General features: G+C 41.2%; 3 protein-coding genes across 10 annotated transcripts; 2 read left to right on the top strand and 1 right to left on the bottom strand.

Moving 5' to 3' along the window:
* The first annotated feature begins 62,444 nt into the window (after positions 1–62,444).
* nbeal1 (neurobeachin-like 1) lies at positions 62,445–345,841 on the top strand. 3 transcript variants are annotated; one of them, XM_063051668.1, is made up of 55 exons: positions 62,445–62,709; positions 135,853–135,944; positions 151,481–151,642; positions 154,551–154,632; positions 155,895–156,022; positions 156,483–156,565; positions 176,091–176,176; positions 178,585–178,891; positions 181,121–181,227; positions 185,079–185,159; positions 191,371–191,454; positions 191,994–192,092; positions 193,741–194,321; positions 200,807–200,939; positions 203,054–203,173; positions 205,228–205,531; positions 206,496–206,581; positions 208,150–208,239; positions 208,634–208,811; positions 215,925–216,058; positions 219,435–219,594; positions 221,693–221,795; positions 221,967–222,120; positions 230,346–230,504; positions 231,397–231,556; positions 235,753–235,841; positions 241,223–241,870; positions 243,611–243,786; positions 245,068–245,227; positions 248,991–249,119; positions 249,837–250,142; positions 250,284–250,433; positions 257,173–257,330; positions 258,887–259,011; positions 260,464–260,584; positions 262,777–262,922; positions 283,331–283,464; positions 283,869–283,970; positions 285,070–285,165; positions 287,660–287,784; positions 290,243–290,383; positions 293,601–293,731; positions 301,317–301,426; positions 302,554–302,671; positions 304,157–304,254; positions 305,421–305,537; positions 309,341–309,430; positions 310,473–310,582; positions 312,396–312,568; positions 314,280–314,374; positions 324,734–324,850; positions 329,050–329,211; positions 337,937–338,085; positions 341,236–341,371; positions 342,379–345,841. In XM_063051668.1, the coding sequence occupies exons 1-55, from the start codon at positions 62,659–62,661 to the stop codon at positions 342,481–342,483; spliced, it is 8,241 nt and encodes a 2,746-aa protein (XP_062907738.1). In that variant the 5' UTR covers positions 62,445–62,658; the 3' UTR covers positions 342,484–345,841. The 3 variants fall into 3 exon arrangements, with proteins under 3 accessions (XP_062907738.1, XP_062907737.1, XP_062907739.1); XM_063051667.1 differs by having other exon boundaries at positions 221,964–222,120; XM_063051669.1 differs by lacking the exon at positions 185,079–185,159 and having other exon boundaries at positions 221,964–222,120.
* A 4,500-nt stretch (positions 345,842–350,341) lies between these two features.
* Positions 350,342–408,624, top strand: LOC134348384 (craniofacial development protein 2-like). 3 transcript variants are annotated; one of them, XR_010018413.1, is made up of 3 exons: positions 350,342–350,808; positions 351,013–351,577; positions 407,500–408,624. XR_010018413.1 is itself a non-coding variant. In XM_063051662.1 (3 exons), the coding sequence occupies exons 2-3, from the start codon at positions 351,543–351,545 to the stop codon at positions 353,424–353,426; spliced, it is 966 nt and encodes a 321-aa protein (XP_062907732.1). In that variant the 5' UTR covers positions 350,342–350,808; positions 351,013–351,542; the 3' UTR covers positions 353,427–353,812. The 3 variants fall into 3 exon arrangements, 1 of the variants encoding a protein (XP_062907732.1); XR_010018412.1 differs by lacking the exon at positions 407,500–408,624 and adding an exon at positions 366,316–366,454; XM_063051662.1 differs by lacking the exon at positions 407,500–408,624 and adding an exon at positions 352,496–353,812.
* On the bottom strand, positions 368,401–390,590 carry si:dkey-69o16.5 (Alpha-aspartyl dipeptidase-like). 4 transcript variants are annotated; one of them, XM_063051665.1, is made up of 9 exons: positions 390,524–390,590; positions 386,283–386,413; positions 385,455–385,543; positions 379,347–379,421; positions 377,713–377,792; positions 372,940–373,113; positions 371,999–372,058; positions 370,662–370,744; positions 368,401–368,537 (listed from the first exon to the last, which is right to left on the bottom strand). In XM_063051665.1, the coding sequence occupies exons 2-9, from the start codon at positions 386,375–386,377 to the stop codon at positions 368,468–368,470; spliced, it is 726 nt and encodes a 241-aa protein (XP_062907735.1). In that variant the 5' UTR covers positions 386,378–386,413; positions 390,524–390,590; the 3' UTR covers positions 368,401–368,467. The 4 variants fall into 4 exon arrangements, with proteins under 4 accessions (XP_062907735.1, XP_062907734.1, XP_062907736.1 ...); XM_063051664.1 differs by lacking the exon at positions 390,524–390,590 and adding an exon at positions 390,083–390,167; XM_063051666.1 differs by lacking the exon at positions 390,524–390,590 and adding an exon at positions 388,705–388,725.
* Positions 408,625–410,378: the final 1,754 nt, after the last annotated feature.

Below are 410,378 nucleotides of genomic sequence, written 5' to 3'. Positions count from 1 at the left end.
TCAGTCTGAATCAGCAACTGTTTATTAGCTGCCATGGTTCCTCCAGCATTTTGTGTGTGTGGCTCAAGATTTCCAGCATCTGCAGTATCTCTTGTGTCATTGATAAAATTACCAGGCTCTGGCCCATTGTGCCGAGGAAATCTTCACTGAGCACTGGACTGTGTTACCCGAGGAGGTGGTGAGGTCGGGTACAATAACTATGTTCAAGAGGCATACAACATGCAACAGTGCAGCCCACGATGTTACTGCCAACTTTTCAACCTACTCTAAAATCAACCTAATCCTTCCCTCTTATATAACACTTCATTTTTCTTTCATCCATAAGACTTGGGAGCAGAATTAGGCCATTTGGCCCATTGAGTCTGCTCCACCATTCAATCCTTTTTTTCCCCTTCTTAGCCCCTCTCCCTGGCCTTCTCCCCATAACCTTTGTTGCCATGTCCAATCAAGAACCTATCAAGCTCTGCCTTAAGTACACACAAAGACCTGGCCTCCACAGCTGCCTGCGGTAATAAATTCCACAAATTAACCACCCTATGGCTAAAGGAATTTCTCTCCATCTCTGTTTTAAATGGGCACATCTCTATCCTGAGGCTGTGTCCTTTTGTTCTGGACTCCCCACCATGGGAAACATCCTTTCCACATCTAGTCTGTCTAGGCCTTTCGAAAGGTTTCAATGAGAACCCCACCCCCCATCCTTCTAAATTCCAGCAAGTACAGACCCAGAGCTATCAAATGTTCCTCGTATGATAACCATTTCATTCCTGGAATCATCCTTGTGAACCTCCTCTGAAACCTCTTCAATGCCAGTACATTTCCAAGTGCCTATCTAAGAGTATCTTAAATGTTCCTTATGTATCTGCCTCTATCACCACCCCTGGCAATACATTCCATGCTCCACCACTGTAGGTGTCAAAAAACCTGCCTCTAACATTATCCCTATACTTTCCTCCAATCACCTTAAAATTTGTATTAGCCGCTTCCAACCTAGAAAAAAATCTATGGCTCTTGTTAAATTAGCATGCATTAAATATATTAAAAGTCTCTTAAATATCCAAATTAGCTTACCGCTGATTCTTGAGACAGCGGCAAAAACGTGCCACTATGAACAGTGCTAATTCTGTAGAAAATGAATAACATTTTCTTATTTAAAATAATCAGGGTTGATCATCTGAGGGTCTTTTGCACAAATGCAACATTTTTTCATGTGTTTGTTTTTAATTTTATAAATTATATGATAGCCCAGTACCCACAAAATCAGTTGTCCTGAGACAAGAGATTATCATTTCAATTTGATAAAAAAAAGTGTGAAAAGATTGTTTAAAATGTATAATATATATGGCAGATGAAAGAGTAGAGTGAAAAACCTCTTTAAAACTAAAAGCTGTGCATTTTCAACAGTATTTACTCTTATTTTGTGGTTGCTCAAAATGTCCCAAGTTTTTGTCAACACCATCAAATATCTATTTTTAAAAAAGCAATAAAATCAGGCAACTACATGGTCAACTATATTCCTGAGGACCCCCTTTCCACCCACCACATCTGCTAAATGCAACAAGGTCAAACAAGCTGTAAGTTTGCTATTTTTTTCAATAATTTTTACATATTTATTGATGTTGCAACTGTCACAACCATGATGTGTCAACACTGTCTCTTTTGTATAGAAAGAATTATTTTAATTATGACATGAATTTATCCATTGTAAGTAGAGGCCAAAGGCAGCTAGCAACAGAAGGAAAACAAGATGACTCCTGTATACAACTCATGCATTTCATGTAAAAAAGTGTGTTTTGTCACTATCGCCAGACATTGAACCGTCAGGTTTTCTGACAGTGGTGACACATAGTTTGATGGTGTTGGGAAAAAAAATCCAAATCACCCTCAATGGAGGCTTGAATATAACTTATGATCACAATAAATAGTAATATGGGTTGTAATGTTTCATTAACCTATTTATTTATAATATAGATAATTTCCCCTTTATTTCCTCCACACACAGGCTTACAATATTTCCTTACTATATGTATCCCCAATGATTAAAACCATAAATGAATTTAGTTGCACCATTTCATAATCATCTTAAAAAATTTCACCAAATTAAACATAATTAAATTAATAGTAATTTTGCACAATTTCCTAATAATTCCATTAAATTCTGACCTTCCTTTTATGTACTTTAGGAAGTTATGGCTAGGCAGCAGCTATCAGTGGAGGAGTGAGGGAGAAGAAACAGGGAATACCAGAAAAAGTGGAGAGAGAAAATATATCGTGAGCCAGAGTTAAAGGAGGAATACCTGAGAAAGGAAAAGCAAAGATGGAAGAAGAGAGTAGAGGATGGGAAGATAAAAACTATTAGTGATTTGAATGAAAGGGAAAAGAGGAGTAAGAGAAAGGTGTGGAAACATAGACAGCAAGAGTCAAAAGAGCGTAAGACAAAGGGCCCAGAACTCCTGGAATCTCCCCCAGATAGTCCATTGGATCAGACTATACAGGAGCCAGCTCGCAGTAGGCAGTCTATAGCAGGGGAAAGGAAAAGAAAGAAAACAAGAGCAAGGTACTTGAGAGAGATGAAAGCTTTGAGAAATAAACTTTAAGGGATAATAAAAGACAGGAACAAACTGAAAAAGCATTGGCGACGAGAGCAAACTAGAAATTAAAAAACACGAATCACCAAGAAAACAGAGCAGATGCTACAGGGAAGCAAACTCAAAAACCCCTCCATCAAGAAAACCCTGCTTTTCCATAACTGTCTCATTCAAGAAGTTAATCAAAACAAAAATAATTTACAGTCTGCTCAAAAATCAAAGATCTTGACTCTGTCAGACAAGGTTCTGAAGAAATATTGCCTGATACACCAGACAAAGCAGTTCGGGCTGAGATACAACACACTGCGAAAGAGAAGGACTGCTGACTAAAAACCCACTTACATTCAAACTATAACCCAGATGGTTCAGGATTTCTACCATAATGACGACTGACAAACAAGACACGATAACACAGAAGAAAATAAAGCGTCAGAGAATGATTCTGACTGATACAATATTCAAGCTCCACAGGGAGTTCATCAAAAAGGAACCAACTGTAAAAGTCAGTCATTTATCCTTCTGTGCTTTACGCCCATTCTATGTCACAGCACCAAAACCATCAGATCGAAAGACATGCCAATGCCAATACCATGAAAATGCAAAGCTGATGTTTGTGGTCCTAAGAGCATATGGTGTTGTCAAGTCTAGCAAATTGGAGGATAGTTTTGAACTTGTGCGTTGTTCTCAGACAAGCGAGGCATGTCTTCTGTGCTCCTGCACCCGGTGTCTCCACAAGCACACACTTCCCACCCCACAGCAAGAGTTGACTGATGTTGAGTGGCAGTAGTGGGAACGAGTTCAGGACCAAGCAGCAGATGGAATTCACGACAATACAAGACTTGTGAAGCACAATGGCACACTGGCAGAGCTCATCGAACTGTATGAAGACGAACTAAAGAGTGAAACAGCAACAAATGTGTGCTTGATTCAAAACCAGTCCAGGGAATGCAGGAGCATGATACAGAACTGCAATGAAAGCACTGTAATTGTGCATGTGGACTTTTCTGAGGCTTGGAAATGCAAATATAGTTCTGAGGTACAGTCCATTTTGGTCAGAACCTCCCACAGCTCAATCTGCACACTGGCATGTACTACACAAAAGAAGAGAAAGCAGGATTTTGTACAATATCAGAATCCAAGTGATAGGATGCTTCTACCATTTGGACTCACATGGAACCAGTCCTCAGAGATATTTAAAATTTCCAAAAGTTGATACCATTCAATTTTTGGTCAGATGGCCCCAACAAGCAGTACAAAAACAAGAAGAACTTCTCCCTCCTCTGCAATGTCCCTCAACACTGGGTTTTCAGAGAACAACTTGGAACTTCTTCGCCACTTCACATGGGAAGGGAGCTCCAGATGGCATTAGGGGAAACTCTGAAAAGGACTGCAGATGGCCTTGTACTACGGGGGAATGACATTGTGCATGGCAAGATCTTCCATGAGATGGTTGGGAGAATCCTTTGCAGTACTCAGCTCTATCATATTGCTGAAGGTGACATGCAGACATATAATGCACTCCTTTCTCAAGCACTAAAACCTGTACCAGCAACAAGGAAAATCCATCAGCTCATACCTTACGGAAACAGCATCCATTGCAGATGTGCCAGTGTTTCAGCCTAACAACATCTCAGTTGACTGAAAATGCACATGCCAGGGTACAGGCCAAGGAGAATGATGGCCCTACCACAATAGGAAAGAACAGAGGGCCTTTGGCAGTGCTGATGGAGGAAATGGAGCAGGAACCCCAGAGTGGTCCTGACGGGACTACGACAGATATATCTGCTGGTGTCATTAGTTGTGGAGATTGGCTTTGTTATTTATGACCAAAATTGGTGGTTAGCAAAGGCTGTCCCTGTGGATGCTCATCATCAAGATGTTCAAGTGGAGTTTTTCCACCCTCATGGGCCCAACACACACTTCCATCCAAAATCAGGTGGAAAGGATATGTGCTTCATACCAGTTGACAATATTCTGGTCAAACTGATGGAGCCATCATCACCGGGTCATGCAAGCAGGATGAGGGAGATCTACCACCTGTCTGCTGAGGTCATGGACTTCATAGAGGAGGAGCATATTAATCGTCTACTTCCTGATAAAGCTGACTGAATGTTTTCGAAGACTTTCAAGCCCAGAAATGGATGGAATTTTTTTTTAGTTCCTGGTGTGTTTTCTGATGTTTATTCTTAAACATTACATTGCAGTTGTACTGTAGTTTTTATTTTGCTGTTTACTGTTGTTAATATTTACAGAAGGATAAAATGTACATGACAAGTTGTTATTTGTTGTACCAAATTGTTAAATAAAGTTGTTAAGCAAGGAAGCATTGACATGAGTGGTGAAAAGGTTGGAATTGTTTGTTGTAATTAGGCCACTGCCACCACCGTCAGGTCTCAGTCACCACCATCAGATGGAACTTTCTTTGTTTTAAATTAATATGCTTACAATCTGTTCTACCAAAACAGTTGATTTATTAAAGTAATTGTCCTTTTAAAATTAAAAATGTGTTCTTTTATGTCCAAAATTGTTATTTTGTATATTTAATGCTAATGATAAAAGTTGCATGATGTAAGAGTTTTTAAAGAAGTACACGTGAAATAGTATAAAAAGTTAACAAAAGTGAATATTCAACATTTAATAGCATATATGTGTATCTATGGTGAAGACACAATGATTTAAAAGCTCTAAATCAATATAAGACTAAATAAATAGGAATAAATAGCTTTTTATTGTGCCTGACTGTGTTGACAAGAACTAAATAATGACAGGAAAAACACATACTTTATGAAAAAATTACAAAATCAGGAGGTTGCACCAAAATATTGCTTGATTGCTGAGACCTTGTTCTATAAACATGTAAGTTTAGATTTCTTAACATTTAAATTTTTTTCTTTTCAAAATTAAAACCTGTTTTATCCAAATTCTCAAGAATCAGTGATACATTAAATATATTAAAAGTCTCTTAAATATCCATAATGAATCTGCCTTAGCATCTAGGCAACATTTTGGAAGATTTTTATGTGTCCTGACTGGTTGTATCATTGTCAGGCACAGCAATTCTAATGCGCAGGAGCACAAGAAGCTGAAAAGAGTACTAAACACTGGCCAGTACTTCATGGGCACATCTCCCCACCTTGGGGATATCTATGGGAGGCTCTGAAACAAGAGTGGAATATCAAAGACCCCCACCCTACAGGCCATGCCAGAGCAGGGGTACAGAAGCTTGAAATCTCACAGTATCAGGTTGAGGGACAGCTATTTTCTGTCTGTATCTTGTTTTATGGCGGTTGGCATCCAGCTTAATGGTGCATTACCGCCACCCTCTGCTCCAGAATGCGCACTAGACATACATTCTAAATCCCTTCACCCAATCACACACACACACACAAACCTACACTTCACCCTCCCATCTTTGACCATCCTAGTATCCTACTCCTGTTTATTCGTCATATTCTATAAAAAACCCCTGTATCCCTTAAAAACGCTAAGAATACCCGGACTTGTGCTCTCTCACCCATGCCCAGCAACCCTTTTAATGTGAATTCCTGCATCCCCAACTCCCTTAATTTATTTCTCATCATCTCTCTCTGTATCCCATACTTCCTGCAACACAAAACTACATGTTCTACTGACTCCTCTTCCTGACATTCCTCACACAATCCTGTCTGGTGTTTCCCTATCATTTTCAATGTTTAATGCACAATGCCCCAGCCTTAACCTAGTCCACACAATTTCCTCTCTTCTGTTTCCATTACCTACCCTAGTAACTGCAACACTCTTTTGTATTTGATATAAATGCTTCCCTTTCCCCTCCCTGTCCCATCTTTCTTGCCACATTCGGTTGACTTTTTCCCAGATTACACACTTAACCTCTGCTTTACTGATACTAATGTGCATTTCCACATTTTGTTTCTTTAACGCCCTCTTTGCCAACTCATCCACCCTCTCATTCCCCTTCACCCCTACATGTGCTGGAACCCATAGAAATTTTACCTGACCTCCCTGATTTGCAATTCTTGTAACTAACTGAAGGACTTCATAAAGTACATCTTGCCAACTGTTTGTGTGAAAAGACCTTAAACTTGCTAGAACTGAGGATGAATCTGAACATATCAATGCTTTGGCTTGTCTGGCTTTCTGCACCCATTGCAACGCAACCAACACTGCCAGCATCTCCACTGTAGACACCCCTAACTTATTAGATGTTCTTCTGCTGATTCCAATTTCTTTTGCTGGTATTACCACCCCAAACCCTGTCACTCCTGTTTCAGGTTCCTTCGCACCATCCGTATAAATGTTAGTATAATCACTATACTTTTCCATCACATGACAGTTAAATGCATTTACCAAATCTGTTTTATATCTTTCTTTCCTTTTTACCTCTAACAAATGCCAGTCTATGTCAGGCCATACAAGCTTCCATGGAGCTACAACCGGATAAACTACTGAAGGACTTATCCTCAGATCAAATACTCCACATTCTTTCGCGATATCATTCCCTACCCGACTAAAGGTATCCCTCTGAAACCTCCCATTTTCCCAGCACTCCAGCAACGCTCCTTTAGTAGGGTGAGAATCATTGTGCCCCTGCAAGTTAGCCCAGTAGTTTGCCATCAGTTGCATCCTTCTTAGTTCCAAAGGCATTATTCCCATTTCTACCTGTAGGGCTGACACTGGTGACGTTTTAAAAGCCCCACTGCACACTCTCAAGGCCTGAGCCTGAATCACATCCAGTTTCCTTATAAGAGACCTAGCTGCTGATCCATATACTATATTTCCATAATCCAATACAGATCTCACTAAAGCCACATACATTCTCTTCAAAGCTGAACAATTTGCTCCCCATTCCCTACCAGTCAAACATCTCATCACATTTATTACTTTTTTACATTTCTCCTCAACTTTCCTGATATGGTCTGCCCATGTTAGTCGTGAATCAAATATAACTCCCAGAAATTTAAATGATGCAACCCTTTCTAATTCAACTCCATACATCCTTAACTTCCTCCCTACCTCAACCCTTTTCCTGGTAAAAAATACAGTTTGAGTTTTATCTACTGAAAATCTACATCCCCCATCATAACCCCACTCCACCACTTCATCAATTGCTTCTTGTAGTTTCCTGATTATATGGTCCATGTTCCTGCCTCTTTTCCACAAGGCCCCATCATCCGCAAACAGTGACCTACCTATATCCACTGGTACCTTTGTGAAGACATCATTGATCATAATGATGAAAAGTAATGGGCTAATCACACTACCTTGAGGTGTGCCATTTTCCACTATGTACTGTTTTGATAATTCTGGTCCAATCCGAACTTGAATTTTTCTACCAAACAAAAATCTTTAATCCAATTAAAAACTCTCCCACCAACCCCCATCTTGTGCAGTTTAATTAATAATCCTTCCTTCTACATCATATCATAGGCTTTTTCAATGTCAAAGAACACTGCCACTACTGACTCTCTATTTGCCTGGGCCTTCTTTATTTCAGTCTCTAACATAATCACTGAGTCCATGGAATTCCTTCCCTTTCTAAAACCACTCTGATAACTTGCCAGCATTCCCCTTTTCTCAAGCTCATATGATAACCTTTCTGTTATCATCCTTTCCATTATCTTACACATACTTGATGTTAATACAATTGGTCTGTAGCTAGTGGGTTTTGACAGATCCTTGCCAGGCTTCCTTATTGGAATTACTACTGCTTCTTTCCATGCACTTGGTAATCTTCCCTCCTCCCACACTCTGTTATAAAAATGCAGCAACTTCAGGAGCGCTCCTTCTCCTAGATTTTTTAGGATCACAGAGCATATCAGATCTTTCCCTGGGGAGGTTGGTCTCGATCTCTTTATTGCTCTCACCATTTCTGCTAATGTAAATGGATCATCAATTATATCATCTGTTTCTTCCCTCCTGCTTAACACACCTGGGTGTTGGCTCATTATTCTTTCCCTTCTTCTTCTCCCTTCTTCAGACAAATTTTCTGAACTGTGTATCAGTACAAATGACTTGGCCATGACCTCAGCCTTATCCCTACTGGAGACTGCAGTTTCCTCCTCAGATATCATTACTGGATATTCCCATTCCCTTCTATCTCCTCCCATCCTCTTAATCATTCCCCATATCTCTCCCACAGGTGTTGTTCTTCCTACCTTGTCGCAAAAACTCCTCCAACTTGCCCTTTTAGCTTGACGTATAGTTCTTCTCACCACTGCCTGTGCTTTCTTATATTGAACCAAATGCTGCATATTATGGGTTCTTTTAACTAGCCTGAATGCTCAATTTCTGTTTTTTTACAGCCTGACAACATTCCTCTGTCCACCATGGTACCAGTTTTCTATTCATCCTATTTTTACTCCTAGGTGTAGATCCTTCTGCTGCCATGATAATTGCTGAAGTCACCTGACTTTAATTCGTCTACATTTCCAGAAATATCAATCTTTGTCAACCCTTCTTCACTCAACTTCTGGAACTTACCCCAATCAGCTTTTTCAAACACCCACTTTGGGGTTCCGCCACCTGGTCTTACTTCAACTCTTTCACCCACTGAACACAAAACTGGGTAGTGATCACTGCCTACTGTTGAAGCAGTCCAAACTCCCCAGTTACTAATGCCACCCAAGGTATTAGACACTAACGTAATATCTAACACTGACTCAGTTCCTGTTGTTATATCTGTCCTTGTGCCGCTACCATCATTCATACACACCAAATCCCTTTCTTCCATCAAATCTTCAATTACCTTTCCATTTGGATCTGTAATCTGATACCCCCATATTGTGCTATGAGCATTGAAATCTGCACACCACACTACTTTATGTCTGTTTTGTCCTTGTATCTTTAATAGGCTGTCCAAATCCAACCTTTTACATGGATTGTAGTAGTTAATTATAACCACTCCCTCCCCTCTCTCCCACACTTCCACCACTATGTATTCCTGATCATCTCCTTTTTCCAGTACCCTAAATGGTATACCTTGCTTGATTAACATAGCATAACCCCCTCCTCCCCCTAGATTTCTATCTTTCCTTATCATTGTATACCCATATACCACAAAGTCTAAATTTGGTTTCAACCAAGTTTCCTGAATACACACTACATCCGGTTTTACAACCATTTCTTTAATAAAGTGCTTGAATTCCTGGCTATTGGCCAGTAAGCTCCTTGCATTCCATTGTAAAAGAATCACCATAATTAGTATTAACCAACACATGACACTTCCTGGCTTGACTGATTACTGAGGTTCTCCCTCACTTCCTCCCATGTCAGTCCTACTAACCCTAAATGGTTTACTGCTGCTTTTACCACCAGCTGAATTTTGTCACTTTTTGACTTTACCTCAGCCGTACTATTAATCACTCCTGCAATGAATGTTACTAGAGCCTTTTTGTCTACATAAATCCTGTCATTTGTTCCTTGTTGCATCTCTCGTATCCCTATTGCTCCCTGTTCATTAGGAGCATTATTCTGTTCTCTTGACATTCTTACAGCTTCTGCATAAGTGATCTTTCTTTTCACTCTTATTTCTTGAACTTTAGTCTCCTGTCTGACAACCTCACACCCACTATATGCAACATTATGAGCTCCTCCACAATTGCAGCATTTTGGTTGAACTCCTGTTCCACACTTTTCATTTTCATGATCACCCCCACATCTAGCACATCTCCTCTGCCTTTTACAGTTTTTAGCCACGTGTCCAAACCTTTGACAATTATAGCACCTCAGTGGTTTTGGCACATACACCCTTACTGGGTGACTCATGAAACCCAGGAACACCTTCCTTGGCACTCTTTCTTCTTCAAATTCAATCAATACTGATTCACTTTCCTTTTTCACTCCCTCCTTTGTTGTTTTCAGTCTTTGAACATTCATTACTTTCCCTCCTTTGATATTTCCTCTTTATCTCCTCCATATTTATACTCATTGGTATCCCCGTGATCACTCCTTTACAACCACTGTTTTGTGCTCCCACCCTCCCAGTGTATTCCACCTTGCATTTTCCTATCTCTTTTAGCTTGAGTGCTTTCTCAAGTTGTTGCTCATTCGCACATCTTACCAATAAGTTGCCATCACTAAGGACTTTTGCAAATACTATTTCCCCTATCTTATTTGTCAGAGTTGTTGTTAGCACAAACGGGTTAATTTTCTTCATATGTCCCTGAGCCTTCTCATTAAACCTAATTATGACAACACCTCCTCTCTGAGCTTGTTCATCTTCCTCACTTTCAGAGCTTTCTCCACTAACATTTCTTGTTCTTTCATTCCCTTTGTCTTGGTTTTTATTCATCCGACCCCTCACTACCTCCTCATTCCCTTTATTTCTCCCTTCACAATAATCCACCTCTCCCCAGCTGCCTACCTCTGGTCCCAAGTCTCTATCCCTCTCCTTCTCCACGATCTTTCTCTCAACCCCGCCTCTTATCTTGTCCCCACATGACCCCCTCCCAGCAATTTCCGTTCCTTCCCCACTCTCTTTCCCTCAACAGGTTCCAAACCACATTCACGCATCAAGCAAAACACAGCCAGCTTCCAGTCGAGCCAACTCAGCAGCCGCTCGTCGCTCCTCGAATACCGAATTGGCCTGCACAGCTATTTTCTTTCAACTGTTCAGTTCTTGAACAGCTGACACAATCTTAATCATTGGAGTTTAGCAACACGAGCTTCAATCATTACAATCTATTAGGCACTTGGCAAATGCCAATAAAATACATTAAATATACATTACATTAATGATTTAGATGAAGGAATTAGAAGTAACATTAGCAAATTTGCAGATGACACAAAGCTGGGTGGCAGTGTGAAATGTGAGGAGGATGTTATGAGAACACAGGATGACTTGGACAGGTTGGGTGAGTGGGCAGATGAATGGCAGATGCAGTTTAATGTGGATAAATGTGAGGTTATCCACTTCGGTGGCAAGAACAGGAAGGCAGATTACTATCTGAATGGTGTCAAGTTAGGAAAAGGGGAAATACAACGAGATCTGGGTGTCCTTGTTCATCAGTCACTGAAAGTAAGCATACAGGTACAGCAGGCAGTTAAGAAAGCTAATGACATGTTGGCCTTCATAACAAGGGGAGTTGAGTATAGGAGCAAAGAGGTCCTTCTGCAGTTGTACAAGGCCCTGGTGAGACCCCACCTGGAGTATTGTGTGCAGTTTTGGTCTCCAAATTTGAGGAAGGACACTCTTGCTATGGAGGGAGTGCAGCGTAGGTTCACTGGGTTAATTCCAGGGATGGCGGGAATGTCATATGTTGAAGGATTGGAGCAACTGGGCTTGTATACACTGGAATTTAGAAGGATGAGAGGGGATCTGATAGAAGCATATAAGATTATTAAGGGATTGGACACGCTGGAGGCAGGAAACATGTTCCCGATGTTGGGGGAGTCCAGAACCAAAGGCCACAGTTTAAGAATAAGGGGTAGACCATTTAGAACGGAGTTGAGGAAAAACTTCTTTACACAGAGGACTGTGGATCTATGGAATGTTCTGTCTAAGAAGGCAGTGGAGGCTAATTCTCTGGATTCTTTCAAGAAAGAGTTAGATAGAGCTCTTAATGATAGCGGAGTCAAGGGATATGGGGAGAAGGCAGGAACAGGGGACTGATTGTGGATGATCAGCCATGATCACAGTGAATGGCGGTGCTGGCTCAAAGGGCCGAATGGCCTACTCCTGCACCTATTGTCTATTGTCTGTTGTCTATTGTCTATTAAAAAGAAGCGAGGTGTAAGCGGGGTGGCCGTTGTGGGAGCGGCCATTATTAGCATGGTTAGGCTTTGGCAAGAAGGGCCAAAGGCCAAGTTAAGTTTCTGGAAAGTGTTTATCTTTTCCTGTTAGTACATAGGGAGTGCACTTAGAATGGGTCCAGGGTCAGTGCTGTATTCTTTGTGTGAGATATGGGAATTCTGGGAAATCTCCATTTTCCCTGCTAGGTGCTAGGTGCATGAGGTGCACCTAGCTGCAGCTTCTTAGAGACTGTGTTAAGGAATTTGCCATTCACTTCTGGTGTAATTTTCACTCTGTAAATCTTAAGGCTAAATAGTCCAGTACCACCCTTGTCATTATAAGGTTTTTCATCGGCAGTATGCAGATTAGAAACTACAACTTGACTTTTTAACATTTTTTCTTCCCTGAGCAGTCTGTTTATCTTTGTCTGCCCAAAATACTCATGCTCTTTTTTTTAATGTGTTCTCCTTTGTTGCATTTTCTGCACATTTCATTTTTAAATCTGCATTTGTTCGTTGAATGTGAGCCCCTGCCACAATGGTAACCCAATTTGTTTGGCCAAGCACGTTTTTGTTTACATATTTCAAACTTATTCACGCCCACTATCATTCCTGACTGCAACTCAATTGCATCTCAGTCTGTGGTTTCTATTGAAACAGCAATTTCCACTGCTTGTTTAAAAGTAAGCTGCACTTAAGTTAGGATCTGTTCTTGTATGCTTTCTTTTAAGATTCCACAAACTAAACAATCTTTTAGTGTATCATTAGGCCCATTAATGCGAAGAAATTTTTTTAGTCAGAGGGTGGTGAATCTATGGAATTTGTTGCCACGGGCAGCAGTGGAGGCCAAGTCATTGAGTGTATTTAAGGCAGAGATTGATACGTATCTGAGTAGCCAGGGCATCAAAGGTTATGGTGAGAAGGCGGGGGAGTGGGACTAAATGGGAGAATGCACCAGCTCATGATAAAATGGCAGAGCAGACTCGATGGGCCGAATGGCTGATTTCTGCTCCTTTGTCTTATGGTCTTATGGTCTTATTACCAAACTGACAATGCTCAGATAAGCTCTTCAATTTAGCCACATAAGCTGAAATGGACTCCCTTTTGATTATGCTTATGAAACCTAAAGCATTCTGCGATCAATAATGGGGTTGGATCTAAGTGTTCCAGCATTTGTTTTACAATAGCAGCAAAGCTCATTTCTGCAGGTTTGGTTGGAGCAGTCAAACCTTGAAGTAAACTGTATGCTTTTAAACCTAATGCACATAGCAAAATTGGCATTTGCATCTCATTGGCTATTTCATTTGCTTCAAAATACTGTTCCAATAGCTCAGTATACATGAGCCAATTACCTGATGTGTAATCAAACTTGTCAATCTTTCTGATATAGCCAGCCATTTCTGATTGTTTTTAATGATTATTATCACCCAGTACTCACTCTTTATGAACCCTAAATTCTTCCATTTATGGCGTTTTTAAAAAAACTTGATCGTTCCTCACAGCATTTTATTTAGTTTGAATGTCTCACTTTGCTTTAACAGTTCAGTGGCCATGTCGGTCCATTTAAAAAATACCCCGTCACCAATATTATGTTTTATAAGTTCAAAACATTAAACTAATTCCAAGAAAACATGGGAGTCTGGGCATATGGGTGTAGTTCAAGTTTTCTTTATGTGTGGAATGCATGTATCACATGGTGGTGTGATGACATATGCAATTAACATATCTTTACATAAAAGCCACAATTAATTATTTAAACAAACAGGAATGCTTAATCAAATTATATTATATATATACACACACAAGATCACTGAAATATTATTGAAGTATCAAATACACAACAGTATGTCTTGTACAAAAAGGATAGCTTACATCTGAACTTAAGGTGGATTATTATCCTTGTCGGGAGGTTTGCTAGAGCTGTTGGGGAGGTTCAACTAATTTAGCTTAAACTAAAATCAGGTGTATCAGTATTACAGTGGAGTCAAGGGAATTACAGAGGCATGGGAGAGGAGCTGGCCAAAGTTGATTGGAAGGGAACACTAGCAGGGATGACGGCAGTCAGCAATGGCTGAAGTTTCTGGGAGCAATTTGGAAGGTGCAGGATAGATACATACCAAAGAAGTATTCTGGTGAGAGGATGAGGCAACAGTGGTTGACAAAGGAAGTCAAAGACAGCATAAAAGCAAAGGAGATCTTTGATGATAACAGAGAACGGCAGATATAAAAGAAATAATATGAATTTCAATTCTTTCTTTCTAATCCTGATTACTTCATCTCAATAGATAATGCCACTATTCTTGACAGAATCTCAGATGGTGACAAGGAGGTGTACAGGTGGTTGAGTGGCATCTCAACAACAACCTTGCACTAAATGTTAGCAATACCAAGGAACTGATTATGGACTTCAGGAAGGGGAAGTTGGGAGAACACACATTAATCCTCATTGAGGGGTCAATAAGGGGTGAGCAGCTTCAGGTTCTTGTGTTTCAACATTTCAGAGATTCTATCCTGGGCCCAACATATTGATACAATCATGAATAAGTCCGCCATTGGCTGTATTTCATTTAGGAGCTTGGGAAGATTTGGTATGTCACCAAAGACTTGCAAATTTCTACCGATGTATGATGGAGAACGTTTTGACCAGTTACATCACCACCTGGTGTGGAGGTTCATATGCAGGATTGGAAGAAGCTGCAGATGGTTGCAGACTCAGCCAGTTCTATCATGGACTCAACCCTCCCCAATAACGAGGATATATTTAAGAATTGGTACCTCAAGAGGCAGCATCCATCACCAAGGACCCTCAGCATCTAGGACATGTTCTCTTCTCATTAATACTACCAGGAAGGAGGTAACGGAGCCTGAATACTCACACTCAATGATTTAGGAACAGTTTCTTCCCCTCAGCCGTCAGATTTCCGAATGGTCCATGAACCCATGGACATGATGATTATTCTTTTGCATTATTTATTGTAACTTATAGTAATTTTTTATGTATTGCTCTGCACTTCTGCCACAAAACAACAAATTTCCTGACACACATTAATGATGCCAAACCTGATTTTGATTCTGATTCCGAAGTTGCCTCGGAAATCCTCGTGGTCAGGGGGACAATGTACAAGCTCCATACAGACAGTGGCAGGAATTGAACCCCAGTCGCTGATTGCTGGCACTGTCAAGTGTTGCGTTACCGTGCCATCCAACTATTGCTGCTGGATCAATATCACAGGACTCCACAGCCAGCAGCTGGCAATCTCACCGAAAGGACTGTCAAGTGATATTGGAGAATGGAAGGATATTGGGTGGTGCAGACGGGTGGAAGTTGCTGTTAGATATGGAGGATGAGAAGTGACTTGACAGATGATAGTAGGCATAAGATGATAGTAGACTCTGGGTCTTCGTCACCATCAATTGTCCCACTGGCTCCTTCTCTATCTGTTGGGAATACCTTTCAGTTCTGACATTTCTGTTCACCAAAACACTCTCCCTCATGGTGCCACTGGGGATCTGATTCTTCTGTAGGTACATATTTTGTTTCACCACAAAGCTGTTCATCATGGGACATTCCTGATACCCCAATTTTGGCCCACCCATTCTGTCCGGACCCTTTGGCCATGGGAAGGGGAGGGGAGAACTGCACACCCTTCATTCCCCCCCCCGCCCAATATTTTCAGGGAGAGAGGGAGAATCATGCAATGCTTGCTCCTGATGGAGAAGTGGCCAAGAGGGAGGGAGCGGCGACAAAGGAGGGGACATCGCGGGAGTGACTGGGAGTGCAGCGGAAGGGATGGTTATCAGGGAGAGGGTGCTGTGGGAAGTCAGGAATGTTACAAGCCTTCTCAACCCTGATGTTTAAGACAAAGCAGTTTGTTCCAAACAATCACTTTATTATCCATCCCACCTTCCTGCTGCCTCTCTTTTCCCTCCCCTTCCTGCTCCCTCTCTCCTCCTTCCTACTACATCTCCCTTCTCTATCCCCTCTTCCAACTCCTACCCACCCACCCCCTTTAAAATCCACACAGGGTCACTAAGAATAGAAAGAGACATTAAAGGAGCCTTGTACTAGGCCATGCTGTATCCATGGATTTGAACAACTCTGTTCTCAGGCTGGGCCTGACACTCACACTTTGCTCCCTCAACCCACATCAGTCCTATATAACTCCTTCTTCTTTCTGTGGAACAACCTCCTCATGACCTGACGATATGGGGCCCTCTCCTCTTGGTGGCCTGTGGCCTTCAGCCGGTTCTTCCTCAGCAGCCTCCATGACGCCTCCAGATCTCAGATGAGGTAGAAGGTGGTGCGGTATTCTTGACACACACACCAGTTGCCCGTCCAGAAGTGTGGAGGGAGGGGATAGCCTGTCCTTTCAGCAGCTCTCTCAGAGGCTCAGGCTGCTCCCTCCACTTGACCTGGCCCAGGTCTTTTGCGCCATCTCATTCAGGGCATAGCAGGCCTCCTTTCACCCTCTGCTCGCCCTAGGAAAGGATTCTGCCTCCTGGCCCTTGCCTCAATGCCTGGTCAGGGGATGGGGAGGCTGGTCCTCATCACCCTGCTCCCTGGGTGTCCCGCGTGGAAGAAAATTATAAAGTTAAGATTAATATTGAATTAGATGTTGTCAAGCTTGATGAGCTAGATATTGCTCAAGACCTGGGTCATGAAGGTGAAGGGATAAGAGGCAGATGCTGCCTTGCTTGTGTGAGCTAACAATAGCCAGACATAGATCATGCCAGCAATGAGGTATTGTTAACCTTTTTTCCGAGATTGTCTAGCAAGTAGCAAATAGGGGAACTAACTGTAGACATGGATCTACAGTTAGTAAACTTGCTGATACCTAACAAGTGCTTTGGAAATCGATAATCAAGTATGTTTAGCTGTTGGCTATCCACCCAAGATTTACTGTATAAATCTAAGATGTAACTTGACATTGTCGGAGTCATAAGACGACTGCTCCCTGTGATTATGGGTTAACCATATACCAAGGTCTGTGTCTTTATTTCCGTTCCCTAACAGAGTAAAGTTTCTCATAGTGATTGGCAATAAAATTCTTTTACGGTAAATCAGAGTAAATTCTTCAACACTCGCAATGCGATGGAACACTCTTCATGTCCTGGCTAAGATCCCAGTGGCTGACTTGGGTCTTCTTATTAATCAGGCCTGGGCTTAAGTCTACCCCCTTGCACTTCAGTGGTTCCTCATCCATTGGACAGGAGGTACCGATGGTGAGCACTGTCCTGCGCCCAGATATGGAAGAACATGCCTCTCTAGTGACTGGTTGCCATGGCAATGGCAGTCTGATATAGGCCTGGTGAGGCCTGAAGCATAACTATGGATATCCCGGGCCCCAGGAACTCCTGCGGGATGTGGATGCGCAGTTGTAGGGTAAGTTATTTTGGGTCAGAATGCAGGTGACAGCATATGGCGGCTGGGACTATACCATTGATGAGCTTGTCCTCACCACCAAGATCCGGGAGGCAATGAGAAGCACTATCCTCCTCACCGCTGGAACATAGGACCTGTACAGCATTACAATCCAATTCGAAACCAGGACCTGGATGAGCTCTCTGAGAAAATGGCCCTCTGGCAACAGCCAAAAGGGAGCGTTGAGCAGAGTTGGAGAATGACCTATGCTGGGGACCCACTCAAGGATGGCCCAGGGACGTTGTCGATATACAGGGCATTGTCAGAGACTGGCAAGTCATATCCTGGAAGAGAGAAGAGAGGTTAAAATATCCAAACAAAAATAAATTATTTCATTATTCCTAATTGTGAATGGTGCTCCCAGTGTGGGCACAACACAGGGGATACAAATTGGTAACTGTGCATGGTGCCCACGTGGGTCTAAGCCAGCAATATGGAGGTGGGAATCATGCACGTACTCCATACAGATACAGAGATGAGAACTGTACATGGTACTCCTGGTGTTGGTCCTCTTCTGGAACTAACCCACATTTGACAATCCCACTGTCCAACCCTCAGTACCTGTAACTGATACTCCACGGCCAACTGCATTGCTCATGCTTACCATGCTGGTACGTGGAATATAGGAGATTTCCTGCACAGTACTGTTATGTCTGTTCTTTATAAAGACAAACAGTGTGGGTAAAGGAACTAACACATGTTTATTTACAGGACACTCCAGTTATGGCTTCAGCTCAGTCTGAGCGTGTGCAACCAACTCGCCAACATCACTTCCAGTTCCTGTGAACCACCCACATTGCACACTCAAATCTGAAGTTCTTTAGTATGTACACACATAATAACACATCTTCCCCTTTAAAGAAAACAAATACAACACAATGTTCTCAGGAAACAATAGTACTTTTCAACACAGATATTTACATTAGCTTCAATTGTAATGAGCAAATACAGTCCCTTATTCGTTCAACAACTCTCAGTCAGTCTCTGAGATGGTTTGATGGATCAGATTCAGAATCGGGTTTAATATCACCAGCAGATGTTGTGAAATTTGTTAACTTAGCAGCAGCAGTACAATGCAATGCTTGATAATATAGAAAAAAAATCATTTTCAGTAAGTATGCTGTATATATATTAAATAGTTAAGTTAAAATTATGCAAAAACAGAAGTAATATTAAAAAGTGAGGTAGTGTTCATAGGTTCACAGTCCATTTAGGAATCAGATGGCAGAGGGGAAGAAGCTGTTTCTGAGTCACTGAATGTGTGACTTCAGGCTTCTGTACCTCCTACCTGATAGTAACAGTGAGAAGTGCTCTGAGTGAGGCCTCACCAGTGCTTTTATGGAGTTTCAACATTACATCCTCAAACATTCTAGTCCTCTTGAGGTGAGTCTGGCATTGCATTTCCCTTCCTCGGAATGGACTCAACCTGCAGGTTGGCATCTGGGGAGTCCTGTACAGGGACTCCCGAGACCTTTTGCGCCTCAGTTCTTTGCGTTTTCTCTTCAGTTGGAGGGTGGGCAACCCTTTCGTTCTGCTTCCTCAGGGCTGCCTGCCCCTGTACCTAACCGTGTCATTTATAGGCTCTGCAGCAGGGCCATCAAATCTGTCATCCAGGTCATTGACATGTGGCGTGGGGGAATCGGTCCTGGCACGGACCTCTGAGGGGCACAGCTGGTCGCCGGAGCTGTGGGGGGGGGTATCCCTTTGTTCCCACTCTTTGCCTCCTGCCGGTCAGCCACTGCTTTATCCGTGTTGGAGTCTTTACTATGGTTCCTTGGGCTTGTGGCCTGTTCAGCAGACTTGTCGGGGGCCTTCTGGGGGTCCGGGTGCATGGCATCGGGTGATTCTCCTTTGTCTATGCTGCTTGTCATTTTTTCAGAGAATTCCAACAGGTCCTGTCATCTTTCCTTCAGAATACTTTAGAGCTGCCAAAATTGATTAGAAAAGAACTCTGGCAGGGCTGACAGCAGGGCAACAATGTCTGTAATTTCTGGAGGCAATTCAGAATGCACAGAACATATATATCCCAAAGAGAAAGACCAACTCTAGACGGGATGACACAACTGTGGCTAACAAGAGAAGTCAAAGCCAACAAAAAAGCCAAGGAGAGGGCATATAATAGAGCAAAACTTAGATGTTAGAGAATCAGGAAGCTTTTAAGAACCAATAGAAGGCAACTAAAACGTCATTAAGAAGGTAAAGATGGAATGCAAAAGTAAGCTAGCCAATAATATTAAAGTGGGTACCAAAAGTTTCTTCAGATACATGTAGGGTAAAAGAGAGGTGAGAGTGGATACTGGACCGCTGGAAAATGATGCTGGAAAGGTAGTAATGGGGGACAATGAAATGGCAAAGGATTTGAAAGGTCTCAAGGTAGATAAGTCACCTGCACCAGATGGACTAGATCCAAGGGTTCTGAAAGACATGGTTGAAGAGATTATGGAGGCATTATTAATGATCTTCCAAGAATCACTAGATTCTGAAATAGTTTCGGAAGACTGGAAAATTGCAAATGTCACTGCATTCTTCAAGAAAGGAGAAAGGCTCACGAGAGGAAATGATAGGCTAGTTAGACTGAGCTCAGTGGTTAGAAGATGTTAGAGTCAATTGTAAAGGATGTGATTTCAGGGCATTCAGATGCTCATGATAAAGTAGGTTGTAGTCAGCTTGATTTCCTTCAAATGAAAATCTTGCCCGACAAATCTGACCCCAAAAAACCCCCAAGACCAACCTTAGTGTCCCTCACCAAGAAAACCTCCCCCTAATTCTAACATCCTAATTGGATGGCACACATTCCTCATCATCCCTTATCTTCAACAATAACCCAAACAGGTTGACAGCAAAACAGACTGCTCTTACAGAACTGCTAAATGAAATAAATACAGCATTACAGTAAAATTATGAACCAGGGAATTACATATGTGTTGTGATGGAAATGAGATAGATTCTTTGGGTCTCAAGGCAAGGATTCTGGATACACAGCTTTAAAAATAAGGAGTTTATTTACAAGGGGAGAAGATCTTGGGGACAACACAAGCAGCTACAATATTCGCACAAACACGCTTAGAACAGACGAGCATGGGAAAAGTCGGGTTGGCAGTACAATACACTGGAAAACTGTGTGGGGACAGAGTACAGGTACATATACAAGCAAGGGAAAAGTAACTACGATACCTGCCCCTCCTTGTCTGTGGGCAGGCACGGCTCTCTGCTACAGGGACAACAATAAACTCTCCCAAACCCTATTCAATGCACAGCTCACCACGTGTCTCCAGCGCTGCTCTGCAGTCTTCAGCCTGGAGTAAAGCAGGGTGGTCCCTCGAGGATGACAAAAAAGAGAGCGAGCCAAGCACATGTAGCACTCTTTATAGGTCAGGGGGCTGGAGGGTCCAGCCCAGGTGATTCACCGGGGGGGGGGGGCAACGGCTTGGTGTTAGACAAGTTAATCCAGTTAAGGTGGCCAATGGTTAAGTGTGCGTTGATTAGTTGGGAGGGGTGATACGTTGACTGGCATGTGGTGTGCCTTCCAACCAGGTAGGGGGCAGTGCTGAGCCGTGACAGGCACCGCTCTCTGGATACACTATGTTTAAAGCAGAGGTTGATAGATATTTGATTAGTCAGAGCATGAAGGGATACAGGGAGAAATCAGGAGATTGAAGCTGAGAAAAATAATGGGTCAGCCATGATGAAATGATGGAACAGACATGATGGGCCAAATGGCCTCATTCTGCTCTTGTATCTTATGGTCTAAGAGGGCATGCCCTGGGTGATGAGGTCCAGAATAATGGATGACAGGTTTCTGAGGCACTGCTCTTTGAAGATGTCTTGGATACGATGGAGGCCACTACCCGTGATGAAGCTGGCTAATTTTATTACTTTCTGTAGCTTCTTTTGATCCTGTACAGTAGCCCCCACCCCCATACCAGACAGTGATGCAGCCTGTCAGAATGGTCTCCATGGCACATCTGTGGAAGACTTTTGAGTGTTTTAGATGACAAACCAAATCTCCTCAAACTACCAACGAAATATAGCCGCTGTCTTGCCTTCTTTATAGCTGCGTTGATATGTTGTGACCAGGTTATATAGACCTTGACATGCAGGAGCTTGAAATTGCTGACTCTCTCCATTTCTGATCCCTCCATGAGGATTGGTTCCTGTTCCCTCATCTTACCCATCCTGAAGTCCACAACCAGCTCTTTCGTCTTACTGACAGTGAGTGCAATGTTGTTGCTGTGACACCACTCCACTAGCTGGTATATCTTGCTCCTGTATGCCCTCTCATCTCTGTCTGAGATTCTACCAACAATAGTTTTATCATCAGAAGATTTATAGATGGCATTTGAGCTATATCTAGCCACACAGTCATGGGTATAGAGAGAGTAGAACAGTGGACTAAGCACACACCCCTGAGGTGTGCCAGTGTCGATCGACAGTGAGGAAGAAGTATTATTACCAATCTACATAGATTGTGGTCTTCTGGTTAAGAAATTGATGATCCAATTGCAGAGGGAGGTACAGAGTCCCATGTTCTGTAACTTATCGATCAGGACTGTGGAAATGGTGATGTTTCTGTTTTTGCACTGTTTTAATCTATTCAATATACAGTACATATATACTTACTGTAATAGCTTTATTTATTTATCCTTCTATATTATCATGTATTGCATTGAACTGCTGCTGCTGTTAACAAATTATACAACACATGCCAGTGATAATAAACCTGACTGATATCTAAGAGTTTCCTTAACCATCTCTAATCTATCTGCCTCCACCAATACCCCTGACTGTGCATTCCAGGCACTCACTGATCTACGTGTATAAAACTTGCCCCATGCATTTTCTGTGAACTTACCTCTCTCACATGATGTGCATGGTACAATTCCACCCTAGGAGAGAAAGATTCCAGTTGCTTACCCTATGCCTCTCCTAATTTTATAAATTTCGATTCGGGCTTCCCTCAGCCTTCATTGCTCCAGAGCAAACACCCCAAGTTGTTCAACTTCTTGTGGTTATTACCCTCTTGTCCAGATATCATCCTGGTGAAACTCTTCAGCACCCTCTCGAAAGCCTCCACGTCCTTCCAATAATGGGACAACAAGAACCGAACGGAATGCTCTAGATGTGCCCTAAGAAGAATTTTATACAGCTGCACTGTAACCTCTAGACTATTGCATTCAAACACATGATTAATAAAGGCAAGCATGCCATGTATCTTCTTTACCACCTTCAACCCATGCACCCACCTTCAGGGAGCTAAGCACTTGCCTTAAAAAAGTGGTGTCCATCATTAAGTACCCCCATCACCCAGGACATGCCCTCTTCTCATTACTACCACCAGGATGGAGGTACAGAAGCCTGAAGGCACACACTCAGTGATTCAGGAACCACTTTTTCCCCAGCACAAGGAAATCTGCAGATGCTGGAAATCCAAAGCAACACACACAAAATGCTGAAGGAACTCAGCAGGCCAGGCAGCATCTATGGAAAAGATTAAATATATATACTGTATACTTACTGTAGTTCACTGTTTTTTCTCTGTTAATATGCATTGCATTGTACTGCTGCTGCAAAGTTAGCAGATTTCACATCATATGCCATTTATATTAAACCTGATTCTGATTCCGATCACAAACAAGAGAAAATCTGTAGAAGCTGGAAATCAAAGCAACACCCAAAATGCGGGAGGAACTTAGCAGGCCAGGCAGCATCTATGGAAAAGATGTTGATGTTCAGGGCTGAGATCCTTCATCAGGACTGGGAAAAAGAGATTAGAAGACAGAGCAAGAAGATAGGGGAAGAGAAGAAGAGGTTCAAGGTAGTAGGTGATAGGTAATGAGGCCACACTCAGGTTGGAGGAGCAACACCTTATATTCCATCTGGGTAGCCTCCATAGCCTCCAACCTGATGGCATGAACATTGATTTCTCCAACTTCCGGTAATTTCCACCCCCCTGCCCCCCCTCCCCCCCCCCACACACACACACACACACTTACTTCTCCTTCATCATTCCCCTTTCCCATTTCTCTCTCTCACCTTATCTCCTTACCTGCCCATCACCTCTGGTGCTCCTCCTTCTTCCCTTTCTCCATGGCTTTCTGTCCTCCCCTATTAGATTCCCCCTTCTCCAGCCCTTTATCTCTTTCACCAATCGACTTCCCAGGTCTTTACTTCACCGGTCCTTCTCTCCTAGTTTCACTATCACCTACTACCTTGTACCTCTTCTCCTCTACCTTCTTACTCTGACTTGTAATCTCTTTTTTCCAGTCTTGATGAAGGTTCTAGGCCTGAAACATCGACTGTCCTCTTTTCTGTTGATGCTATCTGGCCTGCTGAGTTCTTCCAGCATTTTCTGTGTATTACTCTGACTCTGATTCTGACGCCAAGTGCGTTCTAGTCTGTCTATGACAGCAGAACTCAGGTAAGCCTCTAGTAAAGGTAGACTTGTTTAGAGTGGATACTAATTGCCATAGAATGTGGCGATTACTCATCTGGTCTTTGGTAGTGTGCCGGACCGAGAGAGGCTCTGAGGTGCTCCTCACTTTCTGGGCTCACCGGAGAAATCTCTGTCCTAAACTTCACCTCACTGCCTCCCACTTTCAAATCTCTTACTAGCTCTTCCTTCGGTTAGTCCTGACAAAGGGTCTTGGTCCGAAACGTCGACTGTACCTCTTCCTAGAGATGCTGCCTGGCCTGCTGTGTTCACCAGCAACTTTGATGTGTGTTGCTCACTGCCTGTTGCCAGGGTGTGGCAGCTCTGTGATGTCACAAAGAAGTAGTCATCCCTTTATGAGCTTATTGGGGGAGGGGGTGGTCCCAAACCCTCTCCTTAAAACATTGACTGGATCTGCCCTTTGCTCGTCGACTGCATTCCCCCCACCCTATGTTCACTCCACTCAGCACGGGACAAGGCATGTATCTTCTCTTGTCTGCTCATCAGGAACAGGATACAAAATCCTGAAAACACATGCCATCAGGCTCAAGGACAGCTTCTATCCTGCTGTTATAAAACTATTGAATGTTGCCCGGTACGATAAGATGGACTTGTCCTCACATTCTGTCTCATCGTGGGCCTTGTCCCTTATTGTCTGTCTGCACTGCACTTTATCTATAAGTGTAATACTGTATTCTGCACTCTACTATTGTCGACCCTTGTACTACCTCAATGCACTTTTGTAATGAAATGATCTGTATGTATACATGCAGCACCAGTTCACAGGACCTCAGTATACAATAAATGATTTTATATGGTCATTGTGCAGGCAGACGTAACTAGTTTAGTGAAGAAATTAATGAAGTCAGTGCAACATCATGGTGGGCCTGTTCCTGCATTGTACTCTTCTAAGTTCTATAATTTATGTTATATTTCTGTTTTATTTGCAAATGCTGCTTATATGATGCTCGGTACCTCTGATGCTGCTACTAGGTTTACAATGCACCTGAGCATACACACACCTGAGCATAGACACACCTGAGCATACACACAGCTGAGCATATGCACACAGCTGAGCATACACACACCTGGCACAGACAATAAACTCGACTTTGACTGCCGGTGTCCTGTCCAGCTGGAGTGAGATAACCTAACTCATGCCCTCCATCCCCAGTCTTTCTTACATCAGGAGAGGGCATTTCCCGAGGTGAGGTCTCTCCAGCACTCCAGAGGAAGTGGTGTCTCCTGGAGCAGGACAACCCAGAACACTCCCAAGTGGATCTTGCCCCGGATTATCCATCTCCCCACTGGAACGTTCTACCTGGTTGCCACATGACTGTAAGTTTGTCCCTGTGTCTCGGAACAGCTGAGTGACTATAATAAACCGATTTAACAAATGGTTGGTAACTTCAGGTTCCCTCCCCTACTGTTACCTGTGTTTCTGGAATATTGATAGTTCTATGCGTGAGGGGTGGGGGAGAAGGACAAAGAGATGGGAATGACTGACAAAGAGATAATAAGTGTCCAGCATGGGCAGATCATAAACATAAGAGATTCTGCAAATGCTGGAAATCTGGAGTAACACACATAAAGTGCCGGAAGAACGCAACAGGTCAGGTAGCGTCTGTGGAGGGCAATACGCAAACAATGTTTCGGCTGAGATTAGAAAGGAAAGGGGAATAAGCCAGAATAAGAAGATGGGGAGGGTGGGAGGGAAAAGTAAAACCTGACAGGTGTAGGTGAGACCGAGTGCAGGGGAAGGTGGGTGGATGAAAGTACGTGGATGAAAGTACAATGTTAGCATTCGTTACAAGAGCACTAGAATATAAAAGCAAGAATATAATGCTGAGGCTTTATGATGCATACTTACTAATCCAATTTACCACCCCATCGTCCAGATCATTAATGTATATGACAAACAACATTGGACCCAGTACAGATCCCTGAGGCACACTACTAGTCACCAGCCTCCAATCTGACAAACAGTTATCCACCACTACTCTCTGGCGTCTCCCATCCAGCCACTGCTGAATCCATTTTACTACTTTAAAATTAATACCTAACGATTGAACCTTCCTAACTAACCTTCCGTGTGGAACCTTTGTCAAAGGCCTTACTGAGGTCCATATAGACAACATCCACCACTTTACCCTCGTCAACTTTCCTAGTAACCTCTCCAAAAAATTCAATAAGATTTGTCAAACATGACCTTCCACGCACAAATCCATGTTGACTCTTCCTAATCAGACCCTGTCTATCCAGATAATTATATATACCATCTCTAAGAATACTTTCCATCAATTTACCCACCACTGATAGCAAACTCACAGGCCGATAATTGCTAGGTTTACTCTTGGAACCCTTTTTAAACAATGAAACAACATGAGCAATTTGCCAATCTTCCGGCACCATTCCTGTTTCTAATGACATTTGAAATATATCTGTCAGAGCCCCTGCTATTTCCACACTAACTTCCCTCAAGGTCCTAGGGAATATCCTGTCAGGACCCGGAGACCTATCCACTTTTACGTTCCTTAAAAGAGCCAGTACTTCCTCTTCTTTAATCATCATAGTTTCCATAACTTCCCTACCTGTTTCCCTTATCTTACACAATTCAATATCCTTCTCCTTAGTGAATTCTGAAGAAAATAAGTTGTTCAGAATCTCCCCCATCTCTTTTGGCTCCACACATAGCTGTCCACTCTGATTCTCTAAGGGACCAATTTTATCCCTCACTATCCTTTTGCTATTAATATAACTGTAGAAACCCTTTGGATTTATTTTCACCTTACTTGCCAAAGCAACCTCATATCTTCTTTTAGCTTTTCTATTTCCTAACTTAAGATTCTTTTTACATTCTTTATATTCTTCGAGCACCTCATTTACTCCATGCTGCCTATATTTATTGTAGATATCTCTCTTTTTCCGAACCAAGTTTCCAGTATCCCTTGAAAACCATGGCTCCCTCAAACTTTTAACCTTTCCTTTCAACCTAACAGGAACATAAAGATTCTGTACCCTCAAAATTTCACCTTTAAATGACCTCCATTTCTCTATTACATCCTTCCCATAAAACAAATTGTCCCAATCCACTCCTTCTAAATCCTTTCGCATCTCCTCAAAGTTAGCATTTCTCCAATCAAAAATCTCAACCCTGGGTCCAGACCTATCCTTCTCCATAATAATATTGAAACTAATGGCATTGTGATCACTGGACCCAAAGTGCTCCCCAACACATACCTCTGTCACCTGACCTATCTCATTCCCTAACAGGAGATCCAACACTGCCCCTTCTCTAGTTGGTACCTCTATGTATTGCTGCAAAAAACTATCCTGCACACATTTTACAAACTCCAAAATTAAAATCTCCCACAATCACAGCCTTGGGCATACTACAAATATCTGCTATCTCCTTACAAGTTTGCTCCTCCAATTCTCGCTCTCCATTTGGTGGTCTATAATACACCCCCATAAGTGTTACTGCACCTTTCCCATTCCTCAATTCCACCCAGATAGACTCCTAGATGAGCCCTCTAATCTATCCTGCCAGAGCACCGCTGTAATATTTTCTCTGACAAGCAATGCAACACCGCCCCCCCCCCGTTGCTCCGATTCTATCACACCTGAAGCAATTAAATTAAGGAATATTTAGTTGCCAATCACATTCCTCCTGTAACCATGTTTCACTAATAGCTACCACATCATACATCCAGGTATCAATCCATGCTTTAAGCTCATCCACTTTTCTTATAATGCTCCTAGCATTAAAATAAATGCATTTCAGAAATTTTCTACCGCTTACTCTCTGATTATCACTAACGGTGCAAACAACTTTACTAATTTCTTTTTCTTCCTTCTCCCCTACATCTGTTCCTACACTCTGATTCCCCTCCTCCCTTGTATCTAGTTTAAATCCACTGGAGCCTCTCTAGCCAACCTATCTGCAAGAATATTTGTCCCCCTCCAGTTCAGATGTAAACCGTCCCACCGGAACAGGTCCCACCTTCCCTGGAAAACTGCCCAATTATCTATAAATCTGAAGCCCTCCCTCCTGCACCATGTCTTCAGCCATGTGTCAATCTGCGCTATCTTACTATTTCTAAACCCGCCTGCACATGGCACTGGTAGCAACCCTGAGATTACTATCCTGGCGGTCCTGTCCTTTAACTTGGCGCCTAACTCCCTAAACTCACCTTTCAGGACCTCCTCGCTCTTCCTACCCACGTCATTGGTCTCTACATGGACCATGACACCTGGCTGCTCACCCTCCCTCTTGAGAATACTGAGAACTTGATCGGAGATATCGCGGACCTTGGCACCAGGAAGGCAACAGACCATCCGGGATTCTCGATCTCTTCCACAGAACCTCTTATATGTCCCCCTAACTATCGAATCCCCTATCACTACTGCTCTCCTCTTTTCCCTCCTTCCCTTCTGAGCTGAGGGTTCAGTCTCGGTGCCAGAGACGCAACCAGTGCAACCTGTCCCTGGTAGGTCATCCTCATCATCAGTATCCAAAATGATGTACTTATTATTGGTGGGAACGGCCACAGGGGTGCTCTGCTCATTCTGTCCATTCCCCTTCCCTCTCCTGACAGTCACCCAGCTACCTGTCTCCTGGCTCTTAGGGGTGACTATCTCCCTGTAACTCCTGTTTATTTCTGCCTCTGCCTTCCGAATGATCCGAAGTTCATCCAGCTCCAGCTCCAGTTCCCTAACTTGGGTTGTTAGGAGCTACAGCTGGATGCACCTTTTGCAGGTGTAGTCATCAGGGACGATTGTGCTCATCCTGACTTCCCACATACTGCAAATGGAGCACTCAACTGCCCTAACTGCTGCCTCCATTACCTACTTTTAAGGTAATTAGATTTATTAAAGGAACTTACTCGGCCTTACCTCACTTGGAGTGAAGCTTTTCCTCAGCTTCTGGATCCAAAGCCTTCCTACTCTGTTTCTCTCTACTCCGTCGCCCGCTCCATTAATCTTCTCTCTTTTAAACACTCCTGCGGCCTCATGGTCTGACTTACATGCGCTTGCGCAGTCGTGCCCCATTCAACTGCCGAAGAAAATGCAATGTACTCATGGGAGTTTAGAAGAATGAGGGGGATTTCATTGAAACCTATCGGATAATGAAAGACCTAGATAGAGTGGATGTGGAGAGGATGTTCCCAGTAACGGGGGAGCCTTCAACCAGAGGACACAGCCTCAGAAAGAAGAACATCCTTTTAGAACAGAGATGAGGAATTTTTTTTGCCAGATGGCATTGACTCTGTGGAATTCATTGCTACAGATGGCCATGGAAACCAAGTCATTGTGAAAAAAGTCATTGTGTCTACTCAGAGGAGAGGTTGATATGTTCTTGATTAGTAAGGGCGTCAAACTTTATGGGGAGAAGGCAAGAAAATGGGGTTAAGAGAGATAATAAATCAGTCATGGAATGGCAGAACAAAAGTAGTGAGAAGAGTACAGGGAGTAAGGGAGGGTATTGGTGATTATCGACAGCTATAGGTGGGTTTGGGAATATTGACAATAAGGAATGGGAGGAGGATGGACAATGATTGATTGCCAAGGGCTGTGAAGGAGAGGAATTTTTGATTGACTGGCAGGGACATAAGAGAGGCATGAAAACCAATATGTCAGGGGAATGGGAACCAGTATGATAGCGCTGAGGATGAGCCAGCAGGTTTACAAGTAGATGATGTAGTTTGTAATATAAATGTAAGCAAGGACAGCCCAATGATTGGGTACAACTGCAGACAGAGCAAAGAGTTAAGTTGTACCACACAGGCAAAATTCATAAGGGCAAAGAACGCAGGACTGAAGGTGTTGTGTTTAAATGCATGTAGCATTCGGAGTAAGGTGGACGAACTCGTGGCGCAATTAGAGATTGGTCGGTATGACATGGACATCACTGAATCATGGCTGACAGAAGGTCATAGTTGGGAGTTTAACATCAAAGGATATACTTTGTATTGAAAGGACTGGCAGGAAGGCATAGGCAGTGGTGTGGCTCTATTGGTTAGAGATGGAATTACATCTTTAGAAAGAGGTGATAGAGGGTCAGAGAATGTTGAATCTTTGTGGGTGGAGTAAAGGAACTGCAAGGATTAAAAAAATATTATGGGAATACAAGGAAGCCAAAATTAGTGGGACGACAGAGGATTGGGAAGTTTTTAATAGCTTACAAAAGGAAACTAAGAAGGTCATTAAGAGGGAAAAGATTAACTATGAAAGGAAACTAGCTAATAATACCAAAGAGGATACTAAAAGCTTTTTCAACTATATAAAGAGTAAAAGACAGGTGAGAGTAGATATAGGACTGATAGAAAATGACGCTGGAGAAATTGTAATGGGAGATAAGGAGATGGCAGCAGAACTGAATGAGTATTTTGCATCAGTCTTCACTGAGGAAGACATCAGCAGTATACCGGACACTCAAGGGTGGAAGGGAATAGAAGTGTGCGCAGTCACAATTACGACAGAGAAAGTACTCAGGAAGCTGAATAGTCTAAAGGTAGATAAATCTCCCGGACCAGATGGAATGCACCCTTGTGTTCTGAAGGAAGTAGCTGTGGAGATTGCGGAGGCATTAGCGATAATCTTTCAAAAGTCAATAGATTCTGGCATCGTTCTGGAGGACTGGAGAATTGCAAATGTCACTCCGCTATTTAAGAAAGGGGAAAGGAAGCAAAAAGGAAATTATAGACCTGTTAGCTTGACATCAGTGGTTGGGAAGTTGTTGGAGTCGATCGTCAAGGATGATGTTACAGAGTACCTGGAGGCATATGACAAGATAGGCAGAACTCAGCATGGTTTCCTTAAAGGAAAATCCTGCCTGACAAACCTATTACAATTTTTTGAGGAAATTACAAGTAGGCTAGACAAGGGAGAGGCAGTGGATGTTGTATATTTGGATTTTCAGAAGGCCTTTGACAAGGTGCCACACATGAGGCTACTTAACAAGATAAGAGCCCATGGAATTACAGGAAAGTTACATACGTGGATAGGGCGTTGGCTGATTGGCAGGAAACAGAGAGTGGGAATAAAGGGATCTTATTCTAGTTGGCTGCCGGTTACCAGTGGTGTTCCACAGGGGTCCGTGTTGGGGCCGCTTCTTTTTATGTTGTACATCAATGATTTGGATTATGGAATAGATGGCTTTGTGGCTAAGGTTGCTGATGATACGAAGATAGGTGGAGGGGCTGGTAGTGCTGAGGAAACAGAGAGTCTGCAGAGAGATTTGGATAGCTTGGAAGAATGGGCAAAGAAGTGGCAAATGAAATACAATTTTGGAATATGTATGGTTATGCGCTTTGGCAGAAGAAATAAACGGGCAGACTATTATTTGAATGGGGAGAGAATTCAAAGTTCTGAGATGCAACAGGACTTGGGAGTCCTCGTGCAGGATACCCTTAAGGTTAACCTCCAGGATGAGTGGGTGGTGAAGAAGGCGAATGCAATGTTGGGATTCATTTCTGGAGGAATAGAGTATAGCAGCAGGGATGTGATGTTGAGGCTCTATAAGGCACTGGTAAGACCTCACTTGGAGTACTGTGGGCAGTTTTGGTCTCCTTATTTAAGAAAGGATGTGCTGACGTTGGAGAGGGTACAGAGAAGATTTACTAGAATGATTCCGGGAATGAGAGGGTTAACATATGAGGAACATTTGTCCGCTCTTGGACTGTATTCCTTGGAGTTTAGAAGACTGAGGGGGGACCTCATAGAAACATTTCGAATGTTGAAAGGCGTGGACAGAGTGGATGTGGCAAAGTTGTTTCCCATAATAGGGGAGTCTAGTACAAGAGGGCATGACTTAAGGATTGAAGGGCGCCCATTCAGAACAGAGATGCGAAGAAATTTTTTTAGCCAGAGGGTGGTGAATCTATGGAATTTATTGCCACGGGTGGCAGTGGAGCCCAAGTCAATAGGTGTATTTAAGGCAGAGATTGATAGGTATCTGAGCAGTCAGGGCATCAAAGGTTATGGTGAGAAGGCGGGGGAGTGGGACTAAATAGGAGAATGGATCAGCTCATGATAAAATGGCGGAGCAGACTCGATGGGCCGAATGGCCGACTTCTGCTCCTTTGTCTTATGGTCTTATGGAATCATATATAGGCCTCCAAATAATAGCCAAGATGCGGGGTTGAGATTGCAAAGGGAGCTGGAAAGAGCATGTATTAAGGGTAATGTCACCATTGTAATTGGGGGCTTCAATATGCAAGGGGATTGGGAAAATCAGGTTGGTGTCAGATCGCAAGAGAGGGTATTTATTGAATGCCCACAAGAAGGCTTTTAGAGCAGCTTGTTCTTGAGCCTACTATTGGTAAGGCTATCTTAGATTGGGTGTTGTGTAATAACCCAGATTTTATTAGTCAGCTTAGCGTAAAGGAACCTTTAGGAGGCAGTGATCATAATATGATTGAATTCATACTGCAATTTGAGAGGGAGAAGCATAAGTCACATGTATCAGTATCACAATGGAATAAAGGGAATTACAGAGGCATGAGAGAGGAGCTTACCCAGGTGGTTTGGAGGAGAAAACTGGCGGGGATGACGGCAGAGCAGAGGTGGCTGAGGTTTCTGGGAATAGTTCACAAGGCACAGGATAGACATGTCCCATGGAGGAAGTTCTCAAATTGCAGGGCTAGGCAACCATGGCTGACAAGGGAAGTTAAGGACTGCATAAATGCCAAGGAAAGGGCATATAATGTAGCAAAATTGAGTGGGAAGTTAGATGATTGGGAAGCTTTTAAAATCCAGCAAAAGGCAACTAAAAAAGCTATAAGGGAAAAGATGAAACATGAGGGCAATCTAGCTGATGATATAAAGCAGGATACTAATAGGTTTTTCAGTTATATAAAGAAAAAAAGGGGGGTGAGAGTTGGAAAATGAAGTTGGTGAAGATAGTAATGGGGGGCAAGGAATTGGCAGATGAACTTACCAAGTACTTTGCTTCAGTCTTTACTATGGAAGATACTAGCAGTGTGCCAGAGGTCCATGAGTGTCAGGGAACAGGTGTGAGTGCTATTGCTATTGCAAAGGAAAAAGTGCTAGGCAAATTGAAAGGTCTTAAGGTTACAGATATGTAACACCTTAGTTAGACCCCACTTGGTCACCTCATTACAGGAAGGATTTTGGATACTATAGAGAGAGTGCAGAGGAGATTTACAAGGATGTTGCCTAAATTGGAGAGCATGCCTTATGAGAATAGGTTGAGTGAACTTGGCCTTTTCTCATTGGAGTGACTGAGGATGAGAGGTGACCTGATAGAGGTGTATAAGATGATGAAAGGCATTGATTGTGTGGATAGCCAGAGGCCTTTTCCCGGGGCTGAAATGGCTAACACGAGGGGGCATTGTTTTAAAGTGCTTGGAAGTAGGTAAATAGTCATAGTCATAGTCATAGTCATACTTTATTGATCCTGGGGGAAATTGATTTTCGTTACAGTTGCACAATAAATAATAAATAGTAATAGAACCATAAATAGTCAAATAGTAATATGTAAATTATGTCAGTAAATTATGAAATAAGTCCAGGACCAGCCTATTGGCTCAGGGTGTCTGACCCTCCAAGGGAGGAGTTGTAAAGTTTGATGGCCACAGGCAGGAATGACTTCCTATGACGCTCTGTGCTGCATCTCGGTGGAATGAGTCTCTGGCTGAATGTACTCCTGTGCCCACCCAGTACATTATGTAGTGGATGGGAGACATTGACCAAGATGGCATGCAACTTAGACAGCATCCTCTTTTCAGACACCACCGTGAGAGAGTCCAGTTCCATCCCCACAACATCACTGGCCTTACGAATGAGTTTGTTGATTCTGTTGGTGTCTGCTACCCTCAGCCTGCTGCCCCAGCACACAACAGCAAACATGATAGCACTGGCCACCACAGACTCGTAGAACATCCTCAGCATCATCCGGCAGATGTTAAAGGACCTCAGTCTCCTCAGGAAATAGAGACGGCTCTGACCCTTCTTGTAGACAGCCTCAGTGTTCTTAGACCAGTCCAGTTTATTGTCAATTCGTATCCCCAGGAATTTGTAATCCTCCACCATGTCCACACTGACCCCCTGGATGGAAACAGGGGTCACCGGTACTTTAGCTCTCCTCAGGTCTACCACCAGCTCCTTAGTCTTTTTCACATTAAGCTGCAGATAATTCTGCTCACACCATGTGACAAAGTTTCCTACCGTAGCCCTGTACTCAGCCTCATCTCCCTTGCTGATGCATCCAACTATGGCAGAGTCATCTGAAAACTTCTGAAGATGACAAGACTCTGTGCAGTAGTTGAAAGAGAATGTCAGAAGTAAGTTTTTCACACAGGGAGTGGTGGGTGTATGGAATACACGGCCAGAAAAGGTGGTAGAAATGGATACAATTAGGGTCTTTTAAGAGACTCTTAGATAGGTACATGGAGCTTAGAATAATAGAAGGCTATGCAGTAGGGAAATTCTAGGCAGCTTCTAGAGTAGGTTACATTGTGGCTCAATGTCGTGGGTGAAGGGCCTGTAATATGCTGTAGATTTTCTACGTTCTATGTTCTATTAAGGTAGATAAGTCACCTGGACCAGATGGATTACATCCCAGAGTCCTGAAAGAGGTTGCTGAAGAGATAATGGATGTATTGGTCATGACCTTTTTAGAATCACTTGACTCTGGCAAGGTTCCAAAGAACTGGATAATTGCAAATGTCACTCCATTCTTTAAGAAGGGAGGAAGACAAAAGAAAGGAAATTATACACCAATTAGCCTAATCTCAGTGGTTGGGAAAGTGTTCGAGTCCATTATTAAGGATGAGGATTTAGGGTACTTGGAGACTAATGATAAAATACCTCAAAGTCAGCATGGTTTCTGTAAAGAGAAATCTTGCCTGACAAATCCATTAGAATTCTTCAAGGAAGTAACAAGCAGGGTGGACAAAGGAGAGGCAGCGTCACTGACACAGCACATCCCTATCAGATGCACTGAAGGTTTCTGTGCAAATTTGTACCAAATTGGTTTGGAATGTCGCTACCCACCCTGATGGACAGGGGTCGTGAGTACACCTGAACCCACAGTCACTGTTGCAGACATAAGATCAGTTTTCCCAAGAGTGAACCCATGGAAGGCATCCATGAAAGAATGGTGTCCCTGGCCTTGACTTTAGATCCTGCGCAGATCAGCTGGTGGGGGTATCAGTGGACATTTTTATCATCCCCCACTTCAATCTGAGGTCCTCACCTGTATTTAGATGACCACTATCATACTAGTATGTAACAGAAGCAAGTGAATAAACAAGAGATTCTGCTGAGCTAGAAATCTAGAGCAACACACACAAAATGCAGGATGAACTCAGCAGGTCAGGCAGCATCTGTGGAGAGGAATAAGCAGTCAATATTTCATGGTGAATCCCCTCCCCAGGACCTTACATTGGGCTGAAATATTGGCTATTTATTTGTCTCCATAAAAACAAGATAATGTGCTTTAATTACTACTGCCCAGTGGCTCTGACATCCACCATGATGAAGTGCTTCAAGAGGCTGGCAAGGCAGGCATTAACTCCAGTCTTTTGAGACAACCACCACCCACTGTAATTTGCCTAGCCCCAAAACAGGTCTATGGCAAATGTCATCTCCCTGGCACTATACTCATCTCAGGTTCATCCAGATGGTAAAGAGACCAATGTTAAACTATTGTTCATTGACTACAGGTCCACCTTCCATGCAGTCTCATCTCCAAACTCCTGCACCTCGGACACAACAACTCCCTGCTCGAGATCACAAGAAACTGCAGAGAGTTGTGGACACAGCTCAACACATCACAGAAAGAACCCAGTCAGTTTGAGTTGGCAGCAGAATCTCAAGCTCCATCATGCTGAGCACTGGTGCCCCCAGTGCCACGTGGTCGCCCTGCTGCTGTTGGCGCTGCTGACTCATGATGGCACTGCCCGTTCCGGCTCAAACTGCATCAGTACAACAGTGGTTGGCCTCATTGGCAGCAATGATGAGCCGGCGTACATTGAGAAGGCAGAGAGGTTTGGCAAATGGTATGAGGACAACGACCTGAGTGTCAACGTGGACAAGGCAAAAGAGATGATTGTGGACTTCAGGAAAGCACAGGTCGACCCCTCTCCATTGCACGTGAATGGCTATCTGTCAGGAAGGAGGGACAGGAGCATCAGGGCTAAACTGCTAGACTCAGGAACAGCTTCTTCCCCCACGCTGTGAGACTAATGAATACTCTGTCACCACGAAGGTCTTGTAACTGAGACGGTGAGCTGTTTACTGTACCGTTTACCTGTCCTGGTCACTTGGTGTGTATTTTGAATGATATTTTATTAACTTATTTGTTGTAGTATTTTGTTTTATATGCTGTGTGATATATGTTTTGTGGGTGCACCGTGGGCCGGAGGGATATTTCACTTGGTTGTACAGATGTACAGTCAGATGACAATGCACATGAACTTGAACTTGAAACCAGCCTCCTCCCCATGGATTCTGGTGCACCTCCGAGATAAGCTGAACATTTTGGACAGAAGGGAATTGGGAATAGCACCACCCTCTCTGACTAGAAACCCTCCAAAATGCACCTAACAAATTCTGCTGTGCCTAGAAGGATATATTGTGAGTACCACAGTGATTCACCAGATTGACTCCGGGGGCAGTGGGTTCTTTATTTAAGGTGAGGTTAAGCAGATTAGACTCATATACTCTTGAGTGTAGATCTCACTGAACTGTACAAAATTTGTGATGCACAGCTGATGCTTCCCTTGGCTGAACATCTCTGGGGGTCAAAGTCTAAATGTGAGAATTGTCCTTCAGGACACAGATGATAAGAAATAAATTTGCTAACATAAATCACTGCCCCAATGGGAAAGAGGACAGGGAGCAATCATACAAAGTTTATAAAAATACAATATTTTGCAAATCTTTGTAAAGCAATAAGCTATAGGATCACATTCGTTATGATTTGTTAAATTTAGTCATGTAAAAACAAAAATGGTGGTAGAAGCAAGTATATTAGGGACAGTTAAGAAACTCGTAGTTAGGCACATGGATGAAAAAAAATGGAGGGTTCTGTGGGAGGGGTGAGATGGAACTTGGATAAGGTTAAAAGTCATAGTCATAGTCATACTTTATTGATCCTGGGGGAAATTGGTTTTCGTTACAGTTGCACCATAAATAATAAATGGTAATAAAACCATAAATAGTTAAATAGTAATATGTAAATTATGCCGGGAAATAAGTCCAGGACCAGCATATTGGCTCAGGGTGTCTGACCGTCCAAGGAAGGAGTTGTAAAATTTGATGGCCACAGGCAGGAATGACTTCCTATGACGCTCTGTGTTGCATCTCGGTGGAATGAGTCTCTGGCTGAATGTACTCCTGTGCCCAACCAGTACATTATGTAGTGGATGGGAGACATTGTCCAAGATGGCATGCAACTTGGACAGCATCCTCTTTTCAGACACCACTATCAGAGAGTCCAGTTCCATCCCCACAACATCACTGGCCTTACGAATGAGTTTGTTGATTCCGTTGGTGTCTGCTACCCTCAGCCTGCTGTCCCAGCATACAACAGCAAACATGATAGCACTGGCCACCACAGACTCGTAGAACATCCTCAGCATCATCCGGCAGATGTTAAAGGACCTCAGTCTCCTCAGGAAATAGAGACGGCTCTGACCCTTCTTGTAGACAGCCTCAGTGTTCTTTGACCAGTCCAGTTTATTGTCAATTCGTATCCCCAGGTATTCGTAATCCTCCACCATGTCCACACTGACCCCCAGGATGGAAACAGGGGTCACCGGTACCTTAACTCTCCTCAGGTCTACCACCAGCTCCTTAGTCTTTTTCACATTAAGCTGCAGATAATTCTGCTCACACCATGTGACAAAGTTCCCTACCGTAGCCCTGTACTCAGTCTCATTTCCCTTGCTGATACATCCAACTATGGCAGAGTCATCTGAAAACTTCTGAAGATGACAAGACTCTGTGCAGTAGTTGAAGTCCAAGGTGTAAATGGTGAGGAGAAGGAGAGACAAGACAGTCCCCTGTGGAGCCCCAGTGCTGCTGATCACTCTGTCGGACACACAGTGTTGCAAGCACACGTGCTGTGGTCTGCCAGTCAGGTAATCAAGAATCCATGATACCAGGAAGGCATCCACCTGCATCGCTGTCAGCTTCTCCCCCAGCAGAGCAGGGCGGATGGTGTTGAACGCACTGGAGAAGACAAAAAACATGACCCTCACAGTGCTCGCTGGCTTGTCCAGGTGGGCGTAGACACGGTTCAGCAGGTAGACGATGGCATCCTCAACTCCTAGTCAGGGCTGGTAGGCAAACTGGAGGGGATCTAAGTGTGGCCTGACCATAGGCCGGAGCAGCTCCAGAACAAGTCTCTCCAGGGTCTTCGTGATGTGGGAGGTCAATGCCATTGGTCTGTAGTCATTGAGGCCGCTGGGGCGCGGTGTCTTCGGCACAGGGACAGGGCAGGACGTCTTCCACAGCATAGGAACCTTCCGCAGCCTCAGGCTCAGGTTGAAGACATGGCGAAGTACTCCACATAGCTGAAGGGCACAGGCTTTGAGCACCCTGGTACTGACACCATCCGGTCCAGCAGCCTTGCTTGGGTTGAGACGTTTCAGCTGTCTTCTCACCTGTAGAGCTGTGAAGCCCCATGGTGGTTTCGTGTGGAGAAGGGGTATAGTCATGAGAGCAGGGTGGGGAACTGTAAGGAGGGGTAGGAGTGGAGAGTGGAATATGTGTTGGTTGGGGGCCGACAACAGATGGCTCATGTGGGGGATGGGCAGGGGTCACAATGTCAAATCTGTTAAAGAACAGGTTAAGTTCATTGGCCCTGTCCACACTGCCCTCCGCTCCTCTGTTGCTAGTTTGCGGAAACCCAGTGATGGTCCTCATCCCCTTCCAGACCTCTCTCATGTTGTTCTGCTGGAGTTTCCACTCAAGCTTCCTCCTATACCTGTCTTTAGCCTCCCTGATCCTGGCTTTCATGTCCCTCTGTATTGCCCTCAGCTCCTCCCTATTTCCATCTCTAAATGCCCTCTTTTTAGTGTTCAGGATGTCCTTAACGTCCTTTGTTACCCATGGCTTGTTATTTGAATAACAAAGGACAGTTCTTGTTGGAACATTGCAGTCCACACAGAAGTTGACGTAATCAGTGATGCACTCTGTGAGCCCATCAAAATCCTCTTCATGTGGCTCACAGAGTGCCTGCCAGTCTCTCACCTCAAAACAACCCTGGAGCGGGTTGCTGCAACATCCTGGGCCAAAGGGTCATTACTGTGCTGTACTATTCTAAATTAGGGTTTCCGTTTGTGGGCAGTGAAATAATTACCCCTCTTGTGTTTGTTGTTCTCTTTACTGGAGATTCAGCCTCACTAGACACTGTCACTTTGATATGGTCCATACCATCATTCCTAGCTCTAACTGCACTCACCTTTATTGACATCCATGCTTTATTGTTTTTTCAAATTTTTATTAGGGGAGGATAGGGGTCCCATGTGTTGTGGAGTGTGGAGGGGGAATTCTTGAGAACAGGGCTGTGTGTGTTGAATATTTCTGGCGATAGGCTGAGGGACCTTTAGACACTTGAATGTGCAGAGAATGAAGGGATGTGGACATTGTGAAGGCAGAAACGACGAGTTAGGCATCAAATGAAGCGTTTAATTAGTTCATCATGGTCCAGTGGGCATGTTTTCTGTGCTGAAGTATGTTCTATGTTGAATGCTTTCTCTTCCTTTTCCTCTGCCCCTTCCCTCTCCCATTGTTCACCATCTCTCTCACTCCCACTCTCTCCCACTCCCTCGCCCTTTCCTCCCTCTGACTCTCCATGGCAGATGCCATCTCATTGGCTCTTTACTCAACCCTGGAACATCTGGACAGCAAAGATGCATACATCAGGATGCTCTTTATCAATTACAGATCAGCATTTATTACCATCATCCCCTCAAAACTAATCAGTAAACTCCCAAGACCTGAGCCTCAATACCCCCTTGTGCAATTGGATCCTGGATTTCCACAGTTGCAGACCCCAGTCAATATGGATCAGCAAAAACATCTCATCCACAATCTCCATCAACACGGGTGCACCACAGGGCTGTGTGCTTAGCCCCCTGCTCCACGCGCTTTACACCTATGACTGTGTGGGTAAGTACAGCTCCAATATCATATACAGGTTTGCTGATGACACCACCGAAGTTAGCTGTATCAAAGGTAGTGATGAATCACCATATAGGAGGGAGACTGAAAATTTGGCTGAGTGGTGTAATAACAACAACCTCTCACTCAATGTCGATAAGACCAAGGAACTGACTGTAGACTTCAGCAGGAGAGGGAAACCAGAGGTCCCTGAGCCAGTAATCACCGGAGGATCAGAGGTGGAGGGGGTCAGTGACTTTAAATTCCTGCGTGTCACTATATCAGAGGACCTGTCCTGAACTCATCATTTAAATATAATTATGAAGAAAACACGACACAGCCTCTCCTTCCTCAGGAGTCTGCGGAGATTTGGCATGGCATCAAAAATCTTGGCAAACTTCTATAGATGTATGGTGGAAAGTGTGCTGACTGGCTGCTTTACTGCCTGGTATGGGAACACCAATGCCTTTCAGTGGATTCGGCCCAGTATATCACAGGCAAAACCCTCGCAACCATTGAGCACGTCTACATGAAACATTGCTGTAGAAAAGCAGCGTCCATTATCAAAGACCCTCACCACCCAGGCCTTGCTCTGTTCTTGCTGCTGCCATCAGGGAAGGTACAGATGCCTCAGGACTCGCACCACCAGGTTCAAGAACACTTACTACCCCTCAACCATCAGGCTCTTGAACAAAATGGGATAATTACACTCATTTAAGGGCTCTTTTATCTTGTTATTTCATGCTTGTTATTTATTGCTATTTATTTATTATCTGCATCTGCACATTTTGTTTACAGTTTACAGTTCTTGATGTTTACAGTTTACAGATCCTAATTACAGTTACCATTCTACATATTTGCTAAGTATGCCCGCAGAAAGAGAATCTCAGGGTTGTATGTGGTAATATGTACGTACTCTGATAATAAATTTTACTTTGAACTTTGAAATGTATGCTGTCAAATGAAACGTTTCTCTGGACCAAGGTGCATACACAATACATATAACTCACACAACACGTAACATAACATTACAAAAACAAATTAACAAATAATAAGGTGTATTTACAAAACAAGTTAAAAAGTACATAGTATAACTACAGGCGCTTCATGCATTATGACACCTGGATAGTGGGAGAGTTTTCAGTACTCTCATGGCCTGGGGGATGCTGTTTCCTATTCTGACAGACTCTATCCCAAGGAGCTTGTTAGACGGATGGGAAGGATCATTGACAATGATAAGGACCCTGCATATGCGCCACTCTTAATGAATATCTTGGATGGGTGGATGAGAGAACCCGATGACCCTCTCAGCAGTCCTCACAATCCTTTTAGGGTCTTGCAGTCATGCTTGCAATTCCCATAGTTGGGCTATGATTCTGTGCCAGGGACAGGCCAGAGAATGCAGAGGGTATTGTCAGCAAGTGGCAGGTCATATCCTGGGAGTACAAAGGAGAGGGGAGAGAGGTTAGAATGTCCAAACTAAAATCAATTATTCCAGAAGTCCCTCACGTGAACTGTGCTCCCAGTGTGGTTTTGACCCAGGGGATTTGGAGACATAATAGGTATGTGGTGCTCCCGGTGTGGTTATGATCCAGGGATATGGAGTTGGGAACAATGCATGGTGCTCCCATGGTGGATCTGACCCAGTTATATGGAGGCAGGAACCATACACTGCACTCCCAGCATTGGTGTGACTGACGGATACAGAGCTGGGAACCCTGCTTGGTGCTCCTGGTGTGGGTCTGATCCAGCCCTTTCCAGATGTAACCCACAACTGACAACTCCACAGCCCAGCCCTCAGTACCTGTAACTGATACTGTATGGGCACTTGAGTTCCTTCCACTTCCCCTGAGGGTCTGTGGAAGATGGGTGACTTCCAGAAGAGAACAATGGCTTGTCTGGGGCCCCTGCTGCTCATCCTAGGGATTTGTAGATGGATAATCAGCTCCGCAGAAGGGTTGGGAACCCTGTAGGAAGAGATCGCAAAGTTGCTGAATCATTACACTAACAAGGACTGTGCTCCTGCTGTGATTTGACTTAGGGATACAGAGGCCGGAACCATGCACCATGTTCTCAGAAGCATAAGTCAAGAGTTGGCATTATCTCTAGTCTCACATTAAATAAAAAGTTGAGGCAGTATATAAATGCACAATCTGGCAATGGTGCAGTAAGACCGGATGGTTTTAATCATTTATTGCCTACTGAGTGTAGGAGGGTGGGAGAGAATTTTCTGCCTCAGAGTGTGTTAACTCTGGATAATTCAATCACAGTGTCTTCTTGAGAGAACACTGAATAGGAACAGGCCCTTCAGCCCATGATGTTGTGCTGTAGTAATTAGACTAGTAACTAAACGACTAACTAAACTAATCTCTTCTGCCTATGAAGTGTCTACATCCCTCTAATCTCTGCACGTCCATGTGCATAACCTGAGAATCTATTAACCACCTCTGAAAGTATCTGGCTCCAGCACCGCAGCAGCACATTCCAGGCAGCAAGCACTCTCCATGTAGGAAACACGCCCCGCATATGAGAGGTGCCGTGGTAGGGTAACGATTAGTGTCATGTTTTACGTGACAGCGGCACTGGCTCAATTCCCGCCGCTGTCTCTAACGTGTTTGCCCGTTCTCCCCGTGACCGCCTGGGTTTCCTCCGGGTGCTGTAGTTTCCTCCCACAGTCCAAAGACGTACCTGTTAGTAGGTTAATTGATCACGTGTGTGTAATTGGGCAGCACAGGCTCACTGGGCTGGAAGGGCCTATTACCATGCTTATCTCTGAATAAATTAAAAAAAACATAAATCACCTTTCACCTTAACTGCATGATATCTAGTATTAGACAATTCCAAATGATTACTTTATACCTCTCATAACTTTATACATTTCTTTGAGGTCTCCCTGAGCCTTTGTCACTCCAGAGAAAGCAGGGGGAGTAGTTCTTCCTCCCACGTTTATTTCCCACAGCGTTTAGTCTTGGTGGAGAACTCACTGACAAACAACATGAACAGTAACACAGACTTTTCCCCAGTGCATCAAAGAACAAAGTGACATGTAAAGGGATCTATCGTCTTCTCCATTCATTTTTTCTACATAATGTCATGGTCTCTACAGTGGGACAGGACAGGAGTTGCACTTTGTGTCTGACCCTGTGAGTGTGCGATGGGATGTGGTGGAGGAAGCGTCACTCTGTGTCTGACCCTGTGAGTGTGTGATAGGATGTTGTTGAGGGAGTTCACTCTGTGTCTGACCCTGTGAGTGTGTGATGGGATGTTGTGGAGGGAGCGTCACTCTGTGTCTGACCCTGTGAGTGTGTGATAGGATGTTGTGGAGGGAACTCACTCTGTGTCTGACCCTGGAAGTGTGTGATGGGATGTTGTGGAGGGAGCTTCACTCTGTATCTGACCCTGTGAGTGTGTGATAGGATGTTGTGGAGGAAGTTGCACTCTGTGTCTGACCCTGTGAGTGTGTGATGGGATGTTGTGGAGGGAGCTTCACTCTGTGTCTGACCCTGTGAGTGTGTGATGGGATGTTGTTGAGGGAGTTCACTCTGTGTCTGACCCTGTGAGTGTGTGATAGGATGTTATGGAGGGAGCTGCACTCTGTGTCTGACCCTGTGAGTGTGTGATGGGATGTTGTGGAGGGAGCTTCACTCTGTGTCTGACCCTGTGAGTGTGTGATGGGATGTTGTGGAGGGAGTTCACTCTGTGTCTGACCCTGTGAGTGTGTGATGGGATGTTGTGGAGGGAGTTGCACTCTGTCTGACCCTGTGAGTGTGTGATGGGATGTTGTGGAGGGAGCTTCACTCTGTGTCTGACCCTGTGAGTGTGTGATGGGATGTTGTTGAGGGAGTTCACTCTGTGTCTGACCCTGTGAGTGTGTGATAGGATGTTATGGAGGGAGCTGCACTCTGTGTCTGACCCTGTGAGTGTGTGATGGGATGTTGTGGAGGGAGCTTCACTCTGTGTCTGACCCTGTGAGTGTGTGATGGGATGTTGTGGAGGGAGTTCACTCTGTGTCTGACCCTGTGAGTGTGTGATGGGATGTTGTGGAGGGAGTTGCACTCTGTGTCTGACCCTGTGAGTGTGTGATAGGATGTTGTGGAGGGAGCGTCACTCTGTGTCTGACCCTGTGAGTGTGTGATAGGATGTTGTGGAGGGAGTTCACTCTGTGTCTGACCCTGTGAGTGTGTGATGGGATGTTGTGGAGGGAGTTGCACTCTGTGTCTGACCCTGTGAGTGTGTGATGGGATGTTGTGGAGGGAGTTCACTCTGTCTCTGACCCTGTGAGTGTGTGATGGGATGTTGTGGAGGGAGTTGCATTCTGTGTCTGACCCTGTGAGTGTGTGATGGGATGTTGTGGAGGGAGTTGCACTCTGTGTCTGACCCTGTGAGTGTGTGATGGGATGTTGTGGAGGGAGTTGCACTCTGTGTCTGAGCCAGGCGTTAGGCGATCAAATATTGCGGAGGGAGCTTCACTTTGTGTCTGACCCTGTGAGTGTGTGATGGGATGTTGTGGAGGGAACTCACTCTGTGTCTGACCCAGAAGTGTGTGATGGGATGTTGTGGAGGGAACTCACTTTGTGTCTGACCCAGAAATGTGTGATGGGATGTTGTGGAGAGAACTCACTCTGTGTCTGACCCAGAAGTGTGTGATGGGATGTTGTGGAGAGAACTCACTCTGTGTCTGACCCAGAAGTGTGTGATGGGATGCTGTGGATTCTGTACCACAATGAAGTGTAGTGTCTTCCACAGACTGTTGCAAAATACTTAATGAGTTCATCTGCCATTTCTTTGTCCCCCATTACCACTTCTTCAGTGTCATTTTCTAAAGGTCTAATACCCACTCTTGCCTCTCTTTTACTCTTTATATATCTGAAAAATGTCTGAAAAAAGATTTTTGGTCTCCTCTTTTGTATTATTGGCTAGCTAACCTTCATTTTTCACCTTTTCTCTCTCGCTGGCTTTTTTTAGTTGCCTTACTAATTTTTGCAATATTATAAACCTTCTCTTTTGTTCTTATGCTGTCTTTGACTTCCTTTGTCAGCCACAGTTGCCTCATCCTCTCTTTAGAATACTGCTTCATCTGTGGGATGTAACTATGCTGCTCCTTCCAAGTTGCCTCCAGAAACTCCAACCGTTGTTCTCAGCCGTCATCCCAGCTTTAGTCCTCTTCCAATCAACTTTGGCTAGCTCCCCTCTCATACTTCTGCAATTCCCCTTTCTACATTGTGATACATGTGACTTTAGCTTCTCCCTCTCAAACTGCAGGGTGAATTCTATTGCATTATGATCACTGTCCCCTAAAGGTTCCTTTTCCTTAAGTTCACTAATCAAACCTGGTTTGTTACACCACACACAATCCAGAATTGTTTTTCCTCTTGTGGGCTCAATCACAAACTGCTCTAAAAAGCCATTCCATAGGCATTCTACAAATTTCGTCCCTTGGGATTCAGCACCAATCTGATTTTGCCAATATGCCTGCATGTTGAAACCCCTCATGATTATTGTAACATTGCCTTTTTACATGCCTTCTCTATCTCCTGTTGTTATTTGTACCCCACATCCTGGCTACTGTTCAGAGGCCTGGTTAGTCCATTACAACTCTCATCGGGCTCTTTTTATCCTTGCAGTTTTTTAACTCTGCCCACAAGGATTCTACATCTTCCAGTCCTATGTCACCTCTTTCTAAGGATTTGATTTCATTTTTTGCCAACAGAGCCACCCCACCCTGTTTGCCTACCTGCCTGTGCATTTGATACAATGTGTATCCTTGGATGGTAAACTCCCAGCTATAATTTTCTTTCAGCCACAACCTCATATCTACCAACCTCTAACTGTGCAACAAGATCATCTGCCTTATTCCGAATACTGTGTACATTCAAATATAACACCTTCAGTCCTGTATTCAGCACTTTTTTTGATTTTGTCCCCATGCTACACTTCAATTTATCCTACTGACTGCAATTTTGCTATCATCTGTCTCTCCTTCCTCACAATCTCAGTACACACACTGCATCAATTTGCATACCAACTGTTCCCTTCCTCAGCCCTATCACTCCAGTTCATATTAGCCTGCCAAATTAGTCTAAACCCTCCTCAACAGCTCTAGCAAACCTGCCTGCGAGGATATTGCTCCCCCTCAGGTTCAGGTGTAACTTGTCCTTTTTGTACACGTTACACCTTCCCTACAAACGATTTCAATGATCCAGAAATCTTAAACCCTACACCAGTTCCTTAGCAACACATCATCTGCCAAATCAATCTACTCTCACCCTGATTAATGTCTGGCACAGGTAGCAATCCAGAAATTACTACCCTTGAGGGCCTGCTTTCAGCCTTCTAACTCACTCCCTATATTCTCTCTTCATGACCTCCTCCCTTTTCCTACCTATGTTGTCCCACAGCTCACCCTCCCACTTTAGAATGCTGTGGACCCGATTAGAGACGTTCCTGACCTAGGAGGCAGCATACCATTCTCTTTCACATCCACAGAATGTCCTGTCTGTTCCGCTAACTATGGAATCCCCTGTCACTACTGCACTCCTCTTCTCCCCCTTCTGGGTCACATAGCGAGACTCAGTGTCAAAGACCCGGTTGCTGCACCAGGGCTTCCCAACCTGGAGCCCACAAACCCCTTGCTCAATGGTATTGGTCCCTGGCATACTGTACATGTGTATGGTTGAATAACAACTTCAATTTGAACTCTTCTGTTGGGCAATAGGTAGAAAAGCCGAAAAGCATGTACTACTAAGCTCTATGTCAACTTCTACTCCACAGTCATATTAAATGGTTCCCTAATAAGATAAGATGGACTTTTGACCTCACACTATACCTTGTTATGATCTTGCACTTCATTGTTTAATTGCAGTACACTTTCTCTGTAGCTGTTACGCTGTATTTTACATTGTTATTGTTTTATCTTGTTCTACTTCAATGCGTTGTGTAATGAAATGATTTGTATGAATACAATGCAAGGCAAGATTTTCACTGTATCACAGTATGGGACAATAATAAATCAATTCCAATTCCAATGTAGCACAAAGGCATTTAGAGATAATCTTGCGAACAATAATCTCATTTTATATGCACGTGTTTCTGGCTTCATAAATACTGACATGGTACAAAGAAGTAAGTAAAGGGTAAGTCACTCATTCAACATTATCTATTTGGGAGGTTAGCATTCTTGGACGACTTATTGGTTGCATTTGTGGATGCGAAGCAGAGGAGATTTGCCAGGAATGGGGCTGTTAATCTGGTCAAAGTTTAGAAGCTCGGATAGTTGTTCTCAAAGTAGAGAGACTTAAAAGCTGTTCTCAGCTTCTCTCTTTATCTCTTTTAGTGTCCTATGAAGACTTTTGAAGTGAATGACTACACAGGCATTATGGTTTTCATGCATATCTGGCTAACAGTTGACAACAACCATCTCCTAAATAAACCTTGCCACTTAGTTATCACAAACTCACGTGTGGTCATGGCAATGAGACTCTCATCCCCAAACCACACCTTGGTATCTTTCCATGTTTCACTGGAGCGTTCCGCCTTTTTCAGCATTTCATCCAATCCCTCTTACACACTTATACTTACTATCCAATCTAAAACTGCATACTCAAACATTCTCACTTATCTTCCCAGCTTTTCTCCCTCAGCTTTTGCACCATGTAATTTTGCATCTTCACTATTTCAGACTCCACCTCCTTCCACCACACTATCTGGAGTTCATTGTCTTCCAATCTTCAATTAATCTCTCCTTCTATGTAAACTTATTCACTGTGCCACCTCATGGTTCTCTGTAGTCCCATTGTTTCAATCATGGAGAGACCTGTTTCTGATCACTTTCTTCTATCATACCATTTTTAAAGATCTAAAGATCAGCTTTATTTGTCAAATATACATTGAAACAAACAGAGAAATATGTCAAACAAGAGAAAATCTGCAGATGCTGGAAATCCATGCAACACACATAAAATGCTGGAGAAACTCAGCAGGCCAGGCAGCATCTATGGAAAAAAGTACAGACAACGTTTCGGGCCAAAACCCTTCGGCTGCTTCAAATCAAATCAGCGAGGATTATGCTGGGCTGCCCACAAGTACGATCACACTTCTGATGCTACATAGCATGCCCGCTCTCACCAACCCTAACCATACACCTTTGGAACGTGTGTGGAAACCAGAGGACCCCGAAGAATCCCACTTGGTCATGGCGAGAACATACAAATTCCTTACAGACAGTGGTGGAAATCGAGCCCCGATCGTACTGCTGGCACTGTAATAACGCTATGCTCATTAGATGTGAAAATAAGGTGGAATGGTAGGTGTAGCATACCGATAAGAAAGTGGTTAATGCAGTCAGTACTGATGGGTTAAATTGACAATGTTAGTGGTAAAACTGCACCACTAAGAAAGCTATTTTTATTCCCGTTCTTCATCTTCATATCCCTCCTCTTCTAAACCCATTTCTTTCTGAGCTTGTGCTTGATGAGAGCTCACCCAATGTGCTCTTCTCTGCAATCACATCTATCTGTGCTCCGGCGCTTTATTTCAACTGTTTAGCAACTAATGATCCATTCAATCACACACATTAAAATCAATGTTCTCATCCTCTTCCCCCGCACATTTAAGGGATAAAGATTTGAATTGGTGTTGTGAACATCAGTGTAATGAGGGTTCAGGTGTACATCAGATGTGACAGGCAACCTACATAACTCATTATTATCAGCTACAGCTGCTCACCACTTCGGGAATACATAAGGATGCAAAAATAGTACCTGGCTTTTTGCCCCGATTGCAAACCATTTTTTTAAACCTATCAGTTATTCCACAAAATTCTCTGTCAAACTGCCTTTCTTTTAAGGCATTACTTCAAACACAGTTTGCTTACTTACTGCTCACTACGCCACTGGCATTTAGGGCCTCCATCTCTGGTGGCGTTCAGGGCTTTCTTCCTCTTGGTTTTCACTACTGTCAGTCATGCAGGTCCCAGGTGGAAACTCAGTAGAAGGATTCTTCATTGCTGTTTCCTTAACAACTTTGTTTTACCAGTCAGGGTTGTTAGCCCTGAGCTGAACCCCTGAACCTGCAGGACTGAGGGACCACTCTTGGTCAGTCCTCTACCATTTGACCTATTTGGCATAGGTGACCCCACCAAGAGCCAGAGCATAAAGTTCTGACTCCACCAACGTAACTCTCTGGGTCAGTGAGGCACGCAAGCTTCCAAACCACAACAACGTTGTGCTCCCCCCTCTCCAAACCTGGCCTGTCATTCAATATGATCATGGCCAATATCTGCTGTCTGCTTGATATTAGATAGGAACAGTGCTTGTATGAATTACACCTAATCACGGTAGCAGAGCGGTTAGTGAAATGCTGTATGATCGGGGTTCGATTCTCGTTGTTGCCTGTAAAGCGTTTTCCCCATGACTATGTGGGTTTCTTCTGGGTGCTCACGATTCCTTCCACATTCCAAACATGTACGGCCATGGTTAGTGAGTTGTGCACAGCCTATGTTGGCGCTGGAAGTGCGGCAACACTTGCAGGCTACCCAGCACAATCCTCGCTTATTTGATTTGATGCAAACAACATATTTTACTGTATGTTTTGATGTACGTGTAACAATTAAAGCTAATCTTTATAACAGTGTTATCTTGGGGTTCACCAAAAACCCAAGATTCCAATCATCAAACCCACTAATGCTAACCTACATGCACTAAAAAGCTAATCCCAAAAAATGCATGCAAGATGTCCCTGATATCCCTACTAATAATTATCCATGAATTATATCACGGCTGCTTGTGGAGCATGGTAGAGGACAAACTGCCTGCTCCATTACAAAAGAGAATTCTCTTCAAAAAAGTACCCTATTGACAGGCCTCAATGAAGATTAACTTTCTTAATAACTTATTTTAAATTGGTGGAAATTAGATGTTCCAAGTCTGCTAGTAAGCTCAAATGTTTTCAAGTTTTCTTTCCAAGTTCAAGATTAATTGTCATTCAACCATACATAAATATCAATGAATACAGCCAAACGAAACAGCATTACTCTGGGGCCAAGGTGCAAAACACGGTACCAACAGTCACACACAGCACAAGGCACATGCACATAGGACTTAGCAAGAACATATAGTATGTTAGTACAAGACAGTCACACAAAAAAATATAATCCAAGTCCCTGAATCCATGAATGTTGCAGCAGACTACATTCGAACATAATATAGCTTGTCTTTTGCTCAGAAAACACAGGGGGCAGCAGCACTGACTCCATCTTGGACGCCGCATCACATCGCCTCTGGTGGGGCGCAATGATTGTGACACCTCACCCCGGCGGGGGGGGGGGGCTATAAACAGGTGACCCAGTGGCTTGAGGCCCAGTCCTAGCTATGACTAAGGCCACGCAGATCCCTACCATCCGCTCCTGCTGTCTTCCAATAAATCAGTGAAATGGACTTGCAGCATTTCGCAATAACAATATCCAATGGGGTTCTGCAATTACAAGAAAAGCGACTGAGACGATCACTCGCTGTTAAACTGCACACCACCTTTGCGTACCGACTCCTCCAACCCCTCTCTGATGTAGGCAGCAGCAGCACCATCCACACCAAGTCCAGCTCCTTCATTATCCCTGCCAATGAGCAACTCGCTGATGGGTTAGACCTGCAGTACTTTAAGTTCAGCAGGGTCTTGTGATAATAAAAAATACATTTAAAAAAGGACAATAACATCATTGGTTGACCATGAAGAAGCTGCTGCAATCAAACTCACTGCCATCTTGATGAAGGTAGAGCCGTAGATGTAGTGTATATGGATTTCAGCAAGGCATTTGACAAGGTACCCCATGCAAGGCTTATTGAGAAAGTAAGGAGGCATGGGATCCAAGGGGACATTGCTTTGTGGATCCAGAACTGGCTTGCCCACAGAAGGCAAAGGGTGGTTGTAGACGGGTCATATTCTGCATGGAGGTCGGTGACCAGTGGGGTGCCTCAGGGATCTGTTCTGGGACCCCTACTCTTCGTGATTTTTATAAATGACCTGGATGAGGAACTGGAGGGATGGGTTAGTAAATTTGCTGGTGACACAAAGGTTGGGGGTGTTGTGGATAATGTGGAGGGCTGTCAGAGGTTACAGTGGGACATTGATAGGATGAAAAACTGGGCTGAGAAGTGGCAGATGGAAGTCAACCCAGATAAGTGTGAGATGGTTCATTATGGTAGGTCAAATATGATGGCAGAATATAGTATTAATGGTAAGACTCTTGGCAGTGTGGAGTATCAGAGGGATCTTGGGGTCCAAGTCCATAGGACGCTCAAAGCTGCTGTGCAGGTTGACTCTATGGGATTGAGTTTAGGAGCCGAGAGGTAATGTTGCAGCTATATAGGACTCTGGCCAGACCCCACTTGGAGTACTGTGCTCAGTTCTGGTCGCCTCACTACAGGAAGGATGTGGAAACCATAGAAAGGGTGCAGAGGAGATTTACAAGGATGTTGCCTGGATTGGGGAGCATGCTTATGAGAATAGATTGAGTGAACTCAGCCTTTTTTTCTTGGAGCGACGGAGGATGAGAGGTGACCTGATAGAGGTGTATAAGATGATGAAAGGCATTGATCGTGTGGATAGTCAGAGGCTTTTTTTCCAGGGCTGAAATGGCTAGTACGAGAGGGCACAGTTTTAAGGTGCCTGGAAGCAGGTACAGAGGAGATATCAGGGGATAAGTTTTTTATGCAGATAGTGGTGAGTGAGTGGAATGGGCTGCTGGCAGCGGAGGTGGAGGCGGAAACGATAGGGTCTTTTAAGAGACTCCTGGACAGGTACATGGAACTTAGAAAAATAGAGGGCTATGGGTAACCCTAGGTAATTTCTAAGGTAAGGACATGTTCGGCACAGCTCTGTGGACCGAAGGGCCTGTGTTGTGCGTAGGTTTTCCATGCTTCTATCTTACCGGAAGAGGTTTGTGATTTCCACAATTGAATACACACGCATGAAGGTCCCAGACTTGTTTCCATTTAAATGCAAATGTTGATCATTTTAAAAAAAATACAGTGAGCCAAGATATGCCTGTTGTACAGGTAAATATAAAAGAGCAATGACATTTGAAAACAGCTCAGGTTCAGAACACTCTGCTACTTGAGTTTGTTCACATTTTATTGCCTGTTCGTTGTTTCACGCCTAACTGCACAAATGTTTGGCCTCAAATACATGGGAACTGCACCAGGAGAATTACCTGTGAAATGATGCAGTGTCAGAAGGGGGAGCAATGGTAAAACATTAAAAAATCTTCCTCTTCAGTTCTACCCACTGTTACCAGAACTCTTCTAAAACAGAGATATTAATGATGCTTAATTATTCATTATTATTAAAATCATACTGCACTTCCTGCCTATTTTTGGTTGTTTGGTATTTTGATAAAGAGAAGTAGAAAACAGTAATGGTTTATCAAAGAAATTTTAGACGCATTTACTTACGTTTCCACCCTGGACCCACCATCTAGGTTGTTTGCTGATATATAATACACCAAGAGCATAAATATCAAAGTTCTCCTGTTTCTCCTTTCCAGCCATCCCAGCTTTAACTCTCTGGTTCACTTAGCCACTTTCCCTTGCCCTTTCTACTCCCTTGTTTTCCCACAATTTTGGTGCTTTCTCTCAAGTGCTTTCAAGAACAAAACTGCAAACCCAACACACAACACATTGCCTATTAAGCAGCAGTAAGCCCTGCCCTTCTACAGGCTTTGGTACATGGACTACCTACACCAGGTGCCTCAAAGCTCTGGTGAGATGCCATCACTACTGATTTCATAAGACATAGGAACACAATTAGGCCATTTGGCCTGTCAGGTCTGTTCCAGCATTCCATCATGGCTGATTTATTATCTCTCTCAAACCCATTCTCCCACCTTTGACACACTTACTAATCAAGATCCTATCAACTGCCACTTTAAATATAACAATGACAGCCTCCACAGCTATCTGTGGCAATGAATTCCACAGATCACCACCTCTGACTAAAAAAATTCCTCTTCACGTCTGTTTTAACTGGACAACCTTGTATTCTGAAGCTATGCTGTCTGGTCGTAGATTCCCCCACTATAGGAAATATCCTTTCTACATTCCCCCTATCCAGGCTTTTCAATATTTGATAGCTGGATATCAACTGGAAGGATAAGTGAACCACTGTAAACAGATCCAGGTCAACATTCCCACCACTGAGGCCCTGAGTAAATTCAGCTTGCTCCAATAGGCAGCTATGCCATTTCACACGTTTGACCCCTAACTCCTAAAATAGGCATTCTACTTCAAGATCTAAAGCAAGAAATTATCAAGTGACTACAGAATGTGACCCAAGGATGCTCTCAAAGTCTTCTTGAAAAAGTGCATCATTCTCACTAATTTGTGACAGTTAATGAAGGAGAATCGGGATGGAACTGAGAACTTTGAGTCCATTCATTGGGAGCACACAGAAGCCTAATGAAAATGGTGGGAGGAAGGAAACTACAACCAGCCCGCCCTGTTGATGACCTTCTCCTCTACCTGTGACAGAGTCTGCAGACTGCACATTAGCTTCATCAGCCGCATAACAGCATAGATTAAAAAGAACACTGGCAGGGATGATGGCAGAGCAGCAATGGCTGGAATTTCTGAAACCAATAGGGAAGGCATAGGATATATACATCCCAAAGAGGAAGAAGTATTCTAAAGGAAAGATGACACAACCATGGCTAACAAGAGAAGTCAAACCAACATAAAAGCCAAATAGAGCAAAAATTAGTTGGAAGTTAGAACACTGGGAAGCTTTTAAAAACCAACAGAAGGCAACTAAAAATGTTATTAAGAGGTAAAGATGGAATATGAAAGTAATCTAGCCAATAATATTAAAGAGGATACCAAAGTTTCTTCAGATACATTAAGTGTAAAAGAGAGGCACGAGTGGACATAGGTTCATTGGAAAACGATGCTGGAGAGGTAGTAATGGGGGCAATCAAACGGGACACAAACTGAATAAGTACTTTGCGTCATTCTTCACCTTGGAAGACACTAGCAGTATGATGAAAATTCCAGGTGTCAGTGGTCATGAAGTGGGTGAAGTTACCATAACTAGAGAGAAGATTCTTGGGAAACTTAAAGGTCTAAAGGTCTAAAGATAGATAAGTCACCTGGACCAGATGGTGTACACCCCAAGGTTCTGAAAGAGGTGGCCAAAGAGATGGTGGAGGCATCAATTCTTCAATAGGTTTGACAATTGCCCTCCTGTTCATAGCTCCTCAGAACACCAACCCAGGTGCCGAGGCACCCAATGCTCCCTCAGCACTCAGGACTCCCCTCTTCCCTCCTTCCCCCCCGCCACAGTTCTACATGTGGATGAACAACACAGACTACCACTGTCCACACTCCTTCCTTCCCCTGTGCTGAGTTCTCCAGCACATTTTCAATCTTGAGTCTCAGCTTGGAAGGCGTCTGGACCGTGTGGAAAACATCATGTATGGTCCCAGCACCCAAGAAGGGCCAACCGCAAATCTTGAATGACTACCGTCCAGTGGCCCTAACTTCACACATCATGAAGATCCTGGAGAGGCTGGTCCTGGCTCACCTCCAGCCCCTGATCAGATTAGCCCTTGATCCCCTGCAGTTTGCCTACTAGGAGCACATGCTGTCATCTACCTGCTGAACAGAGCCTACTCTCATTTCAATAAGCAGGGCAGTACTGTAAGGATCATTTTTTTTGATTTTTCTAGTGCCTTCAATACCATACAGCCCTCATTGCTGGGGGGCAAAGTTCCATTCAATGCAAGTTGGCACTTCCGTTGTATCCTGGATAATGGACTACCTGCCTGGCAGACCACAGTTTGTGCAGCTTCAGAGCAGTGTGCCAGACATGGCTATAAGCAGCACTGGGGCCCCACAAGGGACTGTATTAGCTTTCTTCCTGTTTATCCTGTATACCTCAGACATCAGATACAACGCTGAATCATGTCATCTGCAGAAATTCTCTGATAACCCAGCAATAGCTGGGTGCATAAAGGGAGGACAGGAGGATGAATTCAGGGCCCTAGTGGAAGACTGTCGAATGGTGCAAGATGAATTGTCTGCCGCTCAACATCAGTAAGACAAAGGAGATGGTGATGGACTTTTGGAAGACTAAGCCTACACTGCTCCCTGTTACTATTGTTGGTGGATTTTGGAACGCTACTCAACATCTGGAATCTGCTGTGACTGTCATCTTGTTTTCCCAGCATGGATCCTCTGGAATTTGCTGTGATCGCCGCCTCGTGTCATCTTAGTGTGGATTTACAAGTTTCTTTCCCTCCCCTGTTTCCGTGGATTTCTGGAATCATCTGGATTGCCATTTCTGGGACTGTGTTTGAGTAAGATTTAAAAAGAACTGTTCCCAAACCTGACACCGTTTGTGAGCTACAAATGCATAGCACTGTTAATTTTTGTTTAGGGGAGTAATTTGTTTAATTGTCTGTATTTTGGGTAGATACTGAAAATATAGTTGTTTACATTAAAAACTGAGTCTGTGGTCTATTGCCGATGTAAGAACATCTTTCAAGAGAATGCCTTAGGCCCCAGCGGGATACCTAGTAGGACACTGAGAAGCTTGCCAACCAACTGGCTGGAGTGCTCAAGGACATTTTCAATCTTTCACTGCTGTAATTGGGCGTTCTCACCTGCTTTAAAAGCTTATCAATCCTACTAGCGCCCAAGAAGTGCAAGGTGAGCTTCCTCAAAGACTGTCGCTCAGTTGCATCATATCTAATGCAATGAAGTGCTTTGGGAGGTTGATCGTGGCTAGAATTAACTCCTATTTAAGCAATGACCTGAACCCAGTGCAATTTGCCTACCACCACAATAGGTCTACAGCAGATGCAATCCCACTGGCTCTCCACTCGGACCACCGGGATAACAATAATACCCCGCACTTCCCGTTTCTACCTCCTACCCAAGATCCACAAACCTGCCTGTCCTGGCCGACCTATTGTCTCAGCTTGCTCCTGCCCCACCGAACTCGTTTCTGCATACCTCGACACTGTTTTATCACCCCTTGTTCAATCCCTTCCGACCTATGTTCGTGACACTTCTCACGCTCTTAAACTTTTCGATGATTTTAAGTTCCCTGGCCCCCACCGCTTTATTTTCACCATGGATGTCCAGTCCTTATATACTTCCATCCCCCATCAGGAAGGTCTCAAAGCGCTACACTTCTTTTTGGATTCCAGACCTAATCAGTTCCCCTCTACCACCACTCTGCTCCGTCTAGCGGAATTAGTCCTTACTCTTAATAATTTCTCCTTTTGCTCCTCCCATTTCCTCCAAACTAAAGGTGTAGCTATGGGCACCTGTATGGGTCCTAGCTATGCCTGCCTTTTTGTTGGGTTTGTGGAACAATCTATGTTCCGTGCCTATTCTGGTATCTGTCCCCCACTTTTCCTTCGCTATATCGACGACTGCATTGGCGCTGCTTCCTGCACGCATGCAGAACTCGTTGACTTTATTAACTTTGCCTCCAACTTTCACCCTGCCCTCAAGTTTACCTGGTCTATTTCCGACACCTCCCTCCCCTTTCTAGATCTTTCTGTCTCTGTCTCTGGAGACAGCTTATCCACTGATATCTACTATAAGCCTACTGACTCTCACAGCTATCTGGACTATTCCTCTTCTCACCCTGTCTCTTGCAAAAACGCCATCCCCTTCTCGCAATTCCTCCGTCTCCGCCGCATCTGCTCTCAGGATGAGGCTTTTCATTCTAGGACGAGGGAGATGTCTTCATTTTTTAAAGAAAGGGGCTTCCCTTCCTCCACTATCAACTCTGCTCTTAAACGCATCTCCTCCATTTCACGTACATCTGCTCTCACTCCATCCTCCCACCACCCCACTAGGAATAGGGTTCCCCTGATCCTCACCTACCACCCCACCAGCCTCCGGGTCCAACATATTATTCTCCGTAACTTCCGCCACCTCCAACGGGATCCCACCACTAAGCACATCTTTCCCTCCCCCCCTCTCTCTGCATTCCGCAGGGATCGCTCCCTACACAACTCCCTTGTCCATTCGTCCCCCCCATCCCTCCCCACTGATCTCCCTCCTGGCACTTATCCGTGTAAGCGGAACAAGTGCTACACATGCCCTTACACTTCCTCCCTTACCACCATTCAGGGCCCCAAACAGTCCTTCCAGGTGAGGCATCACTTCACCTGTGAGTCGACTGGGGTGATATACTGCGTCCGGTGCTCCCGATGTGGCCTTTTATATATTGGTGAGACCCGACGCAGACTGGGAGACCGCTTTGCTGAACATCTACGCTCTGTCCGCCAGAGAAAGCAGGATCTCCCAGTGGCCACACATTTTAATTCCACATCCCATTCCCATTCTGACATGTCTATCCACGGCCTCCTCTACTGTAAAGATGAAGCCACACTCAGGTTGGAGGAACAACACCTTATATTCCGTCTGGGTAGCCTCCAACCTGATGGCATGAACATTGACTTCTCTAACATCCGCTAGGCCCCACCTCCCCCTCGTACCCCAGCTGTTACTCCTTTTTATGCACACATTCTTTCTCTCACTCTCCTTTTTCTCCCTCTGTCCCTCTGAATATACCTCTTGCCCATCCTCTGGGTCACCCCCCCCCCCGTCTTTCTCCCTAGGCCTCCTGTCCCATGATCCTCTCGTATCCCCTTTTGCCTATCACCTGTCCAGCTCTCGGCTCTATCCCTCCCCCTCCTGTCTTCTCCTATCATTTTGCATCTCCCCCTCCCCCTCCAGCTTTCAAATCCCTTACTCACTCTTCCTTCAGTTAGTCCTGACAAAGGGTCTCGGCCTGAAACGTCGACTGCGCCTCTTCCTATAGATGCTGCTTGGCCTGCTGCGTTCACCAGCAACTTTGATGTATGTTACAATAATACCTGTGTTTTGTTCGTGAATAATAACCATTGCAATTATTATGAAAAAGTGTATTTCATGGGAAAATTGTTTAGCTTCTCATCTCTATATCTGTTCAAAAGTGACGGGTTGCACCTGACCCCAAGGAGACCAATATTCTCATGGGCAGGTTTATTAGAGCTGTTGGGGAGGACTTAAACTAATTTGGCAGGGGGTTCAGAACCAGAGTGAAGGGACTCAGTATAAGGCGGATGGTTAAAAAAAGCAAAGACAGCATGCAGTCAGACTGTCAGGTAGATGATATGGCAAATTGCAGCCAATGGGGTGAGTATCAGTGCATTAGAGATGGAGAATCAAAAAGGGTAGCAAATACAGTACTCAAAGTGTTATCTCTCAATACACGGAGTATAAGAAGTAAGGTGGATGATCTTGTTGCAGTATTACAGATTGTCAGGTATGATGCTGTGGCCATCACTGAATCATGTCTGAAGGATGGTTGTAGTTGGGAGCTAAATACCCAAGGTTACAAATTGTATCAGATGAACAGGAAGGTAGGCAGAAGGAGTGGCGTGGCTCTGCTGGTAAAGAAAGGCATGAAATCAGTAGAAGGATGTGATATAGGATCGGAAGATGTTGAATCCTTGTGGGTTGAGTTAAGAAACTGCAAGGGTAAAAGGACCCTGATGGCAGTTATATACAGGCCTCCCAACAGGAGCTGGGATGTGGACCACAAATTGCAATGGGAAATAGAAAAAGTGTGTCAAAACGGCAATGTTATGATGATCATAGGAGATTTCAACATGCAGGTCGATTGGGAAAATCAAGTTGGCAATGGATGGTTTCTTAGAGCAGTTTGTCATTGAGTCTACTAGGGGATCTTTTAAATTTTAAAATTTTAATATTTACTAATTTTAACTATTTTTAATATCTTTAATATTTCATATTTGTAATCCAGGGAGTGTGAAGTGCAGAATCAAACATTACTGTGATGATTGTACATTCTAGTACCAATTGTTTGGCGACAATAAAGTATAAAGTATAATCAGCTATACCAGACTGGGTGTTATGTAATGAACTGGAGGTGATTAGGGAGCTTAAGGTAAAAGAACATTTAGGAGGAAGTGATCACAATATGATTGAGTCCAACTTAAAATTTGATAGGGAGAAAGTAAAGTCTGCTGTAGCAGTATTTCAGTGGAGTAAAGGAAATTACAGTGGTATGAGAGTGGAGTTAGCCAAAGTATATTGGAAGGTGATGCTGGCAGGGATAACAGCAATGGAATGAGTTTCTGGGAAAAATGAGGAAGGTGTAGGATAGATGTATTTCAAAAACAAAGAAATACTCAAAGAAATAGTACAACCATGGTTGACAAGGGAAGTCGAAGCTAATGTAAAAGCAAAAGAGAGGGCATACAACAAAGCAAAAATTAGCAGGAAGACAGAGGATTGGGAAGCTTTTAAAAACCTATCAAGAGCAATTAAAACAATCATTAGGAGGGAAAAGATGAAATATGAAAGCAAGCTAGCAAACAATATCTAAGTAGATAGTAAGAGCTTTTCAAGTATGTAAAAATAAAAGAAAGATGAGAGTGGATATCGGATCGCTAGAAAATGAGGCTAGAGAAATAATAGTGGGGGACAAGATGAACTAAATTTATATTTTGCATCAGTCTTCGCTGTAGAAGACACTAGCAATGTGCCTGATGTTGAAGGGTGTGACGGAAGAGAGGTAAGTGCAGTTACTATTACAGGTAAGAAGGTGCTCAAAAAACTGAAAGACCTACGGATACACAAGTCACCCAGACCAGATGAACTGCACCCTAGGGTTCTGAAAAAGGTAGCAATCAAGATTGTGGAGGCATTAGTAATGATCTTTCAAAAATCATTGGACTCTGGCATGGTGTCAGAGGACTGGAAAATTGCAAATGTCACTCCACCCTTTAAGAAAGGAGGACAGCAGCAGAAAGAAAATTATAGACCAGTTATCCTGACCTCAGTGGTTGAGAAGATGTTGGAGTCAATTGTTAAGGATGAGGTTTTGAAGCAATTGGTGACACAGGACAAGATCGGACAAAGTCAGTATGGTTTCCTTAAGGGAAAATCTTGTCTGATGAACCTGGTGAAATTCTTTGAGTAGACTGCAAGTAGGATAGGTGCAGTGGATATTGTATATTTGGATTTTCAGAAGGACTTTGACAAGGTGCCACACATGAGGGTGCTTACCAAATTAAGAGCCCATGGTATTACAGGAAAGTTACTAGCATGGTTAGAGCATTGGCTGATTGGTAGGAGGCAGCGAGTGGGAATAAAAGGATCCTTAACTGGTTGGCTGCTAGCGACTAGTGGTGTTCCGCAGGGGTCAGTGTTGGGAGTATTTCTCTTAATGTTGTATATCAATGATTTAGATGATGGAATAGATGGCTTTGTTGCTGAGTTTGCAGGTGATATGAAGATTGGTGGAAGGGCAGATAGTGTTGAGGAAATGGGTAGGCTGCAGAAGGACTTAGACAGATTAGGAGAATGGGCGACAAAGTGGCAAATGAAATACAATCAACACACATCAAAGTTGCTGGTGAACGCAGCAGGCGTACAATGTTGGAAAACGCAAGATCATGTACTTTGGTAGTAGAAATAAATGTGCAGACTATTTTCTAAATGGGGAGAAATTCCAAAAATCTGAGATGCAAAGGGACTTGGGAGTCCTTGTGCAGAACACCCTGGAAGGTTAACTTGCAGGTAGAGTGGGTGGTGAGGAAGGCAAATACAATGTTAGCATTCATTTCAAGAGGTCCAGAATACAAGAGCAGGGATGTGATGCTGAGGCTTTATAAGGCACTGGTGAGGCCTCACCTTGAGTATTATGAGCAGTTTTGGGCTCCTCATCTAAGAGAAGATATGCTAGCATTGGAGAGGGTTCAGAGGAGGTTCACAAAGATGATTCTGGATTGAAAGGGTTATCATATGAGGAACATTTGATGACTCTGGGTCTGTACTGTCTAGAATTTCAAAAGATGGTGGGGGAGGGAATCTCATTGAAAGCTTTTGAACGTTGAAAGGCCTAGGTAGAGATGTGGAAAGGGTCGTTCCCATGGTGGGAGCGTCTAGGACAAGAGGACACAGCCTCAGTTAAGGGGGTGTCTAGTTGAAACAGAGATAAGTTCTTGATTGGACACGGCATCAAAGATTACGGGGAGAAGACTGGAGAGTGGGAAAAAGGATCAACCATGATTGAATGACCGAGTAGACTCTATGGGCCAATTGGCCTAATTCTGCTATTAAAGAGGAGACAGTGTTTGAAGCTTATTAATCTTTTGCCTTGATATTCTGTTCCTTTCCCCATATTCCTTGCTTCTTCTAATATCCAGAAAGCTATTAATCATTGTTTTTAATGCACTTAATGCATAGTCTTCCACAACTCTGTGAAGTAGAGAAATCCAAATACTCACAACCTTTTGAGTGAAAAAATCTCCTTCTTTTAGTACCAAGTGACTTTTTAATTTCCAGTCTAAACCCTTGTTCTACACAGTTCGATAACAGCAAAATATCCCCCTAATATCTGCCTCCTCCCACACTCTAGAAATTCTGTAAATTTCAATAAGCTGACCTCTCATTATTCTGAACTCTGGAGAACTGAGGTCCATTCTATTCTATCTTCCCTAAGTTAGCACTCCTATCATCTCACAAATCACTTGGGTGAAACTTTGCCACATTCTCTCTAATCACTGAAACAAATTCAAGTCGAGAGCAACGTGGTGGGTGGGATGTGACGATCTGCCAAAGAGAGACTCTGGCAGAAGTTTGGTGAATAATGTAACAGCAAGTCAGTTACGGTGAAGCTGACACAAACAACTTGTCGGCTTAAGTAATTAAAGGTTATTGTGGGACTGCAGATGTTATCAGGGAATCATGACTGTATTTATAAAATGAAACAAAAAGTGCAGAACTGGCCATTTTTTTTCTCTCTTTCTCTCTCTCTCATTTCACTTCGACCTGTCAGGCACATTCTATTATAAGAAAGGACAAATTCCTACCACCCTCCCCCAGTATCCGCTATATTTCCTTCTTCTTTCCCGAAGTTTTGACTTCCTAAGCCTCCCATTGCACATATTGGAAGTTTTACCGAGAACGCGGCTCTACAGAGGCGCCGCCACGGCACCATCTACCTGCGTGTGACCTGAGCCCCGCACACACCTGTCACCTGGACAGCAGCCACGGCCACCTGAGCCTCGCTTTGGGCGGCGCGACCGGTTGGTCGATGGAGCGCATGCGCGGTTCAGTCACCAGGGGGTCGGGTCGGAATCGAGCGGCCGCAGTGGAGAGGGAGGAAGGGCGAGAGTGGAGCAGTGGCAGAGTTGCCGCCGCTCCCTGGAACCCGGCGCCCCCTACCTCCGCCCTCGGGCAGGCTCCGATCCGGCTCATGGAGCACTTGTCCTGTGAGGCGGACGTGACAGCAGCTTGAGGGACAGAGCCGAATCCCGGCGCTCCGGGGAAGGGATGGCCACCGCCGAGCGGCTGTACGAGCTTTGGATGTTGTACTGCGCCAAGGTGAGCAGGCGGGGTCGCAGGGTACAGTCCCAGGGACTGACTGGCATGGCGAGGGAGATTCAGGGAATGACGCCCAAGGCCCGGATCTCGGGCCCGGTAGGAGGAGAGGGGGGAGGCGGGGCTACGACACCAGGGCAGCCGGTCATTCGGGGCCCGGTTACTGGGCATGGCAATTCTGCATGCTTGGATGCTGTTTACTTTGTGTATCTCAGCTTAATACACTAAATGCATGTGTACATTTATACATCTGATCGTTTACAGTTTATATACAGTGCAGGAACATTCCGTCAGAATGGAATAAAACGCTTGAAATGTCAACAATTCATCCTTTAGAGCTTGAAATTACTCTTACCTGAATTTACTCTTACTTCCCTGTTGTTTTTCTCGTAATCAGTTTCATTTTTGTCAACTATTTATTACTTCATTGTCCTTCACCTTATTTAACAGTCCAGTTCATTTTAACTTTGTGTACAATTGTATACAAAACTTTGATTCTTTGCTGGTTATTTTAAACCTGTGGTGTTTAATAAACGGCATTTATTCCATTAACGACAGTTGTACTGTCAAAACATATTAGTGTTTTGGACACATCCGTTAAATTTCTCCTAAATTCTCCCGGGTCTAAGAAGAACACTAGACCATATGTATAACTAAAATTAAAAATAAAGGATCTGTAGGAACGCTCAGCAGGGCTGACAGCATTTGTAGAGAGAAAGGTCTTTTCAAGTCAGTAACCTTTCAATAGATGATTGTGAACTTAAAATCAAGTGTTTCTATTTCAACAAAGGCAGTATCACTTGGTGTGTGCACCTCTGGCAGTTTTGTTTTATTTCGGATTTCCAATATCTACTTGACTTTTAATTTGTGTATAAATCAAATCTTTGATTATTGTTACCCTTCTAGAAAATCTCCTGTGCCACATTTAAGGCTTTAACATCTTTCGCAATTAATGCAGTTGAGGCTTAACTAGTTTTATAGAGGTTTAAGTTAACTTTTAAATCTTCAGCAATTTAGCTTTTATTAGCATCGTATCAGCTTTTTAACGGTACCTATAGACTTGAAGGAGATGTATTTGTCCCTCTACCTCCATTAAAATAGTACCAATTAGTTTACTTTGTCTCAGTTCCATATCTGTAAGCATTGATTTGCATTTCATGATACTGTATTGAATTTCTGCTACCAGTGCAACTTGTCTACTTACATCTTCTGTTACTTCATTTCTCATTTACAATATTTCAGTTTTGTGTCATCCAAAACAATTGAAATTGTGCCTTGTTTCAAAATAGCCCAAACACTGACCCTCAAGGGTCATCACTACGTACATTCCTACCATCTGAAGAGTAACTGTTCTCTTTGAATTCCGATACTTAGCCAACATATACGTACCTGAGCATCATTTTAATCTTATGAACTTAGATTTGTTAAATTAATAAACTTATTGGTATTTTAGTAAAGGTGTCAGCATGAAGGTGTGGTGTTTGAATTTCGGACTGATAAATCCACTCATATGTATGGAAGTGTGTTTATAAAGATGATGCATAATAAATGCAAAATTGTTTGGCCTGTATATGCCAGACTTGGCATAATTTGGAGTGATTTTTTTATTTATCATTTATTATGTGTGACTATCAGATTGGACAAGAGGTTGAAGAGAAAGTTGGATAGATCTGTAAAGGCCTTGAACATGGAAGTGATAGATTTGATGTTTTTTTCAGGCTTTGAGGTTTTGGTTTTGTGATGCACATTTCACTCCATTGATGCAAAACGCCCACAAATAGTGATCAATCAATAAAGTCATTAGTAAAGCAGCTGAAACACATTAATCCATCTTAGCTCTCTTGCTGTAGCCTCGAATTTCCTCACTAATAGCACACTGCCAGTCAACAGCAAACTTCTTTTTTGGGACTCATTATTTCAAGTTGAAAATTTGTGTTCGGCTATATATGCACAAATTTTCATGCATATATTGCCTAGCGCATATGTACACAAATATGTTCCCACCATCATATCCTGGGAAACATGATTGACCAAAACATAACAGTACCAATCACATAAATACTGTGGCTGCTACTCGCCATACACAAACTCACCAAAACCTTTCCAGCATCTGCAGGCCAAGACTGTGATGGAATATTCTGCACCAATCTGAAAGAGTGTTGCTCCTGATGCTGATAAAACTACACCATTCAGGACAAAGCCATCCTGATTGACATAGTCCATTCACCCACATTCCAGGAATAATGTTTAAATAAAAACTGCCCATTTATTTCACACTGTGTTTGGCTGTCAGTTTCAAAAGGGAATGGATAAAGTAGTGTGAGAATGTGGCAATACTAGTAACTCTGCAGGTGCCAGCAAAATTGCTGGTATTGTGGATTGTGAAAAAAGCTATCCAAGATTACAACAGGATGTAGATGAATTGGGAAAGTGTGCAAGGGAGTGGTAGATGGAATTTAACTCAGACAAATGCATTTTGGGAAGTTTGTTCAGGATGTGACATACACAGTGAGGACAGAGTGAGGACAGAGTCTTAGGAAGTTGTTGAACATGGAGTACTCTGTGTAGAAGTACATAATTCCCTGAAAGTAGCAATAGGCAGATATGGTGGTGAAGAAGATGGCATGCCTACTTTCATTGAGCACACAAGTTGGAATGCCTCTTACAGTTGTACAAATAATTGGTTAGAGTATTTTGTGTGTAGTACAGAAAAGACGTGATTTAGCTGGAAAGGGTACAGCAAAGATTGACAGGGATGTTGCCTGGTTTGGAGTATTTGAGTTACAAGGAGAGACTGCACAGGAGATTCCTTGCAGCAAAGTGAGAAGTGGTATGATAGTGATGTATATAGTTGGGAGACGTGAATAGCCAGAATCTGTTTTCCATGGTAAGGGTATTTAAAACTAGACAGAAATTTGTGGGGTAAAATTTCTGCACCAAGAATAGCTGGTGTCTGGAATGAGTTACCAGAGGAGATAGTGGAGACAGAGATAACAACAACATTTAAGAGGCATTTGGACAGGCAGTTGAATGAGCAAGGCATGGAGGAGTGTGGATTTATTGCTGGCAAGTGGGATAGGTATAGATAATACAGATAGTCAGCAAAGACATGATGGGTTGAAGTTGTATAACTGATAGATTTGAAATGTATATTGCAGGCTGTTGGAGATGGTGTTGGGATAGATTAGAGGATTCTGAAATAGTTGCTCTCTGACATGATAGTCAAATGTGCTCCCTTTTTGTTGAAAGATGTTTAATTAGATTGGTTACAGCCAATTAAATCAATCTCTAGATCACGTAATGTTTGTTGTTTTATGATCAAGACCATATAATGTTTGTATCAGAGCTTTCAAAGTGATGTGGTGATCTCTGCCAGAATCGTTCATTTGTTATGTGCCATGTTTCAGCCATAATAGACAGGGTTAAGTACTAACTGAATTACTCAGAGTAGAACAAAATACATCTTTTTGACATAATGCAGACTGTATGCATCACAGTTCACTAACAGTGGCCTCTATGGTAGAGGAGATAAATAATGTTAGAAGCACTTAAGATTCTCTTAGATAAGCATAGAACACTCTCAGATGAACATGGAGAGTGAAGGGTATTGATATTGCATAAGCAGAAGGGATTAGTTTAGTTAGGTATTTAATTATTAGTTTAGCTCCGCACAATGTTGTGAGCCTGTGCTGTACTACTCATGTCCTGTGTAAGGTGTGACCAAGTTCTGCATTGTAATTATGCACTACCAAGTTGTTTGCTTCTTGATGATCAATCTTCTCATCAATTCTTCCCATGACATCCTTGTTCAAATCATAAAGGTGCTTAATCCTGTTTGCATTGTTTGAAGGAGACTGAGGACAAGTGCTAATTCTTTTCTGCTAAGATTGGCATTAGATGTAGACATTGAAAAATGTTGCAACCATGTGATTGCAAATTTAGATATGGAAAAGAATACATTTTATGTTGTGAGTTGACAGAATGGTTACACTGGACAACAAAGATTTTGCTTCCTGAATATCTTTAGGTGTGTCTTATGAATTTTAGATTATGAAGACACGCAGTCCTCTTTTATTGTCATTTAGTAATGCATGCTTTAAGAAATGATACAATATTTCCTCCAGTGTGATATCACAAAACACAGGACAGACCAAGACTGAAAAAACTAACAAAACCACATAATTATAACATATAGTTACAACAGTGTAACAATACCATAACTTGATGAAAAGTCCATGAGCACAGAAAAAATTTCAAAGTCTCTCAAATGTCCCACATCTCACACAGACGGGAGAAGGAAGAACAACTCTCCCTGCCATGCCCGCCACAGTCCAACTCTGAGTCATCCGAAAACTTTGAGCCTCCAGTCAGCTCTCCGACACCGAGTACTGAGCGCCATTTCTGTCTGAACGATTCAACCTCAATCTCGATTGCCAACAGCAGGCAAAGCTGGGGATTTTGAGGCCTTCCCTCCGGAAGATTCCCGACCGCGCAGTAACAACAGCAGCGAACTGATGTTTCAGAAATTTCTCCAGATGTTCCTCTCTGCTTTCACGTCTGTCTCCATCAAATCAGAATTGTCCACGGCCCCTATTTAACAGATACGATATCATTTTTCACTGGAGGGCTGCACACGCATGGCGCGCTGCTCTCTCTCCTCCCGCCAAATTTTGGGCTACTGATCATGAAAATCACCATGAAATTTCCCTATCACGCACCATTTTTAATAAACTTATGTTTATTATTTCAATTCATAATTCAAGTCAATTAAAATGTTGCCTACAATGTAAGCTGGAAAGTTTCATATCTTGTCCAAGCATGCTTAGGCCTACATGGCAGGACAGGTTTTGGTAATAATTATTGGGTTCAGGACTGTAAGGATGGAATTTGCTGTCACCAGTCACAAAAATGTCTATGAAGGATTTTGATATTTGAGACAGATGCTTCCCAGAATAACTGATGCCAAGATTAAGGAAAACATTTTTGTTGGTCCACAAACCAAATAGGTCATCAATGACAGGCAATTTGAAGAATTTCTAGTGGGACCGGAGAAAATCACATGGAAAGCATTCAAGGAGGTTGTTGAAATTTTTCTTGGCATCCACAGAGCACCATTCAGCTGGTTGAAAGCATGCTTCGAGCATATAAAACCATGAAATGCAACATGTCACTATAGATTCATTTTCTGCATTCCCATTTAGACTTCTTCCCTGCAAATCTTGGTGCTGGTAGTGACGAGCATGGTGAAAGATTTCACCAGGACATTGCGGTCATGGAGAAAAGATACCAGGGCAACTGGAATCCATTAATGCTGGTGAATTATAGTTGAACACTGAAGCGAGAAGCCTCAGACACTGAGTACAAATGAAAATCATTAACAAAATATTTTTAACTTAGTTGAACTGTTGCAAAGCATCAGCACCATTATGCAATTAAACACATTATATTCAATAAAAGTTAATTTGTTGTTTCTCCAAATTCCTATGTGATACAAGTAGTCTGAAATTATATTTGTGTTCATCTTCAAGCAGTCTATCATAAACAAAAAAAAATCCTGAGGAAGCAACACTTTTGAAAAAATTTGTTGTCCAGTGTTATCTAGAGAAATGACAGCCACAGCGAAATTTTCACTTTCAGGTTTCTGATCATGATATCCTAACTCCTTTGAGTGTGTGAAGATGTTTATGGGGGCTCAGGTGTGATGTCTTACCATAACAGGGTGCCACAGTAGCGTAGAAGTTAAGGCGATGTTATTACAGCTCAGGTCATCAAAATTCAATCCCGGCATCCTCTGTAAGGAGTTTGTATGTCCTCCCCTACCCCGTAGAATGCATAGGGTTTCCTCCAGCTGCGCTGGTTTCCTCCCATAGTCTAAAGATGTACCAGTTAGTAGGTTAATTGGTTATTGTAAATTGTCCTGTGAGGTTAAAGTCGGGATTGCTGGTGGCACAGCTGGAAGGGCCCATTCCACACTGTATCTCTAAGTAAATAAAATAATCTGAACTAACTATCAAATGATTAGATGAGCCGATGAGGAAAGAATGCAAGGCAACAAGGGAAATGTGAAGATTTATGGAAATATACTCAGCATATCTTTGAGCAGAGGAAGTATTGGCTTTAGCCCATTCAGTATCACTGAAACTAGTGCAAATATTGTAATGCTGACAGTATTAAATCTCGGTGGCTGAACAAAGTCTTCAAACAGGTACCAGTTTACAGCAAATTTCTTCTTTTGTCTGCTGATTCTGCCTTGAACAGTGTCTTTTCAGCTGACAAGAGTATTAGTATACGCATTATGTTAGACCATTGTTGTTTGTAATTTTTTTTGTATTTTGATTCCAGAAATTACTTTAATCAGCAATAATATAGCCTGAAAATCTTGACAGTATATTGAGTATTATTTAACTGTAGACCTTGGTACTGGGTGTTTTTGTGAGGTAGGAATGGATAGACCCAGTCAGATTGTTTAACAAATTATTTGTATAATTAAAAGTGTCTTTGAAATGGTTGTTCTTTTGAGATTGCTCTCTTTTGATTTGCTGCTGAGCTGTGTCATCTCGGAGTGGTAGAATACCGGCTTATCTTTCCTTCGTTGAATGCTAATAGCATTAGTGCTGAATCTGAGGTCAACTATTCTATTCCAAGAAAAGTGTTTGAGGACAGGGAATAAAACAGGTTCATTTTATGAAATGCCTTTCACAGCCTAAATCAAAACAGTTTGTAATGTAGAAATTAGATCCAATTTTCAAGAGCAGCAAAAAGCTTATTCTAGCGTGGTTTTGTTTGGTTCAGTTCATTGTAGAGGTTTGAATGGGGTAAGACTTTGATAGAGCAGCAGATTAGCTGAAGTTTAGTATGAAACTTGTTCATAGTGAGGGGCAAAATTGCAAAGAGAAATGATTGAGAAACTTAGAGCAATGACATAGCTTGGTTAATCTCAGTTTACAATGGATCCATTGGTTGGAATGTCAAATGGTGTTTTCACTCACAAAAGGCTGAAGGAGATAATTTTGCAGTGAATTTAGAACAGTTGGGTGTGTTATATTACAACTTTAGGAAGGAGAAATAATTCAAAATGCAACTAACCCTGTTGTTGGCAGCAACACAGAAATGAACTGAAGTCCTGATGAAAGATTTTGGCCTGGAATGTTGACTGTCTGTTGCCCTCAAATAGATGCTGCCTGACCTGTTGAGAGTTCCTCCAGCTTCTTTGTCTGTTGCAGATTTCCAGTATATACTGTCTCTTGGGTCTTTAAATTTGTTGTTTGTCTTTGCCATAAAATATGATGGTAGTAAAATCAAACAGAAATAGATTAAAACAATGTCGTTCCTTAGATATGATGCTGGAAAATTAATATAGACATGACTTAAAAGCTTTAGAACTTCTTAAGGGAAACCACAAGAACATTAGATGATGTTGAGGTCTTTGAGCTTTCTTCATTATCTTTTTAATCTCTTCTTTTCAGTATTACTTACAGTAATTGAACCAGTGAATTGATCTTGTCTAATGAACCAAGTTTATGTGGCTTGTCCTCTGGTCCTTTGGGGGTCTTAGATGTTGGCTATGGCACTACTGCTTCAGGTTGGGGACCCCTGTCAACTGTTTATGTGTGTATCTGATCAGACTGAACACTGTTGAAATACATTTCCTGAGAACAGCTTACTGATACTCAAAAGAAATCACACACGAATAAGTAGCCCCTTGGTGGAAGCAGTGTTGCCTGGCCAGACTTTGAAAACCTTTCAGGCAGAATGTACTGAAAGTAAACTCTGAATTTTCATTGAAGTTTAAATCATAATTTGCCTTGAGTGATATAGATAGAAATTAAATTTTGCATCATGTATAATATCGTTGTTAAGCATAACGGAGGAATTTTGCCGAAATTTGAATAAGATCCATCGAAGTTTCAGAAAGAACACATTCTAAGCAGGGCAGGTTTTCTGCAGTATATTCCACAAGAGGAATTTGGTAGAAGAGTCTCTATTTTGGAGAGCGGCATTCCAGGGTTTTTGGAAAGCTTTCGTAGGGTGATAACAATTTTAAGAGTATATGTCAGGGATTGAACTAATTGTATTAATTCCTCAAATAGCTGCATGTATTGTCCTCCAAAGCACAGAAGATCCAAGAGTGTGGTTCATCATCGGGACTGTATATGTTCTGAAAAGGTGAAGAACTTTTCAATTATATGAATTATTTTGGATACTATTATGTCAAAGGACTGTTGTGTCACTCTGTCATAATATCTTAGAACAACGGAATCAAATAAAAGGCATTTGGCTGTCTCTTTGAGAGACAGAGGTGTATACATTTAGTCACTTTCCATTGTTCTTTTTGCATATTTTCCTTTTTCAAAATCATATTTGGTTTCCTGTTGAAAGTTGCTGTTGAATCTGCACCTGCGGCTTTTCTGAGGTTATACTGACGGAACTGGATGGCTTGAAATCTGCTGGTATCATTTTATGCAACAAAGAGGTTCCAGGTGATTAGTTGGAATTACGTGGAATTTGTCAAATGGTTGGACACAGCTAGGGTATGCATGATGAAGAAAGTAAATTTAAAATTAGTTGAACCGCATCTTAATAAGGGAGAATGGCAAAGAAGCTGTTGTAGATTGACAGTTTACTAGTGAAAATATCTTTTTTCAGTTTGTACAGGACATCCTTCTCTCACTATTGCAATATATGGAATATATTAAGATTATATTTAATATTATATCTTGAAAATAAAAGTGTAGAAGCTGAAAATCAGAATCAAAAGTAGAATATGCTAGAATACTCAATCAGGTCAGGCAGCATCTTTGGAAAGAGAGACATTTCATCTTGAGGGTCTATGACCTGAGACTCAAACTCTGTTTCTGAATCCACACATGCTGCGGGCTTGATTTACGGTTCAAAGTAAATTTATTGTGTGTGTGTGTGTGTGTGTTGTGTGTGTGTGTGTGTGTGTGTGTGTGTGTGTGTGTGTGTGTAAGACTAAGACTACACCAACTGGGCGGACAACCAGTGTGCAAAAGGAAACAAACTGTATAAATACAAAAAGAAAGAAAAAAATAGTAATAATAAGAATTGAGAACATGAGATGAAGCGTGTATAAGTTTTGGGAACGGCTTAGTGTGGGGGAAGTAAAGTTATCCCATCTGCTTTAAGAGGACAACAGTTACACTAGTGCCCAAGAGGAGTAGTGTGAGCTGCCTTAATGTCCATCATTCAGTAGCACTCTCATATATGGTGATGAAATGCTTTGGCTATGGCTAGAATCAACAAGAAGAGAGCATGACCTAGATGGTGGGTGTCCCTGATGACGGATGCTGCTTTCCTGTGACAATGCTCCATGTAGATGTGTTCAATGTTGGGGAGGGCTTTACCCGTGATGGACTGGGCCATATCCACAACCTTTTGTAGGAATTTTTCATTCACGGACATTGGTGTTTCCATAACAGACTGTGAAGCAACAAGTCAATATGCACTCCATCACACCTTTATAGAAGTTTGTAAAAGTTTTAGATGTCATGTTGAATCTTCACCAACTATTAAGGAAGTAGAGGCACTGCCATGCTTTCTTCGTAATTGAACTTGGGCACTGAGCCAAGGACAGGTCCTCTGAAATGATAACACTGAGGAACTTAAAATTGCTGACTCTTCGCCTTTGATCCCCTGATGAGGACTCGCTCATGGACCTCCAGTTTCTTCCTCCTGAAGTCAAGGATCAGCTCTTTGGTCTTGCTGACATTTGGTAAGAGGTTGTTGTTGTGGCACCACTCAGCCAGATTTTCAGTCTCCCTCCTATATGCTGATTCATCGCTACCTTTGATTCAGCCTATGGCAATGGCGTTGTCAGCAAACTTAAATATGGCATTGGAGGTTTGCATAGCCACACAGTCGTAAGTGTAAAGGAAGCAGAAGAGCAAGGGGGTTAAGCACACAGCCTTGTGGTGTACCTGTGCTGATGGAGATTGCGGACAAGATGTTGCTATTCTGGCCTGACTGGGGTCTGCAAATGAGGAAATTGAGGATCCAGTTGCACAAGGAGATATTGAGGCCAAGATGTTGAAGCTTATTGATTAGCTTTGAGGGGATGGTAGCATTGCATGCTGAGCTGTGTTTGTTAAAGAGCATCCTGATGTATGCATCTTAGCTGTCCAGATGTTCCAGGGTTGAGTGAAGAGCCAATGAAATAGTATCTGCTGTGGACCTGTGCCAGTAAGCAAATTGGAGCAGATCGAAGTTGCTTCTTAGGCAGGAGTTGATATGTTTCGTCACCAACCTCTCAAAACACTTCATCACTATGGATGTAAGTGCTACTGGGGGATAGTCATTGAGGCAGGATACCATCTTCTTAGGCATGGAAGTCTGCTTGAAGCAGGTGGGTAAATCAGATTGCTGAAGCAAGAGGTTAAAGATCTCAGTGAATGCTGCAGCCAGTTGATTAGCGCAGGTCTTTTGTACTTAGCAAGGTACTCCATCTGGGACCGATGCTTTTCATGGGTTCACCCTCCTGAAAACAGTGATTAGACTGTAAATATTTACCTTGCCAAGGAGAACATTTGATCACTGTTAAAATTAGTTTTTAAAATTAATCTTGAATAAAAGAATAAACTCATGTAAGGCTACATCTAATAGTTGAGGATGTATGCCAAAGTTTACTTTTTTTTGGAAGAGTAAGTAGAAATTGTTTTTCACTTCACTGTTCTTGGATTTGTTAAACGGTATTTGTATGCAGTGATGATAGGTACGTTGTGTATTTAGAACTAACTTTAATCTACCAGATGAGATAAATGCTAGTTCTGTATTTTATTTGGCTATTTGCTGAAAAACTATTATTAGGCTCTGTCTTTGTTTTCAATGCTGAAGAAGGGCCTTGGTCAAAATGTCGACTGTTTATTCATTTCCGTAGATGTTCCCTGACCTGCTGAGTTCCTTCATATTTAATGACTTGACTGTCCATTGTGGGCTAGTATCACAACATGGTGCTTGTTGTACATTCTAGCAAGGTGTATGTTCGAATTTACAAGGTTGAATGGAGGGCTTCTCCCTGTTTCCTGGACAAGAATTATACCTCATCACATCTCACTTCCTTTGAAGAAACATCTGTCTGTTCATTATTGGTGAAACTTTGTATGCTAATTGACTACAGCATTTTCTTCATTGCAGCCTTGACAAAGCTGATTCATGAACTCTTTTGAGACGTTTCTGATATTTTTAGTTGTCTGAAATTCTATAGATGTATATTACCTACCATATCTGTACTCTGAGGGGTTGGATCCTCTGCGAAAGCTCCATAAATGCTTGAAGGATACATTATCCATAGAGGTCACAAGGTTGGCATTGGCACTTGACACTCAGAATCTATTTACTTGACAACACTATTAATATATAGTATAGATGGCATTAGTAATGTAAAGAAGGCCATGCACTTTTATCTATAAAACTTCTGTGAGTAGTTTCTTTTGAATAAAAAAAAGACCTGTAAAATAGAACATAGAATAGTACAGCACAGTACAGGCCCTTCGGTCCACAATGTTGTGCCGACCCTCAAACCCTGCCTCTCATATAAGCCCCACCTTAAATTCCTCCATATACCTGTCTAGTAATCTCTTAAACTTCACTAGTGTATCTGCCTCCACCACTGACTCAGGCAGTTCATTCCACGCACCAACCACTCTCTGTCAGCACGTTAGGTACTCAATACAAAAAATTGTGACCTTTCTGGAGAGCTGCTAGACTGCTTGATTTAAGTGAGCGTTGCTTGGGAATCCCATTCATTCAAAAATGTGCTACGTATAGTTGTTGAGTGATGTGAGGGGGGGAAAAACTATGGCCCTAGCTGAAAGTGAGGGAAGCATAGAAATCTACGCTCAATAAGTGGGTGAATGTGACTGATGAGATTCTGAACCTATTGCAGCTTTTAGTGGGCTGGAAGCCTTCCAATGCTGTATGAAAATGAGAATATAAATTTAGGCTTCTGCCTTGAAGTTTGTGATTATATTACGTTAAACTACCTTTCACCTTGAACTTATGAGCGGAGGACTATGTTGGAGAAACCTTAGCACAGTTGGCAGTGTTGAACTGACGTAAGTTTCAGCACACTTTGGAATTGCAGTTATTTATTTAATGACATACAATGTAGAACAGGCCCTTGGAGCCACGTTGCCCAGCAATCCACCAATTTATTCCTAGCCTAATCATGGGGAAATTTACAATGACCAATTAACCTACCAACCAGTATGTCTTTGGACTGTGGGGAGAAGCCAGAGCACCTGGAGGAAACCCACGTGGTCACAGGGAGAACATACAAACACCTTACAAACAACAGCAGGAATTGAACCCAGGGTGCATTATGCTAACCACTACGTTAACATGCCACCCTAATGTGGCAGTGTTATAATTGCTGTTATGCGATGGTGTGGCAGTGCAAAGTTTCAATTCTGCTTTGTAACTTTTCTGTTCCATTAATTGAAAATATGTGAAAGAAAAAGCTGCCATAATTTGACGTATTGTCATTTTGCTATGTAGTACCTTTACTGTTATTGTGTATAGTATCATTTCCACATTTATCTCAGGCACGGTAGTCCTTTTATCATTACAAAGTTGTGTCTTGATTTTACAAAGCTTTCTAAACTTCCAATTCAAGTAACAGTTGGAATCTTAAAATGGCATGTAGTCATTTTCTCCAGCATATATTATGAGTTTAAGATTCTAACTTTCCATCTCCCCAGATTTAAAACTGTGGATCACTAAGTATGCATATTAAGTACAAGTTTACACTTTTGACATAATGTCAGAAGCGCTGATGGATGAACATGTTCATGAGCTTAATATACTGTCTGCTTAATTAAGTACCTATGTTAAATTATTCTTTAGTTCTACCATGCTCCAAGGTGAATTTGTTAAATTCTCTCCATTATTGCAATCTTTATTTGTAGGGGAGCAAGCCGTGATTGTGAAAATGGATCTGATATGAATTCATTCCTACATAATTTTTATTCCTAGCTTCCTGCTCCCTGAACCTTCTCCACCTCAAATGAGTAATCAATTTCTAAATATGGAAATGTCCCATTTACCAACGTAGTGTGAGAATACTTTGAAACATCCAGCTTTTCTATCTTTCAGTGAAGTAATTTTTGAACATTACCTAACCAGACCCTGGTTGTTTTTGAGTTATCCCAAATGGGCACACTTTTTCTTATAGTCATTCACAAAATTAGAGCAAATTTTCCTTTATTGACCTAGATAATCTTTAACACAATTGCACTATTTGTGTATTCAAATAGTAGACATGCCAAGTGTCTAGAACCAAGTAGAAAGTGATTTCTGATAACACCAGAGGTTAAATGTAGATTAGCTTCATGTTTTACATATATGCAGTGACAATTTACATTGGCTTCATTTAAAAATTTCATGGCTGCCATCTTGATTTATATTTGAGACCATAAGATTCAAGTGCAGAATTAGGCCTTTTGGCCCATCGAGTGTACTGCACCATTTCATCACGGCTTTTCCAGTTTTCTTCTCAGCCCCAATCTTCGGCCTTCTCCCCATATCCCTCCGTGCCATGACCAATCAAGAATCTATCAACCTCTGCCCAAAATATACATAAAGGCTTGGCCTCCAGAGCTGCCTGTGGCAAAGAACTCCATAGATTCACCACTTTCTGGTTTAACTACATCGAAAAAGAATGCAGGAAGCCATGTAGTCAGACTTTGAATATATGACCGTGATTTAGTTTAATCTCTGAGTTGATAGCGATTTTGCATGCTGGATTTCAGTAATTAATTAATTGCTTATTCTACAATTCATTCTACTGTTTCAAGTAGGCTTTCCTGGAGCATAAAAGAAGGCTGTTTCCTTTTAAGCTGTGCTTTGTTTTTTATTGACTCTCCTGACTGCTTCGAGGGCTTGTGTCTACAAGTCCGCTTTTTCATCAAACAAAATAAAGGTTAATATATTGTTACTAAATTAGAGGTTGCACAAAGCCTGTTTTTTTTCAGCTTTGGTCTTTTATATCTAAGTGCTTAAAGATAGGCACTCCTGTTTTATAATGCTGGTTAACAGGAGCAGAAAGATTTGAGCGAAATGTTTTAAGGTCGGATGGAAATAATGTTTTGAAACAGATATAGAAATCGACAGGTATAAAATTCTTGATGGCAATTTTGTTGATTTATTTGTAATTTTCATGCCCAGGTCAGCAAATGGAAAATTATTTTGTCCTTTTGAATAAACTATAGAGTTAACCTCAGTGTTTTAGCTAGTGCTTATCTCCCAATCAACAAACAGAAATGTGTTGCTTGTCAGAACTCCACTGGTGTGTATTTGAGATTGCAAGTTGGCAACTGTTTCTCTCATTGCAACAATGACCACATTTCAAACACTCCTTTTTTGCCAAGTCCTTTGACCCATCATAAGAGGCATGAAATAGATGTAAGTTTTTGGCTTTTAAATCCCAAATATACTTCACATGTCGTTTCAAGCCTTTCTGGATTTCATAATACACACACAAAATGCTGGAGGAACTTAACAGGTCAGGCAGCATTTATGGAGAGGACTAAAAGGATCTACTTTCTGTCTAAAAGCAAAAGGATATCAAGGAACAAAATTGGTCCTCTGGAAGACTAGAATGGTAATCCATCCATGGAACCAAAAGAGATGGGGGTGATCTTAAATGAATTCTTTGCATCTGTATTTACTCAGGAAACAGCTACAAAATCTATAAGTGAGGCAAAGTGCATCAACTTCATGGACCCTGTACAGATTACAGAGGAGGAAGTGGTTGCTACCCTGAGGCAAGTCAGGGCGGATAAGTCCCCAGGGCCTTATGAGGTGTTCCCTCGGACCGTACGGGAGGCAAGTGCATACATTCCCAGGCCCCTATTTAAAACATCCTTAGTGACAGGAGAGGTACCAGAGGATTTGGAGAATAGCCAGTGTGGTTCAGCTATATAAAAATAGGCTCTAAACATAAACCAGGAAATTATAGGCTGGTGAGTCTGACATCAATTGTGGGAAAATTATTCAAAGGCATTCTAAGGGACCTGATATATAAGTATTTGGATAGACATGGACTGATTAAGGATAATCAGCATGGCTTTGTGCATGATAAGTCATATCTAACTAATCTTAGAGATTTTCAAGGAAGTTACCAGGAAAGTGGATGGAGGTAAGGCAGTGGATGTTGTTAAATGCCTTACTAAAGTCCACGTAGACAAAGTCCTGCATGGGAGGTTGGTCAAGAAACTTCAGCCGCTTGACATTCAGGATGAGGTAGTAAATTGGATTAGACATTGGCTTTGTGGGAAAAGCCGGAGAGTGGTAGTAGATGGTTGCGTCCCTGACTGGAGGCCTGTGATTAATGGAGTGCGACATTGATCGGTGCTGGGTCCATTGTTGTTTGTCATTTATATCTATGATCTGGATGGTAATGTGGTTAACTGGATCAGCAGATTTGCAGATAATACCAAGATTGGGGATGTAGTGGACAACAAAAAAGGCAATTATGGCTTACAGTGGGATCTGCATCAGCTGGAAAAATGGGCTGGAAAATGGCAGATGGAATTTAATGCAGACAAGTGCAAGGCTTTGCACTTCAGTAGGACTAACCAGGATAGGTCTTGCACAGTGAACGATAGGGCATTGGGGAGTATGGCAGCACAAAGGAATCTGGGAATACATGTCCATAATTTGTCCAGAATGACAAAAACAGGCACAGGAAAGAGGAAGAGACAAAGGAGCTGAGAAATGCATGTCTCCAGGATCAGAGACAAGGAGCAAACAGCAGAAGAGATGAAGAGACGGGGGTATGAAAGGACTGCACATCTCCAGAATGAAAACGAGAGGCACAAGGGTGGCAGGTAAACCAGAAATGATGCCATCAAAAGTGTTCTTCGTTAAACGAGGAGGAGCTATATTTGCTTTGCTACGCGTCGTTCTTCTTTAATAAACTGAGGTTTTCTACTTCAGTTTCCAAAGCAAAGCGATACCAATAGCATTCAGGAAAATTTAATGTTCATTCTGGTCACATCAGATTGCACCACCCTTCTCTCAAAGGGTGCCCCAACGGGTCACCCTGTTGTCTAGTAATTTGTTGAAAGTGGAGTCACAGGTAGATAGGGTCATAAAGAAAGCTTTTGGCACATTGTCCTTCATAAATCAATGTATTGAGTACAGGAGATGGGCTATAATGTTTAAGTTGTATAAGATGTTAGTGAGGCCTAATTTGGAATATTGTGTGCATTTTTGGTGACCTCCCTACAGGAAAGATGTAAACAAGGTTGAAAGAGTACGATGTCTGGAGGACCTGAGTTATTAGGAAAGATTGAATAGGTTAGGACTGTATTCTTTAGAATGTAGAATATTGAGAGGAGATATAATAGAGCTATACAAAAGTATGAGGGGCATAGGGTAAATGCATGCAGGCTTTTTCCATTGTGGTTAGGTGGGACTACAATCAGAGTAATGGGTTAAGGGAGAAAGGTGAGAAGTTTAAGGGGAGCATGAGGGGAAATTTCTTCACTCAGAAGGTCATGAGAGTGTGGAGCAAGCTACCAGCACAAGTGGTGCATGTGAGCTCAATTTCAACATTTAAATGAAGTTTGGATAGGTACATGGATGGTGGAGGTATGGAGGGTTATGGTCCCAGTGTAGATTGATGGGAGTAGACAGCTTAAATGGTTTTGGCATTGACTAGATGTGCTGTACTTCTCTATGACTGTAGGTAGTCCTGAAGAAGGGTCTCAGCCTAAACTGCTTATTTCTCTCCATAGATGCTGCTTGACTTGCTGAGTTCCTCTAGCAATTTAGTGTGTATTACTCTGGATTTCCATCATCTGAAAAATCTCTTGTGTTTTAGATTTCATAGGTTTCTTCTTGGCATTTTTACTTAACAAGCTTGATTTGATTACCGAAGAAGACCATTGTGGAACACTATCTATGAAATATAGCTAATGAGTATTTTTTTTAATGTTCAATAATTCCCAGTGTTTTTTGAGTGACATTGATGGTGTCAGTGATCAGAGAGACAATGACCAATTTATGTCAGCAAAACTGTTACAGGTTAGGTTTGACATATACATCCTATACACATGAATGCTTGGGAGACTGGTGGGATGAATTTGCTGGTTTCTGCTGGCCTATAGCATCTTTTAGGAGAGTACTTGGTTTGCAGTTGCATTTCTGACTTACAACCTACCTAGGTTACAAACAGTCTTTGGGATGGACACCTACTGTAACCTGGGGTTGTTCCGTATGTGATATTCTCTTGATTCTTAGTCACTAGAGGGAGAATTTGAGTGAAGCCCTGTCACTCTGTTTCTCCAGCTATGGTTTTGGATGCTTATCATGTTGAAGTTGATTATCCTATGTTTAGGGAATAGTGAGCTCTTGTGTTCTGTGTGGTTGGCCCAGTTGAGGCAAAAATGAAGGCAAGAATTAAAATTAAAATGTGGTTTTTAAATTGGGTATCAAATAGAAGAACCATAAAGCAATTTGATTTGAATTAAAATCATCTCATTTTGGAAAAAAAAACTTGCAATTGTTGACTATTTTCTCACACACTTGGAGAATTCCAAATTTTGTTATAGTGAATGGATTAACTTTGACATTTAGCCGCTGTTCTGTAGGGAAAGGTCCCAGAAACAGCAAATGACTAGCTAACTCGTGTGGCTTTGGTTGATAGGCAAGGCTGATTGTAGACAAGATGAAAAGAGAAAGTTGGTTCTCTCCACAGTCTTGAGGCATGTCAAAGTATAACCTCTATAACTTGCTGTGGGATTAGCCTATTCTACACTTGCATTGCTAGACAACTGATAACTGCTCTTCCATTATAGTTGACATATCGGTAAAACTCCTGAGGTTCTTCTAGTACTGGAGGCTTTGTGCCTCACTTAAAGATGTGGTTTCCATGAGATTACATTTAGTGCATTTGGTACGTTTTGAATCCTAAAGGAAAGGCAGGCGTGTAGGAGTCTTTGTGAATGATGTATAGTGGTTTTCTAGTCCTTGAGGTATCATAGTATTTTATAGCCAATGAAGTAATTTAGAATCAATTTTATGGAGAGCAACAAAAATATATTTGCAGTCTTTCTGATGCTAGTCCATTGTGCCTGTCTGATTAGTGCCAAAGGAGATGAAATTCAGTCAGATTAAGAAGCTAAATTTATGATCAGAATCATAGCAAGGTCTTGATTGACCGCAAAGTAGGACATGCTAGTTTTGAGTTTAGTTCCTGTAGCTTATCCTGAACCTGGCTTTTAAATTGCCCGGGCTTCTCTTCTGATTTGGCAATGTGCTGTTGTAGATAATTGGAACTGATGTCGTCAACATAATTTGTTATAAACCTTCCTCCACTCCTGCAGTTTTCTGCAGAACTATTTATTTTGCGATTGCCTTGTAAATATTACTGGAGAAATACACCTTATTGGGAGATATAACTGTAATTTTGGCCATGGATTCTGTTTCAAAGGATAAAATTTGTTAATGGTAGGAGGATGGTTACAGCTCAACTGGGTATCACAAACAAACTCAGAGCTACAGAGAGTTGCAGCATGGAAGCAGCAGGCTCTTTAGCCCACTGAGTCTATGATCAATAATTTACATTATAGTAACACACACAAAATGCCTGAAGGAACTCAGCAGGCCAGGCAGCATCTAGGAAGAGTACAGTCGATGTTTCGGGCCCGAGTTCCTCCAGCATTTTGTGTGTGTTGTTCACATTTTCAGCATTTGCAGATTTTCTCTTGTTAGTAATTTGCATTAACCTTAAATCAATCACACTTTTAAAAATGTTTCCCATATTCACTTTAAACCCCCTAGATTCTACTAGTCACTGACATACTTGTGGCAATTTAGAGCAGCTAACTAACCTTCTAACCCCTGCATCTTTGGAACGTGGGAGGAAACTGGAACACCTAGAGGAAATCCAGGCATGACAGGGAGAAGGTGAAAACTCCACAGAGACAGCACCCGAAGTTTGATCACAAGATACCATGAGGGAGCATGTTCTATTAGCTGCACCACCTTGTTGTCCTACAAATATTCTCCATGGTGATTCTGTAGTAGCTTTTCATTCCAGTTTTTTAAGGTTTAGACTTATTTAGTTTCTTCTATGCAAAGAATTTGTGGCATCTACAGCTGTTCAGCAGATTTGAGAGCTTGATAGTCTGTGAAATGTATTTGACAGCCGCTTGCGTACAAAATAAAACGTTAAGTTAGCCATGTACATATAGTGCAGATGGTAGATAAATGGTAAACAACAATATTTCATCCCTTATTTGCATTTTCAATCATGTTTACAAAAGGTACCATAAACCTGTCCAGTTCATGGAAACTTCTGTCTTTTGGATTTAACCCCCAAGTAGTAATGAATTTTCTTTCAAAAGGTTGAAAGATTAGGGTTGTTGACAACAGCATAATGATCTGAATACAATAATTTTTTTTTTATTCCAGTCTCATAGATTTTGCACATACTTTTACTGTGCTGTAACTGGAATCTGTTGGATTAGTGATTTTGTGCCGGTAGCTATCTGGTATTGTAGATTGCTCACATCCCAAATCAAAGCCTAAACTTTGTAAAGGTTCCAATATGAAGAAAAACTTGATATAGTACCTTGTAAAAGTAGTCAGCCCCCAACCCTTTGTTCACATTACAACCAGGGATTTTGATCAATTTAACTGAGAATTTTTTTTTGTGAATCGTGCTCCTTTTTCACAGTAGAGCCCAAAACAGAGGGAAAATTGTAAAACATGAAAAACTAAAAATTCAAAACCTGAAGTGTCAGCAGTTCAAAAATATTCATCCCCTTCGCTCAGCATTTAGCTGAACCACCTCTCACAGCTATTACAGCCAGTAGTCTTTTTGGATAAGCCTCTGTTAGCTTTGCACAATGTGATGGAGCAAGATTTGCCCATTCTTCCTTGCCAAATTGCTCACGCTGTGCCAGGGTAGTCGGGGAGCAGTGGTGGACTGCAATCTTGAGGTCTTGCCAGAGATGTTCAATCAGGTTAAGTCAGGACTCTGAGTGGGCCACTCAATGACATCAGTTTTCTTCATTTGAAACTACACTATGGTTGCTCTGGTAGTATGCTTTGGGTCATTGTCCTGCTGAAAGACTTAACTTCCTCACCTAGTTTAAGCTTTCTGGCAGAGGCTAGCAGGTTTTTGTCTAGGATCTTTCTGTATTTAGCAACATTCAACTTCCCATCAATCCTGACCAGATTTCCAGTCCCTGTTGCTGAAAAGCATCCCCATAGCATGATGGGGGTCCACCATACTTTACAATAGGGATGGTGTTACCTGACTGATGCGTGGTATTAGATTTACGCCACAAGTGTTGTGGCCAAAACGTTCCACTTTAGTCTCATCCAACCACAAGGGCTTCTTTCACATCTTTACTGTATCTTCCAGGTGTTACTTTGCAAGGTCTTTATCAGCAAGGATCTGCTTTATTTTTTAGCCAGGGCTTCTTTCTTGTCACACTTCCATAAATATCCTTTTTATGCAAGGCCTTTGAGATTGTGGAGCCATGAACCTCATCTCCAGTTGCAGCTACTGACTTCTGCAGCTCGCTCAGAGTGACTGTTGGGGTCACAGTAGCCTCTTTTGCAAGTGCCATTCTTCTCTGGCGACTAAGTTGAGGGTGGTGGCTGTGGTTCTATATTTTTCCACTTTTTTTGAAGGACTGCACTGAACTCCAAGGTATTGTTCAGTGCCTTTGAGATGGTTTTTGTACCCTTGTTCAGATTTGTGCTTCTCTATTGTCCTTTCTCTGACTTGTCTTGAAAGCTCTTTTGTCTTTTTGGTTCTACCATACTGTTGGACCTTTACAGAGAGGGGCTATTTACTCTTAAGAATTCATTAAAAACAGATAAGATATATATCGCACCTGAGGAAAATTAGTGTAGTAATTACAAAGCGGATGAATAAATTTTCAGCCTCACAATTTTGCTTTTTAATTTTTAGGAAATCGTTGACGGTTTTGGAATTTTTCTTTTGATTTGGCATGATGTATGATGTCTTGTAGATTAGCTTAATATATTTTAAATTTAGAAAATGAGACAGTAAAATGTGAAATTGGTTATGGGGGCTGAATACTTTTTCAAGGCACTGGATGTTAAACCTAGTTTGGATCAAATGAATTGGTGGATTGCATAGCTGAAAGCAGTAACAAGATGGGTATAAAATAAAACAGGAACTAAGCAATTAGTTGCAAGAAAATTACTGAGTGTTGCAAGAATGCAGAAAATCAAAGTTCAAAGTACATTGATTATCAAATTATGTATGCTATAGGCAACCCTGAGATTCATCTCCTTACAGAAACTCAATAGAACCCATTTAAAAAAAGAGACTGTCAAACACCCAATGTACAGAAATAAAAACAAATCATGCAAACAATAAAAATAAGCAAATACCATTCAGAACTGAAGTTTGATATGCTCTCTGGCCCAAGTCCAGGTGCTTCTTCAATAGTATCATTGTACCTGCCTCAACCATAAGCTCTAGCAGTTTATTCCAAATATATACTACCGTCTGTTTGAAAAAGTTACCCCTTAGGTACCTTTTAAATCTCTCCCACTAGCTTTGGAATCCCTACTCCAGGGAAAGGACTACTATCATCCTATATTATCTGTGCCCTTCATGATTTTATAAACCTCTAAGATCGCTGCAATCAGTAGCACGTAGCTTCTCTTTTGGAATTGAGCTTTGGAGCCACCTGTACGACCTGGCATTTTTGCGATGTGAACTGAAGTCTCGAAGGTGCAGGATGGTTGCGGCATGGTGAGTATGGGTGGAATCACGGCAGCGAGGCCTGGGCCCAAGAGCAGCGACTGATCCAATATTTGGTCATTGCTGGAGTGGATTTGAAGGTAGTTCAATGTGGCAGAGTCAAGGTGGCAGTGCATGGGTCTGAGAATGAAGAGCGACCTGAGGTGTGGCAGATTTAAGTGCTGTGCTAAATTGAAAAGGCCAGGGTGTTGGGGCTGGAGGCGAGGGACGTCCAGTGTTTAGCTTGTTACTCCGTGAGGTTTACTTGTGTCTGCGCTGAACTGAGGCTGTGCCCTGCAATTAACAGGCTTCTGGATTGGCTGCAGTGATGACTGTCTTCATGACTGTGGACATAGCCTTTCTGAACTTCCGTTCTGAGTGTTATTTGTTTACTTTCATTGTTTGAACGATTGTTTTTCTCTGCACATTGGGTGCTTGACGGTCTTTTTTAATGTGTCCTGTTGGGTTTCTTTGTTTTGTGGCTACTTTAAGAAGATGAATCTCAAGTTTATATATAGTATACATACTTTGAAGATCATCCCTCAGTCTCCAATGCTCCATGGATAAGGAATAATGTGGCCAAGCTCTTCCTTTCATGAAAGCAGCATCCATCATTAGGGACGCTCACCATCTGGGATGTGCCCTCTTCTCATTGCTACCATTTGGGAGGAGGTACAAGAGACTGAAGATCCACCCTCAGTGATTTAGGAACAGCTTCACCCTTTCTGCTATTAGATTTCTGAATGATCCATGAACACTATCTTATTATTTCTTTTTCTTTAGCATATTTTAGTTTTGGCCCTTTTACGATTACGGCAAATTTCCATTGGTCTTTAAGTTGATGAACAATAAAGCCCATCCCTATATTATGTCAGTTAAGGTGATGGAAGTTCACCCTTGATTTATAAATCAATACCAAAAAAACTGAGATATGGAATAAAAAAACTGTTCTTTGGAAATTTATGTAGAAATACAAAATCTGTAATTTTCAACTTTCATTTTTTAAACATGCACAGATGGTGTGGCTTTTGTGTTATGGAAAACATGACATAGGACCATTTTGTAGGAATTCAACTTCCTCCTTCCCCATAAAGTGGGAGGTTGCCTGTTTTGAGTTAAGCTGCCCGTTAGCTGTAATGCAGTGGCGAAGTTGGCTGTAGGGGGTCAATTGTGTAATTGTGTTTGAGAGCATGAATCCCAGCTGCTCTCCATAACCTCCAGCCCTTTAACAGTTGTGTATCCCCACTTTCTCATGGTTGTGGTGGCTGTGGCTAGCTGTTCAAAACCTGAACTCTGCACTGCTTTATCTGTATTCTTCCTTCATTTAGATTCCCTGTGAAATCCATCAGGTTGTCAAGTGTTACCTATTTGCCTCAATATAAGATTTTGTGTGATAGCATTCACATAAAGCACCTGGGAATATGTTATTGAAATATTATAATTTTAAGTGTTTCAGGAGTCCTTAACCAGTATTTGTCCTCCTCTGATGGCAAAATTGAAGCAAGGCTATAATAAAGATGTAAAGCTAATGATGTCTTGCAGTACCATGCCAACATTCAGTTATGTACAAATTTGTTATTATCCTCAGTTAATTATCAGTTTTCTTTTTACAGAACTTTTCAGGGTGATTTATGTCAGTAATCCCTTGAATTTGCTCCAAAGTTATCAAAGCATAATTTTGTGTCAGCAGACAAGATGAAAATTTAAGACGTGTTTTGTATTATCTCCTTTCTTATTATTACTCAATGCATAATCTTTCATGCTCTGAAATGCAACCTGTCTTAATTTGTTTTAACTTGGTCTATTTTTTTTCTGAAATAATTGTTATACCATATTGCAGCAATAAGTTCCATATGGTTTACGTAGCAGAGATTGGACTGCCTACTGCCAGCTGGCTTGAATGGAATTGTTTGCCTGAAAACTTGGCTGGAAATGTGCAGATAAAAAACTCTCCTGATTGCAGAATAAATTACATAACTCACGACTGTGTTTATCTGTACTGTTTTATACTCATCATTTGTGCATTAGAGTACAGTTAGAAATGTAAACCAGTGATCAGAAAGGTAAACATTTGTGGTTGTTTGTTTATAGTGTGAAACTTTTATTTTGTAGTATTAAACAACAGGTATATTAATACATTTTGGATGAATCATTATTTGCAAAATTGAAGGATGCTTTTGCCATTGGTGGATCATTTAGAATTCTTGTTGTGCTTTAATTTATTTTTTTTTAAATTGTGTTCCAGTTATGGGTTAATGTAGCTCTGCTATAACAAATACACTCAACCATAGCAATGGTTTTGGGCCCCTTATCTTAAAAAAAATCATGTGCTGGCATTGGAGAGGACCCAGAGGAGGTTCATTAAAATTATGCTGGAAATAAAAGGGTTAAAGTTTGAGAAGTATTTGATGGCTCTGGGCTAGTACACTGTGGAGTTTAGAAGAGTGGGGGGTGGGGGGAGCAGATCTCACTGAAGCCTAAATGTCGAAAGGCTTAGTCGATGTGGAGAGGAAGTTTCCTGTAGTGAGAAAATCTAGGACCAGAAGGTACAGGCTCAGAATAGAAAGATCGCTCTTTAGAACAGAGATGAGGAATTTCTATAGCCAGAGGGTGGTGAATTTGTACATTTCATTGCCACAGGCATCTGTGGTGGCCATGTCATGTGTATATTAAAGTGGAGGCTGATAGGTTCTTGATTAGTAAGGGTGTTGAAGATTATGGGGAGAAGCCAGGAGAATGGTATTAAAAAGGATGATAAATCAGCCATAACAGAATGGTGGAGCTGAGTGGCCTTATTCTGCTCCTAGGTTTTATGGTCTTACTTTCTTTTCCTGTATGTATCCTATTTTTGAGCTGTTGTTGAATCTGCTTCCAGGATATTGCATATCATATTTCATATCATCTCAAGACTCTCTATTTAGAAGTCTTATTTCCTGTTTGTTTTGAACTTCACTTTGTTCAACCTCCCCCCACCCCCTTCGATTTGTTCCATTTAATCACTTTGTTACTAGCCTACATACATTGTAAAGGGATTGTATCCTACCTACTCAATTAAAACATTTTGTTGCTTTATAATTGTCAATGCCTCTAAAAAGTGCCGGAGCTGAAACTGGACGTACTTGGGATCAACTGGGATGCTGAGATCATCATGGATGAGAGTTTTACTGAGGTGGTCACAACTGTGGTGCTGACTGCAGGTAACTGGGAGAACTCCAGGGGAAGGTAGACTGTGAAGACCTTTCAAGAGAAAGAAGCAGCCAGGTTGGTGGCACTGTGATTGCTGCGAGGCTCAGCAGGGAAGGGTGAAGGTAGACAGATCTACAGTGATAGAAAATGGATTAGTTAGGGGGACAGGGACACAAAAAGGACTTCATGGTGGTTTGTTAACTGTCTGTTGCCACCAAGGTTGAGGATGTCTCTGGTTGTAGAACATTCTCAAGGGGGACAGTGAGGTGCAATGATATGAATACAAAAAAGGTATTGAATCCTGTGCAGTGAATAAATAGATTTATTAAAGAGGTTAAAAAACAGGTCCTCAAGGGAAGTAGTCACTAGATTACTCCCAGTGCCAGGTGCTAGTGAGTGTAAGAATAGGAGGTTATGGCAGATGAATGTGGGGGAAGAATTGCTGTAAGTCAGGAATTCAAAATTTGATCCTTTGGGATCTCATCTGGGCCATAAGTGCCCCGTACAAGAGCGATGGATTGCAGCTGAACTGAATGAGGACTAATATCCTGGCAGTCAGATCTGCTAGTGCTACGAGGGAGGGTTTACAATAGATTGACGGAGTGAGGCAGATAAGATGCTGGAAATTGATACAGAATTGAATAGGAGCTGGAGCACTGGGTCAGAAAGTGCTGGGGAAGGTAGATGTCGTGATCAGTATGTCTGTAAGGAAGGACAGACAGGAGCAAGGTAAGGTACATAATGGGTTGGAAGGATTGAAGTATGTTAATGAATATTCAGGGTGAGAGATGAACTTGGAGCATGGATCTGTGGGAGTTGTGGTAAGACAAGGGTTAAAGGCAACATCCAGATGAGAATGACTGCGGTGACTGGTGCATAGTTAAACCCAGACAAGGGGACCTCTGAAGTGAGACTGTCAGAGCCAGCCGGCAGGGGTGACTGGCAGTGTGTACTGAAGCCGGATGAGTGAGGCTTCTGTAGTGTGGCTTTTCCAGAAAAGTCTTCCTAAAACATAGCACCCCTTTAAATAATAGGGGGTGCCGGAGATAGACGAGATAGGAATAATGGAAGGATGTGAAATACATTCTATAACCAAGGAACAATGTTTTTCGAACTTCAAAATATCATCGAATGTCAGCTTGAAGTTTCGATTGACTTTTAATACCTCTAACATGGATGGCAATTGATCTTGCAAGTAAGGAATTCAAACATATAGAATTTACCAAATGGTCAATAACTGTAACTGATAAGCCAATTCTGTTTTAAAAAAAATACCAAGTTTTCTGTCCTGGCTTCAGAACAGCTTGGGTGACAGGGGCCATGCCATTCTCCTTGTGCACAAGTACAATAAAGATATGTTTGAGTTGTAAGAGTGCGTGTGTTCTGGTTCCAGTTATTTTATTTTATTGGCGATGATAGTTACTTGCGGGTTCCACCAAGCTGGCTAAGCCTTTTGTTATACAGGAGTAAAGAATTCAGCCCGGTAGTTGATCAGTTCTAAATCCTAAGCTGCTCATATTTGAGCAATGGACTGAGTCTGCTGCTGGAATGCATATTTCCCCGTGTGGAATATTCAAGATACGCCAACACCTTAGTCGCCAACATAGGCAAGCTGCAGTGTTTAAAAAGGAAAAGTTGCCGTGTTCCATGTCATGTCCCACATGAAGCAGCTATAGCTGCATGAAACACAGGAAATTTCAGTAAGCATTTTGATTTTAAAAAAAGGAATTCTGAAATGTGTGTGGGTGAATGATAGCTCAAGTGTCCCCTGTCCTGGGCCTCTAAAGGACTCGGTAGAGTACACGTTTGTACATTATGGACCAGAAAGCATTAAGAATGTTGAGAAGTATATCATGAGAGTCTCCGGATGTGTTATTAGAGAAAGGAAAATTGTAGGATGGCCTGTGACTGTTCAATGTAGATGTGAAATACAAAATCGCTAGATGGATCCTGTGTAAGAGCAGCAAAAGTGAGCAAAAGTTAAAGAAGGAAAAGGCACGGAAAGAACAGACAAAGGATAATAGTGTCAACCTTAGTGCTTGAAAAGAAATAGTTAGCACCAGAGTATGAGGATGATCTAAAGGATGTACCCCTGCTTTCCCCGGGCAGAGACAGTGGACAGTTATGAAAACTACGTGGGTTTCTCACCTCTGTGGAACTCCAATAAAATGCATTGAACTAGCTATGAATGTTTTCCTACTTTTCAGTAACGTACTATAATTATTATAAACTATGTGGCTTGTACTAATGTGAATAATTAAATAACTAGAGGGAACCAACGAGCTGACTCCTTTGCTAAGGTGGCAGCCGCAGATCATTATGGCAATGTAGCACTCCAGTGTGATTGGTCTGCCAGTACTCTCCAAATTCTTTTGATGAACTAGTACAGTTATACTGTGATGTGTCAAGAGGCTGAAAGGACCTTATGGATGAAAGCACAGTGTGTGCAAAACTATAAAGGATGATAAGTATAATCAACAATGTGAGATTCTTAAAGTAGCAGCAACTCTGATTTGTCAGACATAATCCTGAAAGATTCTGCCGGTATCTGCTGTTGCTGGGCCCTCCCCCAGTAGGTTATGTGTACCTGTCCAACTGGGCTTTATACAGTTACCCATATGTATGGGTTGTGATCATGCACTTGTTATTTTGTTATCTCCATGGGTCAAAGCTTATTCAACCCAGAGTCATGATGCTGTAACAGTTGCTGATTTTTATTATGAGAATTTATTCCTAGGTTTGGGATTCCTGAGAAAATCTCAAGTGCTAACTACCTTCAGTAAAGCTATATAGGAGTTGACAAAAGCTTTGTAGTGTAAATATCATTTCACCTGCCCTTACCACCCTCAGATTTACAGGGTAGTTGAAAGACAGAATGGAGCCCTGGAATGCAGGTTAGCTAAATTGTGTAACGAGACCAAGCTAAAGTGGCCAGAGGCACTTCCACTGGCCATCGTGACAATGCATTGCGCTCCAAACTGCGTAACAGACCTATCTCCACGTGAGATAGTTTTGGGATGTCCCATGTATTTGCCAGTCACCCCTCTCATTTAAAATTAAACAGATAGACATCCATATTATGGTAGAAGCATGTTGCATTATTGTGTAATACTAACGTAAGCTCTTAAAGGTTTCTGTTAACAGGCCAGAAGATTGTGCTGGCTTGAGTGCCAGACCTATCAGCTGGGAGATTGGGTACTGGTGAGAACCTACTGATGAAAGAACTGTCTGGAGCCCCACTGGGAACGTTCATTCCAAGTGTTGCTGACCATGTACACCACTTTATAGGTCCAAGGAAAGCTGACATAGATACACACCTTGCAAGTTTAGCCAGTGCTGTCACCAGACCAGAGAACAAGTGGCCTGAAGAACACCGATGATGAGGACTGATGGACTGAACTCTTGACTTTCGCTATTTGACACCTTAAGTAATCACTATGCCTGCTGAGTTCCTCCAGCATTTTGTGTGAATCACTATGCATTATAAAGTTTTGGGTAATCTGGACATCTATTTTCTGCCTAAATGTAGAAGTATCTCTTGCCACTAATACTCCTAACACTTAACTTTTCCTTAGTTACGTCAATGTGTTGTGTACTAGACAGTCAGGTTGTTGGGTGTGCTCTAGGGGAGGGAGGGAACGTCGACTCAGACCATGAGAGGCCTGCATCGGGCATTTTCATGCCTTACAAGGCGCAGATTGGAAGTCTGTGTGGGGCACCACTCCTCGCACAGACTAGAGCAATGTGTGATTAAGTGCCTTGCTCAAGGGCACAAACACGCTGCCACAGCTGAGGCTCGAACTAGCGACCTTGAGGTAACTAGATGAACGCCTTAACCACTTGGCCATGTGCCCAACACAAACGTGCTCTAGAGAGTGTCTATACCTCTGGAAGGTGGATTGCCTGTGCGTTTTACTGAATCGTAGTGAGTTTGATTCTGTGTCTTTGATAGCAAAACTAGAACTGTGAGGGAGCTCAGGACTGCACTGCCCATAGGAATGACTTTTGCTAATGTATGTGAGTATAGTATCAGCCTGCTTACAATGACTACATAACCCACTGCTTCAAAGCTGCTTCATGGGGATAGGGGTGAAGTGTGTTACTGTAACCATTAAGGGATGGGTTTAGACTTGGGTAACAGCAGGTGCTCTCTGAATCCCATTAACATTATTTACTGGGTACGTAGTCGTCAGGCTTATTACTAGCTGCAGGGGTACTCCTCCTACAGTGAGATTTCTGGCCTGAACCAAAGCCATGGAGGGGTTGTGGTTATCTTGCCTATGTTGTACCATAGATGTACCGCCTACCTACTCTCTACATCCTACTGTGTGGGGCTGCCACTGAAAGAGTATGGAGACTGGGTGTTCTTAGATTGTAGTGTTCCTGTTCTAGGAACCTACCAGTCTGACTTGTGAAAGCATTGACGTAGCCGCAGCACCACTGGAGAAATTGGTTAATGATGCAGCTTGAGTGTTAAATACATGTTATGAGCTAATCCATCAATGACATTACCATTGAAATGCTGGCAATCTGAACTGTGGCCCTTATAAGTCTAGACTAACACTAGGCTTTCTATTGTTTAAGAGAGATGATACATGTGCCATTATTAGCCAGGAGTTTTGCACATACATCCCTAATATCAACAGCCAACTGTCCCTGATGAAGCTGTCGTGGAGTTTTAGAGACACTGCACTATTGAATTTCGATAAGATTTGTGTTGTGCTCCAGAAGACAAGAAAGAGGGAGTGTGGGAGCTGTAGTAAGGTGAGGGTTTAAGGTAACATCCAGGCGAGGATGTCTGTGGTGGTGTGTAGTCAAACACAAACAAGGGAGACCTTTTGAAGTGAGACAGCTTGAGTTGGCTTTCTCCATTGCAGACAGATGAGCAGGGGTGACTGTGGCAGTGTGTAGTCAAGTCAGATGAGTTGAGGTCCTTGAAAGTGAGTCTATTGGTTGTGGGAGCATTTCAATAATGGGGCAAGTGAAGCTGAATGAAGTTATCCTCTTTGGTTCAAGAGCCTGATGGTTGAGGGGCAACTAGTAGTGTAAGTCCTGAGGCTTCTGTACTTTCTTCCTGATGGCAGAAGTGAGAAGAGAGCATGTCCTAGGTTAGATTATGAAGACACGTAGTCCCCTTTTATTGTCATTTAGTAATGCATGCATTAAGAAATGATACATTATTTCCTCCGGTGTGATATCACAAAACACAGGACAAACCACGACTGAAAAAACTGACAAAACCACGTAATTATACATATAGTTACAAACAGTGTAACAATACCATAACTTGATGAAGAAAGTCCGTGAGCACAGTAAAGTTCAAAGTTTCTCAAATGTCCCACATCTCTCACAGACGGGAGAAGGAAGAAAAATTGTCCCTGCCATGCTGACCACAATCCAACTCTGAGTCATCCGAAAACCTCGAGCTCTGATCAGCTCTCCGACACCGAGTACTGAGCGGCATCTCTGCCGCACGATTCGACCTCCTTCTCTGTTGCCAAAAGCAGGCAAGGCCGGGGATTTTGAGGCCTACTCTCCGAAAGATTCCCGACTACACAGTAATGACAGCAGCGGAGGGGCGTTTCAGAAATTTCTCCAGATGTTCCTCTGTGCTTTCACGTCCATTCTCCATCAAATCAGAATTGTCCACGGCCCCTATTTAACAGATACGACTGTTACGTACCCCGTAACTGGGTTGCCAAACCAGCAGAAATGGACCACTTAGTTGGAGTCTGGATTACTGGAACTAAGAAAGTTTTATTAAAGAAATAAGTAACACAGTACTCTAAACGTAAGGATATAAATGCAACGGGTTAGCAATGATAAAACACACATGTACACAAAACTAGGATAATAGGAATCAATCAAGCTCTATCGCAGTCTAGGGGTAAAATGATCAGTCTCAAGTGACGCAGAGTTCAGTTCAGCTCAGTACAGTTCGCAGCAATCGCTGTTGTGCCGTTGGAGAGAAAGAGAGAGCGAATGATGATATGCAAATCGAATTCAGACAGACCTTGATGTTCCTCTGCAGTTAGCTTTTGGACGAGCCCTTTTTTAATGTCTTCTGAGCTCACCGACTGTGACCCCTCCGTTCCGGATACGATTGTCCTTCCGCGGTGAACCCGGCACCCAGGCAAGGGCGGACACACACACCAGGTTCCCGCCGATCGTACCTTTTCACCCTGTGCGTCTATGGTCGGACCCGTGACCGAACCTCCAAAACTCCCACCAACTTGTGGGGCACACTGCACTTCCAGGGTCTCGTTATCTCGTGATCTCGTGGTGTGTGTCGTGCCTTAGCGAACCTGTTCCTTTTATACCCCTGCTGGGGTATTGCCTGTCCATCAAACTTTAAACAGTTCAGGTTCAAAGCAACCGGTCTGACAATACTCGGAACTGTGTCTCTTTTCGTTAATCTCTCTCGTCTCTCATTAACATGTCCGAATGCTGCTCCATTGTCTCACTTATCTCTCTCATTAGCATCAATCTTCTGATAACTTGGTCTTTTGCCACACGACATCATACAACATAATAGATAGTGGCAGATGTAGTTTTATCCAGGCAAGTGTGAGGTGTTGTAGTTTGGGAGTTCAAATGTAAGGGGCAGCGCACAGTTGATGGCAGGACTCTGAACAGCACTGAAATAGAGAAGGATCTTCGGGTCCAAGTCCATAGCTCCCTGAGAGTGACATCAATAGGATGGTTAAGAAGATATATGGCATGCTTGCTTTTGTTAGTCAATGCATTATGCTCAAGAGTTAAGAAGTTGTGTTGCAGCTTTAGAAAACTCTGCCTGCTGAATTTTTTGTGACGCTTTGTGTTTTATGGTGGGGAGGGCTTTACCTGTGATGGACTATGCCATTTCCACTGCTACTTGTAGGATTTTCCATCAAGAGCAAGGCCACAGGTGTTTCCATACCAGGATGTGATGCAGCCAGTCAATATACTCTCCATTACACATCTATAGAAGCTAGTCAAAGTTTTAGATGTCATGCTGAATCTTCACAAATTCCTAAGGAAGTAGAGGTGCTGCCATGCTTTCTTCGTACAAGTACTTGTGTCCTGAGCCCAGGATAGGTCATCCGAAATGATAGCACCGAGGAATTTAAAGTTGCTGACTCCCTCCAGCTCTGATCCTCTGACGAGGACTGGTTATTGGACCTCTAGTTTCCTCTTCCTGAAGCCAATCAACTCCTTGGTCTTGCTGAAATTAAGAGGTTGTTGTTATGGCACCATTCAGCCAGATTTTCAATTACACTCCTATATATAGATTCATCGCAACCTTTGATTCGGCCTGTGACAGTGGTGTCATCAGCAGACTTGAATATGGCATTGGAGCTGTGCTTAGCCACACAGTCAATAGTGTAAAGCGAGAAGAGCAGGGGGCTACGGACACAGCCTGTGCTGACAGAGATTGTGGAGGAGATGTTATTGCCAATCTGAACAGACGGGGGTGTGCAAGTGAGGAAAACCAGGATTCAATTGCATAAGGGGGTATTGAGACCAAGTCTAGAAGCTTATTGATTAGTTTTGAGGGTACTAAATGCCAAACTGCATTTTATAAAGAGCATCCTGATGTATGCATCTTTGCTGTTCAGATGTTCCAGGATTGAGTGAGGAGCCAGTGAGATGGGATCAGCTGTGGGCCTGTTGTGCCAGTAGGCAATTTGGAGTAGATCCAAGTCACTTCTCAGGCAGGAGATGATGTGTTTCATCATCAGCCTCTCAAAACATTTCATCACAGTGCTGTTGGATGAGAGTCATGAGGCAAGTTACCACTTTCTTCTTAGGCACCAGTATAAGTGAAGTCTGCTTGAAGCAAATGGGTACCTCAGACTCCCGAAGCGAGAGGTTAAAGATCTGCAGCCAGTTCATCAGCACAGGTCTTTCATACTTGGCCAGGTATCCGGTTAGGTTGGATGCTTTTCATGATTCCTGCTCCTGAAGGCTGCTCGCACAGTGACGTCAGAAACTGAAATCACAGAGTAATCAGGGGCTGTGGAAATTCGTGATGGTTTCTCTATGTTCTGATGGTCAAAGTGAGCATATAAAGCATTGAGCTCATCTGGAAGTGAAGCCTTGTTGTCTATGTTGCTTGATTTAACTTTACAAAAGGTGATAGCATTCAAGCTCTGCCACAATTGTTGAGCATCCTTTGTTGATTCAAATTTAGTCTGGAATTGCCACTTCGCCTGTGGAATTGCTTTCTGGAGATCGTACCTGGACCTCTTGTAACTTCCTTGGTCACTGGACTTGAATGCAGCTGACCTTGCTCTCAGCAGATTGTGGATCTCATGGTTCATCCAGAACTTCTGGTTGGGGCAGACTGTGAATTGAGAAGCCTTTGGGTCTGATTGCCATATCTGGTGTGCTGGGAGTAAGCTATATCTAGATAACACATAGAACATGTGATAGATGTTCGGGGCAGATAGCCTCTTTAACTCATATGTTTTGGTCTTGCCCTACTTTGGAAACTTTTTGGAGAGATATTTTCAATATTATTTCTAAGGTATTAAATATAGATATCTCTCCTCACCCTATTACTGCTATCTTTGGATTACCTAAAATTTCTAGTAATCTTTCCCCTTCAGCCCGTAGAATGATTGCATTTCTTACTTTAATGGCGAAAAGATGTATTTTACAACATTGGAAAGAGCTTAATGCTCCAACTACCTTTTTTTGGTTTTCTCAGACGATTTTATGTTTGAATCTGGAGAAAATTAGAAGTAACCTTTATGATTCTTCATTTAAATTTGAACAGATTTGGGGACCTTTTATTCGATATTTTCATTTAATGTAATATTTACCCTTCTTGTTTTTTTTTCACTGTTTTAATGGAGGTCGGGATTGAGGACGTGATTTTAAGTTTAACTCTGTTTGGTTTCAAGTTAGCCCATTGCTTTGCTTTGCTTTTAGGTAGTTGCACGGTGGGTTTTTTTTTTGGGGGGTTTTTTTTTCTTTTTTTTTCCATTGATATATATAAAATCTAGTATACTATTATGTTATCTTGGTTTCTTATGCTTAAATTACATTGTTTGTAGTATTTTCTTTTTGGTATTGTTATCTTTTGGAATTTTATTGTACTTTAACATTGTATTAATGTTTATATGGCTTACCTTTTTTGTATACTTACTCAATAAAAAGATTTAAAAAGAAAGAAAGAACATAACAATCTTTCATTTCCCTCCGATACAGCAATGTTGCCCTCAGGTCCTCAATTTTGTTCTCTAGCGATTGCACATTTGCTTACGAGATGCTGGGTAGAGGGAGACTCATCTCTCTCCTTTCAGTCTGGCCTGCAGTCTTCCTCCCCCCACCCCCACTTCTGGCCATGGCAATGAAACTTTGTCCATATAAAGGTGCTGTACCTGCTTGCTTGAGAGTTAAGTCTGCCCAGTCCATAAGATTGTGAAATCTGGAGTTCATTGCCAATTTAAAAGTACTGTACATTGCTTATAGAGAAATTACATGCTGTAGATTGCAGTGAGAGTAATTCACAACGGGTATATTTAGAAGCATTGTACGTAGAGTGTCTGCAGAATGTCGCTGTGGTTCACTGGTGCAGTCTTGGGTGCTGAAGGCAAATACAACACAGGCATTTGAGAGGTTTTAGTTATGTAGAGAATGGCAGGGTATGGACCACGTGTGGGGAGAAGGGATGGGACATCGTTACCTTAATTAACATGCATATAATGCTGGAGAAACTCAGCACGTCAGGCAGCATCTATTGAAAGGAATAAACATCCACCAAATCTCCGTGAGGAAAAAACTGCTTGCATTTGCACCATCTAAACCCCTCATAAATTTGTATACCTTTATCAAGTCTTCCTTCATTCTTCTATGCGCTAGGGAATAAAGTCCTAATCTATTTAATCTTTCCTTAAATGATTAAAGAAAAAAATAACAATTGCTTGGTAACACGCACAAAATGCTGGAGGAACTTAGCAGGTCAGGCAGCATCTGTGGAAAGGAATAAAGAGTTGAAGCTTCAAGTTGAGACCCTTCTTCAGAACTGGAAAGAAAGGGGGAAGACAAGAAAAATTACCATAATTAGTTTGGTGCAATATTGTGGGACAAACAATCTGTTCCTGTGCCATATTTGTCTGTGCTCTGTGTTTCCTTAACCACCTCTCCTGCAAGGAGAACAATTCTAGGCTATCTAGTAAATGCGTATAACTGAAATCTGTAAAGGGCAATTACACATTTTTGACAAGGGAAATTAAAAGAAACACTTGGTTCACTAATGGGGAGAGCTGAGCTGGAGAGTTGTACTAACTTTTTACTTTTCAGGGTACATAAAATGTTTTTAGGCAATCTGGTATTTTCTCCTTTCTGCCAAATCCAAAATCATTTAAAAAAAAGTTTCAAAAGTAGTTGAGGGGGCCTGGAGTAGGGTCAGTATTGAACGTCTTTAAGGACAAACTGAATTTATGTAGAGAAGGGCATGTTGGAGAAGAGATTCTAGAGAATACAAAATTGAAGCTTTAGCAACCCTAGGAATTTAACTACGCTCATAAATTGGGTCATAAATTCATGGTAAAATGGCCAAACGAGTCTCAATATCCTGATAATTTTTATTTGATTATTCCATGAACTCTGAGAGTTGTTATAAAGTCACTGAGTCAATACTGTTCTTTCATTATATTGCCATTGTATTGTCCATAAGTAGCATGTGCAGTGATTTATTGCTGTTGTGTGGTTGTTCTCCAAGTTGCAGGTTAGTTACTTGCTGTGTAAATCCAAATGCTTGTAATTTTATGTATTATGAATGGTGATAAGTTTACAATCATTTACTTCCTTGTATATTTCTAACTTAATTTCAGAACTATGGTTGGCTGCAATTTTTTAAAGGCTGACAATATTTGAAGTATTTTCCTGCATGGTTTCACTGGTAAATATGCTAATTTGTTTCATTGTGGCAACTTTGTGACAATATCTTTTGAGATAACATTAATAAACACAAGTATGCAGGCTCCCTAACATTTTAAATTATGTTAGGGAACCACCATACCTGTTATTAATGTCATAGTAATGCGAAATATTGAACCTGTAGTTCAAATCTGTGTTACCAAGTATTTGGTGAGAAAGTAGTACTCTATGTACACAACAGGAATTCTGCAGATGCTGGAAATTCAAGCAACACACATCAAAGTTGCTGGTGAACGCAGCAGGCCAGGCAGCATCTCTAGGAAGAGGTACAGTCGACGTTTTGGGCCGAGACCCTTCATCAGGACTAACTGAAGAAAGAGTTAGTAGGAGATTTGAAAGTGGGAGGGGGAGATCCAAAATGATACTCTATGTACATTTAGTTTTGAAAATTAAATCTGTACTGCATTTTCTCTTGTAACGAAGAAGTGTTACTTCATATTAAATACAAAATAAATCCATGCAAATGTTTGGAAATGTTGCTATATTTTCATGAAATCAGATACTTAATGTATAATTTTATACAAGGCATTTCCTTAAAATTGCATATTTTTGCTGCGAGAGCTGGTTGTCTATTACAAAATAATCTGTTCAATAGTGACATCAAATGTGGCATTGAAAATGGCTTGAAACTACTGTGAAGAAAATGTGAAATTGTGATCATTCTGCTAAAGCCTGAGAAGAATAACAGTGTGCTCTTGCGTATCATGTTCTGAAATTGAGAGCAGCGAAGTTTTTAAGAATCTGTGAAGGTATCAGATTGAATGACATGGCAGAGTATAATGATTCTTCAGTTTTGTGAGAAGTTGGAATGGTCCCGGGCAGGCAGCAATTCAAGAGGGAGGCCTCTCTTGAGGATGTCAGATTTTCTGAGGGACAGAAGTTATGTTCTGATGTAAAGTTATTATAAAAGATTCTCTATTCCACATGGAAGTGTGACTGGATTTCTTTGGCAGAGGTATTTCCATAAAGGTCTTCATTTAGAAGTGGGAGAATGACTGTGCTGCATTGCAATTCAGCAGATTGACAGGCATTCACCTGGGCAATTTAGGACATTTCTTCAGTCCTTCAGAAACTGAATATGTCAGTTTTAGAATTTATTTTAATAAGCTTAAGCAATATTTGGATGTTGGGTTAATGGATAACAACATGGAATACTGTTTTGATCCTCCTTTAATCTTTATTGAAATATTTTGGTTAGTACCAGTCCATGCATTACAGCTGCATTGGTTTTGCATAGAGGACAATCAGAAATGTGAAAAGTTGGCCCCTCAGCTTAATAGATTTGCAGTGATTTTACGTTATGGAGACTTTCATCTTGCTTTGATGCCTGTGGTCTAAAATAGAAAACTCTAGAAACACTGTGCATGTCAATCAGTGTCTACAACGAGAACAGAGGAAATAAGTGTAAATAGAAACTGCTTTGATTAAATTTATTGAACTGAAATGTTAACTTTGTTTCTTTAGTCGCAGATGAAGTCCAACCTGCTGAGTATTTTTGACGTTTTCAGATTGGCATCTAGAGTAGGGTTTCTCAACCACGGTTCTGCGAGAGATGGCTAGGGGTTCCGCAAGAGGTCGTGATTAAATAAAAATAACCATCGTTTTTTGAACTTTGCTCAATGTGCGATGCCAGAGCTTGTAGTGGTGGGCAGTGACTGAGCAGCCTTGTTGGCAATCTCGTTAGCGGTCTCTCAGCCCAGTGTGCAGTAGGACCGCGTTTATTTGGTTGAGTCCATTCTCAGTTTTTGACACAAGATGCCGGAGGCAGTTGATAATTAGTGAGTGCTGTATTGCATGGAGGAGAGGACAGTAGGCTGATAAGGAATGTGAAGTGCGTTTTCTGAGCTTTGAATGGACTCGCCCAACTTGAGAGGAGGAAGAACTTTGTGAGCTGCAGTATGATCGTGCACTCGAGATGCGATTTACTGGACAAGTTCCGGATTTCTGTGAAAGAAGAGTATCCTGTCATTCATAGGAAAGTAAGGAACATTTTGCTGTAGTTTTCAATTTCTTACATGTGTGAGCAAGCTTTTTCTTGTTTAACAAGCATCAAGAGCAAGGACAGAAATTGTCTCATTTCAGTGGAAGATGAAATCCATGTGTGCTTATCTCAAGTTTGACCCTGAACTAAGTATTTGTGCAGCAAAAAACAAGCACAGGTTTCACATACTAGGCCTATATTTGAGCTTGATCATGTCACTTAGTCAGAAAATGTTTTTTCAAAGTCTTGTATAACATTGTGTCTTAGGCTATATTTTTGTTCATATTGCTTTGGCTTACGGCTTTTAGTAACTTTACCCTTCAAATTGTCAGTAAATTTTCATGTTGTAAATAGCATTAATTAAAATCAATTTACAACCTTTATTTAAATTAAATCTACCGAGCCAACCTTTAAAAAAATTAAGTTCCATTTTGCCTTAAGCCAGTTATTTAACAGGAATTGTTATGTTTGCCTTTTGAGTTTTTAAAGTTTATGGAAGGGAAAGAAAGAAATTAATTTTAAGAAACATAAGCTAAGCTTAGCAACCTGTTTTGTTTTCAAGGAAGGTTGGCTAAAAATTCATTCTCTACTCAAATTATTTTTGGATTATTGTATCTATAACTTACTGATCAGGCGAGCTGTAGATATAATTTTTACGTAGGGGTTCCTTGAGGACTGAAAATTATTTCAAGGGTTCCTCCAGGGTAAAAAGTTTAAGAAAGGCTGATCTAGAGTATTTCTCGTTGTCTTCTGTTACCAAATTCAGCAGAAATTTTACATATCTTTGTTGAATTAATGGAATGAAGTTTTACCAGTACTGTGCCTTTCTCAGTGGAAATTTTTGGTACTATGTACTATTTGTTGTTTGGGTTTGAATGCTGAAGACTGCAGGAGTGCTGTGATTGAAGATAGTGTTCAGTGCATAGCACCAAACTGTGAAACTTTTTAGTGTGGTTTCAACTATTACTTACTGCTTTTGGGTGAAATGCCTATAGTCCTAGGAAGAAGATACAGGGATGACCCTGTCCTTGAGTTGCTTCCCACTGCCTCTTGTCCTGAATTTAGTTTCAGTGGGCTGGCCAAATTATCCGTTCATTATGTCTGAATGTCGACATCAGCTGTAGTTGCCTGACAGCCTAAAATAACCATTTTTTTTCAATGCCCTGTTTGTACCCAGTGGGAGTCTCCACTGTCTGTATTCTGGGTAGGAAATCATAGCACTTAAACAGACTGTTCAAACTACTATGGCTTAAATAATTGTTTAGTATTCTTTCAAGCTCTTTAAAGTACTTGCAAAAATAAAAATTAGAAATTGTATAAATATTGCACAAGGTTGGTGGTAACAAATAGAATTGTCTTTTTTCCCTTGGGTTGGAAGTTAAAAGTAAGAAGTGATGCTATGATTAAACAAGGCAAACCTGTGGATGGACCTTAGCTGCTGACTATTTTAGGCACAAATTCTAATTTTAAAACAAAATAAAATTTGCTAATGTTTAAAAAAAATGCTAAGCTTTTACAGTTCTTTTCTCAGTGACAAGCTAAAGTTTAGGTACAAGTGAAAGATATTTCTAATTGATTCCATACAGTTGAGTAGAATGGAGCTGATGCCTCATTACTTCGTCAGTCATCAACGAAGGTTGGAGACCGCAAGGAGATCGATTTTTATTCATGTGACTCTTAATGGTCTGCTGCTCTACAAGGTCAGAAAACAATCTATTTAAAGATCAGAGGAAACAAAAGCCGCTGAAGTTTCTCAATAGAGGATACTTACCACTGAAAGATGCATTGCAATTTACATGCAAAAGATTCAATTTGTCAATTGATACCGTAAGTTGACAATAATTGACCAATGGCCTCAACTGCCAACTTCACTCATTACTGCATATTTCAGGCCCCTGATTTCCACAGTTAATTACTTTAAATAAGTGAAGCAGATAGAATAAAAACATGGACCTTGGATGAAATTAAGTAGAAAACATTTTTTTTTAAATCCACGTAGAAGCAAAGTGCATGCCAGGTGCTATCTTAGATTCACAAAATGTGTTTCAATAGATTAATCAGACTGAAAATCTGAAAACGATAGATACTGTAAATTTGAAGCGAAAATGGAAAATGTCAAAAATGCTCAACATTTCAGACATCATCTGTGGAAAAGGATACCAAGACTCAGGCTGCTTTGTTCTACTATTATAAGCTTTGAAATATCCTCAGTAAAATGAACTGTAAGATTGTTTCCATAATATAAACATCATAATGTTAAATTTTAGACATGATAATTAAGTCAACTTTAGAGAAGTCTCCTGTAGCCAGTTAGTAAAAATAATGTGTTTATTTTTTAAATAACAAATATTTTCTTACTAGTTCAGTACGGACAATTGATTTGGTACATGCCAACATTTGAACAATGACAAATTGCTTAAATTCCCATTATAACTCTCCGTAGCTTTTAAGCTATTATCTTTTACAGGTTTGAACTCCCCTATAATTTATCCTTTTTGTTCTCTTCACTGCTCAACCTATTCTTGAATCTTCAGAATCATTTTTTTTATCGCCGCCAGATAACATGAAATTTGTTTTCTCATGCATTTCTCAGTGCTGATAAATCTGATTCTGAAATTTCATTCCTTTTCCCAGTTTTAATCCTTGGTAATTGACCTGAAACATCACTTTTGTGTCACTTGCGGTAGATGCTGTATAACCTGATTGATGAAGGTGTGTGATAGGTTTAGAAAACCAAAATGTTCACTCTACTTTCCAGCAGTTTCGGTACTTGATGCATTCAACTCTTCTTGTCAGAGCAGTATCTGTATAGTTGGAATCTTGGGTTCTAAACTGGTGCAAGGATACTAATCAGCTCAGTTTAATAAAACTTGGGTAGGATAAGAGATTCGACGTGGGAAAAGAAAACAACAGCCTGATCTCAGAATCATACAAAAACAATAGAAGAAAAAACATGATTGACATTTGGCAATTACTATTTCTGTGGATAATTTCTATTGCAGAAGTTCCATTTGTTTTATATATACTCAGGAATGATATACTATTTGTTGGGTAAATCTCATATCAGTTTGTGGCATCATAAAATATTCTAATAAATCCAGCAAGGAATTCAAAAGCAACTTTAATCAGTAACAAAAATGTAGAATGTATTGCCATATGGAGCAGTTTAGGCAAATGTACAGGCATAGACAGATACTTTCAAGGCAAAACCAGATCAGTTTATGAGAAGGAATAAGTTATACTGATGAGTTAAGCTACTTTTTAGTTTTATGATTTTCTCAAATCTTCGGCTATTAAGCTAAAAGCATATCAAGAACACCACATTTTGATTGGTTTATAGGACAACAATTATTATTAATTTTTAGTTGCTTTATAAACTGTATCAAGAATGTCATCAGGTCCTACAATGTGGAAACAAGCTCTTCAACCATTGGGCCTGTGTCAGGCATCGAGTACCAATTCATATCAATCCTGTACTAATCCCATTTTATTCTCCACATTTCATGAGCTCCCACAGATTATACCACTCACTTAAACATTAGGGACAATAATGTGCTGAACCAAATATTTTTGAGATGTGGAATAAAATCCACACAGTGACTGGGAGAACATACAGATTCCATGAGGATAGCACCCAAGGGTAGGATTGAATCCGGGTTGCTGGTGGTATGAGATAGTGGCTCTGCAATTTGGGATGTTCTGTGTCACAACTAACCAATGGTTCCCTTTGCAGCTGTTACCTTTCAGTATGCATTTGTATTACTATTTTAGGTCAATAATTTTATCAAAGACATTGATTCCATCCTGGATACACGCTTAATCTCTCCTGATATCATCTATATCTTGATTAAATCTGAGTTTAATTTCAAATCATAGTACACCATCAGGAGTGCTATATATAAAAATTGAAATATTATTAATCTCTCCTCTAACTTTATTCTTCCTGTAATCTACATTCATGCTTTGCCTATCTGCATTCAGTCTAAATTCCTTTTTGCTCATTTTCTGCAAGGCACCTTGCATCAATTCCCACCTCATCTAGAATTCTGCTACAAAAATCCTGTTCTTTACCGACCCAATGTCAATCATCCTTCACTACCTTGCCTTCCTTCTGCTTTTGAATTACATTGGTCCGGTGTACTTTCTCCCACCTATAGAGTCCAGTAAAATCTGTCCATGTAAATTTCATGTTTGGTCATAAATTACCTTTGATTTTCAGTGTTTTCTCCAGAAAGTAATTAGTTACATTCAAGGCAAAAAATGAAAGTACAGTTGACAAGATAGTTTGATTTATGGTTCTTTATCTGAGCTAGTTACCTCACTCTCAGTGCTGGATTATTTATTGTTACATTAAGATTTAAGTAATTTGAGGTGGATTAATTGTGTTTTCTGTGGAGGGGAAAACAAAGTGTAGACTCATTGGGAGCTGGAAGAATTTCTTGGCCATGCTCAGGAATTCTCTTTTAAGTATAAAAATATGCCACGTTATGGGGACTGGACTTAAAATTCCTTTACTTGTTTGTTAACCAGGTCATTGAGAATATTATAGGGAATAGATTGGGCTCAGAAATGAGTAAGTGGAGATTTTTTTAAAAAAATGCAACTCATGAGGTTGAACCTGCATTTAACAGAAATGTTCTTGAGTATTGAGACCATTGTTTACTGTTCATCTAACATCACAAATAGATTATTTGGTGATTACTGCATAGTTGTGTCACCTTCACTACAGTGGCAATTGCAGTTCCAAAGTACAGTATTATCTAGAAAGCACAATGAAGAAAAATGATAATGGAATCTAAATACTTCCAATTTCTTGACATAAAAATGCTAGTGATATCTGACTATGCAAATTAATTTTATGACCTAGTTAATATAGTCAAATATTCCTAGCATTTAATATTAATGAAATGTACTCTGGGAAGTTAAAAAATTTAATATTCACTGTTTGCAGAAGAAACTCTTTGCTTTCCAACTCTCAGAGCAGCCTCCTCCCCCCACTTATTTCCCTGTAACCTACACTTTGTTAGCAGAGGTGGTGGAGTTCAATATAATTACTATGTTTGACGCATTTAGACAAACACTTTAAAAAAAAGGCATAGCACAGATATGGTCCCCATGTGGGCAAATGGGATTAGTGTAGATGGATAAAAGGGTCAGGATGGACCCGATGGGCTGAAAGGTCACGTCTCGTGCTGTATGAATCAGAATCAGGTTTAATATCACCGGCATATGTTGTGAAATTTGTTAACTTTATGGCAGCAGTACTATGAAATGTATGATAAATGTAGGGATGAAAAAAACTGAATTATATAGATGTCTATTAAATAGTTAAGTTAAGATAACTAGTGCAAAAGAAACAAATAAAAAGTAGTAAGGTAGTGTTCGTGGGTCAATGTCCATTTAGGAATTGGATGGCAGAGGGGAAGAAGCTGTTCCTGAATTGCTGAGAGTGTACTTTCAGCTTTCTGTACCTCCTTCCCAACAGTAACAATGGGAAGAGGGCGTGTCCTGAGTGGTGAGGATCGTTAATGATGGATGCTGCCTTCCTAAGACACTGCTCCTTGAAGATGTCTTGCATGCTACAGAGGCTAGTACCCATGATGCATTTGACTACTTTTACAAGTTTCTGCAACTTATTTCGATCTTGTGCAGTAGCCCGGCCACCCCCACCATACCAGACAGTAAAGCAACCAGTCAGAATGTTCTCCATGGTACATCTGTAGAAGTTTTTGAGTGTTTTAGTTGACAAACCAAATATCCTCAAACTCTGAATTAAGTATAGCCACCGTCTTGCTTTTTTATAAAGAGCTGCATCAATATGTTGCATCCAGGTTAGCTCCTCAGAGATATTGACACTCAGGAACTTGATATTGCTCACTCTCTACACTTCTGATCTCTCTTTGAGGATTGGTTTGTGTTCCCTCATTTTCCCCTGTCTGAAGTCCACAACTAGCTCTTTGGTCTTGCTGACGTTTGGTACAAGATTGTTGCTGTAACACTACTACACTAGTTGGTATATCTCGCTCCTTTACACCCTTTTGTCACCATCTGAAATTCTGCCAGCAGTGGTTGTATCATCAGCAAATTTATAGATGGCATTTGAGCTGTGCCTAGCCACACAGTCATGGATGTAGAGAGAGTAGAACCGTGGCCTAAGCACAAATCCCAGTGGTACGCCAGTGTACTCCTGAGATATCCCTGATTTTCCCCATCAGCCACTACCCTTGGGGGAAACTTTCAGTAGCCAATTAACCAACCAACTAGCATCCATTTGGATGTGCAAGAAAACAGGAAGTGTGTATGTGTATGTGTGTGTGTGTGTGTGTGTCTATGTTCGTGTGTGCGTTTCAATGCCCTGGTGTGTGTGTGTGTGTGTGTTCGTTCTCGATCTATGCATAGACTTCATCAGAGGTGAGAATTGAAACTGGATTGCTGGAGTTGTTAGGCATCCAAAGTACCACTGGAGGAAGCTGAGTATGATTGTAGTAAACAACAGGAATTCTGCAGATGCTGGAAATTCAAGCAACACACATCAAAGTTGCTGGTGAACGCAGCAGGCCAGGCAGCATCTATAGGAAGAGGCGCAGTCGACGTTTCAGGCCGAGACCCTTCGTCAGGACTAACTGAAGGAAGAGTGAGTAAGGGATTTGAAAGCTGGAGGGGGAGGGGGAGATGCAAAATGATAATGATAATTTTGCATCTCCCCCTCCCCCTCCAGCTTTCAAATCCCTTACTCACTCTTCCTTCACTTAGTCCTGACGAAGGGTCTCGGCCTGAAGCGTCGACTGCGCCTCTTCCTATAGATGCTGCCTGGCCTGCTGCGTTCACCAGCAACTTTGATGTGTGTTGCTATGATTGTAGTACCAGTTTTAACTAGCTGTATGCCTTTGTTTAAGGAAAATGTATGCTTTCCAAATTAGCTGACCCTCTAAATTAAAATTATTCACTCTGTCACGTGTGCTCGAGGCTGTTGTTGCTGCATTGTTGTCTTAGAGTTATGGTTGTGGAGCTCAACAGTCTGACACTTGTTAGAAGAATCACTTGTGATGACATCGCAAACATGTAAATATTTTGTGAATAAATATGCTTTTGGAGCATTTAACATTTTCTCAGCCGCAGCTTTGTGAGTGTAAAATGGTGCTGCTGACTGTTTTAAATCTGTTTTCATCCATTAATGATTAGATGGAGTATATTGCATCTAGCTAAGTTTTTATTTCCGTGGCACTGTAATTGTAAATATTGGGTGCTTGATAGTGACATGATAGCTTGTCTGAACGAACTAGATTGATTGTTATCACAAACAAGAGAAAATCTGCAGATGCTGGAAATTCAAGTAAGACACACACAATGCTGGAGGAACTCAGCAGACCAGGCAGCATCTATGGAAAAGAGTACAATCGACGTGTCAGGCCAAGACCCTTCTTCAGGACTAGAGAGAAAAAGATGTGCAGAGTTGAAAGGTGGGGGGAGGGGAAGGAGAAACTCAAGGTGATAGGTGAAACCTGGAGTGAGAGGGGTGAAGTAAAGAGCTTTGAAGTTGATTGGTGAAAGAGATACAGGGCTGGAGAAAGGGGAATCTAATAAGAGTGGACAGAAAGTTCAGGAAGAAAGAAAAGGTGGGAGGAGCACCAAAGGTGGGCAGATAAGGAGATAAGGTGAGAGAGGGAAAAGAGGATGGGGGAATGGTGAAAGGGTGGGGTGGGAGAGGTGTCATTATCAGAAGTTCAAGAAATTGATTGTCATGCCATCAGGTTGGAGGCTACCCAGACGGAATATAAGGTGTTGTTCTTCCAACCTGAGTGTGGCCTCATTGCGACTGTAGAAGAGGCCATGACCTTGTATTCCGTCTGGGTAGCCTCCAACCTGATGGCATGACCATTGATTTCTCCAACTTCTGGTAATACCCCCCACCCGCTCCCCCATTCCCTGCCTGCTCATCTCTGGTGCTCCTTCCCCCCTTTCCTTTCTTCCTGGGCCTTCTGTGCTCTCCTATTAGATTCCCCTTCTCCAGCCCTGTATCTCTTTCACCAGTCAACTTCCCAGCTCTTTACTTCATCCCCCACCCCGCCGTTTCATCTATCACCTTGTGTTTCTCCATCCGCCCCCCCCCCCAATATTTAACTCTACTCCTCAACTTCTTTTTCTCCAGTTTTGCTGAAGGTTCTCAGCCTGAAAAGTTGACTGTACTCTTGTACTCTTTTCCATATTCCATAGATGCTGTCTGGCCTGCTGAGTTCCTCCAGCATTTTGTGTGTGTGTGTTGCTTGTTATCTCTGTTCAAGTCTTGATGAAGAACAGGATGTGAAAAGTGGTAAAGATTTATCTTTACCACTTTTCACATCAAGTAACTGAACAGCAAGATGTTGGCCTATCAGTTTTCTATACCCAATCCTTTTTCTGGGTGACATATTCCAATCAGGATCTTAAATCAAAAGGCTTTCAAATTTGCTTCCTCAGAAAAATTCTTGGGAGTCACTCAGGGCTAGTTGATTATGAGAACAAGATCCATGAGAATTTGATGTTTACAAACAGGATCTGCTCCCACACTAATGCCAAGCATAATTGACTGACTGACTTTATTCAGGCTACATCCACTCTAGACCGGATAAATCTGTAACCAAAGCTTTTTCTCCTCATTTTGATCCTCTGTCCACACTGAAACGGTGTTTTCCTCCTGCAAAAACGGAGATTTTCTAAAACGCCCTCCAGAGTGTGTAAATTTGAAAATGCCAATCGTGCAGAACAGTGCGGACGGGGTAAACGGATATTTTTAAAAACGCTGCCATGACATGCTGGAACAGATGGCGGCAGTGCGGCATTTCATTGTTTTCTTGAATGCAACCCCCCACACAACCTAACAATTTCAGAACAGATGGCAACGAGACTGAAGCCAGAAGAGTTAGAAATGTACTCACCAAATACTTTGACCCATAGCTTACTGAATAAATAAGTATACTCACTTTGCCCTGTTTTCTGTCCCTGCTTATATGAAGGTGGTTTACCTATTTATGCAAGTACTTCTCTGACAATAGATGTGTAACAGCCTAATGTAACGTTGTATGGAAATACAAGATAACACTGATGCAGGCAACACACATCAAAGTTGCTGGTGAACGCAGCAGGCCAAGCAGCATCTGTAGGAAGAGGTGCAGTCGACGTTTCAGGCCGAGACCCTTCGCCAGGACTAACTGAAGGAAGAGTGAGTAAGGGATTTGAAAGTGGGAGGGGGAGATCCAAAATGATAGGAGAAGACAGGAGGGGGAGGGATAGAGCCAAGAGCTGGACAGGTGATAGGCAAAAGGGGATACGAGAGGATCATGGGACAGGAGGTCCAGGAAGAAAGACAAGGAGGTGGGGGGACCCAGAGGATGGGCAAGAGGTATATTCAGAGGGACAGAGGGAGAAAAAGGAGAGTGAGAGAAAGAATGTGTGCATAAAAATAAGTAACAGATGGGGTATGAGGGGGAGGTGGGGCCTTAGCGGAAGTTAGAGAAGTCGATGTTCATGCCATCAGGTTGGAGGCTACCCAGACGGAATATAAGGTGTTATTCCTCCAACCTGAGTGTGGCTTCATCTTTACAGTAGAGGAGGCCGTGGATAGACATGTCAGAATGGGAATGGGATGTGGAATTAAAATGTGTGGCCACTGGGAGATCCTGCTTTCTCTGGCGGACAGAGCGTAGATGTTTAGCAAAGCGGTCTCCCAGTCTGCGTTGGGTCTCGCCAATATATAAAAGGCCACATCGGGAGCACCGGACGCAGTATATCACCCCAGTTGACTCACAGGTGAAGTGTTGCCTCACCTGGAAGGACTGTTTGGGGCCCTGAATGGTGGTAAGGGAGGAAGTGTAAGGGCACGTGTAGCACTTGTTCCGCTTACACGGATAAGTGCCAGGAGGGAGATCAGTGGGGAGGGATGGCGGGGGGACGAATGGACAAGGGAGTTGTGTAGGGAGCGATCCCTGCGGAATGAAGAGGGGGGGGGAGGGAAAGATGTGCTTAGTGGTGGGATCCCGTTGGAGGTGGCGGAAGTTACGGAGAATAATATGTTGGACCCGGAGGCTGGTGGGGTGGTAGGTGAGGATCAGGGGAACCCTATTCCTAGTGGGGTGGCGGGAGGATGGAGTGAGAGCAGATGTACGTGAAATGGGGGAGATGCGTTTAAGAGCAGAGTTGATAGTGGAGGAAGGGAAGCCCCTTTCTTTAAAAAAGGAAGACATCTCCCTCGTCCTAGAATGAAAAGCCTCATCCTGAGAGCAGATGCGGCGGAGACGGAGGAATTGCGAGAAGGGGATGGCGTTTTTGCAAGAGACAGGGTGAGAAGAGGAATAGTCCAGATAGCTGTGAGAGTCAGTAGGCTTATAGTAGACATCAGTGGATAAGCTGTCTCCAGAGACAGAGACAGAAAGATCTAGAAAGGGGAGGGAGGTGTCGGAAATGGACCAGGTAAACTTGAGGGCAGGGTGAAAGTTGGAGGCAAAGTTAATAAAGTCAACGAGTTCTGCTTGCGTGCAGGAAGCAGCGCCAATGCAGTCGTTGATGTAGCGAAGGAAAAGTGGGGGACAGTTACCAGAATAGGCACGGAACATAGATTGTTCCACAAACCCAACAAAAAGGCAGGCATAGCTAGGATCCATACAGGTGCCCATAGCTACACCTTTAGTTTGGAGGAAATGGGAGGAGCCAAAGGAGAAATTATTAAGGGTGAGGACTAATTCCGCTAGACGGAGCAGTGTGGTGGTAGAGGGGAACTGATTAGGTCTGGAATCCAAAAAGAAGCGTAGAGCTTTGAGACCTTCCTGATGGGGGATGGAAGTATATAAGGTCTGGACATCCATGGTGAAACTAAAGCGGTGGGGGCCAGGGAACTTAAAATCATCGAAAAGTTTAAGAGCGTGAGAAGTGTCACGAACATAGGTCGGAAGGGATCGAACAAGGGGTGATAAAACAGTGTCGAGGTATGCAGAAATGAGTTCGGTGGGGCAGGAGCAAGCTGAAACAATGGGTCTACCTGGACAGGCAGGTTTGTGGATCTTGGGTAGGAGGTAGAAACGGGAAGTGCAGGGTGTGGGAACTATAAGGTTGGTAGCAGTGGATGGGAGATCCCCTGAGCGGATAAAGTCGGTGATGGTGTGGGAGACAATGGCCTGGTGCTCCTTAGTGGGGTCACGATCGAGGGGTAGATAAGAGGAGGTATCCGCGAGTTGTCGCTGTGCCTCGGCAAGGTAGAGGTCAGTACGCCAGACTACAACAGCACCCCCCTTATCGGCGGGTTTAATAATAAGGTTAGGATTAGTGCGGAGGGAGTGGAGAGCAGAGCGTTCCGAAGGAGTGAGGTTGGAATGGGGACAAGGTGCGGTGAAGTCGAGACGGTTGATGTCCCGTCGGCAATTAGCGATAAAGAGATCCAGAGCAGGCAGAAGACCAGAGCGGGGTGTCCATGAAGAAGAGGAGGGTTGAAGACGGGAGAAGGGGTCATCGGTGGGGGTGGAAGAGTCCTTGCCGAAGAAGTAGGCTCGGAGACGGAGACGGCGAAAGAAAAGTTCCGTATCATGGCGAACACGGAACTCGCTGAGGTGTGGGTGAAGGGGGACAAAGGTGAGGCCCTTACTGAGAACAGAGCGTTCTGCCTCCGACAGTTGAAGGTCAGAGGGGATGGTAAAGACCCGGCATGGATGAGAGCTGGGATCAGAGGGGGGAGGGGGGAGGCTGGGGGTGTCAATGGAGAGGGGAGGGTTGGGGTGAGAGGAAGATGGAGCCTCTGAGGGCCCAGGAGTTGACGGTGGGATCTGAGGAAGACGGGGCTACGGAGTGGTGGTGGGGGAAGGGGAGACAGGAGTCACAACAGCAGCACATAAAGACCCGGCCTGGAGTTCAAGGCTGGAGTCGCAGTTGGTGGTTGCGCAATCGCTGTGAAGGTGCCACTGATGCAGACATGTTTTATACATTTAACAAGGTGCTTTATTTGTCATGGTCCCTTCTGGCAATCCCCCAGTTTACTATTTACCTCAGGAATTGGGCTTCAATCCCCTCGTTTAATTTCCAGTCATTCCCAGGTTCCACTAACTACACACACCTGCTTTCCATCAGAAAATGCAGGATAAGTCATAGTAGTCATAGTCATACTTTATTGATCCCGAGGGAAATTGGGTTTCGTTACAGTTGCACCAACCGAGAATAGAGTATAAAGACCCTGTGATCACAACAAGGAGCTGCCAGTTCGTTGGTCGACTCCGGTGTGAGTATCCTCTTTTCATGGTTCTTAGGGCTGTTAGTTCTAAGTCTAGCATCGCTCCTGGATTCTCTCCAAACCCAAGACTTCGGGTAAAGACTGTCCTGGAAACCGATTCCACGCTCTCTACAGCGATAACGCCTCCCGACTCTGCCCCCGTGCCCGTGTTCTGCGCTTGGGTTCGTCCGCCACGCTCGTGTAACATTATTAATGTATTGCTTGTGCAAGCATTCAATAGATGCAATTGTCACTTTTGCCTAGTAACTCGTTTTATTGCACATGTTAAATACAGCAAAATAATACACAAAGACATGGCAAAAGTAAAGGCAAACGAATGAGGTAACAGCAAATTTCACTTTTGCCCAGTAACAAGCCTTATTGCATTTAGTTGTAGCTGTCGTCCCTTTCATCGGTGAAGAGACTATGCCTGTAGGAAATGTTTCTGGACAAACGCGCACCAAGTCTTTCTTTTGGCAATTTCCTTTTAAGTTTTTCTAGTCTAACTGGACAACCATGCACCTAGTACACCGTTTCCTCTTCGCTTGTTTTCCGTGTGTCCTGCGCATGCCCAGTAGAAGGAGATTCACCCAAATATCCATTCTAATGTGGATGGAGGTATTTTGAAAAGCGCCTGGTGTGGACGCCTATCGTTTTTACGCGAAACTGGTGTTTTCAAAATTATCCAGTCTAGAGTGGACATAGTCTTAGTTGTCTCTTACATCTTTTCTTATTGTCTCAGTTAAAGAACTGATTATGGAGTTAGTAAGTGTGACTGTTATTTTAATGACTTGCACATAATATAAAACAGATGCAATTAGCTGTTAATCTTAATTTGTGAACTGCTGCCAGGAGAGATTAGTCTGGTGTTCAATTATGAGTTTTACTTGTTATCTCAGCAACCATGAAAGAGTTGTGCAAGACAATCGTGGCTTACCCTAGAAAGGCCAATATGTGTAAGTTGTAAACAAAAGTGGAATTTAATATTCTTATCTCTGATGATGTGCCATGTCATTTTGACTCCTTGGCCTTCTACAGAATCTACTTCAGACTTTTCAGCTGGGAGATTGTGCTTCCATTCACTTCTGTGTCACAAGTGCTGGAACTGTAGTAGGTGACAATTCCAAAATTTTGTTCCAGTCTTCCTGGAGCTAAAGAATGTAGGAAATGCTGGAGGAAATAGCTGCCTGGGCTTTACATCAAGTTCTTTATTATGATGGGTCTGCTGGCCAACATTCCACACCGAATAAACACCCCAAAAATAGACCTTATTGTTTTACTGTTTGGGGCTTGCTGTGTACAGATTGGTGACCACATTTCTGACATTGCAAGAGCTGCTATACTTAAACTGCTTCATCAGTTAAAAGCACTTTGGGACATTCCTGTGCCATAAAAGATACAAGATAAATGCAAGATGTTTTGCAGCTTGGTCAGTCGGTTTGACCTTGAAATGTTAGAAAGGAAAGCTGTTCAATGACATGGTAGCTTGTGTCACATGCGAGCTGGTGTTTAAATATATTGATTGAAGCATGATAAGTGATTGCTTCAGTGAAATGATTTGCTGAGGCTATGTTCTAAGACACGACTGTTGAGGGCAGTGATCAAGGTGAAGTTGTTGCTGGACAAGGATTCTTTGAGTTGGCTTCCCATCATTGCTTGAGAATGAGACCTTAACCTGCTGATACGGAGGTGAATATTTATCTTGCTAGGGCATTGATGTTACGTCCCTTTCCAGCAACTATAACCTACTCATGCATGGTAGCTGCTGCAGTGTTCAATTACTCTGGAGGAGAAGGTGTTTGCAATCTCACAGGGTGACAGTGAAAGATCTTAGCCACGGGAACCCTTCTATTGTGATCTCATTGTGAGGGAGGACCTGATAGAGTGCTGCAAGTTCAAAGCTAAGGGCATCCACTTCCTCCAGAATTTCTCAGGTAGTGGATATTTTGCAATTGCCTCCCCACAACATACTTCATAGTAGAAAACTTTCATGTGGAAACTGTTGCAAGATTTCTGGAAGAAGGGAAGTGATGCCCGTCTGTCACTGTTCATTTGCTCTTCATTTTCTCACACAGACAGAATGCATGATCCGGGTACACACGTTCAACCAGTATGTTTATGTGCTAACTTTCCTGTTCTGAAACAATGAGGAAGCAAAATACTGCATTAATGTGAATAGTTGCTGTGGGCTCGGTATGAGAAGTTCAAAGTTCGAAATAAATTGGTTATCAAAGCACGTATATGCCATCATATACTACCCTGAAATTCATTTTCTTGCAGGCATTCACAGCAAAGACAAAGAAGCACAATAGGATCAGTGGAAAAAGTGTACACAACTGAGACAGAACAATACCAAATTGGCAAAAGACAAAAAATATTAAATAATAAGTACTGAGAACATGAGTTGTAGAGTCTTTGAAAGTGAGTCTGTAGGTTGTGAAGTGTTGAGAGCTGGTTCAAGAGCCTGATGGTTGAAGGGGAAGAAACTGTTCCTGAACCTGGTGGTGTGGGACCTGAGGCTCTTGTACCTGCTTCCTGATGGCAGGAATGAGAAGAGAGCATGGCCTGGATGGTGGAGGTCCTTGATGATGGATGTTACTTCCCTGTGACTGAGCTCCTTGTAGATGTGTTCATTGGTGGGGGAGGGCTTTATCTGTGACGGACTAGGCTGCATCCCTTGCATTTTGTAGATTTTTCTGTTCAAAGGCATTGGTGTTTCCATACCAGGCCGTGATACAATCAGTCAGTATACTCTCCATCCATATCTGTTTGTCACAGATCAGAGTCGCATTTGAGGGTTAACGAACAGGAAGCCATCATCCACATCAACAACAGCCCCCCCACCCCCCAATGCTTGCAGTTGGAGGAAATTGTAGATACCTGATGTCTGCAGGAAAGCCCAGGGTGTGCCATAACTGCAACAGACCAGAGCACTTGGCAGCTCAGTGCAACATAGTCATCTGAAAGAACTGCAAGCGGGAAGGCCACCAGACCAAGGACCACAGAGACCAAATGCTACAACCTGTGTGGGGTAGCTGGCTACCTCTACAAAGTCTGTCCTAAATTTGCTGGTAGCTTGAACTTGTGAAGGAAACAAATAGCACCTGACAAGCCCCCAGCGCTGGGATCCTGGCAGCAGTGCAGCATCAGACATGCCCCCAAGTGCTGGGACACTGGCAGCAGTGCAGCACCAGACACGCTCCCAAGTGCTGGGACACTGGCAGCAGTGCAGCACAATCGGAGGTGGGACACTGGCAGCAGTGCAGCACCAGACACGCCACCAAGTACTGAGACACTGGCAGCAGTGCAGCACAATCATTTAATTTCTTATAATAGATATTGTTCTGTAATGTTGGTATTCTTATCTAACAAAAGTCTGTCATTCTCAGTTTTGAAACCCACAAAATGCTGGAGGAACTCGGGAAGCATCAATGAAAAAGAGTAATCATCAACGTTTCGGGCTGAAACCTCATCTGCAAATTTTCTCTTGTTTGAAATTTTGAGTTGACTTCCTGTTTCAATAGCAGTTTTGATGAACCAAAATATTTTGTGAAGCAAATTCTGTCTGATTTGTTTTGTTTGCTGATGTATTCTGGTGTGGTTCAGCACAACTCAGTGATCAGACATGAAATGTGACCATTTCTGTCTGAATGGAAATCTCTCACTCTTACTCTCTCTTTAGCTTCCCTTATGTCCTGATTAAATATGACCATTGAGACAAGTACAAAAGCAAAGTTGTTTCTTCCTCCTCCTTCTATATTTGTGAGCCTGCTTCAAGGTTGGCAATGTATTCATACCACAGATTCCAGCTTAATGCTTGAGTCTAACCACTTACAGAAAGAACTTGATCTGCAGTGAATTAGATGTTGGTTGGCTTTTGTGATTGGGTTGTGGTTTAATTCTTGGAATTTATGGAATGCATGACATTAAGTGTCTTGAGTTCTGAAAACAGAAAATGTTGTTAATCTGAAATTTTGGAAGCTAGCAGTACAAACTTTGTTGATCTCATCATGAGTGCAGTAAAATAAAATACTTGTTTTGAGTTATTTTCTGAATTGCAAATATGAAACTTCTAAACTACTTCTTGTCTCTGTCCAAAGGTTATACCATTAACAGAGCTCCAACAAATTCATTTCATCAAGATGATGGGTAGGGGGAAAGGGAGAAAGATGTTGTACCCACAGTAAACGGGATATGTTACACGGAAGCAAGGGTTGACTGAATTACAGTATGTTATCAGTTTAAAATTCAAGAGACTGCTGATTTCAGGATTTCCTTTCAGATGAAGCAGGCATACACATGCATTTTCTCCAACCTTGTCACATCCAGTGCCTTTGGTGTGGCCTCCTACATCAGTGAGTCCAAGTGCAGACCAGGTGCTTTGCTGAGCACTGGTGCTTCATGTGCCCTGACCTTCTGGTGCTCCTATTTACTAGCCAATGTAATTCCCCTGTCTATTCCCACCCCGCAGTGTCTTCCCTTGGCCTCCACTGCCAAGAATAGCACCTCTTATTCTGCCTGGGTAGTCTACAATTCAATGGCATGAACACTGAATCCAAAAACTGTTCCCCCTCTGTCTGCTTTCTTTCTCCTCCTGATCTTCCAAGTTCCTCTGACACCTAGCCCCAATCCCCCCCCCATAACCCTGTTTTTGTTTAATCTTCTGCACCCATTCCATCTGTCCATTGCCACACACTCCTTCCACTGGGTCCCCTCCCACTATCCTACTATCTATCTGCCCCGTCTCCCTGATTTGATTCCATGCTTCATGTTTCTTTCCTATCAGATTCAATCCTTTGCAGCCCTCTTTTGCCTTCAACTATCACCTCACAGCCTCCATTGCTATTTCTGTTCTTCTGGCTCCATCTGTCTATCACCCCTTATCACTTGTCAGCTGTTGCTTCACCCACTTCTATACACTGGCTGTCTCCCTCTGTCTTTCAGTCCAGATGAAAGGTCTTGACCCATAGCATTGATTGTCCATTTCCCTCTACAATGCTTCCTGACTCCAGCATCTTGTCATTTTGCTCTAAGATTCTAGCATCTGTAGTCTCTTGTCTCTGTTCCGTGTTTTCTGGGTTTGGAAAGGGTTTCCTAAGTTTCTCTGAAATGAAGGCTGCAGTTTTTACCACTATTGTGTAAATAATGCTTTGGTGATATTTAATGTAAAAGATTATTTAGCAGCAGTTGGGACTTTGCCAGAAGCAATGTTTAAACATGAGTTCTAGTAGGTACTCAAGTGGCCACTTTATTAGGTACAGAAGTAGAACCCTGTGTGGTCTTCGGCTACTGTCGCCCATTCACTTCAAGGTTTGACGTGTTGTGCATTCAGAGTAACTCCTCTGCACACCACTGTTGCAATGTGTGGTTATTTAAATTACTTCCTGTCAGCTTGAACCACTCTGGCCATTCTCCTCTGACTTCTGTCATTAACAAGTCAGTTTTGCCCATGGAATTGCTGCTGACTGGATGTTTTTTTCCGCTCCATTCTCTGTAAACTCTAGAGACTGCTGTGGTGAAGATCTTAGAGATTAACAGTTTCTGAGATTCCAACAACCATTTCATGACCAGTCACGTGGATTGCATTTCTTCCCCATTCTGATGTTTGGTCTGAACAGCAACTGAACCTTGTGTCCGTGATCTATGACAGTTGTTTTCTGAGAAAATTAACCGACTTTTTCTGTCACTAACTTGTACTATTGAGTGCACATGAACCTTTTCTCATCCTGGCATGGTTTCTTCAACCTGCTGATTTGGTCCTGATACAGGGTTTTGATCCAAAACCTCAGCAATTCTTTTCTGCCCACAACTACTACTTGATTCATGGAGTTCTTTCAATTTTTGGAAATTCTGATAAATCGCGTGGTTATACAGATCTGTGAGAATCACAAAATTAAGCCTTAAAAATAGCTAATCAAATCGCAAACAAGAGAAAATCTGCAGATGCTGGAAATCCAAGTAACACACACAAAATGCTGAGTTCCTCTAGCATTTTGTGTGTGTTGTATTAATAATGGTTTTTAGTTTTCATCACTTTCATGGCTGGCATTTCTTTCTTTCTTTTCTAGTTGGTGAGGGTTGGTGGTGCAGAACAAATGAAGATATTTTTCTAAATTTGTAGTGTAGGGATTTCTGGGATTTTGGGTCATTGATGACAGAATTACAATTATATGTGATGTCAAAATATCCATAGTCAAGCTGCACAGACACAGACCCTTTGACTTGCTGAGTGGTTAGTGCAGACTCCGTATCCTTATGCACAAATTCTGTGCGAATTCTGTTTTACTCTCCTCACATTCTTGTCAATCCCATTCAGTTCCACCCATCATACACCCACATGACAGGCACGAATTACAGTGGCCAATTATTGAGATGTGAGAGGAAACTGGATCATCCAATAATGTTGGACTTATGCTCATTTGAATAACATTAAGTCCGATATAATCTTTTTATTTGTTGTGTCAGCTTGTGATTACGTCAAGCAAAGCTCTGAATGATACCTGTGGTTGCTATTGTTACCGTCATATATTACAGATGATTTGAGGCACTTGCTTCGAGGATCTAATTGTAAGCAGGCCTGAGGGTTAACTCTTGGCTGGTGTTAAAAGTTTGAAAGTAAATGGATTAAAGCTTGCAAGTTGAAGACAAGATCTAATTAAAAGTGTCACACATAAAAGTTACTGGTGAACGCAGCAGGCCGGGCAGCATCTCTAGGAAGAGGTACAGTCGACATTTCGGGCCGAGACCCTTCGTCGGCCCGAAACGTAAACTGTACCTCTTCCTAGAGATGCTGCCCGGCCTACTGCGTTCACCAGCAACTTTTATGTGAGTTGCTTGAAATTCCAGCATCTGCAGATTTCCTTGTGTTTGCACTAATTAAAAGTGTTCAGCTTTTCACCTTAATAATGACTGCTATTATAATGCATGGATTTCAACTTACATTTGGTCTGTTACTTACTAACATATGAAATCTGTGCATACTGCTACTACTTTCTGCGTTGCCAGCATATTACCAATCCTTAACTAAAGACTCTGCAACAAAGAAATATTAAGCCACACCCCTTTGCTGTGCTCAAACCCCTCCCACATCACTCAGTCCTCAAACTCTTTCCATTCAGCTCAACCAAGGGGTGCCTTTCAAATGTGAGTCAAGTTTGACTGGACTTGAGTGAAATTAATTTTCTGACCTGCTGAGAGCTTCCTGATCTGAATGTTCTGAATTGTAAGGCCATTTATGAATGTGTTTTCTGTTTTGTTTGCTAGAATCATTAGCCAGTTATGAGGAAGTTGTGCTGAAAGAGGAGAACAATGTCTGTGATGCTGCCAAATATCTTGCATATGAGAGAACAAACAGTGCTCTGGAATGTGTTTGTGCAATGTAGGATAGATCTTAAGTTGCTAATATTTTGCTCATAATCTATTATCTTGTATTGCTATTTTTAATTTATTGAGAAAAAAGTTGCAAAGTAAGACATAGGAACAGAATCAAACCATTCGGCCCATCGAGTCTGCTCTGCTTTTTTCCTTTTTACAATTAAACTAATTACATTACATAACATCATTCAGATTGTATTTCTAAGATACTAGATGTTCTTTCTTATAAAACTTTTCTAATGCACGGTACAGCATGGTAGCATAGTGGTTAGCATAATGCTATTCTAGTGTTATCAATCACCAGTTGGGGTTCAATCACTGCTCCTGTCTGTAAGGAGTTTGTACGATTTCCTCGTGATCACGTGGGTTTCCTCTGAGTGCTCTTGTTTTCCCTCACATTCCAAAGACGTATAGTTAGGTTTAGTGAGTTCTGGGCACGCTATGTTGGCACTGGAAGCATAGTAACAGTTGCGGGCTGCCCAGCACAATTTCATTTGATGTAAACAATGCATTTCACTGTATGTTCAAATGTGTGTGTGACAAATAAAGCTCATCTTTATCTTTTATCTAGAAACATAAAAAACCTACAGCACCATACAGGCCCTTCAGCCCACAAAGCTGTGCCAAACGTGTCCTTACCTTAGAACTACCTAGGCTTACCCCTAGCCCACTATTTTTCTAAGCTCCATGTACCTATCCAGGAGTCTCTTAAAAGACCCAATCGTTTCCGCCTCCACCACTGCCTCCGGCAGCCCTTTGAATGCACTCAGCGTTCTCTGCTTAAAAAAAACAACTTACCCCTGACATCTCCTCTGTACCAACTTCCAAGCACCTTAAAACTGTGCCCTGGGAAAAAGCCTCTGACTATTCACACAATCAATGCCTCTCATCATCTTATATACCTCTATCAAGTCACCTCTCAAGCTTGAGGTTGCAAGCTTCCCCGGCTAGATTTCTTTGTTCCTTTATTCTGGGTGGGATTCCATTGACTCCTCCCCATTTCTCTGCATCCCTTTGTCTTTTAATTCTCTTGTGAAGCTTTTCTCAGAGTGATTCGGATTACAACACTGTTGCTGACTCACTACCTATCCTCTAACATTTCTAAATTTTTTCTTTGCTGTCTTAATTCTTTTGAATGTAAAGCCGATCTAGCAGTAATATTTGATTAACCCCCAGCTCCCATTTTTAGCAAAGGAAATATGTTGAAGTATCAGTAGTGCTAATAATCTGACATCTTAAATTCTTCAATATTAGTCTGCAAGCAACACTAGATTTTGGCAATTCTTGCCTTTGTTTCTATTTTAAGTACAAGTTGCTGTATGCTTGTAGTATAGTGTTTTCTCCACCTGAAGATTGGCAGTATCACATTGACAGCAGGTTTGTTCATTTTGCCCTTCAAAGACTACCAGTTATGGTAGTTTCTTACAGTATTTTGATAAGTTATTTAAATTCTTCATATGGTCAGGCAAAGAGTAGCAAGTGTGCTCTTGGACCAGTTATATTTATACACCTATCAAATAATTTAGATTAAAATTTAATTGTAAGTAAGCTGATGTACATAAGCAGAAGGAAACTGATATATTGCTGCACATAATTAGTCTGTTGATTTTTTTTTAAGATTTTGAGCTGATTCTTTACACTTCTAACCACGTTGATAAAATGCCTTTTCATAATTAATTTAACCCTGTTTCACTCCTCTTGCTTTAGAGCATTTTATCTTCGGTACAGCCTTTGTGCATGAATGTTACTATTACAATTTCCAGGAACTACCCAACCATTGAGAACACTTACATGAAAGGTTGTGTAGAAAAGCAGCATCCATCATCAAAGATCCTCACCACCCAGCCCATACTCTTTTCTCGCTGCTGCCATCAGGTGGAAGGTACAAGTTCTCAGGACTCACCACTCGGATTAAGAGTAGTTGTTACCCCTCAACCATCAGGCCCTTGAACATAAGGGGATAGCTACACTCATTTAAGGATTATTTTATATTGATAGATATTATCTTGTTATTTCATCTTGTTATTTATTGCTATTTATTTATATCTGCATTGGCACAGTTTTAGTTAACAGTTACTGTTCTATAGATTTGCTAAATATGCCTGCAGGGTTGTATGTGGTGACATGTATGTACACTGATAATAAATTTTACTTTGAACCTTGAATCTTGAAATGATCTATATCTTGTCTAATTAATTACGTCAGTATTTGGGTCAGATAGATTGTAGCGAGTGGAAGGAAGGGATATATTATAATTTCAGTGAACCATTACAAAAACTTGTTTGGTAAACTCTCTTTGAAATTTTGAAAACCTCACTTGAAAATCATGCACGGTATTCCTAGGAATGCATGTCATGTATAATTCTTTGTACTTTCAGGAATTTATTTCATACAATGCAGTTGCCACTCTTAGTCTTAACAAATATTTTGACCACTATATCTTCAGATTTGATTTGTGCTTTATTTTTAAGCTATCAAGTGAGCAATTCTACATTGTTTTGGCTTATCATGTTTCCGAGTTTATTTTTTAGAGTGAAACTATTAGTGTTTCCTGTTCTGCCACTATTCATCTTGCATCAACAATTGAACAAACCACAATTTTCATCATCTTCTTTCATATTCTCTTTTGGTCAAGGATGTGCATTGTCAGTAATTGATGGTAAATACACAAACTTCACTGAAGTTGGGAATAAGGTCCTCTCTCCCACTCTTTTCCTGCTCCTGATAGTAGTTACTTCAGTATTTCAGTACCACCAGATTCATGTGTCAAGAATTCCTTGAAGTATATGAGAATGTTATCTTTTTTCAGGATGCTTTGAGAACATCCTTGCAGTATTCCTTTTATTATGGAAATCTTCACCATGCCAAAACTCAGAGTAGACTGTATGTTTTGGGGCTATGGTGTCAGATGGGATTACCTGGCCATTGGAAAAGCAAATATGGTTGAAGAGTTGGAGAGCAGCAGCGATCACAGAGGGGGAGCAGTGAGGGAAGCCCTCACCGAACTTCCGGCATAGAAATGGTTTAAACTTCTTCAGGGTACATCGAAGAGATTTTGTATAGGCCTTGCCGTTTGTGTTCTTTAAGTGTAATTAGAGCCTGGATATTCAGGCTATTGGCCAGAAGGCAGATTTAGTTTGCATGTCCTGACAATGGATTTGTGAAGATTTGGTGGTGGTAGCACTGGTAGTGGTACTTGCCAACTTTGAAGTGCCTGCTATAGGTGTTGTTTTTAAACAAAATGAAGAAATAAAAAGCCTATAGAAAATAAAATGGCCCTGAAGCAGTCAGGTTAAAAACTAACCAGTTTGCTTATGCCTTTTACAGAAGGAAGCCAACTGTTCATGCCTAGTTTGGACTTGTATATGATTAATATTGTTGACTCTTGAACACTCTTGAAATGATAACATATTTCCATTTGAAAGAAATTGAGCAACAGACTGTTCAGTGGCAGAGTAGACTTGCATTCCCAAAGGGTAAGGCTGTTTTATTACAAAGTCTAATTAGATAAAGAAGGACATGCTTAATGATTACAAGATGCTCCAGAGCATTTTACAACAATGAAATAATTTAGTTGGTAGCCTTTGTGTATACAGTGAGATTCCACAAACCAACGTAATATTGAGACTTAATCCTTCAATAAACATAAATGACTATTTACATTTAAGTGTTTTATGCCCACACCCAGAAGGCCAACAAGGCCTCAGCATTGCACTTTCACCTGAAAAATGATTAAAAGGTAAATCGGCATTCCTCCCTGTCCTGCTGTGCTGGATCTTTGTGCCCAAGACGCTAAAATCTTGAAAGTTCTGACTGAGACGAGTGGCAACATGGAGATACAGCTTTCTCCTTAATTTGCTTCATAACAGTCATGGACGTAAAGTAAAGCAGGAGGGATGTGAAGTTTTACTTTAATGATCAGAAATAGAGCACTGCACATTGTACTTTGCTATCAGTTCCATCAGGAGTTAGCATGAAAAGGGAAACCAATCCTAGGTTTCCTGACATCACTTTAAAAGCATGTCCCAAAATGAGTCGTATCTACAAAGCCGGATGGAGTGGAAATAGTAGGAGAAAAAACTGCAAGGAGAAACAATGTTGTAAATATTGGCTGTTTTATTGTTCTTGGGGTTTGTTTTAAAGAGGATAAAATGTTGTAACTGGAAGAAATCGCTTGCGAAGGTGAATACAATCATACCATCTGCCATAATTTTTAATGAATTGTTTCACATAGAATTGAAGCAGTTTCATAACTAAAGCCAGTTATAGGTTACATCATGTACTCTATTTTCATTGTTTGAATCCCAGAGGAGGCTTAATTCTGTAATTACAGAAGCAGATTTTTTTGTTGAACTTTTCCAGTTTATTCTGCTAAGATTCTTACCAAATTTTATTAGACAATATAAAGAAAAACTTATGGCTTTCAAAATCTTTATTGTAATAAATTAATTATTCAATCGATAAATTGAGGGATGAAAGGGAAAGGCTGTGAGACTGGGCACTGATTAATGTTTACCATCCGTTTACTGCTCACAGTTTAGACAACTTTGTTTACATCTAGGCACTAGAAAGGAATTGGAAGTTGTAGCACCAAAGAGATTAAGAAAAGTTTTTAAATACTAGGTAGTTGACAAGTTTTATATAGAAATTGTTGGTATTCCACTTTTAAAGTGTGAGTGCAGGTTTCCCCCGCCATCTGGAGGTAGAGCGTTCCTATGAAATGGCTCGTAAGCCGAAATGTTGTAAAGCGAAGAAGCAATTACCATTTATTTATATGGAAAAATTTTGTGAGCGTTCGCAGACCCAAAAATAACCTACCAAATCATGCCAAATAACACATAAAACCTAAAATAACAGTAACATATAGTAAAAGCAGGAATGATATGATAAATACACAGCCTATATAAAGTAGAAATACTTTTCCACAATCATTACTGAACTGTTCACCGTAGCGAAAATCTCATGCAAGTGCCGTCGGCAGAAAATCTCACGCACTGTTGGCAAAAACATGGCACAAGTGCTCTCTAGTAACCTTTAAGTTATGAAGCTGCCAAATCATACCAAATAACACGTAAAAATACACAGCCTATATAAAGTAGAAATAATGTATGTACAGTGTAGTATCACTTTCTGAAATCGGGAAGACAGCGCTGAGCACACTGATGATGGTGTGTTAGACTGAGTCGGAGTTTGGGTGGTGCAGTGGCCCCCACCCTCCAGGCCGCCGAGCGATACATTGCCGCGAAGCATGCAGGGGTGCAGTGTAGCCGGGAGGCACACAGCTCATCTTTAAGAAGAAAACCGAAACAAACATGCTAATTAATTAGGTGCCGCCCGGCACATAATTGTCGGTCCAGATCAGTGCCGATTTCCGATTGCGTCGTCTCTGATCTGGGTCGACAATTACGTGTCGGCGGCACCTAATTAATTAGCATGTTTATTTCGGCTTTTTTCTTAAAGATGTGCTGTGTGCCTCCCGGCTACTGTTGTATTCTCTGCGAATCAGTATCTGTCCGTGGCCTGGGGGTTGGGGTGGTGGGACACTGGGGTGTCATCTCGTCATCGTCTGTTTCCATTAGGGCGGGCAGGTCATCTTCTATCTCTGCCTGCCTTGATGTCGAAGGTCGAGGTTCGTCATTTGCTGTAGCTGATGTGGAATGCTTGCTTGACTGCTGAGCCTCGCGCATTTTTCTATCACACAGTTCTTTGTAAGGACTCAAACCATCCTTGAAATATCCCCTAAACCGATGTACCCTTTCAAAATTAAAGTCATACTTCATCATTACTCACTTGGTTTCGATTGTTATCCTTTTTTCTTCCAATTGCATCAGCTCTTCATCTGTCAGTTCTTGGTCATGGGATGCCAAAACCTCTTCAACATCATCTTCGTCAGCTTCCACAAGCCACACTCACGTTGTCCTTACTTCGTTCACCACGATCAGAACGCTTAATTATGTCTAGTTTTACGCTGTGTAACACCCTTACAAACTCTTTTAGGCTTTTCTGATACCATAGAAGTCATCTTGCAAACGGCTGCTCACAGGCACGTGTTTATAAGCAATACCGGCGAGAATCAGGGGGAGAGTGGCTGCTCGGGGTGCACGCTGCCTTTTATCACGCGCTGCTTTTTTTTTCGTAACAGTGAAAACACCTTTTGAAAGCGAAAACAGGGTACTAATGTAGGTCTTTCCTAACAGTAAGGTTTTGTAAAGCGAACGTTCGAAAAGCGGGGGACACCTGTAAATCTTTTACTGACTTGTGGTCAAGGTCCTTCAAAAGTAGGTCAAGGTGCTGGTTATTCTGTAACCCTTTCCATTGAAATGTGTTTCATGAGCTCAGTTTATAGTAATCTGCCGCACCTTAGTTGCAAAGTTTATTTTGAGAGAAGGATACAAAGGGTGACAATTGCTTGAATTTGTTGTAATTTCCTGACTGCTCGCTCCCAGATTGGAGTCCAGTTCAGAATCAGGTTTAATATCACAGGCATATTTCATGAACTTTGTTAACTTTGCGGCAGCGGTACTATGTAAGACATGATATATGCCAGGTGTCCCCCGCTTTTTGAACGTTCGCTTTACGAAACCTCGCTGTTACTAAAGACCTACATTAGTTACCTGTTTTCGCTAACAGAAGGTGTTTTCACTGTTATGAAAAAAGGCAGCGTGTGAAAAAGGCAGCGCCAGCCTTGAGCAACCAAGCTCCTCCCCGGAACTGCATTCCAGCCGGCATTGCATAAACACGTCCCTGTGAGCATCTGTACTTGATGTCAATTTATTTTGAGTATCCGTTAGCAAGATGAGTTCTAAGGTATTGGAAAAGCCTAAAAGAGCTCGTAAGGGTGTTACACTTAGCGTAAAACTAGATATAGTGGTGAACGAAGTAAGGACAAAATGAGTTTGCCTTGTGGAAGTTGACAAAGATGATGTTGAAGAGGTTTTGGCATCCCATGACCAAGAACTGATGGATGAAGAGCTGATGCAATTGGAAGAGGAAAGGATAACAATTGAAACTGAATGCAGTAGTGAACGGACCGAAAGTGAAGTCGTCCAGGAACTGAACGTGAACCAAATGTGTGAGATTTTCGCTGCAATGATTGCAGAAAAGTACGACTTTAATTTTGAAAGGGTGCTTAGGTTTAGGGCATATTTGCAGGGTGGTTTTGAGTGCTTACAAAGAACTGTATGATTAAAAAAATGTGTGAGGCTAAGCAGTCAAGCATACTGTCGTTTTTCAAGCCTTCCACATCAGCAACAGCAGACGACGAACGTCGACCTTCGACATCGAGGCAGGCAGACATAGAAGAAGATGACCTGCCTGTCCTAATGGAAACAGACGACGATGAGATGACACCCCAGTGTGCCACCACCCCAGTGGTCCCCAACCTCTGATACATTGCTGCGAAGAATGCAGCAGTGCAGCAGTAGCCGGGATGCACCCAGCATATCTTTAAGAAAAAAGCCGAAATAAACAAGCTAATTAGGTGCCGCCAGGCACGTGAATGTCGGCCCACATTAGAGGCGATTGCCGATTGCATTGCCTCTGATCTGGGCCGACACTTAACGTGCCGGGTGGCACCTAATTAATCAGCTTGTTTATTTCGGCTTTTTTCTTAAAGATGTGCTGGGTGCATCCGGGCCACTGCTGCACCACTGCATTCTTCACGGATCGGTATCAGTCGGCAGCCTGGAGGTTGGGGACCACTGCACCACCCCAACCTCCGACGACTCAGCCTAACACATCATCATCAGTGTGCTTGCTGTCTTCCCGATTCTGATAAGTGATACTACACTGTACATACATTATTTCTACTTTATATCGGCTGTGTATTTTTATGTGTTATTTGATATGATTTGGCAGTTTCATAGCTTAAAGGTTACTGGACAGTGTTTCTGCCGAGAGCGCTTGTGTGAGATTTTCGCTATGGTGGACAGTGCGGCAATGATTGTAGAGAAGTTTTTCTACTTTATATAGGCTGTGTATTTATCATATCATTCCTGCTTTTTCTATATGTTACTGTTATTTTGGGTTTTATGTGTTATTTGGCATGATCTTGTAGGGTATTTTTTGGGTCTGCGAACGCTCACAAATTTTTCCCATATAAATAAATGGTAATTACTTCTTCACTTTATGACAAACTTAGCTTACAAACCGTTTCATAGGAACGCTTCATGTTCGGATGGCGGAGGAAACCTCTATAGAAAAGAAACTGAATTGCAGTGTGTGTGTGTCTAGTATATAGTGTGTGTGTGTGTGTGTGTGTGTGTGTGTGTGTGTTAAGTAGTGTTTAAAAACAGAAATGTAAAAAAAAGTAGTGAGGTAGTGTTCGTGGGTTCAATGTCAATTTAGAAATCAGATAGCAGAGGGGAAGAAGCTCTTCCTGAATTGCTGAGTGTGTGTCTTCAGCCTTCTGTATCTCCTTCCTGATGGTAACGATGAAAAGGGGGCATGTCCTGGGTGGTCGGAGTCCTTGATGATGGAAGCCAGGTTTCTGAGGCTTCACTCCCTGAAGACGTCTTTGATACTACTGAAGTTAGTACCCCTGAAGGAACTGACTAATTTTAGAAATCTCTGTGGTGTACTATGAACCTTTGCAGTAGCAACACCCCCACCCCCCCGCCATTTAGGATGGTGATGCAGCCAGTCAGGATGTTCTTCACCGTACATCTGTAGAAGTTTTTGGGTGTTTTAGATGACAAACCAAATCTCAAACTCCTGATGAAATGTAGCTGGCTGTCTTGCCTTCTTTATGGCTGTATCCATATGTGGGGATCCTCAGAGATGTTGACACCCAGGAACTTGAAATTGCTCACTCTCCCTACTTCTGATCCCTCTGAGGATTGGTTTGTGTTCCCTCATCTTAGTCTTTGTGAAGTCCACAGTCAGCTTCCCATTCACGTAATATTGTCCATTGCTCAGTTGCAGACACAGGCTTTGCTTTCAGAAACTATGCTGACCCCCTGGTATTTGATAACAAACTGTAAACAACTGTTATGTTTTGTAACAGAAACAAATCAAAAGAAAAACACAGGAGTCCGGGATGACATGGCGGCGTGATGACTTATGCCATTCTTGTAGTTGCATATAACCTGTAATAAATTATGTAAATAACAAAGTGCTTAATCAAGTAAATTTGAATTGTATTTGCCCTTTAAAGGGAATATAAAATATTTTAGGTTGTGTCATTTCCCAATCCCAACATTACTTGCCCTGTTGTCTGACTATTAGTACATTGCTATTTTGTGCTTTTGATGACTCCCAATAGTCTTGTTTGGAAATCCTGATGGTTCACTCACTGCTCCGGGCTGTGAATGGTGATTCCAGAGTGAAAGCAGGACATGTGGCCAGAAGCAGGCTCTGGACTGTGGGTGTGTTGTGTGGCTGGGATTGGGGTCTGGAACAGCAGGTCAGAAATGTGTAAGGCTAGTGGTTGGAACTTGGATCCGAAGTGTTAATATATTTTCCAGCCACTTTAAACTTACCGGGTTTGCTGAAAAATTTGTTATGCTGCTATGAAAGATGAAAGTGAATGAAAAATATATTTGAATATTAAAAGGAGTAGCAATCAAAATAAAATTTATTATTAGAGTTCATGCATGTCAATCCTGAGGCTCTTTTTCCTGCGGGCACACTCAGCGAATCTAGAGAACAGTAACTGTTAAACAGGATCAATGAACAACAAACTGTGCAAGTGCAAATATCAATAAATAACGAGTATGAAATAACAAGATCAAGATTGCTTACAGTGAGACCTTTGGTTGTGGAAACCCCAGAAATGGAATGGGTGTACAGCATTATGATTAATACCCAATAGTTCAGAAAATCTGTTAATCTAGCACCACTGAAGTGCAAATGTCCTTAACAATCGGCGTTTTACGGTACTTTAACTTTAAAGTGCATGAGAGACTTTCATGAAAGGCACTACTTAAATGCAAAACGTTATAACCAAAGTGATCTTTGATGGGGATGAATTTTCCTTTGTATTAAGTTGTAGCTTTTGAATATTGCTGTTATTCTATCACTTCTACAATTATAATTTTTAATTATTACCTCACCAGCTTGTATCATCAATTTTGCGGTAACCATGCTTAATATTCTGTCATTTTATTCACAAAGCAAGCACATGGAGTCTGCCTCCACAGTATCAGTGACAGGGCAGTGGCTAATTTGCCACATCATGTCTGCAGTTCCACCCATTGAAAATAGTAATTTTGCTAACAGTAATTAACTTTGTTGCTTTGTGTTTAAGTGATGTGTATGCCCCAAACAGTTACCATGAACCACTGACATTTCTATGTTTGGGTAGTGTGTCGGAAAGAATGGTTTCCGATTCTTTCAAGTTGAAATAAGCCACAGTTTGTAAAATTGTTTCTGTGGTTGGTTTATTTATAATTGATTTTTGAATGAGCTAATGTTCCTTCAGTTTCATAAAATGATAATAGGTGTTGAGGGTGGGGGGGGCGGTGATGGAATGGTGGGGTTGTGACTTTGACAAACTGAATCTACAGTGTGAACGAAACCTTTGTGTATGTTTGCAAATGAGAGAATGTATTTGCCAGATTTTCCACCATGATGTCACCACATGGACCAGAACATACTTTTATGAGCAATGACTGGGGGTAGCTTTAACTCGTTGAGTCATAGCAAGTCCTGCAATATTTTGGACATATTGCAACACTGCATTGTGGATAATGTGTGTATGTTTATATACAAAAAAAAGCATGATAGGACACTGGCACTGCAACACAGTTAATACAGTTTTTGCCTGGTGGCTCAAGCTGGCCTTAATTCTGCTGTGTAGTGCTGTCTGTGTGGAGTTTGTTTTCCCTCTGATCATGTGGGTTCCCCCAGGTGCTTCATTTTCCTCCCATTTTCCAAAGTTGTTGGTAGGTCAGTTAAGTGGCTACTGTAAATTGCCTCTGGAGTAGCTAGGTGGTGGAATGTAGAGGGAATTGATGGAGATAGATTACAGGAAAATGAGTGGAATTGTGAGCTGGCACAGTCTCTTTATTTCCCTAGTTGAATTACTGCTTGATATTTACAAATATTGCACTGTAAACAACAGAGGAATAAAACCTTATCAGTAGCTAATTCAGTTTTACACAGTTTTGTCCATGGTGGAAATATGACTGCAACATCTCAGGACAAGATTTTTTATGATCAGTGAATACAAATTACTCAGTAAAAGATGAAACCAAAAATACCAATGCCTTGCCGATGAGCAAGTAAGCAATCATCATGATGTCAGGTGATCACAGTCTTATCCATGACAGTGATTGTACTTGGCAAATTTTTCCTCAGAAGTGGTTTGGGCAGTGTCTTTACAAGACAGGTGACCCCAGCCATTATCAATACTTTTCAGAAATTATCTGCCTGGCGTCAGTGGTCACATAACCAGGACTTGTGATGTGCACCAGTGCTCATACGACCATCCCATGGCTTTGTGTGACCCTGATCCCTGATTGGTTGGGGGGGGGGGTTGGCTAATCAGGTGCTACACCTTGCCCAAGGGTGACCTGCAGGCCAGTGGAGGGAAGTAGCACCTTGCACCTCCTTTGGTAGAAATGTCTCTCCACTCTGCCACCTAACAATAGGGCAAGAATTAATAGTTTCTTTTTCCAAGAAGCCAGCACAGCAGAGGCTAAATGATGTAACATCCATGATGTAAGATGCTAATTTTCATGATGTAATATTTCGGATTATGTCTTGGGGTGTTATCATCATCATCAGGCACCATGCCCAGTTTGAGCTTTGACTGCCATGGCCCACACACTCCTGTTTCGGGCCAATTGGATCAATTCATTGGTATTCATTTCCAGTTCTTTGGCTGCTGTCTCCATCATCATTTGTCTTTTCCTTCCTTTTGCTTTCTTCCCTTCAATCTTTCCCATAATTACTGTGCATTCTAACTCCTCTTTCCTAATCACATGTCCAATGAAGTTACGTTGCCTTTTCATGATCTCATACATTATTTCTCTTTTTGTGTTTGCTCTGTTCATGATATCCTCATTAGATATTCGTCTCGTCCATGATATTCTTTGCATCCTCCTCAAAACCCACACCTCTGCTGCTTCAATTCATTTCCTCATGTTACTAGATATTGTCCAACATTCTGATCCATATACAGAATGGAAATGGGTTCTTCGGCCTACCATATCTATACAGACCTTTGTACTATCAACACGAGTTCCAGTAGGTCCATATCCCTGTACCCTGCCTATTTAAGTCTTTTGAACATGGTGATTGTTTCTGACTCCATCACCTCCTTCTGGCAGTGAGTTTCAAAGACCAAACACACTATTGATTAAAAACTAAAACTGCCCCCCACCCTCCCATGTCCTTCAGCAAATCCCAAATGGAGCACACCATATGGTTTAATGGCAAGCAGTTTAACTGAAACCATGAAATCTTTAAAAAGCATGCTAACTCAGTAATGGTGTAATAGGGTAGCTCAGTATAACATGACAAATTCACTCTATTGAATTATCTATTCAAATGATTGGGTTACAATTTTAATACTCATGTACGTCAGTGGGCATTGCCTCTAAATTTCGAATGAGGTGAGAAAGAATGTAAATGAGAATGAAAGTAAGCCTTATTGAATATCAGAGAGTCATTCCTTTTTGAATAAAATAATTCTAGTAAATTTTGCAACATGTTTCTTTCTCGTGATAATTATACATTCATATACTGCAATTTTATTGGGTTTTACTTTTTGTTGTGGTAAGTAGATTGCCAGTGCCTCACATGAATAGCAAAATTATAATGCTCCCAACCTTTAATGCATTTGCACAGTGACTTTAGGATTGGTTTATGTAACAAGTGCTCACTTTATAGATCACATAATTTTAGCTGGCATTTCAGCCTTTGTTGAGTATGCAAATGCTCCCAATAAGTAGAGACATTTAACTCCTTATGGCTGCTCCATGATCATACCTAATCTTGCATCTCAACATGACTCTCTTGCACTAACACCATATGTCTCTGTTCCCTTAATGGCCAAAGTTCTGTTCACCCTTTTCTTGAGCCCTCACCCCCTGCTTGGGTAGAAAACACCAAAGGTTTACAGAGCTCTGGGTGAAGAAACGCCTTACTTCTGTCTGGAATGGCTGATTGCTTATCAACCCTGCGTTTAAGAATTTAGTATGTTTCTTCATTCCTCTAAATTTCTGAGCATGCGGTCTTTCTGCATAGGACAACTTCTTCCCTACTGAGGAATCAGTCGATAAAACTTTGTTGTACTTCCTCTGTCATGTATTTTCCCTTAGGTAAAGGGACCAGTAATTACACACTATTCAATGGTGATCTCACTCGCCCTTAAAATGTACAGTGATGTCTCTACTCTTGTGTTCAAATCCTCTTGCATTGAACAGTGGCATAGCATTTGCCACCTAATTGCTTGCTATATCTGTGATTTTATTTTGAAAAAGATTGAACATCACCTCCTTTTGATCACCTCATTTAAAATAGACTACATTTAATTTTTTTCTACACAATTGAATCACTACATGTTTTTCACTTTATGTTCAGTCTATCATATGCAGACCATTTACTGAGCCTTTGTGCATCTCCCTGAAGCCCCTCTGCATCCTCCTCACAGGTCATACCACCACCTGACTTTATATAATTAGTAGTTTTGGATAATTTTACACAAACGTATCAAATGCTTCATAATGTGGCACAGTAGCGTAATGCAGTGATCAGAAAATCAGGTTCATTTCCCCGTAAGGAGACTGTAAGGAGTTTGTATGTTCTTCCTATGATCATGTTGGTTTCCTCCCACATTCCAAAGATTGTGGATTAGAGTCGGTAAGTTGTGGGTATGCTATGTTGGCACCAGAGGCTTGGCGACACTTATCAGAATCAGGTTTAATATCAGTGGCATATGCCATGAAATTAGTTGTTTTGTGGCAGCAGTATATTGCAATACATAATAGTAAAAAATTATAAATTACAATAACAGGTGTAAGAAATTAAATGAAGTAATTATTGCAAGAAGAGAGCTAAATAAAAAGGAAGAAAAGAGTGAGGTGTTTATGGGTTCAGTGTCCATTCAGATATGTCTGATGGTGGGAGAAAGCTGTCCCTGAAACATTGAGTGCATTTCTTCAGTCTCCTGTACATAACCTTGGTGATGGGGGTATGTAGTGATGAAGCCACCTTTTTAGAAGCATTGCCTTTTGAAGGTATCCTCAATGCTGAGGAGGCTAGTGTCCATGATGGAGCTGGTTGAGTTTACAATTTTCTGCAGTTTTTTTCTGATCCTATGCAGTGTTTCCTCCATACCATACGGTGATGCAATCAGTTAGAATCCACAGTCCACCTGGAGAAATTTGCAAGTGTCTTTGCTGACATACCAAATCTCATCAAACTTCTAATGAAGTATACCTGCTGTCATGTCTTCTTTGTAATTGCATCAATATCTTTCTTAAAGGTTGCCCCAGCACATCTGCAAACTGTATTGGTTGTATGTTTGTAGATGCAAATGATACATTTCATTATATGGTTCCATGATCCATATGGCGATGTCTTGCAGGCAGCTCACAAAACTACTAGCTACTGTACTGGATATATTTCTGGATTATGATCACTGTAATCAGTAGCCAGTAATTTCCCTTTGGGATGTTTGCTTTTGAACCATCTGAAAGATCTGGCATTTCTGCCATTTCCTGAAGGATTCGGCAAACTAAGCTCTCAAGAATGCAGCTATGGTGGTCATTGCTGGAGCAGATGTCAGGCAAGATTGCAGTGTCGGGACTCAGAACAGAGTGGAAAACGAACTGATGTTTTGCTGATTTAAGTGCTGAGGCTGGAGGAGGAACTGGTGTTCGGCTCGCGTCTCTGTGTCAGCCAGAATCCCCTGCCTAAGTGTACCATCTGCCTTGGATTGACCTGTCTCCCTCTCTTCTTGCTGCCTCCATCGAGTGGGTTGTATCCTGGGTGATTAATGAGGAATACCACCTTTTTGAAGCATCATCTTTTGAAGGTATCCTCAATGCTGGGGAGGCTAGTGCCCATGATGGAGCTGCTGAGTTTACAACTTTCTGCAGCTTCTCTGTGTCAGATGCCAGGTTCAGGAGTAGTTGTTGCCCTGTAGCCGTTGGGCTTCTAGACCAGCTTCACAGCACTGAACTGACTCGGCGGCTGTGGCCTGCAGTCATCGGGGGCTTCTGGATCTCAGCGCTGAACTGATTCCGAGCTGTGGCTTGTAGCTGTTGGGCTCCTGGGCCAGTTTCATTCGCCTCAGCGCTGGACTAGCACCTCGTCTGTGGACTGATTTTGAGGACTCTGGTTCATTTTCTCTGTATTACTTGTCTACTTTTTTTATTGTTTGCACAATTTGTTGTTTGTTTCACACATTGGATGTTTTGTCCATTTTTGTTTTGTCGGGTTTTTCATGGATTCTGTTGTGTTTCTTTGTGTTGTTGGCTGCCTGCAAGAAGATGAATTTCAAGTTTTAATATGGTGTAGACTTTGATAATAAATTTACTTTGAACTTTGATGATCTGATGTACAAATAAAGCTAATCTTTCTTTAATATGTGAATTTGCATGGAAACAAAAGTACCAGAAATGTAGATTTCATACCAGATCTGACATTTACTATATATGTTCATCTTGGTTTCTTCTATTGGCTGCTCAAGTGAGGATGGTAAAAGCTTGAATTTATGCTGTCTGTATTTTTTTGTGATTTCAGAAGGACCCGGACTACCTTAAACTCTGGCTGGAGAGCTTTGTTGGAACATATGAAAAATTTCTTGATGTAGATTTTGATAGACCTCCAACAAGGTATGTATTTGATCAAAATTGCAAACATTTTCAAAAAAAAAGTGGCTGCTGAAATTGAGGGAACTACTGTTAAGCAGGAACCTTGTAGAACTATTAATGCTGTTAGCTTGGTTTTAATGAGAAGGACATAGAATTAGCAATTGTATTTTGAGGTGTAAAGCTAATATATGTTGCGACAAGCTGGAAGACTGCCATCAGACTTTCTTTTTGAAGTTTGTTATTTTAAGTAGGATAGCCTATTGATACATGAGTGAGCATTAAATGGAGTAATGGTAAAGCGAATTGGTATCATGAATTTTTGGCTTGATTCAATGGTCTGTGGGAATGAAGTGAAACTGTGGCTTTGTGGTTAACTGGGGAAATATTCCAATAAATCTCATTGACAGATATCAAATTATCTGTCAGAAACAGATAAAATTAACAATTTACCTCACTCTTCTTGCCTGGAACTTTATGACTAAGCAGTTTCAAACTGCTGCCCTCTCCCAAGCATGTAGACTCTTAGACTGGAAAACAGAAAAGACCGTAAAACAAATAATGAGAAATACTCTGAGGATTCTTCTGAATCACCATTTCTCCTTGTACCTTATTTCAGTCCAGGGGATCATATTGACTCTCTATAATCTATAAGGACATCTATCCTCTATCCACTCTGAGACATTCTTTTGCTCTGTGAAGGCACACATGGGTTCTCTGCTCATTGTACCAACCAGCAGCATGTTAGTGAGGCTCAGTACTCTGGGGAGGGCAAAAGACAAACAGTATTTTGGGAAACGTAAGCAGCATCTGAAAAGCAACCTGACACAAGGTTGGCACTGAACGTTGAATTTGGCATGGTATTTCAAAGGTGTAATGTCCCCCTATGAGAGTACCTGTGATGAATTGATTGCATTTTGCCAGATTCATTATCGGGTGGTTTCTTACTTGTGAATGAGATAGCCACAGGTTCATAGATGCTGTCTGGCTTGTTCCTTCAGCACTTTGTGTGTTGCACAGGAACTAAATTTTAGTTTGGGGCTATCCATTAGTCTTTTACATGTTGAAGACAGGTAAATTTCAATTGGGTGCTTGTTTGTCAGCCCACTCTCTCACCACAAATCACTTGCCTCCATCTGGACCTACAAGAGTTTCTGCATGTTGGCAGAAAGCATGAGGTTGCTGGGTTGTGGAGGGGTGCAGGGGTTTTTTATAGGATATGATGGATAAGCAGGGGTAGGGTACTAGGATGGCCAAAGATAGGAGGATAAATTGTAGGTTAGGGTATGTGTGTGTGTGTGTGATTGGGTGAAGGGATTTAGAATGTAAGTCTATTGCACACTCAGGAGCAGAAGGTGGTGGTAATGCACCATTAGGCTGGGTGCCAACCGCCGTAAAACAAGAAGGAGAAGAGGTTGTGGAGCTTCAGCTAAGTAGTACTCTTTAACATACATTGGGCGCCACGGTAGCACAGCAGATAGTATGATGTTTTTACACCTCGGGGTCTTCCGGAGGTTTGGATTTCAATTCCGGCACCATTCTGTAAGGAGTCTTTGTACGTCCTCCCTGTGAAATGTGTTGGTTTTCCCCAGGTGCTCCAGTTTCCTCCCACAGTTCAAAGATGTACTGGGTTAGTTCATTGGTTATTTCAAATTGTCCTGTGATTAGATTAGGGTTCATTGGGGTTGTAAGGTTGCTGGGGCAATGTGCTTCAAAGGGCTGGAGGGGCCGACTCCGTGTTGTATCAATAAAGTAAATAGAACTACAACTCAGTAATGCAGATTTACAGTGCATCTTGGTATATTACCAGTGCACCAGGATATTGGCCAGGATTTTGTTGCATCTTGCCAAAGGTGTTGAAATATTGGAGAGGACGTTAGAGTAGCAGTATGTTTCAACAGTTAACCCTGCTGTTTCAGGGATCTGGGACTTGATCAAATAATATCTATATGAAGAGGTCTGATTAATCTGTAGCCATGTGTTTTGAGTTTCTTCCCAAAAGAGCCTGATAGGTTAATTGGCCAGTGCAAATTCCCTCCTGGTGCAGATTATAGCAAAATTTATCAAAGGGGCATGGGTGAGCAAGAACAAGTTACAGGGATACAGGGAAAGGTGAGAGAAACTGATACTAATGGGACTGTTCCCTTTTGAGTTGGCATGGACCCAAAAGAGCAAAGATCCTGCTCCTGTTTTATAAGAATAAGGCAGTTGAAGCCAAGTTATTCAGTGTTGAACAAGCTGAATGATTCTTAATGCAGAATGATTTATCTTTTTTTGAATATCATATGTGAACTCTGACATAAAACAAGAAATAGAACCAGGAGCAGGCTTTCTGGCACCTTCTGCTTTGGCCTAGTGTTAAATAAGTTTGTGATAATTTTTCACTCCTTGCACTATCCTTGTGTCAGCTCTTCCCTTAATAATATATAAAGTTATTTGCATTCCCTTGTCACCAGGTGAGGAGACCAGACATGCATAGTATTTTAGGTGTGGTTTCATCAGGATTGTCTATAATTGCAGCAACATTTTAAAGTCTTAAATCCTCTTGCAAAAGGATTCTGACATACCATTTGCTTTCCTAATTACTTACTGATTCTGCATGATAACTTGCAGTACCTTATGCTGTAGATGAACCCTGTCTATCTGAACATCTCTCATCAAAAAAAATATTTTGCACTGCCTCTCCTCTGGTCTCTTATCTATTTTGGTTCATCTTTCATTGCTGTGTATTGATGACACACTCTTCTGAAGTTATGGAACAAGATATTTAAAGTTTCCTTTTTTTAATTGAGTGGTTGCAGTCAACCTATGGAATAAGTTTCTTGCTAACTTACTGAATTGGGAACTAATTCAGTTATGTTAATGCAGAGTCTTCTTACTGGATACACAAAATTATACCCTGTGTTTGCAACTTCAGAATCAGTTCTAATATCACCGGAATATGTTGTGAAATTTGTAAACTTAGTGCCAGTAATACCATGCAATATATGATAAATATAGAAAAAATGAATTACAGTAAGTATATGTATATTAAATAGTGAAATTAAGAATAGTGCAAAAACAAATAATAAAGTGAAGTAGTGTTCATGGATTCAATGTTCATTTGGAAGTTGGATGGCAGAGGGGGAAATAGTTAAAAAGGTATATATATGTTATATATTAAAAAAAGACAAACTGAGTAACAAATTACATTTTTAAATGAAATGCAGAACAAATGAGAACACTACCAGTACTACTACAGTATTATAAAACTATATGTTAGTTCGTAATACTTATCGATGGAGGAAATGTGTTGCTGTGTTCTTTCGACTGACTGTGTTCACTTACAGTCAGACACACAGGGTAGATAATGGACTGCCTTCTTACAATGCTGTCAACGAACGTATCCTCCAATTCTTCATTTTCGTTGTAATATTCAAGGTGTTACCTTCAAAGTAGAAACTACAAAGAATTCAATATCTTCAAATTCTTCATAGTTTCTAACTCTTAGATTGTTTCATTTTCACCTCCAGTCGTTGGTGGCATCTCCAATCCTAAATGCTTGAAATTGCAGTAAGAAAAACTGTTCTGAGTGATCTTGCTGCTTATTTCTCGCCAACTATCAGATACAAAAATACGCACACACAACTGATGCTTTTTAAAATCTGTTCACTTGAAGCTAGTGCATCTGACTAATGCTAGTTAGAAACTGTTTGGTAACAGTCTGCTGCCCCAAGTATATGGCATAGTGTCTCAAATAAACAAAGGGAATCCGGGCAATTTTATCAATTAGTTTTTGTTCTTTAAGAGTTACCCAAATAAGCAGCTGTCCCAATTAACTGATGTCCAATTAATTGGAATCCGCTGTATATAAAATTGTATGTCTATCCAACATTAAAAACAAAAATCAGAAAATGCACATCCTCTGTAAGCACTGTGGAGCCATGTAATGGCAAAATCATGTGCTCAGTGGTTAAAAATAAAACCACCAGGCTTCCATGAAACTGCTGGATTGGGAAAGACTTAAATAACATTAAATAACATGTATAGAAAGTGCAGAATAATGTATCCTTTAAAGTGAAAATATTTCTTGCCTTTGGTGGTTTGTACTTGGGGAGACCTGGAGAAGTTGCATAAAATTGCAGCATAGAAGTTCGTCAATAGGCCCATGAGTTCTACTCCTGCCCTAATGCCTCATACCCTGCTTCACCACTCACAATCAACATTTCCTTTTACTGCTTTCTCCCTTGTGCATTTACATAGTTTTCCCTTAAATGCTCAGCCTCAAAATCGAGGTGAGAAGGCTGCAACTAACAGGGCACTGTCTACGCCACCCCGAGCTACCTGTCAGCCTAATCGTCATATGGGAGCCCAAGCATGGGAGGATGAACCCTGGGTGCCCTCCCAAGACCATGATCAACATGCTCCTAGAAGACAGCGGTGCAGCTAATGTAGATGAACTGAACACGCTGATGAGGGAGAGGGAGAAGTGGAGAGTCCGTCATCGTGCTCGACGCTGGCTCCCTCGGCCTGAGTCGACGTAGTAGTAGTAGCTCAACCTCATCACCTACAGGGGTTCCCAACCTGGAGTCCATGGGCCCTTCTGTTAATAGTAGGGGTCCATGGCATAAAGAGGGTTGGGAACCACTGAGGCTATGTCCACACTAGACTGGATAATTTTGAAAATGTCGGTTTCGTGTAAAAACGACAGGCGTCCACACCAGATATTTTTAAAAATACCTCTGTCCACATTAAAAAGAATGTTTGGGTGAATCTCCTCCTTCCTACTGGGCATGCGCAGGACACACAGAAAACAAACGAAGAGGGAACGGTATACTGGGTGCACGTTTGTCCAGTTACAGGCTAGAAAAAACTTAAAAGGAAATTGCCAAACGAAAGACTTGGTGCGCGTTTGTCCAGAAACATTTCCTACAGCCATAGTCTCTTCACCGATGAAAGGGACGACAGCTACAACTAAATGCAATAAGGCTTGTTACTGGGCAGAAGTGAAATTTGCTGTTACCTCATTTGTTTACCTTTACTTTTGCTGTGTCTTTGTGTATTACTTTGCTGTATTTAACATGTGCAATAAAATGAGTTACTGTGCAAAAGTGACAGTTGCACCTATTGAATGTTTGCACAAGCAATACATTAATAAAGCACCTTGTTAAATATATAAAACTTGTCTGCATCAGTGTTATCTTGTATTTCCATACACTGTTACATTAGGCTGTTACACATCTATTGTCAGATATTGTTGTGGTGTTGGAGGTTGCATTCAAGAAAACCATGAAATGCTGCGCTGTCATCACCATTTGTTCTGGGATGTCGTGACAGCGGTTTTAAAAATAGCCAGTTACCCCGTACACACTACACCAGATATTAGGCGCTTTCAGGTTTATTCACTCTGGAGAGTGTTCCTGAAAATCTCTGTTTTCGGGGGAGGAAAACGCCGTTTCAATGTGGACGGAGGGTTAAAACGAAGAGAAAAAGCTTCGGTTACGGATTTATCTGGTCTAGTGTAGATGTAGCCTGAGGGTATGTCCACACTACGCCGGATAATTTTGAAAACGAAGCTTTTTCTTTTCGTTTTGCCCTCCGCCCACACTGAGCCGGTGTTTTCAGCCCCCGAAAACGGAGATTTTCGAAAACACTCTCCAGAGTGAATAAATCTGAAAACGCTTAATATCCGGCGTAGTGTGTACGGGGTAACCGGAGAGATTTAAAAATGCTGTCATGACAACACCACAACAATGCTTTTTTCTGCTTCTGCTTGGTACTGCGCAAGCTGTTATAACGCGCAGTCGGTGTGAACGGCGTGAGAGTTAAATTGTAAAGTGAGCTTTTTTGACTATTTAAAAACGCTGTCATGACATGCCGGAACAGAAGTTCATTGTTTTCTTGAACGCCACCACCTAACAATTTCAGAACAGACGGATGAGACTGAAGCCAGAAGGGTTAGAAATGTACTCACCAAATATTTTGACCCATAGCTTACTGAATAAATAAGTATACTCACTTTGCCCTGTTTTCTGTCCTTGCTTGTATGAAGGTGGTTTACCTATTTATGCAAGTACTTCTCTGACAATAGATGTATAACAGCCTAATGTAACATTGTGTGGAAATACAAGATAACGCTGATGCAGATGTTTTATACATTTAACAAGGTGCTTTATTAATGCAACAGAGTTAGTCAGTTTTTCAATGTTTGTCGTCAGCTGGGTCATACTGTCCGTGAACTCCCTGTCGGTTGCCTCCATATGCTCCAGTATTTGTTTTTTTTAAAAGTTTTAAATCCTCCTGCGTGAGAGCCAAGAGCAATTCCTTTAAAGTTTTTCTACTCTGTAACTGGACAAATGCGCACCAAGTATACCGTTTCCTCTTCGCTTGTTTTCTGTGTGTCCTGCGCATACCCAGTAGGAGGAGATTCGCCCAAATATCCGCCTAATGTGGACGGAGATATTTTGAAAAACGCTTAGTGTGGACACCTGTCGTTTTTACTCGAAACTGGCGTTTTCAAAATTATCCGGTGTAGTGTGGACGTAGCCTGAATGTAGCAGCAAGTCCCATGTTCTCTCATGAGTTAAGTGGTTCCAAATGAATTGTTAATTACCCTTACAAAAGATCATCTTATACATATGTACTCTTAAGTTTTGATGTTCTCAGTGAGAACATTATATTTTTTGCCATTAACTTTCTTTATAACTCTTTATTAACTTACTCAATTTTTCCTGAACTCTCTTGATATTATTATTATTTCTGTTGTTGTTTTAAGTTTCTCCAGTATCCTTGTGTATAGATCAGATTTGTGTGCATTGTTCCAACGAGGATTTATACAATGTAATTTATCTGCTTTTGAGTTCCAGTGAGCTCCAGTTAGTACTTGTGACTAATACCAATTGTTCAAAATTAGAATAGGGAAAAATGTGTAGTGATGATTGGGGAGAGGGAGGGGAATGCAATTGATGATGATGTAAACTTAACTGTCTCTGCTACTGAGTTGCCCTATGGAATATAGTGCAGAGAAGGGTTTGGTCATACATTTTGGTAGAAGGAATAAAGGCATAGAATATTTTCTAAGCGGGGAGAAAATTCAAAAATCTGAGGTGTAAAGAGACTTGGGAGCTCTTGTGCATGGTCCCCTCAAGGTTAACTTGCAGTTCGAGTTGGTGTTGAGGAAGGCAAATGCAAAACTAGCATTCATTTTGAGAGGACTAGAATATAAGAGCAAGGATGTGATGCTGAGGCTCTGTAATGCATTGGTCAGATAATACTTGGAGAATTGTGAGCAGTTTTAGGGCCCTTATCTAAGAAAAGAATGTGCTGGCATTTGAGGGGATCCAGAGGAGGTTCATGAGAATGATTCTGGGAATGAAAGGGTTAATACATGAGCATTTGATGGTTCTGAGCTTGTACTCACTGGTGTTTAGAAGAATGAGGGTGGGATCTCATTGAAATCTATCAAATATTGAAAGGCCTAGATAGAGTGGATGTGGAGAGAATGTTTCCTATAGTGGGTGAGCGTAGGATCAGAGGGCACACCCTCAGATTAGAGGGATATTCATTTAGAAAAGAGATGAAGAATTTCTTAAGAGGGTGAATTTCAGAGGACAGTAAATCTGGAATTCATTTCTACAGACGGCTGTGGAGGGAGGCCAAGTGATTGGGTATATTTGAAGTGGAGTTTGATAGGTTCGTTGTTAGTCACGGTGTCAAAGGTTACAGGCAGAAGGCAGGAGAATAGGGTTGAGAGAGATAATCAGCCATGATCGAATGGCGGAGCAGACTCGATGGCCCTAATGGCCTAATTCTGCTCCTGTGTCTTAAATGGACCAAACTTGAACTGCATTGTTCTTAAGAGGCTTTATATGAAGTTAGCATCCACTTTGTATCTGTGCCGATGGCACAGTGAGTTTAAATTACCAAGGAGAATTCAAAGGAAAACATTTCCAGTCCACACGGACGTGGCTAGATTTAATGAGGGAAATAGTTGCTGCAGTGAGATTTTCCCTGGTGACCTCATGCTAGAGAAAAGTGGGATTGTCTTTTGTGTTGGTGGATCATATTAATGTGAAGTAAGTTAGGCAGAATTGCAAAGCCCCTGTTTTTGCAGAACATATAGACACTTGCTGACAATGTTAATGCTGGAAGAAGAATTGGAAGATTTCCAGTGCTTGTTGACCCATGCTCTTAAAAGATGTCCAAACTCTTGTGGGTGAAATCAAAAAGAAATATTGATTTCAGTTATGGAAACAGTAAGTATTTACATTTTAAGTGCTGAATTTGACCCTCCCAATTGTGACTTGCCAAGGTATAAAAATGTACTTTCAGTTACTGGTGAAGCTACTTTCTATTTATAGTGATGAGTAGTCAAAAGATATTTATGAAGTATGTAACTGAAGTTAAGCTGCCAGCTAAATGGGATGGGTTTAGTTTTCTCTCTGGAACAGTTTGCTTAGGAAACTAGTATGGATGATGCAATACAATGCAAGAACAAAATCTATTTTGTATTAAATAGAAATTTGAAATACTAATATTGCTGTTGGAATATATTTCTTTTATTTTAAATCTGAAATATCACAACTTCTTAATACTTAAGCATTCATAATTTGTTGAAATTGTAGTTAATTAGCCATTACCAATGCTCTCTGAATTATTTTCTTGGGTAGCGGATCCATTTTAATTGTCATTAAAAGGTGACAAAATGGTCACAAATACCTCATATTTGTTTTGAGGCCATTCTCACTTAAGTCTTTATAAGTATCAAAATATGATCGAGTTGCTAATACAGATTTCCCCCGCCATCTGAAGGTAGAGCGTTCCTATGAAACGGTTCTTAAGCCAGGATGTCGTAAAGCGAAGAAGCAATTACCATTGATTTAAATAGGAAAATTTTGTGAGCGTTCGCAGACCCAAAAATAACCTACCAAATCATGCCAAATAACACACAAAACCAAAAATAACAGTAATATATAGTAAAAGCAGGAATGATATGATAAATACACGGCCTATATAAAGTAGAAATACTTTTCCACAATCATTACCGGCACTGTTCTCCGTAGTGAAAATTTCATGCAAGCGCTCTCGGCAGAAAATCTCACGCAAGCGCTGTTGGCAAAAACATTCTCTCCAGTAACCTTTCAGCTATGAAGCTGCCAAATCATACCAAATAACATGAAAAAATACACAGCCTAAAGTAGAAATAATGTATGTACAGTGTAGTATCACTTACTGGAATCAGGAAGGCAGCTTGCTGAGCACACTGATGATGGTGTGTTAGACTGAGTGGTCAGAGTTTGGGTGGTGCGGTGGCCCCCACCCTCCGGGCCGCTGACCAGCACCGATCGCGAAGCACGCAGGGGTACAGTGGTAGTTGGGAGGCACCCAGCACATCTTTAAGAAAAAAGTCGAAATAAATGTGCTAATTAATTAGGTGCCGCCTGGCGCGTAAATGGCGGCCCAGATCAGAGGCGACGCAATCACAATCGCCTCTGATTTGGGCTGACAATTACGTGCCGGGCGGCACCTAATTAATTAGCATGTTTATTTCGGCTTTTTTCTTAAAGATGTGCTGTGTGCCTCCCGGCTACCGCTGCATTCTCTGTGAATCGGTATCTGTCCGGGCCTGGGGGTTGGGGTGGTGGGACACTGGGTGTCATCTCGTCGTCTGTTTCCATTAGGGCAGGCAGGTCATCTTCTCCTATGACTGCCCGCCTCGATGTCGAAGGTCGAGGTTCGTCGTTGTCTGTGGCTGATGTGGAAGGCTTGCTTGACTGCTTAGCCTCGCGCATTTTTGTATCGTACAGTTCTTTGTAAGCACTCAAACCATCTTGCAAATATGCCCTAAACCGACGTAACCTTTCAAAATTAAAGTCGTACTTTATCATTGCAGCGAAAATCTCACGCAGTTGCCTCACATTCAGTTCTTGGACGACTTCACTTTCGCTACTGAATTCGGTTTCGATTGTTATCCTTTCCTCTTACAATTGCATCAGCTCTTCATCTATCAGTTCTTGGTCATGGGATGCCAAAACCTCTTCAACATCATCTTCGTCAACTTCCACAAGCCAAACTCACTTTGTCCTTACTTCATTCACCACGATCAAAATGCTTAATTATGTCTAGTTTTACACTAAGTGTAACACCCTTACGAGCTCTTTTAGGCTTTTCTGATACTTTGGAACTCATCTTGCTAACGGCTGCTCACAGGCAGTTGTTTAAGCAATGCTGGTGAGAATGCCCTTCTGAATCCGGGGGAGGAGTAACTGCTCGGGGCGCACGCTGCCTTTCTTCGTAACGGTGAAACACCTTCTGTTAGCGAAAACAGGTAACCAATGTAGGTCTTTCATAACAGTGAGGTTTCGTAAAGCGAACGTTCGAAAAGCAGGGGACACCTGTATCATCAGTTATCGATATTTACAGTAAAATGATCTACTATTGGACTATTTGGAAATTCTGGACTGGACAACTGAAGATTAGCTTCTTTGTCACAGACATTGAAACATACAATGAAATGTCATCATTTACATCAAATCAAATCAGTGAGGATTGTGCTGGACAGTTTACAAGTGTTGCCATGCTTCCGGCCCGTGGCTCACCTAAACCATATGTCTTTGGAATGTGGGAGGAAACTGGAGCACCTGGAGTAAGCCCATGAGGTCACAGGGAGATCGAATACGCTCTTTACAGACAACTGCGGGAATCAAAGCCCGATCTTACAGCCGGTGCTGCAAAGTGATGTGCTTACCGCCACTCCTGATGGCCTAATAGTTAGTTTCCTGTGTAGTCTGGCAATGTGTGAGGGTGGGGTGCCAGATCCCATGCTATCGGGTAACTCGTGGGTGTGGGGCGAGGGAGGTGGCGCATTCTGAGCTCTCAGCCAGGGATGGAGGACTTGCAGGTGGGCCCCACAGTCCACTAGAATGTGTCTGTTTGCTTTGATTGTTTATTAAAATGGTATGGAATGTATTGGTGTATAATCCACATTTGTTTGGAAATTCTGCTCGTGTGGTACCATCAACGTTCCAAGCAAACTAGGTTATTGCGGATTTACTATTATATTACCCTCTTTAATTTATCAGAATCTTCCAAATTGCCTCAAAGTTTTATCCAATACGATTTGACATAGAACCACATGAGGAAGTACTGGGCTGCCTGACTGAAAGTTCTGCCATAACGGCAGATTTTAAGGACTACATTCAATGAGAAATAAAATGTAGAAGCAGAGAGATTTAAAAAAAAGAATTCTGGACTTTTACCGCTGTGCCATTGAGAGCATACTCACCAACTGCATCTCAGTGTGGTATGGCAATTGTCACATATCGGACCGCAAAGCACTCCAGCGGGTGGTGAAAACTGCCCAGCGGATTATCGGCACCCAAATGCCCACCATTGAGAACATCTACCATAAACGCTGCCTGGGCAGGGTGAAAAGCATTATCAAGGATGCATCTCACCCTAACTATGGACTTTTTACTCTCCTCCCACCCGGTAGCCTCTACAGGAGCCTCCGCTCCCGCACCAGCAGGTTCAGGAAGAGCTTCTTCCCTGAGGCTGTGACCCTGCTGAACCTCACATCACAGCGCTAAGCAGTATTGCACCCATATTGGACTGTCTCGGTACTTTTATATTTGTATGCTGTAGCACTTACTTTTTATTTGCAGTTACTTTGTAAATAATACTTTTTTTTGCTCTTCTGGTCAGATGCTAATTGCATTTCATTGGCTTTATATCTGTACTCGGCACAATGACAATAAAGTTGAATCTAATCTAATCTAATAATTGAAGGTGCAACTCTTAATGGTGGAACGGTTAGTGTGGGTTCAAGTTCGATGAGTAAGAAGAGGACTAGTAATGGAATTTGGAGGGAAGAAGATGCAAAATTCTTAGGGATATAGTGCAGTAACAGGCCCTTTCAGTGCATAATCCCACGATACCCAAATACACCTGTGTGATCAATTAACCTACTAACCCGTATGTCTGTAGAATGTAGGAGGGAACCAGAGTACCCCAAGGCAACACACACCGCCATGGGGAGAATGTACAAACTCTTTACAGACAGCAGCAGGAATTGAACCGGTATTGCTGGGGCTGCAAAGCATTATGCTAGCTGCTATGCAACTGTGCTACACTAGAAGTCAGAAAAAAAGCATCAGATTTGTCAATTCTGTATAATGTATGCATTTTAAGGAGTTTGTATTTTTATCTGTTCATTACCTTTATACTAATACTAAATCAGTCTAATACTTAGTCAGTTACTGAAATGTGATTCAAGGTAAAAAACATGAATGACATCTCAGCATTTCTGGTGCTAGGGATTTCAGACAATAAAGAGCAACAGTAAGCCCATATAGGTTGAAGTAGGGTACAGATAAAGGGTAATCACTACTGGAGTATACTATAAAACAATTAGAGGAGAGTGAGGTAGAGAGTAAAATGTAGGTGAATTTCAGAGAGGAAGAAACATAAGACAGTAAAAGTAAGGGAATTCAAATATTCTGACACTAACTGGAATAGAACTGGTTTAACAGATGTAGAGACGGCAGAATACCTAAGATGCATTCAAGAAATAGTTTGAATAATTGTATATTGCACCCTTCAGGAGAAGGAGTGTTTCTCAATGTAATTTTAGAGTCTGAAATTTAGACAATGAAGTTCTGCTGGTGGATTTGCTAGGAGCAGTTATAATTTAGCCATGTTTAGCACAGTTATAGTATAAAATACGGTGAGACATAAGGCTCCACATGTTTGTTTGAAACTGGCTGCTGACAATACAATGTTGATTAACATCTTGGAGATGAGAACATCAAGTATTGTTGATCGAATGGAGAATTTCCAAGAAGTGCTGTAAACGTAGAATTCACTGCCACAAGGAACAATGGGTATAAAAGTTAATTGAAGGACAGCCAGATGGGTATAAGAGGGGGAAAAGAATGCTCAACTAAGGGGGAAGCATATGTAGATCATGAAGAGCCCTGTGGTGGGGTGGCTTTTTTCCATAACATGGACAGAGAGAGGCACATGTACAGAGACGCATAGATTTTATATATTAAACATACTGTATAATGCTGTGGGTAAACTGTGTTTTTGTTCGTCTGTGTATATCAATGCAATAATTCACATTTTAATTTAAAACAGTCTTTGGAATGAATGGTTTCTCACTTTAAAATTGACATGACTTTTGTTTAAGTGGTCATTTTTATTGAAGCTGTTGGGTGACTGCTAAGGAAAATTTGATTTTACCTGATATGATGGTGCTAGAATAAATGGAAGAACCAATTTGCTCAGGTTGTCTCAAGGTACACTTCTGTTTCCCATTAATTTTTCCAAAATGGTAATGGAAGTACTTTTCCTACAGATGAGGCCTGTGGTGGGTGGTGCGTTAACGTAATAGTTAGCAAATAGTTCATAGTACCATCAATCTGGATTCAATTCCTGCCACCATCTGTAAGGAGTTTGTTCTCCCTGTGACCCTGTGGGTCTCTTCGAGGTACTCTGGTTTCGGATTAGGGTTAGTAAATTGTGGGCACGCTATGTTGGTGCCAGAAGCATGGCGACACTTGCAGGTTGCCCCCAACGTATCCTCGGATTGTGTCGGTGTTGATGCAAACAATGCATTTCACTCTATGTTTCGATGTACGGGCGACAAATCAAGCTAATCTTATCTTTTTCCCTGGTGCAGTCAGTATCTTTTCCTCCAAATGAAGTTGTGAATGAGCTGATTACTGCTCCTTAGAGGAAATAAAAAAAGTCATTTTTAAATTAGCAGAAAGACTTGTGCCTTAAAAATTTTTTTCGGTTTAATTCCAAGAAAAGCATGTTAAACTTTTAACTTGAATCTAATGTGATGATCTTCAAAATTGGCTACTTAAGCCTATCTAGTGCGCCTATGAACAAATAGTCTATTGATTTTGAAATGACTTAATGGATGTAATCTGCTTCAAAGTGACCTAAAAGTAAAATATCCCTGGAAATTTGTTGCTTCAAGTATGTTTCTGACCTTGGTACTTTTTACAGATTGCTTTGCAGAACTTGGCAGTTAGAATTTTTTTTCAGTTATTAAGCTTGGAACCTCAGGATACTGATCCTTTTACTTTTTAAATGCTGCATTTACTTTGAATGTCTGTATAATGTCTTTTTATTATCAATCTAACCTAAAGTGCATATCTGAGCTTCTCTCTTCTTCATGCATATCATTAGTCCCCTATTCCTCAGATGATACTGGTAAACCTCTTTCTGTTCTGTGTAAATCCTGTTTTTTTATTCTTCAGTTGTATTGCCAAGCTTGTGATTGAATTCTGTAGGGGTGGATTCAGGAAATTTCAATTTGTTACTAACTTTTTCAAGCCATTTAAGAAAAGAAATGTCACTTTCATCATGTTCTTGCTACCTATGATCTGAAAATAAAAACTATACAATGGCCAGAAAATACGGTGAAATGTCAGTTTGCATTCAGCAGTAAAAGAAAACAAATAACACTGCAGATGCTAGATTCAGAACAAAAGCGAAAACACTGGGTGATCTTGGCCTGTCTCTGGAATCAGAACCAAATTTATTATTGCAGATAAGTTGTCAAATTTCTTGTTCGTAGCAGTAGTAGTGCCAGAGTTGGGAGGGTTGTGCCAGTGATGGAGCTGGCTGTGTCCATAACCCTCTGCAGCCACTTGTGATCTTGTGCATCGGAGGCTTTATACTAGGCTGTGATAGAATCCGTCAAAATGCTCTCCACTGTATATTTGTAGAAATTTGGAAGAATCTTTGATTACATACCAAATCTCCTCAAACTGGATCGCTGGCATGCTTTTTTCCACAATGTTTCATGTCAGAGATCCTAGGGAAGATTGCCTTTTACCAACGTTTCTGTTTTTGTTTTAGTTTGGGTTAAGTTGTTCAATAATACCTAGTTTCAAAAGATGGGATTGGTTCCTTTCCACAGAAAGAGGTACTCTCTCAATATATTGTTACCAGTTCTTTGAGAGATTTCTCCAGGTTTCCCCTTATTTCAATGGCAGATCTTTCCCATCCAATTATTCAACACAATTCCTTTCAAATTTACCATTGCATCTGCTTCAATGAGCTTTTCAGGTCAAGGTAACAGCTGTCTGCATAAACGCAATTGATCACTCTTCTGCTTTTACTAATTTTGGGATCCATTGGTTGCCATCTTTCCAGCTGGTGGAAGCCACTTCTCTATTGATTTATCACCATTTTTTCCCGTAATTTTGAAGAATAAACTTAAATCTTTTACAGGACAGGGCACCATAAGCTACAAGAGGGGAGACCAGTAATTCTGTTAGATCTATTGGTGTCTTTCCAAAACTGCCAGGGTCTACTCTGCTTAACAGTTAATTGTGATCTGATTTGTTTACAGACTCTTAATATTTCCAGCCTGGTGACAATTGATCAGTAGCAAAAGGTCTAATTTATTATCCATTTGGTACCTCAGGTTTCTGTTCCAGAATTTCAGCTGAGTTTCTGATTTAAGTTGAATGATTTAAAAATATATTTTGTCTTCAGTATTTGCAGAAGTATTTATTTGTCACAGTGTACCTCAACCTTGTAATGATTTTATTTCCCACTAGATTGGATGAAGTCCCACCGGGGTTGTCCTTGTTGCCTGATAACATTCTGCAGGTCATGAGACATCAGCAATTGCAGTGCATGCAGAAACTGTCAGATGGGTTAGAGGATGAACAGCAAGCATTGGCACTCATCCTGGTCAAATTCCTCATCATTATATGCCGGTACGGTTTCAATATTATAAGCTCTGCCCACATAAGAGAAAGAAGCAGGAACAACTATCATTGTGGTACCTCACTACTTGTAGTCTTCCAACACTAAAATGATCTATTTATTCCTGATCTGTTTCCTGTCAATTGACTAGTAAGATTATGCTTGATCTTCTTCCTCAGTACCACTTTGTACTAATTGATATCACTTGATTCCCTTAATATCCCAAGAACACATTGATCTTTGACTTCAATATACTCACATCAGAGCCTCTTGGGTAAAAAAAAGTTTCCAAAGAACCCTGCTGTCTAATGGGGGGGGGGATGCAGAGGGGCAAGGGGGAAAGATCTTCCAGTTACTATCTTGAATAGCTGATCCCTTATTCTGAGATTGTGATCTCTTGTTCTGGACATTCCACCTCTTTCATTAGCCTCACATCTAACTTGTTAAAACCTATGTTAATTTTGTGTGTTTCAATGATAATTACGTCTTGTTCTAAACTTGTGTGTAGGTCATATTCACACAATTCTCCTAATACCCTCTCCCCAATTTAAGGAATCATTCTGCGAATTTATGCTCTATTGCAAGTACAGTCGGCCCTCCTTATCCGCGAGTTCCGCATGCGCGAATTCAACCAACCGCGAATTGAGAAAACCCGTAAGTGCTCTTCCAGCACTTGTTGTTCGAACACGTACAGACTTTTTTCCTTGTCATTATTCCCCAAACAATGCAGTATAATAACTTTTACATAGCATTTACATTGTATTAGGTATTATAAGTAATCTAGAGATGATTTAAAGTATACGGGAGGATGTGCGTAGATTATCAAAAAAAAACGGAAGTTCTCCTACTAAGTAAGTCGGAACAGGTACATCTGGTATTATTTAGCATCAGTTAGTCAAACGTTTGTCTTGGTATATAGTAAATATTTTACATTTCTATGCCTATAAAACACTTAAGAAACGTATGTTTCACGGCTGAGCTCGGGAACAGAAATTCTCGAGTTTGATCCAATGACAGACCGTTCCCAAGCGCTGTCCATCCGTGCCGGGTTGATTGGAGGATCAAAAACCCAAAACCCAATAATTAAACCACTGCGTTGCTCAGTAATAATTGTAGCTTTAATTGGGGCAGGGTTTTTCTCATTTTATCCTTTAAAATTGTTCCGATCGTTGACTGACTGTAGCCTAATGCTTTTCCAATGACCGATGACCTCTTTCCAATCGCTTTATGATTTCCACTTTATTTTAAATCGTGATCGTGATTATTTTCGTGAACAGAAACACTGCGGATTCAGAGCTCTGCTGCTGGGTCCTAACGTCCATGCACTGAGTCTGGTTAAATAAGGTCCAGGGTTCCGCTGGGTCCTAAGGTCCACCACATTTAGACAGGTTGAATACGGGACTTGAGCAGCTGCATTTTTTGGTATCCGCAAAGGGTCCCGGAACCAATCGCTCGCGTATAAGGAGGGCCGACTGTATATCTTTCCTTGGGTATGAATGTCAGACTCATTCACAGTATTCCTGATGCAATCTCACCAATAGATAGATCGATATACTTTATTGATCCCGAGGGAAATTGGGTTTTGTTACAGCTGCACCAACCAAGAACAGAGCATAAATATAGCAATACAAAAGCCACAAACAATCAAACAACAATATGCAAACTATGCCAAGGCACTATATATTTTCATGCCATGGGCAACTTACAACTTTAGTTCATTGTGTGCATCATTCAGATTTCAAATTGATCTAGTTCAGTTTGAATCTTCTGCCATTTTATTATCACTCTTCTTCAAAGGTCTTTTAACTCCCAGATTATCGACTAACTTTTTTACTGTACAGTACTACTATATTTAAAATAGATTTTTACCTCATTGATAAACATTGATCAGGAAAACTGTCTCTAAAGTACTCTGACTTTGTCTTTCATATCTCACTGCTTAATTGGTTTGCCAGAGATTAGATGAAACTTTTTCATTGTATTACCTTGTTAAGTGCTCCTCCAGTTTCCTAATTATACAGTTCTTCTACATTACTATCACCACTTTGGGGCTGATATAGAGTCCTTACGAATATTTTGTCTTTCTGAGGTTCATCCAAGCTGATTCTACTATTTGAACAACAGCCCACCACCTTATGCTGGCTTCTTCCCCCTTTCTTTCCTGTCCTGATGAAGGGTCTTGGCCCAAAATGTCAACTCTTTAATCCTTTCCATGGAGGCTGCTTAACCTGCCGAGTTCCTCCAGCATTTTGTGTATTACTCAGTGACTGTTATTTTTTCTTTAATCATCTAAGGAAAGATTGAATAGATTAGGACCTTATTTCCTAGAGCAAGAAGAATGAGGGGAGACAATAGAGGTATACAAAATTATGAGGGGTATAGATGGGGCAAATGCAAGCAGGCTTTTTCCACTGAGATAGAGTGGATCTAAAACTGGAGCTCATGGTTTAAGGGTAAAAGGTGAAATATTTAAGGGGAATCTGAGGGGGAACTACTTCACTCAGAGGGTGGTGAGAGTGTATAATGAGCTGCCAGCGGAAGTGGTGGATGTGGGTTTGATTTCTACATTTAGAGAAATTTGGATAGGTACGTAGATGGGAGCTATGGAGGCTGTGGTCTGGGTGCGGGTTGATGGGACTGTCCTGTTTCTGTGCTGCAGTGTTCTATGACTCTGATTCTATTTGGAGTTCTTGAGGAACAGTGTAAATTATAAATAGAATGATAAAAAGTTTGAATATACTCCGTGGCCTCAGTTCTTCAACCTGAAATGTTAGTCCCCCCCCCCCACCTTCCTACACTTCCAGCCTGACCTGCTGAGTATTTCTACCATTTTCTGTTTTTACTTTAGATTTCCAGCACCTGCACTATTTTTTGATTTTCAATGTAAACTATAAATTAGTCATTCTCCTTTCATTGCAGGAACCTAGCTAATGTTGAGGAGATTGGAACCTGCTCATACATTAACCATGTTATCACTATGACAACAGTCTACATTCAACAGGTAAGTGAGAACTTAGTTTTCACAATAAATTCCTTCCTCCGTATATTTCCAGCACTTTATATCCAAAAGCAAAAACCCTTCCAGGTGAGGCAACACTTCATCTGCGAGTCTACTGTGTCTGGTGCTCCTGATGCGGCCTCCTCTACATTGGTGAGGCCCGTTGTAAGTTGGGGGACTGCTTCGTTAAGCACCTCTGCACAAGCGGGACTTCCTGGTGGCCAAACTGATTCCCATTCCCGTTTCGACATATTGGTCCATGGCCTCCTCTTGTGCCAAGAAGAGATCACCCTCAGGGTGGAGGAGCACCATCTTGTATTCCATCTGGATAGTTTCTAACCTGATAGCACGAATATTGATTTCTCCTTCTGGTAATCAAATTCTCTCAAACACCAACCCCTCCCCTGTTTCTCACACTGACCTTTTACATGTTCTCTCCTGCCTATTACTTCCCCCGGATCCCGTCCTCTTTCCCTTTCCTCTATGGTCCATTCTTCTCTCCTATCTCCTCTCCTCCAGATTCCTTCATTTCTGCTCTTTGACCTTTCCCACCCACCTGGCTTCACCTATCACCTTCTAGCAAGCCTCCTTCCTCTTCCCACTTTTTATCTTTTTATTCTGGCATCTTCCCCCTTCCTTCTCAGTCCTGAAGAAGGGTCTTGGCCCAAAACATCAACTATATTCATTTCCGTAGATGCTGCCTGACCTGCTGAGTTCCTCCAGCATTTTGTGTTCCTTTGGATTTCTAGCACCTGAAAATTTTTTAAGAGTTAATTATTTATTAATATTGTAACCTTTACATTAGTTTTCTGTAGATATCCGTTTTTTAAATTATTTCTGTTAAACTTTTAACATTTAAGGCAAAAATTGGAACAGGTGCTAAAATACCTAGTTAAAACATTCTGTGCATCAGGAGCGGAATATGCTATGTTAGTAAAAGCTGTAATACAAAGACCTATGGGAGGAAGAAACATGAAAAGAATATTTTTGAACTGAGGGAAATAAAGGAGCAAGTGAGAATATGCCCAAATGGATTCAGTATTTGATAGTGTCATGTAAAATTGCTTTTGTTCAATATAGTAGCTTTTTGTTTAGAATCATCACTGGGAAATTTGGTTTGAATTTTCTTACTGTATGAATGTCCATTACAGCATTAGTGAGAGCTACTAACAAATACTTAACAGAAATGTAGTGAGACTGGAGCTTCCTTGAAACCAGAGCTATGTGCTCAGTATGATGTTCTCTTAATTTTCTTTCACTACAAGTTAAAAAGCAAGACCAAAGAGAAAGAAATGGCAGACCAAACACCAGCTGAAGATTTTGTAAGACATGCACTCATCTTCTGTGAGAGTCTCTATGACCCATATCGAAACTGGAGACAGAGAGCAGCTGGGTGAGTGGCTCAAGATATCAAATAAATGCTGAAACCTAAGCTTTATTTTGGTGAACTCCATTTTAGTAAAAAGTATTAATTTTTAGATTAAGATATCAACTAGTGTTATTTTTATATTACACAGCTTTAAAAGATGTTATTAATATCGTAAGTAATTTTGATCCTTTACATATTAGTAATGGTGAATTTTCAATGAGATTGGCAGTGAATACCATTTTTCTGGGTCTGTGGTTTGTGGATTGGACTGTAGTTCATGTTATGATGAGTTTCTGGTTTCTGGTTGCTCCTTTCTCTGTTGCTATTTTGAGCAACTTTGAATCGAAGTGATTACAAACAAGAACACGTATACGTTTTTTGTCTTCTGTAGAATTCTTGATAATACCATAGCCCTGCTTTATTATCCCAGCTGTTCCTTGGTATTTATTAATTGTAACATTCATTCTTCTGAATTTTTTTCCAGTAAAGTTGTCAGTGGGGTGGAGAAGAGCAGACAAAAATATAAAGCAGCTTGTTTAACTGTGGAGTTCATCCCTTTCTTTTATCGTAAGTATTCTATAATTGTTTTTCACTGCTCTGTTCAATTCATAAGTAAAATAATTGAACTTCCAGATATCACATTTGTCTCCTCCCCAAAAAGATCTTCAAATAGCAATTTAATCCCCACAATTGGTATAGTAAAGTTCATTTTTCAAAACCAAACTGCCTGTTCATATTAAAGTGATTTGAGAGGTCCCTACTCTATTTCTCAATCTGATAGTGGCTCAGTGACTTGAGTTTTTGAGACTCAGTTTTTGATTAAGAAACCACACTGTTGTGATCAGGAATTCTCTGTGCCAACTGATTGGACTGACTGATGTTATAACGCCTGAGTTTTGTAGCAGCAGATTGTATTGAGATAGAGTAACAAGGTTAACCTGGAGAGGGGAGAATAAGCAAAGGCATTGTTATAAAACTAAGGTTTGAGTCAGTTTTGTACAGTGGATGTCACGCACCTGTTTACTTCAAGAATACGAGAATGTGTTCCAAATGTTGTGGACTTGGTAGAGGTGTATGATATGTACCTTTCAGTTAAGCTTGTGTCTGCTTGAACTTTTCCTTTTATTGCTCACCTCAGAAAGAGGAAAGGAGGTTCCTTTTACCTTTGAACCACCAAACAAAGTTAAGGAATTGATGGATATAGGTTGGAAGAATTTCAACATTTATGACCTTTGGTATGTTGACCTAATTGATGGTCAGAAGCCAAGATCTGATGTTAGAGGCTGTTAATGGTGGAAAATATTGTGTAGCTAATTTTATTTATCATAAATACTGGGTTTCAAGTATTTTTAAAGTATTAAAACATTGCTTTTAGTGATTTATGGTCGAAGGTGGTAAGTGACTTTTGGCGCCAAATAGATCAATCAGTTTAATAAATTGGGATGATCTGTTTAGCTCCCAAGCCATTTCAGGTTAGATCTTTGTAAATACACTTTGAACACAAAATCTATGTCTGTGTTTCAGTGTTTGCTGATGAATTAAAGGTGTGATTAGTAAATGCTTATTATAATGCTTATATTCTGAGAGACTGTAGAAAAACTTTGTATTTGCATGCTATCCATACAGGTCATTCCAAACACAAGTGCTGTAAGATAGTATACAAAGGGAAAAGCAATAACTATACAAAATATAGTGTAAAGTGTAGTGCAGTTAGACAAATAAGGTGTAAGGGTCATGACAAGATTGATTAAGAGATCATTTTCATTATAAAAGAAGCCTGTTCAAGAGTTTTATAGCAGATTGATAAAAGCTATTCTTGAGCATATAGTGCATGCTTTTGAATTTTTGTATATTTTGCCTGATGGAAGGGAGAGAAGGGCAAATGACTTGTGGGAGGGATCTTTGATTATGTTTAGCTGCATTCCTGAAGCAATATGAAGTTTGAAAAATATTTCAGCTTAGAGATTATGTTCCCGGAAGTACATACAGTGCCAATAGAAAGTATTCACCCCCCGCCCCCCAGAATTTTTCATGTTTTATAACATTGAATCGCAGCGGATTAAATTTGGCTTTTTTGATACTGATCAACAGAAAAGATTCTTTGGTGTCAAAGTGAAAACAAATTTCTACAAATTAATCAAGTTTTTTGCAATTATTAAACACAAAATAATTGATTACATAATTACTCATTCTCTTCAAGTCAGTATTTAGTAGTTGCACCTTTGGCAACAATTACAGCCTTGAGTCTGTGTGGATAGGTCTCTATCAGCTTTGCACATCTGGACACTGTATCTATTCCCCATTCTTTACAGAACTGCTCAAGCTCTGTCAGATTGCATAGGGATCATGAGTAAAAAGCCTTTTTCAAGTCCAGACACACATTCTCAATTGGATTGAGGTCTGAACTCTGACTTGGCCACTCCAGGACATTAACTTTGTGATTTTAAGCCATTCCATTATGCTTGAGGTCATAGTCCCAGTGCTCTTGTAGACTCTTATCAGGTTTTCCTCCAGGATTTCCCAGTATTTTGCTGCATTCATTTTACCCTCTACCTTCACAAGCCTTCCAGGGTCTGCTACAGTGAAGCATCCCCACAGCATGATGCAACCACCACCATGATTCATGGTAGGGATGGTGTGTTTTTGATGACATTTAGTTTGTGGCCAAAAAGCTCAAATTTGGTTTGATCAGACCACAGAACCTTCTTCCAGCTGACTTCAGTCTCCCACGTGCCTTCTGGCAAACTCTAGCTGAGATTTCATGTGAGTGATTTTTCAACAGTGGCTTTCTCCTTGCCTTCCTCCCATAAAGCTGTGACTGGTGAACTACCTGGGCAATAGTGTTGTATGCACAGTCTCTCCCATCTCAGCCATTGAACCTTGTAACTCCACAGTTGCCATAGGTCTCTTGGTGGTTTTCCTCACTAGTCCCCTGCTTGCACAGTCGCTCGGTTTTTAAGGATGACTTGCTCTAGGCAGATTTACAGCTCTGCCGTATTCTTTCCATTTCTTGATGATTGACTTAACTGTACTGCAAGGGGTATTCAGTGACTTGGAAATTTTCTTGTATCCATCTCCTGAACTGTGCTTTTCAATAACCTTTTTGCCGAGTTGTTTGGAGTGTTCTTTTGTCTTCATGGTGTAGTTTTTGTCAGGATACTGACTCAACAGCAGTTGGACCTTCCAGATACAGGTGTATATTTACTATAATCAATTAAAACACCTTGACTCACATGCTGATCTCCATTTAACTAATTATGTGACTTTAAAACCAATTGGCTGCACCAGTGATGATTTGGTGTGACATATTAAAGGGGGTGAATACTTAAGCAATCAACTATTTTGTGTTTTATATTTGTAATTAATTTAAATCACTTTGTAGAGATCTGTTTTCACTATGACAGGGAGTCTCTTTCTGATGATCAGTGTCAAAAAAAAAGCCAAATTAAATCCATTGTGATTCAACATTGTAAAACAATAAAACAGGAAAACTTCCAAGGGGGGGTAAATACTTTTTATAGGCACTGTATAATGTCTCAAGGCACACCTTCAAGAATGCTCCTAGTGTCCTGAGTAATATTTGGCTCTCAACCAGCATGATTGAAAAGAACAGATTATCTGGTCATTTTCATTCAGATGCTAATGAGAGGTTGTTTTGAACAAGTTCGTTGCTGTCTTTCCCACGTTACAAATACACTGATACTTTAAAAGACCTCTGTTGTTATGGCGGGCTTTGGGGCATTTTGAGATCATGAAAGGTGCCAGATAAAGATTTTCCTTTTTTCTATCTAATACTCTGCTGTGCGGTGGTGGCTAAAGGTAGGATGAGGGTGCACATCCAGGGGTTTAATTGAGATGTTACAAATTACAGCAGGGTCTCAAGGACGTGAAAGTTAAAATGCAGGAGCTTGAGGGTGATACGTGACCTGCTGTTTGCCGATGACGTTGCTATAATCTCGCACACCAAACAGCAACTACAAACTCTCATGGACCGCTTCACTAAGGCATGCAAGGACTTCGGGCTTACCATCAGCCTAAAGAAAGCAAATGTCCTTGCCCAGAACATATTGGAGACACCAGTCATTACCATTGACAATTACGATCTAGAAGTGGTCCACGAATTCACATACTTGGGGTCAACCATTAGCGACACTCTCTCCCTCGATGCTGAAATCAATAGGCGTATCGGCAAAGCAGCATCGATCCTTGCTCGACTCTCCTTGCAGGTCTGGGAGAATCTGAAACTCACTACAAAGGCCAAGACTGCTGTGTGCAATGCATGCGTTATCAGCACCCTCCGGTATGGTAGCCGGACTTGGACCATCTACTCCAAGCAGGAGAGGAAACTCAATAGTTTCCACCTGAGCAGCCTTCGCCGCATCCTCAGCATCACCTGGAGAGACAAAGTCCCAAACTCTGAGGTGCTCTCCCACGCTGGGCTTCCCACAATGTTCACGCTTTTAAGACAATGCTGACTGCGCTGGCTGGGCCACATCCGTCGTATGAAGGATGGTAGACTGCCAAAGGACATCCTCTATGGAGAACTAACAGCAGGCAAGAGGAACGTTGGTAGACCCCAGCTTCACTTCAAGGACATCTGTAAGCATGACATGAAAGCCTTAAAAATCAACACAGAGTGCTGGGAGGATACAGCAGATGACCGCAACAAATGGCGAGGTACTTTTCAGCAACACCCTGAGCAAGGCGAAAGAGTGATCCTGAGTCAGTTTGAGGAGCGGAGAGCTAAATGGAGAGCACAGTGGACAGCAATTCCATGACCCACTACACATGCAGCAACTGTGGCGGAGTCTGCCGTTCCAGGATCGGCCTCAATGGCCACAGTCGACGCTGCTCGACAAACCAGTGACTACCAGAGGCGCAGTACTCATGGTCAACCACGACCGACAGAGGCCACTATTGAGGGTAGTGATCTCTGGATTACTCAAGATGCCATGTGCTAGTGAGTCCAGGAATTAAATGACAGGCCAAATAAATGCATGGGTGAAAAGCTGGTGCAGGGGACAGTGATTCAGATTCTTGGATCACTGGGGTCTCTTCTGGGGTAGAAGTGACCTTTACAGGAGAGATGGGTTGCACTTGAACCAGAGAGGGGGCTAATATCCTAGTGAGTAATTTTGCCACCAGTGAGGATGTAAGCTAAATTGGCAGTGGGATGAGGCTTGAGAGCAAAGTTGGTAAGAAGACTGGAGAATGTACAGCAACCAAATTGTGTAAGCTGAGCAATCAGAATAGCCATGTTTACAGTAAAAGGCCAGATGGGAACCCTACTTTAAATTTCATTTATTTCAAAGCACATAGCTTAACAGATAAGGTGGACGACTGAGGGTGTGGATTGCCTCTAAGGACTGGGATATTGTGGTCATAACAAAAATGTGGCTGAGAGGAGGGTGGCATAGTGTTCCGGGATAGTTGCTTTAGGCATGACAGAAGAACAGGTAGAGGTAGACTAATGTTGCCTTTTTGATAAGGGAGGTCACTTTAGCAGAACTTCGGGAGGATTTAGTGCGCATGCGCTGGTTACAGTGTTCCGACTAGTTTTCTTACTTTTTAAACTTACGTTATTTGTTGTATTTTTTTCACGGTAACACGTTGAAGCTGCACCCTCTCTAACATGCTGGTGGAGAGAGTTTTATTTGGGCTTTTAGTGCTGGAAATAGTTACATTCTGACACGTCTCATTAGCGGGTCAGCAGTATGGTCGCATTGTTTATTCCAGGGACCAGCTGATTGCGCTTATGCTGGCTGGTTTAGCGAACAGAGCGGCGGACGCCCTGGTTGAAATCTGGAGGAAAACACACAGAGGATGCAGAGGGGGATCAAAAAGGCGAGAAAAGAGGACCAGGTCGGGACAACAGAGACTTATGGAGAAGCGGAGTTCTCCACTTGGACTGCACGTGGACATACCCGACCAAAACTTTTCCATGGAGGGCTTCCAGACCGTTCAGGCTAACCGGAAGTGCACTGAGAGCAGTAAGTGTAAAGGAGTTGGGGACTTGCTGTTCTGGTTAACAACGGGTGGTGCAGTCCTGGTCACATTACGATCGAGGAACGTGACTGTAGCCCGGATATTGAACTTTTTGCTGTTGGTCTCCGGCCATATTCCACCATGATACAACACGAGGCGTCATGGGAGGTTGTTCCTGCCTGTGGCCATCAAACTTTGCAGCTCCTCCCGTGGAGGGTCAGACACTCTGAGCCAATAGGCTGGTCCTGGACTTATTTCCATCTGGCATAGTTTGCATATTGTTGTTTGAGGTTTTTGTATTTCTATATTTATGCTCTATCTTGGTTGGTGCAGCTGTAACGAAGCGCAATTTCCCTCGGGATCAATAAAGTATGTCTATGTCTATTCGTAAAGAGTCGTCTAATGAGGCCATCTGGGTAGAACTTAGAAATAAGAAGTGTGTGATCACCTTGGTAGTGCTGTATTATAGTGGGAATGAGCTGATATTTTGGAGAGTTGTGAAAATAGTAGGGTGGTACTAGTGGGAGATTTCTATTCTAGTATCGACTAGGTCTGGGTGGGCAGAATTTGTGTGACGGTTCCTCATGCAATACACAGAGAAACCAACTTGAGAAGGAGCAATACTGGACCTCTGTTTAGGGAATGAAGTTGGTCAAGTAACTGAGGTGGCAGTTGAGGTGCATTTTGGGTCCAGAGACCACAATTCTATTAGTTTTAAAATGGTTATGGAAAAAAGTAGAATAGATCTACATTAAAGTGCAGGGACTGGAGCAGGACCAACTTTCAGGGCATCAGGAAAATGTTAATTGGGTTTGACTGGGTGAGCCTGTTCAAAGGGAAGGAAACAGTTGGCAAGTGGGAAGCTTTAAAAAGGGTCATGCCGAGAGTCCAGGGTACAGCATGTTTCTGTTAAAGTGAAGGGTAGATATGCCAAGTTCAGTGAACACTGGCTGGCAAGAGATATTGAGACTCTGGTCAGGAAAAAGAATGAAGTGTACATTGCATTGAGGCATGATGAGTATGTAAAGTTTAAGACCAAGCTTAAGAGGGAAATCAGAAGGGCAAAAACAGGGTAGGAGATGGATTTGGCAGGTAGGGTTAAAGATAATCCCAAGAGGCTCTTCAGTTATATTAACAGTAAAAAGGTGGCTAGGGAGAGATTAGGTCCTCTTAAAGACCGTCAGGGTCATCTATGTGTGGAACTGCAGGAAATACCGAGATTTTTAAATGCCCTCAGTGTTTACTAAGGGAAGTATCATGGATGTCAAAGAAATGAGGGTAACAAGTGGAGGGGTCTTGATGATATGCATGTTTCAAGGAAGATGGTGTTTGCACCCTTGAAGCACATTAAGGTGGGTAAATCGCCTGGGGCTGACCAAGTGCGGTCCTGGACCTTATGGGAGGCCAGGGAAAAAAATCACGGAGGCTTAGCCCCTGGCAAAGTTCCAGAAGACTGGCGAGTGGCTGATGTTGTTCCATTGTTCAAGGAAGATGTGTGCCCACATACGTGTGGAACTGCAGGAAATAGTTGAGATCTTGCAAGGGCAAGCCAGGGATCTACTGTCTGGTGAGCTTGATTTCCATTCTAAGTAAGCTCTGCCATCACTTGGACAGTCAAGGGCTGATCAGGAATAGTCAGCATGGTTTTGTGTGTGGAAAGTCATGCTTGACAAATCTTCTGGAGTTTTTCCAAGGGGATGAATGAAGAAAGGCCAGTGGATGTTGCCAACACGGACTTTAGTAAGAACTTTAACAAAGGTCCTACATGGAAGGCTGATTTGGAAAGTTAGGTCACATGGGATTCAGGGGGAACTAGCAAGGTGGATTGAAAATTGGCTCGATGAGGGGAAGTGGGCTTAATGGTTGAAGCACAAACAAGAGAAAATCTGCAGATGCTGGAAATCCAAGCAACACACACAAAATGCTGGAGGAACTCAGCAGGCTAGGCAGGATCTATGGAAAAAAGTACAGTCGCCGCTTCGGGCTGACTCCAGGGTCTCGGCCCGAAATGTCAACTGTACTTTTTTCCACAGATGCTGCCTAGCCTACTGAGTTCCTCCAGCATTTTGTGTGTGTTGTTTGTTTCAATGGTTCAAGGTTGATTCTGTAACAGGAGATCTGTGATTAGGGTTGTGCACCAGGGGTCAGTGTTGAGACCTCTTGTTATTCATTATTTTTACAAATTATTTGGATGTAAATGTACATGGCATGATTAGCATGTTTGCTGACGATACTAAATTAGAGGTTCTTGTCGATGGTGAAGCAGGTTACAATAAATTACAAGGAGGTTTTGATCAATTAGGGAAATAGGCTGAGGAAAGGCAAATGGCTTTCATCTTGGACAGTCAAACCAGTGTAGGGCTAAAACAGTGAAGTGAGTTTTATGGAATAGAGGGACCTGGAAGTACATCTGTATGGTTCATTGACAGCGGCTGTACAGGTAGACAGGGTGGTGAAGAAGGTACTTGCCATCATCAGAGAGGGCATTGAGATTAGGAGCAGGGACACTGTGTTGTAGTTACAAGTTATTGGTAAGTCAGCACTTGGAGTATTGTATACCATTTTGGTTACCCTTTTATAGGAAAGAAATTGTCAATTTGAAGAGTGTGCAGAAGAGATTTATGAGGATGTTGCCTGGATTTGAGCATCTGAGTTATAGGGAGAGGTTGGTCACGCTAGATCTTTATTCCTTGAAGTATAGGAGAATGAAGGATGACTTCATAGAAGTTTATAAAATGATGAGGGTATGGATAAGGTGGATGGTCATGGTGTTTTTCCCAGGATTGGGGAGTCCAAAACCAGAAGGCATAGATCCAAAAGGGGAGAGATTTAAATGAGACCTGAGAGGTAACTTTCCACAGAAGGTTTTGACTACCTGTGGTGAGCTGCCAGGAGAGGTAGGCGATACAGGTACAATAGCAAAACATAGGGGGCATTTGGATGGGTACATGGAGGGGAAGGTCTTGGAGTGTAATGTGCTGAACGTGAGTAACTGAGATAAGCAGAAATGGTGCTGTGATTGGTTTGAGCCAGGGAATCTGTTTCCATGCTGCAGTACTCTTTGACTACAATATAGACATTAAAGGTCCGTGAAGGTTCTCAATTTGAGTTACTGCCCAAGCTGTGTTTGTGTGGATATTGGGTGATGAAACCCCTGCCTTGTATTCTGCTGTTATCTACTATTAATGGCTATCATATATGTTATCCCACATTGTGGGTTTACATACATGCATCAACAGCCTGAGCCAGATGATGCAGCTCTGCTATAATGATGTATGTGAGTAAGAGTAATTCTTGTTTCAATGCAAGAGTGAGCAGGATATGATTGGAAAATAAGAGTTGTGCATTTTCTGTTGTAAGAACTTTCCAACAACTTTTCAATTTGTCTGTCAATTTTGCCCAGAACCTTGGATTACTGTGTAAATTTGAAGTACACATTAAAAGTAAATTGGACTGATGCTTTGAAGCAGAAAATTGCAAGCAAGGAGCAAATGTACAGTAGTAAAGGAATGAATTTAACTAAAGAAATTATGCAGTTTATAAAAATAGTTTGGCAAAAATAATAATCACTGGCTGTTGGATAAAGAAAGAGGGAGTGGAAACAAAAATAAAAAAGCTGAACTATAAGATATCCGTTAGTGCTTTAAAATATTAATTTTGACAATGGTAGTTTCCTTGTATGGAATGGAATCCAATGAGGTTTTTTTAGGAAACAAAAATATTTGCTTATCTGCTTGTCCCCAGTTGAAGTGTCCCGCAGAGCTCATTGATATAGAGCTAACTTTGAATCATTTTATCAGGGAATGAAATGTTTTCTTTGTTTTGTGCAAGTCTCCAGACTGTGGTACATCCTGCTGGTATTTGATGTTATCAGTTAATTAACATGGTACATGACCCAACACAAATTGGGCCTTTGTATCCAGAGCTTGAGAACTAGTTAAGATAATAACTGACCATCGGGCAAAGTGTACTGAGCTGTTAGCAGGAGTCTCTTGCATAAACTGTTCTGACTTGAAAGCAGCAAGATCTGGAGATATTTAGAGTCAAAATGACAATTTCAAGCTGTTGAGAGAGTGTTCAATGAATTCATTCATACTGCTCCTGCTAAGCAAGTGGTACGTCTTCCTGTTGGATTGCAGGGATGATACATGACTGCAGATATGAAGGCACTGTTTTCCCACCATCTGCCCACAATAACCTCTCACCAAAACACATTTCTAACTGCTGGTAGATGCTGTAAGATCTGGTTTGTAGGTGTTGATACTAGCCTCTTGGCCAAATAACTGCTTCTTTGGCTGTCCTTGGGACTAAGGACGATTTGCTTTTGCTCTATTTCAGTGGGATCTACAACAGATGATGTTGCCATTGTGGGCCCTATAGCCGCCGTCATAGAGTTTCAGAGAGAGAACATGAAAGCAGGCCCATTAGCCAACAAAGTCTGCACTGACTGAAGTACCCATTTCCCAACATTATCTTACATTAACAACAGACAGAAAATGCTGGAGGAACTCAGCAGGTCAGGCAGCATCTATGGAAATGAATAAACAGTCAATGTTTTGGGCTGAGACCGTTCCTCAGGACTGGGAAGAAGCCAGAATAAGAAGGCAGGGGAGGGGACAGAGTACAAGCTGGAAGGTGATGGCAGAAGCCGTAGGGGAGTGAGGATGAAATAAGAAGCTGGAGGTGACAGGTGGAAAAGGGCTGGAGAAGAAGGAATCTGATAGAAGAGAGTGGACCATGGGAGAAAAGGAAGGAAGAGGGGCACCAGGGGTAGATGATAGGCAGGTGAGGAGAAGAGGAGAGGTAAAGAGGGCGGCCAGAGGCTGGAAGTGAAGACGATGGAACGGCAAAAATTTACTGGAGGCTGAAGAAATTGATGTTCATGCAGTTGGAATAGAGGCTACTTAGACAGACTGAGGTGTTGCTCCTCCACCCTGAGAATGGCCTCATCATGGCAGTAGAGGAGACCATGGATTGACATATCAGAATGGGAATGAGGATTAGAATTAAAATGGTCGGCCACCAGGAAATCCTGCTTTTTATGGATGGAGGAAAGGTGCTCAACTAAGTGGTCCTCCACTCTACCTCAGGTCTCTCCAATGTAGAGGAGGCCACATCAGGAGCACCAGATATAGTAGACGATGCCAACTGATTCACAGGTGAAGTGTTGCCTCACCTAGAAGATAGATAGATAGATATACTTTATTGATCCCGAGGGAAATTGGGTTTCGTTTCAGCTGCACCAACCAAGAATAGAGCATAAATATAGCAATACAAAAACCACAAACAATCAAACAACAATATGCAAACTATGCCAGATGGAAATAAGTCCAGGACCAGCCTATTGGCTTAGGGTGTCTGACCCTCCATGGGAGGAGCTGCAAAGTTCGATGGCCACAGGCAGGAACAACCTCCCATGACGCCCAGTGTTGCATCTTGGTGGAATATGGCCGGAGTCCAACAACAAGAAGTTCAATATCCGGTCTACAAACACGTTCCTCCATCGTAATATGACCAGGATTGCACCATCCGTTGTTAACCAGAACAGCAAGCCCCCAACTGCTTTACACTTACTGCTCTCAGTGCACTTCCGGTTAGCCGGAACGGTCTGGAAGCCCTCCATGGAAAAGTTTTGGTTGGGTAGGTCCTTGTGCAGCCCCGTTTCAGTAAAACACAGAAAACTGCACTCCCGAAATATTCTCTTGATTCCTGGCTAGCGCTGTCAACTCGTCCGTTTTATTACCCGCCGAACTTCTCTTCTCCACAAGTCTCTGTTGTCACGACCCGGTCCTCTTTCCTCGCCTTTGTGATCCCTCTCTGCATCCTCTGTGTGTTTTCCTCCAGATTTCAGCAGGGGTGTCTGCCGCTCTGTTCGCTAAACCGGCTGGCATAAGCGCAATCAGCTGGTCCCTGGAATAAAGGATTGTTTGGGGACCTGAATGAAGGTGAGGGAGGAGGTGACTGGATAGGTGTAGCAATTATTCTGCTTGCAGGAATAAGTGCCAGGAGGGAGATTAGTAGGGAGGGACGAATAGATAAGAGAATTACGGAGGGAGCAATCCCTGCAGAAAATGGGGGGGGGGGCGGAGGTGAAGATGTATTTGGTGATGGGGTCCTTTTTTGAAGATGGCAGGATCCTGCATTAACCATTTTTTTCCCTTTACACTTTCCTATCAGCTTTTATTTCCTGTCCCTCCCCGGATTCCACCACTAACCTACAATTTAAAGTGGCAAGTTAATCTATGGACTCACACATTTCTGGGATGTGGGAGGAAATTCCCATGATCACACAGAAAATGTGGTGTAGGATGGAGAATCTGAGTTAGAAGGTGCTTGATTGGTAGGTAGTAGTTTGAGAAGTGGTGAATTCGTTCTGTTGTTTATGTTAGGCTTGCTGTGTATCCCTGATAAGTAGACACAAAATTCTCAAGTCATTCCATTAGTTCCTTCTTCCCCTCCTTCTCCAGAGTCATGTGTCAACTTCAGGAGTCTGATATTCAGTGACCAATTGACATTATATCAGAGCTGACTGTAATGAGCGTCTCAAAGCTTGGATGCTGGCTGCGGAGAGGACACTGATGTTTGTTTTCTTGTTCTTCCTGTGGACTTGCCGATGTTAAGGACATCAATTTTGTGCTGGATTTGAGGTCTTGGCTTTCAAACATTTTTCTTTCCCTCAGACATTGGAAGGTAGTCAATAAAACATGTCTGTACCAAGCTTGATGCCAAAATAAAGTAATCTCGTCTGCCTGCACATGATCTATATTCCTCCACTCCCTGCTTGTTCACGTGCCTGTTTAAATGCCTTGTGTGGTGTCTTCCACCACTTCCTCTGGCAGCACAATCCATACCTACCGCTCTTTCGGGAGAGGTGTAGGAGTGGGGAATAAAAAATTGCCTTGTAAATCTCTTAAACTTTCTCGCTTTAACTGAAACATATGCCCTCTAGTATCTCGCATTTCTATTGTGGAAGGCATGAGAAGGCAAAGGTTAAGATAATGTCCAAGCAAGGATAGTTTACAGGTAGTGCGGAGTCAACCCAGGCAGGAAAAGTCTTTGAAGCGCATAGCTTTCCTTTGCACGGCATGGGGCTGGAGCCACTTGGCATACCAAGGCAAGAAAAAGATGCAAACAAAGGATTCTAGGGTGACGCTATTGGTCAATTGCTTTACTTATTCTGAAGTATTATCGGCCTGTAACATATAGATTTGTTTAATACCTATGTTATTGTGGTATGATTGGGGACTGATATGCAAATAAGGAATTTAAACTTCCACAAGGTTACCAACTGGTCAATATCTTTATCCAACTTCTCAATTCCTGTATAATAATTACATCTCATTGTTTAAACTTTAGAACAGATTGTTGACGGGGACGATGCTGTTTTTCTTGTACACAAATAAGTAAAGATGTGATGGAGGAATGAGTGCAAGAGTCCAGTTAATCGATGATGACACCATCCAGGAGAGTGATTCTTGACTGTCTGCTCTATCTATGCCTCTCATAATTTTATAAAATATTGGAAGAGATGCTTCCTTCCAGAGACTTGTCAGAGGATTGTGTTGTACAGTGAAGCCAAATTTGTAGAGGACTCTTTGTGGACAAAAGTACAAGGCTTGTTTTTTTAAATGCATCAATGAATGAGTCGACTATAATTTGAAGCTCAGCCCCAAGCATGCAAATATGCAAATGCAATCGTTGCACTGCAGTTCAATGACAGAAGTTGTTTCTGCAGTGGATGCAATGTAGTTTGAACTTCCTCTTTGTCCTATAAATTAGCTGCACTGAAGGGGGGAATTGTTAGAGGTGAGTCTCATCATTGTGGTGAAACTGATATGTTCTCTTATCTAAGTGTCAGTGCAATGACATAAACTTGCTTTAATCATAGTCTATACTGAGATTGTTTTTTCATTCAGGTAGCTTGCACAATATTGTAAAGCAGATGTTAGGATTTCTGCAGGCAGCCTAATTTAAGAAGAAGGCTTCAGTCCTCCTCTCAATTAGTATAATCAAATGGCTTTAGTGAAATCAAGAAAGCCCCTGTGTAATATTGATGCTGTTTCTTCCATTGATGCTCTGTAAACAACCTGACCACTACCTGTAGATGGACATAATCTTGGTTGCAGTCCAGAGATCATAAGGAAGTAATGGTTGAGAAGGACCCCTGTACTTAGTTTACTCTGCAGCATACAGCAAGAAGACCCTTTGCAGTTAGAGCAACTGAATCTGTCTCCTTTGGTGAAGAAGCTCATAACTATGACGTCTCTGAGAATTTCAGCATGTTCTTTTCATCCCAGATATGGGAGATGAGGCTATGTCCAACGTTCCGTCTACACAAGTTTTAAAACTTCACAAATGCTGCTGTCTACCCCCATGGCCTTGTTTTTCAGTTGATTTGTTCACCATTTCAGCACTTGTTGGCCTGGTGTCTCCATGAGGCTGAAACATAGAGACTGCTGTGAAGGAAGGTGATGGCACTCACATCAAGGGCATAGCCATGGTTGAGGAATCCTTGCTATTCCTTTCATTTGTCATTGATTGTCTACCTGTCCCTGCTGATTTCAGCTCTAGGGTCAAGGGCTGATATGGAAGCACTAATGACCAAGGACGGAGAAGTCTATAGGAAGTGGTGGATGCAGCCCTGTCCATCTTAGGCAGAGCCCTTCTCACCATTGAAAGCCACAAAAAAGCAGCATCCGTTATTGAGGACCCCCGCCATCCAGGATCTGCTCTGTACTCCAAGTTCAAGAGCAGTTATTACCCTGCAACTGTCAGGCTCTTGAAGCAGTGTTGATAACTTCACTCACCACAACTCTGAACTGATTCCACAACCTACAGACTCACTTTCCGAGGACTCTACAACTTGTGCTCTGTGTATTATTTATTTTTTATTTGCATAATTGGTCTTCTGTTACACATTGTTTGTTAGTCTTTGTTTATGTATATTTTTCATAAATCTTATTGTATTTATTTTCTTGTAAATACCGCAAAAATGAACCTCAATGTAGTATATGGTAACATATACTGACCTTACTTCGATAATAAGTTTACTTTGACTTTGTATAGGCCAGACAGCAAGAATGCAGGCAGACTAATTAAATCCGATGGACATCAGCTTCTAGTCTGGACTTGATACATCAGTGACATACCACCCTGCGAAAGTGCGAAAAGTGAAGTGATAGGATGATAATGAGAATTCCTCAAATAGAGAAAGGAAGAATTAAGGAAAATTTCCTTCTGCAGAGAGAGGTTTCAATTATCGCAGGTGCTGTGATGAGATCAGTTACCAGTCTGAAAATATAGCTCACTAAGCTTGGATTACTCAGAGCCTATGACTGCATTTTCTATAGAAAGTAAGACATTAATAACAAATGTTGGTGTGAGTGCTACCATATTACAATGCAGATTTGAAGTGTCTACTGGCAACTGGTAACAGCCAAGAAAGTTGACCATTGCAGTCTCAAATTTGTTTTAAGTGAAGTTAAAAAAAAATGTATAGGTAACATCTGAAAGACAGTTCAAACTTCAAGTTCAGAGCCAGGAGAATTTAGAAGTTGAGCATCCTTTAAGTTGCATAGAAGGGAGAGGGGTGGAGGGAACAGAAGCAATGCCTGTCTGTAACAAATCTCATGACATATGTCGGTGATATTAAACTTGATTCTGATAGTGGAGACCAAGAGAAACAGCATGATGTCAGGGCTGGCGGTGTCTGAGAAGGGATGGTGAAGGCTTGTTGACCCACTTGGTGGAGAAATAAATGCAAAGAGATGAATGAAGATGGGAAAGAGAATGAGCAAATTAATGGTACTTGAAGATACAAAATGTAATCATTGGAAATCTGAAATAAAAGAGAATCCTGAAGTGAGTGGGTCAGGCAACATCTATGGAAAGAGGAAAAACTGGAGAGCATGATTAATTGAATTTGTTGAATTCATTATTAAGTCCAGAAATATTCATTCTTACTATTTTGAACATAGAAAACATACAGCACAATATAGGCCCTTCGGCCCACAAAGCTGTGCTGAACATGTCCCTATCTTCGAACTACCTAGGGCTTTACCCATTGCCCTCTATTTTTCTAAGCTCCATGTAGCCATCCAGGAGTCTCTTAAAAGACCCTATCGTTTCCGCCTCCACCACCGCCACTGGCAGTCCATTCCATACACTCACCACTCTCTGCGTAAAAAGTTAGCCCTGACATCTCCACTGTACCTGCTTCCAAGCACCTTAAAACTATGCCCTCTCGTGCTAGCCATTTCAGCCCTGGGGAAAAGCCTCTGACTATCCACACAACCAATGCCTCTTATTATCTTGAACACTTCTACCAGGTCACTTCTCATCCTTCATCGCTCCAAGGAGAAAAAGCCAAGTTCACTCAACCTTTGTTCATAAGGCATGCTCCCCAATCGAGGCAACATCCTTGTAAATTTGCTCTGCACCCTTTCTATGGTTTCCACATCCTTCCTGTAGTGAGGCAACCAGAATTGAGCACAGTACTCCCAAGTGGGGTCTGACCAGGGTTCTATATAGCTGCAACATAACCTCTCGATAAAACTATTTTAATTAAAATAATTAAATTGTTAAATTTAAATAAAGTGAATTTTATAATTGTATTTTAACATTATTTACATTATAAATTGATTTTATAGAATATTTTATATAAAATTAAGATAAATAAAATATTAAATTATTTTATTAATTTAAAAGAATTAAAGAATTATTGACAGTTGTAAGAATAATACAGGTTAACTTGCTGAATGCGTACAGCATTTTCTGTTTTTATTTCAGATTCCAGAATGCCTTCTATGTGGAAATGAGCATTGCAACTTGCTTGCCAGCCAGTCATTATTTGGCTTGTTTATTTCATTTGCCAAAACTCTTGGCTGTGAGTGGGGTAGTTATGGATATTATTTTCAAATCAGACCATAATACAGAGGAAGAGCTGCAATGAGATTGGAAAATTCTGATTTCCTTCTGAAAAATTAATCTTCAACCAACAGTTTGAAAATTATATAGCATTGATGCAGCAGTGTTTTTAGTATGTCAATTATTATTTCATGTTCGTCATGTAGCATAATCTTAAGTAATTATTTGAACCTTGTAATTCCCCTGTGGGTGCAGTATGTCTTACTTGCTTTAAGTGAAAATCAAAGTCAAGTTTATTGTCATACACAGGTGCGTGTATGCATGGGTGCAATGAAAAGCTTACTTGCAGCAGCATCATGGGCACAGCATGTAAGCAGCATTCACTGGAAAACAAATTAAACACAAATTATGAAGGAGTGGTTCGTAGACTGATAACTTGCATTATATTTGTGGTCCACCTGTGGTGCTGCAGGATCAGTAACTGATTGCATTCACCTTCATGGGTGGATTGATTGAAGTTCTGTATTATAACTATAAGATATATTTAGAATTTTAAAGTAAAATAATACATTTAGTCAATCATGTTTTGATGTCAGTAGTCCAAGCATGAGTAACTGGTTGAGGGGGATGAAGAGTGAACAAGCTTTACAGGTCATAAATACAAGAGATTCTGCAGATGCTGTAAATCTAGATTAACACACACAAAAGGCTGGAAGAGCACAGAAGGTAAGGCAGTGTCTACAGATTACAATTAACAGTCGACATTCCCAGCCAAGATCCTTCATCAGGACTGGAAAGGAAGGGGGATGAAGCCAGAATAACAAGGTGGGGGGAGGGGAAGGTGTACAAGTCAGCAAGTGATAGGTAAGGCCAGGTGAAGGGAAAGGTGGGTGGGTTGGTGTGGGGGGGAATGAAGTGAGAAGCTAGGAGGTGATAGATGGAAAAGGTAAAGGGCTGAAGAAGAGGGAATCTGAAAGGAAGGCTTTACATGTCAGTGTCACCATCAGAAAGGTGGTTGTATTTAATGTTTTATCAATGTGCTTCTAGTTTCAGTTCTTTTTTATTTTCTAATCTTTTTTTTACCTCGTCTTATTTTGTGTTCTTTGCATTTGGATGAGGGACTGTGTCTTGAGTCCCTTTCATAGCGTCAGGGTGATTCAAAAAGAGATTGAACTCATGGAAATTTAAGGCTGGCCAGGAATAGAATTGGAAAATATAGCAATGTTTTGTATATAATATGATCAAATTAAAGTTTATTCAAATGTTTGCATAAGAAAGAAGCCCTTATTCAGTCTATTTATTGACAACACCATCAGTCAGTGAATTTGAGGTGTGGCATGTGATTTGCATTAAACTATTGTGCAGAAAACAGAATCTGAATAGCAAAGGAGAAAGAAATAACAACTTCTCCCAACAAAGTGTGCTAATTTCTCCAGGAAGATGCAGTGAGTTGTTAAATCGTAAAAATTAAATACAAATTATGTCCATAAGTGTAATCATTCACCAATCATTTTGGTTACCAAACCGGGATAGCAGGGAATTGCCCGACCGTTTCCATTGTCTGCCAGAGAAAGCAGGATCTCCCAGTGGCCACACATTTTAATTCCATGTCCCATTCCCATTCATGGCCTATCCATGGCCTCCTCTACTGTAAAGATGAAGCCATACTCAGGTTGGAGGAACAACAGCTTGTATTCCGTCTGGGTAGCCTCCAACCTGATGGCATGAACATTGACTTCTCTAACTTCCGTTAATGCCCCTCCTCCCCTTCTTGCCCCCTCCCTCCCTCTCTTTTTTCTCTCTCTGTCCCTCTCACAGTAACTCTTTGCCTTCTCCATCTTTCTCTAGTGCTCACCCCCACCTTTCTTTCTCCCTAGGTCTCCCATCCCATGATCCTCTCCCTTCTCCAGCCTTGTATCCCTTTTGCCAATTAACCTTCTAGCTCTTAGCTTCATCCCCCCCCCCCCCACCGTCTTCTCCTATCATTTCGGATTTCCCCTTCCCCCTCCCACTTTCAAATCTCTTACTGGCTCTTCTTTCAGTTAGTCCTGAGGAAGGGTCTCGGCCCGAATTGTCGACTGTACTTCTTCCTATACTTCTGTACTTCTGCCTGGCTTGCTGCGTTCCACCAGCATTTTGTGTGTGTTGCTTGCATTTCCATTCTGCCTGATCTAGCAGTGTACCCATTGAAGCCATTACAATCTGTACCAAGAGATTTTCCAAGAAAATGAATGATTGAAGCAGCCTAATAAAAAGATTCACAGTTGACACGCCACATGGTGCTATTAACTATTTAGTTGTTTAGAATGGTTCAGTGCAAGCTGAATCTAATTAAACAGAGCTGTGTGCCTTCAAATGATGTAATCTGGAATGACGTATAGTGAAAAATAAGCTTGTTTATCTGGCATGTTTTATCAAACCAGCATGACTCATAGGCATAGGAAGCAGAATTTCAAAGTCACTCCCAATTGATCTGAAAACAGCTGTTACTGTGAAGTTCTTTGAAATTGCATCACAAGTGAGGAATGCAGTTGTTGCTTTCCTCCCCCACTGTAATGTGAGTGTCGTTTTCCCCTTGAGATAACTCCATGATATTATTAATGTTGTCGCATGTAAATCACTGGAACCAGTTTTGGGGACTGTCCTCAGCTCCAGACATTTTATATTATATAGAACAGCTATAACACATCAGTGTACAATTTGCAAAATTCACTTCAAAGATAACAATAGTACAAGATGAAAATCTGTTGATGTTAATCTGTCTCGATCATCTCCTAAAAATACCTCCTTAAATTGTTTGCACTAGCGGGAGATTCTCATGTTGAATGATCCTGAATGAGGAATTAGGATATTGGAAATTTAAAGCAGAGGAAGAAAACAGATGAGAATGAGACCAAAATTGTGAACAACTGACACAAATATTCATTTTTTTAAATATGGAAAGCCAATCTGAAGGAATTGCATGATTGCACTGTCATGGATTTCTCATGTGTTATAAATACTGAAACTGAATTATATATGTAAACAATCTTAATTATAGCACTGCAATCAAAATAAGTGAACGTTGCCAAACATAACCAGAATGACTGCCAGTCAGTCATACGCGACAAGTTCTTTCTCCTTGTACCTTTGTCCAATTAATAAACTTCTTATTGGATTATGCCAGTCACAATCTCTTTCAGTTGGTTATTTTGATGGGTAAGCTGCCTTTTAGTTGATCAATTTGCTTTATCATTTTCAGAATGTTTTCAAGAGAGCGAGCATCTGAAAGAGAGTCTGAAGTGTTGCCTTCTTCATCTCTTTGGGGCCATTGTTGCAGGTGGGCAGGTAAGAACTGCACCACAAGGGCTTTGTTGTTGGCCACAAATAATTTAAACAATAGGGCAGTTGCAGTGTAGAAGCATGAGCGAACAGAAATGCTGATGAAGTTCAGCTGGTACAAAAGCAGCTGAGTAAGTATTTCAGACTAATGAAGATTTATCAGACATGGAAACATGAGAAGATAAGAGCAGAATATGCTAAATGTTTATGGGTTGATCTATGTTGGCCTGAACTCCTGTGCCAGTTCTCATAACCCTCATTACTTCAATCTTTTCAATATATATCCATCTCCAGCTTAAATATATATAATGAACTGGCCCCCAGCACCCTTTGGATGGAGAATTTTTAGAGACTTATTTCCCTCTGAGAGATGATATTTCTATGCAGTTCAGTTTTAAATGATTCGTCCCTTGATTTTTGCTTTTAGCTACATCCTCTTGTTTGTTACTGTCCCACTAGTGGAAACATTAGCCTCTATTCTGGAACTCTGTTTGAGACAAGATAAGAGATTAAAATGATATAGAGAGAAATACCTCATAAAGGGAAAGTCTTTGAATATTGACAGATAGGCCTTTGGAGAGAGCTATGAGTGGTGGAGGAGGAAGAGCAAACCAGTGTGCAGCAAAAGAATGGTCCCCTCAGAATGTTGAGATGGAGAGAGAAGGGTAATGGTGTCCGGTGATAGAATTCATCAAAGGTGAAGGCTGTTGGGGTGGAAGGCACAGACAAAGGGAACCCTAAGGAGGACTAGGAGGAAATGGGTGACAGCAGAAATTTAAGAGAAAGATGCACTTGAGTACTCTGTTACTATGGCAGATATGAGGCCACTGTTGAGGAGTAGGGAAGAAATTTCAGAGGCACAGGCATGGAAAATCTTGACAATGGAATGGAAATGACAGACATGGAGAAACAGAGGTAATAAGAGGTAATTGTCACAGGAGGTAGGGCAAGAGAGGATATTCATGTGGTGAAGTGAAGAAAGAGAAGGAAGAAAAAATCAGAAATAGACCATGTAAAAATAAGAGCAGATTTGAAATGGACAGCAAAGTCAATGCAATTTTCAACTTCTGTATGGGTGCAGGAAGCAGCACCCTTATATTCATCAATGCACCAGCAAAAGAATTGAGGAAGAAAGCTTGAGTAGGTCTGAAGAAAGGATTGTTCCACATATTCCACTAAGAGACTCAAAGCTGAGGCTCATGTGAGTCACCACAGTCACACCTTTGATCAAAGAGTTGGCGAAGAAGTTATGTAACACCTGAATGAGCTCAGCTAGGGGAGTGAATGTGGTGGTGGAGGGAGACTGATTGAGCCACTGTTCAAGAAGGGTCCTCAGACCATCCAGGTATGGGATGGAGATGTAGGGGGTTGGGTATTTGTGAAGGCGACCTGATTGGGACCCAGAAACTGTCAAACTGGTGGAGGCTTTCAATGGAATAGTATTGGACAATGAGAGAAAGCATTAAGTCAGGACAGGAAGAAATTAATTCTGTGGAACAAGAGCAGGCTAAGACAATGGGTCTTCCTGGACAATCCTACTCATGGATCTTGGGGGAGTTTGTAGGAGTGGACAATATATGGTTAGGGAACTACGAGGCCAGACAGTACAAAGGGATGACTTCCTGAGAAAGTAACATCACTGATTGTTAAGAGATGATAGCATGGTGTTCAATGGTGTGGTCATGGTCCAGAGGAACCTGAGAGACGATGCCAGAAAACTGAGGTTTGGCTTTTGTAAGGTTTAGGATTCGTTGAATGATAGCAGCACTCTGGGTTTGATACCAGTGTTGGTGTTGATTCTGCACAAGTGGAGTGCTATGTGTTCACTGAAGGTTTGGTGGGAAAATTGAGGGAAATGATGCTGCATTGGTGTTTTTGTAATGAATAGATGTAGTGAGTGTAAGAAGAAGGGTGTTAGTTGTATCAGAAATTCCAGAGATCAGAATTGAAGAGACAAACTTCATGGGCAAGTTACTTGCCAAATTGGCTTAGGGTGGGGGGGGGTGCGGAGGGGGAGGTGGAGAGAAAGATCCTGTCAATCTTTGCATCATATTGTCTACTGAGACTTAATATACTGTTGAGAGTTTGAGCCAAGATAGTAGAATTGATTTTGTCTGGGGTTTAATTTTGACAAGGCCTTACCATTGAGCACCATACCTTTTGTCACTTAGACAGCGGTGACCTCACTTTCTAAGGACATCTTCATTCTAGAGCCTCCAGCCCCATAATCCCCTAACCTCGCATAATCCATTTTTACCACCTCCCCAAGATCCAATAGTAGGACTGTCCTGACAGAACCATTGTTTCAACCAGTTCTTGTCACATACATTTTTATTTTGGAAGGAAAGGATGTAATTAGATCATAGATATAAATGTCACTGATATATTTATGAAGAATTATCACATTATTTCAGCGCAATGCACTCCAGGCAATCTCACCAGCTACAATGGAAGTATTGATGAGGGTGCTGGCAGACTGTGATTTGGTGGATGACAAGGACCCAGAGGACGTAAGCCATAAGTTGGAGCTGACCCTGAAGTGCCTGACGGAGGTAGTTCATGTACTGCTTACCAGCAGCTCTGATCAACGACAGGTGGAGATCAGTACAATCCTTGAGAATTACTTCAAACTGCTCAACTCAGATCACATTGCATTGCTGGTCAATCGCAAATCACGGAATTGGGAGAGCAGTTTTATTGCACTACAGATACAAATGCTGAGTGAGTAGACTGCCTGCTCTGAATGTCTTTCACTTATAGCTGGGCACCTAATTTGAAAATAATAAATAGAAATGGAGCTATCGTTGTTATGACAAACACAGGATACTGCAGATGCTGGAATTCTAGGGAAACGGATACAAAAAGCTGGAGGAATTCAGCAGGTCAGGTAGCATCCATGGAGAGGAATAAACTGTCAACGTTTTGGGCTTAGAACTGAAAGTCCTGATGAAGAGACGTGGCCTGAAATGTCAACTATTTATTTCCCTCCATAGATGCTGCCTGACCTGCTGAGTTCAACCAATATTTTGTGTTATGTTATGACAACACTTCTGTTTGCTTTATGCTTTTAACTTAGCAAAAGATGGTCAAAAGATGATCTATTTAAGAAGGGTGGGAGGCAGCAGAAAGGGAACTATAGACCTGTTAGCCTGACATCAGTGTTTAGGAAGTTGTTGGAATCGATTGTTCGGGATGAGATTATGGAATACCTGGAGGCACATGACAAGATAAGCCAAAGTCAGCATGGTTTCATGAAAGGAAAATCTTGTCTGACTAACCTACTGCAATTTTTGAGGAAATTTCAAGCAGGGTAGACAAAGGAGATGTAGTAGACGTGGTGTACTTGGATTCTCGGAAGGCCTTTGACAAGGTACCATACATGAGGCTGCTTAGCAAGATAACAGCCCATGAAATTACAGGGAAGTTACTAGCATGGGAGGAGCATTGGCTGATCAGCAGAAAACAGACAGTGGGAATAAAGGGATCCTATTCTGACTGGCTGGGTCGGTGTTGGGACTGCTGCTTTTTACAATGTATGTCAATGATTTGGACTATGGGATTAATGGATTTGTGGCTAAATATGCCAATGATACAAAGATAGGTGGAGGAGCGGGTAGTGTTAAGGAAACAGAGAGACTTAGATAGTTTAGGGGAATGGGCAAAGAAGGGGCAAATGAAATACAATGTTGGAAAGTGTATGGTCATGCACTTTGGTGGAAGAGATAAACAGGCAGATATTATTTAGATGGAGAGAGAACTCAAAATGCAGAGATGCAAAGGGACTTAGGAATCCATGTGCAGGATACCGTAAAGGTTAACCTCCAGGTGGTGAAGGCGGCGAATGCAATGTTGGCATTCATTTCTAGAGGTTTAGAATATAAGAGCAGGGATGTGATGTTGGGGCTCTATAAGGCACTCGTGAGAACACACTTGGAGTATTGTGTGCAATTTTGAGCTCCTTATTTTAGAAAGGTTATACAGACATTGGAGAGAGTTCAAGGAAGATTCACGAGAATGATTCCAGGAATGAAAGGGTTACTGTATGAGGAACATCTGGCAGTTCTTGGGCTGTGTTCCCTGGGGTTTAGGAGAATAAGGGTCTCATAGAAACATTTTGAATGTTAAAAGGCCTGAACAGATTAGATATGGCAAAGTTATTTCCCATGGTAGGAGAGTCTAGGACAAGAGGGCACGACTTCAGGATTGAGGGACGTCCATTTAGAACAGAGATGTGAAGAAATTGTTTTAGTCAGGCGGTGGTAAATCTGTGGAATTTGTTGTCAGGAGTGGCTGTGGAGGCCAAGTCATTGGGTGTATTTAAGACAGAGATAGAGAGGTTCTTGATTATCCAGGGCATGAAAGGGTATGGGGAGAAGGCGGGGGAGTGGGGATGACTAGAAGAATTGGATCGGCCTATGATTGGATGCCAGAGCAGACACAATGAGCTGAATGACCAACTTCTATATATTATAGCCTGAGTAACGATACCAAGGAAGTGAAGCTTGCGGAGGGAATTCCAGAGTGTAGGAAGGCATGGCCACCAGTAACACAGAGTAGAAAATTGGTTAAATTCCAAGGAATTTAGTTATCTTGTTTAATTGTCCAGTGGTGTAGGCTGCAGAGATTTGCAGGGCTGAGGTGAAGGAAGAATTTAAACCCAGGATGGAAAATTTTTAAAAATCTTTCCATTTACTGGGCTGGGGACCTGTTGCAAATTGTTGAACTTAACGATGAAGATACAAGGACTTGAAAGTTTGGATACAGGCAGCAAAAGTATAACTAAACTTTAGATTATGAAGGGTATAAGCAGGGAAAGTAGGTGGAAGAGTATTATTAGGAATAGTCTAATGGTTCCAGTCATATTTTCTGAGGGAAAGGGAATAGTGAGGTACTTAGAGTCACATTTTTGTTGGATATTAAATGATAACTTCTTGGATTTTCTTTTTGCAGACACTATTCCAGAGATGTTAAATTGCTCTGACAGACCTGTCCTTCAGGCAATCTTCCTGAATAGCAACTGCTTTGAACATCTCACTCGACTTTTACAGAACAGCAAGGTAGAATCCAGTTGACACCAGAATTATTTGCTTTGATTCCATTAATGCTGCGGTTGCCCCTTTTCCTGGGCTCTACATAGGCTCATGCTGACATGAGTAGAAAACAAAAATGGAAATTTGTCCTTGGGTTGAGGTGTTCTGATTCTGACTTTAGAGGTTAGAATTCCACTTTGAATTCAAGCTATGGCTGATTATTATATGGCAAACATGAATTGAAAGCCTTTGCCATTTCTCGCTTGCTGTACAGAGGTTTTCCTAATTTTGCTATGAATGGGATACTAGGGTCTGTGCAATATTAATCCAAGATAAATTTCTGTCTTCCTCTGTGAGTGGAGGTTTGGGGCTGCTGGTGGTGTAGTGTCTGACTTCTGCTTTCCTTAATGAGAGTGCTGGCTAGTCATGTCTTTTTGCTCTGCAGCAGAGCATTTATTCTATTTTTTCTTGATAATACCAGTGTCAAATGATCAGCTTTATTTTCACCAAGAATCCTGTGATTAGATGTGACTGGAATAATATTTGCCTCCCTTGGCCATTGTGTTTAATAAAAGCACGACTCATTTAATAGTAAAATTGCAACAGGCTCTACTGCAGCAAGACTCAGAATATTCATAATGGTTATAACTGGGCTAAAATAAAAAAAAACAAACATTAAAGATGTAAGTTTGTGATTTGAGGCTGAGATGACTGCCTTTTTGATTTGAATAATTAGCTTTGGGAAAAGTTAACTCTACTTCAGTGAATTATTCTATGAGATCTAATCTTTTCTGTATTTTAACTGTATGAATGTCAGTTTCAAGCAACTGGTTACCTGACCTATGCCAAATGAGCTTGTTCCTTTGCCATTTTCCTGCTGATGTGTTGAAGGCTGTTTTGTCAACAATATCAGCAAACTTTATATAAGGACTGACATTCATTATTTAAAATGTTAAATAATGGTTGTATTGATCTTGGAAGTGTTCAGTTGATCAACTAAAGCACAAGCAGGAATTGAAATCTGGGACTAGAATTTCCTGCTATATTGCCATGCTCAAGTTGCACTCCCCTAGCTGTAGGTGTGCTTATGTCACTGTATGGATCTGTATGATTTTGACACTGTATGGCCAGATTGGTTACCTGTTAAGTGCACCACACTGGCCAGTTACATTCTGGCCCATTGTGCTGTTCAAATTGAACTGAAACGAGTTTGTAGCATTTTCTTAGCTTGCTTTGATGGTGATTTTAACGTGGTGAATAGTGTGCTGATCATGTACACTTTTGCTACAGGTACTAGTTATCCATATCTAGGTCATGTTAATATTAAACCTATTTGTACAAAAGTTCTAACAAAGCAAGAGAGATTTTTACATTTTTCATGAAATTGTAAACTTGTGTTGCAAAATAATAATAATTTACTTGCCATCTAAAATTGACTATTAATTCGCATGTTAATGCCATTACCCCTAACTTGCATTAGCAAGAGACCGATTATGGTTGGTTGTTCAGATAAACCCAGCAAAGTTAGTTAAAGTTGAACAGATTTTCCCTCCTTCCCTTTTTTCTTTTTCCTATATTCATTCTTTCCTCTTATGTTTTTATCTCCATTACTTCCCTCTGCTCGCTTTCTCTCTTATTCATAGCTTACTTGCCTCTTTGTTGTCTCTTAGCCCCAGTGTGCACATCCCTGCCTCTCACCTTTGTACCACCACAGCCCTGGACTGCTCCCAACTCCTCTGCGCTCCTGGACTGGCATTTGCACAACCTATGTACTTCTATTCTCTTTCATTTTTGCACTCTTTTTTTTCTTCCTTCTTTTTCTGCTTGGCCTTGCATCTAATCCTTTCTCAAGAGATTAAGGTTACTGAACTGGAAAGAATGTAGAGAAGTTCCTCGAAGGAACTGTTTTGATTTACATTATGATGAAAAGTTATGGAACGGTGTGCAGGGCTGCAGTTCCTAGCAAGAATTGTGTGAGAAATTGCAATAAATTGCCTGGCACACATAGCTATAAACAAAATAATAATCTGCTTCATTAACACTAAGTCATGGAATTTGATTAATCTCCTTTGTAAGATTTTCAACTGTGGTAATAATTGTGATTATATCAGAACAAAGAGTCTTACTTGAATTTCAGTTGTGACTGGTTACTGTGGTTCATTTAAAGACCTGTAGTGTCATTAGTGTGCGGTGATTTGTTTATCTTGTCATTGCTGAAATTCGTTATTTTACACAGTTGTTTTATGTGCATCATCATAGAAACTGTATTTGACAGCTTCTCATGTAACCCTGTAACTTAAGCAGGTAATGTACCCAGCTGCAGTGTTTCGTGCTTTTAGCACTCTGATGACACCATTGGTCATTCTGTTTTGGGAGTATCATTGGTGTGTAGAGCAAAGCTGAGTGGCTTCAAACATGTGCTACCGTGGTCAATTGCTCTGACGAAAAAAATCACTTTGATTGCTTCTAACCAGTTTTAAATTATGAGGGGCATTTTCGACTGTTATTCTGGTAATAGCACACTGATTTTCTTTATAGCCTTTGAATTATTAAGAAAAATAAGAACTTCTATCCATTTTAATAGCAAATGAATGATCTGATTTTTGAAAAAAAAATTATCCCGTTACATGCAAAGGCTTTGCAAGCCTTTTCAGTACGTTACAGTACCAGGTAATAAAATGTCTTGCTTTGAACTGTTGATTGTGTATTTTTTTTCTGATTTGCTAGATATCAGGAAGATTCTGATTTCTGTGAGGCCAGGAGCAGGAAAGCTTGGGTGGGCAGCTGAAGACATCACATCAAATAATTCTTATGTTATGAGGATTATTTACAGGAGACAAATTGTGTAGAAAGAATGCTTCTCAGAAATTATTACTTGTATTGTAACAGCAGGTCATGGGAGCATAAATCCATTCTGCAGTGTTTCAGTGCTTCAGTGTTAGGGAAATTGTTGCTTTGTACATTGGTGGCAATGATACATCTATAAATATTCATTTTATTATTTCTTGAAAATATTAATATGTTAATTTATGATCACCAGACCCTTTCCAATGCAGGGTACCATTCTTTATATGTGAACAGGGGCATGCACAGGAACTTTGATTTGACTGTTTATGAAGGACTGCATTAAGCCCACGTGTTTTCTGTAGTTGCATAGATGTGTATGCTCTTATAAGGTGCATAATGATTATTGGAAGGAGTTGATGCTTTATTGTGCATGCTTCTGTACATGAATTCAAGGAACCATTCATTTATCTTTCTTCTTCTTTGCATATGTGGTTTAGATAATGGTTTATTGGATACCAATTTGTATAATGCTTCATGTTATTTTGCTTTTATTTGCCCCGAGCCCTTTACTCCTCCCATTTAATATTCTCTGCGGTTTGTGCAGAGGCTTTATCACCTTGCCATTTAGATTTTGTTTTGATACAGAAGAACATAATAGAAGGCAAATGTTGTCATTGATGACACTGCTGAAAAAGCGGGTGAGATCGAATTGCCAGGCAATTGGAACAATTGGAAAATGCAATTGTTGAGAACTCATTACATCTTGATGGTGTTGCCCTGAGAATACTGTTGCTGAGTTGTGTGTGTGTGTGTGTGTGTGTTTCTGCGGTTGCAACCACATCACATCTGTTTTAAGATTAAATTTGGCAGGATCTATAACCCCAGCTAGATTGCTTCAAGGGACAAAGATATTGGCGAATGTCTCCATTTGAGTTGTCTTGATTTTTGTACAATGAATTTATTAACCTTCCTTAAGCTGACTTATTAACCACATTTAAGTTCTTTCAATAAGCATGTTCACAACCATGCTCCAATTGTATTAATTCTATCCGTTGCCTGCCTTTCATGCTTATGTTGTGTTCATTTAACAGCTGTTTGTAAGTTATAAAGCAGCAGACAAGAGTGAGAAAGATCTTGCCAACAAATTACTGACAGAAATGAATGTGAACCAGGTATTAACTGAATTCTTGTTTCAGCAATAAATCATCAACTTTGGGACAGCCATGCCAGTATTTACTTCAGAACAGCCAGTCTTATGACTGTAAGTAATCAGGTACAATTGACCTCTGGAGTAGATTTATTAATCAGCAGAGCCAATGAATAGGTGTCTATTGGCTTAAACTGAGAACTAACATATTCTTTCTTCCACCCATAGCCAGTTTGTGTTTTTTTTAATGGCTTAGGGGAAGAATAGCTTAGAATACTGAAGTTCTGAATAATTTGTGCGTACTAAGTAACTCCCTTGTTTTCATAGTTTGTTTTAATAAGTTTTTTTGCCTTATGTACTCCCTTGGATTATGATTAACTTCTGTAAAGTAGCTTAAACTGTGTAAATTTTTTGACACCTAGCTTTAAGGTTAAGAACCCAGGGGTAGTTGGAGAATCAATTAAATCAGAGCTCCTTTCATTTTGCAATCTACAGGCAAATGTGTTCTTGGTTATCTTGGATGGAGTGCCGTGAGCAGTGTCACTGGTAGAGTGTACACTGTGGAAACTTCAAGTGCTTCCTTAACTTTATGCTTATTGAAGAGAAAGTTATTAGAGGCAGGGAACTTAAATATTAGCTGTTTCAGGACCAGTCAGAATATTCAAATGGAAATAGCACCTTTTCATGATATCAAGCTACTCCGTAGCACTTTTCCAGTTATAGTAAGGTCCTATAGTCAGCAATGTAATAATGACTAGATAAATTGTTTAATTTTTTAAAAAAAATCTAAATTAACTGAGGAATAAATTGTGAAAAGGGCACCAGGGATGGTACATTTTCTCATGTTGAAAATAGCACCAAGGGAATCCTCTGAAAGAGCAATTAGGGCCTCATCTAAATATGGCACCTGTGACAGTGCAGCATTATGTCAGTAATGCAGATCCACAGCTCAATGGGTTATGTTCTACTCTCAGCATCATGTTAACCAAGGTTTCAACTTCCTTTACTGTGATATTTTACCATACTGAGAAATTAAGAAAGTTAAAAATTAACCCTGGGATCTTTTTAAACAAAGAATGAGATAAGTGAGAAGGATGCTAGATTGTTAAAAAAAAACAAAATTTACTAATAATGTCATCCCTTCACTGCCAACCAACCCAACCTTAGCCATGTAGATCCAGTCCAGCGCTATACAATTGACTCATAATATCCCAGGGCAACTAGTGATTAGCAGTAAATATAGCCCATGCCAAGTTATTTTTTTAAAGTTTTAATAATTGTAATGCCTTTAACAAGAGGCATTATCTGTTGAAACTTTGGGTCAAGATCATGCATGTTTCTCCCTTCTTTCACTTTGCTACCTTTCTTACTAGAAAAGTAATCAGTTCTTTATTAGACAACTAAAGTATTAATAGGTAGTCAGCCAAATAATAGTGATAGCAAATGCATTATAGGATGTACAGTGGCACAGTTAGTAGAGCTGCTGCCTTACAAAGTTGAAGACCTGGATTCATTTCAGACTTCAAGTGTTGCCTGTGTAAAGTTTGTACATTCTCCCTGTGACCACGTGGGTTTCCCCTGCATTCTCTAGTTTCCTCCCACATCCCACAGATGTGCAGGTTTATAGGTTAGTAGTATCTTCATAACTAGTAGATACAAGAGATGTAGTTTAGAACAATCACTGTCTTATGGTGGAATCCAGGCCAAAAGATGAGTTTTTGTGGTTGTGAAGATACTTTCACAAATGCAATACCATCTTTTACTAGAAGCAGTTCTCTTGCTCAGGATCCAGATGTTCAAGTTCTAGCAGCAAAGCTGCAGACCCACACATGCCATGTTTTTCGTCTTTTGCTGGGCATCATAATCCAGACATGAGTCACTTTTATTCTTATTTGTATCAGCAGTCTGTTATAGTATCATATCAAACATGACCTGGCAGCATTTCCTCTGTAATATATCAACAAATATGAATGTTTTTTTTCCTATTTTAATTTCAATACTTTTCCACACAAGATGAAAATATTCAGGCAAAAGTATTTTTTAGTTTTATGCTATTTGGCATGTAATCCAGAGAACAGTGACATATTAGGATAAAAATTAGCTTGGTTCGGTAAAAGGAACACCAACTAGAGCTTTCATGATTGCAGTGCTTTTGCAATATGATTGTATAGGCAGTTGTTCTCTTCACTAATTGTCAGTGATTTGAACTTAAATACAGGTGCCATAATGAATTCATTTTGTTGTGACTGCAAGTTGACAAACGACTGGTTTGGTGGAAAAAGTTTTGGAGAGTGAATTCAAACTAAAAAAGTATGAGATGCATTTGGGGAAGAACAAACGAATCAAGGGAATGAATGATAAATCGTGGAGGATTTAAATGGACACATAGTGGGCACTTCAATCCCTGCACAAGTAGGGTAGGCGTCTAGAGTAAGATGAAAGTCAAAAAGCCATGGATGCAAGAAAGCTGAAGAAATAAAACACTGGAAATACTCGGGGCTTGGATAGCATCTGTGGAAATAGAATAGAGTTAACATTTCTAGTCAAAGAAGCCATCTTTCTCAGCTCTGAGGAATAGATAAGCTGGTTAAAAAGACACTGGGTTCTTTATCAGCAAAAGTGAAAAGCACCAAAGTACAGAGATCATGCTAAAACCAAATAAAGCACTGATTAAATCATAATGGAATTCTCCACACAGTTGTATTCATCCCATAATGCGGAAAGTATGATCGTATTAGAGAGGGTGCTCAGGAGATTTATGAGGTCCTTGCTAGAGTTGGATAAGTTTTACTTGTGTGCAGATTGGCTAGGCCAGGGTTGTTTTAGAAACATAGACGTCTACAGCACATTACAGACCCTTCAGCCCACAATGTTGTACTGACCATGCAACCGGCTCTAGAAACTGCCTAGAATTTCCCTACCGCATAGCCTCCTATTTTTCTAAACTTCATGTACCTATTTAAGAATCTCTTAAAAGACCCTGTTGTATCCTTTAAAATACTGAGAGAGCAGACTGGATAGTTTGCTATCTGAGGGATATCGATTTAACAGCTGGTAAAAGGTTTAGAGGAAATTTGAGGGACTTCATTCTTACCCATAGAATAGTTGACTGTCTGAGATTGTGATAACAGAAGGAACTCTAATCACATTTAAAAAAAATGCTGGATAAATATTTGGAAATAAGCCTGGATCAACAGATGGGAATTGGATTAACCAAATAATTCCTTTCTTTGGATGAATTGAATGGCTCCTCTTTTGGTTCTGTAAATTTAGTTCTAGAGCAAGGGAACTGGAGGATGAAGAAGTCATAAACCCACCTGTTCCAGTATTTTCATGGCTGTCTTTGCATCTTCTGTGCTCCACGAACTCCATAACTGTATCTTGTGCTGTACACTGCTTATGATCATTATCCAGCAGCATCTTGTGTTTAAATTTCTCGCCCTCGTAACTCTTCATAATTAGTCACTCAATATCTCTTTTACATTTAGGCTACTTCACACAGATATACCCTCCTTCCTGACTCTGGACATCTGTAAGCCGTCCCCTTTTTCCCCACTGTATTATCCATGCTACCTTCAAACACCTATGTTGTCCCAAATTTCTTTGTGAAGCTCCTAAAAGTCACTCTTTGAACCCACTTCTTCAACCAAGTTTGTGTTTACCCCACTAAAGTTTCATCTTCTGGTTCAGTGTCCATTTGATTATTTTTAATTTTGCCTTCATATCCACTTTGGCGTGTCCTTCTACATAAAAAGGGTTAGATAAATTATATCTCTTCACTCCCCACCACTTGCTTCCATCAATTAAAAAAAATTGGGAGCCTTGAGACATTTTACCAGAACTATAACTTAAAATGAATACTTCATACTATCTGTAATGCCTGATCAATACCTAATTATTGGAAAGATAAAAAGTTAATTCTGTAAAATTAACCATACAGATTTTCGATAGTGGCGGTTTGATACTGGCATGGCATTTCCAAGTGCTGCTTTAATTTTATCTTGTAGGTTTACCCTTTGATTTTTTTTTGCATTGTGGTGATGGGTGGGTATTTCTGTGATTAGTAAGGCTATATGTGGTTTGGTACACAGACATTTGTGTATGATGTACAGTTGCTTGTTGGTGTTACCGCTTGGTACGGTGGCTTGGTTTGGTGAGGAGATATAGCGACATTCTGAAGGTTACTGAGTGTTCTGCTTGGCTGCTTTTTAATGCTTCTGAGGACTGCACAAATACTAATGAGACCAGATGAAAATTGGTAAGATTTCTTGTTTCTTTCACACCTACCATGTTCTCTACTACTACACCAATTGATTTCATAGTTCAATATTTGCTATATTGTATTAGCTGGTTGAAATCAACAATGATAGGGTGGGCAGAGGATGGTGAGGACACAACAATTTGGCATCCTGGCTTCGGAAGGGCGTAATTGGACTTCATGCTGAAACTCATGATCTGCCTAAAGCCAAATTTCATTCCCTATAAGGCTGGACTCAGCGATACTGGATTACCACCAAACTTTTGCACGCTGCATGGATGATGGCAGATATACCATGATCTTTTTAAACCCATCCAAATTTTCCTCCCTTTCACAATGGAGATCGTAGTATAGAAAGATGAATAAATAATTGTCTAAAATGTTAGATGTTTGTATCTCAATAAACAAATGATTAAAAAATTACAGCTACTCCATTCTTGAAACCTTGGTGATATAGGATTAAAAGTGTCGTTTAGCCTTGCAAGTTACTTTTGATTATTTCTTCATAGCTGATCTGTATTTTAAATTTCAGTATCCATCTTGTCTTTGAAAATTTCAGTACGCTTGTCTTATAATCAAATTTTAAATTCAGATACATTGTGAGCTGGGGTGGGTTGGCGGGTTGGAGTCAAATTCTTGTCATCAAACAGATTTTTGCACTACCTCAGCAACAAGGAGCTCCAAAATTATTGGCTTTGAACTGTAAAATGTCTTTTGCAACCAAGTAGTGCTGTATTTTTAACTTTCATAATTGTGTTTCTGCAGTCTTCAGAATTCATTTTTGAATTTTTGAATAAAATTCCACATTTCCAAATTAAAGTGCATCTGTTAAGAAGATCCTCTTTTTCTTGATTTATGATTTCCTCTCAACAGTTGCCTCTTGTAATCATGTGAGGGCATGCCTTTGATTTTTAACACAGCCTGCTGCATGTTGGACCAATTGGTATATAGAGAAATATAAATAAACCATTGTAACAATAAAGGTGCAATTTATTCTTCACTGGCTGTGGTTGCAGAGCTGACCAGCGCAACTTTATGTGAGTAATGGGAGTGGGTGTGGCATGCTGCGCAGTGTTCTTGCTATAGGAGATATTTGTTGCAGGTTTGTCTTGTATAGTCATGGGTAATGTCAAGACTTGTCATCCTTACTAGCACCAGAAACAATTTTTTTCTTCTATAGTCAATTTATTGCTTAACGATAATCAGTAAAAGAAATTCAATGTGTGAGTAGGCCTTCCTTTTCCAAAATTGGAAAGAATCCTTAATGGTAGAGAGAAAAGCAAAATTAATGTAATGCTAAAATGTTGTTATTCAGACTGTCTAAATTTAAACTTAAACAATTACCCTGGACCTGTTATGGGTGAGTTTGAACGTTTGATTTTATGATCAAGCATTCCATCTTTTTGCCTCTTCATTTTTTTGTGACTTTAGGTTTGATGATCTAGCTTGGGGTATGATGATCTAGCCTGGCAGAAACAGTAATGTCAGCACAAGACATAACTGTTGTTGGTTTTGATGTTAGATGTTTATCAAAAAGGTCCAGTGCAGCACAACTCTGTGCACCCACACAGAAAAAGATTTCACTGGTTCAAAAATAAATAGCCTAAAGTAGGAGTATTTTGGAGCAGGACTCTGCATGCTTGTTGGTTTAAACAAATATTTTGAAAGTTTATTCTTTTGGTCTTCCTCTGTTAGCCGTGAAACCTAACGATTAGCAACATGAACACCAGTTAATTTAATTTCTCCCATCATTAACAATGCCTTCAGACATAAATTTTACTGAATGTACAACAGTAATAATTGTTTACTTAAGCGAGGTAATTGCTGATTGAAAGATTCGGATGCCAAGTCTTGGTTGTTTGATACTAACCTTTGTTTCCCTAGTTTGAGAATGGAGAACCAGTGAATGAACATTCCTTCTCTTTCCTCTGTTTACAATGCTCTTTAGAAGTAGTTTATTAATCTATTGATATTCTAGGTCTTTCAGGGACGCCTGGATATCCTTGCCGTATCAACAATCCAAGCTCTGACTGCAGTGATGCACAAATCCCCAGCTGCCAAGGTACTTGCAGCAGATATTGAAGAGGAATATAAACAGCCTCAGATTTGAAAGACTTAAATTAAAAATGAATGTCTTTTGCTCTTTTCCCAAAATTGGTGTATTTAATCTTTTTCAGAATAACGCAGGAAGGTAGTACCTTACAGCACAGTATGATTCTGCTAATTCTGCCCATTTTCCAGCACTTTGGCTTTTGAACTGGAAAGTTATCTTCAGTTGTTTGGAGCATAATCAGGCCACTTAAGAGGGTTGGGAGGCCTGCTGTCTCCATTGATGGCTTGACTGGAGGTTAACATGACAGACAGGAGGTCGTGCTGTTGCCCTTTGCACGAAAATACCTGATCTCCATGCAGCTTTCTTTGAAGGTCAGCTCAGGTTGGGAAATTTGATGTGCATAGTACATACATTCCTGGGCTTTCTGGAAAGGACTTTATATGGCTGGGGGCTTTTATTTTCCCGTAATGTAAAAGATCAGGGGAAGTACTTCCAGTTAACATAGATTATTTTGTATTGAGCTTTGTTTTTTAAAAATCTGAAACCAGGAAGTGTTCAAAGAGCGTATTGGTTACATACAACTGTATGAGGTTCTGAAGACCCTGGGCCAGCCATCACGGGATCTGCTGAAAGAGCTGATGAACATGGTGAGGCTTCACACTCTAATTTTGAAGGCTTGTTGTTATTTCATGGGTAATGTACAAAAATTATTTCATATAACATCATTAGTTGAAATACTATATCTTCCAATGCCATTGTCATTTATTGCAATTGGTTTTAGCTAAAGATGTTGTCTTCAGCTTCACTGCTTCTTGATCACTTCTGCTCTCCCTTACATTTTTTTGTGTGTAACTGTATTCGATAATGATAAACCTTTTCCTTTTTCTGTAGATTTCTTACTGTTTGTGCAGTCAATGAGTCCTCTTTCTTCTCCTATTTGATTTAAGCTAGTGCATTATTTGACCTGCATTTGATAAAACTTGTTTGGATTTGGGAGAAAAAGAAACCAGCCTTCATGTCCCACCCACCTCCTTCCCTCTCCTTCTTCAGATTGCTTTGTATATTGAAGTTACCTTTAGCATGAAAATATGCATCACTTTAATCATGCAGTGCAAGAATTGAGATAATAATCCTTCAATATCAAGCCTGTTTAGAACAGAGTAGATTTGGTCTCTTAGATGTGAGCCAAAGGCCCAAAAAATTTTTAAAAAATGAATAATGCAGTAATATCTGCCTCATAAAATGAAAGGGGATACCAAGCAGCCTATATACCTTTACAAAATCAATGGAGGAAGTTTGAATTGGTTTATGATACTTTGCATTTTTTTCAATTGCTAATGAGTTCATTGGTTTAGGTTAACAACTAGGCCGATCCACTCTATACTTACCTGGCTCAATCCACCTGTCATCCTTCACCCTTCCTCGGTCCATTAATCATCTCTGGCCCCTATCTTGCCGCTCCACCTCTGTCCGCTCTCCTCTCTCAGTCCTGATGCAGGGTTTTGACCCAAAACATTAACAGTTCGTTTCCCTCTCAGGTGCTGCTGGACTCATTGAGTTCTTCCAGTGAATTGTTGTTACGGATTCCAGCATTTGCAGTCCCTTGTGTCTATGACAATCCATAACTGGAAATCACATTGAACCCTTTATCAAAAGCCCATTCTGAACAATCTGAATCCCTTTTGAAAGTTTCTTTGGGTGGCATAATAGAGCTGCTGCCTCATAGTACCAGAGACTTGGATTCAGCCCTGAACTTGGGTATTGTCATAGAGTCACACTGTCCAGAGTTTCCAGGTAAATTTCCTCTGGGTGCTCCGGTTTCACTTCACTTCCCATAGACTTGTGGATTGGCAGGTTGATTGGTTGTTGTAAATTGCCTGGAGTATGTAGGTGTATGATAAAACCTGGGGGGAGATGATGAGATTGTGGTGAGATCTTAAAAAATGGGTTTAATGGAGGATTAGTGTGAATGGGTGGTTGATGTTCACGGTGGTTTGGTGGGCTGAAGAACCTGTTTGAGTGCTGTATCTCTCTATGGCCCTGTTAATTTTCATCTATCAGAGAAGGGAATACATTTAATTTAACTATGTTGATACTGTTTATTTTGAATATTATAGGTTGGTTGTAATAGATTTGTTGGTTGCCCCCTATCTTCTGTGACAGTGATTTCTGAAGGTAATATAACAAAAGGACAAGCCACTCCCACATTTGTAGCTGTGCTGCACATCTTTAGAGTTTAAAGGAAACTTGTTTGCTCTTGGTCTTATTTGTATAACTTTCTGCTTGTACTTCCAGGCTGTTGAAGGTGATCATACCTCTGTTGGAATGCTTGGAATCAGTAATGTCCAACCACTGCTCCTACTCATCCAGTGGCTCCCAGAGCTCGATTCCTTTGAGCTACAAATCTTTGTCTCTGATTGGCTGAAGAGGATATGCTGCATCAATCGTCAAAGTCGCACATTCTGTGTAAATGCCAGCATAGTGAGCCATATTCTCGTGACTTTGAACTGCCATACGAGACTGCACCATACATGTGCGGAGAATCTGATTGGATTGCTGGGTGCTTTAGGCAGCCAGTCGTTGAGCTCAGGAGAAATCTTGCAGTTATTGAGGATGTTGAGAACCGATGACACTAAACAAGCCCACCCTTATGTGGTTCCAGTGACACGTGCAATACTTGGCATAGCCCGGAAGCAGGGATTGGATAATGCACTACAGTACTTTAACCTGTCCCACAGCATGGCAGGGATTATGGTGCCCACTATTCAACGTTGGCCTGGTTATGGCTTTAGCTTCTATGCATGGCTGTGTCTTGATCAGGGGCAAGATGCAAGTGGAATCTTTGGGAAAGGAGGCAAGAGGAAACAGCTGTACAGGTAGGAAAAATGATTTCTTCATACTGCTGATTTTCTCTGCACTCAAGATGAAATTGTTTCCAAATTTTACTGTGCAGTTGTCATCCACCTAGGAATTGCTGTTAAAAAAAAAATGGAAGCTTGGACAGATACATTTAATATCTGTCTTTTCCAAGAACTTAAAATTAGAACTTTGAACAATACTGAAGACAATCTAAGAAAAAGAATCATGAGGTCCATAAAACTATTTTTCTCTCCATTTTCTTTGAATGCTTTTGTTTGTTATAAGAAATACATAAGCTGGAGAAAATGGCTGTTTGACAAGCTGAGACAGTCAAAAGCATGAAGCTACCAAGTAACATCAAACCAGATTCAATATGTTTGGAATAGACTCACACTTGACAGAATATTGATTTTTTTTTGGAACCTGGATCAAGATCTGGATTGATTCCAGAATGTTGTTTCTTTCAGTGGAGTTTGTTTTACTCTGCAGCTAATCTGGATGAACAAAGAAAACAATGTATTTCAGGTTGTATTCAGTCATTTAAATGCCACAGTATGGTCTGTAGATCTATTCATTTTATGCAATAAAACTAAAATCTTAATATTCAGAAGTTTTAGTAGATCCATTGTTCTCTGACAGCAGCAATTAATTTTCCTTCAGTTGAAAAGCTTCAGTTGAGAAGCTGTAAGGTCTGAAAGTGGATAAATCACCTGGACCAGATGGACTATACCCCGGGGTTCTGAGAAAGGCAGCTGAAGAGATTGTGGAGGCATTAGTAGTGATCTTTCAAGAATCACTAGGTTCTGGAATTGTTCTGGAAGACTGGGAAATTACAAATGTCACTCTAAGAATGGAGGAAGACAAAAGACAGGAAATTATAGGGCAGTGAATCTCACTTCAGTGGTTGAGAAGATGTTGGAATCTATTATTAAGAATAAGGTTTTGGGGTACTTGAAAGCAGATGATAAAATAAGCCAAGGTCAGCATGGTTTCCTTAAGGGGAAATCTTGCCTGACAAATCTGTTGGAATTCTATGAAGAAATAACAGGGAGGATAGACAAAGGAGAGTTAGCAGATGTTATTTACTTGGATTTTCAAAAGGCCTTTGACAAGGTGCTGCTTAACAAGTTAAGAGCCCATAGTATTATTACAGGAAAGATACTAGCATGGATAGAAGATTGGCTAATTGGCAGGAGGCAAAGAGTGGGAATAAAGGGGGCCTTTTATGGTTGATTGCCAGTGACTAGTGTGTCACGCAGGGGTTAGTGTTGGGACCACTTCTTTTCACATTATCTGTTAATGATTTGGATGGTGGAGTTGATGTCTTTGTGTCCAGTTTGTGGAAAATACAAAGCGAAGTAGAGGGGCAGGTAGTGTTGAGGAAGCAGGGAGCCTGCAGAAGGACTTAGACAGATTAGAAGAATGGGCACAGAAGTGGCAGATACAATACAGTTTAGGGAAGTGTATGGTCATGCACTTTGGCAGAAGAACTACAGGTGTAGACTATTTTCTAAATGAGGAGCGAATACAGGAATCTGAGGTGCAAAGGGACGTGGGAGTCCTTGTGCAGGATTTCCTAAAGGCTAACTTGTAAGTTGAGTCAGTGATAGGGAAGGCAAATTCTGGTAGGGCCTATGAGTAATTGAATCATTAATGGAGAGCTGTAGTCATAAGAAAATATTGGATAGGCTGGGTATATTCTTCCTGCAATGAAGGAAGCTGAGAAGAACCTTACAGAGTTTTATAAATTTGGGGGGCATAGGTATTCAGTCTCCAGGACAGGGGAAACTAGAGAGCATGGGGTTGGGGGTGAAATTTAAAAAGACCTGAGATGGTAGGTTTTTGCACACAAAGGAGAGGGGATTTTCTGGAATGAGCTACTGAAGGTGGTAGAAGCAGACACAATTACAGCATTTAAAATGCATTTCTACTGGTACTTGAATGGGAACAACATTGAGGGATACAAGCCTAATGCAGGTAAATAGGGTTAGTATAGAAGAACATTCTGGATGGCATGGACGAGCTGGGCCAAAAGACCCATTTCTCTACTGTGCATTTTGTGCTTGTGTTTGGCCTTCATAAAATGATGTAAGAGACTGAGGACATGGAGATCCGATTAGAAGCAGGGCTAAGAAATTGTCCTACTTGGACAACTTCCAATTTGACAATAAACTTGAACTTGTTGGAAAGGAGATCGTTCTGCAAGTTAATTGTCCAGTATGTATTTAGTCTCGTGATGTAGAACTCAGCCTAAAGTTTCTATCCAATTCTTTTTGTGGTAGCTTTGTTTTACATCTTATTGGCAATATTCATGAGGACATGGAGATGAGTAGTACAAAAAAAATTCTGCGCGGTGACCTCTGAAGAAAGCTCATTAGAAATTCATGTTTTTTTTCCAGAAACTGATAAGCTTCCTTGTCTCGGAAAACAAGTCCGACTTAACCACGATTGACCCTTATTTAGTATTTCTTTGCTTTTGTGCTTCATAGATTATTTTGGTTTTAAAATGAGTGCAGGAAGAATTCTGTTGAATAGTTTTAAAAATAAATGATTTCAATTAATATTTATATCTTTTGTTTGGGGAAAAAGTTGCAATCATAATGGGGAGTCTATATGCTTTGTGAGTGATTATGTACAGTGGTGAACTTTAAGTATAATCTGACTTTTATTTAGAAAAATGCTATAGGTTTCCTATGTCCTTGGAGCAAGAATATAACTTTCTTCTTGCAATCAGTGGCACTTTATTAGGTATACCTGTCGTTAATGCAAGTATCTAATCAGCCAATCATGTGGCAGTGATTTAATGCTTGAAAGCATGCAGACATGGTCAAGAGGTTCATTTGTTGTTCAGATCAAACATCAGAATGGGGAAGAAATGTTACTTAGAAGTCTTTGACCATGGAATGATTGTTGGCTTGAGTATCTCAGAAACTGCTGATCTCTTGGGATATTCATGCACACCAGTCTCTAGAGTTTACAAAAAACAGAAAAAAATCCAGTGAGCGGTAGGTCTGTGTGTGAAAATGCCTTGCTAATGAGAGAGAGCAGAGAAGAATAGCCATACTGATTCAAGCTGACAGGAAGGCGACTGTAACTCAAACAACTATGTGTATAACATTGGTGTGCAGAAGTGCATCTCTTAATGCACAACATGTCGAACCTCGATGTGGATGAGCTACAGCAGCAGAAGAGCACAATAGATTCCACTCTTGTGGCCACTTTATTAGGCACATCCCTGGACCTAATAAAGTGTCACTGAATGTATTTACAAACAGTGAATTATTTTCCCCTTGATCGCTGGTATGTATTGTGTTAATTAAGTGGAAGATATTTAGTTAGGAACTACTTTACAGGAAACAGAGGAGACCCTGGTGCTGAGCTAGGATTTAAGATAATCATTCTATAGATGTTGTATTAAGCTGTTAGATATTGTGGTCATTAGTAAGTGTCTGCTGTGGTTAGCATATCAGATGCTATTAGTACTGGGATTTATTGTGGTTGGTTTATGGGTTTTATCTGCTGCTGAACTGAGAAATTCTGTGCTGTATACACAGTAGTTAACTGATGTTAAATGTAGGACGTGTTCTGTATACACAGCTGCATAACAGGTCACAAGCTAATTGAAGAGAAGCTGTGGATATCCATTCCAGAGGAGGGTCAAAGTTACCAACTTCAACTCCTCAACAGTTGCTTGCCCTTGAAATTCTTGAATGATTTCTATTCAGATATTTATCTCCTTTGGTTTTATTTATGGTAAATAGGGTTCTGCAACAGAGTTTGCAAAGTTCACAATTTTCCATGTGATCTGTTGCCTGAAGATACTTGCATAAACTTTGTGAAGCACTATAATAATTATTAAATGATAAATTACAACCATCAAAAAATTTCTCACTGTACACTGATTGTTCATGCCTAGGAAAGGGATTTTGAATTGGAGTTAAGATTTCGTGATTTGAATCTCTCCAGAATGAGCTGTCTGGCAGCGGAGCAAGTTTGAAATCACTATTTAAAAGTACCGTATAAAAAGCTCAGTGATTCAGCATTGAAGTATGTCTGTGGTTTTGCTTTTATTCCACATAGGATATTGTAAGCTAAGTTTGGCAGCAAATATTCTTTTGGATTTAGTACACTGAACACTCTCAGAAGCAGTCTCTGCATTCCCTGTGATCAGGAGTTGATCTCTGTGCTCAATTTGTAGTTCTGCAGTGCAGCCTTGGATGAAACGAAACATTTTCTTAAGGAGATTAGCTCTGTTTCCTATGCTTCAAGAAGTAGTCTTTGCCTGTCCAATATTTCCCTGTGACTGGGTCCCTCATCTGCAGGTGGGCTCCCTCACCTGTGCCTCTCTGACCCTCGACACAGGTGCCCCTCAGGGCACTGTCCTAAGCCCCCTCCTGTACTCTCTGTATACCCATGACTGTGTCAACACCCACAGCTCCAATCTGCTAATTAGATTTGCTGACGATACTACATTGATTGGCCTTATCTCAAATAATAGTGAGGCAGCCTACAGAGAACAAGTCATCACCCTGATACAGTGGTGTCAGAAAAACAACCTCTCCCTCAATGTCGCAAAAACAAAGGAGCTGGTTGTGGACTACTGGAAGAATGGAAACGGGCTAACCCCTATTGGCATCAATAGATCTAGGGTTGAGAGGGTGAACAGCTTTAAGTTCCTCAGCATAAACATCACTGAGGATCTCACATAGTCTGTACATACTGACTGTGCGGTGAAAAAAGCACAACAGCACCTCTTTCACCTCAGACGGTTGAAAAAGTTTGGTTTGGGTCTTAAGGACCTTCTGCAGGGGCACAATTGAGAACATCCTGACTGGCTGCATCACTGCCTGGTGTGAGAACTGTACTTCCCTCAATCACAGGGCTTTGCAGAGTGTGGTGCGGACAGCCCAGTGCATCTGTAGATGTGAACTCTCCACTATTCAGGACATTTACAAAGACAGATGTGTCAAAAGGGCCCGAAAGATCACTGGGGACCCAAGTCACCCCAACCACAAACTGTTCCAGCTGCTACCATCCAGGAAACAGTACTGCAGCATAAAAGCCAGAACCAACAAGCTCTGGGACAGCTTCTTCCACCAGGCCATCAGACTGATTAATTCATGCTGACACAACTGTATTTCTATGCTATATTGACTGTTCTTTTGTACATCTTATTTATTGTAAATTACTATACATTGCACATTTAGATGGAGACATAAAATAAAATTTTTACTCCTCCTGTATGCGAAGGATGTAAGTAATAAAGTCAATTCAATTCATGTTCTAACAGTATCATTGTAAATTTTTCTTGCACTCTTTCCAGTTTAATAACATCTTTCCTAGAGCAGGGTGACCAAACCCGAACACAATAGTCAAGGATCAAGGGTCACCATATACATTCAGGTGTATTTGGAATTTGTTGTGCTGTTATGTATTGATGTGACATGCAACAAAAAACAACATTCAACATAAGAATAAAGAATTTTATAAAAAATAAATGTAGAGGTTAAAGAACGAATATGGCTGAATTGCAGATAAATACAATCATGTATTTACCCTGTAAACAGCTTTATAAAAAGTGGTTTAAAGTGTTTACAGTGCAATGACTGAGGTAATAGTCAGCGGGTCCAAGAGCAGCCCTACCAGTGGCCTATGCAACCACTAATAAAGTGAATAAAAAAACATTAACTTTACCTCTATTACTGGAGTAATTAAAATTGTCAGAGTGGCACATCTTTGAAATTAGCCAAATAGATTTAAAATAAGTTAGAATATCTGTTCTCTGTTCACTATTCTCACCCAGCCTGGAAAAGATGTGAATGACTTGACTCTCAGTCTTGATTCTCCAGCGAAGTTTGTTAGCAATAGAAACTGAAATGCTCAGCAGGTCAGGTAGCATCAATGAAGAATTCAATGGGTTGATCAGTTCCCTGACTTTAATATGCCCAGGGCATACTCACAGGGGCCAGAAAACTCATGATAGAGCTTTGCTGCTGCTGCTTCTAATGCTGCCTGACTTGGTGTAAGTACTCAACATCTGATTTTTATTACAGAATTCCAGCCCTTCAGGTGTTTAATATTCGAAACATGTTAGCACCTGAAATGTGGGGCTCTCCTTTCCTTCCTCCTCCCACCGTACACTACTGGGTTCAGATACTTGAAGTAATTCCACAACTGTGTATGTTAATGTTACTGGAAAGCCTTGCACTGAAATTGTGGGTTAGATTGACCATTCCAACATCTGATCAACATTATCAGATACTGTGGTTTTAATACATCTTGAACCAAATTTGAGTAGAAGACATCATGTGAGTGTGGGTTAAACCCCCAAAGATTTTTGATTAATGCCAATTTGTGAATTTATGTACAGTATGACAATGTATAAAATTGCATACAATGCTTATGCATACAATGCTTATTATTTTTCTGAAATTAAATGGCATAGTGGAACTTTTGCACCAGTAAGCTGGAAAGACATTGCTTTACACTGCACATGTTTTAGTTTTTTCACAGCTAGTGGGACAGGGTTTGAAGCATTTCTGACGTCCTCAGGAGGGTTGGTCGTAGCAGTCTGTACAAAGAAAGAATACATGACAGTAATGCTGCCTGACCACTGCTTCTGTGACTCTCTCTGGGTAAGAACAAGGATTGAAAGACTTACTGTTAGTAAATATTTTGTTACATTGAGCTCAATTATCTCCATTGCCTCACATTTTTAGATTAAAATTTTCATATAATCAGCCAAACCCCTGTGATTTATAGTCACTTTCAAATGATAAAACTTTTGGTTGCATATTGTTAAGATTTCCAGCACCTGCTATTTTTAGCTTCTGGCTTAGCAGTGCATATTTTCATTAAAGCTTCAAGATGGTTTATGAAATATGAGACCACAGATTCTAATCTTCTGTTCTGTTTCACCCATATTTTAGCCCAAGTAGGTTTGCTAGCATTATATTCCAAGAATACAAGGCAGGTTGAGGGCAAGGATTATTAGTAAGGGCCACTGAAGGTGCCATTACCAATAGAAGTAACTATTGTTCACCCAGCTACTCGCCTGCATTGACCACCAATCATCTGACTTGCCTGGCATTATTTTCCTATAGGATCTGCTGCTGAACCGTCCACAGAGCTCAATGGACTGGAGGTGCCTCTCAGTCTTTGCGTCAGTAAATATCTCCTGTGCAGTGTTGTCATTGACAAAATCACTGACCTGACTGTGATTTGACAGTGGCCTGACGGAGACATTTCCTTGGCTTATGAGGTGCATCACCAGGCTTTACCCATCCTTCCCAAGACCCTTTGGCCTTGACATTGGGGTGGGTGTCACTGCTAATGGCGGGGGGGGGGAGGGTGAGAAAAGTAACCTCAGTTGGCAATGTGAGCATGATTATTAGAGTAGTGTGAATTGCAAGTGTATGTTTTCAAAGTCAAAGTACATTTATTATCAAAGTATGAATACAATATGCAACCTTGAGATTCACCTCCTTACAGGCAGCTACAAAGCAAAGAAACCCAATAGAAAGTCGAACACCCAATGTGACCCAAGGAAAAAAAGTGCAATAATAAAAGTAAGCAAATAATATTCAGAACTGAAATTCATGAAAGTGAGTCCACAACCAGAAAGCTAGTCATCAATGAACTAAGAGCCCGTTCGTTGCAGACCAAAGCCTCAGTTTAGCGCAGAGACAAGTAAACTTCACAAAGCAGTGAGGTGAACACTGGCTTGTCCCTTGCCTCCGGCCCCAACACTCTGACCTGTTCAATCTGGTCCAGCGCTTAAATTGACCAGACAGGGGGTTGGTGATCCTCATTTGCAGACCCGGGCCCTGCTGCTTCAATATGCTCTTGGGCCTCAGACCCACTGCCTCAAGTTGGCTCAATATGACCTTTCCAATTAGATCTGGTGCTTAAGTCGGTCAAACCTCTGCTTGTCCCTCGCTCTCGGGCCTGGGCCATGCTACCACCATCCTGCACCTTCGAGATTTCACTGCCAAGTTATACGGACAGTTCAAAAGCTCAACTTCAATGGAGAAGTTGCAGACTATTGAATGCAGTAATCGTTTTCGATTTCGATTAAAATGTGTGATTAATAAAGTAGTTAATAGTTGTTTTTGCTGCCAGCAAGTTGTCGCCATGCTTCACCAGTACCATCTTAAACTGGTTTTCACTCCTCAATTTGATAAAGCCAGATTGATACTAATAGCAGTTAAAATACCTGACTTGTCCTGCAGCCGATATGCAGCCATCATCTTGCTGCACATGTAATCCTGTTACCACGTAATGTAAATCTGTTGTAGCTGTCACGGTCACATTGTTGAACAGTACTTCCATGCTGTTTGAGCTGGTTTGGGTATTCCTGACCCTGCCCATCCCTCTCTTGTCATATGCCTCTATTGGCAATATTTCAAATAATATGTCACTGCCTGTGCATTATAGGACCAGCCAAGTTTCCTTTTGTAAGGATGCAGGAAGTCCTGTATGTGAAGGAACCATTGGCAACCAAAGCCCGGGCAAGAATGGCACCTTCCAGTCAGTGGCAGGAAAATTTGAGCAGATGTTGTCAGATTTCACATACCCCAAATCTCCATTCAGGGATATCTAGAAACAAACTACCCATTCATGTGCCTGCAACTTAAAGTGGATTTGAATACATCAAAGCAACTGAACGTTGACAAAGCCCTTTGTGAGCGTTGCAACTCAAACAATACTTGAATTTGCAATACTAACCTGTGATTTTTTTTGTTAACAGCATAGTATAGCTGTGGTACATTTTCCAGCAAAGCGACCCTTTGGTCAGAGTCTGGTGTACATCTACGTCAATGGTCAGCAGAAACTCACTGCGCCTCTCAAATTTCCCACTATGAATGAGGTAATGTTCTTTTATCCAATAATTAGTCTGTTTTCCTTTTAGTTCTATAATTATTAACCCTAATGCATCCCAGTATTATACTTAAGAGAGTGTTTATGTAGGCTTTTCAATGCTTAGACCACTGAGAACTGAGGGGATTTCTCATGGTGACTGTCAAGAGTATACACTGAGCTGGAAGCTGTACAAGGTATGCAGTAGGGAGCAGGAAACAAGATTTAGAGGAACTGCAATAACGCAAACAGTTTGACCAAAGTCAGAACAACAAGTCTGCTGAGAACAGATTTTGCCACAGATATTTTATCATTATTGTTTATAAATTGTTGGTACGAGAGTGGTCACTTAATGTCCAGTAAGCCACGTTGGTCTATTCCTTGAGAGGTTACTTGTCAGCAGCTTGAATTTCTGATCCACAATAATAAAACTCCTAACTTAACCACACATCTAAATAGTAATGTTATATTTTGCATTATTTAAAATCTGTATCACTTAGATGGGAAAAAAAAGCAATGTGGCACTTTTCCTGATCTGTTGTTATCCCATTATTCTTTAGAGCAAACACTTTTGTTCTAATTTAGGAAATATGGTAAATCTTTGGTAGATGTCATTGTTGAAAATACACCATCTCTATCACTGTAGCAGTCCCTTGATGTTCCACTAGTGTTGTCAGCTTCAAAAGAGAGGTCAAACAATTGGGATGTAATCAACTGAGTGGCTAACCCTAGTGCATCTAGAAATTAAGCAATACACACAAAATGCTGGAGGAACTCAGCAGGCCAGGCAGCATCTGTGGAAAAGAGTAAACAATCGACGATTCAGGCTGAGACCCTTCAGCAGGACTGGAAAAAAAAGACGAGAAGTTAGAGCAAGAAGGTCGGGGTAGGGGAGGAAGAAGTACAAGGTGGTAGGTGAAACCAGGAGAAGGGGATTGGTGAAGTAAAGAGCTAGGAAGCTGATAGGTGAAAGAGATAAAGAACTGGAGAAGGGGGTATCTGATAGGAGAGGACACAAGGCCATGGAAGAAAGAGAACAGGGAGGAGCGCCAGAGGGAGGTGATGGGCAGGTAAGGAGTTAAAGAGAGAGAGGAAAATGGGAATGGTGAAGGAGATGATGGGGAGAAATTACTGGAGGTTCAAGAAATCAATGTTTATGCCATCAGGTTGGAGGCTATCCAAACAAAATATAAGGTGTTGCTCCTTCAACCTGAGTGTGGCCTCAGCACGACAGTAGAGAAGGCCGTGGGTTGGCATATCAGAGTGGAAATGGAAGTAGAATTGAAATGGGTGGCCACCGGGAGATTTCACTTTTTCTGGCAGACAGAGCATAGGTGCTCAGTGAAATGGTCTCCCAATCTACGCTAAGTCTCACTGATATACAGGAGACCACACTGGGAGTGCCGAACACAGTATATGACCCCAACAGACTCACAAGTAAAGTGATTCCTCACCTGGAAGGACTGTTTGGGGCCCTGAATGGTAGTGAGAGAGGAGGTGTAGGGGCAGGTATGGTACTTATTCCATTTGCAAGAGTAAGTGCCAGGAGGGAGATCAGGGAAGATGGACGAATGGGCAAGGGAGTGGTGTAGAGAGCAATCCCTGCGGAAAGCAGTAAGTAGGGGGGAGGGAAAGATGTGTTTGGTGGTGGGATCCAGTTGGAAGTGGCAGAAGTTTCAGAGAGTTATGTGCTGGACATGGAGACTGGTGGGGTGGTAGGTGAGGACAAGAGAGTCAGTTAGGGAGCGATCTCTGCAGAAAGTGGGAGGGGAGGGAAAGATGTGCTTGTGGTGGGATCCCGTTGGAGATGGCAACAGATGGAAATTAGAATTTTTTGAACTCTACATCATGAGGCTTGAATGTGGTTTTTGCAAGAAGTCTCCATATGGCAGCTGCTGTGCCGGTGATTGCAAGGAGGTTCAGTAATTTACTAAACAGTGAAACTACTATAGTTATTTATACTTATAGTCTTGTCCAGTTAAAGTCACACCTTTTATGCTTTCTCCTATTCATGTCAAATTGTGTTATTGCTGAAACTTGTTAAATGTTTTCTCCCAAATTAAGCCTTTTACATCATGCTGTATTGGATCAGCTGGTCAACGGACCACTACGCCACCTCCATCACAAATCCCGGATCCTCCATTCTCGTTGCCTATCCCTTCCGGACGGGCATCATTCAGCTCAATTCTTTCACCTCCAAACTGGAGCGGACTCCTGGGCAAACCAGAATCGGTGACAAAACTCATTTCAGCAGGAACTCAGGATAGTGAGTGGGGTTCCCCGACTTCACTGGAAGGTCAGCTTGGTTCTGTTCTAGTCTTCCACGATGCACTACAACCCTCTCAAGTGAAGGCTCTCTATTTTGCAGGTGAGCAACAGCTTTCCAGCTCATCCCAATATGTGGCCACCTCATTAGTATTGCATCTAGAGTTCCTTTTTGCAATTTTTGAGATGACCCTTTTCACTAAAAAAAAATTGAGTAATGAAGGACAATTTTCCCAATGTGCTTCTACCCCCTCTTTGAGAGAGCTGTTATCAATTAGCACCAGTTCTGTACTCTTTTCTTTTAGAAAGTTGCAGTTAAATTTGCTTCCACTTTCCTTTCAGGTAAAAACAATTCACATCGTTAAAAAAAAAACTTCCCCCTTCATCGCTATCCCTGGTCTTTTTGTTAACTATCTTCAACCCACATCCTCTGGTTACTGACCCTTGTGTCAGTAGAAAATGACTCTCATTAAAGAATCTATCATAGTTTTGAATAATTCAACCTTGTAAGAAGATAAATCCAAGCTTCTCTGGGAAGTTCATGTCCTTTATCCTTGGTGTTATTTTATTGCATCTCTTTCACATCATCCCCAAAGCCAATCGCATCCTTCCAAGCGTGTTGAGTCCGGTATTATATTCAGGTATATGGCTGGAGTTGATCCAGAGTTCTATAACATTTTGCCCTAATTTACTTTCTAAGCTATGTATGTAAACCTAGGGTTCTATATACTGTCTTAGTACCATTTGGCATACCAGGTGATGTTTACTGATTCTCACTCTGAACTTGATTTGTGATACCTTTGTTTTCTGATCTTAAATTTAAGGCACATCACAATATGTGACTTGAATCATTACAGTAATAAATGCACATATCACTCCAGCCTTTGTGTTGATACTGACATCGATATGATGTAATATATTTGTTGGTCATGGCAACTGTATGAATGAGCCTTCGCTTGATAATATTACATTGTACTTAAACTGATGGCAGCAGCTTTTCTCTCAAATATTGGATATAACTGAACAGATTAACAGTTGGCAACATGCGGAACTTTTAATGTTGACAGGCCCAAACTGCATTTCTCCATTGAAAACTCAGGAGTCGGATCTTACAGACCTCACAAACAAGCTACTCCTTCATTACACACCAAAAGTAAGTAACATGTAAAATTTACGAGCCTATTCTTGGATTTTTAAAGTTCCTCTTTTACAGGTTTTATTTACCCACCATCTTTCTGTCTTGAAGCCATTCCCCTTGTAGAAACTGGACATCTTAGGCACTAAATTGACAAGATGCTTTGCATTATGGAAGGCTTCACCACTTGAAAAAAGGTTTTGAGTTGATGTCTGATTATAAGGAAGAATTGGGACATGCCTAGTCTAGGAGGTGTCAGTGTAGTTACTGCTGTTCCATCAGATAATTCATTGGGTTTCCAATTGGAGATGGAATTTGAAGATTCAGTCTTGGATTAATGGATGCAAGTAGCCGTTTTCTACTTGCCCATGAGAGAGAGGTAGCAGATATCCTTGAATTGCTACTGTCCTATTTACAACAAATGGTGTCACAGGTCGACAAGATAGTAAAGAAAGCTTTTGGCCCACTAGTCTTCATCACTCAAGGCAGTGAACAGAGAAATTGGGCTGTTGTTTTGCAGTTGTATGAGATATTGGTAAGGCCGCACCTAGAATATTGTGTTCAGTTTTGATTACCCTTCTATAGGAAATATGCCATTAAACTGGAAAGAGTGCAGAGGATGTTGCCGGTTCTCAAGGGACTAAGTAATGGAGTAATGTGGAGCAAGTTAGGGCTTTTTTATTGGAGCTTAGGAGAATGAGGGGACATCTAATAGATGTGCATGAAATCATGAGGGACCTAGAGAGGGTGAGTGCACACAATCTCTTCCCACGGTTTGGGAATCAAGAACTAGAGGGCATAGGTTTAAGGTGCAAAGAGAGATTTAATAGGAACTTGAGGGACAACTTTGTTATCCAGAGAGTGATCAGTCTATGAAACGAGTTGACAGGGTAAGTGGTTGAAACAGGTACATTAACAACATTTAAAATGCATTTGGAATGTACTTTGATTTTGGGGATTATAAATAATAGTGTATGAATAAGAAAGGTTGAGGGGTAGAAGGGTCAGGCACAGGCATTGGGACTAGCTTAGATGGGAATCTTGGTCAGCATGAACTAGTTTTGATGCTGAAAGACTGGATGACTCTAAATAGATCTCTTTCAAAGCATAACATCCCATCAGGATAAATGATCTAACTGGAGAAATTAAGAATCAGTTAGGCCAAATGGAAAAGCTTGTAATATTTAGTAAAAATTTCTCAGCTCTGAACTCTCTATTTTTGGAACACTTTACTCAAGAAGGAAGTTTCAGTTCACTTGCTGAATATATTCAATATATTGAGGGAATCAAGAGAATGGGTAAGTGGGGTGAAGTAGAAATGGAATGACAGAGCAAGCACCACGGGTCAAATAGTCTAATCCTGTATCTAATACCTGCATAATACGGATGGACAGGAATAATGAAGGAGCAGCAATCTTTGTCCAAATTGGTATGGTGTGTCGTAGTACATATGTGTCATGTAGATATATTTACACGAGGCATAAAACTAAATATTCAGTTTCCTTGGATTGTAAAAGCTGTAAGATTATTTTGATGCATCCAAAAATCCAAATGCTATTACTGTTGGATTTTCTGCATTTTTACAGGCATGCAAAAGTCCTATCTGCCTTGATTTGTCACCAAATCTCTTTCATGGGAGACTGACTGGGCATAAAGTTGTCAACTGGGATATTAAGGTATTTACATGAATGGAGCATTGATTTTAATTATTCAGGAATTGTCACCAGAATACGGATATTGTATTGAATAATTACACATTCCATAAATGCTTTATCTAAAGATTCCATTCATTTTGCATTTTAATTCTGGGGATTATAAATGCTCACTAGTGCATGGGAAATTCGGCATGGATTTGGTGATTACAGTAGAACTTGAATTACATTTTGAAGATTTTCCCGTATTAAGGGAACTAGATTTAACGCTGTTCGTGTAGGCGCAAGTGTGCTGCACTGCCAATGTAGACAATATATTGAAATTTGGATTCAAATTGAGTTTGCATTTTGAGTTTGAGTATAAAATCAATGTTACTCAGGGCATCAATAACAGTTCTTCATGTTCACTTCTTGCCAGGATATGATCAATTGCATCGGTGGTCTCAATGTCCTTTTCCCACTGCTGGAACAAATGAGCAATCTTAACATTCAGGGATGCCTGAAAACTGACCATGTGGCACCTGATTTAATGACGCCTGAAGCACCTTCCCCTTCTGAAGGTGACTGGGTAGTGGTCCCTTCAACAAGAGCTTCTGGTAACACTTAACTATAACCACTTTGAACTTGTATTTTAATAGGATTAGTATTACAACTTGTCATGTGAAATGGATAAATGTGATTTTGCTACCTAGTGTAATTTTGGCTTCTGTATATCTATTTGTGGATACACTCAGTGGCCACTTTAAGTACACCTGTACACCTTGTTAATGCAAATATCTAATCAGCCAATCATGTAACAGCAACTCAATTCCTAGAAGTATGCAGACATGGTCAAGAGGTTCACTTGTTGTTCAGAATAAGCACCAGAATGGGGAAGAAATGTGATCTAAGTGACTTTGACTATACAATAATTGTTGGTGCCAGATAAGTGGTTTGAGCATCTCAGAAACTGCTTTTCTCCTGGGATTTTCTGACACAACAGTCTAGCATTTAGAGAAAATGGTGCAAAAAAAAAATCCAGTGAGCGGCAATTCTGTGGGCGAAAATGCCTTGTTGATAAGAGAGGTCAGAGGAGAATGGCCAGAGTGGTTCAAGCTGACAGGAAGGCAATAACCACGTGTTGCAACAGTGATATGCAGGAGGGCATTCTGAACATAGAACTTAGAACAGTCCAGCGCAGGAACATGTCCTTTGGCCCACAATGTTATGCCAACCAGCTCAAAAGTAAATCAAAAAAACCCCCAAAACTAATTCTTCGTACAGTTGCAAGAGAAAGGTTGTGAATCCTTTGTAATTACCTGGTTTTCAGCATTAATTACTCATAAAATATGGTCTGATCTTCATCTAAGTCACAATAATAGACAAACATAATCTGCCTAAACTAATAACACACACACACAATTATACTTTTCATGTCTTCATTGAACACATTGTTTAATCATTCATCGTCCAGGCTGGAAAAGTATGTGAACTCTTGTGTTTAATGAGGGCTAGAACCTCCTTTAGCAGCAATAACCTCCACCAAACATTTCCTGTAGCTGTTGATCAGACTTGCACAATGGTGAGGTGGAATTTTAGACTATTCCTCCACATGAAACTGTTTCAGTTCTTCAATATTTCTGGGATACCTTGCATGAACAGCCCTCTTCAGGTCATGCCACAGCATCTCAGTTGGGATCAGGTCTGGACTCTGACTTGGCCATTCCAAAACATGAATTTTCTTAATTTTTAAACCATTCTGTGTTCCTTGTGTTTCAGATCAATGTCTTGTTGCATCACCCAAAGTGAGACTCAACAGTCTATAGTTTCCAGGCTTTTCCCTTCTTAAATATAGATACAACATTAGCCACTTGCCTGTGCCTAGAGAAGACATAAAGATACTGGTCAAGGCCCCAACAATCTCTTCTTTTGCCTCCCTCAATAACCAGGGGTAAATCCCATCAGGTCTTGGGGACTTATCCACCTTAATACTCATTAGGAGACCCAACACTTCCTCCTTGACCTCTAAACGCCCTAACATATTTATACACTCAGCACTGATCTCCTGCTCCTCCTTATCCTTTTTCTTGGTAAATACTGAAGCGAAGTACTCATTAAGTACCTCATTCACATTCTCCACATCCAAGCAAGTGTTCCCCTCTTTATCTTTGAGTGGTCCGACCCTCTCCCTAGTTATCCTCTTGCTCTTGATGTATGTAAAGAACGCCTTGGGATTCACCTTAATCCTACTTGCCGAGGACTTTACATGACCCCTCTTGGCTTCATAATTCCCTTCTTCAATTCTTTTCTGGCTTTTTTATAATCCTTATGTACTCCATTTGAAATTTTACTACTTCTGAAATTTTACATACTTTTCCTTTTTCTTGACAAAATTCATCACCTCTCTGGACATCTCTTGTCTTTCCATCCCTGTCCTCCCTTCTAACAGGAACATGGCTTTCCTGTACTCTGTGCAATTGATCGTTAAACACCCTCCACACGTCTAATGTGGACGCCAGAAAAAAGGTTTTCTCAATTAAATCTTCTTAGTTTTTGCCTGATGCCCTCCTAATTTGCCCTACTCCAATTTAAGACTCTCCCACAAGGACCATAGCCATCTTTATCTTCAGGTATCCTGAAAGTTAAGGACTAGTGGTCACTGTTCCCTAACTGTTCATCCACTGAAAGGTCAGTCACCTAGCCAGGCTCATTACCCAATACCAGGTCCAGTACAGCCCCTCCTCTCATTGGACCATCTACATATTGATTTAAGAAACTCTCCTGGATACACTTAGCAAATCCTGTCCCATCTAAACCTCTTGCACTAAGAAGGTCTAAGTTTATATTAGGGAAGTTGAAATCCCCTATGACAATAACCTTATCTGTTCCTCAATGGCTAATGGGGGGGGTGTTCTTTAGTACAATCCCGTTAGTGTGATTGCACCCGTCCTGTTCTTGAATTCTACCCAAAGGAACTTGGTGTCTGAACCCTCCATTATGTCTCCCCTGAGTGCGGCTGTGATATTGTCCCTGATTAGCAGTGCAACTTCCCCCACCTCTTTTCCTCCTCCTCTGTATTTTATAAAACTTTGAAAACCTGTGTGTTATCTATTCCTTCCCCCTTCACAACCAAGTCTCTGTAATGGCCACAACATCGTAGTTCCATGTACTGATCTATGCTTTAAGTTCATCACCTTTCCCCATAATACTCCTAGCATTAAAATACACACACTTAAAACTATCGGACCCATCATACCTGTTATTTTGACTTTACCTTTCAATACCCTGACAGCATCCTTCCTGTTTGATCCTTCACTTACTGACCTGGTGCTTCGGTTCCCAGCCCCCTGCAAAACTAGTTTAAACCCTCCTAAGTAGCTTTAGCAAACCTCCTGGCCAGGATGTTGGTTCCCCTCCAGTTCAGGTGCAACCCATCCCTCTTGTACAGGTCACCCATTCCCCAGAACAGGTTCCAGTGATCCAAGAACTTGAAACCTTGCCTGTGCTCCATCTCAGCCACTTATTCATCTGTGCTATCATCCTATTCCTACCTGTACTAGCCCATGGCACAGGGAGGTCCTTCAGCCTCTTCCCTAACTCTATATAGTCATTGCGTAGGATCTCTTCCCCTTTGTTTTGCCTATGTCATTGGTGCTAATATGCAACATGCCCTCTAGCTGTTCCCCTCCCCCCCCCAAGAATATCCTGCAGCCACTCTGATACATCCTGGACCCTAGCACGTGGAAGGCAACACACCATCTTGGTGTCTCTTTTGTGGCCAGAGAATCTCCTGTCTGTCCCCTGAATTATCAAGTCTGCCATCATCACCACACTGTCTGTCTTCACCCTTCTCTGCTAAGCCTCAGAGCCAGCCACAATGCCACTAGCCTGGCTACTGCTGCTATGCTGTGATGAGTCATTTCCCCCAGCAGTATCCAAAGCCATATACTTGTTGCTGAGGGGAATGGGAATAGCCATAGGGCACTGACTTCTTAATCCCCTTGCTTCTCTTGGTGGTCACCCATCTACTGTCTGAAGCCTGTACTCTAGGTGTGACCATATCTTCAAAAGTCTCATCTATAACATCTTCATCCTTCCCAGATGATCCTGAGTACATCCAACTTCAGCTCCCACTCCTTGACCCTGTCAGTCAGGAGCTGAAGTTTCGTGCACTTCCTGGAGATGTAGTCATCAGAGAAGCCATCAGATATCCTGAATTCTCATATCTGACAACAGGAGCATTCCAACCTGACTAACAATGGACTAAAAAAGACCTTTTTTAATGCATAACATGTTGAACCTTGAGTGGATGGGCAACAGCAGGAGAAAACCACAAACATACACCCAGTTGCCACTTTATTAGATACAGGAGGCACCTAATATGCTGGCCACTGATAGTAATTCTCACATCTTCTTCTAATCACTCTATATTATATTTGATCAGTTGATTATTTTGTGTCATCAAAAATCGCCCTGTTCTGATTTCTAAAGAAAGATTTTTCTTTTGTGTTATCTTGCTATTTTTTTCTTATATTGGCTATTCTACTTAGCCTTGATTCTATTGTAGTAATAATCTTCCATCAACATAGTCCCCTTCGATTAATGTCTTGAATAGGCACTGATTTAAGGGAAGAATGTCTTTGACAAAGATTTCAAGCAAGAGAAAATCTGTAGATGCTGAAAATCCAAGCAACACACACAAAGTACTGGGGGAAACTCAGCTGGCCAGGCAGCATCTATGGAGAAGAATACAGTTGACGTTTTCAGGCCGTGACCCTTCATGAGTCCTGATGAAGGATCTCAGCCTGAAACGTCGACTGCACTCTTTTCCATAGATGTTGCCTGGCCTACTGAGTTCCCCCAGAATTTTGTATGTGTTGACAAAGGTTTATTAGTTTTTAAATATTCCAGATTCATTCTTGGAGAAATTTCAAATTCATAAAGGTGTTTTGTTGTTTGTTTAATATCTGTCTATTCCACCTGCTTAGCTTGCTGCATAGATTGTAGGAGAACACATCTGGAATATTAGTCAGAGTTCAAAAAGTGTGGTGTTTACAGCATTTTGATATATTTTGTTTAATACAAGGATACCAAAACGCTTTTCTAGTTCCAAGTCTAAAAGAACCCTCCTCACAAAATAATTGAAATATTATTTCTAATTATTAATTTGAAAATATAATTTACTCTTGAATTTGGAATTAATTTGCTGTTTATTCTGGCATTTTCCATGATTTTGAGGAAAGATATTTTAACAGTTGATTTCAAAGGAGTTCTTAATCATCTCCTGAAAATGCAGTTTATTACAATTGCCTTCAGCAACCTCTAGGAGGGTTTGGTTTTACTTTGTTTATTCAGATTTTCTCCCTCCCACCAACCTCATTCCCCACTCTGACCTTTTACTTTTACTCACCTGCTTATTACTTCCCACTGGATCCCCTCCTCCTTCCCTTTCTCCTGTTATCTATCTCTTGTATCAGATTCCTTCTTTTCCAGCCCTCGACCTTTCCCACCCACCTAGCTTCATCTTCCAGTCAGCCTCCTTTCCCTCTACCCCAATGTTTAATTCAGGCATCTCCTCCCTTCCCTCTCACACCTGAAGGACATCGGCCTGAAACATTGACTGTTTACCCTTTTCCATGGATGCTGCCTGACCTGCTGAGTTCCCCAAGCATTTTGTGTGTGTGTTGCAACGAAGGGTCTCGGCCTGAAACGTCGACTGTACCTCTTCCTCGAGATGCTGCCTGGCCTGCTGCGTTCACCAGCAACTTTGATGTGTGTTGCTTGAATTTCCAGCATCTGCAGAATTCCTGTTGTTTGTGTGTGTGTTGCTTTGGTTTCTCAACATTTGCAGATTTTCTCGCGTTTGAGATAGCTAATTTTCTTTTCATCAATAAATGCTGATAAGTGTTAGGTGCAGGTGAGATAATAACACCAGCAGAATGGTATAACATTGTGGGTAATGGGAGTCACAAGACTGCCTGCCGATGTGACTTGTTTTCAGTTGACTGTAATTCAGTTCCCTAGCATTCTGTTAATAATTCATGAACAGTATCCTTAAGATGCAGAATTGTTTGTTTGTTTTTTGGTGATGTTGGATGATGGAAGAATGTGGATTTGGACCCTGGAGAAATCCCTGGCATTGGCAAATGAGTGTTGCGTTTCAGCAAAGGTTCCATGTAGAAAACTTGTCTTACAGTTATAAAATCCAGCGTATAAACACAACCAATAGGCTTACTATATCGTTGTATTTCGTTGTCTCCCTGCCACTTGGCTGCTGTGCCCTTTGATGTTTTCCTAGTTGGAGCAGTCACTTAAATCCCTACTTTTCTTAGACAGTGATTTCAGCAAAGGTTTGTGGTAAAGAATTTATTAATCTGGGTATCAATGTTCAAAAATTGGTCTGTCATTATAATAAATGTATCCATTGCTGCTGTACATCCAGTATTTGTTGTATCCTTACCTTGAAAGAATCTCAACCGGTTTCTTAAATGTACTGATGATTATTCCAGTTCAGTTTTTTGTAACTACAGTCTCACACTGCTAGTGATATATAACTGAAGCAACACACATCAAAGTTGCTGGTGAACTCAGCAGGCCAGGCAGCATCTCTAGGAAGAGGTATTATTATATATTATTATTATAATAATATATAATAATACCTTTTATTATTATATATTTTTCTCTCTCTCCTTTTTCTCCCTCTGTCCTTTTCACTATACTCCTTGCCCATCCTCTGGGCTTCCCCCCTCCCCCTGGGCCTCCCGTCCCATGATCCTCTCAAATCCCTTTTGCCAATCAACTGTCCAGCTCTTAGCTCCATCCCTCCCCCCCCCCCGTCTTCTCCTATCATTTCGGATCTCCCCCTCCCCCTCCCCCTCCCCCTCCCCCTCCCCCTCCCCCTCCCACTCTCAAATCTCTTACTAGCTCTTCTTTCAGTTAGTCCTGACGAAGGGTCTCGGCCCAAACGTCGACTGTACCTCTTCCTAGAGATGCTGCCTGGCCTGCTGCGTTCACCAGCAACTTTGATGTGTGTTGCTTGAATTTCCGGTATCTGTAGAGTTCCTCGTGTTTGCATATATAACTGAAGTCTAGTAAAACTTTGCTTTGGTGTCATTTAAAAAAAGAGAAATCCACCCGTCATCTCCCAGCCTCTGTCACTATTTCCATTGTTCCCTGTCACCTGGACCCACCTTTCACTTGTCATGTCTTGCCCCATCGCTTATCAAAACTTTGTTCTTTATACCAAACTGCAGCATAAGGTCTTGTGTTAATTCACATTCATCCCCTCATGTGTTTTGTGGCCTTATCTGTGTTTTCCATTCTCTATTTAAATCAATATATGGCCAAGGTACAGAGACTTGTAAACATTCCAGGGATGTGGAGTAAGTTGTAGGAGACTGGGAGAAGGAAGGAAACATTTCCCACAGCTGTCTGTAAGGAGCTTGTACCATTCTCCCCGTGACCTTGTGGGTTTCCTCCCACAGTCCAAAGACATACTGGTTGGTAGGTTAATTGGTCACTGTAAATTGTCCCGTGATTAGGTTTAGGGTTAAATCGGGGTTCCTGGACAGAGCGGTTTGAAGGGCTGGAAGGGCCTACTCTGAACCGTATCTCAATAAAATAAGTAAATTCTTCCTGGGATGAAAGAATTTGTCTCTTCATAAGTAATATGGATTAAAAAAAACTGTTGCTGTCATTACTGTGTTATTGTACCTGTATGTAATTTACAGAGGCCCGGCTGGAGAAGAACCCTGTGGCTACTTTTCTTTTGACAATAAAACATTTTTTACGAAGGCATCCCATCAATCAGGAGAACATGCTTCATTCCCATGGAGTGGCCACTTTAGGTGCCTTATTGCAAAAGGTAGGGTTGTGTCTTTTGTCGAATTTGCTAGTGGAAATTCTTTGTTTTTAGCATTGATGTGGTTACTGATTTAAATGAAGTATGTCATAGTACTCGAAAGTTGAGGAATGTGATGAGCAATATGCCGTCATATTCCACCAATGTATATTAAACAAGAATAAAGAACATTTCCATTCAACGTGCAATCATTTCATCTGAAAGAATGTTCACTTCTTTTAGTATCTATGTAAGTCAACATCTATGAGATTTACTCAGAAAGGTGCTGCCAGGGTAGCATTTCATCCTTGTTGATTAATTTGAATGTTGGAGCAGACTTGTGTGACTAAATGACTCTATATCTGTTCTTGGTTTGTATGCTCTTGTGAAGTATCAGTCATTTGCTGTTCTGCACATTCCAGGAGTGGTCAGCATAAGGCAGGAAAAGATTTATCCTAGGTCCTATTTTAAGAATGTATGAGAATTTTCCTTTCAGCTGAGGACTGCATGTTGTAAGAGTTAACATGATAGCCCAGTGAAAATAAACTTTCATTGAGCTGTGCCAGAGTGGGAGAATGGACATTTACATCTTTAAGAAAAGTGCCAAGTGCAGATTAACATTAGGATGGATGTGATTAAGTTGGGGAGGGTGCTTAAAAAAAACATTTCATGGACTTGCCTGAACTGGAGGAGGAAAGGAAAGGTACGTCACATCTGGAGTTTCTCCGGTTAGCGGACGATTTCCCTCCGCGTCTCTCTGACGTAGTGGGGAACCGCGTACAAGGCAAGTTACAGCAGTGGTTTGACATTGCCTTCTGCTGGGTGAGTTTCCAAAGAGATCACCAGCTCGTAACCCAGCATGGATGGAAAGCATGTAGGGGAGATGGCTGGATTCAAACTGGGGACCTTTCTTCCCGCATTCCGGCACTGATGCCACTATACCACCAGCCGGGTCGGCTTTGTTTATAAGGAGAGATCGGCTTGGCTGGGACTTTTCCTGGAGCAAAGGAAGCTGAGGGGCCACTTTCTAGCAGTTTATTAAATTATGAGGGGCATATTTTCCGAGGGTAGGGGAGTCTAAAACTAGAGGCTATAGGTTTAAGGTGAAATGGGAGAAATTTAAAGGGACCCGAGAAACAATAGTGGTAGGTTTATGAAACGAGCTGCCAGAGAGAAATGATAGAGATGGGTACAATTATAACGTTTAAAAGCCATTTAACGGATACATGGATAGCAAAGAAATAGATAGATGGATATGGGCCAAACATGCTTATGGGATAGCTTCGATTGCTATCTTGGGCAGCGTAGCTGAGATGGGCTGCAAATCCATCATGCTGAGCACTGGTGCCCCCCAGGACTTTGTGCTTAGTCCACTGCTGTTCATGCTGATGACTCACAACTGCACTGCCAGATCCAGCACAAACCACATCATCAATTTCACCAATGATACAACAGTGGTTGGCCTCATCAGCAACAATGGTGACTTGCTATACTGTGAGGAGGTAGAGAGGCTTCTCAAATGGTGTGAGAACAGCAACCTGAATCGCAACATGAACAAGACAAAGGAGATAGTTGTGAACTTCAGGAAGATGCAAGTTGACCACTTTCCATTGCACAGAGTGAAGACCACAAAGTTCCTTGGTGTGCACATCATGGATGATCTAGCCTGGATTCACACACTATCTCATTAGTCAAGAAGGCACGGCAGCATCTACACTTTCTTAGGAGCCTGAGGCATGCAAGGCTCTTGTTCCCCATTCTAACAGCTTTCTACAGGAGCACTATTGGAGTGTTCTGTCCGGCTGCGTCATTGTGTGGTATGAAAGCTGCAAGGCATCAGACCGCAAGACTCTACAGAGGATAGTAATCACCACTGAGAGGATCACTGGGGTATTCCTCCTCCCCTATTTGTGACATTTACCAGGAACATGATTAATGAAAGGCCCAAAGCGTTGTCGAGGATTCTTGCCACTCATCCCACAATCGACTTGACCCACCACTGTCAGGAAGAAAGTATAGGAGCATCAGGACTAGGACTACCAGACTGGGTAACACTTTCTTCCTTCAGGCAAAGACAGTGAGCTGTTGACTGTTTACCTGTGCTGTGCACTGCATGCACTTTCAATTATATTTTATTAACTTATTTGTGATGATATTTTGTTTTATGTGCTGTGTGTGATGTGTTTTGTGAATGCAGTGTGGTCTGGAGGAGCATTGTTTCATTTGGTTGTAAACATGCACTGTCAGATGACGATGAACTTCAACTTTTTCCATGCTGTATGAGACTAAGGAAGTTTGTGGTTTATTTAAAAACAGTTCATTAACTTGAATCTCTTAGGAAGGAAAGTTAGCATATATGCAACCACTACATATAGGTAAGTTAAGTCTGTGATGATACTTCCAGTTGGTAAAAGAACTAATTGAAATATCAGGCAGAGTATGCTGTTCATCTGGTCCAACTTGTTCCCCCATTCAATTGAATTGTGGCTCATCAGTATTTTATTTTTGTTTATAGTTTGAAATGTAACTATTTCCTGTGTTGTAAAATAGTGAAGCAACTGGCTGTTCTCCGATCACTTATGGGAACATGACATATCCATTATAATTGTATAGTAAACATGGAATTATAGGGTATCTAACTTAGCATTGGCTCAGCTAATCTATGCCCATTTTCTTCCAGCGCTCTTCACCTAACACTACCCTTCTATTCCTTTTTCCCCTTGTACTTATCCAAATATTCCTTATGCATAATTTCTGACACTTAGACAGACATGAACAAGCAGGGAATAGAGGAATACAGGCCAAGTGGAGGCACAGGTCTGGCCAAAGACCTCGTTCCTGTGCTGTACCTTGTTTGGCTACAATAAATGTAGACATGCTGATGAGCTGATTGCCATAGAAAGCTTTCAACATTTAATGGCTAGAAAAATGAATCAGAATTGTTTAGTGGTAGTGGCATTGGATGCAATTCCTTGTGTTTCTAAATAAATACTCAAAAGTTAAACATTTAGATCTTCTATTTGATAAATGTTTTTGTTTTTGTCTGTAGAATTACCTTTTAAAAAGAAACTCAACACCAGGCTTTGCTCAGATTTCGTGATCGGTACAGTTTGTACTTAGAGCAAATCATATGATTACAGGATAAGTGAATGCAGGGAAATCAGTCTAGCTTTCGTACAAGATCTGGTTCCCCATTTGCTGCATAGAGCTAATCTCCAAGCTACTAAACATACAATTACATGAAACTAATGTGGATTTGATTGATCAGATATGACTGCTGATTATTTTTCTCTTATTATTTCACATTGTTTTGCTCTGTATAATAATCTGATATATTATGTAACTTCTCATTTTACTTGCGATTAAGCTAAAAACTTGTTTTAAATATCCTGTTTGATAGATGCCAAATAGTTTAGTGGATGTGAACATGTTGGTGGCTGTGCAGCTGCTAATTGAACAAGCAAACGTAGAAAAGAATACACAGCTCCTGCATCAGATGTATCAGTATCTGCTTTTTGACTTCCGAATCTGGAGCCGGGGAGACTTTCCATTTCGAATAGGCAAGTACATTTCCATCATAATGGATACAAGTCATTTACCATGCAGTGAAACATGGTGTCCTGTGCAGCCTCCTGTCCCAAATGGTGTCACAGCTAACGGAAGTACATCTGCAGAGTAAACGGTTAAAGTACAGTGAGTTTGTGAAGAATAAATTCCCACCCTAGATGATGATGGCTAGATTTTCTTTTGTAGTTTTGGTAAAAGGAATACATGTTGGTCAAGTTAACAAGGATGACTCTTCTGCTGTTCTCTACAATACTTCCATCAGATGGAGTGACACAGTGGCATAGTGATTAGTGTAATGCTTTACAGTGCCAGTAGTTGGGGTTGAATTTCCGCCACCGTCTATAAGGGATTTGTAAGTTCTCCCTGTGATGGCGTGGGTTTCCGCCAGGTGTTTTGGTTTCCTCCCATATTCCAAAGGTGTACAGGTTAGTAAGTTATGGGCGTTCTAAGTTGGCAGCGGAAGTGGGCTTTCCCCAGCACATCCTGCGACCTTGTTCATTGTTGACATAAAAGACGTATTTCACTGTATGTTGCGATGTACATGTGACAAAGCTTTTAAATCCACCTCTGACTGCCTCATCAGAAAGTTAGCATCTTTAGAATGTCATCTTGACCATCATACTCCAGTTTCCAGAATGGGCCTTGTGTCTTAATAATTCAGAATTGGATTCAAAAGTGGTCTCATACTATTCAAATGTAGAAAGGTGCTTCTTAATCTTACAGATCCAATCTGCAAATTTTTAAATGTTTTCACTAGAGGGAGAGTTTTGAGCAAGGGGATTTGTACAAGGTAAGAGGCCAGTCATTTCATACTGAGGTGCAAAGAATCAGGTTTGTTATCACTAACTTATGTCATGAATTGTGTTGTTTACTGGCAGCAGTACAGTGCAAGACATAAACATTACTAAAATTACAAAACTAATAGTGCAAAAGATGAATAATAAGGTAGCTTTTATGGATTCATAACTGGCAAGAAGGAGCTGTTCTTAAAACATTGAGTACTGGTAGTGAGTCTGAGGTCAGATCATTAGAAATATTTAAGATAAATAAAAGATCATAAAGTTGAGCAATATGGGGAAACTGGCACAGAAGAGTTGAGGCCAGGAGAGTTCAGCCATGATGGTATTGCATGGAGAGGTTTGTTATCTCCTCCAGCTCATCCTACTTTCTGGTGTTCTTGTGTTTGAATAAGAATGGACTATATTTAGGTATTCACATATTAGGTGTTCACTTATTAACTGAGTTGATATAGCTATGGGCTGTGAATTATGATTTGGGAGTCATTGCCAAAATTCTGATGAAAGACCAAACTGCAGATGTCTATGTGCACCAAGCACAAGGTTATTCTGGAAAGTGTCTGGAGCACAAATACTATCTGACTTGACCAAAGTTGTTTGCTGAGATATGTTCTGGTTGGCTGGCACAGAAAATGCAAAATTTCACCCTGGCCTTCTGAAATTGGAATTAGATCACTTTTATTGAGGATGAAGGGTCATTTATCCTGGGTTGGTTGCCCAGTGTTCCATGCAATCATTTCTCAGTCAACTTTATGAAAGAATTATCATATTGATAATTGTTAGTCCATTGTTAGTCCATTCATTAATTCCCTTTCCATTTTAGATCCAGCTCCTTTTGATAGTTCCCAGTGAAATTGCTTCCACCACCGTCACAAACAGTGCATTCTCAATCATGATTCACCAAGTGAAAACATTCTACTTCATCTCGCTGTGGTATTTTTGGTGAAAACTAAATTTTGTAAAACTGAAGAACAACATAAAGGTTAACATAAGTCTTAAGGATTTCTCCCTGCTTTATGTCAATTGCTGCTTTAGCTGAGTCCTACATAAGTCAAGTTAGTTTGAAGATGCATTCCTTAGACCAAATAGTCCAGGAGTCATTTTACCAAACCTTTGATAAGGGTTACTCCTCACTTATTGGCTAAATGACTGAGCAGTATTATGTAAATAGGTATCCCTGGATGACCATTTCCATAAAGAGAATCGAGTTTTGTGATCTCCTGATTGTTCTAACAATCCTGTGGCATTATTGCAGTAGACTTGTCAGAAAAGTCATAACATTGTTTTGTTTTAGGTCACATTCAGTATTTATCCACCATCATTAAGGACAACAGGAAACTGTTTAGGAAAAGATATGGGGTGCAGTTTTTACTTGATGCAATTCGTATGTGTTACAGGTATGTTCTGCTCCCTTTACAATTTTATTTGCAATTGTCATTTAGCAGACAGGTTATTTAACCTTTATGCAGCTCCTATGTAGTTAAAAACAACTAAAAACAATGCACTGTTATTTTAGTCTTGTTATCCTATTTTACTCTTTTTACTCTGATTTTACTCTTTTTCAGCAGCTCAAATCAAGATAGTGACTTGTCAGCAGATGACATGAAGACAATTCGAGCTTCCCTCTATGGTCTAATTAAGTATTTCATCAGCAAAGGGATCTCGCAGGAAGAGCTCCAGAACATCATGGGATACATTGCTGCAGTTAATGACGAGGAACAGGTGAAATGGAATTTTGAACCTTTCCTTGTCTTTCCCACTCATTCATGTGTCATCTTTCATTTTCTCCAAGTTGTGGAAACAGCTGCATGACTTTGTGGAAGCCTTTAATGGAATCTATAAATAATTAAACCTTACAGCATTAAAGCGAGCTAATTGGCCCATAATGCATGTACAGGTATTTGCTAATTTTTTTCCCAATTATGGGATATGGATGTTGCTGGCAAAACCACTGAAGTGAGGCAATAAAAAAGCAGCTACATCAATGTCTCTGGAGGCAGCTGTCTCTCAAGTGTTTATGCAATGCTATTTTGTCAGCTCCTATTAAATCTGGTACCATCACCCTTTGAGATGATACTTTTCGGGTACTCATAACACCAGATACATGAAGATTGAAGAGAATCCAGGACAGATTCACAAGAATAATTCCTGGGATATGAGGATATCCTAACTCAAACATGTATAACTGTTAGATCTATATCTTTGGAGTTCAGAAGTATAGGGAGCGAACTAATGACAATATTTAAAGAAGAGATAGATATATTTTTTGAAAGATGAATATGTGGATTCTGTCTAATCTGAGAACAGAGGAGGAGAAGATGGCGAAGTGACGGCAGTGCGCGCGGCCTCTCCGGTGATGAATATCTGTTACCTGTCAAGTAGGGGACCGTGCACAATTCTGATTTGATGGAGACGGACGTGAGAGTGCGGAGGAACATCTGGAAAACTTCTGAAATGCCCGCTTCGCTGCCGCTGCTACTGTGTGGTAACCGGAATCTTCGGAGCAGAAGGCCCCGAAATCCTCGACTTTGCTTGTTTCAGCGGCCGGGGAGAGGTCGAAGGTGCTCAGCGGAAGATGGCACTCGGGAGGCTGTATCGGAGGGCTGGTCGGAGGCTTGAAGTTTTCGGACGGACGGACTCAGTGTCAGCTGTGGTCAGCTGCTTCCAAGGCATCGGCAAGTTGACGGTGCCTGGAGGTTTATGGCGGGGAGTTTCTCCCTTTTGCCACCTGCTATCGGGGACTGGGAAGTCGATCGACTCGGGGACTTTTGAGACTTTTTTTTTACCGTGCCCATGGTTTGTTCTTCATCAAATTATGGTATTGTTTTGCACTGCTCTAACTGTATGTTATAATTATGTGACTCTGTCAGTGTTAGTCTTTGGTTTGTCCTGTTTTCTGTGATATCACTCCGGAGAAACATTGTATCATTTCTTGAAGCATGTATGCATTTCTAAATGACAATAAAAGAGGACTGAGTGTTCTCATAATCTAACAGGAGCTGAAGCTTGGACAGATCATCTGTGATAGCATTGAATGACAGGGCAGATTTAATGGGCTTGGTGACCTTCTGCTAGCTCTTTTCTTGTGGGTTTGTATGTTACATGCTGTCAAATACAGTTCTGCTAATCCCATCTCATGGTTTTTACTAATTATATATCTGTCATGGTTACAAATATTTTTGCCAATACTGGACTTTAAAGTTCTCTGTCCTTGTTTTCAAATCCTTCACCGTGTAATCTGCGCTGACTCTATAACCATACTCTGTAACCTGAGAACCTATAACCTAATGTTACGGTGCTCCTTCAATTCTAACCTCCTGTATACATTTTGATTTCCTTAAGACTTTCAAGAATGATTTGCCTAAACCTCTCCAACACTACCTTTGTGCATTTTTAAGATGTTCTATAAACTCTTTGACCAAGGTTTAACTGCTCTTTTCATATCTTTACTATGACATTCTGTGAACTTGCGTCAGATGCAGTTAGTCACGGATGACTACAGCACTGAAACAGACCCTTTGGCCCATCTAATCTGTGCCAAACTGTTATTCTGCTTAGTCTCATTGACCTGCACCTGGACCATAGCCCTTCATACCCTTCTCATCCGTGTACTGTTGGCAGCTCATTCCACTCTCTCAGCACCCTCTGAATGAAGAAGTTTCCCATCACATTCCCCTTAAATATTTCACCTTTCGCCCTTAAATCATGACCTCTCACCCTTAACTCATGACCTCTCACCCTTAACTCATGACCTCTCACCTGATTTCAGTGGATAAATCCTGCTTATATTTATCTTATCTATACTCGTCATAATTTTGTATACCTCTATCAAATCTCCCCTCATCTTTTTTCATTCCAGGGAATAACGTCCTAACCTATTCAACCATTCCCTGTTGCTCAGGTCCTCAAGTCCCAGCAACTTCATTGTAAATTTTCTCTGTACTCTTTCAATATCATTGATATTGCTGATATCAGTTTTTTTAACTATGCTTTTTAACAAATTATTTGTTGAATTAATAAGGTTTTTTAGCAAGACTAAAATTATAGTTCCTAACATTTTTAGCTCATATTTTCACAATATGTGGATTTGTCTCCACCTGTTGGGCAAAGCAGTGCAGCAGTTACATAATGGTTTCACCATTTCATTTTTCACTGGCTAGTGTTAGCACATGACACACCTGCTGAGATGGTGTATCTTTTAATTGGCCTTTAGCTTACTGCAAGAATTTGCCTTTACATATGAAAGTGTCAGTCCCTGCAAAAATCACCCTCTTGTCTTTGTCTTGAGTCTCTTCTCTTTAATTTCATGTGTTCTGAACCTGTTTTTTTTTGTTTAAACTTTAAAATGAACTATTGTTTTCATTCACTATTGGACTCCTAAAAGAACCTAAGGATCAAAAAATCACCAGATCCCACAGTATCTTTAACACAAAATAATCTGCAGAAGCTGTGATCAAAGCAACACTTTCGGTACGCTGGATGAACTCAGCAGGTCAGGCAGCATCAGTTAGAAACGATGAGTTGATGTTTCGGGCCGGAACCCTTCTTTCTTTCTTTTTAAATCTTTTTATTGAGTAAGTATACAAAAAAGGTAAGCCATATAAACATTAATACAATGTTAAAGTATAATAAAATTCCAAAAGATAACAATACCAAAAAGAAAATACTACAAACAATGTAATTTAAGCATAAGAAACCAAGATAACATAATAGTATACTAGATTTTATATATATCAATGGAAAAAAAGAAAAAAAAAACCCCAAAAAAAAACCCACCGTTATTATAATAATTTATAATATTATTATGAAACTTAGGAAAGCTCCATTTGATAAGATTAGGGTAGATTGGGAACAGGAATTGGGGCTTACCATTTCTGTGGATGATTGGGGGCAGATTTTACAATTAGTTAATACTTCCTCTATTTGTGCTAAACATTCCCTAATTCAATTTAAAGTGGTTCATAGAGCACATATGTCCAAAGATAAGTTAGCGCGTTTTTACTCGCATATTAATCCTTTCTGTGATAGATGTTCGGGGCAGATAGCCTCTTTAACTCATATGTTTTGGTCTTGCCCTACTTTGGAAACTTTTTGGAGAGATATTTTCAATATTATTTCTAAGGTATTAAATATAGATATCTCTCCTCACCCTATTACTGCTATCTTTGGACTACCTAAAATTTCTAGTAATCTTTCCCCTTCAGCCCGTAGAATGATTGCATTTCTTACTTTAATGGCGAAAAGATGTATTTTACAACATTGGAAAGAGATTAATGCTCCAACTACCTTTTTTTGGTTTTCTCAGACGATTTTATGTTTGAATCTGGAGAAAATTAGAAGTAACCTTTATGATTCTTCATTTAAATTTGAACAGATTTGGGGACCTTTTATTCGATATTTTCATTTAATGTAATATTTACCCTTCTTGTTTTCTCTTCACTGTTTTAATGGAGGTCGGGATTGAGGACGTGATTTTAAGTTTAACTCTGTTTGGTTTCAAGTTAGCCCATTGCTTTGCTTTGCTTTTAGTTAGTTGCACGGTCGGGCCGGAACCCTTCGTCAGGACTGAAGAATGAAAGATGGGGAAGGATTTGAAGAATGCTTGTAGTTTCAGTTGAAAGACCAGTAATGTGAAAGACAAAGGGGTGGGGGAGGGGAAGCATTTGACATCATAGCCCTGAAAACAATGGGTAGTAGGAGGAGGAGGCAGAACCATGAGGGAGCTGGGGGAGGAGGTAGAGTGAAATAGGGATAGAGGAAGGGAGGGGGAGGGAATTACCAGAAGTTGGAGAATTCTATGTTCATATCAAGGGGCTGGAGACTACCTAGACGGTATATGAGGTGTTGCTCCTCCAACCTGAGTTTAGCTTCATCATGGCAGTAGAGGAGGCCATGTATGGACGTATCCGAATGGGAAGCAGTGTTGAAGTGGGTGGCTACCGGGAGATCCTGTCTGTTGTGGCGGACGGAGTGGAGGTGCTCGACGAAGTGGTCCCCCAATCTGCGTCGGGTTTCACCAATGTAGAGGAGACCGCACTGGGAGCACTGGATGCAATAGATGACCCCAACAGACTCACAAGTGAAGTGTTGTCTCACCTGGAAGGACTGTTTGGGGCCCTGAATGGTTGCAAGAGATGTTCCATCCAACACTGAAAGTGTTGTTTTGATCACAGCATCTGCAGATTATTTTGTGTTTACGATTCGTTACTCCGCTGCAAAGTCTCTTCGAGGTATGCCTAACCTGAAGAAGTTTAAATCCTCTCTTCTATGGGAGTTCAGTGAGACCCTCTCTCACTGCTCCCCCTCTGTGATCTTCGACTCTTCGACCACATCCTGACTCAGACCCGCTACCACAGCCACGTCTCCTTCCTGGGAACGTGTCTCCACCGCCATCTGTTACCGCAGGGATTCCAGCTACAGTTCCAGGCCTCCCAGTTTGGGCCCAGCGAGGATCCCAGGTACCTCCATTTCATTGACTGCTGCTCCCGCTGGATTCTCTGCGCCACGCTCGCTGCCTTGCGAAGGTACCTAAGGGCCCTGTCCCTCTCCCTGCCACCACTCCGGGCCTCGCTGTCCACCATCTGCCATGGACCTCTCCTACACTTCATTCTCCGCCGGATTCACGCCTCCAACCACCGTTTCTTCTCCTTCCTGGCGTCCAAGAAGGACAACAGGCTCGCCCGCCTGAAGCCCACGACGACGACCAGCTCCAGCCTGGACCCACGACCACTCGGACCTGGACTTCTCAGGCCTTCAGCAGGCTGAAGACCCATCCGCCTCTGATTCTGACCCTGACTGGAACCACCGCCTCCTGAAAAGAGGAACCAGCCCCTGGCGAGCCATGGACTCACTCACCTCCGACTCCGACCTCAGTTCTGGGGCCCTGCAGGCTACAGGCTCTGTCACCTCCAGCTCTGAATCCAGCTCGGACCGAGATCCCGACACTCTCCAAACTGGAACTGCTCCTACTGCCACTGGGTCCCACCGCCCACCTTATTCCCCCACTACCCTCTTTCCTCACCGCGACTCCAAAACTTCCCTCTACCCCTCAATGCCCCTCCATTTCTCTGATTCCTCATCCTCCCCTAACCCCGCTCTCCCTGAACATCTTAACCCCCCCTCCCTCCTGATACCTCCCACTCTTCACCATCCTCCGACCCCAGCCCCAACCCTTGCCATGTCTTCACCATCCCCTCTGACCTTCCCCTCTCTGAGGCAGAACGTTCTATCCTTAGCAAGGGCCTCACTTTTGTCCCCCTCTGTCCACACCTCAGTGAGTTCCGTGCCCGCCATGACACTGAACTTGTATCTGCCTACCTGGACTCCATTTTGTCACCCATAGTTCAGTCCCTCCCCACCTACATCCGGGATACATCCCATGCCCTCCACCTCTTCAATAACTTCCAATTCCCCGGTCACAACCGCTACATTTTTACTATGGATGTCCAATCCTTATACACCTCCATTCCCCATCAAGAAGGCCTCAAAGCCCTCCGCTACTTCCTGGATAATAGACCTCACCAGTTCCCCACCACCACTACCTTCCTTCGGTTGGCTGAACTGGTTCTCATAGTTAATAACTTCTCTTTTGGCTCTTCCCACTTTCTTCAGACTAAGGGTGTAGCTATGGGAACTCACATGGGGCCCAGCTACGCCAGCCTCTTCGTTGGTTATGTGGAACAGTCTGTGCTCCAAACCTATTCTGGTACTACTCCCCAACTTTTCCTTCGGTACATTGACAACTACATTGGTGCTGCTTCCTGCACCCATGCTGAGCTCGTCAATTTCATCGACTTTACTTCAAACTTCCACCCAACCCTCAAATTCACTTGCTCTATCTCGGTCACTTCTCTTCCCTTTCTGGATGTCTCGGTCTCCATCTCTGGAGACAAACTGTCCACTGACATCTTCTACAAGCCCAATGACTCTCATAACTACCTCGACTATACCTCTTCAAAAAATCACCAGATCCCACAATATCTTTAACACAAAATAATCTGCAGAAGCTGTGATCAAAGCAACACTTTCGGTACGCTGGATGAACTCAGCAGGTCAGGCAGCATCAGTTAGAAACGATGAGTTGATGTTTCGGGCCGGAACCCTTCGTCAGGACTGAAGAATGAAAGATGGGGAAGGATTTGAAGAATGCTTGTAGTTTCAGTTGAAAGACCAGTAATGTGAAAGACAAAGGGGTGGGGGAGGGGAAGCATTTGACATCATAGCCCTGAAAACAATGGGTAGCGAGAGGGGAATCCTTGCCAAAGAAGTAGGCTCGGAGACGTAGGCGACGGAAGAAGAGCCACCCACTTCAACTCTGCTTCCCACTCCCATTCAGATATGTCCATACATGGCCTCCTCTACTGCCATGATGAGGCTAAACTCAGGTTGGAGGAGCAACACCTCATATACCGTCTAGGTAGTCTCCAGCCCCTTGGTATGAACATAGAATCCTCCAACTTCTGGTAATTCCCTCCCCTTCCCTTCCTCTATCCCTATTTCACTCTACCTCCTCCCCCAGCTCCCTCATGGTTCCACCTCCTCCTCCTACTACCCATTGTTTTCAGGGCTATGATGTCAATGCTTCCCCTCCCCCACCCCTTTGTCTTTCAAATTACTGGTCTTTCAACTGAAGCTACAAGCATTCTTCAAATCCTTCCCCATCTTTCATTCTTCAGTCCTGACGAAGGGTTCCGGCCCGAAATGTTGACTCATCGTTTCTAACTGATGCTGCCCGACCTGCTGAGTTCATCCAGCGTACTGAAAGTGTTCCCACAATATCTTTGCTGTTTTGGAATGTTTTGTTATGTTAACATGGTATGTAACTACATATTACAAGTGAAAAATGCCTCTATTATATCTTCATGTAACCGAAGTCTCTCGAATCTGGAGCCATTCTACAAACATTCGTAATTAATCATTTCTGGTAGTTCTTCAAGGCCTCAGCATCTTTTCTGAAGTGGTACATCATGGAGCATGGAAATGAGCCCTTTAGTCCAGCTGGTCCATACCAACCAAAATGCCCCATCTGAGCTAGTTCCGTTAGCTGCTTTTGGCCCATTATCTTGTATACCTTTCCAAGTAATGTACCTGACCAACTGTTTTTGAATAGTTGTTGCTGAATAGGCTTCCTCTGGCAGCCTATTACACATAGAAAAACTTGCCCCTGAAGTTCCTGTGAAATCTCTCCCCGCTCTCCTTAAACCTATGCCCTTAGTTTCTTGATTCTCCAACCATGGGAAAAAGACTGAGTGCATTTATATACCTCTAAGACCAGCTCTGTGGTCTGTTCACTAAGGAATGAAATCCTAGTCTGTGCCTCTCATTCAAGTCCTGGGTGCATCCTTAAATCTTTTCTGCCCTCTTTCCAGTTTAATAACACCTTTCGTTTAGCAGAGCAACCAAAACTGGGCGCAGTATCCCAGGTGCGGACACACCAACAGTACCTCAGCATGACCTCCCAACATACGTACTCAGTGCCCTGCCTGATGAAGGTCAACATGCCCAAAGCCACCCTCAGCACCCTTTCTTTCAGTGACTCTGCTTTCAGGGAACCATGTAATTGTACTCCAGGGTCCCTCTGTTATCACTACCCTGTTAATGAATCTTGTTTTATGTAAACGGCTGAGTGCATTTCTTCATTGCAACAGCAACTACACATGAAAAGGAAGAAATTACATAAATGTAAATATTTCTTTAAAAAGAAAAACACACTTAACATAGGAATAAGTGTATAACAATTTTTTGTGACGCAATATTCTTAGTGGCCTGATTCATATGAAAGTGTCATGTACATTTTGTTCCTGAAATCCAGTGAAACAAATGATAAATTCTTTGAAGTGACCACTCTGCTGTTATAAATTGAATTGGATTACTAACCAGCACCTAATTCCTGATTCTTGTTTTAAACCCATTTTTTTTTTTTTTTTCTTTTTGTGTCCATCTTGCAGCTTACTGGGATCTTGGAAGTCCTGCTGAATCTTCTTCAGACAAGTACTGCTCGGGACCAGTTGTACTTGCTGCTTTTTGAACCGGGCCATGCTGACATACTGTATGCACTGCTGCTGAGCAGCAAATACTCTGACAAGCTGCGGGAGCTTGTTTTTAAGGTATCAAGGATGTCACTTGGATGCTGAGGTTGTTGCTCCACCATTCTAGGTTTAAGCTTCATGGTGTCATATGAATTTTTTGTGGAAAAAGATGATAACATAAGTTACCGTGATGTTGATTCGTTTTATTTAAATTATTTTGCTTGTGATTCAGTAAGCATTTTAAACTGCTTTTATAAAGAACCCCCGCTCTCTCCATTGCATTAGAAGTTCCCTATTCTGAGCACTTGGCAAGGCTTGCTTGTGGTGGAAAACATGGAGATTTAAAACAAATTACTTCCTGAGGGACTATTTTGCTAAAATGGAAAATGAACAATTTTCGAATGTGCTGAAGCCATTTGGTTGAGCGAGATATTAATTGGGATTAAAGCTCATGGAGTTGAAGGCAAATTATTAATCTGATTAATGGATTAGTTACGTAGTAGAAAGGAGAAAGTGAGGACTATAGGTATTAGCCCCATTTAGAAAATGCTTTAGGTATTTCAAAAGCTTCTGTGCTGGAGCTCCAATGCATTAGTATAATTAGGAGTATCAAAATAGGTAATGATAAGCAGGGCCTATCAGAAGGGGAAAAAGACATAAGAGAATACTTCTGATGTAACCACTAAATGGGCCACATGTGGACATCTTATTGATAGAGTTAAGTTCAATGAATGCCCTGGTTAGGCCAAAAGGTTATTAAAATCTAACTTTCATAATTGCTTTGTCACTTTGATTAAAACAGGTAAATATACTTTTTGCAAAGAATTAAAATGGCACATTCCTTTCCAGGTGGAGATCCTTTGTCAGGTTGGAAGTTTTACCCATTGTAATGAATTGTAACGCTATAAATAAATAGCATAAATATTTTGGGATGAACATTGAACTAATACTTATATTTTCCATTCCTCAGATATTTGAGAAGATGCTGAAGTGTGATAAGGTCTACGAACGGAACAAACAACGCATCAGACTGAAGGACGTCGGCTATTCAGGTCTCATCATGCTGCTGAGTGACATCACTATTACGACGTCTCTAGTCAAGAATCTCTTGCATCAAGTACTACAAACAGGTAAGTCTATTTCTGTGGACCAAAACCTGCTGAAAATGCACGAATTGCCTAATTGATTGTCAGCGTGACACAGCTAGATACTGGCTTATTGTGATATTTTATGGTTTGAGAAACTGAACAAGCCATTGATTGTCAATAAAGTATCCACTATAAAATTTCTGCTAGAAAGAATTGCCAAGCATGTAATAGACAGGTAATCATGCAAAATCTGGAAAAGGCAAGCTACTCTCAAGAAGTAGTTTGAGGGATACCCTTTTCATCCCTAGCACTACCAATAAATCATAGTCAATTGGATAATGAGTTTAGGCCTGGTGTAGATGGTCTTCCCCTTTGAAGCTGTTCAAATTCTCTGAAGCTGTTGGTTACCGCACTGGTATCTTCTTACATCCCATGTATGAAGTTCCTTTTTTTTTTCTAAAGGTCAGCAAGGACTGGTAGGTAGAAAGCCCTGTTTCTGAGCTGTCTGTCTCTGACTCTATGATAAAAGAAGTTGTAGATTTGTTGAGTGTTTTCCCATTTAGCATCCACAACTCCCTTAGTCAGCTGGATGCTGTGTATCTGCTTTTAACTGTTTGTAAGCATAGGTATGAATTAATAGTGCATCCATTTCGGGAAGGGAAGGATTGCTAGTGCTGCTCCCAGGGGGTTTAAACTAGATTTGCGGGGGGAGGGGAACCAGAGTGTTAGAACAGATAGTGAGGTGGAGGAGGATAAAGGTCATGCGCGAACTGCAAATATAGTGCATGGAGTAAAGCCAGATCTAACATATAAAGAGGCTTTGAGGAAAGAGAAGCAGAATAAAGGGTGTAAAGGTAGTAAGGTAGAAGGGCTAAAGTGCGTGTACTTCAATGCAAGAAGCATCAGGAACAAAGGTGATGAACTGAGAGCTTAGATACATACATGGAATTATGATGTAGTGGCCATTACAGAGACTTGGCTGGCACCAGGGCAGGAATGGATTCTCAATATTCCTAGATTGCTTCAAAAGGGATAGCGGGGGGGGGGGGGAAGAGGAGGAGAGGTGGCATTACTGGTCAGGGATACTATTACAGCTACAGAAAGGGTGTGTAATGTAGCAGAATCCTCATTTGAGTCAGTATGGGTAGAAGTCAGGAATAGGAAGGGAGTATTCTATAAGCCCCCTGGTAGCAGCAGAGATACCGAGGAGCAGATTGGGAGGCAGTTTATTGGAAAAGGTGCAAAAATAACAGGGTTGTTATCATGGATGACTTTAACTTCCCTAATATTGATTGGCACCTGATTAGTTCCAATGGTTCAGACGGGGCAGAGTTTGTTAAGTGTGTCCAGGATGGCTTTCTGTCACGGTATGTTGACAGGCCGACGGGGGAATGCCATACCAGATCTAGTATTAGGTAACGAACCGGCTCAGGTCACTGATCTCTCAGTGGGTGAGCATCTGGGGGACAGTGACCACCGCTCCCTGGCCTTTAGCATTATCATGGAAAAGGATAGAATCAGAGAGCACAGGAAAATTTTTAATTGGGGAAGGGCAAGTTGTGAGGCTATAAGGCTAGAACTTGCAGCTGTGAATTGGAATGATGTTTTTGCAAGGAAATGTACCATGGACATGTGGTTGATGTTTAGGGATCTCTTGCTGGATTTTAAGGATAAATTTGTCCCGGTGAGGAAGATAAAGAATGGTAGGGTGAAGGAACCATGGGTGACCAGTGAGGTGGAAAATCTAGTCAGGTGGAAGAAGGCAGCATACATGAGGTTTAGGAAGCAAGGATCAGATGGGTCTATTGAGGAATATGGGGAAGCAAGAAAGGAGCTTAAGAAGGGGCTGAGGAGAGCAAGAAGGGGGCATGAGAAGGCCTTAGTGAGTAGGGTAAAGGAAAACCCCAAGGCATTCTTCAATTATGTGAAGAACAAAATGATGACAGGAGTGAAGTAGAGATAAAGGTGGGAAGATGTGCCTGGAGGCTGTGGAAGTGAGCGAGGTCCTCAATGAATACTTCTTTTTTGTATTCACCAATGAGAGGGAACTTGATGAAGGTGAGGATGATATGAGTGAGGGTGATGTTCTGGAGCATGTTGATATTAAAGCAGAGGTGGTGTTGGAGTTGCTAAAATACGTTAGGATGGATAGGTCCCTGGGGCCTGATGGAATATTCCCCAAGCTGCTCCATGAGGCGAGGGAAGAGATTGCTGAGCCTCTGGCTAGGAACTTCATGTACTCGTTGTCCACGGGAATGGTACCAGAGGACTGGAGGGAGGCGAATGTTGTCCCCCTTTTTCAAAAAAGGTAGTCGGGATAGTCCGGGTAATTATAACCAGTGAGCTTTACGTCTGTGGTGGGAAAGCTGTTGGAAAAGATTCTTAGAGATAAGATCTATGGGCATTTGGAGAATCATGGTCTGATCAGGGACAGTCAGCATGGCTTTGTGAAGGGCGGATCATATCTAACAAACCTGATAGAGTTCTTTGAGGAGGTGACCAGGCATACAGATGAGGGTATTGCAGTGGATGTGATCTACATGGATTTTAGTAAGGCATTTGACAAGGTTCCTCACGGTAGGCTTATTCAGAAAGTCAGAAGGCATGGGATCCAGGGAACTTTGGCCAGGTGGATTCAGAATTGGCTTGCCTGCAGAAGGCAGAGGGTCGTGCTGGAGGGAATACATTCAGGTTGGAGGGTTGTGACTAGTGGTGTCCCGCAAGGATCGGTTCTGGGACCTCTGCTTTTTGTGATTTTTATTAACGACCTGGATGTGGGGGTAGAAGGATGGGCTGGTAAGTTTGCAGATGACACAAAGGTTGGTGGTGTTGTGGATAGTGTAGAGTATTGTTGAAGATTGCAGAGAAAGATTGATAGGATGCAGAAGTGGGCTGAGAAGTGGCAGATGGAGTTCAACCTGGAGTAGTATGAGGTGGTACACTTTGGAAGGACAAACCCCAAGGCAGAGTACAAAGTAAATGGCAGGATACTTGGTAGTGTGGAGGAGCAGAGGGATCTGGGGGTACATGTCCATAGATCCCTGAAAGTTGCCTCACAGGTCGATAGGGTAGTTAAGAAAGCTTATGAGGTGTTAGCTTTCATAAGTTGAGGGATAGAATTTAAGAGTCGCGGGGTAATGATGCAGCTCTATAAAACTCTGGTTAGGCCACACTTGGAGTACTGTGTCCAGTTCTGGTCGCCCCACTGTAGGAAGGATGTGGAAGCATTGGAAAGGGTACAGAGGAGATTTACCAGGATGCTGCCTGGTTTAGAGAGTATGGATTACGTCAGAGATTAAGTGAGCTAGGGTTTTACTCTTTGGAGAGAAGGAGGATGAGGGGATACATGATAGAGGTATACAAGATATTAAGAGGAATAGATAGACTGGCTAGCCAGCGCCTCTTCCCCAGGGCACCACTGCTCAATACAAGAGGACATGGCTTTAAGGTAAGGGGTGGGAAGTTCAAGGGGGATATTAGAGGAAGGTTTTTTACTCAGAGAATGGTTGGTGTGTGGAATGCACTGCCTGAGCCAGTGGTGGAGGCAGATACACTGGTGAAATTTAAGAGATTACTAGACAGGTATATGGAGGAATTTAAGGTGGGAGGGTCATATAGGAGGTAGGGTTTTAGGGCCGGCACAACATTGTGGGCCGAAGGGCCTGTACTGTGCTGTACTATTCTATGTTCTAATTCCCTTGTTCTTCAGTGCTTCCTATGTTACTGACCACTGTGTGTATTTCCATTAGCACAATCTGGTTTATATTGTTTATCTTCTCATTTGACCATTATAAGACCATAAGACATAGGAGCAGAATTAGGCCATTTGGACCATGGAATCTGCTCTGCCATTCAATCATGGCAGATCCTTTTTTTTCCATCCTCAGCCCCTCTCCCTGGCCTTCTCCCTGTAACCTTTGCTGTTGTGTCCAATCAGGAATGTATCAAGCTCTGCCTTAAGTACACCCAATGACCTGACCTCCACAGCTGCCTGTGGTAACAAATTCACTACAAATTTGGTTATACAAATTTTGATCATGAGTCTGGGCATAATATTTTCTACCTATGTAACTCAGTAAACAAGTGACAGAAACTGGCCAAATCATCCTCAAGGCATTTTCATGTATTTTTTTGACCTTCCAAGAAACATTTGCTTCTCTGTAGCTAAATACACATTCATAATGGTGACAAGCTCCAAAGCAATACAATAGTGTGCCCTCTTCTTCCATCTTTTTCAGATTCTGTGGTGAATTATAAAGACTTGATGGCTGTGGTGCATCTAGTGCATAAAGCAGGAATTAATGTGCGACTTGCTGTTTGCAGAAAGGTCAGTCCGCTTGCTTATTTTGTGAATGAGATTTCTGTGGAACTTAATTAAAAAAAATAACTGCTTCCATCACCGAATAGAGAAAAAAGCCACATTACCTTTTATCTATGAAGAATATCTTGGCAGTAGAAGAATGAAGCAAAGTGAGGGACTGAGCACTTAGTTAAAATAGTCAACTGTATATTCATTTTTATAGATGCTGCCATACCTACTGAGTTCCTTCAGCATTTTGTGTGGGTGTCCCTTTGGGTTTCCAGCTTCTGCAGAATTTCTCATGACTATGATTTTTTTTTAATGACTTTTTTCTCTATTACTGGTTTTGTCTCCACTGTTGGCAGCTATCCCTTGCTTTTGCTTTGATGGGAATAGAGATGGGAGTATTTGTCCTACTTTGCTAGTTGCCTTGGAAATGTGTGACAATTATGCCTGTGTGTTTTGTGAGAGAAAACTGTTGCTGCACAGTGATAGGTGAATTTTACAGGTGAAAACTTTGAAGGACAGAATGAAGTACCAAAGGGATCCTTTCATTTACTCATTGATGCACAAATTGCGAACTGTGGAACTGCCGTTTGAGTAAACTGTAAAATTCTACAGTAAGGCTAAACATCTTATGCCCAAAGGCATCAATTATTATCTGATGTATCCATACTATCCTTTGGCCTTAACAGTCATAAACTTAAAGATATTGATTGCACCACTTCAACAGTAAACCCGACTGTCTTCCTCAGGCATAAGTTAGTTAAGTGACAGGTCCCCCAAGAGACACCTTCTTATATGCCTTCTTGAGTGATCAGGGCATGGGCAGGACTTAATGCTCAACCATGATTGACTGGATCTGAATTGCCTATTCCTGATTTGTTACTTTGAATTGGCCTTATTCTGATTGGTTGACTTTTTTAGGCCAAATCCTCTTTCAGAATGTGTGGTCCCAGACTAGAGCTGTCTCTACACTTTTAGAACCAGCATTTAGGTCCCCCACATGCTCCATCTCTGGTGATTTCCGCAGTCTTTCTCTTGCAGACATTCTTTTCCTTGCCAAGGATGTTTGCCTCATCAAACCTTGGTCTGCATGAGCATGATAAGCAGTGTACAGTAATTGCACTTCATTCTGCTCTCAGGTTTTTTAAGACACTCTTATGTTCTACTCTCCTGGTCTTCAGTGGCCGTCCAGACTCACCAATATATACTTTTTGGCATGGTGATAGAGGTATGGAGTATAAGACTCCCTGACACAGTTCTTTAGGTCTTCTAGGTAGCACTTCGCTTTGCGTTTTTTCTAACTGTGTCCTCACTTTTTGCTATTAACTGGACACCATATTTTTGGCAAATTCATCTAAGCTTTTCAGTTAATATGCCACTGTCCAGTGCAAAGTTTATAACTCACATTATAACTCAAGCCTTCCAGACCCAGTGACATCCTTGTGAATCTTTTCTAAATACTTTTCAGCTTAATGAATCCCTCCTATAATTAGGTGACCAGAACTGTACATAATGCTCCAAGTACAAACTTACCAAAGCCCTGCACAGTTGTAACACAATCTCCCAACTTTTCGACTCAATGCCCTGACTGATGAGGGTGAGGTACAAGCCTCCTTCACCACAATGTCTGCCTGTGTCACATAGGGAGCTATGTACTGGTACTCCTTAGGATCTGTTTTCTACACCATTCCCCAGGGCCCTGACATTTACAATGCAAGTCTTTCCCAAAATACAACAATTTGCACTTGTCTGAAATCAATTCCATTTACCATTCTTCTGCCCACTTTCCCGGTTGTAATTTTAGACAGCTTGAATAGACAGCCGATGATTTAAGTTGAGACCCTTCAGGAGTGGAACTGAACGGGGAAGATGCCGGAATGAAAACGTGACGGGAGGGGAAGGAGGACTAGCTGAAAGGTGATAAATGAAGCCAGGTGGATAGGAAAAGTAAAGGGCTGGAGCAGAAGGAATCTGATAAGAGAGCCAAGTGGACCGTGGGAGAAAGGGAAGAAGGTGAGGCACTAGGCAGAGGTGATAGGCAGACGAGGAGAAGAGATAAGAGGCCAGAGTGGGGAATAGAAGAAGAGGCATGGGGAAGGAAAAAATTACCGGAAAGAGAAACCTATGTTCATGCTAGTAGGTTGGAGGTTACCTAGATAGAATATGAGGTGGTGCTCCTCCACCCTGAGAATGGTCTCATCATGGCAAAAGAGGAGGCTGTGGACTGACATGTCAGAATGGAAGTAGGGATAGGAATTAAAATGGCCACAGGGAAATTTTGCTTTTGGCAAATGGACAAAGCAGTCCACCAATTTACGTCAGGTCTCACCATTGTGGAGGAGGCCGCATTGGAAGCACAATGACCCCGACAAATTCGCAGGTGAAGTGTTGCCTCACCTGAAAGGTCTGTTTGGGGCCCTGAATGGAGGTAAGGGAAGAGGTGAGTGGGCAAGTATATCATTTCTGTTGCTTGCAGGGATATGTGCCAGGAGGAATGTTAGTGGGGAGGGACAAGTGGACAAGGGAATCATGGAGCAATCCCTGGGGAAAGTAGAGAGTTGGGGGGGGGAGTAAAGATGCATTTGGTGGTAGGATCAGGTTGAAGATTGCAGAGGTTGAGAAAAATGATGTTTTGATGTGGAGGCTCATGTGGTGGTAGATGAGGACAAGAGGAACTCTATCCCTGTTAAGGTGGCGGGAAGATGGGGTGAGCGCGGATATCTGGGAAATGGAGGAATTGTGAGTGAAGGCAGTGTTATGATGTTCACAACTATAGATGCGCTAGGCCGTCCACACCACTCTCTGCAGAGTCCTGCGATTGAGGGAGGTACCAGGCAGTGATGCAGCCAGTCAGGATGCTCTCAATTGTGCCCCTGTAGAAAGTGCTTAGTATTTGGGGGCCCATACCAAACTGCCTGAATCGTCTGAGGCGAAACAGGTGCTGTTGTGCCTTTTTCATCACACAGTTGATATGTACAGACCACGTGAGGTTCTCGGTGATGTGGATGCCGAGGAACTTGAAGCTGTTTACCCTCTCAACCCCAGATCCATTGATGTCAATAGGGGTTAGCCCGTCTCTATTCCTCCTGTAATCCACAACCTGCTCCTTTGTTCTTGTGACATTGAGGGAGAGGTTGTTTTCTTGACAACACTGTGTCAAAGAGATGATTTCTTCCCCGTAGGCCACCTCGTTATTGTTTGAGATAAGGCCAATCAATGTAGTGTTGTCGACAAATTTAATTAGCAGATTAGAACAGTGGGTGGCGACACAGTCATGGGTATAAAGGAGGGGATTTAGTACACAGCCCTGAGGGGTTCCTGTATTGAGAGTCAGAGAGGTGGAGGTGAGGGAGCCCACTCTTACCACCTGCCTGCGATCTGACAGGAAGTCCAGGATCCAGCTGCACAAGGCAGGGTCAAGGCCAAGGTCTCTGAGCTTCTTGTCGAGCCAGGATTGAAATATAGTGTTGAGTGGTGTTGAACCGTAGTCCAAGAACAGCATTCTCGCATTAGCATGATTCAGGACATTTACAAAGAAGGTGTGTAAGAAGGGCTTGTAGGATCTTTGGAGGACCGAGTCACCCCAACCACCATCTATTCCAGCTGCTGCCATCCAGGAAACAGTCTGCTGTATAAAAGCCAGGCCCAATAGGCTCCAGGACAGCTTCTTCTACCAGGCCATCAGACTGATTAACTGACGTAAATTTTTATAAATTACTATGATTGCACATTTAGATGGAGACGTAACGTAAAGATTTTTACTCCTCATGTATGTGAAGGATGTAAGAAGTAAAGTCAATTCAATTCAATTCAATGGTGGAGGAAGGGGGGCCTCGTTCTTTGAAGAAGGATGATATCTCTGATGTCCTGGAAAGGAAAAACTCATCCTGAGATCAAATGTATGAAGACTAAGGAACTGAGAAAAGGGAATAACATTTCTACAGGAGACAGGGTGGAAAGAGGTATAGTCAAGATTTCTGTGGGAATTGGTGGGTTTATAAAAGGTGTCAGTACAGTTTGTCTCCAGAGAGATAAGGAAAGGGGAGAGAGGTGTCAGAAATGGATCAAGTGAATTTAAGGGCAGGGTGGAAATTGGAGGCAGAGTTGATGAAATAGAGGAGTTTAGCATGGGTGCATGAAGCAGCATCAGTGTAGTGCAGGATGATTTGGGGAGCATTACCAGGGAAGGCTTGGAACATGGACTCTTTCACATAGCCAATGAAAAGACAGGCGTAGCTGGGGCACATATGGGTGCCCATGGCTACCCCTTAAGTTTGGAGAAAGTAGGAGGAGCCAAAGGAGAAATTGTTCTGCCAGACAGAAGAGGGGGCTGGTGGAGGGGAACTGGTTGGGTCTTCCGTTGCAAAGGAAGCAGAGAGCTTTAAGGCTGCCTTGATGGGAGATACAAGTCTATAGGGACTGGACATCTATGGTGAAAATGAAGTGGCCAGGGAATTAAAAATTGTTGAGGAGATGGAGAGCATATGAAGTGTTGAGGATGTACATGGGTGGGAAGGGACTGAACCAAGGGGGACGGAATGTAGTTGAGGTATTTGCACATGATTTCAGTGGGGCAGGAGCAGGGAGAGATAGTGGGCCGACCCAGACAGTCAGGTTTGTGGATCTTGGGTTTGAGGTAGAAACGAGCAGTGTAGAGTAAGGTAATTATGAGTTTGGTGGCAGTTCTCTTGGAGTTGATGAGGTAGGTGATGGTATCGGAGACAATTTTCTAATAGTCTGGAGTGGTGACATTTTCAAGGGGTAAACAAGAGGAGGTGTCGGTAAGTTGCCACCTGGCCTCAGCAAGGTAGAGGTCAATCCGCCACACTACAACAGCACTCCCTTTGTCCAAGGGTTTGATGATAAGTTTAGGATTGGTGTGGAGAGTGCAGACGGCAGTGCGTTCAGAGGGGAAAAGGTTTTCTTTGCTGTGACAATACCATCAGTTTGATGTTATCTGCAAACCTGGTAATCATGCCAACTATGTTCTCAATCAAATCATTAACGTAGATTCAAAAAAATTGAGACGCTATTTCCCACGCACAGTGCCATGCTGACTTTCCCTAGATGGGTCTTGCCTTTCCAAATGTAGGTGTATCTTGTTCCTCAGAATCCCTTCCAGTTACTTTCTAAACCACTGATCTTAGTTTCACTGGCCTGTAGCTCTCTGGTTGTTCCTGCAGCCCTTTTTAAATCAAGGCATAATGTTCCCCATCCTTCTGACTTTACAACACATCACTTGTGCCTAAGTATCCATGCCAAGGTCCCAGCAGTTTCTTCCCTTCGTTCCCGCAGTGTCCAAAAATCAAGAGTAAACAACTTCTCAGAAGCATCTGAAGATGATTATGCATTGATCTTGCCGTTGTTACTAATAAAAGTCTTTTCTTCCCTAATTGCTCCAGATTTATCGTCACTTGCAGACTCAGCAGGACGCAGCCCAGCAGATAGCAAAGCAATCCATTTGGCAAGAAACCTTAGTGAAGTTATTTCTGAAGGAGAATTCTGAGAGCAAGGATGTTGCAGGCATGGAATGCTTGAACATCAACAGTTTGGACTTTGGTAAACCAACTGATCCAAGGCTTGAGATGAGGCCTGGAGTAGAGCGGTTGAAGACCACTAATGGAGAATCACATACTCAGGATTATAAGCTGTCAGATGGTGAAACAGTGGATAATGCCTCCTTGACTAAGTTTTCTGATAATCAAAGCTTTGATGGATTGTTTGAAAGATTTACTGACTCAAATCAGTCATCTGAGATGTTTTTAGATGATGGGGCCTCAACTGATAGTACTTTCACAGAAGAAAATCAGGACGGTTCTGGGAACTGGCTTCCGAAGGGGCGTGGTCTAACGTTGGACTTGTCAAGCACGATCTCCTTTGAAATGGGTGACTCTGAAAGCCAAACACCAGGTAGCATTGCGAGCACCCCATCACCACTAGAAATACCCAAGCACTTATCTGGTGCACAGTTTGATAGGGAATCTAGTAACACAGATGAGTCGAGTAACCTGGATGATGCTTCAGTCTATGAAGTCTTTGGAAGTGTAGAGGTAATTTGTTAAAGATTCTCTTTTCATTTCGGAAACAATTCTAAAAATAATCAGACGTTGAATGATCAGTCACCTCCAACGGGATCCCACCACTAAGCACATCTTTCCCTCCCCACCCCCTCTGCTTTCCGCAGGGATTGCTCCCTGCGTGACTCCCTTGTCCATTCGTCCCCCCCATCCCTCCCTACCGATCTCCCTCCTGGCACTTATCCTTGTAAGCGGAACAAGTGCTACACATGCCCTTACACTTCCTCCCTTACCACCATTCGGGGCCCAGACAGTCCTTCCAGGTGATGTGACTCTTCACCTGTGAGTCGGCTGGGGTGATAGACTGCGTCCGGTGCTCCCGATGTGGCCTCCTATATATTGGACAGACTGGGAGATTGTTTCGCTGAACACCTACGCTCTTGTTCACCAGAGAAAGCAGGATCTCCCAGTGGCCACACATTTTAGTTCCACGTCTCATTCACATTCTGATATGTCTGTCTACGGCCTCCTCTACTGTAAAGATGAAGCCACACTCAGGTTGGAGAAACAACACCTTATATTCGGTCTGGGTAGCCTCCAACCTGACGGCATGAACATTGACTTCTCAAACTTCCGTTAATGTCCTACCTCCCCCTCGTACCCCATTCGTTATTTATCTATATACACACATTCTTTCTCTCTCTCCTTTTTCTCCCTCTATCCCTCTCACTATACCCCTTGCCCATCCTCTGGGTTTTCCCCCCCCATCCCCCTTTTCTTTCTCCCTGGGCCTCCTGTCCCATGATCCTCTCATATCCCCTTTGCCAATCACCTGTCCAGCTCTTGGCTCCATCCCTCCCCCTCCTGTCTTCTCCTATCATTTTGGATCTCCCCCTTCCCACTTTCAAATCTCTTACTTGCTCTTCTTTCAGTTAGTCCTGACGAAGGGTCTCGGCCTGAAACGTTGACTGTACCTCTTCCTAGAGATGCTGCCTGGCCTGCTGCGTTCACCAGCAACTTTGATGTGTGTTGCTTGAGACATTGGATGACGTATGCAGTGCCTGTGCTTTTAAAGTGTTAAATCACTTGACTGGGATCCTTGAGCTCCGTTTCACTTATTTGTTTGTTTGAGAAATTCTCTTCAGGATAGTTGTATTGAACTTGATCACCTGATAAAATACCTTTTTGATTTTGATCTTTGACCCAATTATAGTTGCCTGAAGTCTGCCCAGTTATCCCACCTATAGTTCTCTAAATATTCTTTTTGAATGACAGCTGCTGGAGGGTGATAACCGAGTGTGTTGATGCAGAATTTCAACCGGAAATGTTGACAACTTATCACCTTCCAGCAGTGGTTTCCACCCTCACCCTTTCCTGTCGCTCTCCTGGCGCGATCTTCCTTTTTATTTAGTCTGCCTCCGTCTGTCGTGCCTTCCTACTCCAGCCTCCATCTCTTCTACCTGGTTTGATCTGCACATAATCCTTGAACACACGTTCCCCTCTATGTCAACCAATCACCATGGCCTCTCTCACCACTCTCCCTTTCCTCTTTACACTACTATTTCCTATCTCCACTCTCAGCACTGATGCAGGGTTTTGACCCAAACATTGACAGTTCCTCACCACCACACCCCCGCTCCCACCAAAGACACTGCTCAACCTGCTGAGTTCCTCCGGCAAATTATTTGTTGTTCCAAATACCTGAAACTGAAATCTCTTTTGTCTCCATTAACATTGTGGATTGCACTTACAAAACTAAACACTTTCTCTTAGAAGTGTGGCGAAGAACTAAGTCGGATTCTGACAGACATTCTCATTTGTATCATGTGGCGTGGCCTGGAAGGGTCAGATGACGCTGCCTGGATCGAACGAGGACAAGTTTTCTCAGCACTGACGAAGATCGGAACTGCAAATGAGCTCCTTTGTCCCTCTGATGAAATTAAACTCAAGTTAGTAGAAAACAGAACAGTAGTGAAATGTTTTTGTACATGAATTTGACTTCGAGCAATGGAGACATGTTTTAATGATGTGCATTACAGCACATACATTTGGAGTAATTAATCCTGCAAATATGAGTATGTCAAGATTAAGGATTTGTTAATCAACATTATTAAGTGAAAGGCAATCTCACATTCAAGCCTGGATTCAAGCTCTGTAGTATGCACATTATTGGTTAATTCCTTTATCAATCCGTGACTCAATCTTTTTGTACCATACTGTATATTTGTTATGCTTCAAGGTTGTTATTAAGACTGAAATTTGATGAGAGGAAGAAGTAGCTGGAGATGGTATTGGCAGGGGAGGCATTTGGGTGATTATGGTGGGTGATGTATGAGACAAAAGAAGGAGAGATTTGAGGAGAAAAGTTATACAGGTGCACTTGGGAGCAATTTTAATGATTTAAAGTTCAAAGTATATTTATTATCAAAGGATGTATACCTTGTCCAGCCTTGAGATTCGTCTCCTTACAGGCAGCCACAAAACAAAGAAACCCAATAGAAACCAATTTTTAAAAAAGGACGACAAATACTCACTGTGCAGAGAAAAAATAAATTGCGCAAACAATAAGAGCAAGCAAATAGCATTCAGAACTGAAGTTTACGAACATGAATCCACAGACATGAAGCCAGGCATCACTGCAGCCAGAGCAGGCCACAGCCACAGTTCAGTGTAGAGCCTAAACAAACGTTGCAGAGCAACGAGCAGAACTGGCCCATCCCTCGCCTCTGGCCCCGTACCCGCGCCCGAGCTTTCCTCGCTCTTGGGGTAGACTCTTCCTCACCTCAGTTCTGCCACATCAAATCACTTCCAAGTCTGCTCCAGCAATGGCCAAACATTGGCACATTCCTCACTCTCGGGCTTGGGTCCCACTGCCTCAATTCAGCCCGCCATGCCACAATAGTACTACACCTTCGACGCATCAGTTCACACCATAAAAATGCCAGGTCCTACAGGTGGTTCAAAAGCTCAACTTCAAAAGGGAAGTTATGGGTTATTGTTTGCAGTGATCGTTTACCAGACAAAGTGTTATTAATAAAGTATTTAGTTGTTTTTTTTTGTTTTGTTTGCTGGCGATAAATAGTCACTGAGCTTCATCAGTGACACCTTAAACATTCTGTACACTATCTTTTGAGAGGTTTTACATGGGAAATGCCATACAAATCAGCATTATTAAGAGTCAGACTGGGAATATATATGAAGCTTGCCTTATGATGCAAAATATCTTTCAGTCTTCTTGAGAAAATACTGGAATGGGCTGTGACTGATAACAGAGAGGCAACAGCTGCTGCCCTTCCTGTTCATACTGAGAATGCAGTGAGGTTGCTACATGTCGTTCAGGACTTCCTCCAAGCTGAAGGGCTGGTGAATCCTGCACTATGGACTGACAAGGTATTTTACTCTGCTGTATGACTTTTTCCTTAGCACCGTCTCATCTCTTATTTCTGTGGATCATGCCGAGTTGTCTATTCAATTGAACAAACAGCGATATTTTGTTAAGTCTTCATGAGAATGAATAACACGAGTGCCTAACTTATTTCCTACCTCTGCTTGTGAGCAATGACCAGATGGCTGACAACTGAGCCAGAAGTGCAGTTTTGTGTCTCATCATTCTGCAAGCCAGCATATTGTTTATATCAGCATGTGGTGAGACTGTGATTTTTGTCATGATCTAAAAGGAAACAAGAAGTGCCATTCCTGTTACCTGTTGTACACAAATATAACCCCAAGGCAAACATGAGGGATATAGCCCAGCTAGAAGAATGTAAATACATTGTGCGATTAATTCTACATAAAAAAAAGATGATGAACTCTTTAGCTCCTCGAGTTTTTCTAATGTTTGGCGTAGTTAAGGTTGAAATTTTGGTTTACTAAAACATGGACTGCAGATTTATGATTAAAGCTTCCCAGGTTTAATATGCAATAACATATTAATGATAACTGTTGGCCATCTGGTCATTGCTCAGGGCATTCTAAATGGGGAGGGTGAGCAGCCAGAAGTCTTAGTACATAGTGGCACTAATGACACAAGAAGGAAAGACAGGGAGGTTCTGAAGAGAGATTTTAGGGAGCTAGGTAGAAAGCTGAAAAATAGGAATGCTAGGGTAGTAATCTCTGGACTGCTGCTTGTGACACACACTAGTGAGGGTAAGAATAGGAGCATGTGGCAGATAAATGCATTGTTGAGAAACTGGTGTAGAGGGCAGGGGTTCAGATTTCTGAATCATTGGGTTCTCTTCCGGGAAAGGTATGACCTGTACAAAAGGAATGAGTTGCATCTAAACCCGAAGGGGACCAATAATTTTGGAGGCAGGTTTGCTAGAGCAGTTCAGGAGAGTTGAAACTAATTTGACAGGGAGATGGGAACAGGGGGATAGGGCTGAGGTTGGAGGAGCTGGTTTACAAACAGCAACACTATAGTGAGCTTGCTAGCAAGCACAGGCTGATGATGAGGCAAAATTGCATTAACAAGATGAATTACAATGGAAAAGGGTGAGAACAGGACTGAAGGTGTTAAATTTGAATGCACACAGTATACGGAAGGAGGTAGATGAGCTTGTAGCATAGTTAGAGATTGGCATGTATGACGTTGTGGCCATCACTGAATCGTGGCTGAAAGAAGATTATAGCCAGGAGCTTAACATCTAAGAATTCACATTGTATTGAAAGGACAAGCAGGTTGGCATAAGGGATGGGGTGGCACTGTTGGTTTAAAAAAATGAAATCAAAACCTTAGAGAGAGGTGACCTAGGATCATAGGACCTTGTGGGTAGAGCTAAGAAATGGCAAGGGTAAAAAGACCCTCGTGGCAGTTACATATAGGCCTCCACATGCCAAAAGGGCAATGTTATGATAGTTATGGGGGATTTCAGAATGCAGATAGATTGAGAAAATCAGGTTGGTGCTGGATCCCAAGAAGGGGATATTTGTAGAATGCCTACAAGATGGCTTTTTAGAGCAGTTCATGGTTGAGCCCTTTGGGGGATCTGCTATCCTGGATTGAGTATTGTGCAGTGAACCAGAATTGCTTAACAGAGCTTAAGGTAAAGGAACCTTGAGGAGTGGTGAAGTTAATATAATTGAATTCACCCTGTAATTTGAGAGGGAAAAGCTTAAATGAGATGTATCAGTATTACAGTAGAGTAAAGAGACTTACAGAGGCAGAAGCTGGCCAAAGTTGATTGGAAGGGGACACTACCAGGAATGATAGCAGAGCAGCAATGCCTAGAGTTTCTGGGAGCAATTTGCGAGGAGCAGTATAGATAAATTCCAAAGAAGAAATATTCTAAAGGCAGGATGATGCACCTGTGGCTGACAAGGGAAGTCAAAACCAACATTAAAGCCTAAGAGGGGGCATATAATAGAGCAAAAAATAATGGGATTAGAGGATTAGAAAAGCCAACAGAAAGCAACTAAAAAAAAAGTCATAAAGATGGAAAAGATGGAATATGAATGTAAGCTAGCCAATAATATTAAAGAGGATACCAAAAGTTTCTTCAGATTTATAAAGAGTAAAAGCGAGGTGAGACTAGATATTGGACTGTTGGAAAAAAATGACATTGGAGAGGTAGCAATGGGAGACAAGGAATTGGTGGATGAAGTGAATGAGTACTTTGCATCAGTCTTCACTGTGGAAAACACTGTTTGAGAGTGTCAGGGAGCAGAAGCAAGTGAAGTTGCCATTACTAGGGAAAAGGTGCTTGGGAAACAAAGGTCTGAAGATTTGGACCAGATTCTGAAAGAGGTGGCTGAAGAGATTTTGGAGGCATTAGTAATGATCTTTCAAGAATCAATAAATTCTGACATGGTTCTGGAGGACTGGAAATTGCAAATGTCACTCTACTCTTCAGAAGGGAGAGAGGCAGAAGAAATGAAATTAAAGGCCAGTTAGTGGTTGGGAAGATATCGGAGTTGATTGTTAAGGATCTGGTTTTGGAATACTTAGAAACACATGATTAAAATAGACAAAGTCAGCATGGTTTCCTTCAGGGAAAATCTTGCCTGACAAATATGTTGGAAATCTTTGAAGAAATAATAAGCAAGATAGACAGAGGAGAAACGGTTTTTGTTGTGTACTTGGATTTTCAGGAGGACTTTGACAAGGTGCCATACATGAGGCTGCTTAACAAGTTGAGAGCCCATAGTCTTACAGAAAGACACTAGCATGGACAGAGCATTGGCTGATTGCCAGGAGGCAAAGAGTGGCAATAAAGGGAGACTTTGCTGATTGGCTGCTGGTGACTAGTGGTGTTCCACAGGAGTCTGTGTTGGGACCAATTCTTTTTATATTATATATCAATGATTTGGATGATGGAATTGAATGGACAAAGAAGTAGCAGATTGATTAAAGTGTCGGGAAGTGCATGATCATGCACCTAGATGAGAGTAAGTGTTCAGCATGGACTAGAAGGGCCAAGATGGCCTGTTTCCGTGCTGTAATTGTTATATGGTTATTAGTTATTATATGGTGTGTCATATTAAAGGGGCTGAATACTTAAGCAATGAATTATTTTGTGTTTTATATCTGTAATTAATTTAGATCACTTTGTAGAGATCTGTTTTCGCTTTGACACAAAATTTTATTTTTCTGTTGATGAGCATCAAGAAAGCCAAATTAAATCCACTGTGATTCAATGTTGTAAAAACTAAAACATGAAAACTTTTTTGGGGGGGGGTGGTGAATACTTTTATAGGCACTGTAAATAGTTCAAGTGACATTCCACAAGTAAGTCTTCCTTTTCAGAAGTTAGCAGTTTATTCACGTGACCTCTTTTTTTTATCTGTTTAACCCCTATCCATACTAACATGTTATATCACGGTGAAGTATTTTGTTTAATGTGTTTTCATGTAAAACCTTAATGCTGCACACCTAAGTTTCCACTTAACCTAACCTGCTCAATCCCTTTTAAAAATCTCATTTTTTTGAACATTTTTTTCTTCCGATTTTCTTTTATGATTAAGGGGCTAATTTAGGATGATTTCTAAAGACACTTTTTGGAACTGCCTTGCCTATTATTCTCAGGATTAAATGTACCCAGATTATTATTATGTAACATTCTTAATATTCATCTGGTATCTCAATGATGATCAAATTTAATACAGTTGTCTTTCCATTCATTTTGCAATGCCTTTTGGTTCCATGCCTTTTGTTTAGTTATTGGAGGAGATGGTGACTCTAATGGATAACTTGATGGTGTGGTATTCATCTGGACCAGAGTGGATGCAATTATCCCAGCTTGGGACACGGCTTCTTCTTGGTTTTATTGCTCAAGATAATATACAGGTACTAGTCATGTTCTCCACTCTCAAAAAAGCATTTAATTGTTAAATTAGAAAACCACCCTTCAAATGGTAGTACAGAGGCACAAGTACTGCCAGTTGGGTCATGTCAGTCTGTTATGGATCAAATCCCACTGCAAGGACAAACATAAAATCTAGGCCAATGTCCCAGTACAATAATGGTGCAAAGTAAGAGGTTGTGTCTTTTGGTGAAAGCATCAAACTGAAGCCCTCTATTTCCCATTAACTGGAAACAAATTATCCTATGGGAAAAAAGCAGTATTAGAGAGTTAGTATCCTTTGAACAAGGACCACTGAAAAGCCAGGTTATATGGTCACTATCAAATTGCTGTCTCTGGGATTTTTGTATAGATTGGCTGCTGTGTTTAAAACAATTGACTACTTGTACATTTTTTGCTTTGGAATGTTCTAAGATGGTGAAAAGCTGAATGTCAGATGTTGAATGATGCAAGAATTTTTTCCTATAATTTAACAGCTCTTGAAATAGAAGTTGCAACATTGCAGGTTGAACACAAGTACCTTTAAAAATAGATGCAAATTTAAATTATTTGTGTCTTTTCTACATTCTTTTTCATTATTTTCCTTTACCTAAATCTGTTGGTTAGTTTCTATGTCATTGTTGTAAGTGAAAATTAGAATGCATTGGTGTTTTCTGCTTGGCAGTTTTTCTGAAGAATTTCTGTTTTTGTTAACCAATCAGGTGTGCGCCATGGCTGCAGCAAAACTCAACACAATACTGCAAACAAAAGAGATAGTAAACCGTGATGAAGCTTGTTTCTTCTTAGGGAAGCTGGAGGAAACACTGACCAAGTCCATAAGAGAAAAAACTGAAATCTATTCCTTCCTGATCCCAATCATACGAACATTGGTCTCCAAAATCTATGAACTATTATACATGAATCTGCACTTGCCAGCTTTACCGCAAAGCAACGGCAGCCCTTCGTTTTTTGAGGACTTCCAAGAATACTGTGGTTCCAGTGAATGGCGTGTGTACATTGACAAATACGTACGTAGCATTGTTTCTATTCAGTAAATCGTCCTTTGTTGTAAGTCAGTCCTCTGTACTGATTTTTCTCTGTGTGGAGGGGGAAAGAAATCAGGATGAGATATGTGTTATGAAAGATTATGAGTGTATTCTTATTCTCAGATTATTCCATCGATGAAGCAATATGAAGTTGAAACATTCAGTAAGGGACATGAACGCATGGCAATTTTCTGGAAGGAATGTTATGAAACCATGATGGTGAATTTACACAAGCGAGATCGCGAGAAAGGAGAAAGCAAACTCAAATTCCAAGTGAGTGGAGGTTGTGAATAAATCATTAACAGTATAAAAAAAATCCATGCCTGTGTACTTTTCAATCTCGAAAGGACATGTGAGGCCAGAGCAAATCTGGAAGCTGTCAAATGTTGTCCTTGAAAGGCAAATATTCCTGTGAGGGTTGGCAGACCAGGTTTATTTCCCTGTGTTCAAAAGACAGTGTGTGTCCTGTCTATTGCTTCCTCCCTAGGGTGAAGGTGGTGGCCTCTTTGAACCATAGTTCCACAGTCTGCAGCCCAAGTCCCATGATGCCCCTTTACCAGCACTGACCCAAGTTTAGATTTGTAATTGTTCATTGGAATACTTCATGAGCTTTCCTTCTCTTTATCTTTGTGCCCTCTAGCCCTCTGAATCTCTGGAGCTCTGCTTTCCCTCCAGTTTGGCCTCTTTCCATCTCCGGATTCCTTCAGATTTTTTGACTGAGCTTTCAACTACTTCTGAAATTCTTTATCTAAGCCTATGGGCTTCTCCCTAATTATTGATAAAACTGTCCTACTTCATCGTATGTGGGTAATGTTATTGGTAATACAGTAATGCTGTGAATTGCATTTTAAGATGATAAAAGCACTGAACAGATCTTTGTTTTACGTGATTGATCACAGACAACTCTAAAATCTGTCTTGCTGTATTACCTATCACGCTTGCTTCTGGATCATGAGAGAGATTCTGCAGATGCAGGATGCCTCCAGTGAGGACAGAGACCTCTTTTCTATGAGAAATGGATTTAAACTGTAATCCTGAAGTGAACGTGTAACATTGTGTCCTTTGGTTTATTGTTTGTCAGGATATTTATTACACTGAATTAATAGCATACCAGAATTGTAAGTGGGTTCCATGGGGCAAGAGGTTGGTAACCAGATGAAATGGGGTGAAGAGGTTTGGCAAAAAAGGCTTTAGTGGTAAGGAGAAACATAGAAAATAGGTGCAGGAGTAGGTCATTTGGCCCTTCAAGCCTGCACCGCCATTTATTATGATCATGGCTGATCATCCAACTCAGAACCCTGCACCAGCCTTCCCTCCATACCCCCTGATCCCCGTAGCCACAAGGGCCATATCTAACTCCCTCTTAAATATAGCCAATGAACCGGCCTCAACTGTTTCCTGTGGCAGAGAATTCCACAGATTCACCACTCTCTGTGTGAAGAAGTTTTTCCTCATCTCAGTCCTAAAAGGCCTCCCCTTTATCCTCAAAGTGTGACCCCTCGTTCTGGACTTCCCCAACATCGGGAACAATCTTCCTGCATCTAGCCTGTCCAATCCCTTTAGGATTTTATACGTTTCAATCAGATCCCCCCTCAATCTTCTAAATTCCAACATGTACAAGCCCAGTTCATCCAGTCTTTCTTCATATAAAAGTCTTGCCATCCCAGGAATCAATCTGGTGAACCTTCTTTGTACTCCCTCTATGGCAAGGATGTCTTTCCTCAGATTAGGGGACCAAAACTGCACACAATACTCCAGGTGTGGTCTTACCAAGGCCTTGTACAACTGCAGTAGTACCTCCCTGCTCCTGTACTCGATTCCTCTCGCTATAAATGCCAGCATACCATTCGCGTTTTTCACTGCCTGCTGTACCTGCATGCCCACTTTCAATGACTGGTGTATAATGACACCCAGGTCTCGTTGCACCTCCCCCTTTCCTAATCGGCCACCATTCAGATAATAATCTGTTTTCCTATTTTTGCCACCAAAGTGGATAACTTCACATTTATCCACATTAAATTGCATCTGCCATGAATTTGCCCACTCACCCAACCTATCCAAGTCACCCTGCATCCTCTTAGCATCCTCCTCACAGCTAACACTGCCGCCCAGCTTCGTGTCATCTGCAAACTTGGAGATGCTGCATTTAATTCCCTCATCCAAGTCATTAATATATATTGTAAACAACTGGGGTCCCAGCACTGAGCCTTGCGGTACCCCACTAGTCACCGCCTGCCATTCTGAAAAGGTCCCGTTTATTCCCACTCTTTGCTTCCTGTCTGCTAACCAATTCTCTATCCACATCAATACCTTACCCCCAATACCATGTGCTTATCTCCTGTGTGGGACCTTGTCAAAAGCCTTTTGAAAATCCAAATATACCACATCCACTGGTTCTCCCCTATCCACTCTACTAGTTACATCCTCAAAAAATTCTATGAGATTCGTCAGACATGATTTTCCTTTCACAAATCCATGCTGACTTTGTCCGATGATTTCACCGCTTTCCAAATGTGCTGTTATCACATCTTTGATAACTGACTCCAGCAGTTTCCCCACCACCGACGTTAGGCTAACCGGTCTATAATTCCCCGCTTTCTCTCTCCCTCCTTTTTTAAAAAGTGGGGTTACATTAGCCACCCTCCAATCCTCAGGAACTAGTCCAGAATCTAAGTTTTGAAAAATTATCACTAATGCATCCACTATTTTTTGGGCTACTTCCTTAAGCACTCTAGGATGCAGACCATCTGGCCCTGGGGATTTATCTGCCTTTAATCCCTTCAATTTACCTAACACCACTTCCCTACTAACATGTATTTCGCTCAGTTCCTCCATCTCACTGGACTCTCTGTCCCCTACTATTTCTGGAAGATTATTTATGTCCTCCTTAGTGAAGACAGAAGCAAAGTAATTATTCAATTGGTCTGCCATGTCCTTGCTCCCCATAATCAATTCACCTGTTTCTGTCTGTGGGGACCTACATTTGTCTTTACCAGTCTTTTCCTTTTTACATATCTATAAAAGTTTTTACAGTCAGTTTTTATGTTCCCTGCCAGTTTTCTCTCATAATCTTTTTTCCCCTTCCTAATTAAGCCCTTTGTCCTCCTCTGCTGAACTCTGAATTTCTCCCAGTCCTCAGGTGAGCCACTTTTTCTGGCTAATTTGTATGCTTCTTCTTTGGAATTGATACTATCCCTAATTTCTCTTGTCAGCCACGGGTGCACTACCTTCCTTGATTTATTCTTTTGCCAAACTGGGATGAATAATTGTTGTAGTTCATCCATGCAATCTTTAAATGCTTGCCATTGCATATCCACCGTCAATCCTTTAAGTGTCATTTGCCAGTCTATCTTAGCTAGTTCACGACTCATACCTTCAAAGTTACCCCTCTTTAAGTTCAGAACCTTTGTTTCTGAATTAACTATGTCACTCTTCATCTTAATAAAGAATTCCACCATATTATGGTCACTCTTACCCAAGGGGTCTCTCACGACAAGATTGCTAATTAACCCTTCCTCATTGCTCAAAACCTAGTCTAGAATAGCCTGCTCTCTAGTTGGTTCCTCGACATGTTGGTTCAAAAAACCATCCCGCATACATTCCAAGAAATCCTCTTCCTCAGCACCTTTACCAATTTGGTTCACCCAATCTACATGTAGATTGAAGTCACCCATTATAACTGCTGTTCCTTTATTGCACACATTTCTAATTTCCTGTTTAATACCATCTCTGACCTCACTACTACTGTTAGGTGGCCTGTACACAACTCCCACCAGCGTTTTCTGCCCCTTAGTGTTATGCAGCTCTACCCGTATCGATTCCACATCTTCCCGGTTTATGTCCTTCCTTTCTATTGCGTTAATCTCATCTTTAACCAGCAACGCCACCCCATCTCCTTTTTTTTCATGTCTATCCCTCCTGAATATTGAATATCCCTGAACGTTGAGCTCCCATCCTTGGTTGCCCTGGAACCATGTCTCTGTGATCCCAACTATATCATAATCATTAATAACAATCTGCACTTTCAATTCATCCACCTTGTTACGAATGCTCCTTGCATTGACACACAAAGCCTTCAGGCGCTCTTTTACAACTCTCTTAGCCCTTATTCAATTATGTTGAAAAGTGGCCCTTATTGATGCTTGCCCTGGATTTGTCGGCCTGCCACTTTTACTTTTCTCCTTACTACTTTTTGCTTCTACCCTCACTTTACACCCCTCTGTCTCTCTGCACTGGTTCCCATCCCCCTGTTGTGAACTAACCTCCTCTCGCCTAGCCTCTTTAATTTGATTCCCACCCCCCAACCATTCTAGTTTAAAGTCACCTCAGTAGCCCTCGCTAATCTCCCTGCCAGGATATTGGTCCCCCTAGGATTCAAGTGTAACCCGTCCTTTTTGTACAGGTCATGCCTGTGCCAAAAGAGGTCCCAATGATCCAAAAACTTGAATCCCTGCCTCCTGTTCCAGTCGCTCAGCCACGCATTTATCCTCCACCTCATCGCATTCCTACTCTCACTGTCGCGTGGCACAGGCAGTAATCCTGAGATTACTACCTCTGCAGTCGTTTTTCTCAACTCCCTTCCTAGCTCCCTATATTCTCCTTTCAGGACCTCTTCCCTTTTCCTACCTATGTCATTGGTACCTATATGTACCACGACCTCTGGCTCCTCACCCTCCCACCTCAGGATATCTTGAACACGATCAGAAATATCTGGCACCAGGGAGGCAAACTACCATCCGGGTCTCTGGACTGCGTCCACAGAATCGCCTATCTGACCCCCTTACTATCGAGTCCCCTATCACAACTGCCCTCCTCTTCCTTTCCCTACCCTTCTGAGCTACAGGGCCGGACTCTGTGCCGGAGGCATGGCCACTGTCGCTTCCCCCAGGTAAGCTGTCCCCCCAACAGTACTCAAACAGGAGTACCTGTTGTTAAAGGGCACAGCCACCGGGGTACTCTCTATTACCTGACTCTTCCCCTTCCCCTCCTAACCGTGACCCACTTGTCTGCGTCCCATGACCCCGGTGTGACCACCTGCCTGTAACTCCTCTCTATCAACTCCTCACTCTCCCTGACCAGACGAAGGTCATCGAGCTGCAGCTCCAGTTTCGTAACGCGGTCCCTTAGGAGCTGCATCTTGATGCACTTGGCGCAGATGTAGACGTCCGGGAGGCTTGGAGACTCCAGGGCCTCCCACATCCAACACCGAGAACAACAAACTGCCCTCACACTCATACTGCCCCTCTCCTCAAATAACAACAGAAGATGAATACCAAACCTTCCTTGCCTCGCCCGTTTCTGCCTAAGCCCATTGAGCTGAAGCCCTTAAGCCTTCACTCTGCTCCCGGCTCACTCCGTCGCCCGCAAACTATGCTGCCCACTGTATGAGGCTCTGTTCCTTTTAAATATGCCGAGCTGCACTGCCCGACGTCACACGCCTGCGCAGTCCCGCCTCTCTGAACGCCGTTGGAGAAAAAAAACCAAAAATTTCAAAAATGTCTTACTCCGCCCTCCCGCTCCGACTGTCAGACTTCCTTCTTCGAATCAAGCCCGAAGCAGGATTTCTGCCCTTTTAAATCTGCTGCGCTGCACTGCCCGACGTCACATGCCTGTGCAGTCCCGCCTCTCTGAACGCCGTTGGAGAAAAAAAAACAAAAATTTCAAAAATGTCTTCCTCCGCACTCCCGCGCCGACTCTCAGACTTCAAACTCTCAGAGTTTTATCTTAAAGTGTCAAGGTGTTGTGCAATGTAGTGTCTCTCACCCAATGGGAATTTTCAGAAGAGAATTAAATATATTTTGATATTTTGAAAAATAAACTTAGGGCAATGGTAAAAAGAGTATGGGAATGAAATAAGTGACCAGCTCATTCAAAGAGCCAAGGCAAACACCATGTTGTGAACGGCACTGTACTATGCTGTCATAGAGTAACACAGCACAGAAACAGGCCCTTCTGCCTAACTGGTGTATGCCAACCACAGCATCTTCTCTGTCAGTCCCAATCATATTCAGGCCAGTAGCCCTCCAACCCCTTCCTTTTCACTTACTTATCCAAATGCTTCTTAAGTATTGCAGTTACACCCAGCTCAACCACGTCCTCTGGCAGCTCATTTCAATTACTCACTACCTTCTGTGTAACAAAGTTACCCCTCAGGTTTGTTTTAAATATCTCCCTTTTCACCTCGTATCTGTGTCCTCTGGTTTTGGACTCCCTAACCTTGGTGGAAAAGACTTTGACCACCTTATCCATACCACTCATGATGTTATAAATTTCTTTGCGATCACTCCTCATTCTCATATGCTTCAAAGAATAAAGTTCTAGCATGGCCAACTTCTCCCTTTAATTTAGGCCCTCGTACATTCAACACCCTCCTAAATTTCTCCTGCACCCCCTCCAGCTTGAGAATGTGTGAGTTTTTTAATTATCATGTCTAAGATGTGTTAATATTCAATATTAAATCAGAACACACACAAACTTAGAATGGATTAACAAAAAGTGCTCTGTGCTGTAGTATGTATATTCTAAATTATGAATAACGCGAAAGAATTGGGATGAAGATTACCATTAAATCCTTTCAATCACTGGTGAGCCATCAGTTTACCACCCCTCCGTAATCCGTAACACCTAGGAGCAGAATTAGGCCAATCAGCCCATCGAGTCTGTTCCCCATTGCATCATGACCGATTTATTATTCCACTCAATCCCATTCTCCTGTCTTCTCCCAGGAATCTTCGATGTCCCTATTAATAAATTACCAATCAATCTCTGCTTTATACTCAGTGACTTAGCCTCCACAGCCATCTGTGGCAGTGAATTCCACCGTTTCACCACCCTGTGGCTAAAGAAATTCCTCCTCATCTCTGTTCTAAAGGGCCGTCCTATTCTGGTCCTAGTCAACTCGTATCACAATATAAAATTGAATATAAAATTAAAGCTCTAAGAAATTGCTCAGTATATGTGCTTATGTTGAAGTGTTTACTGTATTGTAATTGTTGTCTTGCTTTAATGACAGGAGTATTTTGTGGAACCATTCACCCGCAAAGCCAGGCAGGAGAACCTGCGTTACAACAGTATGTTGAAGCAACTCAACAGCCAGCATACTGCAACCCTGCGACAGTGGAAGGCAGCTCAGCATTATCTAACCTGTGAACGAGGACCATGGGTTGAAAAGTATGGAACTTACATCATTGCTGATGTGACCAAGTTCTGTTGCATGATTCAGTATCCTAATATTCTCTCAAGGACTTCTGTCTTGGGATTAGCACTCTTTGGTTTCTTTATTTCAAGGATATATTAGAGGTCATATAATTTCCAGTTAAAACTCACTACTGATAGAAAGTCAGTGGATGCAGTGTGAAGCTACAAGTGCACCTTGGCTGCGCTTGAGGGGGTTGGGGAGCAAACCATTATCCGGTTGCTGTTTAAAGGATCTTGTTGTGTACAAATTGGCTGCCACATTCCTGCATTACAATAGTAGTTGCAATTGAGAAAAATACTTGATAAAGCTTTTGTTGTTCTGAAATTGTGAGAGGTTCAAATGGTGTTAGGGTCTTCCAGTAAGGTGGTGATCTGCTGGGATGCAGCAGCTTCTATGGGGTCAACCAAAGGTGATATTGTCTTTTTTTAAAGTATTTTTACGATCGCAAGGCCCTGCTGAACATTAAGAACTTAGTGTACTGCAGGTCAACCCCATCAGCAGTTTGCTTGCTTGTGGAGAAACTGAAGGAGCTGGACTTGGTGTGGACCATGATGCTGCCTGCGACAGAGGGTGTTGGCGCACGAAGAAGGTGTGCAGTCTAACAGCGAGTGATTGTCTCAGTCACTTTACTTGTGATCACAAGACCCTGTTGGGCATTGGTGGTGTGGAATGCTGCAAGTTGAATTCATTGGTTTATTGACGAGGAGGGGAGGGGACAGCGTGGGAGCTGCGTGGCCTCAGTTGTAGTGAGGACTAGGCCTCAAGCCGCGGTGTCATGTGTTTGCAGCCGCCTGGGGGAGTCATCTGAGTCGGGCACTCCACCGGAGTGCTGGAGGTGATATCAGATGGTATCCTTGCTGGAGCTGGTGCTGCCCCTCCCTCTCACCCCAACAGTGTTCACTCAGCAAAAGGCAAGCTATATTGTGTTCAACTACACACTGCTGCAACATTCATGGACTTGGGGATTTGGGCTGTATTTCTTTCGGTGTGACTGTATTCTACTGTTATCTTGTACGTGCTATATGTGCCTTGTGCTGCATATGACCATTGGTCCTATGTTTTGCACTTTGGCCCTGGAATAATGCTGTTTTCTTTGGCTGTATTCATAGGTATGCATGTATGGTTGAATGACAATTAAGCTTGAATTTGAAATAGTTGATGAAATGTGAGAATTATAGCAAGTGTATGTTTTGCATCCAATATAGTGACTGCAGGAAATGATTGTTTCTGACTTGCAGAGAAATGAGCTTGTAGACAATTCTGAGGAATAAAACCTATGTGCAACCTGAGGATTGCCTTTAATTCTCTCCTCCTTCAGTACTCTCTTTGAAATACCAAATTCAAGGCAGAGTTATTGGTAGTTTCTTTTCTTACTAACGATCTAAGTTTGTTGATTATTCAAAGAACTTTGGGATGTTTTCCAGTCCAAGTCCATTCTACATATCTTGTGTGTGGTATTGGGTGTTACGTTGATCAAACATTCGATTTTTAATTCAGTGTTTGCTTTTCCCCCCCCTTTCTTGATAAGAAAACCAGAGTCCACATGCTGGAAGTTGTCTAGTGTGGAAAACTATTCCCGTATGAGGCTTAAGCTAGTTCAGAATTACAACTTTGATCCCCATACTGATGCAAGCGCACTACGTGACAACCTAGGTGAGTGTCAGCTTAATGATAATGTACTGCTAATATAAACCAATTGAACAAAAAGTCTTTGGAAGGTGATCCCATGCATGCACTGCTACAAAAAGGAGTTCTCGTATAGAGATGATATTTTTTTTAGCAGTCCCTGTTGATTCTCTACAGATTGATAATATTTTTCTTTTGGAAAAGCATATAAACTTTGGACCATGCTAGACTAAGGGTTTCTGTTCTTCCTCGTTATTTGAAATGTTGGGTTAATGTGCTTAGAGCTTAAAATGACCCATATAAGAATATTTGCCTCCTGTTCAAAGCCAGTATCTTGCTTACCATATGCAATAGGACCACGTTCACCTGAGCTGCAATGTTAGTTGCTTAGAATTGAAACACTAATTTCATGATTTAACTCACCCACAACTAAAACCTGCAATCGTGCCTTGCCCTTTTATTTTCCAATGGCTACTTTTATGTCATCAGCCTTTCATAATGTTAAATCATGGAAAACAAATAAAATTGCAGATGCTAGTATCTGATACAAAATAGAAATGCTAGAAGAGCTCAGTTTATCAGGCAGCATCTACGGAAAGCCTGTTAATGTTTCAGATTGAAAACCCTGAGAAGAGAGAAAGCAAATTAGTCAAAGTATCAACAGGCTGGGGGAGGGCAATAGATTGAATAAAGGGAATGTCTGTAGTAGGCTGAAATAATTGAATAGACAATTAAGCTCTTTTGTCTGTGTATTGTTGAGATGTTATGGAAATTAGTATCAGCCGTATGACATGATCTCTGATGTGCTGCTGTTAGAAATTTGCATCAGTGGCATAACCAAGGGTTTTGACAAACTGAGACGGGCAGTGTAACACAGGATGTTTGTTGGCAAAGTTATGATATGAAATCAGATGTTCCTAATCGTAGCAACATCGATGGTCAAATCTTTATAAATCTAATTTGGCAAAATACTGTATGACTATTGCTAATGTGAATGCTCATCAATTATATGGATATAATTTGTTGGATATATTGTTCAAGGAAATGACATGTATAGGTGATGGCATGGATTTCTGACTTACTGGTCGAAAATATGATTAACAAGTGTTTGACCAAAATTGAACTTTCAGCACAAGAAAAGTAATTTTTGTTCTCAAATTCACTTAGAATATTTCTGTTGCTGAAGCACCATTATGCAGCTTATGACTCAAACAAACCCTGAAAAATATCTGGATAGAATGGAAAAGCATTCCCATGATATTGTTGCTCAATTTGTTTTCTGTTCAATCCAAATGTGATCTGTTTGATATATTTTGTCTTCAGCGACCACGCTGCCCCATGCATTTCAATACAAGTCTGGGTTCTTATTTCCTACCACTCACTCAGAAGAAACACTGCCATCTACCAGAGAGCTTTGTGGTTTATACCTTATGAAATGCAGATTCCCCTAACTAAATAGAGTCTGTCCTGTATCTGCAGGGGTTCAGCAGTCTCTGCCGTCCAATGATTCATTGCTGTTGGAAGCAGTGAAACAAGCCAAGGTTAGTGACCTGGAAGATGACCGGTTGGCTGATGAAGATTTGAGCATGCTCAGTAACAAGTAAGTCTTGGTATGTTTAAATTTCAGTGTACAGATGTAAACTGTTAAATTCTTCCTCACCACCCACACCCTTCCTCCCCCGGCAAGCCTGGCTCTTCCAGCACAAAAATGCGACAGGCTCCTGCATGTGATTTAATGCCTGAAGTCTTCAGAAGGATAGGATGAAGAGGAAAAAGATAAAGACTTTTGAAAGCATGTTAGATACTGGTTGTGACATATCTGATTATGATTTTCTCTCCTTGATTAAATCCAGTATTTGCAATTTTGCTCTTTAACACTAATTCACAATTAACTTTAATTTAAATATCTTGTTTATCGAAGTTGTAGAACTATAAACTGCTCAGAATTCCAAAGATTACTTTAAACATTGTTACTTTTTTCTTGGAGTCAGTAATACATATACAGAAGCTTTGTACCTTTTTCAATTTCCACTTGTCACATTCGGTGAAACATCGCCACCTGCTGAGACTAAAGGTTTCCAGCACCATCTCCTTAGTGGTTCAACTGTTTAGTCTACTTAGCATTGATGTGGCATTAAATCCTTACAAAGCAAGCGTGAACCACTCACCCAATCAGACCTATTACAAACTCTCAATATTCCAACAGGATCTCATTGCATTTTTAATGTTGCATTTTACACATTTCAGGATTCAAATTTTTTTTCCCTTAAGTACAAGAGATCCTGCAGATGCTGGAAATCTTGACTAAACCAAAATGCTGGAGGAACTCAGCAAGTCAGGCAGCATCTTTGGAAGGGAATATACAGACAATATTTTGGGCTGAGATCTTTCATCAGGTCTGGAAATGAAGAGCAGGCAGAAGTCAGAATAAGAAGGTGGAAGAGGGGAAAGTACAAGCTGGCAGGTCTTGGGTGAGAACAATTGAGGGAGAAAATGGGGATGAAGGAAAAATCTGGGATGGGATAGGTGGACAATTGAAAGGGCTGAAGAAGGAGAAATCTAATAGGAGAGGACAGTGAACCATGGAATAGGGAGGGAAACTAGAGAGACATGACTGGCAGTTGATGAGAAGAGAAGGGGCCAGAGGGTAACTTCAATGAGGAATAGAAAAGTGAGGAGAAGGAAGGTGTAATTTCTGCAAGTTAGAGAAATCACATCCAAATTCTTTATATAAAAAAAACAAAGGTCCCAACACTGACCCTTGCAATACTCCACCTGTCACTAACCTCCATTCCAGAAACAACCTTCAACCATCACCCTCTGCTTCTTATCATTGGGTCAGTTTTGAATCCACCTAACTAGCTCTCTCTGGATTCCATGGGACCTAACCTTCCAGAGCAGTCTACCACGTGGGACCTATCATTTGGGACCTTGTTGAAATCCTTCCCAAAGTCCAATGATGGAGGTATAAAAGATGGAGTGTCATTGGGTAAATAGTCAAATTATTTTCCCATGGTAGAGGACATAGATCGAAGGTGAGATATAGAATATTTAAAGGAGATCTTTACTCTAGAGTGGTTGAGATTTGGAATGTGCTGCCAGGTACAATTAAGAGCCATTTAGACTGGCACTTAAGTAGGCAAAGCATAGAAGGATATAGTTCTAATGTGGAAAACTAGGATTCGTGTGGTAGGGCAAAAAGGTTGTCATGGACATGGTGGGCTGAAGGGCCTGTTTCTGTACTGCATAACTATGACTCTGAGGCTACCTTCTTGTTCTTTCTTCTAAGCATTGCAAATATTTTATTTCTGTAGCAATTATCTTTGAAAAGTTATTAATCAAATCCAAGTTGTTTAATTAAGGAAAAATACCCTCCTTTCCTCAGATCCTTTTGCCAGTTAGCATAAATCTATGAATAGTGACTCAGCTGCAATTTGTCCTGATTTTTGTCAAACCTTTGATCATTTTTGTTCCTTTTGAACACCCTTTATTAAGTTTCCAGTTAATCTCAGTACTAAGAAGAAGAAACTCTGCTTTGATTCTCTAAGTAGCTGAAAACCCATCCCTGGTACTATCTTGGGAAATGTAATCCATGCTTACCACAGGAAGAATATATACAGAGGACTTCTCTCCAATGTAATCAAACTTCCTGACTTATCTTTCATTGACTTAACCATGCAATGATTTCAGATCTGATTTAAACTATGGAACGCTGTGTTGTAACTTAATTTTAACCTTCTTCAACCTGTGTGTTCACTTTATTTCAGTCCTCTTTTATTCCTCCTCCCACAGCAATGAGGAGGAGCAGAATCAGAAAGAAAAACTGGTGATTGCTGAAGATTGTGATCTGATCACCATTATGGATGTTGTTTCGGGACGCCTTGAAGTCACCACGCAGCACATAAACTTTTTCGATGGGAGTGTGGACAAAGTGGAAGGTAGGAGATAATCTGCAGAACCTGATGTGAAATTCACCTGCATTGAAACTAAAGGTGTGCTTGGAGAAAAGAATCAAAATCCAAATGTCGCTGATTAACTGGACTCTGACTCACACTTGTTACTCAATTATACTTTATTTTCTTGTGGATAAAGAGAACAGCCCTGTGACCACACTTTTCCAAAGTCTGAGCAGAGAAATTTTTATGCAGGATTGTTTAACAAATGTAAATAAACTGTATGTTGAAATTTCTTACTTGCAAGATCAATCACCGTTCACAAATGCAGATGTTAAAAGTCAATAGAAAGTACAAGTTAACAACCGATGGTACTTTGAATTAGTAAAGTAGTTGTTCTTTAGCTGGTGTGTGTTCCCTGAATCTTTCTGTTATATTATTGTGTTCTCTCCATAAGCCAAATGACTCCAGTTCCCTGTTGTGCAAAGGAAAGCTATGCTTTTCAAAGACTTCTCTTGCCAGGACCGTCTGCAATCTGTCCTTGCCTAAACATCATGTAACTCTTGCCTTGCTGCAACTTCCACATAAACATTACCTGACTGTGGTCAATTCAAACCTGTGTAAATTGCCTCAGTATACAGTAGAAGAATCGAGGAGAGTTGATGGAAATTTGGGGTGGATAAGAACAGTAGGATTAATGTAGGATTCCTGTAAATGGGTGATTGATGGTCAAAGAATATTCTTCCATTTTAAAGGGCCTATTTCCATGCGGCATAACTCCGTGATGCACAGTTCCTTCTGTACCTGACCAAGCAATGCTTGTAGGAAGATAGCCTTGCTTGATGTGCATTGCTATTGATCAAACATGGAGGGAATATGTTGTAATGCTAAGTGTATTGTCCTGATGTGGCTAAAATACCAGTCAAGCCTGCAGTGCAGAGTTTGACCTGAACAGAACCCAAATTGTTTATCAAAGTGGGAGTTGAACATAACCATAAAACAGTAAAAATCCTTTGGGCGTGGTTGGTTAGCTTAGCTATGATGACATATTGTTAAATCAGAGTTTTATTTGACTAAGGTGTGTTGTTTTCAGGGAGAGCATTTATATTTTGGACTTGTGTTCATTGCTTCATCCATTTGGTACCGCAGAAGGAGGACCTTCAGCCCTAGCAAATTTACAGTATCTCCTTGCAGAGTAGTCTATTCAGTGCCATTTCTCTACTGATTCTCCAAAGGTCTTCCAATAATATTTCACTAATGCCAAGCTAGTTTCCCTTTGGAATAAAAACAGGAAATGAGCATCATTTTTTTGAGAGAGAAACAGAGTTAGTGTTTCAGGTTCTGATGACCTGTCATCAGATCTTGAAAAAATCAAAATATAAATTTGAGTTTCAGGTGTCAGAGAATAAAGTGGAACTAGTGTGGACTGGAGACTTTGAGTGTTAGGGAATGGAGCACGTGTTAAGGAAGAGATGGAAAAGGAGTGACCTAGGTTCAGCCATCTTCACGTGCTTCATTAATGACAGATGTTCCTTCAGCAATAGAGATACTCACTGATGATTAGTAACTCTTCAGCAAAGGGGGCGAGAGATGGAATCGGATGCACATCAGCTCTGGCAGGGTTTGCAGGCCATTACTTCCTACAAAGCAAAACCTAACATCATGAATGCCAGTGAGGCTTCACTCCCAAATAGACTCATCACCTTTTATGTACACTTTGAAAGGGAGAATAAAACTACACCTATGTGAATCTCTGCAGCCCATTCCTACAGGCAGTGAGATCGAGACATCATTTGGGACTGAGCTGATACGTGGCAAGCAAATTCATCCCACAAAAGTGACTGGAATCAGAATCAGGTTTAATTATCACCGGCATATGTCGTGAAATTTGTTGTTTTGTGGTAGTAATACATTGCAATAAATTATATTACATTACTATAAATTATTTTTAAATATGTAATTGTCATTAAAAATTAAATAAATAATGCAAAAGAGAGGAAAAATTACTGAGGTAGTGTTCATAGGTTCATTGTCCGTGCTGAAATCTGATAGCGGAGGAGAAAAAGCTGTTCCTAAAACATTAAGTGTGTGTCTTCAGGCTCCTATGATGGTAACAATGAGAAGGGAGAATGTCCTGGGTGATGGGGCTCCTAAATGATGGATGCTGCTTTTTTGAGGCATCATCTGTTGAGGGTGTGGAGGGAGTAAGGCAGTGAGCTGAGCACGCATCCTTGAGGTGTGTCAGTGTTGATTGTCAGCGAGGAAGAGATGTTGTTTCTGATCTGCAAAGATGTAGTCTCTGGTGAGAAAGTTAAGGATCCAGTTGCAGAGGGAGTTATAGAGGCCTGGGCTTTGGAAATTTTAGATTAGACCTGAGAGTATGATTGCATTGAACTCTGAGCTGTAGTCAATAAATAGCAGGCTGATGTTAGTAAACAACAGGAATTCTGCAGATGCTGGAAATTCAAGCAACATACATCAAAGTTGCTGGTGAACGCAGCAGGCCAAGCAGCATCTATAGGAAGAGGCGCAGTCGACGTTTCAGGCCGAGACCCTTCGTCAGGAGTAACTGAAGGAAGAGTGAGTAAGGGATTTGAAAGGGGGAGGGGGAGATGCAAAATGATAGGAGAAGACAGGAGGGGGAGGGATAGAGCCGAGAGCTGGACAGGTGATAGGCAAAAGGGGATACGAGAGGATCATGGGACAGGAGGTCCGGGAAGAAAGACGGGGGGGGGGTGACCCAGAGGATGGGCAAGAGGTATATTCAGAGGGACAGAGGGAGAAAAAGGAGAGTGAGAGAAAGAATGTGTGCTTAAAAAAGAGTAACAGATGGGGTACGAGGGGGAGGTGGGGCCTGGCGGAAGTTAGAGAAGTCAATGTTCATGCCATCAGGTTGGAGGCTACCCATACGGAATATAAGGTGTTGTTCCTCCAACCTGAGTGTGGCTTCATCTTTACAGTAGAGGAGGCCGTGGATAGACATGTCAGAATGGGAATGGGATGTGGAATTAAAATGTGTGGCCACTGGGAGATCCTGCTTTCTCTGGCGGACAGAGCGTAGATGTTCAGCAAAGCGGTCTCCCAGTCTGCGTCGGGTCTCACCAATATATAAAAGGCCACATCGGGAGCACCGGACGCAGTATATCACCCCAGTCAACTCACAGGTGAAGTGATGCCTCACCTGGAAGGACTGTTTGGGGCCCTGAATGGTGGTAAGGGAGGAAGTGTAAGGGCATGTGTAGCACTTGTTCCGCTTACACGGATAAGTGCCAGGAGGGAGATCAGTGGGGAGGGATGGGGGGGACGAATGGACAAGGGAGTTGTGTAGGGAGCGATCCCTGCGGAATGCAGAGAGAGGGGGGGAGGGAAAGATGTGCTTAGTGGTGGGATCCCGTTGGAGGTGGCAGAAGTTACGGAGAATAATATGTTGGACCCGGAGACTGGTGGGGTGGTAGGTGAGGACCAGGGGAACCCTATTCCTAGTGGGGTGGTGGAAGGATGGAGTGAGAGCAGATGTACGTGAAATGGGGGAGATGCATTTAAGAGCAGAGTTGATAGTGGAGGAAGGGAAGCCCCTTTCTTTAAAAAAATGAAGACATCTCCCTCGTCCTAGAATGAAAAGCCTCATCCTGAGAGCAGATGCGGCGGAGACGGAGGAATTGCGAGAAGGGGATGGCGTTTTTGCAAGAGACAGGGTGAGAAGAGGAATAGTCCAGATAGCTGTGAGAGTCAGTAGGCTTATAGTAGACATCAGTGGATAAGCTGTCTCCAGAGACAGAGACAGAAAGATCTAGAAAGGGGAGGGAGGTGTTGGAAATGGACCAGGTAAACTTGAGGGCAGGGTGAAAGTTGGAGGCAAAGTTAATAAAGTCAACGAGTTCTGCATGCGTGCAGGAAGCAGCGCCAATGCAGTCGTCGATGTAGCGAAGGAAAAGTGGGGGACAGATACCAGAATAGGCACGGAACATAGATTGTTCCACAAACCCAACAAAAAGGCAGGCATAGCTAGGACCCATACGGGTGCCCATAGCTACACCTTTAGTTTGGAGGAAATGGGAGGAGCAAAAGGAGAAATTATTAAGAGTAAGGACTAATTCTGCTAGACGGAGCAGAGTGGTGGTAGAGGGGAACTGATTAGGTCTGGAATCCAAAAAGAAGCGTAGAGCTTTGAGACCTTCCTGATGGGGGATGGAAGTATATAGGGACTGGACATCCATGGTGAAAATAAAGCGGTGGGGGCCAGGGAACTTAAAATCATCGAAAAGTTTAAGAGCGTGAGAAGTGTCACGAACATAGGTCGGAAGGAATTGAACAAGGGGTGATAAAACAGTGTCGAGGTATGCAGAAACGAGTTCGGTGGGGCAGGAGCAAGCTGAGACAATAGGTCGGCCAGGACAGGCAGGTTTGTGGATCTTGGGTAGGAGGTAGAAACGGGAAGTGCGGGGTGTGGGAACTATAAGGTTGGTAGCAGTGGATGGGAGATCCCCTGAGCGGATAAAGTCGTTGATAGTGTGGGAGACAATGGCCTGGTGCTCCTTAGTGGGGTCACGATCGAGGGGTAAATAAGAGGAGGTATCCGCGAGTTGTCGCTGTGCCTCGGCAAGGTAGAGGTCAGTACGCCAGACTACAACAGCACCCCCTTTATCAGCGGGTTTAATAATAATGTTAGGATTAGTGCGGAGGGAGTGGAGAGCAGAGCGTTCCGAAGGAGTGAGGTTGGAATGGGGACAAGGTGCGGTGAAGTCGAGACGGTTGATGTCCCGTCGGCAGTTGGCAATAAAGAGATCCAGAGCAGGCAGAAGACCAGAGCGGGGTGTCCATGAAGAAGAGGAGGGTTGAAGACGGGAGAAGGGGTCATCGGTGGGGGTGGAAGAGTCTTTGCCGAAGAAGTAGGCTCGGAGACGGAGACGGCGGAAGAAAAGTTCCGCATCATGGCGAACACGGAACTCGCTGAGGTGTGGGCGAAGGGGGACAAAGGTGAGGCCCTTACTGAGGACAGAGCGTTCTGCCTCCGACAGTTGAAGGTCGGAGGGGATGGTAAAGACCCGGCACGGATGAGAGCTGGGATCAGAGGGGGGAGAGGGGAGGCTGGGGGTGTCAATGGAGAGGGGAGGGTTGGGGTGAGAGGAAGATGGAGCCTTTGAGGGCCCAGGAGTTGACGGTGGGATCTGAGGAAGACGGGGCTGCGGAGTGGTGGTGGGGGAAGGGGAGACGGGAGTCACAACAGCAGCACATAAAGACCCGGCCCAGAGTTCAAGGCTGGAGTTGCAGTTGGTGGTTGCGTAATCACTTTGAATGTGTCCATGGTCGTTGCTGGAGTCCGGGTTTTGAATATGTCCTGAGGTGTTGGAGCCGCCGAGATCAATGGCAGGGGCCGCAATTGAAAGTTCATGCCTGCTAGCGTCGGGACCGGCAGGCTCTGGAGTCCGTAGATGTAAGATCTTGCGATCTTTGCCTAACATGACAAAGTCAAAAAAACGGCGATTGCAGGCGTGGATCCGACGGAGGATGAAATAGCGGGTAGGACCATTACAGACGGCGAAGAAAGTTCCCGAAGGTGTGGAAGGGTCTGGGATAGGGACACCAAGTACCTCCTCATGGCGGAGAGCGTCGCCTTCAGAGCTTGACGGGAGAAGCGGCGAGAGGCAGAGTCAATAAAATGTGAGTACCTGGGATCCTCAGAAGGTCCAAATTGAGAGGCTTGGAAACGAATCCTAAAGCCAACTGGAGTAAGTTGGCGACGGAGGCACGTTCCAAGAAAAGATACATGGCTGTGATAGCGAGTTTGAGTCAAAGTGTGGTCGAAAAGTTGAAGAGCCGAAGAAATCACAGATGGGGAGCAGTGAGAGATGGTTTCACTGAACTCCCGTCGAAGAGAGGATCTAAACTTCTTCGGTGTAGGCATCACCGGAAGAGGCTTCGCAGTAGTGAATTTAAACGCAAACAACAGGAATTCTGCAGATGCTGGAAATTCAAGCAACACACATCAAAGTTGCTGGTGAATGCAGCAGGCCAAGCAGCATCTATAGGAAGAGGCGCAGTCGACGTTTCAGGCCGAGACCCTTCGTCAGGACTAACTGAAGGAAGAGTGAGTAAGGGATTTGAAAGCTGGAGGGGGAGGGGGAGATGCAAATTGATAGGAGAAGACAGGAGGGGGAGGGATAGAGCCGAGAGCTGGACAGGTGATAGGCAAAAGGGGATACGAGAGGATCATGGGACAGGAGGTCCGGGAAGAAAGACGGGGGGGGGTGACCCAGAGGATGGGCAAGAGTTATATTCAGAGGGACAGAGGGAGAAAAAGGAGAGTGAGAGAAAGCATGTGTGCATAAAAAAGAGTAACAGATGGGGTACGAGGGGGAGGTGGGGCCTAGCGGAAGTTAGAGAAGTCAATGTTCATGCCATCAGGTTGGAGGCTACCCATACGGAATATAAGGTGTTGTTCCTCCAACCTGAGTGTGGCTTTACAGTAGAGGAGGCCGTGGATAGACATGTCAGAATGGGAATGGGATGTGGAATTAAAATGTCTGGCCACTGGGAGATCCTGCTTTCTCTGGCGGACAGAGCGTAGATGCTCAGCAAAGCGGTCTCCCAGTCTGCGTCGGGTCTCACCAATATATAAAAGGCCACATCGGGAGCACCGGACGCAGTATATCACCCCAGTCGACTCACAGGTGAAGTGATGCCTCACTTAGTTAGTAATTCTGTTATCCTGTTAGTAATTCTATTTTCCTGGCGATTCAAGGGTGAATGGTGTGTCAGTGAGATTGCATCCGCTATAAACCCATTGTGGTATGAGGCAAATTACTGCAGGTCCAAGTCCTTGCTCAGGCACGAGTTGGTTCTAGCCATGACCAACTTCTGAAAGCACTCTATCACAGTAGATGTGATGTGAGTGCATCTGGACAATAGTCATTGAGGCAGCTCACTCTGCTCTTCTTTTTTTTTATATATTTGTTACTTTTTAATTTAAAATACAGAATATATAATGGATTACATTTTCCTCCATTTTGCTTTAGTATCGTACCCCCAAAACAAACCTCCCCCCACCCGCCCTCCCCGAACATATCATGGCAGCTAATATATTTACAACACAACAATTCACAAATATAATTACGGACATTTCACAACCATACCCCCACACTACTTCAAGACAATGGCTCACACACATCTGCAACATGTCAGATGATCCAAAATACACTCATATTTACAATTCATCAACCACCCTGTGAGGTAAATTATAAGCGTGTTAAATGAGAGGCAACTTCCCAAGTACAATCAAATGCCCTCAACTAGTAGGTAATTCCTTAAGACTCCCAAAATATGATAAGAAAGGTCCCCATTTCGAATAGAACTTTTTCACAGACCCCCTCAAAATGAATTTAATCTTTTCTAATTTCAGAAAAAACATTACATCTTCTAATCAAGCAGCAGCAGTTGGGGGATTGGCAGATTTCCAAACCAGCAAAATTCTCCTACGGGCCAATAGCGATGTATATGCAATGATATCCCCGACTGGCTTGCATTTAAACCCAAATCATCATCTGCCACACCAAATACAGCTATAAGCGGGCAAGGTCTCAGTGTCACCCCCAAAACCTCACTGATAATTTTAAAAACCAGTGTCCAATAGTCATCAAGCCGAGGGCATGACCAAAATGCATGTACTAAACCAGCTGGAGAGAAGGAACACCTGTCACAGCCAGTGTCTCTCCCAGGGTATATGTCTGCAAGTCTGGCTTTACTTAATTGTACCCTGTGTAAAACTTTGAATTGTATGAGCACATGATGATGAGAAATGAACCCTATTCAATACTTTTGCCCAATATTCCTCCGCCAGGCCCATGCCGAGGTCATCCTCCCACCTACTCTTAGTTTTGTTTAGATCTTGAACTCCCAAAGACATCAGCTGAGAGTATAGTTCAGAGATCATCCCCTTATTGTTAAAGCTAAGAGTGAATTTTTCCCATAACATAGCAGGTGGTAGAACAGGAAAAGAGGGAAATTTTTCCTTGACAAAGTGGCGAATCTGCAGGTATTTCAAAAAATGATTATGCGGAAGGCCATACTTACCGCGCAGGTTATCAAAACTATCAAATATGTTATCAGTATACAAATCCTTAATGCGCATAAGACCGTTCAAACCCCATTGTCTGAAAGCTGAATTGAATGTGGAGGGAGGAAATAAATGGTTTTTATGAATGGGGCCCAAAACTGAAGCTGATATGAACTTATAGTGGCAGTGAAATTGATTAAAAATTTTGAGGGTGGAGAGCACGACCGGGTTAGATGTGAATTGAGAGGATTTCAATGGTAAGGAAGAATACACCAAAGCTGGGAGAGACAAGGAGTGGCAAGACCGTGACTCAAGCAGGCACCAGATTATATCTGGCCGGTGAAGCCAAAATAATTCTTTTTGAATGTTCGATGCCCAGTAATAATGAATAAAGCTGGGAAGACCCATTCCACCTACGTCATGACCTCTTTGGAGAGTGTGCTTATTAACCCTTGGGACCTTATTTTCCCAAATAAAGGAGGTTATAGCTTGGTGGACTGATTTAAAAAATAACTTAGATAAGAAAACTGGCAAACGCTGAAACAAATAGAGAAATCTAGGAAGTATAGTCATTTTCACTGATTGAATTCTCCCAGCTATAGTAAGGGGTAAACTGCGCCATCTCTCGAAATCAGCCTTCATTTGGCTAACCTGAGGCCTGTAGTTAGCTGCAAACAGAGATATAAAAGAGTGAGTAATATGTATTCCTAGGTATACAAAACCATCTTGAGATAAAGGAAAAGGCAAGGATTCCTGTCAGATCTGTAGGGCCAAGTTATTAATGAGAAAGCATTTGCTTTTTTGAAAGTTCAGTTTATAGCCAGAGAAGGCTCCAAATTGACCTAATAATGACACAATAGCAGGACTACTACCTACAGGGTCGCTAACATAAAGTAAGAGGTCATCAGCATATAGGGAAACACGGTGTTCCATGTCCCCTCTTCTAACACCTTGAAATAATGTAATTGACTTAAGTGCAATAGAAAGAGGCTCAATTGCAAAAAGAAGAGGGGACAATGGGCAGCCTTGGCGAGTGCCACGTGTTAATGGGAAATAGATCGAAAATAATTTGTCTGTATACATGCTAAAGGCGAGTGGTATAATAGCTTAACCCAAGCTTATAAATATTCTGCCAAATCCAAATTTCTCCAAAACACTAAACAAGTATACCCATTCCACTCTATCAAATGCCTTCTCCGTGTCCAAGGAGATAACAACCTCTGGACTTGGAGAATCACTGGGTGAATAAACCACACCAGCCAGTCGACGGATATTAAAAAAAGAATCGCGATTTTTAATAAAACCTGTTTGATCATCTGAAATTATCTTGGGAAGGGGACGTTCTAAATGACATGCAAGCACTTTAGCCAAAATTTTCACATCTACATTCAAAAGTGAGATGGGGCGATATGATCCACATTGAGTCGGGTCCTTGTCCTTTTTAAGAAGTAGTGAAATAGCTGCCTGTGAAAGAGAAGGGGGTGACGAGCCGTTCTCCAAAGATTCCTGAAACACTTCTAGAAGGACCGGTATAAGCTTATCCTTAAATTTCTTATAAAATTCTATTAGATAACCATCAGGACCTGGGGACTTACCACTCTGCATAGCCGTAATGGCATTATTAATCTCTTCCTGCCCAAGAGCCCGATCTAGGTTCTCCACTTCCTCTGGTTCAAGAGTTGGTATTTCCAAATTATCTAAAAAACATTCCATATTTGTTTTATCTGAGGGGAACTCTGAGGCATACAGAGAGGAATAAAAAGTTGCAAAGATGTTATTAATCTCTTTTGGATTGCTTGTCAAGTTCTGGTGCGTGTCTTATCTGGGGAATAAGTCGTGATGCAGCTTGACGTTTCAACTGATGAGCCATAAGCCGGCTCGCCTTGTCACCATATTCATAATAGAGGCCACGTGTCTTAAGAATTAATTGTTCTGATAGGTTTGTAGATAGAAGATTAAACTTCGCTTGCAAATCAACCCAGCTTTTATATAATTCCGCAGTGGGTGCCCCAGAATATTTTCTATCCAGGTCCAAAATAGATTGCAATAACACTTGCATTTCCTTCCTATGCTCTTTATTGGCATGTGAAGTACAAGATATTATTTGACCCCTCAAGTAAGCTTTTAAAGTTTCCCAAAGTAAAGAGTACGATACCGACTCAGTTTTGTTAGTCTCGAAGAATGTGTCAATGTTAGCCGATATATAACTACAAAATTTCTCATTAGAAAGCAAAAGGGGGTTAAGTCTCCACAGAGGCCTTTCCCTAACGTTTAAAGGAAAACATAGGTCCAGTTTCACGGGCGAGTGATCAGATATAACTATAGCAGTGTATTCAATTTGTCTAATCATTGGTATCAAGGAGTTATCTATAAAGAAATAGTCCAGCCTGGAATAGGAGTGGTGAACATGAGAGAAGAAAGAGAATTGCCTAACTGATGGATTCAAAAATCTCCAAGGATCCATATGACTATTTTGTTGCATAAACATCGAGAAGGCCTTTGCCATGCCAGAAAATGTTCCCCTAGGGCAAGACCTATCAAACAGTGGGTCAATAGCACAGTTCAAATCTCCGGAAAAGATTAGCTTATGTGTATTTAGGTTAGGTATTAATGACAAAACCTTATTTGCAAATTGGACATCGTCCCAATTAGGAGCATAAACATTTACCAAAATAACTGGTATCTGAAAGAGAGAGCCAGAGACTTATAATAAAGCGACCATTAGGGTCACTGATTACATCAGATGATGTGAACTGCATTCTTTTGGTGATTAATATTGCCACCCCTCTGGACCTACTATTAAATCTGGAATGAAAAACCTGACTAATCCATGCTTTACGAAGTCTATTATGGTCCTCCACTCTTAAATGTGTCTCTTGTAGAAATAGTATATCTGCTTTTAATTGTTTCAGATGAGAGAAAACTTTAGCTCTTTTAACCGGACCATTGAGCCCCTTTACATTCCAAGAAATAAACCTCACAGGGTGGCCTCCGTCAGCAGCACTCACGTTAACCATATCAAAAGACACACAGGGCCTACAATCCAAAACAGTGCGAGGGCATAAATTGCACAGAATAACGCACAATGAAAAGAAAGTCTGATCAATCCGTAACACACAAAGGAATAAACTGCCATGATAATCCCCCAAAACACTCCCCCCACCCCTTTACACAAACAGCAAAAAAAACCCAATTAACCCCCGAAACCTAGATCTACCTCCCCAATTGAGGATGATCGCAGGCAGTACCCAACAAAAAACTTCCAAGGCGTTCCCCATACAACCCAACTTTCAATCTAATCTAGGGTGGCTCCTCTCCTTAAATATATCCTATCACTTATACTACCTTTAATATAACATATAGGCTAAAGATAACACAGGTCAAGCTAAGCATTAAAAACAAAAAAAAGACCACTGGGCAACTTAAAAGCCCGAGATACAAATCCCAAATATTTACATTTTGCTGGTTGAAAGTTTTTGTTAATCGGTTTCGGCAGCATAGCAGTTCGACCCGATCACGTTCCACAAATTAAACTGGAAAAAATGAACAAAGAAGTGGATTGTGAAAATTAACAGTTTGCCTCGGCATGAGGCTCCTTCCATGCTGCATGAATAACCTAAAAAAAAAAGTCATTGCTCTTCTCGTTCTTCTTCTCCCCAGCGCGAATGGTAAAACTCTGTGGCCGCCTCTGGTGTATTGAAATAATGCTTTTCACCTTCATGCACGACCCGGAGCTGGGCAGGATACAAGAGGCCAAACCTGACCCCTTTCCCGTAAAGCAGGGATTTCACCTCCTTGAAAGCTGCTCGTTTTCTCCCCAGCTCCGCACTAAAATCTTCACAAAAAAAACACGTGGTGTCCACGGAAATACAGCTCCTGCTTCCGTCTATTGATGATGCGTTGCTTATCTTGAAAGGAGTGAAAGCAAACCAGGAACGTTCTTGGTCTCGTTTGCTTGGCTCCAGAGGCACCGGATGGTTTACGTCCAACTCGGTGAGCACGCGAAAGTAGGAGAGGACTTGGGAAAAAATTTGTCCCCAGCACTTCGTCAAAAAACTTGGTCATAAATTTAACAGGGTCCGAACCTTCCAAATTTTCAGGAATGCCGACTACTCTCAAATTGGATCTCCGCGATTGATTTTCGAGGTCATCAAGCTTTCCCTTCAGAAACGCATTTTCGCTCTGCAATGCTGCAATGGCGGCTTCGGCGCTCACCAGTCGGTCACTGTAATCATTCAGGCCGTCTTCAACCCCACGAATGCGTTCGTCGTGTGACTCGTAAGAAGACATAATTTGTTCCATGGTAGCATTCACTGGTGATAAAGCATCTTCAAGTTCTCTTTTTAGGGCAGAATGCACCGCTTGCGTCATGTCAGTAATAAGTACTAAACTAAGCCTCTCCAAGTCATCGGGCAGCGCAGGTCCGGGTCCAGCTCCAGCAGCGTGCAACGGCGCCATTACTGTAACATCCGCCTTCTTGCTCGAGGCTTCGCTATCTTTTTCCCCAGTTTTACTTCGAAGGTACATTCTACTTGCCATTTCAATGTCCAGCTATGTCCCACGTTGTTCACAATGGTAAATATTCAGTTATCTCGAGCATACGGCAAAGATAAATAGGAAGATTTTCAATAAAAATCGGGAGCCACACTCACACGCACTGATTCACTCCATACTCGACCCCGGAAGTCACTCTGCTCTTCTTGAGCACTGGTATGATTGTCACCCTTTTAGATCCTCTGATTGTAGCAGTGAGAGATTGAAATGTCCTTGAACGATTCCACAGTTGATTGGCACAGGTTTTCAGAGCCCTACCAGGTCACCATCAGGGCCTGATGCCTTGCAAAGGTTCACCATCTTGAAAGATGCTCTGACATCGGCCTCTGAGACACAGATCACAGGGTCACCAGGTGCTGCAGAGATTCACATCGGTGTAGTCTCCGTTTCAAAGCGTGCATAAAAGGTGCTGTGTGCATCAATGAGTGAAGCATCATAGCCATTCACGATATTAGGTTTTGCTTTGTATGAGGTAATGGCCTACAGACCTTACCAGAGCTCATGTACATCCGATTCCATCTCTAGCCTCAACTGGAATTGTTTCTCACTCTTAAGATAGCCTTCCGTAGGTCATACCTGGACTTCTTGTATAGTTCTAATTCACCAATCTTGAATGCCACAGATCTAGCCCTCAGCAGACTACAAATCTTCTGATTCATCCATGGCTTTTGATTTGGGTTTGTCTGGTATGCTCTTGAAGGCACACACTCACCCACCCAGGTGTTGATGAAGTTGGTGACAACTGTGGCATATTCATTCAGTCACAAAGATGAATTCCTGAATATTGTCTCATCAATTGACTGAAAACTGGCCTGTAAACGCTCCTCCACTTCCCTTGATCATACTTTCTTGGTCCTCTCCACTGGTGCTATGGTCTTTAATCTCTGCCTATATGCCAGGAGTAGAAGTACAGCCAGGTGATCAAACTTTCCAAAGTGTGGGCATGGGTTGGCACGGTAAGCATTCTTGATGGTGGTATTACAGTGAATTAGCATCCCTAACAAAAGGGCACATAACAATTTGATGTTCACATTCAGATTCATCGCCAGCATGGAATTCCCCACGACTAACATTCTAGAGTCACCATTGAACAGATGTTGGACCTGTTCCTGCCACATAAATACCATGGTAACAAGTGCAGATCACCATCTGGGTATCTTGCAGCAAATATTCTCCCTTGAAATTCTGGAGCATTTCTACCATTTGCAAAGCAAAAATCAGAGTCATGACTGAATATTCTTCATTTAGTTTAATCATTGCAACTCCAACAACTTTCAGAGCTTGACACAGTCCAGGACAAATCAGCCTGTTTAATGGGTAATACATCCACCATCCTAAACAGTGATTCCATCCGTCACTGGTGTACGGTAGCTGTAGTATGCACCCTCTTCATAATGCACTTTCTCGACTTGCCTAAGCAACTTGATAGCAATTCCTAAATCAGTAATCTCTATTACCAAGAAGCATAAAGAGCATAAGACCATAAGATATAGGAGCAGAAGTAGGCCATTCCGCCCATCAATTCTGCTCTGCCATTCAATCATGGGCTGATCCAATTCTTCCAGTCATCTCCACTCCCCTGCTTTCACCCCATACCCTTTGATGACTTGGCTAATCAAGAACCTATCTATCTCTGCTTTAAATACACCCAATGACTTGGCCTCCACAGCCGCCTGTGGCAACAAATTCCATAGATTTACCACGCTCTGACTAAAGTAATTTCTCTACATCTCAGTTCTGAAAAGACGTCCTTCAATCCTGAAGTCGTGCCCTCTTGTCTTGGAATCCCCTACCATGGGAAATAACTTTGCCATATCTAATCTGTTCAGGCCTTTTAACATTCGGAATGTTTCTATGAGATCCCCCCTCATTCTCCTGAATTCCAGGGAATACAGCCCAAGAACTGCCAGACGTTCCTCATATGGTAACCCTTTCTTTCCTGGAATCATTCTTGTAAATCCTCTCTGAATCTTTCTCAGAAAGCCAGCAAGTGCACAGGAATACCAACATCACTTAGAGGGAAATACGATGTGTATTATTTACATCTTTTTAGTACTTACACCGGTGGATATTTTGCATTGACATTTTTAAAAACTTTATCGATATTTTGTTTTGACGATGAACACAAAAGGTCATATTTAAAAGGTACTTAGTACAGACCTAAGCTTAGGTAGAGGGATATGGATCAAATGCAGACAAGGATTGACAGCTTAGTCAGTATGGTCCAGTTGGGCTGAAGGGCCTATTTCTGTGCTGTATCACTCATATATATAATCTTGGTACCCAACAACCTTGTGAGAGTCCTTTCACCAAAAGGATTGCAGCAATTGAAGAAAGAAGTTTTGAACACCTTCTCAAATGTTGGTAAGAGGTTGCAGAATTTCTATCCCTGTTGAGGTGAGCCAGATCTTAAAAAAGCTTCCTTTAATGTACTTGAATTAGAAGAAAATCACAATAAGAAAAAACTTAATTCTTACTGTGCAACTCTTCCTCTGCTTGAGATTCACGATGGGAGAGGTACAGTTCTTGAGATATTTTGGGTGATTAATGTTTTGCCTGCAGTTCTTCCAATGTGCCAGGAGAAGTGATGGTAAGTAGTGATGCTGTTAAGAATTTAAGGGTTAAACATGGTAAAAGCAGATGGGTTCTTCCTGACAAGCATGTGACTTACAAGTTGTCCAGTGGTGCTCTGAAGATCACTTGCCAACTGGCTGTAAAAAGTTGGGAAGTTGTTTAAAAAAAAAGGAAAAAGCATGATATTAAACACTTAAAAAATGAATGGTTGAAGGCAAAATTCCAAACAAACCATCTTGAAATTAAGTTAATAAAGCCAAAGAGCTCACTCGGGGCAATAAATAATGTGTGTTAAAATCTTGGAACATTTCATTTTGTATTTTAAAGGGAAGCTGTTTGGGGTTTGGTTGAAAATCATGTAGTCTCTTGTGAAAATAATGTTCATCTTGTGACTGGTGTAATAACTGGATATTATGCTGTTGACATGGATGTGATTGAGGATGGACGCAGAGTACTGAAGCTGTTTGGTTGGAAACTAATATCTATTGTCCAGATAGAGTTAACAGATTTAGTGTAGCAATGTATTTACTAGAATTGTCATTGGACACACTGGGATTTTTTCCAGCACTTAGCCCCATTACCTAGACTTTCTCAACAGTATGGTCTTATAATGCATTTTTTGTTATGCATATTGAATTCCCTTTTCCAAGGCCTGATTAACTTTGGTTCAATCACTGCAGGCAAAGTCCCAGATTATAACACTGAGTAAAAAGGTTTTTCTTTATATCTCCTTTGTCCCATTGCAAATCTGTGTCTCCTGGTCTTTCACGATCCTCTGTTAAAGGTTCAAAGGTACAAAGGTACAATTTAATGTCGGAGAAATGTATACAATATACATCCTGAAATGCTTTTTCTTTGCAAGCATCCACAAAAACAGAGGAGTTGCCTGGAAGAATGAATGACAGTTAAATGTTAGAACCCCAAAGTCCCCCCCCAGCTCCCCTCCCTCCCACGTGTAAGTAGCAGTGAGCAACAATCCCCCTTCCCCCACCAGCAAAAATAAAGCGCACCCACTACCAGCACTCAAGCATGAGCAAAGCAACAGCAAAGACACAGACTTGCAGTTACCCCAAAGACTACATTGTTCACCCGATAATTCGACATGCTGCAGGCTCTCTCTCTCTCCTAATAAGGGAGAAAGAAGTGACTCCATTTTCCAACGAGCGGGGAGACATAACAATCAACTCGCTGGTTTATGATGTTAAAAGTCCATTACGTTGCTTTTTTCGAGCACTGTGCCCATAGATCCCTCTAAGCTGTGCACGTGTCTGCGTGCACGCGTTTTTCAACCAGCGCACAAAGGAAATTAATGTGCACATAAAAGGTTAGTTACTTAAAATAATGTAATTAATAATTATTGAAAATAATCTTTTAGCTGACTGTTTCTGTTAACTAGTTAGTCGGTTTTTCAAATACCACAATGCGCGTCACTAATTTACCTCACCTTTCCTGTTCCGGTTTGTACAGCTGCATCATGGCAGCAGCCATATTTGGCGGACAGTGTTCATATCGTAAAGTTTATAAAGGTCTGTTTCAAATCCTGTAGATAGCTTACTAAGTTTTTATTGGAAAAAAATATTGATTCACTATGTCGAATTCAAAAGAAGCGAAGGGCGTGAAGTGCAAAAGAACTGTAAATTTGTTTAAAGTTGAATGGCTTAACAAAATAGTAGAAACTGCTACACCAAAAGCTCATGAGGTCATGAACGTTCAGCTACGAGAAATATTTATGTATGATTCGGAAACTGGAGTTATCTGTTTGTATTGTCATGATACGAAAGTTGCTGGAGAATTTGCTAGTGGAAAGAAGTGGGATGATATTTGGAAACTTAACTTTTTGAAACGTCATTTGGCAAGTAAATCGCATTTTGACGGTGTACAAAAGCTCAGGCAACAGAACCCGTCATTACCCTTTATAGGAGTGCTACGCATGTTGCAGTTGAGTGCAGATGAGCTAGAGCGAAGACGATCAAACCCAGAGAAGATCAAAGTTGAGGTACAAGAATGGTCAGCTTTTTGATTTCTCCGCAATTGCAGATTGTGACTTCACATTTGGCGATGAATAAGTTAATGCCTTATATCTAAAATATCATGATTTTCTAGCTGAAAATATTGTAATAGTTAGACAGTTTAATGATTTCAAATTTTCCGTGCAAGAAAAAATTAAATCCAAACCGATTTCAAACTTTGCTCAAATGGTGGCATTTGTACTTCAAAATGAACAGTTTTGCGACCTTGCATAGTTGATGGACACTGGGGAAACCTTTCTTGTGTCTAGTGCGGACTGTGAGTGAGGTTTTAGCCTAATGAATCAACTCAGAAACAAGCTGAGAAGCTGTTTAGGTGAATGTCATTTGGGTATATTAATGAGAATCAAAAGCTATCAATTGGATGGAAGTTCTATTAGTCTAGATGGAGTTTACAAAGAATGCGTAAATGCCAAAGACAGGAGAGAGGAAAAAATAACTGAGTGACTTAAATATGTATGTTGTTTTGTTGTTACTCTGTGCAGTTATATGTCAAATATTTTGTAAACCTACATAAACTGTGCCATGTGTGCATTCAGTGTGCACATACTTTTGTCACAGGAAAAAAATTTGCACAACATAAGATTTTTGCGCACACTGACTACTAAAAATTAGAGGGAACATTGACTGTGCCTGAAGATTGCAAGGGTCCTGGGTCCCTAGGCACACAGCAGATGTTCTGACTCCCCCAATGACACACGGGTCTCCTGTGGCGACACCGACCCTTGATCCGCCCGTCTCCAGTTCCTCGAGATCCCAGGCTTCTGAATCCGTGCAGAAATCTTAGGCCAAGCCTTTGGCATGCCGACTGGCGGCCAATTGTGGAACACTGAGAGCAGGTCCCATTCCTGCAAAGAACCGAAGTCAGCGTGTAACTCCAGGTCAAGGTCTTCAAAAGAACCCTGAAACAGAAAAATAGAAATATTAAAGATGGAAATAGAATTGTTTTCTTAGATGCAAGCAAGGGAGAGTCACCGTTGGGCACCATAACTATTTAGCTCCACCTCCTATTACAAAGAATGGTGGGAGCTATTCCTATCAGTATCAATACCAGGTTTTCATGCAACAGTTAACTAGTTATGATCTTGTACATTTCCAACAAATATTCTTTCAATCGCTGTACTCCAAGGAGAATATCTCCAGTTTCTCTGGAATATATTTTTAGCTGGAATCACTGATCCCTGAAATGTCCCAGCATCTTTTTCCTCCAAGTATATTAGGAACTTTGTAACTTTTCTAAAAGAGTCTAGGATTGGATGCAGTGAAGCATTTTATTTTGATTGGTTTGTGCTAGCAACTTTTCCTTGTGGTAGGAGAGAGAAGGTAATGAGGCACTTTGTGTTGGAAGTCCTTGACCAGTAGAGCACCAGAGGGTTTGATGTTGCGATCCTCAGTCTTTGTTAAGCACATTAACAACTTAGCTGTGACTGTAGGAGGTACGATTAGTGTTTGCCGATGACATGAAAATTGGTTGTTGTTGATGATATTATGATATTGAGGAGGGGAATCTTGGGCTATAGGATGATATTGATCAGCCAGTAACTTTTGCAGTTGGAATTTAATCTGTGTGAAATGCTGCATTTTGGAGGTCAAAACACCACGAATGGTTGGGCCCTATATTAACCCCATGACTGCAATGTGAACACTTTAAACTGCCTTTTTATAATGCTGTTTGCATTGTAAATACATGTTGTATTTATGTACATTTATTCCATATCTGTACTTTAACCTCTAACTTTATTTTTTACATAATTCTTTATCCTTTATAATTGTTGAATGTTGTTTTTTGCTGTATGTTGAGCCTTGACCAACACACATAGCAAATTCCTAATGCAGTGGATTCTGGTTATTTGGGTCATCGGTTATTCGGGGCAGCTGCTTGAACAAAAACTATTTGAGAACATAACTTTCTCTTTGTTTATTTGGGACACTATGCCACTTAATTGAGACAGGCGACTTGCCAAAGTCTAAGTAGCATCAATCTCACGTGCACTTGTGTGGCCATTAGAATCTACACCATACTTAAAGTGAACAATTTTTAAATAGAGTCAGTTATGTGTGTGTCACTGATAGAAATAAGCAGTAAGACAATTTTGAACTGTTCGCTGACCACGGTTTCAAGCATTCAGGCTTGGAGTTGTCAGAAACAGCCCGGAGAGAAAATGAAACGATTTCACAGCTTCAAGTTAGGAACTTCAAAGAATTTGGAGGTATCAACAATCATCTTGAATGTTACAGTGAAAATGAAGATTTGGAGGATGCAATCATCAAAAGCATTCAATGAAGGCAGTTCATTGCCTCCATTGCTCGCACTAGGTGTCTGTGCTGATTTTGTTCATTTACAGTCAATGAAAAGAACACAGCAGCATACAACTACATTGGATGAATTCCTCCATCGATAACTATTAGGAACTAATACACAGTTTTATAGTACTGTAGAAGTATTAGCAGTCTTTTGATTTGTTTTGTATTTCATTTAAATACTTAAGTTGTTATTCAGTTAAACAGTAGTTTGTCTTTGTTATACCTTTTTAAACTATTTCATGAAACTTGAGCTAATTGTACCAGTTGCTTAATTGGGCCAAAAGGTACTGGTCCGGGTATGTCTGAATTAACTGGAATCCACTGTACATGTAAATGTATATGGCCAATAAAGTTGATCCTTGATATTGAGGAACAAAGTGAACAAGTTCAAAGTTCCCTAAAGGTGGCAGTATACATAGATAATATAGTGAATGAGACATACAGGATATTTGTCTTCATTAGCCAGAGCAGAGAGTAAAAGAGTAGGGATGCCTTGGTACAACTTTATAAACCACCTTTATGAAATATTGCTTAGGCCACAGCTGGAATACTGTAAGCTGTTTTGGTTGCTCTACTATTAGAAGGATGTGATTGCACAGGTGAGAGTGCGACGTAGCGTCACCATCATGATGCTTGGGAAGGATATTTCAGTCATGAGGAGACACTAGATAGGCTGAAATCACATTCCTTGGAGCAGGAGTGACTGAGGGTGGACCTGATAGTGGTATGACTAGTGCTTTCTGAGAATATAACTTTATTAACAATAGATCATATAGAAATGCCTTTATAAAGCTAGCTGTTATAATGTAGAATTAAATGTTTGAAAAGGGGAGTTGGTGACATTTCATCATTATTTATCTTGCTAATATTTGTAAAACATATAGCTAAAGCTGCTGAGTGAAAGTATAAAGTTGAAATTTGTGGATATTTTTGCTTCTTAGGAATAGGCTATGATTTTAAGTGGCCTCTCTCTCAACTGCGTGAGATTCACCTTCGTCGTTACAACTTGAGAAGGTCAGCACTGGAGATCTTCCTGATCGATCAAACTAACTACTTCCTGAACTTCAAAAAGGAGGTGAGACCAAAATGAATGCTGAAGTAGAGTGCTAAAAATAGTCCCAAGAAAATGGCAAATGTTTTAAATAGCTGATATTGATGGAAGGACTTCCCAATCAAATTATGCTTAATATTACAATTTATCTTGTTGCTATTTATTATTTGCCACTAATTGTACACATTTATCTCCCTTTCCTCAAGAACTGGGTGAATATTGTGGCTTATCTTCAATAGTTGACTTGTAAGGATAAACAAGAATCTTCCATCCTCCATTATTTATCAAAATCAGAAAATGGAGCTTTCATTGCCCATTTCCCTGTGGAGCAGTCTAGACTAGTTTTCAAGATAGGCTAGACAAATATTTTGACTGCTGTCATATTTTCATCCTTGTCTAACAATCTTTTCTCCTGCTGTAAACTGTAGGTGAGGAACAAAGTATATAGTCGTATATTATCCCTTCGACCACCCAACTTGTATGGCACCCGATCACCCCAGGAGCTGCTAAAGGCATCGGGGCTTACACAGGTATTGCACCAAGAGGGACTAATCACTTTACACAACCTCCTGATGCTGCATGTATCTGGGTTCATGTTTAAGTTTGAAGTAAGTAATTAAATTCACATAAGCATTCTCGGAGCGTCCCAAATCATCAGCAAATGGATTATTTTTAAGTGCTGTCACTGTTATCAAGGTAAATAAGGTAGGTCAGCTGCTATCAGAAGGCCGCACAGCTAATAAATGAGCTACTTTTGTCAGCGATAAATCGTGATGAATGTCACCAACTCCCCTTTTCAAACATTTAATTCCACATTATAACAGCTGACTTTATACAGGCATTTCTAATTGCTCTCCTATATGAATTAGTGTTAATAAAATTATAATCTCAGAAAGCAGTAGTCATACCTCTATCAGGTCCACCCTCAGTCACTTCTGCTCCAAGGAAAGCAACTTCAGCCTATCCAGTCTCTCCTTATAACTGAAACATTCTTCCTAAGCAACATACTGGTGACACTACACTGCACTCTCTCTTGTGTAATCATAACCTTCTAATAGTACAGCAACCAAAACAGCTCACAGTATTCTCAGCAACACACACAGAATGCTGGAGGAACTCAGTAGACTGGAAAGCATCTATGGAAAAGAGTACACTTGACATTTTCGGCCGAGATCCTTTAACAGGACCCACACATATTCCAGCTGGAGGAATAATTTTAATAAAAACGATAGTGCTTATTATGCCATAGGGATTTTTGAGTTGGTTGACAGAAGCCTCATTTGATTACTTTTCTGGGGAAAACAAAAGCAAAACAGACATAATCAGGTGTTAATTAATTCATGAAGATTGATGAATTCTGAGGTTTTTCTCAGGGTAGCTTATTGCTGAGATATATTTCCCATGCCTTTTAACATTACAGGAAACGTGATTAATTTCTATCCGTTGCTGTGTATTCTGTCATAACAGATATTAATCACTGATAATAACTGTGGATGACTTTCCTCAGATATTCCATTGAATGATCTGTGCTCACTAAGTAGATTTACTTATTTTTGTTTACGTTCTGCTGATGTGATGAGAGAACTGGGGATTAGGAAGAAAACCTGACACGTCTGTGTTATCTTTCAGAAATGGGTGAACCGAGAGATTTCAAACTTTGACTACCTCATACAACTTAACTCTATTGCGGGGAGGACTTACAACGATCTTGCTCAGTATCCAGTGGTACGTAGACTCAGATGTTTCAAATTTACCATGCAACTATGACTTGCTTTTTGCTCATTAATTGTATGTTTTATGAAAGTAACAACAGTGCGAGTTGGGGACACTTATTTAAAATGAAGTTCTTAACCTCAGGAAAAAAAAAATTCCAGAGTTCAAGTTTTCATAGTTAATGCATGATGTCAGTCGTGGAGAGTTATACCTTAGAAATCAATGCTTTAGCTCATTAAGTCTTCACTGACCAGCTACTGTACATGTTTTATATTAATGCTACTTTAATCATTTTTTTAATTCTAATATTCTCATCAACTTTCCTGAGATTCTACCACTCACCCACACACTCGGGGCAATTTACAATGAACAATTAACCTTCCAATCCACATCTCTTTGGGATGTGGGAAGAAACCATAGCACCCAGAGGAAACCTGTACACTCACAGGTAGAGCATGTAAACTCCACACACTGATAGCACCCAAGATGAGGATTGATTGGGTCTTTGGCATTGTGGGGCAGTGGATCCACTGGCTGTGCCACCATGTAGTAACACACCTCATCAAAGATTGCTCTGTTAGTTGTAGAGCTAAAACTCTTAAGTGAAGTAATATGACCTCTTATTTTTTTTCCTGACACTTGGCTTTAATCCTGTGGAAGTAAAAGTAATGGGTATTGAATTTGTTTGTGTTGTCTACTTTCTGGAAGATAGTTTGAATCCTGCGTGCATTATTGTAATGAAAGTGAAAGTCTTGCAACTAAGAGTCCATATGAAATTGAACAGTTACTTAACTGGCCATAAGAAAAGAGTTTCTTTGTATTCTCAGCAGCCACTGCCCTAAGTGAGGTAGCTGATGCTGAGAATGGAAATGCTCACACAGGCTTGTTTGGAATAATTTTTATACTTTATAGTCGCCAAACAATTGATACTAGAACGTACAATCATCACAGCGATATTTGATTCTACGCTTCCCGCTCCCTGGATTACAAATCGATAGTAAATATTAAAAATTTAAATTATAAATCATAAATAGAAAATAGAAAAATGGAAAGTAAGGTAGTGCAAAAAAACCGAGAGGCAGGTCCGGATATTTGGAGGGTACGGCCTAGATCCGGGTCAGGATCCGTTCAGCGGTATTATCACAGTTGGAAAGAAGCTGTTCCCAAATCTGGCCGTACGAGTCTTCAAGCTCCTAAGCCTTCTCCCGGAGAGGGAAGTGTGTTGGCTGGGTGGGTCGTGTCCTTGATTATCCTGGCAGCACTGCTCCGACAGCGTGTGGTGTAAAGTGAGTCCAAGGACGGAAGATTGGTTTGTGTGATGTGCTGCACCATGTTCATGATCTTCTGCAGCTTCTTTCGGTCTTGGATCGGGCAACTTCCATACCAGCTTGTGTTACACCCCAGAAGAATGCTTTCTATGGTGCATCTATAAAAATTAGTGAGGGTTTTAGGGGACAGGCCAAATTTCTTTAGTTTTCTCAGGAAGTAAAGGCGCTGGTGGGCCATCTTGGCGGTGAACTCTGCTTGGTTGGACCAAGTCAGGTCATTTGTGATATTGACCCCAGGGAACTTAAAGCTTTTAAAGTTGTGCATAAAACATTCTGAATTGTATTATGCTGTACTTCATATCAGGTTTGACAACTGATAAGTATGGGAGAAGTATTTAATTCTTCAACATTAATTTTATTACTTTGATTTAATACGAAGGACGTATAAATGCCCAAAATAAAACTAGAGAATGCTGGAACTATTCACTAAGTCAAGAGGTCAGAGAGAAAAAGAATTAACATGTTAGGCCAATGACTTTTCATCAGTATTTTGCTTGATGAAAGAGTCCAGAAACATCTAATACTTTATTCTTATTTAGTGCTTTTTAGGAAGCTTCAAAGAGGCACCAGGGTTCTGGGGTAAGGCCAGTGTGATTAAATAGATGATGGTGCTGTCATTTATCTTGTGTGTTATAATTGTGCAGATTGCTGTTAATCATTCACACCAAATGAAGGTGTTGAATCTACAATCAGGATACATGGAAATAGTAATAATTCTGTATTCATTCTAGATTTAGTTTCACTCCACTTTCAACAGGAGGGTAATTAGCATTTTATTTGCATGCTCCTTGCTACTTCTCAAGTTAAATTCAGCCTGATTCAAAACAAATAAAATGAACCCATTTCTCACTTGGTGTTGTAGGCATTGCTGTATATTTATTTCATTGGTAATGGGCTGAATAAGTCATCTTTTTTTTAATTCGAAGAAATTTTATGCTCAGTGTTCATGATAAAACAATGTCTAAATTCAAGTATAGTGTGTTTTAGAAAACAGCAAGGAAGTAAGATGAGGAGGGAATTTATTACCTTGACATTTTGTCTTGTCATTTTCTGTTTGTTTTCTGGAATCACCATCCCTGCTAAATTTTGTGCTTGAGAAATCTATATACCATCTGCAGTGTTAAAGTGATACATGGTGATGTTCGGGCCCATTTAACACACTTGTTCCTTGATTTCAGTTTCCTTGGATCCTTAGTGATTACACCTCAGAGGAGTTGGATTTAAGTAACCCTGAAGCCTTCAGGGACCTTTCCAAACCCATTGGAGTTGCCAATGAAAAGAATGCCAAAGCTGTGCAGGAAAAGTGGGTGCTTCTTTTTGAAGAAAACCAATGCTTTTTTTCTCCCATTGTTAAGTTTTATGATTTACTCCAGTCTAAAGAGAAACTATAATACTTGTTGCAGTTTCTTTTTATTGCTCTGAAGGTTGTTTGCTTTCTCTTGGCTTCCATTTATCCTCTGCCAGCATCCATTATTCTGTGCTGCTTCTCCGTTGTCAAGGCTCTTGTGTTTCTTTTCTGGCTTTCCCACATCCACAGCAATTTCTTTTTATATAACTGGATAAATGTGAATTATATTAAGTCATGTTAAAGGTACTGAGAAAGCAGACAGGTTTTTAATAGAATGTAACTGGTTTATTATTTCACCTGTGCCAAGATACAATGGGGAAAAAATTGTTTGCATGCTATCCATGCAGATCATTCCAAATGCAAGTATATCAAGGTAGCACAAAAGGAAAGCAGATTACAACGTTACAGTTGCAGAGGAAGTATAGCACAGGTAAACAATGTGGTGTAAAGGCCAAACAAGTTAAATTGAAAGATGAACAGTTCATCTGTATTATCTGGACGCGTCAGAAAATTAATTAGAAGCTTGAAGTTTACCTGCAAACTATTCTCCTCTACCAGTCACTTAGTTTCTGTCCAGTTTGAAGGCATAATTAGAATCAGTTTAATTATTACTGACACATGTCATGATTTATTTTTGTTTTGCTGCAGTATGGTGCAATACATAAAAATACTATAAATTGCAATACAATATACAGTTGTAAGAAAAAGTTTGTGAACCCTTTGCAATTACCTGGTTTTCTACATTAATTGCTCATATAATGTGTTCTGATCTTCATCTAAGTCACAATAATAGACAAACGCAATCTGTCTGAACTAAGCACACAAACAATTGTACTACTACTTGTCAATACTAACTTCACCATCCAAACAATTGCAATCCAGGTTCAAACAAGTGTGTGAACCTCTGGGGTAATGCCTTCTACAAAAGTTATTTGGAGTCAGGTGTTCCAATCAATGAGATAAGGTTGGAGGTGTGGGTTGTAGAGGTGCCCTGCCCTATAAAAAAGACACACAAAGTCAGGTTACTGACAGAGCCTGATCTTCTCAAGAAGGATCTGATAGTGTGCGCCATGTCTCGATCAAAACAACTTTCATAGGACCTTAGAAGAAGAATTGTAGAGATGCATCAAGCTGGAAAAGGCTACAGAAGCATTTCTAAAGACCTGAGTCTTCAGTCCACAGTATGAGGAATTGTCTACAAGGGAGGAAATTCAGTACTGTTGCTGCTCTCCCTAGGAGTGGCCGCACTGCAGAGATAACACCAAGAGCAGGACGTGCAATGCTGAAGAAGGTAAAAAAGAACCCAAGGGTAACAGCAAAAGACCCGCAGAAATCTCTAAAACTTGCAAAAGTCTCTGATCATATGTCCACTGTAAGAAAAACACTGAGCAAGAATGGTGTTCCTGGAAGGACAAAACAGAGGAAACCACTGCTCTCATTAAAAAAAAACATAGCTGCACATCTCAAGTTTGCAAAATGCTTCTGGGACAATGTGCTGTGGACAGATGAGACAAAAGTTGAACTTTTTCGTAGAAATGCCCACAGCTATGTTTGGAGGAAAAAGGGTGCTGCATATCAAAACTTCATTCCAGTGTAAAGCATGCTAGAAGGAGCATCATGCTTTACTGCCACAGGGCTTGTACAGCATGCAACTGTTGGATGAACAATGAATTCAAAATTGTATCAAGACATTTTACAGGAGAATGTCAGGGCATCAGTCTGTCACCTGAAGCTTAATAGAAATTGGATGATGCAACAAAACAATGATCTGAAACACAGGAGTAAATCAACAACAGAATGGTTTAAAATGAAGAAAATTCATGTATTAGAATGGCCGTCAGAGCCCTGACCTTAACCCAATTGAGAAGCTGTGGCCTGACCTGAGGAGAGTTGTTCGTGCAAGGTATCTCAAAAATATTGATGACCTGAAACAGTTTTGTATGGAGGAGTGGTCTAAAATTCCTCCTCGCCATCATGCAAGTTTGATTAGCAGCTACAGGAATAGTTTGATGGAGATTATTTTTGCTAAGGAGATTCTACTAGTTATTAAATACAAGGGTTCACATACTTCTAGCCTAGACTGTGAATGATTAAACAACATGTTCGATCAAGACATGAAAAGTACAATTGTTTGTATGTTATTAGTTTAGACAAATTATTGTGACTTAGTTGAAGATCAGACCACATTTTATGAGTAATCTTATGTTGGGCCCAGTATAGATCTTCAGAGATGCTGAAACCCAGGACATCCAGTGTTACCAGAATTGAATTTTTGATGGCCATGCCTCCATACTCTGTAAAATAATACAATGAAATGAATTTCATACACTGCTATGTTAGTTATTGTAATGGAAAGAATCAGTCTTTAAATTCCTACAAAACTCTGATGTCCCTTTCTCTTATTGTGCTGCAGGTTTGATAACTTTGAGGATCCAACAGGGACGATTGACAAGTTTCACTACGGAACTCACTATTCCAATGCAGCTGGTGTAATGCACTACATGATACGGGTTGAGCCCTTTACAACTTTACACATACAGCTACAGAGTGGCAGGTGAAACAGTTCAGCATACCTCAAGTGCTGATTAAGTGTATTACTAGCATTAAGTATGACAGCTTCTTCATTAGACAGACTGAAGGATTTCAATTGTGATTCAAATTATTTGAAACATTAAGGATAGGCAATAAATGTGAATGCGTGATCAGCATTTATTGCCACTACTTAATGTCAGCAGCTTGTTCACATCTTTCCTTGGCTTTGCCCCTCTTTATCTCTAACTTCTCTACACTTCATGGAGTCTGTTTTGTTTTAAATGTCCCTAAGTGCTAAGACTGTTCTGAACAAGGATCCTAAACCTGAAACATTAGCTGTTTCTGTTTTCATAACTTAGCCATTGACTGGCCAAGGCCTGGAGCTCTTGAATTCCCGCACAATGTTTGAACCTTTTGATGGATTTGCGGGGCTGGGATAACTGGAGAGGATTGGAGGATAAGAGGATATTAATATTGGTATTAAGTATCCTATTATGATTGATTAATCAGTCTGAAAAATGAAAACCTAGATTATTAGAATGTTTTTGCCCATTGGCCCATGATGTCTGTTTAATTGAACTTTTCACATTGCTGATTTATTTGTTCCTTACATACTTAATCACTGAGAGTCATAGTCAAGAGACTCAGACAGAGTGGAAGCCAACCTTTCCATCCAACTAGTCCATGCCAACCAAAATGCACTATCCAACTTAAGCCCCATTTTCCAGCACTTAGCCCTGAACCTTCTGAACCTTTCCAATTTATGCACTTGTTCAACTGTCTTTTAAAAGTTGTTATTGTAACTCTGTCAGACACTTCCTCTGGCAGCTGATTCCACATACAGTAGATAACACCCTTTATGTAAAAGTAAAAAAAAAATGTTGCCTTCAAGCTCCTCTTAAATCTTTCTCTTCTCACCTGAAAAGTTCTTAATACCTCAGCCTTGGGGAAAAAGACTGAAGGCTTTCACCCTATGTATGCCTCTCATGATTTTATACACCTTATTAAATTCACCTTTCAGTCTCTTAACGCCCTAGGAAATAAAATCCTATCCTATCCAGCCTCTCCCATAACTCAATTACTCAAGTCTTGGCAGCATTCTTGTAATTTTTTTCTGCACTCTTTCTAGTTTAATAACATCTTTTTTAGAAAATGGTAACAAAAAATGAGCACAATACTCCAAGTGCAACCTCACCATCATCCTGTGTGACTGCACCTTGACTTCCCAACTGTTATTTTCGGTGCCCTGAGTGATGAAGCCCACCATACCAAAAGCTGCCTTCACCACCCTGCCTACCTGTGACTCCCCTTTCAGGGAACCATGTATTTGTACTCCAAGGTCCTGTTGTACAACAATCACAGAGTCCTTTGTTTCACTATGAAAGCCCTATCTGCTTTTGACATTCCAAGATATAACAATGTGCATTTATCTAAATTACACTTTATTTGCCACTTATCAACCCACTTATTCAGTAGATCACGATCCCCTGTGATTTTTGATAATTTCCTTCATTGTCTACTATAACACCTGCATACATACCGATCTTGCATAGTGCATTCATATCCAAATCGTTGATATAGGTGACAAATAACAATGGGCCCAACACTCACCCTGAGGCACACCATTAGGCATAGACCTCCAGTCTGAGAACCAACCTTCCACTGTCACCCTCTTCTTTCTATCGTTAAGCCAATTATGTGTACAGCTAACCACCTCCGGAATTCCATGTAATTTAACCTTTCAGAGCAGCTTACCACGTGGAACCTTATTAAAAAGTCTCACTGAAGTCCATATCAACCACATCTGCTGCCTTGCCCTCATCAGTTTTCTTATTCGCCCCATCAAAAACCTCAGTCATTTGTAAGATGTGATCTTCCATGTACGATGCCATGCTGATTAACCCTAATCAATCCGTCTTTCCAGATATGCATTTGCAGTATCTTATCCTTCAGAATCCTCCCCAGTAGCTTACCTACCACAGATATTCCACTTACTTGTATATAGTTCCCAAGTTTTTCTTTGCCAATCTTCTTAATTAAAGGCACAAAATTCACTACCCTCCAGTCTACTGATACTTCACCTGTGGCTAACAGTAATGCAAGTATCTCAGCCAGTGCTCATGCAATTTCTTCTCTAGTAGACTCTCATAATGTTCCTGAATAAACCTGGCCAGGTCCTAGATATTCATTCCTTTTAAGACATCCAGCACCTCCTCTACTATAATGCAGACTATCCCCAAGACCTCCCATTTCCTTTTCCGAGTTCTGAAGTCTTCATGTCTTTCTCCATGGTATAAACAGAAGGAAATTATTCATTTGGGACCTTGCCCATCTCCTGTGCTCCACACAAAGGTGCCCCTTTGATCTTTATTTTCTCAAGTTACTCTATTCTCCCTTAATTCTAAAATCTCAGGTACCCTTTTGTCTTTCTGACTTCCTTTCTGAGTACGCTTCTGCAGTTCACATTCCTCCAGTGATTCACTTGATCCCGGTTGCCTGTATCTGACTCGTGCTTTCTCTTTTTCTTGGCCAGGCCCTCAATATCCCTCATCATCCAGGGTTCCCTACTCCTCTCAGCTTTGCCCTTCACTCTAACAGAAGCACAAGACATAGCAAAGTTAAACCATTTAGTTCATTGAATCATGGCTGATTTATTTTCCCTTTCAACTGTCTACCTTCAATTTGTCTACCTTCTCCCTATAACCTTTTGATGTCCTTACTAATTAAATACCTATCGATTGTTTTAAGTATATTCAGTGACTCAGCCATCTATGGCAATGTATTCCACTGATTCACCACACTCTGGCTAAAGAAATTCCTCCTCACCTCTGTTCTAAAGGGAAGACCTTGTATTTCGATGGTTTGCATAACATGCAATCCTTAAGCTCTCACTACCCCTTGTTTTTAAAAGCTTCCCACTTGCCTGTGGTTCCCTTGTCTACTCCAATTGACCTTTGCAAGCTCCTGGTTGATACATTAAAACTCCCTTTGCCGCGAATTAGAGCCTGAACCTGTGGCCCAGTCCTGTCCTTTTCCATATTTGTTACTGCCTCTTTCCACCTGTATCCCAGCATTTTGTACTTCCTTTCACATGTGGTCTTTGATGAAAAATAATGGGAATATTGGTGGTTGGCCACTATCAGCAACTGAACGTGTTACTTAGGAATGACAGCTTTGGAAAATTTATGGAGGTTTGCTTACCCATATTTTAAAAACTTTTTGTGCTCTTTATCTTCAAGATTCGACTGTGCAGATCGTCAGTTCCATTCCATTCCTGCTACCTGGCAGGCTCTCATGGAGAATCCTAACGATGTAAAAGAACTCATTCCTGAATTCTTCTACTTTCCAGAATTCTTAGCAAATCAAAATGGTATGTATTTGAGCTAATCAGATGAATATAGTTTCAGAATCAGATTTATTATCACTGACTTATGTAGCCGCCTGGTAAGCCCCAGGCTCGCTCAGCTTGCTTTCGTCTAGGAGGAGCAGCCTTTGGCCCTGCCAAACTGGGTAAGCAAGTTTGTGTGGATGCCGTGTGATGTACCCCACACTACCAATTAACAGACAGCACACAATGTACGATTTACAGATTACACTTTATAGATCTTACTGGAACTATGTAATTAATAGAGATACAATATAAAAAGAAAGTAAAAGGCACCAAACTTATCAAAGTTCAACCACTTCGTGCACAACTGTTGGAGCTCAATTAACGGAATCTTCTTTCCACCATTCGATCCCCTCTGACCTCCTTGACCCGCCACCTGGGACCAATCACGGTTGTGGACCAGAACACATCCAGCACGTCCTTCCTCTTCGATTCTCCTCCTGAAAAGCCCTGGGCCTCGGACTCCCTCTTGGGTCCGATCCTCGCCCAGCTTACAACATCTCTCTCATCGCATCTCCTCTCTCTGTCCCCATCGCGCCTTCTGCCCAAAGCCCGCAAAAACAATAGCTTACAGACACACAAGAAAGAATATCCCAATTGGTTAGCAAATGAATACAATTCCTGTTATCAGTAATTATAACCCAAACAAGCTGCTACCGTTAACTCAGCAGTTAACATTACAGAGAAGCCATTTTTATAACATAACAAAGAAGCCATTTTATTAGCCTTAGCAAATAACATGAAAGAAGAAACCCCTTACACTTAGATGACATGAGATGGTAGACCTATTGTCTCAGCTTGCTCCTGCCCCACTGAACTCATTAAAGCATACCTCAATCCCTTCCTACCTTTGTTTGTGACACTTCTCACGCTCTGAAACTTTTCGATGATTTTAAGTTCCCTGGCCCCCACTGCTTTATTTTCACCATGGATGTCCAGTCCGTATATACTTCCATTCCCCCATCAGGAAGATCTCAAAGCTGTTTGCTTCTTTTTGGATTCCAGACCCAACCAGTTCCCCTCTACCACCACTCTGCTCTGTCTAGCGGAATTAGTCCTTACTCTTAATAATCTCTCCTTTGCCTCCTCCCACTTCCTCCAAACTAAAGTTGTAGCCATGGGCACCCGTATGGGTCCTAGCTATGCCTGCCTTTTTGTTGGCTTTGTGGAACAACCTATGGTCCAAACCTATTCTGGTATTTGTCCCCCACTTTTCCTTCGCTACATCGACGACTGCATTGGCGCTGCTTCCTGCACGCATGCTGACTTCATTAACTTTGCCTCCAACTTTCACCCTGCCCTCAAGTTTACCTGGTCCATTTCCGACACCTCCCTCTCCTTTCTTGATCTTTCTGTCTCTATCTCTGGAGACAGCTTATCTACTGATGTCTACAATGAGCCTACGGACTCTCACAGCTACCTGGACTATTCCTCTTCTCACCCTGTCTCTTGCAAAAATGCCATCCCCTTCTCGCAATTCCTCCGTCTCCGCCGCATCTGCTCTCAGGATGAGGCTTTTCATTCCAGGACGAAGGAGGTGTCCTCCTTTTTTAAAGAAGGGGGCTTCCCTTCCTCCACCATCAACTCTGCTCTCAAACGTATCTCCCCCATTTCATGCACATCTGCTCTCACTCCATCCTCCTGCCACCCCGCTAGGAATAGGGTTCCCCTTCTCCTCAACTACCACCCCACCAGCTCCTGGGTCCAACATATAATTCTCCGTAACTTCCGCCACCTCCAATGGGATCCCACCACTAAGCACATCTTTCCCTCCCCCCTTCTCTCTGCTTTCCGCAGGGATCGCTCCCTACACGACTCCCTTGTCCATCCGTCCCCCCCATCCCTCCCCACCGATCTCCCTCGTGGCACTTATCCTTGTAAGCGGAACAAGTGCTACACATGCCCTTGCACTTCCTCCCTTACCACCATTCAGGGCCCCAGACAGTCCTTCCAGGTGAGGCGACACTTCACCTGTGAGTTGGCTGGGGTGATATACTGCGTCCGGTGCTCCCGATGTGGCCCTTTATATATTGGCGAGACCCGACGCAGACTGGGAGACCGTTTTGCTGAACACCTACACTCTGTCGGCCAGAGAAAGCAGGACCTCCCAGTGGCCACACATTTTAATTCCACATCCCATTCCCATTCTGACATGTCTATTCACGACCTCCTCTACTGTAAAGATGAAGCCACACTCAGGTTGGAGGAACAACACCTTATATTCCGTCTGGGTAGCCTCCAACCTGATGGCATGAACATTGACTTCTCAAACTTCTGCTAATGCCCCACCTTCCCCTCGTACCCCATCTGTTATTTATTTATATACACACATTCTTTTTCTCTCTCTCCTTTTTCTCCCTCTGTCCCCCTCACTATACCCCTTGCCCTTCCTCTTGTTCCCCCCCCCCACCCCTTTTCTTTCTCCCTGGGCCTCCTATCCCATGATCTTCTCATATCCCTTTTGCCAGTCAACTGTCCAGCTCTTGGCTCCATCCCTCCCCCTCCTGTCTTCTCCTATCATTTTGGATCTCCCCCTCCCCCTCCCACTTTCAAATCTCTTACTAGCTCTTCTTTCAGTTAGTCCTGACGAAGGGTCTTGGCCCGAAACGTCGACTGTACCTCTTCCTAGAGATGCTGCCTGGCCTGCTGCGTTCACCAGCAACTTTGATGTGTGTTGCTTGAAATTCCAGCATCTGCAGATTTCCTCGTGTTGACATGAAATTTGGTGTTTTGCAGCAACAATATGGTGCAAAGACATAAATTACAAAATTAGTGCAAAGACAGGGACCGTGTTAGGGAACTGGAGTTGCAGCTCAATGACCTTCATATGGTCAGGGAGAGGGAAGAGGTGATAAAGAGGAGTTATAGGCAGGTGGTCACACCAGGGCCACGGGAGACAGACAAGTGGGTAACGGTCAGGAGAGGGAAGGGGAAGAATCAGGTACTAGAGAGTGCCCCTATGGCTGTACTCCTGAACAATAAGTACTCCTGTTTGATTACTGTTGGGGGGGCGGGTGGGCTGGACAGCCTACCTCAGGGAAGCAACAGTGGCTGCGCCTCTGGCACAGAGTCCGGCCCTGTGGCTCAGAAGGGTAGGGAAAGGAAGAGGAAGGCAGTAGTGATAGGGGAATCCATAGTTAGGGGGTCAGACAGGCGATTCTGTGGACGCAGGGAAGAAACTCGGATGATAGTTTGCCTCCCAGGTGCCAGGGTTTGGGATGTTTCAGATCGCGTCAACGATATCCTGCAGTGGGAGGGAGAAAAGCCAGAGGTTGTGGTACATATCGGTACCAATGGCATAGGTAGGAAAAAGGAGGAGGTCCTGAAAACAGACTACAGGGAGTTAGGAAGGAAGTTGAGAAGCAGGACCGCAAAGGTAGTAATCTTAGGATTACTGCCTGTGCCACGTGACAGTGAGTTATAGGAATAGAATGAGGTGGAGGATAAATGTGTGGCTGAGGGATTGGAGCGGGGGCAGGGATTCAGATTTCTGGATCATTGGGACCTCTTTTGGGGCAGGTGTGACCTGTACAAAAAGGACGGGTTGCACTTGAATCCCAGGGGGACCAATATCCTGGCGGGGAGGTTTGCTAAGGCTACTGGGGAGAGTTTAAGCTAGAATTGTTGGGAGGTGGGAACCGAACTGAAGAGACTGGGGAAGAGGCGGTTAGCTCACAAATAGAGAAAGCTTGGAGACTGTGTGTGAGGGAGGATAGGCAGGTGACAGAGAAGGGATGCGCTCAGTCGACGGTTTGAGATGTGTCTATTTTAACACAAGGAGCATTGTGAACAAAGCGGATGAGCTTAGAGTGTGGATAAGTACTTGGAGCTATGATGTGGTGGCCATTACAGAGACTTGGATGGCTCAGGGACACGAACGGTTACTTCAAGTGCCGGGTTTCAGATGTTTCAGAAAGGACACGGAGGGAGACAAAAGAGGTGGGGGCGTGGCACTGTTGATCAGAGATAGTTTCACGGCTGCAGAAAAGGTGGATGTCACGGAGGGATTGTCTACGGAGTCTTTGTGGGTGGAGGTTAGGAACAGGAAGGGATCAATAACTCTACTGGTTGTTTTTTATAGGCTGCCCAATAGTAACAGAGATATTGAGGAGCAGATAGGGAAACCAATCCTGGAAAGGTGTAATAATAACAGAGTTGTCGTGGTGGGAGATTTTAATTTCCCAAATATCGATTGGCATCTCCCTAGAGCAAGGGGTTTAGATGGGGTGGAGTTTGTTAGGTGTGTTCAGGAAGATTTCTTGACACAATATGTAGATAAGCCTATAAGAGGAGAACCTGTACTTGATTTGGTATTAGGAAACAAACCTGGTCAGGTGTCAGATCTCTCAGTGGGAGAGCATTTTGGAGATAGTGATCATAATCCAATCTCCTTTACAATAGCATTGGAGAGAGATAGGAACAGACAAGTTATAAAAGTGTTTAATTGGAGTAAGGGGAATTATGAGGCTATCAGGCAGGAACTGGAAGCTTAAGTTGGGAACAGATATTCTCAGGGAAAGGTATGGAAAAATGTGGCAAATATTCAGGGGATATTTGTGTGGAGTTCTGCATAGATACATTCCAATGAGACAGGGAATTTATGTTAGGGTACAGGGATCGTGGTGTACAAAGGCTGCAGTAAATCTAGTTAAGAAAAGAAAAGCTTACAAAAGGTTCAGAGAGCTAAGTAATGTTAGAGATCTAGAAGGTTATAAGGCTAACAGGAAGGAGCTAAAGAAGGAAATTAGGAGAGCCAGAAGGGGCCATGAGAAGGCCTTGGCGGACAGGATTAAGGAAAACCCCAAGGCACTTTACAAGTATGTGAAGAGCAAGAGGATAAGACGTGAAAGAATAGGACCTATCAAGTGTGACAGTGGGAAAGTATGTATGGAACTGGAGGAAATAGCAGAGGTACTTAATAAATACTTCAGTATTCACTATGCAAAAGGATCTTGGTGATTGTAGTGATGACTTGCAGCGGACAAATGCTTGAGAATGTAGATATTAAGAAAAAGGATGTGCTGGAGCTTTCGGAAAGCATCAAGTTGGATAAGTCGCCAGGACTGGGTGCAATGTACCCCAGGCTACTGTGGGAGGCGAGGGAGGAGATTGCTGGGCCTCTGGTGAAGATCTTTGCATCATCAATGGGGACGGGAGAGGTTCTGGAGTATTGGAGGGTTGCAGATGTTATTCCCTTATTCAAGAAAGGGAGTAGAGATAGCCCAGGAAATTATAGACCAGTGAGTCTTACTTCAGTGGTTGGTAAGTTAATGGAGAAGATCCTGAGAGGCAGGATTTATGAACATTTGGAGAGGTATAATATGATTAGGAGTAGTTAGCATGGCTTTGTCAAGGGCAGGTCATGCCTTACAAGCCTGATCGAATTTTTTGAAGATGTGACTAAACACATTGATGAAGGAAGAGCAGTAGATGTGGTGTATATGGATTTCAGCAAGGCATTTGATAGGTACCCCATGCAAGTCTTATTGAGAAAGTAAGGAGGCGTGGGATCCAAGGGGACATTGCTTTGTGGATCCAGAACTGGCTTGCCCACAGAAGGCAAAGGGTGGTTGTAGACAGGTCGTATTCTGCATGGTGATCGGTGACCAGTGGTGTACCTCAGGGATCTGTTCTGGGACCCTTACTCTTTGTGATTTTTATAAATGACCTGGATGAGGAAGTGGAGGGATGAGTTAGTAAGTTTACTGATGACACAAATGTTTGGGGTGTTGTGGATAGTGTGGAGGGCTGTCAGAGGTTACAGCGGGACATTGATAGGATGCAAATCTGGGCTGAGAAGTGGCAGACGGAGTTCAACCCAGATAAGTGTGAGATGGTTCATTTTGGTAGGTCAAGTATGATGGCAGAATATAGTATTAATGGTAAGACTCTTGGCAGTGTGGAGGATCAGAGGAATCCGAGTCCATAGGACACTCAAAACTGCTACGCAGGTTGACTCTGGTTAAGAAGGCATGCAGTGCATTGGCCTTCATCAATCGTGGAATTGAATTTGGGAGCCGAGAGGTGATGTTGCAGCTCTTTAGGACCCTGGTCAGACCCGACTTGGAGTATTGTGCTCAGTTCTGGTCGCCTCACTACAGGAAGGATGTGGAAACCATAGAAAGGGTGCAAAGGAGATTTACAAAGGTGTCGCCTGGATTGGGGAGCATGCCTTATGAAAACAGGTTGAGTGAACTTGGCCTTTTCTCCTTGGAGTGACGGAGGATGAGAGGTGACCTGATAGAGGTGTATTAGATGCTGAGAGGCATTGATTGTGTGGATAGTCAGAGGCTTTTTCCCAGGGCTGAAATGGCTGCCACAAGAGGGCACAGGTTTAAGGTGCTTGGGAGATGTTTTTTACGCAGAGTGGTGAGTGCGTGGAATGGGCTGCCGGCTATGGTGGTGGAGGGGGATACAATAGGGTCTTCTAGGGGACTTTTGGATAGGCACATGGAGCTTAGAAAAATAGAGGGCTGTGGGTAACCCTAGTAATTTCAAAGGTAGGGACATGTTCGGCACAACATGTATTGTGCTGTAGGTTTTCTATGTTTTTTGAAGAATAAGGTAGTGTCTGTGGGTTCACAGGCCATTTAGAAATCTGATGGTGGAGGGGACGAATCTGTTTCTGAACTATTGAGTGTGGGTCTTCAGGCTCCTGTGCCTCTTCCCTGATAGTGGTAATGAGAGGAGGATATATCCTCGATGGTGAGGGTCTTTAATGATGGATGCCACCTTGAGGCAGCACCTCTTGAAAGTGTCCTCAATAGCAGGGAAGGTTGCGCCTGTGATAGTGCTGGCTGAATTCACAATGCTGTGCAGCATCTTTTGATCCTGTGCAATGGACCCTCCATACTAGGAGCAATCAATGCACCCAATCAAAATGTTGTCCACACACTTGTAGACATTTGGTGACGTGCTGAATCGTGTAAAACTCCTAACAGTGTAGAGCTACCAGCGTGATTTATCTGTGATGGCACTAACGTGTTAGGCCCAGGGTACATCAGCGGAGATTCTGAGGCCCAGAAACCTAAAGCTGCTTTTCCTTTCCACTACTGATCACTCAGTGAGGACCATTGTGTGTTCTGCTGATGTTCACAATCAGTTCTTTGATCTTGCTGACATTGAATGTGATGTTGTTGTTGTGCCACCACTCAACCAATCTATTCCTGTACACCTTGTCGCCATCCTGAGATTGTACAACCACAATATGTGCCTGTTCTGGATTGCTTGTTCAGAGAGTTTGATCCAATACATAAATAGCTTCTTGTGTAATTTCTTATTAATGCAAAAGAAAAATAATTGCTAACAAGGGGATGATGTAGGACGAGTGTAAATGGATCATTGTGGCCATGATTGAGTTAAATGCACTGATTTAACTACATGTTGCCCTTGGATGACAAATGTTTTTATTTAAATATTTTGCTGGTTGGCTGCATTTCTAACTTCTCATCTTCTCCGGAAGGAACCAAATCATATTCCGGAGAAGATCTATAAATTTTTGAGGTATTAGAACTTTGAGCAGATAATGAAAGCTCAGACTAATACATAGATTTCTCTACAATCAAAGGATTTGATCTGGGATGTTTACAAATCTCTAAGGAGCGAGTTAATGATGTGATACTTCCACAATGGGCCACATCTCCTGAGGACTTCATCTACAAGCACAGGAAAGCCTTGGTGAGAGCTGCAACATGATTTTTATTTTGTTTGAACTGATGCAGAATTTAGATTTTTATGCTTGTGTCACTTTCCCCATCTAACAAAACTCTGGATGTTCCATTATCAGGAGGTGTAACTCTGGATGTTCCAGTATCAGAAAGCCACCTATTTTGACCAGGGTAGGGCAGCAGGTAGTGCTGCTGGCTCACAGCTCAAGTGACCCAGGATCAATCCCGATCTTGGGTGCTGTCTTTGTAGAGTTTACAGGTTCTGCCTGTGACATTCCGGGTTTCTCCCAGGTGCACCAGTTTCTTCTCTCATCCCAGACATGTGCAGGTCGATAGGTTAATTGTCTGTTGTAAATTAAACCTAGTGTAGATGGGTGGCAAGAGATCAGAGTCACTATAGACTCAGAAGGCCAAATGGCCTTTATTAGAAAGCTGTAGGAGAAAATTGAGCATTTACATTAACTTCCATTTCAGTGTTGACACATCATTTATTTTGCACAACATGAACAAACACACCTCTTCCTATTCATGTTTTTATGTGTACTCACACTCTTCTGATCTCCTGTAATGAGTGTGGGCTTGCAGTTGGTATTAAGCATTGGTTTAGAGTTGTGCTGAGCATTGGCCTTCAATTCTTTTAAACTGTGATTAGAATAAGCCAGAACCAACAACTTAGCAACATGTTGCTTTCAAAAGCTAAAGTTTTTTTTAGTCAGTTAATATGTGGCACGTGGCCAAGTGGTTAGGGCGTTGGACTAGCGATCTGAAGGTCATGGGTTCAAGCCTCGGCCGGGGCAGCCTGTGTGTCCTTGAGCAAGGCACTTAACCACACAATGCTCCAGTCTACCCAGCTGAGAATGGGTACCGGCAAAAAATGCTGGGGGTTAACCTCGTGACAGACTGGTGTCCTATCTGGGGGGGAGTCTCGTAGTCTCAGTCGCTTCATGCCACGGAAACCGGCATAACGACTGGCCTGATGAGCCACAAGGCTTGTGACAGACTTTAATATGCTGATCCTGCCAAAGTGCGCCAACTTGTGACAGCTTAATCTCTCAAACCTGCAGTTAATTTTAAGAAACCAGCTGACATATTGCTAACAGGATCATTGATGTTCTGTTTGTCTCTTCTTTCCTTCAGGAGTCTGAGTATGTTTCAGCTCATCTTCATGAGTGGATCGATCTGATATTTGGATATAAGCAAAGAGGACCAGCTGCAATAGAGGCTCTAAATGTTTTCTACTATTGTACATATGAAGGTAAATAATGGCAACCTCAGGGCTTCAAATGTCTAGATTTACAGTATCTGAGGAGATCTGCTGAAAATTGCTTTTCTAACCAAATGGACATTGTCAAAATGGAAAACTTGTTAAAACAAAGCAGAAACGAGGAAATCTGCAGATGCTGGAAATCCGAGCAACACACACAAAATGCTGGAGGAACTCAGCAGTTCAGGCAGCATCTATGGAAAAGAGTATAGTCGACGTTTTAGGCCAAGACCCTTTATCAGGACCCAAGCTAGGGAGACATTCCTATTTTATGTGGAATTCTCATTTTTTTGTGAGTTAAATGCTCACTGACACATTAGTGATTGTTGTCAGTAATAGACAAACATTAAAATAGGTCCATTCCATGGGTAGGACAATTTGAAAGTTCTCAAAGGACTTAAGACACAACAGATGGATAGCAATCCCAACTTCTTTCTCTTGATTGCAAGAATTCTTGTTAAATCATAGTTTGAATAATGATGGTAACCCTGTGATTTACCATTCAGGTAAAGTTGTTTCATGGCTCAGCCTTGCTATTAGGTGCTGCTAGACCCATTGATTAGAGGCTATCAGAGATGAGGTGTATACCACCTTGGCTGACTTTGGTTAAGAAATATTTACAACTCCATTTGACAGCATCAGAAGCAAAACCCTTCTTTCCTTGTTGGCATTAACCTTTCACATTTGTAACAAGCCCTTCTCCAGTTATGAAAATAAGACTGTTCCAAAGATTCAAACTCAGATGCAGTAAAGATAACTATTATTGAGTAGCATGTGAATGTCTATTTAATCTTTCTTTGGGCTATCACTGGTTTTCTCAACCTTACCAGTATTCATTATACTTTTTCATATATCAAATATAGCTAAGAAGTCAATTATGAGTTATCTTCAACTTTTGTGGATGATGGAAGCAGATGGAACCTGTCCTATGTACTTTCAGAGTTGGATGCCCTTGTAGACTTGGTCTACGGGGCATGAGGAGGGCTGTAAGGTCAGACCACATGCTGAGATGGCTAAACATTTAATTAGTTATGCTTTATACAACACAGAAGGGGGTCCTCATTGCTGTGCTAGTTTCTTAAGTGGAGATCCTGATAACTTTTATTGTTGAACCTACTTTTGCAATCTTACAGGTAGTATATTTTAGATCTTTATAATCTGTCAAGTTAAACTTCTGCTTGTCTTCTCACATTTGGCTCATTTTTTGTTCTCTGGTTCATGTGGTCTCCCACTGACCAATCCATGCCAGAGGAAACATGCCTTCTCCATCGAAATCCTTCATGATTGTGAATGCATATATTATCCTCCCCCATTAACCATCTCAGCAGTAGGAACATTCCAGTTCTCCTGTCTTCAGTGAATTCCTTTTAGAAGTCTGGCTTAGTCTGGTTTTTCTTTTGGTCTTTGCTTAATGAATTTATCTGGTGAATATTTAGATACCCCTAGGTTTTTTTCTTTTGTTCTGATGTTTTACAGGAGCTGTTGACCTGGATGCAATAGCAGATGAAAAAGAGCGAAAAGCACTGGAAGGAATGATCAGTAATTTTGGGCAGACTCCCTGTCAGCTCCTTAAGGTAATGTTTTAGTGGTACCACAATTTTAGCTTATGTGTAGAGTTCTTGATGTGAGTAAGGTGGTTAAAATCCTTCATGGGAGAGTAATCAATCAAGCCACGGGAGATGAGAAGGTCTGCTAGTTGTAGGGACTGAGTTTAGGGAAGATCTCAATGGTGGGGGAGGTTGAAGAGGTAGTTATCAGCCTTGCACGTAGGATTTTACAACGGGTCTTTGAATGAGGTAGTGTGAATGAGAAATAGAATGAGAACTAAGGATGGATTACATTTTCTGGAAAAGGATGTCAGTAGGGCAGCACAGTAGCATAATACTACCACAGTGCCAATAATCAACCATCAGGATTCAATTCCCACTGCTGCTTGAAAGGAGCCTGTACATTTTCCCTGTGACTGTGTGGGTTTCTTCCAGGTGCTCAGGTTTCCTCCACACTTCAAAGAAAGCCTTTTTTTCTCTTCAAAGACATACAGTTAGGACTAGTGGGTTGCGAGCATGCTATGTTGGTGCTGGAAGAGTAACGACACCTGCAGGTTGATCAGCGTAATCCTCGCACTTTGCTGTATGTTTCGATGAACATGTGACAAATAAAGCTAATCTTTAATTACGTGCTGCTTTCACCACCAACATGACCAAAGGCTATTTCTGCACACTCGGCATCTAATTCTCCTTTCCCTTCTTTAATGTCCTTATAAAACCCTTACCATCTTCTGATTATAGAACATGAAAGATTAAGGTGGCACACATATCCTTTAAACTTTTAAATATTGTATGCAAGATATAGAGTCAGTTTTAAGCATCAGGGTGAGCAAATTGTTATCCATTTGTAATTAAGTATTTCAAATCCACATAAAGGCAATTTTCACGAATAGTTTGTGTGATCTATTAACTCATTATTTGTAATAGCTGCAAGATTACACTCTGTAGGTAAGCCAATGCATCGCAATCAATGTTGGGTTGGCAACAAGAAAATTATTACTGCATCAGAGCTGAGAAACTGTTGGTGCTGTTTCTGTTCAATTATAAAGTAAAGTCCTTGTGATTTGACTGTGAAAAAAGTATCTCGTAAAGATTGAAAGAGATTACTGGCGATGGACCTGTAAACCCTTTGGTAAGAAAGCGTTTTGTTGCTCTTGCTTGTCATCATGTGTCTTATTGTCTGCATTTATCAGGAGCCACACCCACGTAGGTTATCTGCTGATGAAGCTTTGAAGCGACAGGCCAAGATGGACAACTGCCCGCTGAATGTCTTCCAGCATTTGACTGAACTTAAGTCATTCTTTGTGGAGGTAAAGTTCTAAAGATTAAACTATTAATGCAGTTTTGAGTTGTGGTAATCTTCATTGTACTCATGTTATTGTGTTGTTCTACATTTCTAGGCTTGCGTTATTCCAAGATAATGCTTGCAAACAACTCTGAATGCAGTTCATTAGGATTTTTCATAATTTGTATGTGTAGCCTCTGGAGAGTGAAATTCTGTGAATGAGAAGTTACCAAACCCAGATAATTACTTGAAAAATGGACCATATGTTATGTGACTAACATAACATTCCAACTTCTACTTCAATTGATATCTGTCTTTGAGACAAATAACAAACGGTAGAATAATTTGAAGGAATCAAATTTTTGTGTATGGTAGCAGTATTATTTCCATGATTGTTGATATCTCTTGATTGTTCCAGTGTAGTTTTGTTTTGCTATTGTGTGTAGTCAGTCATTGATAATTGTTCAGTGATGGAATTTGACTGCATTTTATTTTTCAGCAGGGTATCAGCTATAATATTCCAATTGTGAAATTAGTAGTGCCCAAAATCCAGGCACATGAGAGGATGAAATTTTGTGAATTCTATGAACCTAGATGAGCACTTGAAATATAGACCATACATTATTTAACTTGCATAAAATTCCAACTTTTACTTCCAACAGTGGTATGCAAAAGTTTGGGCACCCTGGTCAAAACTTTTGTCACTGTGATAGTTAAGTGAATAGAAAATGAACTGATCTCCAAAAGTCGTAAAGTTAAAGATGAAATGTTCTTTTCAACATTTTAAGCAAGATTAGTGTATTATTTTTGTTTTGTACAATTTTAGAGTGGGGTAAAAAAGGGAAAGGAGCACCATGCAAAAGATTGGGCACCCCAAGAGATTTGAGCTCTCAGATGACTTTTACCAAGGTCTCAGACCTTAATTAGCTTGTTAGAGCTATGGCTTGTTCAGAGTCATTGTTAGGAAAGGCTGGGTGATGCAAATTTCAAAGCTTTATAAATACCCTGACTCCTTAAACCTTGTCCCAACAATCAGCAACCATGGGCTCCTCTAAGCAGCTGCCCAGCACTCTGAAAATTAAAATAAATGATGCCCACAAAGCAGGAGAAGGCTATAAGAAATTAGCAAAATGTTTTCAGATAGGCGTTTCCTCAGTTGGTAATGTAATTAAGAAATGGCAGTTAACAGGAACGGTGGAGGTCAAGTTGAGGTCTGGAAGACCAAGAAAACTTTCTGAGAGAACTGCTCATAGGATTGCTAGAAAGGCAAATCAAAACCCCCGTTTGACTGCAAAAGACCTTCAGGAAGATTTAGCAGACTCTGGAGTGGTGGTGCACTGTTCTACTGTGCAGCAACACCTGCACAAATATGACCTTCATGGAAGAGTCATCAGAAGAAAACCTTTCCTGCGTCCTCACCACAAAATTCAGCATCAGAAGTTCGCAAAGGAACATCTAAACAAGCCTGATGCATTTTGGAAACAAGTCCTGTGGACTGATGAAGTTAAAATAGAATTTTTTGGCTGCAATGAGCAAAGGTCTGTTCGGAGAAAAAAGGATGCAGAATTTCATGAAAAGAACCCCTCTCCAACTGTTAAGCATGGGGGTGGATCGATCATGCTTTGGGCTTGTGTTGTAGCCAGTGGCACGGGGGACATTTCACTGGTAGAGGGAAGAATTAATTCAATGAGATACCAGCAAATTCTGGAAGCAAACATCACACTGTATGTAAAAAAGCTGAAGATGAAAAGAGGATGGCTTCTACAACAGGATAATGATCCTAAACACACCTCAAAATCCACAATGGACTACCTCAAGAGGTGCAAGCTGAAGGTTTTGCCATGGCCCTCACAGTCCCCCAACCTAGAGATCATCGAAAATCTGTGGATAGATCTCAAAAGAGCAGTGCATGCAAGACGGCCCAAGAATCTCACAGAACTATTGGAGTCGATTGTCAAGGATGAGGTTACAGAGTACCTGGAGGCATATGACAAGATAGGCAGAACTCAGCATGGTTTCCTTAAGGGAAAACTATTGCAATTTTTTGAGGAAATTACAACTAGGCTAGACAAGGGAGATGCAGTGGATGTTGTGTATTTGGATTTTCAGAAAGCCTATGGCAAGGTGCCACACATGAGGCTGCTAAACAAGATAAGAGCCCATGGAATTAAGGGGAAGTTACATACGTGGATAGAGTGTTGGCTGATTGGCAGGAAACAGAGAATGGGAATAAAGGCATCCCATTCTGGTTGGGTGCGGTTACCAGTGATGTTCCACAGGGGTCCGTGTTGGGGCCACCTCTTTTTACGTTGTACATCAACGATTTGGATTATGGAATAGATGGCTTTGTGGCTAAGTTTGCTGATGATACAAAGATAGGTGGAGGGGCCAGTAGTGCTGAGAAAGCAGAGAGTCTGCAGAGAGATTTGGATAGATTGGGAGAATGGGCAAAGAAGTAGCAAATGAAATACAATGTTGGAAAGTGTATGGTTATGCACTTTGGCAGAAGAAATAAGCGGGCGGGCAATTATTTAAATGGGGAGAGAATTCAAAGTTCTGAGATGCAACGGGACTTGGGAGTCCTCGTGCAGGATACCCTTAAGGCTAGCCTCCAGGTTGAGTCAGTGGTGAAGAAGGTGAATGCAATGTTGGCATTCATTTCTAGAGGAATAGAGTATAGGAGTAGGGATGTGATGTTGAGGCTTTGTAAGGTACTGGTAAGACCTCACTTGGAGTACTGTGGGCAGTTTTGGTCTCCTTATTTAAGAAAGGATGTGCTGACGTTAGAGAGGGTTCAGAGAATATTCACTAGAATGATTCCGGGAATGAGAGGATTAACATATGAGGAATGTTTGACCACTCTTGGACTGTATTCCTTGGAGTTTAGAAGAATGAGGGGGGACCTCATAGAAATATTTCGAATGTTGAAAGGCATGGACAGAGTAGATGTGGCAAAGTTGTGTCCCATGGTGGGGGAGTCTAGTACGAGAGGGCATGACTTAAGGATTAAAGGGCGCCCATTCAGAACAGAAATGCGAAGAAATTTTTTTTTAGCTAGCGGGTGGTGAACCTGTGGAATTTGTTGCCACGGGCGGCAGTGGAGGTCAAGTCATTGGGTGTATTTAAGGCAGAGATTGATAGGTATCTGAGTAGCCAGGGCATCAAAGGTTATGGTGAGAAGGCGGTGGAGTGGGACTAAATGGGAGAATGAATCAGCTCATGATAAAATGGCGGAGCAGACTCGATGGGCCGAATGGCCGACTTCAGCTCCTTTGTCTTATGGTCTAACTGGAAGCCTTTTCCAAGGAAGAATGGGCGAAAATCCCCCAAACAAGAATTGAAAGACTCTTAGCTGGCTACAGAAAGCGTTTACAAGCTGTGATACTTGCCACAGGGGTTGTTACTAAGTACTGACCATGCAGGGTGCCCAAACTTTTGCTTCGGGCCCTTTTCCTTTTTTGTTATTTTGAAACTGTAAAAGATGGAAATAAAAAAGTAATCTTGCTTAAAATATTAAAGAAATGTGTCATCTTTAACTTTATGCCTTTTGGAAATCAGGTCATCTTTTACTTGCTTAGCTATTCACAGTAACAGAAATTTTGACCGGGGTGCCCAAACTTTTGCATGCCACTGTATATCTGTACAACAGTTAACATAAATGGTGGAATAATTTGATCTAAAAGCATCAAGTTTTAGTGAACGTTTCTGGTAGTATTATCATTGCTATGATTTTTGACATCTCTTGTATTGTTCTAATTACGAATGAGAGCAGTTAGTCATTGGCGGCTGTTCAATGATCTGTTTTTATTGCCTTTAATTTCTCGACAGGGAATCAGCGATAAGGTTCCTATCGTGAAAGCAGTAGTACCCAAAAACCAGGCACGCTCCTTCATGTCTCAAGGAAGCCCCGACAGCTTGGTAAGTATTATCACCAACCACTCCAGGAAGCCGGAAAAGACCGTGGGTTACTTGGGGTGGGGAGAGAGGTGTTGTGAAGGGGGAATACTGTAATGAAATTGTACAAATCTCATGTTTAGCTTCAAGGGCTGAGTTGCAAGGTAAAGCTGTATAGATTGGGGTTTTAAAATGTTCAAGATATATCCTTGTGGAGGTGAAAAGGAGGGGAATAAAAGCAATCTGGAATCCACTTAAGTTAAACTGTAGTGTTGAGATAAAAGGTTCAAATCAGCACAAGGTATAGTCAGGTCATGATGTAAAAATTCATACTGTTTTAGGGAAAGGCTTCTGAGATCATTGAGAATAAGTTATTTCATGCTGTATCCTATAAAGATATAAGATTTTAACAGGCCGATGAGCTGCAATAGGCCTAGAAGGATTAAGCTGCACCTTTCTTGTTTGAAAGTCTTGAACTATTACATTTTCTAAGGTGTTTTATGAGATGTTATCCAATAAAGTTTTATATTTGAATAATATGAGATACTGGTTGAATAAATTTGTTATTTCAAAGACCCTCCAGAGCAAAGAAGTTAATTTGGAATTACTGTTATGGTCTGTGGCTCCTTTCACCAAACTCTGTACTGCAGCGTGAATTCCTGCTCTTTCATCATATTTAATCTTGTACTGATTCATAGAGAATGAAAATTGAATTTCCCAATAGGGACTTGAGTCAGGAATGGTGTTATGGAGCACCTCTTGGAAGAAGGGCACCTGTTGGTTGTACAATTTTGTCAATGTCTCTTTGCCTTCAAGAACATTCAGAAGTATTTAAGATCAATTGATTAGTGTTAAATTATTAATTTAAAATTATATCACATCCTAAGTTATTGGGTATTAAAACAATCAATTAAAATATGTTTGAAATAAAAACATTAGAATAATTGCAACTAGGTACAACTGACATTACTTCATACTGAAGCTGTTTGATTGTGTCTTTAAGTACTCCTGCAATGTGTTGCATTGTGCCAGGCAAGATCTAAGGGACTTTGTTTTGAGTCCACAGGTGACCGTGAGTCAGAATTGCCTGATGGGAACTCATGGGTGGCTACCTTATGATAAAGTCATTTCCAACTACTTCACATTCTCCCGAGACCCGACATTAGCTAATCCAAGGTAGGTAATGTCACTAAGTACTACTGTCATGCTAACTGGATGTCAAACCTCACTAACTATGTTTGTGCAGGCACACAGGTAAGCAACTTCATTTGACGTACATGAGAACATTGGTAGTAAGCTGCCCCACTGTTTGATATGATCTTGGCTGATTTGCCCTGCCCCTCAGTTCACATCTCATGTGGGTCAGTTTCACATAATTCACAATTCCTTAATCTTAAATGTATCCACTCCCTCTTTAAATAACTCCTAATGATCTAGCCTCTGTAATTCCCCCAAGGTTAGAGGGTTCCAAAGATTTACCACACACTTTAAGAAGAGGTTGCTATGCATCTGAAACCCCCTTATACTGTTGGCATAAAATAACAAATCACACACTGCATACAATATTAAAGAAGTACATTTGTGAACGTTAGCTTAACCAAAGAGTGAGTAAAGAAAAGAGAGAATAAAACAAAAAGGGCCTATTATAATTAAACAGTTAAATGTGTACAGGTTGGAGCTCAACTCTTCCAAAAGGCATGTTCACCGATCCTTGGTAGACCTCCCACTGGGGCTCCATCGAATTGTGTTTTCCCACTGGATTGAATCCTACGACTAGTTCTCTCCAACGTCTTCTCTCTTCATCTCCCGCCGAACAAAGACCAAGGCCAACCTTCGTGCCCCTCACAAAACCTCTCCCCCCAGTGTTCTCTGGGCCCTTCTTCCAGATCCACTATCCTAATTGGATGACACACATTCTGAAGCATCCCTTATCTGATGGTAACCCAAGCAGGTTCAAAGCAGAACAGACTGCTTTTTACAGAACTGCTAAAATGAAATACCTGCAGCACAGTAGTAAAAATGGAAACCAGGGCATTATATATTTCTTTAAATGACTGCCCCTTAATTTTGAAACATTTCCTCTCATTCAAGACTTTCCCACGAAAAATATTAACAAATATTGTGCCATCCTCCTTAAGACCTTTTATCTCTCAGCAAGATCACTCCTCATTCTAAATTTCTTTAGATCTACTTTTTAAGTTGTTTGTGATGAGGCCACTCTCTTATCCTATATGCGGGTAACAAAGAATAATGGGCATGTCTCTAATTCCTTGTTAACGCCCTCAAATTATTAGATGCCTCGATAAGCTCTCCTATCATTCTCCTAAATACCAGACGCTATCACAACTTCATCTCAGGCATCAACCTGTGAACATTCTCTTTGCCATCTCCAAAACATGTATAGTTCTTCTTAAATAAGGAAACCAAAACTGTGCTGTGGTCCAGGTGCGGCCTCCTTTTTGTATTTTTTTGTATATTTTTGTGTTCTGTCTTTGAGGAAAATCTCTAGGGTACAGACGAGCCGCGGCATAATCTCACTAGGGTACAGGCTGGATTGGGAAACCAAATAGTAAAGGACTTGAAATCAAGGGGAAAGGAAGCAGACTGTTTCCACTGATTAGGTGGAAACAGAATACAATTAATTCCAAAAGATTTAGGACGAAGGATGAAAAACATCTTTTGGAGTTTAGATGCAAGGGAATGTACAATCATTTTTAGTGAATTAAGCTGCAGTTATCAATGTTTAAGAATTGAAACAAAGAGATGGGAAAACAAAGTTTTAAATGGCATGACCACTGCTCATAAAAAGTAAACAGGAAGGACTAAATTAAATGGTATGCTTCTGTCATCATTACCTTAATAAATCTGATTGTGAATAGTATTGATTTTAGTGGTGAAGATTTATTAACTGAGATAGTCCAATGGTGTTGTAATTTGTTAATTTAGCAAAACGTACTCGAGCAGCTTGTCATTTTGCGTGTACTTACAGAGCCCATCGTTACGTCAATGGCCCCTTTACTCCAGGGCTGGAAGTGAGCTCGAAGCTGTTTGTTGTGTCACATGACGGGAAACTGATCTTCAGTGCAGGGCACTGGGATAATAGCATTCGTGTGACTTCAGTTGCAAAGGGCAAGCTTGTTGGACAGCACATCAGACACATGGGTAAGTTGTTTCAGTGCAGTCTGCAACAAAACAAGTTAAGATAGCTCTGTATACCCACTGAGTGGTCGTGGACATGTGCATTAAAATGAAAATTTTGAAGCCGAAAGGATTGTAGTAGGAACGCGGATTGCAACAGAACTGTGAAGTTTGTAATAGTACATTCTCATTCAGTTTAACATGGTAGCACAATCTGGTTAAATGTCTCATTTGTCTTTAGTGGTTATTGTTGTGAGCAAGTTCTGCATTTCACATTGGTCTATTTGTAGCAGTTCACAGCACCAACATAGGTGATGAAGTTATAAAATGGCACAGTCAGCAAAGTATGTCCTGCTGCATTATTTCACTGATCAATTAATTGGTGGTGGCATTGTGCTTCCAGTACCAAACATTTCCCATAATAGTCTCTCCATCATACTTTGATAGAACCCCTATTATGAAGAGAGGATTGGCACTGCTCTTATTATCAATGAGTTAGATCAAAGCAGAATTTACAATAGGATTCATGGCTAAGTCTGTTTTCAGTAAGCAATGAGAATTTCTATGACTTGCAGTAAATGGAACTGGTGAATGAAGCAACCACAAATTCTTCCATGGATAGAAGAATCATTTTTCTCAGTAAATTGTGCTATGAACAAACCCAAAGGAGATCTGGTGATAGCTATATGCAACATTGCCAGAGACAATTGACATTCCAGAGCAGAATACTGTAAAGTTCTGTTAATCCGCTGTCTGACAATTCAGTAATCCCCGTGGTTTGGCATCTGGATCACCAGATAATGTTGGCTATTCTCCTTTCCCAACTCACCAGGGCCTCGACTTCCTTGCTTTCATCCCAACACTGCAGTGTTGGTTCTTGTACTCCATTCTTACTCACGAGGGTCCCAGTTTCCATGCTCCCTTTCAATTGACCTGGTCCACTGGAAAATTTATAATACTATATTACTCTAAAAAATAAAATTCAATCAAATTTTCACTGGTGTAATTAAAAAAAGAATATTTACTATTCTAGAGAATTTGTTCATCCAGCACCAATAAAGTCCTGGCTATGCTGGATTACCAGAGTTTTACTGTAATCTAAAATCTGTTGGATTTGACAACAGACTTTGCACCCTGCAAAAACTCATTTCAGGGAGGTAGCACCATCAATTTGCCTGAGACTCCCGGAACTTCCAGGAGAGTTGGGATGTCTGCAATCAAGTAGCTCCTTAGCAGCTAGCCAGCTAGTTTAAATAACGTTAGCTATGCTAATGAACGAATGACACCTGTTAAACTTACCTCAACATGTCTTTTACATCTTAACCCACGATGGGCAATAGAAAAGTCACTGTTACAAACAGTGCAGCAAGCAACACTGTCATTATTTTGACCCCTATTAGGCAAGGGTACACTTTAGGGTAGTCTGGGGTTACATATGTTTTATATTTTCTTTTTTTGGAACACTCTCCCATGGCGCGCTCTCGCTCTTGAGCTTTCTCTCTCTCTCTCGTGGTCACTCTCTCACTCGCTCACCCTCAAAAAATTGATTTCTGTGATATTGCATATAATTTGCGGGCATCAGGGAGCCACTATTAATATGTGGGAAACTCCCGGAACTTCCGGGAGAGGTGGGATGTCTGTGACAAATACCTGCATCTTACATTTCCAGCATTATCATTGTTTATAATGTTGGACCAAAATAATTTTTAATCTCAATATTTTGCTTCTCTTTTAGACATTGTGACCTGCCTAGCAACAGATTACTGTGGGATCCATTTGATATCGGGCTCTCGTGATACAACGTGTATGATCTGGCAAATTCTGCAACAAGTATGTGTCATCTATAACAAACTAGTAGTGTGAAAGTAGTCATCTCAAGGAAGTTAACCAACCTGAACTGTTTACACGTCGGAAAATTTACATATTTACAACAAAAATGGCCAGTTTATTAGATACGCCTGGTTGTTAATGCAAATATCTAATCAGCCCATCGTGGCTGCACTCCATGGTTAAAAGCATGCAGATATGGTGAAGGGGTTCAGTTGCTGTTCATCAGAATGGGGAAAAAATGTGATCTAAGTTACTTTGACCGTGGAATGATTATCAGTGCCTAACAGAGTCGTTTGAGTCGTCATCATCATAGCTTGTCACACCAGACAGCCAGCCACTCTAGTGTTGTTTGGTTGATGTTGAGCAGGTCAGTGTCAGCTAAATCAGGTGAGAGTGGGCAGTTGCACAGAACGTGTTCAATGTCTGCACCCTTTCGCCACACTCACAGGATTCGCTGGTCTTTAAACTCCACTTCACCATATTGTCTCCCGTCCTACAAACTCCCGCTCTCGCTCTGTTGAGAGTGCACCACTTCTGTTTGTCAAGCAGTGCCCCATCTGGCAACATTTCTGTGGGGTCTTGCACTGTATTGTTTGGTGGGGTTCTGGCTTCTGTTTGTTGCCAGAGGTCAATCCTGTATGTTTGGGGGGATGTTCCGTGCGGTAGTTCCTCCACTGTAGCAAAGCTTTTCCTCGATTTTAGGCGGTTGGAAACTGGCACATGATGATGTAGTGGGTGCCGTGGATCCGAGTTCTGTTTACCTTTCTCAACTTTTGTTGTAGTGTGTCTTCGGATCTCTGGGGGAGCAATGCCTGCAAGTCTGTAAGTGATATTAGTGGGTGTGGGCCGCAGTGTGCCCGTGATTATTCGGCAGGCTTCATTAAGCAATGGGTCTATTTTCTTCGCATGGGCTGATCTGCCCCACACAGGTGCACAGTATTCTGCAGGTGCATAGCAGAGTGCTAGGGCAGTTGGTCTAAATGTGTGAGCATTAGCTCCCCATTTCATGCCTGCTAATTTTTTCAAGAGATAATTGCAAGAGCCAACTTTCCCATGGAGCTTTTGGATGTGGGTGGCAAATGAGAGCGTCCTATCCAGTGTCACGCCCAGGTAAATTGGAGTCAGATGGTGTTCGACCTCCTTCCCACACCAGAAGATCTTGAGTTTCCGAGCTGCTTCTTGATTCCTCAGGTGGAATGCACACACTTGAGTTTTTGATGGATGTGGGTTCAGAGACCATTTTTCATAATACTGCTTCATTGATTCGAGGACTGCTGTAAGTCGTACTTCAACTCCTTGGAAGGAGTTAGCTTGTGTTGCTATGCATAGGTCATCTGCATAGATAAACCTGCACGTGTTAGGAAAGGTTGGTTGTTCGTTTGTGTAGACATTAAATAGTAGAGGTGCCAGGACTGATCCCTGTGGTAGTCCGTTCTTTTGGGGACGCCACCTACTCTTAACTCCATTCATTTCTACATAAGATCTACGATTTTCTAGGAGGCTTCTTATTACTTTGTGGTTTTGTTCTTTAACATTTTAGATAATTTCAGTAGAAGGCCTCTGTGATTCACAGTGTCATATGCTGCTGTTAAGTTAACGAATACTGCCCCTGTAATTTGTCGCATTTCAAAGCCATCCTCAATATACTGGGTTAGTTTCAGGACTTGACTGCAGCAAGAGTGGCCTGGCCTTAACCTGGCTTGGTCTGGTGTTAGAAGATCTTCAACTAAGTGGGATTTTCTTTTCAGTATGAGTCGTTTGAGTAACCCAGTAACTGCTGATCTCCTGGGATTTAAATGCATAACAGTCTCTAGAGTTTACAAGGAATGGTGGAAAAAATAAACAAAAAACATCTAGTGAGCGGCAGTTCTGTGGGCAAAAATGACCTGTTAATGAGAGAGGTCAGAAGAGAATGGCCAGACTGATTGAAGCTTGACAGGAAGGCAATAGTAACACAAATAACCACACGTTACAACAGTGGTGTGCAGAATAGCATCTCTGAACAGACAACACATCAAACCTTGAAGTGGATGGCCAGAAGACCACAAACAATCACTCTGTGGCCACTTTATTAGGTTTAGGAGGTACCTAATAAAGTGGCCACTGGATTATATAGTAGCCTTCTAAACTGGGTTGGTTGAAATGATGAGCGTTCTGATTTACAATTCATCCAAAGCTCATTTACTTGAGAATCATGGAAATACTGGAAATGCCTAGATAGTAGGGCTACATCAGTAAATTTTCACAGAATCTTACTCCATTTCCCAGAAAATTGAGAAAAATAAAAATGCTGTGAAAATTTGATGATTTGCTAATTCCATAAAGATGAATTTCCATTACAAGGTGCCATAACGGGGTGGAGTGTGTTATGTTATTAACAGGATGATTGCAGTTACACTCCCAAAACTCCAAGCTTCAGGTCAAGGAGGGTTTCAGGGGCATTTAGGCATCATCACTTGCCATTTCTTCTCAAGGTGACACACCACCCTAGCTTGCAAATATATCACTATTTTGTTGTTATCATTAGAACCAAATTCTGGAAATTCCTCCAGAATAACATTGAGGGTTTGCTTTCATCAGGTGATCTACAGCAGTTCCAGTGGTTACTCACTGCCAACTTCTTTACGCTGGCTAGGGATAGACAATCAATGCTGTTCTGCCCAGCAATGTGTACATGCTGAAAGGAAAATTATTTGGAGAAAAGGGCTTCGCTCGCAAAACTAGCATTTATAGCACCTTCTGACTGTGGTTAATGTTCTCACTTCGCAACATTCATTGTGGAGAAGAACTTTTGCCATCTTGATAGAAAAAGCAGTTGATGTACTGAAACTGCATTATGTTTGTGTTTGCGTAGCGTGTTTATATTTATTTAGCGACACAGCACAGAGTAGGCTCTTCTGACCCTTTGATCCCCACTGCCCCGCTACCTCTCAACCCCAACTTTACCCTAACCTAATCATGGGACAATTTATAATGTCCAAATTAACCTACCTGGTACATCTTTGAACTGTGGGAGGAATCGGGCACCTGGGGAAAACTCATGCATTCCTCGGGGAGGATGTACAGAGACTCCTTACTGAATGGAGCCGGAATTGAACTCCAAACTCTGGAGCACCCCGAGCAGTAGTAGCATCATGCCTACTGCTTATGATTTTTGAAATACCATTCATTTGCCTGTTTGGCTAAATTCTGGAGCAGGTCAAGTAGGCAACTTAATACTACCTTCTCAAGAACAGGAAATGTTCAGTAAACCTGGCCCTGTAAGTGATCTAGTTGTCCTAGAGTCACTAAGAAGGACAAGAATGGTGTCCGATTTCCAGTATGTAATGCATGTAATTAAAATTTGATCCAAAGAATACACAAGGCTTCAGATTTCCAAGATAAACTAAATAACCTTCCTCAATTCACGACTCCATCCATACATTTGTGCAACCCACGCACTCCTGACAAGTGACCATGTCTTTAGTTGATTAATATAAAAAGTGAATGCTGGTTGTCGTATACTGCTGACAGGCCATTGACTTGATTTCTCTCCCCAAAGATGTTGCCTGAACTGCTCAGTATTTTTAGCATTTTTTAATTTCAATTTCCAGCATTTGTTCAACCGTTCTTTATAAGATGGTCCCTGCTAGGTATTAAGAAGGAAATCAGGAAGGCAAAAGGGGGCTATGAAATTATTTTGGAATATAAGATAAAGGAGAATCCCAAGAGATTGTATGAACATATTTAGAGTAGGAGGGTAACTAGGGAGCGAATAGGGCCTCTTAAGGATCACTGTGATCAACAGGAGGTCATAAATGAATATTTCTCATCCGTATTTCCCATGAAGAAGGTCATGGATGCCAGGGAGTTTGGAAAAGGGAACACTGATGCCCTGAAACACATCTACATTATGAAAGAGGTTTATAAAGTCGAGGTACATACAAAAGATAGATTGCCATAGTCTTATTTCCAGGGTATGGGATTCTGTAACTAGAGTACCCTGGTTTAAGGAGAGGGAATAGAGTTAAAGAAGACCTGAGAGGCAAGTTTTTCTATGCTGGTGGTGTTGGGTAAATGGAAGAAGCCTCCAGAAGAACTAGTAGAGATGGGTACAGTTACAACATTTAGAAGACATTTGCACAGATTTGTGGACAGGATTAGAGGGTCATGAGTCAAATGCAAGCAAATGGGACTAGCTCAGGAAACTCATCTTGGCCAACATGGATGGGTTGGGCCAAAAGCTTCTTCCTGCACTGTATAGCTCTATGACGTTTATGAATTAATCTAATAAGCATTCAGTGAGCTGAGCTGCTTCCTACTCAGTAATATCTTTCCTTCAAAAAGGAAATTAAAACTGCATATAGTATTCCAGATGTGATCTCACCAGTGCACTATACAACTGAACCATGTCCATTACACTTGTATATTCAATTTCTCAAATAATAGCCTATTACAGTGGTTCCCAGAGTGGGTGATGTCCCCCCCAGGGGGTCAGTGGAAGTTTCTGAGGGGTGTAAAGATAAAGGAGGTGGTGGGGGTGCGCTCAACAGCAAGGGGAGCTGCTGAGCGATTACAGGCTTAATTTAAGAAATGAATTACTTATTATAAGCATTTGATCCCCAGTGCCTCATAATTGATTACATTCTTTATGTATTCACCTCATCTCTTGTTAACCCACAGTTCTCTTAGACTTTGCTCAAAAGTTATAGTTGCTAAAAAGCAATGTGACACTTCTGTATTTGGCATATCATGAGAAATCTGGACTGAAGAAGTTGTTATTTTCAGGCCTGTCCACACATTATTCTCATTCACTACTGCAATATGGTACTAACTAGTGCGATTCTCGTGCTCTAATCAAGCGGTAACAGAATTCCTGTGAATTGGAGTGTGGCAGACAATGGGCTAAAGTTTAGAATCTGTCCTTTTGAATGATCTTGACAACGTTTCTGTAGCCCATGGCCCAGCCAAAGTATTGCTGCCCCAGTTTGTATTTTTAGAGACAAATAGTCAGGGATTACCATGCAGCTCTTGGCTCCATCCCTCCCCCTCCTGTCTTCTCCTATCATTTCGGATCTCCTCCTTCCCCTCCCACATTCAAATCTCTTACTATCTCTTCTTTCAGTTAGTCCTGACGAAGGGTATCGGCCCGAAACGTCGACTGTACCTCTTCCTATAGATGCTGCCTGGCCTGCTGCATTCTCCAGCACTTTTTGTGTGTGTTGCAGGTTTTACCTGAGCTGTGTTGACATCACAACTTTCTCCTTAACTGATTGAGGTTGGACTTAAACAATAGATGATTGGCCGTGGTTCATAATTTGAAATTAAAATGGAAAAAAAAGCAGACCAAACAAAAAAAAGTGTAGACAGAGTAGTGTGGAGTGTCTGAAATATGGATTTATATTGGCACCAAGCAGCCAATGTCTCACTTGTGTGAATTTTTTTTTCAAATGAGGCAATGAAACCGTCCAGGCTCCTTGAACACTTGAAGAGAATGCACTCTGATAAAGCAAACAACTTTACTTGAGGAACTGAATATACAAGTAGAAAGATCACAGTTCAGTTCTATAGGGCATTGCTGTTTTGTTTGACTCTATTCATGGGTATTTATGTATGGTTGAATGACAATTAAACGAACTGGAACAAGAACTTGGCTTATTTTCAGTCGTTTCGTGACAACTTTCAGTAAAGGAATACAAATCAAAATATGTTTGGCAGCATTTCACAACAAAACACTGATGGTTTGCATGTTTCATACAATATTTCATTGCTCATTGCTGAATCTGGAAAGCCCCATACAGTTGGAGAAGAACTGATTTTGCGAGCAGTAAGGAAGGTTCTGAGTACAGTTTTGTGTAAGTTACCAGACCAAATAAATAAAGTGATTCTGCTAAGTGACAACTCTGTTCAAAAATGAATAGATGAAATGTCTGAGAATGTGGAAGACACATTGTGCAATATACTTAGGACAACAGAATTTGTTCTGCAGTTGAATAAATTAACTTTGCCAGGCACTGGATCTTTGTTTCTTGGTTATTTTCATTTCATAAAAGATTCTTTCTAAGATTTTGGCTAACAAGCTCAAGAATATTTTACCTAAGGTTATTTCTAAAGATCAAACTGGATTTATTAAGAATAGATACTCATATTTTAATATCCGGAGATCATTGAATATTACTCGTTCCTCTCCATCTAAAGAATCCGAATGTGTTGTTTTCCTTGATGCAGAGAAAGCCTTTGATAGGGTAGAGTAGTCCTATTTATTCGAAATTTTAGAAAGATTTAATTTCGGTCCAGGTTTTATTTCCTGGATTAAGTTGATCTATCAAGTTCCTATGGCGGCAGTTAGAACTAACAATCTAAAATCTCCTTATTTTAGGCTATACAGAGGTACCTGGCAGGGTTGTCCTCTTAGTCCGCTGTTATTCAATCTGGCTTTAGGACCTACCTTGCTATTGCCCTTTGGGACTCCAACAATGTTCAAGGTATTAAGAGAGGAGATAAAGTGCATAAGGTTTCATTGTATGCAGATGACTTGTTAGTTTATATTTCAGATCCTAAGAAATCTATTCCTTCTATGTTATCTATATTTTCTGAATTTAGTAGTTTTTCTGGATATAAATCAAATTTGCGCAAAAGTGAATTATTTCCTATCAATAACTACTTGGATCAATACGATCAAATTCCTTTCAGCACTGCTAAAAATAACTTTACTTATCTTGGTATTAAAATTACCAAAAATTTTAAAGACCTGTATAAATATAACTTTCTTCCATTAATTGAATACACGTAACAAATACTTTCTAAGTGGTTTCCTATGACATTATCTTTAATTGGTCAAATTAATGTTATTAAAATGATAGTGCTACCGAAGTTACATGTATTTCAAGTAATCCCTTCGTTTGTTCCTAAACGGTTTTTTGATAGAATAGATTCTAAAATTTTATTTTATATTTGGAATAGTAGAAATCCTAGATTGAGTAAACCTCAAGTGCAGAAATTAAAAAAGCATGGTGGTATGGCTTTGCCAAATTTTAGAATGTATTACTGGGCAATTAATATATTTCATTTTGGATTCATTATTCAGACATACATGATTGTCTAAATAATGTCCTTTATGGGTAGATTTGGAGAAAAACTCGGTGAAGGGGTATTCTTTGGCCTCTTTACTGGGAGCTTCTCTTCCTTTTTTGCTTTCTAAGATTGGTAGTCGAGACCTCAATCCCATTATTAAACATATATTAAGAATTTGGTTTCAGTTTCACGGATTTTTTAAGTTTAAGAACTTTGTTCTTTCTAGTAAAATCCATCTTAATTATTTTTTTAAACCATCAATTTCTGATCAGACCTTTTTAATTTGGAAAACTAAAGGAATAATAACTTTTTTGGATTTGTTCATGGGGGATCGTTTAATGTCTTTCACTCAGTTAGTGGACAATTATGATTTATCTAATGCACACTTTTTTAGATATTTACAAATCAGGAATTTTTTCCATAGTTTACTTCCAAATTTTCCCTCTGCTTAGCCACCCAATATGATAGATACTCTTTTTCAGGTTAAACCATTTGAAAAAGGACTGATAGCTATAATTTATAAATGGTTATTGAATTTGCGAAAGGTATCTAACGATAAAGTTAAAGGTACATGGGAATTGGAATGTCGAGAGTCACTTTCTGATAATCAATGGGATAAAATTCTTCATTTGGTAAATACCTCATCTATTTGTGCCCGTCATTCCTTGATACAGTTCAAGGTAGTACAACGGGCACATATGTCAAAGGATAAATTAGCCCGTATTTTTCTCAATATTAATCCTATTTGTGACAGATGTAACATTGAGGTGGCTACTTTATCTCATGTGTTGTGGTCTTGCATCAAGATAGATAATTTTTGAAAAGATGTTTTTAAAACTTTATCAGAAGTTTTGAATTTGGACCTACAACCAAATTTATTCACAGCAATTTTTGGGATTATTCCACCAGAAGCAGGATATGTTCCTGTTTTCACTCAACGGATGATAGCATTTACAACTTTATTGGCTAGGAGAGCCATTTTGCTTAAATGGAAGGGCTCTAATCCACCTACTGTTTCTTTTATTGGCTTTCCTCCATTATGTCCTGTCTAAGTTTAGAGAAAATAAGAAGTTGGACATTTGATACATCCTTTAAATTTGAAGAATCTTGGCGGCCTTTTATTCAATATTTTCATATGGTTTGATTTACTGCTCTCCCAGTTACTTTCTCGAAACTTTGGATTTGATCAGAAAGTTTTTCTTTTTTCTTGCTTTACTCTCAATATGGGCTGCCCAGTCCCCTTTTTTTCTTTGATTTTTTTTTAAATATTATTTTTTGTTTTTGTTTATAGTGAATAGTGGTTTTTTTCCCTATATATAAAATTATAAAAGTTACTTTATATTTTTTCTCTTTTTATGAAATGATAAGAGGAGAATTAAGTATTCTATTTTTTATTAAATACTATTAGATTAATACTATGTATGATCTTGATAATGTTTATTTTACCTTTTATATGTATTGTTATCGATATAGATATCTGAGATAATCCTCTTGTATATTTTTTTTAACTCAATAAAAAGATTGAGAAAGAAAGAAAAGATGAAAGCAGAATTCAAAAGTTGTTGTTTACAAGGAGACTAGAAACCAATACAAAGGGGGAGTCAATATTTTGGGTTGTTAAGCAATTTGTCAAAGAGAGGTACATTCTGCTCACCAACGTTCTTGCTCGTGGAACAGATGGAGTACCATCAGTGACAGGCACCACTGCAGGGTTATTACTTTCATGAGAAAAGCTATACCTAGCATATCTACTATTCAGCGAGAAATTCACATAAGAATCTCATTGCATAAAAACCTGAATTATTAAGTACTGTTATTACATTGGGGAATAAAATCAAATCCCATGCTTTTAATTCTTGACTATTTTGAGAGCTTTGTACTGAGAATGTTGAACAATTTGAACATTTGCTGTTCCACACAGAAGTCAGATGGTTCTTTAAGCAAAACTGCCTGAGATGCTTTTATGTGCTTTTTGAAACACTGATTAAAATTCTTTGAAAACTCGAATGCTTTGTTTTATAATCAACTCAAGCATATTAGGCATGACATTGCGTATTTTTCGGAATTATTCACAAAGTTTAATGAAATTAATCTTCAATTGCAAGGAAATTATATGAATCTTATCGAAGTCAAATCAGTCATCTTCACATTTTTGTCCAAGTTAACCCTATATAAGTACAACACCAGCTGTTGTGACCTTTTCCAATTTCCAAGCCCCTCTGGGTTGAAAGAGAAAGAAAGAATACCAAATGATGATCTTCATGCATATTGTGCCCACCTGGGTGAGCTGCATAAAGAGGTACAGGCACAGCTTTGTGGACTGCAGGGCCTGTACTGTGCTGTAGGTTTTCTGTGTTTCTATGCACCAGAGAGATTTCAGGATCTTCTCTTGATCCAAATTCCAGATTAGGTAATAAATCCATTCCTGAACCCTTGTAATGAGGAATTAACAGGAAGCATGGAAGAAGAACTGATCTCCAGAACATTGAGCTGAAGCCAAGGTTCAAGAAATCATAGCAAAAGTTTTGGTTGCAGAAATAAATCTCTGAATGCTACCTTGCATTGTGGAAAAAGGTCAAAATGTTCTTTGTTGCCTTTCCAACATCATATTTAGTGGAGCACAGTTTCAGTGCAGTCGCCCAACTTCTTTCAAAGTGACAAGTTACTGAACACAGGGATCTGAGTCTCCTTCTGAGTGACATTCAGCCTGTTGTTGAGAAGCTGATATCACTGCACCAAGCCCATCCATCTTATTGAAAGGTGAAAAGCCAATGTAGTTAGTGAATATTCAGATTAACATGTGCTCTAAAACTGTTGATTAAAAATTATTTTTACAGTAATTAAGGAAATTAATATTCTAGTTTTAAGTAGATATGAATAATTTTTGCTATGTAGTTTGGGAGCCACAGGGACAGTAACTCAAAAAAGTTTGGGAACTACTGTTCAAATAGATGATAATATTCTGTTGACTGTCCCAGTTACTTTTAACTTATCTGCATACACACCCTGTGTGAATCAAGCACTAGTTCCCCTAGATACATATTCATCAAAGAGCTGTGCAGTCTCCTTCACGCTCCTGAATCTGAAGGCTGTTGGTCCAAGTCCTGCTCAGATGTTTTTACCAAAAGTGATTATTTTGTGATTCTCACATCACTATTCGTTGGAAGCTTGTTTTGTCTTCTAAAGTTCTTTGGGACGTTCTGAACTGGTGAAAGTGATATGTAGATGCATATCTTCCTTCCTATGATGGCACTGTATTTGCTGTGGTTAATCTCCACGCTGACATTTGTTTATATTTTGTTTCAGGGAGGAATCTCTGTTGGCCTGGCATTGAAACCAATGCAGATCCTATACGGGCACACCGAGGAAATAACCAGCATCGCCATCAGTACTGAGCTGGATATGGCTGTTTCAGGCTCCAAGGTAGATTTCAAAACTCAGACTGACTAAACATCATCAGGCATTGGTGTGAGAACATGCCTTAACATGTCATTAAGTACCTTCAAGTACTCTGGTCAAAGAATCATAGAGAGAAGCAATGCCAATGGGCAGAGAGAGGGTGAGGAGATGAAGAATTGGAAATCTATTCCCCGTGTAGACAAATCCTAGAGTAATCCCATTTTTATTCTCCCACATTCTCACTAACTCCTCCTATATCCTACCACTTGCCGAGACACTGGGGGCTATTTACTGCGACCTATTAACTTACCAACCTGTACATCCATGGGATGTGAGATAAGGTAGGAATGCCTGGAAGAAAGCAGTGCAGTCACAGTAAACGTTACACAGAGTGCTGGAGGCCAGGATGAAGTACAATCACTGGTGTTGCAGGGCAGAGGCTCTACCAGTTGCACCACATGGCAAGCCTAAAATGATAATGAGCACTTAAGAATATCTGGTCCCGTTTTGGATAAAATGTCAGGAGTTAAAACACTTTGGCCACTGGATGTTTAACAGATAAATAAGAAAGATTGAAATTTCAAATCCCATCATGGAAAAATGTGAATTACAGTGGATCAATATACAGTTTTCATTTTCTTTGCTACTATAATGTTTCCTCTCCATATTCTCCAAGTTCTTTCCACACTGTAGTCAAGCTTCTGATCAGTGCTGCTTCCAAGATTTGTTTGCTGATAGGTGATGTTTATTGTAGTATTTTTTGGTAAAAGCCAGTTGGCCTTGCTGCCCAACATCATTCTGTAATCTCAGTAGCTGTAGCTGGTAACCAGAGTTGGGTGGATTCAAGACCTGTTGCTCCGGTTCTGAGTGCATTTGCCCTTTATATATAGTAAAGTAGTGCCACAGTAGCATAGCGGTTAGTGCGACCCTGTTACAGCTGGGGCGCTGGAGTTCAGCGTTCAATTCCATTGGGAGTCTGTACATTCTTTCCATTGACTGCATGGGTTTTCTCCAGCTCCTCTGGCTTCCTCCCATAGTCCAAAGACATACTGGTTCATAGGTTAATTGATCATTGTAAATTTTCCTGTCATTAGGCTAGAGTTAAATCAGGTGTTGCTGGCTGTTGAAGCTCGAAGGGCCAGATAGGCCTATTCTGCACTTTATGGCTAATTAAGTAAAAACTGTATATATTACACAACTGAATTCGCCTGATTTTATTTTTTTTAGATGATCAGGGCTCCTTTCATATTTAAATTAAAACTGTTTTCAATCGTTAGGTATGGTTTGTTTACAGGAGCTCATTTTGTGCACCCGTGTGCCATGCACACTCTATATGAACAGCACAGCTGTACCATGCACTTTCTATATGACCAGCACCCTGTACCGTGAGCTGTCTGTATGAACAGCACCCCATACCGTGCGCTGTCTATATGAACATTACCCCTTACCGTGCGCTCTCTATATGAACAGCACCCCATACCGTGTGCTCTCTATATGAACAGCACCCTGTACCGTGCACTCTCTATATCAACAGCACCCCGTACCGTGCACTCTCTGTATGAACAGCACACTGTACCGTGCGCTCTCTATATGAACTGCACCCCGTACCATGTGCTCTCTATATGAACAGCACCCCGTACTGTGTGCTCTCTATATGAACAGCACCCCGTACCGTGCGCTCTCTATATGAACAGCACCCTGTACCGTGCGCTCTCTATATGAACAGCACCCCGTACCGTGCGCTCTCTATATGAACAGCACCCCGTACCGTGCACTCTCTATATGAACTGCACCCCGTACCGTGCGCTCTCTATATGAACAGCACCCCGTACCGTGCGCTCTCTATATGAACAGCACCCCGTACTGTGTGTTCTCTATATGAACAGTACCCCTGTACCGTGCACTCTTTATATGAACAGCACCCTGTACCGTGTGCTCTCTATATGAACAACACCCAGTTCCATGCGCTCTCCACATGATTAACGCCCATTTCCATACACTCTCCAGATCAGGTTCCCAGCCTTTTTTACGCCTTGAACCCCTACCATTGACTGTGGGGTCCGTCAGCTCCAGGTTGGGAACCCCTGCTCGTACTGATCAGCACCCCAGTACCCTGCCCTCTCTACATGAATAACACCCAAGTAAAATTCACTCTCTACAAGAACACTGCAGTACCATGCACTGTCTAAATGAATAGCACCCCAGTGCCATGCACTCTCATTATGAACAGCAACCAAGTACCAAGTACTCCTTACATGAACAGCACCCCATTACCATGAACGGAACCCTGGTACCATGTCCTCTTTCCACACTTGTACCCCAGTATCATGCACTTTCTTTCTGAACAGCACCCCAGTACTATGCACTGTCTGTGTGAACAACACCCTCAGTAAAATATACTCTCTACATGAACGACCCCTCGGTACCATGCGCACTTTACATGAACCGCACCCTACTATCATTCACTCTCTATATGAACAACACACCAGTATCATGTGCTCTTCATGAACAACACCCCACCACCCTGAATGGCCAACATAAACAGTATCCCAGTACTATGCACTCTCCACATGATCAACACCCCAGTACCATGCACTCTCTACATGAACAATACCCAGGGCCCTGTAACACACACAAAATGCTGGAGAAACTCAGCAGGCCAGGCAGCATCTATGGAAAAGAGTACAGTCGATATTTCGGGCTGAGACCCTTGATCATGAGTCCCGATCAAGGGTCTCGGCCCAAAACATCGACTGTACTCTTTTCCATAGATGCTGCCTGGCCTGCTGCGTTCATCCAGCATTGTGTGTGTGTTGCTTGGATTTCCGGCATCTGCAGGGTTTTTCTTGTTTGTGATTGGACCTGTACCATGTGCTCTTTATGTAAATAACACACTAGTACCCTGCACTCTTTGTTTGAACAGCAAACCTGCACCATACACACTCCATATGAACAACACCCTACCATAATCAAATTAATACTTCTCTCTTTATTCATAACTCCTTTCTCATTGCTGCCTCTCACCTTTGTGTACTACTTTTCTTCCTTCAACGTTCAGTCCTGATGCAGGATCTTGAGCAGAAGCATCGACCATCTCGTTGTCTCTGCTGTTGCTGCTTAACCTGCTGAGTTCCTCCAGTGATTTCTTTTTTGCTTCAGATTCCGGTACCTCCGATCCCTTGTGTCTCCAAGAAACTACTATAATTTTGACTTTTTAAAAATCTAATCAGAGTAAACTCTCCATTTATGTGGTATTTCTGCAACCAGAATTCTGATGCAGCTGGACCAAAATTTCTGAGAATGTCAAGCAATTTCTTTAACTTTTTCAAAAATGGAAATTTAAATTTGGTCTGCTGGGTTCCGATACAATTTTTCCATGCGCTGAATCCCAACCCTCAACACAGAAGTCTGCCCTCACATGCGTTTACAAGTGGTGGTAATTCCAACTGCTTTTCATTAACTGCTGTGGTTCTCCCATCTCTCAACTGAATCAGACAAGAATACTCCTAGCCAGGGTACAAAGCAGAAACATGTTTTAACATTGAAACGTAAAATGGAAATGTGTACAAGTCTGAGGGGAAAAAGGTGAAAATTATCATGTTCTTATGAAAGGATCTAACATTAGTTCCTCAACATTTTGTAATCTTAACTCACAAAATACAAAACTTAGAGGTCTTTGAGAAGTTGAGTTCAGCAATTAATGATTTGTCCATGGAATACCAGCGTGTGATAATCTTTTACCTGAACAATTCTCTTGCAGCTGGCATTGTTTTTTCCCCGTTGATGTCAGGTGGCTGAGGGTGTATTGTACTTGCAACAAACATGAGAGTAGTTTGTATGTTAGTGATTTATGTACCTGTGTTGTAATGTATTACTGATTATACTCATACGAATGCACATTTTGATGTCCTATCACTTTTTGTACAACTGTAGTCCAAGTCATTATTCATGACTGATTTGCTATGTGCAGTACTATGTATTCACTCTCCAGTCATGGATAATCAATAAGCCAATGTCTGCAATAGGCAGGTTAACCCTGTTTTGAATTTAATTCAGATTGTATTTCTCAGAAAGCTGATTTATGCTTATTTTATCAGATGTACATCTTATTGCTTTTTTTGGAACAATTAATCAAATTCCACCCCCCATATTTGCAAATGTGTAATGGGACAGTTGTTGAAATATAAGTGACTCCAAAACTGCAAATGGTCTTTTGTCTGCAGGATGGAACAGTAATCATTCACACAATTCGACGGGGGCAGTATATGAGAACTCTTCGACCTCCGTGTGAGAGCTCCCTTCCTCTCACTGTTCCCAACCTGTCTATTTCATGGGATGGACACATCATTGTCAATACCGTGATAGAAGGGAAGTCTAATTTTAAGGTAACTAAAAGAGATCTCTCATGTTTCGTTATCTGAAATGATATAACACAACTCATAATTAGCTGTCTGAATAGACCAAAAGACATGGCTGATTTATTATCCCTTTAAACCCCATTCTCCTGCCTTCTCCCCGTAATGTTTGACACCCTGACTAATCAAGAACATATCAACCTCCACTTTAAATATACTTAGTGACTTGGACTGCGCAGCCATCCATGGCAATAAATTTCACAGACTCACCATCCTCTGCCTGAAGAACTTCTTCCTCATCTCTGTTCTAAATGGACCCCTCTATTCTGAGGCTGTGTCCTCTGGTTCTGGACTCCCCCACTATGCTCTCCACATCAAGTCTATTTAAGCCTTTCAATATTCGATAGGTTTCAATGAAATCTGCCCGCATTCTTCTAAACTTCAGTAAATACAGGCCCAGTGCCGCCATATGTTAACCCTTTCATTACTGGAATCATTCTTGTGAACTTCCTTTTTATACTCTCTAATGTCAACACATCCTTTCTTTGATAAGGGACCCAAAACTGCTCATAGTACTTCAAGTGTGGTCTGACCAATGCCTTATTAAGCCTCAGCATCACATCCTTGCTCTTGTATTCTAGTCCTCTCGAAATGAATGCTACATTGCATTTGCCTTCCTTATCACCGACTCAATGTGCAAGTTAACATTTAGTGAATCCTGCATGAGGATTCCAAGGTTGCTTTGCACCTCTGAGTTTTGAATTTTCTCCCTGTTTAGAAAATACTGGTGCACATTCCTTTATCCAAAATTCTGAAATCCAAAAAGCTCCAAAAACTGAAGTTTTTTTCGCCAACAGCTGATGTCACTCAGGTGTGACGTGGCAGCACTAGCAAAGGCCGCCAGACGTCAGTTGTGTCTCAGCGCTGGTACTGGTTACACGTGTTCGCTGATATTTTGCATTCACTGTTGACTTTGTGTTTGATTTCACTGTGAAAATGTCAAAAAGAGCTGCAGATACCCCTATGGGTAACAATGAGAAAAAGAGAAGGAAGCATCTATCATTATCAGTAATGCAGAAAGTGGAGTTATTGCAGAAGCTTGATCGTGGTGTGTCTATGCGGAATCTTACTGAAGAAAATAGTGTTTGGAACTACCACTGTATATGATTTAAATAAACAGAAAGACAAGTTACTGAAGTTTTATAGTGACAGTGATAGTGACGTTCTACATTGATTCCAATAAGTCATTTACCATGTGTTTGATTCGGTTCGTTTGAAGCTGTATATTTTTATGTTTTATTGAATGTTTTTGTTGGAAATAAATTTTTTTCTTGTCATTATTCCCTAAACAATACAGTATAACAACTATTTACGTAGCATTTACATTGTATTAGGTATTATAAGTAATCTAGAGATGATTTAAAGTATACGGGAGGATGTGCGTAGGTTTGGTGCGCCGCCGGGTCCTAAAGTCCACCGCACTGAGACAAGTTAAATAAGGGACTTGAGCATATGTGTTTTTTGGTATTGGGGTGGGGGGGGGGAACAGGATTCTGAAATCTGAAAAATTCTGAATTCCGAAATGCAACTGGCCCCAAGGATTTTGGATAATGGATTGTGGACCTGTAGTCTATGCTTTTATTCTTTCTACCGAAATGCATGATCATACACTTCCCTACACTATATTCCATCAGTTGCTTTGCCCATTCTCCCAATCAGTCCAAGTCCTTCTGCAGACTCGCAGCTTCCACTATAGTACAATAGTATTTGCCCCTCCACCTATCATCTGCAAACTTGGCCACAAAGCCATCAATTCCATCATCCAAATCACTGACAATTAATGTAAAAGGAAGTGATCCCAATAACGATCCCTGTGGAACACCAATGGTCAGGGGGAGCGAACTAAAATAGACTCCCTTTATTCCCACTCTTTGCCTCCGACAGTGAGCCAATCTTCTATCTATGCTGGTATCTTTCCTGTCATACCATGGGCTCTTGTTAAGCAGCCTCATGTGTGGCACCTTGTCAAAGGCCTTCTGATAGTACAAGTAAACAACTGACTGTCCTTTGTCTATCCTGCCTGCTATTTTCTCAAAGAATTCCAACATATTTGTCAGGCAGGATTTCCCCTTAAGGAAACTATGCTGACTTTGCACTATGTTATCATGCATCTCCAAGTATTCTGAAACTTCATCCTTAATAATGGACTCCAACATCTTCCCAACCTCTGAAGTCAGGCTAACTGGCCTTTAATTTCCTTTCTTCTGCCTCCCTCCCTTCTTAAAGAGTGGATTGAAATTTTCAATTTTCTAGTCCTCCGGAACCGTCCCAGAATCTAGTGATTCTTCAAGGATCATTACTAATGCCGCCACAATCTCTTCAGCCACCTCTTTCAAAACCCTAGGGTATAGTCAATCTGGTCCAGGTGACTTATCTACCTTCAGACCTTTCAGCTTCCCAACTACGCCCTTAGTAATACTAACTGCACTTACTTCTGCCCCCTGGCGCTCTCAAATTTCTGGCACACTGCTAGTGTCTTTTACAGTAAAAACTAATGCAAAATACTTATTAAGTTCATCCGCCATTTCTTTGTCCCCCATTACTACCTCTCCAGCATCATTTTCCAGCAGTCCAATATTGACTCTTGCCTCTCTTTTATTCTTTATAGATCTGAAATATATTTTGATAGCCTCTTTTAGATTATTAGCTTGCTTACCTTCATATTTCATCCTTTCTCTCCTTATGTGTTTTTTTTTTAGTTGCCTTCTATTGGTTTTTTAAACCTTCCCAATCCTCTAAATTCCTACTATTTTGCTATATTATATACCTCCTTTTGCATTTACACTGCCTTTTGACTTCCCTTATCAGCCACAGTTGCTTCATCTTCCCTTTAAAATACTACTTAATATTTGGGATGTATTTATCCTGTGTTTTCCAAATTGCCCACAGAAATTCCAGCAATGCTATTCTGCCATCATCCCTGATGGTGTCCCCTTCCAATCACATTTGGCCAGCTCCACTGTCGTGCCTCTGTAATTCCATATACTCCAATGTAAAAGTGACACATCTGACTTTAGCTTTTCCTTCTAAACGGCGGGATGAAGTCTAACATATTATGATCACTGGCTCCTAAGGGTTCCTTTACCTTAAGCTCTCTAACCAAATCTGATTCATTACAGAACACCAAATCCGGAATTGCCTAGTGGGTTCAACCAGAAGCTGCTCTAAAATGCCACCTCGTAGGCATTTTACAAATTCTCTCTTGGGATCTAGCACCAACCAGGTTTTCCCAATCTACCTGCATATTGAAATCTCCTATGGCTATCATAGCATTGCCCTTATTACATGGCTTTTCTATCTTCCATTGTAATTTATAGCCCACGTCCTGTCTACTCTTTGGGGCATGTACATAACTCCATTCAGAGTCTTTTTACCCTTGCAGTTTCTCAGCTCTAACCAAAAGGATTCTACATCTTCTGATCCTATGTCACCTCTTTCTAAGAATTTGGTTTAAGTTTTTACCAACAGAACTACCCCACCTCCTTTGCCTGCCTTTTGATACAAGGTGTATCCTTGGATGTTAAGCTCCCAACTATGATCTTCTTTCAGCCACAACTCAGTGTTGCCCACAATGTCATACCTGCCAATCTCTAATTGCGCTACAAGATCACCTACCTTATTCCATATACTGCATGCGTTCCAGTATAACACTCTCAGTCCTGCATTTATCAACCTTTTCCATTTTGCCCCTATGTTACACCTCAACTCATCCTACTGACTGCAATTTTGCCCTATCCACCTGCCTGTTCTTCCTCACAGTGTCACTGCACAATGCCGCAACTTGTATACCAATTGCCCCATCCTCAGCCCAATCACTCCAGTTCCCTTCCCCCTGCCAAATTAGTTCAAATCCTCCCCAACAGCTCTAGCAAATATCCCTGCAAGGATATTGGTCCCCTCTCGGGTTCAGGTGTACCCAGTCCTTTTTGTACAGGTCATACATTCCCCAGAAGAGATCCCAATGATTCAGAAGTCTGAAACCTGCCCCTTGCACCAGTCCCTCAGCCACTCATTCATTTGCACTATCATCCTATCCCTGCCCTGACTAGCATGTGATGCTGGTAGTTATCCAGTGATTACTACCTTGTAGGTCCTGTATTGCAGCCTCTGCCCTAACTCGATATTCACTGTGCAGGATCTCTTCCTCCTTCCGATCTGTGTCATTGGTGCCAATGTGCACCTTGATCTCTGGCTACTCACCTTCCATCTTGAGAATCCTCTACAGCTACTCTTGAGATATCCTGGACCCTAGTAGCACCTGGGAGGCAACATACTATCCTGGCTTCTCTTTTGTGGCCACAGAATCTGCTGTCCATCCCCCAAACTATTGAGTCTCCTATCACTATGGCTCTGGCTTTATCCTTCCTTGCTGAGCCTCAGAGACAGCCACAGTGCCACTGTTGCTGCTGGCCCTGATAGTTCTTTCCCAGCTCCACCACCCCTCCCAGCAGAATCCAAAGGGGTAAGCTTGTTGCTGATGGGAATGGCCATGGGGAATCCTGCACGAAGTGCTTACTGCCCTAACTTTTGGTGGTCATCTATCTACTATCTGAGGCCTGTGCTCTGGGTATGACCACCTCAGTAAAAGTCTCATCCATGAGGTTTTCAGCCTCCAGGATGGTCCTGAGTATATCCAACTATAGTTGTAGTTCCCTGACCTTGTTAGTCAGGAGTTGAAATTGGGTGAAATTTCTGCAGATGTTGTCATCGGGGAAATCCCTCATCTCACAGGAGGAGCATTCCACTGCTTGAATAACCATCCTGCCTACACTTGTTACACCTCCAACTTCTCAAGGTTAAATTCTAGCCTCCACCTGTTCTCACCCAAGTCTAACTTCTCTAACACTGACCCACTCCAACAATGGCCACTCCACTCACATCTCACTTCTTTTTATTGTACCTTCCTGAATGCCTTAATGATCGCAATGATGACAGACCCCTGAAAAACTGGTAACTAAGTAGACTGGTAAAATGACAGAAACATCAAGTGTATATAGAAGTGTGTGCTGGCTAAGGATCAATGAGATTGACTGTTAATCTGAAAGGTGGAAATTGATCGAATAGATGTGTATCTTATGTAATATACATATCTCTACATTGCTTTAGTGTTTTGTGTGTGTGGTGGAAATTATTAACTGGGACTAATTCAATCAGTATGATGTATACTGAAGAGTTCTAATGTATATTTAGAACTCTTAAATTCATACAATTTGTGATAAGTAATATTAATGGTTAGCAAGTTCAGTATTGCTTTAAAATTATCTGTGTTTTGTGTTGAATGAATCAATGATTTTTTTAAGGTTTCCCTTTTGTTAAGTCATTGAAGAAAGCACAGTGGACGTCTATTTAAAAAGTGATAATGTTGAGATAGAATAATATGATTTATTTTGAACTGTCACAAACAACATTAATCAAGCATTCACTACTTAGACGTGTGTCAAAGAGCAGTAGAAGTGTACACGTTGCTAAGTTCCTACAATTTGCTGAGGTGGGTAAGAATTCTGTTATTTCCCTGTATAGCCAAAGAGCCACAAAAAAGGCCACAGTCTAGCATTGTATTATACCCAAGTACTAGCAAAGAGATAAAAAGTTTAAAATCAAAGCAATTACTGAGAGTGCTGGGAATCAGAAGTAAAAGTAGTAAATTCTGGGACTATTTAACAGCTTACACAGACTGTATGAAGAGTGGAATAGAGTTGATGTTTCAGGTTAATGATCTTGCATCAGAAAATAACTTACGCAAACACGAGGAAATCTGCAGATGCTGGAAATTCAAGCAACACACACAAACAGTGCTGGTGAACGCAGCAGGCCAGGCAGCATCTATAGGGAGAATTACAGTCGACGCTTCGGGCTGAGACCCTGCTCGATCCACTGAGTTCCTCCAGCAGAATCTTTGTTGCTCTGTTAATTTGTTGCACTGGCTCAGCAGGGGTAGAAGCCAGGCACTTTCTGTTGCTTGTTCAGCCAGATGGTTTAGAAACATGGCGTAAATTAGAAACATGCGGTATATTTGCGGTGCAGGCTGGAAGCAAGTAATTGGTGCAGCTCATCACCAATAATGATGAGAAGGCTTACAGAGAAGAAGTGACAGAACTCGAGACCTGGTGTCAAGCAAAAACCTCTTCCTCAATGTCAACAAGACCAAGGCGATAGTTATCAACTTCAGGAGAACTCGAACCATTCATGCTCCTCTTTACATCGGAGGCACAGCAGTGGAAACTGTGAGCAGTTTTAAACTCCTGTGAATGCATGGTTCCAGAACACATCCTCCACCATCAGGAAAGCTCACCAACATCTCTACTTTCTGAGGAGGCTGAAGGGAGCTGGACTATGCACATCAATACTCATGATCTTCTAGAGAGATCAGTAGAGAGCATCTTAACATCTTGTATCACAGCATGGTATGGAAACAGCACTGCAGTAGACAGGAAGGCTCCCCAACAGGTAGTCAAAACTACCCGATGCATCATTGGCACCAGCCTAACCACTACCAAGGACATACAGTACCTATATAAAGTATTCACCACCCCCCACCCCTTGAAAGTTTTCATGTTTATTTTTACAGCATTGAATCACAGTGAACTTAATTTATTTTTTTGACACTCATCAACAGAAAAAGACTCTTGTGTAAAAGTGAAAACAGATCTCTACAAAGTGATCTAAATTAATTACAAATATAAAACACAAAATAATATATTGCACAAGTATTCACCTCTTTTAATATGACACATCAAATCGTTACTGGTGCAGCCATTTGGCTTCAGAAGTGATATAGTTAGTTTAATGGAGATCACCTGTGTGCAGTCAAGGTGTTTCAATTGATTGTAGTAAAAATACACCTGTATCTGGAAGGTCCAACTGCTGGTGAGTCCATATCTTGGCAGAAACTACACTATGAAGACAAAAGAACACTCCAAGCAACTCCATGAAAAAAGTTATTCAAAAACACAAGTCAGGAGATGGATACAAGAAAATTTCCAAGTCACTGAATATTCCTTGGAGTACAGTTAAGTCAATCATCAAGAAATGGAAAGAATATGGCACAGCTGTAAATCTGCCTAGAGCAGGCCGCCCTCAAAAACTGAGTGACCGTGCAAGAAGGGACTAGTGAGGGAGGCCAACAAGAGACCTATGGCAACTCTGGAGGAGTTACAAGCTTCAGTGGCTGAGATGGAAGAGACTGTGTATACAACAGCTGTTGCCCGGGTGCTTCACCAGTTGCAGCTTTATAGGAGAGTGGGAAAGGAAAGCCACTGTTGAAAAAAACTCTCGTGAAATCTCAGCTAGAGTTTGCCAGAAGGCATGTGGGAGACTCTGAAGTCAGCTGGAAGAAGGTTCTATGATCTGCTGAGACCAAATTTGAGCTTTTGGCCATCAGACTAAACGCTATGTTTGACATAAGCCAAACACCACATATCATCCAAAACACACCATCCCTACCATGAATCGTGGAGGTGGCTGCATCATGCTGTGGGAATGCTTCACTGCAGCAAGTCCTGGAAGGCTTATGAAGGTAGAGGGTAAAATGAGTGCAGCAAAATCCTGGAGGTAAATCTGATGCCATCTACAAGAGAACTGTGACTTAGGAGAAGATTTGTTTTCCAGCAAGATAATGATCCCAAGCATAAAGCCAAAGCTAAACAGGAATGGCTTAAAAAGAACAAAGTTAATGTCCTGGAGTGGCCAAGACAGAGTCCAGACTTCAATTGAATTGAGAATTTGTGGCTGGACATGAACAAACTGTTCACTCGTGATCCCCATGCAATCTGACAGAGCTTGAACAGTTTCGTAAAGAAGAATGAGAAAAATTGCAGTGTCCAGATGTGCAAAACTGATAAAGACCTATCCACACAGCGTCAAGGCTGTAATTGCTGCCAAAGATGCATCTACTAAATACTAATGAAGGGGATGAGCGATTATGCCATCAATTATATTGTGTTTAATAATTGTAATAAAATTAGACCAATTTGTAGAAATTTGTTTTCACTTTGACACAGAGTCTTTTCTGTTGATAAGAGTTTTAAAAAAGCCAAATTAAATCCACTGATTCAATGTTGTAATACAATAAAAAATGAAAACTTCTAATGAGTGAATATTTTTTATAGGTACTGTATATACAGAAAAGTGCTGGTAAAAAGCCAGTAATATCATGAAGGATCCCATCCACCCTCCTCACGGACTGTTTGTCCCACACCCATCGGGAGGAGGCTACCACATCCCATGGCAGGAGCACCACACTCAAAAACAGTTACTTTCCCCAAGCTGATCAGCATCTCCACGCATTAACTTTGATTTCCTATCCGAGTCATCTTATGTGCAGTCACTCCTATACATAGCATCACTATATATGCGTACAACCAATCCATGTATATAAGGTATCCTATGTATTTATAGTATTTTTTTAAAATTATTATGTTATTTATCTTGCTGTGTTTTTTTTTGCTGTGCCAGATCCAGAGTAAAGTAACAATTATTTCATTCTCCTTTACACTTGAGTACTGGAAATGACATTAAACAAACTTAAATCAATATTCCTGTTTCAATCCCTGTCTTTTGTTTCCACATTTCTGTGTCTAACATCTGAACAGAGTAGCAAAATCTGAAATCCAGTATATAGTGGAAATGTTTCATTGTTTTAACTTTTATGCTGACTTGCTTTCTCTCATAACTATTTTTGACTCCCTTTGTGCAGGACAAGAATGCTCTGCATCTGTACTCTGTGAATGGGAAGCACTTGACAAGCGAAATCATAATGGAACATTTATCTGACATGTGTGTCAGTGGAGAACATATTGTGCTGGGCAGTGTGGAGGGTATTCTGTGTGTGAGAGATCTGTACAGGTGAGGGTGATGCTGGTAAACGTTGTGATTGTGGAACAAAATCAATGCCAAACATTATTTGACACTTTCATGGCTAAACGCTATTACAAAATTTTGTCTTTAATCAGTATGCTGGAACATTCCTAAACAGTCTGTTCTATCTTAAACTTTTGGATGATTAGAAAATGATTGGCTTGAGTTTGAATTGTTGAAGGCTGGAACTTAATTCAGCCCATAAAGAAGCATTCATTCATGTATAGTTCAGAAGTTGTAATAATTATTGTTTTGATTATGACTAGATTTGCTTACCTTCGACATTTTAATTCTTTTCCTATGCTTAGCTTTTACAATTTAAATTTTGCCAGCACCATTCTGTTTCTTTTTCCCATTAGCTATTTCCTTCAACTTTCTTTCAATTCATATAATTGTGAAAGAATGAAACATTTATTACACAAATAGTTTCCTGGAAAGATGCAGCATGGAACTGGGTGCTTTAGTCCACTAAGCCCATGCTAGCCATCAAACCATCTCTTTTTTTTTTAAACACTAATTTTTACTCTAACCAGTTTCATTGTCCCCAGGTTCTACCATTCACCTATATAGCAAGAGCAATTTGGAAAGGCCCATTAGCTTAACAATCTACACATGTTTTTGGATGTGGGCGGAAACTGATGCACCTGGAGGAAACCAAGTCAAGTCATATATTTTAAAATCAGTCTCTGTTTCCAGTTTTAACCCTATTTTTTATATCAAATTGATTGTATCAAATAACACAGAACAGACTGAGTAGCGCAATCTGAAATGCCAAAATCCGCAAACCTCCGAAATCCAAACATTGTTTGAGTGCTGACGTGACGTTACAAAAGGAAAATTCAGCAAGGCACCAGGAAGTTCCCAGGTGATGCACAGGTCTCTGTGCACCACAGGCAGTTCTGTGATTTTAATCATCTTAAAGATAAAGTGTCTATTGATCACAAAGCAGTTTGTGAAGGTCATCACTGATGAAAATCTTAACAGCAGATCAAGTTTACAGTGCTGATTGGTTTTATGCCCTAGATAAAACCTAAAAAAAAGGAAAATACAAATACAGTGTACTATAATTTTTTAATCAAAACATGGTGGAGACTGAGAGCCTGCCATTGTTTGTTGTTGTACAACAGCTGATTCAGGTTTTCTCCTGATGCTGCAGTGCTGCATTTGTTTACCCTGCACACATTAAATTTTCATTATATTAATGGTGTGTAATAATTTTTATTGTTAAGTGCATGTGTGATGAACAAGTGTAAGACAAAGACTACTTACCAGGAGCACATTAATTCAGTCAGAAATCAAACTATCTCATTATATATTCCAAACTCTGAAACATGTGCAGCCCCAAGCAGTTTGGGTAAGGGGTACTCAACCAGTACCAAGTTTGCCTGCACTGCTCTGGTGGAAAAGATCTCTTGGCATTCAATTACGGATGAGGTAGGTGGTGAATCTCTGGAATTCTCTACCCCAGGCAATTGTGGAAGCTAGATGAAAAAGGAAGTGGATAGATTTTAGAAAGATTACAGATTTGAGGGTGAGAGGAAATTGACACAGAAGAACAGTTGAGGTCTGTGGTAGATCAACCAAAATCATATTGAGAGGGAAGGTGCTCTACACCAGCTTCTATTTTCCAGAGTCATGGAGAGAGACAGCAGGGAAAAAGGCCTTTCAGATTACCAAGTCCATTCGACTTTTAAGTGTCTCTTTTTATACAAATCCAACACATGTTCTCATAAACTTCCCTAGATTCTACATTTCACCTACATTCTCGGCTTAACTTACAGCAGCCAATTAATCCACCAGCCTGCATACTTGTAGGATGTGGGGAGAAACCTACGTGGTCACAGCGAGATGTATTACCTATACAGCACTTGAGAGCGGAATTGAACCTTGCTCACTGGCGCTGCAGGGGGACAACTTCATAGCTGTGTCACTGTACCATTTTTTTCTCTAAATAATGCCACTTTTCTTGCAGCAGTATTCAAAGAAAAGCAGGATACTACTTTCCACTTTGCAGGCAAAAAATTATCCTTTAACCAGCATCACTTCCTATTTTTTTAAAAAGGCCATCTACTTGTTATAGTACTTACTTACCCACCTCTCTCTGCACTGACTGCTCTACTTCCCAAATTGTCTTTAACTTTAACATTGAGCAGTGCAACACAGGAATGGACTCTCCAGCCATCATGCCTGTGCTGAACATAATGCCATTCTTACAAATCCCATCTGCCTGCACATGATCTGTGTTGCTCTGTTCCCTGCCTGTTCACGTGACTGCCTTTGCTTCTACTACCTCCCCTGGCAGTACATTCTAGGCACCTATTTCACTCTGTAAAAAGAGCATTTATCTTTCAAATTCTTTTATGCTTTCCCCCTCTCTCACCTTGAACCTATGCCCTTTAGTATTTGAATTTTTCACCTTAGGATAAAGACTGGCTATATCTTCTTTTTCAACTTTCTTTGCCTCTTGTAATTTTTTATACTTTCACCAGGTTCCCCCATATCCACTGGCGCACCAGAGAGAACAGTCCCAGTTTGGCCATGCTCTCCTCACAGTTAATATTCTCCAAACCAGACAATGTTCTGCCGAGAATCTTCTGCACCCTATCCAAAGCCACCAGATCCTTCCTTTAGTATGGCAACCAGAACTGCACATAATTGTCCAAATGTGACTTTACCTGTTTTATATCGCTTCAATGCACCTTCCCAGCGTTTATAATCACTGTCCCATTGATAAAGGCAGGTATGTCTTGCACCTTCTTTATCATCCTATGCACTTCCGGTGCCACTTCCAAAGAATCGTGGACTTGCAACGTAAGATCCATCTGTGCATCATTACTCCTCAGGTCCTGCCATTTACTTTCTACTTTCCTCTTGCATTTGACTTCCTTGAACGCAACACCTCACACTTGTCTGGATTAAACTTAAACTGCCATTTCTCTTTCCAAATTTCTAACTGCTCTGTGTCCTCTTATGCTCTCTGACCTTCCTCAGAATCTGCAATACCACCAATTTTTGTGTCATCTGCAAACTTACTTTAGTAGATACAAATGTCTTGAAATGTTCTATATGAATGCAAACCTATTTCTATTTTAATTGTAGTAATTTGTTGAGAAATAAATATTTTATGTTTAATTTTAGCTTGAAGCTCAGTAATGCTCCACTGTCAATGAGGCTGCCGATTTATTGTGTGTCCATCACCAAGGAGAACAGCCACATTCTCGTGGGACTGGAGGATGGTAAACTCATCATCGTGGGCGTAGGCAAGCCAGCAGAGGTAAAGAGCATGGTCATGAATATATCTATATGGCAGTGGAGAGCACTCATCTGCCTGTCCTGTCAGAGCTCAATCTCTTGCAGCAGTATAAACTATTTCCATTTCCAATATCAAGCAAGGGATCATTAGAGTAGCTTGCAGCAGTAAGAGTAGACAGGACAATTAGAGAGCAGAGTTCCTTTTTCGAGATATCCATTCATATAATGAAGCTTTGTTTCAGGAAGAAAGGAATTACAGCAAGGCGCAAGAGGATATAGATGAGGGAATGAGCAGAGAAGGGGAAGGGGAGTCTGAATGATTATAAAGAGCCAGCTTATTCGGTGTTTCATAACTAAAAAAAAATTAACCTACTTACATGTTTATCTAAATTAGAAAATCCATTAAGAACAAATCCTCAGTGAGATTTCAAGGAAATATTTGAATGGTTAGAGATGTGAAGCAAGGTTGTAGAAACTAAACACATGGAAATGATGGAAAAAATTAATTTGTTTTAGTTTATAGATTCCTTTAATGTTAGGTGCCTCATGAAGTTTTTTTTTACATAGAGCTGTTAAGGAGATGCATATCCTTCAAGCTAAAAGTGTCTATTACTCCAGCATGATATCTTAAAATTCTCTGAATGCCTTTTATTCTAAAAATGTTTTGCTTTTATAACATCTATTACTCTGAATCTCAAATGCTGTTAAATATATTTGCTTCATCTTATTGATACCTTTCCAGATTTATACATTTAAGAATTTCTCTCTCTCTCTCCTTGGGGTGTGCATTTGTCCACTAATCTTACCAAGCACGGGCATTTTACTTGTTCATTTTCATCACTTACTGAACAGTGATGCAAATGGTGGTAACTTTTTAAAGAAAATTATACATTTGCCTTCTGCATGGCAGGCTGAACAAGGACTGATGAAGAGACTGGTCTGCCACTCATTTCCATCTTGTCCTGAAATCAAATTTAATCAGTTTTTTAACCATAAAGATTTATTTCTTTGTTTTTGTTTCATGAATAGATGCGATCAGGACAGATATCCCGAAAATTCTGGGGTTCAAGCAAACGTTTGAATCAGGTTTCGTCTGGAGAAACAGAGTACAACCCTCAAAGTGAACTTAAGTGACGGGACCGAGGAGTAAAATAATCATTGCTTGGCTTCCTGTTTGCAGTTACTGATCATTCCTGTTTTCTCTTTCCGCCCTGATTTTCACCTTATTGAAACTATGCAGCAAGTTGGTCGACTCCGATTGTGTAGCAAAATTTGCATTCTTCTGAGTCCTATCATAGACGGAGATGCAATTTCTTTGCACTTAGAAAGACTGCCATTACTTCTGTGAAAAGAGGACTATTCTTGCTTTTACCCTTTTTATTTTGAAAGGATCAAAATGCCATTAGGTTTTTTGAAAAGATATTCAATACCTTAATGGCCAGTTGAGAAGACAAAACCCTGTACACAGACCTTAAGTATTGAGGGCAGTGGAAAGTGGTTGTTTGGTTGCTTGGTTAAACAGCACTACACAGAAAACTTATTTTGTTGGTGTTGGCCTCCAGAAGAGGAGATGTAATGACGCAGTTATCATTGTACCTTTTGAAGAATGTAATTATAACCCAGAGACAGTCTGCTGTTGCAACTGCCTGGTGCCAGTTTGAAATGCTGGTGAGATAAATGTTTCACTTTTCGCTCAGTGCAGTGGTTTTTAACTCATGATTGTGGAGATACTAGCCCTGTCTGTACCCTTCTGAGGTGTGGCAGATAACCTATCATGATTAGATTGACTTGCTCTTTCTTAGCCACATCTGCCCTACCTTTTTGATGTACAGAAACTTTTTTTAAAATCATTGGATGTGTCATGTTAATTAAGCACAAAATTTCCTGCTGTTGTATCTTCATATTTGAGAGGCTAACTTCCAATTGTAATGGTCAGTAATACTGGACAAATCTAAATGCATTTGCCTCTATTTCCTTGCGTACTGTATTCTTTGTGCACTTTATAGTGTAAACATAATTTATGGAATCGTTTTTTTTTCAAATTACTATTTCTTTTAAAATGCAAACCAAATTTGTAGCTGCTTGCAGAAGGGGACCAGTGCAGGATTTAAATGCTGTTTAAATCTGCTAATCTTTTCCCTTTCCTCTCCAGTCACAGCCACCACCAGTTCTACTTCCTGTAATAGATCAAGAGGATGATAATATGCAGGAGTGATAAATGTGGGGAGAAGGAGGACATAAATGGGAAATGATGCATTGGAAGTGCATTCTGCTGACATCCTTCTTGAGTAGGTACCTCAGTACTACCTAAATATTAAGGCTCCGGTTAACTAGAAGATGGTACTCTTCCCTCCAGCAGACTAAGTTTTACAAGCGGATTTGTAAACTGTTTTGATGGCAAGGGTTATGTTTTTGTCATTGAAAGAAGTCGAAAGATGTCTTCTGCTGGACAGTATTGAGTGTATGTAATAGGTATTGAGGAAAGTGCATTTAGTTGGGGTTCCCATAGCATTTTAACCAGAGAACGGCTGTATGAAGGAAATAATAAAATGAAGGGAAAGCAAGAATGGGTTGTAGAAAGAAGTCATTTGCACCAAATCAAAACATACCAGAGGTACAATTTAACAATGTGAATTGTAGAGAATTTTCTGTGACAATGGGAGCAAATAATGCCACTTACCTGACAAATGCAAAGTAAGGTAGGCATGAAGGTTTCTAATTTGGACAGCAGCCGCGGGAACAGTTTCAATGAAAATAATATCATGGGAATTCTGAGGAGAAGGTAGGAATCTGGTATATATTTATGGCGTTATAATCATTTTTTTTAAAAATAGCAGTTTACAGAGGATTAAGTTTTATAACTGACTTATCAAGTTATATCTGTTCAAAATCATGTACTTAGCAGAGCACTGATACTAGTAGCTAAATTCATCTTCAAAAGTTGGTCACTACCTTGAATTGAAGAGACTGATGAACTAATTCAATAAATATTCCACTTATTACTAATCCAGTTATTACTGATACTAGTAACATATAACTATATTGGATAAGATATACACGTCATAATTTGGATTTAATTTAAATAACAAAGTAGTTTGTGTGACCAATCCCTGCTGGCATTTGCTATTGTCTACAGCAAATCATTTCCTTTAAAAACAATAAGTTACATTTACATAGCACCATTATAACAGCAAGCATGCCAAAACACTTGTTTCCAATTGACTCAGGGGCCAGCTCCATTCTTTGAGTTATGAGATTGCAGCATTAAAATATATGATTATGATGAAGTACAATTGTATGTTTCCTTTTGTATGACCAGTGACATTTTTCCCCCAAGTTTGCAGTGAGAATCTAGACTTGACCCCTACTTCGCGTATGCTAAAATAGTTTGAAGGGAGTTGCAAATTGGTTATTTTCATCATTCATACGTGTGTGTGGTGTGAAATTAACAAAGTTTTGAAATATTTGGCTGTCAGTGAGTTGAAGTTTCATGTACAGTACTTGCTAAGAAACCTGGGGAAGGGTGTGTTGGTTTGCAAATGCAGCATTTTCGTCTATGCAACTGTTGGGATCAAAAACTGTCCCATTAGTTTTCTTTTGAGAATTAATTTGTTTCATGGCAATAACACAGGGTTATAAAGGCTCACACATCTAGCTGTTGACCTGATTCACTGTACCATACTAGCTAGTGCAGACTGAATAGATCTGCTGATGGTCTATTGCAGCATTAAGCCATGTTTGTGCCTAGCTTGTAAAAAAAAACCCTAACCCGAAGTTTCATGTGATTCTGAGGTTTTCTACTAGAAAGTACAAAGATTAAATCAGTGCCAGAATAAGCATCCAGTTTAGGATTCCCTATCATTATAATGTTCAAGTATAATTGATTGATGTAAGCATCTAATTGTATTTTAAGGAGCTATTGAAAGTAATATAAATGAGAAAGAGACTGAGATTTTTATAAATTTTTCCAATAACTGCTTTGGCATTTTACTGTAGAAATACTAGTTTTTCATGCCCATTCATTTTGGGGAATGTTTTATGCCAAATGGGGTGTTTTAGTGCTTAAAGATTGTGTCAATTTTTAATCTGACCTGTGTAAGTGTACTATGTATAATATTGAAATTATTCAATGCTTTTTAAAGGAAAATTTTCATCTGTTATTTGTTTCTAGCCACCTTTTGTGCAGTGCCCAGGAGTGACAAATTCTAACTTTTATTTTAGATTGTTTTGTAATTTAACAACACTTAAGTGATTGTATATTTGTTGATTTGTTTATAGTGTGGTTGTTGAAAAGTTTCCATTTGCACTTTTAAGGTAGTGCAGATTGTAAAATTTGATGCTCTGATGTACACATTACCTGTACATAACAGATTTATCATTACCTTTGTATACAGAGCCAATAGGCAATAAAGATGGGATAACTGGGTGTGGTGTTTGTGTTTTGTGTAAATATTAATACCAAGGATTGTAGCAGCATTTTTGCACCAGAATAATAAAGTCTTTAAAAATAAATGAAGTGTCTTATTGAAAAGAGTATTTTCCTTTGCTTCACCAGTGATGTAAGATAAGGGACATGATTGAGCCCTGAACCCGGTGAAATGGTCTACAGCTGGAACGTTGGAAAAATGCTTTGATGTAGAAATGTACTGTTAAAGTTGAGGTACCTTCATAACTGAAAGCCTTCTTGAACTATTGTGCTGACCAGATTCTAAATCTGTCTTTCTCCACATTGTGCTGAATCTAATATCTTGGCCAATTGCTATTCCTGAACGTGGAGCCGTAAAACGAGATGGTAAACTACTCATACTTAATGTTTTAATATGAATGGTTCAAGTCCAGCTTAAGTTACAAATTTTTTAAAAATCTGAGATTTAAATGCAGTTGTAAGTGTTTTTATGTTATCGTACCACTTCACCGGCAACTTTTCCTGTAATCTAGGATAGCTGTGTTCTTGGCCAGAGCTCAGTTTGTTCCTCTCATTTTCCCTCTCTGCTATACCACTCCAATGCTTGTGATTGCTGTGTACATTTTCTTCAGTGGATAAATGCTGAGACAATATGATTCTGTCAAATGGTTCATCATAAAGTGGGATCTAGCGGATCAAGGAGGTAAGATTCATGATTTGCAATTCTCTAAAGTTGACCACTATTTTGATTGTAAACTTGACGTAAAAAGATGATGTTCTCCTAGAATATAGGACTGCCTCCTAAACAGAACCTTTCCTCTAATTCCACCAACTTATGAAAATTAATTTTTAATTTGAGAAAGACCTGCATTTACACATGAAACCCTGCTGGTTTGTTTGGCTGTGTAAGTCTAGGGAAGACACACTCTGGTCCCGCCAAACCCGTGAGATTGAGATGGCTCTCCCACTCCAAACCTCGGTTTGTGTGGATGCTGTGTAATTTTCTACCCTGTCACAAGTCAGTGCCAAGAAATAACAGAGCACACTGCATACGACTAAAGGAGTTATACTTATGAAGCTTACTTAACTAAAGGGTTAATGAAGAAAAGAAAGAAAAAACAAAAAGGACCCATTACAATTAAATAGTCAAATGTGCACAAGTTGGAGCTCATCTTGAACTTCTTAGTCACTCATGATGGGCCCTTGGTGTGCGTGAAAGCACACACCACCTTCTGAACGTTGCTCACAATCCAGCTCGAACAAACAGTTCTCCCACCGGGTCGTATTCTATGAGCATTTCTCCCCTGCATCTTCTCTCTTCATCTCCCGCCAAACAAAAGCCCCAAGACCAACCTTGGTGTCCCTCACCAAAGAAACCTCCCCCCAGTTGCATCATCCTAATTGGGTGGCACACATTCCTCATCATTCCTTATCTTCAACAATAACCCAAACAGGCTGAAGGCAGAATAGACTGCTCTTACTGAACTGCTAAATGAAATACTACAGCACAACAGCAAAGATGTGAACCAGGATATTACAGACTAATCCAGCATAAATAACAGGCTGTTCCAAAATCATTTGATATATTACCTAGGAGGGTGATCATTACCATTAAAGAAATGTGACTGTCAATATGAGAATGTTGAGGTTTTACGGACTTCAATATAAGACATAGGAGCGGAATTAGGCCATATGAACCATCAAGTCTGCTCTGCTGTTCAGTCATGGCTGATGCTTTTTCCCCTCCTCAGACCCACTCTCTGACCCTTCTCCCTGTAACCTTTGATACCGTGTCCAATCAAGAAACGATCAAGCTCTACCTTAAATACACCCAATGACCTGGCCTCCACAGCCGCCTGTGGTAATAAATTCCACAAATTCACCACCCTCTGGCTAAAGAAATTTCTCTGCATCTGTTTTAAATGGACGCATCTCTATCCTGAGGCTGTGCCCTCTTGTCCTAGACTCTCCTAATATGGGAAACATCCTTTCCACTTCTACCCTGTCTAGGCCTTTGAAAATTCGAAAGGTGTCAATGAGATTCCCCCTCATTCTTCTAAATTCCAGCGAGTACAGACCCCGAGCTATCAAACGTTCCTTATATAACAACTTTTTCATTCCTGGAATCATCCTTATGAACCTCCTCTGAACCCTCTCCAATGCCAGCACATCTTTTCTTAGATGAGGAGTCATACTGTTCACAGTACTCAAGGTGAGACCTCACCAGCGCCTTTATAAAGCCTCACCATCACATCCCTGTTCTTGTATTCTAGATCTCTTGAAATGAATGCTAACATGGCATTTGCCTTCCTTATCACTGACTCTACCTGCAAGTTAACCTTTAGGGGGTTCTCCACAAGGACTCCCAAGTCCTTTTGCATCTCAGATATTTGGATTTCTCCCTGTTTAGAAAGTAGTCTGCAATTTATTTCTACAGCAAAGTGCACGAGCACGCATTTTCCAACATTGTATTTCATTTGCCATTCTCTTGCCCATTCTCCAAATCTGGCTAAGTCCTTCTGCAACCTAGCTGTCTCCTCAACACTACCTGCCACTCCACCAGTCTTCATATCATCTGCAAACTTGGCAACAAAGCCACCTATTCCATCATCTAAATCATTGATATACAGCATTTAAGAAAAAAAGCAGTCCCACAGCGACCCCTGTGGAACACCACTAGTCACTGGCAGCCAACCAGAAAAGGATCCTTTTATTCCCACTTGCTGCCTCCTCCCAATCAGCCAAAGCTCTAACCATGCCACTAACTCTCCTGTGATACCATGGTCTCTTAACTTGGTAAGCAGCCTCATGTATGGCACCTTGTCAAAGGCCTTCTGGAAGTCTAAATATACAACATCCACTGCCTCCCCTTTATCTATTCTACGTGTAATCTCCTCAAAGAATTCCAACAGATTCGCCAGGCAGGATTTTCCCTTAAGGAAACTGTGCAGACACTGTTCTATCTTGTCCTGTGACTCCAGGTACTCCATAACCTCATCCTTAACAATTGACTCTAACTTAATCTTCCCAACCACTGAGGTTAGGCTAACTGGTCTATAATCTCCTTTCTGCTGCCTTTCCCCTTTCTTAAAGGGGATTACAATTGCAATTTTCCAGTCTGCTGGCACCATGCCAGAGTCCAATGATTTTTGGAAGATCATTAATGCCGCCACAATCTCTACCGCTACTTTATTCAGAACCCTGGGGTGCAGTTCATCTTGTTCAGGTGACTTGTGTACCTGTGGGTCTTTCAACTTTTTGACCACCTTCTCCCTTGTAATAGTAATGGCACTCTCTTCTCTTCCTTCACACCATTCAACATCTGGTACATTGCTAGTGTCTTCCACAGTGAAGACTAATGCAAAATACTCATTTAGTTCATCTGCCATCTCCTTGCCCCCCGTTATTATTTCTCCAGCCTCATTTTCTAGCGGTCCTATATCCACTCTCATCACTCTTTTATTTTTTACATACTTGGAAAAAACTTTTACAATCCACTATGATATTGTTTGCTAGCTTGCTTTCATATTTCATCTTTTCCCTCATAATGATTCTTTTAGTTGTTCTCTATAGGGTTTTAAAAACTTCCCAACCTTGTTTTCCTGCCCTCTGCTCTACTGTCGTCCCTGCCAGTAGCTTCTTCTAATTTACTTTGGCCGATTACACTCTCATACCACTGTAATTTCCTTTACTCCACTAAAATAATGCTATGTCAGACTTTGCTTTCTCCCTATCAAATTTCAAGTTGAACTTAATCATATTGTGATCACTGCCTCCTAAGGGTTCTTTTACCTTAAGCTCTCTAATCACCTCCAGTTCTTTACATAACACCCAATCTAGTATAGCTGATCCCCCAGTAGGCTCAACGATAATCTGCTCTAAAAAGCCATTTAACAAAATCACTCTCTTGAGGTTTGGGCAGGGCATACTAATGCAACTGAACTCAATGTTTGGATGGAGACTTGACCATACCAAATCTGAAAGGTCAGTAAAGGCCGAATCAAGGCAGTGGGGTCCAGGCACCAGAGCATAAAGACTTGACTGAACTCGATGTTTGTACGAATACTTAACCACCGTGTCAAATCAGAAGTGTTGGTGTCCAGGCCCCAATGTGTATTGAAGTGATTGAACCCAGTGTTTTGAACGTTGATTTAGGCGGTGAGCCAGATTGAAAAGGTCGGTGTTGGGCCCCAAGGCGATGCACAGACCAGTTCAGATCGCTGCTCCATGAGGTTTATGCGGCTCTGTGCTGAACTATGCTGAACTATCAAACTCTCTTGCAGATCTTCAGTTCAAAACGCTATTTGCTTGTGGGGTTTTTTCTCTGTAAGTTGAGTGTTTGATGGTCTTTTTTTAAAATATGGGTTCTTTTTTATGGGCATAATGTTTTTTTCGGTGTTTTTTTATATGGGTTCATTTATGTTTCTTTGTTTAGTCACTGCCTGTTAGGAGACGAATCTCAAGGTTGTATAATGTATACATGCATTGATAATAAATGTACTTTGAAACTTTGGAATTTGAAACTTGCAATATTAAATACACAACACTCCTCCCTGCTTAGCTATAAACTCCCAACTCAATATAGAATGCATCTCAACTACTTAAATTGCCATGGAGGATTTCTTACTCCTGTGGATTAATGTCTTTCCTGACAAGGTGGGGGTCAGTCTGCTTGGCCAGAGAAACTTGTGACTTGTTCTGGGGTCTCCTCTGTGGTGCTTGTAGGAGTTGACTCTGGGACTGCAGGAAATGCTTCTGATAGCTCTGGACACCTTTCTTCTCAAACAATTGACTCTGCTCTCAACTGATGATATCAAACACAGTCCACTGTGTAGGAGAGTGGACCAGTTCTGTCCTTAATCTTTCCAAGTACCCATTTTTGAACACCCATGGAGTCCCTCACCAGGATTGCTTGTCCAGGAGTGAAACATCAACCCCTCTTGTTTGAAGAGGCCTCAAGTTGTCTTAGCTGTTTGTCCTGTGTACTCCTTCTGAGATTGGGTTTGAGGGATCCAAGCGTGAGCGCAAGGAATGACCCAGGAACAGCATAACTGGTAAGTTGTTGCTTGTGGAGTGTGCTGCTTTGCAATATGCAACGAGGAAATTGTTGAGCTTCTGATTCAGTGTTAATGCAGTGTGTTCTGCTGACGTTGCTCAAGGTACATTATTTAGACTCTCTGGAGAAACCCTTCTACCAAGTCATTTGTAGTTGGGTAGTACAATGCAGATATAATTTGTCTTATTTCATTCATTTTCAGGAATGACTGAAACTGTTCCACAACAAACTGTGGTCCATTGTCACTGAGTAAGTGTTCTGGAACACCAGTCCTTGGGAAGAGGCTTCTGAACATGTCAACAGTGTGCGAGGCTGTAGTAAAGGTTATCTGGAATACTTCTGGACACTTTGTAGCTGCATCCAGTTTTACCAAGAGATTTGTGCCCATCTGTAGCTTACAGTAGATGACAGGTTGCTGCAGCTACTGTGCTCTACAAAATGCACACCAGCCACAGCCCTGCAGACCTTCGCGCCATGCTGCCTTCATCTTATGAGAGATGGCACACCACACGATCAAGTTTATCTATACCTGCTCATGCTGTTTCTATGCCTGATGCGAGAACCTCCACGCTGGATAGAAGCTTCCTTCACTGTGCTATCAGAATTTGGAACAGCCTTCCAGATGCTGTGGTTGGAAACATCTGCGACAATGGGGTCCAGGTCTTCAACAGCCGAGTGCACAAACACCTATCATCTCTGGGAGGGAAGTCACATGCTTCTTCATAAACTATCATGAAGGGGACCAGGATGGCAATGCTTGGTTGTTGGTAGGTAGGGTTAATACCTGACTTTCAGGAGTACTTGTGAGTTATGTTCTGGCTGGACTTAGCCCTTAAACTGCTGGAGAACAGGTGCTGTTTTCTCCTGGTATGCATTAGTTTTTAGTTCCAAGTTCTCCTGCTGCATTTTGTCACCCTGCAACCTTATCCTTCAATCTCTTTGAACTATGGAGGACAGCATGTGTATAAATGTCTCTCTCCAGCAGATTTCATCATGATCATCATTACTCCAGTATTTCTACTATTTTTTAAATGTTTCTTAATTGTACATATGATTTTTTTTGTGTTCTGTTGCTGAGCAGCAGTGAACCATCTGACTGGCCTATCAGAGTTCTCTTTGGGAACTAGTTGACTTGATCAGCATTTCTGATCTGGCTATTGTTCACAATTGCACTTAATAAAAAGGAATGGCCAAGCAAAATCAAAATGAGTCCTCTGCCAGGGCCATACAGGTCATTCCCAAGGATGGAGAGACGTTGCTCTTGGCATCTTCTGGATGTGTTTGCATCCTGTATTGCATGGCAAGTTGCTCGATCTGCTGACCTATCCCAGGCCACCAGATAAAGCTTCATGCTGATGCTTTCATTTTGACCATGCCTAGATGACTGGCATGTAGCTCCTCCAACACTTTAGTTCTCAGTTTGGATGGTACAACAACTCTCATTCTCCACATAAAGCAATTCGCATCAAGACCAAATTCATTTCAGTGCTGGTAAAAATGGGGAAGTGAAATTTCTGTTGCACATTCCAGCTATTTTGGGTTAGTATGGAGAACTGTTGTTCTGGGTATGACTCTAAACTGCAACAGGTGATGAGGCTCTGATTGGGGACTTTCAGAGCTTTGGGGAAAGTGGAGTAGTCATTCAAGAGTTGAGTGATTATTCATTAGCCATTCATTGCTCCTAGGGCCGCTCTGACCCAGAACGGTAGCATCTGCAAGGGTTCCTGCTCAGGATACGAGCGAAGGCCAACGGCAGATCTGGCAGATTCAGTAACTGAACTTATGACGGAGAAGGTGGATGAGCTAGGACCTCAAATGTCAACGGCTATAGTACAAGCGGATGAACATTTGGGAAGAGAAATGGCAATTTCTTTAGTTCGCCCATTGGCAGGCAATAGCAAACCACTGTTGCTAGATACTAGGTTTCCTAGAATCTATTTGCTAAGAAAACCATGGTCTAAACTCTCAAAATGTATCACACAACAACAGCGTCAAGAGAATCTTCAAGACAATTCTAAAGGTGCTTCACTCGGTAAGGTTGATTCTGGTCAGCAGGGGATTCCCAACCATCATCAAGCTACTGCTCATAAAATTCAAGTAACACAGAAGAAAATTATTGCCACTTGGAATGTAAGAACCCCATATCAAGCAGGAAGGTTGGACAATGTAATATATGAAATGAAAAAACTAAAGACTAACATCATGGGAATTAGCGAAGTTCCTTGGATAGGTGCTGGAACATGTCAGAATATAAATAAAACACTAATTTATTCTTGTGGAACATCCCATACTAATGGAGTAGGAATTCTTATGGATGAAAACATGGCAAAGAGTGTTTTAGGACAATGGGCAGTATCAGAAAGAGTGCTCCTTGTTAGATTCAGAGGACAACCATTTGATTTAGCAATTATACAGGTATATGCACCAACAACAGATGGAACAAATGAGGATATAGAGAAATTCTATGAAGAGCTTGAACAAGCAAAGAATAGATGCAAATCTCAAGATATTGTTATTGTCATGGGAGATCTAAATGCTAAAGTAGGACAAGGTGCTGATGGAAATACCATAGGAAAATTTGGACTAGGGGAAAGAAGTGAGAAATGGGTAGAATGATTCAAGATGAATAATCAGATCATTATGAATACCTACTTTAAAAACCATCCAAGATGCTTGTGGATCTGGAAAAGTCCAGGTGATAATACTAGAAATCAAATTGACTTTATTACTATAAACCAAAGGTTTAGAAACTCGGTGACTCAATGCAAACCATATCCTGATGCAGACCATAACCCAGTATATGTAAAAGTAAAACTTAAAAAAAAAGAAGCAAAAATCTGAACAATCCCTTGACTACTTGCAATTACTTAAAGAAGAAAACTTAAGATAAAAATTTACAATTGAAATAAGGAATAGATTTTAAAGTCTAGAAATAGAATCTGTTGAAGATGATAGCAATCATGTAGAAATGAAAACAACAGGAATTCTGCAGATGCTGGAAATTCAAGCAACACACATCAAAGTTGCTGGTGAACGCAGCAGGCCAGGCAGCATCTGTAGGAAGAGGTGCAGTCGACGTTTCAGGCCAAGACCCTTCGTCAGGACTAACTGAAGGAAGAGTGAGTAAGGGATTTGAAAGTTGGAGGGGGAGGGGGAGATCCAAAATGATAGGAGAAGACAGGAGGGGGAGGGATAGAGCCAAGAGCTGGACAGGTGATGGGCAAAAGGGGATACGAGAGGATTATGGGACAGGAGGTCCGGGAAGAAAGACAAGGGGGGTGACCCAGAGGATGGGCGAGAGGTATATTCAGAGGGACAGAGGGAGAAAAAGGAGAGTGAGAGAAAGAATGTGTGCATAAAAATAAGTAACAGATGGGGTACGACGGGGAGGTGGGGCCTTAGCGGAAGTTAGAGAAGTCGATGTTCATGCCATCAGGTTGGAGGCTACCCAGACGGAATATAAGGTGTTGTTCCTCCAACCTGAGTGTGGCTTCATCTTTACAGTAGAGGAGGCCGTGAATGGACATGTCAGAATGGGAATGGGATGTGGAATTAAAAAGTGTGGCCACTGGGAGAGCCTGCTTTCTCTGGCGGACAGAGCGTAGATGTTCAGCAAAGCGGTCTCCCAGTCTGCGTCAGGTCTCGCCAATATATAAAAGGCCACATCGGGAGCACCGGACGCAGTATATCACCGCAATCGACTCACAGGTGGTGCAAAACGGTCTCCCAGTCTGCGTCGAGTCTCGCCAATATATAAAACACTTCACCTGTGAGTCGACTGGGGTGATATACTGCGTCCAGTGCTCCCGATGTGGCCTTTTATATATTGGCGAGACCCGACGCAGACTGGGAGACCGCTTTGCTGAACATCTACGCTCTGTCCGCCAGAGAAAGCAGGATCTCCCAGTGGCCACACTTTTTAATTCCACATCCCATTCCCATTCTGGCATGTCTATCCACGGCCTCCTCTACTGTAAAGATGAAGCCACACTCAGGTTGGAGGAACAACACCTTATATTCCGTCTGGGTAGCCTCCAACCTGATGGCATGAACATCGACTTCTCTAACTTCCGCTAAGGCCCCACCTCCCCGTCGTACCCCATCTGTTACTTATTTTTATGCACACATTCTTTCTCTCACTCTCCTTTTTCTCCCTCTGTCCCTCTGAATATACCTCTTGCCCATCCTCTGGGCTCCCCCCCCCACCTTGTCTTTCTTCCCGGACCTCCTGTCCCATGATCCTCTCGTATCCCCTTTTGCCTATCACCTGTCCAGCTCTTGGCTCTATCCCTCCCCCTCCTGTCTTCTCCTATCATTTTGGATCTCCCCCTCCCCCTCCCCCTCCAACTTTCAAATCCCTTACTCACTCTTCCTTCAGTTAGTCCTGACGAAGGGTCTCGGCCTGAAATGTCAACTGCACCTCTTCCTACAGATGCTGCCTGGCCTGCTGCGTTCACCAGCAACTTTGATGTAGAAATGAAATTTAACTCTCTAAAGGATACCTTGGTAGAATCAGCAAAGTCAGTGATTCCTAAAAAAGAAAAAAGCACAAAGAATAAATGGATGACAGATGAAATCAAAAATTTAATGGAAGAAAGGAGACAGAAGAAAGCAAATCCTATAGAATATCAGTCCTTAGATAAAAAAGTTAAAAGCTTATGTCAAAAAGCAAAAGGAGAATGGTTAAACCAGGAATGTGAGCAAGTAGAAAGAATACCTATTACTGATCCAAAAAGGTTACATCAACAAATGAAGAATACCACTGGTAAAAAAGCTCCTCTGTTCTTCAGGTGGATGTTTGAAAGCAAAGGATGGTGCCATTATCACAAAAAAAGATGAGATTATGAACAGATGGACTGAGTATATACAGGAATTGTTTGAAGACGATCGAGGCGAAAAACCAGAAATTAAGAGAAACATTGAAGGTCCAGTTGTTTTAAAAGCTGAAATTCATAATGCAATAAATAAAGTGAAGAAAGGAAAGTCAGCAGGTCCTGATGAATTAGTAATAGAACAAATTATCGCCCTTGAAGATTATGGAATTGAAAAACTTACTGATTTAATCAATGACATTTATGAGACTGGAATAATACCAGAAGAGATGAAAAAAATCAGTATTTATCACTCTTCCTAAGAAACCTGGAGCAATAGAATGTGAATTACATAGGACCATAAGTTTAATGAGTCATATCACCAAGATACTTCTAAGAATCTAAGAATTAGCTCTAAGACTAGAGCTAAAAGTAAAATACAAGCTGAAATAGGTAATAGGCAATGTGGTTTTGTGAAAGACAAAGGTACAAGAAACACAATATTGATGTTAAGGATACTATGATGATTCGTACGGAAATTGCAGGCTCTGTTAAAGACCTGATTCATACGGAAATCTCAACTAATTTCCAGAAAATTGCCGATTCAATGGATAAGATGCAAACATTTATTGCGGAACATCAGTCGGCTATATCTGATCTTCAAAAATTCGCGCAACAAAGTGAGCTTAAGATGGGGAAAATCGAAGAAACAATTAATGTAATGAAGAAGAAACTTGACTTTTTGACTTTTAAAAACTCTGACTTGGAATCTAGAATGCGACGGCAGAATTTACGAATGATCGGGGTGAGGGAAGCCGTGGAATCCAACAACCCCATGAAATATTTTTCTCAACTTTTAAAAGATGCATTCCCTACTGTATTTCCTGACCAACCACCGCTTCTGGATCGTGTTCACAGAATCCCATCTTATTCGTCTAGGTCAGATAGACCTAGGCATGTTATTTTACGTTTTCATTATTTTCAAGACAAGGAGAGACTGTTTCGATTCGCTCGATCTAAAGGTTTCATTGATTTTTCGGATCTTAAGTTCCGATTCGTGGAAGATTTCAGTAAACCAATCTGGGACCAGCGGGTTCGTTACAGATCCGTGATGTCGGAATTCTATAAGATGGATTTAAGACCAGCGCTGCTGTACCCTGCACGTCTAAGGATTCGCATGTCAGATGGAGCTCTTCGTTTTTTTGATTCTCCATCGGATGCCCAGAGTTATCTGGCTCAACTTTTATCTTCAACATCTTAATTGCCTTTTTTTTAATTATCTCCGTTGATCGGAGGCTGTGAATTGGTTGGTTTTAACTTTTTCGTGCCCTATTTGGGCAGAAAAGTTTATTTTTGATTTCTTAATATGGTCGCTAAACTTTTTTTTTAACTGCGTCAATTCTTTCTTTTCCCAGGGGATTCTGGGTGGTTACTTCCCTTTTGTCATCTTACGTATTTCCTGTGTGGCCTTAAATTTTGTAGTTTTTTTAAAATTTTATTCTGTTTTGCTTTTTATAACCACTTTATGTCAATAATCCTATTTTTTCTTGTTGCTGTGTCTATTCATGGGTTTGAGGTTTATTGTGGTTTTTTTTAATATATATTTTCCGGCTTTTGTTCTGTTCTGTGGGTATTTTAATTGAGCTAACTTTTTTTTACTTACTTTTTTACTGTTTTACAATTAGCTGATTCTTTTCATATTTATACCTTTTTTTTTAGGGAGCGTATACCGGAAGTCATGGGGGTAGTTTTAGTGCTTGCTTCTTTCTGGCGGGTCTGCTTTAGATTTTGCCTTGGGGTCTTGGGGCGGGGGGGTGGTGGGAGGGGCTTCACGTTTTAGTTTGTTTCTCTTTGGGCTATATACATTATTGAAGTACTGGTTGCGTCCTTTTTCCCGGTATCTTTTGTATGTTCTGTTTCCTCTCCGGGTTTGTGGGTCGCGCCTATCGTCAATCCTCCTTGTTGTGGGTTGACTTTAGGATTTATGGAGTCTATTATTAATTTTGTCTCCTGGAATACTAATGGTCTTAATTATCCTATTAAAAGGAAAAAAGTTTTTAAAGTGTTCCGGAGACTTAAAGCACAAATTTTATTTTTACAAGAGACCCATGTACGGAGGGGGGACAGACTACGTTTTTTCAAATTCTGGAAGGCACAACAATTTCATTCGAACTCCAATGCTAAGATTTGAGGCGTCTCTATTTTTATAGATTCTTCAGTTACTTTTATACAACAGGATATTATCTCTGATCCGAATGGTAGATTTTTATTGGTTAGTGGTTTACTATTTAATAAAAAAAGTAGTTTTGGTTAATGTTTATGCTCCTAATATGGATTGTCCGGAATTTTATAAATCATTGTTTGATCAGTTTCCGAATTTGAACGAGTTTTCATTGATTTGGGGCGGAGATCTTAATACCTGTTTGTCTCCAGCTTTGGACCGTTCGGCTCCTTTACGGACTTTACCTAATAAATCTGCAAATCTGATTAATTTTTTCCTTTCTGATTCTGGGTCGACGGACATTTGGCGTTTTCTGCATCCTCAGGAAAAAGATTTTTCCTTCTTTTCACATGTTCATCATTCCTATTCAAGAATTGATTATTTTTTCATTGATTCTCGTCTTATTCCTTCAGTGATTAAATGTGATTATGATTCTATAACCATTTCGGATCATGCTCCACTTAAGCTTTCTATTAAAATTATGGCCAATACACAAAATAATAGACAATGGCGTTTTAATTCGCTGTTGCTTCAGGACTCGGACTTTGTTAATTTTATGAATGAACAGATTGAGCTTTTTTTTACAATTAACCATACAGAAGATATTTCGGTTAACACTCTTTGGGACACTTTTAAAGCCTATATTCGGGGTCAGATTATTTCGTATTCTGTTGCTTTGAGGAAGAAACAGAAGCAGGAGGAGATGGTAATTGTGGACAAGATTAAAGAAATTGATAAGAAATATGTTATGGCTCCTTCTGAGGAGTTATACAAACAAAGAACTGAACTTCAAATGGAACACAGTTTATTACTCTCGTCCTCGATTGTAAACCAATTAAAGAAAACAAGAAGTGACTTTTATGTTCACAGTGACAAAATTGGCAAGCTGCTGGCTAATCAATTGAAATCTAATCAATTAAATCTCAAATCAATCAGATTTATAACCAAAATGATCGATTGATACTGGATCATGTGGGGATTAATCAAACCTTTTGTGATTTTTATTCTTCTTTATATCAATCAGAGTCTCCTCGAGATTTTAAATATATGAATGATTTTTTAGATAAGTTAAACTTCCCTCAGATTTCACAGGATATGTCTCCTTTATTAGATACTTCCATTACAATGGATGAGATTAAGAATGTTATTTTTTCTATGAATCTGGGGAAAGCTCCTGGCCCTGATGGGTTTACCGTTGAATTTTATAAATGTTTTGCTTCTTTATTGATTCCTTGGCTCTGTAGGGTTTTTGAGGCTTCTTTGAAACTTGGTAAACTTCCTGAATCTTTTAATAGAGCATCAATTTCTCTAATACTAAAGAAGGATAAAGACCCTGCTCAATGTGCATCTTATAGACCAATATCTTTATTAAATGTTGATTCTAAAGTTTTTTCTAAGTTATTAGCAAATAGACTAGAAAAAGTACTTCCTTCTATTATTTCGGAAGACCAAACGGGTTTTATTAAAGGTCGTTACTCTTTTTATAATATTCGTACATTGTTAAATATCGTTTATACTCCCTCACAAAATGTTCCTGAGTGTGTTATTTCTTTAGATGCCGAGAAAGCTTTTGATAGAGTAGAATGGCCTTATTTATTTAAGGTGCTTGAAATGTTTAATTTTAGCTTGAAATTTATATCCTGGATTAAACTGTTATATCACTCCCCTGTAGCCTCGGTTCGTACTAACTCTTTAAACTCACCTTTTTTTCCTCTCTTTCGTGGTACTCGACAAGGCTGTCCTCTTAGTCCCCTATTATTTGATATTGCATTAGAACCTCTTGCAATTGCTATTCGAGAATCTTCAAATATTACTGGGATAACTCGGGGATTAAAGTCCCATAAATTATCACTCTATGCTGATGATTTACTTTTATATATTTCTAATCCTGAGAGATCCATTCCTGCTGTTTTAGAGTTATTAGCACAATTTGGTCTTTTCTCAGGTTATAAATTAAATCTTAGTAAGAGTGAACTTTTTCCGATTAATAAACATCTTCCCTTATATTATAAATTTCCATTTAAATTGATTAATAATTACTTTTCATATCTTGGGATTAAAATTACTTGTAAATACAAAGATTTATTTAAGGATACTATCAGAACGAGCCATTCAAGTGCAAAAAGGTTTGTTTGTTTTATCGACTACACAAAAGCATTTGATAAAGTGAAGCACAATAAGTTATTTGAAATATTACAGAAAACTCTAGATCTAGATTTGAAAGATCTCCACCTAATCAGAAATCTGTGCTGGGAACAAACTGCCGCTGTAAGAATAGATGGAGAAGTGAGTCAGTTTACAAAAATCAAGAGAGGCGTTAGACAAGGGTATGTTTTCTCCCCTGATTTATTTAATGTGTACAGTGAAACAATATTACAAAAAATAAGAGGCATCTTGGGAATCAAAGTTGGTGGTGAAAACATCAATAATTTCAGATATGCAGATGACACACTGTATTAATTGCAAGTACAGAGGAAGAACTACAAAACTTAATTGATATAGTTGATGAAGAAAGTGCAAAAATGGGTCTATCTATCAATTGCAAAAAGACAGAATGTATGGTGATATCCAAAAAGAAGAAGAATCCTATCTGCAGGCTGAGAATAAATGGGGAAGACATAAAACAAGTAAAAAAACTTTTGCTACTTAGGAAGTTGGGTGACATGAGATGGCAGGTGCAACATGGACATCAAAAGAAGAATAAGGATGGCAAAGGACACCTTTATGAGAATGAGGAGTATACTGACCAATACTAAACTAGGCATGACAACCCGCCTCAGAGTACTGAAATGTTACGTTTATCCAGTTATGTTATATGACTCAGAATGTTGGACAATGTCTAGTAACATGAAGAAATGAATTGTAGCAGCAGAGATGTGGTTTTTGAGGAGGATGCAAAGAATATCATTGATGAAACGAATATCTAATGAGATGTCATGAACAGAGCAAACAGGAAAAGAGAAATAATGTATGAGGTCATCAAAAGACAACATAACTTCATTGGACATGTGATTAGGAAAGAAGAGTTAGAATACACGGTAATTAGGGGAAAGATTGAAAGGAAGAAAGCAAGAGGAAGACAAAGACAAATGATGATGGAAACAGCAGCCAGCGAACTGGAAATGAATACCAATGAATGGATACACTTGACCCGAAATAGGCGTGTGTGGGCCATGGCAGTCAAAGCTCAAACTGGGCGTGGCACCTGATGATGATAATGATGGAGACTGAGACAGTGTAGGGTCTTTCCTGGTTTCGTTTTGGATCATCTCCACTGTAATACAAATATTTTAGTTTGTATTAGGGAGAATACATCAAGATGACTGTCCTCTTTGTCAATGTTTCAGGTATTCCCTATTCCAAGGGTAAACAGAACAATCCATCAGCATTTTCATGACTAGTTGTTCTATTGAATCCATCTTGGAATTGTGTCCTCTGATAAAACAGAGTCCATCTCTGCATTTATGTTGTTAATGTTAGTGGAACACCCTTCTGTAGATAGAAAATGGACACTAGTGGTTGATGATCAGAAATGAGAATAAACTCTCTCATATATGTACTGATTGAAACATTTTACACCCCAGACCAGACTCAAGGCCACTCTCAGTCTGTGCATAATTTTTCTCTGCAGCAGTAAGGGAGCATAATGCAAAGTTTGTGGGGCATTCACTTCCATCACTCACAACATGTAACATGACTGCATCGATACCATAATGTGAAGTGTTATAGGCAAGCTACACTGGATGATGTGGATCATAATGTGTGTATACAGTGTCTGACAGCACCATTTCTTTTGGAAAGCCACCTGATACTGCTTTGTCCATTGCCATTTCTTCCTGATCTGTAGAAATGAAGAATAAACTCTTCTCAGGGTCCATCTGGGTACAGGTATCAATTTTAACCAATGTTTTGATGACAAACTCTGCCATCTTCATCAAAGATGATGCATGGGCATGTCTAGTCCAATGGTATTTACACCCCCATTGTCCATCCCTCCTGATTGGTTAGTCCTCATCCAATCAGGTTTCCGTTGTCCCACCTTGTTTACAATCAAATTCTTACTTAAAGTGAGACCTTCATCTTTGTTAATTTGCTGTTAACTTCTGGTGTACAGTATATTGCTTGTCTCATATTAGTTTTCATATTGTAAATCTCAGGGGTACCCAGTCCAGTATCATTCTCATTATTATCATATGTTTCATCAACAGCATGCAGATTAGTGCTCTTTTTGAATCTGCACCTTGACTTTTTACCTTTTTCACATCCCTGTGCAGTCTGTTTATTTTTGTCTGTCTGGCATGCTCTTTGTATGTGTCCTACTTTGTAGCATTTTCTGCAAGTTTTGCCTTTAAATCTGCATTGGTCTGCAGATGAGCCTCAATGGTAACACAATTTGTTTGACCAGACCAATTTCTGACATTGCAATTTTGTTCACACTCACTTTAATTCCTGACTACAACTCAATTGCATTTCTGGCTACTGTTCCATTGTTACAGCACTTTAAAAGAGATGTGAGTTGTTTTTCAGTTAGGAGGCATTTTTGAATATTTTCTTGTAAGATTCCACAAGTTAACTGATCTCTCAATGCATCATTAAGCCCATCACTGAACTGGCAATGATTGTTTTAAAACTTACCTGTTGCTATTTTTATGTTATGTAAATCCAAAACTAATGGACAGAGAAACACGGAGCCGGAAGGGGTGCATGGTAACATGCCTACTTTGTTTTCACTTTAGTGAGGCAGGCACTTATGACGTGGTGGTGTAATGACGTATGCTATTCACATACTTCTACATATAACCTGTAATGAATTATATAAACAACAAAGGATGCTTAATCAAACTATATATATATAATATTACTTAAGTATTACTGAGATATTACATACACAACAAAAATGCAAGGCTAGGTTAGTAAGTTTACAAATGACTCGAAAGTTGGTGCTGTTGTGGATGGTGTAAGGTTGTCATAAATTATAATGGGATACTGAGAAAATGCATAACGTGTCTAAGTGGTAGATGGGGTTCCATCCAGAGAAGTGTGAAGTAATATACTTTGGAAGGTTGAACTGGAAGGCAGAGTACAGGATAATGACAGGATTCTTAGTAGTGTGGAGGCCCACATCCATCAAAATTGCCACTGTTACATTTGCACAGAACAAAAATGATAATGGAGCAGTAGGATTAAACATCTTTTTCTGAGTCATATTAGTTCCTGTACACACTGGACTAAAGTGTGGGTACTATGAACTGGGCCCACTGAGATCAAAAACGTACACACTCAAAAACCTGTGCCCAGAAGAAAGTGCCCCCTGTGCACAGGAGGCCCAATTGATTTACCACATGATCAATCAGCTGCATCTGCAGTTGCCACTTTCTCGCAATCAATCCAATACGGTTCAGCCACACAAATTATCGGGCTGTTAAGACGTAAAACGCCATGAGGTAATGTTGCAGCTCCATAACACTCTGGTTAGACCACATTTTGCAGCATTGTTTTCAGTTCTGGTCACCTCATTATAGGAAGGATGTGGAGTTTTAGAGAGGGTGCAGAGAAGATTCATTGGGATGCTGCCTGCATTCGAAAGCATGTCTTATGAGGATAGGTTGAGTGAACTAAGGCTTTTCTCTTTGGAGTGAAGGAGGAAGAGAGGTCACTTGAGAGGCATAGAGTGGACAGTCAGTAACTTTTTCCCCAGGGTGGGAATGGCTAATAGAAGAGGGAATAGATTTAAGGTGATTGGGTGAAAGTATAGGGGTGATGTCAGGTAGGTTTTTTACAAAAGAGAGTAATGTGTGTGTGTGTGTGTGGAATGCAGTGCTGGGGTGGTGGGTAGAGACAGATGCATTCGGGGCATTTAAGAAACTTAGGCAGATGGATTAAAGAAAAGTGGAGGGTTATGTGGGAAGGAAGGGTTTGATTAATCTTGCAGTAGCTTAAAATGTTGGCACAACATTCTGGGATAAATGGCCTGTACTGTATGGCACTATTCTATGTTCTGTGATGTGGGATGAACTTGGATGCAATTTGCCAGAGGTGAAAACATTTTAAGCTAATTGAAACAAAAGTTAAACACACTCCATTTTTGGCAATGCTTTTGACATGAGTTTATTTCTGTGCCTCTGTACTTTTGTTCTATACCACGTCACAAATTATTGTTGCTCCAAATTTCTGTTTTAAAGAAGACATAAAATTCATCCTCTTTGTAACTGCAGACTTCTGATGGAAAAGTAAACAAGAATGCCAGCTTGTGGTGTTCATCTGCCACCTTTCAGTACATTAAATCTCAGTGGCCATGCAGCATTATCTGCAAAGATTGTTTCTGGCCAGTAAGTTAATTGGTGTAGATTTTCTTTCCTTCTGTTTGCCCCCAAATCGAGAAAACTTGAATATATAGTGCTTTTAATGTGCTGCAAATGGTCAAAACTATGCAGAAAAGCAAAATTAAACAAAGTAGATGATTCCAGAGGATGACTAAAAGTTTGGTCAAAGACTCAGATTTTAACGAGGGGTTAATAGGTCAAATGCCAGTTTTAAGATTTAATTAGACGAAGGTCAGAGCAAAGAGTGAGGAAGTGAAAGATTGTGGAACAGAGAGTGTTAAAGTGATAAGAAACACAAGGGATTCTGTAGATGCTGGAAATCTTGAGTAACACACAATGCTGGGGGAAATCACCATGTCAGGCAGCATTTATAGAGGGGAATAAATAGATGATGTTTCAGGCCTAAGACTCTTCATCAGGACTGGAATGGAAGGGGACAGAAGCCAGACGGTGGGGCGGGGGGGGGGGCGCGGAAGGAGCACAAGCTAGCAGATGATTGCTGAAACCATGTGATAGGAGAAAATATGAAGTAAGAAGCTGGGAGTGGGTAGGTGGAAGAGATAAAAGGCTGAAGAAATAGTAATCTGATAGGATAGTGGAACATGGAAGAAAGGGAAGGAATCTACTGTTCTGAAACTCAAATCCAGAAGACGATAAAGTTAGCAAATAATAAAGTTCGATTTCATTGATTTGTAAATTGATTTTATAAAATGTTTGGAGTGAAGATGTAATAAATAAAGCTCATGCTGCTTAATTGAGAAATTGTTGAGGCAGAAAGATTTGGCTAAAACTGTAGTCATAGACTAAAGCTTAGTAGCTCACATGATTTTGAACTGGATGTAACGGGTGAGCAGAGATTAAGGGGTGCGAGAGTATCCAAAATGGGGAATAGAAAAAGGGAGGAGGAGGAGGGAGAGGAGAGAGATTACCAAAAGTTGGAGAAATTGATATTCATTCCATCAGAACACACGAGGATCCCTGCAGATCGGTGAGGGTGATTACGATTTGGCATGTCCTTGATATTTTCTTTGACCTAAAAAGCACTTGTGTTTGGGAGTTTGGGATGTGTAGTGTTTGATTTAAAGGACTATTGAGCGCACACAGTGTGGTTTGCCCATTGGAGAGGGTTGCATGTGATTAGAATCCCATGCTGGAGGCATTCGCCTTTTGTAGTATTGGAGATAGCAAAGATGGCTGATGGTATTTCTCCAATGCTTTGGATGTCTACTGTAGACTGATTATGCCTCTGTGCCATAAAAGGATACAAGGATGATGAAGAATTTCTGAGTTTGAAGATCATTTGTCAGATCTGTCAATTCAACCCAGATAAGTGTGAGGTGGTTCATTTTGGTACGTCAAATATGATGGCAGAATATAGCATTTAATGGCAAGACTCTTGGCAGTGTGGAGGATCAGAGGGATCTTGGGGTCTGAGTCCATAGGACATTCAAAGCTGCTACGCAAGTTGACTCTGTGGTTAAGAAGGCATACAGTGCATTGGCCTTCATCAGTCGTGGGATTGGGTTTAAGAGCTGAGAGGTAATGTTGCAGCTATATAGGACCCTGGTCAGACCCTACTTGGAGTTCTGTGCTCAATTCTGGTTGCCTCACTACGGGGAGGACATAGAAACCACAGAACGCGTGCAGAGGAGATTTACAGGATGTTGCCTGGATTGGGCAACATGCATGAGAATAGGTTGAGTGAACTCAGCCTTTTCTCCTGGAGTGATGGAGGATGAGAGGTGACCTGATAGAGGTGTACAAGATAATGAGAGGCATTGATCGTGTGGATAGTCAGAGGCTTTTTCCCAGGGCTGAAATGGCTAGCATAAGAAGGCATAGTTTTAAGGTGCTTGGAAGTCGGTACAGCGGAGATGTCGGGGTAAGTTTTTTACGCAGAGAGTGGTGAGTTCGTGGAATGGGCTGCCGGCGGCAGGGGTGGATGCAGAAACGATAGGGTCTTTTAAGAGACTCCTGGATGGCTACATGGAGCTTAGAAAAATAGAGGGCTATGGGTAAGCCTAGGTAGTTCTAAGGTAAGGACATGTTCGGCACAGCTTTGCGGGCTGAATGACCTGTATTATGCTGTAGGTTTTCCTTGTTTCTGTCTTGTAAAGCTTGAAGTGTTATCTCTTTTTCTGTTTTCACAGATACTGCCAGACCTGCTGAGCACAATTTTCTGTTTTTATCATGGAGTAGAGTTCACACTGTCAGTGTCTCATGGTAGGACTTGTGTATTGGGGAGAAGTGTTGTGCAGCAGGGATATGTTAGTGGAAGACATCTGTTATCCAGCTGTTTAATATAACACACATTCTCTTGAGTGACGGAACCAGCAGTGACTGGGAGCTCAGCCTCCTAATCGGAGATCTAATATTGTATCCCTCTGGTTGGATTCTCTCTCGACTGATTAAATACACAAGTCTTGGTGAATAACTGCAATAGATCTTGTAAATAGTGCAAACACCTGCAACTGTGTTTAATTGGCGGTGTGAGTGAATGGTTGTGGTTGGGATGTGTTGTATCTGGCTGTTTAATTTTAATTGTTATTTTCTTTGTAGTTTAACGATCAATTGCCTACTTGATTTTTAAGTAGTCTTTATATACAGAATAATTTAATATGTTTCTAGTGGTTATACAAAGTAGAATTCTGGAAGTTTCTTTGTTCTGGATAAGTGTTTTCTCAATGGCTAATTTTACTACAGTATTAAATAAATATTTTCTAATTGCATTATTGTTATCAATGTAACTTTTCTTATCCTTGGACATAAAAGCTGTATTTTGCTTGGCACCATCTTTCTTTCTTTCTTTAACTTCCCTTCTTCAAACAGTAGACTTCTGTCCCTGTTTGCATCGACTTCCCTTTGTTCTATCAATTCTTAATAAAATGATCAGGAAGCACCAAGTTTTATGACTGCTCCTTATTTCTGAAAGGACCTTGGATTTAAACACTAGAATCCAACAGGTGCCAATCAAGCACGGCTGATGTGATCTGTATGATGTCGAGCTTCTTTAAGTGTTGTTGAAGTGTTCTTGCCTGCACTCATCCAGGCAAGTGCAGTGTTCCATCACACTCCTGACTTAAGTCTTCTAGATGGTGGAGAGGTTTTGGGAAGTTGGAAAGCAAGTTCCTCACTGCAGGATTCCTAGCCTCTGACCTATTCTTACAGATATATTGTATATATAGCTACTCCACTTTGGTTTCTGGTCAGTGGTAGTCCTTCAGGATATTGATAGTGGAGGATTCTGTGATTGTAATGCCATCAAAATGTTAGGGGTTAGCTGGATTTTCTCGTGTCGGATAATGTGATTGCCCGGCACTTGTGTGGTGCAAGAGTTGTCACCATTCAAACCAGGCCTGGATATTGTCCAGGTCTTTCTTTGTTATCTGAGCAATCATCAGCGAACATCCCTACTTCTGACCTAATAATGGTAATAATTTTCTGAGGGCACTTAAAAGTATGGAAGGCTTTGAAAGAAAGAAAAGGCATCTATTAGTCTTGTGAGACCATGGATCTGCACCTGGAAAGTCTTCACTCTCCAGGGCGCAGGCCTGGGCAAGGTTGTATGGAAGACCAGCAGTTGCCCATGCTGCAAGTCTCCCCTCTCCACGACACCAATGTTGTCCAAGGGAAGGGCATTAGGACCCATATAGCTTGGCACCAGTGTTATCGCAGAGCAATGTGTGATCAAGTGCCTTGCTCAAGGACACAACATGTTCCCTCGGCTGGTACTCCAACTCATGACCTTCAGATAGCTAGTCCAATGCCTTAACCACTTGGCCACATGCGTAGGTTCGACATTCAAAGCTTCAGTGGACACGAAAAGGCCAAGTACAGAGTTGGTGCTATGGGTTCAAGCAAAGAAGTTCATAATGCATTGACAGTGGAATTCCATTGGTTGGGAATGATATGGTTGGCTGAGTCAGATTGCCATTAGGCCTGGAGGGATCATACACTGTGACAGAGCAGACGTCTATGACTTGCAACATGACTACTGCAATTATGTAGAGAAACTTTACTGAAACTAGATAGTGTCCAAAAAAGTTGTGAGAAACATTAACACATTTGGGTGACCACAAAATCAAAGATGTTGGAGACAGAGGGAAAATTGGAAATCGATTGGTATCTTGATCACTATATTTTGGTTTTGAATTAAACCATTCAGATTTTAGTTAGAATATTTGCTTTAACCTTGGATTTTATTCAAGCAAGTATACTTCATTTTAACTTTTTCTGTGACTTCTCATCATGCAAGTGGATTTTTTTTGTAATCTGTTCATTGGTTGTTCATTAGTGGTTATTTCAAGCCAGTTTTCCTGTTAGAAGGAAGCTGAAATCTGTTCCAGGCTCATGCTCAGTTGCTTTCTTCCCCCTGATAAATAAAAACAACTGCAGTTAGGGCCCCAAAACTCACTCATGTTTTCCCATCATAATTTAGGTTCAATTAATCCAGGATCACTAATTCATTCTCTTCTCTCCCCACCCTCCCCCACCCCCACATCAGATATTTCCTGTGGGGAAAATAATTCTGAAATGTGAGTAAATAATTGATTCTTTTTGGTGAAATGTCAGACAGCTCAATAATCTCCAAGTCTGACCTTAACATAATCATGTTGTTCTCTAACTTGCCTTTATTCATTTATCGTGTGTCTCTACAGCATGCAAATGGATTAAATCCCTGTCCACACTCTTAGAGTTTGATCTGTGTTTAAGATATTAAACTTAGATCCTGTTTTCCCTTGCAATAGGTATGAAAAATCCCATTGCCCCAATGCATGATAGGGTGGGTTTACCCTGTGCACTAGTCAATACGCATCCAATTTTAGTCCCTCACTGAGCTGACTTGGCCGGTAGTTAATAGAAGGCTAGCTGTGAGATTTTTTAATGTGCAAATTATTTGCGGTATTTTCCTCAAAACAACGGCAATATTTCAAAAGTACATGATTGTCACTAAAGTGTTCTGGAGCACTCTGAGAATACAGGAAACCCTACTGGAATGCAAATCCTTTCTTTGTAGGTGAATGAAGATGTTTCCTGATGTAACTGATGTAATTTCCACAGAGTTGTACAGACCCTGAAGCTGCTGCTCACTGTTTGAGTAATTTCTCAAGGATATCCCTGACACTGGACTTCGAATGAAATCTCATGAGGGACGTGTAGGGATGTCCCAATTGTAAGCTGTGGGGAATCCACTCAAACAATCAGAGCCAAGTTGGATTGGACACAGTGACTGCACCTCTGCTGAGCTCTATGGATTAGAGCAGCTGACAGGATTTAATACCAGTAATAGTTCTACATAACCCTGTTTAGATGCTTTTAACTATTTATGGTCTTATTTTAAATTTTCAGTATTTTTTCAGCTCGAATAGCGTTGAAAAGTTTCAATCGGAACAGTCTGGCGCTTTTGACAGCTTTAATAGACGGCTAAGCCAGGAACCATGGCGAAGTATACTGTCAAATGTTTTGCTTTTGGGGTTTGCTCTATTTTTCCCCCTCCCCAACATGTTTCATGAGGGGAGGCCTGGTGCCTGGTGGTACGGACTTGTCTCAACAAGCTCCAGCCGGGGAAGCTGCCCCTGGTGAGTGCAGATGTTTCTTGTATGGCACAATTTCTGGGCTGTTGTTCCAAACAAATGTCATTATATTGGTGGAGGATTTTAAAATCTGATTTTGACTGTTGACTTTCCTTTCATTTGGCCTGCCAGTCCGTTCTTTGTGTTCTCATTGCAATACTCCCTTCCTTTCACAGAAGAGAAATATTACCAAGTCTCTTGCACTTGCATGAGATTAGTTGCAAATTGGTGCAATGAAAATTCATATACTATAGAAATATTCGATTGTGGTGGAGGAGTCGGCTACTGTGCCCGTTGAGCCTGTTTGATAAGATCATGGCTGATACGCTTGCAACATCAACTCTACATTCTGTTTGCCTGTCATAATGTTTTATTCCCTTATCAAAAATCCATTCACCTCTCCTTAAAAACATTCTGCTTCCACTGCCATTTGAGAAACAAGGTCCTAAAGACCTATGACATTGCCTCCTATCTCGATCTGATGATGGATGATCCTATATTTTTAAAGAGTGACCTCCTGCTTTAGATTCTCCCAGAGGAAGAAACATCCTCTCTGCATTCAACCTTGAAGACCTCCAGAATCTTATTTGATTCAATCAGTTTGCCCCTCACTATTCAAGCATTCGTCTTTTTTGATGTTTCCTTGAATGACAACCACCCATTTCATTAAACCTTCTCTGAATTGCTTTTACTACTTTAACATGCTTCCTGAAATAAACATAGCTGTAAAGCACAGTGTATTCCGGATACATTCTCTACTCTGCCCTTTATCCTCCCTTCTCTTGTATTCGCTGATCTATACACGCAATATCTCATTCCCTGGCACCATTCCAACTACCTGCCTTGATGCTTGAAATGAAATGACTTATTTGCTTAATCATGCAAAAGCAAGTAGATTGGGAAGTAAATAGAGTGAAGCCAACCTGATGAACAAACGGGCCGGAGTGGTTCCCAACAGTGTGGCCTTGTCACCTTCAACCAGCAGCGTGGAACCTTCTCGCAAACCCTGTCACAAAAGTGGTGAATGTCATATTCCTCATACACTGAGCTCATTGAAAATCTTGCAACAATGCAATCGGTAATTAATAGTCAGTGAGGTAAATTATGTTCTGACCAATTGAAGATGCTGCTGTTTTTTCTCTTCAAGAATATCTCTCCCAGAATGCATTTAAGAAAATGCATAGCATCTTCTGGGAACTCAGTGATAAATACATTTCTTTATTTAATGGAATATTGAAGCAAGTTATTCTGAACAATTATGTTCCATAATTTTGTTTGCATTTAGAGTTAAAACCAGGCCTTCAGCCCAACTCGTCCATGATGGCCAAGATGCCTATCTAAGCTAATCTTATTTCTCTGCATTTGATTTTCCTGAACCTCACCTATTGCATATCTGTCCAGATGTTTTTTAATTTAATTGTACCTCCCTCTAACACCTTCTCTGGTAGCTTTCGTATATGGTACCAACTACTCTCAGCCTGAAAAACATTCCTTTCGGGTCCCCTTTAAATTTTGACCCTCTTAGCTTAACCTATGGCCATTAATTTTTAAGTCCCCTGTCTGGGAAAAAGACTGTGAGTGCTTATTGATTATCATGGACCCTTTTTGATCGCCAAGACAAGAATTGGAACATTCTCACTTCTGGTAATTGTCCCCCTCCTCCTCACTCTTCCTCCATTCCCCACTCTGTCTCCTCACTTACCTCTTCTTTCCTCCTCACCTGCCTCTCCTGTCCCTCATCCTTTCATTTCCCCTCTCCTTTCCCACCTGCCTCTAGTGTCCCTCGTCCTTTCATTTCCCCTCTCCTTTCCCATCAGTTTCCTCCTCCTTCATCCTTTGCCTTCACCACCTACCACCTCCCAGCTTCTCACTCCATCACCCTTCCCCCACCCACCTGGCTTCATCTATCACTTTTTAGCTTGTATTCTTTCTCCTTCCCTCAACACCCACATGCTCCCGCACCTTCTTATTCTAGCTTCTTCCCATTTCCTTTCCAGTCTTGATGAAAGATCTTGGTCCAACACATTGACTGTTTATTCATTACCATAGATACTGCCTGACCTGCTGAGTTCCCCTAACATTCTGTATGTGTTACTCGTACACGTACGCATTGTACCCATCCTATTGTCATCTGACAGCTGATTTTTAAGCTCCCCAGAAGCTAAGCAAGTTGGTTTAACTCAGTCTTTTAGTCAATATCGATTCTAGTTCATTCCTAATCCTTTTCTTTGCACTTCTTTGTTGAAGTGAAAGTACTCACCGGAACAGGTGGTGTATCTGGTTCCTCGTGGTACTGCTCAATGCGTTTTTCTCGTGTTTCCTGATAAGGAACAAAAGAGTTTTTTGTTAATATTGATTTAATTCTAGGATCCTCCAACATGCATGAAGGCTTTTTCCCTGTGTCTCTGCCATCTCTTTGTAAAAGCTATCCAATGATTCGTCTTTCTCTGCCTAGCAAAATGTAAAGTCTGCACACAGTTCTCCCTTGAAAGCAATTATTAAATTATCTTCCAGCAACCTATTGAGCAGCAAATTACAGAAAATAATTTCACTTCATCATCTCACTGAGTTTCCAGTTACCTTATAGTCATCAAGCTTACCCTTGGGGAATTTATAACAGAAGATAAGTGATCATGTCCTTGCCAAGCTTACCTGTTCCAGCCCACATCCCAGCCTTTCAGCCAGAGCTCAGTGGATTGCATTTCCTCAAATGTATTTTTCAAATATATTGGTTGCTTCTGCCTTAATAACTCTTCTGGATCCCTGGAGCCCCCTAGGTGAGACTTTGCTACACGCTTTCTTCAGCTTGGAAATGGGCTGTTCAGTCCACCATATCCATGCATCTGTCAACATTCATTACCACTATTCCCATCTATTCTCACCATCAACTCCCCCAAGATCCTACCACTCACCCACACCCTAGGTGCAATTTACAGTGACCAAATAATCTACCAAACCACACATCTTTGAGATGTTGGAAGAAACTGGAGCACCTGGTGGAAACCCACACAGTTTCAGGGAGAACTTGCAAACTCCACACAGATGGTACTGAAGGTTTGTATTGAGCCTGGGCTGCTGGAGCTGTGTTCTTATGATATTTGAATATCACTAGTTGCCCATTCTGGCACTTCTGAGCATTTTGTAACACAAGGTACACACCATCTTGCATCTTTTGGGTTGATGTCAGTGCATATCACCTACCCCCATGTGTTGAGTGTTGGGATCTGCATCCAGATAATGAGGGTTAATGTTGAATGGAATCAAGCCAATGGCTTTAAATGATGGTGGGTAGACAATCGGCATGTCGTTGGTGGTGCTGATGCTGACAGTCGCCACGTTTGTTCCAGCACTTGATCCCATGTAGGGTATGCCATCCTGCAATGGAAATTATAAACTGTTCATCTATAATCTTTCTAGTAATTCCAATCAAACAAACCATCAGTGGCAGCCAATGAACGTCATTTGTATTAATTTGCAAATTACCTACAGAGCAATCTCTTAAAAAAATAACTTTGAGACATTAGGTTGGGTTGGAATGTAATGCTAGAACTGGAGAGTGCCATGTGGGTAGGGGATTTGTGCTGAGACTTCTGGCCAGTCGTTGGCTGTATTCCGTGACTGACTGCTGAGGGTATGTCCCAGAGCTGAGTTTCTCAGCCCGTTCCTACTGCACTATCACCACTACTCACACCCTCCTCTATAATCACCTTTGACTTAGCTTTTGCTTCCATTCAGGGCATCCATGGTGAAACCTTCTATGCTTCTGTTATCTCCATTTTACAAAAAGTTATCTGAGACAACTGACATGCTAATGCTAACTCCAATGAACAGCTCCATCTGGATCAGAAAACGCAGCTGATGTTGGCACTGTGTGGAGTTCTAACAGATATTGCAATGAAATCGTGGCTTTTACTCAAAGTTGATTTCATCCCATACCCTTGTGTCCTAACTTGCTTGAGGTCCAGTTCAGAGCTTGGCTGGTGATTAAACTCTTTCAAAACTTAACGCCACAATGTTTAAATTCCATGGCTGGACCCTCCCTATATCAATCATCACTTACAAATCCCTTCCCTCATCTCATTCTGCCAACTTGAGCATCACCAGTTTTCATTGTCCTACACACACAAATTGCTGGAGGAACTTAGCAGGCCAGGCAGCATCTATGGAGGGAAATGAATAGTTGACTTTTTGAGCTGAGTTGCTTTATCAAGACTCAGTTGTTCTGCACGTAGCTACCTTTGACATGTACAGCTCTGCACTTATCTCAGTTAATCTCATCATCGCCTTCCATTGGTTAAGGTACTTCATAACATTTGGCTCTTGCTTTGAACCACGTTGTCAAACATCTCCTCATGTGGTGTTATTTCCTTTTGACAATATTCTTGCAAAGAATCTTGATTTTTTTTGCCCTGTCCAGGGTACTATATTAATGCAAATTGTTGTTGAGCTGGGGTGGGAAGACAGTCCTTCTGCATGGAGTGCAGAAGATGAAGGGCCTCCCTATAAAGTTAAGCCATTTCTGCTGTTTGGTTGCAATTTGGTATCCGAGGAGAAGCTCTAATGGAAGGATGTGTCGGCAGAAGAGGTTAATTTAATTAAACAGTTAATTACTAGTTTTAGTTTAACACAACATAGTGAGACAGAAGGCCTGTTCCTTTGCCATATTGATTTATGCTCTGGGTAAGTCCAGAGAATAGATTTCGCTCCATAACTGGTCACGGGGTACTTGTTAGGTGCATTCCAGAGGGTTTCTTTGATCAGTAGGTTGACAATCCACAAGTGGTTATGGTGGGAGGTGGGTACGTGTTGGGTCTGGGGTTCGGAAATGAACCTGGCCAAGATGCAGATCTTACAATGAGAGAACATTTAGGGAATAATGGATAGAATCCCTTAAGTTTTAAGATTACTATAGACAGGGAACTTGCAAGAGAGTATTAAGTTGGAGCAGGGGGCAGGAATTGGGGGATGTTAATTGGGAAGAGCTATTTTTGGGCGAGTCTGCATCTGAAGTCAAGGATGATTAAAGACAAACTGCAGGAAGGACAGGGCAGGTGTTTTCCAGTGAGAAGGAAAGACAAGAGTGGCAAGGTACAGGAACCTTGAATATCAAAAGATGTAAACTTAGTCAAGGAGAGAAGTTCAAAGTAAATTTATTATCAAAGTACATGTATGTCACCATACACTGAGACTCGCTGTCTTGTAGGCATACTCAGTAAATCCAAGAAACATAATAACAGCAATGAAAGACCTCACCCAACAGGACAGACAAAAATCCAAAAGATAAACTGTGCAAATACAAAAGAAAAAATACTACTAATAAATAAGCATTAAATATCGAGAACATGAGCTGAAGAGTCCTTGAAAGTGAGTCCATAGGCTGTGGGAACAGTACAGTGATGGGGCAGTGATCTGGTTCGAGAGCCGTGATGGTTGAGGAGTGATAACTGTTCGTCAACCTGGTGATGAGGATCCTGAGGCTCCTGTACCCTCTTCCTGATGACAGCAGCAAGGAGAAAGCATGGCCTGGGTGGTGGGGGGTCCTTTGCTTTCCTGTGACAAATGCCAGGTGACGTAAACTTTGTGTTACAAAACGATCAGAGGTGGCAGGATATGGACAACTAGTGATATTCAAACATCATAAGAACACAGCTCCAGCTGTCCCGGTTTAATAACACTAAGGAATTTAAAGTTGCTGAACCTCTCCACCTCTGATCCCCTGATGAGAACTTGCTCAAGGACCTCTGGTTTCCTCTTCCTGAAGACAAAAATTAGCTCCATGGTCTTGCTGACATTGAGTGAGAGGTTGTTGTTGTTGTGGCTCCTCTCAGCCAGATTTTTAATCTCCCTCCTATATGCTGATTCATCACCACCTTTGATTCGGCTAATAGCAGTGATGTTGTCAGCAGACAAATATGGCACTTGATGTGTATTTAAGGTTTGGGAAGCTAAAATTAGGGTTATAAAGAAGTTCAGAAAGAGTTCAAGAAGGGAATTAAGAGAACCAGGAAGGACTGTGAAAAGTAGGATCAGAGGGAATGCTGAAGCATTCTAGATGTACATCGGGAGCAAGAAGGTAACAAGGGAGTGGGCAGTTGGTCAGATGTTTTTTTCAAATGTGTTATTTGCTCCATCTTAATAACTCTTCTAGACCCCTGGAGCAATCTGAACGAGGTTTTTTTTTAATGCTTTCTAGTCCTACACCATTCGGCCCACCATATCCATGCTATCTAACATTCATTACCACTATTCCCATTTTATTCTCACCATCAGCTCTCCCCAGATTCTACCACTCACCCACACACTAGGAGCAATTTACAATCATCTACCAACCCACATACCTCTGAGATGTGGGAAGAGCACCTGGTGGAAACCCACACAGTTTCAGGGAGAACATGCAAACTCTACACAGACAGCACTGAAGGTTTGATGTTATTGTCAGTTTTTACTGTGGGGGGGTTGGGGGTTTGATGTTGTTGCTGTTTTTTTGTGGGGAGGGTTGGATTTGATGTTGCTGTTTTTTTGTGGGGAGGGGGTTGGGGGTTTGATGTTGTTGCTGTTTTTTTGTGGGGAGGTGATTGGGGGTTTGATGTTGTTGCTGTTTTTTTGTGGGGGGGGTTGGATTTGATGTCATTGTTGCTGTTGTTTCCGCGAGGGAGAGGTTTCGGGTTTGATGTTCCAACCGCTGTTTACCTTGTGCACGATCAGGTCGCTTTTGTGCGGAGGAGGGGGTGGGGGATTTGGCTTTGCAAGTTTGTTTCTTTTTGCCTTTTGTGTGGGGAGGGGTTGATGTCCTTTCTCTTCTGGATTTTTGGTATATAAGGGAGGGGGTTAGAGGTTTGATCCTCTTGTCACTGTTCTTGTATATGAGGGAGGTGTTTGGGGGGTTTGATGCTAATGTCCCTGTATTTTTTGTGAGGGGGGGGTTGGGGGTTTGATATTATTGTCACTTTTTTTTTGCAAGGGAGGGTTTAGGGGTTGATTGTTCCAGCTGCTGTTTTCCACGTGGGCGATCTATTAACACAGAATAATCTGCAGATGCTGGGGTCAAAGCAACACTCACAACACGCTGAAGGAACTCAGCAGGTCGGGCAGCATCCGTGGAAATGATGAGTCAACGTTTCGGGCCGGAACCCTTCGTTAGGACTGTAGAGGGAAGGGGCAGAGGCCCTATAAAGAAGGTGGGGGGAGGGTGGGAAGGAGAAGGCTGGTAGGTTCCTGGTGAAAAACCAGTAAGGGGAAAGATAAAGGGGTGGGGGAGGGGAAGCAGGGAGGTGATAGGCAGGAAAGGTGAAGAAAGAATAGGGGAAAACACAATGGGTAGTAGAAGGAGGCGGAACCAAGAGGAAGGTGGTAGGCGCCCGACCGATCGTTTCCACGGATGCTGCCCGACCTGCTGAGTTCCTCCAGCGTGTTGTGAGTGTGGGCGATCTATTAGCTTTTGTGCGAGGGAAGGGGTCGGGGGGTTTGTGGTTTGTGAGCTTTGTTTCCCTTTCTTTTTTGTGCGCGGAGGGGGTTGATGTCTTTTCTCCTTTCTGTATTTCATGGCTACCTGGAGAAGACAAATATCAGAGTTGTATTGTACATGCATACTTTGACAATAAGGTGAACCTTTGAACCTTTTTTGAAACTTTGAGATTGGTGGTCACATCATCCATGTCATTACAGATAATGTAGTGACTTAGCTTTTGGAAAGCGAAGCAACAGTTATGAATAATTTTATGAAATCCGTTTTCACATTTAACTTGTGAAAATTCACCATAATCCAACCTCCAGAGTTAAATGCACTTCCTGAAAACAGAAAATTTCACAGGATATATTATGCATGTTAACACAACTTACCAATCACCCATGGTATAGCAAGTGTTTACCATGTTCAATATAAGAGGCATTTGTATATATTACTTCTATTGGGAAATTAGTATGGACAAAGTTGACAAAAAGCATCTTCTTAAATTATTTTGCAGAATATCGTACCTGAAAGACTCTACTTTGTATCTCTGAAACCAAATTCTTGTCATATAAAGCTTTCAAGAGCCGAAAGGTGTTTCCTCCACCTACAGCGTTCATTAAAGAAAAATAATTAGTGACACAAAACATACAGACTCAATCCTGGCACAGTATCACCAGATATGTATTGTTTAAAAGAAACTGGATGAACGTACGTAATAAATGGTTGAAGTTCAGTGTGTAAATGAGTCTATAAATTGGGATAAGAATTTAATAGCCTGCAGCCCAGGTGAGGTTCACAGTCCAATTTCATGTTTTCAACATCAGATGCTACTCCAAGTAACATTACAATACAGTCAAAAGGCTGTTGGTCAATTGTCCTCTGCTGTTGACTGCATGACCAATGGAGCAACTTTTGTATTTCTCCAATAAGCTATGTGGCAAGGACCTTTTCATCCAGATGGTGAGAAAACTAGATCTATTAATTGGCACTGTGTGCAGCAGACAAACCAACATGCAAGTTTGTCTTGAATTCCCAAACATGACTGAAAGGAAGACAAATATCAGTCTTGGACTCCCTACTCAATAGAAATAGGTTCTCTCTAACTCACTCTCAAAAATTGTAACAAATCACTACTTAACCTTTTGAGTGGTTTGAGTTTGATTCTGTTTTTGCCTTTCTTTGCTGCTTATAGAGTTCTGTTCATTTATTTTTATCATTGGACACTCAACAATCAACTACCCAAACCTTCAAATCACCAGCTTCTCCCTTTTTGTCCAGTCACCCTCCTCCCCCTCCGTCCAGTCACCCTCCTCCCCCTCCGTCCAATCACCCTCCTCCCCCTCCGTCCAAGCACCCTTCTCCCCCTCCGTCCAAGCACCATCCTCCCCCTCCGTCCAATCACCCTCCTCCCTCTCCGTCCAATCACCCTTCTCCCCCTCCGTCCAATCACCCTTCTCCCCCTCCGTCCAAGCACCCTTCTCCCCCTCCGTCCAAGCACCATCCTCCCCCTCCGTCCAAGCACCATCCTCCCCCTCCGTCCAATCACCCTCCTCCCCCTCCGTCCAAGCACCCTTCTCCCCCTCCGTCCAAGCACCATCCTCCCCCTCCGTCCAATCACCCTCCTCCCCCTCCGTCCAATCACCCTCCTCCCCCTCCGTCCAATCACCCTCCTCCCCCTCCGTCCAGTCACCCTCCTCCCCCTCCGTCCAGTCACCCTTCTCCCCCTCCGTCCAAGCACCATCCTCCCCCTCCGTCCAATCACCCTCCTCCCCCTCTGTCCAATCACCCTCCTCCCCCTCTGTCCAAGCACCCTTCTCTCCCTCCGTCCAAGCACCCTTCTCCTCAACTATCCAGCTTCTTCTGCATCACCCTAACCTCACAGGTTTGTATCAGCCACCCTCCCTCCCCAACCTCCTGCATATAGCTGGAGTCTCAAGTGTGAGGACTTCTGATGGGCAGTGCCAAAGAGTCATTCTGGGCCAAGATCTGACTGGTTTATCCTTTTTAACTTCAAATAGTAAAGTTTAATCTTCTGTACATTGGTGACAACGGTGTATTTGCATCAAATACTTCACAGTGCATGTGTCCAATATTCCCTGTGAAGAAGAGAGGAGATGGTGTATAAGTTCTAACTAGCTGAATTTTAGCTGATCCTTACCAATGAAGATTCCTTCGGCTTTCCTTACTGCCTCCACAGGATTTGGTGCTTCATGGATACTGTCAAGTCCATAACCTGATAAAGAAAGGTTGCAATGAAATGTGAGGTAAACAAAGTGCTTACTATCAACTTCCTGAAAATCTCTTGTCAAACCTGAAACTATGTATTTTACCCATGCATTTGCCTGCTTGAACACTTTGTGACTGACTATGAGGAATTGAACTGACTAGGGGGCAGCTTCTAGAAGTTGATAATGTTTATGAAATATGAATATCAGTGTTGCATTTTTGACTGTAGAGCCTTGAAATTGGTTCCCTTTTCTGTTCCTTAATTGATTCAAAGATCTCATCTGTCTTGTTGCCATTTCCTAAGTACAAATCTTTGATGCTACAAGTCCCATGATGGCTGAACGTTGGCATTTTCAATCTTTGTCTTCAAATCCTTCTAAGGCATGCCCTTCCCTACCTCTAGAACGTTCTATGGCACCACAACTCTTAGTTCCTCCATCCTGGTTTCTTACATATTGCTGATTTTGTGTGGACTCCACTTCAGGCTATCCTGGCAGTGTACTGTCACACTGAGCAAACCAAATCATCTCACTCTTCTGCACTTTCTCGTTGTGCCCGTAGTATGCAGACTGTTCCCTTTTAAAAGTTACCTTTAGTTCTCCTTCTAGCATTCCACCGAGTACTACATTCCAGATCCTAATAGTTTGCTGCATAGATAATTTGTTTTATGTCACTTTTGCTTTTTAAAAATAAGTTTCTCTACCTGCATGACCCATTCAGTCCTAGTACACCCTCATAGTCATCAATAGTGCAGCATGACCTTTTTGCCCATCTACATATAATAATGTCATTTTTCAGCATCCTTCGGTTAAATCTCCTCTGCACCCTTGTCACTCCTTTGCCATCAGTTCTGAAGTGTGGTTACCAGAACAAGCCACCAAACGTAATGGTATAACTTCCTTGCTAGTTAAGGATCCCATATGCACATTGCACTGTTCACCCCTCATCGTTCAAAAACCTGCACTCATTTTTCTTAACCGGTATTTTTAAAAAGTTATTTTACCTCTCATTCTCTCTACTAAAAATATTTATTTCCAGTTTCTCTGCATTAAATTTAATCTTTTCTGAGTTTGCATTTTGGAGTCTGCTTTGCTGGCTTCTGTTACTCTCCTCCCCACAGCTTAACACTTCTCCACGTTCTGTGTCATCAGCAAAATTTTAAACCCACTTCTTGGTCTTAAATTTTAGATATTAAAAATAGCAGTAATCTCTTATCTAACCCCAAGGAAACGGACTAAGAAAGCACAGATCATTGCTCACCATCTTGTGCCCCATCCTCATTTAATTTCTCACATCACATTGCTGTGAAAATAAATAACAAATAGTGCCCCTTTGTCTACTGAGCATAGGCACCTTGTATAGTTCTATATAAACACACGAGATCCTGCAGATACTGCAAACCCAGAGCAACACACCTGCACAAGACCCTTCATCAGGCCTGAAACATCGACAGTTTATTCCTGTCCATAGATGCTGCCTGACCTGCTGAGTTCCTCCAGCATTTTGTGTGATTTGTATTGTCATTATGTGAAGGAGTGTGGCCCTGGAAATGCCATCATTTATGTGGCGTTGCTAGGCTGCATTTATCCATTTATTTATCTATTAAATGTTCCCTTTTATGATAAGGTGATCTCCTGACCTCACAGACTATCTCGTAATGATTGTGAACCTTATTGTTTACCTGCACTGTACCTGTTACACTATTTGCTGAACCTATTTACTTATATAAATTCACCTGCAATTTTGTTCAAATTCTGGGCTGTAACTGTGAGTCATTGATGTAATTTCAACTGCTGAAAAGGCACAGTGTTGCAACTCATAGACTTGCTGCCTTCAGCAATCTTGGGTGCTATATGCCCCTTCTCCCCATGACTGTTTTCTCTGGTGATCCAGTTTCCTCCTGCATCCCAAGGAAATGCAGTTTGGGAGGGTAATTGCTTAAAGTAAGTTGTCGAAGGATTGGAGAGAATGAAAAAGGATTAGCATAATGACTCTTCTGAACATTGAGCCTGGGCTGATCAATGGCTACTAATTTTGACAATTCCTTTAATAATCCCTTTTATTAATTGCCTGCACTTTTTGTGTTAAATCGATATTTGATAGTCATGTGGTTGTAGTGAGTTAGAGTGCCTGTTTCTGTGTTGTTGGGCTCTATAACACAAAAAGGGAATAGCTCTTTGCTTGAACAGTCCCGGCTGGCCACTCTGCACTGCACTGGGTAGCTTTTGCTGCAATCATTTGTGATCTCTTCATTACATTTCCATTCTCTTTCAGGGAAAAAAAACATCATTTGGATGAATGTGAGGAAATTTCATCTGGCAGTATTTGTTTTTCACAATGCAGTTGTTGAACAAGTAGAATAGATTTTAAGGCAAAAGTTAAACACAAGTGGGAGAGAGAAAGAGAAATGTTTAAACTGATCTGCAAATGATCAATTTCATATTATGCATGTTGAGCCTCTAAATATCCAAAGCAGACTTCAGAAATCTACCAGAAATAAGGAAATGAATGGGCATTACAGGTTTAATCTTATTGTAATCTTGTCTGGAGATATCTCTGCACATTGAAATTGGATTAGTTTTATTCACCTTGTCCTTCTGAAGTAAATGATTGATTTAGTAGCCTTGTTTTATTTCCCCCGGGATTCACTCATGATGCGGCCTAATTTAGTAAACAAGTTTTCATTTGGTTCGCATACGACATCAGAAATGAAGCTCACCATTCAGCCTTTGTATCTGTTCTGCCTGTCAGTGAGGTCATAACTGATCTCTTTCATGGAGTCACAGACCACTATAGCACAGAAACAGGCTTTTTAGCCTATCTAGGCAGTAATCTGACTAGTCTGATTGACCTGTATCAGGACCATAGCCCTCCAACCTCCTCCCATCCACGTACCTATCCAAATTTCTCTTAAGTGTTGAAATCAAACCCACATCCACCACTTCTGCCGATAGCTCATACCACCTTAACCCAGGACCTCTTGTTCTAGTCTCACACAACCTCAGTGGAAAACGGCTGCTTGCATTTACCCTATCTATACTCCTAACATCCTCTCTCAATTTTTTACAACTGCGCGAATCAACCATTGCTCTGAGGCAATTTTTACATGACCTGAAAACTGTGCGGCACTTTAAATTTTTTTGTAATATGCATGCTGTGGCTTTTTAGAATGAAAATTGAAAAAAACACATACTTTTGATTGCATTTATTAATTAAAGTGTGTAATGAAATAAGCTACAAAGGAAATCTTTCACATTTCATAAACCTTTTCTCATCTGTATTTTATTCCAAATCTAGTCTTGCTTCACACTCTTGGAGTTTTAGTTAACATGCACGAAATTCCATGTTTTTTCTGGTTGTGTAATTTGGCAACTGCATCTATACAAATTCTCTGGTTAAGATGTCATTCTAAGTAATCTAACTTCCATTCTTCGCATTTTTCCACTACTTAACTCACCCCCGACTTCTGCTCCTGCACAAATGGTGCAAACAACATGGCCAGTATCTTCATATGTAAAAATATTGCCTGTTTATATTTGTTTTTGGTGCGAAGATGATAGTTCAGTATCTATGAGTCGCAAAACCCATTCTACCCTAAATTTAAATCTTCAAAGCATTCAAATCTTCTTTTCTTTTTGACGTCCTTAGGATACTAAAATAATAATGACTAGTATTTTAGATTACTAAATAATAATTTTTTTGAAAAGTTTAACAAGGTAAGTCAAAAATGTATAATTTTATTAAAATAGGCTGTCATACAAGCAATTTTATAGAAACAAATTTTTACTTTGTTCGGACAATTTTTTAATTCAAAAATTCTAATTAGATGATGGCTTTTTTGAATATTTTTCACATCAACAAACACAAACCACAACACACAAGTAAATGATGGCAAACAGTCAAAATAACTGACAGGCACAATGGCAAAAGTAAAATGCTTCGAAAAGACAGCGGCAGTGTTCAACGGGCTCGCAGTTTATTAACAATGAGCTACCAACTACCAGTCTGTGTTTATCATTATAATTCACAGCAGTGTTATAACTTGAAACACTGGCAATGTAAATAAGTTGAATCTCTAAAGTGTTTCAAAGTAAAGGTTGTGGTATGTTTATCATTTAGAAAATTTACTTCTTACATTCATTAACATAATTAATTATAGGGTATTTCACACTTGTATTAACCCAGATTTCAAAATTATATTAACATTAGAAAATTCTAGCTGTGCAGCAACAAAGGCTATGTGCACAGGAGCATTTTAGTTTCTGCATGGCCGCACACCCGCGGAACTTAAAGGGAATAGTGTAACCCTCATAATTTTGCATACCTCTATCAAATTTCCATTCTCCGACACTCTGTGGAATATAGTCCTAACCTATTCAACCTATCTCTATAACTCAGGTCCTCAAGTCCTGTCAACACCTTTGTAAATTTTCTCTGCACCCTTTCAATCTTCCCTGAAGATAGATGACCAGAACCTCACACAATGCTGCAAATTAGACCTCACCAATGTCTTACACAGAGGTAGAACAAGGGAAAATAATGACAATGCTGAAAAACTTGTAACAATTACAGAGAAAGTGCAGTGCAGATAAACAGTAAGGTTCATAATCTTAACAAGACAATCTGTTAGGCCAAGAGTTCATCTTTTTAAAGGGAACCATTGAATAGTCTTATAATAGTGGGAAAGTGTCTGTCCTTGAGGCTGGTAGTATGTGCTTTCATGCTTTTTTATCTTCTGCCAGATGGGACAGGGGAGAAGATAGAGTAGGTGGGGTTTTTGACTACCCTGGAGGCTTTACTGAAGCAGTGAGAAGTGTAGACAGAGTCCATAGAGGGGAGTTTGTTTTCTGTGATGTGCTGACCTACGTCCACAACTCTAGCTTTTTGCAGCCCCATGCAGAGCAGTTGCCATACAAAGCCATGATGTGTCCAGAAAGGATGTTTTCTTTGGGGCAGTGATAAAAACTGAAAAGGGTCGACAGGAGCATGCCAGATTTCTTTATCCTCCTGGTTAAGTAGAGGCGTTGGTGAGCTTCCTTGGCTGAGGCATCTACTTTCATATTTTTTTTTTTAAACAGTAATAAAGGACCTTAGCTCTACCTGCAACTGAGCAGTTCATCTGGCTGTCAGGCCAACCATTAGTCTCCAGGTTGCACTCTCCATTCTAGGGGATGATCTCAAAGAGTACATCCCTTCATTCCAGTCTCAAAGTCGAGCATTCCTGTGAGAGGGCCAGCTCTTCCTACCTCCACACCTTTCCGATTTGCACACAGAAGCTTTTTTCTGTTGCTTTTCAACAAGGCTGGACGTATCTTTTAGATCCGCCCGAGGCTCTCAGTTTGACATGCCTTTTGAAAAGCAGCATTTTCAACAGTGCCTTGCTGCTGCATGGACATCTCAGTCCAGGTTTTGTGAAATTACAGGCTCCAGGTTTGATTGAGTATGCTGCCCTGGTTCGGATTGGTTTTAGCAGCCAGAAAAATAAAGGTAAAAGATTAATTTTATTTGTTATATACATCCTTATGGCCTTATGGGTTATGGGAGGAGGCAGGGGAATGGGGTTGAGGTGAATAATAAATCAGCCACGATGGAATGGCCTAATTCTGCTCCTTATAACGATGGGGAAGTGTCTGTCCTTGAGCCCGGTGGTACATGCTTTTAGGCTTTTTTATCTCTGTCTAATGGGAGGGGGGAGTCTTGTGGAAGCACACCGTGAAATGCGTCATTTTGTGCCAACGACCAGTACAGTACGAGGATTTGCTAGGGGCAGTCACCAAGTGTCACCATGCTCCTGATGCCAACGGCTTACTAACCCTTACAGCTTTGGAATGTGGGAGGAAACCAAAGTATTTAGAGGAAATCCGTGCAGTCGGGCAGAACCTGCAAACTCCTTTCAGACAGCAGCTGGTATTGAACCCCAATTGCTGGTACTGCAAAGCATCATGCTAACCGCTACGCCACTTTGCCATCCTGGTAATAGGAAATGGGTTTGTGTACAGAAGTGCATAATTATCGCGCACTCAGTGTACAATTTTCTTACCTAAGCTTTCAAATTTCTGCCTTGCTGTCTTGGCATATGCATCTCTATCGTGCAAGGCATATGGGACAAATAAAACTCTCTTCACTTTACTGCAGAAAGAAATAAGACATTGTTAGGTGTCACCCAAAGAGAAAAGTTGGTTAAGGTTCAGTGTCCCTGGTTAGCTCTTAATAACTGTGGCTGAGAAACCAGTGAAGCAATGGAGTAGAGTCCGATCAGTAGAATATTTAATATATCATAAGATTCTTCTGCTGTTAATCCACTAATGAAACGGCAAGCAGGAGGCTCCCAGTAGGATTAATCCAACAATAGTCAAATGAAAAATTTCAAGTATACAGTATCTATCTTTGGTTTCCAATACAGGTTACACAGACTGAGCTTGTAACCACTTGAGTGTTGAAGGCAGTGAGGTAATCAAATATGCCTAATGAAGGAATTAATAAGATTGAAAGTAATTTCCTCATTTAGGAGGATCCATGTATGTGGAGCTAGTTTAGTATTTACATGGCAGTGGCTATCCAGAACACCCTCTCCAAAAAACGTTCTCAAGCTTGGTGGTTGATTTAACTTTTCAAAACCTGATCATTCACAACCTTATTGAATGGTGGAACAAAAAGCAGAATTATCCACTTCAGTCCCTGTGTAATATTTTGTCAAAACCCAGTCTAACATTAATCAGAAGCTAAAACGTGGCATCAAAATCATGTTCAGCTTTTCTCCACTTCCATTTTGGGTCTGTGTCTGAAAATGCGAGAGGATAATTGTCTGTACCTTGCACTACACACAAAACTGAGGTTCCACAGTAAGCAAATGCCTTTGAATACTTACTCTCCAAAAAATTCAGTTATCTGCTCCTGGCAATGCTCTAGGTAGCCACTCCCATACAAAGTCGAGTTTGACACCAAAAGAGCTCTGCGTTTCATCTCGAGTCTTCTCAGAAAATATTTTCCCCACGTTCACTGCAAAATAAAAGTAGAAGATAGCACTTTTTTTACCCATTTAAAAATTACAAAATATGAATATTCACGTACAGATTTTGCAGGCTCCTTCAGGGAAAGCTGATATATTTAATAAAAAGCAAACGTGCTTGTGCTGTGGTAAGTTATAGTACTTTCACTTTCAGCTTAAGGTCAGTAACGTAGGTACGAATGCCTGGAATGGGATGGTTAATTGAATCACAAGAATCATTTAGATTTTTTACAATTATGCTGACAATAAATTATCTACCACTATTTTGTTTTACTGCCAGTTCGGAGGAACGGTAAGAGAATGAGGAGAGAGTTGATCAAGGTATTCAAAACTATGAGGGGTATAGATAGGGTGTACACAAACAGGCTTTTTCCACTGGTTAATTGAGACTAGAACTAGGGGTCATGGATTAAGGATGAAAGGTGAAATGTTTAAGGGGAATATGCGAGGAGACTTTTTCACTCAGAGGAGGGTGCTGGTGTGGAATGAGCTACCGAGGGAAGTAGTGGATGTGGGTTTAATTTCAATATTTAGAGAAGTTTGGAGAGGTACATGGATGGGAGGAGTGTGGAGTACAATGGTCCAGGTGCAGGTTAACGGGACTAGGCAGAATAATAGTTCGGTTCAGATTAGATGGGCAAAGGGCCTGTTCCCGTGCTGTAGTCCTCTATGATTCCATGACTCTGAAATGCTAACTGATCTCCCCTTCGACAGAACACCAGATGAACACTTCCAGCATTTGCTTTTGCTTCAGGTTCCAACATTTGCAATTTTATTGATGTGCTGCTGCTATCTTTGATAACGTGATTTATGAGGTGTAACTGTACTGTGTAGCTTTAATCCCAGCTGCAGAGATGAGGTGTAACTGTACCCTGTAGTTTTGAGTCTACCTGTAGAGAAGTTCAACACAACATACATATGCAACAGCGTAATACTCGTCAGAGTGATTTTTGGTTTTAGCACATTCACAGTTAGAAAATGCCTTCAGCTACCAGTCTTCACATCTGAATATGTATTGTGGGTTTGATTTTAATGTAGCTCTGAATAGGTTTACAGACCAGGAAAGAGGCACTTAGCTGCTCGGACTCAGCATGTGCAGACAATTAACACTACATGGATGAGACAGTGATTAACACTTGTTTCGGGCATGATGGTGGGAAGATTGTAAATATGGATTTGTTTGAACCATCCTGAATTTCTTTTGCTCCTTAGCACAAAAAATGTGTGCAATGCTGGGCTCTGGCAGACCTTTCAGCTGAAACCGTCTCCATGGTGATGCCTGCCATACCCGGTTTTATTGAATAAAGGAACCTGCTTTGAATCTACTGGTATTTCACTCCGTTGACTTCACTCACACAACAACAATCCTAGTAAGGCTACAATGGATGCATGTGACTTCTGAAACACCTGTCTTTTCAGTTTGACATTAAGTACAAATTTAGTTAAGGAAAAGTTATGAATGTGTAATGTTAAATAGTTTGCTAAATACAGGGACAGTAACCTTGAACATTGATTTCTCTAACTTTCGATTATTTCTCCCCCTCCTCCTCTCTCTTTTCCATCCCCCATTCTGTCTCTCCTCTTACTCCTTCTCTTGTCCTCACCTGCTCTTCGTGTCCCTTTGGTGCCCACCCCATACCCCCCCACCCCTCCCCCCTCCTCCCCCATCCTTCTCTTTCTCCCATGGTCCACTGTCCTCTCTTATCAGATTCCTTCTTCTTTAGCCCTTTACCTCTTCTATCTATCTTCTCCAACTCACTTCATTTCTCCTTTCCCCCATCCCCCCACAACTACCTACATTCCCCCTCACACACACGAGGAAATCTGCAGATGCTGGAATTTCAAGCAACACACATAAAAGTTGCTGGTGAATGCAGCAGGCCGGGCAGCATCTCTAGGAAGAGGTACAGTCGACGACTGTACCTCTTCCTAGAGATGCTGCCCAGCCTGCTGCATTCACCAGCAACCTTTATGTGTGTTGCTTTACATTCCCCCTCCCTTGGCTTCACCTATCACCAGCTTTTACTCCTTCTCCTCCCCCTACCTTATGCTGGCTTCCTCCCCCTTCATTTCCAATGCTGACAAAGGGTCTCGGCCCAAAATGTTAACTCTTTATTCCTCTCCAGAGATACTACCTGACCTGCTGAATTCTGCCAGCATTGTGTATCCAGCAATACTTACAATACTTAACTCAAAAGATACAGTTCAATTAAAAACTATTTAAACAGGAATAAAGTATGTGTTATATAGTGGTCTGAGGTACTAAAAGCAAACAACTTACAGAATATGAATATGTATTTTGCTGATCGTACATTTGGAGCCATTAAATCAGTAGTCATTTCCAGGAATAGAACTTACCAGATACATGAGACAAGACATAGAGTCTAATTTAACACCTTCGTGACTAGCTGCATATAGGTCAAAATAACTGTGCAGATACAGAGCTATCCTTAAAGCTTTCACTAGCAAGAGTGGAATGGCCACAATCTCTCCGTTGTTCCCTCCATTGAACACCATCTTGACTTGGACTTGACAATGAATCTTCATTACTGGGTTGAGATCCAAGAACTCACTGTCATTGAGCACAGTGGGAGTACCTTCATGAGATGGACAGCTTACAATGGCTGTCCACCATTTCCTTTCTCTAAACTAGTTTGGAAAGGCTTCAATCATGGTGGTGTCCATGTCCCAAGAATGGGGAAAATGAGCTTATTTCTCAGTGCCATTTTAGTAGCGCCCTTACCCATACAACTGCAAATTCGGACAGTACAAATTCAGCCTAAACAGGAAAGGCAACTAGACTTGGGTATACAAAACTTAACCCTTGAGCTCTATGCCCACCGTGATGCCGAGCTCTTTTTCCATCGCCCCTGACTCAGAGACTGATTCTTTGGCAAGAGTTCTCCACCGCGCACCGACGACCACCTCTCCCATTGCCAACCCTCTCTGCTTCTTGGTCATCCAGCAATGGTTTTCTGCCTGCTCTGGATCTTTTCATCTCTGATTGCTGATGAGACATCAACTGGCTTGACTTCAGCAGTCTTCTCTACTATTCAAACCTTACACCCTCTGAATGCATTACCATCTACTCTCTCTGCATCAATCCCAACCTCACCATCAAACCTGCAGATAAAGAGCATGCTGTTGTGGTGACCTCTACCTTGCTGAGACCAAGTGGCAACTCTCCGACACCTCCTCTTACCTATCCCTTGAAGACCCCAGTCTGGACCATCAGGACATTGTCTTTAACACCATCACCAACCTCATCAACTCCTGAGATCTCCCTTCCACGGCCTCCTTTCCTTTTTCCCATTGTCCACTCTCCTCTCCTGTTGGATTCCTTCTTCCCCAGCTCTTTGCCTTTTCCACCTCCCAGCTTCTTACTTAATCCCCCCTCCTCCATCTGCCTATCAACTTTGAGTTTGTTCTCCTTCCCCTCCCACCCCCCCCCACCTTATTCTGGTACTTTCCCCCTCCTTTTCCAGTCTTTATAAAGGATCTTGGCCTGAAACATTAACTTTATTCATTTCCAGAGGTGCTTCTCGACCTGTTAAGTTCCTCCAGCATTTTGTGTGGGGTGCACTTGTGCCATAATGCCTGCTTCAACAGAAAAATTCAGTTCAAACCCCAGACCAAAAAAACATTAAAGATCACCTTACCAGCTGACAGCACTGTGGTTCTAGTAACAGCCTGGACAAGACATAGGACAAGTCAACAGAGACGAAGAATTGGATTATGATCAGTCATTATGTTTTATCTCAGTGCTGACTACAGGATTTAGGGAGAGTAAACTAACTGCCTGAACTTTGGCCCCAGAGTGACAATTCATTTTTACTTGTCACTGTAGGATTAGGTTATTCCGACATGAAGTAGAATTCTCAGAGAAACCCAGAGTTGTAGTAGGGTCATAGTCACAGAGCAATACAGTAGGGTCACAGGCCATTCAGCTCATTAAGTTGATGCACACTCGGCTAGTCCCAATTTCCTGCAATTAGCCTGTATCACTCCAAATTCCTCCCCTCCATTACCTATCCATAAATGATATTATTGAACTTGTCTCAACCATTTCATCTGGCAGTAGGTATATTCCATATACTCACCATCCTGTGCATGAGTGAAGTTGTCCTCAGATCCCTTTTAAATCTCTCCCCTCTCACACTAAACCTTTGCCCCTACGTTTGGACTTCAGTACACTGGGGAAATGACTATCACAATCTAATCTAATCCAAAAAAAACTCCCATAATTTAAAATACATCTATAAAGCTTTACACTGGTTCAACTTTCCAAAATGCATCAGCTCACACTTGTCTGTACCGAAATCCATTTGTCACTCCTCCGTCCACTTCCTTCACTGGTCAAGATCCCCTTTTAATCCACAGGAACTTCTTCACTATCAACAACACCTAATTTCATATCATCCATAAACTTACAAATCAACCTTTCTGCACTTCCATCTAAAATATTTACATAAATAATGAATAGTGAGGATCCAAGCACCAACTACTGCAGCACACCACTAGTCACCAGCCTCCATTCTGAGGAGCAACCTTCAACCATCACTCCCTGCTTCCTACCTCTGAGCCAATTTTGAATTCGTTAAATTAGCTCTCCCTCGATAGCCTTCCAAATCAGTTGACCATGCAGGACCTAGTCACAAGCCACGCTAAAGTTAAATATCTGCTGCCCAACTCATCCACTTTTTCTAGTTATTTCGTCAAAAGAAGGCCAACAGATTTGTCTAGGCTAAACAACTAACTAAAACGAGAATATATAACTACTGTTCCTATATATAAAAAAAAGTATTCGCCCCTCTCTCTACCCCACCCCCCCAAAAGATTTCATGTTTTATTGTTTTACAACATTGAATCTCAAAGGATTTAACTTGGCTCATTTGACACTGATCAACAGAAAAGTCTTTTGTGTTAAAGTGAAAGCAGATCTCTACAAAGTGATCTAAATTAATTACAAATAAAAGCACAACATAATTGATTGCATAATTATTCACCCCCTTCAAGTCAGTATTTACAAGATGCATCTTTGCTGGCAATTATAGCCTCGAGTCTCTATCAGCTTTGCACATCTGGACACTACAATTTTTCCCCATTCTTCTTTGCAAAACTGCTCAAGCTCTGTCAGCTTGCATGGGGATCAAGAGTGAACAGCCCTTTTCAAGACCAGTCACAAATTCTCAGTTGGATTTAAAGTCTGAACCCTGACTTGGCCACTCCAGGACATTAAGACCAGAAGCAGAACTGGGTCATTTGGCCCATCAAGTCTGTTCTGCCATTTAATCATGGCTGATCCTTTTTTTTCCTCCTCCACAAGCCCATTTCCCAACCTTTACCCCATAACCTTTGATACTGTGCCCAATCAAGAACCCAACAATCTCTGCCTTAACAAATTCCACAAATTCAACACCCTATGGCTAACCCACTTAGAAAATAGTCCCCACATGTATTTCTACTACCAAAGTGCATGACCATGCAATTTCAAACATTATATTTCATTTGCCACTTTCTTGCCCATTCTCCTAATCTGTCTAAGTTCTTCTGCATCCTACCTGTTTCCTCAACACTACCTGCCCCTCCACCAGTCTTCATATCACCTGCAAACCTGGCAACAAAGCCACCTATTCCATCATCTAAATCATTTATATACAGAATAAAAAGAAGTGGTCCCAACACTAACCCCTGTGGAACACTACCAGTCACTGGCAGCCAACCAGAAAAAGATCCTTTTATTCCCACTTGCTGCCTCCTACCAATCAGCCAATGCTCTAACCATGCCAGTAACTTCCCTGTAATACCATGGGCTCTTAACTTGGTAAGCAGCCTCATGTGTGGAACCTTGTCAAAGGCCTTCTGAAAGTCCAAACATACAACATCCACTGCATCTCCTTTATCTATCCTACTTGTATTCTCCTCAAAGAATTCCAACAGGTTCATCAGGCAGGATTTTCCCTGACGCAACCCATGCTGACTTTGTCCTAGTGTCACAAAATGCTCCATCACCTCATCCTTAACAATTGACACTAACATCTTCCCAACCACTGAGGTCAGGCTAATTGGTCTATAATTTCCTTTCTGCTGCCTTCCTCCTTTCTTAAAGAGTAGAGTGACATTTGCAATTTTCCAGTTTTCTGGCACCATGCCAGAGTCCAATGATTTTTGAAAGATCATTTCTAATGCCACCACAATCTCTAATGCTGCCTCTCTCAGAATCCTAGGGTGCAGTGTGTCTGGTCTGGGTGACTTATGTACCTTTAGGTCTTTCAGCCTTTCGAGAACCTTCTCTCTTGTAACAGTATCTGCACCCACTTCTCTTCCTTCACACTCTACAATATCAGGCATACTGCTAGTGTCTTCCACAGTGAAGACTGATGCAAAATACTCATTTAGTTCATCTGCCATCTCCTTGTCCCCTGTTATTATTTCTCCTGCCTCATTTTCTAGCATTCCTATATCCACTCTCATCCCTCTTTTATTTTTTTTACATACTTGAAAAAACTTTTACTATCCACTTTGATATTATTTGCTAGCTTGGGTTCATATTTTCTTTTCCCTTCTAATGAATCTTTTAGTTGTTCTCTGTAGATTTTTTAAAACTTCCCAATCCTCTATCTTCCCACAAATTTTGATTTGTTGTATGCCCTCTCTATTGTTTTTACATTAGCTTTGACTTCCCTTGTCAGCCACAGTTGTACTATTTTGCCATTTGAGTATTTCTTTATTTTTGGCGTACGCATGTTCTGCACCTTCCTCATTTTTCCAAGAAACACACACCATTGCTGCTCTGTTGAAATTGCTGCCAGCAGCTCCTTCCAATTTACTTTGGCCAACTCCTCGCTCATACCACTGTAGTTTCCCTTACTCCACTGAAATTCTGCTATGTCAGACTTTATTTTCTCCCTATCAAATTTCAGTTGAACTCAATCATATTGTGATCACTGGTTCCTAAGGGTTCTTTTACCTAAGCTCCCTACTCACCTCTGGTTCATTACATGACACCCAATCCAATATAACTGACCCCCTAGTAGGCTCAACGACAAACTGTTCTAAAAAGCTATCTCAGGCATTCAACAAACTCACACTCTTGAGATCCATTACCAATCTGATTTTCCCAATCAACCTGCAAGTTAAAATCTCCCATGACTATCACAACATTGCCCTTTAACTTTCCTGTGTAGCTTTGGCTTTATGCTTGCGGTCACTGTCCAAACAAATCTCCAAAGTCATAGCTCTCTTGCAGACGCCATTGGATTTTCCTCCAGGATTTTCCTGTATTTTGCTGCATTCATCTTACCCTCTACCTTCACAAGCCTTCCAGGGCCTGCTGCAGTGAAGCATCCCCACAGCATGATGCAGTCACCACCATGCTTCATGGTAGGGATGGTGTGTTTTTGATGATGTGCAGTGTTTGAGCTTTTTGGCCATCAGAGTAAGCCAATTTTGCTTTCACCAGACCATAGAATCTTCTTCCAGCTGACTTAAGAGACTGCCACATGCCTTCTGGCAAACTTTCATGTGAGTTGTTTTCAATAGTGGCTTTCTCTTTACCACTCTCCCATTAAGCAGTGACCGGTGAAGCACCCAGGCAACAGTTCTTGTTTGTGCAGTCTCTCCCAACTCAGCCACTGAAGCTTGTAACTCCTCCAGAGTTGTCATAGGTCTCTTGTTGGCCTCCCTCACTAGTCCCCATCTTGCACTAGTTACTCAATTTTTGAGGACGGCCTGCTCTAGGCAGATGTACAGCTGTGCAATATTCTTTCCATTTCTTAATGATTGACTGAAGGGATATTCTGTAACTTGGAAATTTTCTTGTATCCATCTCCTGACTTGTGCTTTTCAATAACCTTTTCACAGACTTGCTTGGAGCGTTCTTTTGTCCTCATGGTGTTATTTTGCCAGGATACTGACTCACCGGAAGTTGGACCTTCCAGATACAGGTGTATTTTTGCTATAATCAGTTGAAACACCTTTACTGCACGTGGTGATCTCCATTTAACTAATTATGTGACTTCTAAAACCAATTGGCCACACCAGCAATGATTAGGTGTGTCATATTAAAGGGGTGGGGGTTGAATACTTTTTATAGACACAGTGTGCTCAAAGTAAGAGTGATCTTTACTACCACACTCTGTCAAGTTAAAATCATGAAGCTTCTAGAGCTGTAGCTTCTCAGACCTCTGCATCCTGTAGAAGACGGATCTTAGCCATAGTCTGTACAGACAGCTGGTCTTGGTCTTGATGTGCACCTGCAGCACAAAGCCCCTTCTATCTGGGAAGACTTAAATGATTCTTCCACAATCCATGATTTTCAAGATTCTGTGTCATCAACCATAAGCACAATGTATCCTAGGAGGAAAGTGTGTTATACCTGACCATTTCTGATGTTGAAGTGCATTAACAAAGGAATCTGTCTAAAGAATTTGTTACGTACCCCGTAACTGGGTTGCCAAACCAGCAGAAATGGATCACTCGGTTGGAGTCTGGATTACTAGAACTAAGAAAGTTTTATTAAAGAAACAAGCAACACAGTAATCAAAAGGATAATAAATGCAACAGTTCAGCAATGATAAACACACATGTGCACAGAATTAAGATAACAGGATCAATCAAGCTCTATCGTTGTCTAAGGGTAAATGACCAATTTCAAAGTGACGCAAAGTTCAGTCCAATTTAGTTCAGTTGGCAGTAATTGTTGCCGTGGCGATGGACAATGTGGGGGGAAGGAGAGAGAGAACAAGAACGAATGATCATTCAAAATGGCTTCCACACAGAGACCTGCGATATTGCTCACAAGCAGCTTTCGGGCGAGTCCTTTGTGATGTCACCTGAGGTCACCGACTGTGACCCCTCCTCCAGATGCGGTCGATCCTCTGCAGTGAACCCGGCACCCAAGCAAGGGTGGACACACACCGGGTTCCCACTGATCGTACCTTTCCACCCTGTGCGTCTATGGCTTGGTTCCGCAACCAGCCTTTCAAACGACTCCCGCCGACTTGCGGGGGGGGGGGCACCGCTTCCAGAGTCTCGTTACCTCGTGGTGTCGTGTGTATCTTGCCTTAGCGAACCTGTCCCTTTTTATCCCCCTGCTGGGGTATTGCCTGTCCATCACTTCAAACAGTTCAGGGTTCAAAGGGGGAGCCGATCTTGACAATACCCAGACTGATGTCTCCTTCATTGACATCTCCAAATGCTGCTTCATTGTGTTCCTTATCTCTCCCTCTCCTGAAGAGAGGTGGCAGACCAACTGCTGATACCCCCGGTGCCAGCACAGGACAGCTACATCTTAATCTATGTGTATTCTCATCACAAATTCGACACTTCAATGTGAACAATTCGTATAGCTAGACAAGTAAATATGACCCCATACCTCATTGTATTCCTTCTGCTCTTCACCTTAGAAGGTCCAAAGTAGTCCACACCTACACGTGTAAACAGAGGTTCATCTAGAGAGAGCCTGTCCAGAGGTAGATCCTGAGGCTGCATCCAACCATCAACAAACAAGTCACTTAGACAATATTTTTCTTAGAGGTGTACTAGTACTGGGAATCCAGTATATTTGGTGCAACCTGGATAAAGTGGTAATGGCCATTATGTCCCAGCTCTTGATGTACAATCCTCATCATGAGGTCTGAGGTATAAAGATCCTTTGCCGGTATAGCAGGATGTTTGGACTCTTCAGGCATAGTTACCCTACTAAGCCATCCACCAATCCACATACACCATCTTCAAGTACTGGACTGAACCTGAAAATATGGCTGTTCCTTTTCACACTTTTTCCCGTTTGCAAACTTGAGAATTCACCTGGAAATCTCTCTATTTGGCAAAATCCAATGATCTCCATTTCAGCCTTTCTGAGCTGCTCCACTAAGAGACATTTGCAGCCAATCTGACCTTTGGCCTTCTCATTCTCTCTCTCTCCAAAGAATGTTGTCTTCGTCCAAGTCATACTGAGCAAGAGAAATGTCCCCTTCCTCCCTCTTCCAACTACGAAACAAGAGCAAGTTCTTAAATCAAAGAATCCAGGTCACTGTCTTCCTCAAATGGTTCTAGGAATCAGAATCAGAATCAGGTTTAACATCATTGGCATTTGTTGTGAAATTTGTTAACTTTGCAGCAGCGGTACAATGTAATACATGATAAATATAGAAAAAAATAAATTACAGTAAGTATATATGTATATTAAATAAATTAAAAATCATAGTGCACAAACAGAAATGATTTCTAAAAAATGAGGTAGTGTTCATGGATTCAATGTCCATTTAGAAATCCGATAGCATTGAGGAAGAAGCTGTTCCTGAATCAGACTGTGTGCCTTTAGGCTTCTGTACCTCCTTCCTGACAGTAAAAATGAGAAGGCATGTCCTGGGTGATTAGGGTCCTTAATATCCCTTTCTGATGCACTGCTTCTTGAAGATGTCGTGGAAGCTAAAGAGGCTAGTACCAATGATGCAGCTAATTATTTTTACTAATTTCTGTATCATCATCAAACTTATAGATGGCATTTGAGTGAAGTGATGGATTGTACGTGCTACCACGACACCTCCTCTTCAATCTGCATGGCATTGTAACACTCCACTTGATTTCCGAATCATTTAGCAGAAGTTCATCAGAACAATCGGGATTAACAGGCCATTCAATTTCAGGCTGAAGAGGATACCAAGGCCCTGACACATAAGTCTCATTCTTCAGGAATGCCTTCACCGTTAACTCTCTAGCAGTCACATATGCCAGGTTGCTTGAAGTGTTTATATACCTCCATTGAGATGCTTGTGAGACCTTAAGAATTTCTGAAACTCTGCTTGCAACAAAGGTTCAGAACCTGGAAGTTCTGTTCCTGATATACTTCAACACAGAAGTATTATCAGGCCAAAACACTGAGTAATAAAGCTGCATGTACATCTATCTTCTTGTTCCTCAATATGTCCACACGGCTTTCCATCATAGCAGCGATGAGCTCCATACGAGGGATGGAAATTGACTTCAATGGAGCTATCCTGGATTTTTCCATGATAAAATCACTGTGCACCTGAGAGCATGTGTTGTGCAATTATGGGTAACTATTGGAAGTATCAGACTGAATGAACCACTATATATCCAGTGCTCTCTCCACTGAAGGAATATCTTGACCCAAATCCAAATCCAAATCCAAATCCTTCATGACTTTTGCTCTTTGCTCCTCTGGTATCACACTATGTCTTTTGCTTCTCCACTATGATAGGGATTCTCCAGGAGGCGCTTATGGAGTGAGGTTAAGTTTGGCTTCGCTCCATTACCCTTACTTTTTTTTTTACCTATGATCACCCTTATTGAATTTATTTTTACCTACACTAAAAGACATTTATTACAGAATTATCCTTGAGCTTTGACCATAAACTTCGAAGAAATGAGCAAAGAAATAAGTACAAGATCTAAAGGGCGAGATCCAAAAAACAGGAAAGACTCCGATGGTAACGGGGGAAAAGAAAAGTTGAACCTAAGCAAGTTGAATTAACTTATGATACACTGTTGAAACTTTTAAGTGAAAAATTTGAGGAACAATGTCTAAGTTTTAAAGAAGAGTTAAAGTCAATTATGGATTCTTTTCAATCGCTTGGTCTCGAAGTTAAGCAGCAACAAAGCAAAGTTGCAGAATTGGATGAGAAAGCTCGGAGGAGAGATCTGAAAATTGAGAGTTTGGAACAAAAATTGTCTTCGACATCTAAATAGCTGGAGAGTTTTAAATCTAAGTTTATTGATCTTGAAAATCGATCAAGACAGAACTTATTGGTCTCCTCGAGGGTGTTGAGAAAGGGGATCCTTTGAAATTCTTTTCTCAACTTTTAAAGGATGTGTTTAGCTCTGAATTCGCAAATGACCCTCCATTGCTGGATCGAGCTCACCGCTCTTTACGTCCCAAATCAGATTTCCATGCTAAACCGAGACCAGTGATTATCCAGTTTCATTACGTTCAAGTCAAAGAGCAGCTCATCTGAATTGCCTGTTGGAAAGGTATAATTAAATTTCAAGATTATCAATTTCATCTCATTGAAGATTTTAGTCCAGAAGTGATGAAGGAGCGTCTGGCTTTCAAACCTTTGATGTCGGAATGCTGCCAAAAATGTCTCAGACCAGCTTTATTATAGGAACACTCACAATGTGCTGGAGGAACTCAGCAGGTCAGTCAGCATCAGTTGAAAAGATTAGTCGACGTTTTGGCCTGAAACGTCGACTAATCTTTTCAACTGATGCTGACTGACCTGCTGAGTTCCTCCAGTGTATTGTGAGTGTTCCCTTGACAACAGCATCTGCAGTTTATTTTGTGTTCCAGCTTTATTATACCCAGCACATTTAAGAATTTCTCCTCTAGATGCCCCATGTCATTTCTTTAATTCCACAAGCGCTGTGCGAAGTTTCCTGGATGAGCATTATCCAACTACTCTGCTCTAATTAATGTATGGCTCACGCAGTTTTGGCTCTGTTCTTACCTGTTTCTTTTTAACGCTTATAATTACCTTATGAAGATGGACCTTTATAAGTTCAAGATTTTTGTTTTTGGTTAGTAGTGAGGTATTTTTCATATTTTAGTTAAAATTCATTTTTTTTCATTTTGTTCATTTCTAACTATATGATTTTTGAAACTGTCATTAATTGTTTGATATTGAATTTTTATTTTACTGAGGGAACATCTTGTGTCTTTTTTTGCTTTGTATAACCAAGATGGCGTTTTGTTTTTCTTTTTTCATAATACCTCTTGTCTTTTTTACTGCCCCACTTTTTCGTGTTCCTCTTCCCATAAGTCCTTTCTTTTTCTTGAAGTGCTATTTTTAACTGCTTAAGTTTGTAATTGACTAATAATATTTATTGGTGCTTACTCTTTTCTCTCATTTTAGAAACCACAATATGAAGACATCTTATTTTAGTGTATTGTTACATACCCCGTGACTGGGTTGCCAAACCAGCGGAAATGGAACGCTTGTTGGAGTCTGTGATTACTAGGAACTAATAAAGTTTTATTAAAGAAATAAGTAATACAGTACACTAATTGTAAGGATATAAATGTAACAAGTTAGCAATGATAATATACACATATGCACAGAACTAGGGTAATAGGAATCAACCAAGCTCTATTGCAGTCTAGGGGTAAAATGATCAGTCTTAAGTGAAGCAGAGTTCAGTTCAGTTTAGTGCAGTTCGAAGTAGTCGCTGTTGTTGTACCATTGGGGGCGAGAGAGAGAGAGTGAGAGATGCAGTTGGTTTCAGGCAGACCATTTGATGTCTTCGCAGTTGGTTTTGGGCAGACCTTTTGATGTCTTATAATCCCGCTGTGGTCACTGATGGTGACCCCTCTATTCCGGAGACGATCGTTCTTCCGCAGTGAACCTGGCACCCAGGCAAGGGCGGACACACACCCCAGGTTCCCGCTGATCATACCTTTACACCCTGTAAGCCTCTGATTGGTTCCCGCGAACCGGCCCTCCAAAGTCTCACCAACTTGTGGGGGCACACTTCTCTTTCCAGGGTCTCGTGGCGTGTCTCGTGCCTTAGCAAACCTGCTCTTTTTATTATCACCTGTCAATCAAACTTCAAACAGTTCAGGTTCAAAGCAACCAGTCTGTCAATATCTGAATTGTGTTTCTTTCTCGTTAATCTCTCTCTTCTCTCTTATTAGCATTTTGAATGTTTCTCCATTGTCTTCCGTTATCTCTCTCATTAGCATCATCTGTGCGGTAGCTCTGCTTGGTGTCACACATGACAATATATGTCAAACTTTTGTGTTTTTCTTTTTCTGTTACAGTGTAGTGTTTTTTAATTTCTTTTGGATTTCGGGTGGTTCTCTTTTCAACATAGATCTTTGGAGTTGCCTTCTGGAGAAATGGGGGTAGATTTAGTGTTAGTTTATTCTCTGGCCTTTTCCTAGCTTAGTTTCGGGTCTTTGTGGGTGGAGGGTGGGGGGATTTCTACTATTAGTTTTTTTTCAAATGGGCTGACTTATAACTATAAAAATGTCTGCAGTGTTGTGACTTCTGGTTCCTTTCTGAATTTTTATTCCTGTTCCAATTTCATGAGTTTACATTTTGGTTAACTGTTTACATACCAAAGGGTTGATTCTAAGAAAATATGGTTCAGACTATTAATTTTGTCTCTTGGAACACAAACGGTTTAAACCATCCGATTAAACGGAAAAAGATTTTTAAAGTATTTCAAAGACTGAATGCTCATATTATTTTTGCACAAGAAACTCGTGAGGAAAGAGGATAAATCAGTGTTTTTTTAGGTTTTGAAAGGATTAACAGTTTCATTTGTACTCTCAGGCCAAAGTTGAAGGGGTTTCAATTTTTATAGATTCCTCAGTTACATTTGTACATCATGACATTTTTTCAGATCCGTATGGCAGATTTTTGTTAATTACTGGGTTACTTTTTAATAAAAAAGTCATTATGGTTAATGTCTATGCTCCAAACGTGGATTATCCCGAATTTTTTAAGGATTTATTTACTTCCTTTCCAAATTTAAATGAGTATATGTTGATAATGGGTGGTGATTTTAATTGTTGTTTAAATCCTTTGATGGATAGATCTATATCTAGTCAGGCTTTACCGAATAAGTCGTCTACTCTTATCAACTCTTTTATGATTGACTCTGGAATTTCAGAAATTTGGAGATTTCTACACCCTAAGGATAAAGAGTTTTCATTCTTTTCACATGTATATCATACTTATTCTAGAATTGACTACTTCTTTATTGACTCTCATTTAATTCCATCTGTGATTGACTGTAACTATGACATTATTTCCAGTTTTGATCATGCACTAATGAAACTTTCTATCAAGTTAATGGATACATTTCCTGGTACTAGACAATGGCGGTTTAATTCTAATCTGCTTCAAGACTCAGATTTCATCAAATTTATCAAGCATGAGATTGATTTCTTCTTTTCAACTAATATTATGGAAGGAATTTCCAGCGGGACATTATGGGACACTCTTAAAGCATATATCCATGAACAGATTATTTCCTATTCTGTTGGATTGAAAAAACGTATTAAGAATGAAATACTTGTGTTGGTTGATAAGATTTAAAAAATTGATAAGAAATATTCCATTGCTCCTAGTAAGGAGCTTTATAAACAGAGAGTCGAACTTCAAATGGAACATAGCTTATTACAAACATCCTCGATCAAAAATCAACTAATAAAAACCAGAAGTGAGTTTTATATACATAGTGATAAATCAAGTAAAATATTAGCTAATCAATTGAAAACTGCTTCGGTTAAACATCAAATTATCAAGATTCGCAAACATGATGGTACCTTGACAGTTGATCATGACGAGATAAACAAATCTTTTCAAGAATTTTATACCTCTTTATGTTACTCAGAATTTCCTCATGATTCCAATATAATGCATGACTTTTTAAGGAAATTGAACTTTCCGAAATTATCACCCGAAGAACATTTCACATTAGAAACTCCTATTATAGATGAAGAAATAAAGGGTGTTATTTCCTCAATGAACTCTGGCAAAGCACCTGGTCCAGACGGCTATACAGTAGAATTCTTCAAGTTTTTTTCTTCTACTCTTTCTCCTTGGTTATGTAGAGTTTTTAAAGAAGCAATTAATACAGTTAAATTACTACAATCATTTTATGGAGTTTCTATTTCTCTAATTCTTAAAAAAAAATAAAGATCCTACTGAATGTGCGATCCTACTGAATGTGCATCATATAGACCGATATCCCTGTTGAATATAGTTTCTTAAGATTTTTTCTAAAATATTAGCAACTAGGTTAGAGAAGGTATTGCCTCAAATTATTTCTGTGGACGAAATTGGATTTATAGAAATTGTTATTCATCTTTTAATATTAGGAGATTAATGAATATTGTTTATACTCCTTCACTTAGAACTCCAGAATGTGTCATTTCATTAGATGCTGAGAAAGCTTTTGACAGAGTTGAATGGCCATATTTATTCAGTGTGCTTGAGACATTTAACCTTAGCCCAATATTTATATCTTGGATTAAATTGATATATCATTCTCCTGTAGCTTCGGCTTTCACTAATAATCAAAGATCTCCCTTTTTTTCAACTATTTTGGGGTACTAGGCAGGGATGTTCTCTTAGTCCATTATTATTTGATATTGCTCGAGAACCTTTAGCAATTGCTATTTGAGATTCACCTAATATTCTTGGTATTGCCTGTGGGAATGAGATACATAAGTTATCACTATATGCAGACGATTTGTTATTATATATTTCCAATCCTGAGAAATCCATTCCTGCAGTTTTATCCTTGTTGGCTCAGATTAGTAATTTTTCTGGTTATAAATTGAACCTTAATAAGAGTGAACTTTTTCCGCTAAATATGCAGGTTCCAATTTATGGATGTTTACCATTTAGATTAGTTACCGACTATTTTACTTATTTAGGGGTTAAAATTACAAAAAAGCACAAGGATTTATTTAAGGCTAATTTTTTACCTTTAATTGATCAGATTGAACAGCTGTTTACTAAATGGTCACCAATGTCTTTGTCATTGATAGGTCAGATTAATGCTATCAAGATGATTATTTTACCTAAATTCTTATATTTATTTCAAGTGGTGCCAATCTTTATTCCGAAATCCTTTTTTGATAACGTTGTTTCTAAAATTTCTTCATATATATATAGCAGAATAAAAATCCTAGGTTAAGCAAAGGATATTTACAAAAGTCTAAAAAGGAGGGTGGTCTGGCATTGCCAAACTTTAGATTTTACTATTGGGCAATTAATATTTGATATTTAAAATTTTGGACATGGGACTTGGACATAATTTCAAGTCCACATTGGGTAAATCTTGAATGTAAATCTGTACAAGGGTTTTCACTGGGTTCTATTTTAGGGACTTCGCTTCCCTTTGCTCTTTCTAAATTGCATAAACAAATAGATAATCCAATAGTTAAATATACCTTACGAATATGGTTTCAATTTCAAAAATTTTTTGGGTTGAATCAATTTATTCTAGCAAGCCCTATTACATCTAATTTTTTTCAACGCTCTATTATGGATCAAGCCTATTTGGTTTGGAAAACCAAAGGTATATTACGATTTTGTGATCTACAAACCCCATTTCCAGTAAAGTTGGGATATTTTCCAAAATGCAATAAAAACAAAAATCTGTGATATGTTAATTCACATGAACCTTTATTTACAAAGTACAAAGAAAAGATTTTCAATAGTTTTACTGACCAACTTAATTGTATTTTGTAAACATACACAAATTTAGAATTTGATGGCTACAACACACTCAACAAAGGTTGGGACACAGGCATGTTTACCATTGTGTTACATCACCTTTCCTTTTAATAACAATTTTTAATTGTTTTGGAACTGAGGATACTAATTGTAGTAGATTTGTAATTGGAAATTTTGTCCATTCTTGCTTGATATAAGACTTCAGCTGCTCAACAGTCCGTGGTCTCCGTTGTCTGATTCTCCTCTTCATGATGCGCCATACATTTTCAATAGGAGATAGATCTGGACTGGCAGCAGGCCAGTCAAGCACACGCACTCTGTGTCTACAAAGCCACGCTGTTGTAGCCCGTGCAGAATGTGGTCTGGCATTGTCCTGCTGAAATAAGCATGGATGTCCCGGGAAGAGACGTCGCCTTGATGGCAACATATGTCTCTCTAAAATCCTAATATATGCCTCAGAGTCAATGGTACCTTCACATACATGCAACTCACCCATGCCGTGGGAACTGATGCACCCCCATACAATCACAGATGCTGGCTTTTGCACCTTTCGCTGATAACAATCTGGATGGTCGTTTTCAACTTTGGCACAGAGAACTTGACGCCCGTTTTTTCCGAAAACTAGCTGAAATGTGGACTCATCTGACCACAGCACACGGTTCCACAGTCTTTCGGTCCATCTGAGAGGAGCTTGGGCCCAGAGAACTCGCCGGTGTTTCTGCATAGAGTTGATGTATGGCTTCCTCCTTGCGTAATACAGTTTCAAGTTGCATTTCTGGATGCAGCGACGGACTGTGTTGAGTGACAATGGTTTTCTGAAGTACTCCCGAGCCCAGGTGGCAATAATTGTCACAGTAGCATGACGGTTTCTTTGGCAGTGCCGCCTGAGGGCTCGAAGATCACGCGCATTCAACAGTGGTTTCCGACCTTGCCCTTTACACACTGAGATGTCTCTGAATTCTCTGAATCTTTTCACAATATTATGTACTGTAGATGTTGAAAGACCTAAATTCTCTGCAATCTTGCATTGAGAAATGTTCCTTTTAAACTGACTAACAATTCTATCACGAATTTTGGCACAAAGGGGTGAGCCACAACTCATCCTTGCTTGCAAAGACTGAGCCTTTGATGGACACTACTTTTATACCCAGTCATGATACCTCACCTGCCACCAATTAGCCTGCTTAATGTGGAGTCTTCCAAGCCGGTGTTACTTGAATATTCTGTGCACTTTTCAATCTTATTTTAACTCTGTCCCAACTTTTGTTGAGTGTGTTGCAGCCATCAAATTCTAAATTTATGTATATTTACAAAATACAATTAAGTTGGTCAGTAAAACTATTGAAAATCTTTTCTTTGTACTTTTGTCAGTTAAATAAAGGTTCACGTGAATTAACATATCACAGATTTTTGTTTTTATTGCATTTTGGAAAATATCCCAACTTTTCTGGAAATGGGGTTTGTATTTTTGGACAACTGTTTCATGTCCTTTGAACAATTATCTAATACATATAATTTGCCTTGATCCCATTTCTTTAGATAGTTACAGATTAGAAACTTTTTAAATACTGTTCTTCCTACCTTTCCGAATCTATACCCAGCGGATATTTTGGAAAAAAATTCAGATGTAAATCCTTTTCAGAAAGGTGTAATAGCAACCATTTATAATATAATTATGAAAATACATCCAGACTTATCTAATAAAATTAAGGATGTTTGGGAAAGGGAACTTAAGCTTACTTTGCCTATTGAAAAATGGGACCAAATTCTTCAATTAGTTAATTCATCTTCTTTATGTGCTGAACATGTGCTGATACAGTTTAAAGTAGTACATAGGGCCCATATGTCTAAGGATAAATTAGCTCGTTATTACTCTCATATAAATCCTGTATATGATAGATGTCACTCTGAGATAGCTTCTTTAACTCGTATGTTTTGGTCACGTCCTTGTTTGAAAAAATATTGGAAAGGTATCTTGGATATTATTTCAACTGTTTTGAGTATTGATTTAAAACCTCACCCTATTACAGCAATTTTTGATTTACCAATAATAGAACCAATTCATCTAACCTCTTCAGCTCGTCGGATGATTGCATTTGTTACATTAATGGCTAGAAGATCCATTTTGCTGAATTGGAAAGAGATTAATCCTCCCACTACATTCTATTGGTTCTCTCAAATTATGCTGTTTAAATTTAGAAAAAAATTAGAAGTGCCATTTATGATCCTTCTATTAAATTCGAAAAGACTTGGAGGCCATTTATTCAACACTTCCATATGATGTAATTTGACCTTTTCCAAACCTATTCTATTACTTTCAAATATATGGAGAGAGGATCGGAGTTACTGACACTAACGGTCCTATTTGACGCAACATAAGAGCCCATGTCTTTTTCTTTTCTTTAGTTTAGTTGATTAGTATTGTTTAGTTTTTTTGGGGGGGGGGGTATTTTGTTTTTTTTTCTTTTTCTATGCTACTTCTACATTTTTTCTTATATTCGTATTTTGTAAGAGTTTGGGAGATTTAATATCCGTGTGTTAACTGAGTTTATATTTTTATATGCTAATTATTAATAATGTAATCCCAATAGCTTTGTATTAATATTATGTTATGTTTAACATTTTGATATCAATAAAAAGATAGGGAAAAAAACACATTTGGAGATAAATCCTTCATGACGGCTGTGTAGTCAGTGTGAAATGACAAATCCTCCTTAAACCCCTTCCTTAGATTTGGAGCACTCTGTTCAGAAATTTTCCTATTATTTGGCATGTTAACCTCTGGTCTTTCTCAAAGGCAGACTAATCTGGTAGTGGCTGTTCACCAGTTTTATGGAATTTATAACCAGCTCCATGAATTTGTGATCTTCTTTTGACAAACCAGGTTGTTCATCCTGACTGCATTCAAGGAAATCTGCATTGAACTGCTACTGCAAAGCTCATCCAAGTTTAAACGATATTCTGTTAATTGTCAGCTCTGGCTTTGCACAGTTTCTTCAATCACCATGGTCTCCTTTCAGTGGTCTAATCACAGTCTAACCTGTTTAGTGAATGAGTCACCGGAGAAAAGTACTGGTAGATACAAAGCAGCTTTTTATTCGACCAAACAAGGTACGGCAGGCATCATATGGAGATACTTTTGGTTGATAGCTCTGCTAGCCCAACACGGAGCTCGATATTTTATGTGCTAGGGCAATTCCATATTTACAACGTATCAGCAATGATTTCTTTATAACTACACACAAATTTCATACCTCCCGATTCGCACCCTCACCACATAGCTAAATGAATTTTAATCAGCATTGTCTACTCTGTGATTCACAGCTTTTAGGAAGCTATTGTTCATTTAAATGAAATCTACAATTTACATTCAGAATTGAAGATTGGTGGCTGAGAAGTCATTTGCTAAATGTAAATGTACTAAACCCAAAATTCGCTCTAACACAACCCAACGTTGTTCTATCGTGTAGGGTCCATCATTAACACTGCGAATCACTTGCAATGACTCCAATATTTTAGGCACATTTGTCCCTATCAGCACTCAATTTCCTAATTAATCTCTGGCAAATGCGAGACCATCCCAGAGATCCCTCTGTTGTGGAATGTACAAACGTTTGTACTTTCCTGCTTATAGATGTTAGGAAGTTCACAATAGTTTTCACTGTCTAAGCCAGCCACTTCCAATCATGAAACAATGTAGCTATTCATGATCTTCTCTTGACCCATGGTGCATAAGAGAGTGTGGGTCCTTTTTCCTGTGAGATTGAGCTTGTTCATGAGGCCCACTGTGCAGAACATTGCCATGCTTCCTTGATCTAGGAAAGCATAAGTAACCACTGTCTTGTTACCCTTCTTAGACTTCACTTGTACTGGAACGTGCGCAGCCCTCCGGTGAAAAATGATATGGTATCCGTTAAATAGGGGCTGTGGACAATTCTGATTTGATGGAGAGGGACGTGAAAGCACAGAGGAACATCCGGAAAAATTTCTGAAACACTCGCTGTCATTACTGCATGGTCGGGAATCTTTCGGAGGGAAGGCCTCAAAATCCCCGGCTTTGCCTGCTGTTGGCGACCGAGAAGGAGGTCGAATCATTCGGATAGAGATGGCGCTCAGTACTCGGTGTCGGAGAGCTGATCAGAGCTTGAAGTTTTCGGATGATTCAGAGTCGGACTGTGGTCGGGTATGGCAGGGAGAGTTTTTCTTCCTTCTCCCGTCTGCGTGAGCTGTGGGACATTTGAGAAACTTTGAACTTTACTGTGCTCATGGACTTCTTCATCAAGTTATGGTATTGTTGCACTATTGTAACTATATGTTGTAATTATGTGGTTTTGTTAGTTTTTTTCAGTCTTGGTCTGTCCTGTGTTTTGTGATATCACACCAGAGGAAATATATATATCATTTCTTAATGCATGCATTACTAAATGACAATAAAAGAGGACTGCGTGGCTTCATAATCTAACTATGAGAAGTTTGCCATCATGATCACCATTCCCTGTAAGGCCATTGGATACCAGGGCACTACTCACTGCTGTGTCTGATTCTTTCATGGCTTGTTTTGATTCTGCACCCTTTTCATTATGAAGTATGCTGGGATGCTTGTCACTGCATATCTTGCATGAAAGACACTTCCTGCAATCCTTGCTGATGCGTCCTGTACACAAACAGACAAAGCAAACACCGTTTTCTGTTAGGAAGGCAATCTCACATTGAGCCCCTTTCTCCAGCTGAGGGCATAAATCGAATTTATGTTCACCCTCACAGAACAGACAAACCCTTTCGACTGATGAAACCATCTCCCGTCCATTTGCTCCAGCTTCAGTTTTAGCTTTATTTCTCACAGTGGCCGCAGTTGTGGCAAAGCTGCTTCAAAGCCTTAGAATGAAATTGGAGACTTAGTTTTGTTTACACCTTTGCTTTTTGCCCTCGATGTAGCATCCTGTATATTCCCAAACACCAGGCGTGCAGCAACCTTCACTTGCCTTTCAATAAAATCAGCAGTGTCAATGAAAGTAATCATATGTGTGTGCCTTTCTTGCAGTTTACAGACTATCATTGTCCATTTATCCCTAAGCATATAGGGCAATTTCTTTACAACAATTAACATATTATTGGGCATGGTCAGTTCTCAGGACATTAATTTTAGCCGTATCTGCAGCAATTTTTTCCTCCAACTTAAGCTGTTCCTTCCTTTTCTGCAACTGCTCTTTTTCCATAGGTGCTCCTCTTGCTCTTCCTGCGCTTGTTTGTCCTTCAGTAATTGTTGATGTGCAATTAATGTAGGTAAATTAACCTCTTATTTAATACATGCAGAGGTGATGGTAGATACAGAAGATTTTATTCCTGCAACAGAATTTTGAGAGCTGACATTAGACACACTCATTCAGTTTCACATCATCCTGTGGGTCACCTGCTCCATGTGTAGTCAAAACATGTCCTGAACTTGAGAAACATTGTCTGATGGAAGGTTCACTTGTTGCAGCAAAATGTCCTTCAATGTAACATGTTTGGGTCGATTATTGTTTTGTATCCTCTATGGAGGCACTGCAGTAGTGATCAATGTTTGGAAAAAATTGGTTCTGCTTTTCATGTTCAGCCTTGGGAAGTAATGAGATTAGCATATGAGGCTGTTTAGTAACAGCTTCACAGAGGTTAGTCAAGTCCTCAAGACGAGATTGCACTTGAAAGGTATTTACTTTAATTTTCATAAGATCATTAATTGATGGTGTTAAGCCTTTAATTTTGTTCACATTTGTTTCATTCTCCTTTTGATGACTTTCGATTAGATTAGCCTTAGCTTCAGCTTTAGCTTCTCTTTTGCAGCCCTAACTGCAGTCATTGCCACCAATTCCATGCTTTAGTACACACTTTCTTTAGTTGCACAACCCACAATTAACTCTTTGTTAACCCGCAGCACTAGTGATGCTCTGTTCAACAAATGTAGTCAACAAACAAACTGCCTGTACGTCCACACTGATCAAACAGCATTCAATTCAAACATTGGCACCAAATATTTCAGCACTCATTCAAACACCACGCAATCGAGCAACAGTCCTCAATGGACGGGCAGTGATGACCATTCGAAACTGTGTTCAAACCACAAACACACAGCATGAAGCCATAAAACATTGCTGATAATCTTCACAAGCTGCTCCTGTTTCTGACATGTTGTTCTCAGTGCTGCAATTCCAATTCCAAGTCCACGGCAATTCTTCTCTGTAAACTGGTGTTTGTTTGGTATAGCTCTTTTTATACTGACAAAATGTAGCAATGCCTTGAAAACAAACCAAAACTGCTGAGAGACTAAGCCAGGGTACTCAATACTGTATGACACACTTCCAAATATCAAGATTCCAAATCAAAAAGGTACATTCGAAACTATGTTACGGAACCAGCAAAGACAAATGATCTTGTAGCAATAAAAATCTAACAAAACTAAGTTAGCGATATAACTGAGCAATACTTAGCATAATTAGTGGTCAAATTAAATTAGCTTCTCAATTAGCAAAGTTAGTGTATTTAAGTTTTATCTGAATTAGCGTTCTATATGTATTTAAGTGATCTAATAACATTCGAATCAATGATCAACAAGATAAAAATCACCACCCGTGGTTTATTCACTCTCCACCAGACTAAACATCTAACTGAAACATGAATACATAACTATACTCATGTGTTTCTACCACGCCCCAGCCCACATGACAGATTACCATAATAAGTGCACCACAAACTACTA

Source organism: Mobula hypostoma, chromosome 6 (genome assembly GCF_963921235.1).
Source record: "Mobula hypostoma chromosome 6, sMobHyp1.1, whole genome shotgun sequence".
NCBI classification, from domain to species: Eukaryota; Metazoa; Chordata; class Chondrichthyes; order Myliobatiformes; family Myliobatidae; genus Mobula; species Mobula hypostoma.
The sequence above is the reverse complement of the archived record's forward strand: the minus strand, read 5'-3'. Positions and strand labels throughout refer to the sequence as shown.

What these genes read in the sequence shown, in the direction of transcription:
- nbeal1 (XM_063051667.1), top strand. Translation starts at nt 62,659, where the DNA reads ATGGCCACCGCCGAGCGGCTGTACGAGCTTTGGATGTTGTACTGCGCC. An exon ending in GTTCATCCCTTTCTTTTATC is followed by an intron (nt 156,566 to 176,090) that starts GTAAGTATTCTA and finishes TATCATTTTCAG; the next exon opens with AATGTTTTCAAGAGAGCGAG. An exon ending in ACAGCACATCAGACACATGG is followed by an intron (nt 312,569 to 314,279) that starts GTAAGTTGTTTC and finishes CTTCTCTTTTAG; the next exon opens with ACATTGTGACCTGCCTAGCA.
- LOC134348384 (XM_063051662.1), top strand. Translation starts at nt 351,543, where the DNA reads ATGAAGGGGACCAGGATGGCAATGCTTGGTTGTTG. An exon ending in ATGGCAATGCTTGGTTGTTG is followed by an intron (nt 351,578 to 352,495) that starts GTAGGTAGGGTT and finishes CATTGCTCCTAG; the next exon opens with GGCCGCTCTGACCCAGAACG.
- si:dkey-69o16.5 (XM_063051665.1), bottom strand. Translation starts at nt 386,377, where the DNA reads ATGAAACGCAGAGCTCTTTTGGTGTCAAACTCGACTTTGTATGGGAGT. An exon ending in GCAGAAATTTGAAAGCTTAG is followed by an intron (nt 379,422 to 385,454) that starts GTAAGAAAATTG and finishes TTTCTTTATCAG; the next exon opens with GTTATGGACTTGACAGTATC. An exon ending in AGCCGAAGGAATCTTCATTG is followed by an intron (nt 377,793 to 379,346) that starts GTAAGGATCAGC and finishes TGAACGCTGTAG; the next exon opens with GTGGAGGAAACACCTTTCGG.